This window comes from Coturnix japonica, chromosome 14 (assembly GCF_054131305.1).
Source record: "Coturnix japonica strain WE chromosome 14, WE-NBRP24, whole genome shotgun sequence".
NCBI lineage: Eukaryota > Metazoa > Chordata > Aves > Galliformes > Phasianidae > Coturnix > Coturnix japonica.
Genome location: NC_140676.1, coordinates 15,258,384 through 15,714,464, shown reverse-complemented (window position 1 = coordinate 15,714,464; position 456,081 = coordinate 15,258,384). Strand labels below are relative to the sequence as shown.

General features: G+C 41.6%; 15 protein-coding genes and 2 long non-coding RNA genes across 105 annotated transcripts; 10 read left to right on the top strand and 7 right to left on the bottom strand.

The window, feature by feature from the left end:
- The first annotated feature begins 417 nt into the window (after positions 1-417).
- On the top strand, positions 418-7,051 carry SKIC8 (SKI8 subunit of superkiller complex). Of its 5 annotated transcripts, XM_015872648.3 has the most exons (11): positions 418-449; positions 729-772; positions 863-890; positions 1,442-1,547; positions 2,356-2,528; positions 3,496-3,644; positions 3,836-3,929; positions 4,568-4,661; positions 5,339-5,431; positions 5,960-6,038; positions 6,769-7,051. In XM_015872648.3, exons 2-11 carry the CDS (start codon positions 761-763, stop codon positions 6,856-6,858), a joined length of 918 nt encoding a protein of 305 aa, XP_015728134.1. In that variant the 5' UTR covers positions 418-449; positions 729-760; the 3' UTR covers positions 6,859-7,051. The 5 variants fall into 5 exon arrangements, with proteins under 5 accessions (XP_015728134.1, XP_085371948.1, XP_085371950.1 ...); XM_085515822.1 differs by lacking the exon at positions 3,496-3,644; XM_085515821.1 differs by lacking the exon at positions 418-449 and having other exon boundaries at positions 727-772.
- Positions 7,052-7,878: 827 nt separating this feature from the next.
- Positions 7,879-13,159, bottom strand: DNAJA4 (DnaJ heat shock protein family (Hsp40) member A4). Of its 4 annotated transcripts, none has more exons than XR_014934422.1 (7): positions 12,913-13,159; positions 11,362-11,542; positions 10,355-10,459; positions 9,395-9,622; positions 9,078-9,195; positions 8,541-8,641; positions 7,879-8,466 (listed from the first exon to the last, which is right to left on the bottom strand). XR_014934422.1 is itself a non-coding variant. In XM_015872646.3 (7 exons), exons 1-7 carry the CDS (start codon positions 13,042-13,044, stop codon positions 8,248-8,250), a joined length of 1,197 nt encoding a protein of 398 aa, XP_015728132.1. In that variant the 5' UTR covers positions 13,045-13,159; the 3' UTR covers positions 7,879-8,247. The 4 variants fall into 4 exon arrangements, 3 of the variants coding, with proteins under 3 accessions (XP_015728132.1, XP_085371941.1, XP_015728133.1); XM_015872646.3 differs by having other exon boundaries at positions 9,078-9,308; XM_085515815.1 differs by lacking the exon at positions 12,913-13,159 and adding an exon at positions 12,585-12,726 and having other exon boundaries at positions 9,078-9,308.
- An 861-nt stretch (positions 13,160-14,020) lies between these two features.
- Positions 14,021-45,770, top strand: ACSBG1 (acyl-CoA synthetase bubblegum family member 1). 5 transcript variants are annotated; one of them, XM_015872488.3, is made up of 14 exons: positions 14,021-14,128; positions 24,062-24,144; positions 31,647-31,864; positions 32,490-32,578; positions 33,360-33,480; positions 33,960-34,040; positions 36,351-36,500; positions 38,289-38,465; positions 38,999-39,180; positions 39,781-40,014; positions 40,482-40,699; positions 43,254-43,393; positions 43,958-44,204; positions 45,218-45,770. In XM_015872488.3, the coding sequence occupies exons 3-14, from the start codon at positions 31,733-31,735 to the stop codon at positions 45,292-45,294; spliced, it is 1,848 nt and encodes a 615-aa protein (XP_015727974.1). In that variant the 5' UTR covers positions 14,021-14,128; positions 24,062-24,144; positions 31,647-31,732; the 3' UTR covers positions 45,295-45,770. The 5 variants fall into 5 exon arrangements, 3 of the variants coding, with proteins under 3 accessions (XP_015727974.1, XP_015727968.1, XP_015727969.1); XM_015872482.3 differs by lacking the exon at positions 14,021-14,128 and adding an exon at positions 17,911-17,996; XM_015872483.3 differs by lacking the exon at positions 14,021-14,128 and adding an exon at positions 17,914-17,996 and having other exon boundaries at positions 39,784-40,014.
- Positions 45,771-46,399: 629 nt separating this feature from the next.
- Positions 46,400-58,476, bottom strand: IDH3A (isocitrate dehydrogenase (NAD(+)) 3 catalytic subunit alpha). The gene is made up of 11 exons (XM_015872503.2): positions 58,157-58,476; positions 56,884-56,946; positions 55,255-55,338; positions 53,847-53,961; positions 53,120-53,307; positions 52,713-52,846; positions 52,028-52,130; positions 51,879-51,943; positions 50,560-50,644; positions 49,949-50,101; positions 46,400-48,047 (listed from the first exon to the last, which is right to left on the bottom strand). Exons 1-11 carry the CDS (start codon positions 58,181-58,183, stop codon positions 47,964-47,966), a joined length of 1,101 nt encoding a protein of 366 aa, XP_015727989.1. The 5' UTR covers positions 58,184-58,476; the 3' UTR covers positions 46,400-47,963.
- An 824-nt stretch (positions 58,477-59,300) lies between these two features.
- CIB2 (calcium and integrin binding family member 2) lies at positions 59,301-99,226 on the top strand. Of its 4 annotated transcripts, XR_014934424.1 has the most exons (8): positions 59,301-59,601; positions 62,040-62,262; positions 65,774-65,808; positions 85,151-85,262; positions 93,023-93,170; positions 93,274-93,469; positions 95,571-95,699; positions 98,118-98,244. XR_014934424.1 is itself a non-coding variant. In XM_085515830.1 (7 exons), the coding sequence occupies exons 2-7, from the start codon at positions 62,239-62,241 to the stop codon at positions 98,137-98,139; spliced, it is 537 nt and encodes a 178-aa protein (XP_085371956.1). In that variant the 5' UTR covers positions 59,301-59,601; positions 62,040-62,238; the 3' UTR covers positions 98,140-99,226. The 4 variants fall into 4 exon arrangements, 2 of the variants coding, with proteins under 2 accessions (XP_085371956.1, XP_015727990.1); XR_014934423.1 differs by lacking the exon at positions 62,040-62,262 and having other exon boundaries at positions 98,118-99,226; XM_085515830.1 differs by lacking the exon at positions 95,571-95,699 and having other exon boundaries at positions 98,118-99,226.
- A 10,179-nt stretch (positions 99,227-109,405) lies between these two features.
- Positions 109,406-139,556, top strand: TBC1D2B (TBC1 domain family member 2B). Of its 7 annotated transcripts, XM_085515781.1 has the most exons (14): positions 110,575-110,912; positions 115,433-115,504; positions 116,986-117,139; positions 120,482-120,647; positions 123,458-123,615; positions 124,572-124,798; positions 125,753-126,145; positions 127,386-127,496; positions 128,248-128,441; positions 129,063-129,557; positions 131,067-131,184; positions 131,765-131,950; positions 133,217-133,338; positions 135,723-139,556. In XM_085515781.1, exons 3-14 carry the CDS (start codon positions 117,004-117,006, stop codon positions 135,916-135,918), a joined length of 2,502 nt encoding a protein of 833 aa, XP_085371907.1. In that variant the 5' UTR covers positions 110,575-110,912; positions 115,433-115,504; positions 116,986-117,003; the 3' UTR covers positions 135,919-139,556. The 7 variants fall into 7 exon arrangements, with proteins under 7 accessions (XP_085371906.1, XP_085371905.1, XP_085371903.1 ...); XM_085515780.1 differs by lacking the exons at positions 110,575-110,912; positions 115,433-115,504 and adding an exon at positions 109,406-109,425; XM_085515779.1 differs by lacking the exon at positions 115,433-115,504 and having other exon boundaries at positions 109,837-110,912; positions 124,623-124,798; positions 125,753-125,938.
- Positions 139,557-139,609: 53 nt separating this feature from the next.
- DAPK2 (death associated protein kinase 2) lies at positions 139,610-185,945 on the top strand. 6 transcript variants are annotated; one of them, XM_015872501.3, is made up of 12 exons: positions 140,549-141,113; positions 146,516-146,613; positions 163,283-163,504; positions 168,820-168,958; positions 171,185-171,314; positions 171,960-172,008; positions 172,643-172,669; positions 174,676-174,828; positions 176,208-176,253; positions 182,042-182,131; positions 182,296-182,376; positions 182,859-185,945. In XM_015872501.3, the coding sequence occupies exons 1-12, from the start codon at positions 141,057-141,059 to the stop codon at positions 182,937-182,939; spliced, it is 1,173 nt and encodes a 390-aa protein (XP_015727987.2). In that variant the 5' UTR covers positions 140,549-141,056; the 3' UTR covers positions 182,940-185,945. The 6 variants fall into 6 exon arrangements, with proteins under 6 accessions (XP_085371924.1, XP_015727987.2, XP_032302732.2 ...); XM_085515800.1 differs by lacking the exon at positions 140,549-141,113 and adding an exon at positions 142,100-142,134; XM_085515798.1 differs by lacking the exons at positions 140,549-141,113; positions 182,042-182,131; positions 182,296-182,376; positions 182,859-185,945 and adding exons at positions 139,610-139,713; positions 177,122-178,581.
- Positions 185,946-186,399: 454 nt separating this feature from the next.
- On the top strand, positions 186,400-285,031 carry HERC1 (HECT and RLD domain containing E3 ubiquitin protein ligase family member 1). Of its 27 annotated transcripts, none has more exons than XM_085515739.1 (79): positions 186,400-186,589; positions 214,868-215,823; positions 217,036-217,131; positions 217,416-217,610; positions 218,732-219,043; positions 219,696-219,792; positions 220,750-220,893; positions 221,125-221,252; positions 222,065-222,209; positions 222,309-222,480; positions 223,230-223,364; positions 224,291-224,456; positions 225,118-225,243; positions 226,298-226,519; positions 227,544-227,696; positions 227,906-228,038; positions 228,512-228,703; positions 229,972-230,193; positions 230,986-231,159; positions 232,833-232,947; positions 233,044-233,164; positions 235,520-235,691; positions 237,236-237,542; positions 237,961-238,081; positions 238,370-238,421; positions 240,670-240,735; positions 243,836-244,107; positions 244,712-244,927; positions 245,017-245,137; positions 246,069-246,306; positions 246,996-247,189; positions 247,274-247,429; positions 247,763-247,869; positions 248,104-248,214; positions 248,295-248,471; positions 249,089-249,328; positions 249,528-249,611; positions 250,154-250,674; positions 251,600-252,375; positions 253,483-253,681; positions 254,053-254,213; positions 255,640-255,756; positions 255,887-256,118; positions 257,144-257,268; positions 257,518-257,738; positions 258,897-259,165; positions 259,612-259,664; positions 260,725-260,964; positions 261,572-261,746; positions 262,424-262,694; positions 263,370-263,583; positions 264,283-264,542; positions 265,375-265,502; positions 266,334-266,461; positions 267,058-267,249; positions 268,058-268,188; positions 269,072-269,271; positions 269,669-269,783; positions 270,238-270,384; positions 270,924-271,025; positions 271,826-271,999; positions 272,280-272,573; positions 273,420-273,485; positions 273,583-273,708; positions 274,262-274,400; positions 274,867-275,048; positions 275,813-275,968; positions 276,478-276,600; positions 277,164-277,266; positions 277,923-278,092; positions 279,394-279,532; positions 279,725-279,894; positions 280,257-280,426; positions 280,608-280,773; positions 281,122-281,198; positions 281,599-281,851; positions 282,043-282,195; positions 283,177-283,482; positions 284,375-285,031. In XM_085515739.1, the coding sequence occupies exons 2-79, from the start codon at positions 214,894-214,896 to the stop codon at positions 284,558-284,560; spliced, it is 14,742 nt and encodes a 4,913-aa protein (XP_085371865.1). In that variant the 5' UTR covers positions 186,400-186,589; positions 214,868-214,893; the 3' UTR covers positions 284,561-285,031. The 27 variants fall into 27 exon arrangements, with proteins under 27 accessions (XP_085371865.1, XP_085371870.1, XP_085371871.1 ...); XM_085515744.1 differs by lacking the exon at positions 186,400-186,589 and adding an exon at positions 202,104-202,267 and having other exon boundaries at positions 237,260-237,542; XM_085515745.1 differs by lacking the exon at positions 186,400-186,589 and adding an exon at positions 202,104-202,267 and having other exon boundaries at positions 248,298-248,471; positions 251,624-252,375.
- Positions 285,032-287,378: 2,347 nt separating this feature from the next.
- Positions 287,379-290,659, bottom strand: FBXL22 (F-box and leucine rich repeat protein 22). The gene is made up of 2 exons (XM_015872305.3): positions 288,874-290,659; positions 287,379-287,828 (listed from the first exon to the last, which is right to left on the bottom strand). Exons 1-2 carry the CDS (start codon positions 289,299-289,301, stop codon positions 287,483-287,485), a joined length of 774 nt encoding a protein of 257 aa, XP_015727791.2. The 5' UTR covers positions 289,302-290,659; the 3' UTR covers positions 287,379-287,482.
- Positions 290,660-290,746: 87 nt separating this feature from the next.
- On the bottom strand, positions 290,747-368,903 carry USP3 (ubiquitin specific peptidase 3). Of its 21 annotated transcripts, none has more exons than XM_085515788.1 (18): positions 368,800-368,903; positions 366,897-367,809; positions 366,008-366,173; positions 365,479-365,566; positions 313,326-313,386; positions 311,438-311,569; positions 305,743-305,826; positions 304,414-304,495; positions 303,204-303,286; positions 302,630-302,743; positions 301,942-302,055; positions 299,104-299,250; positions 297,125-297,231; positions 296,881-296,961; positions 296,422-296,540; positions 296,156-296,269; positions 295,973-296,040; positions 290,747-294,477 (listed from the first exon to the last, which is right to left on the bottom strand). In XM_085515788.1, exons 4-18 carry the CDS (start codon positions 365,525-365,527, stop codon positions 294,312-294,314), a joined length of 1,521 nt encoding a protein of 506 aa, XP_085371914.1. In that variant the 5' UTR covers positions 365,528-365,566; positions 366,008-366,173; positions 366,897-367,809; positions 368,800-368,903; the 3' UTR covers positions 290,747-294,311. The 21 variants fall into 21 exon arrangements, 19 of the variants coding, with proteins under 19 accessions (XP_085371914.1, XP_085371909.1, XP_085371912.1 ...); XM_085515783.1 differs by lacking the exon at positions 366,897-367,809 and adding an exon at positions 352,448-352,611; XM_085515786.1 differs by lacking the exons at positions 366,008-366,173; positions 366,897-367,809 and adding exons at positions 352,448-352,611; positions 362,059-362,133.
- On the top strand, positions 298,422-299,250 carry LOC146758471 (uncharacterized). The gene is made up of 2 exons (XR_014934433.1): positions 298,422-298,586; positions 298,721-299,250. It is a non-coding gene; the product is annotated as an uncharacterized LOC146758471 (long non-coding RNA).
- Positions 339,163-364,523, top strand: CA12 (carbonic anhydrase 12). 7 transcript variants are annotated; one of them, XM_085515814.1, is made up of 11 exons: positions 339,163-339,399; positions 340,136-340,255; positions 342,607-342,627; positions 353,915-354,005; positions 355,326-355,468; positions 356,226-356,321; positions 357,987-358,050; positions 358,484-358,641; positions 359,553-359,679; positions 362,690-362,774; positions 363,728-364,523. In XM_085515814.1, coding segments are annotated over exons 4-11 (753 nt in total). In that variant the 5' UTR covers positions 339,163-339,399; positions 340,136-340,255; positions 342,607-342,627; positions 353,915-354,004; the 3' UTR covers positions 363,807-364,523. The 7 variants fall into 7 exon arrangements, 6 of the variants coding, with proteins under 6 accessions (XP_085371940.1, XP_085371939.1, XP_085371937.1 ...); XM_085515813.1 differs by having other exon boundaries at positions 353,915-354,094; XR_014934421.1 differs by lacking the exon at positions 340,136-340,255 and having other exon boundaries at positions 353,915-354,094; positions 358,489-358,641.
- Positions 368,904-369,088: 185 nt separating the features above from the next.
- On the bottom strand, positions 369,089-401,961 carry RAB8B (RAB8B, member RAS oncogene family). Of its 6 annotated transcripts, XM_015872308.3 has the most exons (10): positions 395,310-395,448; positions 382,016-382,076; positions 381,303-381,363; positions 379,845-379,922; positions 378,711-378,800; positions 377,864-377,929; positions 375,951-376,001; positions 374,431-374,455; positions 371,894-371,966; positions 369,089-369,282 (listed from the first exon to the last, which is right to left on the bottom strand). In XM_015872308.3, exons 1-9 carry the CDS (start codon positions 395,431-395,433, stop codon positions 371,917-371,919), a joined length of 606 nt encoding a protein of 201 aa, XP_015727794.2. In that variant the 5' UTR covers positions 395,434-395,448; the 3' UTR covers positions 369,089-369,282; positions 371,894-371,916. The 6 variants fall into 6 exon arrangements, with proteins under 6 accessions (XP_015727794.2, XP_015727795.2, XP_085371955.1 ...); XM_015872309.3 differs by lacking the exon at positions 371,894-371,966; XM_085515829.1 differs by lacking the exons at positions 369,089-369,282; positions 395,310-395,448 and adding exons at positions 398,639-398,741; positions 401,873-401,961 and having other exon boundaries at positions 370,243-374,455.
- RPS27L (ribosomal protein S27 like) lies at positions 398,143-401,561 on the top strand. Its single transcript, XM_015872310.3, has 4 exons — positions 398,143-398,180; positions 398,259-398,367; positions 400,237-400,347; positions 401,371-401,561. The coding sequence occupies exons 1-4, from the start codon at positions 398,175-398,177 to the stop codon at positions 401,397-401,399; spliced, it is 255 nt and encodes an 84-aa protein (XP_015727796.1). The 5' UTR covers positions 398,143-398,174; the 3' UTR covers positions 401,400-401,561.
- Positions 401,962-402,403: 442 nt separating the features above from the next.
- On the bottom strand, positions 402,404-412,915 carry LACTB (lactamase beta). 7 transcript variants are annotated; one of them, XM_085515805.1, is made up of 7 exons: positions 412,790-412,915; positions 412,284-412,434; positions 410,874-410,940; positions 410,038-410,228; positions 409,361-409,706; positions 407,875-408,040; positions 402,404-406,058 (listed from the first exon to the last, which is right to left on the bottom strand). In XM_085515805.1, the coding sequence occupies exons 4-7, from the start codon at positions 410,194-410,196 to the stop codon at positions 405,515-405,517; spliced, it is 1,215 nt and encodes a 404-aa protein (XP_085371931.1). In that variant the 5' UTR covers positions 410,197-410,228; positions 410,874-410,940; positions 412,284-412,434; positions 412,790-412,915; the 3' UTR covers positions 402,404-405,514. The 7 variants fall into 7 exon arrangements, 6 of the variants coding, with proteins under 6 accessions (XP_085371931.1, XP_085371927.1, XP_085371928.1 ...); XM_085515801.1 differs by having other exon boundaries at positions 412,706-412,832; XR_014934415.1 differs by lacking the exons at positions 412,284-412,434; positions 412,790-412,915 and adding an exon at positions 411,145-411,425 and having other exon boundaries at positions 407,875-408,036.
- A 5,862-nt stretch (positions 412,916-418,777) lies between these two features.
- On the bottom strand, positions 418,778-437,459 carry TPM1 (tropomyosin 1). Its single transcript, XM_085515817.1, is given in 10 exon segments — positions 418,778-419,709; positions 426,710-426,779; positions 427,050-427,112; positions 427,643-427,718; positions 428,530-428,600; positions 428,719-428,836; positions 430,077-430,210; positions 436,096-436,328; positions 436,331-436,529; positions 437,199-437,459. Coding segments are annotated over 10 exon segments (1,161 nt in total). The 5' UTR covers positions 437,313-437,459; the 3' UTR covers positions 418,778-419,626.
- A 161-nt stretch (positions 437,460-437,620) lies between these two features.
- Positions 437,621-450,054, top strand: LOC146758470 (uncharacterized). Its single transcript, XR_014934434.1, has 3 exons — positions 437,621-437,706; positions 439,299-439,380; positions 449,933-450,054. It is a non-coding gene; the product is annotated as an uncharacterized LOC146758470 (long non-coding RNA).
- Positions 450,055-456,081: the final 6,027 nt, after the last annotated feature.

The window sequence follows — 456,081 nt, the reverse complement described above, 5'->3', positions numbered from 1 at the left end:
GAAACAGATTCAGATGTGAAGAGGGGAGATCTAGATTGAATGTAAGGAAGTTTTACACTAAGGGCAGTGAGGCAGTGGCACAGGCTGCCCAGAGAGGCGGTGATACCCCATCTGTGCAGACACCAAGGTCAGGTTGGGGGCTCTGATGTGCTGTGAGTGTCGCTGTGCATTGCTGATGACGTTGGGTGTCTCGGTGCGATCAGACGAGGAACTCGCTTGGTACACAGCGCAGCGCGAGCGGCTGAGCGCACCTCGGCTCCACAGCCGCCCCATGAAGGAACGCGCCCCGTTCTGAGGGCTGAGGGCTGAGGGGGCGCGCGGGGACCGTTAGGGAGGAGCCGCGCGCGGCACCACACGGCGGCGCTCTATAGAGAGGCGTGGGGGACGGCGATCTGTGGTACGTGACCTCATCACGGTGCGACGGCGGCGACAGCGGTGGCGACCGGGAGGTAGGGGCGTGTGTGTGTGTGTGTACTGTACTGTACTGTACTGTATTGTACTGTATTGTACTGTATTGTACGGTACCGGCACCCCGTGAAGGGGGTGAGTGCCGCAGAAGGCCGCGGTGGTGGCGATGGGGTCCGGGGGCGCCGCACGGGGTGATGTGGGCGGGAGGTGACAGGAGGGTCCTTCGGGCCTGGATCGGTGCGTGTCGCGCTCCCTCCGTCCCCAGCTGTTTGTAGTCCCGCTGCTGGACCTAATGGACCTAATGGATGTTCTCCTTCCAGAGCTTCCTTGCTGAGGTCGCTTCCTCGCAGCCATGACCACGCAGGTAAATCAGAGCAGCGTTACTCCAAGTACTCGCTGGTTGGATGGGTTTTTAGGCTGTTTGTGCATAATATCAATTATTTTCTCTTTCTAGTATGGTATTCTCTTCAAGCAAGAACAAGGTGAGAAGGCATTTATACTCCTTAATTCTGGCCTCCTCGGGTGATGTACAACAGATGTGCCACTGGGATCAGGGGAGTGTCCATGTTATGTGTACATCAGGACAGCTTTTCAGCAGCAAACAAAATAGCTCCTGTGTTCAGAGCAGTGAGAGCCGGGTGTTACTGATGGATGGGACCTCTCCGAGCTCCCAGCCAGAGAGACAGCTTAGTTGTAAACTAGATAACGTAAATTATCTTAAATTGTAAATTATTACAATTGCTCATTATTTCATTAATATATAGATATCTATGTGAGAACAGTAACAAAGAAGGGTTCTGCATTGAGATGGTGCTCCTCTTGCATTAGCCTTGCTTATTGGGAGCTTTCTGTGTGTAAAATATTGCTTAGTAATTGTCCCTTTTCTAGGCATGGTTTGTGTTTGCCTCAGGCATGTGATGGTGTCACATTTAGATATTCATTGGCTTATCTGCTCTTAACGTTACCAGTTGCTGTTGTACATCAAAAGAAAGTACTTTTAATTTGTAGTTTCTATGCTTACATTCTCTTTCAGCTCATGATGATGCCATCTGGTCAGTTGCCTGGGGGAAGAATAAAAATGATGGTTCTGAAACAGTGATCTCTGGCTCTTTGGATGATCTTGTGAAAGTCTGGAAGTGGTAAGTGAAGTGCTTTGTACTGGATGGTGAGCAGTTTTAACCCTGGGAAGTAGCTGATATGGAGTTACAGCAGTCTTAAATTTGCACAGTCTGCAAGGATGTTAGAAATTACATCAGGGAAGGGGTAGCACAGCATCCAGCTCTTCCCTTGAGCAGACTTTACCTTTATTTCTCTTGGAGTGGTAGCATTCCAGAGGTGCATTACATCTTTAAGAACACAAACCCTTTTGAAAATGCACATCACATTTTCCATGTCTTTTACCAGATAGTGGTAGGATTTGTTGTATTCTGAACAATTAGAAATGCAGCTTTTTATGAGGTAATGCGTTGGGAAGGAATGTGTCTGCTGCAAAGCGAATAATGGGAGCAAAGTGAAAAAGGAAATGTCACTTTCCTTTCTTACAAAAAGAACAGATCCTCATAATACTCATGAACACTGACGTGCACTTGGGCAAAGAATGTCTTCTCTTTTAGTCGGAGGAAGGTAGGCATGTGCTTCACTTTAATTACCTGAGTTTCTCTGTTGTGATATTAGGAAACGTTAGCTGTTGTTTCATGCTGTGTAAGTACTTGTATATTGCTGTGGAATGGTGATTTCTGTAGGAATACTTAGAAATGAAAATGAAGTACTTTGCATAAATATGGCAGATAATTGTTCTTTCCTCTGAGTACCACAGACAATTGGTGTCTTTCACTTTGATCGCTCCCTGTCTGACCGAAATGGAGAACCGTGGGTTATCTTGTTCTGTCTTGTGTTGGTAAAGTACCCCAAAGCTATTCATAACTTTTTTTTCCCGTGTCACAAAAGGAACGATGAAAAATTGGATCTACAGTGGACATTGGAGGGTCACCAGCTGGGTGTGGTGTCTGTGGATATCAGCCACACGGGTTCCATTGCAGCATCCAGCTCCCTAGATGCCCATATTCGCCTTTGGGATTTAGAAACCGGCAAACAGATCAAGTCCATAGATGCTGGTCCTGGTAAGATCCCAGCGTTAAGCTGTCTGTGTATAACGTGTACTAACACTAGGTGGTAAATACTGGACAGTATGTAACTAGAGTACGTAAGGTGACTAGAATTTTCTTTTTACTCTTTGCAAAATCTTAAATTATTAATGATTTCTACCAACTCATCACAAAGTAGTATTGGACAGTTTTACCTTTACACACTTTCTGGATACATTTGGATGTACTTTTTAGTAGATACTGTAGCAATTGGACAGATCAGTATGATGGGAATTTGAGCTGTTTACGTGGTGCTCATTTATGCAGTACATCCAAGCCTTTGGGAGCAGGTCAAATAACAGTAAAGCTGACATCTGTTGATGGATGTTGCATTCTCCAAGTTGAAATAGAGATTTTTTTCATTATTGTCTTATTCTAAATACGTCATTGATCCACGGGCAAAACCTTTATTTATGAGCAATTTTGCGTGCTTTAGGTAATTAAATATTAAGGCCATAGAAGTGCCTGAGTTACACTGTGCCAGGTAAACAGGTTACCTTACCCTCGAAAGGTTTTTTAATTCACTCACAAGGCATGTTGATCCATTTATCTGCATGTTTCTCCTGTCTCTTCATTGCTTTCCTAACTGATTGCATTTCTTTCTTTTACTGGCTTAATATCTTTTGTCATGAGGAGAAAGAATTCAGGCTTTCCATACACAGTTGTAATTCTAAACCTGTTGCTGCAGGAGGAGCTATTAAAACCAAGATCTTGGAAGAAAATAGCATTTTCCACTAAACTGAAATGTTATGTGCTGTACTCCATTAATTACATAGAAGGAAGTTAACATTAATGAGCTGGTACACTCTTAAGAGAGCATTCAGTAGAGTTTGGAGTATTAAGAATAGTATAAACATATGCATGCAGAACTGACATCATTGGATAAGGACTGGCAGAAGTACTCAGCTAACGGAATGTTTCGCTGTTGGTTTCTTTAATACAGTTGATGCTTGGTCCCTGGCTTTTTCACCTGATTCCCAGTTCCTTGCAACAGGAAGTCATGTGGGAAAAGTAAATATTTTCGGTGTTGAAACTGGAAAAAAAGAATATTCTCTGGACACCAGAGGAAAGTTCATCCTTAGCATTGCATATGTAAGAAGCACAATTAATAATTTCTAAAGTGAAATAAGTGGTAATATGTTGTAAATCAGATTTTTTTTTTCTTTTGCCAATTTCTATGTAACATTGTCAGCAATACTTTGTGACAAGGTGCTAAGAGCATTGGGGAGGTACGTAGCAGGAATTCTTACAGTTGTTCAATGCATACTTCTTATCTGTTACAGAGTCCAGATGGAAAATACTTAGCCAGCGGAGCAATAGATGGCATTATCAATATCTTTGATATTGCAACTGGAAAACTTCTGCACACGCTAGAAGGTAATGAGTTCCATATTTGCATTATCCAAGTTATTTTTTGCTCAAGAAAACTGAGGAATTTAACAAGCCATAATCACATACAACAGCCATGGCAAAAATGATGTTTCTTTTCCATTAGACCTGATTTATTTAGTGGACTCTAACACATAATGTGAACTCAGGCTTGTAGTATAAATGCGTATCTTAAAATGTAAATATCAGTAGTGCTTAACTCAGTTTTTAGACTGCGGTTGCTTCTTGTGTTGCACAATAGTGTATTGCACAAATGACGCACATCTGTGCTACTGTGCGTGTAGTTTTTCTTATGCTGTCAGATTTATAGCAATTTATTCCTATGTCATTATTTTAGAAAACAACTGAACACATTATAAAAGATGCACATTTTTAAGATAAATGTGCTTTTAATGTTCAAGCGGTTGTGTCCAGTGTATAATAAAGAACCTGACAAATTCAGACATGATGAAATCATATTAGAAAGTATGATGCTGGCCCTATTAGAAAGCAGTGTGAGATCAGAAAATGGAACATTTTCCTACACTGCTTCTAATTAAGATCCACAGCTGTGAAAATAGGAGGGTACTTTCGTGTTGGAGTGGATGTGTTTCAGCATTCAAAGCTCAGAACTACTTCAATTTCAGGTCACGCGATGCCTATTCGTTCACTGACATTTTCTCCAGATTCCCAGTTACTCGTAACTGCTTCAGATGATGGCTACATCAAAATCTACGATGTGTGAGTTGTCACTTTGCAACACATGCTAACAGTAAAATAACTACTTTAAAAGGGCAATGCTGTAATAAATACAGCAAACCCTCCAATCTCTGTAATCCCATTCAGCTTTTGGAGATTGCTTTATCAAATAACCTTAGCTTAAGTACTGAAGCATAAACCCTTTAGTTTTTAAAAAGCACATAGGCAGGTGACAGCCTTAGCATGCAAACAAATGACTTTTCTCATATTTGGCCCTGTAGGGAACAGGTTGTTTTGTCTATCTGTCTTGTGTACTTGTGTTTACGTATCGTAAACATCTGTACTCAGTAAGTGATTTTGTTTAAGACCTTTTTCTTTTGCACTGTGCCAAAACTTGGAAGACCTTGGGGGTAAAAGGAACCACTTCAGTGATCTTCACTCCCCCACACCTGCATTACTGTGCCTTCTTCATACAAGTTTTTCAGGTCCAAGCGTTTCTTCCACCTATACATCTTTTTAGTGGCCCCTTTTTAACTTGAAATGGAAAAGAAATAATTTCTTTGGGTGAAAAAATGTCCAAAAGCCACCTTCTGTAATTTTTCTGTAGAACTCTTAAGAGTACCATAACTGCGGTATGATCCGATTGCTCTTTCCCTGGGATTTACAAGGCAAATGTTGATGTTGTAATTCTGTGTTTCCTGAATTTGTTCTTTCTACAGACAGCATGCCAACTTGGCTGGCACATTAAGTGGTCATGGATCCTGGGTGCTAAATGTAGCATTTTGTCCTGATGATACCCATTTTGTTTCCAGGTACTAACGAGTTTAAAATCCTTTACGCTTATTTTAAAAAAAAAAAATTATAAAGAGACTGATCAGAAATTAGCTGTGTTGAAACATTCCAATAAAAGGCTCAAGAAACAATCTGCAATGCAGTAAGAATTATGAACAGGGGAGGTCATCCCAGTGCAGCATAGTTCCCTCCATGTGAAAAACATCTTAATCTCCAGAGGAGCCATTTGATTCTAAAGATCTAAAAAGCTGTTATTAAAAGAAAACAAACAAGTGCAATCTAATGTAGTGTTACATGTTGATCTAATAGATTAACAACTCCTCAAACAGCTCAGGCAATAAGGCAACCCAGTTTTACATAACATGCATTTCTTTACCTTTCTATCAAATATCTTGGAAGAATTTTCTGGCTAAAATGGGAGCCCTCATTTTTATGTTGCATATACAGGACCAGTGAATGTATTTCATAGGTCACTGGACCCTGCTGTCTTTGTTACTAAACCACAGTTAATCCGTTAATTTAGATGTTGATCAATATTACTTTTTCAGTTCATCTGATAAAAGTGTTAAAGTTTGGGATGCTGGAACAAGAACCTGCGTTCATACTTTCTTGGACCACCAAGACCAGGTACGTTAGCAACTTAAAATTGTTCTGTCTGCTGTCCCATTAAGTCTCTGTCTTAACAGGAAAACTTAAAGGTGTACAGTTAAGCACATTTGTCCTTAAAATTAGAACTGTAGCTTTGGGATTTGTCTTCATCTTGCTATAATGAAATCCTCAAATTGTTAGTCATTTTTAGACACCTAATGTCAAACTAGTATTTCAAGGGTATAGGTAAATGTCTTCCACAACTCATTTTTAGAGGTTCAAACAACGACAGTCCTGGATGGCCAAAGGGATTCTTATCATCCTCTATTCTTTATCTTGCCTGTGGTCTTATTTATCACTTCAGACAGCAAACAGATGTGTAAGGGGGGGTGGGGGACTATTATGAAAGCCTGATAGGCATTCTTGATGCTTGATACTTCTTCCTTCAATATCTGTGCTGTGTTATTGTATACTCAAGAAAGCATCTCAGAGTACATAAATCGAGCCTAACTTTTTCAAACACACACTGGTAGTTTTCAAGTATATAAAGGATACATGATCTATGGTCAGTAGGAAAGTAAAATCTTTTCAGACAACTAGAGGGCACGCTGCTGTTAAAGCAAGAGGTATAATCAAATCAGCTCCTATGGGGTTTTCTTAAATGATCCTCTTTTGCTTCTTCTAGTCAGTACAGATAACTTGCTGCAAAGACAGATAAGTTTTTGCCTCACTGTTTTCCTTGATAATCTTATTTATGTCCTATTTGCAGGTTTGGGGTGTGAAATATAATGGAAGTGGGTCCAAAATTGTATCTGTTGGAGATGACCAAGAAATCCATATTTATGACTGTCCTGTTTAAATGTCTTGACTTAAATGCTTTGGTTTTCTGCTGTGTTATTTCTTAGAAATACTGCAGTCCTTGTATTATTACTTTTTTAATATTAAAAAAGCATTTTAGTGATGCTGAAGAAATGAGAGATCATTTGTAATTTCAATTCTGTTTAGCATGAGAAAACTTTACTTTTTTAAATAAAAGCTACAGCTGCAACTAATTTGTGATTTTTGGAGAAACATTTTTAGATGGATGTAGTCATGTAAAGTAGCTGCTCAGTTAATCTACCACTGGTATTTATTCCCTGCCTTCACACAGAAATAGATGAGAGCTTGAAATTGTTGTTCAAGCTGGTCAAACTTATTTTAGGAGAAGGGAAAGTGACAGACATTAGGATAAGCTTTGCTCATCTTCACATTGCTCCTGAAAGTGAAAGAGGGTCATCTAAGTTGAACAGCTGTTCCAATAATTGTACAGTGACAGGTGCCTGACCAAGGTTTAATCTCAGTAAGGGGTAGTCAGAGTTGAGAAGAGGTACTTCAGTGATTCTGCTGCAAGAAAAATAGCTCAAAGGGAAAGTCATCATTTTACTATGCTATTTCATGGCATTAAAATGAGAGTAGCATAGCCAGGATAGGTAGTTTTGTAATAATATTCTCCTTAAAGCTGAAGTACCCTCTGCCCAAGAGGAAACAACACTTTCTAGAAAAGGTTGAGGTACTGACCTCTCAAAAACTTAAGTTCTAGTTTTATTTGTAACTATTATGGTGTATGTCATTCTGAAGCACATAGAGGACACTACACAGATAATAGGATCTGTAAGTCGTTACATAAAGCTAAGCATTAAAAGAATACTAGCCTATTGCAGAGAAGAAGGAAAAGATTATGGAAGCGGGATGGGAGAAAGACAACACTTTCAATATACAAGAGGAATAAAGCTAACGGGGTTGCAGCATGCCAAGCTGAGTATACAAAGGAGAACAGGGCTCAATTTAGATTCTAGATTGGTTTAAGAATTTCAAGAAAAAAAGAAGAGGTGAAGTTCTATTTATTAGAAGTAACTTCTGCTATGTTTTATTCTATGAAATTAATTTTTCAGTATGAAAATATTTACATAAGACACTACTCAACTTCTATCAGTATTGTGAGAGTCTTATATAAATAGCATTGGTGAAATAAATCGAGAACCTTCACAGCACAAGTAAACATACCAACTCAGTTGTTTCTCAGCTGTGTGACATTTGCTTTATATATAAAGACAAGAACACAATATAAATTAGTTACAAAAAAAAAAGTGATACTGACAGCGCAGCAACTCAATTTGCTGAACACAAAGACCACAAGCAGTGGCTATTACAGCCATGCAGTTTTCATTGTGAAAATTTACATTTTAGGCAATATCAACTCCACCTCAATTTAAGATGTCTGACACTGTACACCTGTTCTTGGACCCTCCTCATCTTCTTCATAAGCTTCTCCTCCACTGTTACGGTAGGTTTGCTCATTTGGGTCAAATTCTTCAAGATCCACTTGATCCATCTCATCCGTAATCATAACATCTTCCCTTGGAGGAAGCAGAGCCTCCAGCATATTGAGTTTCTCCCTTGGAAGCCAGTGCTGCTCCGGAAACTGGACCTACAATTTATTTAAAATTAAGTTATTTCTGATACTAGTAATTCTGCTGCAGCAGCAAATAAGCAGTCACTTACCAAAAACTGTATAATTAAGCTGCCTTTGTCCATTGGAGATTTGTAGATAGGCATCCCTTCATTGTAGATACACTTCAGGTCACCATGTTTTATCACTTCACCTACACGAAAGTTGGGAGTTATTTAATGTGACAGAAGTTCCGCTATCAAAAGTGATTTTTAGATTTCTAAAGACTATAGAAAACTGCAGATTAAAGAGTACTAAAAATCAAACTGAATAAAAGGAACACTATTACAAGCTCCTTAAGAGCATTACATCTACAGTTAAAGTCAGCTTCTCTCAGCACAGCCACCAGGCTGAATTAGCAGATGATCTAATACAGTTTATAAACTTAAAGCCCATAATTGAGGTAGATATTTCATAAGAAGCATTTGACAGCTTTAGCTGTAACTCCACATGCAATATTTAGTTGTCACTCTTTTTCAATCCTGAATTAAATGACTGCAAACATAATTATAGCTTGTTCCAGCAGCTGATTAAGAACAAAGCATAATCAAACAAGCACTTTGTATGTCATCAGAATTCTGAAGACCTACCTGGTCTAGATGATATGACAAGAATTCTGTTATCAAGAGTTTCAATAGTCTTTTTGAAACCACATAAAGCCTCTGAGAGTTGAATTCTCATTTTTGTAACTAAGTCATGGCCTCGTCTCTGAAAAACACCGTGATCCTTTTGATCAAGCACAATTATAACATCACCAGGCTCCAGATCAGGCTCCTGGTCACCTTCTCCATGAAACACTATCTTTTGACCATCTTTCATACCTACAGAAAGAAAGAGAAAGCACTTTATTCTCTGCAGACCTATCACACTGGGATTAGGGAATACAGAACAAATTCACAGTTCTCACCTTTATCGACATGAACTTCTATGATCTTTTTCTCTCTTACAACCTTACATCCATTGCAGTTGTCACACCTGTCCTTTGGATTTATTCTTTCACCTTGGCCTTTGCACTCTGGACACACAGTTTGGATTTGTTGTACCATGCCAGGTCCTATCTGCTGAACAATAACTTGCATTCCTCTTCCTTTACATACAGGGCACTTTTCTACTGCACCTCTCTTTCCACCATAGCCTATGGCCAAAAAAAGTTAAAGATATTTCAATTAAAAATTGGAATTAGTCTACAGTAGTCAAGCTAGAATTCAATGACTTCAGGAGGATCTTTACAGTAACTTAAGAGTCCTTCCATAACATATTTCCAATGTAACTACAATACAATTTCTATGACAAACGTGCCTCACAAATTAAGTATTTCTACATAGTCAACTTATCTATGCATAGCTTATTTTACTAGTCTTTCCCCTCTGTCTCTCATACATCTTGGTTTTCAATTAATTATCAACATACAGCATTCCAGAGCTGAATATTCCATAAACACCTTGGAAAGAACTTGCTTACAAAATATTTAATTAAGTATTACAACACAAGACCACATTAAGTTTAACCTCGAGACCAGACATTAAGATACTTAAGAGTTGGAAAATGAGTTGCATAATTCAAGCTAGCCTTCTACCCACAGTGATTCAAGGAAAAAACCCCAGCTAGTTATTAAAGCTTCTAATTAAGGTGCCCATAAACTCCCTGAAAATTATAATCAAGTCCACCAGTAGATCAATAGCTTAACACCAATGTGTTTAGGAAGACAGTCTTACTCCTGGCTAAGCACTGGCATGAAGCAGTGCAAAGAACTGAGTAAAGTAATAAATATTCAAGAAAAACAGAAAATCCATTTTGTTCCTGGTCTTACTACATTCTTTAAAAGAATCATGGAGTTAAAGGTGTTTCAAACCACTACTTATTTTACCTTCACATTTCCCACAAATAACATTTTTTTGCAGTGCCAGTTTCCTTGTAACACCATTATACAAGTCTTCGAGAGATACACCTAGCTGGTGCACAACATTCTTGCCTTAGAGAGAGAGAAAAAAACAGATTAATTCTGGTTCAGCAACTCAGAGAACTAATGCTTATTTAAAGGCCTCTACACTTGTTCATACATGCAGTCTCACTGAAGAAACAAAGTTAATTCCAGACTTGGAAAAGAGCTCAGCCCCTTAAAAGCAGGTGCTATTAGCTTCCACTGAGCAGCACCCATTTAAGTCAGAATATAGAGTTCAGCTGTAGTTAAGCAAAGCATCATTAATACCACTCTATCCCTACTCTTACCCCGATTTTATAAGCTTAACTGAAAGGAAAAAGATGCAAGGACACTACCAGCTTCAGATCTAGTCAATTTAGAAATGGCTATTAGGCCTACCTATGTATTTCCATGCCACTTCATAGCATACTTTCAAAATCTTTATAGCAAGTTACTACTCGCTCTTCCAGTGGACACTGGAAATGAAAAGAAGCGACTGTGCTTTTGGCAGCACCGTATGCTCAGCATCACAATTTCTCTTAAATCTTTTCCATTTACATTTAGAACAACTTCAGCTTAAGTTGATGGTGTCCTTTGAAGCAAGTTGCCCAAAGCACATGAGCAAGTGAGGCAGATTTTGAAAGATAACTTAAAACCCATCTGCTAGCCATCTCAACCACCATCTCCCCCACCCCTAGAGACTGCCCACACCCATTGTAACAAAAAAAAAAATAAGCACAACTCATCAGAAAGATTGCTAATAGCTACATCATGTTATCTACTTAATTAGAAACTTGCAACTAGAGTAACTAATATTATAGTTTACTTCATCTATTGTTTTAACTAGTAAAACCCATACTATGTGCACTTAGCAGAACAGCAGTACTACAGCACAGGTGTTTTATGCTTAAGTGCATGGTTAGAGTTTCTAGAACTTGTTTAGAACTGTGTACCTCTTCTCTCTCTATTCATTCGGCCTCCACCACCAAAGAACATGTCAAAGATGTCCATGGGTGAAGAGAAGCTGCCGCCACTCAGGCCTCCTTCTTTAATAGCCTGCTCCCCACCCTGGTCATAGAGGTCCCTTTTCTTTGGGTCCGACAGAACTTCATATGCCTGGGATATGAGTTTAAACTAAAAAGAAAAAAGAAGCTCTGAACAACTATGACCAAGAGGAAAAATAAGCCTCCCATATGCAACTGAATCTTCAGACTGAGCCACTGTAACACAACATTTATTCTTTTCCAAGAGGAAACTCCCTGAACAAATAAGTCATAGACCCTACTAATACACTTTCGTCTATGAAGAACAGCTCCTTTCTCCCTCCCACCCACCAAAAGGTTACAAGTAAACTTAATTCCCAGTCACATCCAGCTTACAGGCATATGCTAACTGCCCCTTTGGTGATCACTGGTTGCTGACATTATATACTCCTAACACATCTGTTAAGAAAGGGGCATCACATTATCCCCTGTCTTAAGGGGTTCCCAGATGGTCAATGGCTGCCAGACATTCTAGAACTAAATGGAGATCCTCCATAGCCGCTGAGCACCTACAGCCAGCTGGAATTAAACAGGTACTTTAGTTGACAAGACATTGTGTTTTATTCATTACACACAGAAGGATTTAAAATACAAATCAAAACATCACATTAAAAAATGGATTTTTTTGAGTAACTATTCCAAGGTTCCTGTTACTAAAATAGTAGTGAAATTAAATCCAGCTATTTTTGAATACTATTTGCTATAACTGAAATGATGAGCTCTAGTGTGAGCATCATTTACTTATGGACAGGTCAGCTGGTGGGCCAAAACTAAAAGCAGGTGTTAGCTGAGCCCACGTTACTACTTCACTAGTTTTAGTATTTTGAGTTAGTGTACTAGATGCACAGAATCTGAAGCTTCCTTTCCAGCAGTGAGCTATTATCAGACCAGTTTAGAGAGACAAAGCAATCGTTCAAGTTTGAGTGGCTTTCCATGGTCTTCCAGCTGCGATGCTCATTCTCATACTTAGTTTCTTAACTAAGTTAAGTGGGTCTCTCTCAAAGCCTGGTGCAGCTCTACTGTATGTAAGCAGTGAGCTGACGATGTAAAGCTCCCTCCGGACAGTGACCCCATCCGCCTGGATGTGCAGATCCCAGGGCAAGCTCCTCCTGCCCAGAATCCACGCACCGTACCCAGCAGCAGGATCCAGCACGGCACCACGAAGGGGACTCTTCTGGCTTTGCCCATCGCTCGTAGGACGGGACTCGGGCCGACGTGCAGAGCGGAGCAGTAGACCCCACACTCCGTACGAGCCATCACGATTCACTCTCCGCACCAGGCCGTGCCCTCAGTCCTGCCGCAGCTCCGAGCCCCCACCGGCCGCGCGCTAACAAAGGCCGGCCCCGCACCGCACCGCCCCGAGAGCCGCCCACGCGCGGCCCAGCCGAGCACCGAGCCCAGGCGGGCCCACCAGCACGGGGACCACCACCACCACCCCCCGCGGCCCGGCCCGGCGCCTACCCGCTCGCCCTCGCTGGGGTTCTTGTCGGGGTGATACTTCAGCGCCAGCTTACGGTAGGCGCGCTTGATCTCCTCGGAGGAGGCGGTGGGCTTCACCTGCAGGATGTCGTAGTACTCCGTCTCCTTCACCATGGTGCTCTGCGGGTGCGCGCCGCGTTCACAAAGCTCGGGACGCCTCTAAGGCCGCAGCCGCTCAGCGCCACACGCAACCCAGCACCGCAGCCGGCTCAGCACCTCAATGATGGCCGGCGCCCCGCCTCTTCCGCGCCTTTTATAGCGGCGCCGGCCGAATCTTCTGGAATGACGCCGCGCTACGTCACGGCGCTGGAACGGTCTGGAACCCGTGCGTGTGACGTCACCGCGGGGAGCGGAGCCGCGGGAGGAGCCGCGGGCGGGAAGGAGGGGCGGGAACGTGTGGGGGGCTGCAAAGTGAAGCCGGTTAATGGAAGTTGTTCTGAGGTGATGTGTCGGTGCTGTGTGCTGGTGGATGAAGCGAGGCCCTGAGCAGCTCGTTTGTTGCTTGAAGTAGCAGTTAGTGAGAGCTCTCCTAGGAGCGTAGCACGGATGGGTCTGTTTTGTGTTCTCTAATTGGAGTGAGCTACCAGCTTATCGCAGGGTGCCCTGGGTTGCAAAGGCCCACAGTGCTCATCTGGTTCCAGCCCCTGCTGTGTGCAGGGTTATCGACCAGCAGCCCAGGCTGCCCAGAGCCACATCCAGCCTGGCCTTGAATGCCTATATTGGTAATTGATTTGTTTCCCTGCTTTTCACGTGATTATCTGATCTCTGTTACTCCTTTCCTGTCTTTCTTTCCTACTGCATCGTCAGTACTTACAAAGTATGAGTTTGCACGTAGGTGTGAACAGCAATAACAAAAAGCACAGAAGCTCCCATCTCTCCAAGAAGGCGGGTCTGGGAGCTGGGGAGCAATTGGACCCGCTGCCTGTTTCCTTTAACCACCAGAGGACTCTGCCTTTGTTTTTTGAAATGGATATTCTCACTTCTAGCACAAAACGAGTCAAAACGCCGCCTCCCATCTGGCCTTTGTAGCATTCATTATCATTATAGGCCTCAACAACTATGTGTTTTATTTTTCAGTCTTCACTGTAATAAATACTCATACAATCCCTTTGTTTCCCATCCATGCTGTGTGTCATCAATCATGACTTCTGAACTGTGAAACTTACTGAAAAGAGCATCCTGTCTCCTGGTGACACAGGTAAGAATGCAGCCTGTTACCTGAAGCTGCAGTTTATTTGAGCACCTCTGATTTCTACAAACAAGTTCCAAAAAGCACCTGTGAAAAATCAGGAGCCTGAGGCCTGAAATTTCTGTTTCTAGGCACACTGAAGTTTGCTGCTGTGCTCTCTCACAAAGGTGGAATCTGAATCATAACCAACTTTCTGTCCTGTTGAGCTGGGTTTTTTTTTCCAAGCTGAAGCAGGTATCAGGATGCATTAGGAGGATAACCTTTAAATAACACTTCTAACCAATGATTCTTAGTTAAAATATACTTCAAAAAGACTACATAAAAAATAACAGTCTAATGTAGTGGACCTTACATGGGGCTGGAAGTGTTTGCACAGGTAGAGTTGTTGAAAAGGATATTCTGTGCAGAAGCCAGAAAGAAGAAAAGGTAAAAAGTAACAGATTGAAGTGATGGTGTTTGCTTTACATCATTAGGATAGCACACAGTGAGTGGCCGCCATCTTTAGAGCATTCAGAGCTGGGTTTTAATTTAATGTACCGTAACCTGTAGTAATTAATTTTAAGTAACCGTAGAACAACAGAGTTAGGGCTGCTATCTTTGACTGGTTAAAGGCTATGTATCTTGAGGTATTTTGTGCCTATAGGAAATGTGACTCAGATACAACTGCATGAGTGAACACTTGTAAGGAAATATCAGATGGCAGGTGACCTGTGGTCCAACCTGGACTTTTCCTCAGAGGGAAGCAGTGCAATTGTTTCTAGATATGCTTGTCCTCAGACCAAAACTTGTTTTGACCTTACAGGATGTGCTCAGAAGCAGCTCTCAGAATTAGCTCTCTCTTCCTTGTGTGCATTGACATCTACTTTTTTTTCTTCTCTCAGTTATATTTCTTCGTCTCTACAAACTGAGGCTGAAAACAAATCTCAGATGCTTTTGTTATAGATGCTGTGACAGTAGAAGCTTTGCACAAATCAATCTATTTCTTTTTCTATCTGTCGAACAATTCCTTAGCATGCAGAGTGTGTTGCTCAGAAAAGCAAAATGCAATTCTTGCTGCTGTGGTTTGGCCAATTAGAGAAAATATGTTCACAGGCTTCGCTATTGGAAAGTTTAGTTATTTCAGTGTGAAATGGCAGCTAGTTATGTTTCCAGGTAGCTAAAATTTGTGCATATCTTCCAGGTATGTTTTGGGGCTCAGTTTAAGACTTGAAAGAATAGGAGAAGTTGTGTTTAGAATGACATTTGGGTTTAGAATTCTGCTTTAAACCCTGAGACCTGCTAGCATTTAAAGGTAACTGCTGAGCTGATCCGTGATCTGATTTAGCTGTGTTTTAGCTAAAAATTTTGAGGCTTTTTTTTTTTTTTTTTAATGATAGGTACATATACACATTTATTTATTTTTAGAATGATAGTATTTTGTGTAAAGGCCATGTCTAATCACGGTTAATGCAGTATTCAGTCATTCAGTAATAAAGCCAACTGAGGGTTGGTATTAATAGCAAACTGAAAAACTATTGAGCTTTAGGAGAGCTGATTTGAAGTAATGAAAGAAAGAGGTGTCATTTTTGTGAATGTCACATTTGCAGTAGGAACTGTAAGGCATTATAGACATTCTGCTGGTTATTGAGGGAGTTTGGTTGTTTTTAGACCCACCACTGGCAGCATGAAATAACAGTAGGACTGGCAGGTTGATATCATGCCTCTAACAAAAACTATCTCCTACACCAAGATGTTTGTTACCAGTTCTGTGATATCAAAAAAACATGAATTACACGGGTGTTACGTTGCATGAGTCAACAACCTGCTTAAACTAAACTGGGACAAACAACAGAGAACATCCAGAATTAGTATACTCCTCCTTTCATTTTAAGTTTGCAGTGAGACAAACACTCTTGCTTTTAAGGGACTAAAATGAGAGCACACAGCTATGGACAGGTTCATGTTGCCATAGCAGCACTGTGAATTAACCCTGAAATGTCCTGTTCCAGACATGAATGGGGTGCCATACCCTGCACCCTCTCCGGGGCTGATCTCTGCGCTGTGGTTGAGTTACTGGCTGTAGTAACAACACTGCTTTGTTCTGCGATCTGTAATATTTCTGTTTGGCATCTTGTGACAGTGTAGGGTTGCAGTGATAGTGCAAGTATCAGTCGCTAATTCCTGGCAGATTCCAGTTGTAATTGTAGAGGAAAGGACAGAAGCAGTAGGTGAGCCTTGATTGCCTCCTAATTTCCTTCATAGCTTTGTAAGCCTGTGTCATGGTTTTGTAATTTTTTGCTTCTGTGATGTATTTTCCTCTCTGACTGGGAGATCCTCTGGGACGTGTAGTTCTTTTCTGTGCTCCACATGATGCCATGATGAGGAGTAACAGTAGCAAAAATTGCAAAACCACGACAGCCTGTCTGCATTCAGAAAGTCTCACCTGGAGTCCGGACTAAGAGGCCCATTCCACTGCAGTGGTTCAGGCTGTGAATTTGATGCAATCTTGTGCAAATTGCAAGCCAGCAGTAAAGAAAAAGGCGGCTATGCTAACAGCATCATACTAATTGCAGCATGTAAAAATCATTGGAAGGTGAGATCATTCCTTACTGAACTCTTCTAAGTTAGCATCAGTTACTAGGATTTACAATTTGAAGCTTGAAGAGTACTGAGAAAAGTACCAGGACTGCAAAGACAACAGTAGAATTTTTTCTTGCAGCACAACATTGATGGTTCTGTAGTTAAAATGACGGGACTGTTTGTAGCTGACAATTGCAGGAAACTTAGTTTGACATGGTCATGAGAGTTTGCTGTTAAATAGTAGCACACTTTGATATCACATTGTGTTGTGCACAATTAAGCATTTGTGTATGATGCAAGACACTCTGGACTAAAACACAATTCTTTCTGTAAAGCTTCTACAAAGTCTGCTAGTCTTACATTTTCCTAATCATTGTGGCTTTGTACCACTAAGCAACATTTTAGAGCATGTTCTGTGGCTGTGAAGGCAAGTGGCATGGCACAGCTTGCATCCCTCTGTCCTCCTTTCAGAGGTGTTGCCATTAACACAGTCTTCCAGGAGCAGCCCCTGGTTGAAGTACCCTCTATCTGTGGGTGTAAAGTAGGGAAGTACCAGTGCGCTCAGCCCAAAGCTGTCCCAGGGAAGCTGCTCCCAGAGGGAGGGTTGAGCTGTTCCCTGGGTCTTTTTTATTCACTGGTAGAGAAGTAGCTGAAGTAGCCAAACTGGGCTTACTGCATCCTGCATAGAAACTGGAGTTTTGTGTAGAAACACCTACAGTATCCAACAGGTCTGCTTTGGTGTGGGCAATGAAGTTCTAGTAGTCGTAATGCTGGAGGAGGTGCTTGGCTGTTGCTGTACTGTGTTTCATAGGTATAACTGACTACAAGGAATTTCCTAATGTAATTAATCCGTGTTTTCCTCAAGAAAACAAATTTATTGTGTGGTGTTTTCTGGAAATCATGGTAATAAAAATAAGAACAGCTTCAGCTTGTGTAAACTAATTTGTTAAAAATCTTGCCCAAAGAAAAGATTTGCATTTTAAAGCATTGTAGACTCATTAAAATTCTTCTCATGGATAATTAAAGAGAACTGGATTAAAAGGAAAGTTTAACAGTAAGCAGCTCACAGCACTGCGACATTTCAAGCATGTTAAAATCAGAAAGAAACAGCTTTTGTGGCTGCAGTCTCCTCCTCTTGTATTACGTGCTGTTTTTGCCAACAAATAACCAGTTACCGTCGGTTTCTTCTATTGTCCAAATTGCTTATTTATGCCCGACCCGCACAGTCCTTCAGCGTACTTGTGACCGGCCTCAGAGGCTGTCTCAACATGCCTAACAGTGGAGAGACTCTTAAGAAAAATCTACAAGATGAAAATGGGTAAAGTAGTTTAATTCTTTATGTTAACAAACTGATTTTTGGATTTTTCAGAACTTCACTTTGTCTTTTATTACCCAGTGGGTCCATAAAAACCTGATCTGCCTCATCAGGACTCAATCTAACGCAAAATGAGAATTATCCTTTGAGGCTAGAATGAGATGAAATGGTAATGAAAATTCTAAATGGTTTTATTCCATACTGACTCCTAGTTTGGCATTAGTCCTAATAACTTAATTCAGTATGTTGCATATATCCTATTCGCATCTATGAAATTGTATGGTGTTATTTTCTAGCTCAGAGGCTCTTAGCCCCAGACTGGGCTCAGCAGAAGATTGTGCATAGCAATTCTTACAAAAAGTGTATTTAATTGCTGTGGCTCAGCTCCTCAGAGCTCAACACAAATGTGGAATACTAGTTGAAAATACTAGCCAGCTACTAGAGCACAGTGCTTCAGCTAATTAAATTATTAATGTGGGATTGCAGGCCTTCTCAAATAACAGAAGATAGCACAGTTCTGAAAGTCAAGAAAAGGACAGTCGTGCTGCTGAACCCTTCATGGGTCTCCAAAGGACAGAGCAGTATTGAAAACTAGAATTTCAGTATTGTCTGCTCTGCACATGCTACCATTCACTCTGTGTGCTCTGAATGAAAACATCCTTGTTGCAGCTGTGACTGTAAGTCTTCCCTGCAAAAATGGAAGGGAAAAACTTGAGGTGGTAATTTGTCTTTGTTATTGAACATCTTCCCTTCAAAGGCAACAGAACTTAAACAGATAATCCATCTCTTAGATCAGGGACTGGGGAACTTAGTTTTAGAAGAGTTTATTTTGAAGTTGACCATACTTTCTTACATGAAAGAAACCATCTCAGCTGCTCTCTTCTTTTTGTCTATGGCAGCTGAATTTTTGAAAATACCTATTTTAGAAGAACAAATGATACAGGAAATGTTTTAACTTCTACTTATTTTGTCAGTATTGCTGAGCACTGATTTGTTTGATTCCCACAAACATATCAGGCACACGCTCAGTTGTTAAATTGAACTTCACCTTGATTTAGATAAGAGCTGGCATGTTACATCACTTGGAAGATTTGCTTGATGTAATTGGATTTCTTGCTTCTGGAGTGCTGAAGTATTTAATACTAGAACTGACAGTTTTTAATCCGCTTCAACACTGTAGGACAGTTTGATCTGTGATCAGTATAGTCACAGAGTCACAGAATTTTTGGGGCTGGAAGGGACCTCTAGAGATCATCTAATTCAACGCCCCTGCCCAAGCAGGCTCCCTAGACCAGGTTGCACAGGTAGGTGTCCAGGTGGGTCTTGAGTATCTGCAGAAAAAGAGACTCCACAACCTCCCTGGGCAGCCTGTTCCAGTGCTCCGTCACCCTTACCTTGAAGAAGTTCTTGTGCATATTTGTGCAGAGCTTCCTATGCTCCAGTTTATCCTATAGGTATAAGAACACACTGACATGTGACAGAATTGTCAGTAAATTAGTAGTGATGCCTCTGTTTTGGTCCATGCATGGTTCTACTTGCGGCATGCTTACTGCAAGGATGGGGTTCTGGTTTCATGCTTATATTAAAAAAAAAGAGTACAGAAAGAATGTTAAAACATACAGAGGTTTGCAAATAGGAATTTGATGTTTCTTGAATATTCTTTAAATTCAATAAAAAATGTGTTTGGTATATGGTTTGTTCTGGAAATTCTAAGGAAAGAAAATCAGAGGCCAGAGCACTGACTGCGTCCCATGCTTGCAAATTCCTTGCCTTAAATACAGTTTCTTAAAGAAGTCAGTGCATAGTTGTTATTTTCTAAGTAGTGTTGTCCACCTGGTGTGGTGTCAAGTTGGGTGAAGTTTCTTTCCATGTGCTGCAAGCAGGATTTCAGGTGAGCAGTAGCAGACAAAGAATATCAGATTCTATCAAGATGGGCAGAGCTGGAAAGATCTTTTGTAAGGCTGAAATTCAGTGTGACCTCAAACAGGAGGGAAAGAGGAGGTAATGAGTTCAGCATGACCTAACTGCTGGAATCCCTTTCACCCATGTGCTGCTCAGCTGTCTGTAAAACAAAAGATCAAAATATACAAGTTGTTTGGTTTGGGTTTTTTTTGTTTTTTTTTGCAAGTACAGTTGTGCTTTACTAGACAGTGTGTGCCAGCTGTGGCACACAGCGAAATGGCTGTCAGCTCTTTTTCTTTAGTGCTTTGTTCTTCATTAAACTTCTGTGTTGCTTTTAAATACACCTTTGTGTGAAAAGAAGCTGTATTAATAACTGGAGAGGCTGTTATCTGGTGCAGTTGACTGATTGTCAAATCAGCTGAATGTTTTTGCAAGAGTAGGTGCAGATTTGCACTGATTTGTGGCCCCCTTCTTAAGTCTCATAAGGATGTTGAAACTAATTAGAACCCAAATCTAACCAGTTCTTTAAGGACAAAGGGAAATTTTAAATAGAACAATAGGCAAGGTATTACAATATTGCCCTGGTTAAAAAGACGATTAATTAGTAAATAAAACCAGTTATAATAGACAGCAATGCCCCTCTAAAGGACCTCTTTGCTGCTTAATATAGGAAGAATTTTACGTGTGATTACAAAATTTAGGATTTGAGGAAGTAATGTTAAGTGCTGTTACCATCCTTCTTTTCTTTATACAGAAGAACAAAAGAAAATATCTTTTAAATGCCCTGGGTAATAATTAATAGCATCTCAATCAGGAGATATAGAATTTCCTACTTAGTTATTTATGTTGCTTGCAGGTTTCTGTTTATCTGATGAGCTATGGAAGCTTTGGCACCGTGTAATGTTGATTTAAGTCAGACTGATTTCACCATCTCTGTCTCGATCTCTGACAGATGTGAGTCTCCATTTATTTTCTTGCACTCCTCTCCCCAGAGTTCTGTTATAAAATGTTGGATTCAGCACTTGCAAGGTACAAGAGGAACTGGGAAAGGATTACTCATAAAACAGGATCTGGGTGATGGTTAGTGGCTGAAGTTTATGAGCAAAGTGCCAGGATCATTCAGGTTTTCAGAGGTACCCGTAGGTAATGTGACTGCCTGCTTTTTGGCTGCATAAACAATTATCAGGTGATTATTTAATGATTTAATCTTGAATTACAATGGCCCAGAGAACTGCTAAAAATGCCTGACTCCCAGTAGAAAGTGCTTTGGAACAAGCAAGTGCAGACCCAAAACACATTGCCAAAAGCAACTCTGGCATAGGCTAAAGCTGGTGGATTGCATACAGATGGGTTGTCCAGGAAATCAGGTAACAAAAGCTGGGGGGAGTAAATTCTCACTGACTTGGAAAGGCAGAAAGGTTCTGCCACAGCAAAAAGTGCATATTTTCCAATTCAGCCTCATTTGTGTATTTCAACTAAAATCTTTTTTTAATCGGGAAAGACTAATGCAACAAAAGAACTGACTTGAGGCCACAAATGGGGTCTTTGTTGATAGAATGGTACCTCCAAATTATATTCCATATAACGTCAGGAAATACTGTTCAGAAAATGTTCTTGCGAATGGAATTGTGCAAAAGTGTATTTTGATCAGTTCTAGCTGCTCAACACTGTGTAACAGAATGGGAAATGTTGAGCCCCAGCCTGAACCACTAATCGAGCACCTGGAAAAGGACCGGCTCAGCCCTGGGAGCACAGATGAAGGCAATTCAGCTGTGTGACTGGGAGGGTGCAGCCTGGCTGAACAGTAAATTGTTGATAAAAGAATATATTACCCTTTAAGACCAAAATGTCTCTCAAGCTGCTTAGTTGACTGAGGCAGATAACAACTGCTTTGTACACAGTGTTACTAACTTGAATGCTTGTGAAGATGTTAGATGAGTAGAGCTCCTCAGATGACATTTGCATGTTAAAGTGCTACCAGAGTGAGGCCAGAAGTTCAAACCCGCTGGTTGATTTTTGTTGTATTACACTGCTAATGTTTAGGGAGAAAATTATAAACCAAACCAGTATCTTAGACCTTATCTGGGCGGGAATAAAAGAGACTATAAGGGATTTTCCTTTGGGATAAATGGTTACTTGTGATTATTTAAAGTTCTGAGTAGCCTCACAGGAGATTATTCTGTTATGCTGCCAATCACATCCATTTTCATCTGAGGGCTTTTTTTTGCCATTATAGGCAAAAATAACCTTCAGTTATCTTTTAACAAAGACTTCACTTGTCTTACTTTACTAAAAAAAGTAAGGATTGAGAAGCCTTAATATTCAAAAAATAGTTAAGTTTGCACTAGGTTTCTACTCACAAAATGCAATTTTTCTTTCAAATGGGAACGTTTTTGAGGGTTAAGTGTTTCAAGCTGACAGACATACTTTGATGTGGTTTAAAATGCTTTTATTTATTTTTATCATCAAATATACCTTCCTGGCCTGTTGCTCTGTGCAATACACTTCATTAAGTCATCGTTCTCCCACGTGTCAAACAGACTTACCTTTTCAAACACAGTCTAATCCCCCTCTGTATTTAAATTACTCTGTTTCTCATCAACATCCGCCTCCACCCAGCCAGTGACTATTTTCCGAGCTAATTCTCTGTTTATTGGACAAGCTCTTTCATGTTTTGCCCCATTATGCTATTAACAACAGGGGAAACATCCTCACAGGCAAGCTTAGTGATGATGCCTGTTTTTCCATCAGCTGCTTTTGCAACCTGTGCCTCTGCTTTGAGACAGAAATCTGTAGCAGAAGTAGTGAGCAGGGACTGCCACTTCTGATGAGTGAAGAGCTGCAAATACAGCTGTGTTCTTCTGTAGGAGCCTGGCTTGGATAAAGCTTTCTTAAAGTGTGATTTTGTTGTGAATAACAAATAGCAATAAATTCTTGGATTGTCCCACATATATATATTCTATAAAATGGAGTTGTTAATGTAAGATACTAAATAATGTGTGACATAGTGGTCAGTCCCACTGCTTGCTATTTGATTGTGCTGTGTTTAGAAACTACTTTGGAAGCTGCTTGTTACTTTTTTGACAGCTGGGAAGGGTGTTGTTTGGATTTTCTTTTTCTGCGTGAACTTTCCACGTTACAGGGGATAAGAACTTGAGCTTCACTAAGGACTCTTGCATTGTTATGTGGAAGGAAGTGATGATCCAAACTTGTTCTCAGCCCCTGAAGGCTGCTGATTCCCACCCACAGTTCTATTAAGTGAAGTCAGTTAAATCAAAGTCTGCAGGCTGAAGCCTTCACTGAAGGAAAAGTCATATTTCCATATATTCAGACTAGTGGTATCAGATATGGCTATTAACTATTAAATATAGATGTTGAGAAACTTATGTGTTTCACTGGGTCATATTATTTTAATGCATCAGATTATTCATCAGTAGCAGTATGATTTTTAATATTCTGTAGTGCATTACTTTATGCAGTTATTCACTTTTATGTGCTCCTCTGTTATTTAGATTTTTTGCTTATATACCTAGCAGTGTGTTACTATACAAACTTGATATCTGTTTAAAATTTTACTTATTTAAATTTAAACAAAAAAGTGTTAATTTAATCCATGATGTAGTGAAAATCAGTTGCTTTGATGCAGTTTTTGAGAAATATATTGTTGTTATAACAAACTGAATCTCATTCTTTTCTTAGTTTTGGAAAGAAAACAAGAAAAGACCACCAAACCCTAACTCGTGCCTTTGCAGATATCCACAGTGAAAACTGAAATGAAATGTGATGTAAATATGCTGGTAGTGGTGGTCAAGGTTAGGACTGATCATTCATTCTTTATATCACACAGCTGATGGCCTCTGAGAGTCACATTTAGTGCTTCCATCCTGTGTGTTCCACAGTGTGGAATCTGGCATCCTCTCAGTGAAATACAAATGTCATCCTTACTGAATCCTGACTGAAGGCTTTTCCTTGTCTAACCTGATTGTAGAGTGTGCAAAAGAGAACCAAAATGTTCTTTGTTCCTCTGAGCTGTATACTGATTTTCCTCTTTGTGCTTCTTACTATTTTCCTGATGTGGTTTGTTTTTTTTCCCCTTGTGTGTGGATTGCAGTGGATCCTCTTAGTACTCATGGAGTTACATTTTTAACAGTTCTCTCTTCTTTCAGAGGAACTGCTGATGGACAGCCTGTCTGCAGAGATTTGTTGGCTCATTTTGAAGAGACCCAGGATGAAGACCAAGAGCAAACAGGTAAGATAAGAAAGGGGATCTTTGGAGGTTGAATTCTTTTTTAGGAGTTTTAGTTGTAATCTTCATATCTATGCTAGCAAACAGACTTCAGGGCTGGGATAAAAGGATGCAGCCAGAGCCTGCTTCTTTGGAAAGTTTGCAGCCCTGAAGGAGCTCCTGTTGCCTTGGTGAGACAGCTACTGCTATCTGAATTTGCTTGTTCAAACAAGCTGTATTTGTACTATAAGACAAGTGGAGTAGCGGCTGTGGCTGGACCCTGAAGAAATGATATGTATGTGGCAAACCACATGCAGATTTCCATGTGTATTAATACATGCTTGTATTCATATGTGTGTGTAGTCTTAAAAAAAAAATCAATTCTTTGGTTCACATTTGTTTTCTTTTGTTGGATTTTTTAAAATTTCCTTTTAGTTGGAGTGTTTGGGTTTTTTTGCTGTGTTTCTTCTCTTTTTTAAACAATTGGACCAATAGGCATTTGCACTTTGTTTTTCAGTAAGCAGGGAAGAAATTTTTATGGATAAAGGTGACAACTACCTTTTATCTTCAGATGTACCAGAGCATTTTATTGAGTTATTTGGCACATATCGAATGTGTAGATTATTACTGAGGCTGTAATTCTACAGAGTGTACTTATTTGCATGCTCATGAAGATTCTGACCTATATTTCTAATAGCATTTATCTGGGACGTTGGTTACTGCCACCAGCATCTACCCTGCTTGTGTCCCAGAGGTTACTATTGGCTGGGGTTTGCAGTAATATGCTGGTCTGTAAACCACAGTGCTCAGGAAGGAATGTGTGTGCTGTTCAGCCACTCCTGCATAGGTTACTATGGACTCTGTAAGAGATGTGAGATGAACAGCTAAGGGTAGAAGCCATTCCAGCTATTCCATCATAATTTTCTTGTGATCACAAGACACTCTCTATTCATTTTAATTAAGCAGTTCCTTTTTTTGATCTTAGATATGTTTTTAAGTTGATGCATCAGGAGCTTACAACTGAAGTTAGTCTTTGTCTTTTATTTGACTTTGAGAATCAGTGGCACTACCTGCTATCCATTTAAATGAGGCTCAGTGTTCTACTTGGAAGCACCTCACAACTACACAGATGATTAGTATGGAGAGGACTAAATGTCAAAAATGTGATATATGTAGCAATGCCCATGCTGTTGGTGGGTCTGCTCTGTATGTAAATGGAAGGGAGATTGCAATGCTTTCTGGTTATGAACTGTCTTGTTTTATGTTCTCTAACTTCAGATGAAAATTTGTCTGATGAAGAGCTCAGGTTGTTTTGGAATTTTTTTCCCCTCTGTTCTTTTCCATAAGATTATAGAAACTCATTCCTATGGAGTCAGACCATGTTTTGGTTATCCTGATAATGTGCATATGAATCTAGAATAGTGTCACTCTGGGCAGCAAGCATTGTATTGGCCTTAAATCAGTGTAAAATTACATGAGAGCTTGTGTGCTGGCTATATACTGATGAAATTGCAGGATAATTTGTTGGAAAAGACATCTGGAGAGAAGCTAGTCTAGCTTTTCACTCAAAGGTGGTAGGCTCATTGCCTTGTTCCAGCTGAGTTTTGAATATGTCTAAAGATGGAGATTCCACATCTTCTCACTTTCTGATCTTGATCTTAGCCACCTCTATTGTGAAATTAATTTTCTTCATCTAGTAAGAGATTCCCTTGTTGCATTTCATGTCTGTTGTCTCTTGTTCTTCTGCTGTGTGCCTCTGAGAAGAGTATCTTCTCTATAATCCCCCTGCCATCTGTGTTAGATTCACCCAACTCCTTCAGAGGCTTCTCTTATGTATTGTGCTCAAGCACTCTGAACAACTGAGTCCTTCCACTGGGCTTCTGTCAGTTTGTTAGGATCTCTTGCACTGGGACTTCCCAAGCTGTATGCTGCTCCAGGTGGTACATCATGAGTACTGAGTAGGGGGACATAATCACTTCCTTAGTAATCACTTCCTTAGATCTGCTGGGCTAATGTAGCCCAGGAATTAGCCTTTCAAGCATGTAATACTGACTCTCATACAGCTTGATTGCCACCAGGAACCACAGGGCTTTTTCTGCTGAGCCAAACAGTGTTCATTCTGTTTGCTGACTTACCATTTATCACTGTTGAGCTTTGAGGCTTGCATCAGCCCATTGCTCCAGTTTGCTTGAGTCCATCAGAAAGGCAGCCTCACCCTTTGGCATATTGACCAATTTCCCGTATTTGGTGTCATTTTTGAAGCTGGTGAGGGTGCATTCCATTGTCCAAGACAGCAATGCAGTCATTAAAACAATATTGTTTCCAGGACTAACCCCTGAAGAATGTCACCTCTAATTGGAAATGTTGACTGCTGTTCTCTGAGACTAGTCATCTTGCCAATTTTTTCATTCACTTGATACTCCATCGCATCCAAACCCTCTGAGTCCAACCTGGGAAGCCAGGTTAAAGACCTTGTTAAAGCAAATGATATGCCACTTCTCTCTTCCTCCCATCTACACAGCCATTGTGGAAGTCAGTTAGGTTGAACAGACTCAAATTGCCCTTGGTAAATCTGTTCTGGTTGGTCTCAGTCACCATTTATGCCCCACAATGATTTCTAGGAGGGTTTATTCTATAGATCTCCCTAACACGTGCCTTATTGCACTGTAATTACTTAAATACTCTTTCTCTCTGTTTTTGCAGATGATTGTGACATTTGCCTTTTTTCTGTCACTAGGAATCTGAACCACATTGCCATATTTTTTCAAAGGTGATGGAGAATAGGCTTGGGATGACATGGGACCTGATCTCTGATTGTGAAGAAATGCATCTGGGGCCACAGACATTTTTGTATATATCCAGTTTGCATTCTTACTTTGGTCTTCCTCTGCTACTGAAGGTAGAAATTCTTACCTATCGCTAGGCACAGAAACTTAGGAAGCCCTTCTGTAAACACAAAGGCAAAGAAGGTACTGAATACATCGTCCCTTTCCAAGTCCCGTGTCAGTAAGCTGCTCATTATATCCTTGGGTCTTCCTTTGTTTTCTGATGTGCTTGTTGAAGCCCTTTTCTCATCCCTCACTTAGCTGTTTTTGAACTTTCTATTTCTGTATGCCTGGGCAGTGTCTCAGTAGTGATCCTTCTCCTGATTACACCCTCCACACACCTCCATTTTGGTGCATCGTAATCAGTTTTAAGAGCATTACTGTTGTTACAAAGCTGATTTTATACCCAGTTGTTTGTTCTGTTGCACCACTCCCTCCATGTCAGTTTGCAGAAGCATTTCTTTTGAAGGGTATTTTATATCTCTGATGCACTGCTGTAGCAACTCACTACATCTACAGTGCAATATATTTTATTGTGGCTGAAAAATATTCCCTTTTCCGCTGAAAAAGGTGAAAGCATCTGTGAACTAGAACATCAATATGGTTTGTTTGATTTTCTAACTTAAAAATAGTCCAACTATTTTATTCAATGCAAATATATATATATATTTTTAGAGAGTTTAAAGCTACAGTTTTATCATGATTGATAATATAACAGACTCCTATCTCCCTCCCCTAACTGTGAGTATAGGCAAGCAGCAAGGAAAGATGTTAGTTTGTTTTTTGGGGAAAAAAAAAATCACTCTGTATGTATTCTGACTCACAGGAAGGTCTGTACCTCTTAGTTTAATCTGTTCATTCACATGAGAGAAGTTTGGTGCAGATGCCAAGTTTTCTTACTCCAACCTGTGTGTAAACACTCATCTCCAGTTTTCACTGAAAAGTTTAGCTTTCAGGGCTGAAGACGTGTTGAAGGGAAAAAGAAAACAACATTAAAAAAACACACACAAGAAAGGTAAGAGAAGGAATGATGTGTTTGTATTGTCAGCAGAATGCAATGGCATCACAGCTGTGGAATCTGGGATGATGACTGTCTGTTAAAAAAATGCCTCTGGCAGAGAGCTGAATGCCTTCACTGGTCATTAGAGCACAGTGATATTTTGCAGGAAGTGGCATGTAATCAAAACAACATTTTGTGAGTTAAAACTGAATGAGTTTCAAGCAGAAATTAAATCATAGCTTTAGTTTCTGCTTTTCAGGGTATAACTATGGCCTATCAATTTGAGCTGAGGTCGAATTACTACTTAGGGGAGCATGGTTAGGTTGTGGTTGGACTTGATGATCTTTGAGGTCTTTTCCAACCAAGCAGTTCTATGATTCTATGCTGCAGGAACAGGAGTGTATGGGACTTAGAGTCATAGAATATCCCAAACTGGAAGGGACCCGTAAGGATCATTGATCCTGGTTCCACACAGCACCACACAAAAATCAGACCATATTTCTGAGAAGGGGCTCAGGGACTCAAAGTTGAATACCTGATTAAAATCTGTGCTTGTTTTTTATTATTATTATTTTAATTTATCTAATAAAATGTGTTGAGTTTTGTTTTTTTTTTTGAAGCTAATACTTTCTCACTATCTCTAAGTGAAGTACTGAGAAGGACATAAGCCAAGGCTGGATATTAGTGATCAAAGAATCATTTGAGGATACCAAGTGTAGTGCAGGTAGAAGGAGTTACTGGAAGGAATAGGAGAGGAATAGTCTGCTCTGCCTGCTTGCTCCTGTGTGTTTGGCTTTTTTCATTATGTTCTCTAAATCTACAGGTGCATAACGTATCAGTGCTCATAGTTTATTTGAAAGATCCTTATTCTGATTTACTCTTAGGTTTCAGATAGTAAGTTCATTCCCAGCTTGGATATTGCAGTTTAGCTTTCAGCTGCTAGTGTGGCAGGACACCTATTTTGCTTTTCCCAAAGTATATAATCAGTTCATTCAGTGTTTAGCCAGGCATTCCTTCCCAGGCTCTTTCTGAAAAGACTGAGCCCTCCACTTCATGTCCTTTTGCACGCTGACAACAACAGAGCATGTTGTTCATTTTCTGCTGTTTTTACAAAATCTGTGGGAGAGAGTTCTTGAGATTTTTTTTTTCTTTTTATCGAAACTTAACAACTATCTTTAGATTTAAGTTTTACCCGTGAATTCATGCGAGTGCAGATGCTGAATGAATGCAGAAATGTGTATTCCATTGCTGCATGTAGTGTGTGTTATGAAGGTAACTTGCTGAGTCTCTGTAACACTTATTCTGTTCATAGTCTGGATACAAATATACCAAATGCCTGCAGTGAAAATACTCTCATTATACAACTTCTGTAATGTGATTTGAGGAGTAATATTAATGTTTTCAGTTCACTTGGAGAGACACTGAAGAGTGTTGATTTTTTTTATTATTTCATTTAATATGCAGACTAGAATGTTGTAATTTAGCTTTGTGGTGTGATTTTTTTTTTCACTTGCCCACTCATGTACACCCACACCTCTGGTCTGTCCCATCTTTGTTGATTTAGAAGCCAGAACATCATACAGAGTTTTTCATCCAGGCTTTGTGATACTGTGGGAAAATAAGCCTTTACATTAGCAATAGCTTCCTTCCCTGACAGGTTTGTTTCATCCTCTTCACACCAGGACTGGGATTACATACAGAAATACCTGCTTTGCCCTCTCCACTTATAAAATGTTTGGTGGGTGCCACTGTTTACACTGAGGAAGTCTGTCTGTCCATTACTTACCATCTCCTATTACTGCTTGTTGTCTGAAATACCTGGATTTGTGGAGCCTGTTATCCACTGACCTTAATACACACAACAATATTGGGTAAGGTTCCGCACCTGTGTTTTAAAATCATTATATGCAATTTATACACAGGAAAATGAAGGCAAATTGAGATTAAGCCTTAGGATTTGTGTTTATTGCTGTCACTGTTAATTTCTTGTCCATCTTGACAAACAGAACAAACACAAGGCTGTGTGTCAGGAACTTGAATGCAGCATAATATCAATCAGGAACAGTAGTGTCAAATTGATACACATCACAGCTTTGATAGCTCCATTCAATTCAAGCACCAGGGCTTGTATCCTCTTGTCTGGGAAGGGATTAGAACGGTAAATCAGCTGTTTTTTTCAAAATGCTGTCCATATGCTGGGATATAGCGTGAGGGCACTGAAATCTTTGGAGTAGTTTCACGAAATGCTGGCAGCAAAGTAGGCTGGCTGTGGTATTTCCCTCCTTAGTAGTTATACCTTGTTCAGTTGATTAAGAATCTGATTTTCTATGGTCAGGTTACAAGACCTTTTGCTGCAAAGTGAAGCTTTCTAGGTGAATATTTATGAGCTTACAGTAGCTTCATATGCTATATGATTATCTGTGTGGATTGTTAAGCCTAACTTGAGGGAGGCTGCAGGTGTGTCCTAAAGGAGATCCAGGTACGATGGATGTTTATAATGTATATATGATGTGTGTATGCATGTGTGTGTGATACTAGTGATGCACAAGCAGTTCCTTGCCCCCCTGAGCCCAGCTAGCTCCTAAGCAGTGGAAGAAAGCGAGATGAATTCCCACCCCTTCAAAACTCCTTGTGCATGATGTCACATGGTATGGAACATTCCTTTGGCCTGTTTGAGTCAGCTGTCCTAGTTCTGTTCCTTCCCAGCTCCTGGTGCCCTTCCCTGTGAATAGATATGTCTCTATTAAGCACCATTAGCAGCAACTCTCAACACCACTCTGTTATCAGTGTTGTTTTTTCTCATAGATCCAAAGTGTAGCATCATACCAGACACTCTGAAGAAAGTAATTCTGTGCCAACTGAAGCTAAGAAATTTCAAGAAGTCGTATTTTTTTTATTTTAACTTCTTACAAAGCTGAGCTATTTTGTCTGATTTTCTTTTTTTTCATTCCACTTCTTTGTAGAATATATATATACTTTATGTTGAAAAATATTTCTTGTGCTGTTTCTTTCTGAGGGATGGGAATTAGTAGCTTTTTATCAAGGGAATTATGTGGGTTTTGCTTATTTTCTTTTTGTCTTCCTTTTAAGAATTCACCCAAGTTTTGCCTGTTAAGTAGCTCCTAAATTCTCTTAGAAGTGCACTTGTGTTAAGTCTGTTTCCTGCTGGGTTTGCAAGAGCAAAGTTGCAAGCCAAGAACTTTGAGACAGCCATTAGCTGTGAATGCCAGGGACTGCTGCAGTCCTCGACACCTCCGTGAAAGCCAAGTGGCATTAGGTGGTGCTCCCTGCTTGCATCCTGTCCTGCCAAGGAAGCAGGAGAAGGATTAAAAAAGAGAGAATGACTGGGAAGATAATTAGAATGAGAGAGACAAAAGGAGGAGGCAAAATATGAAATAGGGCAAGATGGGCAAAGTGGAGAGGAAGGTCTATATGTAGGTTGCTCCAAAAGTAACGTTCCCATGGAAATAAATAGGAAGCTACAACAGAAACAAAGAGCACAATAACACTATTTGTGGGAGCAAATTCTCAGTTACAAAGCACTCTTTTTCAGCGCAGTCACTTCCATTAGCTGTGCGTTTTCACCAGTGATGAAAATGAACCTGCTTGCCGTGCTTGTGGAAGTCTGCGGCAGGGAGGAGTGACCTGCTGTTGCTGCATTACTTTTCAGTAATGTACCTTCACAATGTTTTCCTTCCCAGAGTCTTTGTGGACTTCCTTTGCTGATGGCAGAGTCAGACTGAGAATAGATAACTCATGTCCGCAGACTCCCATAACGGTTCATCAAATGTTCAAGGAGAGCCTCGAAAAATATGGCTCTCTTAATGCTTTGGCCAGCAGGAAGAATGGAAAGTGGGAGAAGATAACTTTTTCAGAGTATTATTGCCTTTCCAGGAAAGCAGCCAAGAGCTTCTTGAAGGTAGGTACAGAGAACAAAACCAATTCCCTTTTCTCTTTTGTCTCCTTAAAAATACAATTTTCAGAGGTTGCTTTCATCTTTGTTTTTTTTTTTTCCCTCTTTTTCCCTCTACTAACTGAAGATTGGCAGACACATTCTTATTGAAATAATAAAGATAGAAATAGGTTTGGTCTGAGAGATAATAACTGCTGCCACTGCAAGCGAAGAGCTGTTGTTTCACTTAAGCATAGGTACAATGCTTAGCATAGGGCTTTAAGGTTAAGAGAAAGATGGGTGAAAGAAACACTGTTTGTCAAGATAGAGCAATTCAAAAGCACTGCACTCTGAGCAGAGGCTATGGCTAACTCTCATTGTGCCTCTGTCCACATTGAAAAGGTGTGTTTTTCAGGCCTGTCCCAGCAGCAGAGGTTAATCAGGCAGGAGGGGTGGTGGAAAGTTTAGATGATGTTTATTACTGACAGGTTCCAGTTTTGCCATGGATATTGGCATAGAGATGGGGGTGGATGTATCTTGTCAGTGTTGAAATAATGCAACTTTCCATCATTTGTATGTGATCTCATTTTCTGTGCTATGTTTTTATCCAACATGCCTATATTTGTATAACCTTGTGCTTATTATCTTTAAGCTTGGTCTTGAGAGATTCCACAGCGTAGCAATCCTTGGATTTAATTCTCCAGAGTGGTTCATCTCAGCTGTTGGAGCTGTGTTTGCTGGGTAGGGTTATTTACTTTGCTTTTGTGTAGGAAAGTACAGGTTTCTGTTCTGCTGTGTTTAGAAATTTGGGAAATTCGCACTTGGTGCCACATTGTGGAGGTTGTGCTACAGCTGATGAGTGTGTTCAGCAACCTGCTGAAGTCTCATAGCTCTCAGTGTTATCTGGATTTGTCTAGAAACTCATAAATGAAACCTGTGTCTTCTGCCACTAGAATGTGGGAAACAGATAAGACTCCCCTTTTTGTGATACTTGTCTACAATGCAAATATTGCAAGGTAACTTCAAGTGAGCAAAGCAACAGATGAAGTACTCACCAGCCTGATTCCTACTGTCCTGTTATACATTAATACAACTTAGATTTTTACCTCTCAGTTTGTTCCAGTGACAGTGAAATTCAAACTGATAATTACATGCAGCTTGAACAGAAAGAGGACAAGTGTTTTTTTAATCACTTTCTGATTTAACTCCATTGTAGCCTTAATCAGGCAAAAATACTGAATCCAAGCCTACAGCACCTTCTACTGAATTGAGTTTATTTTGCTTGTATTGCCCATGTACGTCTGAAAACTTGAAACCAGCATGACGGCTGTGATAATGTGTACTTCCACATCTTTATACCCTTCTCAGCTTCCATCTGATATCTTATTTACTTTCTGCATATCGAATGCTACATGTTATAGATTACATCTACATGTGTATGCTATGTATTAAATCTACATGTGTGTGCACATATAAATATAAATAATTCTATCTATGCAAAATATACAAATTTTGGATCCAGAGGAATTGTCACAGGAATATATACAACCAATTCTCCAGAAGCCTGCCACTACATCGCTTATGACAGCAAAACCAACATCATGGTTGTGGAAAATCAGAAACAATTGGACAAGATAATGCAGGTATGAGGTGGCTGAACGGTTACTTACAAGCCATATTTTCCATGCTTCTTAATGCTATATTGTTCCCAAATACCATATTTGCTACCTGTATCATGAAACCTTTTGTGGCAGAATAAGTTTGGAAGTAAGTCTGGTGATTGGCATGGGTAACCACAGCAGCAGTGGTCAAATTTCAGCTTGACCTTGCCCGTGCCTTGATATGTACTCTTGATGCAGTAAGAGGGAGCACATTAAAGAGACACTTTTGGTGTAATTAATAGTTAGATCTTCTGGCTGAAAACAGTCTATCTAGAGCAGACTGTGTATCTTAACATCTTTTTAAAATGAGATGGTTATGAATTAGGGGGAAATATTCAGCAGAGGAGGGAGGTGGGAGGTTTCTTCCGTCAACCCAAATACTGTTTTGGCAGAACTTCAGTGGGGAAGAATACAAGATATGAATAACAAATTATAATTATTATTTTATTTAAATCTAATAGATCTGGAATCGTTTGCCACACTTGAAAGCTGTTGTGCTATACAGGGATTCAATTTTGGAGAGACATCCAAATTTGTATACGGTACGTGAATGCTGGAAGAGTTATTATTCTTAAGGTATTAATTAGCTGATGAATTTGTACTCTTTCTGATCTGTGGAACGTCTGGCATTCTGAATGCATTGCTGTCTTCCAGTAAATGTATTCAGAAGCTTCATCAGTGTATTCTGTTTAGCTTACGTGTAACATGATGTTTGTTGTTTCTCATTTACAGTGAGAGCTACCTTGTTTAGCTGTATTTTGTGTTAATGCTGGTTGGTTCGTTGTTGTTTGGTTTTCAGTTTTGATTAACAGAACACCTGTGGGCTTCTCAGGTGAGAAAGTGAGCTCTTACCATTTAAAAAAAGTTGTCCGCCAGCTCTAATCAAATCTGAATTGTGGGTCATTGCACTGGATCCAAGAACATGAAAATGCCTGTACTTTTACAGATGATATCTACATCTTATTTCACCCACAGCTTGATGTTGATAATACACAATGTTACAATACTGTATGCATTGATATGGAGTAGTTTTACATATAGTACAAGAAAAATGGAACACAAAGATATTACTGCTTATATTTCATAGTGAAAGGAGTAAGGGCTAGCAGATAATTCTGAAACAGCACTTGCTGAATCCTCAACGATTAAGAGTTTTGGAAGAGAGAATGAACATGTTTTTTTTCTATTACTGAAAGATGCATTTGAAATCAACCCTGTTCAGGTGTGTTGGACATATTTTCTCCATGGAGAGGGGTAGCTGTGAGGAAGTCTGACAGTTGCTGTAGTTCATATTGCACAAAGGAGAATCCAGAGATCAAATTTCCAAAGGCAGAAATGATTATTTATTATCTTTGATCTAAGTGACCTAAACCACATGTCATATGATAAAAGGGATTGCTGTTTGACAGCTGAGATGTAATGAGCAATTCCTGCAGTAAGGACAGAGTTCTAGTTCTCTTATTAGCATGTGTTTCCAGAATGCAAACACGGTCGGTAGTGTTTGTGGCTGTTTGCACCTTTCGTAGTCCAGAACAGGAGCACTCACTGTTGCAGGTACTGTTCCGTAAACAAAGCCTAGGCAACAGATATACATACAGTGATTAACACGTTCTGGTATGAGAAGACAGTAAGGTCAGGAAAGCAGGAGCAACTGCTAAGTTACGTAGAAACAATGACACCCTTGACAACACCAAACTTTCCAGAAGCTAGTTAAATAGATAGAGCTTTATTCTGTGGGTAGAGATGATTAGCGATGAGTCCTTTACTTGCTGTAGAGCTGTGTTCTGTACTTACTCTCTTCCCAGATAGCTGATTTGGTAGAAGAAAGTGTAAAGCTTGGAAGTGGTGGTTAGCAGTGGACAGTATTGCTACCCAAGAAGTTGTTGTCTAGGTGCCACAGAGATAAGGTCCCCCTCAGGCAGAGGGGGAGATTTTAACTTCTGCTCTCCTACACATCATCCCCTTTACAACTACGTGACCTTGGATACAGCCTGTAAGAAATTGTGAAGAATGGATATGCTGCTCTATCTTGCTCTTGGATAACATGGTTTTGTAGCACTGTTTGAAACACCCTGTCTTGATAGGAAACTGACCTTTGGTTACCAACTTCCTTAATTTCTATTATATTCTAGTTTTCAGTTAGCACAGAGATCAGCAGTATAACTAGCAGGATACTAGGTACACATGGTAGATGTGGCCTAGAACAACCAATGAAGTGTAGAGGATAAAGCTCATCATGCTTCTCGGACCACTTTGTGCTGCACAAAAGTCCAACATCATGAAAGGTTTAGTTCTTTCCAGATTGAAGCAAATTTGAATGGAAGCTGTGATCAGCATCATCTGTTCTGTTTGCTGTTAAACAGCAGGGAATTTGGGTAAGCATTCATACATCTAGATGATGCTTTTTGCCCAGAAGTTTTCATTCTTTTACTGAAAATATTTATGTAGTGGACAGGGAATTAAAATTGGATTGTGGTAAGTGTAATTCTAAAAATGTAGACTCAGATTCCTTTAAGTCATTATCATTCTGGGTGCAAGATAGTAACGTAATTGTATTTTCTATGACTTGCGCATATGCATCTTGGATGAGGAAACAGTAATACTGTTTCTTTTGGAGATGATGAAAAGACTCGCAGCAGCATATTTTCAGATTGTCTGTGTGCAGCTTCCACATAAAGTTATACAATATTCTTATTGAGTTCTTAACACAGGCAGCTTCTGGGGAAACGTGCCTTGGAATTGTGTCCAGAGAAAGACATTGAACTTTTCTGCCATTTTTTCAGACAGATTCAGTAATTTCATGTTTTTGACTTGCAAGGATGACATCCTGTATTCTCTGTTGCATGTTCTAGATGGAAGAGTTTCTGAAGCTGGGAGATGACATATGTGATGCTACTTTAGATGCCATTATTAACTCCCAAAAGCCAAATCAGTGCTGTGTACTAATATATACATCAGGAACAACAGGGAAGCCAAAAGGAGCTATGCTGAGTCATGACAATGTACGTATTTCCAACTTTTTCTTGAGCACAAAAAATAGCAAAGTATGAGGATACGTGTTCTTGTGTTTCGAAAAGAGTGCTACATTACCTGAAGACTTTCAAGGCTCTAGTTTTGCAACACAGACTGTGTATTACAAAGCAACATTGAAAATGCAGTCAGCTGGTTTTGATAAAGCATAAACATGGTGAGAAATGAAACTCCATTCTAAGTAGCACTTCACAAGTTTGATTGTAGTTTGTTATGAATACACACTTTGTTATTCATCGTCACTTCTCTTAAAAGAATGTGGAAGCAATTACAGGTAGTGAGCAATCACTCACGTGTATGTAATCAGCACAGAAATACCTTGAAGGAGGACACAGTAGTCTTGACAGACAAAAAGAGTGACCTGGCATTGCAAATTCTATGTTCTTCTGTCTCAAAAGAGTCTGGTATCACTTCCATGTTAGCTGCCAAACTATTCCTGGCTGATGATCACAGAGAGGCTATTTTTATGTTGACCAACAGTGGAAAACATGCCTTGCCTGTAACCTGTTGCTGCCTTCTTTAGTCAAAAGAAGTATGCCACTGTCCATCTGTAAAAACCAGTGCTGAGTGGGTCACAGGCACTCACACAGATTTGCTACGAGCGTGCCTGCGTGCTGTAAGGCTTTGGAGGATAAAGAGGATGAGCAATCTGTACAGACACGTTTCAAGGACATCCCACTCTGCCTATGGTGTTTAAGTCTCTGATAGCTGCTTGACCAATGCTGCCACCTGAATTTGGAGTGGCCTGTTCTCACAGTATGCTGCTCACTAAAAGCTTTTCCTTGAGAATCTCTATTTTCTTAGGTAAAACATACTTTCAAGTTAGCCTTCATATTTTTTTTGAAGAAAAGGATATACTATGATAGCAAGTATTATATGTGATCTGTATTTTTTCCCTACCAAGTTGAAATAATTTCCTTTGAGCATCCTCACCTAGCTAGTTGAGATTAATTAGACTCCTCTAGGAAAGCTATTTCCTTCTTTCTGTCATGGACATATGTTCTTTTCCTCACATCCACACATATGAGTGGGTCTTGAATTCAGTACATTCTAATAACAAATATATGTATCTGTTGCATCCTTTAACTGCATCTTCTTAGATAAATGAAGAAGAATCAGAAAGGAGGAAACACCATACAGTTTCACTAAGAAGTCAAGCAGGAAATCTTCAGCGTTATTCACACATACACTTCTGCTTGTGTGTGTAGGGGAGGCCTCTGTGAACCATTGCAGCAAATCTTCTGGAGGAGCAGGATACTTGTTTGTGCGTGGCCATGTTATGACAATTAGCTTGCTGCAGTTACTTAACTATCCTGTGAGCTCACTTATCACTGAGTAAATATTGTTATTTTTCAGGTAGGCATTTAGATGCATGCTAGTGAAAAGTGCCAGCGTGGTAGAAAGTGTCCATGGGAGGAAAACTGCAGAAGGTGGCTGATCACTTTTTCTCCTTGTCTATCTAGTCCATGGCTGCCTTCCTAACTGAGACACTGGGGTGAGGGGAGTTGGTAGTGTTCATAAGCCAGTCAAGCACGTTTATTTCTATTATCTGCAAACATTTGGTGCTATTAGATGAATTAACCTTGCTTATGACTGAGTGGCACCAGAGGAATGACAACCTGGTATGCAGTCAAATATTGCAATGTCTTCAGCAAGTTCTGTAAGCAGATTCTTCATAGATGTATTAGCATATCATGCAGATCCTGTTTGCGTTAAAAAAAAAAAAGAAATGTGTTATATATATTTTTTAATTTAAATAGATAACTTGGACATCAGCACATTGCAGCAGAGCAGGAGATATGCAACCTGCAGAGGTCCAGCAGGAGTCCATAGTCAGTTATCTTCCACTCAGCCACATAGCTGCACAAATATATGACCTGTGGACTGGAATCAAATGGGGAGAGCAAGTTTACTTTGCTGAGCCAGATGCTCTGAAGGTAACTGCCTCGCATTGCGCCTGATTAAGATTGCACTTTTCAATCTAGGAAAACATCTGAAGGAGGGAATGTGATCTTAGAAGAGGCACAGAAGATGAAGATCAAGAGCTTGTTATTTTAGGAATTACAGAAAAATAAAATCCATTAGACTCATGATCCAGTGCTCTAAACTCCATTTCCTTCTGTGGTGAAATTGCATAGGAGGAGTCTCTTTCTGTAGTTATGAGCTGATCTCTTGCTTGTCTCCACATAAAACCCATAACTGATACAACAGAACTTGGGAATAAGTCAGTTATGGTATTTTCCATGATTTAGCAGCTAACTTCACAATTCATGCTCACAATATTCTGAACGTATGTGTCAAATTTGTAGTCTAGATCAATAAGCTTCTATTTTAGGCAGATAAATTTGGAAGAAGTGTAAGCAATTTTCAGGGGGAAATGGAGGCAGGTTGCAGACTATATCACCAAACCTCTTCTTCAGTGATGTGGACCTTCTGCAATGTTTTGAAATGGATTTAATGATTTTAACAGGGCAGTTTGATCAACACACTAAAAGAAGTGCAACCAACATCTCACATGGGAGTTCCCCGAGTGTGGGAGAAAATCATGGAGAAATTAAAGGATGCTTCTGCTCAGTCAGGATTTGTGAAGAAGAAAATGCTGTCATGGGCTATGTCAGTCAGCTTAGAGAGAAACCTGAACTGCTCGAGCAGGTATGTATTATAATGAGAAAGGTCTCCAGCATCCTGAATGAAGCTGTCTGCTTGTAATAAGCTCTCAAGCATCAATGATACTCTCTGCATGTAAATAAGTAATATCTGACTTAGCAACAGAGCAAATACAATGCAAGAGGGAAGGTGTAGTTATCAATTACAGGAGGCTAATTGTAAAACCAACCTCCATCTTCCCTGAGAATGTATTGCCTGACTTTCGGCCTTCTGGGAGTTGAAGTGATCTTTCAGCTTGTTGGAAGAGTCTTGCAAATTTCTGATTTTTAGTGGTATTGGTTCTCAGAGATTCTCTTAACTGATGAAGAATCAGGAGTACAAAAGCTTTGTGTCATGCAATATGGTCTTGTAGATGCTTTCTGAATTAGCAGTATTCAGAAGCTATAAGAGTTGGTGTTCACTTGCAATGAAAGACACTGAATAAATTAAAAGAAATGTTACCTGTTATTACTGACGTGGGTCTGTCAACTTCAAAATACTAATGATAAATGCATATCTAAAAAAGCCCTGCTTCTGATTATGTCTTGCTAACTGTATGACTTCATCCAACTTACTGTTTCTTTCCATTTCTTGTATTCTACTCAGCAGTGACTTGAAACAGTTCTGGACAAGGCTAGCAGACTACTTGGTGCTTGCTAAAATACGCAGTGCTCTGGGTTTTTCTAGCTGTCAGAAGCACTTCTGTGGCGCTGCTCCTCTCAATACAGAAACACTGTATTTTTTCTTGGGTCTGAACATCACCTTGTATGAAGCCTATGGCATGAGCGAGACCACAGGCCCACATTGCCTCTCAGGGCCGTATAACTACAGGCAGCACAGGTAACTTTATAGTTATTATTATATGTTGTTATATCTTTGAGAAGCATACTACTGAGTTCAGCAAAGATGGTACTGCTTTGAAGTCAAAAAGTGAACGTGTTGCCTCCATAGCATGCCAAGTCAGGTGCAATGAAAATGATCTACAGCATTTTCTGCAGGTCAGTTACTAAATGGGATGTGTAGTATAGCTCTGACCTATGGTAGGATAACTTTCAAAACAAAACCTCAAAAATACAGAGAGGGGAAAAAGCAAGAAGCATGAGGAAGATACACAGCTAAAAAGTGCCTACATATTCTACTGTGTTAGCTCCAGTAAGCTGTTATTTCATTCCTTTCAAACAGTTAAAGCAGGATGTTACTTACTACTGCTTGTGTCTTGATAGGTTCGGGGAGTTGGTATTGTAGATATCCTATCAACATCAAGTATTTCAGTTCTCCTTATGTGTTTTCCTGCTCTTCCCCAATAGCTGTGGTAAACCAGTACCTGGCTGCAGTGTGAAATTAGTGAATGAAGATACAGAGGGCAATGGAGAAATATGTTTCTGGGGAAGGACTGTTTTCATGGGTTATTTAAACATGGAAGACAAAACAAAAGAAGCCTTTGATGAGGATGGGTGGCTGCATTCTGGAGATTTAGGAAAACTAGACAAGGATGGCTTTCTCTATGTCACTGGAAGAATTAAAGGTAATGAGCAAAATCTTGCATCACATTTATAATGACTATCAAGCACTGTTCAGTCATATATCAGATGTGGCACGTTTCAATTAGTGACTGTCTTCTAATCACAGCTACATTAACCTAGCAGAAAGTAAAATAAGCTTTCTGATGAGGAAACCATGGTGTTCCCCTTTTAGGGAAGGTTTCCTTCTGGTTTTTAATAGGTGGAGATACCTCAGTTCCTATAGTGAGGCTGTCCATCTCCCAGACCTTTATTTGTGATCAATAATATCAAGTAATATAAAATTATCATGCAGGTTTAGTGTGCTTTCTTTTGATTCTAATGATCCTGTCCAGTCTCCCTCTGAATCTTGCTCTTAATTACACACTAGAATGTTTAAATGATAACAGCAGACAACTCTGTTATGTCACAGCTATTGCTGCAGGTCTGAGCTAGTTTCCTCTGCTTTTTGTGATATGTTTACAGAGAATACTATTAAAATTTGAGAGCACGGGACAATAAACTTAGGTGCTATTACAGTGCATAGCTTTAAGTCTCACATGACTAAAACTGGTCATTGGTTACTTGAAGTTCTTTCTCAAAATAAGTGCTTATAGAGTGAGATTTGTCATAGATGTGTAAACTCGAGATCTAGAAACTGAGTAACTGCCATCACAGAATGTATGATGAATCACTAAGGGGATGACATGGGGGAATTAATTTGTCATAGAGTAACATGGTGTCCTATTAGGCACCAGGACTTAACTAAGTACTATTAATAGGCTGCACCAAACACAGTTACCTGAATTTTAATTTGCTTTCTTATCTGATTCAGTTTTGCTTAATTTAGCACCTCCTAGCCTCCTTCTGCCCTAATGTTTGTGTTGCACTCACATCTTCCTTGACTGCTGAACTAACAGCTGTTACTCTACTTCCAGGTTAGGAAGATTGTCTGAGATAAAAGAACCATCTGTCCAGTTTACTGTTAGTTTTAATGTCTAAATAAGGTAAATGCAATAGAAGGTAGTAGAGGAGCTTCTCTTCTAGTAACTGAAGCAGGACTTCTTCCTTTGGTTCTTTATGATTAAGCATGAAACAATAGAAATTGCTTCTTGGTATTTGAGATAGAAAGAAGCTGCGAAACACAGACACTGCCAGAGAAGCCCAGACAGGGAGTATCTGTAGGCAAAAAGTTTTTACAGTGACAAAGCTGACATTTCAGACTGAAAAATGAAGTGTCATGGAGCTTGTGAAAGATCTAAGACTAAAATCTGGGTAAGACAAAAAGAAGAGGAAAATAAAGTAAAACAACCTCCTAGAAGTCCAAACATACCCAAGCATGCAACAACTTTGTTGTATTTTTCTGGTTTGACAGAAGTCTCTTACCCTAGAAACACTATGCGTGCTTCCTCAGATGCATGCACTGCGTTAACCAGGGAAAGAAATAACATTCATAATTGTGAAATGAGTGCCTACTCCATACCAGAATGGTGAGTGTAGGTTGGAAGTTATTTCTCATAGTTGCTCCTTACGGAGCAGTAGATGCTAAGGACTAAATGTGTAAGTGCTGAAAGGGTGCCATATTTCCTTGATTACATCTACATTCTTTTATGCTGACAAGGGAACCAAGAGGATTAAGAGGAACCAGCCCATTCCTTAATGTGTACAGTAAGTTGGATTATTACACACAGGACTGGTCTGCCATTGGTCTGCATTATTTTTGAAGCATACTCAACTGCTGCCAAGATCATTATTTGAGGGCAGTGAGAATCCACCAGTGTAGTGAAAACAGAGTTGGAATTTGCTTAGGTAATTCTCAATTTCACAATGATTTCAATAATTATATATATTCAGAATTAATGCATTTGAAAAGAATTTGAATATTCCCCTATCAGTAAAGTTAGTATCACTATTATTGTTTACAAATCTTAAAAATACTAAGTCATGTCAAAAGTGGGGCAGGAATGACTGCTTCCACCCTGAAATCTGTCTCTAAAATCTCACCTATTCCTCATTATGCTCCTCTTCTATCTCTGTTGCTTCTGTGCAGCTTTCCTCAACTATTAACTTGTTTTTGTCTGACCCCTCTTGGTGGCACTGAGAATTAGCTTTGATCATGATGATAACCACGAACTGCTTTTCAGTGAGTTAATGGCGAATTGGAGCGAGTCTTATGTTAGTCTGGAAGAGATGATTGTTCAAAGAAAAAGTCCACATTATACAACATGTGTATATGCAGTGCAATATCCAGTGTATATATGCAACATCGTTACGTTAACCTGTTAGTGGATTACATGGAAGACATTATGCTATTTAAAACTCACACTGTGTGTGTGTACATGGGGGTAAATGTGTTATATAGAGGGAAAAATGAACATTTTAAGCACATCCTTGGAAAGCATCAATATCTACAACTGTTGTTTTGAAGGCAATCGGACTGATAACCTAAAATAGGCTTGCTTCCCTTTGAAAAGTATTGTTTCCTGCATATAAAAGTAAGAAAGGTAGAGCCATCCAGGAATTAGCCTGCTCTTTGAAATTAGATTTCAAGTAATAGCCTTTCTTTCTCTTTTGGTCTAGATTTGATTATTACAGCTGGAGGTGAAAATGTGCCTCCCATTCCAATTGAAGATGCTGTTAAAAAAGAACTGCCAATTGTTAGTAACGCCATGGTGATTGGAGATAAAAAGAAATTTTTGTCCATGTTGCTGACCCTAAAGGTATACCAGTTTTAATACTGATTTCAGTGAAACTACACACCAGTACCTAACAAAATGAAAAGGGTTCTGAACTGTTAGAAGGAAGACCAAGAATTAAATGCAAAGGCGTTATTTCAAGAAAACAATGTGTGGTAACTACAGGCCAAATTGTGATGGTCTGATCTTATGATTAGGTGATTGGCTAAACATTTTATATTTAAAAGTTCTAACTTCACACAGTGCTTCTGACTCGAGCTATTTACAGTGTCCCCCTACAACAATGGACTAATCTGGGAAAGCTGGTAGGAATTTAAGGTTGCTGAACGGACTTTAATTGATGTGTTGTTGGTCTGTTCACGTTATCTGTGTATAAGTCAGAAGTGTTTGTATTTGATAGCTATGCAGAAAGAAAACTAAGTACTGTCAGCTGTAGAGGTTTCTGCTTTTTCAGGCTTATTAGAATGTTTGGTTGTTGATACTAGGCTGCTTTTATTCTTAACAGCCAGGGAGAACCTTATCAAATAATCATTTAATAATGCCTCGTAGGAGTAAGCATTTGATGATTATCTTCATCTGATATTTTAGAGCGTCCTGGACCCAGATACATCGGATCCCACTGACATCCTCACTGAACAAGCCAGAGATTTCTGCCAGAAGATGGGTAGTAAAGCCACTACAGTATCAGAGATTGTAGCTACAAGGGATCAGGCGATCTACCAGGCCATTCAGGAGGGAATCAACAAAGTCAACATGAATGCCACTAATAGGGTTCATTGCATTCAAAAATGGATAGTGCTGCCAAGAGACTTTTCTATTTCTGGTGGAGAACTAGGTAAGATTTGCTGCTTTTTTTATAAGCAGTCTTTCAGTATCTAAAGAGGGGTTAAAAGAAGGAAGGGGGACAGACTCTTTAGCAGGGGCTGCTGAGACAGGACAATAGGAAATGGTCTCAAACTAAAGGGGGGAGATTTAGGTTGGACATAAGGAAAGTTTTTTACAGTAATTGTGGTGAGGTGCAGGTTGCCCACAGGGGTGGTGGATACTCTGTCCTTGGAGATACCCAGCATCAGGCTGTGGGGCTCTGAGCACCTGATGGAGCTGTGAGTGTCCCTGTTCATTGCAGGGAAGTTGGATTAGATGGCCTTTAAGGGTCCCTTCCAACTCAAGTGATTCTATGATTTATACTTAAGGTGTACACATGGTAGAGGGGCTGCTGATTTGTAAGTATCCAACTACAGTTCTGTTTGTCAAATTCTGTGTATGATCACTGGATTGAAGGAAGGAAAGTTGAGCATTTACAGAATACAGGACCTGAAGTTTCTTCTATCTACACATATGTAGAACTGTGTGGTCATTTAAGTGAATACAACACTGTAGCTAAGTTTGAGATTGCTTTGGGTAATTATGCAATTCTAATTAATTTTTAATGCATTTTTATTAAAGTGTTAATAACTTCTAGTAATAGTACTGAAAAGTGATCATTAACAGCAATTAAAAAAAAGGACTAAATGAATGATTGATGGAAGAGCCCACAGCCATGTTAGCTGCCTCGCTGAGTAAATGGGGAACTGTTTCAAAGACTTGAAAACCACGAGCCTTTTAATAGGAACAAATAAAAATAGTAGTAGTTAATAATCACCTGCTTATTTATAGCTGCTTTTGAAGTGCTAATGATCACAAAAAGGCAACCACGTGCCACAACTGCTTCTCACTTTTAGCAGAGATCTAAACTAACCAAGTAGGTGTTCTTCCAAACAAAGGCTCTTTAGCAGAAAAGCCAAAGCTTAAACAGGGTAGGAATTCTTGTTTCTATTTCTGCTTTTGTGATTAACTTCTTCTCTTAAGGTCCCACCATGAAGTTAAAACGGTTCACTGTGCTTAAGAAATACAAAAATGAAGTGGACTCCTTCTATGAAGAGTAAGAGGCCTTTCATCGGAGCAGTAAGAGATTTGTAAGCTACAGGAAATATTTCCTAATCAAAATCAATAAGGAAGACTTACGCTTGTCTATATTTTGTAGTCTGTTGAATCACGCACTGAAAACTGCTGTTAATTTAGTTAACCCCAGTACTCACCTGATAGTTTGTCCTGTTCTGTACAGCGTGCCCATTTTCTAATAGAGATTTTACATTATGCCCTAAATGGACAAGATTAATGATATCCTCATAGGTTGTGTGAAGTGAATATAAATTCTCTAGACTGAAACAGAAAAAACAGTGATCTGGCTGTATAATTTGTTTGTTCTGCAGGAGGTTGCCTGGAGCTCATGTGGTACTTTGGTAAACGAGTAGTTAGCAGTACTTGTTTAGTAAAATGGTTAAACCTCTCTGGATATAAAGCTGCTTAGTTTTAAAAATAACAATAATAAAAAGTCCAAGGCCTGTTTTACTCCCTCCTAGGGAAAAGTGTATTTCTGTTCACTAGCCCAGCATTTTGAAGCCCTCCTCCACTTCTATACCAGCTACACTTCAGACACTTTTCTGAAAGCAGCAGGTCACTGTTTCTTAAATCCACGTTGAAGTAACCATTACTATTTCTCCTAAAACCAAACATTCAAAGTTGGGAAAACAGTTCCTGAAAATGGAAAGATACAAAGTAGGTATTATGGGAGCTCTCACCTTAAAGCACAGTTTAGAACAGAAACTTCTTAAGTGTTTTTACAGCACGTTTTTAAGCATAAGTATTGCAACTCTACTTGCATGTTTCAATAATAATGTTGTACTACTGCTGACAAAACGGAACATCTCTTCTTTCTCTTAGAAAATATAAGTCTTGTTATATGAAGGGTTAAAAGGGCTGCTGATAGTTAAGACAGTGGTGGCAGTTACAATGGGTAACAACTAGAGAGTCTGCAGCCATCCTTCTTGATTTAAACCAACCAACAATGCAGAGAAGAATATCATTTCAATGAAAGTTTGATGATCCGTCTTAAGCATCCTATAGACTTCAGAATTTGTTGCAAGTATCAGTAATCAGCTGAATGCATCAGACAAAGTAGGAGCCTAGGATTATCAAGACAACAAACAGTAGGGCTTCAAAAAGTTTATTTTTTTCCCCATTTTGTGCGTAATGGTACTGCAGAAGATCTTAAGATTAATCTAGAGGAAACAAGGAAGCAGCAGCTTGTGAAACACACAAGGAAATGATACCCTATTCACTAAAAGCAGAGAGCACAAGAAATAAAGCTTACTGTCCCTCCTCCAACACGTTGTTAGGCTGTACCAAAAAGCTGGGTTGCTTACTTCATAGAGTTCTGCTAGAAGACATAATTCAAAATAGTTTTGATTCTGAAATAACCAGCCCAAACAGCCTCTGTATAAAGCAATGAAGAGGCATAATACCTATAAATACAACTAAGCTTTAAGACACCTGGCTCTGGCAGTAGGTAAAAAGCTGCGTTAGCCATGAGTTTTACAAATGTGCATTTTCTTGAAGGATATACTAACGGGAGCATACCCTTAAGAAATCCAGGTCAAAACAGCTCATGATCACCTGCATGTGATGAAGAAAGGAGAGGAAAAAAAAGAGGTGCTTTGGTGCTTATCAGGCGTAGGAAGCAGGAGAAGAAAGAAGTCTCTGATTCCTTGAATAGGGATGAAATGTATTTCTGGAACATAGGCACCAGAGCCAGACCTTCAATCTGTCTTCATTCCATTAGGGCTACATTACATTCAGACTTTATAGCGCAAAATCAGGGCAGTGAGACACACCGAGCAGGCTTCATAAAAACAAAGTCTAACACAAAAAGCAATCCAGCAGAAGCCATGAAATATTTTGTATAAACTGCTGAAGTTAATAACTTCCCTTCTTAATACAGAGCAGAAATGAGTTTTTTTCCAATTTTCTCTCATTACAACTCGCCTGTAAATTAAGCTGCATTTCAGAGAGGAAAACCTGTAAGAACAATTTTGATAGAGATTTGAAAAATACTTTTGTTAATATCAGTTCTCACATCTAGCTGGTTTGATGTCTTTTTTTTTTCCCCCCATATACATAAATAAATCTCTAAGATTTTGTATTTCTTTTTTCCATGTCCTTTGAAAACAAAGCTGTATTCCATCAGTCAACAGAGCACCTAGAAGTGTTCTTTCATTGCTTTTAACACAAAATTGCTATTTTAAAACAGTTTATACCCGTTTCTTTTTATAAGGTTTATCTTGTGCTCTTGTTAGGCCAAAAGCCTGTCCTTTACATTTCAGTAAGACCAATAACGTAGGCTCTAAGCATTAAGGTGCTGTAGCAATTCACTAGTTCTGGTTACATTATATTCACATAATTTTTCTTTGTGAAAAATAAAAACCATCAGTTGAAACAGCAAACGGTAGACAGTTACAGTGGCAAAAAATACTTCTCTTACATAAAAATGCTTACCAGGTAGAAACAAATAAATAAGACAGAGCACTTAAAGTCCACTGAAAGCAGGCACAAGCATCATCTGTAGCCATGGGGACTAAATTTATTAATGAAGAGGCCTTCCCTATAAATTTTGCTCTCTTAAGAGATGAGCAAAATATAGGCATATGGATACCAGGTTACATACTGTGTTTTTGTGATGCATCTTTCCAGAGTTAATACGAATCAAAAGAGAAGTTTAGTCTGTGTCCCGTACTCTCCTGCAGATCTCTTCTGTGAACTCTGAACACTTGGCATTACCACCCAAGTCTTTTGTCAAGGCCTGAAGGAAGAAAAAATGCAATCACTGAAATGGTTAATGGAACCAGTTATACCACTGTACAGTCCTATGTGTATGTTTTGTATAGGTGTTGGATATAGGTGAGCTGGAATACATCAAGTCTGAGTTTCTTTGCATTCTGCATCGCCTTCATCAACAACAACAATTCAAATGAGGCAGGTAGGGAAAAATGAGTAGGAACATTGAGCTTTGTCACCTGAGTGTTCAGATCTCAGTGAGATTTTATGTCATTTAACTACCCAAAGAAGTGAGTTTGGACAAAGCTATCCAAAGTCTCTTGGCCATATCATAACGTACTTAAGAGTTATGGACTTAAGTTTTCCCTAAGAAGTCTGTCCTTCGGAAGTAAAATTCATACAGGATGACTCAGTACGGTGCCAACTAATTAAGAGAGTGTCATTCAGTAATGCTTTGGGGTATATGTTTTTCAAAGGAAACCCACACAGGAAAAGCACACACACACAGCTCTTGAAACGTTGCATATTAACAGTTTCCAAGTTTGCTTAGTTGAGTTAAGGGATTGAAAAACAGGTAGTTAAACTTTCTTCATTAAGTACAACTCCTTTCTGGCAGTGTGAGGACAGTAAAATGAAAAGAAATGGAAGTAGTCAATGTTGTTTGCCCCAAGCTAGAGGGAGAAAAGCAGTTTCAAGAGGTAATTTTAAAATCATTAGTTTTTCCCCTTATATCACGTCCGTGCAGATCTTAATTAAACAGCTTGGGGCAGGGAAGAAGGAAAGAAAGGGCAAGCATGGAAGGCAACAAAGGTTACAATTTTAGGAACTTGTCATTTTTAAGTGCATTATGCTTTTTTCAATTTAAAAAGATTCTCTCCCTTGAGAGCATGGAATCATAACATGGTAAGCAACTAGTAAACAAGTAGCCATGTCACACAACTTGTGCTGTTATCTTCTGTAGAATTACTAACCTGCAGATGGAAGATTTCATTTCCAGAGCTGTAAATGGGAACTGTACAGAAGCATCTCTCTATTCACTTGTAAGTTTAGTGGTTTGTTTGTTTTTTTTAAACTGGCTCCTACACACAGCAAGATAGCTGTAAGCAGACCACTTGTGAAATAATGACAGCTTTTTGTTTAAGCATGCTTGTTCCTTTCAAATTACAAAGCAGCTTCATATGCCGGCACCCCAGATAATTACAGCAGCTAAATGCTAATCTCCCTTAAGGGCAATAATCAGAATCTTTCCAATTATATTTTGGAAAACTCAAATACTTTAACTTCCACCAATAGCATTACAAGCCGAAATTCAGGTCAGGTTTCAGAGCACAACTCCTTCCCCCCCACCAATACTATCCGAGTCTTGAATCTGCAGGCAGGTACTCCCTAAGGGAAACTGCACACAATGCTAAGGGAAAAAGTAAACGCTGGATCTCATTTTGCCCATAACTGTTATTTGTGATAAAAAAGGAGCCAAGATAAATAGGAGGAAAGAATAAAAGAAGTGACCTGAAAAGCAGGAGCAGAAGTATTAAGAGTCAGAATTGATGTGAGTGATTAAGTCTGCATAAGGCAAATGATTGTCCTTCACTCTAAGGTCTTGATTTTATTGTAAATGCACTATAAACTTCACAAGGGAAATACCACTACTTAGCTCTCTAATCCCTTTCATGGAAAACAGAGATGCAGTTCTAGCTTTTAGAGCTGTGGAAACTGAGACAGGAGGAGAGCTACAGGGTGTTCCTGTTGCTGAAGAGGGCAAACTTAATACCACCAGAGGTAACATTACAACAGAGAACAGCAGTAGTACTGCTCACGTGATTCAGGCCAGCAAAGCAGGGCATCTTTTCTTTTAGCATTAATGTTCTAAGTTAATTTTTGTTACCGTAGGGTATGATTTGAATCAATTTTATGCTCTTATATTACCTTTCCATCTTTAATTGTATTAAAGCAAGCTGTCTCAATTTTTGCGGCATGCTTGTGTAGTCCCATATGGCGCAGCATCATGACAGCACTCAGGAGAAGGGCAGTAGGATTTGCCATGTCTTTTCCTGCAATATCGGGTGCTGTTCCATGAACCTAGAAATAAAAGTGAACCTGTCTGTTACAAAGTTAATATGTTGATTAACAGAGGACATTTGAAACATAATCCTCATGTGCAAGCATGCTGAAATGGAACTTACTTAGCGGTGATATGTTTAATGGAAAGGAGATAGGAAAGTGTGGAACAATTCAGTCCAAAGGCATTAGAAAAGGGGAACTAGTTCAGCTAGTACCTCTCAATTGTGCCTCTTAAATTCCATTTCATGAAGTGTTTAAGAAAAAGGGTGAAAGTGCTAATAAAAGCCCCTGCAAAAACTTACATGTAACACGTGCTTTATTCTCTTTGAGTAAAATTTCAAAGTCTTTGCAGTAAAACATAGCTTTACAGAGAAGCTACTCTTTAATAGCTACGCTGTGCATCTTCGATAAGGTTTTGGATTCCCAAGTGGAGACAAAGTAGTTATTACTACCCCATCTTGAATAAGAAGACTTACCGATTCAAAAATTGCAACTCCGTTAGCACCAATGTTTCCACTTGGTGTTACTCCAAGGCCGCCAATCAATCCAGCACACAAGTCACTGGAAAAAAAAAAATCCTTATGTTTTTCCACGTAGTTGCCCCTCAGCACTGCATTAAGTCATCTTTGTTTCTTCACTTTACTGCAACAGTAACCTACTCTAACTACCAACAGGAATAACACTGAGGAAGAACAGTTGCTGTTAGCCACTTACACTGCTGAGACATCTGAAAATCTGCAGAACTACTAACAGGACACATTTCAATACAGAGAAATGGAGATTCTAAACAGAATACCATAATTAAGACACAGGCACAAGAGAAGGTACCAAAAGCACAGAATACCTCTAGAACTCAAGAACCAGACAAAATTCCGACATGGAGTACCCTATACATATCTAAGTCTTACTTCCCTTGAAAGGGCCACACAACCCTTTATGTATATAAAATCCTTCTAAAAATGATGGGAAAAAATTGCTCAGGTGAAAGAATTCCTGGTAAAGATTATTGTGTATGACTTAAGAGACATTCCAAGTGGCACAACGCTGGCTTTACCCATCTCTTTAGTGAACAGCCCATAAGTCATAATACTGACATCAATAGATGGTCAGACATCAGGAATTTGCATTTGGTTTCCTCAAAAGTAAAAGGGGGAAAGACAAATGAACTGTGCCCATAGTTTTTATACTGTCCTCTCAAAGCTGAAAGAACCGATAAAGCTCTCACATCTACATTTTTAGCCCACCATTTGACTGTCTACGAGTTAGCTAACGGAAGACTAAAAAGCAGAAAGGAGTTACCCAAACAATGGTAGGACACTGAAAGGCTATGCATTTCAGTCTTCAGAATCATTTCACTATACAGCTAGTTCACTCTAAGTGTGGTGGCTCCACAGTCATCTTACCCAATCTACTTCAGTGCTGACAAGTAGCAAGTTTTTTTCCCCGTTATCCATCCAAGCACTCTGTATTACAATTTGAACCATTAACTTCTTCACACTTCTGGAATAATATATCCTCCACCCAGCCCTATTGGAATAACTCTCATAGCCTCCACCAGCAAAAACTCCCTTTTACTAAGAGGAATGCTGTCAGCATAATTCCCCCCCAACAAAATGTGAATGACTGTACTGTGACAACACCATTGCTTCCTATCATTTTGAGAGACTCATTTGTGAAGTTTTATACTCTGGAGGGAGAAAACAGTCATTCATCTGGCCAGCATGTAACCCAAATAACTGTCTGGAAACTAACAGTGTTATACGTGCTGGGCTAGTTAAAATTGAGGTCTTCCTACCTGAGGATGTCACCATACAAGTTAGGCATAACAAGCACATCGAATTGCGAAGGATCCTGAACCATCTAGAAAGAAGTATATTTGCATTAAAGTTAAAATGTAAACTGAACAATAAAATATATCCGCAATGAAAACCAATAGATACTCACATTCAGACACACAGTATCCAGATACATTTCATTAAATTTTATATCTTTACAGTTTTCTGCTGCTTCCCTGCATTTTCTCAAGAAAAGCCCATCAGACATTCTCCTGCAATTAAGTGGAAGAATACCGCAGTTATCATAAAGCGAGTGATGTTCAGATAAACAGAACCACGTGCAACAGGATTAAATAGCAAAAATACAGACTGCCAAAACCCAGTTACAACTATTAATCCTTTTAATCTATTGCAGACAGAAGTTACGCCTTTTTAATCTGCCCCTAAGGTGTTGCAGGAATTAATGCACGATGGTTAAACTACTGCTCCCAACTGACTCGTTTGTTTACTGAAGAAGTAAATGCACTGAGTTGATGTGGTGCTGATGCAAACTATCACACACAGCGTGGATTAGTTGTCAGTGAAGTGCTATGGCAGCTGTAAAGACATCAGCTATTTTTCCAAGGTTAAGATTATTTTTAAAGTAAGAGTTTTTGGGAGATGGTCACAGCACTGCCACAGAGTTAGTAACAGGAGCATTAGCACGCAGTGACTGCAGCCCTGTCAAGACAAGGTCGGTGTTGTCCATGTTACTCCCATTAGCATTCACACATTAGACATCTGAAGAAAATCTAAAAGCAGTTTATCATTAAAAGTACATTACTACTCGTTCTTTAAAAGAAATGTCAACATACATAATGTTTGCCTTGTGCACAGCAGTAACATGGCTTCTCTGATTATTTCTAGCATACTCAAAAGCAAACTCTGCAATGCGCTTGCTAGCTTCCTCTGTGATTAGCTTGATGCTTTGCACAACGCCTTCAACAATCTGAAAGACAACAGCAGCATTACTGGGAGAAGTGGAAGCTTATTGGTGCAAATCAATAGTTTTGAACAATGTTCTGACCAACAAACTCGCAGGATTCTGAGTGAGGCCGTCACCACAACACACGCTACAATACAGGGCCTTTATTATGGGGAATTAACTTAAAAACCAACAAAAACCCCACTGCTCAGCCTCTCGGTGCCAAGCAACCGAGATGAGCAAAGTTCTAGTTAAAAAAACCCAGAAACTCTGCCAGAAACACTCCCAGCAACTTACCACGTGCTCGATTCCACTGTATTCACCTTCTGTGTTCTCCCGTATTGTGACAATATTTACGTCTGTGTAAGGGGTTTTGTACCCTTCAATCGAGACGCAGGGACGGACGTTTGCATAGAGGTCAAAGGTTTTACGCAGCAGCAGATTCATTGATGGGTGCCCTGCAGCAATTGGGGTTTTTAAAGGCCCTGAAGGAAAAAAATATATAAATATATAAAAGATGATAAAAACCACTTTATAAGTATCACAGTTGAAGCACCAGGTGGCGCTGTGAGAGAGGAACTGCAAATTCTTACGTAACCCCAATGATAAATGCCACCCCAATGATAAATGCCACGGGAATTCCACACAGTGATATTCATCAGCTGTTCTAGGGCCAAATCGTGGCCTTCATTTTACATGGAACGGGAGCTTTTAACAAAAGGTTTTCAGCACAAACAGCAAACGAAGATACTGTTCACTGGAACTTAACTATCACACACTGTTATGTATCAACTGCCTTGGACAAGCATACTGTATCAGATCCAACGCTGATATTTAGTAACATATTTCCTAACGTCAGTGACAGTTGCAGCTTTGACACAAATGACAGAGATTGCAGAGATTACAGAAGATTGTCCTCCATAATTAGCCACCTTTTGTGATACTGAGGAAAGACTTCAGATTCAAACCAAAGTCACCCTTAAAAAACCAATATTTAATGTCAATGTATTAACCCACAAAATACCTTTTAATCCCATTTTGTTTTTATCCATGGATTCTTTGGCATCTGGAGGGATCATCCACTTTCCTCCTGGTCCTTGGATAGCTGTAACGTTCCTTTCTTCCCACTGAATAGGAACCTAAACACATTTGCTCTGCGTTAACTTCAGTCTCATGGCTTTTGCTCCCAGTTTTCATTCCCCTTTCATAAAAAGGGATTAGGTTTGAGCCTTCCTAAACATCTTCTGGTGAGTGACAGTAAGTACGAGATGCTTAAATATAAAGATGACTTTTAAAGTGTAAATGATAGAAAATGAAATGGTATGAGCAATATTATATCAGCACAAAGTCAAGCACCACAAGACACCTCCCTGCCATGGCACACAGACAGCATTAGGACTGTGTTTACACACTGCTTTCTTCCACCTGCTACAGCTGTCACATTCCTCCTGACAAGAGACGCAAGACCTTTAGAAACTGAACTCATTGAGAACTGATCTTCCAAACTGCACGGAAGGTTGCACAGCAGATCCACCTGTTATCCAAATGGAAATCTGCACACGGTCTGCAGTGCTTTCTGGATTTGCATTCATTACCCCCTGTCTGTCAGGAAGGGCCACAGTGGAAAAGATTTAAGGTTGTTCATAAGCAACTGAAACAAGTCCAAGCATAATGTAGTAGCAAAACGCCCTACAAACAAACAAATCAGAGTAAGAACTGCAAACGTGCACTTGTATGCAGAGGTTTTACATTACTGAACCCCCAACCTGTCTCCCCGGGGACAGCCAAAGCCATTACAGAACTTCTCTTTGATTCCATAGGAACCAAACCTTTTACAAACCTACCATGGACAGTTGTAAGATAAAGTGTGTGTGCTTTGATACTGTTACTGAAGGGGAACAATTTGACAATATTTCTTCCTGAAGAACTACATTTTCTCCCAAGCAAACTGGACACATTCTTGCAAACTTCCTTGGATACTCAGAAACACAGCCCTCTTTGCACAGATGTAGTTCTCATGTCACAGAGATGAATGTGGTATAACAGAATAATTGCCATTAGTTTTCTAACAATAAGGCAGTCCCCTTCACAAGTGCTTTGATCTGTGCTGAGAAGTTACAGTGGATGAAAGACCATTTTTCTGCTGGTCGCTCAGGACAGCGGTGCCAACAACATGCCTTCACATGATACACTCAGTTGACATTTCCAGCAGTTAAATGCAACATTTGCTCTGGACTCCTCCCTCCCCTCCAATGAACAGTTTCAGACACTGCTGTGATACTGCAGCCCTGTCTTCTGACCCTCTGGATTGCCAAAAAGTATCAGCAGCTTAAACGTGACTCTATCTTGTTAGAGAGAAAACACTTATAACTAGTAAACATTTGTTGCTGTAGTTAAAGCTACAATGCTCACAGCAAAACTAACTGACTTACTTTGGCAGCATCAAAGATCTTCATGACAGCAGCAGAAATCTCAGGTCCTATGCCATCTCCTGGGATTAAAGTCACTGTTTGTACCTGGGTAAGGAAGCATCAGTAGTAAAAGGAATGAATGTTGTGTTCCATGTAGGAAACATTCCCATGTGTTGCAGGAACTACGTTACTACTAGAAAAAGAAAGTTTGAGCTACCAGAAATGACTATGAAGAATAGCAGCAGTGGGCAGAAGCAAGAGTGACTCGCTTGCTTTCACAGGGAGGTGCAAACACTTTGAGAGAACTGTCTAAAATCTGCTTGCTGTTTTTGTTTCAAAGCATGTTGTTTAACCTGAAAAGCAGCTTCCTGCTCAGCACTGCTTGAAATAAGTGATCTCAGAGTGCCTTCTTCATGAAAAATGGGGAGGAGACAACACTACCTACTCATGGCTCTGCATCCACACATCTCCCATACTATCTGCATGCTGTGTAATACTGACCCACACTGCAAAAGATTTCATTTATGAAAACCTTAAAAAAAAAAAACCCCAAAGAACAAAAACACCAGGTCTATCTTAACTTCTCTAAAGGTTCTCAACAAAATCTCAGGCCAATTTTTCATAATGTCAGATTATTTTCTTCCCGTAACATTCTCAATCTTGCTTCTTTTACCATCCTCACATGAACTGAATTGCAGAGCTCAGGGTGACTGAGCAGCAGGGGAAGGAAGCTGCCTGTTGTACACAAACAGGCCTACAGCATTACTTGCCAAACCCCAGTTCAAATCAAGCAACGAGCTGTGTGCCCAGCCTTCTCCTGTGGGAATGCTCAGGATTTCAGTGTATCTGAACTGTTTTGTTTCCACTAATCAGAGCCAAAGAATTTTACTGTGCAAAGCTAAAGAAACAGAGCTTCAGGTAAGAGATCACAGCTACTAAGCAAGCAGGTAACTGGTGGAATGCAGGATTGGTTCCTGCTCCACAGCACAGAACTACACCTGCAGCAGAGAAGGGTTCACCTGATGCAGTAAAATGTGGTACAAGCAGATCAGGAGCCTCGCCTACATCTTATTGTGCTGTATGAGACACAACCTTCACTTCAGTGTCTTTCCACAAGTGGTTTTACAGAACCTAGAATTAAAAGCCACAACTCCTCCTTTAGTCCTGCCTCAGGGTGCACACAGCAGTGCCCAGCTCTGCTTCCACCACTGCAGTTTTCAAGGCCACCTTCACTGAAGAAAGAAAGGCCTGCAGGGACCTCAGGCACCCACAGTGCTAAAGCACGTACAGCAGCACTTGGAATACAGCAAAGAGGGCCATGAAAAGGCAGAACCGTAGCTGCGAGGTGCTATAAAAGCAGCAGGATTTAAAGGAAACCTATTGCTTAGCAGAATGTCTGTGAAAGAGAACGAGAAGCTTCTCAACAATCTCATTTGCCCACATTTGCCCATTTCAGAATGAGCAGAAGTTTCAGAAGCTCACATCCATGTTTTGTGACACATCTGGTTTCTTCTACAGCCTTTTTATTAGCAAAGTCATTAACCGCAGTAAATGCAGCTTGGCATTAAAGGTAGGAACGTTCACTTATTCAGGCCTTATGTTTTTCTTGAGAAACTTCTTAAAAGACGAAAAGATGGCCATCATACTCACAGCACTACTAAAGCTTCTGGTCACCTGTTTGTGGTTTTTGAAAGCACCCAGCAGTCGAGAAACCTGCAGGAACATAAAACAAGAAGATACTGTCTTGTTACACCAATGGATCTTCAAACAGTTCAATGCCACACAAATGGCGCTTCCAAAATGGTATCCCTTTCAGTTTCCTGCTTTAAACTAGGAGCAAATTAAAGTGAAACAGAGTAACTCCGGCTTTGCCAAGCTGCTGGGGAGCTGCTGTGTGATACCACGGGGTATTCTTAGCACAAGGTGAGCTGAGGACAGCCAATTCCGGGCCGGGCAGCACAGTCAGCCCCAGCAGCAGCTCTGGCTGAGGAGACAGCACACACGGGGTGGGAAAGCAAAGGGAGACGTTTGCTTCCATAACAGCTGCATGGACAGCACATCCACAGCTTTCAGGACACGTTTGCAAAGCTGAGTCCCACCAGTGGAAGTTCTCCCATTGGAACTGGCCCTTGCCTTTATTTAAGACTGTTTGTCCGGGGCTGCAGCCCTCTGTATGCTCGGCAGGTTTAAAAACAGCGTTTCAAGGCTGTACGACAGGCAGCACTCAGCGCTGCAGTGATGATCCCAGCCCGCCCAGCAGCGCACACATCGACCCCTGCTGCGCTCGGGGCGTCCCACCGTGCGGGCAGAGCCCTGCACAGGCAGGAGGGCGGTTCGCCCCCAGCACCGAGCTGCCACCTCCGCCTTTCGGTAACAGCGCCCCGGGGCTGCGGGCACTGCCGGCTCGGGGCATTAAGGCCGGTCGGCATTAAGGCATTACGGCATTAAGGCATTACGGCACGCCAAGGGACACGAGCCGCGCGCGGCTCCGGCCCCACAAGGTGCGGCCCCACAAGGTCACCGCCACGGGCGCGGCGGCGCGCAGCCGGTAGCCCCGCGCTCAGGGTGTTGCTGCGGCGGGACGAGGCCGCGGGATGTGACCGCACAGCCCGGAACCGCCGCGGCGGCGCAGCGTGTGAGCGCGGCCTGCCCGAGCCGCTCGCGATCGGCGCGTGGCGGAGGCCCCGCGGCAGGCCCGGGCCGCGACGACCGGCCGCGGCCGATCGGGTCGGGTTTAACCCCAGGAAGCTCCGTAACGGCAAAACGACGGCGGGTTTAACCCGCGGCGAGAAGCAGCGCCACAACGGGAGGCCGCAGCCGCGCCCCGCTCCGAGCGGCCCCGAGCCCCGCACCGCGCCGCCAAGGTCACGCGGCCACCGCCATCCCCGCACCCCGAGCGGGACCGGCACCGCGCGGCACCTACCGCGGGCAGCCACGCGGCTGCGGCCATGGCGGGACCGGCTGCTCAAACCCAGCAACGACCGCGGGCACCGACGGACCGGAACCGGCACCGGGCGGCCGCGCGCTGCACAACAGCCCCGCCCACGGGAACGGCGGCACCGCCCCGCGCTGCGCTATGCTGTGCTGTGTGTGCTGCGCTGTGCTGCGGGGTCCGCACAGTGTGAGCCCCGCACCGCGACGGGCGGGACACGGCAGCGCTGCAGGGCGGAGCGGCACGGAGCAGCGCGGCGTCCGCGTGCAGAACGGGGCCGTGCGGCTGAGAGCAGCGCCGCGTCCGACCGCTCGGCACAGCTGCGCATGCGCCGTGTTCTCCACGGGGGGTGAGCCGAGCATTAGGGCGCATGCGCCGCGCTCCGAGCTGTGCGCGCGCGGTTCGCGCCCAGCCAGTTATTCAGTGAGGAGCGGAGTGCGATGAGCTGAGCGGGGTGCGAGGCGATGGAGCCGGCACCGGTAGCGTGGGGTCAGAGCCGGCCTGTGTACACAGAGACACATCGATCTGCTGCCGGGAGTAAATATTGCTTAATGCTCAGCTGTTGAATTAAAGCAATCGGTGCTAAATGTAAACGGAGCGGGTGAAGAAGCGCAGGTCGGGCGGTGTCGCTCAGCCCGCAGCGTGGTGCCGTGCCTCACCGTGTGGTGCCGTACCTCACTGTATGGTGCCGTACCTCACCGTGTGGTGCCGTACCTCGCCGTGTGGTGCCGTACCTCACCGTATGGTGCCGTACCTCACCGTGTGGTGCCGTACCTCACCGTGTGGTGCCGTACCTCACCGTGTGGTGCCGTACCTCGCTGTATGGTGCCGTACCTCGCTGTATGGTGCCGTACCTCGCTGTATGGTGCCGTACCTCGCCGTGCGGTGCCGTACCTCGCCGTGTGGTGCCGTACCTCACTGTATGGTGCCGTACCTCGCCGTGTGGTGCCGTACCTCACTGTGGCGCTGCCCGCCCTCTGCCGCCCTTTGGCTCCCGTTCTCTCTCTCTGTATATGTGCTCATCACGCTGCGGTGCCGGGCTCTGCAGGGTGGCGGCGGTGTGATGCGTGTGATGCGGAGCAGCTGCGGGGCGGGACGTTCGTAACGCTGGGAGCCGTGAGAGCCCCGCGCGTCCGTGTGGAGCAGCAGCAGCCCCTGACGGAGGATGGCAGCGCTGCCTTCTGCTGCCGCCCGGCCGTGACCGCAGCGCTGCTGCTGAGCGGCTCCCGTCGGAGCGCTGTCCTGGTCCGGCTCGCTGCCTCCTCGGCCGAGCTCAGCCCGCAGCGTTTCAATGCGGGGTCCGGCATTACGGCGGCGCCCGCGGCACGGAGCAGCCCGGCCGCTTCCTATGGGATGCGTCTGCATAAAGGAAGAATCCTTCTAAGATGGGGAACAAGCAGACGATATTCACCGATGAGCAGCTGGACGCCTACCAGGTAAGACGCCTCATGTGCCTTGTGTTCTAAGGGTGGTTAATGCTCTGTAACCGGTCTCGTTCCCTTCGCTGTAGGAGAGCAGTCAGATCCCTCACGTCTGGGCTGGGAAACGTTGCTGAGCAGCTCGGCAGGGCAGTTTGCTGCCGTCATCGTTGTACCCAGCATTTCCTAAAGAAGGGAAAGTGCATCAAGAACCTTTATTTTTAACCCGTAACCCATTCGCTGCCCCGTCTTAATTCCCTGTGTTAGTCACGTTTTAGCACGGTCCAGATGTTACTGTTGTGGTCTGAGAAATGCTGTGCTCACAGTGCACACCTGGAACGAGTTTCTGTTTACAGCAGGCAGGCAGCAGATGATAGAAAGCTGCTGGAGGAGGAGGCAGGTGAATGTCTGCTCCAGGGTGCAGGCAGGGCTCTGCTTGCGTCGCTTTCTGATCCATTATGTGATAAATACAGGCAGAATTAGCAGTTCAAGAAGTCAGCCTTTAATGTCTCCTGATAATCAAGGGATGGATTCAGGGCATGCAGGAGTAAATCCCTTTATGTTCACCTTCATGAACCTCGACTTCTACCCCTGAATTAGGAACTGTGATTTTAAATGCTGATTTGTTTGCAGTTAGTGCTACCATGGGCTTTTCACAGGTGTAGGGATTTATTCACATAGGGTCGGTCTGGGGGTATGTGCTGAGCTGAGCATGATATCAAATGTTATCCAGGGGTGACAATAAGCATACCTTAAATTTGTATTAAATTCCATATTAAGCTCTTATTAAATTCCTAGCCCTGTTGGTAACAGGGATTCATACGTGTGCTGTTCTTGCTGTCATTATATGAAGCATGAATATGGAGCTGCTTTCATTTCCACCGTCACATAGCTCACCCCCACCAGCAGTCTGTCGCTGTAATATGTTACTTCAAGGCGCTGCTTTTAGGCTTGGCTGTCAAAGATCCCCAAAGGCTGTTTTTTACATCCTTGCTGGATAGGCAAAAGGGGAATCACAGACCTGTGAAATACTACTGTCAGTCGTCCTGCTGTCTGCAAAAGTGAACACAGAACAGAACCCAACTGCAGCGAAACAAAACAAAATCTAAATGCAATTAATGTTATCTTCTTGACATAAACTGGCAAATGCAAGAGCCGAAATGTCATCCCTAATTCAGTCCTCTTCATCCAGAAATTGCCTTCCTCTAATGGCTTGTGCAGCCCCTGCCTGGCCTAATGCTGGGTAATTGATCTCAGAGCCTCACAGTGGTGAGGCTGGTGCCTTTCCCTGTCACAGGAGGACTTGCAGCTCACTACGAGGAGTAAAACATGCTTTGCTACAGTCATTGTGCATGCTGGTACCCCAGTGCACAGCCAAGCATATATGGATAAATAAACCTGCACCATTAATGTCTTTTGAACGTGAGTTACTCTGGCTTTATAGCACCTGAATGTTACTTTAGTAGAGAGGTCCTTTTTCCTTATAGGTTATGTTTTAAGAGCTTCTGTCACCAGAGCTGCTTCTAATAGGTAATAGGAGGATGGAAAAGCGAGAAGTTAGTTTGCTTCTCATAGAGTAAGTTCACATGTAAGCAGCTTTATATGTCAGGGGTGAAGGTTAAGCTGTAGCAAGATCACATGCATGAGGAGCAAGCATACATTGATTTCAGGCCAACAGTGTGTTATTGATGAGATAAAAGAACCATATTTCATCTAACATTTTCAGAAATGCCCATTTATAAACTTGCAGCGTAACAGAGACTTTACATTTGCATAAGCTTAGTAAAACTTCAGGGAAATATAAGGAGCTGGGCTTTAGCAATTTAGCATTGGTTTTCTCTTAGAGATTCACCTCATCACCAAGTTAGCCGTGCCAGACGATGGTTTCTGCTTCATGTGCCCATGGAGCACTTGACTGTTCTGGTGTTTTTGTTTCCAACATAAAATGCAAAATCTCCCCGAGGTCTGGGTAGAGAAAAGGTTCATGTTAGCAGGGAAGGCTTCTTGCGATCAAATGACACTTCAAAATGAAGCTTGTGAGAATTGTGCTCAGGACAACTTCTGGGTGCCAAGTTCCATAATGAGAAAAGTGGTGAACCGAGAATTTAAGTGTGAGTGGTGCTGCGTGGGGATGCTTGAAGCAGTGGGAAATGAGGGCATTAGAAGAAAGCAATAGCAGGGCCATAGATTGGCCTCAGTGCACTGCATGAGTAACACGATTAAACTGAACAGGAAATGCCTCCAGGCTGTGCTTGGGTTTCGGCCTGATTGTTCCTGGAGCAGTCTCACTGCTTTCACTGTGCTTGTTTCAATAAGTGCTCTGAATTTGATATGAATTCAGTTCTAATTGTTCCCATAATAGGCAGAACTTAGAGAATATAGGACACAACTATTTTATTTCAGATAATACTCTTTATTCTATAAAGTCCATCATCTTTGCATTTGTTAATTGCCAGGTTGTTTCCTGTCTGCCATTCCATGCAGCACCAGAGCAGGGTGGTGTGTATCCCAGTTATCCCGAGGCAGTAGCACAGTGAGCTGCAGTCAGGAAATAATCGCTGTGCTCGTTGCCACAAGATTTGCCTATCACACAGCCAACCTTTTCCTTCTATTAAAGCACACGTCAGGGTGGGACCAGGCTATGCTTCATGAGGAATGTGCAACACCAGCTGGAGTCGGGTACGTTAGATGTACAGAAGTGTCTTATATAAGTTGAAATTAAGTCACAAAGGTATCTGCTGCTTTGCAGAAAGCTGTGCTTGCCTCAGTCAGGATCTGTGATGAAAACGTGCAATTTAGGGGGCAAGAGTGCAAAAAGCACAGCCAGCACATCCAGGATGCTCTGCTAAAAGCACTTCTCCCTTTGATAAAGTATTGCCGTTAATGTGCAAACTTCCAGCAGCACGGTAATGAAGGAAGGCTTTTGGAAATCATCCTGCAGCCCCATTCTGGTTTCAGGTTACTGTTTGCTGCATCTATGGATTGAGCAAAATTGCATTTGCTGACAGTCTGTTTCTTTGTCAGTACTTTCTGATGTCTGGCAGCTTTCACTCCAGTGCCCCACGCTGCTGCTCACAGTGTTTTCCTGGTGTTTCAATCGAAGTGTTCTCAGACACAGAGTCCTTTTGTGCTAAGGATCATTTGGGATTTTCCAAATGAAACCTCTGCAATATCCCTGTACAGTGTTAATATTTGAAGCACAGCATTCAGCACCCCTCATTTCTTACAAGCTGCTCAGGAGGACAGCTGGAAGGGAGTCATCTGTGTGGGCCTGAGGCTGGTTTCCAAGTGCCTGTTGGTCACTGGTTTGTTTTATCAGTGTTTGTTTGAGCCTGTCAAACTGGGACCGACTTTTGTTTTGCTAGGTCTGTTTAGCTGCACTTATTTGCTTATAAAGCTTTCTGATACAGCTGTTGCCAGATCAGGATAAGCCTGCCCTCATGTAATTATGCATGTAATTGACTTATTATACATGTATTGTTGTAAAGGAGAAAAATGCATTTAATTAGGTGCAAGAAATATCTGTGCACGCTGGAGTATTGCTGTATTCCCATTCAATTCTGTCTTTCAGTTTTTCTTCTCTCCTTTGCTGATGTTCCCCTTCTCTGTAAGAAATGAGCTGTATTTGAATGGCAGTAGATCCAACAGAACAAATCATAATGTGTTCTGATGGTGGCAGCATGCCTTGCCTTACATTATGTACATTATGTACATTACATGAGACTAAAGCTGGTTAGTTAATTGGTGTTCTCAGCATCATTATATCTACTCCTATTTTCTCGCTTGGATTCCTGTCAACCTAAATGTAAAGTAGAACCAGTCTAGAACTTCGTGATTGAGTCCTGAAGGCTGGTAGGAAGGTAGTGCTCCAATGCATCCATTGGAGCTAGATGGCCAAGTGAGGCCATGCAATGACTCCGTGATTCTGTACAACCCAGCTGCACCAGCTGGCTGAGTCTTTTCTCTGCAAAACATTTTAAGAACCCGTTAAGCCACCTAAATGCCAAATAATAAGAGTAGAGTCCCATTATACAAGCTAATGATCTCATTAAAATCAATAGCAAATCTTCTGTTTGCTTTATGATATTCACTGTCTTTATTAGCCATAAGGACATTAAGTGGATAACTGCAGAATTGTTGAAGTATCTTATCTCCAAACAACCATTATCAATCCTTTATATAGGACTTGTAATTAGCTCACTTGCTAAGGGCACAAGGACAGGCCAAGTGGGGGAGCAGATCCTACAAGAGGAGCAGGTTTTTCTCCCAGGCGCTGGAGGAGCTGACCTTTCAAAGAAAGACTGAATAACCTGGAAGCAGCTTGTAGTGTTTCAGGACATTGGAGAGAATTAGAAGGAAAAGCCTAATTTTTCAGGGTGAATTCTTGCCAGAGATCTAGAATTGATACAAGTTATGAAAACTCTGTTCCCATTTGTTTAAGTAGTTAATCTGTGCTCAGGTAGAATAGGCAGGCTGCTGTTTAGGTCTGTGATTAACTATAATACAGTCTACGTGATAACAAATGGGTTCTGTGATACCTGTTAATTGGATATGTTAGTTTACTACTTATTGTCCATTACTGCATATTTTTCTGTATGAATGAAGTAGACAGAAGAAAATTGGATGAATCACCTCCGTGCTTCTCTGGCCGAAGGTCCTTAATTAAATCTGAATTAAATTGCTGTTGTTCCAGCAACTACAAAATGGGATTATGCTTAGACCTGTGTTCCATGGTGGCTCCAGTCCAACCTGGGGCTGTGCTTACAACAGGAAGGGCAGTCCTGTACCTGCCACCAATAGATCCTTGCTTTAACTTTGTCCCTTACATTGGTGCTAGTCTAAGAAAAACTGTGTTGGAGAGTGCAGAAAGGGGATGATTTAGCAAAAAAGATTATGATATTTTGCTAAGTTTCTCAGTGGTGTTTTCACAAGATTCTGAAAGGTGAAGGGTAACTTGTCTTTTGCATCTTTATCTCTATTTGTATATCAATTCCCTGTCAGCTTTCTAGTTAAATAACAGCGCCTGCTGTTTTGTCAAGCCCGTATAATTACGGGATGATTGCTGCGCAGGGCATCACAATCATTTGTGAGATTGAACCTGCCTTTTGCTAGTAAATGATGCATCCTTAAGTGGCAGTTTGATTGTAAGCAGTGAACACGTTGGAATTAATGAAGACTTTCCCAGCTGGCTCTTATTTCACTTTGTGCAGTTCCAGACAATGTGACATCTTTGTTAGCAGCTCACAAGGTGCCTTCCTGCGCTGCCTTGTAACACTATTCTGCTGTGCAATACATGGAGGGGAAAGCTCTTCTGCTGCTGCTTTATACAGAGGAGAACAAGCAAACTCAGTAATTGATACCAGACAGGACTGATACTGTACCTGGACACCTGAGACAAGCTGGTTGATTGCTTCAGCTAGCTGTGATCATTTGCTTTTCCCCTCCTTTGAAGCAGCAAGCATTTATAGCCTGATTAATTCTCACCTTAGGAATGAAATGCATTTTCTGTTCTTGCCTGAAGTGCAGAACAGGAGTGAGGTTATAATAGTTGTATGTACCCTTCAGTAGGGTTGATCAGGCCTGCTGTTCTTATTTTTAATATATATTTTAAATGTTCACATTAAAGGAGAAAAGCTGAATTCTTGAGCAGGTGTCTGCCCCATCCCCTGCGCCTGGGAGAGAAGCAGGTGGTCATCGAGGGTTGTGTGCCTTTGTCACTGGAGCATTTGGTAGCTCCATGAAACCGGTAGCTCCATGACACAGAGCTGCATGTTGTCCAGATCCATCTATGGCCTGGACAGGAAGCTGAACTGGTCACCCAGTATTTCATTGCCATCAGTGTTCCTAGTTTTGGAGGCCAGGCAGAGTATAATGAAATTAGGGACTATTAGGGACATATAGTGAAATTAGGGACTGTTTCTTCCATTGATGACATGTTTTCCCCCCAGGGGTTCCATTCTCAGAATATAGTATTTCCTGACATCCCCGTCCTTAGAATATTTTCACGAATTTATAGCATTTCTTGCTTTCTGAATCAAAACTAAATGGTAAACAAATGGCATCTTTAATGTTTTGGGTTTTGTTTTTTTTCCTGCCATCTCTGACTTTCCTTCCAAAAATATTAAAAAGTAATTATTTGCACTTATTTTTGGTGTTCATATTGCACAGTAACACCTGTTGTGTTTTACAGGATTGCACATTCTTCACTCGGAAAGAAATCCTTCGGTAAGTGAGTTAAATTAAGTTCTTCTCTATAATTCCTGTGGAAAAAGTTGAATCTTTCTTGCTGACTAATGAGGAAGTTTTGGATAACAGGGTGAGTATAGGAGTGGACTCAGGATACATGCAGAATATGTGGATGTATGTAAGGAGAAGGATGTCAGGTCGATGTCCATCCCATGGGTTTTTCTAGGGATCGGTAGAGGCTGTGACTGTACGAGAGGAATGTACTGCTTTTCTGCTCAGGTATTAAGTGAGGGCTCCTGTGGGTGTTGGTATGGGGTAAACTGGTGGAACGTAACATAAACACGGAGATGTGTCCTTTGGTTTGTTTCTGTGGGAACAGTCATTAAGGCTGGGATCGCAGTTAAGCAGTACTGGGTCTCACTGCTTGAAGTACATCACATTGCTTTGTTTCAGTTGTGGTGGGCTGAGTCAAACCAAACTCATTCCTGTCTGTCTGTGCTGACTTCTTGCCCTGGAGCCTGCCATATAATCTTGATCTTCTAACATTCAGATTAGGATCTGTGCAAGTTCCACGTAGGTCTTTTCCTGTCAGTCCACTCGTGTTTTTGTTTTCCCTGAGGATTTTTGCCCTAACAAGGAGGGAGGATACATCTGTGGTTTGTGTCTGGATGTCAGAGCTCACAGTGTTCCAGGACTCTCAGATTTGAACAGTTTTTGAGATGTGAGAGGTATCAGGGAAACAGCTTTTGTTTTCATAAACACTGGGAACTTCTCTCAAGTCAAAAACAGATGTGGTCTCTGTGAGCAATGCTCTCTGCCTCAGTTCTGTTGGCATAAACCTCAGTAAGACACTCAGTAATTCTGTCAAGGCAAAAAGTAACGGTATGGTATTAGATGGGATAATTTATTTTTCAGTGGTATTTGAGCTGACTTCTTGCTCACAAAGAAGCACCCTCTCCTGGTCAGTGGATAATGGCTCTGAGACCAGTGTGCAGTAGGGACATAGCAATGCCAGGACTGAGTTTGGCCCAGGTACCTTTTATCTAATTGTTATGGTTCAAAATTAAGTGCAGTGTTGTTTCACATCAAGTTATAATGTGACTGAACCAGCCAGAGCTTGTGTGGTGGGCCTAAACGTGAGCTTAGTGCAGGCTGGCCTCACTGGAGAGGCTGGTCTTAAAGCAAGTCAAGGCTTCATAAGTGTAGGTAACTGTACCATGGAGGTGGCAGGAATGACAGACAATTGTTAGCTATAAAGAGGTATCATGCTGTGTTTTTGTACCCTACAAAAGGCCTGCAGCTCAAATAACCAGAGTGGCCATTGTATGTTCTGTCAGGGCTGTAATGTTAAGGAACACCGGCTTTGACAACAGCAGAATTTGTCATCGTAGTTGTCTGACAGCAGTTGTCAGTGGTATTCCTGTAGCGTCATTAGATGCAGTAGTTGGATACTGAATAAACAATGTTCACACGTAGCCACCAAATCTCAGATACACACGTTATAGAGCCAGGAAAAAAACCCAACCAAGCAGAAAAGGTTTAGTCTTGCTTTCTGTGCAGACCTTTGGCCACTTTCTAAGTCCTGAAAGAAACCAGAAAATACTCTTCTTGTGCTTCACATGAGCATCCCGTTATACAAGTTGTGAGAGAAGTTAACTGGGACTGAATTGATTTGCATTTCTCTAATTCCCTGTGAAGTCTAAACTGGAAAAAAAAAAAACCCAACAACCAACATAATGTAATAAGCAGTTATTAATACTTGTATTTGTACCCTGTTCCAATGGGGAAAATAATTACAAAATAAGGATTTGATATTAGCAGTTTAGCTTGGATTTGTCACTTTTGTTTGGTCTGTCAGGGCATTTGGACCCTTCCAAGGGAAGCAATTAGTAAAGTGTGATGCTGCGCCATCTTTCGCTTTGGGATTGTTCTCTTTCTCATTTGGGGGAGAAATATTGAAATTAGTACCCTGAAGGAATGATTGATTTCTGCTGCAAGGAGGTAGATCAGTTTTTGGTATTTGTACAGCTAACGTACATCCGGAGAAGAGAAATCTGCACAAATAGAGATCTAGACCATGTATGGCACGGGCCTGATTTAAAGAGTATGACTTAAAATACAAGTAATTTTCTAGCAAGAATGCGACATTGACAGGGTGAGAATGGATGCAGAGCTATAAAATGATAATGATAGAGAGGAAGCAAGGAGTCGAGCATCTCCCCAGTGGATGTAATTAGGAAACTGCTGAATCTGAACAGGCAGACTTTGTCACATCTGGAAAACTGTGCTTCCAAACTGTAAATCTGAACCATCGTGAGCAGCTGAGAAAATACATGACGTGCACTTTGAGAGAGACGCTGTGGATTGCGGGGGAAGTTGTTCAGAAGGTGGGAAAGCAGAACAAGTTGCTGTGTGATGGGCTAACAGGAGTTTATGGCATTGGCCAAAGCTGCCTTTCAACTGAGAAGTCAAAAATATTACTTTGTTTGGTTCTGCTTTTTTTTTCCTCTCTGTTGCAATGGATTAAAAATAATTTGTTTCCATTGCACAGCTCTAACAGACAGGTAAAAGCTGGCAGAAATGAAGAGGTTTGCCCATGGAAACAACATAAGTTTTTTACATGCATGTTGACCTTTGATCTCAAGGCACTCAGTGTTTCAGGACATTGTAAAAACAGCAGGTATAAATGAACTGCATCTGCAAATGTTGATGTCACAGTGTTCTGGTCTGTATCTCCTTCACAACTGCGTGATTTCAAACAGCATTCACAGAGATAGTTCGTGATATTGGTTTTTTAAATCCTTGCCTTGCAAGAGTAGAGGAGGATGCTGATTCATAGGACTTGTGAATGAGGGAAGCAACACAGAACTGTGGAGAAGATTCTCCTGCTACATAAGAACAAGATTATTTCTATCTGAAAAAGCTTGTCTGGGTGAGATAGGGACTAAGGTATTGAAAGTTCTTGTTCACTCTCTTACTCTGCTACCAGTCTATGTGTGCAACCAAGCACCCAGACAAAATGCCCCTTTAATTTGTTTGTTATACCCAGACTTCATGTTTTGGTGCCTTTTAAGCACAAGCAGAATTCTCCCCTTGTTTAGGTTGCAAGCTCTGCCTGGTAAGGATAACTGAAGCGATTTCTCCTTACAGAATGTTAGAATTGATCTCTGTTGTAGGTTTTGCATACTGTAAACATTGGTCTGCATACTTTCTGAGGCTCACCATATCTGAGAGATGCCACTGTCACCTGGTAGACATGGTCATTTAAATTGGCCAGCTAAAATACAGTAATGTGTTGACTGTGGCAAGTGGTGTTTGAGTTAAAATAACCCTGACAGCTTAAAATAACCCTGACAGGCTTTAATGAGCACTGGTGTTCTAAAAAGAAAAGAAATGTAAATAAACAGCCTTGTGTTGAACTTTTTTCTCTACTCACTGATGTCCAAATTGTGTGAGTGATACAAATGATAACGCCCTCTCATCATTTATTGTGAAATACAAATGCAGCTTCTTCCACTAAGAACATATAATGCTCTTCGGCTTGAGTACCATGAAAGCCTAATAAATTGTATAAGTGATGCTATAAGGGAAACATCTATTTGCTGGAAAGGGAACAAAGCATGCACTTAGGCTCAACTACATGATTTTTGTTAGGCTAAAGGAAACTCTCCTTCTCATGGACTGTGGGTGGGACATAAGGCAGCCTTTGGCTGCATGATTGTGCAATACTGTGCAAAAAAAGTGAAAGACAAATCTGCTTAAGAGAAACTGTGCAACCTCAGAGTATGGTTTGTGAAAAATGGATATCCTTGGGGTAAGAGATGAGGTTAATGGATGGTGGAAAATAGATGTTCTGTTTCCAAAGTACCATATACAAAACTGGGCATTAATGTTTGGCATAGAGTGCTTAGAAGAAATAAGTCACAGGAGTAATTCTATAAAAGCATGAAGTTGTAGGAGGAGGAAGAGCCACTTGGAATCATTATGTTTCCTCTTCTGCCTTATCCTCACAGTGCGCTGCATCTACTTACTGAGAAGCTCTATATGTCATCTGTTTATCATATGGCACATATAACTGTAACTGACTGAATTATTGTGCTAAGTATGAGCTGCTGAGTGCAGCTTGCTGTCTAACGGATGGAGTAGAACCATGAGGTGTTTCAGCACGGGCTAAATGCTCTGGGTGGGAATAAAATGGCTTATAAACCCTCAGTAATTAGCACTTACTGATTTGTCATATCCTGCACTTCAGAAAGCACTTCAGTGCTGCTGTGCCTTTCGTTATGCATTGCAGAATGCTTTCAGATGCAGCATGAAGGAAATGCAGGTCCGAGGTTGTTTAGTCTGAACTGAATTTCTTGTGCAGCTGCTGAGCTCAGTGAGTTGATTCAGCAAGGAGTGACTTTGCCAAAGAAAAGCAAATAGTTTTTTTTGCCTGCAATGGCCCTCCCTGGCTGGCTGGCTCACCACCTATTTCTGTGAGTGTTAGTGATGACCCAAAAGAAGGGACACAGTTCTTTAGATGGGGGTGAAGGAATAAGTACTGCAGCTCCAATTTAGATGAATTTAACCTCATGTGAAACAGCATGACATTGCACTTAGGTGAAATAGGCTAAGTGGTTTTATGCTTCCCTCCCTGGGGAGAAATAGCCTCTGAGAAAACCCAAACAACAATAAATCTCTTTTATTTATTTATTTTTGGGGGGCTGGTTTAATGAGCTGAAACTGCTCTCTGAAGGATGAGTGCTAGAGCAAGAAAATGCAGCTGAAAGTAAGGGAAGGAGAGGAGAGCTGGACTCTGCATTTCAGTGCAAACGAGATGTTAGATGGACTTAGTAGGGCGTAAGACTTTGGTACTGTGGGAATCAAATGTTGTTTCTGCATTTAGAATAAGAATATTTTATTTCAAGGTCTCATTATATAAGTGAAGCAGTTTGTAGTTATTAGGTAGAAGTTATTAGGTACAAAGACTGCAGCTCCTGTCTGTCCAGCTGTCTGAAACAGAACTAACAATATGCCTGTATAAACTAGCAACAATGTATGTTTTCGTGTTGTACACATTGTAAAAATATACAAGTCGTGACATACCTTAGGAGGTGCCTGAAGAGATATCGGGAAGGACTGGAATCACCCCCTCCCCGGGCTCTTTGTTTAACAAAGGCCTCTAGGACAGAATGGAAGAAGCTTTGAAGGCAATCAACATATCAATACGATAAGAGTACCGAGACATCTTGGAGACAGAAACAGCAGGATGGCGACTGACAAGATAGCAAGTGAACTAACAAATTTAACAAATGCAAACCTCGGGTAAAATTGTAATACCCAACCAAAGGGGAGATGGGAGGGGAAAACATCTGGGAGAAAAGGTATAAAAACTGTAACATCATGTCTATAGGTGCGCTTCTGCCATCAGGGCGCCCGCCATTGCAATCGCGAATAAAAACTGCTTTTATCAGAGATACCGTCCTGACCAAAAATTATTGAGGATATTTCCAACAATTTGGGGGCTCGTCCGGGAGTCATTATCGCTTCTTGGGGTGTTCCCCACTGCACTGGACAGGATAAGTGCACTCCGCTGATTTTAGCGGTCCTGTCTGTGTGGTGAGGTGACTTCTCAGGACAGCCGATAGGAAACCGAGATTGTTACATAAAGGACGGACTCTGTGAAAGCCAAGGGGCTAGGCAGGCACAGGTGTTAACCCTTGCAGACCCGGAAAAATTCGTGCACGGATCAAGGTAAGGGAATTTAATTCTTATCTTGGGTTGAGACTCTTGAGTGTGTGTGGCTGAGACGCACTTCTAGTGCGAAGTGAGTGCGGAGTCCCAATCCGCGGTTCCGTTGTCCCGCGAGGGGCACGGCCGGAGACGGACGAAGCGGCTGCGGTGCTGAAAGCGAGAGTCTCGGGAGGGAGCTGTTGGTGTACGGTACCCTGCGCACTTGACGAAGTGCCAGCAGTACACCCCTATTTAATCCCAGAGACGGAGCGGGTGCTCCCGAGGGATTGGGCCCAAAAATCCGAGAATCGGAGTGTGGGAGCCTGTGAGCTGGGTAGTTCACAGTAGCACTCCGGAGGGATGGGTAATAGGAGCTCCGTATAACAGGGTAAAAGGGTCCCTAACACTGTGCCCAAAGATAGCCCCTTGGGAAAGATACTACAGAATTGAAAAAAAAAAAAAAGATCCCAAAACCATGGACAAGGATAGGGAAAAGATGTTTAAAATATTGTGCACAGATGTGGCCTAGAGAGCCACTACAGGGAAAATCAATATTTTGGCCAAAATATGGATCTGATAAAGGTTGGGTCTGTCAGATCTTGAATTTATGTGTAAAGAACAAAAACCCCTTTTCAAAGAAAGAATCAGAATATGCTGCCTGCGGGGCGAGTGCGGAGTCCCGACCCGCGGTTCCGTCCTCCCGCGAGGGAAACGGCCGGGGACGGACGATGCGAAAGGCCTCTATGTTCTACATGTTACGATGTTTTTGTATTTGTTACGTTGTTTTTGTCTTATTAATTGTTGTTAGTATTGTGGCAATTGTAACGCACATATTAGTGAAGTGCATATGGAGTCGGGTGGGGGAAAAAGCCCACAAAAGGCAAACCACAATTAGTATCGAGAACCTGTTGCTTTTGTTGTAGAAAATACCGCGGTTTAAATGTGATAATGATCCAGATTAGAGAAACAATAGGGTTGTGTTACCTCCGCTTTAACATGTTAACCTTACGAAATTTGTTTTTGAACCATTGTTCCCCCTCCTCGTGTGTGTATGAACATAAGGGAAAGAGATACCTTAGAAAATCTCTTAGGATGTATATTGGCATGTTGGAGGGATATTGCTGGGGAACCGGGAGGGACTCTAAGCAAGAACACCCTCATCAAATAATGTAATAATTGGTGGTTAGTGTCTAAGTTGGGGGACGGGTTAAAATGATTCCAAGACCAGGAAAAAGGATAGGGATAAAGATGAAATTGGGAATCAAGAAAAAAATAAATAAATAAATAAATAAATAAATAAATAAATGAAATAAGGCCATAAAGATAAGGGTGGAACAGCCCAAGGAATTGAATGATATGGATTGCTAAGGGAAAGTTATATGGTATTAAGGGTGTTTGTGGAAACTGAAAAATTGTACTGTTTGATATGTGGGGTTTGAAGGGAATGGGACAAACTGCTTTGATGGTGTAAGGAAGTGTAATTGCTATTGGTATACAGAGGTATAATTGAGGGTGTGTCAAAGTGTAACTGACGGTACAAATAGTGAAATCGTGTACAAAGGAAAAAGGGTTAAAGAGAAAGTGAATTTATCTGTGCTGGTATGAGAGCAACCCCCTGTATTGTTTCCCCCCCTTGCAAGAACTCTTGGAGTGAGAGAGAGCCGGGTACGGAGACTGTTGCTGTAAGCAAAAGGGGGGAGGTGGGGAGGAGGGGACAATGGAAGTGAGAATAGCCTTCATATGCAGAGATGTAGGAAACCTGAAATCCCAGTGTTAGCACTGGACACCTGGAGAGAAGGAGGTGAAACTGAAATAGGATGTTAGTAGTTTATGTAATGATGAGAGTTTGAAAAGTGAGAAAGTTTGGGACAGACACAGGCTGGAGGAGGAAGGACTGTCAAGGTATAACAGGGATGTCAGGACTGAAAAGAGGTGAATGATATGAAAACAAAACAAAACTGATTGACAAACAGATAGTAAGGGAATTGGTGATAATAACAACTGTTACTGTTGTGGTGCCAGAATAGGACCGTAGGACCCAGAGATCCCCTCAGAGAGAGGTGGGGGGAGTGGGGGCTTGAAGTGCCCAGGGAGGGCTCCGCCCCACTGGAAGGAAAGCAGTGTGCAACTACAACGGGAAATTGCATCTAGGGAAGCGGGGTAAAGAGGTTTATTTTCTGGTGGATATGGGTGCTTCTTACTACTCATAGATGGTTTTGTAACAGTACAAGAAAAGGTTTATGGGTTTTTTTTTTGGATTAATTAAATATAAACTTTGTACCTGCCAGGTTGCTCTGGCAAGAAATTTAATAAAACTGGAGCTAAGGGTCCAACAATATTGACTGATTAAAAACTGTAAGTCAGACTTTAGCACAAATGGGGAAAAACAGTGTTGTACTCCAGGAGTCACAGCAATATCAAATATGATGCTCTTAGGGGTGTGGGCATCAGGGCCACACATGAAGCCCTGAATAGAAGTTAAAAGCAAGAGATTGCCCAGTCAGGGTAAAGCAGTGCCCTATAAGGATATGTAACTGTAGAAGGATAGAAGAAATAATAGATAACTTTTTGGAGTTTGGACTCCAATTTTGCAAAATTTTTGATAGCAAGTGCAATAGTTTGGTACAAGACTTGAGGGCAAGTAATAGAATTGTTGAATGCATACACTCAGTGGTGGCATATCCATGCACTTTATTAACCCAGTTAAGGAATGAATAGGTGGAGTTTACTTTCTGGATTTGAAGGATGTTTCTTCTGCCTGGTTTGGCCAATACTGGGAGAAGAGACTCAGTTAACCAGGACAGCATTACCCAGGGTTGTGAGAACAGCTTAATGATTTTTGAGAACTGGTCAACTCGTGAGCCTGAGACCTGGGATCCTCCATCCCAGGGTGGAACTTTACTGCAGCACATGAATGCCACGGCAACAAAAGAGAACTGTATAATGGACTGTGAGTTTGCTGAGTTTCTTGGTTTACAGAAAAGCACAAATAACTCTAACAGCAAGTGACATATTTGGGAGATTACAGCTGGACTTTGGAACTTAAGGACTGCCAGGAAAGAAGCCATCTGCCAAAACCCTGAGCCGCAAACTGCCAAGGAACTCCATACGTTCCCAGGAATGACAGGATGATGCTGACTTTGGATACACAGCTATGGACTGATTGTAAAGCTCCGAACAACTTGATAAAGTGAGTAAGGGTTGGCCAGGGTGCCTGAGGGCGGTGCACTGGTGCACCAGGGTGCACTGGTGCTCAATATTCTAGAAGCCTGTAAATCTACATTGGGCCAAAAGATACCAGTTTTAATATCTCAGACAGTGTTTATTGTATTGGATACAAAAGGGGGACATTGGATCTCAGCCCAAAGATTCCCAAAAATACCAGGCCATCCTGATAGAGCAGGATGATGTAGAAATAATTGTAACTAATATTGTCAACCCAGTATCTTTCCTTAGCGGAACTCCTGGAGAATCAGTATCTCCTGACTGCTTTGAAACAACTGAAGCTGCACATTACAGCTGGTCAGTTGGACCTGAAGAACAAGCCCTTAGAAGATGCAAAAGATGCCTGCTTTACCAACAGCTACAAGGAGACTGTAAGGCAGGTTATGCAATAACTGCTACTGACCAGGACCCAGGGACTATTCTTCCAGTTCACCCATTTCAAGCCGGGGACTGGATCCTGATCCAGACGGAGAAGGAGACAAAGCTGCAGCCTGACTGGGAAGGACCACTCCAAGTACTTCTAATGACTGAAACATCTATGAGGACAGACGAGAAAGGATGGACTCACTACACACTGGTAAAGGCATCCACTAGCCCTGAGGTGTGGGAACTGTTGCCACAGAAAAACCTTTAAAAGATAAGAATTAGAAGGAAATCATGAAAAGTTTTTTTTATATGCATATTTTTTTTAATTATTATTTTAACTAACCTTTAACTTTTCCTCAAATAGGTGAATAAATTATATATGTAAGTGGGAGAATATTATAACCTATATAGAACTAATGCTCAGAAAAAGTTTTCCATGTTGTAACAAAAAGTTTTTACTGCTGTAACAGAGTGTATCCCATTCATTATCCTGATATATATTCGTTATCCTGTTCTGGAAAATGTAAAATTTGACAATAATGCAGGGGAGGGACCAACTGGTAGTTTTTGATATGAATAAGGGACTCTCTTGTAGTGTATGGAATGATGTATGGTGGGCAACTACCTATTGAGGCAGGACATATACACCTGGAATATTTGATATTTCATGAGCATGTAAGGGAGTTGTCCAGCCAGACTGCAAACCGTTGCAGTGTAACCCAGTAAAAATAACAATTAACAAGACTGATAGCATTACTAATACCACTTTTGGTCTTGGGGTAGATATGCATGGAAAGGATTCAACAGCAAGATTCCAGATAGCTGTGTGGGATACATTGTGAAAATATCCAAATTGTCCAGGATAGGGAAGAGCTTAAAAAGGGGGTTAGAAAATCTTCCTAAAAACCCTGCAATTGTGACAGCTAAGGAGATAAAAGATCTTAGATAAACATTTGAAATCAAAACAGGATATGGGGACAGTAATGCCTGGGTAGAATGGATTAAGTATACTGTCCAGAGTCTCAACCATAGCAATTGCTATGCTTGTGCATCCGGATGGCTCATAGCTCAGGTGGTACCCATTCTGCTGGGATGGACCAAGGAACCAAAGGGAATGCGATGCATGATTGCCCTGTACCAAGAGAAAACTGCCTGGGGAAACAGAGACTGCAGATGTCTCTCCCTCTTGTCTCCTCCAATGCCTGATACAGATGTCAAGATCCCTCCTGCAATCTCTGCAGCGGTAGGTAACCATACATCTTGCCTCTCATGACAGGGTGTGAAGGCTACCAGGCCTATGGGAAACTTTTCCTTGTGCAGTGAGGTCTTGAATGTTATGGAGGATTCAGCAGGAAATTATTCAAGACTGGGAATCTCCAGGGCAGATCTCTGGTGGTACTGTGGGGGAAAGGTTTTATGGTCCACCCTACCATCTAACTGGGGAGGCACCTGTGCACTTGTTCAATTAGTTATACCATTCACCCTGGCATTTGAAAAAGGAATAAGAAAAATTCTGGAAGAACCAAAAGGAGTTTAGGGGTATCATTTGATGATGCAATGTATATATAGATTCAATTGAGGTACCTAGAGGTGTCCCTGATAAACTTAAGGCAAGAAATCAAAATGCTGCAGGATTTGAGTCACTGTTTTGGTGGGTGACTATCAACAAGAATGTAGACTGGATTAACTACATCTATTATAATTAACCGCGATTTATAAATGATACAAAAGGTGCAATTAAGGGAATTGCAGAACAGCTAGATGCCACGAGTAGGATGGCCTGGGAAAATTGGATTGCTCTAGATATGATGCTAGCTGAAAAGGGGTGTGTGTGTGTAATGTTGGGAACCCACTGTTGTACCTTCATCCCCAATAACACAGATCCAGACAGCACAATAATTAATGCATTGCAGGGACTTACTACCCTTGCGAATGAATTGGCAGAAAAATTCAGGAACAGATACCTCTATCACTAGATGGATGGACTCGTGGTTTGGTAAATGGAAAGGGATGATTGTTTCTATATTTACTTCTTTGATTATAGCAACAGGAGTCCTGGTGGCCATAGGATGCTGTATTATCCCCTGTGTAAGGGGCCTGGTACAGAGATCAATTGAGACAGCATAATTAAAACAAACACCAGTGAAACGACCACCATACTCAGATAAAATGATAATATTGAAGGAGATGGGTAATGAAAATAATGATATTAGAGGAGATGGGGAATGAAGGAAGTGATGAAGAGGAAGAGGTCTATAAGATAATACCTTAAAGAAAAGCTTGCAGAAATCAACAGTGTATAAAGAAGAAAAGGGGGGATTGTGGGAATCAAATGTTGTTTCTGCATTTAGAATAAGATAAGAATATTTTATTTCAAGGTCTCATTATATAAGTGAAGCAGTTTGTAGTTATTAGGTAGAAGTTATTAGGTACAAAGACTGCAGCTCCTGTCTGTCCAGCTGTCTGAAACAGAACTAACAATATGCCTGTATAAACTAGCAACAATGTATGTTTTAGTGTTGTACACATTGTAAAAATATACAAGTCGTGACATACCTTAGGATGTGCCTGAAGAGATATCGGGAAGGACTGGAATCACCCCCTCCCCGGGCTCTTTGTTTAACAAAGGCCTCTAGGACAGAATGGAAGAAGCTTTGAAGGCAATCAACATATCAATACGATAAGAGTACCGAGACATCTTGGAGACAGAAACAGCAGGATGGCGACTGACAAGATAGCAAGTGAACTAACAAATTTAACAAATGCAAACCTCGGGTAAAATTGTAATACCCAACCAAAGGGGAGATGGGAGGGGAAAACATCTGGGAGAAAAGGTATAAAAACTGTAACATCATGTCCATAGGTGCGCTTCTGCCATCAGGGCGCCCGCCATTGCAATCGCGAATAAAAACTGCTTTTATCAGAGATACCGTCCTGACCAAAAATTATTGAGGATATTTCCAACAGTACTCTGATCAACTTCAGACCATCTAAATGCAAGCTGCTTTCAGGGAGGTTCAGGGCTTGTTCTCCTGACTGATAATCTAGGTGTGGAAAGCAAAGCAGTATGTTTATTAACTATCAGCTAATAGAACAGCTCATGAATAAATGGTGAGAAAGAAAAAAGCACAACAGAATGACAGTCAATCTAGGAGGTGAAGAAAACCCTGGTCTGCAGAAGAGGCAAACATGGCTGGTGGAAGAGAAAAGCCATACACTGTTATTGGTGTTTCAGATGACTATTTATCACTGGAAATCTAAATACGCCCCCTGGGAAGTGTTTCACACAACCCATTGGATAGCACTTGTGAGCCCAGGATGAAAGCATGCAAAAGACTGGTGGGTAATGTAGAGACATTTGTATTACTACTGAGAATGTATTATCTAAAATACTTAGAGGACAGCTGAGAAGTGTTCAGAACCTTGCTCATTTTTTGATAGGTACATGTTAGAGCTTTGAAAACATGCTCTTCTGTTACTCAGAATGTGGAAATTAGTCCAGAACTTCAGGGCACAGCTTCAGCATACAGACAGATTCCAGAACACCGGGTCAGCTCCTGGATGCCTAGAATGTAATACAGGCTCAGAAGCAGCCACTGTGAATTTGCTGAAAGCAGATCTCCTTCATGAATGGCTGCTCTTGTGGTTAAGAGGGAACAAACAAATGCAACATACTCTTATTGTGGTGAAGGCTGATTGTATATTCCTGCATGTATTAGTCCTTTCCTGCCTCTGTTATGTAAGTGCGCTAACTTCTTGGCTAAGGTACCTGTGAAGGTATTTTTAAGCAGAAGAACCCTAACCCTAATCACAGACACTGAAGAACAACCTTTACAAAACCATATATATATGCAAAATCAGCAACAAGCTGAACTGACAGCCCTTAGCATTTCACTGCTTGAATATCAGTAGATAGGAGAAGTTGCAAATGTGGAATGCAGTGTAAATGCCAGCTGTACTTAAGGTATGTGACAGCGGGATTAGTTGGTATCAGTAAATTTTAAAAGTAAATACCCCCCACACCCCCCAGAATTTAAAATAAATAAGGAGAGGGGAGAAATTCCATTCCAGCCGGCACTGTTGGGTCCTCAGTAGTTGGCATTACTGTCCCTCAAACAAACCAACCAACCAAAAGCCCACCACACTATATTCACAGCAGCAATTAATCTGTTCGCTTAACATGCTTGTCTTGTGCTTGCAGATGGGAACAAGTGATTAAGTTGTTTTTAAGACTTAAAATTAAGTCTTAAAATTAAGATTAAGTCTCCTACATGGCAGTGCTTCTCCTCACTTTTGTGAACCAGATTTTCTAGCAGCCAAACTTTAACAACTCTAGTATTAATGCTTGCCTGCTAGCCAGCCCATCTGGTTCTCTTTCTCTCTTTAGACTCATACAATTGGGCAAATATCAAAGCATTCAAACCCTGATCTCTTGGATGTCTGTTCTAGTCCAAAAGCACAAATTCTGTCAACTAGAGTTGTTTTATAATTTGAGTCTGACTTAAACCAGCTAGACAGCTGCTGGAGGAATGTGGCACTAAATCACCAAGCTGGGCACCAGCTGGCCAGCTTTTACAGAAGAACATTAGTAATTCTGTTACGTTCCTCTCTCTGCCTGTTCCTTGGTGTGTCTTTGAAGAGAAAATGATAAGGTTCAAAGGAGCCATTCTGGCCCATCCAGATATGCTGGATTTTAAATCTGAAACCTGCCTGAGTTGGGAGGTTGAGTTGGGAAGATAAGCAGAGGTTTCCTCTAAGTGTCTGCAAAGCCCTCCTATTAAGGGAGCAAGTACAGAAAAGTGCTTGAGATGTGTCTCCCCTTTGAAGGAGGCCGCTATGCAGGTGTAGAGGGAGGCTGGAACACAATGCAATCCTAACACATCCTGTCTTTCAAAAAGTTTTGGTTCTACATAAAGAAGGGCAAACTTGTGCTTTTGTCAGCTCTGGGAAAAATGGGGTTTGCCAAGAGGATGAAGAGTGGGGGAGCTTTACACCCTTGGGAATCTTCTAATTTTGTCTAAGAATCTACATACAGGAAGAACACTCATCCTGAAGCTGCTGTTAATCTTGTTAATTATGTTTCTGTTCCTGTTGTTAAGCTTATTTAGCTCCCCCAAATGAGAGACATCTAGGCTATTCTTTATGATCTACACCTTCTGTGTCATAAAGGTTATCCTTTATAATACTTCAGTCACAGTGCACCTGGTTTGCTAGGCACAAGTGAGAACAACTCATTTTCATTACTGGCCTGTATGGAACCTGGAGCACTGTGTCCAGTTCTGGGCTCTCCAGTACAGGAAAGGAGTGAAACAAAATGGGGACAGCTGGCCAAAGTGCCTCCAGCGTAATGGTGGGACTGGAGAGTGCCTCTTATGAGGGAGGTCAGAGCAGGGATGGTGCCAGCTAGCCAAGAGGATGCTTTGGGAAATCTTGTCTGTATTAATTGTACTAATACTTGAAGAGGGGATGGAATGAAAGTAGAACCAGGCTTTTCCCTGTGATGCTCTGGGACAGGACAAGAAGCACTGAGCTTTACCTAGTTATGTGAACACTTTTATGCTTATGTGTATTGAAAGACAAAGTCTTCCTAATGACTACATCTATAAGAATACATTTATTGGTAAAAGCTCTGCACCAAAGACATTTGTCATGGAGAATTGTTTATTTTACTGCAGGTGGTTTTGGAGAATATTTATTTAGTATTGGCTTGAGTTAATCTGTACTGCTTTATTTTGCATTGCAGACATGAAAGAGTACTTGACGTGTTAACTAAAAGCTGGCAGAAGGCTCATCTATCCAACTTGTCTCTTATGCTGCTTTTTTATAGATCTGATTTCTGTGTGCGGTTTTTTTATTCTATACAAATAATGAAAATAACTTTGACAGGAAAGCAAAGGAGGTAGAAAGTGTTTCAGTTTCCCCTTTCAGCTATTCCTACACGTTTCTCACTGTTCTTTGCTCTGTACCCATTTGACAGATGGCCATCTGTTCTGATGTTCCTATCTGCTGCCTTCAGATGCAGCACTATGTTTCCTATTGTTTTATCTCAGTTGTATATAGCCCCTTTCTCTAAGAGAGCACTTTAACCCTTTGCAGTAATTCTCTGAGGAACTGTTGCACCATAGAGATTTGTGTGTTAGTTACTGCACGCAATGTTCAACTGTCATCGGAAAAGCGGCCAGTGAATGTGTGTTGGTGGTGATTTCACCTTGATGGGTGGCTGAACTGTGCCCACCTGGCTCACTCAATCCCTTTCCTCAAAGGAATAGGGGAGAAAATACAATGGGAAAGGTCTCAAGAGTTGAGATAAGGACAGGGACATGGCTCACCAGTTATCATCATGGGCAAAACAGAGTGAGCATAATAGAGATTCATGTAATTTATTGCCGACTACTTGCAGACTGTGGCTGTGAGATAATAAAAGCAAACTGAAAGCACTTTCACCCACTTCCATCCTCCCCTACCTCCCACTGAGCAGTGAAGAGGAACAGGGGCAGCAGCCAGTTCATAACACTTCTCTGCTGCTCCTTCCTCCTTGTTCTCTTCCTCTGCTCCATAGGTTCTTCCCATGGGATGCTATCCTTACCCAGCAGATCCTGTGTGGGCTTCCCACAGGGCACAGCTCTTCAAGTCCTGCTCTAACATGGGTCTGTACCATGGATCACATTCTTCAGGAAATCTGTTCCAGCATAGATCCTCACAGGCAGCAGCTCCCCCAGACCTTGTGCTCCAACATAGGCTCCTCTCCATGGGCTGCAGCTCCAGCCCAGGACCTGCTCCTGCAGAGGCTCCCCATGTTCTGAGTTCTCCTTCAGAGCTCATCCACTGCTGCATGTGGATATCTGCTCTGTGTGGTGCCCATGGGTGCCTGTTCCACCGTGGGCCTCTCGTGGGCTGCAGAGAGCTTCAGCTCCAAGCCTGGAGTACCTCCTGCCTTCCTTCTGCACCGGCCTTGGTGTCTGCAGGGCTGCTTCGCGTTTTCTCACTCATCTCTCCTGACTGCTTCTGTGCAGTAGCTTTTTTCCTTTCTTAAATAAGCGCTCACAGAGATGCAACCAGTGTTTCTTGTTGACTCAACTTGGGCTATTGGTGGATCCTTTTTGGAGCCATCTAGAACTGTCTCTCCTCTTCCATGGGGCTGCTGCTGGGCTCTTCTCATGGAGGTCACACCTCAGCCCTCCCTTGCAACCAAAACTTTGCCACATAAGCCCATAACAGTGGTATAAATCTGAGACACTGAGAAGAATCTTTCCTTATTAGCTGCAGACAGTCCTGAAAGACCTCCCTTCCACAGTTTCTCAGACCCAGATTAAAAAAAACCTCCTTCTCTTTGAACTGTAGTAACTTTTTCCTCTCTGTGTTACAGACTGAAAGGGTATAGAGCTATCTGTACCTCAGCTCTCAGGTCTCACATTGAATTGTCTGCAGTAACAGAACTGTAGGATAAGAGAGTGCATGCATCCTAACAGTTTGCGTCACCAGGGCACTATAGCATCAATTGTAAGTAAGTTCCCATCTCAATCTTTGCATCAGCGTGATTCATTCTTCCCTGCAGTCTGTGCAGTGCTGTCTTAAACGCAGTTGCTTTCACTCATAGCTGCTGTTGTCTCCAGCAGTTCAGAGGGGCTGGCTGCCCCTCTTTTTGGGGCAGATGGAGACCTGTGTCCAGGGTTTTGGACAGGCTCATCAGTGCTGCTCCAGGCTCTGAAACACTAAGTTCCCTTCATATGACCAGGAGCCGTTCTACAACTCTTCTGTGTAACCCTTCTGTATGGGAAACTGGTAATCACAGCCTGAACCTCTGATTAACCATCTGAGGCATGTGTTGAGTCAGCTGTGGGAGCACAGGTGAGAGTAATTTAGCTGTGCTCCCGGAAGGGGTGGAGCTCGACTGCACCTCCTCTAGACCTCATTTAAGGGCTGACCACCACTAAGGCAGCATCTCTTGGAGATTGCTCCTTGGTGGAGATTGCCTCAGTGGTTCCCAGCAGACCAAAGGCTTCCATACAGGTGAGTTTTTCCTGTAAATAACCTCTTGGGTACTTACTACCATCTTTTCGTTATTGTCACCATACACTTTCTATCTGAATGAGAGGCAGTGACTTTGCTGGCACTCTTGGCTCTGTTTCATTGTGCCAATGAAGCTGCGCTACTATTTATTTTCTGTGAACGTGCAAAAGCAATCTGGAAGTTAGTCTTTAGAGTGGTATTGTTAAAACTGAGTGTACGCTGAATACATTTGTGCTGTTTAGCACTAAAATGATAGACATATTGCTGAATAAAATACTTTCCTTGTAAAATAGAACAAGTGACCAGTACTATGGAAGCAGCTCTACATTCACTGAGGTGTTACATTAAACACATTAGGTTCTGAAGGCCACTTTGAAGACTCTACTTACTTCCTTCTAATCAGTGAGCTATTATGAGCTTTTATCTTCTGTTTTCAGCACTCCTTCAGTGCAGAGTTCAGTGCAAGTAGCTTCTCTGTACCTTAATACACCCAGTGGTGACCTTGGGGACAACTAGACTTTCTCTCCAAGATCAGTAGCAAATTAATTTGATGTAAATGCTCAAGTAATATTAGTGTTGCAACTCTGTGAGCTCCTTCAAGGAGCTGTGAAACTTCTGTATTTTAAATCATCTGTTCCTTGAAATTTAGTTTCCTAAGTGTTGGTGCTTATGCTGGGGAGATGGATCAGTGGGAAGACCTGAAATGCCTGCAGGCACAGATTGGTAGTTTGAGTTTGGACTGAATTAATTTGTTAGGAGTTTGTAAGGGAATTGTGGCTTTAACCCCAGGGCATAGTACAGCAAGCTTAAACATACACAAGTATCTGAAGGAACTCATCTGCTTGTTAAAACATTTGTTATTATATCTCTTCTTATCTGCGGGAAGGAAAACACTAGTAAATACTACCAGGTTTTCCTCTGCATCCTCAGTGCAGAATTACCTACCTTGTCAACAGTGGAAGAACACCAAGGAATGGGAAGGTAATGATGCAGGCATCCACAAGAACTCCTAGAAGCAGATAGTGCAGGATTTGTAGTCGCTGCAAGGGAAGTGAGGCTGGTTGCAGACTCTGGGCTTATGAATATATATAATGGTCTGTGTATGGTAAATGGCAGCCTTTCCAAACCTTTATGCATTAAAATAGCATTGCAAAACCTTACATTGCTCCTCAGATAAGACATAACTGTTTCTGTGACTAGGGCAGAGAGCCAAAGCCACTTTGTTTTTATCAGACATGCTTCCTGTTCAGGGTCATGCTGAGTGAAAGGACACAAAGCCTTTCCCAGCCAGTCACATCTATTTATGCATTCAGGTCATCATCTGAAGTGCTTCTTGCTTCTATAAGAACAGAAGAAATGTTAGAGCTTTTGGCACAGGAGTTTACTGACAAACCATTTCCAGTTAGTAATTAATGTTACTGAGAGATGTGTCAGAACAGTAATGCACACAGTGCCCATCAGTGCAGCTCCTGGGAGATGGTTATTGGGGCTGGTTCCCATGTTGCTTGTAGTACTTGCTCCATCCAGGTGTGAGAGCAGCATCACCAATGGGTTGCATGAAGGCTAGAGTATCACTGCTCTAGACGAACACTGTATTTTACTGCATGGTTTATGTCTTTCTCAGAACTCCAGAAGAGGCTGAGGAACTCCTATTGTTTTTCTATCAGTTACCTACATTGAGTTATACTGGTTACTGCATTAAAGCTTTTTGAAAAGGTGGAGATTTGGCAGGTTTAGTCTCATACACTTAAAAATTGCAATTAGCTGGATTTGTGTCTGACTGCTGAGACTGAATGTTAGGAAATGGTTCTTCACAAATAGAGTTGCTGGGCACTGGAGCATGTTTCTTAGGGAAGTAGACACAGCATCAAGCCTGCTGGGGTTCAAGGAGTGTTTGGATGATACTCTCAGAAAGATGGTTGGATTTAGTGTGGTTCTGTGTGAAGCCAGGAGTTGGTGATCCTTGTGGGTCCCTTCCATCTCTATGATTCTATGATTCCATGATTCTATCCCATATGAATTGAATTGGTTATTTAAGTTGGCTGTTTTTTCTACTTGCTTACAGGTTGCATGGCCGGTATCATGAAATGGCACCGAACGTTGTACCCATGGACTATACAAAAGACCCAGATGTTAAACTACCTATGCAGCTTATAATAAACATGCCTGAGCTTAAGGTATGGCTTCTCATTGCTTACAAACTGCACCTCGTTAGCTCTGTAAATTGTCTGCCAGAGGTTTTGCAAGGTAATTTGGTGCCTTGAAGCAGCGTGGTATCCAAGGTCTTTCCTTTGCTGTTATTGATCGAGGGTGTAGCCAGGCACAGAAACTGGAAAATACTTAGGTGGATGTTTCTCTTGCATAGATAGTTGGAATAGAATTTAAAGGAAATAGAAGGAAATAAAACTAAATTTTATACTCTTTCTGCTTCATATATTGTGTCCCTTAGAAGCTTGTGGGTTTTGACAGGGTTGTTTTGCTAGTGACTCCCTGAACAGCATTGCTTAGTTTAGGAATATAATAAGTATGGACATCTCTGTTGTTTAAATAGTTACAAAAATGAAACCTATGATGTGATACAGGCTTTCCCTAGAATCTTTCATCAGCTGGTTGAGAGCTGTGCAGCTTTTGAACACCCAAAGCTGTGTAGCTCCTAAAGCCAAGCAGTTCAGCTCTGGGTTAGTTTCTTACCAGCTGTTTGCATTGACGCACTCTGTGTCCTTGACTGCTGGGGGCTTCAGTGCAATTCTGTCCTCTGTGGCTTACAAAACTGACCATTTCTAGTGAAATGAATGATGTTTAATAAACCGTGTGGGTTCTGGAGTTTAAACAAAAATTACTCTTTGTCCATTATGCTGCTCTGTGTGAAGTAGAAAAAGAATACAAAAGAGGTGTAATTCAAGGTTTGTTTATTAATGAGATGTTAATTGCAGCAACAGCATTCTGTAAACCATTTGTTTTCAGCATTATGTGTGCTAGTGTGTTGAAGTATCTACTAAAGGACCTAAGTTATGTGCCTGTGTAGTTAACGAAGAAAAAAGTGCATCCAGAAAAGTAATTATGGACTTTGAAAATAGATGGAATAAGGATCGTGCTGAAATGTTCTTTTCAGTTCATCAATGGATAAAATACCTTATTGTGCATTAACTGTTCGGACATCACATACATATTTCATGTAAATTTTATATAACAAAAATGGTTGCTTGCTTTTTTTTTTTTCTAATTGTACAAATAAAGAAAACAGGCAAATCTGGAAAAATGCACAGTACTTTGCAAAAGTGCCCTGTATTTTATTTACCTCAAACTGAGTCCCAACTGGAGGTAGCAACACCAAGTTGATTATCTAGAAGTAGCTTGTTTAAGACATAATGAAGCATCTAATCAGTAGCCTGAGGTAACTTCTAACACAAGCAGACTGAATTGGGCCTCTAGGCTTTGTGATGATGCATATTGTTAAATAGGTAATGGAGCTCAAGTCTGGGAATTACAAGGCTTTCTCTAACCCTTCTTTTTCCTCGTGGGTTCAGCTGGATAATAATCACAGGTGAACAGAGAACAATTACGTATTACTTTTTGAAAGGACAAGGAGATATTTCATGAAGTTATCCCATAGATGGCTGACACAGCACAGGCAGGTATTGAGGAACTCATTACCACGGGACATTCTGGAGACATCATGAATGTAGTCACGAATGATTTAAGTGCTCTTATAGAACAGAATTCCACAATTGCTGTTAAGCTTTATGACTTGTATGTGTTCTCCAACTCTGGAAGTCCCCCAAATATTCATTGCACTAATCTTTTTGAAAACACTTTTTCTATCTGCTATGGTTCCCAGTTTGAATTAGGCTGGCAGTCTGGATGAACTGATTATTGTGATAGTTGCTGTGTTCTATTTTTTTTTTCCCCCCTTAGAGGCAATTCATAGACCATATGAATTTATTTTTAACGTCCCTGTGAGATTTGTCTGAGATTATGTAATTAAAAGGACTTACCCTTAGCAATAAGCAAGAGCCAATTTTATGATGCTGATCAGCTAGTACAAAATGAAGATTATTTATGTTGAAATAGGGTTGTTTTCCTAACTTAACTTCCTAACTGAAATGCTGACATGTTGGTTGGGCATATATATATATATATATATATATATATAGACATCACTGTGGGAGTATCTTGACTGTATTAAGCCAGCTACTATTTTTGCTTATATAGTAATATTGCATTTTTTTATCTTTGTGGTTAAAATTCATCATCCGGAAGGGGCTTTGATTCACTCCTCCATTGTTGGAAGTAGTTTTATATCTCTTTAGCATGTCACATCTTATTCATTGCTTTAGTGTCATAGGTGTTTGTACTGGTGCTTCTGGTGTGGAAGATCACTGTTTCTTAAGTCTTACTTTATTATTTAGCCTGAATCTCTAAGATATTGGTAACGCAATATGAAATGCTCTGGCTTGGTTGTGTAGCTCTTATGAAGCCCTTAACTGCCAGATGGCCAGTATTTGCTTTGTGAGAAATTAAGACAGGCTGATTTCAGCCTTCAGATAAGACAGTGAATGGTTATAATCACACATGCAGTTTTATTTGTTTTAATGATGTAGGATCAGACACTTACAAATCTGTTTGTTAACTACCATTTTTCCAGGGCAGCAAGATGTTTAAACTGAGATATAAAATGTAAGTTTCATTTAGAACCATGATTAGATTTTCAGATACAAGAGCATGTCTTGCTGCTGTAGCAAATACAGGTGGTAAAGGGAACAGATTAAAGAAGTGTATTTAGATTGATTCTGATCCAATCTTCTTGGACCCCTTCAAGTCTGTGAATCTTTCTGATCCAGCTTTAGAATACGTCATGAGGGAAACTGAACTTGATTTTATGCCAGCAAAAGAACAAGATTTGGTGTCAGATTTAATAATTCTCTCCCAAATCTTGCAAGAGATTGCTTGTGAAGAATTTTAATGTCCCTATACAGATGGGGAGAAGAAGCCTTTCACGCAGAGTTGGTTTTCCAAGCAATGTGGGTATTTACTGTAGCTAACACAGAAAAAAGAAGTCCTTAACCTTTCTCAGACTGCTCAACAAATCGTTAGTGTTCGTTCTTGAGTAAGTGTTCATCAAGACGAAGGCTAAACTGATATTTGGATCTCAGAATAGAAACAAACAAACTATATGTCTATTGAATTTTAATAGGATTAGTGATAATTTCAATGCACCTGGCTTTTTTCATATGCACATTACACTTCTAGTTACTGGCAATGTTCAGCTCAATACCACTGCAGATTCTGACAAATGGGTAGAATCAATAATGCACTTTTCTAAATTAGATTCTGCTAGCATAAAGAAACATCTTTACTTCACGCATTAATGTTTTGAGCCAGGGTGAATTTAAATATGATACCTGTGTTTCAAAGAAGAACTTACTTAAATTGGTAATGAATTTTTCACTAATTCATGGTTCTTAAGTTGAAAGTCAGGGCAAGCGATAAATAAATAAAGAAGGGGCAGATACTTTAAGTTGATTAGGTCTACCATTACACTGAAGTTAACAGATCTAGTTTACTCCAACTGTTTCATTGTAGTCTCTGTTCTCTACTTTTGACCATTGTGGTTACACAGGCAAAAATGTCAACTAAATTAATGAGAGGATATATAAGTATATCTGAGATTACAGCAATTAATACTGCAAATGTGTGGTAACAGTATGAGCTGCTCAGTGTGAAACCATGTAGAAAGGGAAGCTTGTTTCAAAACAAAACTGATTTATTTGCCTTCAAGCTGGTACATGGCGATGCAGCAGTCTTTGTGTCAGGAGTAGAGCAGGTTATGAAATGGCTTTCTGGAGGGGAACGGGTTTTGCTTCACTCACTTTACAGTCTGTTGGTTCCCATTTTTGTCTCACACGCTCACTTCATTGATCCTCACAGGCCTTGTCATTCACTGCAGTGGTGAGCGAGGTAGTCCATAAATCCACACACCACTGAAACAGAATGAGCAGCAGGCACAGGAATCAGTCAGGAGGAAGAAAGGACACACAGGGAACGGTGAATTGGTCACATTTCAGGATCAAAGTTTGCACCTTATTTTTTATAGGTCTGAAAGTGAATGCATGTGTGGTGCTTCAAAATAAAACCATTTCCTGTGATTTTAAGCAGTGCTTTGCAGAATGCTTTGTGTGTTTGGGCATCTCTGCTAGTGTCACTTGCATGGAAATCCCAAAGTAAAGGCCACTACATTTATGTGGATGTAAAACTGAGTAGCATTTTGTAATGACTGCTCAGCCTCTCTGGCTTAGCTACCTTAACCTAAGGAGAATTGTTTCAGATTTACTTGCAATGTCTTACTTCTAAAACAGGGGCAGCTTGTGCTAAAAGATATTGTGCTTTAAGTAAATTGGTCAAGCTGCAAGATGATTGAAAAATGGGTGAGGCAAGAGGACAACACAGTGCTTTGATGTTTGTTTTTTTTTCCACATTTGATGGAAATGAGAGCAAGGTGTGACTAACAAAATGACTTGGTAAGATTTAACTGCAACCCCTGATAGTATTCATAGAATCACAGAATGACCTGGGTTGAAAAGGACCATAATGATCATCTGATTTTAGCCCCCTGCTATGTGCAGGGTTGCCAACCACCAGCCCAGGCTGCCCAGAACCACATCCTGCCTGGCTTTCTTTTTTCTTAGACAACTAGTCATTATGAGTTATCATATTGTGTTAAGTCCATGTGCCAGAATTGATGTGATGGTGTATTAAAGCTATGTAGAAATACGGCTGTCTGACTAGAAAAGGCAACAGTTAAGTAGATAGCTCTTTTACATGAGTTATCTTAAGTGGCTTCAACATCAACAGTCTGCAAACAGCTGAGTTTTAGCTGTACCAGTTCTTCCTTGCTTCTGTCTCTCACTTTTATTGCAAGAGGATGGAAAAAGCTTTTTAACATCTTAAAAGTAGGTTTCCTGATGTAAAAGGATTCTTCCTTAAGCAATTAGTACTTGAAGGAAAACAATCTATGAAGGAACAGTATCATTTTCCCCACTTCTCCCTCCCCCCATCCCCCATGGCTTTTCCTTTAAATTTGATGGAACCTTAATCTGTGCTCTTTAGAGTAGAGGTAATGAAATTACAGAAAGGATGTGAAAACTATCTGTGAAGGTAAACTAATACTTTCCATTGTGTAAACTACAGATATACTGCCCGAAGACACACAATATGAGAAAGTTAAAGGAAGGGAATCAATATGAGGAAAGATTTTGTTTTTCATTTCGGTTTTAGAGATACATTTAGCAAAGAGTTACTTAAATACACCCAGTTCCTTTTAATTCATTGCTGAGTTACGGGTGTTTTCAAGGCCTCTAACATGTCAAGCAGCTAATTCATCTTATACAACTGCAGTATACTTAGTGAGATCATGGCCAGCACTTGGAACAAGAAAGTCCTGGGTTTGATATTCACTGCTGATAAGGATATTTGCATCTGTGTAGTCCTTGTTTGTTACTCAATGCTGCCTCTAAGATGTCAGTTTATATCATCTGTTGCTATGATGCTTAGTTCTGATGGGGTTGGTTCTGAAGGAAGTGATGTAGCATTATAGAAATCAGACCAATAGCATTTCTAACTTGTTGTTGTTGTACTGAGCATTCCCTAATATTTATACATTTAACAGGTACATTCTTATTTATGTGCTTTGAAGAGGAAAGTGGGATGAATTGAATCCTGCTTTGTCCTGGTGATAAGCTGACCATTGAAAAACAATTGAAACAACAGAATCAGTTATTTTTTTTCTGGAGCAACTGTCTATATCCATATTCACAGGACAGGTGTGTTTCCAAGCTCTCAACTCAGATACTCTTTTCAGTACCCACTGATGTATTTCATTTTTCTTTGGCCTACTTTTTTCTGCCTCTGAGCAGTGAGTTCAGCTTCATGTATGAAGCTCAGAGCACAGTAAGGTCCTTAGTCTTTCCCCTTGGAAATCTCTAGGAATGTTTCTTATTGTGGAGTTAGTTCTCTCTGTAAGTCACGCAGCAGAATTTTAATGTAGTATTGACTAATTTAATGGTCTGTTATTTGGGACCATGACTCCGTGGTTTGTACTTCTAATATCTTTTGAAGCAACCTTGATCTTTGTCATTATCTTAGCCAGAAAGGTTGGAGTTATCTTGATATTTAGGAGTACTAAATTTCATGATTGTTTAAAGAAATTACACTTCTGGATTTGATTTCTGAGAACTCACCCACCCACAAAAGGTTGACAGACACAGCTGTGTGGTTTGCCATTGGGTGGCTGTTTGCCTTTTGGCAGACTCCAGTTTTTACCATACAAATGCACCTGGAGTGCAAACTGTGATGCTCAAGGGCATCTCATTAGGTAGTTAATGTATGCTGAGACCTGTGCTGCAATTAAGTAGCAATCTCCTGATAAATCAGGTATGATCTGAGAATGTGAATAACCCTTTTAGCTTTTGTATGCGAGTACCTCAAAGTTATAGCCAGCAAGGCTGCCAGAATATGCTCTTACATTTCCCAGGTGGTTTGACTTGCTAAGTGTAAGACAGGCTTTTTCAAACCGGGCTTTGCACACAGATGTCTCACCATTTCTCTGTAATTGCATCTTGGAACACGCTGCAAGGAGTCATCCAATAGTGAGTCCACACATGACCAATCACCTGAAGAAGAAAGGAATGCTGCTTTCCAGGAACTAGATGTGCTTTGAAATGTTGTCTGTGTGCACAACCACAACTCACATTTGTTACGCTGGTCTTTTAACGAGAATCCTTAGAAACTGAAATTACCTGTAAACAGTTAAAATGATGCATGTGACACATAACTGACACACAAAGGAGGACACAGAGGGGCATGGTTTCATTACTGCAGCTAAGAAGTCTGTGATGTGACCACTTAGTATGAGCAGGCACATTTACAGCGTTTCTCAAGGAATGGAGATTTTCCTGGAACTCTTCATTAGAATCTTCATTAGGATGCATTTCACAGAATCTAGACATTCTGATTCTCCCAGGCTGTGTCCTCAAACACAATATGCTTGTGCTATTGACTGACGTCTTACATTTAGCATGAAGTACCTTACAAGAATTGGGCTACGTGCTTGCCAGCTCTTGTTTTTATTGTTTTAGGGTTCTGCCTTTTGAGTGTGGCTTTATCACCAACTGCATTGGTAAGGTGCTGGATCTTAGAATCACCACTGGAGAGTTGAGATTTAGTTTAAAATTCTAGAATTCCTATTTGTTTCAACCAGGAGTTGGATATTTTTTTGTAGCGGTGATAATGAAAGCCCTTTCTACAAGATGCTGCCGGGGATACGATTCTGCATCCTTAATAAACAGGCTTGATTTGTTTGATGGTTCATTGGTGCTTCTGTGCTAAGCAGGTAGGTAGCTATGTTTACTTCTTAAAGTGCTCTCATAAGTAGTAATAATTCCTCCAGCCTTGGGTCAGGTGCTGGCAGAGGTATGAGGTCTCCATTTGTTTTATTGACTTTTTATTTACTGTCGTCCGGTCTGCACCTACTAGCTTCATAATGCAGGAATAGTAATTCTTTTGACTTTATCACTATGGCAGCCTGTCAGGAACAAATTTTATGCAAATGATATTCACACACTTAGTATCTTTACTCTAACATTCATAAAGCAGGTCCTACTGCAAGAGAAATGAGGTCAACACCAGCATAGGGTAAATGAGTAGCAATGGAGCTGAGAAAATCTAGGCAAGTAGTTCTGTGCAGCAGCGTGCCTTACTGACACTTAGTGCCTTAACATGCAAATGTAAATTGTTGGATGCATTGTGGAAGAAAAGAGTTATCTTTGAGAAGTGATCTTCAGCCAACCAGCTACCAGTTATTTGCAAGGAGTTTGCATTTTTTGCTGATCTTGTTTTGTTTATTTGTTTGTTTTAAGTAATAAAAAGTCTGTATTTACAGGAGAATCCCTTTAAGGAAAGGATTGTGGAATCTTTCTCGGAAGATGGAGAGGGGAGCCTCAGCTTCAATGATTTTGTGGACATGTTCTCTGTGCTCAGTGAAATGGCTCCCAGAGAGCTCAAAGCTATCTATGCCTTTAAGATCTATGGTAATGTATTGAGATACTTTTGCATGTGTTTTCTATGTGTTTGCTGAAATAAATGAGTGTGAGAGTTGCTGGTGATCTTTTCTTTGCTTCTTTTACTATTCAGATTTTAACACAGACAACTTCATTTGTAAAGCAGACCTGGAAAAAACCCTCAATAAGCTGACCCGAGAAGAACTAACAGCAGAAGAAATCACTCTGGTTTGTGAGAAAGTGATAGAAGAAGCTGACATGGATGGTGATGGCAAATTGGGATTTGCAGATTTTGAAAACATGATTTCCAAAGCACCGGACTTTCTCAGGTATTAAGATGAAAATTGTCACTTTTCCTGTTTTTGGGTGTTCCTTCTGGCTGTTGACCATGTAGCACAGTGTAAGAAATCTCAGGCATAAGACAACTGGGTTTTGCTGAGGAACCTGGAGGGTGACTTTTTACCCTCCCTCAATTTAATTCTCCAGAGCCTATTCCAGTTCTGTCCTGTCTTAAGACTAAGAGCTCCATGACTCAGTGATGATCCCCTCCTTTTTTTTCTGTCTGTATTTGTGTGAATTATTCAGGAAAACATTTTCATCTTTTAGAAGCCCAAATGCTTACAGTTTTCAACCAAGGGTCCCTGTTGTCTGTATAGGAGCCCATCCAGTATGCCAGGATTTTTATGTATTTATTTTAAAAATAAATTACATATGTCAAGAGTTACGGCTGCTTCTGGAGGGGGTTGACAAACTCACAGTCAGATGGGCTGAACAAACTGTGTTTCCATAGGAAATAAGGCTGAATGCTAGAACGGAATCAAAGGAGATAAAAATTTGGATTGATAATCTTAATGCTAATGGAGATGCAGAACTTTGAAGTGTCCTGAAGAATACAGGAGAGGGGTTTTTTTCTATGATAAATTAAATTTCTGAGGAAAAACATTGTGAGACAACAATTCTGCTGTAAAACCTGAAGTCCCTGTGAACCCTAGGAAACATCAGCTTCTGAAGATAAGCTGCATAGTCAATGTGAGTGTATTCTGTGCATCAGAAATATATCAGGCACTCCTTGACTAATCAAACTTACCAGCAGGAACTCCTTTGGAACAAGATATGTCATTGTTATGTTGAGATTTGACTGAGTATACATGCTATTTTGTTCACACATTCATAGCAGGAAAAACCCAGACATTTTCTGCTGACTGTTCTGTGTGGAAGCTGCTGGGATCAGGTAGAATTTCATTTATTCAATGAAAAGGCTGTACTGTACCTACAAAGCTGATAGATAGCACAGATCAAATGTGGAGAATAGAAGGCAGATGTGAAGAGTCAGCGGAAGCTGTAGTTCCAGAGGTTTCCTGGGCTGTGTCTGGTTTTACTGCTGTGTTGTAGAAGCAGTTTGCAAGCTGTGATATGAAAAGATATGAAAACCTTTTTTTCATCTTGGTAAAATTGTCCCTCTTGAATGTCTTTAGCAGATGAATGGGGGAAGTACCAACCCACCCATGTCCACAGACAGCTGTAATTTCATCTGGTTTTGCATATCTCTATTTTTTGTGCCCAGCTGAATACATTCCAAACTTTAATTTCAAGGAAATGGAAGTACTTACTGATACATGCTTTCAGCTGCTCATCAGCTCTGAAAATTAGACACAATGCATTAAAGCAATGGTCACTTTTAAGAACTGATTGCTGCTGAGCAGTGGGAGATGTTGGGTAACTACAGCACTCAGAGACTTTGTTTTGAAGCTGCAGGTGATCAGCATTTCTGAGTACTGTATACTAGAGCACCACATTGCTGCCTGGTATGTGGTTCTTTGGAAAATGTGAAGTAATTTTCCAGATCTCAGATTATTTTTGTTGGCAGTAAAGAAATTCTTACCGTATTCTTTACCTTTTTCCTTACCAAAAGCCAGTTCTTCACATCACAAAGAGCGTGGAGCTTAAGATGCAAGGTAGTCGGGTTTTACCTGTGGATTTGCTGCTGCTTCAGTGTGTGACATCTGCAAAACCATGTCACTCAACTCTGTCTTCTTTAATTTGTTAAATGAGTCCCGTGCTTGCCTGACTTTTGACAAACCTGGAAAGTCTTTATAATATGATCTATTCAAACGTAAAATCTCATTGCTGAGGAAGAACATCTTCTTAACCTTATTGATAGGAATCTTCGCTTCAAAGGTTTTCCTTCGCCTACTCCTTTTTTGAAGCACTTATTTCATGGGGCTCAATATATCCCCTTTTTCTTTGAAAGCTGCAGTACAGTTACACGTACTCAATACGTGCAGCAGACATTAATTTTGACACCATGATCCAGGCTTATACTTGATATAAGCTGAAGTTCTCCCATTTTAGGTTGACTGATTTTTTTTTTTTATTTTTCTTCTGTCATCACTCCTCAAATCTTGATTTATGAGGTTTAATCTCTTACAGACAACCTTTGCAAGCTTTGTGCTGCTGTCAAGCAAATAAAAATGCAGTCAAGTTTTGATTTGTGCTGCTGTGTTGATGACGTTTTCAGAGACTAGAAGAAAAACTGCTCGTTGTTGGCCAGGGAAGAAGGTATATGCAGTTTTTGACTGTTATTCTGGAAGCTTGCGTAAGTTATAAATAATATGATAGTTGCTGGTTCAGAAAACTTGATTTCAGTAGGTTTATTTCACGCAAAACTGTTATCATTTAGAAGCTGCTTGTAGTTTAATGGAAGCATTTGGACTCTGAGCTGGCATTATCTAAGTGTTCTGTTCTACAAGACCGGTTACATTTTCCACAGGAAATTGGCTTATAAATCATCCTGGAAGTTTAAGCTTATTTGAAGGCTGGAGGGTGAAACATACTATAACAAACTGAAATGAAGCTTGAGAAGAATATGGCATTAGTAACACCTGGGAGCTGCCAAACCTAAGCAGAGAAACAACACAGGAAACAAAAATATGTCATTGTATATTTGCTATTCTGTAACCTCTGTGGGCCTTTCCTCCTGTGACAGCTGATGTCCTGACTCTTGTCCTATCCTAAACTGAAGGGACAGCAGCTGTGTCTTAGCTTTTGTGCATTCTGTAAGACCTCCTATAAAGTGCAGATGATCTGGTTCCTGAAGTCTAAAATCAGAGCGAGTGACAAACTGGCAAGAGATCATTAGTGAGAAAACAGTAGCAAGAAATCACTTTAATTGGTGCTTAATTTATAAGTAAAATGCTTAATTTTCAAAGTTCAGAATGACACTCAAATACAAAAATAGTCTTGGACTTAGCAAGAGAAACATCAGATTTGTCTGCCTAGTTTGACCTTCTTAGGAGCCCTAAAGCTGTGCAACAGCCTAAGTGCTATTGGGAGACATTTTGCTTTGCTGTATATCTAATAAGTAAGTCAACTGACACTTGATTTAATCCAGCGCTCTGCTTGGCCCCATAATCAAATAATTTCAGAAGATGGAGGTTTCTCTTCATGTGTGAATCTTCTTGAGAGAAGGTTTGCTGTGCTGGTAACTTGTTAACAGAAATGAGTTGTCCAGCCATGGATTTTAACTGTCCTGGAGAAGGAGACAGTTTACAATGTAAACGATAAACCTGTATTCTGCAGTTGACATGTGAATCAGAAAATAAGCAGCCATTCTTGCTTTATTCTAGTACAGAAAGACGTGAGGTTTCCAGTCTTACTGTCTGGCTTTATCTCATTCTAAAAGCTGAGGACATTCATAGATTTGAGATCTGCACCACCAATTTTTGCCCACACCTTTCCTGCACTAAGTCTGAATTTTTCTGAGGATATTGTCAGTATCTCATTGTATGCATATCTTGTTGTACAGTGAACTCTTTATATAAGAGAAATATTATCAGTACCTCTGAATTTCCATAATTGCTCTCTTACACAGTGAGGGTTATTCTAAACAGCATTTTTTCTTACTGACAGCCTAATTGAGCTTCTCGTGATTCAAGCAAGTATTCTGACTTAACTAAGTTTGCCATCTCAGTCTGCAACCAGAATTCAAGCCCTTTTAATTACAGTATCTAATTCACAGTACAATTCTTTGCACATAAGGACAGCGTGTTTGAGAGGTGCTTGCAGCTCAACTGCAATAAAACATGAGCACAATATAAAATAATGTTGTGAAGTGAGGAGCTGAATCATCTCCATTTTGTGGAATTGTGGATATGAGACTGCGATGCTGAAAGACCAAAAAGCTACTTAAGTTTTGTTTTTAAAGAGGTGCCACCATCCTGTATCCTCATCACTATTGGAAATTCACCAGCAGCTCGGTTTGGCCTTCTGCTTACTGAATGTTAAAGTCAACTCTTTGCTCTGTCAGATTCTGGTTTCCTCTGTTAGATAGAAAGAGACCTTTATTAATGTTGTAATAGGTTGCACCAGAGGCTTTTGGGTCATTGTCAGTTCAATCTCTGTATGAATATTAGCATTCCTTGCACTTGGAGTAGCTTCCAGAGGTAATTTCTTACATTAAGTAAAGAACTGTCCAAAAGCAGATTTTTGCAGATCAAATGGTGTGGCTGCATTTCAAAAGCAATGGGGTTGTTTTATCATCAGTCCATTAATATCTGTATCAACAACTTATGATTGAAAAGTAAAATGTATCTCCCTGCCCAAATGATCACAAGCTTTCTAATAAAGCAAGAGTTGGCGATTATTACATCTGCTTTCAAAATGAGAAATCCTTTAAATGCTGTCACTCCTTGTCTTATAATCCTAATATCTATCCCTTCTTTTCCACTTGATCTTCCTAATGGTTACATATAAAGGATGGTGGTACTTTCAGGAGTAAAATTTAGTATAGGGAATGCATTTTGTCTTGAAATACTTCAGCGTCAATGGAAATGTTTGCTTTCTCAAATGTCCTTACTAGGAGAGAGAACAGGAGAGCAGAGATCTTCATGGAACGCCTTTCTTTGTGTGTTCTAAGGAGAATGTTGCACGTAGTGATAAATATCTACATCTCTCTCCATGTTTTTGTTTCCTTTGCAGTACTTTCCATATAAGAATCTGAAGAGCTGCGTGTGAGCCGGTGTTGTCAGAATGATTTGTCAGTCCAGCCTATCCGAATCTCAGGCGTTTTGGGGGCTTCTGTCCTCTCCTTGTGGCTTCTTAGGACTCAAAAAATACTGGAAGGATTCTGGTCTGCAGAGAGGGAGAGGCATCATTTTTTACAGGATATTTGGAACATTTTTACCTTCACTGCTGGCCAAGCACTCTGGCACAGATGGCTGATTGCTGGGTTGTGCTTACTCTTTTTTTTTTTTTTTTTTTTTTTTAAGCAGACAGAATGAGAATGTTACTAAAGGTATTTCCACAGAGTTTTTATATTTATGGATATTTAACATTGCTCCCACAAGCAAAAAAAAAAAAAAAAAAAAAGAAGGGAAAAAAAAAAAAGCTTGGGTGACTTCTCCAAGAAAAAAAACAAGCATGGGCCTTAAATAATGAGATGCCTCTATCACTGTGTTGTACAGCTGGGGATCTTGCGTGGAAATGATCTTACATGAAGGAACAGCAGTCAAGATCCAGTTCCCAGTGTTGAAGTCAACCACATCCCAGGTTTGCCCTTCAGGCACTGAAATGGCAGTTGCTGGGTTTGGTGCTTTCCTTCAACTGATGTTTTATGGATGGTCACGTCCTCATGAAACTTGAAGTATTTGCATTTTGTATCTGATTGCTGCGTATGTGATTCATTTCTTCCCAAGAGAAACTTTGAAACTGTGTCCTTATTCTCAAAGGGAGCCTTGTCTTTTACTCGTACTGCGGTCTGGTAATGTTTAATAGAGGAATACAACCATCTGTAATCCACAAAGAAGTTAAAGAAGCACAGCACTATTTCTGAGGACATAAAAAGACATTTTCTATCTAAACCAGCTATGCAATCTTCCCTATAAAGTGCATGAATGCAACTCAATATTTCCCTTTCCTCTCCAGCTGGAAATCAGCTAGATTTCTTCTTCTTTTTAATTCCAGTGCTGTTCAGGTACTGGTGCCTGAAGACAATCACACGTGTATCACTGTTCTAACAGTCAATAGAAGGGCTTTGTCACTTACATGGCTTCTGTATCAAAGTCATAACTATTAAAACTTTTGACGCATTTTGTTGTGCTTTGAGAATTTGTGGGCTAAGCTCATTAACTTCCATTCTAATCATCATTCCAGTCACTGTGAGCTTCAGTCTTTCAAGGCTGGAATATGTTACGCTCATGGAAATAACTGATAAAGTATAGAAATTCATCGTTTTCCTATTTCTGTAGGCATGGCAACGCTCTCTACTTTGGAATCTGCAATGGATGGTAAGCTTGAAGCTTGGTTTGCAGGTATGGATGGCATAGCGTGCATCAAGAAACACTTATTGAGCAGTAGGGTGTCCAAGGTATAACAGACCAACTTAACCTAAATGTAACGAAAATGAAGCTTCTATATCTGTAACAACATTTATTCTGGACATTTGTTAGAGTGATCATATTTTCAGTCAGTGGTATTTATAGTGTTTTACTACTTCCTCCTCCTGGTAACTGCTTAGATAAAGGACTCGGAGCCTGAAGTTCCTTCGGTGAGTAACATAAATCAATCCTGATACTCAGTTCTGATTGAGTAAGAAGAGATTGAAGCTTCAATCTTCTTTATTTCAAGTAGATTAAGTTAGATGAATTAGTTGATTCAAGCGGTTGGCAAGTTACGGGCATTGAGAAATTATGTTAAAATTACTGCCTATTCATCAGAACATCAGCCTGATGACTTCCTATTTCTTCCAAGACAAGTTCAATCTATAAATCCTTGCAAGCTGTGTTTTCCTGTCACTATGAATCTATATCATAAAACGACAGGTTGCAAGTTTCTGGGTGGGGTTATTAAAAGGCTCTTGATTGATTTCAGAGCTCAGTTTCCCTTGGCAGCAGTGTTCTTCTGTATCTTAAAATTTACATCAGCCAAAATTTTCTTTCCTTCCTGACACTGTGTATTGTTCCACAATTAGATCCCTGCCTCCACTTAAAGGATCACCTCCATTGCTCTGGAATGTACTTGGTGTATTTCTTAGGTCCTCGCTGACCCAAATGTCGCTCAGTAACAGCTGAAGCAATGCTTTGTCTTGCGTTCAGACGCTTAACTCAGGCATCCGCCCATGTGAACAGAGGCACCGTGAGAAAAACAAGGGAGGATATTGTGAAGGAGTGCACCTATCCACATCTAAAGAGAGATGGTGCAGAACATGGCAGGTACGAAGTCCTAAACCTCGTTTATCTTTTTGGTTCATGGAGTCTGAGTTGGACTTTAAAAGTGAAAGAACACATTTCACGTTGCAAAGAAGCTCTTAGATGTGACTTCAGGGGAAACGACTCGCATGTCTATGAGTGGATCTGCGTTGAGGAAGCAGCCGCTCTTTTGCCGCAGTTCCTGGCCCTCTCTCCTGCCCTTTGCTGTAACCTTACATGGGGCTGGTTGCCTCGTACCGGCCTTTACCGACGGGAACTATCGCGCCTCCCTCCGTTTCCCCGCTGTCCGTCTTTGTTTGCTCGCACTGCGGCTGCACTTGTGCCGCGTCACCGCCAGGCGGCGCCCTCACACTTAGCAGAAATGAGAAACGTACGCGCCTTAGAAACTTTAATAGATAAGGATTATTTTCTGCAATAAGGTAAAAAATGCCAAGTGTAGAGTTTTTGGTACCTGTGTATCTGCAGAGTGGGAAATACTGCAGATAGGAAAGAACTTGTCATGTTATTGCTCGGAGCACCTTAGTCAGGACAGACGGGAAATGAAGTTGGATGTAGGCAGCACTGATGGCAGTTGGGTGGCTGTTGTCCTTAGAAAGATGTGCCTGAGTCAGAAGTGAAGGACATGACAAACAGACACTTTGCTTCTCACTCTGCCTCGTTTTGCAGTTCTGGGTGTCTTGCAGAGGTGTTGGTGATGCAAAGCGACTCTCAGTCTCTCTTTGCTGGGTAATAAGAAGAGACAGGAGGTGGTGGGAATACAGGCACATCAGCGTTGCTGATGAGACTGCCTTTGTTTAACTGGAAGTTCTGCCATTCTTGTCTGTAAAAAGACTTTACAGTCTGAGCTCTAAAATTCCCTGCTGCCCTTTTACTTATGCTGCCTAATTTGCAAGACTGAGGACAATCCAGCAGTACCAGGCTCCTGCATTTTGCTATAGGCTGCAAAGTAGATAACTCATTTCCTCTGTTCTTTTCTCAGTCAGGTTTCCTAAGATGTAAATATATTCCCATTTAAATCCGCGTCTTTTTCTGCTTTGCACACACATGGTGAGTCTTGTAGCACTCTGCTGAGCCTGTGCTCACAAACCCTGCTGTACAAACTCTGATGTATTCCCTCTTTTCCAGTCCTGTGCACCTACGGGTTGAGGCTGTACGTGCCTAAAAATGTAGGCCAGAATGTTTTCATTCTGCTAGAGAATTCTGGGCAGCAGTCCAGCCTCCTCCTCCCTTACTGTAACTTCTCCCAGATGCAATCAGTGGAGGTAGCAGCCTGCCAACAGCGAGGGATTCTGGCTGCTGCTGTGTGAAGGGGCTGGGCAGAACAGCAGCTGATGGAAGGCATTAAGGAAGACCAAAGTCCTTCAGGAAGAGCGCAGTGAGGATGCAGGTACCAAGTGTCTGTTTACATGGCAGGAGATGGTTCTCTGCTCAGTCTCAGAGCCCAGATCCTGCTGAGCCAGGTTTGGTTTCTCATGGAATTCTGGTCCCCAGTCCTTACAAGCTGCTCCTCACACCACTCTGAAGACAGTGCTGGCAGAAGCCCATGTCGATCATTAATTATCTGGCCTTAGTAATTAATATTTTGAGTTACTTCAGTGACGCTTAGAAATGAATTAATTTTCAGCAGATGTCTTTCCCTTGAGAGAAAAGGATTTTCTGCTTTGTAACCTGCTCAGCTTTGTCACTGTGAGACAGCAGACCCTGAGAGAAAAGAACACGTGGGTTTTAACCAGAGCACTCATTTTGGTTATTGAGAAATGGACCTGAAGCTTTTTTGTACAGTAAGATTCCACACAAGAGAAGGAAATGTTTGTAATTAAAAAAATGTAGATTCAGAGGGAATTCCTCCTGCAGGAAAAATGTGAGGCTGCTTGCTCAGCCTCAGCAGAGGATGCAGTAATCTCAGTGTTCTCAGAAATAAACTCAATTCCAGGATGTTCAGTGAAGCTTTCCATGTTTTAAAGTTCCCCTCTGTCCTGTGGTGATCTCAGCGACCATCTTTCTTCCAGTGATAAAACCAGACACGATAAGCAAACGTAAATATTCCACATTGCGATTTCACGCATCCTCGTAATGTCAGCAGCTCCAAGCTTTGCTGCTCCTCTGGTTGTTCTTTAGACTCCGGCTTTCTGCAGAATTTGATAGCAAACTGATGGGATGACTCAGTCCCATGTGACTCACTTTGGGTATTTTTCCACTTCCAGCTGGAAAGAAAAGAAAACAAGCAGAAAACAAAGAAAGAAGAATTGGCACCTAAGAAAGTTGGTGTATCTTAAGGTCTTTTTCTTCTATTGGAAAATCCACAGAACTGTGTACTGGGTTATTAGTGCAGCAAGGCCAGCTTGAATTGGATGTTTCTTTTACTTGCTGTGGTAATTCTGAACTTGAAGGCCTGATCTCAACAACAGGAGGGCTCCTGCTGATTGCAGTATAGACAGGCTTCAGATCACATCTGAGATAGAGACTGTGCTCAACAAATGGTTATTTCTGAAGAAACATGAATAAGCAGGCACAATCCGAGGTGGAAAATACATCTACTGCAGGTATTGCTATCGTCTCTTTTCTTATGAGGCAGTGTGTAAAGTGAGAGAAAATAGTTTCGATTCTTACGAGAGATGATTTAAGCAGAGTGTTTGATAACAGCAGCCAGGAGAGGTAAAGGAAACGTATGTAACAACCTCTATAATGAGCAGTGTGCTCTAAGCTGGATATATTTTACTAATGGATTTAGAAATCTGTTAGCATGCACAAATTAGGCAAAAGCTGAGTGTCCCATGACTCAGATTTCACCTTTGCAGACAGGGGTTTCCAGGTTTGCATAGGGTCTAAATGGTACTCATCAGTTCCTTTGAGGAGCAAGGTACCTCAGTGTTGGAGCTGGAGCAGGGTGTGGGGAGTTAAAGCAAAGTTTGTGAGTGGCAAGACTTTGGCTGCCAAATTAAGAGTGAGGAGAGAAGAATTTCTGAGCAGCTTATGGAAATGGACCTTTGGTCTTGCTGTGTTCCACCGGATCGCTGTACCAGGTATTTCCAGTGTAAAGCAAGTATCATTTTATGCCCACTACAGCTTTAATTGCATTCATTTAAGGAGAAGTTCACCTCCTGTCTAACCATGAATTCCAACATGTTATTATAATACGTTGAGGATTTTTGAATCTTTGTCTTTCTCAAAAGCTCTGAATAGTAGAACACGGTTCTTTCTTCCCATCTGCATTTATATGCTCAGCCAATAAACAGGCAGGAACCACAGAGTACAGGGCAAGGAATGCTTTTTCTCATGCAGGGAATTGGCTCCACTAGCATGTGGCAAGTGAGCAGCACATGGAAGGCACCCTTTGGGATAACAAAGGGATAACAAATAAATGGTCTTGTCAGTTCATCTTCCAAGCACAGCTGTCTCCCAGTCCCTTCATCAGAAAGGAAGTAGAGTCATTCTTCAACGAAGGTATAGTATTTTGGGTTTGTTTTTAAATATATACCTTCACCTTGAATACTCACAAAGGAACAGAAAGAACATTGTGTGCAAGTTTATCAGGACCTATTGAACTGATATGAGGCTGAGGGTGGCAGTTTCTGGGATTGCACCATCACTACTGATGAGATGTGATGTCACCACTACAAGCCAGAGGCAAAATGGCAGCCTATGGTGAGATGTGATTTCCCCATCGAAGAAAAAGTTAAAGACAAAGCCCTCAGCAGGTGAAGTGATGTGCACTGTCTTTTGGGATAGGAAAGGGGGGATCCTTTGGGATTTCCTGGAACCCAGATAAACCATCAGCTCTGACCACTGCATCATGTCAGTGCCTAAGCTGAAGGCTCGAACTTCCAGAGTCAGGCCAGAGAAGACAACCTTTCTCTTGCAACACAGCCACACCAGGCCCCATGCGAGTTTAAAGACCATGAAAAACAATGCCAGTCTTGGCTGGACTGTCCTACCACATCCAGATTTGGCACAAACTCTCTGCAGTAAGTCTGGCTTCGGGTCTTTCAGATCTGCCAAGAAATTTGGAGTTTATTCCAATCCACAGCCTTAGTCATAAAGTCCACTGTGTTCAGTGTGCTTTCTTTGAAAATTATAACTGTGCAAGAGAAGCAGATGAGCTGTGGATCTATTGATGGCGTATTAGAATTTCTAATTTTTGCAGGGAAAAATAAACCTCTTGTGCTAAAAAATCCTAGAAAAATTCTAGGCTTGTCTTAGTAAAGCAAAGCTGAGAGTCTTATGAATCCTATGGTGAAACTCCAAAATCCTGACTCAATGTCCTACAAAACCTCCCTGCTTTCCCTCTCCTATTTACATAAGTTAGATAACACAGATGGCTTTTTTGAGTTGGTAGCTGATCTACCCCTGTCGAACCTAATGATTTACAAAATAAGTGTAAATCTTTGTGATGTTGGTTCTTATTAATCTCCATTTTACGTCCCACTAACAAGGGGAAGATAACAAAGTGTAGGCAGAGGAAAAAGAGTCAAGGACACGTCCCCAGTTATCTACTGATAGATTTATCCCTCCTTGAGGCAGGACCTTCAATCACCTCTGTGACTGCTGAGGTAGCCATTTTCTAAACTCATTTTTCAGCTTGAAAATCCTTTATAAGGTCAGGAGGAAAAGGCGATTCTGGTGGTGGTTTGCATCAAGATTTGTCTGTGATTTGCTTTCTGTCTCCTTTTAATATTCTTGCTAATTGTGATACTGTGGTGATATTGCTGGCTACAAGTTTCCTCTTGAGTTAATTAAATGATGTTGTCTCCTTTTTAATTAAAACTTAATGATTTTTCTTGGCTCACCATGGAAGACTGGATTTTTGTTGCTACCAGCTTTGACTTACAACCACCTGTGATGTGTGGAAGGAGTTTCTGGCTGGCCTGTGAGTCCACATCAAGCAGTCCTTAATTTACACTTTTTAGTGCTCCCAATGAAAGTCTGACAAAAAGGAAAGGTGGTAGTCTACAAGAAACCCCATGAAATCAGAGTGCATCTATTTCATCTTCTTTCACTTCTCAGAAGAAACCGATTGTTCATTAATTCATTCTTAGTGAAATAGCATTTGGAAGAGCAGCTTATATGTCTACATCTCACATTAAGCAAATAATTCATTTATGCCAGTACACAGCCGCATTGTGATGGAGTATCTATCTGATAACTGCTTGCAGTTAACTTGGGTAAACCATCAAAAGATTCCAGATAAAAGTTTGATTGCTAAAGCCATTCACTGCTTCAATAAGTTGCATATTCCACCAACTTTGTGATGAGTTCATATATATCGTAAAGGGTAATAGGAACACATGCTAAGAATGCATTATTGCTAGCTGTAAGCCAGCTGCCCTCAGGCTGATGACATATCAATATGCAGTATGTTCTGTGAAGCATAAGCTTTGTTTTACATCTGGTATTGCTGGCGTTATATAAAGTGATGCTGCAAAGGGTTGTTAGGATTTGAGGTGGACAGAGCGGAAAACATTGGTCTTTGATAAATCTAATTGTTCTTGGAGCAATTCTGAACGTAAAACCATAGCTTAGTCTTTAAGGACTAGCATTCCCCTATCTCAATCATCTATATTTTACATCTTCTAAGATAAAGATCTCTCTTTCTATAAGTAGGCTGAATTTCTATTGATACTAATGTAGCAGGGCCAGAAAACCTGTTTGCCATGGCCTGGTAAACCCAATACAGACAATGTTCTGTTGTAAAGTTTGGCTCACACTGCCAGCAGAAATGGGTACTGGAGACCAGCTGTCTGCATACGATGGGATAATTTTCCCCTTGCATTTTCTCAGATCACATTGTGTTTTGGTAGTCTTGGAAAGGAGCTGAGTTTTGTTTGGGTCCAGATGTGAGTGATGTGACTTACTCTTCATTCTGTATTCCCTTGAATTTTCTCATGCTTCCTGTCTCTTTCCAGAGCCAAAGTTCCAAAACAGAAACCTATAGGAAAAGCTTCCCTGGTGATGTTTGTCTTGAACAGAAACAAACAAATACATATCCTGCAAAATAGTTTTCTTATGGCCAGTGTAGCCTGTGCCCAAGACCAAAGGTTCTGCCTAAGTCTGTGTACTTTTAGATAAGCTTTTCAATTACAGATTCTTATTTAAAGCACATGTAAATGTCTTTCAGTTTCTCATCTTTAATTTCTTTTGATCCCGCTCGGCCTTGAGAAATGTGTTTTCCCTTTGCTAGAACACTCAGTTTCTTTCTTGAAAAGGGGTGGCCCCGTGGTAAGGTAAGAGTGAAAAAGCTTTGAACAACACTGATTAGCAAATAGCTCATGTGACCATCTGCTGTAACTTCTAACTAATATCTGTAAGCCTCACATGGTCCACATCAGAAGAAAATGTCTTTTCTTAAGCATTTGGGATGGAATTCTTACAGCTAACGTTTAAACACTGCAAGATTTGCTCGACATCAACACCTGCTGTTCTGCCAGTACTGCAAGAAGGAAGCTGGAGCAAAGAGACTTCTCAGCTGTGGCATATAATCCATGTGTGGATTAAACTGAGCATGCAGCTACAGCTGAGAGTTCCAGGGAATTCTCCTCCCTCCACTCTGACAGTGCAAAGGTAGGCTGCTGACCCCAGGAATGGGTATGAATTATGAAGTACTCCAGTATGGATTGTACGTTTTGTCTTCTGTTTTCTCTCTCTGCTCCTGTTTTGCAGGATGGCTTTTCAGCATTTCCTTTCTTGTTCTAAGAAAATTGGACTTATGGTCAAAAGTGATTCTGGACGTCCTTCCAGTGTATGTCTGGGCTCATCTTTAAACTCTTCACCCCACTGTGACTTAAGCTGCCTGTACAAAGAAGAAAAGCTCCCTTAAGCAGGCCCCTACTATGTCATTATTCACCCTGTTAGATAGTGCATGTAGAACTTCTACTAATCCTTGTAGCACACGGTGCTTCCATGTAATATGAATAAAATTATAGAAGGATTACATAAAATCTTTTGTTAAAGTCTGCCCTACGATCTACTCTGGTCTTTCTTTTTGCTGGTCACTTATCCACTGGGAAGCAGAGATGAGTTACACATGGAAAGAAGCTCCACAGTAAGTAGCTGAAATAATGAAGCCTCGCTGTTTCTGTGTCTTTTGCCCATTGATCTTTTTTCTTTCTTTCTGTCAGCAGTGCAGTGAATTCATCTGTTCATCATCTACAACATTCCCATCAAACTTTGTCACCGTTCTCTAGCCAGGATGGATCTATGTGGAGCCAACAATTACATGTGTTTGGATTGTCCTGTTCATTGCTACAGTGAGGTACTTCTGGCTTTTATATTCATTAGGGGTCTCTCTCTGTTGATTCTCCTCTACGTGCATACCAATTTCTGTGGGTTACTTTACGGGTCAGGTTACAGATGTGTGGCTACAAATCAACCCTGAAATGTGCAATTATTGCTTCTTCATATTGTTCTTAATAAGATGCGGTGCAACAGAAAGTCAAAGCAATGCATCTGGTACTTTGTGCATTCAGCTGTTTTTATGTGGGACTGCTAAGTTGAAGTAGATCTTTCCAGCTGAATCAGAAAATACAGATAATCTTCCCTGTTTATTCAAGGCTTGTGTCTCTTTTTCCATTTGGAGAAGGAACCACAAAGGTAGAATGTGAAAGAGGAAAGGGGCACCACCTACTGGTCACAGAGTGATCCCGGGGAACGAAAATGGCATGAAATCCTACCATGTTAAAATGTACGGACCCTGCAGCTCTTGGCTGACCTGTTTGTATATAAGGAAAGAATTTGTTCTTGAAATGCAGTAACAGGGTGTTCCTCGTGGGCACTGCAGAGGCAGGGAAACTCTGTGTGATGCAGCTGAAGGAGGATGGTTCTGGCATTACCAGAAGCAGTAGTTGGAGGATCTTTTGCCTGTTTGTCTCCTGTGTTTTTGTTTTTTTTTTAAATAAAAAGCTTAGGAAAGATTTTGGTTCCTGATCTCCAAAGAGTTTAAATATCAGTAGGCCAAAACCATTCACTCTTTAAAATGGTGTAGTGTTGTGTGTGAGTTCTATACACAATCACCCCAAAGGAGACTGAAAATGTTTGTCTTGGCATCAACAGTCACACAGGGCTTGCAAAATATTTTATTAGAATAGAATAAAAGTAACAATTTAACCTGTATCTCAACGTTTGGACTGATACTGTGCAATTCAGGGCTTGAGGGGACTGAGCACCTCTCAACAGGAGGGGAATCCCATCTTTGGGATGTAGCTGTATTTGTTTGCCTGACTTTTGCTAGCAGCAGAATGTTACCTGTCCCACTCGTGCATTCAAACATTAGGACCTGAAAGGAAGAAGAAGGGCAAGTGTTGTTTCCATGCATGTTTCCTGCAGCAGTTTAGAAATGTGCTCCTGTTATTTACCATTCCCCATCTGATCTGTTTCGAAAAAGGTTATATACCAAATAGGGAACCGATGTCCCCAGGAAGGGGAACTTGTTTACATGAATCAGCTGTAAAAAATAGGGGATTCTCCTGCTTTGTGTGTTGTAAGGAAGCTGAGCAGCAAGCTGAAAAAGGAGAAGTACTGAGAGCAAAAGTTTTGTGGGCTTACGAATTAATTCTGTGAGTTGCTGGGAGAGAGGATTATTGATCGGTGGGGATCTGGTGTTTCCCACTTGTAATTTGTGTTCTGGCACAAACCTGCTGAGAAGGAGAATGATGCTATGAGAAGAACATGAATGCTTTGTGTTTGGAGAGGAATACACTGTGCAGAATGTAAGCGAGAAACCCAACTTGTCAGGGTCACTCCTAAGCAGGATCAGCCCTGCTTATTTTCCACGTTTCCAAAAAACCTCCCAGCTTTGAACAGAACAGAATCAGACTTTCTAGTCTGAGAAATAGAAAATAAAAGTGCCTGGCCCTAATTTGCAACATTTAATCTTTTGGTGCGTCACGCTTCTTGTTGTGGGAATTGACTGGGAAGACTTACATGCCTTGAGTTCTGTAATGTAGCAGCTTCATCTGCTGGCAGAACGCTGCCTGTTTCCTCACTTGAAACATTTCTTATCAGTAGGTGAAATCCAGAGACGAGAACTGCAATCCCTTACAGCAACATCCAAGTGGAACCCAAGGACAACCATGCTGAATATTCAGGTTCTTTATACCCTTTATATCCTATAGTAGAGGATGAAAATGTTGTCTGGTATATGACATAGTTATTTTTTACTGGGAAAAAAAAAAAATTAAGGGATTTAAAAAACAGAGTAGGAAACTTCTGAAAATTTAGGACTTCTGGATACTTGGAGAACTTCCAAACTGGCAGAACTCAGTTCATACATAGCACAGTCCTTACAAAAACACCACTGCAAACAGCAGCTCCAGCCACTGCAACACCTACACTGACACCAAACCTTTTGTGGTGTCCTCCCTTCTCAAGCTAAACAAGTCCAGCTCTCTCCACTTTTCTTCATAGGAGAGATGCTCCAACCCCTGGGAGTCCTTGTGACCCCCTCTGAACCTGTTCCAAAAGCTCAGCATCATTTTTCTTTCATTATTTGTTTGATGTTGATGTTTTTATTTGTAAAAATTCAGGCTGTTGATTCCAGCTTTAAGTATTACATGCAATGTGTACTGTGAGCTCTTCACTGTGAGTGTTACAGAGGTTCTTTATTAACAGTGGAAGTCCCCTGCAGTCCAAAATGGGACAAGGGGTTCAGAGAAACAGAACAACAGGCACAGTTCAGCCTGGAATCATCACACACCTAAAACCTGTGAGCTGCAGCTTTTTCCCTATTGCTGCCTGTGTGCTCTGTAGGTTTTTTGCCATAAATAATAGCATCTGGGGTGGAATTCAACAGGCCTGTCAATGGGCAGAGGGGTGAGGGTTCACTGAGTGTGAGGTGTGTTGCACAGAGGTGTGTGCTGCTGGCAGCAGCGTTCCTTCCATTACAGCTGCAGAGCTGGAGAGCCCCGATGTGAGATTGCTCCCCACGCAAGGCGAGAGAAGGGCCGGAGCTGACTGCAGGCCATACACGCTGTGACAAATACTTTCTAATGTGGTCGCACAACTGCCGAGCCCGGTCACAGCACAGTACGAGGCACACAGCGGCCAAAGGGGCGTGGCACGGCAGCGGTGTTGGCGCTCATTTCCCGTCCGGGGGCCGTTCCCCGCTCCGTGCCGTGCCTCAATCCCGGCAGCGCAGCTCGGCCCGGCCGTTCCGTTCCGTTCCGCTCCGCCTGCAGCCGCGGGGCGGGCACTACAAGTCCCGTGAGGCGGCGCGGCTCGGCCGCTCCCTGCGCGGCGGCGGCGGGGCGAGGCGATGCCGGCGGGCTCGGAGGGGGACGAGGGCCCGGCAGTGGAGCAGGCCGGGCCCGGCGCTCCGAAGCTGTGCGGGTACCTGCAGAAGCTGTCGGGGAAGGGGCCCCTGCGCGGCTTCCGCAGCCGCTGGTTCGTCTTCGACCCGCGGCGCTGCTACCTCTACTACTTCAAAGGGCCGCAGGAGGCGCTGCCCCTCGGGCACATCGACATCGCCTCCGCCTGCTTCAGCTACCACCAGCCCGAGGCCGCCGCAGCCGCCGCGGGGGACGAGGCGGCCGCCTTCGAGGTGCACGGGCCGGGCGGCGCCGTGGCCGTGCTGAAGGTAGGCCGGGCTGGGCGGCACAGCGCGGCCCCGCGGCGCTCGGACGGGCCGGGGCTCCCGGAGCCGCCCCTCCCGGCCCCAGCCGGGGCTTCCTGCGTGTCTTTCGGCTGCTGGTTTCCGGGAGCAGAAACGATACTTGGCAGACGCGGGGTGGGTGCGCGGTGCCAGGCGGCCCCGGGCGCTGTGTCAGCTGTTCCTTAGCGAGCTGCTCCCCAAGAGCCGTCCTGCACGGAACGGCCCCGCTCTGCCGGCTGCGTTGGGCGGGTTCTGCGGGACAACGAGCCCGAGGGGCGCAGCCGGGCCGGGGCCGGAGCCCTGGGGCTGCCGCTCGCTGCCCGCCGCTTGTTTTGAACAGCCGGTGCGTGGCAATAGCCTTCGTCTGTGCTTTGGGAGGAAGGAACGGGAGGGAGGATGTTTCCTGATAGCGGAGGCCGTTATCGTGTGCATCCCGCCGGCAGCAGACTAAACAGCGGGCGGGATGACTCCTCTGGTTGTGGCTCGGGGACACACACATACACACACACACACAGAGTAAGTGGAGAAATTCTTCCAGTTGACAAGTAGAAACAAGCGCTCCTGTGAATCCATTACTGCTCGTTGCTCTCCATGCACACACTTGGCTCTAGGAGCGAGATCTGTGTGTGCTTTCACATGAACTGCTCTCTTTGCAGCAAGTTCCCCAGGACATGGTTATAAACAATCTGTAACACTGTTAAAATCCAACGGAGGAACTTCCTTTGGGGGCCTGGATGAGATCTTCCTGATACGCTCATATAGCAGCAGAGATTTGAACAACGATCATAGCTGCTGACGCGGCACAATGGGATTGATTGCATAGTTGTTTTTTTCCCCAAATTGTAAGCACTTGTAAGCATTTATCAGAATCAGCAATCATTGACATGCTTTGCTGAGGAGTAAATAAGTTATCCAGCTGGAAAACTAATGTGGTGATCATCAGAAGTATACCTGGTAAAGCCGAGCGATGCACTCAGCAGTTCTGCATGTAATGGCTCATAAAAACAACTTGTTTTTTTGTCCTATAGCCATAATCAAAGTGTTTGTCCCTTTCTGTGAGCCCACACATCACTCTGAGCGTTCATCTTGCAGAAGTAAAAGCAGCAGACTTGGTGTAGGGGTTGGTTGGTTTGTTCTTTAGCTGCTATTGAGTGATTTCTGTTATTTATTTTGCTATGGAAATCTCCAAGAAGGCACATAGTGCCATGAGTAACCCGTGTGCAACAGTGCTGCAGCAGCAGCCCCAGGCACAGGGCTCACATTGGCCTCAGCTGTTGTGCACAAGTGTAAGCAACAGGAGGTTTCCTTTTTAATGTTGTTCTTGTGGTACCTTTTAGTCTGGGACATTACTCTGCCCTTCCTTTCCTTGATGGTTTCTTGCTGTACTCTTTGGGAAAGAACTGCTGTGAGTTGAAGCTCTCTGCGTTTCCCTTATGGAGACAGAGAAAAGCCAAGGTCAGTTGCGTAACATGCAGAAGTAATTTTGCCTCTTCTACCCCTTATATTGTTTCAACACTTGCCTTGAAGGAGCCAAGTGGTTGCCTTTAAAAATGGTATCACATCATAAGCACTTACATAATAAATAAGGAACAAGGATAAAATGTGAGAGATGTTAGGGGCCAACTGGCCTTCAGCAGCTGTGTGGTTCACCAGGGGTGAATCCAAAGCCTTAGCTTTGGGGGCTGGAAGTAATTTTCTTCTACCCAACATGGTAGATCTTGAGGGCCTATAAAAGTACACCGTAGCTAAGTTGGCTAGAAATAGGAATGAATTTGGGATAGGAAAAACAAACCACCGTCTGATCCAGTCCCTGTTGAAAACAAATGTGGTTTCATTTATGAAGAAAACATTGCACACAGAGCACGAGGGAGAAAATCAAATGAAATGTTGCCTTCGCCCTCTAACTCACATGCCTTATTTTCCTCAATTTGCTGCTTGTTCAGAATTTCCAGATCTCATGATCTGCTCTTTCTCATTCAGTGTCTTCTCAGCTGAGAAGAGCAGTAAGAAATAAGCAACTGGAATTCCAGATTGCAGTGATGGTGCTGTTCAGGAATGCATTATTTCTTCATAATGCCTCATTTTTTTGTTAATGCAGTGATTTCATCATCTGGATTGCTCAGTCTTTGTGATTTAGTGGGAACTGAGGACAGTGTGATATGCTTGTGGTTTGTTCCTCAGTTTGATAGCAGTCTGACAAAAAAGCAATCTTGTTCTGTAGCCTGATTGAAGCAAGTTGAATTGAAGCAAGTTTTGTTCCTAACCTCATTTGTAAAGTAGTGTCTGTTGTGGCCACTGGCGTTGTTCACTTGCTCCTGAAGCAATGAAACACTAATGTGGGGTGATGCTCTGTGTCTGCTCACATGGTTGAGTTCTGTGGGGAGAGGGGTGAGTTGGAGGCAACGACACAGACTAATTAAGGAGATAAACCAGCAACCTTCTGGAGATTTAGTGACCAAGTAGTTGATATTCCATGCAGTGCATTTTGTAACCCAAGCCCTTGAAAGGATCAGACACCAAATTCAGTGAAACTAGAGCGAGTTGGGAGCTTCTGCTCCAGTTTATCAGTAATCTTTAAAGCAGTGATTAATAACAGAGCGCTCATGCACCGTTTGTGATGTTACGAGCTATAGTAGCCTGTTGTAGGCTGTTTGTGTTATGTATGCCCTGGAAGAAGGCAGGTCCTGCAGCATCCTTCATGCAATGTGGAGCAGAGGGTTTTAAGTAAATGATAACCATTTTCCATCATTTCTGTTGAAAAACAGCCAGAACTGTGTCTCTCATTAGTTACCTTCCCTTCTGCTGCTGCTACCTGTGAGTTGGCAATAGCAGTTCCTTGTCAGGCCCCAGTTCAGTTGACAGTTCCAGTTCAGATGACAATCTTGTAAGTCTGAGGCCTCGTACATCTCTAAGATGTGAACTCTCTTTACGTTGTTTCAGGACCTGTTCTGTTGTGAGGGTATCACCCTGTCAAAACTAATGGGTGTCATCTTGCAGATACAGATGTGTTATGTTGTACGGAGGTGACGTTTACTGCATCCTTCCTTATATTCTGTTTATGGTGGTTTTCTTCCTGTAAAAGATGCCTCCCTTGAAATGTCACTGCCTGCTGTGGCTCTGTCTCATTGAAGAGCCACACAGTAGTTGAGTACAACTGGAGGTTCCTTGCCAGGGCTGGTCGGTGTGGCTCTTGGTTGCATGTTCTGTCTCAGATGGTGACCAGCAGCCAAATGCTGAGAGAAGCCATGAAAATGAGGCAGGTGTGGGAGAGTTCCCTTCTCTGACAGGTGAAATGGCTGTGTTTAAGTGTTTATGGAATGGCTGTGTTTAAGTGTTTATGGAATGGCTGTGTTTAAGTGTTTATGGAATGGCTGTTTAAGTGTTTATGGAATGGCTGTGTTTAATTGTTTATGGAATGGCTGTGTTTAAGTGTTTATGGAATGGCTGTGTTTAAGTGTTTGCAGGTTTCCCTGTTGTTTGTTTAGGAGGAGGGGAAGAAGGAAACTTGCCTTCCATTTGATGTTTGGAAAGAAAAATATCTTGTCAATTTCAAACAATATGATCTTTAAAGACAATTTTATTGAAACAGGAGGCCATCTTAACAGGAGGATTCTCTTATAATTCTTTAACTTGTAAAGTAAATAATTAAGATATCTGCATAAAACTCAGCCAAAAGTGTTCAAAGGAAGCAGAAATCTCCATAACAAAGAAAAGGAAGGCCGTGTATTTGGAGGAAGGAAGGTCAAGCAACAAGTGGGCTGCAGCAGCAGCAGGGTGACAGAGCCTTGGAGAAGATGACTTAAAACAGAGAGGGTGAGACTCAGGGTGCACTGTGGTCCTGTTTTACACTGCAGGACTGTGCCTGCTGAGCCCCGTGTGTCAGTGCCATCGCTTAATAGGGTTTGTATTTGCTGTCTAACAGAGAACAGGTGTAAATGGGAACTGGAAAGCAACAGCAAGCCCGCAGCTCCAAGGAAATGAATTTGGTTTTACTAAGCAGCATTAGCAAGTGGGTAATGGTACGGGATGTTAGCGGGACTCATTAGGTTGAACTAGTCATGGTCAGGAGTTAATTGTAGGTATACGTTGTGTTGCCTCATTAGCGATGTTGTGGTAGTGGAGAGAACCACCTACGTGTTGCATCCTGTGTTAGTGGAAGCTCTTTGAGGACTCAGTGGTTTGCTTGAGCTCGAGCACGGTAAAGTGGGCAAGGCCTGTGTGCAATTCTAAAGGAAGTATAGGTTCTCAGCTGTACTGGAAATGGACACTTGCTGCTGGGTGAACCTCCAGAGGAAATCCTTTGGTGCTGGAGGTGGAAGGGAAGCACGTATGCTTTGCAGAGTGCAGCTGGGTGTGTGGGTTGTGTAGGTCCTACTGTGCCGGTCACTCCAGAAGTGCCCATGACGTCTGTGTGTGTTGGCTGAGCAGTGTTCTGATTCTCTGACACTTCCTGGCAGGCCTCACAGACACATTTAAACTGGTTTTTTTCCCCTCTCTTCTTTAAGGCAAATACTTTTTCCCCCTGGGTGCCTGTGAGCAGGGAAGACTAAATAGACTGAAGTTCTGTTCTGGAGCAGGTGTGTGTTGCTTACACCTACGTCATACCGAGGGAGGTGAACCTGCAGTGTCCTCTTGTGTCACTGGTTTATTTCACTGCTTGGTTTGTGATATTTGTGCTTACTTGCTCAGATTCCCACATTTTGTGCTGTGTTGTGCCTTTGATCTGCTGAGAAGATCTGCAGCATCAGCTCCAGGAATTACTATTTTGATTTTCTAACCAGCACTTAAGGTATTTCTGTGCAGAGGAAATGGCACCTTCACTCTTTTGCAGCTCTGCCCTACGTAGGCGTCCTTTTCAGTTGTATTGAACAGAATAGGAAGCTTCTAGAAATGAAGTTTGTCTGAAGCTCAAACAGCCATTTGCCCAGGCAGTGGTTTTTTTTATTAGTAATGCCACCAGGCCCTTGGGGAGCAGTTAGGAGAAAGATGAGCTGAAAGCTGAGCCCTGTGTGTGCTTAGGGCCATAGGATCACCAAGGTTAGAAAAGACCTCCAAGACCATCCAGTCCTACCATCTGCCTACCACCAGTGTTTGCTGCTACACTGTGTCCCGTACAGGCCTAAGGACTCAGGCGAGTGTCTGTTCACAGTGTTAACTTTGTACTCCTCAACATGCCATATTACCACTGTGGAGTGTTTGTTCTAGATTGGATGTTGAGTGTATATTTTGTAACAAAAATAACTCTTGAGGGAGGCACCTGCAGTGTCATTTGCCATCATTGAGTCTCTTACTGGTATCTGTAGGCCATGATTTGACACATTTTGACATGACTCCTGCAGATGTGATTCAGGCTGAAGCTTAAAGATGTTTGATCTGTGTCATTATGGTGAATGTAGGCTTGTAGATTAAATGTTTGTATGTATTATTAATACACCCTCCCTATAGAAGGTGATGATGGTACCATCAACTAACGCAGTGAGTAGGTTTAGTTACAAAAGAAGGTGGCATCACAGCACCTTCTTATGTTGTTGCTTTCTGATGGTTGCAAAGAAAACGAAGTAAGGAGAACAGGAATTTTTCTGTGCATGGGGCTTTTTCTGTGATGTGGAATTGTAGTTGTGTCTGAAAGTGCTTTGTATGTGAAATGTAGCACTCTGCTGTGTTACCAACAGTGCTTTATATATGAGATGTAGCACTCTGCTGTGTTACCAACAGTGCTTTATATATGAGATGTAGCACTCTGCTGTGTTACCAACAGTGCTTTATATATGAGATGTAGCACTCTGCTGTGTTCGCTAATGCTTGAGTCTGATACTGGAGGAAAAAAAACCTGCTTGCAACTGCTATGGGAAGGTGGATTTGGTATGGAAGTCAGGGTACGTGCACAGCATGTGTTGAGTCCATTAGTGATTATTTCCTTTAGATCATCCTTGATTGGGATAATCATAATTTGCAGACCAGCTAAGAGATGTTGCTTTCTGTATTGTGCTTGGAATTAGCAGATTCAGAGACCAGAGATGGACTGATCTCATTACTGCTCTGCTTCTCTGTGCTGCAGGCTGCAACCCGTCAGGATATGACCTACTGGCTTCAGGAACTTCAGCAGAAGAGGTGGGAATATTGTAACAACCTTGATGCAGCCAAAAGGGACAGTCGGACGTCTCCTACACCGAGTGACTTTTCCAAAGGTCTTGTTGCCAAAGACAGTCCCGGTAGGTGGAAAATCTGAGTGAAAATGATGTGTGTTTCAGTTTGATATCTGTTAATGGGCAATAAACAGTGTGGAGGAAAGGTGGAGGGGTAGTGTCAGGAAGTTCTTTGTTGTATCTTGTTCTTAAGTAACTATTTAACCTTTGCATGTGTTGGTGCTGCTGAAGTTACTTGGCATAAGTGTAATTTGATGTATGATTTTCTCTCTCTTTTGAAACCCCTTGATTTCTTTAAAAATAGATTTTACAGTGGTGTCAAACACAATAAAATGTAGCAGTGTGCTGTATGAATTGTTCTGTGCTTTGCCTTTACTGCTGTGACATTTCTGAATAGTCTGATTCCTGGATTGTTACACAAATGGCTTGTTTATCTGTTACCAATAAATAAGACTGCATTAAGAAATCCTGTTCTTTGCCAAGTTAAGCATATTAGTTAATCTCCTTGAGGTTTAGATTCTGATTTGAGGTCAGACATACTTCTTCAACAAAGGTTGTGTTTTATTAATTTCAGTTTGCTCAAATAGTCAAAAGAAGGTTAAGATGCCTTTGTCCCCTCCCTTCTGCGCTCTCCCATGTTAGATCCCGTGAGACTCTGTTGTCCTCTAACCCAATTTACTGCTTTCATTTGAGAGCAGTTGCTTGTGACTGCTTGCTCAAGCACAGCTGGCCTGAGGAACTCAGCCTTTTGTTCCCTGTGCTGATCTAATAGCTGCCCACTGCTTGAAAGGCTGCCCAGACAGACAACTTTTTCTCCGGGTTAGCTTTTGGCCTAACATAGCATCCTGATGTACTTTACTTCAGGGACAAATGAGAGCTGGGGTTAGTGTGGAAGAGATGGTGGGAATGTGAAGTGGGATGGTTTGATGGTTTCTGGTGGCAGCCCGTTTGATTATCAGCTTGTCAAGCCATGTGCTGCAAAAATACACATATTGCTGCTGCTGCTGCCAGAAATGGTCACACGGTTTTGTTCTTCTGAGCCTTTCTGGTTGTACCAAAAGCCTCTCACTCTGCTGGGCACTTAGTCAGGCTTTCTTGCATTGTTTGTGGTGTCTGATGCTGTGCTGAGTTGATTCAAGTGGAAGCTTAGCCAAGAGGGAGGGCTGGGTTTTGTTCTGTTCTGTTTCCAGCTGGATTACTGAATGGAATATGTTTACTATACAGTCAGGTGACTTGCAGAGCTGGTCCAGGGGAGGGAGCAAGGTTTAGCAGCTGAAGATGGAAGTCAGAGTAGCAGAAACTGGAGTGCCCTCTTCTGGGAGCAGATCACTGGATCAGATACATTACAATGGTTTGACACCACACCTGTTCCTTCTGCTACTTTCCTCAGCATTCAAGTGGCGTGAAATGCATCTGGTGGCTCTACTGCTTGTGTAGATACTGTGCCCTCAGTCCTGCTTTGCTTGGGGTCAAGGAAAAGCAAGTGAAAAAGGCCCATCACTTTGGATCACTGGCCTAATGTCTCTCTTTCTTCCAAGCTGTTGGTTGGGCTTTGCTGAATCAGGAAGCTAAGCAATTTGTTATAGGACTGCGATGGATGGTGTGTGTTTACAGTTTGTAGGGCTGGGTTTTTTTGGTGGTTTTTCCAGTGTATTAAATCCACTGCAAGAAATGTCTGGGAATACATGGGCTGAGAAGGCACATCCCTTTTAAGGACAGCTGGCAGTTAAGCTGCATTACGTGTAGTTTCTGACTGCATCTGTAGCATCTTATTTTTGAGGACAGATCGCAATGATGACTTTAACATCAGTGGAGCTCTTGAAGTGTTGGGGAGAGTGGAAAAACCTGAATGATTCTTCTTGCTTTTTAAACAGGTGCTGCAAAGGTTTCCTGTAGGTTTTGAGGTCTTTTTAAGGGCCTGATTTCAAGCTGATGGTGAATCTACATGTCTTGTTTAAAAAAAACAAACAAAAAAAACCCCCAAAAAAACAGCAACAACAAAAGCCCTGATTGTGCATTCAGTGACTTTGATCATCGAATCCAGTACTTCATACTGGAGCATACAAGTTGGTTTCATTTGCTTGTGCTTCGGTACAGGTGCTATTGGTAGCATTTTGAATGGGAAGAAGTTCGACTTCAGTCCAAAAATAAAATTGCTTACTGCAGCTTTGTCTATTTTTCTGTTACCTAGTACTGGATTTGTTACCTAGTCTGTAGTCCTTCTTAGCAAAGAGCCTGTAGTAATGTTATTAGTTAGTTCTTCTGTACTTTAAGTAACCTTCCAAAGCACAGGTATCCAAGTGTTAAGATTAGCTGTGACTTGAGTTTTCATCTTTCAGCTACTGTTATTCTTAAAATACCTGTTAAGCCATTCACAAACAGGCATATTGATCTTCCCTTGTTGCTCACTGTAGGAGGTGTGGGCATGGGTAATATCAGTCAATGATTTAAAAACAAAACCCAGTTGCTATGTGTTGTATGTTGGGCTTTTTGGTTGTTTTTCTTTCCTCTTGGCACTGCTCTGCATGTCCTCATAGGCAAGAGATTTTTAGGAAGATGGTTCTTGCTGCATCCCTTCCTGTTATGGCTTAAATAATGGAACAATCTCCTTCCTTTTATTTTTACCTTTTCTTTTTGCCTTGCTCCTTGTGTGCTTTTGACTGTATGAAAAGCAGGTGAACTTTCTCACCCACTTACACTGCTGAACTCCATTCTTAATCCTGGGTCACTTTTATTGACATATTCCTTGGTCACTTTTCTCTACTCCTGTTTAACTGACTTGCTGTGCTGTGATTGGTGAGCTTAGTTGATATTTTTCTAATGTACTTTCTGTTTTTCACCAGCTCGGATTATAGAGCAGACCCTACTGTTTATGTTAGACTAGTTGCAGGTTAATGGTTGTTTGTTGTTTTTTTTTTTTGAAGACAGCTGAAACTAGTCGAATTCCTCCAGTGTTAGCTGTGTTACGTGGCTTTTAAGAAAAGGAGCTGGGCTTAGAGAATGACTTGGATTGGAAGTCACCTTGAGGATGATGCAGTTTGAATCCCATGCCATGGCTGGTTTGCACCCAGTAGATCAGGAACTAGACCAGGATGCTCAGGGCCTTGTCTAAGCTGGCCTTGAACACCTCCAGCAAATAAGATGGCAAATAAGTTAGTTACATGTTCAAGTTAGTTTACATTCATTTCATCTTGTACGCTTCATTATGCTCACGATAGCTTACATTGGTTTTAACTGTTTCAGGAAGGAAACATTACAGACATGTGATGTGGTTTTGGATTTCTTCTCCCCCACCCCTTGTGATTCTGTGCTGATAATTCAGTAATGTATTGCTTCTGCTGTTCTTCTACTTACTAAAAGTTTTCCTTTTTCTTTTTTTCATTTTTTTTTCTTTCTCTTTCTTAATAGATGTGAGTATCCTAAGCCAAAATGCTTCAGCAGAGAGAGCTAGAAATATTCTAGCTGTGGAGACTTCTCCTACAGAACTAGTAGGGGAGCAAGCAGCTTCCCAGCCTGCGCCAGTCCAACCAAGTGCCATCAATTTCTCACTTAAACAATGGAGCACTGAATTCAAGTAAGTCGATGACATGGGAGAGTGATAGTTGCTTGACAGAGGATGTTTCCTTCTGAAATCCTATCAAATTTAAATGAATGTAGTTTGAATTCCTGAGCATGTGGTAGGTTCCTTCTGAACAACAGTAAAACCACATTTTACCTTCTCGCTCTTAAAGAGTTCACTCTTCAGTATCAGTTGTTTTAAGGAAAGCAATCCTGGTGGTTTTCAGCTCTCCTGCTTGTGACTTCCTTGATTGTTTTTACACTTTGTTTTGCCAACATAGGTGAGCCTTCTGCTTCTACTCAAAGGACATTATAGGGTATTACAGAGCAATTCATAAAGCAGAGTTGTGGCTTTGGTAACTAGACCACATCCCTCTTAAGCTGCCAATAACATTTGCTTTATTAGTGTTGTGGAGTTAAGCCCTTTTGAAATTTACCTGTTGAACATGGAGATCTAAAAGGACGTAAAGTGGTGCACTTTTTTATTTATTTATTTTTTTAATTTTAAGTGACTGTGTAAACTACCATTTCAGTCCTACTAAATATGACCTGTCGCCATCTGACCTGCTTCAGTGTTTCAGTTTGTAGTCTTGTGTGGCTGCTTGGGGTTTGCATAGATGTTTTGCTATTTAAAGGTGGTAGACCTTTAAATTTGGTCATAATACAAGGAAAATGCCATGAAGCAATTTCTGCCAGGTAGGATAATTTTAAGACTATGTCTGGTATTTTGAAACTTTCTTCTTGATTTTGTTTTTTCTGAATTGCAGATGTTCTTTGAGGAAGTCTAGCTAGAAGGGCAGTGTCAGGGTAAGCTTTTCAGTGTTGCCTGGTTGGTGTGTTGTGCTGCTTCTTTTTAACACAACAGAAAGGCTGTCAGCAGACATGGGGTTGGGAAGCCCTTTTGTTTGGAGGGAGTTGCTCATCATGGCAGTGGCCCAGCAGATGTTCTAGCACAACATCAAAGAGTTGGCCTTTTTCTGTATGGCTGTGATCATAACAGTTTGGAGCCCACGCTGATCTGTGGAAATAAGACTGTAAGAAAGTGTCATACACTGAAGCTTTTTCACACTGCGTGGTTTGGGTTTGGTTTTTTTTGTCCAGTCCCCTTCAGAAGATTTGTGTATGCTATTGATAGTGACTAGTTTTAACCCCAGTGTTAGAGAATGAATTGAGGCATCTGTGATACAGTCAGTTTTCTACACTGCTAGGAGGATTTATTTAAGTACCCGTTATGTCTTACTGACAGACTTACCTTTGCTCCTGAGTGCATTTATGATGTGTTTGCTTGAGAAGCTATTGCCGTAGCATTTACATCCTAACTAATGGGAAGGAGGTGAACAATATGTCTTTGAGTTAAGCTACATGCATACTTACAGTGCCTAAAGCGGAATGGTTCTTTTCTTCATTTTAGAAATCTTTTTTCAGGTGCTAATTGGCATACACAAACATTCAACTCTGAACTTCTCCATCTTAAAGCTCTCACCTTCTTGCATCTCTTGTTGGTGTAGAATTCAGAACTGAAAGTACTGTACTGTAATTACCTCAAGTTGTATAATCATAAAATATGACTTAGAACCAAACGTTTAGAAATACAGAATCAGTAGATCATATGTTTAAGTTCTAAATAGATTATACCTGTCATACTGTGCACAGGAACATAAATGTGTGTTGTTTTTTATTTTAAATTCAGTTAGCTTTAATCTAATAGAATGCAATGAAGCTGTGCCAGTTTGGTGCAATAACAATTCTGTGCCAGAGCTTTACTAAATTCAGCTTCAGCTGTGATTGTTCTTGGGTGTAACAGCAGTTTTTGAAGGTTTCCTGGAAGTCATATGACTTGTTTCTTGTGATTCCTCAAGCTTCTTTCAAAGGTGGTGTTTGGACACGTTTTATATACAGAAGCTGACCAAGAGCAGAGCAGGCAGCTGGGGCAGAACAGGCACTGTAAGCAGTGTTCAAAGAATAGCTGGAGAGATGCCAGCTGGTTATAATTGAAGGTGCCCTGGGTGATACGCTGATCATCACTTAATTTGATCTATTGTCTGTAAGCAATAAAGTGGGCTTCCTTGCCCCTAGCAGAAATTGTGATCTATTTTGCTAAGAAGGCTGGAAGAAAATTAAAGGTGTTTGTAACTCAATATCTGTCACTTCTTCCAATTTGTTCTTAAAATAATTTTACTAATGACATTGAGAATTAATTTTGACTTGTACTTGATAGTTAATCAGTTAACCAGACTGTAGGAATTGGGCACTGCATAACGATTAGCCTGGAGTTCATTTTCAGCCTGGCAAGATATTTGTCATCTGATCGCAGATGGGACTGGATCACAAACTGATCACAGAGGTGCACTGCAGTTTACTTTCTGCCTATAGCTTGCACAGAAAGAAGAGAGAATGGGGCTGGCGAAATGAAAGCATCTCTGTGGGCTTCTGACTCAAACGGCTGTGTATCAAACGTGGAGATACCAAACATCTCTTCCTGGCTTTTTATCTAAAACACTAGGCTGGTTCATATGGATTGATGTGGAATCCTCTGTAATCAAAGAAAGGTTTGATGATACAGTGCAGTGCTAATTACTAATTAATTATTTTTTACTTACAGTAAAAAAATTCTTCTGTTCTGAAACAGACAGCAGTTGGCAGCAGGTATTGTTTTATAGGACATGCTTTGTTTTCTTTGAGTCTTTATTTGGTTTTGGTTATGTCTTTGGCCTTATTTATCATTGGCATTGTTTCAACAGCAATGATTGTCTTGAAAAACCACTTTATGAAATGAAATACACAGCAGGGAAATCTTTGCCACTTTTTCTGCTGTGTTTTTCATAGGAATTCCATGTCCTCTTTAAGAAAAGGAAATAATGAAAACCGCAGGAGTGTATTTTATACAAGTGAAGAGTGGGAGCTGCTGGATGCAACCCCAAAAGACTTGGAGGACTCCATCGCCCTGGAAGAAAAGAGAAAGCACCTGGCAGAAGGAAATAAAGGTAAACTTGGGAGGAAGGGAGAGGAGCTTATGCTTTTCCTCCTTCCGTCTAGTTCATTGTAATATCTGTATCTCCAGAAAATAAGTGAAAACTTGTCATTTCTTCACAAACCATATCCAGGGCTCTGTGAAGTATTTTATAAATAACTTTGTTATGATGTATCTGGGAGTCTCCAGCCATTCAGATAGAACAGAACACAGAAGAGCTTTTGTTTCCCCTTGTTTCAGGCTCCTTGAACGTTACCTTCTCTGCTTCTGTCACTTGGGGTGGAGAATTGCAGGATGAAGGGAAAAGCTGGGCCTTTTGGCTACTTGTTTCTGTCACCCACTGAAGTAGAATGACTTTCAGACACTAACACACGTTTATGATACTGACCCCATGATGAAGTAGAGAAATGGGGCATAGATGCACTGGTAGTTTATGTATATTGCAACTGGTTCTTGCATGTGACTGGTGTTTGGAGTCATGTTGTGAGGGTGAATATACAGCTCCTCAGGGGCACTTCAGCTCTAAGGGAAATCCAGTTGATTCCATCCATTAGAAAACATATTTCTCTCTAATAATTCTTTGTGGTTCTGTATACGGAGGCAAAACTACACCGAAAGCATCTTAAAAGAACAGTGTGTTGTAATTACTTCTAAGCAGATCATTATTTAAGTTTACTTTGCTTCAGTTGGGAGAGCATTTTATCTTCTGTAATGAAGCAAAGCTCTGTCCATGTTTTATTTCACAAATATACATTTGAGTGAAATTGTTCCGAGGGAGCTGGGAGAGTCTGAGCTATATATTCTTCCTACTGAAGGAAGCAACTCGGAATGCAGTTTAACACTGTTGTATTGAGCTATTGAAATGTTGATAAGAGTCTGATCTCGATGAACATATTTTTAAAAGAAATTTGAATGCTTAGGAATGCCTTTTAATTAAGTGAACTGAACTAGAAGGAATTCTTTGTGCAGGACTGACTAGTTCAGCTTTCCCATTTGATTTTGGCCGCATTCCACAAAAAGCGAGACGCCCGCTGAAAGACATGATTGGATCAAGCAAAAACAGGAACAGCAGCGACTCTTCTCCAACAGAGTGGTATTCTGGTAATGGCAACAAACTAGTTTCTGAGCTGCAACTGAAGTACCAGAGCCAGCAAGAAGAGCTGGAAAAGCTGAAGAAAGATCTTCTGAGCCAAAAGGTAATTAAGCTTTCAGACAAAGTGCTCACATGCAGACAATTCTGGCTGGTAATTGTTAGTTTACCCTTTGTGGCCATCTAAATACATAAAGAGCTAGTTGGTTGTTAGAAAATAATGGTGCTAAATAAACCTTTGTTTACAGAAAGCCCTTAACAAGGATCAGATTTTACATCAGTTGAAGATTAGATCTCTGGACAAATCTGTCATTTGTACCGTGTTCATTAATTTGTTTTATTTATGCCTCTTCCTCTCTGAAGCTAGTTTTCACAGGGTCTAGGAAGATCCTGGCAGATAATTAGATCTAGTGCACAGAAAGCTGTTAGTTTTTGGAAGACTTAACAGGATTTCATGCCAGCAAGGATGCAAGCAGAGTTTTCAGCATAACTGCTTTTATGTGTGTATCCCTGTGGATCTTTGAGCATCTTTCGTGGAAGTGAATAAATGTTGTAATGGTCCTGGACCTGAGTGTTCCCATGGACAGCAATGCTTGAACTTTTTATTTTAAGGACAAGGTGAAAGACAGAGATGGTAGAAATAGTGGATGAATTAAAAAAATAGAAATGAAAAACAAAGCAATAAAACATTAAAAAGTTGCAAGTTGTCGGTGCTGTCCGTTGTGAAGACCACAGAGGCTCCTTTTTGTCCCTTGTGGCAAATGAGTTAATTAGTTGGTTTTGTAGCAGGATATTTCTAAACAAACCTACAAAGACTGTCCATGTAGCCAAGTAGCACATGTTCTTTTCCTCCTTCATATCTTTTCTGCATCATCTGTGGTCGAGAAGCGAGCTTTCAGTTATCTTTCCCATATCTGTACTATAGTTAAACCACCAAGAACCTAAACATCTCAACCTTTTCTCTTGCTTGGTATTACATTTCTGAGTTGTTACAAAATTCTACAGTTTTCTGTTCTTTTTCAATTCAGTTTTTTGTTGTTGCTGCTGTTTTTATTCTCAGGAGCTCGTGCGCCTTCTGCAGCAAACGGTCCGATCTTCCCAGTATGACAAATACTTTGCAAGCCGTCTTTGTGAAGGGGTTCCCAAAGACAAATTAGAGCTGTTGCACCAAAAAGATGACCAGATTTTGGGTCTCAACAATCAGCTTGAAAAGTTAAATTTGGAAAAAGATAGTCTTCAGCAGGAGGTAAAGAATCTGAAATGTAAAGTCGGAGAACTCAATGAGCAGCTGGGTATGTTGATGGAAACGATTCAAGCTAAAGATGAAGTGATCATGAAACTGTCTCGCCAGCTCAGTGAATGTGAGGACAATTCGTCCTCCCCAAGTGGATCAGTAAATTCTCCCATGGCCACTTGTGTTAATAAGGAACTACAGGAACTGGACAGACTAAAAGTAAGAGCAATGTCTCTGTCTTGATGGATAGGGAAATCTCTGCTGCCTGTACAAACTACTTGCTAGTCTGCTGTATGGTTTGGGGAGTTCACTTCAGCATTTCTCCAAGACACTCAGCACCTGAGGCTTTCTCTGCTTGGAATCTACGCTTTGAACTGTTGTCTGGCAACTTCTGTGCTTTGAGCTGGTCTGTACAGCTGTAGTACAATGTCTCATACTTTGGTAATTAATCATTGGTGTGAAGGAGGAGTGATGTGAGAATCAAAAGAGCAGAAAAAGAAGGGTAAGAGGATAATACTAGCATAGAGGAAAACCATCCAAAAGGATCAAAAGTGAGGAAACAGAGAGCATGTGGTGTGGCAGAGGACAGAAGAATAGAGCATAAGGATCTGTACTTCTAATGATGTTACCCATGCACTTTATTCCTCAGCTGACCTCAATGAATATATCAGAGGTTCTTAATGGAGTTACTCAAGTTGCTCATTTTGCTTTAACTTGCTTACTTGCCTTTGGGTAAATGTTCTATTCCCAATAGGTTAAAGTTTCAAGTCATTTGGAATATGAGGCATTTGAAATACACGAAAAGACTTACTTCCTTTATATGAACCTTGGAAATTTTAGAAAACAGAATGGAAACTGTAGAAATCAGTGGTATTAGTAGAAAGCAGAGCTCACAGATATGGCAGTGTTGAGACAGTCCCTCATCCCATAGCCACAAGTTTTATAGGTAATAATTTTAGCCTGGAGCCACGTGGATGAGCTGAGGAATTCTTATTGCTAACATTTTCTGTTTCTATGTGAAGACAGATATGAAACTTGTTCTTTTACTGAGGACCGGTGAGGATAACCAAAACCCAAGGGATATTTGCCCCTATTTCTTCTACTGCATGTGCTTCTGGCTGACACGCAGCACCATGACCCCCCTGGCATGCTCACTGTGCATGTTGCTGTTCTTCTGCCCAGTGGGGCAGCACAGTAGGGCTGCTCCTGCCTCGTGACTGCAAGCAGTCACCAGCTGCCTTCTGTTGTGCAAGGCTGCGTGCTCATATCTGGCCTTGTGTGTTTGACTTCTGTGAAAGCTAAAGATAACACCTGATTTGTTCCTAATGATTTTAGTAGCTATTAGTATACCTATTAGTAGCTGCTTGGTCTTTGTTTTGAGGTATGCTTTCTCTGGCAGGCATTTGTTATCTGTAAGGTGCCTTTATTAAATATCCAGTTTTCTTTCTTTTATCAACAGGACAGCCTTCAGGGTTATAAGACCCAGAATAAATTTTTAAATAAGGAGATTTTGGAACTTTCTGCTCTACGAAGAAATGCAGAAGCAAGAGAGAGAGAATGGCAGGCAAAGGTCAGACTCACAAAGCATGTTCTCATTTTGGTGATGTCTAAAGCAAGTTCTCAAAAATTCAGTTGTAAATCTTCTCCAGGAACATAACCCTGTAACAGAACATAACTATGTAACATAACATAACTGTGTAGCAGAACATAACCGTGTAACAGAAGTGATGCAGTTCAGATGTGTTAAAGTGGCAGAATCACAGTTTTATAGACCAATCTTTCTGAATGATCTTTCTGAATTCTTGAAAAATGTGGTGGACTTGAAAACAGCATTAAGTGCATCATTTAAAGAACTTGTGCCTACAAGCACATGCATTTCTAAAACCAGCAACAGTAACTTCAATTATAGCAGAATGAGAATACATATGAAGGAACAATGCTGTGTTTGATGTGTTTTGTTTTGGTGATACATCACTAAGTAGAGCTTTCTCCTTCAGAGCATGAAGGATCAGTAAGTTACAGTGAGTGTAATTTTGGAAGTCTGTTTCTGTAAAGCAGAAATTGAGTGTAGAGAAGCTGCATGTAAATGACAAAGTTTTCCATTGCCTAGAGCTAAGAAAAGCATGCACACATCCATAGCTAAGGCAGGATACCTGTAGCTAAGGTAGGATGTGCTTCTGTTTCTTGGGAATCAATGACTGTTCTTGACTTAAATGTTTCTAAGCATCATAAACAATCAAAAGAAACCTATTTTAATCGTTATGTAGTGCAAACTGAATTCCTGAAGACATGCCTTAAGTAGTATCTGTTGTTCCCTGCAGTACACTAGCTTGGAAGCCAAACTCTGTCAGATAGAAAGTAAATACTTGATCTTGCTTCAAGAAGTGAAAACTCCTGTTTGCTCTGAGGAGCAGAGCCCTGCTCGTGAAGTTATCACCCAGTTACTAGAAGATGCCCTGAAAGCAGAAACCTGTGAGCAGCCAGAACAAGCATTTTTCAAACCACACCTGGTCAGGTAATTTACTAAAAGAAACGTTTATGAACAAGAATGAAAATTACTTTGTGACCATGTCATTATCATTTGTAGCAATAAAGGAAGTTCTGTCATTGGCAGCTAGAATATCTTGCACTTATATGGATCACATATATAATACCTGAGAAAATGGTTGTATCTTGACTACTGGGCCTGGTTCTGACACTGGGGAACAGACGAGCAGGGTTGTATTTTCAATCACAAATAAAAAGTTAATCATTGAAATCCTTTTGGACACATAAATGAATTCTATTCTTAGTTTGGGATAAGGTATGACATTTAGACTTGACTGTTGTATAGCTGCTGAAGGGATGAACTCATTTGTACTTGACCCTGCTTTTAAATCGCTTAATCTGTGTATTGCTGTATATTGCAATGTGGGAACAAAACTTTTTTACTTTTGGATTTCAAAATATTAAAGAAAAAAACACACCTTGGAAAATATTCAAGTAATAGCTGTTCATTAAAACTTTTGAAAGCTTCTGAGAGTGGTGTGAGAGGTATTACAAGGAAGTAACACTAGGGTAGGAGTCTGGGAGTCTTGGGACTGCTGAACACATCTTTAGGAGCCTGTTTATTTGTTTTTCTTTCCCTCCCTTTCAGTGAATACGATATCTATGGTTTCCAGACGGTCCCAGAAGATGATGAGGAAGAGAAACTAGTAGCAAAATCTCGAGCTTTGGACCTGAGGTCTCTTTCTCTCAGTGAAAATCGGGAGATCTCCACAGGGGTAAAATGGGAAAATTATCTTGCGAGTACAATGAATAGAGAGATGATGCGCTGTGCAGAACTGAAGAATCTTATTCGATCTGGAATTCCACATGAACATCGTTCCAAGGTGTGGAAATGGTGCGTCAATCTCCACGTTAAAAAATTCAAGGACAGCACTGTTCCCGAGTACTTCCAAACCTTGCTTCAAAGCGCCCTAGAAAAACAAAATCCTGCATCTAAACAGATAGAGTTGGATCTACTGAGAACTTTGCCAAACAACAAACATTATTCTTCTCCCACATCTGAAGGGATCCAGAAGCTGCGAAATGTGCTGCTGGCCTTTTCATGGAGAAATCCTGATATAGGGTATTGCCAAGGGCTCAACAGGTAAGGCTTTTGTGAACCTGAAGTTACCAGTGTGTGATCAAAGTTCTCCTTAGCCATGCAATTTCAAATCACATTCATAGCAAGAGGCTTTTGGATGGCACTTTTCTTTGTGGTTTCTGCATTCATAATTTGCAATATTATAATAACTAATTACTGCATTGCTATTTTAACAAAACAAAATAGAAGACTTAGATCACAAAATTTGTGACGTCAGAAAGAGGGGATCAAAAGAATTGGAACTGATATTAACTGTTAGAAAACATGCTGCTTTAGCTGTAGGTTGTCTTCAGTTAAAGTCGCAGTAATCATTTTATGGACAATTCCGGTATTAGAAGGCTAAGAAATATTTGAAGCATAAGTCATCGTAGTTGGTGTTTGCTGAAGTAGTTTCAGTGCTTTGCAATCTGTAATGAGGGAAGGTGTTAATTGAAACAGGTATATTAGTCTAACATGCTGCTATTGTCCCCTTGGTATAACTCCACAGGTGTTAGCTTGTTCCAGAATAGAGTAAGAAACTTTTTATTAGGGCAGCGTTGTTTGAGGTTTGCAGTGAAGAAGGATTCAGACACACGACAGACCCAAAGAAATACATTTAAAAAGCTGCTCTCCCTTCCCTAAGACTCAGTATTTCTTACTCACTTAATTTGGAAGGAACTGTTTTCAAGGTGCATCATGGAACTTTTAAGTCATTTCTCTGTTTGTCGGCTTTGTTACTTTTTGTATAACATTGCCCAAAAGTACTTATGCAAACTGTAGAACAATGGATGCACGTGCTTTGTTTGTTCCTCTCTGCTTGTTTAATTTATGGTTGTTTCACAAAAGAGAAATTAAGAAAAATAATTAAGATTTTGGGTGTATGTAAAGAAGCTGAAAATTAAATATTAACTCCTTACTTGATTCTCTTAAGACTTGGAAGTGTGATGATGTTGTTAAGCTGTGTAACATCAGGAGCTGTATGTACTGCAGTTCCTCTTGTGTGCAGCAGTAACACAAGTTGACTTGGTAAAAGACATTTGAGGTAATGTTTCATATTCAAACAACTATCCATAGCTCAAGGCCTTTCCATGGATTTTTTTCTTTCCTGTTGGTACCAGGATTCCTCAGTCCTTTTGTTCTCATACTTTAGGAAATTCCTAGAAAAAAGTTTAATCTTGGAAAATGAAGTCCTAGATGAAAATATTATTTCAATTTAGCGTGGTGGATATGAAGTAAACTTACCACGAATGATTGTTCTAAATTTTAAATCAATTTTCTGTGTGAAATGTTGGGACTACCTGTCTTCTCTTCTTTGGTAAGGAAATAAAGCCTGAGGATCAAAATAGAAGGTTTGGGACCTCCAGACTTTTAATTACTTTGCATTAGTTCTGTTACTGAAGTTCATCTCACACTACATAAAATCCAGTTAATTTATTTGTGTCTGCTGGACGGAAAGGAAGGTTGTATTGTAATTGCTGCTAATACATTTCCTGGTGTTTATTATGATTTTCTCTAAATAAACTCTATTTTCAGATTGGTAGCAATTGCCCTTCTGTACTTGGAACAGGAGGATGCTTTTTGGTGTCTGGTAACAATAGTGGAAGTCTTTATGCCTCGTGATTATTATACTAAGACACTGCTGGGATCTCAGGTATGTGCTCTACCTAAATAACACCTGATTATAAACTGCTGCCAGTCAGAAGCTGTTCCATAACTATTTGGTGCCCCTTCTAGGTGAGATGCAGTGAGTTGAAACGTGAGCTTGAGGCACTGAGGACGAGAGTTTTGAGTGTAGCATTGAGGTGGCTGCACAGTAACTTGTTTGAAGCTCCTGTTTGTAGCCCATCTTCTAATTGTTAACTAAACTGATTGTTTCTTTCCTTAGATCTATGGGGGAGCTGTGAGCACATTCTGCAGCACTGTGAGCAGCATGTACTGTAGTGCTCCTCTGCTTCCAGTTGGTGCTGAGTGTTCCTCCATCTCTCCTAGCTTGTTCTCTGCTCTTATGCTTATGCACTGACACAGCAGTAGTGCCCTATGGTAGAAAGATTAAGAAGCAAAATGTTACATCATTAAGGGAAGTGTACATTGTGATAGCAGTGTATGGATTGGTGGAAATTGCTTAGACAGTCCTGGGGCTCCTGGTGTGCTCTTGAAAAACTGGCTCTGTATTGAGTCACATGTATGTTGGTAAATACAGCATCCATAACATATATTGTCTACTCTTTTAGGTTGATCAGCGAGTGTTCAAGGATTTAATGAGTGAGAAACTTCCACGTCTGCATGCTCATTTTGAACAGTACAAAGTGGACTATACTCTTATAACTTTCAACTGGTTTCTTGTGGTATTTGTGGACAGTGTGGTTAGTGACATCCTATTCAAGATATGGGACTCATTCCTGTATGAGGGACCAAAGGTGAGCTGAACCAGCTGGGTTTTTCAGTTGCTATCTAGTGACAAGGTGCTCTCCTGTTACCAAGAAGAGGGTGTGAAAGGTTTCACAGGAATCCTGGTTACAATCTCTGATAGGAAGAAGGGAGGAAATGTGCATAAATAGTCAAAACACTTTTATTTTCTAAGTTCAGCAAGTTCAACTTGAGATACACAGAGGGATTCTAAACGCAGAGTTTTCCTTTGCCCACCTACCACTTTTTACCATTGAGGAGCAAAGCTGTAGACAGTACTGGTTATCAGTTTATGGGGATTATGTGAAAATGGGAGTTTCTGTGAAAGCTGAAGTGAAGGAGGAGAAAGTTGGAAGTATTGAAAAAACATAAAAATGAGTTGTAATCAAATGCTAATGATCAGGCTTTCTTTGCAGCAGCTATTTGCTTTATTTCTGCAGACATCTAAATTACTAATGACCAACAATGACTGTCTGAGCTCCTAGCACAAATTGAGTGAGTGAGGTTATTACAAGTTTCATATGTTTCATGCTTGTGAAATTGCACTGAAACAAAATCAGTGCAGGTAGATTGTGGGATTCAAACACAGTAATAGCACCAAAGCAGACACTGGATACAACAGCAGATATATAAAATAAGAAGACAAAAGTTGTGTGTTTCGTACTGTTTCCGTCTGAGTGTTATAATATGCAGTTAGATGCAGGGATTTGGGTTGAATGTTCAAAGAGTTTTGAAGCACCATGTTATTTTGTGAAGGTAGCCTGGCATAGACAGACTAAGTTCCAACTTATGAAGTCTTTCTAGAATGAAGTCGTGCTTTTTCACCTTACACCTAATTTGGCTGACAAACTGGTATCAATTTCTTCCAGCATCAGTCCCTCCACATGCTGGGAAAATGACAGCTGTTAGATAATAGACTTAATTTTAGCTCTGAAGAAACTTTATAGGTGTGTTCAGCAGTCTTTGGTCTACAAGTGAATTAGGAAATCGAAACTTTATAGAGTTTGTATACTGCAAACCCAATGCTGTATTTTGGGTTGAACTCCAGAACAGCCTGTATTGGTAACAGCCTACCAACAGAAGTTCTTTGGCAGCTTTTGGAAATGAGAGATGGAAGTAACAGGGAAGAGACAGGCAAGTATAGATAAAGTATAGATATTTAGTTCAAATGCAGGCTGCAGAAGTAATGCTTTTCTTTTGAGTTTATAAGAGATAGCAATGAGAATGGGTTGTTTCAAGTAACAGAATGCTCTCAAAGTTCTCTTTGTTTTTATCAGGTAATATTCAGATTTGCGCTGGCATTTTTTAAGTACAAAGAAGAAGAAATCTTAAAATTGCAAGACTCGATGTCCATTTTCAAGTACCTTCGATATTTCACTCGTACCGTCGTTGATGCTCGGTGGGTAACTCGTGCTGTGTAACCAAAAGGCTTGTGGTGGGGCATGGAACAAGTTTGCTGTATAATATATTTGTTTAGTCTGTGTCTTAATTTTGATATAGAGAACTGGAGAGACAGCTAATGACTGAGATTTCTCATGAGTAGTTGATCTAGCATCTTACTAAAACAATTTGTGAATAACTGTTTCATCCCTCAAAAATGAGAGGAGGCAAAATTAGAAGTGATGGATAATAGTTTTCTGGGGGGATGACTGTGATTGCTTTGCCAGGTTAGGTGTTGTTTAGGAGGTGTAACATGGTAGAAAAATTAAAGAAGTTCATATATAGGCAAAATGTCTCACATTGCATTATGGACACAAATCAAGTTAGAAAATGTTTTGTAATAAAGAAAAACCTGTCTTTTGTACAAGTATTTAAAAACATGAGCTGGGTTCTACCAGAACTAAATCAATTAAGAAGTATGGATGCGTAGGCTAATACTGTGTAACTTCAGCTAATTTTAAGCACCTGGTTTGAAGCAGAGATGAAATACAAGTTACATGCTCTGCTATATCTCGGTCCTTGCACAGGATCTAAGGTGAATGTCAGTGAGGGTCATTTTTAGTTCCTGGTTTCAAGACTGCAGAGCAGCAGATTGAAGAGTTATACTGGGACTGATTTAATGTCTGAAAGTATATTTGGCAGGTATTGGGAAAGACTGATTCTGAATTCTGTACAAAATTAATATATTAGAATCTGAGCTCTTTGTTTTTTGCAGCAATAAATTCCATACGTAATCAGGCTTATAGTTGAACTCCTATTCCAAGAGTTATTTGCTATTTGCTGGAGCTATTTTCTCAAGACAAATTGAAAAGGAGTAATTCTAGCCTGAAAAAAAGTGATTGCAGGGAAAATGTTCTCCCATTTTTCACCAGGCAGTGGTGAAAGTCTGGATTCAGAACTGCTGCTTTCTCTGCTGAAACACCTGCAAGAAGCAGCACGGTGCTTTCTGTGTTAGCATTCACCCATCATTGTGAAGAATGCTGAGCAGTCACTGTACTCAGCCATCGGTCACTAGCAACGTGTTGACTGTGATTCCAAACCTGGAAATGACAGAGAAATACAAGCTTGGTTTTGGGAGGAGGAGGCACATACTTTTATTTTCTTACTTTATTTTTTCCTTTTTAAAGGCAGTGAATGAAGCTGCTTTATTTATTTATTTATTTATTTTTACACTCTGATATTTTAAGAGCATAACCTGTAGTGTGCACTGCCACCGCACCACGAGAAACTGAAGTTGGAAAAGGTATGAGAAAGAGGAAGCCGTGTAGCTGTGTTTAGATGCTTTATCAGAGCTTCGAATTTGGCTTTCCTTTCCTCTTATGGTTATGTGAAGCACTTAATGATTTCTCTCTCCTGTGCAAAATATGTGGTGTTAAAATATCTTATTTAAAGTATTTTTAATGTTGCTATGAGAGATCTCATTTTGGTATTACCAAGTTGAAGTGGTCCTTCCCTGTTCTAATGGCTGGCAGATTCAGGTAAGCACAGAATTCAGTGCATCAGAAGTGCTTATAGTGGAAATATACTCTATGCCAGTTCGTAAATGTGTAAGTTTTTGGGATTTTAAGTCGTTGATGGAAGGTGCTGTGGTGCCACCTAGGGGACAGAAAGTTGCCTGCCTGAACTGATTTGGATGTTCTTTTTGTAAAATAAAGCATGTCTGGTTTCTTATTCTGCCACTTCTTGTACAAGCTTTACAGAATCAGAATTCAAACAGCATATATGATATACTGCATATGATATGGAAGCATATATGATAGTCTGGTACTGGGATGGACAAAACTCTTACTGCAGCAGTAAGAGAAACTCCTGCGATGTATCACAGTTTGGTTTAAACATGTTCTGTGCTATTATTGTTTTCATCTGCACTGTCCCAGGCTTTGTTAGATCTCCTCTGCTGTTTCTTTATCCTGGATAGCTTGAGAGCTGACTGTCCTGGGACTGAATGAGCTTTCCAGCATACAGCTGAGTGACAGGATGTGCTGTATATTCAGCCCAGACAATGAAGTTCTGATCAGCCAAGCTTCTGTTCAGTGTTATCAAGAGCTGTAACTTCTGTAGCACTACATAGTGTTTGCAGGTGGCGTTTAGAGCTGATGAGCATTTGAAAACACTTTACCACCTGAAGCAGCTTTAAAGCTGAGTGCTTTCCTGAACTTTCTTTCAATACTGACAACATCTGAGATCTGTCAGGTACGTGAAGGAAACCAGAGATGGCAGTTATATGCTCAGGGATGCATAATGGATGCAGTTATATGCATATGGATGCATATGAAGCACAGAACTGATTTTAAAAGATTATAAATGTGAATGATTATCTTCTTATGTTGCATAATCTTGCAGGAAACTGACTGGCATCGCTTTTGGAGACCTGAATCCTTTTCCATTACGTCAGATCAGGAATCGGAGGACCTACCACCTGGAGAAAGTGCGGCTTGAACTCAATGAACTTGAAGCCATTCGTGAGGATTTCCTGCGTGAACGAGAGACCTGCGTAGAAAAGCGGGACCTTATTAGTGACGATGAGGAGGATAGTTGAAACTACTCAACATAAACTTTTCTTTGGGACCCACGACCCAAGTGAGTTAACGTCCAAAACTCTTTATTAGTCCTATCAACCAGAATGTAAACTAGTTGCTTTCGGAAATATGCAGGACAGATTTCCAAGCCCCAGCACTTTCACTAATGTGTTGTTTTATGGAGTCCAAACACTTCTGTTTACGTTTATGTTCATGGAATGGTATGTAGGGCACTTACTATCTTTCTTCATTTAGTCAAATATCTGAATTTGCTGAAACTGTTGACGGTTGTTTTCCTGCAGCACACTTTTAGTTGTCTGTATGTGAAACAATAGTAAGAAAAGTCTGCACGGTGTTTACTATGTTCATTGCCAGGCTTCTGCATTTGTGTGATTGTAATCATGTTTCTTATAGTGCGAGTTACAATGTGGGAAGACATCTTATTTTTCAGTTTCAGGTTGGCTTAATAAATGACTTTCATTGTTTTGTCCTTGGGCAAAAAAAAAGCCTATTTTTGGTCACAACTAGAAAAGAATGGCGTGAAGCATGAGAAGGAATTCTACATTCCTTTATCTTTTCCTGAAGTGACGTGAAATGGATCGTCCAACAGAAGATTTTAAGTACTTAAGTGTAAGATAAGTCCTTATTTGTCATTGAATGTTTAATGTATAGTACTACAGAATGATATCAAATATCATGTATGCTTTTCTGAGCAGGTGTGTTGCTGAAGATTGATGTTACTACAAAAGGTTTAATTGAGCAAATTCTGTTCAGTTTTCTATTTTTTCTCTCAAAAAAACAAAGCCACAACCAAATCCCAGCTATTAGGGAAGAAGAACAGAGCTTTCTGCAGGAGTACTATCTTTTAATACCGAATTAGTATTTTCTTTTTCTTTATTTTGAATTTAATTTGTTCTGTTTAGGTCTGAAAGTAGGACAGAGTTGTCATCTTTAAAAAGTGACACGGCATTCTTTCTGCGTGAACATATAACTGATCTGTAATAGTGGTAAAGATGGGATTCAAAAAACAAGTGTTAATCAAAGAACCCTAAAGGCCACAGCACGCACAACCAATTTTAAGATCCTTTTCCAGCAGAAAAATGCAATGTTTTCTTAATCTGCTCAGGTTCTCTGTGAGCGTTTTGTGCTCATGCTTTAAGACAGCTCTTAGGAAGGATTTGGAGCATCAGTGAAAATGTGACTGGAGGCCATTCTATCTCAATTCAATGCTAGCTGTATTCTTAAACAGTTCTGACAATGAGGAAGAGTTCCTGTGTAAGTGTGTGGATTTTTCTGCTGTGTTTTGTTGTTTGTTTGTTTAATTGGCTTTTCTCTGTACTCCTGCAGTGCTCTTTCTTGAGCAGTTGAATCTTCATGTTAGATTGGCTTAGATGTTGGCTCAGGATAGATCGTGATAAAACTGACATTCAAACACTAGTCAGCAAATTTCTCAGCTCTGGGAAGGAGTGGTTAATTGGCAAAACAAACCAAAAACCAGTGGTCAGGAGCAGTCCAAGTGCGTGAAGCTTCTGCTTCATCTCTTTCAGTTTCCTGAGTGCAGGTGGGATTTCTCTGTCAGGTGTCCTCTTGTAACGATTCAACATGTTTGCGGAGAAATCTTGCATCTCTCACAGCACTTTTTTTTTCCTTGTGGATGTATTTGTAGCCTTCTCTAGACATATTATTAGTCAGTTTATCTGGGAGGGAAATATTTCATCAGCGAGGTGAACGTAACTTGCAGGTTTTACTTTGACAGATAACGTATGCCTACATAACTTCAAATTAGCCAGCAAATCTTTGCCAGCGGGGGCACACAGTAGAATCATCTTGATCTGTATGTTATGTGTCTTCTAAAATGACCCCTAGCTTGTCTTGTCTATTGTTAGGGGTAAGTTTTCTTTTTTCTTAGTTACTCTTGGTTGTTTACTTGAATTTGTTAGGCAGGGTTTTTCATATTATTGCATGTACTGTATTCTTTTTACTTACAATCAGTATTTGAATAGAAAAATGGGACCAGCTTTTCTAATTTTCTACTTATGCTGTTTTTGGAAAGAGCTGGTCTCTAAATGACTCTGTAATGTCCAGTATTTTTGGTTGTTTTCATCTTATTTTCGAGTGTTAAATGAAATTTTTTCTAAGCTGAAGATCTTCCTTCTAGTGGCAGCAGTTGAAATGCAGAGGTGAAGACTTTGGATGTGTGTCTGCAGTAGGAATTGGTTCTGTGGCTTAAGGCATTTTCATGCAGAATTCATTGAAGTCTTTGGGCTGCGGAGCTGAAACTAACTTTAGGGAGCCATTCAGGAGGTTCTGTAGATATCAAAACATGACCTACAGTATTGCAGGGCCACTTCTTTTTTTACATTTATGCTGAAGTGTGAATTGCATTATTGTGATTCATTATACAAATTGTTAATGGATTGTTTGGTGGAACAAAGTAGCTCTGTTTCTTATTCCGTTACGGGAATCTCCTACCTGAATATTAGGAAATTATGCAAATCGTGTTGTCTCTGGGTATTCTGTTATCTATTGAAATGAGTTGCTGTTCATTTACCAAAGTGCCAAGCAAGCTATTGACTTATTTGGTTAAGAATCCTTAGTTAAAAGGTAAAAAATAATAATTGAAAGAGGCATCTGAGCAACGATCGCTAGAAATCCACATGCAACTGAAAAGCGATGCACATGGTAGGAAGCTTGCCTTGCTGTTACAGATGTCTTCAGGCAAATGCTAGTTTTCTAGCAGTTCTTAATCTGGCATCTTTGAGCAGTAACTACATTTGGGGCTACACAAGATACACAACCCGTATTTGAACCAAATGAACAGAGCAGAAGCACAGTGAGACTTGTCATCCTGCAGAAGCTGAACTGTGTAGATATAAAGTGTTCACAATGGAGGGAAATCTTACAAAACAGTCTGAGGGTTTAACATTCCTAGCAGCCACTTAGTAGGAAGTGGACTTGGTAATGCAAATAAAGACCGTAGAGAATGTTTTTGTTTTTTAAACTGAAGATCATGCACTTATGTGCACTGAGTTTCTTATGCATGATGCCCAGTAGGTTATGTAAACCAAACTGCTCATTTACATAGTGTGGAATATTTCTCCATCTTTGTATGCTTATGTGTGACTCTCCGGTGAAACTTCTGGTTTCTTGTTTAAAAATGTTCTGTTATCTTCTGTTAAATAGCCAGAATGTTGGTGCACAATACCTCTAGCCGTTAAGACTACCCAGTATTTCAGCTTTACCTGCACATGTGTCTATCATCACCTGTTACCAGTTTATTTTTTTTACCAGGTATGTAATCAATAGAATATTTGGTAACCCTTTGGGTGTCTTTTGTGACAGATTCTTTTTCCCTCAATCTTTGTAAATGGGGTGAGATTATTTTAGCAGAAAGGGAAATATTTTTGTTCATTTTGACATCAAGAATGAATGAATTGTCCTAAATTTGATTAATCAAGTTGTATGTTCAGTCATATTAAGATGAGAAATGAGTGTTGAGTCACTTTGATGAACTTGCATAGCTGTTTTGGTGAACCTTTCCTTAAGTGCCATGTTGGAAATGAGCAATACGCGGTACAAGACATTTGAATCACAAAACCTGAGCGATGTTATTTTCATAAAGATTGTAAAATGAATAAATAGTTTACTTTGCATTACAGCTTGTTCTAGTTCTTTTTTCTTTCCCCCGACAGATGGAAATAATTGCAGGTGCCATCAGAACAGATCCCAAGCGAGGCTTTTTGTCTGATAACGCGATTTCAGAGAATCTCTATAGAGAAACAAGAAGATATGAAGTATAGACATGTTGCATGCAGGTGATGCTGACGGGGTGCATCTATAACTGGTGCCCTTGGTTTCTTTGGGAGGGAGAGGGGAGATGAAATTCTCATGGTTTCACTTACAGGGAACAGACTTCCTAAGAAACTTGAGCATTTGCTATCTCCTGACACAGCATCTTTAGCAGAATGTCAGTTCCCATCTCAGTAAAGCCTTCGGTTGCTGTGTTTATAATTTTAGCTGTCTTGAAAAATGGGAAATAAGAGTTGGGATATTATTTTCAATTGTATGTTGAGGGAGAACTTCCATATTAGAGGTGAATAGTTCATATAGTTCTCTATCTCTTCTACAGGCAAGTTACAAGTAGATATTGGTGCAGCTGGAAATCTGTTCTAAGGATTTCAAAGAAGGATAGAGAGTGGCAGCTGAGAGAAAACATGACTGTGGCCTCAGGACTTCTTGTCCTCTGTACTGAAGGTTTAAATCTGAGGAATAAATAGAAAATTCTGCATGAGGAACACGGTCTCACTTGGACACTTAATGCAACCTCCTTGTGCTAAATATGTTGTACAGGCAGCTGTTAAAGAACAGCTGAGGCTCCTGTTTCCTCCTTGGAGCTGAGTTAACACATTTGTTCTCAACGGAATTGCAACAAAGATGTGAATCCAGATGATGGATGTAGCTGCTAAATGTTAAATATCTTATTGCTAAGAAATGAATTCATTTAGAAAGGATAAACACAGTCGGTCTGCTCTGAAGTGAGTCCATATATGCAGAATCTCACCTTCTGCTCTGAGCCCCTCAGAGGTGCAGAGAACATGCTGAAGTCTGCTGGTGCTGTATTACAGTCTATCAGGTGTTCACTCTGGGGGAGTTCCAGGAGTGCTAAACATAGCTTCCTTATCTTCAGCTCCTTGACCTCACTGGAAGCAGAATCCAAGTAGCTCTGATGCTTGAAGGTTTCCCACACATGAAGGCAATGAAATATATTCACTCAGATAACGAAAAGGAAGGGTGTGCTCTGCCTTGGAAGTTTTCCCCCTGGAAGAGAAGGCAAAAGGTTCAATCACAAAGAAGTTAGTAGAGTGGTGTTTTCTGTTGTGATATTATGCTGTGGAAGCCATACTCCTCTCCAGTTGTCAGCATGACTAGGTTTTCAAAGAAAGGATTTGACTAGAAAGCAAAACTCAGGACTAAATGATAAGCGTGAAATGAAAATAAAACCCCACAAAAGTGATAAAAAAACAACAACCAGCTATGAAATGACTGGCTTTTCCCTACCCTACGTGATCATTGGGTGTTGTAAAGAAGTGAATAGGTAATTAAACATTCAGTGCTACAATACAGATGGGAAAATCCAGGGACTTTGGCCTTGATTCAGATGCCCCATCTTGAACGACTGCATCCTGCTGGCATGTCTCAAGCAGGGAGTATTGATGTAAGTATAAAGCAGGTGCATGTTTTTTCAGTGAGCTGTCACTAGGACTTCACCTTTAGCTGATAATCTGACTCAGCCATGTCTTCAGGTGCCATGATTTGCATTTAAATTGTGAAGGAGGCTATTGAGCTGTTATTTATAAATGCAGGTGGTAGGTTTTTGTATTTACACATGAAACTTCCCCTTAGAAACTTAAAGTATGGGCTTCCTTTTCTATCACTTGTGGAAGAGGGCAGGCTGGCAGACACTGCAGTGTTTGGTGACTTAGCAGGTGTTGCCTGCTTTGAAAGCTACTTAGCTCTGAATTTTCCTTCTTACTCTTTTGCCTTCATTGCCAGAAACGTTGCAAAGAAAACTGAGTTAAAATGCTCTAAAGGTGTTTGAACAACTGCTGAGAGCAGTTTCTTATTTGTACAGAACATGTGTTTCTGGCTTGTAAACCCCATGGATGTAGTACTGAGAAGGAGATTCAGTCTGCCTTTGTGTTTTTGAAGACTTAGTAGAAACTGTATTGAAATGTGGATTATTCAGGGTCTAGAGGGTTGAAAAGTGATTTTCACCTGTCAGGACGATCTGTGGCCTTTCCTGTGTGCCCCTTTCTGTGAGAAGGTTGTAGGAGTATTGATGTAACTTTAATGTAATCATACCACGCCGTGGAACTGAAGCTATAAGGAATTGAGGTTCTTCTATTTCTGTCTATGAATTCTCCTGGTGGCCTTTGGAACCTTCCATTTCCTGTCCTCCACCCTCTCAGTTATGAGATGCAGCCAGTTCATATTTGGAGTTGGAGAGCTGGGTGGAACTGCTGGACTGGGGAGCACAGTTCAGTCCGGTTCACTTCAAGCCTATCTGAAGCCAAGTTCCTTTCTAACTGTGCCCACCAGGGGGCGCCACACCCCCCGTGTCCGCTCCCGTCCCGTCCCGCTCGCCCAGGGGCGCGGCCCCGCGGCTGCTCCCGGTGAGTGGCGCCGCCCTCAGCGCCTCGCGGAGCCGCGCGCGGCAGCGGCCGAGGAGCCCGGCGGTAAGTGTGCGCCGCGATGAGCCCGCACCGCGATGTGATGTGCCCGCACCGCGATGTGATGTGCCCGCACCGCGATGTGATGTGTCCGCACCGCGATGTGATGTGCCCGCGATGTGATGTGCCCGCACCGCGATGTGATGTGCCCGCACCGCGATGTGATGTGTCCGCACCGCGATGTGATGTGCCCGCGATGTGATGTGCCCGCACCGCGATGTGATGTGCCCGCACCGCGGTGTGCCCGCACCGCGATGCGATGTGCCCGCACCGCGATGTGCCCGCGCTGCTGGTCTGGGTGCAGCGCGGGGCCGCTCGGCTCTGACCCTCCCTTAGAGGGGTGAGGGGTTGGGGGTGATCCGGTAGTTTCCCAACTTTTCTTTGCCCTTCATCTTTGCGTGCGGAAGAACGGCCCGGGCCGGAGCTCGCTTCGCGGATGCGATGTTCCCCTGTAAAGCCGTTAATCCCACAGGCGCCTGAGGGGCGGGCACGGCGGGATTCCCCCGTCCGGCCATGGCACCGGGTCGGGATCGCTTACACACGGTGCTGCCCGAGCGTGGCCGTCCTGACGGGAAAACGGCCGGTGGAAGGCAGGGGGTGATGGAACCAGCGCTGTGCTTTTGCTGCACTTAGAGTTCCTTCACCTGACAGGTGAGAACAGCGAAGAAAACTCTGTGGAGATGAGAAGGGTGGAAGAGGAAAAGCCTTTAGTGCTGTTAAGAATCTGCTTATTTTTAGCATAAAGCCCCACGTTGGGATACAAAGTCAGTTCGTTTTCCTGATTCGGTCACTGGTTTGGGCAGTTGGGGCAGCAGTCGCTTCTTAATGCTGAGAGCATAAGGAAAGTTGTATCGCAGTGCTCAGCTTTGATGCCTGTTATGGGTTGTGCTTTGCTGTAGCTGTTTGGCAGCACAAATTGCCCCATAGGGATGTGTGGAGTCTGGCCGAGGGTCGGAGGTTCATCTCACACCTCACGGGAGCTGCTCGGCTGGATGAGGCTGCAGAGCTGCTGATGGGACACGGCCTCTGTTATTCCGCCGTGGGCGGGTGTTTATCACACAGACATTGTGTACAAACCAGTCATCGGTTGTCGAACTGTTGCTGGCAGGCTTCAGAATTGACCTGCAGGAGGGAACCTTTATCCCGCTCCTCCTGAGGTGTGTCTGCTGCTTTCTTCACAGGGCCCGTTTCCTTTCCCCACAGGGTACTGCACTGGAGCAGGAACACCTACATATGGGATATGTAGAAAAGGATGTATTTCAATCCATGCTTTGGTCCTCTGGTAAACCATGATTTCCTCATTTAAATAAGCTCTGATATTATCGTATGGTGGAACTTAGGAACTTGTAAGTGCATATCTAATCTTTCATGGTCTTACCCTCCCTGTGCAGTGTACTTGCTAGTGACAATTGTCTCAGGTCATCCAGCATACGATCTATTTTGGACGCCTGTTAACTGCAGCTGCTGGGTGACAGCCAGGGAGAGAAACCTGCAGGAGAGAAGAGGGTGGGAGGCAGTAAGTGTGTCTCCTTGGACAGCAGTACTGGTTGGTTTTTAGATTGTTTTGTTTTCGTACAGGTGTGTTTGAGTGAATGTCATTTTATAGCCACGTACCTTGGATTCTGATGAAGGGAGTAGTCAATCTGAGTCAATCAAATCCCTTTGGGCGAGTCTTAGCAGCATCTCTTAATATATGAGTATTTTCATCTGCTTGGCTTTCTCATGGGTTCAGAACTCAATCTTGCAAATCAGGATGAGCAGAAGGTTTGGGGTTTTTGGCAGGGCTTGGCTTTGTCCTTTGTTTGCTTTTTCTGAAGTCTGAGTGTTGAGATAAGTTCGCTCCAACACTTCAAAAAATGCTGCTCTGAACAACTGCAAACAGGATGATATGAACTGAAGGTGGGGCCAGCAGCTCACAGGTATCCCAATTATCATAAATGCCACTATCACGTTGATTTACTGTGGCTTTAAGGCTAAAGCACAACTGGTCCACAGACTTACTTTGAAGTTATGAAGGATTGCTTCAGGAACACTGCAGTTTTAATTTACAAAGCAGAATCTGGATTATTTATTTTGACCAAGAGGAAAGAGGTATTTTTTATCCCAGGCGTTAACGTGGCTTTGGGAAGAGGAAGGGAAATAATGAGCAAAGCAGCAACACGGTTTGTGTCTTCATCTTACAGCACCGTGAAAATAGAGGAAAAGTCTGGATTGCCTAGAAGATGTCTGAGAAAATATGGGGATCGAAAGTGGTGCTCCTTATTGGTTTGTAAAAGCTTGAATGTTGCTCCCGATGTAGGTAACAGTTGATGCAGTTGCCCTTTCAGTTGAGATGAAGAAATCAAAACATTTTTGTCCTACTGTGTAGGTTTTGCCAACACCAGCCAAAAAAAGTATGTGGAAGAGCAAGGAGAGACTGTCTCTTTCTCTCCCTTTGAAGGAATGCTTTTGGAAATGAAATTGATTGATGCTCAGTCACCCTTCTGCTTCTTAGAAGCCAACAGCTTAAAAGGGAGAGAGAGGGAAAAAAAGTAAGCAGATCTGTTTAGGGACGTGGGTGCATGACAAAAGCTGGGTTCGTTTTGACAAGTCTGTTCAATTTTTACAACACTTTTGCTGCTTATAATATGCGCTGACTGAGATGGGGAAGAAACCTTTCAAAAAAACCAAGTGATTTTGGCAGCTCTGCTATTGCTGTTTGATACTTTGTCCTGTTTTATAGGAAAGCCCTTGGTCTGTCAAAATAGCTGGAGCTTTTTGCAACACTGAATTATGTTTGTTTCTGGATCCAAATAGAGTTTTGGAACCTGGAAGTCCCCAATGCGTCTGCAATGAGCGGCATCTGGGGTTCATATGGAAATAAGCATCAATTGAGGGATATGGATGCGTTGCTGAAGTGCAGAGGTACAACAGCTGCATCGCTCAGTGCAGTTGGATTTGTTACAGTTTGAGAAGTCTGACCTCTACCTTTCACATCCTGATTGAAGTAGTGCTGTTCGTACCATTAGGGGTAATATGAGTATTTATCTACTCTGGGTACATCAAAGTGTTGTGGAGTGTTTGCTTGGTTACTGTGTTACAACGTCATCTGAACCCCTGTGGCTGTGTGTGGGTATCTGCTGAGTAATGGCTCTGATCTCCTTGCCCAAAATCAGCAGCTTCTGGACCACCCACCCAAAAAAGGAGAGGGGACAAGCAAGGTTAAAGCAAACAAAAGACAACAAGCACACCCCAGAACAGATCAGCGTTGCTATGGAGGGAGGCACACCTGGGCAGCACTTTAGAAACCCACTGCTTTGTTCTGTGATCCATCCTTATGTGTCAGACCTGATGACTTTTTCTGCCATCGTGGCAGTCTGTAAGTGGAATATCGTTTGTTGGACTTTGCTTTCTGACCTTCACTGGATGCCTCTTCAGTTCTGTTGTCTTCTATCAGCAGTCTAAACCTGAGGCAGGCTTTGGTTACTTCTGAGAGTTCCTTGTGTCCTTAGCATTGTGGCATATGAGTATCTGAGTAGCACAGTAAATTGAGGTTAAACAGGTCACAGTGAATTCTTTCTCAGTCTTTCTCTGTCCCCATAACTTTAGAGCATCGTTTTCGAAACCAGGACTGATTCTTGCTGTCAGAACACCTGCAGGATTGCAGTCCAGTGACCGGTAGAAATAACAAGTTCTTTCCCCCTTTCCCCAGCTGCCTCATCCTCTGCCATTTTGTATCATGTATTCCCAACAGAGGTCTTCAACTGCACCAGTGAGGCTTGGTAACAGAGCTCATCAACCTCAACAATTATGTTCAGGAAACAAATTGCACTGTTACACAGAGAAACACGTCCAATAAATGGTGCAGCTCTTGTTCTTATTTGAAACATCTGGTGTGTGATGAGAGACATTGCACTGAGCGTTCTGTAGGTAGAATCATGGTGCCTTTCTGTAGCAGTTGTTCAGCTTCTGCTGTTTGCTGCCCTGCCTGTGTGCTGCAGCACCACAGCCTCAGGTGAGAAGACGGAAGCGCTGTCATGCAGTCATCTTGGTTTGTGGTCTGCCTGCTGGCACTTGTAATGAGGAAGCCTTGCAATGCTGATATTCACACTGGCTCTCTTTTGTGCCATGTGAAGACACACGATGCTCACAAGTTTGTCTGACTCAGTTGGATGCCAATGCGCTTGATCATTTCAATGAGGGGTGCTTCCCTTTGCGCTGCTCGCCAGTTTATAAATTTGGACCTTTGTTGTTCAGCTGAGACTAATAAAATCCTTCAACCTGTCTGTGGTAAGTCCAGCCATGATAAGCTGCAGTGGATCCCAACTGACTGTATCAGAAATGTATTTTATCTGTTCTTTGCTTGTTGAAAGGTCATGATGAATGTCATACTTTCTTAACATTCTAGCTGCATCCTCTCTGTGCATCAATGAAGAGTCCAAGTATGGCTTTGTTCAAGCAACAGAAGGTGGAGGACGTTTACGAAATTGGGGAAGAACTAGGAAGGTAAGTCTGTACCACCTCATGGTGGTAAAAGCTGACACATGGGGATATTGGCAGCATTTTTAAATGGTGACTTGATCAATGCACTTCATGGTAGTTTAAATCAACTTACAGCAGGAACACGTTCCTCTAGAGGAAGTACACTCAGGCTTTTATTGTTTGGGTTATTAAATGTGCTAACTTGCTAACTGTTTTTCCTGTTTCCCTTCTTGCAACTAGGACAACAGAAGGTATGTTTGCATTTGTCTTTTGTACGTAGGTGTCATCTGTGTGTGTGCTTTAAACTGGGTTCACCTGTCTGCTATGTGATCAAGCCAGGAAACAGGAAGCCACACCACCATAGTCACAGATGCAGCTCTTTAGTTTGGCGTGCTGTTTTTATACAGTGCTGCACAGCCTCTGGTGGGCTCAGAGCACTGACAGAACATGTTCAGGTCTTCCTGCAAAATACTCTGTATGTATTCCTGAAAAGGTTCAGCAATCAACATCTCATCAGGACTGGTTAAGGCCTTTATACAGCTTTCAGCCTATAAAGAGTTATCTGCAGGTATTAATTATAGATGCAGTTAATAGGCTGCTGCCATGCTTAACCATGATCACCTGCTTAAACACAGTAGTGGATTTGTGGGCCGGATGACGTGGGGCTTCCCCAGTCACTTACCAGCACACAGTGCTCTGAGTGGTTCCCATTCATTGCTGAACCCTCCCATGATTTTAATATGCAGATTGCTAAATTACAGCTATACTTGCTGGCTTCTTTCCCAACATCTGGCAGTTAGATTTGGTAACTGTGTATGTGCAATTACTCCTTTTCAAGGGCCAGTGATTTAGTTACATTAAAACACTTCAGTTGAGGCTATTTTCCTGCCAAATTTTTTGTGGGGGATGTTTATTTCTTTCCCATTCTATTCCATCCCAGGAAGACCTCAGCTTTTAAATTTTCCATAGCTGCTTATATTCGAGTAAGTTCTAGTTCAGAGAGTATCAGCCTGAAAGTGAAAATGTCGCAGAAGTGAGCAATCAAAAAGTTCAGCTCATAAATGCAGTGTGTACAGGTTGTGCTTTTTAAATCAAGGAGCTACTATTATGAGCTGCAACAACCGAGTTAATGAAAATAGGAACTGGAAGCTAAATAGTGTATTTTTACTTTGGTTGCTGAATTGGTTTTGGAAATCTAGCACCATTGGAGATGAGCCTCACTCCCCTCTTTGAGGCGATGACTGTAATTCTTCTTGTAGATCCAAAGTCAACTTGCTACTGAGATTGGAAGGAAAAGACGTTCCCTAAAGGAAAAGGATCAGTTGTGACACCTCTCCTTGTTATATAATGTCACATAGTCTCTGCTGGCTTTATTTTCACTTTCAGATTTTCTGAAGAGCTCTACAGACTCCTTGTTTTAACTGGGTTCTATGTGTAGAGTTACCAGGTTGTGGTGCCTGTCTCTGAGCAGTAACTACTCATTAGAGCCAGTGACAAGTGATACTTTGCTTTTGTTGGAACATATAGACTGGACAGGCTGTGATGGCTGTACCACAAGAGCCTTTTCCAGTGCTGACTGATACATTCAGAGCCTGTAGTTGCCTCTTTTTATGACTTCAGTACAATTGCAACAAGGTGCTGACAGGTATGGGAGTGTAATGATTCTGGCAACAAAAGTGCCTTGTAAAGAAAAGGATTTTAAACCAAGTCTGTAAAATGTCTGTCCTGTTCGTGTCTTCCTAACATAGTTTCTGATTTCCTGAGGACAGAACTTGTCATTAATACAGATTCTAGGTCAGGTTCAATCTGAAGTTAAAAACCAGCATCTTGTCAGCAGAGCCAGGTACTGTATCTGACAGCCGTTGCACAGCAGTTAGGAAAGGGGGCTCCCATTATGTGCTGTAAATGCTCCTTTGCAAGATGTTTAGTGTGTTTGGTCTGGCATGGTGTAACATTCAGGGTAGCTGCAGCAAAGGCTGTTTGGATCCAGCTGTGCAGCACCCTGCAAACAGCACATTTGCAGAGTTCTCAACCAGGACGTTTTCAGGATCATGCTGAGCTAGAGACAGTTTGAAGGATGCTGGAATTGTTGTTTCTTGTGCCAGGGCACAGTGTGAGGGAAAAGTCTGCAGAAGCAGAGAGCAGGCTTTCCATAGCTGCAGCTGTGTGCTGTAACCACCTGCCTAACTGCAGCGCTGCCGCAGGCTTTCAAATATTGATCTTAGGCTTATGTTTCTGTTGCCTAACTTCTCTGAAGTGTACCTACAGGGAACCAGAAATTGGGCACGTGGCATTAGACAAAAGAGGTTGCTAATGGGCTTTTGTAGCTCTAGCAGTGACGTTTGGAAGTTTAGTGTGGCTTATACTGAAGGAGGGCAATACCTTATTGTCATATATATATATCAGAGGAGTGTTTAATAAGTCCTCCATTAGACTAGCTGGTCTGGGAGTCTTAGGGGAGTTAGAGTGCAATGGGGTATAAAGCTTTCAGTATCTGCAGAGGTATTAGAAGATTCTCCTCTTTTTCCTCCTTCCAAAGGCAGTAGGTTTTGCAGTTTGGAGGTGCACTGTACAGAACCCTCAGGTGTTTAATGCTGTTGCTCTTGGAAAGCATTAAACTGTGATTTCTGGCATATTCAGTTTCTTTCTGTATCTGAGTTGATAAAAAATGGATATGTTGAATATTCTTTTGCACAGAATGTTCTCAACATTCATCCCTCCCCAGATGTGATTCTTTGTTGCTAAATGTCACTTTTATGTAGGTAACAGGAAACGATGCCCTTCACCATTCATTTTAATTAACTTCCCTGTCAGAAACCTATTAATGCTGTTATAAATGCCTTGAGGTGGATCCTGGCATAAGCTGTTTGCAGGAATGTTGGTAGCAGGTGACTCTATCTGCATATCTAAATGATGGAAACACTTCTTGGAAAATGTGCAAAAGTGAAGGTGAGCTTGACTTCCTTGGAGACGTGCAGCAAGCCAAGTGACCCTGGGTTCTTTAGGCAAGGAAACAGGCAGGGAAAGGAGATCGAGAGTGGAAGCCCAAAGTGTGTTAAGAGGAAAGAAGAACTGGCCCGCCAATCTCATAGTCTATTTCCCGGGGGAGTGGAGGCAGCAGAGCTCAGCAGTGGGTCTTCTAACAACATGTGTTGTGATTTGGATAGGTTGCTCTGTGTAGCTGTGCAGAGAAACTTGTAAAGGTTGTACCACAGAGTCATTGATCTCAATGTGTCATCAGCTGGCCTGCAGAGGACTGCTGACATTTGTGCCTGCTGGGCAGTGTCACTGCTATGTGTCTGGGCTGAAGCATGATGGGGGCTGCCTGGAGCCTTTCAGGGCTGTGCCCACTGGAAATTGTGTTCCTGCAGGGTGGTGCAGGGCTGGCACTGCTGTGCCCTGAGAGTGTCCTGCTCACCACACAGCTCAGCTCTCCACAGCCTACAAGGATTAGATCACATTTAACTGAGAAACCCAACTGATACGTGGATGAGGAAATCTCCTTTCCTTCATTATTGGCCTGTGGGCGTAGGGAAGGGACTCTGCTTGTTTCTTGCTTGTCTCAATCACTGGGAGCTACACTCACCTATACTCTCCTCTCCCCAGCTTTTGTTTGGTTTTTCCATGTTGTATGTAGAGGTGGGAGATCTTCTATGAATGGAATATGCGTGGTCTGATGTGCTGATCTTTATGGCAGGTCAAAACCGAGTCTTTGAGTAGGCATGACAAAGGGGAAAGGCATGTTGTTCACTTGGTAGTTTGGAATCCTCCCTGCTGGCAATTAAGCTTGGTTTGCTGCAGTTGTAGTGTGCTGGTCTACAAGGAAGGTGGCTGAGCATCTCTTCAAGATTGTAAGAGCTTTTCTTCTGACAAGAGAAAGAAGCAGGCAGGGCTCTCTGGAGTTGTGGAAGCTGAAGTGCAGGGGTGGCAGTTTTTTGTGAAGCTGTCTGCATGAAGAGGCTGTAGATTGCCAAGTTAATGCCTGGTTGGTGCCAGAAGTGAGCTAACTAGGAGTGGATCGAGGCTTTACCTGCGGGAAATGATTTTACAGGAAATCTGTGATGCTTTTCTGCACACTGGGATCATTTGTATTTCACCTTGAGGAGTTTTCTGCTGTAGATTTTCAAATATCAATTCCTACCTGTTTCTTTTTTGTTTGCTTAAGTGATAAAAATCGTTCCTCCCTCATATTTCTGATTAGATATGTTATTGCAAAGGTAACAGTATTCCTTCTGTGCATCTCTATCTAATAAAGATGTTCTGTTCGCTGAGCTGAGTGAAAAAGCACTTCTTGTCATTTGGAGGAAATCGCAGGCTCTTGTTTTTGGACAGCAGTGAATGGCAAATCAAAGAAATGCAGGCAGAAGATACCTTCCAGTGTTGGCAATTCTTTGTTAATAACTTGGACTGTTTCTGTCCTATCTGCCATTCTGTCAAGTTCAGTCGCTAACAAAACTTCATTGTCTGGCAGCTCTGTAAGTAAGTTGAACATACGTTGTTTGATCTTCTGCATTTTATTCCCTGTGGAAATGTTGAAGTAAAACTGCTTAGTGTCCATCTCCCCTATTGCTTTTTGAGCTGGATCTAAGCTCTCAGGGATGTGGGCTGTCTCTGAATGTGTATTTTTAGCACTGTGGTTCTTGGGTCATTGAAATTAATGGTTACTATAAGAAAAGCTATTCATAATATAGAAGAAAGCCCACTTTTCTGTGGCTATTTCTGTGGCGCTGCTTGGATTTATAAGTGTCCGGTGAGCAGTAGGAGAGAAGCAGTGGTACTTTCTATCATGGATGTTAAATGAAGGAGAAATTTGGGGAGCTAGCAGTTACTCCTCTCAATTTTCCCTCCAGCCCTTGAATTGATCCAGTTTGGTTTTACAGGTGGTTTGGATTTGGGGAGCAACAAGTCTTCATTGTAAGGGTTTGGCAGGGCAAGAGGGTTGGAATTTGTGAATCAACTGTAATAGCTGATTTTTATCACACGTATAAGCAAAAATTTATAAATTTTATTGTGTGATTTAATTTATAATTTGTTATTGATATAATAATGTGTATTATATATAATAGAATGCTTTAATTTTTTCATGATAACATTCTTTCTGGCCACTTCTGTACAACTACATATTTTTTTTTCTGCTTCAATATACATTCAGTGATATTTGGGGCATTTGAGTATGTGAAATTCAGTCAGGATTTCAAAGGGATTGCTGGATGTTCTTTTCTTCTTGGATAGAGCACTTCATTTCTTTATATAACCCAATTTCAGTGATGAAAGTCATCTTGTACATAACTACTCTGCTAGAGAACAACAGAACAGGAGCGTGCATCAGGGCGTATTTCAGCTAAGCTGTTTGCTTCTACATTTTAAACAGGCTTGGAAGAAATCCCAGGTGATTTAGTTGCTACTTTAATGCAAAAGGTAACAACTGTGATTTCTATTGATTATTATAGGTATAAACCAGCTCCCAGTTTCTCAGCCTCTGCTGACCTGGGGTGTGGTTAAGCCAAGCCAAGTCTTTCATCAGTGCGCTGTCATCTCTTGTGGTCCTCCATCTGCAGCCACAAGTTCCCTCCCTGCCACCACTCTCCTTGTGTGTGGAGGATCCCTGCAGCTACCCTGGGGCAGGTGTAAACCTGCTTTTTCTTAAGAGGGCAACAGATGTAACCTTCAGCCAGTGGTAATAGAGCCTGGCACATAATCACTGTTCCAACAGCGTAACTAACAAATATTTACTTAGCTAATGAAAACAAAAAGCAGAGATAACTCAGGTATTCTTTGTAGGGGAGGAACTTGGAAATCCGTGATAAAAAGCCATGTCATCTGGCTAGATGGACTCTCCCTGGCAAACAGCAGGGAGTAATTACACGTAGGAAATTTACCCTTCATACACATCACACAGTGTCCACATACCAGGGATTTTATTTCCTGTCTATAGAAATTATACAGTATTAAGCTTTCTCACACATAGCCTTTAACTCTTCTTGGATGCATTTGTATTTTGAATGAGTCCTCTAATTTTTTTTAATAAACTTGGATTATTTTTTTCCTACAGTACATGCAGAGTAAGAATTCACTTTCGATGCACAAGTAACTTTAATTATTGAGCATTAACCAGCATCTATTAGTATTTCTTTGTCACATGCTTGTTTCAACAGAAGACTCAATATACGTTTTAGTATCTGATACTTGAGCGCTGTAACTGTCATTGCCATTATTTTTGGATTCTTTATTCCTTCCAGCAGAGTGATCTTAGGGCTTCCCCCCCGCCCCCCCCCTTCCCCCCCCCCTTTTTAGCTGATTTCATTGCTAGTTTTTAATGCTTTTCCAACCATTTCCAGAATCCTTTATTTCTTACACAAAGTACAGAGAAAAATGGTTTTGTTTTGTAATTAGAGTAATAACTCCCAGTCTTTGAGTTCTGTGGGTCGATAATCCTCACACAGGATTTCTATGGGTAGATCTGTTTCCTGCATAGGGAGTGCTGACATATTATATTACACAGCTTTTTTGCTGCTCTGCTGCTGGAGGAGATTCTGTTTATTTCGTGCAGTTGAGACTGAAGATTCCTGAGATAAGGAATGATTTCCAACACTTGCATATATGTAAGCAAAATTGCTTAACCATTAAATCCAAATATTGGTCCCCTCTTACAATTTGTTATTGCCAGATATTTTATGTCCAGACCACACTTAACTAGATGTGGACCTTTAAGTGCTAGGAGTACAACGCACTAACCTTCTGCGTGCCTGTTATGTACTCACTGGTGTTGCTCCACATAGCAGAAGGAACAGCTTATCAAATCTGCTATTCCTGCTGAGCATGAGTCAGCTTTGACCTTCCCTGGGACTCTGGACTCTGTTCGTTGCCACTCTGAGAGCTGATATTCAATCTGAGACCTTCATGTGTTAAGTGGGAAGTTTTTCTATCCTGCACGTTTTATTCTTCAGCTTCAGATTAAAGAGATGCTTGCCAAGCTGGCAGGAACTTCCAATGCAGATTCTGCTTTTCCAACCTCAGGGCTGATAGGGGTCACATTGCTTGTCACTGCATGATGGGGACGTTTCCAAACAATCATTGAACAGCTTCAGAAGATGCTGGTGATGAGTCAGGAGGTGGCACAGTCTCTTGTGATCTGAGGCTAATGACCCAAAATGGTGTCTAGGCATTAGTTGGCCATTAATCTACCAATTAACTGTAGTTCAGATAATGTTATTTAACTGGTTGTTGATATGACATATGTTAATTGATAATATGGTACTTAATTAGCTGTTTAGCCAGTAACAGATCATTGTTCAGGAACGTAAGATTTATTAAATAGTGTTTTGAATTCAAATGGATGCTTTGCTCCGTACTTACTCTAATAGAGTGGATACTTCTGGCTGAGTCCAGATTCCTCCACTGTTGTGTTTTGATGCTTTTCTGGCAGTGGACACGTTGTCTTTGGCCCAGAACACATTGGTGACAATTGTCTGAGCTGTAATGTGATGTGGGTGAAAGGTGCTGGTGATGTTATCCAACACAGCATCTGTTCAAAGGTGCTCAGTGCTTTCCTGCTGGACACACTGAAACCTGGCCTGTAAAGTCACTGTGTTGTGGGGTGTTATATACAAACTGCTGTGCTCAGAAGGCACCCTGGCACTGCCCAGGCACCAATGAACTTGAAATGAATTGATGTTGGTCATTTCTCATGCCATAACATTTGTATTGCTACCTGGCTCATAGGGCTGTGGTAGGAGCCAGTGACACATCTGTGCTTTTGTGTGAAAGGTCTAAAAGGGAGCAGGAGAGTTACTGTGTTTGCTTGCAAGTCTTCCACACATTGAACCCTTTATCTTATTTTAGTAGTCAAAATTCCTATTAAATGTTCTTCTGAATGGTTTAGAGCATTCTGGCACCATCTGGCATCTGCTCTAGTGCAGCTTCTGTGGAGTTCTAGGAGAGGTAGCTGCATTGTTTGCATTTTAAAATAAGTCAATAAAAGACTTTATTTGCAGCTCAAACACAGGAAGCACAGCGACATCTGTGACAGCTGTCAGCAGGCTATGAAACCCAAAGCTTTGGGTTCTTCTAGGATTTTGTTCCATAAAGTCCTAGGGGAACAAGAAGATGCTTTTCCTTCAGTCATCTTGCTCTGCTTGGATCTCTACTGTAATCTCTTCCTAAATGCTGTCCTGCTGGACATATAATACATGGTCACTAAATAGATTAAATTTCTGCCATTCCAAATGCTGGCTTTGATTGAATTATAATAAAGGCTTTATAAAATAAAGTACACTAAAGATTATTATGGGCTGTTTACAGAGGGCTCCCAGATCTCTGTGGCTGTAACCTCAGGCTTCCTACCAACAGTGCTTTTGTGCATATACTTTGTGAACCTTGCATGGCTTTTGGTTGGGCTGTTTCCTGAGAGCTCCTGATGCGAGTGGCCTGTAGGAGTCACCAACAAATTCCTGCCCTCTTCTCTAAGAAGAGTGAGCCAGTGCAGCCACAACTCACAGAAACTGGCTCTGAAGTTTAAGGAAAGAGGCAGGAGAAAATTCAGCTTGATGTTGTGCAGTAGATTCATTGCTCTCATCATTTAAATTTGGAGGAAGTCTGCTTTAAAGGCTTGTGGCTTTTAAGAAGCACCTGAGGGCTTTGATTTAGAAATTCACAAAAATATAGCTATGAAATTATAGAATTATTAGAACCTATTTTTCCCAGGGGTAGGGGGGAAGGGATGTGTGAAAATAAATGGAGCATATTGAGGTGCAGAATTTCAAAGCATGGAATTGCCAGATGAGGAGCTTACGTAAGGTGAAACTGACTTGGCAAATGACGTACATTGGAAAGCAATGGATTGTTGTTGGCTGTTGCTGTCAGTAAATGTAAATACATTTCAGGGTTAAAGATATCACATTGTGTCATAGCTCAGAGAATGTGCAGTGCTGGGTAAGGTGTCACTTTTTTTTTCTTGCTGCCAAGTGACCAAATGTAATTTATCATCCAATTAGAAAACGAGAGGCAGCAACTGGCAAACACCACAAAGCGTAGTAAACCTAAAATTAGATCTCCAAGCTGTGTTTTGGCTTCCTGCGTGCAATCACATATCTGAATGATGTCATTTGTGCTTGTTTGGGGCAGAGTTTCTAGTAGCAGATAAGCCCTGCATTCCTACAGCTGGATGTCTTGAATATGAAGGCACAAGTACAGGTAGTTGTTCTGTATTTTTATTCAACCTGTGAGCACCATATTGTCTCATGAAAGCTCTTTTTTTGTTTTTTATTTAGACTCCTTTTTATAGCAGAGTGTTTTTATGTTGTGGCACCTTGTGGACACAAGTCAGAGAGGTCCAGCCCTGCTGCATGGATATGGCTGCCATTCTGCTGGATTCCATTCTGTGCCTGAGGCAGCCCCAGCCTTCTGACCAAGCTGAACTCAGCCCCTCGTGTCCCTCTTGTCCACTGTAGGTGGAGAGGAAGCAGTTTAAACAGGATCCCTCACAAGTGTGAAGTTCTCTGGTGTGTCTTTTGCCACACTAACATTGTTCTGCATTGCAATTGTGCTTTCAGTTCTCCATGGCTTGGAAGCTTGCATTGTAAGAAGTTTCCTTTTCAGCTCGTTGTCTGGAATGTAATTGTCCTGTTAAAACCAGCTGGCTGGCATACCAACCACAGTTACTTTACCTCTGCTTAGATCCTGAGAATAGTGCGCATCTGAGCAAGAACTGAAGTGGATCAGGGAGCTTGGTGTAACCTTGCTAAAGCATGAACAACTGCAGCAAAAAAACACGTGAGGAAGGAGAGAGACTGGAAAGCCATCTCAATTGCCTTTAAAGGCGTTCGTGTCCACTGCATTTTAAGAGAATTTTCCATCAGGTGCAGTGATACTAAATGTGTTGGTGTCAGTATTGCCGTGCTCACACTGCTGTAGCCTGTGTGCTTTAGTTGGTGATGTTCTGTTCTTCTCAAACAGAAAAAGGAAGCTTTGCACCTTTCTGACCTGCTGTAGTTCAAAAACAACATCAGAATAGAGTAATAGATATTTATGGCAGCAGGCAAGTAAAATAAATAAATAAGTCCTGCGTGGAAAAATATTGCCATATTTTTTCTCTGTGCAACAGGCTATGGGTAGCGTTCTTCCGGCAGTGTGAGCACGTATGGCTGGCACTGCTGAGCTCGAGTGGCCATTCAGAGAAAACACCTCAAGCAAATGCCTCTCAGACTGGAAACCAAAGGAATTCTTACTAAAGATTGTTGCTGAGCTTGCAGGTCCTCTGTGAGAAGGAGGGTTAAACTGTCTCGTGGTCATGGTAGTCTGTATGCATCTAGGCTGGTAGGTAAGAGATTGAGGTGCTGTATTTTAGTGTCCATCTGGTAGTGTATTTTCGTACAGGAACACCTTCTAGGAAAAAATGTGATTATAGTTGCAATTCTAATGATGTCCAGAGACATGAAATTAAATGTAGAGCCAGCTGAGTGCCTACAGAAAGGGAATGTATGTTTGGTATTTGGGGAAGAAGCGGTTTGCTCTTCTCAAGTGACATGGGGTCGGATTCCTGACTTCTTCCTGCACTGCCCTCCAGTGCCAGCCTGGAGTCAGGTAACCTGTACTGTCATCTCAGGGGTTTGTTTACATTCTTTCAGCATTTCATGACAGCGGCTCAGCAATGCAGTGCTTTTAGCATATCAGAGGTAGACACATAAGCCCATGCATATACATAAAGCTGCTTAAAGTCTCTTCTTATTTTAATGCACTGTGACAGTACCAGTCTTAGCATTGAGGTGATCAAAACTGGCAGGGTGTGCTTCTGTCATTCACTCGAGTCTAATTCTGCCCCAGAGCATTACCTCCAGAAGCACTATTAAAAATAAACATTAAGGAAAAAAAAACCAACAAGAAGTTATGTAGTTATTCTGGATTGTCCACTTTCTTTCCCCCACATCTTCTCCTGAACTGCACAATAACATGAGCTGAACTGGCGCTCATCTAAATCATGCCTCTGAAAATAGACTACAGCCACCCAGTAATGTTGTCTCTTTGTGTTTTTACTCAGTGACAAATCTCCTAGATGATATTAGCAATGCAAATAATGGCTTACCTTCATTGCTAGGATAAATTAATGATGGACAAATTTTATGTGGCATCTAATTATACTGTAACTGACAGGTTGCAGCAGCTATTGTTTATGTTCTTGATCTGCTGTCACAGCTGAGGATATCTTGTGTTGAATTGTGACAGTAAATACCGCTCTACTCTTAGGGTGACTCTGTAGTCATCTTTGTTTTGGTGCTATTCTAAAAACCTGGTGTTTGGGCAAATTTCAGTCAACATTTGGACGCTTGAGCTGTGGAATTTGTTGTAGAGTCTGAGATCTTCCACCAACACCCAGTGTGAAATGAAATAAATTACTTAATTTCTCAGTGCTGTCAACTCTTCTGTCAAAGAAGACCCACTTCCCTTTCTCCCACCTTTCGCCTTAGCTGGATTTCAAGTTTTGGAAGCTGACACTGTCAGATTCTTAACAATGAATGCAAATGCATTAGGTTGCACAGAAATGCTTGGTCCTTGACTCAAGGAGCTCTTTTCTTAACGAGCAATCTGGAGTGTCTCTGACTGATCGTTAAGCACAGGTGAGATATCTTCATAGCTGTACGGGCCTCCTCATGAACTACTCATTTTAGTGCGTGTCTGACAGAGAAGTAGAGCAATGTGCTGCCCTAAAACAGGTTTAAAGACTTTTTCTCCCACTTTGTCCCTTCTCCAGCCTTCAGCTCTTCTCTTAGCATTCCATAATGTATCACTGCCGGGCAAAGCACTGGGCTACTTATGTGGAAGGATGAAGCAGCTGCTGCTTTGTGGTGGTCTGAAAATAGTATTCCCCTGTGATGCTTTAATAAAGACCCTGGGAATTCAGCTGTGAGTGTGGACGAAGCGAACAGCTGTGCAATAAATAGGGAGTAGGGTATGCTTGGTGCTTAATTTCATGGTAACAGCCTTAAATATCCTAGTCTCAGGAATTGTCTATTTATCTTTCTTTTTCCTTGTGGTTTATAACATCTACTTGGCTGCAAAATGGCGCAGTAAAAACTGTCTGCAAAAGCCCTTTGTTCAGAAATAGAGGCAGTGGCGTGAAGACTAGGGCAGGAGGAGGCAGAGTACGTGCTTGTGGCACCAACGGGGAATTACAGATTACAAAGGAGGCATTGGTGTGATGAGCAGCTGTTCCAGGTTATCTGTGTTGAAGGTGAAAATGAGAATTCCTGTTCTGTGTCACAGTTACTTTCATAAGCTTTTAGGTAAACATAAATGTATGACACCTACAGTGTCACTGGGCTTTTAAAATGCAAAAGCAGCTCTATACACTCCCATAATCAGCAGTCATAAGGTAATATTGTTCCATGAGCTTGCTGGCAGAGCTGGTCAAGGAGGTCAGTACAGCAGCACCTGTACTATCTGTGTTTCTTTAGAAAGCCTGGACCAGATGGGGTGTGTGTCTTGTAAAACAAACAGCCAACATGAAATTCCTGATGTTTTACATAAACAGCTTTCAGAGCTACAGATTGAACTCATTTTAGGGTAATGTTTAAGGCTGATTTATTTTGTTGCAGGAATTTCACTCTCATATGTTCTCTAGAGTTTACATTTAATAGCAAAATTAGGAAGCATAAATATTAATTAATGAATTTGACAAATGGAGGCAGTGTAGATGCCACTTGTGTTTGAATCCTAAGGGGGTAAGTACACTTGTCCCATACGTTTCCAACTCTCTCCTGAGAAGTGCTTAGGATATGTCTGCAAATGAAAGCCAGAAAGAAGTACTTCAGGCTGTCTGTCATTGTTTGAACTCTCGGAAAGAGGAGGATGCTTCTGCCATGGAGTGCTGGCTTTTGAGAACAAGTGAGGGCCAAGTGACAGCTTTAATTTTTAATCTTTTTTATTCCGTGGGTTGAAGACAAGCTCCAACCAGCTGTGTTAATGAAGTACTGAGCGCATTGTGTAATTATAAGGTTTGTGAGTGTAATCGCTGAGTGTGCTGCGTAATTTGAGTTCCATCTGTACTTACATCTCTTGTTTACAAAGGCAGTGAAGTGAATAATCATACTGAAACAAATAAGAGCTCAGTGCTTCTACAGTGTAGCTGCGGGAGGTTGTACTTAGGAAGTGTATTTGATTGAAAAAAAAAAATCTTGGCTGATAAAAATCTAAAGGTGAAGGTTATCTGTAAGATGAAGCTTTTCCTTGCAGGCCTTGGGTATAATGCCCTGACTAAGGAAGTGGTGCTACATGGGTATTTGGGGACTAGAGACCTACCATTTATTGCCTTATCAGAGATAGGTACAGTGTATTGTGGCAGGAGAGAATGGAGCTGCAGATGGATATAATGAGGAGCACTCTGCCTTATTTTTCTGCTTGAAAAGTGGTTGGCCATCAGCAGAGGTTTCATGTGAATCTGAGTAGGTGAGGGCTGAGCTCAGATGACTCTTTTGGTATTAGGACCTTGCATACCTATTATGCTTTATACATTCCAGACAAGGGTGGCTATTTGGTTTCCTCATTAATAGACCATGGCTTCCTATAGCAACATAAGAAGTGTTCTATTTCCTCCTCCAACTTGAAAATACTTTTCTGCACCACAGTGGAAAAATGGAGATGTATTTTGCATGTTTCTAGCAAAAGACTGAATCTATCAAATATTAATTGATAAAGCCCAAGCCTTTTCTGACTGAGGAATTTCTGGTAGGATATGAGGTATTTGTGGCAGACGTGGCATTTCTTTAGTTTTTGCTCTAATTATTGTGAAAATGGCAAAGGTTTTTAGCTGGGGTTCCTTTAAGTGACTTGATTCTGCAGGTATTGGCCAACTGGCTCTTCTTCCTGCCCCTTTCCTGTTGCCAAAATGAAACACAACTTCCATGAAGCAGCAGTTTTATCAAAAGCTGATGTAACCAAAGCCCTGCTCTGTCTTCACAGCTTGCTGGATTTTTACCTCTGTTACTACATGATGTATTTTGCAGTTAAGCAAAGCGTATGCTCAGTCTGCTAGATATTCGGTGTGTTACCACCACAGTAAAGTTTGTAACAGTACAGTCATGGCCCTGTGCAAGGTGGATACAGTGGTCTTTTCCTTTCCTTTCCCAATGTCAAAAGGAAGTTTTAATAATGGAAAAATAAATAACAAGAACTAACCTTCAGCTTAGGTTTTCTGCAGTCCTCAGGTTAAAATCCTTTTGGCTGCTTGAAATCACAGATTTATGAAGGTGAACTGGGAGATTATTTAACTGGTATCCAAATGGAAGAGGTAGACAACTTCCATTCAGACTCTTGTAGGCTGTATTGCAGAGATACTGCTACAGCACTTGTCCTGTCAGCAGCAGCTTGCCATTAGCTTATCAAATGCAATCAACAAACACTGTTATTAGAGTAATTTTCCTTGACAGCTCACCATTATAACACTTCCCCACCAGCTCTGTGTTTTCCAGCTGCTCCAATTTAACCTCCTGTTGTTTTTTTTAATTTACTTTATACATCATTATGTCCAGGTCTACACTCCTGAGTTGGTGGTTGGAAAAAGGCAGAGTAATGAATAATCCTGGAGTACCATTAGATCCAAGAAGGCTCAATAGAAACTAGTCACAATTGTTTGAAAATAAGTGTAGTTTATTTAGTTCATTGAAGCCTCCGTATCAGTGAAAATGCTGGGCTTCCTATTGAGCAGAGAGAGCAGTAAGTGGATGAAACTCATTCCCAGTGGAAGAGCTGACTTCATTTGTTTCAACCGACTGAAGCTGATGTCAAGACCAGATATTTATTTCTTTTTCTTACCTGAGCTGAACACTAGGTTGTTGGCTGTTTTTTTCTTATAAATATGTCAGGTTTTGTGTTTAATTTTTTTAAGCCCTAAGAAAAACTTAAGAATTGGAGTTTGTGTCCAGATGAAGCAATCTAGCTTGAATTATGTGGAAAATATTTACCTTGATTTTAATAAGGACTACTGGTTGTTTGAAGATTGTGATGAAACCTTGAGCTGTAGGAGTTTCACATAATTTCAGACTGATGAGTATTTTAATATCTTCATTAACCAGCCTAAGGAGTCAGCTGATATTTGAATCTTTACATGCATTGCTCTTTGCATAATTTCAGTATCATAAATTTAAATGAAGCATAAAAGATGTGTTTAATTTAGGTTTACAAATGAACCATCACAAGAAGAAATGCATTACTGTTTTAAATGAGATTTTTGTCTGCTTTCCAGAATCAGCTGGGACAGGAGCCTGTTACACTGAGTGGCACAGTACTAGTTGTCCTACATGTGTCTCTTATTGTAGCTGCAAAATAAGACAGACCTTTGTGCCAAGGGGTGTACAAGAATCCATAGGCATGTTGTGTGTTAGAAAGGAAAGCCATTTCCTCTTTTGTTGATGGAATGGAAGTAGGTTGCTAAAGAGTATACACAATATGTTCACGGCAGAAATCAGATCTATGAAATTCCTCCATTACTTTAGCTATAGACCATCTTTTTCCCCTAATTTTAAAGTAGGAGTGGCTTTCTTACATGTCCTGGTCTGACTAAATGCAAACAAAAGGTAACAGCTTATGATTTTTTTCATTGTTTGTATGTCTGTGAATTTATTAACATCATTAAACATTCCGCAGGCACAGCACAGTTGTCCTTGTCTAGAAGTTATTGACTTCAAGAGGGTGAGCAAGAAGGATCCTCTGAACAGTCACTGTTTCCTGCCATACTCTTGCCTTACACAGAACTGATCTCGTTTTAACCTTTAGCTACAAACAATCTGTCTTTCTTAATTTTGAGAAGACATGTCTTGGCTTTTGTTTACAGTTACTTTCAGAAGGACAAATGAGAAGGAGGGAACGTCAGCTCTGTGGAAGCTTTGCTCCTCTGAGTTCCAACAGTGCACTCAAGGGCACGATGAAGGAAGAGTAGTTCACGGAAATGAGAGCAAAGTGGAGTCCCCTATTTACTATTGAGGAGTCGGTAACAATTGCCTCCTCTTGAGAAGTTCACATCACTGACATAAGGCTGCAACCTGCAGGGTTACTATTGTTTGAGTTTGTCATCTGACCTCCAGGTGTTTCCCTTTCAGGACACAGAGGGGAAATATTACAGTTGAAGTGAAATATTGTACTTTAGGAGACAAAGTTGGGAAAATGGTATTAACAAATGGCAGCTATGTGCTTTTGGGCTTTTTTTATCTTTAACACAACTGCTTTCTGCTCAATATGATGGGAAGTTCTCAGTCCTTGGAAGTGCTGTGAGATACCTGTACTTGTTGTAGTTAAATTTAAAGCTAAATTATCAAGTGAAGTACAGAAACATGAATAAACTATTCTTTTCCTTGAAAACTGATTACTTGGACCCAATTCTGCATTTCCAAAGCCTCATCAATCCCTTAAGTTCTTTTCTGAGAGATTATTCTTAAGGGAAATACTTTCGTGCACTCATATATTTTCAGAACATCCAGTGTTGTGGTGCAGGCTTGAATGCCTTGAGCATTACCCAGCAAAGGGCTGGTAATTTGAACCTTTTGAGCCATGACTTAATCACTAAAACACAAACAGGTTGTGTGACTTTAACAGTGTATCTCAGAAGGGGTTGTAGTATCAAGCTTTGCATAATCAGGAAGCTGTTGCATATTACCAGAGGTTTGTATGAAGCTTGTAAGGGAATGTTTTATTCTTGTTCTTGCAGTGGCCAATTTGCTATTGTGAAGAAATGTAGAGAAATAAGCACCGGTTTGGAGTACGCTGCTAAGTTCATTAAGAAGCGGCAGAGTCGGGCCAGTCGTCGTGGGGTGAGGCGTGAGGAAATAGAACGGGAGGTGGACATTCTGCAGCAGACCCTACATGCCAACATCATCAAGCTTCACGACATCTATGAGAACAAGACGGATGTGGTTCTCATCCTTGAACTGTGAGTAAGGGGACTTGCTTTCCTCTGGGGCTGGGTGAGGTTGCCAGAGCACAGGGGTGCTGTTAAAATGGAGCTGTTGTGTTTTCAGGCCTCACAGGTCTTGGCTGGAGAACTGAATGAGGATGCTGATAAACTGCCTTGTGGTCGATTCATGTGTTCCTCATGTGAGGAAGTAGGGAAAGAATTTTTGAGATCCCCACACTTTCCTGATGAAGAGTGAATAGCAGCAGAGTGGGAATAAAGAACTGGTTGTCCCTCTTTTCTTGCCATGCAGTGGGGGAGAGCTCTTGCCATTTAGGACTTGCTGGCAAGTGTTCTTTCTGATTTCTGTGGGCCGCTATAGCCTCACTCTTGCTTTGTGGCCCACCGGGTGGCCAGACTGCTGGTTTGGGATGGTTGTTATTCATGTTTGGCTGTGAAACATAGTCAGCTTTGTGCTGTTTAAGAGATTCAGAAGCAGCTAGCAGCTGTTCTCTCTCTGGACTGGGAGAACAGTGGCTTTTTCTGTAGAACCTGTGCACATCCCTGCCTGGGAGAACAGATGCCCATCCCAGGGAAGCTGGAGATGTGGTCAGGCATCATTTTAACATGGACTTCGTGAAGGAGCCTTTGCTTGGCTGGGATGTGATGTGAGTTTTGCATTTCAGGGAGTCAGTTTTGGTTCTTTTGTCTATACGTACTCTCACTGGCTGTAAGGAAGCGAGAAAACCTGGCTAGTAGGTTTTCTCAATGCAGAGAAACCAGATGATTAGAATCTGAAGTAGTATCAGAATTGTCAGTCCCTCCAATAGCTGTGGAATCCATTGTGTGAATTCTTTTCAATGTTTATTCCATCAGCCTAGAAAATAGTACATCCCAAAGACATTAGCACTGTCTTACACTCCATTGCTCTTCCCTTGCATTCAGTGATGGCAAACTGAGATGAAACATTTTAGACAGGTGCAGAGCACAGACTAATAATGTAATATCTTGTAACCCAACTTTTTTTACATATGTCCTGTTTGTTTCTGCTGCCTCACTTGAGATTCTGAAAGTCCCTGGCTCAGACAGGCTGGCCTGGCCATATTTTGAAAAGCAGTCCTATCATTTTTAACAGTGCTTCAGGGACATTATCTGTTGGGGATTACATGCAGAAGTTTGTTGAGGGATGTTAATCACAAGTGTGGGGGGGATAGAGTTTATGCGATCACTTTTTGTATGTGACCTCAACTCATATTGATGAAGCTGAAGTAGAGCTTTTCTGAGAAGGGACTAATTGCCAAAGAATGAAGAGTTTCTTTTACAGAGCTAGAACAGCCAGACCCATAAGCTTCTCAGGATAAAGCTGAACACTGCCACACAAAGCAGACCAGAACTGTATGCTCATACTCATCAGAACCAGCAATGGAAATGGCTGTTGTAACAGAGCTTTCTGCTCAGGGAGTGTGGTCTCAGCCAGCAGGATGAATAGTTGCCATGTAGTGAAAGAAAAAAAAAAAACAAACCACAGCAGTTACAGCATTTTTGGTCTATATTTTGTTCTTTTGTGGAGTTGGTATCACCTAGTTTACAGATCCCTGAGTTTTAGAGGAGCTGTGTTCCTCCATGGCACTGAAGTAAAGCTGTAGTAAGCAAGGAGGCACCCGGAGGTCTTCTACTTACAGCAGTTTTTAGATTCTTAGTAAATCTTGCAGTTTGTCTGTGTATGAAGCAGGAATTATAGGAACGCCATAACTGACATTATGCAGATTGTTCGTTCCCCATAGCACCTGCCATGGCCTTGTGTAAGGAATCCAGACAACGAGGCTGTGTGAATAACCACTATCTTTCCAAGAGAGTCAATGTTCAGGCCAGGGAGCATGCCTGGAGACTGATGTGACTGCTGGCAGATGGCATGTGAGTGGTGGTGAGCATCTGTTAAGTATGTGTGTGTGGCCAAATGTTAGTCTCTGTAACTAGAAATCTCTGCTTTAGAAGACAGGAAAGAAGCTTGCTCTCTTTGTTAGCTACTAAGCAACCTCCCATTTCATTAACTTCTACTTCTTCCTGTCCTTATGGCCTGGCACATTTTATATGCATTTTGGTCAGGCAGTAGCTTATTTCATTTTTAGAGGGCTGAGTGCAAGAGAGCTTTGAACTTATTAAAGCCACTGCATTCTGCTGCTGCACACAAACTGAGGATGATGATAATTGCTAATAAAGCTACGTTAGTTCTCTCCTTAAGCAGATGATTTATACTCCTGACACACTGTTATCAGTCTCATACTCATTGCAGTTTATTCAGATAAGCATTTTCAGCGCCTGGCCAGTTAATCTTATCACAAGCTGCAGTGGACTTTAGCTTCAAAAGAATGTTCTCAGTATTCCTATTAATTGAAGAAGCTGCCTGTATGTTTAAAACCGGCTTTGGCTTAAATGTTGATACCCTCTACAAATCAGATTGTGCTGGCACTGACAGTGGCATCTTCCCTTTATGTGGGGACAGATTTTACAGATGCTGTTTGTTCTGCTTAGGGGCAGAAAGAGCACTGCCTAGTTCACTGTGTAATGTGCACCTAGGCAGGCCCAGAATTTGCCCTTTCATGTGTACACTGCCCAGGATTATGCTCCCCACAGCTTCTGGTGACCTTGCCCTGAGGCTGCTTTGCCTAAACAAAAGCAGCTTAAAGGCAGCTCTGATCGATATGTCAGACTCCTCTTCTAGTAGGTGTTCCCAAGAAATAAGGCAGCTTTATCATTTAGTGGACTTTGAAGGAAGAGCAAAGTGTCATCCACTTGCTTCTTTCTTTGCCTTGGAAATAAAGGTGAAGAGTTAAGAGAGAAAGAGATGAGACCAGAGGAAGGGATTTTTTGTAAGCTGAAGTTCCCCAAGAAGGGAACATTCCCTCTTCTATCTGTGGCGTTGATTTGGAAAATACACTTGTCTGGATGCTCAAATGTTGTAACTTGCAATGGAGTTTTTTTACTGCTTTTGTTTTACTCTGTACATTTCAGGAGCCAGAGAACATTGTCTGCTTTCCAAGTGGTAGTAGGGTTAGCTAAAAATGATTGCAGCTGCGACAAGTTATTAGAGGAATCTTTGAGTGAGATCTGCTAGTCTCTGCTGAAATCTGTGTACAAAGAGCAGGCAAGTCTCGTTTCCTTAATTATTTCTATTCAAAATACAGACCAGCGGTCACCTCCCGCAGCAATCTGGCCCTGCCTGCAGGAAGCCAGCTGCCCTGGGATACTTTCTGTTACCCTTCTGGAATGTAACCATGCAGGCAGGCACTTTACTCTCTCCCCTTTTGCTCTATAGAAGCTTCTCATGGCGGGCTCTTTACTCAGAACTAATAATGAGTTCTGTCTGAACTGGCCTGACAGCCCAAGTTTCAGCTCAGCCTTCTCTCCTCCGTCACTTGTAAAAGATGATACTGCTTAAGGAGAGCACAGATCCCAAGGCACTTTATGAAAGGCATTCCCTTCATGTTCCCTTGGCACAGAGGACTGTACTAAGGATGTCAGAGAATATATGTACAAAGGAATGCCAGAAAATTTAGCAGAGGGAAATGCCACGTTACAAAACACAACAGAAAAATAAGGAAAATAAAAATAAAAATTTATAGAGTCCGAATTCCCCGTGCTACTCTACCAGCAAAAGGCTATTTCTTAAAACAAACACATGAGCATTTTGTTTTCTGAAGGTCAGAGCTCAGCATACATCTCCAGTGTCTTGTGGTAAAGGCTGAGACATTAGCCTGAGTGGCAGAGATCTTAAGAGACCAATCTAAAGGAAAACTCAGTATATGTGATGATTTCTTATTAACATGAGGTTTGAGAACCATGCACAAAGAGTTAGTAAGGATAAGTGTGGAGATCACTCTGGAAAGAATGCTGGAATATTTGGGGGGTGAAGGTTCAGACTCTACTGCCGTGCTACAAACATCCACCTCTAAAGCTGTGGGCCAACATAACAAAACAGGAGGTGTTACTTTTGGAGCAGCTTTGTACCACATTCCCAAGTCCTTTATTTTTGTTTGCCAGCCATTGAGTAGTAACAATTACAGAAGAAGGGACTTCTGCAGGTGAAATGTCCCGCCTCCCATTGCATGGAAAGTTTCTTGCCTGTGTGGAAACTGGAAAAATGTCCCATAATTGACAGGTCGGTCAATGGGTGCAGTGTAAATCAGTGCCTTTTGGTCACAACAACCCCAGGCAATCCTACAGGCTTGGGGAGGTGTGGCTGGAAAGCTGCCTGACGGAAAGGGACCTTGGTGTGCTGATGGACAGTCAGCTGAATATGAGCCAGCAGTGTGCCCAGGTGGCCAAGAGGGCCAATGGCATCCTGGCTTGTATCAGGGATGGTGTGGTGAGCAGGACTAGGGAAGTCATCCTGCCCCTGTACTCGGCATCGGTGAGGCCTCACCTCAAGTACTATGTTCAGGTTTGGGCACCTCAGCACAGGAAAGACATGGAGGTACTGGAGCAGGTCCAGAGAAGGGCAATGAGGCTCGTGAAGGGCTTGGAGAATCAACCCTATGAGGAGAGGCTAAGGCAGCTGGGGCTGGTTAGTCTGGGGAAGAGGAGGCTGAGGGGAGACCTTATCACTCTCTTCCAGTACCTGAAAGGTTCTTACAGTGAGAGTGGGGCAGGTCTCTTCTCACTAGTGACAAGTGACAGGACGAAGGGAAATGGCCTCAAGTTGCGCCAGGGCAAGTTTAGGTTGGATATTAGGAAGAACTTCTTTACAGAAAGGGTAGTTAGGTAGTGGAATAGGCTCCCCAGGGAGGTGGTTGGATTGCCATCCCTGGATGTGTTTAAGAGCCATTTGGATGTGCTCAGGGATATGATTTAGCAGAGGGTTGTTAGTGTTAGGGTACTATGGTTTAGGCTGCGGTTGGACTTGATGATCTTCAAGGTCTTTTCCAACCTGGGTGATTCTATGATTCTGTGATTCAGCAGTTGTTGGCTACTGCAATTTTCTATTTCCTGTGTGAAAGTGAAAATGTTGGAAAACTGCAGTTGGAATAGTTAACATTGAAGCCTGCCTATTGCAATATGTCTGTAGGTGCATCAGGGAGTGCACCTCTTTTTGGTCCTTCACAACCCTTGATGAAACAAATCTTGCAGCATCAATGCATTAGGGAAAGATAATCCTTCATTTGGAGGGGAGGGAGCTAAAGGCAAACAGCAGTTCTGACACACCTTAGACCCCAGCACAAAGCTCCAAACAGTCTGTAAAGGTGGCCTTTTCTAACTATACGGAAGTGTTTTGCTACTTCAGTTTTCTGTGATTGCATTTACTTTATGTCCTAGAACGCATTTGATAAGGAAAAGTTTCCTGGTGTGTTTTGCAGAGTGTCTGGGGGAGAACTTTTTGACTTCCTGGCACAGAAGGAATCTTTGAGTGAAGAGGAAGCAACCAGATTCATCAAGCAGATTTTGGATGGTGTGAATTACCTTCACTCTAAGAAGATTGCTCACTTTGACTTAAAGGTGAAGAGGCTGATATAGACTTAGTGTTACTGTTAATTCTTGATGACTGACTGTACCTTATTGGGGATGAGCAGGGCCAGGTCCAGCTACAGACAACTGTTACTGCTTGTAGATTCCAGTGTGTTCAGAATAGTGTGGAGTATGTTTTGTCCAATGCAATTTGGTTAAATAAAAAGACTTTAGTAATGTAAGGCTTTGAAAGAACATCACACAGAGCCCTCTGTGTGCTGTGTCAAGTGGCGTCCATAGCCTTGGTCCTGGCCTAGGGGAAGTACACTTGATTTTGGAATTGCTGCATGAACCTAGAAGCCAAAGAATGAAGGTTTTCACTGTTCATCCTGGAGAACAGCTGAATATCCAGTGGTGTGAAATGACATGAATATAAATGTAACTTTTTCCATACAGATCTCTAGCAACTCATTTGATATGTAACGCCAGTGATGTCAGGCAGCCAATGGAGATGTTACAGGAAAAAAAACAAAATAGAAATGAGAAGGGATAAGTGGAGAATCATTTCACTGATGGAGGATGTCAAGTTATCTAAAACATATTCACAGTTTAAGTCTCTCAGATTTAATAGGACTGTTTCTTGGGGTTTTACTAGTGTTAAATTAGACATGTATTTTTTTTAAGCAGTGATCTGATCAGGTAGAAGAAAATTGATATTTATCTCATCACTGATCAAGGCTCCATCAATTACAGTGGAGCTACAGTGTCTTACACACCTTAAGGAATAAAACAGTGCAGGGCTGTGGCTGTGACTTCTTGCCATTTCAGCCTGTTCCATGTGCTCCAAACAGGCTTATATCACGTATCTGCAGGAAACACGTATGCCCTAGATCCATGGAAGAAAACCAGACTCGTTAGCCAGAGGCTAAAATAGGCTATGACAATGAATTATTCATATGCTTTCTTTCCCAGTGCAGCTCTGAGTATGTGTGTGTTAGCTGGAGACACTTCCACATAAGGATCTGCTTTGAAAAGGCCAGGCAGCTGCCAGCAGTGAATCAAATTGTCTCACCATTTCTCTTGAGCTTATGATTAAGTTATGAAAAATTAATGCATTGAAGCTCTTCATCAGAGATAATTGAATCCGCAGTTTATTCTGAAACCTGTGAAATAGGTGCTGGCAAGGGGCAACTGAGGCGGAGAAACCTAATTGGAAAAGAAAATGAAATATCCATTGCATTTGGCAAAGAGTAAGGAGTCAAAGTTTACGTCTGAAGTAAAGATAGCTCTAATATCAAAGTTATTCTAGCTTTGGCTTAGGGCTTTGTTCTGTGAATCTGTAAGAAACGCTGCATGTTCTTCTAATAGCTTGCTGTCATATGTTATGTAGGACCTCTAATTGCTACACTTCCTATTTTCAGGATTGTTCAGGTAGCAAATCCTTTAGATCTTTCTGGGTCTTCTTGTTGCAGGTGTGCATTTAGTTCCAGAAAAAAAGAGTATTTACCTTCCCTAAGTAGGTTCAGATGTGTTAAGAGCCATATACTAAGACTCTGTCCAGTAGGTTGTGGTACAGTAGGAACAACTGGGCAGAAATAATGAGATTTCTCAGTGTACATTCCAAGAACAGTTCAGCAGAATGCTCAGTTCTGCAGCTCTCCTTCAGGATTGAGCAAGTGCATGCTGTCTTTGTACTAGTTGTTGCACTGCTTCAGCTGCCCTCTAGCTGTTAAGTGGGCACTGCTGTTAGAATGGAGGCAAATCCATGGCATCAGGGCCTGGCATCTTCCTAGGGGGCCTTTCAGGACAAGGACATATTTTCTGATTTAACAGAGGACAAGCTGCACCACAGTTCCACTTCATGTTATATCACAGCGGTGCTGGGATAATAATATAGTTACATATCAGATTAGGGAACTAAATACAGTAGTGTGGAAATCAGAGGATATGTTTCTTCTACCCTGGCAACAGTCATCATTAAAGATAGGCTTGATGGGTGCCTGAGGTGAGAATAAAGACTGCAAGAGGAAGAATGTGTTATGTTTGTCAGTTTTGTTTTCCTATTGCAAAATTCTGGTCTGTTCATTGATGTCAGATGGTATGGGTTGTCATCCCTTTACCAAAAGAATGAATTGTGTATGATGAAGCGAAGGCGTGTTCTTCTTGTTCTATGGTGCTGTATATGGGAAGGAAAAAAGAAATTTGAGAACTGTAGGTGTAGATCTGTTTTTTTCTAGGATAATGTAATGACAAATATCTATCTTTTGTTATTTTTAGCCTGAAAACATTATGCTTTTAGACAAGAATATCCCTATTCCACACATCAAACTCATTGACTTTGGCCTGGCTCACAAAATAGAAGATGGAGTTGAATTTAAAAACATTTTTGGAACTCCAGAATTCGTAGGTGAGTGACCAGTTTGTACAAGGTGACCTACATCTAGAGATCTGCTTTATTTTTCTGTGTTAGGCTTTCTGTATGGGCTACTCCTGTGGGAGTCAGTTGTTGCCAAACAGATTGTTTAGAGGCACAAATTCAAGGCTGAGGTTGTGAAACACTGCAGTATGAGTTATAATTTTCTACCTGTTGCTTGGGACATGTGCGTGTCCACACAATCACACAGGTTCCTCTGTTATTTCCTTCTAGACAAACTGCCTCCCATTGCTTTTCTCCCTTCCATTTTCCCCCTTGATTTTATAGTTATTGCTTACTGATCATCATTCTAATTGTCTCTCTACATTCTATTTATTTCATTTCGGGGGTTGTGGTGGGGAAGATAGAGAGTTGTAATTCATATTCCATTTAAGCACACCTGTTCCGTGACCTGAGATGATTTCAGTGCTGTCAGAGACAGCTTTTATTTTTCTCTCAGTACCTTTACAATGGCCTTTTCCCTTGTGTGCTGTCTTACATGGGGATGCTTTGCAAAAAGAATTTTTTTCTTATAAAGATAATAGGATTTCACACGGATAGCAGTCATCTGTTTTTTGGTCTTTTTCTGTTCCCACCTACTTATTTATATATTCATTTATTTTCTAATATCTTCTGCAGCTCCAGAAATAGTGAACTATGAACCATTGGGGCTGGCTGCAGATATGTGGTAAGCTTCTAACTTCTTTTCCAGGTTGCTCGCCTGACAATTTTTCCCACTCTTCTCTGAAGGGAATCTTTTTCTACTGCAACAAATTAAGCAAGACAAAATTAAGTGTAATGATGATGTGTTCTTTGTTCTGTCATTCCATTTTTATGGATTGCTTTTACTGAAAAGATAAGTGGTTAACTTCTTCAGTGGCCGTTATAGAGTTAACAGTTTGCCGCTGTCCACTGCAGTGGAGCACTCTCAAAAGAAAACATGTTCCTACAGTGTCTGTGACAGCTTTATTTATTAGAGCACTGCATGCAGAGGAGACCTGCGTACTAATCTGATCTGCTGAGAATGCAGCCAAAAGAAGTCACCCCAAACAAAATCCCCTTCCTACTGTGTCTGTGTATTTCTGGTTGGTACTGTGGCAAATATCCTCCACCATAGAAGTAAACGATTTCAGATATCCACAAAACATGAATATTGGTGTAAAATTCACATTTTCACATTATCTTTTAGATAATGGCAGTTATCTAAAATAGTGAGAGCTCTCCTGCCTGTACTGCAGTACTGCAGCCATTTCTCTATTGTGTATGTTGAAAAGAACACAGATAATACGGAAGCTTTGCAATTAATCTCTTTTCTTTTTCAGGAGCATAGGAGTCATCACCTACATACTGTGAGTACAAACAATACATTCATTAGTGTAGAAGTGTTCCTAAAGCTCTAATGCACTGCTACAAAACAGCTTTTCCCTTCAGTCAAGCAAGAGAGGAGCTGCACACACACCCTCTAATGGAAAAACTTATTTCTCAGCTTTTTCAAATTTTAAAATAAGGCATAAAAGAGATTAAGAGGGACATTATGACCAGATGAAGAACAAATGGCTCTGAAGTCATTGGGCATTTCTGCTTCCTATGAGATCTCATCAGTACAATGTGATAGAGCATAGGAAAGCCCAAGCATATTGGTTGGGCATAGAATAGCTGAGTTACCCGTGTGTGGAGGGAATAGAAACATGAAGAGAAATAGCATTTACTAGCAGAGTTATTTCTGGTGAAAACAGGGAAGTTTGAAACTGCTTGTAAAGGCAGCAGTCTAGTTTATATGAATATGGTCACCCATATTCAAAAAGGTGAATTTAAGCAGAGATGGTTGATCCAGGAAACAGAGAACTCATCTTGCAGGATTAAAAAGGGCTTGTTAAAGGTAGAAGGGCAAAGGCTGGCTGGGAATATCACCAGTCAGTAAGCACAAGAAAAAAATGCTTATGAGAAAAGCATGTAAACTCTAATAAATAAGAATCTATTGACATACTGGAATCAAGCAGTTGAGATGTTGGTTTTTTTTAAGGTGGAACTTAGCAATTAGTGGAACTGCTTCTTTCACAAAGTGTCTGTGGTTTATGAATGCTGTCTTTTTATCGCCTTCTTATTGACTAACTAAAACGGGAGCAGCAGCTTAAGATGGAGTGTGGAGAAGTGTTAAGAAATGAGACTGACTGTGCTTATGGGGCAGACTTTACTGCATCAAAAACAGCTGGAGAACTTCATTTGTGTTGCCTTACTGTGACAGCAACGTCAGTGTCATATGATTAAGAGAGGAAACTGTTTCTGTGCTCAAATGCTTATTCTGTGAGTGAAGCTGTGGTAGCTGAGGACTGGACTGAATGACACACGTGGTCCTATGTCCTTTTCTGCTTACTTCTGAATTGCTGGTCATCTTGATAGTGAATGTAAAGACAAAGTAAAAGGTCTGTATAGCAGTTTTTTATTCAAACCCTCACTTTGGAGCACAGGAGTTTGATGCAGTCCTGTTTTGAGCCGGCTGCATCCTGAAGCATTGCTATCAAAGCGAGACACGGGAGATGAGCATAATAGCCGAGACAACTTTAAACAGGAATGAAATAAATTGCCTCAGTATAAATAACATTTACTGTAAACCAGGCTTGCAAGTCAGCATCCTTCATGTTGAGGGGAGTGGAGGGCAGGGTAGGAGGAGTCTGCAGTGAACCTGCTCTGACATTGTTTATTATGATACCTCCATCATATCCATATGGTTGGAGGAAAGTGTCAAGGGAATGCAATCTTGCATTGATCAGAAATGGTTGGGTTCTATCTCAATCAAGTCCCATAGTGAATTCCTTTTAATGAGCTGTGTGCCCATTTCTCCCTGCAGGGCTGGCATCTAGCAAGGCCACACCTGGTTTCTGGTCACACACTGTATTGTGATTCCATCTGAGAAACATATCCTGGCTGAACTTACTGCATGGGGAGCTTGTCAGTAGCTTTGCAGACAGAAAATTGCAGGCAGGATTTTTCCTACCTGATGAAAATGAATGGAAATACAAATTTATCTGCTTGAGCTGACAGAAGCTTCTGACAGGTAGTGTTTGTGGAGTCACAGCGACAGATGCTCTTCTCAGCTTTTTCTATTTTGACAAACTGTGACTTCAGTGAGATACTCAGGATGGGAGAATATGTACATGTCTATCTGAGCACTCAGTGCTGCCCTGGAAACTTTCAAAGTGAGTCTGATTCAGAACCACAGATGCTGAACCTGTTATTTCCTAAGTGGCATGGCTGCTCAATACAGAGATGTCCTCAGAGTATAGAACACAGCCACTGTAAAGGGGACCTCTGGTGCATGTTTTCTCTTATTGATTCTTCTTTATGGCTTATCTAGGCTTAGTGGTGCATCACCATTCCTTGGAGAAACTAAACAAGAAACGCTTGCTAACATCACAGCTGTGAATTATGAATTTGATGAAGAATTTTTCAGCAATACCAGTGACCTGGCAAAAGATTTTATTCGGAAGCTCCTGGTGAAAGATCCACGGTAAGTAAAACTTCAGAATTGTTCATGGATGTGTTAGATAAATCTGGTGAAACAGCCTGCTGAGCAGTCTGCAAAGCCTTCCCTGCAGTGTGTATTGCCATTCAAGAGCAAGACAGTAGGCAGAATTCTGCTGCTGTGCCTGCAATGAATCACAGCATCCACAAACTCCAACAAAAGGAACCAAAATCTCCTTTCTTAAATTTCAATTTCATGACTGCATTTTCTCCAAAGTCAAAATGGTACAACAATGTGTATGTAAAGGGCTGAAAATTGTGTGCAAAATCTTGAGCTCTAGGTAACTGCTACTGCAGTATTTCAGTCTACTGTGAACTACCTGCAAGGACATGACACAATCCTTTAGTATGTTCCCTGTGGTGCAAGAACACTTTGTTTGTACATCTGCTCCTACTGGAATTGTTCTTTATGTCTCTGTGCATCCACTACAATCACACAGGATTTGCATGACAGCTACACAGAGCTTTATTCTCAGTCCGAGGGAATTACAGTCTTTTAAATGTATTTCTTTTAGTAAAGTGCACACAGAAGTAGCATCTCCTTCCCCTTAACCTCATTCATCACAGAGGGAAGTCAGGCTGTTGCAATTCTTTCTAGTGTCTTCATTAGAAGAGAAGAATGATATTAGAAAAAAGCAAGCTGTTGGGTCAAGCCCTGAGGAATTGCAGCAGTTTTAGAATAGGTTGGAGTAGATGGGTTTTGATGAGGCTAGCACAGGTCTAGCAACCTCCTTGTGAAAAAGACAAGTCGGGGACATTGATATTTGTCACATGTCCAGACGCAGCCATGGAGCAGTACGGTGGTTCTGCCTTGATTCTGAATGGTGATAGGGTGCTGTTCACTGAGCTGCCACACTGTGGGAAGAAGTTAGGATTGATCACATTGGATAAAATTTGAAGTATTCCTCTCAAATTCTGTTTCAGGAAATGGAAGGAATGATGTCCTGTTGTACTCTAGAGGATGCTTTTGATATAATTAACACTGCATACCGTGATTTAGACACAGTTGTATTAAAGGTGTATAGAAATAGTTTATTCTCTAAGCCTGTAGGATGAATAATGTTTTATCACTTTTTATAAGAGGGTACACAAAAATACACATTTTGGTCAAGACGAAATTAGAATTGTCTGGAATAGGGACAATTTCTTACTGAAGCTGAGAACATTTGCTGGTAAGCACACAAACAGCACAGCACGCCTTGTGGAAAAACACAGTCCTCAGATTTCAGCATTAGGCCTGGAGTTACCTTGGTAAATGCTTCACTGCTTATGCAAAGGCAAAGAGAAGACTAATGGACTTGTATGCAAGGTATTGCTCACTCAAATCCGTACTTTTTATATTTCTTTTTTCTTTATTTTTTTTAGGAAACGGCTTACAATTCAGGAAGCTCTGTCTCATCCATGGATAACGGTAAGACCAAATAAAAAGGCAGATCTTGCTTTTTGCTGTGAGCTGAGCAGAGTTAATGTTCTCACTCTTATTGATGTGTTAATTGGAAATCTGACCTCTGTGTAGTTAGAGACCATTGACATCTGAAAGAGATTCACTGGGAGGAAATTGGTCGGGTCTGGCTGAATCTTGGCATTTCTGCAAGCCATTTTATTATCGTAGTTTTCAAAAAGAGGAGAACAAAGCTTTGATGTTTGTTGCATGTACAGTGTCCTACATCAGACTGTGCTTTGCATTTTTTCATCCTTCTCTGTTTGCATGATACGCACTATATCCCAGATTTAGTGCTTTCTTGAGTCGGGAGTTGATCACAGCCAGTGTGGAAATATAATTTGCCTCAGAATATAACTGCGTGTGCCACGTGTGCTCGTTAGCTGGCATTTATGTCTGAAAGGATTTTTTTCATCGTAAACGTTGCTTGCGTTTGTGGATACATAAATCTCATCTAGAAAATACCTTTGGATAATCTCAGCATGCACAGTGATCCAGTTTTTGCTCTTCACTGGAAAAAGCACTGAGCGGACTGTTTTCAGGACTGTTGTTTTTCCTCTTACAAATACTGATATTTTTGAGAATGACTGATTTAAAAATTAACAAGAAAAGAAATTAAGGCCCAGGTACTTCAACTCACTGCACTGGAATGCATGCACATTGCTTATTACATTCATTTTCTCCTGCTGGTTTTTGTTTTAATTGGATGTGTGAAGGAAAATCTGTGGGAGAAAAGAATCTCCCACAGATTGGAAATTCAGGTTGCATCCTTTGTGTGGAGTTTGAATTACTGCACTGTCTTGTAAATGTCCAGTAATATTGGTTCCTCTGTCTGAAGACTCACCAGCTGAAGGAAGAAACAAAAGTCGAAGAAAACAAGAAGGCTGAGAACACGCAGCTCAAGACAAAACGACTGAGGGAGTACACCATAAAATGCCATTCAAGTATGCCTCCTAATAACACCTACATCAACTTTGAGCGCTTTGCCCGGGTAGTAGAAGACATTTCATTTATGGAACGAGAGGTCAGCACTTTGGCTGCATCCCACGATTCTTTGCAGGAGGACATTGATGCTCTGGTTTCCATTTATAATGAGAAAGAAGCTTGGTATAAAGAAGAAAACGAAAGTGTGAGGCACAAACTGTCTCAGCTCAAGTATGAATTCCGTAAAACTGAATCCCTGAAAAGGCATCTACAGGATGATATCAAGGCTGTAGGTGCCAGTCTTACAGTCATAACTGGGAAATATGCTGCTCTGCAGAGTCAGTATGAATCTCTCAGTCAAGAAATTTCCGAGGATCTTAAGTGGATACAGGATTTGATGAGTAATTTTCAACTGGAAAATGGAAATGAAGCCTGTGTGAATGGAAACTTTGACTCTGTTTTCAACAAAGATATCAACGAATCCCTAACGGACCTATTAAACAGATCGTGCTGTGAGGAATTCCTTGCAGGGCTGAATCTCAGTGTAGCAGAATCAAATCAGTAATGTTCTACATCATGTTACATGCAGGCTTTGATGCCTCTCTCAATGTACAACAGTAAAAAAAATAATGTTTCAGTGCATAATCTCTACACACAGAAACATTACCTAGAACTGAAACAGTAATTCTGACGCGTTGCGCAAGTTGCTGACCAAAACCATAAATTCCCAGTGCTAAAGTCTGTAGTGTTTAAGTTCTTTCCCATGCTTGGTGTCTGAACTTACAGGAACTGGGTTATCACTGTAGTATGGACCACAGCTAACCCTGCGTCTTTTTGCATTTCCTATGTCATACTTGATCATATATTGCAGTTCCTGAAGTTCACTAAGTAATGAGTGCAGAAAAGAGAGTTCAGTCTGTATTTATTGGGCTGGGTGCCTAGAAACCAAGAAAGAATTAATGATAGCATCTCCATTTGGATAAAAGAAATAGTCACGTAGAGCTGCTTTGGGCAGTTCTACAGAGCAGATGGGAGAAATATTTGCAAAGGTTAAATCTGTGCTGTAACACAAAGTAAGTGAAGTAGTACTTTAGTATGTGGGAATTCTCTGTGAGAATGGCTGCTGCTGAAGAACCGTTAAGATCAGGCTTTTCAAGAGGAGGTTTTTAGGCCTGTAATTCAGTTTGGGATCTTCTGCCATCAGGTGTTAGCTGATGGTTAATTCAGTAGTTTAATATTCAGTGAAGTTTCCTGTCCCGTACCAAAGAAACTTACTCCAAAGACAGAGCTATGAGTTTGTAATGAACTGATTGAATTACTGTGTATGTCATTGTGCCGTGCCAATATTAAAATGTGAGTGATGATAAGCAGTAACATACATGTCTGATTTGCTTTCTGCAGTAAATGAGACAGAGCTTCAACTAATTTAATATGCCATGTGGGACTAAGGACTGACGTTCTTGCTGTGAAGTTGTTTGTTTTTCTTATATAAGTTTTAGAAAGTAAGAGAAAATTTGGCCCAAACTTGAATCCTGTCTTGTGTTTCAAAGATTTCAGTTGTTTATATTGTATATTCACAGATGTACTTGAATCATTTTTCAGACGCAGTAAGTTCTTCTTCATGTAGATGGCAGTTCTTCCTTGATTATGTAGTCAGTGACAAAAAAAGAATTGTGAGGCTTTTTTTGTACTGTACAGCTGCTTTATGCCCTCTTTGCTTAGCTAAATGAATTTCCTTCAAGGTAACTGTTACACAGGTACAGGAATTACAGAGGTAGTAGCCAGGCTTCCCTGTGTCCGTGTTCAGGTCCATCCAGAGTTGATCTGGAAATGTATTAGAAGGGGAGAAGTTAATGATCTCACTGAACTGAACTGCTGTTGTTCCTAACATTAAAAACAAACAAGTTCCCTACCTTGAGATAAAAATGATAAAAGCAAACCTTGATCCAGTTTGTGTAAGGCGCAATGGATCTGTCACTGTCATTGTGAGAACATACAGAGGCTGATGGAAATGAAAAGTCCTGGAAAAAGTTGCTCAGCAGGGTTGATGTTAACACTGTTATGGTACATGGAGGATGGAAACTGGCAGTGTGCTCTGAGGCATCTTGCTTTACACAAGAGGTAAAATTTAAGATAGCCAGGAGATGTCCCTCATATGCTGATGCTGTTGGCCAGGGACTATGGGACTCCAGGGTGCCCAGCAGTATTGAAAATGTTAACTCTCAGCTTTTGGTTGGCCCTGAAGGCTTCAGTCATTTCTGCGGGTTCCTTGGAGCTACTGGATCCAGGAGATGCTGTCCAGGCAAACTGGAACATCAGACATTTTTTTTACCACTATGAAGGAGAGAGTTTCAATTCTTAAGAAGCAACTTAAGGATTATTGAGAGTCAGTATCTACAGAAAAGACCCTCAGTGAAGAAAGGGAGTCTGCCTGCCTTCCCTCAGCTGTCATCTCACGTCCTCTGATTTGTGTAGATTTTCTTGAGGAAATGCACTGACAAGATGAGAAGGAACATGAAATGAGGCCACTCTGTTCCCAACTGCTTGGGTGAGGTCAATATTTTTGTGACGCAGTCCTTGAGGTCAGTGCTCTCTGAGCTGAAGGAGGTAAATAACACACTGTTTTTGAGACGGTGTTCTGATGATTGAGAAGATGACGAGGTCATTGTTTGCAGGCTGCTTAGCAATTGAGAGATAGTTATTAGCAGTTGGGGGCACTGTGAAGCGAGCTATTTTGATTGGTGATGGCTCTGCTGCCAAAAGGGCACTCAGGAATTTTTCATAACCATTATATAGCTGACATTTAGACTGTGACATTTTTTCCACTTCAAACTGATTCTACCAGGTTTTGTTGTACCACTATTTGCAGTGTGGGGAAATGTACTTAGTGCTTATATGTCCCAGAGATGGGGGGACACCCAGGAGTGGTGTGTACATGTAAATGGGAAAGGAGCGTAGCTGATTACTTGGCTCTGGCTTGCACAGATGCTATACCCATTGCATCTGAGGAGAGAAGTGAATTTGTTGTCTCATAAGCACTTCTTTGTTGGAAAATCCTCGGTGGTGCACTTTCCATTCTCCTTTGGTACACCTTCTCTTTCAGCTGTCTGCCTTGATTGCATTCTGTCCAGTTCAGTGTAAGTATTTCTGGATTGTCTGCTCCCTACATGAGCAAATCAAATCTGCTGAGATGGCGGTCACTCTCCAAACTCCCTACCAGTTGAAGAACTGTCTCCCATCCTCTTTTCTTTTACCAGATCTAGTATTGATCGTTGTTTTTTTCATTCCTGGATACAATTGTCTGGTCTATGCATTTGTTGATTTGCTTTTGGATTTCAAAGGTACTTCATTTTTAGCATGTGTAGAATATCTATCCCAAAATATTGGACACGTGTCTGATTTCTTGTCTATATACATTTTTAATTGCTTCCCTCCTCCTTTCCTACACCTGCCATATAATTAGATATTGCAGCTTTTTCCTTATGCATTTACTGCTGAGGCGCCGGGGACTTGTGCTCTCATATTCTGAGGATGGTTAAAGGGCAAAGGCTAAGCTGTCTTCAGATATGCTGGAGTGTATGTCTCGGTAACTAAATACTAAGTGACAGATAAACTTTTTCTGTTTAGTTTCTATATTTTCAGCAAAACATCTTGGAATGAGGTTGATGGAAGGGATTGGAGCTGACAAAGAGAGAGCTGGGATAGTTTGATATCAAGAGGAGGCCTGGGGAGTGCTTATCAGTGTGTGTAAATACCTGGTGGAAGGGAGAAAAGAGGCTGAGCCAGGCTTCCTCTGGTGGTATCCAGTGACAGGACAAAGGACACAAGCTGAAATAAAGAAATTCCATATAAGTACTGAAAAATCAAACAAACTTGTTTACTGTAAGAGAAGTCAGATGCTGGAATATGTTGCCCAGAGTGGCTGTGAATCCCCATCTTTTGACACTGGAGTGAGATGTGGTTCAGGGCAAGCGTCATCTGGGAAAGTGGCTCTAGAATAAAATGGAATATCCAGCCCTGGACATTAGGAGAAGGCCCTAATATATCTTTGGTTCTGCAGCATCCTTGTAAGGGGACAAAAGTGAGGGGGAAAAAAAAGTGTGAAAATTCCAAAAGTAGCGTGGGACCCAATAGTGTGATGGTGCTGGGTTTAGTCCTGCTCTTCCATACCCCTGAGAAAGCAGTGGGCAGCAGTGCTGTACCTGTGCTCTTAGTAGCTCCATCTCCTTTCCATTAGGCACTTGTGAGCCTTTTTATGCCCTCCCAGAGCCCTTCCGAATGATGTGAATAAAGGCCAGCTGAGGTGAGCTCCAATCAGAGGAAATGGAGGTGCTGCAATGAGATGTGCTTCAGTGGCTTTGCAAAGCGAAGGCATTGCTTAGCACCCTCTAGTCACTGTAGCTATCTCCCTCTGCTGCTTGGCTGTCCCGCATCCTATCCTTGTGCTGCTAAAGCTGTTCCAGGCTTTTTGCTTGTGTTATTCTGGGGATCATAATGAAGCAGCAGGCAGAAGTGGAGGCTGGAGCAAAGCTTGTGCCCTGCACCCTTTGTGTCAGGCTGAGGGGCTAGAAGTGGGCACAGCACTCAGGGCAGCTGCAGACTACTGACTGAAGGAGTTCTAGGGTTTTGTTTGAAATCAAGGGTATGGACCCCTTGACTGGAAAGGGGTGGGCAGGGTGGATCAGGGTTTTAACTCTTTCTTCTGCTTTTACCTGTACAAATCCACAGCTTTCCCAACCTTATTTGCAGCCAACTTCAAGGAGTGAGGAAAATCTTATGCGCTTCATGTATCAAAGGGAGCTATGCAATAAAATTGCCATCTCTTATCTTCCAGCCATTGGACAAGCAGCAAGCTTTGGTACGGCGAGAATCTGTTGTTAACATGGAAAACTTCAAAAGGCAGTATGCCAGAAGACGGTGGAAGGTATGGCAAGCAGCTTTTCATCCTGCTTGTGTAGGGCTGATGGGGATCTGCGGGCAAGGCAGAGCTTACACATGTAAAATTGTAAGACGCCTTAGATGAACAAAATGTATTTTGATGTGTGTCTGTTGGTGTTTTCATATTCTCATTCTTCCTTCTATTTGTAGCTTTCTTACAGCATTGTCTCCTTGTGCAACCACTTATCTCGTTCGCTGGTGAAAAAGGTCCTAATTCAGGATGAATGTTTGGTAGGTACATTCTTCAAAGGGGAAGAAGGGAATGAAATTTTACTGTGGATTGAAATTTGCAACACATTAATGTTTTGGTGTGGGAAAGCGGGCAAAAATTGTGGCATCCTTTGCATGCTTGTTAATGCTACTTCAAGTTGTATTATGCCAGAAATGCTGAGCAAGGAAAAATCGTGACTGCAGACCTTATGGGTGCTGGTCACATTTGTTTTACATGTGCATGGAGGCTGCACATTGTGTGGATGTGACAGCAGTGACTGTCCTGTCCAACTGAGAAATGAGCAGGTATGGAGAAAGTCTGCACAGCCCCTCATGACCAGCTGTGTGAAGGGGGACCTTTCAGTGGGCATAATCTGGAATGAAACTCCGGCATTTCTCGTACCTCTGCTTTTCTCTGTAAATGATACACTGATTATATCAGACTATTTAGCAGCATGGTATCTCATTTATGTGACTGGAACACCATTGACTTTTTATTTCAGAGAAACTGTGAAAGTGAAAGTGACAGTGAGGATCTTCTGCAAAGAAAAGCTGCTCTTCAGAAGAGAGGCAGCATATCCTAGTGTGATGAGAATCCCACAGGCAAGAAACAGGAAACTTTCATCCCTGCTGGAAAAAACAGCCCTGACAGCCTTACTGTCTGGATCCTCGGAATGATGCTTCTTACTTCTGAAGTGACACCAACAACTGGATAACGTTATTAATTATCTTCTGAGCATTTTAGAACACTGTTGATCCAGATTTCCAGGGAAGTGCCACAGCACAGGCTCCACTGGAGTGCTATTATATTTTGAGCTCTTTGTTGATATTTCAGTCTTTGTGATATCAACTTTACTCAGGATGCGGGCTTTCTACTTGATGTACTTTTACTGCAGAATCGTTCATATTCCACACAGGGATTAAACCTGTGTGTATTATTTCAGTCAGGGAAATTATTATCAAGCCTTAAGGAATTTTCTTATGATTTTTGTACTTGTTAATAGCGTAAATATTTGATAGCAGGTATTGATTGCTGTGGGCAGTTCTCACTCTGCTATTGCTGTTGTTGAAGAGAGAACCACAGTGCCACTGCACTCCATAACTTTGCCTTCACAAACCTGGCAGTCAGCAGTTCTCTATTCCAGTAAGGACTGTGCTGTAGCCATCATCTGGCTGATTGCAAGAGGACTAACACAGCTGCCGTGGATAATGAGCACAGCCAAAAAGAAATCTGTACTGGCTTGGAGGTTGTTTTGCACCAAGTAAAACATTTTTACAGAGTGATGGTGGGGTGCTTCACCAGCACAGGGCACTTGGAGAAGCCCTAAGGAATGGCCAAAATAGTCATTATTAGACTTGATTGTTTTAATTTATTAGCAAATTGGAAATTCATTAACACCTAGTTACATAGGTGTCGTTTACACGTCAACCCAAACTGCATACTTTTGGGTTTTATTCAAAGGGTTTATATTGAAGATTGAGTGAAGAAGCACTTTAATTTAGCGCCTTTCTGCTAGTAAGTTGCATAATTTTATCTACATTAGTTTATATGGAACATGCTAGTATTATCCAGTTGGTACAAAAAATGTGCACTGACGAGGCTATTTTTTGGTGGAATACACTAGTTGTTAAAAATCCACATTTACTTTGCCTTTAATATGTAAACTAAAAATTGCAAAGCAAGCTTTCTAGAAAAAGCTGAAGATTGATAGGAAAAACCAATTTTGTTTGGCTCTATGGTGGTCACATCCAGGTAAACCAGTGCTGAAAACTGGTATTAGGTTAATTTTGCTTGTCTTCCAGTTTCTTAGGAAGAAGGAAAATTATGCTGCTTGTATTTATATTTTTTGTATACTTGCTTAGGTAGAGGCTGAAATGCAGTTGACAAGAAAGCACTTCTGTGAAAGGATGGAAGTGTGCAAGAAGCATTGCAGAAGAGAGGTGGAAGGTAGGATCTGAGGGAAGAATAGTGATGTAAATTGAAGGAAGTAGTGAAGGGGCAAAAGCAGTGGGAAGGAGATATGTGAAGGAGGAGGTGAGGTGTGCAGGGAATTGGTGTGCAGGGAATTGGTGTGCAGGGAGGTGTGAAGGATTGAGAAGGTTGAAGGAAGGGAAAGAGAATGTAGGTAGAGGAGTTTGGGTGTTTTCGTTTGATTGGTATCTGTTTGTTTCCCCCATCTCCAATGAAGATGGGGTCATTTTGGTGAACAAAGGGAGTGTTAGAACTGTGCAGCTCCACAATCTTTGGCTGTCTTTTTCTCTTTTTTTTCCCAATAGTTTGGTTGTTCTAATAAACTGTACCTGTACAGTAGGCAGCTGGATGCTAGAAGTTTCAGATAAATCATCAGCCAGCCTGACATTTTTAAGAACTCTCTTAATTGAGTTAATTGAGTGCTGTGGCAATTTAACACCAGTTGAGGACCAGCTCTGTTGCTGCTACCATGTTTTTTCTTCCCCTTCTTTTACCAAATTGGAGTGGCACTTTGCACCCCAGGTAAGACTGAATCCACCCTTTTTTGTCCCCAGTCCTGGAGGTGTGACGTCTGCTAGTGGCTGTATTAGCACTTTGTCAAACTGGGGTTATCTCAGTAGTTGTCTCCACCAACCCATACCCCAGATTGAGCATTAGAAAATGCATTAAACAAACAAGGAGAAGTCATAGGACATTGAGCTGTTGTATGCCTGTTGTTTTTCATTTGTTTTCTTTTCCTTCCAAATTAATTCTCTTTGATCAGTTGAGCTTTGAGACATTTTTCAGTGAAGTCAACACACTGCAGCATGGCCTGGTTTGTTGGCAGCCACTCCTGTCTGTGCAAAGAGCGCTGGGTTTGGATTATGCAGCAACATTAAATTGGGACAGTGTTCCTACCATTTTTTTTTTGTTTGTTTTCTTGCTTTCAGCACACTTCTACAATGCTGGATGATCTTTCAAGTAGGCTAATAATTTGTTTTTCAATTTAGGTCACCTGTTGTTTGTTTCTGATTTGGGAATCTGCTCTTGTATTCATTTCTGTGAAGCACTTGGTGATATGTTCTTGAAATTGCTCTGCGCTGCCTGTGCTGTTTGCAGAGCTCTCAGAGTTCCAGGACACTTCATGCCTGCTGAAATCCTGGCCTGAATTCCTTTTTCTGCTGAGGTGATTGGACATGGATTGCTGGACATAAAGTTCTTTCACACTGTGAAACAGTATCACAGGGACCAGGCGGAGCATCTGTGGGGCTTCCATGTAGTATGTTGTACTTTGGTAGACTGAGGAGGACAAGATTCTTCATCAGTGGAGCATTTCCAATGTTTAAACCTTGGTTTTCATAAATTACATGTGGTCTTGTTAAATGTTTTACATGCTCCCCTTGACACTGTGTGATTTTTTTTAATGGAACAGGCTCCATATTTGTTGTATTCATACTTTGCTGGTTTTTATGTTGTTTTTTTTTTTTTTTTAATTGTGACAATTACACTCATCATAATTTGAGCTCAACTCGTTTATATCATTAATTGTCCTGTAGGAATTGAGAACAAATTCTCACTATATTGTTCACTTAGCTGCTTTGGGTATATATATTAAAAAATAGTAGCGGAAAAGGAAAAACATGTTCAATGCATGCAGAGTGCTGTAGTAACATTATGTGGGAGCAGTGATGGGAAGAGCTGTCTGGGGGAATCTGTCCCAAACAGAATGACAACGTGTCTTCAGTGAGGGGCCACCCAGCTCACCTGCTGGCTTCCCCTTGCTGCCCCAGAGCATTCCCTGGGCTATGGAAAACCAAATAAACTCAGAGCCAGAGATCTTTTTCAGAGTTCCCCATGTTTCACAGCATCTTTGGGTTACAAATGAGAGACTGTGGGGCACATGGCCCTGAGGGGATTGGCCTGGCCAGGCTGGGCCCCTCACACCTGCTCCCCTCAGCAGCAGGGGGCCCTGCCTGACTCACATCAACAGCTGTTTGCATAAACATACTGCTCCCATCAAGTCTGTATGTGGGTTGGAAATGCTGCTTAAATGTGAGCACGTGGCAGCAAGTACATCTCTGACAGTGTTCTGTGGAGAGCACTGCAAGATGGGTGAGAACGCAGAGGGTTTTTTGTTTTCTGTATCTCAGCTTTCCACGTGATCAATGTGACTTGGCTGATGTTCTCCATGTTTTTCATTTCAACACTCATCTTCACATAAACCTCAGAATTTGTGCAAGGCAGCACCATACCCTGCAGCAAGGAGCTGAGCCTGGTGGGGTGGTGAGTACAGCCAGCTGGGGGTGGCCATGGGGCGGGGGAGGTGGGTAGAGCCAGCTGGGGGTGGCTGAACCAGTGCTCATGGCATAGCTGTGCCCCATGAGCTAGCTAGGCTAGGGAAGCAGAGGTTGCGTCCATATGCAGAGCTGTGAGGAGCTGGAGGTGCAAAGAGCTATGGAGTCTTCAAAGAGAGGTAAGTGTTTCGTGGCTCTTGTGAGCAGCTTGGCTGGGAGAAGGGTGGTTGGAGGAAAGGCCTGGGGGAGACTGGATGGGGTGGAGAGCGAGCTCTGGCTCTAGGATGAGATGGAGGAGTGGGAGAGCTGCCCATGGCTCAGATTGTTTCTTGGTGTGAGTGCTGGGTTAGTTTGCTGTTAGTGCTGGTGCTGAGGCTATCACTGAGCGTTGTTTTTTTATAGCAGTTTGTCACAATGTGTGACTATCAGCCTCAGAGGTGCAACATTTTCCTGTCATACGCGGAACTGTGCTCAGTCACAGGGTGGGAAGCATCTAGTCAAGAAAATTAGATAAGAAATACTGTGTCACATCAGTAGCTCCAAAAATACTTCCTAACCTCCCCCCCAGCAATAAGCTGCATAAACTGCATTGGATGTTTTGTTAAAGACAACTGACTGAGGTATCCTGTAATGTTGTATATATAAATTGTGATAATATGATAATTAATTGGGGGTGAGGAGGAGCTTGTAATTCTGGTGGTTTAAAAAATGTTCTTACTCTCTATCTGCTGAAAATGGGCTGTAAAGTATTGATTTGGAATCTTAATTTCATTAGTTTGATTGCTTGCAGACATGGGAAGGTCTTTTTAAAGATATTTAGCTTAAAGCCTCTCGTTCAGTTGACAGAGGATGGGAAATGATATGTTTAGTCCCAGTTATACAATTCAAATGGCAGACAGCAGTGTAAGGATGGAGTTTGGGCTGTAGCACTGAGCCTGCCCTCAGGTCCTCACAGACCTTGGAAACCTGCAGCAGGGAAAAGTGAGTTCTAAAGTGTTTGCAACAAGTCTTCTTTTGAAATGGGATTGATTCTAAGCTCTTGAATATAAAACACCTGGAAAGGTGTGGAGCAGGCAGATGTGTGGTTGTAATAGTCTTTATCTGACTAAATTAATGCAGCTTTTCCATGCATTGTGTGTGATGCTGAAAGGGAGGTATCACACAAAAGAACATTTGATTTTTTTGGAGTTTAATTACATTTTAAGTGGGACCGTGGTGATCAGTGAGCAGGGCAGGCTGTGTGAAATGCCTGCTCCTACAGGATGGGGATCAGAGTTCCGTGCATGCAGACACATCACAGACACGTGCAGTGTGGTTGAGCCCGTCCTGCCTCCGGCTGCTCCCTCTGGAGGGCGCGTGCTTCTCCCTTTGCTGTTTCTTTCCCTGCTGCAGCTGTACCTGCATCACAGCTGGTTTCCCAGTCTCGATGGTTTGAAGCAGTTGGGACCTTTTGTTGCTTTAAAAGCAGAAACCATTTGGCCTATCATGGCGTGTGCCATTACACAGGAGCATTTTAAGCTATTACACATAAATCATTCTTGTAGCAGCCAGGGTCCTTACCTTTTTCCAGTGGAGAGCCCCAGTTGTGGGATATAACAGCTGCCCTCTTTGGTCCAGGGAACTTCTAAGTCCTGTATACAACATAGATACCATTGCATAGCGCTTCTGGAGGGATCTGCCTCAGTTTCCACATCCTTAAGTACCTTCCTCTGGAGCCAGCCATGGGGTTAGAGCTTTTTCTAATGAGTGCATGTGCAAGTGTGTCCAAGCCCAGTGCCACGCTGCTAAAGGGTCTGTTCTGTTTAACCACAGAGCTGTGTTCTGGGGGAGGTTTGTCCTTGTGCTGGAGCAGAGGAGAGAATGTCTGGGAGAGAAGGGAGTTGTGTTGCTTGCTGATTTTTGGTATAAAGAGTTAATGTAAAAGTAATCAGAGATATGCACTGGCCAGCTGTTGCCGTGGTCACTGCACTTCAGTCTGAAGTCCCCTTAGGAAAGTGCTGTCAGCTGTAATCTTCTAATCTGTGCTTTTCCTCTTTGTCTGGTAGCTGTGACCTTCTACCAGTCTTGGACAATTGGAAGGATGGGGGTGGTGGTCATTTGTCACCATTCTGAGGGTCGTCCAGGAGCAGTGAGGAATTATGTAAATGCTTCTGTGTAGTGGTTAGAATGATCTGAAACTCTGGATGTGGTGCTCAAAAGCACGTGAGAAGTGTTCCTTTTTTATTTTCTTTCTTTATCTGTGTTGTATGGGATCAAAAAGCACCTTCCAAAACCAGGTGATTGGTACTTGCTGGCGTCTCCTCATTTAATCTAAAATGAGCTTAACGAGGCTTTCCTGGAAAGCTGAGGGAACATGGGCCCCTAAATGACTGCGTATCAGTCTGATTCTGCTTCACTCCACTGCTCACGAGTAACACAGATGGTACCAGCTTGAGTAAATATACCTCATATGGCAACACTTGTCGTGCTTTGTGTTATACCTGTATGAAGATGATGTGATAGTAGTAGATTATAAGGGGTACTCAGATGCTTTCCCTATTGGGCCTTTAACATCTCACTTTAATAAGGATAAAGCAGGGCAGTAGTTGGCAATTTTCATTTTGTTTTTCAGAAGTGGGGGGAGGCATAGTGTTAAGAGACTGATTAATAAATATTACAAAGAGGTAGCTTAAAATGTTGAAGGGTTGGGCTTTCATTTGGCCTCATATATCAGTGTCTATCTCCATACATCTTTTAGGACCATGGTGTCCCAAATGACAGCAGATCTACTTTGGTCCTTTTTTTTCCCTGATACAAAGCCTGGTAAAACTGCATTGCCTACAGTGTTCTTCACAGCACTGGTGGATGGTGTGGTGCTGGTTGTGCTTGGTGACTTGTCCTGACTTTGGTGTCAGTTGATTGCTGTCTTTGTGCAAAATGAGCACAAGTGCTCCCAGACTGGTATTCCCTCTTTGTACTGATGGAATTTTATAATCATAGAACAAGGGCTACATAAAAATCAAGGCAATGGGAAGCTGGTCTGTTACAGATCTCCAAGCAGAGTGAGGACAATAGCCTCATTTAGGTTTATGGCAAGGTTTTGTTATTAGTCTTCCTATTCCTCCAATGCTGTGTGTGCGTTTGCATGCATTTGAATTATCTTCATCTGGAAGAAGATGCAGCTTTGTGCACTTCTGGCTTGTTATTATAACAGGAGGGATGTGACCAGAAAAAGTGGTTTTAGTCTTTGTGTAATGCACAATATTAGGAAAAACCCTTTCTCTGAGCTGTGCCTGAGGTTCAGAGCCAATATCGATAGGTGAGTTCTGGTCCTCTTGGCCCATCTGATCTAGAAGATTTTGTTTCAAATGTTTTTTAATTCTCCAGATAATTTGTTTTGCAGTGTCCTTAACGTTAGAAGAAGCTTCTGATATTCCCAGCATCTCTTCTGCGTGGGAATCAGTGTGTGTACGTTGCTCACTCTGAAGGAAGAAAATAAGATTAGCAGCAATTAGTCTCATGCTGTGTATGTACGCACTTTTTCTTATGCTGAATGCTAAGTTACCTATTTCTCGAGTGTGATGTTGCACTGAGGCTCTGCGTGGTCTGTGGGCACCACATCTTTTAAACACGCTCTGATTCTTCAGGATGTAGAGTAAAAAATCTCCAAAGAAATGGAAGCTGTTTTGAAATGGAGCAAAACAGGTTTTCAGCGTTCCCACGGGAAGCTTAGAATCAGATGAAGAGCCAATTTCCCCTGTTATATCTATGTCAGTGCTCATTCAGCATCAACTTAAATCGTTATATTTGTTAACCAAGAGGAGTTGGAAAGAACATTTCCATATATTCTTAACATACTTCCCTGGCCTTCAGTGTGTTTGATGTATAATGTTGGGGTACAGTAGACATCCTGTACTTAATAGCGCCGTACAACTGCTGTCAGCCAAAGGAAAGGTTCTGTCACCGTTGTTGTGTCCCTATAAGTACGTTAGGAAGTGGTGCTGTCTCCTCAGCTCTGTTTCTCTCTGGTAATTGCTGGGATTGCCATGTGCCAGGTTGAATCTGTTGGTTATTTAAACTCTTCTTATGCCAGGTGTGTGGTTTGCACCCAATTATGTGCTAATCTCCCAGTACCTGAGAAGTGACACAACATTTACTTTGGAGTTTTGTTCAGTAAAAAATGTAAACAGGACTGTGATCTTAAGGGCAGTTGTTTCAGAGCGTGCAGCACTGACAAAACGTTAATGGTGATCTGCCCGAGTGCTAAAGATCAGCCGAATGTGGGTAGAAGTTAACAACAATTTGCCTGGTCTCCCGGTGCCTTGGGGAGCTGCTGTATGGGGGAGTGCACAGCTCTATCTCAGCGTGCTATTTACGATCCCATGCTGCGCCTGTAACCATGGCATCTGAGCACCTTGTAGTCACGGACACGTTTTGTAACAGCGTGAAATGCCCTCTAAGGATTAGCAAGAAACCGCTCGACATTTATCACTTAAATTCTTGCTCATAAAGAGGAAAAGATTTGCATTCCCGCATTGCCTGCAAGGAACTGAGAGCATTTTCCATCCGTGTCTCCTGAGTTGCCGTCCTGCAAAACTGCTGCAACAAATGTGACTGCTGAAGCACCTTCCTGCAGGGCTGGTTCCTAATTTTCACACTATGTCAGCTTCCTTGTGATGTGAGGAGGACACCCTGCAGCAAAGCATGCAAATTGCTTTGGCTTAGCTGGGTCGTGACTTCTGTGTCCTTTCTAAGCTGCAACCAAGATAAGTGCTTGTTGGTTTCTTCTTGAAGTCATGAGCAGTTATCCTTCCAGTGTCATGTGAGCAATAGTATTACATTTGTATGGTTTAATTTAACTGCTGTGTGAGGGTGATGGCTTGAATTCCTTCAGTCCTCAGGGCATGTTCCTCAGGGCAGCTGTTCTGCAGAAGGTGGCTATGGGTGCATTGCATGCATTTCCTCAGTTGCAGCCTACAGTGACAGCAGTGGGATGCCTGCTGTCATTGCCACGTCACCCTGCTTATACTTCGAGCGCTGGCACTTGTTGGTACGCTTTATTCCATGCTTTGAACTTTGACCCTGTCACCTGTATTGTTTCATTCCAGGCTGCACTATCATGTGCTGTAAGACAGACTGTTCTTCCCATCGTGTAGAAACTATTTGCTTCTTCCTTGGAGTCCGTGTTTAACTCTGTCAGCATTTTCCTGTTGTTATGGAGGTAGCATGTGTTTCATCGTGGGCTTCCTTCTCTTCCTGCACTGTGCCATGACAGAATGGTTTGTCCTTGCTGCTAAGCTGTGTTGATTGAACCCTCTCAAATTTTGCAGTACATTATGTTCTTTTTTACTTCCCTGTGTTGCGTGTTTATGAAAAAATCTTAACATTTTATCAATGCATTTTCCTAATGTTGGCCATTGCATCCACATCTGGTGTTGCTGTATTTCCTCTTGCAGTATTTTTCTCTTTCAGTGCTGGCACACCTCTCCTATTTTGTCCCTGGTGGTGTATTTATTTTACTTGGGCATCTGTTTATCTTTACTAGTGACCATGAAGGTTTGTACTTATTTTTGGAGCACGTCCCTTATCTAAATCCTAACATTCCTTCTCCCAAATCAAAGCTGTCCTTTTATTTTCCTTCTCCTACCTGCTTGGAATTCGTCCTTCTGTGGGCATCTGTGGCTATGGAAAAAAAAAACAAGGTCATGTATTCAATTCCAGCTGAGCTACTTGTTTATCCACTGTCCTTATAGCAATGTGGTACCTTATAGTTAGCTACAAGTACCTCAAACACCCCTGGATTATTTTTCTACGTATACAAAGTGTTCATCTAATCCTGCATTTTGATTAAATATGCATTTCAAAGCAAGCAAGTATATCTATGGGCCTCGGGCTGTAACTGTTTGACTCTTGTTGTAGTAGTTCTGATTTCCAGCTGCTCAGCAGACAATTGTCACACACTGTGGACAAGAGCTGTAGTTTTTGCTTCTGGTAGCTGTGAACAGCCCAATTGAAGTCAGTGGAATCGCAGATAGAGAATAAGTCAAGTAAGATTTTCGCAAGCTGACTAATATTCCTTAATATATACTTTGAGCTCAGCATCCCACCTCAGCTCACATAGAGCACCTTCAGTCAGTATGACATTGTTGTGTTGTCTTTGATTTGTCAGCTTTGCACTAAGCAAGTAATAATTCCTGTGATGGGTTATGTGCCATATGAACAGGGCTCTGTTTTAAAAATGGTGCATCTTTAATAAAATGAAGCCATTTAATGCTGGAAGCTTTTATAAGGAGCACAAGCAAAAGGAATGACTTGCAACTTTTTCTGAACAAATTACATTGCGCCGTCAGCTACTTTGTTTGGAAGGAATAAAGGAAAAGATAAATCTGAGTACTGCCCAGGTTGCTGGCTGTAACTGGAAGCCATAGATTCTCTCATGCTCTTTGCCCGAGTTGTTTTTTTTCCTCTTCTGTTGTCTATAGTTGACAACACAAGTTACAAGAGGTGTATCTAATCTAGGTCAAAACCTGCCTCTCCTGCTACTAAGCTGTTTTCTTAAGTGCTGTGCTGGTTAGTTTTATAAGGGGAAAAAAAAAACAAAACACAAAAACCAAACAAAACCACAAAATCCCAGCTGTATTTAATTATAGCACCAAAAGTTCTAAATCTGGTGTAGCTCATTGGGATTTTCATGGATGGAAGATAGCGTGCTGTGGTCACTTGTTAACAGTGAAGGATGATAGCCAGTATTATGTATCTTCCTGAGGAGCTCATTTGTATCTTGGGCAGTTGGTCAGCGATGGATCTTCTTTAAAGCTCCAGGAGTTAATATGCTCTAATAACATTTCCTTACTGAAGTTGGAAGGATGCTGCATAGTACAGAATGGATTCTCAGGTATTTAGGGAAATCTGGTACTTGACAGCATGAAACTAAACTAGTCCATGGGAATTACAGACTGTTCTTTGCTTGGCGCTGAATGATTGAGAATTCATGTGTTTGCCTAATGTTCATTGAAGCTATTTGAGGAGAAGGAGTTTAAAAAAAAAAAGGAAAATATCCAGAGAACTAAAGGAGGGGAAACTGTTGATGACTGTCTTGTTAGTTTAGGAACAGTCTCGTGTCATGTGCACATACTCCAAGGTAATGGTATTCAGTGCTCTCCAGTAGGTGGCAGAGATTGCAACTCCTGTTGAGTTTCATGGCAGCATGGTCTTCTGGTACAACTTCAGGTTTGTTCTCAAGTTTGGGATCTTATGAATGTTTTTGTTGTATTTGTTATCACAGGCTGATCAGAACTGCAGTTTCAGCCTGCAGAACTCGACTCTCCTAGTCCGAGTAGAAACTGTACAACATCTGGTACTGATGTCTTGAGGGTGAGGGCTTGAGAATGCTGAACCATTTCTACATATTCATATAGGCTGTGCAGGAAGGCTGGGCCTTCTGGCCTGCCTATCTCAGAGCCTGCTGCCTGGCCTGGCTGCCCTGGAGTAGTGTCTGTGGGTGGGCACTGCCTTGTGCTGTGCCTTGCCCTGTGATGGGATGGCACCTTCAGGAGCTGTGTCCCAGCCAGCAGCATTCAGCAGCTACTTAAGACCTTTCAGGAGCTAAACAACTCCTACTGTTTGGAGCGGGAAAGAAATAGGCAGCTTGAGGGAATTAAAAATAACACCAAGGAAAACCTGTTTGGTAATCAGCTGAATGCTGGTGGCAGGGAGGTGAGGAGGAGGACCACGTGGAACTCAGCCAGCCCTGTGCCCCTTAGTGTGGTGTTTGGGCATGGGGATTAGTTATACCAAATCCTTGCTAGTGAAGAAGCTATGAAAACTGGGAGAAAATGTCTCAGCCATCAAGTAGACAGCCTAGAGAAATTTCACACTGCATTTTGTTGCCTTTTCTCCTCTTACTCATTGCTACTTTCTGCTCTCTTATGGACTGGCAGGCAGTGTCTCCTTTCTGGTCATATGCTTCAGAAAGTGCTGCTCATCACTGCACGTATTGCAATCCAGCAGCCCAGCTAAGTGGTCAGAATCCATCTTGCAGAGCACATATTCTTCTCTTCCAAGTCATATCCACAGAAAACTGGCTTTTTCTATCCCAAACCTATCAATATATGCCATCCAAGTGTGCATTTGTTGTTCAACTGTAATGCACAGGAGACCAGAAATCCTTTACTGAAATAAATGAACAGACGCTGTTCATCTCATTTTTGAGGAGCAATAGACAGGTACCCAGCTCAGTTCCCAATCTTTCTCAGCTGGAAGATCATTCCATTAATTCTTTAATTCACATTGTTGAGACTAATTTGAAACAGCTGCAGGTAGGCATGTAACTGATTGCAGAAGACCAGAGAGAGGTTTGTTGTGGTTTCTTTCCTTCCATGTTTAAGTGGTCTAAGTGAACTACTCAGTGAGCTCAGATGGGATATTTGGAAACACTTCTCTGAAAGCATGGCCAGGCACTGGAACGTGCTGCTGGGGTCACTGTCCCTGAAGGTGCTTAAGAAACGCTTAATGTGGTAGTAAGGGACATGGTTTAGCAGGGAAATGTTGCTGGACGGTTGAATGATTGGGGTTGGACTAGAAAATCTTGGAGGTCTTTTCTAATCCTGGTGATACTATGTTTCTGTGCTGTGCTCAGGTTGTACATGCCAAGGTTTGTGTTGATTTTGGATTGTTGCTTCTCTGATTCTGGTGTTTGGATTCTGGGTGTTTCTAATTTCTGAGGGGTGGGGGTTACAGGAGTGTTGTAAGTAAATGCAGTTATCAAGAGAACAGCGTGCCTCTAGCCAGTAGTACAAGAACAAATGATAGGAAGAAGCGCCTCTTTATTAGTGTAAATTGCATCAACCCTTGTCATTTAACAGCATACATAGGTTCTGATAGACAAGGTTACCCCTAATCAGCATGTCCACATTGATCTCTTACTGAGTTGTTTATTGGCTGAGCTATTTATTAGTATTTTACAGTAAAACTGTTTTGCCTCATCTGTTTTCTGGATGACTTAGGGCCCAGTCAGCCATGGCAGGAGGAAAATGCCTGCATGCTGCTCTGTGATTGAAGGTAAAGCCCAAGGCTTCACAGCACGTACAAATTCAGCTAGGTGGGAAGCACCTCTGAGCTCTTGGGTTAAATCTGATATTGAGTTGTGGAGACAGGAATTAAAGCAGACCCAGGAGTAGCCTTGGGAAAGTTTTCATCTGCCTGGCTCTCACTATTTCATTATCTGAACTGAAAATATTGGCAACGTTCCATGTGAAAGATTTCTTCTCACTGCTCCTTTTGAAGGTGACCTTTAAGTTTCCATACCATTTTCTGTGAGCAGGAACTTTATTTGCCCGGCAGCAGTGTGATATGGCAGTGGTAACAGCCCAGGACGTGCCATGGAAGAGAAACAAAAACTCTGCTTGAACTTCTTCACCCATCTCCTTCTGGACTGACCAGTGTAAGCAAGAATTTTCTTGTGAAAGCACAGGATTGGGTAACATGCTGCAGTGTGGCCTGTGCTAAATATACTGGGGTAAGATGGATCTCTTTGCACCTTGTATTTTCCCCATCTATGGGAAAGATGCTCCCTGATGGAAAATCATAGGGTAGAACTGCTCAGGTTGGAAAAGACCTTAAAGATCTTTGAGTCCAGCCATAACCTAACCATACTACCCTAACTCTAACAACCTGCTGCTAAATCCTGTCCCTGAGCACTGCATCCAGAACATTTTGACACCTTGAAGTGAAGGTGGGGAGGGTATTACATGTGTCTGTGGTGCTTCGTGGAGAAAAGAAGGAAAGCAAGAACAATGGAATGGAAGGAAATGTGAGAACAATGGGAAGAGAAAAGCTGCTTTTAGCCTTACACAGCGGCCATTGATTCCTGAAAGCAGAAGGATAATAATTCCTCATTGTGCAGCTTCCAGACAACAGTTAGAACAGAATATTTACTTTCTTTTAGAGACTGCAGGAATACAAATGAATTGAGAAGACTGGCAGAAGCCAAAGAAGGGTCAAAAAGAATTTAGAGACTAGGGAAGTAGCTTAGGCAAAGAGGAAAATGAAAGGAGCATAAGTGAAGGTGTGACTCGGCTCTTAGAGTTCTCAAAATTGATGTACTCAGATATAAATGAATCGCTTTTGTACTTTGCGTTCAAAAGGGATTTCAGGGATGAAAGATATAAATAGGGGAATATCATGGGCAAATGTTTTTTATGAGGAATGACCTCCTAGTGAAAAATGAGATGCCATAACTTTTAATGCTGCTAAGCAGTGTGTTGTAGCGTGCTGCACAGATGTGTTACAATCACTTCTGGGCCTTCACGTTTCATGTGGTTCCCTGGCTCTTGGCAAAACGGTGATGTTTGAACACTGCTACTCATAGGGGTGGCTTTACTGCTTTTACGATTACTCTTTAGCAACGAACAGCAGCAATCACAAGTGAAGGGAAATGCTTACTTTTCCTGGGCTTAATGATAACATTTATTAAAAGTAATGTTCTGACTTGAAAAACTAAATGACCTCCTGCCAAAAGAAATCGTGCACAGTGCTTTGCATGAAAGAATTATGTTAAAACATGAAATTTGCATTTGTTAGTTTTTTTCTGATGTCAAGTCCAGTTTCATGTGATGCAATTCTCTGTAAATATTAGCTTTATGAAATGCTGTGGCTATTCCTTTTTTGACCAGCAGTGAGTTTACTGTGCATTCAGTTAATGTGTACAGGCACATGTCTCTTGCGTACTACAGTTGGCATTCTTCCCGTTCATCCCCCCGATGTCCTGCCAAAGCTAACGAGCCTGTTTGCTTCTGTTGCTCCAGGGCCGTGGAAGCTGGATAACCTCTTTGGGCTTTGAAAGCAGAGGGGCAGATGGGCTCGGTCTGTTCACATCCATGTGACACCGGAGCTGGGTGATTTAGAGCTCAGTTTTGCATCTTCCCTTATTTCCATCCAGAGATTCTCTTTGCCTTCACTCACCGAGTAGGAGAGAATACATGGTGGGGGGCAGGGGGGATCAAAACAGTTAAACAAATGCTGTTTTCTTTTGTAACTGTGTTGCTAAAGGGATGTGAAGTTGAGACACAACTACAGTGTTGTGCAATGATGGTGCTTAACAGTGGAGAACCAAATCTTGCTCCTAAGGCCTCATAGATGTTGAGCTGATAAGAGTGCAGCTGGGGAGAGGCAATCCCACGAGTGGTGCTTTGACTCTTTCTAGTGTCTTTATGCACAGAATTTTGAGCACAAATCATGTCAGGTACATTTTGGCTGTGCACTGAACGCTGTCATGTTGAGCTTACTTCAGTTACTAATTTGAGGTTTTAATAATACATACACTGAGTGCTACGTATCCATGCATACATTAGCTTGGAATTAGTACTGCAAATGAATTTCATTGTTGTTCAGATATAGATGCTGTCCCTTTTACATCCTCATTCATCACCTTCCAGTGCAAACTCCTGTTTTCTGTGTGTTTTTCCCATTTGTTCTCTGATTTGATCATTTTGGCCTGAGGCACAGAATAGCATCTTCACAGAAACTGACTTTTAACCACGTGAAAAAGTTCCCAACCAAGATAAAGAAAGGAAGAGATGGTGATGGACAGATGGTACGTGTGAGTTACTTCAGAGCGGCTCCTACTCTGAATTTCAGTGCATTGGGATCCCTGGGAGGACAAGGGAAGTGAGACAGCCAGCTGCGACCTCCAGCTCTGAGAAGTGCTGACAGTGTGGCAGTGCTGGGTTTGTGCTGCACTGAGGCCAGCTGGCTGTGTGGATGTGGCTGGAGATTACTTTCTGATAAATAGCAGTTAGCACAGCTCTGCTTGGTAGGAACAGGAAGTGCCACGCGGAAGGACTGACAATCCAAAATATGAGTCAGAAAATGAAATTACTGAGTGACACAGATGCATATATATCAGTGCCTCCACTCCTGGCAGGACTGCACAGGCAAAATGTTCTCATAACAGCTTCCTTCATATACCTTAGATGCACAGTAAAAGAGCAAGTGTTGTGATGAGTAACGTACAGAAGACATGGGTGTCTGGTATTTTTAGTTTAGCAGTCAGATTTTCTGTACGTTTCACAGTGATGTAGGCTGGCTTTAGGCGTGTTTCTTAATGGTCACAGCTGCTTCTTGCACACCTGAACAGTGGCTGACTCCTTCCTTTGTCTGCCATCAGTAAACTTGACCCTCTAAAATATGTTTCTCTTTCTCTTCCCTTGTGTGAATTGTGAATTCATTGGACGTGTCTTGTCTGTGAATGAGCCCTTACAGAGAAGTGATTGTGGCATGACCTTTCTTTATTGAGACGAGTATATAATAAGACTCTCCTCATGCATTTCTGAACAATAAGAGCAGCATTTATTCCAACAAATCTGGACCCTGGTTTGGTTATGTAATTGCATAAGCAAATCGCTGTGATTTCAGTATTGCTTCCAACTGACAAAATTCTACCCACGCAGACCTAATTGCAAGATGGGGTCATGAACAGCAGTTTGATGTGCTCCTTGATTAGATAGAAGATATGTTCAGCCTCACACACTTCAGGTGCTCTCCTTTTTTCTCCCCTTTAAGCCAGTTGCTTCTGTGCTACCAGTGAAAATCCAGTACCTGTTCTTCTAATTGTTGGCCCATTTCTATACAAAATGATTTCTGAGTTACATCCAAAAGCATATAGACCCCCCTTTCATTGCCATGACAACAGCAATACATGCCAATGTTAGCAATGTCTGCTGGAAAAAAGTCAGGAAAAGCAAAACACAGTTAACTGGGAGATTTCAGATGTAAATCCATTTTTATGTAACAATCCATAGTTAACCTTGTACTGTGAAGAAGTGGTTATGAGCGAGCCCTGTATAAATAGCTCAGTTTAATGAGTCCTAGACATCGCATTACCAAAGAAAAGTACAAGAATAATGAGAGTGGTCATAGTCCTGGTATCATGTCTGTGTTGGAAGAGAAAATAAGGAGTGAAACGTGGCTGCTAAACAAAGGGTCATTAGTTGTAGAAAAAAATAACTGTTATAGTGTACATAGTTCTGCCATTATCATTCTGTTCTCATGATCGTCTGGGATTAAATTACTATTGATAGGATTACAAAATGATGCATTTAAGATTTATTTTAAAATAAATGAAGTAATAATAGGAAATGATAGGTGGAAAAAAACAGGTCCCGTGGACCTGAGCACTAGAAGAAGACCAAATAAAGCTGGGAAGGAAGACAGCTGGGGGGCTTAGACTTGAGAGGCTTAATCTTGCTGTGAGGGAGGGGGAGAGGACAAATGCTGTTTCCCAGGGAGGAGTTGTGGTTCTGTTCTCCTTGGTCTCTATCTGGAGTTCTCCCATAGAATAATCTTTTCCCCCTGCAAATCTGAAGCTGCAGATGGCTGCAGGGCTCATCTTCCCTCTGGTGTGCTCAAAAGAGTTTCAGGAACCTCTTCAGTTTCTAAAGGATAGAAATGCTATATATCTTAGTTGAGGTAGCAGATACCTAGTGGCAACTGTAGGCAAAGTCAGGGAGAACATAGAGCTTGTTACCATTATTTTATACCCTTATTTTTAGACCTGTGGATCCTGGTGGCTTCAGCTGGTTTCTCAGGAGTTCTGCTTTATTACAAGGAGGTTGATTTAGGCCTCCTCATCCTGTATCATTTGCCATCCTGGGATTTCTGTGGGTCAGAGAAGTCCTGAGTGCCAGCTGGCTGGAAGTGCAGGCAGTATCTCAGGCGGTGTTTCAGTGGGTGGGTGCTAAAAGAGTCCTCCTGAATTCCCAGAGAAACCGTGTAAGTCGCTTCTAGATGCTGTCTGAGACTTTGAAAATACTGTTATCATTTCACAGTGTCACTGCGCTCACTGCTGTGGCTTTTAAATTGGGTATCAGAACTTTCTGGCAGGTGGGGAGTGGGCAGTGAGGGGCTTGTATGCAGCCTTCCTTAAAGGTGAGGCAATGCTTACAATCCTAAAGAACATAACTTAAATCTGAGATGGTTCTTGATCAACCTGCCCATCTGTTTTTCTCTCTAGCCATAGACTATTTCATATTTGTGAGCCTGTACATTCAGCAGCCTGTGTCGCACAGGAAGGTAAAGCTTAAAAGCCTATGGAGGTTCATAGACTTCTCAGTATGCAAAAAGAAAATGATGACTGGAAATAAACCACGTCTTCTAGAGCAGTGAGACATGCGAGGTGTTTTTAGTTTGGATGATGGCATTGCTTTCAAGATAATTTTAATAGTTGCCACCTAATAAAACTAGCTTTATATGAGGATTCCAAAGGAGAAATTGCAGTTGTCCTTGGGACGCAGCACTTGAGGGGATGAAGCCTTTATCAATGCTAAGCTGGAAATCCTTTATTTTTGTTGCTCCTCTTACTCCTCCCCTCTTTATTTGGCAGCATATTGTTTATTTCTAAACAATAATGATCACAAACTACACAGCAAATGGTTATTCAAGGTATTTTAGAGAATTAGGTACTTTGAATACTGTTAGAGTCATCCTACACACTTAAAAATACACTCTGAAATGATGGGAAGATGGTCAATTTAGAACACACTGCTGTTAATTTGTTCCCTTGGCTCTTGTATTCTCAGCACTTCAGGTCCCAGGCTGGAGACTGGCTGCAATCATATCTGCACTGTAACTCTGTAGATTCCAATAACATGCCAAGACACCATTTGCATGTGGCCAAATTTCAAGACCAAAGCCGTAGGCTCTCAGTGCTGTGAGATGGCTGAAGGGCTCTGGCAGAACTTAACAACAGCAAAAAGAAAAACCTCATGTGGACGTATGCGTGATTTGACAGTATTTTAAGGTCTGCAAACTGGAGGAGCTCCTTGAGCTCTGTACAGCGCTTGGCTGGTGATAGAGCCTGCGAGCCATAAAAGCTGCAGTTAGCGATAAGGTTCGTGTCCATGCTGTGGGTCCTGTCAGCATGTGGGTGTGGGGCACATTGAGGAGCACTGCTCAGCGGCTGCTCCCTTCCACTGCTGCTGTGACGGGCGGCAGAGCTGCATGGAGATAGTTAAAGGAAGCTGCTGAGTATTTTGATGTATCTGATGAACTTATTTCTCACAAAGCATCCACATTTTAAACATTTAAAGTGAGCTTTACAATGTTCTGATAGCTCACGCTGCCTTCTGGTGCTGTTTGCTTGTGAAGTGGCCTTAGCAATGAGTTAATGCTGATTCACAGCGCGCTGCCCGTGGTGTCAGGCAGGACGTTACACTCACAGCCATAGAACTGAACTGCGGGCTGTGCCTGAGCAACGACACACCTTCTGCACCACGTCTCAGCGCAGTGACGCTGCACAGAGCAGTTGCTAACAGAGCTGTTTTTGGTCTGAGTTTAACATGGGTGTTTGAGGCTGGATTTTCCAAGCGAGACATTTGTGTTTCCTGCAGTAAATACAACTGAATCCTGAGGCAGCTGTTGAAGCTCAGGCCGCGTCCCTCATCCCGCAGGTGCCGGGCGGGCGGAGCGGCCCTGCGCGTGGAGGCGGGGAGCGGCCGGCATCTCGCGAGAGCCGCGCTCGGGCCCCGCGAGATCTCGGCGCCGCCTTCCCCCTCGGTGCCCGCGTCATGTTTTCTCTTTGACAAGCCGCTCCCGCACGCCGGACGCTGCCGCCCGCGGTGGGCTCGGCTCATGCCCCCGCCCCGAGCTGTGCCGCCCGCCCCGAGCTGTGCCGCCCGCACGCCGCTGCCCGGTGAGCGTTCGGCCGCGGGGCGCCGGGGGCTGCTGGGGACGGGCGGCCCTGAGGAGCGCGACAAGGGGGGAGGGGGGGGGGGTGTCCGCAGCGCCGCCCGGCGGGTGCGGCCGGGGAGAGCCACAGCCTCGGGGAGACCCGGCACCGCCACGGGAGGTCGGGGGGATCGAGGAGGTCGGTGGGTGCGAGGAGGCCGCGGCTCCGGGGCCGGGCGTGGAGCGGAGCGATGGGCGGACGGGCGGCAGGTGGGGCCGGGCGGGTGGAACCGCGCCGCTGTGAGCGGGATGGAGCGGGATGGAGATACTGCGTCCTGAGGGGGACACGGACGGGCCGGCTCCGCACGGAACACGCGTTCCGCTCCCAGCCGGGTCTCTCCCCTCAGCGTTACGGGCGGATCTGCCCGAAATTGCGGAGCGGCCTGCACGGGGCCGTAGGTGTGCGGGCATCTCCTGATCGCAGCGCCAACCCCGTCGTCTCCCCGTGCCTCACACGCTGGCTCCTATTGGCAGCAGTGGAAAATCGCTGTGTGTGACGGCTGACATGTTTTGTAGCCGAACGTGGCGGTTTTGTTTATAACACGGAGTGCTGCGATTTGCTTTTAGGGCAGGCAGGCAGCTCTCCATGTTTGTCAGGGGCAGAACCCCTTTGTTAATCTCTCTCCTTCACAATCTGCAGTGGATACGTGCATATGTTGCCTCAGCGAACGCATCTTTATGTTCATTTTCAGACCTGTTTGTGTCACATCTCTGCTGCTTTTTGCTTCATAGGCTTCTTCCTTTGCAGTAGCTGGGACTGTTTGATATATATGCACACATATATTATGTGGTGATGCTGATCATATTGGTTGCGTAGCTGAGTGTTCTGTACTGTTAGAGCCTTGAGTTTTGATAGAAACTAAGTTTACACATCCCAAATGAACGCTGCTCTTTGGAGGTACCATACAAACCTCATCTTCATTGCTCAGGAATGTGGGACTGCAGAGGATGTGGATCTCAGGGCTGAGTCTCACATAATTATGGGAAAAATATAATAGACATTTAATCTGGCAAGGTAGGCTGTGAACCTGGTCAGCATGGTACAGCTTCCCAGTATCCGAAGAGGAATCTATTAATTTCGTATGGAAGATTAAAGGCTGTACAATGTTAAAATGCCGTGGGACAGGTGAAGGACATGGCCAGTCTCCTGCCCTGTTGTCTTTCCTTTAGAATGAAACATCTGGGCTCCTTCTGTCCAACTATAAACAAACCCGTGCATGGTTGAGACTTCCCTCTTTGCTCATACATTCTTGTTCAGCCATATTATGTATATCTTGTTCATTGCCTTAATATTAAGGGTTCCCATGTTTCTTTGCGCAGTCACTGAGAGGTCTGCCTAGTTGTTAATTAAGAATAATAGTGATATAAAGCCTTTTGGCTTACTTTTGGTGGGCGGTTGTTGTCTTTTTAATTTCATTTAGTCCTCGAATTGAACAATAGCTCACCAGTGAAAGCTGTTCCTTCTCTTATTTCAAAACTGAAAGAAATGGGTATTAGTTAATTAGGAAAGGCTTTTAAGTGGCCTAAAAAGTCAGTTGGATGTTATTTCAGATAGGCAGCTGGTTTTTAAAGGAAGCCTGCAGCCACGGCTTGCATGATTTGAAGCATCAGGAATAGCGGGAGTGGAGGTGCAGATGGGATAAACTCTATGTGAAATTAGTCATGATACACAGGGTGCTAAAATAAAAGGAATATACACTTAATACTTTAGTTAGGGTTCACTTTCAGTATTCTTTTTTCCTTGCAGTTTCTCATGTATTTTTTTTAATGATTGTGGTGTAGAAAAGCGCTTTTATCCCTCTTTACTTAAAAGGGACGGAGGTGTGTAAGCATTATATGGATTGCCAGAAGAACTTGGTAGAACAGACATTTGAGATCTGATCATGGGTTGTTATGAAGCCATTATCTGCTCAATAAAACAAGCTTCATTTAGATCCTGTAGTGATGCTCAGTCGTCTATTGTTTATTTGACTTTTTAATCTTCACAAATATATATTGGTTATATATAGGGCACCTTTGTATCTTGCTGGTTTAACTTCCTGTTGCCAGAGTGATCTTACAAACACAAGCAACATGGTGCTCACCATTTGCTTTCTTGTGATTATTTCTCAGAAGTTCTCAAGCCCTGCTACTGCCAGCAGGTTTTGTTCTCTTCTGTCTTCATAGTGGTGACACTCATAATATGGCCTTCAAATGCAGGAGGTGTTTTCTCCTTTGAAACATCTAAACCTTGTAAAATGAAACTCGCCTTTCCAACGGCTGCTGAAGAAGCTGCAGATGCTTGTTTTGCAGCACAGTAACTTCACAGTAAGCCATGTAATGTCCAAGGATTGAGAAAAAGAGCCTGGGACCCAGCGGCTGTGGAATTTGCCAGTCCACAGCAGGTGTAATTGTGGCCTGGGAACTGGCCAGGTATATTTTCTGGCCTTGACCGCGTGTTGTGATTGACCTGATGACATCAAGCTGATTGGGACTGTATTGGGGTGGCTAAAGCAATTGTGTTCTCTGCTGGAAGCTGGAATTAATTTGCCGCGTAGAGAACAGCCTCCAGTTGGAGTCTTCGTTACTGGTGATAACTTTGAGAAATATTTTGACTTTCTTTTGCTTTCAGCAGGATTTAACGTGGGGATGTTCTCCTCAAACATTTCCCTACAAATGCATGACTTTATGTAACATAACTTTATCTTTGAGTACTGGTTATACTCTGAGTCAAGGAATGGAACTACTAATGCTAAGTGAATAACTTGTTAGTTTGCATTAAGTTCCAATCTAGCTTTTGAGTCCATTTTATTGCTCTTTGTTTAATATTGAATAAAAAATGGGCTCCGTTGTACTTAGGTTGCTCTGAAAGTTGTGCCTCTTATTTATAAATTTCTATGGGAACTACAGCAGATCCAAAGAGCTCGATAACACTACTAGATGATTTCAGTTTAAATTATTGTGGGTGGTGTACAACAGAAATAGAAGTGTTTATGTTGTGTTGGTTTTTAAGTGTAAGTGATTAGATTGAGACTATTGATTGAAGGGTTGGAGCACCTCTCCTATGAAGAAAGCTAGCTCACTTAGCCTTTGGTTAGCTTGGAGAAGAGAAAGTTTTGGGGAGTCCTCATTGTGGCCTTCCAGTCCTTGAAGGAAGCTTGTAAGCAGAAGGGAGGCAGACTTCTTACATGGTCTTGTAGTGATAAGACAAAGGGGAATGGCTTTAAACTGAAAGGAGGAGTTCAGTTTAGATGTTAGGAAGCAATTTGTTGCTCAGAGGGTGGTGAGGCAGTGGCACAGGCTGCCTGGAGAAGCTGTGGGTGCCCCATTCCTGCAGGCATTCAAGTCCAGGTTAGATGGGGCCCTGGGCAGCCTGATCTGATGGGCATCAGCCCTGTCTGTGACAGGGGGTTGGAGCTCAGTAATCTGTATGGTCCCTTCCAACCTAAGCCATTTTATGATTGTACTTTGGCTGGGCACTAGAACAGGATCCCCAGGGCAGTGGTCTCGAGTTTCTGGAGTGTAAGGAGCTTTTAGACAACACCCTCAGACATAAGGTTTGAATTTTGGATGGGCCTGTGTGAAGCCAAGAGTTGGACTTCATCATCTTTATGGGTCCCTTCCAACTCAGGATATTCTGTGATTAGCTGTGCATTTTGGCCAGTGATGAACAAGGGCCTGCATGCCGCTCTAGACATGGGGCTCTAGGCAGCTGGTTTGAGCAGAGGTGTCCCTGCCTGCAGCAAACATAGGAACTAGATAATCTTTAAGGGCCCTTCCAACCCAAACCATCCTGTGATTCTGAAATACTGAACAAATAACTAGGTGTCATTATGTTCTGTTAGGATTAATTTTAAGTGTCACAGTTTGCCCTGGCCATGAGCAACATGGAGGATCTTCTATGTTTTGTGTTGTTCATAGGTTTTACATTGCTGGCCTGTGAGAAGACTTGGGTGAACTCTGTCCTTACGGTATTTGTGAGGGATCTGCAGGTTGTTCATAAAGTGTCTCTGCTTAAAGCCCATCTAATGGTATTGAAGAAAGTCCTGGTCTTCATTTTGGAGCTGTGTAATGCCATTGATTGATGCTTCTGACTGTTTGAGTGGTTTGAGAGAACCCAGGTGTGGCGGTTCACAGAGCTCTGAAACACTCCTATGGGGTAACTTAGCATCTCTGGTAGTAGTGATAGTTGTAGTTATGTCCTGGTAAGCAGAAATCTTCAGAAGTTTCCATGGCTGTCTGCAAACAGCACCAGAGTGAAACTGGCCTGTGTTAATTTCATTGCTGTCCTCTGAATGGGTAGACTGGGAAATATCCAATAGCTCTATTGGTTTAGAGTTTCAAAAAGCAGTTTATATTATTGATGTTTTTTTTGTCTGGGTTGTTTCAGAACTGGAAAATCTCGGAGCTTCAAGGGAAGGTCAGCACTCGTTAGGAGTTGTAGGAGTTGAGTTGATTTAGTTAAATTCATGCTGCTTTTTGATTACAAGTGCACACATGCCTGGGAATGATTCCTGCTTGATGTTGTACTTTTAGTTCATTTCTGAAGGCAGGATTTTAATGAATTTTGTTTATATGTTTCTAAATAAACCTTTTAAGAAAAAGTACGTAAATGCTGTTTGGAGCCCTGCTATCTGCTGCTAAGTCAGATGGGATTAAAACAATAACATGCAAACAATAACGTATGTAAGTCACTCTGAAAGTAATGCCTCCTTTGTATTTCATGGGGCCTACAACAGGCGCAAAGAACACAGTTACACTGTTTGATACAACATATTCTCGGCTGCAGGTACATCATTCTGTCCATATAAAGAGACATATAGCAATAGAGGAAGCAGGAGGAGGGAAGTTGGTGGCAGAGCTTAGAGGTGTGCATTGCTTCTGCTGATATTACAGGGGAGAAATAACCACATTGTTTGATGTCTCATAGTCTTGATGGAATATTGAACTAATAACTAATATTGAACTTAGATAACGACTTAGGTTTTGTGGTAAGAATGTTATGTTTCTTCGCGTTAATGAAATGGTTTATAGGGATTCTAAGTGCTTATGCTACAAACTAATCTGTTCCAGGTCTGAAGAGATTCCACTTCTGTAGTGGAGTTGCATTGTCATCACAGGGAGGCAGGAAAGAGAAGCATATTGTGTATTTTTTTTCAGTCGTATTTAGAAGAATTCATATGTTCCAGCCTTCTCAAGAGCTGAACTAAAATAACATTGGAAAAAAAGTGTTTTTGAACAACACCTAAATCTCTTACCATTGAATAGCTGTTGGAGAATGAGCTGAGTTACTCTCCTGATGAGCTGGTAGAATTACCTGATTATTCTGATTGTGAAATCCTTCCTGAGCTTTGTGCAGAACACACAAAAGCTTGATTTTTCCAGGCCATGCCCAGGAATTATTTCTCACTGTTTCAAACATGGGTTGCACTTCTCTTACCAGTACAGAAAATGGTGGTACACCCTGGCTGCTGTCTGTTTAAGTACTAAATTTTCTAATCCATTTCAGAAACCATCCAGGTGACACAGTGCTCAAAGGACCTGTGGCAGTTTCCTCCAGAAGTGCTCACATTGACAATAGTAAATGGAATGGTTGTGAACTGCGGATGTAAAGATTGTGGCAGTGAACACGTGCTGGAGAGAGCCATCCTTCAGATAGATACAGATCTGCTTATCTGTTAAAGCTCCGCTTTTCTTTGTGCTCAGTTTAGAAATGACTTTCCCTGTCCGCTGGGGAAAGGCGCTGTGTTGATACAGCCAGGCAGTAAATAGAATTCAGGCATGTGGGTGTCACAGGCACTTCTTTGCACATCCTTTAGTTTTGAAACTTGCTGCCTTTGATTCAACTGCATAGACTTCCAGCTTCTTGTCTTACAAGCTTTTGTAATGAGGCTCCTGTAAAATTAAGTTCAATGTTGTCAGCACCTTACAGAGGTTGCTGGAATTGCTAATTGCAGAAAGGGAACCAAGTGCTTCTGAAACTGAAAAATTTGTGACCTTTAGGAGGTTTCAAACCTTCCGGGTACAGGAGGTCTTTCAGGAGGTTTTGCAGACAGTCAGGGCTCTCAGCTTCTGTAGTTGTAGGAGTCTGAGCATTTCTGCCAGAGTGATTTGTTTTGTCTGTGCTTTATTCCTACTGTAATCAGCCTGAGTTAACAACAGATAGTAGGCAATATTAGACTGCACTGAATTCAGGCCATATTAATAATTTTCGTGTGCCTGCTGCTGTCAGTGGGTTAAGAAAAGTGTATTTCTTTGTACTGAATGAAGATGCTGCATATTACACATCCTAGTTCTCAGGCTGTGGTTGGTCAAGTGGCACTCAGTCTTTCCAGAATGTTGCAGCCTGTGGTTTGTAGTTAAACATTTTTTCATTACCTTTCTAATACATCTTTTCATGTTTCCACTCTATTTGCTACAGGATATTATGGCTTACTCCTTCATAAACGCCAAAATAATTCCCAGTTGAGCTTATCCTGTAGCTGTTGGGGAGTAGGCTGTTGAAACTGGTTTTGATTGCTTTATACATAATGCATTATTTATGCAGAAAATGAATAATAATACATTTTGCTCAGTTGACAGTGCAGAAAGAAACCTAATTAGCTGAAATAGAATTTGGATAGAATGTTGAATTTCTTTCTCCTGTTCAAAGGGTGCTCAGGTCCTTTTATAAGTGATAGTATGCAGCTTTATTTTCTCTCCAGCAGCACTGCACTAAGTTACTGGTGAATCATTGCTTCCTAGAAGACAGGAGTCTTTTATTTCTCTAGCTGGATTGCTGTGATATTTCTGAGCAGAAGAATCTGGTGTTTTGCACATCTTCAAACAAGAAGCTTTTCTGTTTTGCGTGCATTCATAATTGTAGGAGTATGTGGTGGTGACCAGATAGTTAAACCTGCCTTCAGTCTTACTGTGAGATAGTAGTGGAAATGAGGTTGACCTTGTACAAGCCTTGATGTTTCTGATATTTTTGATTGGCCAGGAAACATTTGCAAAAGCTCTTAAAATCTGAGTGGAATTTTGAAGGAAACAATGATCAAAATAAATCAGGCTCTGATTTGTGTTTGAATATAGGCTTGCAAAAGTGCAGTCAGGTGTGCTTACTGGGACGTCTTAGTGCTAGTTAAAAGAAAGGTAATGGAGGGATGGACTTGGAGCTGTAGAAACTATTGAAACTTGGGACTGTGTTGGCTGAAGAACCATTTTTGCAGGTTCAAAACTCTCTGGGCTGTGACAAGTGATATCTAAAGACAATGTCCAGGCGTGTTCCTGAGGTTTACCATCTGCATTTGACTACACTTTATGTAAGGATGGCGTTGCTTTTTATCCCTGCCTTGCAGGGCCTGTTTGGTACTTGTACACAGGGAGAAGAAAGCACTGAGCTGTGCAGTGATAACTGAGCGTGAAGGATACACAGCCATCAGAGAATCACTGTTCTTGAGGGTGTAGTTCCACTTCTGAGTTGGTTGTGTATAGTTTCAGTTTTTCCTTTTAGTGCCCTGGGTGGCAGTTTATACCTTCCTTCAGATATCTGTAGGCTTCTCTTGTGATGAAAATTCCTGGTAGAATACCAGTAACTACTTGCATTTGGCAGTGAGCTTGAAGCACTGTGTTGGAGAGCATAATTGAAGAAGAAAAGCAAACCCCCTACAATTAATTGCTCCATGCATTAAGGTGGTTTCTATCCATTGGTAAGCTGGATGTCTGTTGACTTGTATTAGCTTGGCTGAATTTGCTCAGCTGTGTAGAGGCAGTTCTTGGATGACAAATTCGAGTATCCCCTATAATTTCCGAGTTGAAATGGAAAACTGAGGCTACTGAAATTCCTTTGGAGAAGCTGTGTGTGTGCTCATGGTCCATGGGCCCAGGGAGTCTTTCAGCTTTGCCCTTCAGCCCCATACTGAATTATTGTTTTCCCCTCACCCCATTCCTCTATAGAAATGAAGGGATATTTACTGGGTTGGGGTTGTTTTTTTGCAAATTCCAAAGTCCTTTGTCTGTGTTGAAGTTGAGATTGTCTATTATTAAAGCGTTTTAGATTATTTTTGCCTTTAGTAAGTAGTTCTTTGTATTTGTGGTTGATCAAAGCTGTCCCACTTACCTCAAAATGAAAAGACATAAGACCTGCTGTAGTAAAAACCTGGAAAAGGGATCTGTAGAGATTCGACAGTCCTTACACCAACCAATGCAGCTGGTGGCATGGGGTTGTATATCTAAAATAAGCTGGGATTAACTGCAAAGTTGGGTTCCACTTTGAGTGTTTAAACTGCTGCAGTGGCGAGGAGAAGAAACAAACAGTATTTATAGCTTATCACTTCATGGTCTAGTTCCGTTTAGCTTATGCTCATGTGCACATCTGGTGCCTTTTTTTCATTTCTTATTGAAGATGGAAGGATGGTCCTTATTTCCTTAGGAAATGTGGTCTGTGTTCGTAGTGATAGGAAATGTATTCTTAATAGAAAGCAAATTTGGTGGGTCTTTTGTTGTACTTAATGATTGCCTGCAATAAGCCTTTCACATCTTCACCTATGTGAACTATTGGTTAATTCAGGGATGCTTAGATCTCAAAAATGAACGTGTTAGAGATGGCTGATTGCAGGCTGAATTCATTCCTGGTTAAGGAAAGGAGGCCCTTCAGTGACACTGAATATTTCAAATTCAGCTCCCGGGTGGCTGACACGTCATTTTCTTTTCTCCCAAGAAATGTGGTGCCTTTCCTTTATATTTCAGCTCAGAAGGGAAGATCTTAAATATGTTTATTATTAGCACTTTTATCTTCCTTTTATGCTTACTAATTATTGCAAGTGGTCAAAGCTTCATCCTAAGTGTAAAATTTGAGTGGTAATAGTGTGTGGTAATTCTTATATTTGGTTTTAGTTAATACCTTGCTTATATAGAATCAGAGAACGGCTTAAGTTTAAAGGGACCTTAGAGAACATCTTCCAGTCCTTCTGCCATCAAGCTGCCCAAAGTCCATCCACCTGAACACCTCCAGGCCTGGGGCATCCACAGCTTCCCTGGGAGCCTGTGCCAGTGCCTCACCACCCTCTGGGTTTTGCTTTATGATGGCTAATCTGAATCTACCCTCTTTTGCTTTGAAGCTGTTATCCCTTGTCCTGTCACTGCAACTTCCCAGCTCTCCTGTAGGCCTCTGCAGGTACTGGCAGGCCACTAGAAGGTCCCCCAGAGCCTTCTCTTCTCCAGGCTGAACAGCCCCAGCTCTCTCAGCCTCTCAATTCAGGAGAGGTTCTCCAGCCCTCTCACATCCCTGTGTCCCCTTTGTGCTCCATCCAGCAAGTCCTTGCCCTCTTTGTGCTGGGGGCCCAGAGCTGGGCTCAGTGCTCCAGGTGGGGGATCTTACGAGATGTGATGGGGAAAGCTGTTCACCTGGAAGATGTGAACATTTGCTACACATGACATGTGGTTGGTCAGTGATTTGAGAGAACTTTTTTTTTTTCAGCTTGCTGAAAGGGGTGTTTTCTCTATTTGAAGTCTCAAGATTAAAAAAAAAATAAAAATAAAACAAATGTACTGAAATGCAGATGGGATGTTTTTGAGGATTGTTTGTTGCAATTTCAGATATATCTTTTGGTTGCATTCAAAAGAAACACTCAGACAGCTTTGGCACCTGGGAATTACGAGCATTTTATGTGTTCCAGCGTTGGAATACCTGAATGAAGCTCTTTGATGTAGAACTAAGCCATTTTTGCTTGTACTGCTACTGATGAAAGAGAAGTACTTATTTTCTCTACTTCTTATCTCGTACCTCTGCCTTCCCTTATGGCCAGGCAGCAGCTTGTTTAAAAAGCTGTCCTAATCTTGTTTAGGAAGTCGGTAGTGCTACATGCTGCCCTGCACTGCAGAATTGGTGCCTCCCACACTGTTAGCTGACCTCGTAGTCATCAGGAGTAAAGCATTTGAGTCCGTTCACATGGGCTTTCAAAGTCAAAAGTTTTCTTTTTGCCTGCACTTATAAGATGCCTTTGTCTACACTTGGAAGCAAATGTAAACCTTACATGTGTAGTCCTCAGGCATGAGCTGGAGAAAATAAAGCGTATTGATTAGCTGTGCTAACCCTTGTTACTAGTGATATGTAAATACTGCACTTCCTCATCAACAGTGGCAGAGAGAGCTTTGGTACTCAGAGAGCATTTTCAGGATGGTATCCAATCAGTTCTCTGCTGTCAGTGTATCTGGCTGTATGTCACATGTTATTTCCAAGATGAACCAAATACTGGTCTCACAATGGACCGGCATCTTTTGAAGGTTGCTGTGGGAAAGCAGGTTACTACAGAGAGCTGAGATTCAAGAGTCAGTCTTCATTTGCAGAGTAAATTCAGTACTCAGGAAAAAGAACAGTTATTTTCACTTCTGAGTTATGTGAACGCGTTTTGGAATTTCTGAATGAAGACTAAGTGCTGAATAAACATGATGTAAAGCAAATGCCTGAGTTGATTCAGGGAACTCCTTTCATAGCTGAGCTGCTCTGTGTAACGCATTGCACTGCGAGCATTACAGCCGTAGTAAGCAGGTCCTCTCACTAGGTGGCAGAGGGTTTTCCCCATCCACCTAAAATCTAGTTAGAAATTAGCTATCAAGAAGAGTTCAGGCTACTGAAGAGCATAAACCTCTCCTTAATTCAGAGTATTGTATTGTTTTGTGTTGGAGTTTTAACATGTTAGAGCTTAGCTGTAGTAAGTGCTGTCATGATGCAAGCTTTGTGTGTTTCACACAGGGCAGCACTTCCACATAGTACAGACACTGGTCCCTGCAGCACCTTGTGCTTGGGTACCTGTGACATTTGGGTGTGGGTTTGGTTAAAATCAGACTTAGTTCATTTGTGATTGTTTCAGACCCATTTGCCTGCGGTCCCCTTTTGTGATTTACTTAGCTGTTTCCATTGCTTTCTTTTCTATGCTGTATTTCTAGACCAGGTTTTTCTTTGTTTTTGTAGGGTTTTTGTTATTTTGTTTTTAATTAGCTGTGCTAAAAGGCAGAATCCTGGTCTTCTGTTCAGGTTAGGTCCTATGCAAAGGTGGACTAAAGGAATAGTCTTTGTGTGTTCCTGTGTCAGCCTTTATTGCATTCAAGATCTCATTGAGAGAAATGATTTCCATAATTTCCAGCTGGCATCCAATTAATTGGCATTTTAAAATTGCATAAGAATGGTTCCCTTTCCCTGACCTTGTCCAACCATTCGAGGATTGCTCATTAATTCTGCTCAGGTGTGTATCTGATCTCTCTGATGACTCACAATCCTTTTGTGAGTCACTACATTCTTCTTCATTTTGGGTCTCCCAGTGATAGGTTCTCTACATACAGAAGAGATGTTTATTTTTTAATTCTATAAGCTTTCATGTCTTGCTATTCAATGTCAAGTTAGCAATCTTATTACTTCTCACTACTTTAGTTTGAAGGTTGATAAACTTGGATGAAAGTTCAAAAAGGTCTGAGGTTCTGTGATTGGCTAACGTGTATTTTTTCCATTTGATCATTTGTTTTAGGATTTGAATTTTTAAACACTGAACAAGAAAATGCATTCCCTTCTAACTAACTGTTAACCTTGAGCCTGTGAGTGCGTTGATACTAAAGCATTTGAGTTTCACATATGGGTTTTGTAACAGAAGTTTTGACCATTAATGTAGAACTCAGTTCCTCCTGTGTCATTCAAGGGAATAAAAAGGAAAATAAGGATTTTTTTGTTCAGGTCTATGTGTTGATTTGGACTCAGGTAATGTGAAAGACAACAGAGGTTTATTCTAAGGACCGGTGCTAGCCAAAAAAAAAAGCTTTGTGGTACAATGCAGAGGATTGCTTTGTAACCACAGGGTTTCCAGAAATTTTGTAGCAATTTCATTATAATGTTTAATTGAGTTTGGATCCACGTAAGTGCATTATTTGTTTTTCTTTCTTAGCCATAAAATAGCCATTAGAAAAACCATCACTTAAATTCATTGATGTCTTTGATTTGAAAAACTTATGAAAGCTGTCAGGTTGGTTTGGCAGCCAGCTTGAGCTGCCCTGATAAAGCAGTGCACACTTCTGAGTTTGCTTTCTACCTCCTTATTGTTAGCAATTCCTTTCTTAAAGTCTATACTAAAAGTTTTAAATACAATTGAAGTCATACATGATGAAATACTTTAATATAACGTAATATGTAATATTCAATAGAGTAAATTTATTTGGAATAGTAATGGATATTTGGCTCTGAAGATCCTATTCACAGAATGGAGTTACTCAGTGGCCCACCATAATGTAACTTACAACCATTTAATATGTTGTCTTTGAATCTAAGATATCTACTTTACTTAAGAAAGGAGAGAGAGTGAGAGAGAGTCCACGTACTTGTTTAAAATGAAGATCAGAATTATCTGCAAAATGTCTTTTTATACGACCCTTATGCTGCTGGGATGGATCTGAATTCCAGATTTGTGCACACTTGTATTTGTAAAATGGTGGAACTTTGGTAAAAAGGGGGATTAAAGTTTTGCTGCTTGTTTTGCTGAAGAATTGGTCTACTGTGAATAGTACATTCAGTAGATACTGTTGTACATCTGCTTACATTTTATTTTTTTTTCATCTTTAGGACTAATGGCAAAAGAGTAAACCAACATGGCAGCGATGGTCCCACCCGTGAAGCTGAAATGGCTTGAACATCTGAACAGCTCCTGGATCACAGAAGACAGTGAATCTATTGCAACAAGGGAGGGAGTTTCTATCTTATATGCTAAGTTAGTTAGCAATAAAGAAGTAGTGCCATTGCCTCAGCAGGTTCTGTGCCTCAAAGGACCTCAGTTACCAGATTTTGAGCGGGAATCTCTAAGTAGTGATGAACAGGACCACTATTTGGATGCCCTTCTTAGCAGCCAGCTGGCACTGGCTAAGATGGTATGCTCAGACTCTCCATTTGCTGGAGCACTTCGAAAACGTCTCCTTGTATTGCAGCGTGTCTTCTATGCACTTTCTAATAAATATCATGATAAGGGTAAGGTGAAGCAACAGCAGCATTCTCCGGAAAGCAGTTCTGGGTCGACTGATGTGCATTCTGTCAGTGAACGTCCCAGGTCGAGCACAGATGCGCTCATAGAAATGGGTGTTCGGACTGGATTAAGCTTGTTGTTTGCACTGCTGAGACAAAGTTGGATGATGCCGGCATCGGGACCTGGCCTCAGTCTTTGCAATGATGTCATCCATACTGCAATAGAAGTTGTGAGCTCTTTACCACCTTTATCTTTAGCAAACGAAAGCAAGATTCCACCAATGGGGCTGGACTGTTTATCACAAGTAACAACATTTCTTAAGGGAGTAACAATTCCGAACTCTGGGGCAGACACTTTAGGTCGTAGATTAGCTTCTGAATTGCTTCTTGGCTTGGCTGCACAGCGAGGTTCCCTGCGATACCTTCTTGAGTGGATAGAAATGGCATTAAATGCTTCAGCTGTCGTGAACGCCATGGAGAAAACCAAGTTGCTACAAAGTCCAGAAGGAATGATCAGCTTTGATTGCTTTATGAGTATATTAATGCAGATGCGACGATCTTTGGTAGGTATACTAGCCTCGGGTTTTCTACATAGCAAATGTAGCTGCATTCTTAACTTTAAATACAGTTACTCAACACTGAATGCCATGTATGGTAGTTGTTAGCTGAATAATTTTCTTCAATGTGTAAAAAAAAATAATAAGACATAATAATAATTAATGCCCTAAGAAAATGGGCTGAATTGTTTGTGAGTAAGGCACATGAATAGCTTTGTCTGTTGAATGATTACTTCTGATCCTCGGTGAATGTTCTTTTTAAAACCATGGCATTATTGCTTAACATGCAATCAGAAGCTGTAGAATGTTTCTGCCTGGTAAGCACAGACTGTAACAAGGGAGGACTTTTTCTCCAAATTGGTGATTTCCTACTCTTCCCCTCAGGTTTGTATTACTTAGTAATGAACATAAATCCAAAAATCTTAAGATTTCTTGGGAAATTCAGCATTTAGAGTACTGATGATGCAGAATGCATAAGTTGTTAGAAAATCAGTTGCTTTGCACAGACTATTGAAATCCAATTTGAAAACAATAGAAAAAAATCTAGGCACACAGTAATGGAAGTTAGAAGTAATCCTTTGTTTCAGTTTATATTCAGTTTCATATTTATATTCAGTTTATATAAAGTAGTTTTTGTGCTGTGTTAGGTTTCATTCTTTTGACTGAAGAAAGACAGATCACAAACTCAGTGCGTGCTGTGCCTATGCTATGCATAGCCTGTGTGCCTTTTGTGAGATGGAAAGAAGGGAGCGAGCTGCCACATCAAATTATTTATTCAGACCAGGATTTTCCCAGCCTGATGGATGGTAGCAGGATCTACATTGGATTAAATGTCCTGATGGGCAACTTCAGCTGTTGCTTTTGTGGTTTTTTTGTGGTTTTTTTTTTTTTTTTTCCACTGGATATAAAGTTATGGACCAAAATGCAGAGTCTATGTAAAAAGAAGAGTAATAGTGGTTAGTAATTTATGATTTAGCATAAACAAATTAAATGTGTTTTAGAACAAAACATTATCAGGATAAATTAACTGTAAACCCAGATATTTTCCCAAAAAACTAAAAATAGGAATGTTTTAACTGGTCTTTGACACGCTTTTGTTTCCCTGAAATGCATGCAGCTGACACAGGTACTCTAATAACAAATCACTACTGTAATTTGTATGATTGCACTGTTGCTCTATGGAAATATTTTTCTCACAGTAACATTTAAAAATTGCAGGGAGCATCTGCTGATCGAAGTCAATGGAGGGAGCCAACTAGAACATCTGATGGCTTATGTTCTCTTTATGAGGCAGCTCTGTGTTTATTTGAAGAGGTATGTCATGAAATGAATCGGGAAATGACACATTACATCTGGCTGTCGTGTGCATGTGTATGGTGCAGTCTGCTGAGTTATTCTGGAACGGAAGAGGGGGGGCAAGGGAAGGGTGAAAAGCAAGAATGCAGAGGGACAAAGTTATTTGAACATGTTAGCAACATATGGTGATAACTTGTGTTTTAGGGAATGTCACAGTGAGAGGGAATTTGACTTGGATCAGTCATTAGTATTACAGGAAAATAAATGAAAATACTGCTGAGTAATAGTTCTCTTTTTAACAGGTTTGTCGCATGGCATCAGACTATTCAAGAACGTGTGCCAGCCCTGACAGCATTCAGACGGGTGATGCTCCCATTGTTTCTGAAACCTGTGAAGTTTATGTTTGGGGTAGCAACAGCAGTCACCAACTGGTAGAAGGAACTCAAGAGAAAATACTGCAACCCAAACTTGCTCCAAGTTTTTCTGATGCACAGACGGTGGGTGATATCTATAGCATTGAAATTATGTAAGACTCAACAGCTTCATAGTTACTGTACAAAGCTGGATAATGTTGCTTTATTGCTAAGTGTGCAAGTTGTAATGGGGATGTGATTTCCAGAACTGATTACACAACTGACTTTGCTGAAGTATTTCACTACTTCTTTGTTGTCTGGAAAAAGGATTGTTTCTTCTTTTAATGATACAAATGGATTGATATCCATGTAGCAGTAGTGACTGAATTATCTATCTAACTTGCAATGAAATGCATTTGTGGAGAGGAATTTGCTTGCCTGTAGGTTTTTCTTTTTTTCCCCTTGGATACCTTAAATACTCAATTGTCTTTTCCATTGGTGTTTTTCACATCAAGTGTGTCTAGTTTAAAAGTCCAAACAGGGCTAGCTGCAGGCACAGAAGCCTTAATTAGCTTTTTGAAGATCAATATACAGTATGCTTTTTCTGCTCTCAGATTCTGCGGTTGCAGCTTAGCACTTCTGTTGATGCGTGACACAGGATAGTTTGCTTTTCTGTTGCTGTGTTGACTTTGCAGTGTTGACTTAAGTAAAAGCATTTTGGGGGATCACCAGACAATTTAGATACATTTTCTGAAATTGTTTTCATGGGCTTCACTTGCACAGTTCTATGCCAGTTAAGTGCAGGATTGGGCATCATAAAGCAAACTTGTGCCTTTAAAATGCTGCCTAAACAGTACGCTAATACACAGAAGGGAAATGAGTGACATCAAGCAGATACTTCTGTCTTTTTCATCTTCAGAAGATATACCCTCAAAGCTGTCAAGTATCATTAATGAGTTTTAGAGATCTGAAAGCAGCCTGAGTTCTATAGTCTGTAAAAGAGATGCAATTAAAAAAGATGACTTAAGGACTGTTTACATCCTTTATGTAAAGAGAAAAAATTCTGCGTAAAATTTTTTTCAGTTATTTTGATTTTATTGCTTGCTGAACTTCACAAATTCGCCTTAATTTTTTACATTGCACTATAGGAAAGGGTTATGGAAAGAAAAATGATATCCTGTTTGAAAATACATACTTTTCGACCTACAGATGGATGATTTACCTTTTATTTTTCCTAAATACTCTTTTATCCTTTTTGTTTATAGATTGAAGCTGGACAGTATTGCACTTTTGTAATTTCTACAGATGGCTCTGTCAGAGCCTGTGGTAAAGGCAGCTATGGGAGGCTGGGACTGGGGGATTCCAATAACCAGTCCACTTTGAAAAAACTGACTTTTGAGCCTCATAGATCTATTAAAAAAGTGTCATCTTCAAAAGGCTCTGATGGGCACACTCTGGCGTTTACAACAGAAGGGGAAGTCTTCAGCTGGGGTGATGGTGACTATGGAAAACTGGGACACGGAAACAGTTCAACTCAGAAATATCCCAAACTCATTCAGGGCCCGCTGCAAGGAAAGGTATGACTTTCATAGATGCACATCTCTTTTTGGTCTGCTCAGTTAAGATGTTGTGTGACATTTGAGATATGTAAGACCTTAAGATTCTGTGTTTTATTTAACTTTTCTTTGAAGTTCTTTCAGCCAAGCACTTAAATTTGTTGATTGCCTTTGGGCTTGTGATTTCAGCAGTGGCATTGTTGGTAAAGTTTCTCACATTCTTAAATCTTGTGTACTCATTGAACTGAGCTGAACTGCAGCGACATTCCAGAAGAACGCTGATGTTGTTAGCTGTAACATCACGACAATCTCATATGCAGATTTTTAGTGGTTTCAGTTGTGCTGTCCTAAAAGGCCTTATTTTCCCTTTCTGTGCATGTTTTGGCCAGTGTTTTTAACATCTGCTTTTGCTTCTCTCTGCTGCTGTTGTTTTTATGTTAAATTTTTTTTTATAAATAAGTCATGACTATTTTACAGATAATTTGCCTCTATTGTTTTCTGCTTATAAAGTGCTAAATGATAAAGCCAGTGAAGATAACTTTAAATGTGTACTTGCTCTACAGAAGTGAAGAGATAGATGTTCACACATTCCTTCTTAGAGAAGATGTGCATAAGCTTTCAAAATTCTTATACAATTTGTATGAAAATATTTTTCTTTTTGTATGTAACATAGGTTGTTGTATGTGTGTCAGCTGGATACAGACATAGTGCTGCTGTTACAGAAGATGGAGAGCTGTATACATGGGGAGAAGGAGACTTTGGGAGATTAGGTAATTCTGAAATACCATGAAGTGCTTTTGGGAGAATTCCTGCATCTAGTCATGATACTGTACATATCTTTCCCCTTTTTTCTTAGCATCACCTCTAAACACACTTATATATGCACGTGTGGATGTGTGAATGTATGGCAAAAATTGATGCAGATAATTTCATAAATCTTCTGTTATTCTTTTTCCAGGAAGGGTTACCTTTCATTTATGAGACTGTATACGATGGTTATTGCCTCTTAAGTGTATACAGTAGACATGTAAAATAAACCATAATTCTAGATCAAGGTGGTTTAGTGATAGTAGAATGGTTCTTTGGACAGTGTTGAGTAACTGGCAAAAGATATTAAGTCTTCGATTATGATGTGATACCAATAGGTAAAACTGACATTCAGTTTACCAAAATGGCTTTATGTCCTTTTACCTTAATACACTTAAGTTAAATTTAACTGAAGCAATAAAGTCAATATTTCTTCTTTTTTTCCTTAAGTTCGCTCCCATCTATTTCATTATCTTTGCTATACAGCTTGCATGCCTAGTATAAAACCACCCTTCTCAAACTGGTTCTGTTAAACCAGATGATTTTGTGCAGAAAATTGCTTTCAAGTAAGATTCCTTACACTATTTAGGCTGCTTGCTGCCCAGTGTTAGGAAGTATAATTACCCAATGAACTAACATTAAAGGCAGTTATACTAGTAATTCTTTTTATTTCTTTCAAAGTAAGTTCTAAATCACAGTTCTGTGATTTCGTGGTGGTACGGTATGAACAAGTACTCTGCCATTTATCTTATAAAAATGAAATGTTTGCTAACCTAATTGCAGATCTCTTTCCAAGAAGTGGGCAAAAATTGTCTTCTCTGGGTACTACAGTTTATGTGGGTTTTGCAAAACTTTGCTGGAATTACTGACCAGAATAGGAATTTTCACAAAAAGAAAATGAATTTTTCTGCTTTCTTCAGGTCATGGTGACAGCAACAGCCGCAACATTCCAACTTTAGTAAAAGATATTAGCAATGTAGGAGAGGTTTCCTGTGGCAGTTCACACACAATAGCTCTGTCCAAAGACGGCAGAACAGTATGGTCATTTGGAGGAGGAGATAATGGTAGGTATAAGTACACCATAATAAAGACATATTTCCTAAAGTCTGTAACTGTTGGATTTGAAAGAAAACAAGTTTTATAAGAATGGTTTTATATGTTGATTTTAAAAATGCACCTTGACATTTTTAGAAATCTAAATAATTCTTTTTTCCAGTTGTCACCATTTATATCTTAAAAATTCTTTCCACGTAAAAATTCTTTCCACGTGTAATTTTTCCTTTTTTTTTTTTTAGGCAAACTCGGTCATGGTGATACAAACAGGGTATATAAACCTAAAGTTATAGAAGCCTTGCAAGGAATGTTTATTCGAAAAGTTTGTGCTGGAAGCCAGTCTTCACTTGCCTTAACATCAACAGGACAGGTAGGCAAAAATAAGTTTTCACTCAAACAATGGCACTTGATATTTGAGAGGTTGGGTTTATTTCAAGCATTTTGGCTGTTGAGAAAATGTACAGCTAGTTCATGAATGCTGGTGTAAGGCTACTGATGCGAGACTGACTAAAAGTACATTTAAGGTTCTAAGAGGCCAGAGTTATTTAGTTCTGCAGATTCAAGCAAAAGTACACATCCCAAGAGTCTTCATTAGCCACAGAAAATAATTATTTTAGATCAAGAAATGTGACCAGTTCAAAACCAAATTAGATTCAGGAAGCAAAAAGCAGCAAAATGCTTTTAATTTTTAATGTACTAACCAACTAATTAAATAGTGTAGTAGTATCTTAAAATGTGTGTTTTAGGATACACGTGTTGACTTTTGTATTTATAATCCAGTAAATTGCAGGAGAGTCTGGAGATAAATGTTGGGTGGTAAATGGAATCCTGGATGTATATGCATGTGATACAATAAACCTTTCTGCACTTGTAACCTAACTGAACTCCCACCTCACCATGATTCAAAGATAATGTGTTCTCAAAGCGTGGACCAAGAATGCTGAAGTTTATTGTTGTAGTTTCTGCAACAGCCTTCCCAGCTGATCTGCTTTGTAGCCAGAAATCTGAGTGTTTGGGGACAGTGAATGTAGATTATATTAAATGTATGTAAGTGATGAAAGTACTCTGTGTTTTTTTGAAAACATAATTTGAGTTATTGTGAAAGTGCACTGTACAGTACATTGCTGATGATCACCAATAGTACAAATTTGTTACTAATATTTTGTGGTTTGTTTGCTCTAGGTTTACGCATGGGGCTGTGGTGCATGCCTTGGCTGTGGCTCTTCTGAGGCGACTGCTCTCAGACCCAAACTTATTGAGGAACTGGCCTCTACAAGAATAGTTGATATTTCAATTGGTGACAGTCACTGTTTGGCACTTTCTCATGGTAAAAATAAACTAAGTGTGAAGATATGTAATCTTTTTTTTTTTAAATCAGAAACGGGTGTATCTCAGATTCTGTTTTCTTCTCTATTTACAATTATAGATAATGAAGTTTATGCTTGGGGTAACAATTCGATGGGGCAGTGTGGTCAGGGAAACTCTACTGGTCCCATTACCAAACCGAAGAAAGTCAGTGGTTTAGATGGAGTTTCAATTCAGCAAATTTCAGCAGGAACCTCTCATAGTCTTGCCTGGACAGCTCTTCCAAGAGACAGGTAATGGTGATACTTGGGTGTATATATATTTAAATATATAGTACCCCTTTGGATACATGTAATACTTTCCTGAAGGCATTAATGCGTTTTAAGTGTTCTGCTTGTAATGTTTTGGGCTGAAGAATCTCTTTGATTTCTCTTTCTTTTTCCTATTGTTATTTTCAAACTGTTGAAGTTCATAAGAAGTAATAGCTTAGCTATTACTTAGCTATATATTACTATATTATATATATTATATATATATATATTATAATATATAGTTATAATTATATATTATTATATATTACTTAGCTGTAATATGAATATTAGTGCATTTAAATTAAGATTTGTTGTCTGCTGTTAGACAAAAGTAAGACCAGTTTACAGAAAATCATCAAGTCAGACAGTGAGAAGACTACTACCTCCTTTAATTCTCCCTGTATTTCATCAAAACCTCTTTATAATCTAGAGTTTGTACTAAAACAGTTTTGTGAGAATGTATCAGCTCTTGCATCAGTTTGATGGTTTTATATTCATGATGCGGTAAATGTTTATGAATGAAAAATGTTTAATTTGTGAAGATATCTACAGGAAAAAAAAAAAGAACGTACATTGCCTGCAACAATCAGGTTTGTCATATTAGTTTGTTTTAAGAAAAAAAAAAAAGCCACAAAAAAACAAGTCAATAAGCTCAAGTGCTCACTTCAATCTGCTTAAATTGGAATATTGGAATATTTTACTAATCACCTTACTTTGATTTTTGATTCCAGGCAAGTTGTGGCATGGCACAGACCCTATTGCGTAGACCTTGAAGAAAGTACCTTTTCACATCTTCGTTCTTTTCTTGAACACTATTGTGACAAAATTAACAGTGAAGTTCCCCCTCTTCCTTTTCCTTCATCAAGGTATATATAACACCTGCACATTTTTGTAACTCTTAAATCAGAATTAGCATATTTTTCTACAAGCATTTTTTGCATGTGAGGTTGGGCTGTTTCTTCCTACTTTTGGAGCACAAGGTCTCTGATCACCTCTAGAGAAGTAGGAGTCATTTAGAATGATTGAAAGACCTCTTAAAGGTCACGTGCGACTTTCTTTGTTCACATTATTTAGAGAAACATAATTGATTGTTTTCCATCTGAATAAACAAAATGTAGAAGGTTGGTTCCATCTTTTTCAGGAACAAATTTGTCTGTGGGACTTGGCAATAAATTATAGTAGCACAGTTTCAGCAGTTTGCTTCAGATATACAGACAGTGGTTATCTGTGGGCAGGTTGAGGTGTTTCATCATCACCACAACATGGGTTGTTAGATGTTGTTGAAGCTACTTATCACAAACAGTAGCCAGGTCATGTCGCTTTGGAGTATGCAAGAAGTACGTATTCATTCGTTCCTTTTCTTCTGGAAGGCGGGACAGAAAATCAAGTGTAACAAGCTAAGCCCATCTCAGTAATACCATGTTGACTGGAACAATCTCTTGACAAATCACTAGCAATCGTTGTTACAGCTTTCCAGATTTGAAGCTTTTACACAAAAATTGATGTTTTAATTGCTGTACTCTAAAGTACAAAAGTATGAATGCTTCCTCACAGACACCTGCAAGTATCAAAGATTCTTAAGAATTTTTTCTTCCTGCAAAATATAAGGATGACCAGAAATTAATACCTTGACTTTTTGTTTTTAATCTGGTGGTCTCCTATAATGAGAGAAGATTACATTTATTACCTCCTAAACAGTTTAAATACAATCAATGAAAATCATAGTGTGCAATTCAGCGAGGATGAGTAGGGCTAACTGCAGAAAATATGAATGCTGCTGTGTTTCTTACAGAGAGCATCACAGTTTTCTTAAATTGTGCCTGAAGCTGCTGTCAAACCATCTTGCACTTGCACTGGCTGGAGGTGTAGCTACCAGTATTCTTGGCCGGCAGGCGGGGCCTCTTCGAAATTTATTGTTTAGACTGATGGACTCCTCTGTCCCTGATGAAATTCAAGAAGTAAGTAATACTTTGTTCACATTAAAAAGAAAAAAAAATCTACTTTTTACTTCATAGCTTTTTTTTTTTTCTTTAAGTGTGTAATTAGAAATTTCTCACTCTAACTTTGTAGACGTGACACTCTGGTGGATACTCTTCTATTCATTACAGTGAAGAAATTAATCACTATCACTGTTTCATAATCTGAAAACCGTTGGAAGATGTTTACTTAAGAATTTCTATATGCTGTTTTTTTTTTTCTTCCTAATGTTTGAGTTATTGCTGATTGTAATGGTAGGGCTTAAGCTTTCAGTTAATAGGATAATTAACATGAGGAAGGAATATAGATAATGGAAACTGGTTGTAAATACAGATACTTGAGCTTTACAGGATCAGGCTCTAGTTTCTCTGTGCATTTTTTACCAGCTGTGAAGAATTTATGCTGATAGTTAATTAGTTACTTTCGTTTACTAGTAGTCAAATACCTTTTGCATTGTGCTTAAATGAAATAGAACAGTGCGCTGTATTGGATTATATGCCCAATTCAGTCAAATGAAATCCAGTATATGTTCTGGATGTATTACGTGTGTCACGTACTGTGTGAATTTTTTTAAAGCTGCAGTCACATTGATTGTTTTTTTTTTCCCTATCCAAGAAGTATTTTCTGCTACTTTACTTTCAGGTCGTAATTGAGACTCTCTCAGTAGGAGCAACTATGCTACTTCCTCCTCTGCGTGAGAGAATGGAATTGCTACACTCTCTTCTCCCCCAGGGTCCTGATAGATGGGAAAGCTTGTCAAAAGGACAGGTATGGTCAAGGGGATAACATGCTGTATTTTGAAAGCAGTGCTGTCTATTCTTCCACTAGAGCAGCATGGAATTTTGAATGGTGAAGTTAGCACGTTACTGATGAAATGCATTGAAGAGCCCTACTTTAACTCTGTAGTCTGTCCAAATGAGATTCTAGATTGTGGAAACAGGAAATCAACTGTTTTCTATGAAGTATAATGTTTGACCTACGTGGATTTCATTCTACTTTGCAAATATTAGTGGGTTGTAACTTTTCCCCTTTTTTGATGAATGTAAAGACCAGGAATTTTCACAGATAAGGAGACTTGCCAAGTACCCTCCAAGTGGAAGGAAATCTGTTCTTGTTCTTTGTGGCATTAGGAGCTGAAGCTTCTGCAGCAGTCTCAAGTTAAAAAATAAAGAGTACCAGTTATTCAGTTCTGTAGATAACATCAATTTTATTGTGGAATAAACTGATTAATGCTGATACTGAAACTATGAAGAGGAATCTTCTGATTGTAATTTTCTGAACATTTCTGATTTTGTACTAAAAGCCCCAAAGAAGTAGAACAGGTTGGGTTTTACAGTGTGCTGTTAGTCCTTTTTTTCAGTGAATGCTACTGAAATGAAAGGCCATCACTCTGTATCTGCTGCCACTTTTGGTCTAATTTGTACCTGTCATGCTTCTTATCCCTTCTTCCTAGAATTGGAATAATAAATTTGTTAAAAAAAAAAAAAAAAAAGACAGACCATAAAACATACATAATTCTCAATAAGTAAAGAATGCATTGGTCTGGTGTATCATTTCATTCTGTCCATCTCAGATTTTTACTGGGTATAGTTATCTAATTGAAAGGCTTAATCTATTTTCTGGCGTTGAAGGCATGCAGAAAAAAACCACAACAAACAGCATTTAGATTTCATTGGTACAATCCTCCAGATTAACAGTTTTACCATAAGACACAAAAATAGTGTTCTATCTCCAATGCCTTTTTAGTATTATTTCATTATTTTGACTTAATGAACAAAACACTTATTTTTTCTGAACTCTTCTTTCTTTTCCTTTTCCCCAGAGAATGCAGTTGGATATTATTTTGACAAGCTTGCAGGATCACACCCATGTAGCCTCTTTACTTGGCTATAGCTCACCATCTGATACCACAGAAACTTCCTCATTATGCATCAGCTATGGAAATCTCTCTGATCAAACATACAGTGTCCAGAGCAGTCATCCAGATACTCATCTAGCTGAAATCTTAATGAAGACTCTTCTAAGAAATTTGGGATTTTATACAGTATGTTGTGGCTTTGTAGTTAATTTTTGTTACGGTGGTAATGAATTTAGAATATTAAGAATGTTTAGAAGTTCTTTCCCACTTCCAGAAAACAGTATTCTTTTGGTTTATCTAAAGCAGCAGTGCCATATATGTATATCTGGAAGAGGGCTAAAAGTAATTGGCTTCTTCTAACATCATCAGTCTCATGATCTTGTAGTGGTATTTTTTGTTTAACCTGGCTTAGATAAATGTAGTTGATTTCATATCAGAGAGAAGTACCTATTCGTGTTACTTGTGGCTGCAAAACTTTTTGGAAGATACAAGGTAGCACATCAAGTATAGGTAGATTGCTTTATGGAATCCTTTTATATCAGTACAATGCCAGCAATCAGAGAAAGAAGCTGAGAATGTAAGTCTGTTTGATTAACTTGACGCCGAGCAATCTGCCTTACAGTAGTTCATCAAGTACAGGTCAGCCATCTTATTGTAGTGTATCAAATACGTTATTGTTCTTAGCAGTAGAATAGTGTTGGCTGATGAACAGTTAAGGGGAGCATAAGTGTAATTGATGACTCTCTCACCTTTTTATTCAACTAGCCAGTAAAATGTAATGGAGAAAAGAAATCAGAGCTGTTTACTTCTCCAGCATAATACCATTGTATGCTGAGGGTTAGGGCTGGTAACTTTTAGTTCTGTTCTGTGGATGTTCAGCAGTCGTATACATCCAGCTACTTTCAGTTTTCTACTTGAAACTGACTCCATTTTTACCATAGAATTTGCAAGGAGGTTAAGCAGCCACCTACCTTCTGTTCCTCATACTGCCATCCTAGATGATGCTAGGAAGGTTTCTGATCTAAAATATTTTGGTATCTTAAGAAATATTACTTATTTGAACACAGTGTGATTTGGGGGTCAGAGTTGGGAGTGAGTTATTTTATCCAGTTTTTACTTGTTAGTAATAATAATTCTCAATAGTTGAAAGTAAAAAAAAGCTTCTTGAAGAGAGTGAGTTTTTTGTTTTTTTTTTCCTTTTGTCTAATAGGATCAAGCCTTTGGAGAACTGGAGAAAAACAGTGATAAATTTTTACTGGGTGCATCATCATCAGAAAACAGCCAACCTGCTCATCTTCATGAGCTTTTATGTTCACTGCAGAAACAGTTGCTGGCTTTTTGTCACATCAACAGTGTTAGTGAAGTATGTATCTTGTCTGTATTTTAAAGGGAGAAAAAGTGCCTCAATGAGCACGACTATCAGAATGTTAAAAATTGCTATGCAACATTTTCTGAGTATTTGAAAACAAAACTGATAGAAATAATGAACTCCTTAAATATTTGCATATTATTATGTATATCTGTATATTACGTATATTTGTATATTTATATTTGATGGTTATTTCCTTCTAGAATTCCAGCAGTGTGGCACTGCTTCATAAACACCTTCAGCTTCTGTTACCTCATGCTACAGACATCTATTCACGTTCTGCAACGCTGCTTAAGGAAAGCTCTTGGAATGGTAGTGTTGGGGAAAAACTGAGAGGTAAATGTTCATGAAAAAAATGAGCAATGGCAGGATTGGCGGCTTAGGACAGTTCTTGTTTGTTTAGATTAGAATAATAAAAACCTTATTTTCCTCACACCTGCACAATATAAGCATCTCAAGTTTCTTCAAAGATAGAAGTTATTTGCATTACTCAAGCATAGCATCAAGTTCATGTTTTGTTAAGACATTTTGCATATAGGGAAACAAAAAAAAATTATCTATATTATAATTTCAGTAATATTTGGTTTAGATTACTGTTTTTTAACATACAGTTTTTTAATTGCTGAAAAGTGCAAAAGGAAAATATGGAATGTGTTTATGGTTATTAAATAAACTCTCCAATTCAGAATTTGCTTTTGAGACTTACTGAGATATCTGAGGTATTTTTGTGCCATCCTTGTTTTATTGTGCCTGTAATACAATTCAATTCCAGATTCTAATTAGGGGTTGGTTTTTTTTTTTCTCTCTAGATGTAATTTATGTGTCTGCAGCTGGTAGTATGCTGTCTCAGATTGTCAACTCTTTATTGTTACTGCCTGTGTCAGTAGCTCGGCCTTTGCTGAGTTATCTGCTAGATCTGTTGCCACCTCTGGATCGTCTTAATAGACTCTTACCTGCTGCAGCACTTCTTGAAGATCAAGAGTTACAGTGGCCGCTTCATGGTAAGTGTAATAAGTAACACACTTCTAATAAGAAAGATAAAGAATAGCATATCCTAGGTTGATGGGAAGGTGTTTCTGTTGTTTGTTGATCAGCTGGAGGCCTGTAAGGCAGATGAACGTGTCCTTAGTATGTCCTCAGGGCTGCATTTGGAGGAGGCAGCCCTGTTTTCTGCTGGCTCTGAGCTGTGAGTGGCAGCAGATGGGAAGCGGCATGGCCTTGTCCTGCTGTCTGTTGTCCCTATGATTCATCCTGCAGCCCAAGCAGATGTCAGTCCTGCTGGGAGCTGAGCAGTGCCACAGGGGTGCTGGACTTCACCTTATCCAAATAAAACCATGGTGCAGAATTTGTAATCCTGCCCCAAATTAGGTCTTGTGCTTCTGGCAACCTCATGCCTACAGCCATACCAAGTGCTTTAAAATATGGACTAGATGATCTAAGTGGTCTTTTCCAATCTTAATGATTCTATGAAATTTGGAAATATAACACTTAGGGATATGATTTAGTGGGCATGGTGGGGATGAGTTGCTGAACTCAGAGGTCTTTTCCAAACTTAACGGTTTGATGATGACTTTGTGATATCACTTTTTATAGTGGAAAACTTAATTTCTATTAAAAACTGCTTTTTTAAGCATAGTGTCTTTCTGCATCTCAGTTTTAAATTCTGAAGTGTTTTATCTTGCTGTGAAATATTTTGAGCTGTGGGCAGATCTCTTTACTGTGCAGCCTGGGACATATGCTGATGTCTTTGGGAATGCAAGAGCAATATAGGAGATATTGACTGAGTGGATGTGGTGGGCACAAGACATGGAGTTAGCACCACACTGTGCCCTTCCCTTGTCCTGGTTTCAGCTGAGACAGTGCTAGTAGCACACTGATGGTTTGGTTGTTGCTGAGTTGTGGATGTGTGCCTGGGGCTGCTTGGCAGGGAAGAGCCACCACCATGGTGTTGTCAAAGCAGGCTGCATTATTAGCTGTCTCATGCTGCATGTGATCCATGTGTTGAACATGCCTAATTTAAGCTTTGAGAATGAGCGTCTGTGTCGTGGATGGTTATGTCTTCTGCTGCTGATAAGATTGAAATGTGAAGTGATCAGTTTGTCCTATCTGCTTTTCCTTCAGTTTACAAGTTGTTGATAAAGAGGGGCAAATCAATTGTTATTAACTGGGAAATGTTACAAGACCTGCAATTAATTTTACTAATTGTGGAGTTGGCTTTAACATCGGGGCAACAGTGATGGATTTAGTGATTCATTGCTAATGCTTTTAGGTGGACCTGAATTAATTGATCCTGCTGGAGTGTCCTTACCACAGCCTGCCCAGTCCTGGGTATGGCTTGTAGATCTAGAGAGAACTGTGGCTTTACTTATTGGGCGGTGTCTTGGTGGCATGCTTCAAGGACCTCCAGTGTCCGCTGAGGAGCAAGATACAGCCTATTGGTTGAAAACTCCACTTTTCAGCGATGGAGTTGAAATGGATATTCCTCATTTGGGTAAGCTGTTAAATACAGAAACCTAACTGTCACTGTGAATATTTGTGTTCTCTTTTGAAGTTTCTTGATCATATTTGAGTAAGTCTCTGTACATAGAGTTTGTATTTCAGCTCTTTTGTTTGCTTAGCTTAATACCAGAAGTTGGAAAATGACTATTTAAGTATTTGCTATAGTTTACAAAGAGTATTGGAAATCCACAGAGATAATTAAAGTATTCAACAGTTTCTCAGTGAAAGAAGTAATGTAAACTTCACTAAATTAATTTGCTTTATTCTTAGGTATTTGGCATTTAACAGAAAAATCAGGGGCTCCATTGTTTCATATACAATTAATTGTTCATATTCTTCATTAAAAATATTATGTTAAATTGTATTCTGCTTAGCAAGTGAAATCTTTATTAATTGAAAACATGATTAAAACCAAATTCTTCTCATTTACTAGAAGCATTGAAAGCATTCAGCACTGCTGTTTCTAGTCATACCTTCCAAGCATGTGTAGTCATCCCAGCCAGGCATGTTAGAGGTGGTTGTACATCGGAGAGAATTAATGATGCAAGATTGTGATATTAAAGCAGAGGATAATGCTTCTAGATCTTCATGAACTTTATATAAATTGTAACTAAATATCTAGTGAGAGTCTGTAGTCAGACAATAAGGTATGGTAATTGGTTGATTAATTTATTTATTCTGGAATAGTGTGGAGAGTGAAATATGTTTGTATGCCTTTCAAAATGGATGCATGTAATCCTCAAAATTTATGGAGTTTAATCTTTAAATGTTTCCCTTCTGTTAGACAAATGCATGAGCTCCTTATTAGAAGTGGCCCTGTCTGGAAACGAGGAACAGAAGCCGTTTGATTATAAGCTGAGACCTGAGATTACTGTCTATGTTGATTTGGCCTTGGGTTGTACAAAAGAGCCTGCAAGGAGCCTGTGGATCAGTATGCAAGACTATGCTGTTAGTAAAGGTAAGATGTGGAATGTATGTGTAAGTAAAATATATATTGCACGTTTCAGCTGTGCTCTTAGTGAAGTCTTGTATTGTCTTGGGCAACAACTTCTAGTTCTGTGACATTAATAATATATTTTATTTTCATGTTCCACTGTTTTCTTTTCCTTTCTCTTAGTTTTGACACTGATTCCAGTATTTGACAAACATGCAGTTCAGTGTTCTTTTCCCCTCCAAAGATTGAGAAAAGGAGTCTCTTGTTTCCTTACTGAGATGTTTGTATTTCTGTTTTCATAGTAGAGTGGGGTGAAACTTGCAATTATTTTAAAAATAAATAAATAAATAAAGGGGAAGAGGGAGGTGGAGGAAGGTGAAGTAACTTGGAAAATACACTGAGGATGGGATGAAGGAATAAGTCCTTTTTAGTTTTTGAAGTCCCTGAGAGGCTGGCATTACAGTTTCAGAGGTTCTTCCTCCCTATTGCCTATAGGCTTGGCTCCTGCTAAGTCTTTCTAGGCCCTCTTTATATAAAACCACCGAACACTGCCATTGTACTGAAATTCTGAGAGACCCAGAGGTTACTTTCTGTAGCTCTGGCCAAACGAGGCCAGATCAAGAAGGCAGAAAATGGTTTTGTTTGCCTATTGAGAGCAGTGCAGATAATTCTGTTTCAGACCCCATGGAGTTAGGAATTCCAGTAAAAACACAAAAAAAAAACAAGAAAAAAGCTTGTTGTCTAGTTGAAAAATCTGAGATGAACGGGCTAACTGATGTTATTGTGGTTATGGAGTTGAGTGTTCTAGAAGTTTGTGTGGTCCTGCTTAGTTTACAATGTAAGATGATTGAGAGTTGTGTGTTAAGAGCAAACTCAAAGTCACGGAACTCAGGGGAGCAGATATGTTAAACTTCATATTCACATAGACAGATTTTTGTGATTTCTAAAGCAGCTTTCAAGGATTCATAAATAATATTCATAAGAGAAATACTATTATGAAAGTACAAGTGTGGAAGTGAGGGAGATAATTCTATTTCTGCCTGGAGTGTAGATGGAGCTTTGAGGACATTATCTTGGGAGTTTATTTATTTTACAGTGCAATGGCATTATTTTCATAATGCTCCTTTTTTAAAGTGGGGGGGAAAATCATTTTGTAATGAAAATGTAAGTTTCTGGAATTACTCAAGGAACCTTAATGTTGAGACCTCAAAATATCTCTAGTTATTATTAGCAGTGAAGCATATGCTTAGGCTGTGTTAAGGTACTGGTTCTCCTAATGGAGATACAGCTGTTCCATTGTGAATGAGTCTGCAAAGTAATTTTTAAATCTGGATTCAACAACATGAAAGAGAGCAGAAGGCCTCAAATATGACAAGTTTCCATGTAAATCAGTGGCTGGATAAAGCAAAGAGCTCCAGTTATGTATCCTTGCCGAAAGCAGTTGCAACCTAACTCAGCTCTTTGAGTTTCTGATCAGTTCATGTGCCTTCCTTGGCCGAGTATTAGACATGAGTATCCTGAGCAGCCCAAAATGTGTTTGTCTCTGAAGCCACATTAGTTATTGATGTTTAATTTATTTCTTTAATGTTGAATGTACTTAGAAACTGGAAGATTTAAAAGGATGAAGATTTTTATGTCATGGAGAACGTTTTTCTTGCAAACAGTAGCTGGTTTTGATGAGTCTTCTCTGTTTTCAGATTGGGATACTGCAACTTTAACTAATGAATCACTCCTGGATACTGTATCCAGATTTGTTCTTGCTGCTCTTCTGAAACATACAAGTCTGCTTAGTCAAGCCTGTGGTGAGAGCAGGTGAGTAACTCAAAGCTGTCTTTAAAAGCTCAATTCTAATTTTTAAAAGAAAATTTGTATGATTCTCTTTTCTTTTGTTTGGGATCTCTTTTATAGATATCAGCCTGGCAAAGCCTTGGCAGAAGTATACCGTTGTGTTTATAAGGTTCGGAGTCGCTTGCTTGCCTGCAAGAACATGGAACTTATTCAGACTAGATCATCGTCAAGAGACAGATGGGTAAGACAGGAAATATTTTTGAGTTCTTAAGGTTTAATGGCATGTTAAGGGAATACTGCGTAACACCTAAATAACAGGTGAATTCAGTTTAGAGCTGAAGACATTCAGACTTTAGTTTCATTTGTTACAGGTCTTTTTGTTCTGCCTTGTTGAAAAGAGTTCGGGATTTTTCAAATGCAAATATGCAACACATTAATGTGCATTAATGTGCAGCAGATGTGCTGTTAAGTCACTAGAAGCAAATGATTTGCAGTATTTGAAGAGAGCGCAGCCTGAAGCCTGGTTTTATCAGTATATGTAGCTGTACCTCAGAGTTGTACAACTTGGATGTAGATTTAGATTGATTAGCTTTGTTAACCACAATGTAGTTTGGTTGCCATTCCAGAACCACTGAATTCAGCAAGTTTTTTAATCTCTGTCCCTTTCTTTCCCTTCCCTGCATTTTAACATCTCATCCTGCCCAGATTCTCATCTTAGACTGAATGTAACCTTATTGCTACTTCTGAATCACTATTCTGAACCAAGTCAGAACTGATGCTCGGGTGCTCATTGAATTATTTAGGGTTGAGGACTGTTAAGCATTACAACACAGTCCTTGAACTAGGTCTAGGTTTCTTTGTTAGGGATTGCTGTTTATACAATCTAAAAGTTTGATGGTTTTGATCAAGGAAACTCTTTATGTGACACCTGGATCATGAGGCTTTTTAGCTGTTTTAAAAATGCTACTGTTGCTTTTAAAAATAACGTAGGTCTCTTTCCTGACTTTTATTCTGAGGCAGATATGTGTCTTTTTTTTTTTTATGGTTGAGGTCCTACACATGCAATAAATTTAGCACTTAGAGCAGTAGGCATAGTCTGGGTTCACAGGACTGTACATATACATTAAGTCTGGTGGTTCTCTGGCTTACTAAGCATTTTGCACACATGCAATAAATCTGTTGCTTCAAGTTTATGTTGTAGCTGTTGTGTATGCTCACAGTAAGTTATTGTGCATGTGTGGTAAGTTCCATTCCTCCTAGAAATCCTCAAAGTAAATCTAAATGTATGTTGTGGGTCGGTGGCATTGGGGATATCTCAGATTTAATACTTCTGGGAAAAATAGCTGTTCTGCATTTGCTTGATATGCACATAATTCTGAGTGTCAGAAGCAAATAACAGGCCCCAGGAGAGTGGGGAAATGATCTGCTGCTACCAAGATCTTCTGTTCTTCAGAAAAGGGAAACTGCTGTGGGGGGGCAGATGGGTTATACTGGTAAGGATGTGTGTGGTCCATGATTCGTGGGCTAAATTGCCTTCTGAAATATTGTAAAGCTTCTAATGTAATTGTATGTTTTATACTTCAAACTTCACTGCTTTCAGATTTTCTGAATTTGTTTTCCACACTGGAAAACTGTGTATCAAGTCATCAGTTGGCACTTATATCATCAGGTATCAGGGTTTTTGTAGGAAAGTATTCCAAAGCTGTTCTTGCTGAGCTGCTTGTCTGTTATGTGTAGGTTGCTCTCTTTATTTCTATGGAAACTGCAACAGTTATAAAGAACACCATAACACTATTTGATAGAGCAAATTCTTAGCTACAAAACACTTTTCTTCAGCTAAGTCACCACCATTAGCTATGCACTTTCACCAGCAATGAATGACAGCCTATATGATGTGCTTATAAGAATCTGCATCAGCAGGGATGACCCACTGTTGCCAGTCTTGAAATGTACCACTTGTCCTTCACTGCTGACATCCACTCTTTGGTGTCCATAAATATTCAGCACTGTTCAATTAATGAATGTCAGTAGGTGCTATTTTTTCTGCATAGAGGAATACAGTTCCGCACCTTTGCTTCATCTATACTTCCATGTCAGATGTCATTTTGTCAGACTGCCCCTCTGCTGCCATTTGTTTCATGGGAACAAATATAATGGAAAAACTGCAGGAAGGTTCAACCTCTGCTGCTTCTCTTACCACAACTATCTGCTTCTGATGTCGTGGGCCAACATAAAAAGATAGGAGGCATTACTTTTGGATTAGCCTCTGTATATAGGAAGGTTGTCAGGGTTTTAAAACTTTATTAACGTACTTTGTATGCTGAAGTATCAAAGTTCAACAGTTGTGTCTAAGAAAGCCTTTTAAAGAGACATTTCTCTGAAAATAATTCGAGTAAATTTAAGGAAAATTTAATTTCCCAACTTAGGTATTTGAAGCTTTGAAAGTAAACAGCTGCCTGAGTTTTCTTTCATATGGCATCACGAATACCTTTTAGATGGGAAAAAAATTCTTAAAATGCTTATGTCCCTTTACCTTCATTTTACCTTTTATTATGGTGAGAATTATTTCATTTTAGATTTCTGTTTTTTTATCAAGATGCTGGATAACCAAGAATCAGCTGATGTGGATACTCAGGAGCATCCTTTTACTCGTACAATTGATGAAGAAGCAGAAATGGAGGAGCAGGCAGAACGGGACAGAGAAGAAGGACACATAGAACAGGAAGATGAAGAAGAGGAAAGAGAACACGAAGTTATGACAGCTGGTAGTAAGTACTGGTTGTGTAGGTGAATAGTGTAATGTGCTTTGGAAAGTCAGTTTGTTTTTCTCTCAAAAGTGGAGTGAGAGAAAGATTGAAAAGGTTTTGATAGACTTTTCTATGTTAACATTGTTGGAAGTTTTTATGAGATGATGCAGTGCTTTTATTGAGTCAGAAAATTCTTTTAATGCAAAGGAATGTGAGTGCTAAGCAAATGGATGGCCTTTATTCATCCGACATCTGTGTTAACACTTGTATAAACTGCATGCAGCAGTAATAGATTTCATAATGTTTTCTCTTCATTTCTGTTCAACCAATGTGAGTTTATATTAGTGCATATATGGAATTTATTGCTGCACTTGTGTGTTTAGTTTTGTATGTCAGAAACTTTGAGGTTTTAGTCAAAATTTTTTACCTGTAGCACAGTTTGCAATACTTTCTCATGGTTTTTCTAAGAAAAATAAAATAAAAAAATAGTTGCTTAATTCTTCAAAAAAGAGCCTGAAAAAGGTGAACTTCACTATTGATGGACTTGGGCTTTACAGAGTCAATGGGGTAATTAATTCTTCAAGTTTTAGCGAAGCAACACTCAGCCACTCTTTTCCAACTACTTTTCTCTTGTTACTGCTAGGAAGTTTGCCTCTTTTGCTGGCAGTGTTTCCATTCCCATTAGGACTCCCATATTCTTATTTGGGCTCTTGTGTACCAAAACGTACGTTACACTTTTAGCTTCCATATTACAGGTTGTCATACCCTCAGTGCAGTAGACTTCCCTGAAAGGGAATGTGCACCATATGATTTATGATTTAATCTAAAGCTGACATGAGTGTTACATGCACACAGGAGAAGTGAGAAGATGACATTTCTACTGGAGATGCTAAAGGAAGCTAATCCTTACACGTGGAGTTCAGTTTCTGTCCTTGATGTACTGCTGCTTTTAATTACTAACATTAATGGAGAAAGTGTTCAAATTTACCTTTCCAAAGGGAAGCCAAGCATTTAAAATCTGAAGAATTTTAGGTCTTTGGACAGAAACGATGCAGTAGCTCACACAACTCGTGTGGAAGAATCTGGCATTTACAACAACAGCAAAATTGAGCAAAGTGAAGACTAAAATTTTTGGTGATGTCTTCGTAACACTAAAATAAAGAAGCTACTTAAAGTGTAATACTGTCAGCGTTGAATTATAGATGCGTTGTTCTCTGAAATACTGTTTTACAGATGCATTTCTTTATAAGTCTGCTAAAAGGCCAGCATGAAATAGTCTCTCTGATGCTGTCCACATAGCAGCTGGGTAGCAGTAAGTCTGAAATAGGTTTAGTGTTCTGTCGAATAATGGTGTCCTTCCTTTTAAACTTAGCACTTTGTAAATTCTTGACTTCATCTGTTTCTGTGACATTCTTTATGACTTTGTATAACTGTATTATTTTACCACTGGAAAAATATTTCTTGTTTTTTGTAATACATTTTTTAGCTTGAGCTGTAGATGAATATTTTGTTCTGTGTAACTTTGCTTAGAAGTAAAGACCTTTTTTTTGTGTTGCATCTTACAGAAATATTTCAATGTTTCCTATCAGCCCGTGAAGTAGCTCGCAGTCGGGATCGAGATAGGATGAACACTGGGACAGGGACTAGACTTGATGATCAACCTCCTCAGTCTCAGCAGGAACGAAGAATCAGCACTGATCTGACAGAAGGCCAAGATGTCTATACTGCTGCATGCAACTCTGTAATCCACAGATCTGCCTTGTTGATCCTGGGAGTGAGCCCAGTTATTGAGGATTTCCAGAAGCGAAGGGAGGATGGGCAGTTACAGCAACCTCCCTCTACTGCTCCTGAGGGGATTGGACTAATGACAAGGTGAGGTCTGATGATTACTTACATAGTTAACTTTTCTATCTTTACATTTAATTACATAATATCAGTTTTGTTCTGTGGATTCTTAGAAGTTTTTAAAAAACATTTTTGTCCAGAGCAATGTTTATAGTGTTGACTTGGGTTTTTTTTTTTTGAGGTCAGTGATATTTTCTCAGTTTTCTTAATCCACACTGATGAATCTCTGATAAGACCCTTTTCTGTGTGGACCTCATTTCTTTTTCAAGGTTGAACTTACCAATTAATAGTAATAGAGTCTAGACCATCCACTGTTCAGGTAAATTAACGTAGCTGGAAAAATAATCAGTGTGTCATGCTACTTGCTGAATTGGCCTGTTAGCTCCTACTATTGGCTAATAAAGAACTTTTCTTTGTGTGGTGGTTGTTTGTACATCTGATACAGGAGTGAAAGTCTTACTGCAGAGAGTCGTTCAATCCATACCAGCTCAAACTATAGACTGATGAAGTCAAGAAGCGAATCAGATTTATCTCAGCCAGAATCAGACGAGGAAGGTTATTCTCTGGTAAGTAAGCTAGTATTATGTGCCTTGAAGACTGTCAGTTTATTTTCTGGGCAAGTGGGATACCTTATGTATTTGTCACTTGTTTAGGCTTATGTTTCAGTATAGGGATCTTTGCTAATAACCACCACTGTTAAAGGAAAATAATGGTGCTAAGACAGGAATTGAAATTATTATAGTTCTGTTAGTTTTTTTAATTTGTAAGGGAATAATGTGTTTTAAACATTCAAATATTATGCACCACTTATTTCCACTTAAAGAAATGCACTTTTTGTTAATCTTTTACTCTAGAGTGGAAGACGAAACGTTGATTTGGATTTAGCATCATCGCATAGAAAAAGGGGTAAGTTTTATTGATACTCATTTATGTAACTACATAAAATGATACATTTATGTAACATTTATGAATATTGATCAACATAAATATGTTAATGTGTCTTAAGTTAAAATGCGTAGTTAATGACAATCAGAGAGTTTAAAATTTTAAATGGCATTGTAATTATCTTTTACTTGTTATGCTAACATTGATTAATCTCGCATTACAAGAGATGCAGACACAAGTAACTGCTCAAATTGCAGTTAACATAAAGTAAAATGTAGTCTTTTTCTTGCCTCTATTTCTACAAAACAGATGTAACCATTGTTACTCTAAGCAACTTAAGGCTGAAGTTTTCACCCCAACATTATTATGGGTTGCCTACTGCATCCTGTTCATAAGGGGACTATCCCAAGTCTAGGTGTATTGTTTTGGGTAAGCAGGAAGAAGATCATTAAATTTCCAAGGTCTAACCTCTTTCACTCTCAAGATTCATCAACATGTTTTGGAGTCCCTTATATCTGAGTACTGGCCACCAGTCACTTTTAACCCTGCAAACTGTGACAGGAGCTGTAGATGCCCATGTTGTAACAGCTCCTGGTTCGGAAAGCACTGTCCTGCCCTCTTGTTGTTTTTGATACCCATTTAATGTCAAACAATGTACTATTTTCAGGAAAAATTTCCTATCTGTAACAAGAAGCCATGAAAAATAGTTGAACGATGAAACAACTTTTAGTTGAAATGCTAGAGGATTGTTCACATCAATAGGAATCACAGATTACTTTTGCAGATTCAGTTGTATCATGTCTCAAATACATTCGGGTCAGTCAAATCTAATAGGAGAGTCATGACCTCCATTTTCCTCCAGAAGCAAGTCAATTACATACACAATTACCAAAGAATGCATCATTGCTATCAACCAACTCTGACACCCTCATGTTATTAGAATATGTGGTGATGTTAGTCAGTTACTAAAATAATGGTGGACTCATTAGATTCTTCACCTCAGAAAAGCTGTGTGTGAATGCAGATGTTTCTGTGTCCTACCCCCTGTACTTTTCCCCAATTCAATCGGTAGTTCTCTATGGAGTATTCAATCCTTGCAAAGCCCACAAAAGCTGCATCATGTGTAGAGTTTTGCTAAGTTGGTTTTTATTTTTTTTGCAATGGGTGAGGAAGTGGGTTGACTTATTTTAGAATTTCTCTTTATTGAAATCAGCAAATAATCATTCAAAATTCAGATCACTTCTCCTTAAAATTTAAATCTCACTATTGGTGATAGTCTTATTTTTATGGTACAAAGGCGGTTCCTATTCATGAATTGCAATGTAGGATACCAGTAGTACAAAAATTACTCTTGAGTTGTTCCTGTGGTCTTGCAGCTCAGTCTTGGAGGAGAGTTGCCACTTTGTACATACTTTAATCTAGTTGTTTTCTCCATTTATTGTATCTGCTCAGAAGTAAGGCAATGGTATTCCTGCTTTTGGGGTGTCCTGTTCCTTGCTATTATTCGCTTGGTTCTGAATTACTAAACTTTCAGTACTTGTAGAAGCAAAAAAAAGTTGTTTTCAAAGCTTTTTCCACATGGGGAGATAAAATAATGAAGATTTTCCCCCTGATTCATATGTCCGTTGGGTTTTGGTTATTTCCTTGCTTAGATTCAACATTTTCAGTCCTGCAGATCCAGAGAGTGTGCCTCAAGATTTTGTATTTGACGCACTAAATAAAGTTACTTACTGCATTAAATACTTAGAAATAAAGAACGCATGTTTATCAGTGCAATCACAAATGTTTTGCAGGTCCTCCAGTCTTCCTGTAAATCTTAATTCAGTGAATGCTGTTGTGTCTGTACTTCAGTATTTTAGTAACACATTTGGGTAACTGGAAAAAAAAAACGAGCAGCTCAAAAGATGCTGAAATTAACTTGAAATAAAATAGTGCACTTGTATTGACTTTTTGAAATTCAGGGATCTGTCAGAGTAGGAGGTGTAAATGTTCTCATGCATGTATGCAACTGTATTGAAGGGAATGGTATTTTTCCCTGGGAAGACGGTAGAAAATTCATAAAGTCTGTTACTTGTTCATGCTAATTCAGAACAAAAATAGCTATGTCCATATTTTTTTTCTAAAACTTCCCTGTGTGATGTATTGAGGTATTGGTTGGGATGAATGGGATCATTTAAGACTAAAGTAATATGAGGAAGAGATTTTATGAATATGTTGTCTTCTGTTTCAAATGTCTGCTTTTGTCTTCTGATTCTTGTGTGGTGTGTAGTGTATTTACTGCTTTTTGGCCAGTTGAGCCCCAGAAAAAAGAAGAGCTTCAAGCAAGTACCTGATGGCATGTTTATTTTTTTCCTCTATAGCTTCCCTACATGTTTTATGTTCTATGGAGTGTGTATTGCAGCTGTGCACATTCATGTAGAAAACTCATTTTTAAAAGCTGGCTTTCAAGGACAAGTAAACTTGTTTTCTTTTTATTGTAAGCTTAAAGATTACTCTTACGTGCAGTTCTATTTGTGTGATTGTAGAGGCTTATACAAACATACTGTGAATCTATTCTTGATACTTAACATCTTCAAGAAACAAATGCAAGTTTTAGATTGCTCCTAATTTTGAAATATTTTGAGGTATGAGCATATACTTTGACTTCTGAGATTGCCTCAATCTTTATAATTTCAGTTACAATTTCAGTTGTTTTGCATTCAGTCTCTGACTCATAATCCTTGGACATCTCTCCTAACTTGAGACAGTTTAAAATAGTTTTACATATAAATGTTCTTACATTTAATACTAAAACCTTTAGTATTGCATGACCTTTACTTTTTCAGATATGAGATAGTTTAATTGTCTGTTAGTATATAAGGGATGATCTTATTTAGAAGTTCTTTTAATATCAAAACAAGATTTTCTTCTGATGCTCAATTAATATGTGAGACAGTGTCTCCCAAAGTTTGATTTAAGGCACTGGAATTGCTTTTTGTTTTATTACAAATCCTTTCCTTCTCTGCTGTGTTTCAAAGTGGCATGGCACAGGACAGGTAGAAGACAGGGAAACTAATGTTGATTTGGAATGTTTTAACCTCTGCTACTGTGGAAAGATTGCAGAGCTTAAGGAGTCTTGAAACAGTTGATATATAGGCAACATTTTTATATGTCAAAGTAATTAGGCTTGTGCATACTGTAGGAAATCTCAGGTTTCAATTTGCCTCCTCCAGGGCCTTGTTCACAGGTCATATGCTAGGAAACTCTTAGATGAAAACTGTATTTCAGTCTTCATTTATGCTGTCCATTATATCTCAAGTTCCTCACTCAACTCTTCAGCATATAACTTAGTTTTTAATAGACAACTTTAAAACGAGTACAGGAGTGAGTATTAAAAGTAGGGTAAGATAATAATTGTCTTTACTTGTGTTTTTTAATGTAGCGACCAGATACAAGTTATAAAATAGAGTAAGAGAGTTTCCTTAAAATTCTCTGATATTAAACATGGCAAAGCAGGTAGTTCTCTGGAAGCCAGGTAATATTACTGCATTGTCTTAATCAACAGAAATTAGGAAATTAAATTCCACTTTGAAAAGTCACGTTTAAAATAAATGTTTTACTTTGTGTGTATTATTGTTTGTGCACATATGTTTGCAAAATACCCTATTAGGTCGTATTTTTCCTAAGTACTCTGATGGTTCTTTCTGAGGCCATTGCAGTCTGCTTAGTAGCTGCTGTCTGGAGTACTGTATAAATGCTCATGAAGACTGTTTGCAGAAAAGGTAATGGGACATGGAAAGGTTTTCATAATTCGTATGTTAAATTTTTTTTGCCAACTGATAGGAGATTAACTCCCTAATTTATAAAGGGAGAGCAGACTTTCACAGTATTTTGGATTTGTGGTTTGTTGTTGATGATGTTCAGGTGCAGAAAAATGGCCATTTGCCTTGCCTCGTGAAAAGTCATGGAGAGTGGTTGGTGGCAGCACTGTCCTAAGTACAAAAAGCTGTGTGTCTCTTCACATAGTTCCTGTGAGCAGCTGCTCACAGAGCTACTGTGAGTAAAAATGGTTTAATAGGAGGTTTTGACACAAGTATCCAGCTTTTAACATTGGAACTCATTCTAACTGAGGAAAGAGGGCTTTCATCAGATGAGTTTTGTGAATTTGTGTGACTTTTTCCTGAAAATGGTTATGTTTAAGAATGTTCGAGCCTTGTACCTTGCAGACAGATTTTTAAAAAACAAAGCATCTAATGTAGGTTTGTGTGAGTACTGTGAATGGGTTGTCTTTCTCCTAACGATATCTGAAATACACTGTGCACAGGAGTCGTTAATATTGCAAAACTCTGTGTAGGTTATTTAAGGTAATTCAAACTGGGTGTTCAAAGTCAATTTAGACGTACTTTGGTTTACATATAGATGTCAAGACATTACCTGTCTATGCAGATGGAAAGCTTTTTTGATGAGTCTGGTCTCTTGTAATACTTAGCTCCAACTCAGCTAACAACATTTACAGAAGTAATAAAATACCAACATACATGTTGATATAAGTAGTATATATATATGTATATATATTTAATATATGTATAATATTTAAACTGACATACACAGTTAATTGCTGATGAAGGTATGACTTCATTGGCATTACATTAATTTGTGCTGGGATGCAGTCTAGCAAAAGGCTTAGATCACATATATGATGATAAATAAATTCCAGTGCTGCAGGTAACTGACAGGCATTTGGAGGAATATATTAATTAGTGAAGGTAAATTTTTTGATAGTGTAATGACATACTGGTGTAATATGAAATCTTAAAAACAAATTTATGAAATTGTCAGATGAAGAAGATAGAATTTTAATACATGCTGTAGATAGGAATTTGATATATGTGTTTATGAAATAATCAGAAAAAAAGTAAATGTTCTCTGTGAATTTTCCTTGGTTTACTTGCCCTTCTGCACTCGAATTCCTCAGATATTTCATTCAAAAAATAACATTTTGCTTTTTCAAATCTATGAAACGTACGACTTGATTAAAATGAAGAATAAATATGCTTTTATTTTACAATTAGACCTTAAATGTACAGAGCGCACTATTTCTTTTGTAGCAGATCTTTTCTTTCCTATTTTCTCATTTAGCTGCAAATCATTTCTTTTTCCCAGTGTTCTAGCTTTAACTTGAGCAGTTCAAGTGGCTTCTGTCTTTTTGTTCTCTCACTTGGCAATTTGTTGCACTACTGCTTGACATAATTAAAAGAAATACAGCCTTTCCTCTAGGGCAGTTGCTGTAAATTTAAACCAAGTGTTTTGCTCTACGTTGCTTAATGCATGGTATAATTAATCATGGATATCCATTTTCCACCTGTATGAATAGCAGCGGTTTAGTCTTTAGCTACCACCAAAATGTGTTAACTAGTGAATTGGAATTTATGAGCTTTTATTATGTGTATGTTTAGGAGCAATACACAGTCAAGTGGAACCTTTAACTGACTCGTGGGCTCGACTGAAGCACAGCAGAGATTGGTTGTACACTTCCTCCTACTCATTTGTTGAGTCCGATTTTGATCTCTCAAGATCTCTTGGAGTTCATACTTTGATTGAAAATGTCGTCAGCTTTGTAAGTGGAGATGTAGGAAACTCTCCGGGATTTAAGGAGCCAGAGGAAAGTATGTCCACCAGTCCACAGGCGTCAATAATTGCAATGGAGCAGCAGCAGTTGAGGGCTGAGGTAAGTTCCAATTTAAAATCTTTCTATATTCATCATATATTTGAATTGTATGGATTTTTAAGAACATTTTCCAAATTCTGACTTAGAGGTTTTTTCCTGTTTTTCTTTTAAAATATCTTAACTGGAACTGGGAACTTAATATTAAGCTCTGAAACAGGAAGTAAAGAATCCACTTAAACCTTTCTTTACATGTTGTTCTTTAAATCTCAGACTTGAATTTCAGAAGAGCAGGGAGATTATCCTATATGTGCTGCATGCAGCACCGATACAGTTAGATCTTACAGTGTAGCTTTGAAATTAAACTGACTGTGTAAATGCATGTAACCTGCTTCCCTTATCTGAAGCTTTCCATGTAGCTTATTTGTGCTGACTAGATTGGGCTAATTGCTTGATTACACAGAAATTAAAAGGGATGCTGACAAGGAGAATTTTTATTGAAAATGTAAAAATGTACTTTCTTGTGATTTGTCAGAAATATGGATACTGTCAGAATGGGTCCATTAGAAAGCAGTTGCATCATTTGTGCTTGCTCATGGCTGAAGGTGATCTGATTTCTAGGGATGCTTACTGTTTAATTTCATCTTTTGGTTGTGTTTACTTCTAGCTTCGTCTGGAAGCTCTTCATCAAATCTTAGTGCTTCTGTCAGGGATGGAGGAAAAAGGCAGTGTGGCACTGATGGGAAGTCATCAGGGGCCAGGATTTCAGTCATCTTCATTGCTTACTTCTGTTAGACTGCAGTTTCTTGCTGGATGCTTTGGGTTGGGCACTGTAGGACATGCAGGTGCCAAAGGAGAGAGTGTAAGACTGCATCACTACCAGGTATGTATTTTAATTGTGGGGTTTTCTTGTTTCAGTAACTAGGTGATAAAAGTGTTATCAGTTCTTACAGCATTTTTTGTTTGGACCAGGATGGTATCAGAGCAGCTAAGAGAAGTATTCAGATTGAAATTCAGGTGGCTGTGCACAAAATTTACCAGCAATTGTCTGCTACCTTGGAAAGAGCTCTGCAAGCTAATAAGCATCACATAGGTAAGTGAAAGCAAGATTTGTAAAATGTGTCCTCTGATAGGTAGTACAACATATTCTAAGTGTAACAAAGCATACTTCAATATTGATGTCCAGAATTCACAGATGGGCTGACAACTTCTCTGAAGAGAGAGAATCTTTTTAACCTTTTTCTGTCCTAACTTTCTTCAAGTGTCAGCCCTGTTTTAAGGCTTTTAAGTGCTGTAAGCCTTCCATTTCCTGTAAGCCGCATACTAATGTTCCCATTTCTTTGTCATTTCAAGTAATTTGTTTAGGTTTTCCAGACATGAGTTTTCAGAAGTGATTAAGAATCTCCAAATTTTTATTCTTCATTCAGCTGTGATTTTTTTAAACCCAAACTCAAACAACAGGACATACTGTTTGAAATCCCCTCTTTTGTCCTTTACCAACATACTCCTGTGTGCTTCTGTCCTTAAGGGATAGCTGGAATTCTGCAACTCTTCATGCCTTTGTGCTTGTACTTATTGAGAGCTTCAGTACAGAAAAGAGTCATATAATTTGGTTTGTTGGTGGAGCCCAGTGAGCATACATACTTGAATTATTTCATTGGCATCACTTACAGTTAAATGCAACTGAAAGAGATTTCTCAAGAGTCAATTTGAAGTACAAGCAGCAAATTGGGCGTTTCATGTGCTTATCCTTACCTTAGAGAGGTGTCTGGTCTCTTTTGAGATTTTGTGTCAGAAACTTTACATCACAAACTAGATCTGTTCTTTGGACGCCCTTGACATAGAGAATGAATAAAAGAGGCTGTGATGGTACACAATAAAGTCTACCTCAAAGCATGTGTTAACATCAGGTCTTTACTCTGTAATTTCATTTGCTACATTTTCTTAAAACTAATCTACTATTATTTGTCTTAGTATTCTTTCTATAAACAGATTACTAATTAAAAACTATATTTTAATCTTAGAAGCACAGCAGCGTCTTCTGTTGGTAACAGTCTTTGCTCTAAGCGTGCACTATCAGCCTGTTGATGTCTCCTTGGCTATTTCTACTGGTTTGCTAAATGTGCTATCACAGCTGTGTGGCACAGACACCATGTTAGGACAACCACTACAGTTGCTGCCCAAAACTGGTATTTCTCAGCTCAGCACAGCTTTGAAAGTAGCCAGTACAAGATTACTTCAGATCCTTGCTATCACCACAGGGTAAGTATTGACTGTTAAGGTAATACGATGAGGCTTTACTTGTTGCAATGTAATACTGCATGTTGCATGTGATATTCATTTGTGCAAAAGCAATACCAGTAATAATATGGCAGGAGTTCTTCAGAGCTGTGCATAATGCTTCTACCAGTTGTCTGGGGAATACTGGTCTCTGCTAGACAAGGGAACAACATCCAAAAATCTGTCAGCACTTAAATGTTTGCAGTTTAACTCTGAAAAGGAAAAAAAAACAAAACAGTGGAGCAAGTATTGTCTGCTTAGAGTAGAAGTATTATTTAGTATAGGAGATGTGCACCTTCGGTGTTCATATAATGCAGTACGTTTTCCTGCTAATTCTGTTGGGTAAGAAAAAAAAAAGCCTTCATATTTAGGAAGTTTCAGTGGGATTACATTTAATGAACTAAGTTGCTTTATTCCCCTGAAAATACTGAAAAAATATGTAAAGAATGGACAATTTTAAAGTGCCTTAAAAGTAATGTAAGAGTCATGTAAGAGTAACCTGTCAGACTTGTGGAGGATGGAGCAAAGTAACCTGCTGCAATGGAGTGGATTAGAATTAGTGCAGTGTTAGCCCCTGTGTTCACTTTCACTGAGCTTATAGTTGTCTTTGTTATAGTTCTTTTCATCAGCTCTTAAATATTCTTTATTTCTACTTTATTGTGTGTTTATAGAACCTATGCAGACAAATTGAGCCCAAAGGTGGTCCAGTCATTGCTGGATCTATTATGCAGTCAGCTAAAGAACTTGTTATCACAAGCTGGTGTGATGCTTATGGCTTCATTTGGAGAAGAGGAAGTTGAGGAGCATGAAGGAGAATCAAAAAAGGCAGATTCAAATGGGGAGAATGAGAAGAGAGACTTCAGAGGTAATTATCTTGTATAATTCAATGTTATTTGCAGATACTGTTTAATAATGGGTGTAAATGAAAACTTTTAATTTAACTTTATAGCTGCCCTCCGAAAGCAACACGCAGCAGAACTGCACTTGGGAGACTTCCTTGTTTTCTTGCGTAGAGTTGTCTCTTCAAAAGCAATTCAGTCAAAAATGGCATCTCCAAAGTGGACTGAAGTACTTCTTAACATTGCTTCTCAGAAGTGTTGCTCAGGTAAGAGTTTTTCTAAATGTGATTAATGGTTATACTTGCATTCCTGTAATGCAGTTCCTGAAAACAGGTCCTACTTGATCATATATTGCACACTGATTTTAGCTCTTCAGCCTCAGTAGATGTACTCAAGTCATGCTTAGGAAAATTGTGTGTTGAATCATATCATAGGATCATAGAATGGCCTGGATTGAAAAGGACCATAATGATCATCTAGTTTCAACCCTCCTGCTATGTGCAGGGTAGCCTTAGGAGGCATGCAAGTCATATCTGTCATAGGTGCGTGTCTGATGCAGAAGTCATTTGTAGATTATTAACATACTCTTCCATCTTCAGGAGTTCCCTTGGTTGGAAATTTGAGGACTAGACTTCTTGCACTTCATGTACTAGAAGCTGTATTACCTGCTTGTGAATCTGGCGTTGAAGATGATCAAATGGCTCAGGTCTTTATATTTTGCTATAAGCTTTTTAACTTGTTTCTTCAGAAAGCCTCATGAGAGTTGTAAATGCTTCATAGATTTGCTCAGAATCCAAATCAGATGAGGCTCATTGTAGATATTTACTTATCCAGGAGTTGTAAATATTTTTGACATTTATACTTACGAAGCAAAATAAAATGCTATTTGTTGACCTCATCTTGGATTTAGGATGATCTGAATTACTTTCTGATGTGCCAGGTTGTTGAACGATTATTCTCGCTTCTGTCTGACTGCATGTGGGAGACTCCTATAGCTCAAGCTAAACATGCAATTCAAATAAAGGAGAAAGAACAAGAAATGAAGTTGCAGGTAATTATGGTTTAATTCCTCTTCTGTTTGAATGCAACTAAGTTACGTTTATTACAGACATTTTGTCCTGTTTCTGATAGAAGCAAGGAGAGTCTGAAGATGAAGATGAAAATCTTCCCATACAGGAAGTGTCCTTTGACCCTGAGAAAGCACAGTGTTGCATAGTGGAGAATGGGCAGATTCTGACTCATGGAAGTGGGGGTAAAGGATATGGATTAGCATCAACTGGAGTCACTTCAGGGTGTTACCAGTGGAAGGTAGGTTGAATGAAAGCGCATTTCTTTTCTTACCTTGTTACAGAAATATACTGTAATTTACAAATAGTAGCTAACTATGATCTTTAGGTTATGACGGTATCGTTGCATAAATTACATTTTCAATCCAAAGAGAAGAATTTGTGGCTGGTCTTGAGTACTACTGTTCAGAGTAGATTTTCAGCTGATGTTTCAGTACTCAGGTTGGGGGCTGTGATAACATATTGTCTTTAAGCATAAGGCTTCTACGTCATTTTTACTTGAATCTACATAAATCACTTGCTGCGAACGTGAAGAGTAAAGCTTGTTTCTTTCAGTAATGTGTTTAATGCTTACATGACAGCTTCAGTGATTCCTGAGTCAGAAAAAAAAATCTTGAATTTTTTTCAGACAGTTCTTTTCATTAGTAGGAGGTCAGATTTAAATGACTTGTTAATGACTACTCCTATACACCAAGACATCCTTTTAGAAATAGAATATTATTTTAGATTATTAAATGTTTTTTTTAATTAAATGCTTGTGAGTAATATGGTTATCAGTACTCGTGAATATGTATAAGGCAAATTTGCACTGCCTTGTTCTGTTAGAATTGTGTATTCTGACTTCTATTTGCCTTTTAGTTCTACATTGTGAAGGAGAATCGAGGCAATGAAGGCACATGTGTTGGTGTTTCTCGCTGGCCAGTACACGATTTTAACCACCGCACTACCTCAGATATGTGGCTGTATAGAGCCTACAGTGGTAACCTTTATCACAATGGAGAGCAGACTTTGACTCTGTCCAGCTTTACCCAAGGAGATTTCATCACATGTGTATTAGATATGGAAGCAAGAACTATTTCCTTTGGTAAAAATGGAGAGGTATTTGTTTCTTTTTGGTTGTATTTGGTTTGATTTCTGACAATTGCTTTTTTTAATACTAATTTGGCATAAATATTATATTTGGAGCTATTTTATATAAAGCTAAGCATAATGTTTAAGACAAGCATATAACTTTGTCATGTTTTCACTGGTTAAGTTGTTCTAAGTGTCTGGTTTTGTTTCTGTTTGTTTTACGTAGGAGCCAAAACTAGCTTTTGAAGATGTGGATGCAGCAGAATTATATCCTTGTGTTATGTTCTATAGCAGTAATCCAGGAGAAAAGGTAACAGAAACGTTCATCTGCATTGGTTCCAAGTCTGTGCTTTCTGTAGTCTGTGTCAGTGGATGCAGAAGGGATTATTTAGGGAGTGAAGATTGTTGGCAGTTGGCAAGTACTGAGGGTGTCAGTGTTGATGCATTTTGCTTGAAGACAAGAACAGCACTACATTATTTGCACACTATCTAGACTTTCCCTACATGTGCAATCTACCATAAAAATAAAATGTATTTCACTACTTGGGATTGATTTACCCACCATTAAATCTACGCGTAAAATCTCAATTCACAGAAACACAGATAATACAGTGTTAGGAATTCCAGATATTCTGAGATGTGAGAGGGAAAGCAATAACTGTTGGAATTTCAGTAGCTTTGAGTTCATAGGAATGTGTTGCTAAAATGTAATTCCTGTGTACCTCAGCAAAAACAAAAAAAGAAAAAAATAAAGTTATTCATTTTCTTATATTCATAAAGAGTTTCTTGTTTTAAAATAAGCTTCTGTGTAGATTAAGAAGATAACTTAAACTGCTCTCTTTTAACACGTAGGTGAAAATCTGTGATATGCAGATGCGTGGTACACCAAGAGATTTGCTACCTGGTGACCCCATCTGTAGTCCTGTTGCTGCAGTGCTGGCAGAAGCCACCATCCAACTCATTCGTATCCTTCATCGCACAGACCGTTGGACACACTGCATCAATAAAAAAATGATGGAAAGACTGAATAAGATCAAAACATGTCTTAAAGAAGCAGGTCAAAAGCTGAAGAAAAGTCGCTCAATTCAAAGTCGAGAAGAGAATGAAGTGAGAGAGGAGAAAGAAAATAAGGAGGAGGAGAAGGGCAAGCATAATAGACACGGTCTGGCAGACCTTTCAGAATTGCAGCTGAAAATGCTGTGTGTGGAAGTGTGGCCTGTTTTAGCAGTAATTGGTGGAGTTGATGCTGGACTTAGAGTTGGAGGTCGATGTGTACACAAGCAAACTGGACGTCATGCCACTTTACTTGGAGTAGTGAAGGAAGGTAGTACATCTGCTAAGGTCCAATGGGATGAAGCAGAGATTACTATCAGGTACAGTATGCTCATTTCCTACACTTTTCAAAATCTAGTGGTATTTTGTGTTCAGGAATCTTCAGAAGTAACGTGCATCTTACATTAGAGTCACGTTGAAAAGTTGTTTTCAGCTTAAAATTTAAAATAATGCAGCCAAAATTGCATTTTCAGAACAAACAAATATGGGTTAAATTTTGACTTTTTCCTCTATCTACTGGGTGCATAGGAAATTGTAATGGAAAATAGAAAATATAAGGAAAATACAGACTAGTGAATTTTTGTCCTGCTCGTGGTGAAAAGTAGTCAATTATGGCTCCTAAATATAACAAAGGTTTCATTGAATACGGGTGAACAGATAAGTGGTCATCTTTATTGGTCTGTTGTGTTCCTGCCCTATGTTTAGAAAGTCACTGTTCTCTCTAGGGAGTCTGTCTTGACATAAACAGAGTCGGAATGGTCACAAGCTATCAGTTGTCTTCTCCTTCCAATAATTGGAACAGGAATGTGTAATCAGTGTGCAGTCGATCAAAAACTTCTACTTAGTGCTTATGAAAAAATCAGTTTTTTATATCTAAGCTTTTATTCCTGTTCGCAAGTTCAGCTTAGATGTGACAATAAACTTTGACTTAGGGTAAGTTATCTTATAGGAGGTCTGTTGTATTATTTCAAAAAAAAGAATTGTCAGCACTAATTGATAGCTTCTGTGATGCTTCTGCATTTTAATGGCTGTTGTTGAAAACCTGTGCATGCTTTTGCTCTGATATCATATCTCCCCATTTTCTGATCATAACCTCATTTCCCCCTGTTTACATTTAATTTTTAGAATTGGTTCATTTATTTCATTAAGTATTTTACATCTTACTTTGCCTACATTATTTCCTGTACTTTCCTCCTGTCTCTCCCTCACTTGCTTTTTCCTATGTCATTCTGATCTTTATTAAAGCTTCCCAACTTTTTGGTCGCCTAGTGATACTCCATTGTATAATCTGGAGCCCTGTGAACCACTGCCTTTTGATGTTGCAAGATTTCGTGGGCTGACAGCTACTGTGTTGCTGGACCTTACCTACCTGACTGGTATCCATGAAGATATGGGAAAACAAAGCACCAAGAGACACGAGAAAAAACACAGACATGAATCTGAAGATAAAGGAGAAATGGACCAGAAAATGGAGGGTGATGCTGGAGCAGATACACGATCAGCGCTAAGTGCCGAAGATAACAAAGGACACAGCACTGCAAGCTCTAAGTCAGAAAATGAAATTGCTTCCTTTTCCCTAGAACCATCAACATTAGGGATGGAATCCCAACACCAGCCTGCTGAAGGAAGAAAAAAGAATCATGAACATTCTCCAAGAAATCATGATATAGTTCAGTCAGAAATCAGAGCCGTACAGCTGTCTTATCTTTATCTTGGTGCTATGAAGTCACTTAGTGTTCTTCTTAGTTGTAGTAAATATGCTGAACTACTGTTAATACCGAAAGTCCTGGCAGAAAATGGTCACAACTCTGATTGTGCTAGTTCTCCGGTTGTTCATGAAGATGTGGAAATGCGTGCTGCCCTGCAGTTCCTGATGCGACACATGGTGAAGCGAGCAGTCATGCGCTCACCTATTAAAAGAGCGTTAGGACTGGCAGATTTGGAGCGAGCTCAAGCCATGATCTACAAATTAGTGGTTCATGGATTGCTGGAGGATCAGTTTGGTGGCAAACTGAAACAAGGTACATTTTCAAAATTATTCTAGTATAGTGCTAAACTGTTGTGTGTTTGTATTTAGGTGGTTAGAAACTATAACAATACAAATGACACAATCTTATAGTTTTATAGCAGCTATAATTTGGAGGGATCTTAAAGAGAGATTTCGCAGGGACTTCTTAAATGCTTTCTAGATATAGCACTGGTTGGTGTGGTTTTTTTTGCATTTCTCCAGGTCTTTGTTTTATTAAAAGTAAATGCAGATCAGTAAATCAGAAATGTAGGTCTTCCAAATTTTTCTTAATGCTTGTGAAAAATGAGCAGTTCTGTTTATGTTTGTTGGAAGAGTTCATTTATCACACAAAGATTGCAAAGTTCACTGCTGTAAAAAAAAAAAAAAAAAAAAAAAAAGACTGTATACAGTCATGTTAACCGATGATGTTGAGAGTTCATTCACTTCGTATCTCTATGTGAGAATTCGTGGATCAGTTTTGGGTTTTGTTTGTTTATTTTCCTGAGATACTTGGCACTGAAACAGCAGAACTTGAAGAGAGAACACATCTTATTCCTGTTTGTCTTCTAAAGAAAATGTATATTACAGGCTTAGTCTTTGGGGGGAATGATTTAAATCAATTAAAACAGAAAATATCTGAAGTATTTTTTAGTACTTATCTGAAGTATTTTTTTTTAATTATCTAAGATATTAAAGGTAATCCCTGTACTGTTTACTTCTTTTACTGCCTTATTTATTTCTTAGAAATAAACTCAGAACCTTTCAAAAATCTGTTACTTAAGCTGGTAAGTTAAAAACAGCTTTATGATTGATCAGCCCTTTTGCCTAACATAACAATCCCAAATGTAACAACAGTAATTGTCATAAGGTCTAACCTCTGACCAAGTAAATGGTTTCTCTGAAGATCTAGAAAGTTTTACTTATTCTCTACCTTGTTATCAGCATGATAACAAGAGGCCAACTTGCTTACTTAAATCCATGAGTTATTGGCAGAGGTTTTGTGTTAGAGTTTCTGCACACCTCTTTATTAGGGGAGATTTATTTTTTTTTCAAAGTTTAGCCGCAACAACTGCTTTACTGTATTAAGTTTCTCTCCTGTACTGTCTGTTTTCCATTGCAGAAGTAGACCAGCAAGTGGAAGAAGGTGATCAGTCTCAGCAAGCCCAAACACCAGTTACAACCAGCCCTTCTGCTTCCAGCACAACCTCTTTCATGAGCAGCTCTCTGGAGGATACTACCACTGCTACTACTCCAGTAACTGATACTGAAACTGTTCCTGCTTCTGAATCTCCCGGTGTTATGCCTCTCAGTCTTCTTAGGTAAAATATTTTCTTACTTACATATCATGTATGTCTTTAGCTCTCTGGGGTTTTGAAAACATTAATGCTGTTAAGAGCTGCCTACACAAAATATGAAGTTCAGTTTGTTACTTTACTTTGAGGACAAGCATTTATAAAACTAGAGAGCTGCTAAGATTTTTATAGTGCTTAAAATATAGGAATGAGTAATTCCTACAGAGTTCCTCTCCTACTCCCCTAAGTATATGTAGTACTACTCCTTACCCTTGCAAAATTCAGTTGCTGTGAGGTGCATTTGGCAAGTTGTGATCTAATTTGATGAATTTCTTGTGTCAGATCTTTTTCAGGATTGCTCTTTTTCATATAAGTGTATGTATTTATTTTTTTTTTAGGCAAATGTTCTCCAGTTATCCAACTACAACTGTACTGCCAGCACGACGTGCTCAGACTCCTCCAATATCTTCTTTACCAACATCTCCTTCAGATGAAGTTGGGAGAAGACAAAGTTTGACTTCTCCTGATTCCCAGTCTGCAAGGCCTACAAATCGTACAGGTATGCTGTCAATATAGACAGAATCGTGGTTCTGTTTTCTGGTTTTAAGACATTTTTGATACTGTCTGGAACTGTAAAGGAAATGGCTTCTTTTCATACTGTACTACTGCTTGCACTTTGCTACTTAAAACAGGAATCTGTTCCATTCCAGTATGCATACAGAATGGGGTAACAAGGGAATTGAGCAAATTGTTGAGTGAGAATCTCAGACCTCTAAAGATCTGTCTTGTGATCCAAAGCGTATGTATGTGTTTTACAACGGCTACTCCAAAAGTAGTGCCTTCTATTTTATTATGTTTGTCTGTGATGTCTGAGGTGGAAGTTGGTGGAATGGCAATAGAGATTAAACCTTTCCACCAGTATTCCACTTCACTTTGTTGTGATGCAGTCTGACATAGTGGAGTCTGACTTGGAAGTGGGTATGAAGCAAAGGCGTGGAATTGAATTTTTCCACAAAGAAAAAATTGTCCTCCATTGACAGTTCATCAACACTTGCTAAAGCTTTATGGAGACCAAACAGGGGATGTGAGCGCAGTGAGGCAGTGGGTGGTGCATTTCAGCAGTGGTGACAGTGGCAGGGAAGAAAACCATGTTCCAGATGGCCATGCAGATTTTATTGTGCTCTTTGTGTCTGTCGTAAGTTTCCATGGAAATAAATAACTATTACTTTTGGAGTAACCTACATATATTTAAATGAATACAATAGAATGAGTTAAAGTATATCCTTCAGATTTCTTACTTAGTGCTGAAAAAGTCTATTCTCTTGTTCCTTCTCTTACATCCATGCTTTAGTTTGTCTCTTCCTGCTGTTTCACCTGTAGCATAGCAACATGTCTGTTCAGTTCTCATCTCTCATTTTTTCATGAGGTGACTTGCTTCTGGATCATCATACAGTGTTTACAGCAGTGTTTGTCAGTATGGTTAGTGTCTTTGTTGATCAGAGGAAATTGTGTTTTCAGTGAAACTTTTTGAATGGTAACTAATATTTTTAGAGACTCTTGCGTCACTTTGGACAGAAGTGGCTCAAGAAGTGACTCATAATCTTTTTTGGTGATCTCAAAACATTTTGGAATCTTGATATCTCAGGAAAAGGTAACTTTCATCTAGTCTACCTACATATAAATCAGATAGATAATTTGAGAGAATGTGAAACAGAACCAAACTGCTTAGAAACACTTCAAAAGAAATCGTTCCTTAAATATTATGAGTGTCCTATTTGATTGAAGAGAGGCCAAAATAATGTAAATGTAACTAAATAGAATAAACGCTGTATGATTTCATTGCATCATACCTTATGTTGAAAAGTAATAGCGAGGAAAGTTGGTAAGGCCATTACTCCCTTTTCTGAAGCTAATGAATCTTTGCCAAATCAGAATGAGATTTGCTAAAGTCAAAATAACTAAAGATTTTTTTTTTGTCTTTTAAGCTTTGTCTGATCCAAGCAGCCGACTTTCAACATCTCCCCCTCCTCCTGCCATTGCTGTTCCATTGCTAGAAATGGGATTCTCCCTCAGGCAGATAGCAAAAGCCATGGAAGCCACAGGTAATCAATAATGGTATCAATTTAAACTGAAAAAGTAGATAAGTATTACATACATACAATTAATATATATGCTATATATATTATATACACAGTATAATGCAATTTTAAGGAGTGATTCGAATGCTTTCAGGTGCCAGAGGAGAAGCAGATGCTCAGAACATCACAGTGCTTGCAATGTGGATGATAGAGCACCCTGGAAATGAAGATGATGAAGAACCCCAGCCAGATGTGACTGCAGATACACGACATGGGGCAATAGTCTCAGGAAGTGGTGGAAAATCTGGTGATCATTGTTATTTGCAGTCGCCAGGTGATATCCCTTCAGCTGATTCTGCTGAATTGGAGGAAGGCTTTAGTGAAAGGTAAAACATAGTTTTCCTCTTAATACCTTGAAATCTCTTGCTGAAATTGGAAGTCTGGTTTGTTCATTGTTACTAATGGGTAACACCGTGATGCAATGAAATTAGGTCCACACACTGTGATTACTTTCCTGCGCTTCATTTGCACAGCTAGAGAGGAATGTAATTGAGCATCCTTCCTTCAAAAAAAGAGAAAGAGCAAACAAAGAAAATGAAGACATTTACATTTTTACCAGTGAGATAAATGGTAATAAAGCAGATATTCATTAGAGAGTGTTTTTTTTTTGTTGTTGTTGTTTTTTTTTGTTTGTTCATTTGTTTGGTGGTTTGTTTCTTTTCTTCAGTATATTCATGAACACTTACCTTCCTACATTTTTTCTTTAAAATAAATTCTTGTTTTGTCCGGAGAATTGAACTGAGATTTACATTCTCAGCCATATTTGCAACTTTAGATCTAAACATATTAATCTAGTAAGAAAGGTTTTACTTTATATGTTAATCCTAAAAGTAGTTACATTAAGTGACACTTGCTGCAGATTGTACCAGGTTTTTTCTAACAAGGGAGGAGAGAACTGCAGTGTGTATTTTGAGAATGCTTCTGTTCAGGTTCCTTTATCTTAATGAGCTATTATTCATTTATAGGTTTTCTTCATTGTCCTGGCTAAAGTGCAACTTCACAGAGAACTCAAAAATTAAAATTGGGAAAAATATACAAATTAACATTACACACTTGTTGAGGGAATTACTGATGCAGGGGCAGAAGTGTTGGGTTTATTTATTTAACAAGGAAATAAAGGAATGTAGGTTGAGCTGTACTTAAAGTGAATTTCATGGCTAAAAGGACAGTAGGTATGTGCTGTAGAGAAAAAGAAAATTCTTGAATTCCAAAATCTCACTTGTTTTTTTATTTTATTCTGTGAATGAATTGAGTCCTCCCCAGAATATAACCCCAACATATTTTCCCTAGCTACTGTAGGCAGCTGTTTAAAACTGTTTTTGATTTACCTATTGATTACAAATTCTTGTAGCCTTGATAATATGGATCACGTGGATAATGCAGCTTCTGCAAGTGGACCTCCTTCTAGAAGTCGGTCGTCTGTAACAAGAAGACACAAATTTGATTTGGCTGCCCGCACACTGCTAGCACGTGCTGGTAAGTGTTCTAAAAGACTTCCAGGTCTTTGTTTGTCCAGTGAATGAAAAGGATGGGTATTGGTACCTAGCATGAAAGGTACACAAGTCTCCTTTGCATATGTATATCGGTATATCTTTGGATTGTGTTTTACATGGTAAATGAGAAAATCGTGCTTATCTGAATTTAAAGACAAGGAAAAATGTGGCTGAAAGTGGATTTATGTTTATTATGTGTAAAATAAAAGTACTGTTTTCTTTTTCACTTGAGCCGGATTATACCGCTCTGTACAGGCCCACAGAAATCAGAGTCGAAGAGAAGGGATATCTTTGCAGCAAGATCCAGGGGCTCTTTATGACTTCAACTTGGATGAGGAGTTGGAAATCGACCTTGATGATGAAGCAATGGAAGCAATGTTTGGTCAAGACCTGTCTAGTGATAATGATATTCTGGGAATGTGGATCCCAGAGGTATTGGATTGGCCTACCTGGGTGTGTGTGACTGCAGCAGGGGCTGCTTTAACTTACTGCTTTTTGCATGTTTGCAGTTCTTAATTTAAATTAACATGCATAAGTTTGTATCTCTATCTAAAATATCTTACTAAAAACCAACAGTGTTAAAATCTAGAGTTCTGTAGCTTCGCTTTAACTTAAGAATAGTGCTTTCTCATGTTTCTTAATCTATGCTTCACGTACATAGTTTTCCTGCCCTCTTCCCTGAAAGATGACATCAGAACTAATGTATTTGTTTTGATGATAGTACTTAAAAACAAGTTAGGCCTGATTGTTTGGCAGTGAAATACTGTTTTATTTAAAATAATAACAATAGTAATAATAATAGTAATTATATAATAATAATAATAATCTCATCTGTAGAAACATCATCTGCACTGAAATCAGTTTTGCTCTCTTAATTTAGTCATGTCATGTGTATGTCAGCATCTGAAAAGGGTTTATAGATGGTCCTCATTCAATTGTTATATAGTCCACTCAAAGTACTTTTGAGATGGAAGAGAAGTATATTAACTGTAGTTTGTTAGTCTTTGGATTATCCATCTCAAGTTGATGACCAACATACAAGACTAAACATTCATCTCTTAATTATGACATTACTTGATTCTGATGTGGAAGCCAGATGCATGTGTAATCTTCAGAGAGTTTGCTTCACTGGAGCATCTTGATGGAAGTACTTAGGACATAAGAGTAATTCTAGAAGAATGAACTCTAAATTCAGATAGAATCATGGAATGTATTGACACAGCTTATTCTTTTGCACAGTAAATGTAAAGGGTGATTGTCAGGAAACAGTGAATTCTTTCTTTAACAATCTAGTCCATTCATGTTCTGAGAAACACAGTGTTAAATGTAAACGGGCAAAGTTTGTGTGAAAATGCTACTGTAAAGATTTTTTTTAGTCAAATCTGGAATGAGATAGGGAAATTTAAAATTTATGTCCTGATGTTTTTTCTCTTCTCAGATGATCTGGTTGTCTATTTCTGCTCTGTCCATGAGCAAGTTTAGCATATACATTCTACTTGTTGTGGTAGAAATGGGCAGAAACATCCACTTAATAATATTGGCATATTTTTTTATGTCTAGTATGAAGATGATGTTTTTCTCTGTAAGTAACGTGAGAATCTTATTACACAGCATGTTTGTGAATCTGAAGACAGAGAAGAAGTAGTGGTTTGTGAACTGTGTGAATCAAGTGTTGTCAGCTTCAATCAACACATGAAAAGAAACCATCCAGGCTGTGGGCGTAGTGCCAACCGTCAGGGCTACCGTAGCAATGGTTCCTATGTGGATGGATGGTTTGGTGGTGAATGTGGAAGTGGAAATCCGTACTATTTATTGTGTGGCGTCTGCAGAGAGAAATACTTAGCCCTGAAGAGTAAATCCAAAGCATCAACTTCAGAAAGGTACAGAAATAAAAGACAGCAGAACACTGTATGTGGAGGAAAGAAAGAACTTGAAAGTGTCAACTAGCATATGAATTTCAAGAAATTGAATGAGGAAATACAAATTTATAGTAGAACTATTGTCTTTATTTTAACTGAGGCTTGAAATCTTTGTTTGTCTTCATTAATTTTTTTAATGGAAAAGGGAATTATTTCTTGGCAACTTGCTTCCTGTTGCTGATCTTGAAAAACTTTTTTTTTCTGAATATACCAGTATTTTTATGGACCTTTTCCACATTCATACTGCAAAATAAGTTATGAATTTCTGTTACTGTTTCCAGAAGTCATATATAGATATTGAAAAAACAGTAAAGTAACTTTACAGTAATCCAAGTTTAAAATCGGTGTGCATATATACCAGTGACTGAAGCCATTTAATTGTTTTTTTCATTCTGTTTCTCTTATAGGTACAAAGGCCAGGCTCCTGACTTAATAGGTAAACAAGACAGTGTCTATGAAGGTAGGTTTTCAAATTTTTGAAAATTCTGAATACTTCTGAAGTGATTTTCTTTCTCCATAAATGCAAATAAATGTGTAATGAAGCTCTACTTAAAGATACCTTCAGACTAGATTTAGTGCTTTCACTGTTTTTAGGTTCAGATGGAAATAAATCAGTGACATTTTTCCCTCATATTTCATCTGCTGTCTTGTAATTAAGTGAATAAGCTGTTGTAGGTTGAACTACATACGAACTCTAACATTCAAATATGTTTCTTCAGCTGCCTTTTTAGGAGAGGTTAGTTAGCATAAGTTACCCTCTGGGAATTTTGGCCTTAGGCTGACTCTTCTACTTTATATTAGCTGAGAATGTCTCAAAGATGTCTTTCATCTTGTATCTAATGAATGTAAGAAAATCTTTCTCAGATGATACTCTGAATCTGGGCCTTTCTGTACCTTGTACAATCACAGTCATGAGTTGCCACATGTGTAGATTTAAGTGTGAGTGTTCCCAAGCAAGATGGAGAGAGAAGTTAATGTCTGTGTAAATGTCTGGGAAGTCAATGGAGTAATGGAGTACGTAATTTAATTACAGTTATGGGATGGGGGTGCAAACTGGGATATGGGAAGAAAAAACAAAGGCCTGGATGGTACAATAATGAGCTAAGAACTTGCATACGCTATTTGATAAATATGAACATGAGAAGACTCCAGTATCTATCTTTACTGTTTGCTCATTTAGAATATATATCTGCTGTCATGATTTAATGCATTACTGTATGTCCACAGTTCTTAATGTATTCCAGGTCTTAGAGTTGTCTTTTTGTTAGGTACAGTGACCTCTTGTTTCTGTGTTTTAAAAAACAGCTAGATTGGTGCCTCAGAGACTCTTCCATGAAATAAAGGCCAGATTTAATGAGGAGGGGCAAAAGGAGAGTTTTGTTTTTCTAATTCACTTAATGTTGCCATTGGCACAAACTGAAAATGAGAGTCAAGGCTACTAAGTTGCAGATTGCAATTCATATTTTATTCCCTATGTTGATATTTCTTTTAAATTAGATTATGTTATTTACTATTTTCAGATTTTGTAGCTACATTTTATTGTGTTTCTCCAATTCTAGAAGACTGGGATATGTTAGATGTAGATGAAGATGAAAAGCTGACAGGAGAAGAGGAGTTTGAATTACTGGCTGGGCCTCTTGGGTTAAATGATCGACGTATTGTACCTGAACCTGTGCAGTTTCCTGACAGTGACCCTCTGGGTGCATCAGTTGCAATGGTGACAGCCACCAACAGCATGGAAGAAACATTGATGCAAATAGGTAAATTGGATACAAATTTAATTCACAGAACAAATACATCCCCACTGGGGTGATTTAATACGAGTGATGCAGAAATATTTTGACAGTCTTTCCTGCTTTCCTGTTTCATAAGGAAACAGATGCAAATTCTTAATTTTCCTTTTATTACAAAAGTCAGTGAGGTATGCGTAGCATTTTTGTTGACAGACTTGAAGCTTTGGTTTACCAATAAAACTGTGACCAAAGTTTTACAGTGAATGGTAGTAGTGTGTTTTATCACAACTCAAAGATTCATGGGTTTAATTGGAGATTTACTGATCATCATGCTGAGATGCAGGATCTGTATTTAACTTTGTAGACCCCTTTAAGTGGATAAGGGAAGCAGAGAAATGAGCATTGACGTCAGTATTTTTGAATTGTTACCAATCAAGCTTTGAAAATAAGAAATATTTAAATCATGTAGAATTTTAGATGTGTATTTTCCATTCAGTCATTATCACCTTCTGTATTTCTGATGTGCTGAAAACTGAAGCTTTTTTAGAAAAGCCTATGCCAGATTTGGTTCTGTGCTTATTACTGTATGATGGTTTTTGCTCTTTAAACATTAACACACATTGTTATTTCCAAGGTTGTCATGGCTCTATAGAAAAAAGCTCTTCTGGCAGGATAACTTTAGGAGAGCAAGCAGCTGCCCTAGGAAATCCACATGACCGTGTAATGGCCTTAAGAAGAGTGACAGCTGCTGCACAAGTCCTCCTTGCAAGAACTATGGTTATGAGAGCACTCTCACTTTTGTCCGTCAGGTTTGTGACATTCATAGCAACACTATATTTCATTTGAATCCAGTTATGTAGTAATGTTTGGCATACATACACTTTTACAATTCATTTGGGAAAATGATGCTCATTTTATATACTTTAATTCATATTATTAAGAGATAAACTTTTATTGATTTTGTTCCTTTGAACCCTTTCTTCAAACTTCATGAAAGAGACTTCTGCATCTTACATTGAGAGCAGACTCCTGTAACATCGGCCACTTAAAACATAATAAGTCTGTATTTGCCAATTGGCTTTTGTTCGAGACAGGTATTAGAAATAAACTGCAAACATTGCAGGAAAGGCGACATAGTGCAGGATGTGATGGTATATGAGGATGTGAAGAAGTCACAGAAATCTGACATATAATTCTAAACATGAATTATCCATGTAACTTTGTTTATGAGCTAAACTTAAGATTTTTTTTGTGTTAGGACAAGACTATTATACATATATATTTTTTATCTTCACCCGTAACTTAAAAGGAGCGGAGGGAGGCTACAGCTTTGTTTCCATCTCTTCCTTTTCCCCCTGAATGGTAATACTGTCCAGCTAACCAAGCAGGCAGTGTTCGCTAGTGGTTTGGGATTAGTTTTGTCCAAATACAATTTTACTTATAAATACCAAAAAAACCAAGAGCATTTCTGTTTATTTTTTGACAGTGGGTCCAGTTGTAGCCTGGCAGCTGGTCTTGAGTCCTTGGGATTAACAGATATCAGAACTTTGGTTCGTTTAATGTGCCTCGCTGCAGCAGGGAGAGCCGGACTCTCCACAAGTCCATGCACTGTGTCAAGTTCAACAGAGCGATCTAGAGGAATTCACAGCAAAACAAGCAAGCCTATATCGTGTCTTGCCTACCTGAGCACAGCAGTGGGTTGTTTGGCATCAAACACTCCCAGTGCTGCCAAACTTCTGGTGCAGTTATGTACGCAGGTATGGTATGTGTATTGAACTACTTCTACGTGAGATTGAGCAGTCTCTTTTGTCCTTATTTATAAGTTGTGCTTTTTTCTTCTCAACTGTGAGACTGCACTCTCTGACTCTTTAACTGGGTCAGTTGTGGAATATAGATTGTTTGTGTTTAGAGATGATCTACAGCTGTGGAAATGCAGTGGTGTTTCATGCATATGAGTACACTTACATGCAATCAAAGTAATTACTTACTTTGTTCTTTGGAGTTTGAAATATAATCACGGATTAATACAAGTTTTTGGATGTAATGATGAACTTGATTACACATTACGACTTCCTACACCCAGGTGCAAAAAATCCATAAAAAGTTCTCCTGGAAGCTCCTTAGTTTTTGCTGGTATTTGTGCTTACTTGGAACTGTGTGTTTGGTGATTGATTGATCCCTGGATCTGAATGTCTGGTTCCACTAAGACCAGGCATTTGATCCCCAGGTCAGAGGAATTAAATTCCATGTTGTATGTGGTATTTGCCTGTTAAACCAACATTGTTTGGGAGCTGAGAATTTCTACCAAAAATTTGTTAAACTTTAAACTCTGTTTTTCTTTTTTGTTTTTGTTTTCCAAATAGAACTGTTTTTCAATATCAGAGGGGTTTGTTTGTTGTAGTTATTTATTGTATTTTACTGCTTATTTTCAGAATTTGATTTCTGCAGCAACCGGTGTCAACTTGACAACAGTTGATGATCCAATCCAGCGGAAATTTTTGCCAAGTTTCTTAAGAGGAATCGCTGAAGAGAACAAACTTGTAACTTCTCCCAACTTTGTGGTTACTCAGGCACTTGTAGCGCTGCTGGCAGACAAAGGGGCCAAACTGAGGCCAAATTATGATAAAGCAGAATTTGAAAAGAAAGGTATGATAAGGCTTTTGTTCATTCTAATCAATTATTAAATCTTCAATGTCTCATTTCTGTTTAAGGAAAGATGCTAGAATAATCTACTCATAAATTTGCTCACAAAAGTAGTTTATGTTGTGTTATAGTTTAGGAGACAAATTACTTAGAATAAGTAAATCCTTTGTCAGATTAAAAGAAATCTAAACATTTGTGTATATCGAAAGCCCCAGTGGTATACAGCCTCAGTTGTTCCACATACTGACGTTAAAGGGAATAAGAGTTGATTCCTGACATCAGAGTACTTTTCTGTCTCTGGTGCATGAAATCTTGTTAACTCTGCTGTTGAGAAGTCAGGGAATCAAAAAGCAAGTTTTGAGTTTCCACATCAGGCTTTTTCCTTGTTCGGGGGAGGGAAGGGTATCCTTAGAGCAGCTTAACTCAGAGGATCCATTTTGCTGTTTAGAAAGCACTTGCTCTTTGAATAACAGGTTTTCATGGGGTGAGAATAAGAATATTCATAATTTTCTTGTTATGGTGTTTATGGTATTTTTGTGAAATTTTAAAGAGGTTTCAGAATAGTTAATGTAATTGCAGCAGTCTTGTAAAATGCTTGTTAATCTTTTTCTTCTTTTTTCTGGAAATTATGGCTAATGCTGTGTTCATTTGTGTACTTCTGTTTGGTACTCATCTAGGCATCATCTCATTGTTTTGTTTAAGCAGGTTTAATTGCCCATTTGTATGCCCATCCTTCCTATGATCCTTCTGCTGTAGGCCCTCTGGAGCTGGCTAATGCACTAGCAGCCTGCTGCCTTTCTTCAAGGTTATCTTCACAACATAGACAGTGGGCTGCTCAGCAGTTGGTGCGAACTCTTGCAGCTCATGATCGAGATAATCAAACTATTCCTCAGACCCTCGCTGATATGGGGGGAGACTTACGAAAATGTTCCTTCATAAAACTGGAAGCTCACCAGAAACAGGTAAGCATTTCTCCCAAAATTACGTGGATTTTAATGCTCTTTTGTAGAATACAGAAGAAAAAAAGTTAAGAATGGTCGTTTTACAAATATACTGACTGAGATATTTTCCACAAAATGTGATGTTTTGGTGATAAAGTGCATTATTGCTTGATGGTATCTCCAATATAGAATAGTGCACACTTTCTTTGAAGCCTCTATTACAAGAGGTGTGAAAGTGTCCTCACAGTGAACTGAATCAGTACAGTCATCAGTCTTTTCTTGGACTAGATAATAGAATCTTGGAATCATAGAATTGCCCAGGCTGGAAAAGACCTTAGAGATCATCAAGTCCAACCACAACCTATCCATGCAACCCTAACTCTAACAACCCTCCAATAAATCATGTCCCTGAGAACCATGTCCAAATGGTTTTTAAACACATTCAGGAATGGTGACTCAACCACCTCCCTGGGGAGCCTATTTTACTACTTTACAACCTTTTCTGTAAAGAAATTCCTGATATTCAACCTAAACCTCCCCTGGCGCGACTCGAGTTCTTCCTAATTTAGATCTTAATTTGCAGTAGTTTTTCTGTTACAATAGTTAACATCTTTTTCTGGTACTTTGTGCAATAGTGGCCCTGTGGAGTGTGGGTCTGAACAAAGTGCAGCATCCTGACCAAAAATACTTGCACTGTGCAATATTTTAAGTGTGGAAGAGTGTATTGTATGTTTCAGTAATGTAGGTAATGCTCTGTTCTGGTGGTTTAAGTTTGCGTTGTTATTAGTGAAGAAAGTTACCAAAGCTATAGGTTTAAACTCTGTTTTTGCCATGATCTCTTTAACGTTTGTAGGTCATGACATGTGTTTGGTGCAATAAAAAGGGACTTTTGGCGACTAGTGGAAATGATGGCACCATAAGAGTGTGGAACGTTACCAAGAAGCAGTACTCATTGCAACAGACATGTGTGCTCAACAAATTGTAAGTCAGCTCTTCAGAAGTGTCAGATATTTAATTTAAGTTGCAATTGTGCAAGGTAATGAGAAAAGCCAACCCTGCCGTATCTTCTGCACAGACATTCTTTCATCTTACTTTTTTCCTGGGATTGTTTCTGTGCCAATTGCAGTGTGAGATAGAACTGAAAACAGAACTCAAATATGATGCTGATGAGAGTCAGTATAAGGAGATCATGTTAAAACTGTTAAAATGTCCTTAACCATTCAATGTGAAGTGAAAGTATTAAAATGATTACTCTAAAGAACTATGGTACATGAGAGGAATAAAAAGAAAATAGTCATTCAGAGGTTTCCAGTGAACAGTTTAAATACATAACACGATAACTGTGAATGTAGTGGTTTCAGTCAAGTATGGGGGAAAAGGAGTTTGAATTACTGTGACTTCTGGGCTTCAAGACCTTAGAGTTCCTGCTGCTCCTTCATGAGATTGTCTGGAGAGGCCTTTTCTGTCATTTGGATGTGTCCAAAAAAGAAGGAAGAAAAAGATTAAAATCTGATTCCTTAGTACAGCTTATGTGAGTTAACTCGGGGGAGTAAAGAAATAATAGTAAACCAGAAGGTTGTTTGATGATGATTTCTTAGCAGTTTTTAAATTTTGTTTTTGCTGCTCATTTTATAATTTGGAGTTGTTTTAAATAGATTTTAGGGCTGTGAGCAGAGAAGAAAACATTTATTGTGTAGATCTGAAACAATGGTAGAAAGACTTTGGATTTTAATGTGAATATTTCATGCATTCTGTTTTTCCATCTGCCTAAAGGAAGTCCCATTTTAATTATGTTGTTCTGTGCTGTTACAGAGAGGGTGATTCTGAAGAAGGTCTGGGGTCTCCCAGTGACCTTAGTTTGTCTCTCATCTGTTGGAGCATCAGTGGCAAGTATCTGGCTGGAGCTACAGAAAAGATGGTGAACATATGGCAAGTCAATGGTATGCTCTGACTACCTGGGGACATTTTCCAGTAAAATGTATTTCTAAATAAAACTTCCAAGTAACTGAATGTTTGTTAACCTACTTATTTATGTGTGCTCTCCAGTTTAGTATCTGCCATTTTCCATAATAAAATCTTGTCAGTCTGTTTAATTAGATAAAGTCTTTAACCACAGGTCGATGCGTGTCTTAAAATTTAATGGATAAACTGGATAAACTGAGAACCATGTACAAATTCTTGTTGTCACTGATGTTCAGGTTTGAGAATTGATCACTTCTGGTGATTTCTGTTTGCACATATGGTACTTTCCCATAGTCCTGAAGAATTTAGCTTTCTCCTTTAATAAAACTGTTTATTTTAGATGAACCTTGAGACTTGTGTAGGTGAGTGGTCCATTGCTTTATAGTCTCATAACTTAAGTGAATTTGTCATATGCTCTAGCTCTAGACTATAGATTCTTCTGATGTTTTCTCGTGGAAGTTATTTCTGTTTTATTGTTTTCTTTATGAAGGTGAAATAATTTTAAATAATTAAATTTGATACTTTAAATAATTAAGTAACTAAAAATAACTGAAATATTTTTGGGGCTTCCTAGGAGGAAAAGGATTATTAGATCTTCAGCCTCACTGGGTATCTGCACTTGCTTGGCCAGAAGAAGGGCCATCTGCAGCCTGGAAAGGAGAATTATTATTGATTGGTCGTATGGATGGATCTCTTGGACTTATTGAAGTTGTGGATATTTCAACCATGCACCGGATAGAACTGGAACACTGCTACAGAAAGGATGGTAGGTGGCTGTATCAGTATCTAAGTAGAGATTAAAATTAGTAGTGCCTTAGTTAAATTTTGAGATTCCTTGCCATACAAAAGAAAAGGCAATATATACAGATTACTCTGAAAATAATGCCCTCTACTTATTTACATGGGAACTACAGCAGAGAATACTGTAAGGCTCTTTTTCAACATATTTTCAACCTGGTCACCACCATTAGCTGTGCATTTTCACCAGCAGTGAATAAGAGGTTAGAATACTTGCATTAATCTTGCTTTAAAGTGCCGCATTGGCTGTATGACTTAAAAGACTGCAAAAGACACAGATTTTTTGCAGTGTCTCCCTTTGTCTGCAGATAGTTTGTAGACAATATCATCTGAATTCCATCATTACAGCCATTTTTATTTATAGTTCTGATCACAGAGAACATCAAATAGCACATCTTAGGTAGGATTTTGTGGTTTTCCACAAAGACTGCGGCAGAATTAATGGAGGCAATACATACTAACTAAGGCTGAAGTTGCTTTCAGTGGTTTTCTTGGAAGCAGCCCAGTGCAGTTCTTTTCCCCACGTCAAGAATGTATATATTCAAGTATTTTAATGAAGGAGAATGAAAAAAAAAAATTACATGATGATCTCAACTGCTGTGATTACAGCAGCATTCACTTTTCTCTTTACTATACAAATTCAAGAAAATTTTCAGTCCAAAAAAAAGTCAAATAACTTGAGGGGGACGTTATGCACTTAATATTTTATGTAATCATGCTCTCAAAAACTTCTGGCAGGTCTGATGTTAAATTAAGTTTTGTGTTGTCTGTCACAGTTTCTGTCACATGCCTTGCCTGGTTCAGTGAAGATAAACCATTTGCAGTTGGCTATTCAGATGGAAAATTGCTAATAGGAACAAAGGAACCACTTGAAAAAGGAGAAATCGTTCTAGTTGATGCGCACAAGGTAGAGTTAGTCATTTTACAATCTGTCTGTAATTTCTGCAGGTAAGGACCTGTTTAAGCTATTTTCTGTCTTTGAAAGTTATTTATAAAATCAAGTGCAGATTACCTATTTCTGATGTGCTGAACACATCATGTTCCTCCTGTTCAGAGGAACAGTTCATCAAATTAAAATTTAAAAAAGGAGTAAGAATTATAGTCTTTTTGTTATTAGAGGTTGCAAAGTGTGTTTAGATAGAGCAGCGGAAGTGTATTAAAGGTGTATTTGGGTTTAAAAAGGCTTGATTTGCAACAGCACTCATAACATTTTAACTTCAGTCTTTCACATGTTTTTGTAGAGCTTAACTGACCATGCAAAGCAAAAGTCTTTTTCTGACTATACAGCCACAAAGGTTTTGATCCTTTGCTTTAGTATCTGTGATAAAAAGTCACTACCAATTGGACTAATGAATTGTTAGGCTAAGAGGAGAATTCCCAAAGTGGAAGTTTAATAAAAGCATCCTGAGTGCTTCCATGAATTGGTCTTCATATTTGAAGCATGGCAGTGACAGAAGTGGGCATGCTGTGGTAATAAAACTATACTTAGTATTCCACTATGGCCTGTTCTTCTTTCTGATGTTGGTTAGCCTCATCTGGCCCTTTACCTAATACATCTATGGAGCCAGTACCATTAAGGTAATTCTGCAGTCACCCAACATGAAAAAAAACGAAGAGTTCTGAGGATACACTGAATTCATATTTGCAAGGCATTCTCTCTACTTGTTAAAATTTGTTTGAGAATAAAATACTCTTTGTTATCAATAAGTAAACATTGAATTGGCTCTGATAATTGAGTTTTCTATATTCCTACTGTGTTACTTCACACTGACTCTTTTTTTAATTAATAGGATACAGTTGTTAGTATGAAGTGGGATCCAACTGGTAAGATTCTCCTGACATGTGCCAAAGAAGAAATGGTGAAACTCTGGGCATACATGGGAGGGTCTTGGAGACGTCTTCATTCACTGCCCCATCCAGCTTTTGTGAATGGCATTGCTTGGTGTGGTCTTCCAGGGAAAGGTCCCAAGTTACAGCTGTTGTTAGCTACGTATGTCAAGTTTTTGTTTCTTCTAGCTTCATTGTATTTTTTTTAATCATTAATGTCAAAAGCAAAGTAAGGTTTTGTGTTTTTTCAAATAACATTTACTCAGTAAACCAGTTTTCATGAGAACTGTAAGGCACCAGAATGAAGATGAATTTAATATGAGACTGTTATGTTAGTGAGAATTGAAAAGGTATGGGGTGAGGAGTGGGAGGATAGCAAGTGGAACGGAAGGAATGCTTTTAACCATTGGTTACATGCCGTTGGACTTCAGATGTATAGATAAATACAGTTTTGTAGGAAGGCAGCGATGTCTGATATTTTTAGGACATTCTGTTAATATTTTGTATTAATATTTTTTTTAATTAATACTGTTTTTCTGATTTACTCTGACTTCTTTTAGAGGATGCCACAATGGTTTGGTGTGTGTCTGGACTGTTCCCCAGGACATAGCAGTCACACTGCAGACCAGCTCAGCATACTCAGAAGGATGGTGGGACCAAGAAACAAGTGCCCAGGTAGGAGGAGGAATGTTTAAAGAATTCTCTGCTTGTTCTGCAGTTAGGGAGGGGGTAATGTGAATGAGTTACTCAAATCTCAAATTTCCCAAGAGAAGGTGTTTGTTAAGAAGAATTTTACTTCACTAAATATTATATACTGAACTGTTTCTATTTTTCCTAAGTTGATACATTTATAATAAAATTCAGTAAAGAGTTTAAAATTGTTTCTATATAAAATTAAGTCAACATTAAGTTTTACATGTTATATCCAATTGTAATGTAGTTCTTAATGCTGGTGGCATTTTGTGTGTGGAGAAAAGGTGGTAATGTGACAAGAATAATTTTGGACTTTTTACATTATAGTATGGAAATTACTATAGCTCTACATATATTCTGTACATCTTACAGAATATAGAAGCTAATTTTTTTCTGTATGAAGTTCAGTGTTCCATAACTACAAAATAATTTTCAGGATGGATACAGAAAAGCAGTTGAAGCCAAGTGTGTATTTCAGCTGAGAGGACATATTACCCCTGTTCGGACTGTTGCGTTCAGTCCTGATGGACTGGCATTAGTATCTGGTGGACTTGGTGGTCTCATGAATATTTGGTCTTTACGGGTAAGGTCATCTTAGAGGTAACATGATTACTTTTTTGGTATTACTGTCTCCTGTGGTTGAGGCATCAGACTTCTGGTTTTTTTCCCGGGGTGTTACAAACTTGAAAGAAAATGCCATATAAAATAATGATGAAATATGTTACTTAGTACAGTATAAATTTAAATTACACTTAAATGTTAAGTATTTTTATATTGTGGTTCTATAATTTATTCACTTTTTAGTCTTAATCATATTGTTAGTTAGGCTTTGCAGAAGCAGCCACTCGCACTTTAGAGATGGGAACAACATTATTTTACTACAAGAACTTCTTCAAGAATCATACATTGTTTCTTATTAAATAATTCTGAATCATTTCTTACATCATCTCTGTAGTATGATAGAAATGCTGGATAATTTTTGGCTTTTAGCATTGGCATTTCAGTTTTTAAGAAATTATTGAGCAGCTTGGAGAGTGTCATCCTTGAAGAATGTGCTTTTTATGTGTTTAAATAGAAAAGTAGCTGTATATGCACACTGACACAGAGCACTTCTTTTCTTAGGATGGTTCGGTGCTGCAGAGTGTTGTGATAGGTTCTGGAGCTATTCAGACTGCTGTATGGATACCTGAAGTTGGTGTAGCTGCGTGCTGTAACAGATCAAAGGTGACTCTGTGTGTTTAAGCAATCCTGCAATTGCTTGTGTAATTAAGAATTATCTTATTAAAAGACAGTTCCGTTTGTCTTTTTCTGGGAGGACGGGGAAGAACTTTGCAGACAGGACCATCTATTTATTGGTTTGTGTTATGTAAGGATACATGTTTACAAAGCAGATTGAATAACTGAGTCTACTTAACTGTTGTATTATCAAGATACATTATTTTGACTTTCAACTACCACTTGAGCTTAAAAAGCTTTTTTTAAATGTCTCATCTTGAATTTTGGGTGGCTGAAGAAGGGAGAATCCTGAATTTGTGCTTGCAAAGGACTCTATACACTGGTTACATCAGCATTTCAGTCTTTTGGCAGCAACTGTAAGTGGGCCATAAAAAGACTTTTTATTTATGCAACATGAAGGATTTTTTTTTCTCTGAACAAATAAGATACTTCAGTAATATGATTTAATCCAGACCAACCTCAACATCAGAATGTTTTTTAAGAAATAGCAAAATTTATTTCAGTGTTTAAGTACTGCTTGCATCTGAACAGAAGTTTCAAAGGTGGCAATATAGCAATATTTTCAAGCCTTCATGAGTCCCTTACTTCCTCAAGTGATTAAAAAACAAAAGGCAAACAGGTGGTTGTTCCAGAAGGCAACTTCTTTTGTGAATAATGATGAACTTGGCACAAGTTATAGCTCCTGTTAGTAGAACTGTGCTGTATTTGGTTCTAATTTTGAAATTCTTTGTTAACTCTGTTTTATGAATTTTTAATTTTTAACTTGTTTTGTGTCTGCTGTTAAACAGGATGTGTTGGTAGTGAACTGTACTTCAGAGTGGATATCTTCCAATCACATCCTTGCGACGTGTAGAACTGCACTGAAACAGCAAGGAGTTTTAGGATTAAATATGGCTCCTTGCATGCGAGCTTTCTTGGAACGTTTGCCAATAATGCTTCAGGAACAGTATGCTTATGAAAAGGTAAGAGCTAATGAGGACACTTAAAATTCCTGTCTCTTGGGATCACTGTTGTGGTGATCTGGTTGCAGATCCTACATCTTGTTTGCAGATATCTTTCAGTATTCTCCAAACTAGCAATCTCTTAGTTTGAGAATATTTAAAATTTTTAGACAAACTTTAAGTGTGGAAGAAAGTATTTGTCTATAGGACTGCCTTTGTAGAAGTCCTACTTTCAGATTGATGAAATTATATTCCTAACTGTGCATGTGTGATTTCTCTTTCCCCTTCCCCTCACATGTAGCCCCATGTTGTTTGTGGAGACCAGCTTGTTCACAGTCCTTACATGCAATGCTTGGCATCACTCGCTGTGGGCCTCCACCTAGATCAGCTGTTGTGCAATCCCCCAGTACCACCTCATCACCAGAACTGCCTCCCTGATCCTTCCACCTGGAGTCCCACGGAATGGGCCTGGTTAGAATGTTTCTCAACCACCATAAAAGCCGCTGAAGCCTTGGCAAAGGGAGCACAGTTCCCAGAATCCTTTACTGTTCCAGACCTGGAGCCTGTTCCAGAGGATGAACTTACTCTCCTAATGGTAAAATGTGCTATATTCATATATATATATAAAATTATAGCGGCTTGGGTTGGGAGGGACTGTAAAGATCATTCAGTTCCAACCCCCTGCCATATGCTGGGTTGCCTCTAACTAAATCAGGCTGCCCAGGGCTCTGTCCAGCCTGGCCTCAAGAAGGATGCATCTTGGTGTTATGCATGTGATTTGATGAGGTTAACATCTCTGAACTGGAAGTTTCTATAATGTATGGTATACATAGGCATATATATTTTTATGTGAGCACCAGCAATAAATATAAGTTCATTTTTTAGTTCTCTACAACAGAGTATACTGTAAATTGTGTATCAGTTGTGTATTGGAAAAAAAGACAACAACACGGTAATTTTCAAGTTACAGAAGCAAGAAATGTAGAACTTTACTGTACTAATTTTGAAGTAACCTTCTGGCACATTCCTACACCGAATTATTTTAGTGATGTTAGTGGTCTTTATGAGTTTTTATTTTGGTGATGTATCATTATGTTGGATCAGTAAATTATTATTGGCAATCTTACAACATCTTCAGAGAACACGTGCTTCAGAAAGCTTTAAAAAAGATTATTTCATCATGAATTTTATTTGATTTTATCTATATTTTGATTGTGGACCTTGAATAACAGTGTCACTTGCAGGCATAGTAAAGAAGTAGGTTTTGTCTATGGGCAAAAATCAAATATCTGAGTTTGCACATGTTCACTCTTATCTTTGTATCTAGAGTACTTTGAATGTCCATATTGTTTGTAGTTAATAAGGGAACAAGTATGACATAGCAGCAAAACAATGTATGTCTCTTGAACTGAATGTGGTAACTGTGCTTTTTATTGCATAGGATAACAGTAAATGGATCAATGGTATGGATGAACAGATAATGTCCTGGGCAACATCAAGGCCAGAGGTCAGCAAAATGGACATTTATTTATTTTATTTATTTTGCTGTAGTAAGCTTTTGGAAGTACTGTTTGTCTAAAGCATTTTTTCCTGCTGCACCATAGGATTGGCACTTGGGAGGCAAATGTGACGTGTATCTGTGGGGAGCAGGAAGACACGGACAATTAGCAGAAGCTGGTAGAAATGTCATGGTACCAGTGGCAGCACCTTCGTTCTCTCAGGCTCAACAGGTGATCACCTAAAGACAGTCACACATTTTTATTTTTATTGATTTGTCCCATACATTGTTTGAATGTCAGAATCTCTCTCTGAGTGCCGTCTATTTCTTGTTTGAATTTACTATTAAAAACATGCTCAAAGCATGTATTTTCTAGCATGATTAATAATTCGTTTTGTCTTCTGAGATAAAATTGCCATTCAGGGTAGAAACATCAAGATTAAATAAATCTCAGGTAGGAATGTATTGTTTTCTCTCACTGGAAGAAGGTTTGCTGAAACCAGTTGCAAGTTTCAGTGAAGAAATGTGTGTGATGATATTATTAGGTAATAGAAGTCTATTAAATATGCTGTAAGTGATGTTTCGTGTTAATAGGCTTGTCATGAATGTTATTTGCTGTGTGACTGAAGAGTCGGTGGTCTTGGTAGAATCACAAAGGAAAGTAATGGTTGGAAAAATTAGATGATACGTCATAATTGTAATAAAGATTGATGCATCCAAAACAAAACAAACAAACAAGGAAAAACATAAAACCATATAAACTCCTGTGTATTTTTCTTGACCAGGTTGTTTGTGGTCAGAATTGTACTTTTGTCATTCAAGCTAATGGCACAGTTTTGGCTTGTGGAGAAGGGAGCTATGGACGGCTGGGACAAGGAAATTCAGATGATCTTCATGTGTTAACAGTCATCTCAGCACTGCAAGGTAAAACTGTTTTGAAAAGATCAAACTGACTGATAGTGGGCATCATTTTGATAGATAATGTAATTATTTGTGTTGATATTATTTTCACAGATCGACATAAAAATGTTGTAATTGTTAATTGAAAATTGAACAAACAAACTGGAGATTTATTTCTCTTTATAACGTAATTAGTAACATCTAAAAATTCTGTAGTTTTAAGACTGCTCTGGGGAAATACATTTGCTTAAGGGTAGGAATATTTCATTTCAGAACTTAGGACAGGTCAAAACCATAGGTTGTACATGAGAAGATGTAGAGTTTCTTCAAAGTAATAATAGAGGGGAATTGGTGTGATAAGAAAAGTGTATTCCTAGTTGATGCCTTTCCACAGACATAATTTGCCACCCCTTCAGGCCCTTGGATATGCACATATTAAGAGTTCATTGTTATTTACTTCAAACATGGTTTTCTCTGTGCTCTTTAACAGGCTTTGTTGTAACACAGCTGGTGACCTCTTGTGGATCTGATGGACATTCCATGGCTTTGACTGAAAGTGGGGAAGTCTTTAGCTGGGGAGATGGAGATTATGGCAAACTAGGACATGGGAACAGCGACAGACAGCGCAGGCCTAGACAGATAGAGGCTCTGCAAGGAGAAGAAGTGGTGCAGGTTCCACAGCATATTTTTTCCTCTTGCAAACTGTAATTATGGTAACTTAGTACTTAGGAATACTGGCTTCAGGTAAATGGTACAGTTAGTGACAGAGATGTTCCAGAACCACTGTCAGTCTTGTCAATTTGAATTCATATAAAGTGAAAACAGGAAACCTTTGACTTCTTGCTGAGCATTATGAAGCAAGTTGATAATTCCCAGTTGAAAACAGTTAATGTCACAAGGTTCGTTGCTGCTGTGATGTTACTCAACACTTGTTACTTGAGAAGTCTAAAAATTTGAAAGAGCCCGTGGAAAAGGGATGATCTGGAGACTGTCAAAATACAGCCACAATTCAGAACTTTACACCTTGGTATTTGTCAGATAACAGCACAAAAAAAAAAAGATACTTGGCTTTGGCTGAAGGTTTCTGTATCAAAACCTGCATTCTTTCATGCCATTTAATGGAATTTGTGCTTGGCAAGCACCTGCTTCCAGAAGGTAATATTTGATTTTAACAGAAAAGTCAAAATAAATCATTAAATAATAAATGCCTGAAGGCCTTTATCCACACAAGTCCGCCCCTGTCCTTCTCCTAACATTACTGTGAGGATAAAGCAGAAGTAGATTGTTGAAGTACTTCATGCTACAGTACCTGTGCTTTATGACTTTATATACATACATATTTCATAAGATGGAAAAGTTATTGCATAGCTTTGTGTGTAATAGTTTACTCCTAAATAACAAGACGCCTGTAAAAATCGTATTTCTTTTACTTGCAGATGTCATGTGGCTTCAAACACTCAGCTGTGGTGACAGCAGATGGCAAACTTTTTACATTCGGAAATGGCGATTATGGTCGATTAGGGCTTGGAAATACTTCCAATAAGAAACTTCCAGAAAGGGTGACAGCGCTGGAGGGTTACCAGATTGGACAGGCATGGTTTATCTAAAACTGTCACTGTATCTTCATTTAAAGCTGATGTTTTCAACATGTTTCACTGTTCTACTTTTATGTTTGGGATTATATTTTGATTGTGGTAGCAGAATTTGAAGAAAATGTTTGCCTGGTTTGTTTGGTTTTGCTATCTTTTGAGACTTTTGAGCCTTTTTCTAAAAAACTACTTTTTTTCTTTAACATTGTTACATTTTTATTTTTAATCTTTATGTATGAATTCATGGCACAATTTATATTGCTAGGCATTGAGCGTGCTTAGCATGAAACTGTTCTTTGGCTCTTGGAGCGGGAGTGGAAGCAAATCCCTAAAAGAAAAGACGAAACAAGCAAAAAACCACCCTATTGTCTCCCAAATGCTGTAAGAAGCAGCAGAATTTTCAAAGTCCTTAGAAGGATCTTGTTTTTTTAAACACAGTTTTCCTTTTCTAAAAAAAATGTGGGCTTTTTAGTAGTGGCAAAAACTGGTAATAACGTATTTCTTTGGACTAGGTGGCCTGTGGACTCAATCACACTGTAGCTGTGTCAACAGATGGTTCAATGGTTTGGGCTTTCGGAGATGGAGATTATGGTAAACTTGGTTTGGGAAATTCCACTGCAAAATCCTCACCACAGGTTAGAATTCATGGGGAAAAGTATTCTTTGCATAAATTTTCACTGTTGCTAAACTGGTTACACAGCAATTACAGGGTAGTTTTCAGAATTGAAATTATTAATTCTATACATTATACTGCTCTAATAAAATCTACTGTAAATAATTCTGATAGTATGTTACTCTAAGCATTGCACTTTAAAGAATTTCAGGTAAATGATACTCAACCTTATGTCAGAGGTAATACAGTGAAAACTGTAGGGTTAGCTCAAGAGAGCTGCTTAGTTTTGGTGTTTGTGGGTAAGATTCTTTACATACTTGTCTGTTTCCTCTCATGCCACCTCTCACCAATCCCTAGTAAATAAAAGGTATTTTGAATCATTGTGCATAGAATAAGAAAACAGCGGCTCAGGTTTTTTTATTCATTTACAGGCCTTAATTAGGGTAATGCTACAAAATAGGTATTACAATGAGGGAATTATAAAAATTCTCTTTGGAAACAGAAGTTACAGATTAAATTCATGTTTATTTTCTTTTTATGTCTTTGTAATGCCATACCTCTTTGTCTTCTCATTTACTCCCTTAGAAAGTGGATATTCTCTGTGGAATTGGCATAAAAAAAGTTGCCTGTGGAACACAGTTTTCTGTTGCACTGACAAAAGATGGCCATGTATATACTTTTGGACAAGGTAGGATGATCTGACATTTGGACCTTTGTACCCAGATGTTTTTATATACTGAAAATGAAAATGAAGAACATTAGCATGCATTTAAAACAGTAATCTTGGAATTTCAGCAATGCAGTGTTAATGTAGACACAGATCTATATTTTTAGACCTCCATGTAGTTTGATCTCACAATAACCTCACAATTTAGTTTTTGAAGAGAGTTTAATTTAGTTTTTGACAGGTTTTTCTGTAAAATTTTGTTTAATTTTATATGTCTAAAACCGTTGGGTTGCTTGAATGCTTACTTTACCTAACAGAGTCTATATCTGCCCAAGTTGTTAAGAATCTGGACAGGCAAATTGCCAGCACCACCGAGTTAAACATGTTTTCTCTTTTCAGGTCAATTAATTAGGATGTATTATGAAATCACATGATGTCTTGTCTTACTAGATCTTGAGCTTGTTTCACTGACAAAGTGCAAGTGACTTGAGCAGAATCAATAAGCAGAGGTAGTGCTTTGTAGGAAATGTACACTGGATTTCTCCGTAACAAATTACACTGACATCCCAGTTCTAAGAGTATTCCAAGTTGCTCTTTGTCCCTCCTCAACTTCTGCCTTCAAGTAAAATGAACTTTTGACGGTCTTTATGTATACAGACGTTTCCTTGCAATTTCAGATCGCCTTATTGGTTTGCCAGAAGGCCGAGCTCGAAATCACAACAGACCCCAACAAGTCCCAGTACTGTCAGGAGTCTTCATTGAAGACATAGCCGTGGGAGCAGAGCATACACTGGCTTTATCATCCACAGGCGATGTATATGCTTGGGGTAGCAACTCTGAAGGGCAGGTATGTACTGTTTCCTGTTTATTTCTAACCTTATTAATACTGTGTAGGTGTGGTTGGAATATATGTCTTCTAGTGGAAAATCAAGCTTTGATTTTTGTTCTTTTCCTTCCCCTCAGCTATTTTAGGTTTTCTCCATAAGTTTCTTTTTCATTTCCTGTGCATGGCAGCAGTTTGGGAAACACTGAGAACATTCTGTCTAAATGCACCTTTCTCAAAATGTTTTTTGAAAGAAACTGATTAATGACCTACCATCGTTGTTTTTAAATACTAAAAAAAAATATGATGGGTGGCAATCAGGTTCTTTTCATGAAGAAAAGATTAATTTTATATGAAGTGACTTTTATGAGTCAGAAGAAAATAGTAAATATTAAATAGTCTCTTTGCTTTGGGATGCTGATTTTATCACTGCCCTTAAGCATCCATTCTCTTCCCACACCAAGTTTATAACTCCAGTTTTTTGTAAGGATTTCAGATTTTGAGTTCTGTATGCTGCAAGTGTAAGACTGAGCCTCTTGATGTTTTGACTCTTGGTGTTTCAGGAATGCTGGGCAAAGTCAGTGCTGTGGCATTTCAGGGATGAGTGTTTGAGAATGGCATTTGGGCGAGTGATTAAGAATAATTTCTAAAAGGAATGTATGTCTGTTTTACAGTCATACTTTCATTGTGTTCTTGGGAGAGAAACATTGCAAAAAAGAAAAAAATACAGGAACTTGATTCTGAAAGCTGCTTTGGTGTACTTTCCATTGCAGTGTAAAAAATGTGCTTCATATGTTGTAGAAATGATTTTGAATGCTCCTGAAATATGAAGTTATCATTTTTACAATACAAAATTCAAAACTATTGGGGAAAAAGATTGGAAGTTTCAGTAAAATTTCTCTTCATGCCGATTGTTTTTTCAAACGCTTGCAGGAATGTACCTGCCAGAGCAAAATTGATATTTAAATTGCAGAGGAGAGGTATGAGCTGTGCTGACTCTGTATGAGAAGGATTGTGCAATGGATGACTTGGCAGCACAGGTTAATTTCTCAGCGTACAAAAGATTGTGGAAAAAATCTCTAGCTGTTCTCAGGCCTCTTTGCCACCTAGATTTGCAAATCCCATTAAACATGGATGTAATATTCTATCAAAAATAAAATGTAAATGCAAGTAGAATTAAAGATCTACAAGGCAAATGTTTTAAAGCCAGTATATAGTGTAAGAATTTTTACCATTTGTTCTGAATCTTTGCTTGAGAGTTTTCTAGAAGCATTATCACAGTTGTTGATTCTTACTTGTGTCTTACAACTGTTACAATTTGTCAGCTTGGACTTGGCCATACTAACCATGTCAGAGAACCAACCCTAATAACAGTCCTGCAAGGAAAGAATATTCGGCAAATTTCAGCAGGACGTTGCCACAGTGCTGCCTGGACAGCACCCCCGGTTCCACCCAGAGCTCCAGGTAAATAGCTGGGATGGTTTGTATGGTCATTTGAATTAGTCTTTGTGTTTCATGAGGGATGAGTGTAACAGGAACTTTGGAATGTTTGGCACAAATTTGTTTTAGTTTATATCCATCCAGGTTTTCAAACTACCGTTAGTCTCTCAGTTTTGCTGTCCTTTATGAAATGCTGTTTTCTCTCTTGTGTGGTAGGTGTATCAGTGCCTTTACAGCTTGGCTTGCCTGATGCCATTCCACCACAGTACGGGGCACTGAAAGAAGTGAGCATTCATACAGTAAGAGCAAGGCTCAGACTGCTGTACCATTTCTCTGACCTCATGTACTCTTCATGGAGATTACTTAACCTCAGTCCCAATAATCAGGTAAAACTCCATTTGAAAAACACATTTTAGCCCTGTTGTGTTGTACCGCATCACTAGCAAGTTTCTCACCAGGCCTCAGTAGTAGAGTCTGTAAGGTTTCTTGTTTTTTCTAATAAATAAATAAAATATAAAGATTTGGATTAAGCCGGGCTTTGACAAAAAGTACCATTGTGTATTTTCAGTTATGTTAATATTAAATGCCAGTAGCTTTCAAAAAGTTGCTGTCCTCAAAGCGTAAAAAAGCACCTACCTTCTTTGTGAAATATTGAGTTGCTAGTGATTAATTATGAAGGTTTTATTCTGTAAATAAGCAAATTAATGACCTTTATTAATATGTTTATTTTCATACTGCTTTATTGCAGAACAGTACATCTCATTACAATGCTGGAACATGGGGGATAGTTCAAGGACAGCTAAGACCCTTGCTAGCACCACGAGTGTACACGCTCCCTATGGTACGCTCTATAGGAAAGACCATGGTTCAGGGAAAAAACTATGGTCCTCAGATTACTGTAAAAAGAATATCAACCAGGTCAGTATTGTTTTCATGGGCAGTGTATTTGATACCAAACTAATACTGATCTTCGTACATTTTCCATAACCTCTGGCATATCAAATGCTCTCTGTACGTCTTCATTATGAGCAAATGACTTCATTAACCTGTACACTTTTACGAGTTACACCATATGGTTGTGTCTTCTTTTTTTCGAAAGGGGTCGGAAATGCAAACCCATTTTTGTACAGATTGCAAGGCAAGTGGTAAAGCTGAATGCATCAGACCTTCGACTGCCTTCTCGTGCCTGGAAAGTGAAACTGGTTGGAGAAGGAGCTGATGATGCAGGGGGAGTGTTTGATGACACTATTACAGAAATGTGTCAGGTAGGAGCATTCTAGCGGTTAGAAATGCCTGGTAGAGTTTTTCGTTTTGTCTGATTTTGTTTGTATTTCTCACTTTTCATTTTTGCAGCATAGCAAATTCTTGTTGTTCTTCCATCCTGAGCTACAGCACTAGAACTGTCTACTTGGGAATGCCTTAGACAACCACTGTAGACTGATGTAAAGGCTTTTGTTTCTTTACCTTAAATATTACACAGGAATTTTTAAGTAGTTATCACTGTAGTGCAATATTCTTTCTTGTAATGCATTATATAATGTCAGAATATTTCTCTAATGTGTTTGTTGTTCCCAAGTCTAAGAATGTTTTTTTTCTTCTGTTTTTTTTTTAAGGAACTTGAAACTGGAGTAGTAGACCTGCTTATTCCTTCCCCAAATGCCACAGCTGAAGTAGGCTACAACAGGGACAGGTAAGTTATCTGTTATTTCTTTTTCCTGCAGATGTTACTAGGTGTAAATTAACTCTGTTGTTGTTGTTGTTTTTTAGCCAACTGATAAGACTTCATGATTGTCCCTAGTATATGTTGTCCTCCAAGTTGAGATGTTACTTCAACGTGAAGGAGATGGTGTGATTGTAACACAGCCTTTTTGGATTGCAGAATTGAGCATAGCATCAGGAGTGTCGTGATGTGCTGTAGGGATTAATTCTGCCCATCTTGGTGTCCATTATTTCAGCTGTTAATCTTCTTACTTGGATGCCCCTGGCTGATAATTGTGTTAGCAGTTACTGTGCAGTGCTTAGAAATACTTGGTCTTTTTCTTCTAATGAAGCAGCATAGAAATTACACTGTAGCCTTCAATGTCTTTCAGGTTTCTCTTTAACCCTTCAGCATGTTTAGATGAACATCTGATGCAGTTTAAATTTTTGGGCATTCTCATGGGTGTAGCTATTCGTACAAAAAAGCCATTAGATCTTCATTTGGCTCCAATGGTCTGGAAGCAACTTTGTTGTATCCCACTCATCTTGGAGGATTTGGAGGAGGTAGATCTGCTCTATGTGCAGACCCTCAACAGCATTCTTCACATTGAAGACAGTGGGATTACTGAAGAAAATTTCCATGAGGTAAGTTATGAACGTGATTGCTTTTAGCAGATTGACTTTAACACTACTGTTGTTTTATTGGGATAACAAGGACTTAATAAGCATTTGGAATTGTGATCTGAATATAACTCCGAATAACTGATAGTAAAATATTACACATAGATCACTTGAGTGACTTAAGCTGAACAAAGATTTTCTGTTTTCAATAACAGATGATTCCTTTAGATTCGTTTGTTGGCCAAAGTGCTGATGGCAAAATGGTTCCCATAATCCCTGGAGGGAACAGCATCCCACTTACCTTTTCAAACAGGAAAGAATATGTGGAGAGGGCAATTGAGTACAGACTTCATGAAATGGACCGTCAGGTAAGAACCATATTGTGACCCTCTCCACCATGGTTAATGTGAACAGCAGTTTTTATTTATGTAAGTTTCCATTTCGTATTCCAGAGAACAAGGAAAGCTTGTTTTTCTGCACTTTGGATGGGTCCACAAGGATTCTTTTTCCCCTGCAAACTTTTCTGTTTTGGTTGCTTGGTTTAGGCCAGTCCTACTTTCCTTAGCAAATGCATGTTTGACGAAAGTGCACTGGAAATAAGAGTTAGTCTTTCACTAGATTAGTGCCATTGCAGCTGTCATCCCGTCTAGGGAAACTCCTCACAACTGTACTTACTGAGCAGTGTCATTGGACGTCATAGCAACATATTCTAGCTGAAGTAAATACTATGAACAAACATTGGTTTTTAACACTGTTTCTCTACTCCTTTAGCACTGAAACAAAAAATACAGCATTAATTGTTCTGAGAAGCATTAATTGTCGATTTTCTTAATTCTTTGTATTTTGTCACTTGCATAGTGAAGCTTGTAAAAGCATGAAATATGCTAATTACTTGTTATGAAAATTATTTTTGTTTTACTTGTTGTATAGATACGTGCAGTATATTGTTTCCTGCATTAGGAAGATAACTTTCTCAACCAGGTTAACCAAATCATGTCTTCTAGGAAAAAACAGCACTTTGTTTTGGCTCAGATGTATGGTATCTACACCACTTTTTGGTTTAGCCAATATTATTTGTGCTAGTAACTTGCACTTTAACTTCTTTTATATTGTGTCATGTGCAATTGCTATTAAAAATAATTATAGTTTTGTACCTTTCATATTCTCCAGAGTTTTGAGAGAGGACGCAGTAGTCCTTATAGGGGAAGTGTATGTATTTGGCAGCTGTTTTCTCCTTTTACCCTGTTCCTCAGCAGATGTGTTGCCTCTGCATTCATTTGGATGGTACAATAAGTGATAGAGGTAACACTATTTCATTTCCTGTGTTTCTTCTGTGTTTTGGGCAATAGGTGGCTGCTGTAAGAGAAGGAATGTCTTGGATTGTTCCCGTTCCCTTGTTGTCTCTTCTGACTGCTAAGCAGTTGGAGCAAATGGTCTGTGGAATGCCAGAAATATCAGTTGAAGTTCTGAAGAAAGTTGTGCGATACAGAGAAGTTGATGAGCAGCATCAGCTGGTGCAGTGGTTCTGGCACACCCTTGAAGAATTTTCCAATGAAGAGAGAGTGCTTTTCATGAGGTTTGTGTCGGGAAGATCTCGATTGCCAGCCAACACAGCTGATATCTCTCAGCGATTCCAAATAATGAAGGTTGATAGGGTAAGATGGTGCTTTTTTATTCTTTTTTTTACTTTTTATTACTATCTGTATTTATTATTCCTATCTAGCTTAATCTGCCCTTTGGCAATAGGAACCAGGTTTCCATAATTGTACATTTGCAGTGAAAGCTTGGAGTAGGATATTCCCTGAGGTATTAAAACCAAGGATTCTAATTGCAGAGGAGCTGGAACACTGCATGAATTGGATATGAATTCAATTGGTGCATTCACTGTAATTCTATGATTGGAGGTCAAGGCAAGCTTTTGCACGAGGAAACCAAACCTGTTGTAACTTGTCCACGGTCATTTTCTGTTCCGTTTCCTTTATTCATTTGGTAATTTTTACTCCCGTAAGTTTGTCATATGACCGTTAACAAACTCTGAAGTCTGAGTTTTACAGTATGTATCCTTGAAGTACATCCTGTACAGGATGCCTACGTTTTGCATTGTGTCACTGCTTTGGGCAGTGAAAGCACATTCTGTAACTGTAAGACTCAAGTATTTGGGCAGAGGTAACAGTGGTTGGACTGTCATCTTTGGTTGGGTGTCTTTCACGTCACCTCATGGTACAACGCATAAATTTGAATGTTGTTTGTTATCATCCAGGGGGTCACTAAATATTGTGATCAAAAGTCCCAATAGTTGCATTTCCTTCCTGAGCTGAATTAGGTCACAGAGCGGCTGATATAACAGTAGCTTGGCACACTATTCAGGACGAAATGGGAGATGTAAGCAAGGGAGGTTAGTCTGCTTCTTAAGAGAAATATTGAGGTGAACTGAGAAATGCTGGGCGATAGAGGCAGGGAAGATGGAAGCAATGAAAAATGGATATGTTGCATTTTTTACTACATTCACAAACTTACCAGTGTCCCACCTTTTATCCATTTCCACAGCCTTACGACAGCTTGCCTACCTCACAGACTTGTTTCTTTCAACTGAGGCTCCCACCTTACTCCAGTCAACTAATCATGGCAGAGCGTTTGCGCTATGCAATCAATAATTGCAGGTCTATAGATATGGACAATTATATGCTCTCCCGGAATGTGGACAATGCAGAGGGCTCAGACACAGATTATTAACATTCTGTGAACAAAATCATCTTCCTTTTACTGCAAATAGTGCCCTAAGTCCAATTTGTTGTTGACATAATTTTATGGTAACCATAGATGTTTTAGGAGCATAAAAGCAGTTGTTAATAAACAGTGGCCACATTTTAGTTACTCTAAATGTAACAAAAAATTAGATGTTTTTATTTTTTTGTGATTGTAAAAAGAAAAAAAAGAAACACACAAAAAAAGAAGTATGATCGATAATTTTTTTCCTCCTTTTTTGGTCACTTTTGATAAGTTTGCATGGAGACATTTGGGTGCATTTTTGTTGGGAATAGTACATTTGTAAGCCCTCCCAGTGAACATGAAGGGTTGTACATTGTGTATAATTGTTCATTAGCAAGGGCAGTTTTACATGAATATTCACATATTTATTTTGTTCTAATTTGAATTGCCTGTGCAGGGTTCCTTATGAAGAGAAAAATAAAGTAAATTCAAGAATTGGTTGCTTGGATGCATTTGTGAATCACGTATTGTTTACTCAGTCTTCACCCTTCGTTTTCTCTCAGGAAATGATCACATTACCATGTTTAGTCAGGACGTGATTTTTGGGGCACCCTGAAATGTTGATCTTCTGCTGTCTGATGGGTAGGACTGTGCCCTGCGTTCTTAATGTGTGTTCAGGTGTACTGCTATTTATACCGTGTACTTCAATGCAAGTTACAGCTGTACGTGATTCCCTCTTGGCTTTCATTTGGACACTTTTCCAGAGTGTTACTCGTTGACAATAATAACATACAGCTGCTGTGACTCACAGACAGAGTGCCAATAAATGAAGGTGGCAGGATAGTGGTTGGAGCTGTGGATTTTATATACGTTCCGGGTGTCCGCCTTTGGTAAAGTAAACCACATGTATTTGGTATCTGTTGTGGCTGTGATTGTTTTATAATCAGCAGAATTCGATAACGTTTGTGTTTGGTTATGGCAGGGATGTGCTATGACAAAGAAACATTTACTCACTGTCTTAGCAGGAACCAGGCAGTAGCATGAAACACCCAGAGGGGCCCTTCAACCAACAGTCAGGAGAAGGAGGGTAGGGGCACTGAAGTCAGGCAAGTGTAGTTTCCTGCTGCTTCATGTTTCAGATTGGACTGAGGTTTCCTGCATCTCATTACTGTGTTATGGAGGGGTATATTCACAACTTGGTTTAAATGTTAGGTGTTGTGTACATATATTTATGTACATATGCACTACAGAAAGCACTGTATTACTGTATACTGGACCTCCTTTATGTCCTTTATCCTTTTCCAGTTTGCTAGCATTCCTTTTCGAATTACCCTTGTCCTTTGCATATTCCATCTTAGCGTGATTTGATCTAAGTGCTTATTTTCATTTTATCCATCTGTTTTCCCTGCCGTGGCACTGTGCACGCATTCCTTTCAATCTGCTGTTTGGCTTTTTTTCTGTTGCTCAGCCATCAAAGTGAGACTGGAATTGTGTTCACTCTTACTGCACAGCGCTGCTTAGACATAACTGCATTTGAAGGTAAAGAACGCACTGACTCAGCTCTTCTGTCCATTGGAGACAATTTTGAAAATTATGTCAGTTTAAGAGTAATTTACATACGTGAACATCTGTGTAGATAAAGGAGAGAAAATATTACCAGCGTGTATCTGCGTTCTGTAGTATAAGTCATGTATGCTGTAGCCTAAGTCATCCATACCTATATAGAGGTATACACACATGCATGCAATAAAAAATGCAGGCAGCTCAGTCTTGTAACTTGCTAATGATAGAGTTGTTGCAGTAGGCTGCTGCAGGGAAGGCTGTGAGCTGTTTCAAAGCATCATCACTTCCCCTCTGCTTTTTAGCACTGGATGAGACGTGTCTGACTGTAGCAGTGGTAAGAAATGCCTATCAGAGGTAGGAGCAGGTGTGTGACAATGTGCTCATTTAGTCCTCTTACAGATTAATGAAGTACAGAACGTGATGTGCTAAAAGCATTAAATGCTACGTGTAAATAGAGAAAAACAACTTGGAGAATCTTCGTCACAAATACTGTGCTGGAGAAGTAATGTGCAGGAAAGTACTTAAAAGCTAAAGGCCTCTTTCTCTTGTAGAACATGAGTTCTATTTGCAGCTGATTGTTTTTCACTGTGTGTGTGCAGCACCTGCCCTTTCTTTATACTTAACTCTGAAGCAAATGCTTCACGTGTGTGTGTTGGATTTTCACGCACTCACACACACAGTGTCGAACTTTCACGCACTCACACACAGTGTCGGATTTTTCCACACACTCACACACATTTTCTAAGGCTGTTGCTTCTTGAAGCCCTAATTTGTTCCTGATCCTGTTTTTCACTTGGGATGATTTCTTTTCTCCCTCCTGCTTATTTCCATTCACTTTTTCTTTTATTTCCCCCTCCAAATACCTAATAATTACATGTTGAGCCTTTCTGGGCTATCAGACAGCTGCCTAGCACTTTTAAACATGCAGGCAGACTACAACAGAGACAAGACGAGCACCCAGTCCCTGAGACAAGACTCCTCTTGGACCTGGCAGTGCAAGTGTTGGCTCAGCCCCCTGCCCTGCAAGGCACAAGTGTCAGTCATGCAGCAGACTTAATTAGTTCCTCTTTTTACCCTACTGCCAACACGTTCTGTGTTCTCACAGTGAAAACCGGGAGGTTCTTCTGGTTGTTGCTTTTCTCCAACTCCCATTTTTAGACTTGAGAAATTGAGTTCTGCGTTGTGTGATATAAACACATGATTTTTCAAGGAAAATCCAATGCTGAAGTGTTCTTTCTTTATAAGGTGTGTGAATTCTTGCCTTTGTCCAGTGAACCCCTTAGAGAGAAAACATTTATTTGGACTTAAACCAGAGTGCGTTACCCATGGGTATCTGAAGTAGTGCTACAGCAGGGGTGAGTGGAAATCAACCATCCGTACAACTTAAAGCTGAGCCATTTTTCTGGACGGTTTTTCCAACACTGGCTTTTTTTGTGGCTTACTGTCTGGAATCATGTTAGCACTTCGCTCTGCTCTCAGTGTTACTGAAGGCCGTTTCTCCTTAACTCTCTCCAGACCACTCTGCGTTATGTTCCGGCAGAAATCCACGTGCAGTGTTTGCAGTGATCCCCCATAGAGGATCGCTGCTTCTAGCGTCCGGTCGGTGATCCGCGCGCAGTTTTCCAGTTTGAGTGTCTTGAGGCTGGGGCAGTTCTTGAGGAGAAGCGAGAGGCAATCATCTGTTACATGGCCACATCCTGAGAGGGTCAGAGATAGCAGGTTTGGACATCTGAAACGTAATTGTCAAGGTGAGATGAGGGAAGAATAGATAATATACAGAGCTTGGAGAAGCCATTGTCTTGAAGAATAAATACCATGTTGGAAAAATACTTCTTCAGGAGGGGGTAAGAAAGCATGAGCAGGGAGGGACACAAATAGGCCTTAAAGCTCAGCTTTACCTACCACAGCACTTATTCATCTTCTTCCTTTGCTTTTCCTATTGCTGTCAACACCTGTATCTCAGTTGGCACAGAGAAGGGGAAGTGGAAGCATGCATAAGCTGATGAAGACCCCCCCAGAGGTCATGGGTTCAGGTCAGAATTGATTTGGACAAGTGAAGCTTTACGGGCATTCTGAGTGTAGGCACTTGTGATTTTATGGGGATCTGTGTGTGCACTGCAGCTCCTTGGCTTTACTGAGTGGGTGCACAAAGGTGTGCAGGCCACTGCCGGTCTTGCTGCTACTGAAACGCACTGGGATTGGTTCTAACTTGATGCAGGTTAACACTTTTTTTCTTAGCTTCAGTGCTACAGAGCAGCTCTGTTAGAAGAAACAATGTGGTCTGAGAGTTGTTTTTCCATAGTGGCACTTCTACTGTAGCTTTTAACACCCATAGACAGACAGATATGGTTAAATTCCAGTACTAAAGGAATACTGTTTAGTAATGTGCTTGTTTTTATACATTTGCAGTGTGAAACCATGCTTTTCCCTTAGGGGCTCCCCCGGACAATCCTCTACATTGACCAAATGTTCCAGCTGAGTTAAGCAGCTATTTACTAAACAGTATTGCACTTTCCAGTATTAATTAAGCATTCTTCCAATAAAAGGAAAAAAAATAAAAATAGGCTTAGGGAAAGACAATAAGAAGATGCACTATTGGCACTATCAAATCAACAGTAAAACCCCACAATCCAAGTGCTGTCTGTGCCCCGTTTGGGTCAGGCAGGTGGTACGGAGGTGAGTCATCCGTTCTAAATGTTGTGGTTTCAAAGCAGCTAACGAACTTGTACAGTAATGCAGAATTAATTCCACACCCACAGCACACACAGACCTACCTGCTGGCAACTTCTAGCAAAAAATCAGTGACCGTGTTCTCATGTCTGCTACAGAAGTCTTTCTGGAGATTGTTTTTCATCCAGTCCTCAATGTTACACACCTTGACTCTCTCTGAATACCAGCAGATGGACAAGTATTTTAAAGCAGGTCCCAGGAGATAGTTGTGCTTCTGCAGTTCCACTGGAGAGTTAAAGTTCAGTAAAGACCAAAGCACGGGATCCTGAAACACTTCTAGCAACGTGTGACATGTTTTTGCTAAATTTTTCCTGCTGTTTTTGTCCAGAAAGGAAAAGAGATGCAAGAGGCATTCCCGATTCAGCTGGGTTATATGCATAGCCCTTATGGCGCTAGGGAGCTGACAGCCTCCTGGCTTTGGAATGATGGCAGTGCTGGAAGGCGCTGGGAGCCCCACAAGGCTGTTGCTCATATATGGTTGTGGAATGGTGTTTATTTTTAGCCAACAGCTGGTGCAGAAGTTAAGAATGGAGACAGGATAAGGACGTAAAGACACGTGTTAGAAACTGTTGTTCTGTTCCTTCGAGGGAATGGAATGAAGGAAACAGCAGGAGCTGACTTTCACAAAATGCTTCCTTATAAGGGACTTGCTTATGTATTTATTTATTTTTAGGTAAGCCTGTTACACTCAGCAAAGAGCTCATACTGTGTTAATGAATGGGAAGGGGCAGAGAGGGTAGTATTGCTGTAAGAGGAACCTCTGCCAGCCTCTCACATTCCATCATTAGTTTTTACAGCATAGGGTAATTTGGTCCTTTTTCATTAATGAATTGTTCTAAGGCTGCACTTCAGCCTCCTGTTCAAGGATGGCCACACTGGAATTTAAGAGGCTCATTCAAAGAACTCCACTAACAGCAGATGCAGGGTTGGAATTAAAAGCAGTAACAACCAGTGACTTTCTGTGAACGAAACAAGTGCTTGATGGCTCACACCCATGTTCTTTCTGTCCAGTGACATCAGGGTTAAATAGAACCAAAGTTCAGCTTCTGCTTTTCAGTCTGAAATGGCAGCTTGAATCTGAACTCTGACAAAAGAGTAAAATCTATGTGCAGTCAGCAGCAATTTGGTTACCTCTGATCTCTGCATGATGAGTAACGTGCATTCCTTGTCCACAGCGGCTCAAAGTAAACAACCAGTGGGATCAGTGCAGTTCTTTAACGTTAGTAATTTTCTTCTGTAAACACTAAGTTGTGCTTAATGATGGCCTCTTTCATTTCCTTTCATATCCTTTGTCATTGAGCATTTTCCTTGGACTTAAAGGGGTAGCCCTGCTTCCTTCCCACACTCAGATACTGGCTATGGCCAGTAGCATCAGGACTTTATCAAGCCACAGAAGAAGACAAGAGTCAGTGATATCACGTAGCAGGTAAGCCGGTCACTGGGAAATAGCAGCTTACGTGGTATGATGCTGGGAATTGTTCTGTGTTTTCTCATACCAGCTTTTCAAACTCACGGTCTCTCCCTACTTTGTTCTCAGTACTTACCTTTGCTTTTGAAAAGGTTAAAATAGTTGAGGCTACTCCAGAGTCGTAATAAGCACAGGAATATTATTTTAAGAGAAAAACATAAGCAAACTTATAAGTCACCACTGCTGGGAGGGACTCTCGCAGCACACAGAGGACACGTAGTATGATCTGACTGACTGTAACAGCTGTTGTATGACAAGACTTGGTGCAGCTGTGTCCTCTTTGGGTTTAAATACCGGGTTCTGACAGAGGCATTGAACAAACTGAGAGCACTGCAATGTTCTCAATTCTGTTCTTCTCTGAAGTTAAAATACTCTGCCACCCCTGCTCAAATTGGTGAACGCTAATGATACTCTGACAGCCTGCAGAAGGACAAGAGAGGTTCACTGCCTAAGGAAAAAGAGACACTTTAATGGCACATTTTCCATAAACACTGTGTGAATAAGATATAATTCACATTCATCCTGGACATGCTCCAATAACACACAAGATGAGCACAGTCAGTGATCCTCACTAAAAATTACACACAATTTTAATGGTAAACAATTACAACTATGGCACTACAGTACTTGAGGATATCCTAAAGCACATTGGAATCAGTTTTCAAGGTGCTGATTACCTCATCAGTAAGACACAGACACACCAGCAATGAAACAGGGGGAGGCTGCTGAACACCAGGCATCACGCTTTCCACTGCTTTAGCAAAATCCACATAAATGGCCTCTGCTTCTGAAGCACATTCATTGCCCCCCTCCCCACGTTTTAAACACGGCTCACACAGCTGTTAACACCTGGATAAATCCCTTCTGCCTGCGCCACGAGAAGGAGCTCTGTCAGCGCTGTCACAGTCTGCATCATGCCACACTAACTTAAATGCTCAACACAGCAGAGCAGGCGTGTTCTGAGAGCTGGGCATTCTGCATTTCCGTTTGACTGGTCAGGTCTCCAGTTGTACACGTACATGGCTAAACAGTGACTGACAAAAAAGGATAACTCTCCATCAGACAAATTAGGGTGAAAAACATGGCAGTCTCTGAACTGCAGAGAGCAGCTGCTGGCAGAGCAGCCACAAGCAAGACAAACTCTCGCCTGTTAGTATGTACTATGATCAGCAGTAAAGTAGAAACATTTGGCTTAAACAAAATGAGATATCCCTCCCCTCCCACAAGCCAGTAGATAAATATAGGATATACAAGTAAGGTTAAAAACGTAATACTAGGCCAGGTGCAGTAAAGGTTACTGGTTCAGTGCTTACTTTTTTTTTTTTTCTTCTGACACCACACTGAATAGAATACAGTGGATAAGCAAAGTTCTCCACCAGGAAGAGAAATACTTGTGTTGCCACAACAAACTGTTCGTGCTGTCCATCTGGTTTTGCAGTGGGAGAAAGTTAAATTAGGAAAGGGTTTACAATGTATTTGCTCCAGGAAAGCATATGGCTAAGTCCGTGCACCAGGTGCTGCAAGAACAAGGCTGATGAGCTCGCACTGTGTTCCCATGGCTGCCTCTGGCATGGAGACCATGCTTGATACCCTTGCCCAAGACCTTAATTAATGTTACAAAGAAAACATTACTGAAAGTAAATGCTTCAGTGAGAAATTGGTCTGACCCCCAACATGAAGAGAAATAGAAGCTGCTTAAAACAAGTAAGTGAATGGCGCTGAAGATTACAGATGAAGCTCTTACAGTTACAGAAAGGCACATTTACATCACGATAGTTTGCAATAATGCTGCGTACATCTGACTCCTGCCAGCTGAGCTGCTTCTGGCCCACAGCTGGTTGGGCAGTTTAAGGTTTGTATTATCCAGACTAAGATGCTAAAATGCAATGCAAGCCGAGCAGCATGCAGACATAGATGGAATTGACTTGACACCCCAGCTGGGAGCAGCAGGGCTGCCCTGTGGGCTTTAAATGCTGTAAAAAATATTTCACATCCCACACAGCAGTGAAGGCTGACAAATGTCACCATCTATTCCAATTAGAGAAAATTCTGCCTGTATGGAACTGAGAAATGGGAGTTAAACTATCTGCAGTTTAAACAGTTAAGAGTTCTATTTACTGTTCATCTCCAGCAGACAATATATCTATAGATATGACTCCCATTAATGTATCAGATCATCACAATAGCTTTTTACTAATGTTCAGCTCACATATTCATACACAATCAGCAAAATATCATTTTCTGCAGCTTTTATGTGAAGTCAGTCAGTCTCTCCTGGTTGAAGATCTGAAAAAAACACAAGGCTGCCATTTGAATGGAACTCACCTGACTGTGATTTCGCTTTGTGTTCTGTCAGTGTACAACTGCCAGGTAGCACATAGCAAGGAAACAGGAGCTTAACCACCTGCACTGAGGTTGAGCCATACAGTACAATTCATAGGGAAATTTGTGCTACATTCTATGTCTTTCTAGAAGGATTAAATGAAAAGAGCACTCACATGTTCAACTTCAGTTCTCAGGTGTTTCCAGGCTAGTATATTCTACTGCTACTATGCTGCATGTGAAGGACAACACTATTCTTACCACCAGGCTTTTCACATTGCAGGAGCATCCAGTTACTGGCTGGGGGCTACGAAGGGTGGGGAGCAAGGAAAGCACTGAAATGTAGCATTTGTTTTCTGAACCCCTGGATTTTACAACCTGGCTTTTTCTGACCAGCTTTTCTAAATCTCACTAGCAGAGATTATCTGACTGCCACTATGCAGCGGAAGAGCAGAGCTGAAAGCTTTCAAAAGCTGTCTTCCTCCATTGCATAGTCGGGTCTAACAAATTGCATGATGCCATTCTGTGTCAATCTTTAGACTGGAAATGAAGATCCCACACTGGACTACAGAGTAACTACTACAGCTTACCAGAATATGCTCCAGAACAAATAGTTCCGGGTTACCCACCAGGCTGTTTTCCCTTTAGTTCATAACTGAACTGATAAAAATTCATACCAAGCATCTCAAATTCCATCTGCTTCCTTTCCATTTCGAGTGAACTACAGGCACTGAAGCAGACAGAAGATACTCAGACCTAAGGCTGTTCTCAGAACCCCACACTTAGGGGCTGAGCTCCCAGTTCCCAGCTGGTAAGAGCTGAAGTCCCACTGCCAGGAGGTCTCTGAGCTTTAAAGCAAGGAAGAAGTGTTTGTGAACAGCCTTCAGGATTACAGTCTAACAAAGAGGCAACTTTGAGCAATTCAAGTCAGATTTGAAAAAAAAAAATAATAAAATACATCAAGACAATTTAGATGTTTCTGTTTTAAGGTAATTTTTAGAAAAGTTTTAGGGGAGGGAAAAGCATATGTGAAGAATACTTGAATTAATCTGCAGTATGGATACAATTTAACCAACTGTTTTTATTTACAACAATTCATGAAATTCAGCAGCCCGAATACACACCAATATAGCAGCTATAGAGCAATTACCTGGTCTACTTAATGATGCCGCATCTCATCTCTTCTGCAGACAAAGAATGATTGGTCAGAGGTTACGGCTTACTTTCTTGCACGAGGTGCAAGCAATTCCTGGATCTACATAACAGCTGTGAGAGCAACACAGTTATAACTGCCCTTTGTGATGAGCACATTTGTCTTGCTTGTAAGGAGAACAGAAAGCTTCTCTGATGTAAATGTGCCTTTAGAAAGTGAGAACTGGAAACATTAATATAAAAAAAAAAGTCAAATAACTAGGTATTTCATGAAACTATATATATATAAAAATTGAGTTATCACAACTAAAGCAGCAAATCAAAATCTGCTGAGGTTTTCTGGTATAACTAAAAAAAAAAAAAAGTTAGTTTGTGTCCAAGATCAGTAAGTCAAATGCTACCACTGACATGACGAAACTAAAACCCACGAGAGGAAATTGAAAAGTGCACAATGAAATTAATAGTCTTGGATCAAGTATTTATGGAAAAATGGAAATGTTTTGTCCCGTGGACTCGATAAGTGAGAATTAAAAGGAGGTATTAAAGTTTATCTGATCCAGATTTGGCTTGCCGTTCCACGTAGAAGAGGATGTAGGCCTTTGCCTTTACCACAGTCTCCTCGTCGGTCAGAGTTACAGTACTGTCGTTGAAATGGAACCAACGACCTTCGTGAGCTGCATACGCCGTGTAATGTCCAGATCCAACGCTGTTGGCAAGGCAGGGAAAGAGAAAGGACAATCAGAAAGAGATCAGCTCATCCTGTGACACGTTTGCTGTTAGGTAGTCATGGACTAAGAGACTTCAGGAACCAGAAGAAGAAAGGAACTGACAGCGCTCTACAGCAGGTGGTACGATTCTTCCTTACTTCATTTGAGGAGCTCTAAGTTCTCTGAATTATGGTTTCATGACGAGTTAAATTTGGGTTTTGATATATGAACTTCCGAGCATGCCACTCATTCTGTGAAAAAGCAAGGCTTTCTTGCAACACAGAACTTCCACAACTGCCTACAGTGAGGTCAAGCATTAGCTATGGAAACTGTACTGTGCTTTGTCTTTACTTACCTTGCCTACTGAGGTTTGGAGAAACATCTAAATTTAATCAAGAGCACCCACAGCAAAACAAATACCAGACTAGTGGAAAGAAGTCCCTCGAGAGCAGTTTAAGCAGACCCAAGGCTTGAAGCCATGTCTTGAATCTAACAGAATATATCCCCTCAATTTTCATCCCCTGCCACTCAAGACAAGGCCTGCTCTCACTTGTGTACACTGCTGCAACACACACTTAATGGTTCCAACCATCTCGTTTCCGTTCTAACCACAGCCAGCTCTCCCTCCACATCTAGTTTTCCTTGGACCCCAAAGCACCCGTCAGATGCTGCGCTATGAAGGCAGCCTTCCAGACTCATCTTTTAAGGTAGCCTGCCCTCTATTTCAAGCACAAAGAAGGCTTCTATAGGCAATGTTTCATTTAGTATCCTTGAATTAAATTTGGCTATCAAGGATTTGATTAATATGACTTAATTTCTTAAGAAAAATCCCTTCACAGCTAAAGAGTGACCTCTTAGAACTACAGCTTCATCCCTGGACGGTTGTTCTGCCACTAGTACACTTAATCTCAACATTTCTGTCCACAGTTGTGAAACAGGAAAAAAAAAAAAAACAAGAAAAATCAAACCTAAAGAACCCACACTGAGCAGTTTTACTTCATACAAGTACTCCTCAGCTTTGTGGCACATCTATTAGCATTCACTTTGAGATTTTGCTCCTGTAGGAGAAAAGGCAAATACAGAGTGATTGCTTTCACTGTGCCACTCTCACACGTGTTCCAAACACACGCACTCTGGCATAAATGCACGTGTGCCTTCCAAACTGAAGAGAAAAATAGCTTTGCTTTATAGTAAGAATGTCAAAATGAAGCACTAACTTCTGGAAGGGCCCTTTATTCACAGTGTTTGTTTTAATGCCTTTCGTTCTTTCACTTTAGTGATTACTGCCAAGGGGAACTCACAGGAATAACTACATCATAAATGCATCTGTCTGACATTATTTCAACTTAGTTCCACATAAGCTTGTAAATTACTGTGTGCTTCCACCAGCAATATATACAGATGTTCAACAGGAGAAGAAAAGCCTTAAAAAAGTCAACATGTAATTCAGTGGGGATATCTCTGCCCTGAAGCAGGCTTACTCCGTGTACTCACCCTGAACCATGATGCACAACAACAGCTGCAAGGTCATAGAGACAGCTTTCTGGGCCGCTGTTTTCAGGCTGCAGTTAAAAAGACAAAACTCTTCAGATTTCAGTGATACCTGCTGTAATTTGTAACAAAGACATACATGATGGAATAGATTTCTCTGGGAGGTTTCCGTGGGAGTCTCCATACCTCCAACAGGTAACATTTCATGTCTAGGCCTCGTAAGGGAAACTCAACGTATGTATCGACTTTGTTTCTTAGATATGCTGTCCAGTGAAATCGTTTCAAGTGTAAGCATAGCACCTATGGGATTAATAAAATAAAACAGATGCATTAGAGGAACTGACTGAACTTACTGCTGCCTATCTGGCAGTGCTGGTGTTGGTCTAGGAACAGCTGAGCAGCCATTTCCTCTGACACGCTGCCCTGCTATTACTTTTCATGTTTGTACAAACCTTTGGTAGTTTCTGAATCCAGAATTTTTTGGTGGACTTCTGTTTCTTTTTGCATTTATGACACATATAGAGCTCCGTCTCATCAAGTTCTTCCAGGTCTGTAAAACTGCGAAGACAATCTAGAAACAGAAACAACACATACCAGATCTGAATCAAGATTACAGCAAAGATCTTTGTAGCATAAAATGCAGCAAACGCAGCAACATCAGTGTGTGCCTGCCTTGCAGTCCGTCTCGTTAATCTATGGTTGTGCACCAACAACCTGCAGCTGTGGCACATCAGCAGGTTCTGACAGGCAATGCTCCTTGCTCCTTTCAACAAAGTGGTTTTTGTACCTTTTTCTACTTCAACATCCAATAAAATCAGCAGGTGCCACAAGTCATAACCTGGCTGACAGCCTGGCTCCCAGAACAGGTGACTGTACACCCCGGTTGTTAGTGAGCTCATTATCCCTCTTACCTCGTAGTGTGCACATTGGTCCATTTTCTTGATTTTTACTACGTTTATTTCTGAACTGACTTGGAATATCTAGCGAAAGGTCTGGGAAAACAAGCACACAGAAAGAGCTTCAGAATAAAACAATGCTTAATCCTTCCGTACTAAAACTCTGGTTTGGTCATATGACGTGAAGGAATCAACTTTCAGATCTGGTTTCCTACCTTGTATCACCCACTCCTCATTTATTTTTTAAGAGCCATCTTACCTAGGAATGGGTCGAACTTTCTAGATTCTGTTCCACATATTAAGCAGTTGACTTCGTTCTGAAGAATGCCTCCAAAAATGGCTGTGACAACAGTAGAGGCTCCATTTCTAGGCAAACCAGAACACAGAAGAAATGTCAGAGGTCTGGTTGGGGCTTCACTAGTAATACCTCACACAAGCACTTCACCACTCCTAGCTGCTGCACAGAATTTAGTCCACAAACAGGGACTGTTCATCCACAGGGCTTTCATCCATCCAGAACTGCCTACTGCAGGTATTGAGCTGCTGCAGCGCTTTGCCTTGTACCAACAGGAAACATGAACTGAACTGCATACGCTTCACACAGATGCTGAGTATTTTAGTGCTGAAGTACTGGGTCCCTCTTTATCATCCAAAGCTGATTCTCACAAGGTGCCCTGTGACTAAGGCCATTTCCAAACAATTTCAAACAAAAAACTCTTCCCTTGTAGGTAAGGCTTTTGTTTGGAAACTTCACCCTTCCTTGCTGCAAGTATTTTGGACTCTTTTAAATCAAGTTTCTACATCTCTCCCATTTTTGCTACCAAAGAAAGACAGCTTATGTTGCATTAAGATATGCTAAGCAATATTTACCAGCATCACCCTGTACACTTTTGTTACATTAAGTTTCTTTCTGAATCTTTTCAGCAGATCAGGTGATGGTCTCACAGCCCAGTGAGAACAAACCATTTTATGTTTATTATACAACTTCGCAATAACTTCTAGTTTGCGCTTGTAGTTCTGCCGCTGCAAGCTTGCAAAAACCCATGTTTCATTATCAGTGCTCCACCCATAACTTAACAAGCAGAGCTGATATTAACTGTAAAGCAGAAGGAAATGGCTGCCCAAATAAATGGGCACTCAAGAAATGAGTATTCACAGCATCCTCACACTGCAACCATTAAAGCACATACAACCACACTTTAAGAGAAGGCAATTCATGCTCTCCATGCTCAGAACAGAATTACTGCACATATCTCCCAGGGATCAGATATGTTTATGCTCATCCTGAAAACAAAACCGGTTTACTTCCCAAGCATTCTTTAATTCTGAGAGCAATTTTAGACACTTGTTTCTCGGGGAGCAGGTTGGGGAGCTGCCTACTATGTTCTCAGCAGAACTGAAAGGGAAAACTCACTCAGCTTCTGCTCAGGGAACCCAAGGACTGAACTGACCTGACTTTCCTTCCTGAAGGAAATTCAAATGCTTTCTCCCTGGGGAAGCTTTAACCTGAGAAAAAGCCCACCTGGCACAATGCAGGAAGAGCTGTATTTTAAGAGTGTGTATTTTTAAGTGTGTGGCTGGTGACACTGCACACAGTGGGGGGCTGAAACCAGATGATCATTGTGGTCCTATTCAACCCAGGCCATTCTATGACTCTATGAATATGAACATGCAGATGAGTGCCTGTTTCAGGACACACAATAACATGAAAATCAACTGAGGCAGGAAGATGATAAAAACCCAGCAGCTGTAAGTGTGTCAGGTGATAAAATACAGACAACTCCTGCAGGGAAACTGCCTCAAATCCAACAGAAGCTGCTCTGCCCTCTCTCTAGTCTGCAAGGTCCACTGACAGTTTAAGTGTACAGGTACTTGGCAGCTTTTTTGCCTCTGTATTTTTAAAGCCATCTACCACCCTAAAAGAAGATGAATCCTAAATGCATACAGATTAGGAACTACACAGATCTTTCCTTCTAATAGCACTGAAGTCTGTTTACAACTTACTCTGTATGTGCATGCCCAGGAAGAGAGTGCTCCATCTGAGGGCCCTGCTTCCTTTTGAAAGGAAGAACATCCCATAGGATCACAGTCCGTGCCCCCACAGCTTTATAACTGTGACATTACATGTTTGCTAAGGACAGCTCAAACAAGGAAACATACACTTGAACTTTCAGATCTGCCACCCAGACCTATACAAAGGCACAAAGGTACTGGAGAAACACTTAAAACATTTCTTACATGCAACATTTGCTGCTCGCTGTCAGGCTGGAATTTTCTTGCAAAATTACTGAACGTGAAACGCCATTAAAGCCACCCTGGAGTTCCAGGTGTAGATGGTCCAAAAGGTAACGCATGAACTCGTGGGCATCCTGTTGTTGGTATCCCCTTGAGCAAAAAGGAAACAATATCATCACCAAAGGTTTGGGCTGCGTTACTGCAAGACAAAGCACATCACTTGGAAGAACAGATGTTTATTTAGCAGGATTCAAAGAGCCAGGAGCATTGTGGACCAAAGGTTAGGCCTCAGACAGGTACCCTGATGTGCACACAAACCACAACCTTTGTTCCTTCACAGCACCATCACTGTGCAGCTTTCTCCACAGAGAAACTTATATGGTCAGTTTTATAATGGAAGAGCTGCTGCAGAACTGCTACAATGCAGACAACTGGGTGCGGCACTCTGCTCATCTCCACTCTGAACATCAGTTATGGTCAATGCACTGAAGTCTCAGAACTGGTGCCATTCAAGGACATCACCAAACACACTGTGCTGTGCCCACGTGGTGCTTTGGCAGTTTCAGTTTCTACTCCTGCCCGTTTCCCTCCCACTGACACAAGGAATTTATTCTCAGTGTTTGTTTCCCACACACACCTCAGTGGCAACGCAAACTTGGAAATCATCAGGAAAAAAGCATATTTAATACAGGTGTCTCTTGCTTATTGAACAGATGGAAAAATCATCATACACGGCTGAAGATCACATTCGTGGGATCTACTTTGCTTCAGATACCTTCCAACAGTAACTTCCTCTTAAGGGATCTAACAGCGCCTTTGATCTCCAACAGGTCTGATTAAATAACCTTTGGAATCATCCCACACTGCTGGCTGTGGTCCTGATGCACGGGTTTTACTCTGGCACAGAAATCAGTTGTTTATAGATGAAAGATCCTTTGTATTTGATAAAAAGCTTAAGTCTAAAAGCAGCTCTTGAAAGGACTGTGAGGATGTGGACAATCACCCTTCAGCTGAAATGCAGAGTTTCTCTGACAGCTTGTGTAATATCACTGACCTCCAGCCACCTGAAACAACTCATTCCAAGCCCACTGCTGGCATCCCTTTTCCTACTGATAGCAAGATACGAGAGGGGACATTTACTAGGAGAATAGAGCATGCTATTTATACAGCAATAAGGCTACAGAACACACATCTTGCAGCTCAGCATGAAGCTGCAGGCTACTCTGGCACGCAGCAGAATGAAGGCAGCAGCTTCAGTACAGTATCAAGGAGCAGGACTTCGGCAGCAGAGTCTGAGCTCAGGAGACATTTCAGCTACACTTGTCATTTATATAAGTCTTAAAAACCATCAGCAATATTCTCTACGCACAAATTACACATAGAGACAGAGTGCCATGAGGAGCCCAACCAACCCCTTCTTTTGTTCAGCCTTCTGTAACAAAGTCAATAACCTTCTGAAAGAAAAGCAGCACTCGCAGCCCGGAGTCAGACACACACCTTCAACAACTGACATCTCTTTAAGCTAAAACAATCAAGTTTCCAAGTATGTTTTCTATCCCTGCCCCCATCACGTCATAAGCACAGCCGAAGCAGCCGCTTTGCTGTTAGTAAGCTATTGGTTCCAGCCTCCTTTCCTGAGGCTGTACCCAGCTCCTCCGCTCGATCTCATGAGCAGCATACGGTGCACAGCAGGAGGAACCATCAGCTTTTACAAGGTACAGTCAAGCACTGAACAAGCTTTCTCACTGGACCGTGTGGGAGCAGGGATTTCTGACCAGCTGACACTGCTCTCCACGTGATTTCTCATCAGTTACTCATGCACACCTTGCCAGCTAAGCGCAAATATGGGGAAAATAATTTGAAAACCCCAAAACAATATAAAAACACTTTCAAAAACTCTGATAGAATCCACAGTGCTGAAAATTTGCTTGAGGAACTCAAATTGTTTCTTGCTTAGCCTATCAGGAATTATAGTGAAGACCGTAGTTGGAAAACTGATCAAAGACACCACAGATGGAGTTTTGGTCACTGCATGAAACCACTGGTATTAAACTTCCTTGATTCTCTTAAGCCAACTGAAACTGCTGAGGCAGTGTGAAGAACAGAACGAAACCACTTTCGTTACTTGGGTTACTCGTGTGTGTTCACAGCATCTTTTCAGCACTGCTAGAGGTGTAATGGATAACAGTATCTTTACTACCTGGGAACATGGAGCAACTTACCTTCATCACAATATATCCTAACAGGTTTCAGTGCTCCTTTGAAAGAAGTTCGGGGGCCAGGAGAGGGAGACCTTGGAGAGGAACGATACTTCAATTTACTTGAGTAACCATTGTCTTTATATTTTTGTCAGTATGGGCACAAAATGCCTATTTTAATCATAGTCCTCATTTCACGTCCATTAGTGATGATAACTTTGCCTTCAGAGAATCAAGGAAGTTTCACCCAGTATGTTTGCATCTAGACCTGCACATTTTTAATTGAACCAAATCAGTTTCTTATCGGAACAAGCTTGGAATACGACTCTGATCTAAACGCAGTTTTGCTTCTTTGCCACGAGGTACAAAAGTGTCCTTACAAACACTTTACAAAGAGCATTTGAGATCTTTTTTTTGCCATCTCCAACAGTGTCACATGCAGCGTATGGTCAAAGAGTGGGAAGAAAAGATCTATTGATAAACACAAAGTAAATCTAAGTGAAGATTTCTTTTCCAGACGTCCGTTTGTGGGCATACAGGAAGTCTGCATTCTCCATCACCCAGATTCAGCAAGTTTGAGATCAGGACACCAGCAATACAAGATTACAGTAAGAATTAGCGGGTTTTTTTTAAGAAAACTTACCTAAAATTTGGCATAATTTTCCAAACAACATAAAATAAGGACTCTGGACTAAATGCAGTTTGGCTTCCTTGCCATAGAGCACAAAGTGTCTTTCTGAATTCTTCCACCAGTGAACTGGAAAGAAAGTAAAAGCTGGTGATGAATATGAGCTTGCATTATAACTCCTGAGGGTTTACTAGCTCAGTGTTACAAATATCTCATGTTTCCTTGGTTAAAAATGCAGTGACTGAGTATGTTCCAGTACTTCAAAGAGTTTGTGTCTAAAATTGTACCCATAACAGGACAGGATGGACAGGGTAGGAAAATTACATGTCAGATACTGAAAATCTAAGTACCCTTCACCATTATGTCACAGCGTCTACTAACATGGTCACCTCAATGCTTGCTTAGGCAAGTTACAGGCTCTGAATGGCACAACCACATGGCAGTATTTTGGCACTTCCTAACCTTTCCTCTAAGGTACTCCAGCACTTCCTGATGTATTTGACTGCCTCCCCCTGCAGGACAAGGCTGACATGAGCCCACTGCAAGCAACTGTTCCTTCTACAGCCAACTATTTTTCTATGACACTGATCCTTTAGGGATTATTTTTCTATGTCTGTAACACTGGCGGTGTACCGCAGCCCTGTGAGTTGAGCATTTGCTATTTTCATAAAAGTTCAGGGACAACAAGGAAGACTTTGCTTACACATTGTTATCTCCCTGGCTTCTGGTATGGTAAGTTCTTCTGCCTGCCGTCTTCCCATTCCTCAGCTCCACAGCAGGCAACTCTTTGAAGTAACAGCAAAACTGCTGAATGTTACTGGGAAAAAAAAGGAAAAATGGATGAAATCCTTCAAGGGCAGAGAATAAAGGGAAGGTTATGGATCCTGGAGTCTGTCAGCTAAAATGCATGAGAAGAGCTTCACGTAGCAATGATAAATGATGGCAACAGAAACAGGTTTTTAAAATATTTTCTTCCCCAATACCAGAAATACTGTAACAAATAATTATCTTCTGCAAATGAGTGAATCTGTAAATACCACCATCATCCCCGATATCTGAAACAACCACATTTTGGCTCTGCTTTGACAAATGGGTTCTGTGATAGACTTGAGTTATCAGAAAGCATTCCCTAAAAGAAACATCAGGCTGCAGCTGCTCAGGAAGTTAACACAATGTCATCTTCCACGTACTGATTCTACGCTCTGCTACAGCAGCCCCAGGAATGGATTGTGCTTTCTCTCTGACAAGCTCAGCCCTGACTGATGGAGAAGAAGTACCTGAGCGACTGAAGGATTGCATTCATGAAACACGTGTTCCCCAGGTTCCGAAGGCCTGTGGCACACAGGGCAGTGGTGCTTCCCTGGAAATGAGGATGGTTATGTTAAAGACACATACATCCCTGCTCACCCATTTTCTCCCAACAGAGCTGTTACCGTTGTACCAACGTGAATTTTAACAATAATTAACTACTCGGTTTGAAAAATGCAGATTCAAAGCCAAAGCAACCCGGGCAGTACATCTGCAATGTCACTAAACCTAAAGACTTTGCAAAGCAGCAACTGACTGCTTTGCTTCTGCCACCCCTCCCCTCTTATTTCCATTCATAATCGGAGCTTCTTCACTTCCCAGTCAATTACTACTCATAGCTGAAGGCAGCCATTACTTCAGCTCCACTGGAATTCACTGCTGTGCTGCAGGGCTAAGGAGACATCGCTCTGCTCTGCATTCCCCCTGGTAAGAGCTGAAAGCAAGGCAGTCACACACAGCCAAGGCAGTCACACACAGCCGAGTCACTCTCTCCCCTTCCCCCCTCCCTGAAATCTGCAAGAAATTACAAGGATGAGAAGATCCCTCATCTCTAACTGCCACAAAAGGCATTTGGTTTGGAGCATTCTTTGACTAGAAAGCACTGTGCAGCTTTTCAGACAGGGCTGGACTGTGCTCTCCTGGGTACTGTTCCACAGACCAAGTCAAACCATCAGGAAGGTGGAACATGAGATGGAGTTCAGTCTTCAGAACATTTCACAGCTGCTTTGGAAAGCGAGTTTCACCAGTTGTTTCTTAGAAGTTTTAAAAGCTTTCCACTTCTTCCTAATAACTACTCTCTTATCCCCCTTTAGACAAAGACCTGCCTCTTTGCCTTCTTTCTGCGCTATAGAAGGAACAGAATAAATGCCCTGTCTGCTCAAAATAAAGTGAAATGAAAATAAAACCTTCTTTCTAGCAGTTTGTATCTCCTGGGTACTACCTGCTTTCCATCCCACTGATCTTAAGAAACAAACAGAAGCTCAAAGTGTAGGCCAGCAGAGGTACAGCAGAGTATCAAGCATTCCTTAGTGAGAAGGGGGCTCTCTCAGCGTGGCCGGGAGATGAAGTCGACAAAGTAAACCAGGGAGGAGCTGGTAGCCGGTCAAGCACTTTAAATCCAGGCCAACTATAAACCTCAAGAGGTTTAGCAAAACTGTGTCTTAGCTTTGTTATACTCACATTTACTTTTAGTAACTTGCTGTTCAGAGATGAGTTTTCCAATAGCTTTCTTTTCCTGTGTCTGTCTGATGTAAAGGCTGAACTGTTGGGAAGCAAACAAAATGTTACTTACAATAAAACAAAATCTTGCAGGACAGCAGATAATCCCAATGTCCTAACACAGCTATCACATCTGCCATCACTTGTCACTAAGACAGCAAAGAGCTCCCTGATCACTACATATGCATTTCAGAGTCTGAAAATAGAATGCACAGAGTACAGATGCACATCCTATTTTCAACACCCAAGTCTGAGCTAATTGTGTTAGCGTATGCATACTGCAGTGTGCGCCCTGAGACATGCCCTTGTTATGTGCCACCTCTGATCTGAAATAAGACTTTATCAACTCCCGTAATCAAAGGAGCACTTAACAGAGTTTTCCATAAAGTACTTCTGCCAGAACAGTCATCCTGAACTCTGAGAAAGCCACAGCAATCAGTAACACATTGCACTTCTGATGTATAAACACATCAGGGTGTAACACCTGGGTAAGACTCATACAATGTCACAAGAACAACAAGCTTCTCTTTTCTACAGCACTAGAAACCAGCCCTACATCTCATTGCATCAATAATTCACTTATATATAAAGTCACCAACACAGTGAGGAAGGACCCAGACACTCTCTGACATCACAGCGACTTGTCAGGAGTGCAGTTTGAACTCTGGGGCATTTAAATAGAGTGGTAAGCACTGTATGCACATGCCTTCTACTGAGTATCAGGGAAGATTTGCAAACAAACTAAGAAAGACATTTGCTATCTAGCACAGGGCACAGCATCTGCACCACAGAGATTACAGTATTTACTTTCCATGGCAGAGAGCCAGATAAAGCCACAGGAAATGCACGTTTCTTCTGTATGGTTTAAGTTGATGAACTTTTCTTAGTCTGTTTGCAAACTATGCAAATAACACAAACTACTTCCAGCTGCGTTTCAGTTTCAGTTCTTTGCTTCAGAAACAGCTTCTGCTTTTGATGAGAATCCTGCCCCATTCCTAAGGAGCAATACGGGGATTACTGGCAAGGGAGCAAGAAAACTAATGAATTTCTAAATTCCTGCACACACAGCCTCTAAAGGAACAGCACAGAAGAAATAAGGTGAACATCATCAGCCAAACCTCCTCCATTCTGCACCTCAGTGATGAAAAGGCATTTATAGATTTGCACGGCATCATTCATATGGTGACCAAAACACATACACTGAATACACACAGAGAACAGAAACACCCGGTAAACAATGCAGTGCTGTCAGCCCACCCAAAGCAGCCTGGATATAAACACAACACTTACTTTTCCAAGTTCTGTAGGTGCTCTCTGACCTTCTGCACCAGTCCCAGCTTGGTGTCATTCACTACAAAGTCATCACAGCGATAACTGCAAGAAGATTTATCAGAATGAAGAATATCAGAAAAAAAACCACCACATTTATAGATACAAGCTTTAAGTAAAAATCCCCAATGTATGTTAATCCAATTTCAGTAAGTTCCTCAGTGCAGTCATGCTGGAAGTGCTGCAGTGATTCACTGGACATTACGAGCAGAGGAGAACACAGCAGCTATAAAGTGAGCCTTGTTCCCTCTGAACGCTGCCTTACGGCAAGGGATGGTCCAGGCAAGGTTTCATGACCTGCTTTTTATTTCTAGTTTACTTCTTTATCAGAAAACAACAGCATCACCTGTCACTCAACATAGGACACTGTTCCAGTTAAGGAAAAACTCAAACTTGCTTTGTAACCAAAAGCAGCATCAGCAGAAAACCCGTACAAGATTTATCAAGAGGAACTGACATCAGTAAATAGAATATCACGGTTTTTTAATCAACACATAGCAGAAATCAATTTATTTGAATCCTATAAAACTATCATTAAAATCTCATGGGTTTGCCATCAAGAGCTGCTGAACTGATGCGCAGTGCTGGAGTTTCTGCCATGGAGAAAAGAGCAGGGGGGATGAATGAAGAGACATCGTGGTCTGTCCAGCTCACACCAGAGGGCTGTGGCAACTCACACACACCTTGTACCACAGCCACAAATACCGCCTGTTCTCTCACCACTAACATATGTGAAGAAGCACAAACGTGAAGAGCGTTGTGAGCTTTTTCCAAGGTAGGAGTGCAAAAATAACTGAGCTAAAAAAACAAAACAAACAAGCAAAAGCTGATCCCCCACTGCCTCCAGGTGGGCACAAGGAGGAAAAGCAAATGGTCTCTCAGCAGAATCAGTGCTGAAAAGAACCAAGCTGTGGGTATTTACAACAAATGCCTTTTTGTTGCTTCCTGAGGATCCCAACTGATGCATAAAGAAATAAAGCTCTGAAAACCAACCAAACCAAAAAGCCAACTGCTCCCCTCTGGTGGAGATGCTTCCAGTAACACCGGCTGTTGATGCTGCTTGCTTGAGAAGCTCACAGCCCAGCATTACAGCACCTGGTTCTGCAGCAATGGGATGTCAGCAGCTCCAGACCTGCTGTCTGTGCGTACACCGCCAGCAAAAGCAGTTACACACAAAGCTTCAAGTAAAAATACTTCAGCAGTGTTAAAGGTACTAACGGTTTCTACATAAACTACAGTTCAGTAAAGGGTGTCAGCAATCAGCAAGTTCTGTGACCTACAAAGATTTCACATTTCCATGGAATGCCATGGACTTCTCTTATCCATAGTCAGCTCTTCTAACTATTTCTTAAAGGCAAGAAGATGGACAAACACAAGGGCTGTACAAGAAAGGGGGAAGGAAAGACAAGACCCCTTAAAACCAAGGAACAAATGCTGTATGGAACAGCCCAGGAACTGCAGACAGCATTTCAAAGCATCTCACAGGGCCAGCCAATAAACAGCTCACTGTAAGAGGCCATGCTTTTTACATTACTGTCTCAAAGTTTGCTGAAATGGACAAATTCAGGCAAGTCCTGGCCAAGGTTCCAGGACTCCCTTTGTCTGAAATACACAGGAACCAAGGTTCGAGAAATCCCTTTGTTTAGGAGATGGACAAGTCCGGGAGCTACGAAAGGGAGATAAGATACTGATCAATGGCCCTTTAGTGGTCTTTTGTGTTGGCCTATCTCAAGGAAGATTGACATCTCTGAGGAAATCACAGGACTCTGACCCGAGCCGTCCCGAAATGTCTCGAAGGCTGGAAAGAAGGATAAAAAGGGCACGGACAAACCACGGTTTTGTGGGCATCTAGGTATCTGACCTCAGATTCCTCCACCGTTGTCCTACTGCTGCCTATTATCTCTTCTGGGATTGCTGCTCGAGACTCTGCTCCGAGGGACCTCGCTGCCCGAGACTCCACTTCCTGAGACCTCGCTTCTCTGACCATCTTCTCCGCGTTTCATCGATCTGCGGCCTGCTACTCCGCTGCTGCTCTCCCCTACGCTTATTTTGCCCCGGACCAACATTAAGAACGTGCTACAGGACACTGCTGCTTCCAGGAGGTGACTATTCCCCGCTTTAACGTAATTCTTGCTCTTTTCTACCTTTTTCTATTGCCTACTTTCCCTTCCCCATCACCCTCATTTTCGCATTCGTCACTTTCCCTTCCCCGTCCCCTCAATTGTCTATTATTTCCAATAAACTGGTCGGATCAACATTTGAATGTTCTTCTTAATCTCACGCCGGGCATAACATATCAAAAGAACCTTTGCCTCACTCCTAAATTGGAGCGAGACACTCACCAACAAGACAACCCATATTAAGGCATGAGAAACAGGAAGGCAAGAAAAGACTTTACACCACGTGCACCAGCTCACATGGGAGCAATGTGCATAACATAAAGAGCAGAGAGACCCAGCATCCTCCCCAGCCTTGCACAAAGGTGGCTCAGCTCTGGGTGCCAGGTACCCTGTGGCATCAACTGCAGCTCTCAGAGCCTGGCCAGCAACTGAGTGCGTTCTGTGGGGACAACCAGCTGACACTGGGCAGCCCTAATAGCACAGCTCCCACTGCTCCTCTCCTCGTCTGGCACAGGACCATGTCCACTATGACACACATTCACATCATCTCAGGTTACTCCTCCACTGGAGCAGATCCATGCTTTGTAAACTAACGAAGCTATCTTGACTATCAGGCACAACTGGAACTTACAACATTCTTTGCTGTGTAAACCTGTGATGAAGTACAAAGGCAACAGCACTGCCAATGTTAATTCAAGCACTGAACTCATCAAGGGATTGCAGAGTTAGGAAAGAAAATGCCCTTCCCATGGCAAGGAGCCTGCAAAGCAGCACTCAGGATGTCTGGTTTCTTCAGGGCCTCTTTCATCTGCAAACAGAAACTTAATGCAATCCTCACAATCCAAATGCTGAACATAGCAGCTGTAACTCCTAGACCTTAAATAAGGAATCCACAGAAGAGCTACTGCAAGTCATGGTACCTCTGAAAGCTCAACACAGTTAGTCAGTTAGTTTGGGAGGGGAAGTTTATTTCCCAGGCACACTTTAATTAGCCCTGTTTACTTCTGACAGCCATTTACATTCACACACAGGGACGGAAAGCAGACAAGTTCATTGCAGGTCTCTAAGCCACCTCACTGCTGCAACTAGAAGAGCTGGTTTCACATCTGCACACGTAGGCTTCCACTCCAAAACGCAATTACAGGGGACTGTTCTGGTTTTGGTGAGAATCAGAGACAAAATTAAATAAACCACATCAGCTCCAACAGTCACAGTAAGGGATGGCTGCAACAAACCCTGCTCTGTGCTCTTAGTGACTGACAAAGAAAAAGATGGGATGGAATTAAATGCCTTCTCACTCTAACAGCCTACACAGACACACTCACTGCCACCATCCAGCTGAGGAACACAGCTACTGGGAATCCACAGGATGAAAGCAGAACAAGGGTTTTCTACACAGCTCTGCACCACCAAAGCCCCACAACTAAAAAGTAGCACTGCAGAAAACCTCCCTGTCACCTTTGTAAAATTGATTAAGTCTTAGGATTGTATTTTCTTGACTTCCAAATTACTGATGTTGCCTGCACTGCTTTGCATGGAACATGCAAGTTTCCCTTGAAGCAATGTAATCGCATAGACATCCCAGTATCTCACAGCTTCCCATCTACACTGAAGAAGCTGTGAACAGCATTTTAAAACTCCACCTGCAGTATCTGGTTATGGCTGGAGCTCACCCAACTACCTCCTTCAGCTGGCAAGCACTGGTTGACAGCAGCCCTTACAGCACTGCCCAAAGCACAGGGGCAGACATCAGTCCGGATGCTTTCTCCTGCGTCTTCTCACATCTAAGTTCATTTACACAGGGGGAAAATATACACATATATATTACACATATATACACACACATATGTATATATACACATACATATATGTGTGTTTATGTATATATACATACACGTGTATATATACACACACACATATATATATATAAAAGGGTGTGACATAAATCCAGGTGTTTTTTTTTTTCTTCTGACAACCAAGTGGAAAAAAACCCCAAACATTCTAACGAAAGCAAAGAGATGCTGCTTCTGAAACTCACTCAGCTTCACATTGGCACAGCAGACTTGTAATCTGCCAAAGAATTATGTGCAGGAGGAAGTCCCCACGGCAAAGCTCTCTGCAATTAGTTCCAGTTCAGCCACTGATGACTCAGCCTTCTGCTTCCATTGCAGCAGAAAACACATCACATGCTGAACTGCTCCTTCTGCGTTCTATCACAAACACGCCGTGAAACACCAGTGAGCTCCCAAAGAGGGTGCCCACCCCCTCCTCACCAAACACATTTTGTTTCAATAGCACAGCACCATCCTCGGTTTGAGCACCCATTTTTTGCAGTGCCCACACTGGGTTTGAGATGATCTGAGCGGGGAACTGTGCTGTGTACACACACTGAGCCTCTGTGAGTTCATCAGACCAGGCACACACTGTTTGGCAGTGCAGATATAATCAAGATTTCAAGTATCCCACTAAACTTCCTGCATGCTTTATTACTTTCAGTGTGACTAAAAGATCACAGCTCAGAATACAGAAAAACATTTGTTACAGAAGTGTTCTTTATAAAATGGACACGCAAACTTCAGCTGACGGACTTTTCCCTTGCGAAGCACACAGAGGCTTTCTGAACAGAACAGTACCCACCCGTGGAGCTCTGCATGCAAGTAATTCCACAACACCAGAACTCTGACCTCCCTGAGATCTGCACTATTAATGTCCTGCACTGCCACACCCCACAAACAATGACATTACTGACATAAGTGGAAAACCACAAAACTAACATACAAAGGAGAAGCAGCTCTCAACTGTTTTGCTTACAAGTGGAGATGGTGGAAGCTCAGGAGCACTGCTTCCAGCTGACTTCCGGCCCTTGCTCTCTGTATGTATCTGGTGTTACCAGTGCTAACTGTTAAGCCTCCCTAACAGGGCTCATTTTCCTTCCTCCAAGAAGATGACAGCACATAGCAGCCTAGGCCATGCTTCTGCCAACAGAATCACTTCCATTATTCTGCTATTTAACCTTGTCAGAGAACTTGATGCTGCCTTCAAGCAGGATCCGTAACTCTCCCAAACTCACTCAGCTCTACCAACTCACCACCCAAAAGAGGCCTTGTCTCCAAAGCGAAGAAAAAAAAGCATATGGGAAACAAATAAACCAACGTGCATTCACACAGCTCACATTCACATCTCTTAGGCAGGATCTATGGCACATTACTTAACTTTCTGGTATTCTTACAAATGAAAGGCTCATCCATTAGATGAAAGGAGTAGAGTAACTGAACAGCAGCAATAAAAAGGCAGGTTCTAAACAAACTCAAAGCAAACCAAAGCAATTCTATGCTACATAAACTTATATCTGCATTCAAAAGTTTGAGCTAAGCCACTGAAACACAGGAGTGCAGCCACAACCAACGCTACACAAGTGGTCAGGTCTGGAAATCAAGAGATGAAGTACATAATATGATATAATGCTTCACAAGAGTCTAAAGTTTACACCTTCTAGTATGTAAAAGGTTGTCACATTACTGCGTTGAGATTCTTACCAGTATGTACTGTAACTACTGCAATCCATACACACAGTATGCTGAACTTTTTCTTGTTTTTCTGTCTTCTTATGATTGGTCATAGGAATCTGTGCATCTTCATAATGCTTTTTTGCGTGGCCATTCACGTATCTAAAGAAAAAAAAGTGAGGCTTTGTAAACAATTATTTCACCAACATTCAGGGAACAAAGCAGAACAGTAACAACAAAACCCATCGGCACACAATCACAACCTAACACACACACAGGCAGTTATCATACAAGCATTAAAACAGGCAACTCACCTACATGAAAACACCAGTTAAACTGAGTTTTTACCTGTTTACTTTCCCACTCTGTCCATACCAGATTTTCCACCTTCTTTACAGCAGCCACCAACTGGCACCTCTGCACCCAGGGCCAGCACGTGGGCCCTCACCAGGCCTGTGCACCTCCACAACCCAAGCAAAGCACTAGTTCCTGTTTTCCACACTCGTAATGTGGTCAGTTCTGCATAATATTTTCCCCATCTCTTTTTCTTAGATGTCTCCTTTGTTTTCCCACCCAGCACTCATTCCTTCTGTGACTACTTTAGCAGCATGGGTCACACAGGTGAGAAAAGAATCTAAAGTCCTAGGCTCTTTCATTGGTACAGTGAGCACTGCCACATTCAACACATGAGATATCTCTCTAGAAAGTCAGGCATCTTCAGTTAATAAAGTCATCACAAATGCAAGAGTCCCAAACATCAGCTGACAAATCATTAACTCCTACAAGTGCGTGGCCAGACCGGAGGTGACTTCCACACCCCACACACTTCTCCCCTGCTTAATGCCAACTGCCAGCAGTTCTGCACATCTCCCATGAAGGCTTTTCTAGTCTGGACTTGTTCTCACACGCAGGTACAGACAGTTCTACTAACAGGCTGTGCTAGTGAAGCCCTGTGGCCTGGCCAGGGACTCTGCTGTGCTGGCAGAAACCAGACCAGGCAGTTGCGCTTACAGGAGGCGGCTTTTTGCCTGACAGTGCAAATGACAGGTCTGCAAAGCCACACTTCCACCAGAAATGTTCTGGTGTTGTAACGTGGCTGGTGTTTCCAGTGGGACCTGGAGGATGTACTTCAATGTCACCAAGTTTAACAGCAATGACCCAGAATAAGAGCGCACACACCAGCACAGATGAAAACGTTCCCACATCAGACACTAAATGGGAACACTGCATACAGACTCAATATCATATTCATCGGAACATTTATAGAGAAGCAGTTTTTCAACAATTACCCTGACATATAAAGAACAGCACTGACTGTCTCGTTCCCACATAAATTCTTTGTGTGCTCCAGCTGATACAGACAAAACCAGGTAAGTATGCTCTGAAGGAACCTGCAGAAGCCCTTACATACTATGATTACTGCTTTGTTCCAGAATTATACTGTACATTTACAGTACTTCCTGCCTAGGTTTGATACTCACTTTGTACCCTATGTAAGCTGTGCCCAACTTGGATTTGGGGGTTTCCATCTTGAACAGAACCAGACAACAGCCCACAGCATTAGCTGCTCTGCAGGTACCTTCATGGAATAACAGCTTGGGTTGGCAGGACCTCCAAGGGCCCAAGTCCCAGTGTCTGGCTGCAGGCAGGTTACTAACCACCCAGCCAGGGACTGAGCTGACTGATCAAACCAGCACTCAATGTCCCTTTTGGGCAGTAATCCCGCTAGGTACATCCTCCAGACTCTGAGAAGGCAGCAAAGAAGTGTGCTTGGTGTAAGTACACACATTAAATTAGGCCATGGAAGGCTTCCTTTAGGGAACGAAGGCATGCGGGAACCTCTTGAATGAACTGCCTCAGCCAAGCAAGCAAGCAGAGGTCTGACTGAATAACTTTCATACCCACGCTTTATACCCACCTTCCACAATGGACACTTGAGCACGTCAGACAGACCCATGGGCTTTTATTTGACCGGCACACTACAAAAAGACAGAAAAAGAAAGAAGTGTTAAAAGTTCTGCTATTACACTTACATAATCCACCTGGAGAGCACAGTTACACCAAGCAGCGATCTGTGCATTAGCCCACACCGCAGCCAGCGGACTGACTGCAGCGCTGCTGCTAAGGCCCTCAGCCTTCTCTCTGGCCTGTTACAGCTCAACAAATACAGCCCAATGAAAACATCTGTTGTATGCATTCCATCTGTGTGAGGTCTACTTCATTTCTGCAGTGCATTTCAAAATATCAGAAGCCCGAGTTGTAAAAACACTGGGAATACTTAAAACACGTATTTTCATTTGTATTAAGGCAGCTCACTCAGCAAAGAATAAAAGCTGAGCTCCTCACTTCTGTTTCACAATCCTGCTACACAAGAAGCCATTTCCAGAAGGAGAGTGCCTGGCAATGCGCTCAGCAGCACACAGATTAAGTCCCTGTGTGATACATGAAGATTCATGCCACTTCTGCAATAATAACCGTGCTGCACACTGGTAAAGGCCCTACCCATAAGGATTTAGTCCTCTCAGTCATGCACACATAGCTGAATGCTTAAAAAGCAGCTCAGTGCCGTGCTCTGCAAATAAGACCTTGCTGATTATCTAAGTTTATAGCTCGGTCTTCGGAGTCTAGAAAAGTGAAGTTAACTATGAAATTTTTAAGCAAAAGGTCTGGGTGAGAAGCAGGAGGTACAAAGAACTGATGGAGCACCATCCCAGGGTGAAGACACACAAACTGCATGTCCCAACTCCCACAAGCCAGCAGAGACGTCTCTACAATTCACATCAACAGCAAAACAAACACAGAAAGTCATCTGTGCAGGCAGGACACAGAGAAGCAACATGGGAGATGAGCAGTTCCACCAGTCAACTCAAGTACAAACATCTGTATATGCCATTAACACAGTATTTACAGACATACCACTGCACTTTTAAGTACCCAGGTAATGTGATGGAGAAGGAAAAACAACAGGTGTGCTTGTGTAGGGGCAAAAAGCAGCAATAAAAAGATAGCTTCCATTTTCCCAAGAACACAAGAGGGTAAAACACCACCTAATTCTTCCACACATGATAAGTAACTGCCAGCCAAGGGCCACGGAGGGAGAGAACAGGGTCTGTTTTGAATCAGAAGAGCAGTTAGTCACTATCTTAGATACTTCAAAGAGCTAATTACCATCATTAGAATTTGCCATTTTGTTTAAAAATCAGACGAAAAAAGCAAAACACACAAACATCGCTTCTTGGAGAATTACTTTCTAGTTTGTACTCATTATGACAAATAGCTGCATTCTAATTCATGGGCCCAATCATGGAATAAGGATTGTGTAACAGCACAGGGAAAAAAGCACAGCCATTTCTGCATGCTGTGAAACAGCACAGCTTCCCCATCAGTGCCCCTTAGAGCAGTGCTTTCGGCCCTTCAGTGAGGGCTGGACATCCCTTCAATTGCTGCAATTACTGTACTTGGGAAATACATTTGCTCACACTGTCCCTGCTGTTGCTGGATTTTCAACAACGAATTCTGCCATTTCTCAAGCTGATGGCTCCCACAGTCACGATGGCAGCCCTGCAGCGGGTGGCAGAGCCAGGCAGAGCAGCTCTGCCCTACTCTTCAGGTGTAAGAGGAAAAGGTCTGTCAAAAATTGACCAAAAAGTTGATTTGGAAAACCCAAATTTTACCCCAGCAAACATGAGAAAACAAAGGGGAGACCATGGCCATCATCAGAACAGGCAAAATGGATCTGGTCTGACTTGATACTACATCATTTCCCTGAATTACAGAAAGGTAAAACATTAACCAGAAAGAAACACAGACAAAAGCGTTCATGCACTTAAACAGAGATATGGTATCTAATAGTTACTTAAGTGCCGCATGACAAAGCAGCCAGATTAAAAAACCCACTTCCACCACCCTACACTTGTCAGAAGCACAAAGCAGTGCTCCCAGGCTGGGAACTGCAGAGATCTCCCACCTGTCACCTGTTACACCCTTGCTGTCACTGTCATCATCTGTGGGTGGGACAGGTTCTCAACCTGCAGGCCCAGGAGCCAGGATGCAAACTAGTCTTCAATTCCTCTACACACCAGACTAATGCAGTTTCCCATTCAGGTGCTATAAGCACTTGCACCATGTACCCTAAGGAGTGCTGAGCTGCACTGAGAGGGCTCCTCCTGCAGCACTCACACCGCAGTGCACGCTCTGCACGAGGCCTACAAACCAGTCAATAAACTGCACGCTGCCAAACAATATTGTTTTCCACCCTTTACATCAGAAAATAGGGAAAAAATGGTTCGCTTGTTTGCTTCAGCTTTCAGGAGGAACTTTGCTCCAATTGCATCACATTAGGACTGCGTAGTTTATCTTTTGCACAAACATCTCCTCCCACAAAGAACTCAAATAACACGGAGGTGACTCCCACAAAGACAAAACACAGCAGTTCTGCATTTCTGACCTACAGCTGCTCTTCTCCACGGGGATTTCTGTTCCAAGTTGCGTCACTCCTTTTTGAAGGTTTCTGAGACCGCATTCTGCATTTCTGAGTCTGGCTTAGACACTTGCCTGGCTTTCTAGGTACTCCTCACTCCAGACTCTGAAGCAGTTACTGTCCATTACTTGCTGTTAAGAAAGTATGTTGGGCTGAAATTAGCCTTAATCATTAGTAAGGGCTCCATTGAGGTAGGTACAACAGAACAGACGGCAAGAGGACAGGAACTGCCCTGAGCTGCTTATAACCTAAATCAGGCTTTATCTGGAAAGAAAGCACAGGTCATTCCTTTCAAACATAGTACTAACATGAGGCACATGGCTTCAGTGCAGCAAACTCCTTCTCCATTTCCAGCACATTCCACCACCCTGGAACATCACCCTTCAAACAGACTTCTAGTGCTAATGTAAACAAGGAGGAGGGCTGCACTTCTCTAGCAGCCTCCAGTTTGGAATAAAGTTTGGTCCTACACAAGCCTTAACTACATAAAAAACCCATCTGTGTTTGTTACACCTTATTTAGTACCATATGAGCTAGGGGGCACAGCAATGGTTCCCAGCTGCCCCGCTCAGCTGCGCTTTCAGAACAGTCCAAATGGTAGAGCAAAGGTGGCTCAAAAGAGAAAGGAGAACAAACAGAATCACAGCATGACCCGGGTTGGAAGGGACCTCAAGGATCATGTAGTTCCAACCCCCCTGCCTGGCAGGGCCACCAAACATACACATTTACTAGATCAGGTTGCCCAGGGCCCCGTCCAACCTGGTCTTGAACACCTCCAAGGACGGGGCATCCACAACCTCCCTGGGCAGCCTGTTCCAGGGCCTAACCACTCTCCTAGTGAAGAACTTCCCCCTTACATCAAACCTGCAGTGCCTCAGTGGTCTGAAACACTGCGCTGTTTGCCACTGCACATTAACATCGAGCCATTCAGAAGGGCAAAAATGCTTTTTATTTTTCCCTCATGTAACAGGAAATGCAAATATCATCTTTTATGGAATGAACCAAATGAAATGCGAATACTCCTCTGCCTCACAGCCCACAAAGCCATCTGCAGATGAAGAGCATCAATCCATCCCCAAGAGAGGAGACAATCACACACCATGACGTACAGATACGTGTCTCACACAAGCACAGAACGGCCCTCCCTGTCCCCTCAGCTTTCACTTCCCGTGAACCACCCTGACAAACAACGTTCACCACGTTACATCAAGCAGAATGGCTGAGACAGCCAGCGAGGCCAGCACTCACACAGGGCCCCCACCCATCTTCCCCTCACAACACCCAAACCTTGCTCCTCAGCCCTGACGGCCTTTTTGCCTTGCAGAAAACAGACTCCAAGCACAGCCATGTGACACAAGGCTTCTGGCAAACCCTCTATGGCTGCAGAACAGAGCTGCATTTTTCCAATGCAGGAAAGCTGCAAGTATGCAGAAGTGTGCAAGCAACCTAGGAAGTTAACAGTGCTGTTTAATAGCACACAGCACCATTTAGGAGCGGGCAGAAGGAGGAAGCAGGATGAGGAGGAGGCAGGCAGGAAGCAGTTCCTGCAGGGCAGCATCCCCAGAGCACAGCCTGCTGCTCTGCCACGGCCAGAGCAAGACTGACCCAATACAACTGCAGGAGCACACTCGTATTCCAGCTTTAATACAGTCCTTATTACACCACCATGGAGAAGGCCATGAAACAAAAACACCATCAGAGCAGCATTCTGGTCCTCAAGAGCACTAATGGAAATGAGGGGTAGAGTCATTAAACTATTTCCAACACTGCATCCTTTACAAAAATGGCCTGGCCTTTGTACTCAAAAGGAGTGGTGTCGACACTGACATCTTCCTTCTATAACCACACAGTTAATTACACCAGCATAATGGCCTGCATAGAAACAGCTTCAGCCTCAGTGGCCTTCCTCCAGTTCAGCGTTTGTTGACATAATAGCTCAGCTATACTGATAAAAGCTGGACTGGAAAAGGGCACTGTTCCTGCAGCCAGTATCTGCACCAGCAGCAATATTGACATAGCTGTGGTTGCCCCGGTTTACTGATATCACGCTATGTAAACTGTCCCAGAAACAAGCACTTGGTCACACACACGTACGTCTGCTATACACACACAGCAGCAGGCTGGAGGAGTGTCTGTGTAGACATACACATGCACCTACTCCCAAAAATCTATGTGACAATGCTTTTCAGCATTCTATGAACTCGGACTCGCCCACTCAGTATGAGTAAGCAGTAACTCCACAGCCCAGGGAAACAGTGTGGGAGAGCCTTTTCCCAACACAGCAAGTACAGCTCTAACCCAGGCTGCAGTCTCTGTGGCAAGGAGCACATGTGTTCTATGATCCAGATCCTTCAGATGAAACATTCAATCACCACAACTGAGACTGGAACCAAGGCTGTTCCACTTAAAATGCACATTAGAGCCATGTACACTCTTGCTTTCCAACCCATGGACTCTGTAACCTGCCGCACAACCAACAGAACAGCTGCTCAGGACAAAAAGCAGAAGCCCTGCTCATCACACATCAGTCAAGAGCACAGCTGACCTGGGTATGAGCAGCATTAGGCTCTTCTGCACTGACACAAGTCACATATCAGCTGAAGTAAAGAAGCCTTCAATAACACAGGTGTCCTCCAAGGTAAGCCAGTACCTTCACAAGGAGCAAATGACGTGTACTACTCCTTAGTCACAGCCCAGACATTTCACTGTCTAGGTTTCAAAGAGTATTCCCACCTAACTTCTCATGAAGCTCCTCCTTCTATCCTACCATCCAGCCCCGTGATGAGAAATTCAGAGATGGACTGAACTCCTTCAAAACTACCAACATTAGAAAAATACATTTCCTGCTTACAGACCTTTTAGTTCACTCGGTTGGACACTGTTGGCCATTTTAGAAAAAACGGCATTCTGTAGAAAATGAAATGGAACAGAGTGGGGGGGTCATTTTTAATTGGATTATTTAAATGCTGCTTCTAAGTCGGCCAGCGCCCAGAAGACAGAGGAAAATCAAAGAAAAAATTGAATGTAATTACATTAAGCCAAACTAAGAGAATTTCGAAGGAAGCGAGGTTCCTGGCAGGCACTGCTAACAGTCCAGGAATGCCAACATTCTTTCAGCATTGCACAGCCTTGTAAAGAGACGTGCAAGGAAGTCATTACTGCGTCAAGTCTCAGCCTACCTGGAACCACATCCAAAAGTACAAGAACTCAAACAGACTCTAAAGATGATAAAAAGATGCTGCCCTTATCTTAAAGCTATGGAAAAAAATAGCAAACGTTTCTTCTGTTGCGATCTTTCAGCCAAACCCCGAAAGACCGAGTATTTAGTGAGAAAACAAAGTCAGCTTGTGATAGCCTGAACCTGCGGATCAACTGCTGTCTGTGCTCACGCATAACAGTAAATGCGGCATCGCATTGCTCAGCCCCAAGTAAGGCATTTCACAGATGGTTACAGCGGACCACTCTGCTACAATGGAAAAACATTTTTAATTGGAGCACGCTAACCAAGAAATGGATTAGAACATAAGGACGTGGGTAGGTAAAGCATTTTTCACAGAACAAGGAGGTCACCAAAGAGTTCACCGCACTTGTAACAGTGAGCAATGTCTGTCAGAGTGCACCATGATTAGCTCCAGCTGCACTTCATTCACCTCCCACATTCCTTACCCTCAACCAGGAGGGCCGACAGCTCAGCATTTTCACTGCGCTATCAGAATCCACACTGAAAATCTTGCAGTCTGGTAACGACATGCTTTTCATTTGCCTGCAGCTCAGTGCTGGCGAAGCAGCTGGGTGGGAAAGGCAAACTTTCTGCATTCAATCCGTGCAAACAGACGCACCGGTTCCCGAGGAAGTGGTTAAACAAGCTCAAGGAGAAAGGCTTCAGATCATGTACAGAACTGAGACACAGCATGCTGTGCTTCCTCTGTTACTGTGAAGGAAAAGGTCACTTAACACTACTGAGCAGACTTAGTCATTTAGTAAAGCAAAAGCAGACGTACAGCAATTTTTAACTGATAATTAAAATTATCAAGTCTACCTCGATAATTAGTATTCACACTTAAATACAAACATACATCAACTTATTACATATATAAAAATTAAACGCCGACCTTCACAGGAAAACAGACATTATTCTACATTATAGCAGTAATATGCCAAAAAAAGAGATTCAATCTTTACATTAGAGCAAGAAATGAATTACATGAACAGTCATGTTCAGCTGCCAGAAAAAGCACAGCAAAGCCAGGAGTATAATGTAATCTTCAAACCCTTAAGGAAAAGAATCAGTCAGCAGTCAGTCTCAGGCCAAACGAGTCAAGCTGGGAGGAGGGGAAAAAGGGGAGACAGCAAGAAAGCCTCTTACTTACCTTAGCCAATCCAGTTATGAATGCACTCATCTGTAGTGCTTGCATTTAATTCCTAATTCCACCATACTATGCAAGAGACTCATTTCTAACCATCCCTCAGAGTGGAAAAATGCCCAGTGGACAGACTATTACCAACTGAAAACTTTACGAACCAAACACAGGCAAGTAAATCCAAAAGGGCTGTGGCAGTTGTGAAAATAAGCACTTTTGTTCTGGCATGGACTCACTGCACTCAGACTGGATTCTAAATGGTGCATGCAACCCACCTGAAAAATAAATCAATATCTGCCCATTTGGTTCTGATGAGGACCCACCCCCAGGCCCAGCACCTCATTGCTCTCAAGGGAAACAGCTGTGCACTGTGAGGGGAGAAAGCCCAGCTCTGGGAAGAATTATCTTATTTGGGCAGGCTGTCTGTGGTTAGTGGGGCTGGATTCAAGAGTACAATCAAATCTGTCAAAGGAATTTCAGAGCTACATTTTCAAGATCCTAAACCAAACAAATATTCCAAAGGAGGAAAAAAAAGCACTGCTTTGGCATACCGGCAGAGGCTGCTGAATGGGAAGTACATTTACCACGTCAGCTACGCTTCAAAAGCCTTCTTATAATCAAGGAAATGGAGGGCAAAAGTTTACATGGCCCCAGTAACAAGGATACCATAGAGCAGTACTTTACTTGATATCATTCAGATTCACTCCAAAAGAACAACTGTTTGCTCTGATCATCTCAAAATACCCATCAGAAAAGCCTCAGCTAGATTCTTGGATTTCTGAAGCAGCTGCACTTTCTAACCTCCATGGAGGCCTCTGACTACTCTTCAGCTACCCAAAGGATATTTATTACCAACAAAACAGAAACTGATGCAAATGTGTTCCTAAAAGCAACACAGACCAGGTGAGAAATGGCTCAGAGCTTTATTCCCTCCAAGCAATGTCAGAAACTTTCACTACAAACCTCAGGCATAGATGCAACAACAAAAAATTCACTACTCTAATGGCCTCAGCACCTTGCAGCCCTATGCCTGACTATCAGGAAAATGTACCAACAGTAACGCACTGGGTTGGGTTTGGTGTTTTTCTGCTTTTGTTTGCTTTTTGCATTTTAAATTTCTTAACCACCTGCACATTTTGAAGGGATTAGGACAGGCAGGTGAACATAACTGCACTTCTACCAGCTGTGGTGAGATCTGAACCACTCTGTAGCCAAGGCAAGAGCATGGCAGGCTCAGTGCAGTCTGTCCTGCCCTCTGTGTCCCACTCCCAGAACACCTCGGAGTGCCCTGTCTCCTCACCACGATGGTGCACTTGGAGGGGTTAATTTGGAATCCTCAGGAGTAAAATCTGTCCATCGAAACTTAGCATCGAGATCCTCATGAAGATTAGATCTAGTTTCCAAACAGAGGCAATGGATTAGATGTTTGGCTGCCTTCCTGTGGAGCAGTCTCTTTCATCAGCTAACATTCAAGTTTTGATAGTGATTTTGTTGAGCAGAATAAAAGAAACTTTTGAAAAGAAAGCCTAGAAAACATAAAGCACCATCAATTCACATAGGGCTTTTTTTTGACTCAAATGTGCTTTTAAAAATGCCAAGTATTTGAAATCAAACATTCCTCTTCTCACATTGGAGAGAAAAATGAGGTCTAGCCTATGAGACTGAAATTGAGACTCTGTCCCCACCCCAGCAAACATAAATCCTCCTAAAAAAACTCAAAAAGCAACAGATTCAAATGGGGGAAGAAAAAAATGTTCACAGTTTTAATGAAAACAAGACCGAGTGTAAAACAATACAAGCCAAAGCTAATAAGCTTTACTTGAAAACAGTCAGGGAATGAGCTTAAGGAGATCTAATAGCCTATAAAGTCTGAAAAAGAACTAAGAAGCATTCCTGCATTGCGTTAACCCAAAGAAATGGATGAAAGACCATTCATCCTCAGAATACAACCAAATATGTACATACATATATGTGTATATATATATATACACACACACACACACCTCCAATCTGGTCTTTTCCGGGTCAAGCTCATTTTCCCGACATAGGAAAGATGTGAAATCACTTTCATACACAGATCATTATATCCACAAGCTAACCCTGAGCCTGTGTGCTGCTGACTGAAAATAACTGGTCATAGGAACAAAGTTCTACCTACCCCTTCCACATTCAGCAAGCTCCATCTTGTGCTAAGAATGGAAGAGAAAATGAGGATCTTGAGTAACATAAAAGGAAAAAGAGACAAAACTCAAGAGATGGGATGAAAAGAGAACCCAAGATAGCTAAGGCCTGCATTCCTGTGCTTTTGTGGTGCTTCTCTTAAGGCCCTGATAACAGCCCAGCAGAACGATCCTGCCCACCCCAACACAAAGCAAGCAGTGTAACTCACTCAGCAGGAGACATCATCCAAAGACCATAACAGCCGTGGGCTCTCCTACTCGGCCCAAAACATTTGCACTCATAAATCAAGTGTTCAGTGACATTGTGGGTAATTCTGATCTTAAAAAACAAACAAAAAAGCCATTTTGAAAATTACCTTAAAAACAGCACGATGTTGTAATTCAGCACACAGGCATCTACAATAATCACCCTGCTCCCTTGTACGTGCTCTACTCCATAGTTTTTCTAGTCCCAGCGTCATCTGCAAATGCCACAACGTATGTTTCTGACCAACTGCATAATTACAGCTCTCATTCAGCAGAAATTGGAATGCAAGGAACAGATGTCAGGCAAGGACCTTTTGCTGCAGCAGGAAATGCCACTCTGCAGCCAGAACTGCTCCAGGACAGCTAACAAAACTACACGACTGAGAAGAGATTCTGAAACACAAGTTTTAAATATACTCCAAAAGTGCAATTCTGCTGTAAAACTAATTCAGCCTCAGATCTCAGTCTCAACAGCCACGATTCTATCCGTCTATCACAGCTCTTCTGAAGAAATAACTTCAGTTCTACATTAAACAACCGATGAGTTCAACTCGTGCAAAGAAATAAGTTGACAAAATCCTTCAGACTGGCACAAGTGTGCTTAAAAGACTGCAGCCTTGCTTAGATGAGGCCTATGAGAAGTCGTTGTGCAACACCACACCTGAGCTGTTCCAGAGAGCTTCTCACAGCTGCGTGATTTACACAACCGCGCTGAAGGTGTGGCACATCACACCGTGCTGCTGCACAGCACCCAGCCAATGCCTCCAGCTACTCTGCTTCCAGCTTCAGCGTTAGCCTCAGAAATGGAGGTGCGTGGAGTTAGCAGCCAGCTGCACGCAGTATGTCACTGCACTAGTACAAAGCAATTTTCAGTTTCCGTACTGTCTCTAGTCCACATATGAATTTTATCTCCTCTTAAATGTTCAATTACAGCAACAGCAGCCTTGCCTCTGCATCTCCAAAAAGGTGTTCTGTGCTCTTTGACAGCCGTAAAGCTCCCCAGAGCAAATGCACCCTGCTGTCTGTATTGCGCCGAGCACCTCTGACAGGACTGAATACTCAGGAAATCAGGCCTTCCTCCAAAGAGGTGCTTTAAAACTCCAACCACACACTGGTAACAGCAGCCCTGGAAACACTTCACATTGAGCACAGACAATGGGCTCTTTAACCTGGAACAAAAAGATTCACACTTGACCAGCACACCCGCCATCAGTGCCTGCCCTTGCTGCTTTCTCGGAGCCTCCTTAACAAGGCTGCAGGTAGCTACTCCTAGGCCAAAAGAGCAATTCAGGCTGGTGCACATGCTTCTCAATTCCCTAACCTTTGTAAGGCTGGCTTCCAAATACCAGGTTCTGATGCAGCACCATTCCACAGTACCATCATACACCTCAAGACTCAGAAGTACATTCCTATTACCCTGGGAAGTACTTCTGCCATCAAGAGCATTCACAGAGGAGAGGAAGAGGTGAATCACAATCATCCCTCACTCACTCCACGTAACAATTCCAGGCCCTCAAATCCCAGTCAAGATAGTGCCAGAAATAGCCACTATTGGTCTGAAGTGTGAACTCACTCTCCCACCCACTGGGTAATGCCCTGCTATCAGCAACCAGCCAGCCGTGCTTCCTGCATCGCTATCTTCACTTGCACTCCTTTTCTGGAAAGGTCAGAGCACGACTGGCCGCAAGGTCTGAGTCACTATGAGACAACGCGCGAGGTGTCGGATGCCGGATCATTACACACTGCACACAATTACCTCGAAACGTTTTTCTGCAGCTGAAGCAACAACAGAGAATCGAGTCCACAGAACCTTGGAAAATGGCATCAAAGGCAACAGGAAATGCACTGCACTTTTACAAGATATTTATTTATGTCTCTTTATTGAATTGTACATTACCAAGCTGCAGTAAGACACTGCACTTATTGTCAACAGGGATCTCAAAACTAATCTCACTGAAACAAGCACAGACAAGAAGCAGAGAGCACTCCGTGCTGAGGAAGCAAACCTTACAACATACACCAGCAGCTGTAGCTCAGAAGGAACGTGCTGCATTTTACCAGATCAATAAGAACAAAATTCATTTCTGAAAGTAACTGGTTTTGATGGAGTTAAGCTGACACGAGCCTGCTGTTTGCCCACTGCAGGCTCTGAGAGTCAGCGCGTTCTCTTTGCAAGCACTGTGTGACTCCTTAATGTTATGGGTTTCATTAAAAGCACAGTGATGGGAGGCACTCCTTGAGGTATGGCACCATTACAGATCTGCTCGGTTCCCCCTGAGCCCAGCTCCCTCCTCCTGCCCACAGACCGTGGCAAAACCACTGCACACCCAGCAACCCAACCAGCCGCCTCCCCTGCTCTGGGCAAACACCTCCGACTGACAGAGAAGCTGTACTGGCTGCTGACCTTCCCCACTTGGGAGCGTGCCCAGCAGGACCTTGTACCTGCAACCCGGCCTATTTGTGCAGGAGAGCAGCCCTGTGAATAGCTGGGGATATGTTTTTAGTTAATCTACTGGAAGCTCTCTGCAGGGTGGGCCCCCACTGCCACGTACTTCTGGATGACGCCTTTGCTCACCCAACACCCTGAAGACAACAGATGGAGTTACTGAGTTAGGTGTCTCACAAAGAACTTTTTAATACAGAAATGCCACAAAAAAACAAGTTTTCCTGTGCCCCTTCCTTCTTTTAAACCATTAATGGAGATGATCCCCCTGCACAGCGTGCTCCCTGTAAGCACAGCGCTGCAGTGACTGCACAGGAAGCAGCAGAACCACACCTCAGCTCCAGGAAGCTGCCACCGCAGCACAGAACTGGGGCAGCAGCACACACCGCACACTACAGCACAGCTCTGCTGGACAAAGGACAACCGTCATCCCTTAAAAACGAGTACAGCCTTCAAACACAGCCAGCACGTCCCTCCATCTGTCACTTGCACCGCGTGGTGCCCACGGACACGGCAGCGCGGTGCTGCTGAGCGGGCCCAGCTGCCACACACGCTGTGCTGCCTGAGCTTCAGCGCCCAGCACAACTAAACCCCACTGCGGCTGGGACAGGCAAAAACGCACTAAAAATCCCGGCCAGCACCGCAGGCTGTCAGCGCAGCATTCCGTCCGAAGGCTGCACCTCTAACACTGGGACGCGGATACTCGGCAGGCAAAGCCCTCCGACTACAGCCCCGCGCGACCACCGCCCCGGGGACGGTTTTGTGCGTTATGGGAGCGGCGAACAAAGGGCCCCGCACGGCGTTCCGCACCCGGCCGCTCCTCGGCTGACGGCGGGGCCCACGCGGCAACACCTCGGCAACGCGCTCTGTAAAGCGCCTCCAAACGCGTCTACTCGAAACAATAAAAAGTGATATCGGGGAAACGAAAAGCCGCCCCAGCAGCGCACAGCGCACCGCGCCGGGCCCAGACACGCAGCGAACAAAAGGGCCGCGGTCCCGCATTCCTCCGCGCCCGGGGGGGGGAGGGGGGAGCCCACGGGCCGGCCGCGTTGCGGGCACTTCGCGCACACAAAGTCCGCCGAGGGCCGCGCTCCGCCCCGCACGAAGCCGGGCCCGGTCCTGGAGCGCAGCCGCCGAGCCCTCGCCCCCCACCGCCGGGACACGCGGCAGCCGCTCGGCCGCGTGGAAAGGGATCCCCGGATCCCCGCCGCCCCCCCGGCCCCGCCGCCTCCTTCCCACCTCCCGCGGGCTGGGCCGTGAGCGGCGCCTCCCGCCGAGGGGTCCCGCGGTTTGGCGGGGGGGGCGCGGGGCGGCGGCCGCGGGGAACAAAGGAGCGGCGGTGCCCGGGAGAGGCGCTCGGCCGCCGCCCCCCGCCGCGCTCGGGCCGGGCCGCCTCGGGCCGGGAGCGGCGTTAGGCCGCGCGGGAGCCACTCACCGCTGCAGCACCAGGACGAGGGCGAGCCCTGCGGGAACTTGGCCGAGTCGGGCGCGATGCAGACGCTGGAGCCGAGGTGCGGGCACTCCATGGCGCCGGGGCGCGGCGGGCGGCTCCTCGCGGCTCTACGACGGCGGCGGCGCCCCGCGCACAACAGCCATCTTAGGGCCGGGCCAGGGATCCGCGCGCCGGGCTTTACGGGCAGCCGCTTTACCTCCCGTCCGCCGCTCCGTCGAACCCGCCCGCCCCCCGCCGGGCTTTCCGAGCAGCCGCCCCGCACGGTGCGTGGCGCTGACGCGGTGCCCGATGCCGGCCGGGCCGCCCCGCCCCGCGCCGTTATGGGCCGAGCGGGCGGAGCGCGTGGCTCCGCACCGACACACGGCGTTCCGTGTGGGATGCAGCACAGAGCCAGCGCCGAGCGGCTCAGGAAGAAGGGATCCTCTTAATCCATTCATTTTTAATCAAATTACCGCGACTCCTGCGCCGTCATATCACACCTTTCCTCTTGCCCCAACAAACGTGAAATCCATAGGATCGGTCTCATTACAGCCCCGCTGCGGTATGACTTTTGCTGCACGCACTGATTAATCAGGTCAGCTACAGTATCTTACGAATTTTATACCACACGTGTAAATTTCCCCGAGACTTCCTCTTTCCATTCCGGAACGCTGCAAACTTTGCACAGCAAACAAACAAACGTGGCTTTGGTTTAAAGGTTTTGACTGAGCTTTACTGCACCGCCGTTCAGCTGGCAGCAGAAACAAACACGTCCCTTCTCCCCTGGCTGGAATTGTTCAGATCCTGTAACAAAAGGAGCTGGAGCTGCAGGAAGGTCGGCAGGGCCGCAGAGCCGGCTCAGAGCGGCGCTTCCTGCAGCGGCAACACCTACAGGACTTCCCTAAATACAAAGGTGTCCGCTCACCCACACAGCCCCTTCCTCTTCCACTCTTAGCAGCCGTAGGGGCTGTGACGCTTTGCTCCTCTGCATGGTAACAGCAGAGTTAATTCTAACTATATTTGCTGGCTGACGGTGTGATCTCGCCCAAATATTTGCCTGTTTGTTGATTTTAATTGCCACGTTTGTTCCAAATGTAGCAGCCCATGTTCATCCCGTGCAGGGGGATGAACAGGAGCTCCAGGTGTTATTTTCCTTCTCAGTTTGTTCCTTCAGTAAGATTCATTGAGGACAAAGAAAACACATTTAATTTGGAACTGGAGTCCGGTCTCTTTCTCCCATCCTTCCTCAGCTCAGTCCAGTTTAGATGATAGCTGAGATACCTCCTGCAGGCACACTCATAATGGGTGCAAATCATTGCACAACAGGGACCTGTGAGTCAGCATTTTACATTAGAAATTTCCATTTCATATAGTATGTCATCAGCTCTACTGCAAGAGAGAGATTCCACACGGCATCCTCCTGTGAGATATATGCAATCTGTAAGATGGATATCTGTGCAATAGTCTCCATCTAAGTTTAGAGTTCAGCCCTAAAATGGTATCCTGCATACACACCTCCAATTTACTGCGGGTAGTTTGGCCTGGAGGGCTCTTTAGTTCTGCTGTATTTCTCAGGGACAAAACCTTTGGTCTTAAATATTTAATACCTGTGTATGCACTATGACATGAACATGCAGTAGCAGAAGCTTAGATGTGATCTTGGCTTCCTTCACAATCACTGGGTGGACAGCATTCAGAAGTTGCCTTGAATGACTTCCCTGTTTGCTGTAGGAACTGGAGCGAGTGGATGGAATGGAGCAGGAAGAACACCGGAGGAGTGGAATGAATTAAATACATAAAGATAGAAATAAAATCCTTTCCCACAGCATGCTGCTTCTTTTCTGAGTGGTGAACTCAGCCCATGAGGACAGAGACTGGCACATGCACCAAACACTCCAAATTTAAAAGGTTATTAGCAGAGCTTCTGTTCTGAGCACATAAAGCAATAAACATTCTGAGGACACCAAGTATCTATCCAGACATAGCAAAGTCGTGCAAGATTGCACTTCCACCTCTGTGTATTGCATCCAAAGAGCAGACCGCTGTGTTCCCAGAGGTGTACAGGTGCAACATTCAGGTACAGTGGTGACAGCAATGTGCACAGTACAGAAACTTGCAAGGAAATGAATTATTTACTCTGTGGATGCAGCTCTGAGGCAGACAGCTGGCCTGAAAAAATCAATAGAAACCATCAGGATGGGGCTAAGTAATAACACTTAATAAAACCCTTACTAGAGGCTGGCCTAGCAGCTTGGGGAGATACATCTCAGCTGCGCAGTGGGCAGCAGCTTAGCTGCGTGCATCTGTAAGCTGCAGCATCTATTTCCATTCCCTGCTGGTCTGAAAACAAAGGTCACGCACTTTTCCAGCACGCCACAAGATCAGCACAGCACAAGTTACTGCCTCTACTCAGCCCGCCAGGGGGCGCCGTATCACAGCTCAGCACCATCTGTGCAGAGCAGATCTGGAGTCAAAACTATCACAGATCTTCTTTGTGCCATATTAGACTTCCTTTTCTGGGATTCCGACTTGCTTCATACTAAACAAGCTCAAGACCCAAATCTATTTTGAATTATTTAAATTCGTGCCATTTTGGGGGATTGGGAAGTTAGTTTGGAGCTGGATACAAATCACATTCGAGAAAACTGTCTGAAGAACTTTTATATCATCTCAAATCTGCAGCGTCTATTGTTTCTTTCACACAGAGCCCTGTACAATTAGATTCAATATAGTTAAGGCAGTTATTTAGTAGCTCCTATGCAATGTTACTTCACCTCTACCTGCCAGAATCTAGAAGGTACCAAGAGTTATTTCTGTAATGACCGTGTGGTCAAGAATTTACACCGCACCACGAAATAAAAGGTTTCCTGGCACTTCCTCAGTAAGTGCTTAGTAACATTCATGCTCACATCACGCAGCCATCCTCGATTCACTCTGACTGTACCATGTTTGTGTGCATTTCTGTGCCTGAAAGAAACTAAGGTGACACATAATGCAGTAAAACCTTTCATTACTATGATTTCCTTTTGTTAAAAGTCTGCTTTAAGAGCAACCAGAATAGATGTTCCAGGGAATAGATGAGTAAGCTTGGGACGACCTGCTGCTTCTTGTAGTCCCTTGTTTCCCCACCTCTACTCACACAAAGATAGTTAAGCAGTATCTCCATAACTACATTCTGGTATCTTGGCAGGCACGTCTATCCCTAACAACATGAATCCATATTCTTTTAAACAAATGCCCATGTTTCACATACACAAGCAACATCAAACTGGCCAAAAGTAGGTGTCTTGTCTATCACCACTGCATGTTAGCACAGTTTTGTAAAGCAGCGAAGAGATGGACAAAAAAGTGATGCATGGATCTCATCATAGCAATCCTTGTAGTGAATTGTTACTTTTTCAGTAGAAAATCATTTTTTATATCCCATCATTTCCTAAAAATTATTGAAGTCCCAGCAATTCAAGACTTCACTGCTGTACTGTCTCTGTGCTAAGCATGGTGCTTGAGGTGGGTAAAGGCCTGCGTGTGGAGCAGAATGCCAGGCCTGTGTTTAAGACCATAATGAGATTTTACTTTTGTAAGCATGACTGAGTACCCAAGCCCAAGAAATGTTTGAATGTGTGTGGCATGTAGTGTAGTTTTAAAAATAAGTCTTTAGTTCAGGACAACCGGTTCTCCTTTGTCAGACTTCATGCCACTTCAAGCCAGCCCAAGGGAGAACGGCTGGTTCCACATCTTCAGGTACTTAAAGACCAGAGCTTTGAAGTACAGTATAATTAAGATACGCTTGCCAAATGGGTAAACATAGCAGCTGCAGTAAATCAAAAGGCTGATGTAAATAACCAACAGCATTTAGGTTCTCTTAAGCATGGCAGGTAATCAGCAATTTTGTGCACAGATTGAGAGCTGAAGCTTTACATCACTGTTAATCAGTACTTCTGCACAAAGGAAAAGCTTCTCATTATGTTGTTCCCTAAGGCAACAGGGGTCAACAAGCCCAGCTTCTCATTAGAGCTTCTCATCTGCACAGGCTTCAATCCTAGGATTCTTCTTTATCCTAGGATAAAAGGCTGCATGGAGCCACTCTAGCTATGAAGGCAGAAAAGGAAGAAAAAAGACCCACACCAGCAACTTCAGTTGCTGTGCTGCTGATCAGGCCCCAAAGTGACTCCAAATCCATCTGATGTACCATCATCTGGAAAGACTTGAGCAGATGATGTGGAAAAGCTCCTCATGCATTGGCTGTCTGTCATTCCCATTCCCAGCAGCACCTTTGTAAGTAAATAGCATGCAGCAGTCACAACAGTGGCTATCCAGGAACACTCACAGCTTGCAGCACTGGGTTATGCTAATTCTCCCACAGCATATAAGGTACTATTTGCTATGATAATGTGTTTGCTGCTACGCATGAAATAGTGTGTTGCAGCTTTGGACACAAGATTGCTGTAGCAGACAATCCAGTGGGAGAACCCCAACAGCTCCATGAGGTGGGGAGGCATCAAACCAGCAGCTTCACCACTGGTGCACGGCCTTCCCCAAAGGACTAAGGACCCAAAGATGTGGATTCCTCATGTTGCTGGACGATAACTTATATGGTTAATGATTTTGGAACACGTTATTAAAATAAAAGCAGAGGAAACTTCGCTTAAAATACAGCCACACCCTCATGCAAAGAACTGGCCCTCGCTCTGTTCTCCCACCACCCCTCGTGCTCTGGCCTCTGCAGCCATTATTAAGAGGTTTGCACTTCTGGGAAACTAAAACACTGGCTTCTTTGACATCACCCTGTCTTTTAAAGCCCACATATGACTAGCAAAGTGTTTACCAGCAAGAAAACCAAAAAAGCTTTTTAAGTCTCCAAAGCTAATAAAATACTGCTTGGAGCTTTGAGTTTCTGCACCAGTAGAGACGATTCCACAAGCCCAATGGGAGGAGATGGCTATTTTAATCATCCTGCAGTCGCTTAAGGATAGGTTCCCTTCTTGATTTAGAATGCTTTCAACTCAGAACACTAAGCCATAAATACGTTTGGAGCTGAGGCTGAAGAAGAGTTAATGTTCATCTTTCTTGTTTTATTTTAAAATATACCCTTGGATCTCTCAATGTGTAGCAGGCATCAGTGAGTCACTCGAGACAGTTTAAAGATATTTTGGAAAAAGCTGCAAAGTAATTTTGGGGGGTTGTTTTTCTTTCTTTTTTTTTTTTTTTTTTTTTTTCTTTTTTTTCCCAGTCATAAGCAGACTTGGCACAGTTACTTGTTTTTGTTTGTAACAGGACAACTAGAGACCTTAATGGGCATATCACACCCCTCAGCCACACAGACACCCCGGGAGAAATTAAAGGACCTGATGTCTGACTCCACCAGCCATTTTGTGATGGTCAGTCTGGGGAAGTGGTGACAAGGGGCCTTAGCACTCATCCTCTGTGCAGCAGCACATCAGCTGTATGTTTAGAACAAAGAGCACAACTGTACCAGTGGAAGGAGGAAACAGCAGCAAGGCCATTTTTCCAGCCCCCTCCCAGTTCATCCTGCCTTATGAATCTGACTGGTGCAACATGCAAAGCATCTACAGAGGATTACTGAGATATTGAGACAGAAATAAAGCAAAGGGAAGTCAGTCATTCAGTCAGAAACTGAAATCCATCACAGAGACTCCTGTATTCTGGTCCAGCTCCCTCCCTTCTTCCACTCTGCTGGCAGAGTAACCAGGCAAGGCCAGAGCTGATCCTGTACATCCAAATTCCTATGTCTTCCCTATAGCAGGACATTTATCTGGCTACTCAGTGTCTCACATTCAGTTTGACCTTGAGCCAACACCACAACCATGTCTGGTGAATGGAATAAACAGAGCACAAGCACTGCTGTTGAGGCCAACACCAACAATCCGCTGTTATAAGGGGTATTTCTGGCAGAATCCCGGAGCGAGGAGAATGCCATGTTCCATCTTTAGCAGAACGCCTTGCTTTGCTGTACTCTGCTTCTTGCCTTGTTTGTGTGAGTCTTTTTTTAACCAGAACCTTGGGCTTCCAATGTGTGCAGACAGGACAAATATAGTGACGCTCAAGCACATACCTATTATTTAGCTGTTATATAAAGCCCACCGGAGAGTGCCACTAATTCACATTTTTGGTCTGCTGGAAACTTCTGCTAGAAATTTGTTCTGATCTGTTGCCACCTTGCGGGGATCATTTCTTATTCCCCCCACACAAGCAAATCCCCAGCATGTTTTTAGATGAGTACAGAGAACCCCTGTTAGTCACAACACTGACCACAGAGAGGAATTTGCCTTTGAGATTCTTTAATTATTTCCCACAACTTCACTAGGTAACCTTTCATAATGTAGGATACCATCTGTGCTTTTCACGTAGTGGCAGAGGTCCCCATTCTGACAGGTGACAAGGAACTTTGTCAGCGCCTATTTTAGACACCAATTTGTGTTGCACATCATTCATAAAGTCACACTTCTCCGTTCCCCCATTCAGTGACTTAGATCCTCACAGCTCCATGTGAGTGATGGGGAAAAATATGAGTCCTTGTAAATGGAGAGACTGATAAATCAAAGACTGTCATGAAAAACAGGGAGGGATCTTCCTCTAGAGGATCAATGCCATTACTAAGATAAATCGAACAGATGTAGACAGTTAACATTCACTGCATTGTCTCCATCAGCCTTACAAACACATTTTTTAAGCTTCAGAACAAAATCACAAAGAATTATTCTCAATGCGACATCTAATCATTCCTGCTTAGTCAGCACCTCAATACAGCATCTCAGATACAGTGTTTTGCCCCTAATACCAAAACACTGGCATTGCAGATGCCTCTGCTTTACAGGGGGCTCTGCAAATTCATGCACCTTCACACATTGGGCTGAAAAAGGAGAGGAAAGGTACAGTGGGGTGAGCTCCCCTCCCTTCTGTCCCTAGCCATGAGGTAAAGATGAGCTTTTTTTCCAAAAGCTAAACTAAATGGTAATGCCCAGCCTCCTACTCAGATTTTTCATCTCAATTTCTAGAAATTCTGCAATTTGGTATCTCACTACAGCATTCTGGAGAGGGAGAAAGTGAGAGCATGGGGAATGCATGGCTGCTGCAGGAAATGGGAAGAAGGAAGGCAGGCGAATGGCACCCCAGTCCTTTAGTTGCTGTGATTCAATAACTGGCATTGTAACAACTAGCACAAGCTCATTAAAGGAATTTCTCCTTGAATTACTGGCTGAGAAGCAGGGAAGTCTGCTGTGCATCTCACTGATCCCATGGCCGTGTCTTCAAAACCCAGGATTTTCACCAGGGTGGCTGCAGTTGGTTTAAGCTCACTAAAGAAAAGGACCACGGAAAGAGATCTGGGGGTTCTGGTTGACAGTGTGCTCTGGTGACCAGAAGGGACAGCTGTACCCTGGGGTACATCAAGCACAGCACTGCCAGCCACTGCCAGAAATATGGTCTGAAACTTTTTGGGTAGTCCTGTGTGGAGTCAGGAGTTGGACTTGGTGATCCTTGCAGATCCCTTCCAGCTCAGGATATACTGTGACTCTATGATTAATTATAAGACATCTCTTATAGACACTCAACAGGTCTTTTTCTCAGAAACTGAATTTAAGGCCTTGAAATTAACTGGAAGTATATTTGGACCTTTGAATCACATACATGCCAAGATTAGACAGATTTCTAACTGGTTATAGCTATGGCACTGTAAATACAACATTCAGTCTGTTTCTTTTAAGGGTGCTGCTCTAACTATTCTAAGCATCACAGTTTAGTCTACTGTTTAAATACAAATTGCATATTCCCAACAGCTGGGATATGAGACCAAGTTATTTAACAGTGATGTTTTACTGTAATAGGTTGAATTCAACCCAACAATTCAAGGCCAGCATGCAGTGAAACTTTGCCACTTGAGGGAGAGCAGTTTACTAAAGGTGAGACCCAAATCTGGACAGTAAAGAACTCTGCTGTGGCTCACTAGAAGGTTAAATTTCTATGGCCTTTCCTCTCTACTGAACTGCTCTTTTGTGCCAGGTAGGAGCTTTCAGACTGGTCTTCTGTCTGAACTTCGAATTGCTGCCAAAAGAGCCCTACTCTGTCTTGATAGATCCTGTTCAACCAATTGCTATATATAACAGAGTGTGTTTCCACAGTGGATACCACAAGGAACATGCGCAGCATTTGCTGTGCTGAAGTGGAAGACCATTAAAGACTGAAAAATAGGCAGACAGGACAAGTAGTAAATTGCTTCTGTGACAGCTGCGACTGCATCTGAAGAGAAATGGACATAACACAGAGTAAAGAATCACATGCAATGAAGTAAAATGTGGCTTCCTAGTAAACCTGGAACTTACTTTCTCAGTTGTGTAAACTCCAGGATGCCACTGGATGTCCAAGAAAAAGCCTGGGATAGAGAGTTACAATAAATTTTCTGTGACATCTTTTCTCTCAGCATGAGCCAGCAGTGTGCCCAGGTAGCCAAGAAAGCCAATGGCATCCTGGCTTGTATCAGGAATGGTGCAACCAGCAGGTCATGGAGGTGGCTGTTCCTCGGTACTCAGCATTGGTGATGCTGCCCCTCACCAATGTTCATTGTTTGCCCCTGCTGTGTTCAGTTTTGGGTCCCAAGAAAGACAGTGAGGACCTGAAGAGTGTTGAGAGAAGAGCAACAAAGTAGGTGAAGGGTCTGGAACACATCTTAGGAAGTGCAGCTGAAGGACCTGGATTGTTTGCTTTGGAGAAAAGGAAGCTCATGGGGGACCTTATAGCTGTCTACAACTCCCTGAAAGGAGGCTGTGGCGAGGTGGGGATCAGCCTCTTCTCCTGGATAACAGTGACAGGATGAGAGAGAACAGCTTCAAGTTGTGCCAGGGCAGATTCAGGCTGGATATTAGGAAGAATTTCTTCTCAGCAAGAGCGCTGAAGTATTGGAATAGGCTACAGAGGGAGGTGGTGGAGTCACCATTCCTGGAGGTGCTTAAGGAAAGGGTAAACGTGGTACTTAGGGACATGGTTTAGTGGGGATGGTTGGACTAGATGATCTTAGAGGCCTTGTCCAACTTTAATGATTCCATGACCTAGCTTTTGCTGCAGTGCAAAACAATAGTGATAGTCTTGTTCCGAGCACTGAAAACAGCTTGTGAGAATGGAAATCACCATAAGCAATTTGTGATAAGTACAGCATCATATAAACCACCAGTAGGTGCTACTCCAGGCCATAAGCTGAAGAAATAACTAGCCTACATTTTTATGTATTACACCAATGCAGCTATTTAAGGCTTGATCCAATAATACCTTCCTCTCAGCCTTTATTCCTGGTTTGCAACTTTTTTTACACCAAAACAACCCCTCTTTGGCCAGTTTCACCTGCCCTTAGTACAGCCCTAAGATACTGTAGCCCAGTGAGTCATCCCCACTTTGGGTCTGTATATCTATTCCATCTGGTCTCTGAGCAGAGGAATGTAAAAGTGAGCATTCTAACCCTGTCGTTAGCCTGTAACTCATTCTTTTCATACAGCATAAAGAAAGAATAATCAGAGGAAAAAATGGATGGTACAAATGAGCCACTGAAAAGTGCAAGGGTGCATGCAGTGACAAGAAACTGAGTATGTTTTAAATAACTTCTAATTCCTTGTGCAGTGAGTTCAAGAAGTAAATTGAACTAAGATTTAATACTTTCCAGCCGGCTTCACTTTATGAAATATGTCCTTTGAAACACAAAGTCATCAACTGCTACTGAGATAGACAGTCTCCGTAATTCAGCGCTGTTTCTCCACAAGTTTGTGTTTGCCTGCCTCATCAAAGTCACCATTATGTTTAGTTAACATAATGAAAACGAAGTGAGCGGTTAACACCCAGGAAAGATGTCAGACTGTCCTCGAAACCAGAATAAAGAGAGCACAACTTAGTAGGTAGCTGCTGTGATTGTGCTGTCTGAACACTTCTGGAGTGGGAAGGATCATTCTGGGACATGTCTGGGAGAGAACCTGACAACAAAAGGGAGATGAACCTTGCTTGCAGCAGTTTCAGGAGTCCATCAGAGCAGTGTACCTCTTGCATGTACTTGTGATATTTTTCTTTATTTGGCTTTTGGTTCATCCTACTATCCCCCCCTTCCCATCGCTCCCTGTTTCTTTTCTGCCATGCCCTTCTGACTACGTTGTCAGCTTTTCTATAGCAGGTCCTGGACTTTTACTGTCAGCTGCATTCAAAGAGGAAAATTAACTAAGGAAACCATGAACAAACATTGTGGTTTGCAGGAATATCCTCTGAGACTGTTCTAGTGTTTGCACAAGTCAGTCCTGCAGTGCATCAGAGCCCCAAGAAAGAACCTAGTGCCTGCTTAGCTTTTTTTCCTTCTGAATGAGGTGACCAAAGATACCGTTTAATGCTGGTTGCTGCATTGCTGATGTAAATTCCTGCCCATTCAGAACTGTGTAAAAGCCACCCTGTATTCTGCAGAGGCAACCTGGTCATCAGAGCAGTAACAGGTTGACTGCTCATGTCCACATTCACATTAAATCTAGCAGCTTAGTGGGGAAAGGCTTCATCAATAACAGTCTATGCCCTAATGCAATCTAGGAGGTTAAGTTTAGTGAAGTGAATAAATCAGAATACCAGTTAGAGCAGAAAAAAGGCTGGGGAGAATTGATTTGAATCTGTACAAGCGGCCATGCAGTAGCACTTGATGTTCTCATACATTAAATCATGGAGTGCTGCTCTGCCCAGTTTGACAGTTCCCAGCACATTTAGCAAATACTTCAGTACACATAAAAACCCTTGAATTTGACTTCACAGGGCTAGTCTGCCATAGCAGGTATTTATCCCGTAAGTATATTTTGGGGAGAGCAAATGGAAAACAAGTAACACATAGGGAATTTCAGAGAGGTTGAACATATTTTAGAGGGTTTTGCAGGCTAGTGGTTTGTCACTGGAGGACAAATGCAGGACTCAAGATGAATTCCTAAGCCTTCCACTAAAATTCCTTTTTGATCCCACTGGAATGCTTCTGGGCTTCATTTTTAAGTACAAGTGATGCTGAACTGCATGTATATTCGAATCTAAAACTTCTCATGAGCCCCACCAATCCATGACAGCCCTGTCCTGCCTGTCTCCACCTTGGATCAATGCTGAGATGAAAGCCAACTGCTAGTGACCTAACATTTCATCGAGATAGAATCAAACTGCAAGCCCCGTCTGGTTGCTGGAGAAAACAGCGTCAGCCATTTCAGAGAAGCGTTGGTGTTGTTTTTTGGGGGGAGCTCTGGGGGGAAGGGTTGTATTTTGCAAGCAAAGCACTTCCTATCCACCAGCTCTGCCCAGAATTCCTCCTGAGGATGTAAAGCCAAATGACAGCAGCAGCTGGGCCAGGAAAGGTGTGAAACGGAAAGAAAAAAGCACTTCAGCACAGTGAACCTTTCAAGAACATGAGCAGAAAAGAGAAAGGAAGAGATAGTTTGAAGGTGTATTTTGGCAGATAGATGCTCAGTTCAAACCCTTCTACGCAAAAGGTCATTTTGTAGAGGAGGGCATCTTCAGCTGTTACTGATATCAGCCTTAACTGCTCATTCATTATGTTAAGGATTAAGGATTGTGACAAAATAATTTCTTCTACAAAAACCACTGTAGACTCTTCGTGCCCCTCTATACAAACACAGTAGCCTGGGTGGGACAGGACTACAGACAAATAGCACCAATATGCCAGAACTGTGCTATGCAGCACATCCTCACCTACGATCTAGATAGAAGTGAGCAATGCAATTTTCCTTTGTCTTTATCAGCCTTATGCATTATGTTAGGAATAAAATAAGTAAGACTAATAACACTAAACAGTTAAGCAGCATTTGATAAATAAAGATGCTCAAAGTAATATGTGCTACATGGTTGTTACTAAGACACAGTAAGTAGTTATTAACAGTTATAAATAATAACGTACTTAACTGGAACAACTAATAGTCTTTCCAATCCCACCTCCCTCTCCTCAGCTATCCATGATGCATTCGGTTTAAAAGGTTACTCCTCAATCACCTTCAGAAGAGGACATCATCTACGCCCTGTGCTCCTCTCTACCCCTTCCCACATGTCCTGAACATAGCCTCTGCATCTGGGGCAGTTTCTTCATGAATGTCCATTCCCCTCTGCTTCTTGTACTCTCAAGTCCAAGAGCTTCCAGCTTAAAAAAAAAGAATTCTTCCTGACAAGATGGACATTTTTTTTTTGCCTGGGACGTGTCCATGGTCCCATCAACAGTGCCCCACACAGCCTCACTTCTCTTGCCCTCCCTCCAGTTCTCACAGTGGCCCTTTATGCTCAAATCACACCTATCCAAAAATGGGAGTTTAGAGAGCTGCTCTGACATAGGCTAGAAAAACTCTGCTGTGGTCTGGTTCACAAAAGCAAAGGACTCATTCTATATGTACGCTCTGCTACATAATTTCTTAAGTTCCACATCTTAATTTGCTTTATAAGTGCTGGAGTCGGTCCCCTCAGAAGCTCAGTAAAATAGAGGTAATCAAGGACAGGATCAGCTTTCTGAGGGTGCTGTGACCTAGAGGCAGGTCTGATTACATCATTTGTTTTGGGATGAGTCCGAGGAGCTTTATAAAAAGCAGACCTGAAAGGAGGGAGAGAGACAAGGAAACAGAAGGGCAATTACTCATTAGCAGAAGGTCTGCATGTGTGCAATCTGCAGTTTGCCAGATACCTACAAGGGAGTTTTCTTCAGAGTACAGAGAAAAGTGTGAACTGTTGGTATATTACAAGACTTTCCTTGAGATGTCAGTCAAGAGCTGCAATAGAGCCGTAGTCACCGCTGTGCTCATTTTCTTCCTAAAGATACAACTCTCGGTACCAGCGTCGCTGAATGGTAAAGTCTTTTGTCTATGCTATTGTTGCTCTTATTGCTGGGTAGCTAATGTATGCAGAAAACTAACACTGCGCTTGTTTAGGTTTGTGCTTTTTTAAACTAATATTTCAATAGCATTCAATGTGTATCGTTGCAATTTGTAGGTGTTTGGAATTGGTGCCCTTATTTCTATTTCTCAAAATAGGTATTCTGATTTAGAAAGAAAACAGAAACCTGTCCTCTGATATAGTTCACGTTACAGACCACTTGCGTGCTCAGCGTGCCTTGCTTTGTGATCCATCTATGAAGCAGAGACCAGCTTTCCTTGGTGTCAGTAACACCTTTCTTTGGAACCATAACATCTTTCTCTCTGCTCTTTTTAGTTTTTAACCAAACAAAACAAAATGCAAGCCCTGTGAATCGCCCCGTTTCCCACGCAATAAACCTCACTGCCTTATATTTACATGGGACCTGTTTCAGGTGATCAGCACTCCTCACTTTCTTTTTAGGACTTAATTCTCATCCATTCAAGCTTATTACAATCCATTTAGCGTGATTACAGGATAGGAGGGAGAATTATAGCATAGTGTTGTGTGAGAGCATGAATATTCATGGAAGGAAAAACCTGAAGGTTTGCACGTAATCCAGACCAGTCTGCTTCTCATGCAGCCCTGCCAGGATGAGTATTTTGCCAGGTTTTCAGCATGAGCTACACAGGGTGGAATTCCAGCCTTTTCAGCTCAGCTTGTTATTTCAGGCATATTTCCTCTGAAAAATTGCTAAACGGCAGAATCTCCCATCTGAGAAGCTTTCAGAGCTCAGTGCTCTGCAGAATGACAACACTGAAGGCCTGGAAGTGAAAGGATGTATTGAAAAGGTATGTCTGACAATACATCCCGCAGGGAAATCTGGAGAATTCCTAGTTTGGAGTGAGACAGCTGGTGCCTACAAATGGTGTGAGCTACAGCACCTGCTCGTTTTTGACATCTTCCCAAGTCAGAGATCCAATTAAGATGCAGATTGTTACAATTTTCCTCTCTCACTTTACCAGTGGTAAATAGTACCAGCTAGATATGGAAACATACCTATCCCCTGGATATTGATGAAACCTACACTTCAGGCTCTAGGAAACTCCTCTGGCATATGTGGGCAGGTAGCTGTGTCACTCATCAGCACACTGCAGGACAAGCAAAGAGGCAGGAGAGCCCTCACAGACATGGAGCTGTTGGTAGCACCCTTCTAGGTGCAAACCAAACTTCTGTCCAAATTCAGGAGACTGTGTAAACAGTCTGCTTCAGTCTAATTTCATTATCAAGTAGAATAAAGGTAACACCAACCTTTCTCACAACCCACGGATGACAGCCAATCAATTCCATAGCTCTGATATGTTTATTTGAACAAAATCAAGAAGATTCTGCCATCTGTTATCTGTTCATCTCCCAGCCTAAGTTAAATGAAGTAAGCGTAAAATGTTCCCTCTCCCTAGCTATACAAGTTGCTATAATTGTGCTCATCAGTAAAGGCACAAACATAGTGAATCACAGAGCATCAAAGATGCTCACAGGCAGAGGAAAATTTCACTTGGTAAAAGATTTAAAGTTTTTATTTATTTTTATTTTGAATAAAAGCCCAAATTGCTGAAAGCCTTCAAAATATCATGTTTTAAGGATGTTCTAGATTATAAATTTATATGCATATATTTATGGTTTTGATACTTCATGCATATATTAACATGAAGTAGGAGCAGATGTGGAGATCAGCTATTTCAGTTAAGCCAATGCTTCTTCAAACCCTGCTCATACGAGGATGTGGGGATTTCTAAAACATGTTGACAGTTGGTCACTATCTGTATGCAAGAAGTACCTACAGAGTGTGCTGACCACAGGACACAAGCGGCCCCAAAAACCTCAGTAAGGGATAATCCCAGCAAACAGAAGGGGAGAAGAATATTGGGTTTCTCATGTAGCAACTGAAGACAGTGCACGTACTCTCCTCCAGAAGGAACCTGGGGAATCCAGCCAGGATGATTACACACATCTCATTTTAGAAATTCCACTGTAACAGAGCAAGGCTCACTGGTTCTGATGCACTGGAACCACAGAGCTTAGTGTTTCCAGCATGTATCAGTAAGTAAGAGCAAAGTACAGCTGTTTTGCACATCCCTGCAAATTAATCCCTAACATTTCACACAGCAGTTTCTGGCTAAGAGCTGCGAGTACACTGCAGACTACAAAAAAACAAAGCCAAGAATCAGGTACTGAGCAAATGTGTGCACCTAAGGATTAATATCTGCCTGCACATGCATACACACGCACACACTCATGGTGTTTGCAGGACTCGTCATCCAGAACTGCCTCCTAAGCAGATATTTCAGTGAGTGTAGTTCTGCATTAGCCTAATAACCACAATTGTTCAGCTCTGCCAGGACAAGTGCCTGTAATTACACAGCAAGTTGAATGACTCTAAGTAGATTAAATATATATATAATATATATATAATATATATATATAATATATATATATATTTAAATAAGTCAAGACATTTCAAAAGGCATGGAAAGGTACTGTTCCACATTCAGTTCCTTAAGCAATGGATGAATATCGATCATTTTAGCACCCACTCAACCCCCTGGGATTTTCTGAGTTACATAGGTTCCCTTATCACATCCTCTTTTTCCGAAGTCCATCTATTTTTTGTATGGTTTAGTTAGCAAATCCCAGAGAACCTATGCAGAAAGGACTGCCTCTCATTTCTCAGGGCAGCAACAGGCAATCCCCTGATGTGTTTCAAACAGCTCAATTAGGCATGGGGATTTTGATGACAAATTCACCCTGCCTACACTCCTTCTGGCCTCACCAGAAGAAATGGGGGATGCTCTATATATGCAGACACATATAGTCTGTGGCTAATAAAAAAAAAATAAAAAAAATAAAAAAAAAAAAAAAAGAGAGAGAGAGAGAGAAAGAAAAAAGTTTTGGCTCCAGAATTTAAGCAACCACAAGAAAGTCAAGTCCTATGGGCAAGATCTCTGAATAACCCTGGTCACAATGTGGTTGGGAAGGGCTCATAACCTTTGAAAACTTCTTTCTTTTGCTCAACATCTGGAACTAGAAACTCAGATGAAAGTAAGTTTCAGTGCATGGATTTAAGGGGCAATTTCTTTCTTTAATTTACAGCATAAGCTCAATTTCAAAGATTCACACTAACAATTTGCTTGTTTTTAAACAGGGTCAAAATGGTCCTATATTGGTAAGTACTAATTTGTATGTTAATTAACTAAAGACTAGAATTAACTAGAAATTTTACTTTAAGTGAACAAATCCTCTGTCCAGCATTTCCCCATTCGGAGCTGTGTTTCACACACCACATACTCACACAGAAGCACAGGCTGTACTGAGAATCTCAGCAAAAAATGCTTCTTCATAAGCCCTTGGAGCAGCCAACGACAACTCCAGGAATCTCCATTATTTAACTTGCTGCTGACAGCTGCTCACTTTGCCTGTGCTCCAGGCTACCTGACTCACAACGTGTAAGTGAAAGAAAATAGTCAGCTGACATATCTTTAGATATTCCCATAACCATCAACATATGGACAAAGATTTCATATTAGCAAAAAATGCTCAACATACTTTGAATAAAAGCAGCTTAGGTTTTTCACCTTGCCAGCAGCAAGCAGATCAACCTAACTGTGCTGGTCAGTAAAGAAAACAATGGGATTTTTTACTGCCTGCAAAGGGGAAATTCTGCCCTTCTTCCCAGGGCTATGCACGTTCAAATTGGTTACTTCTGCAGTCTGGGGAACTTTAGTACCAGTGTGTTATTCAGATTGTATTCTTCACAATTTTCAACCTCATGCACTGCAATTCAGTGCTTTGACCCTGATCCTATTTCTAACATAATTATTTTTTCCTTCAACTACTGTTTTTTAAATCTATTTAGAAAACGTATGACAGCAACTTCGAAAGAATCAAAATAGCAATTGAAATACACTGTCACGGTTTGAACTAAAAATCCACCTGCGTCCGTGACAGGGGCCGTAGGCCCCGGAGGGGCCCTAGGCCGAAAGGAAAAAGTTAATTAGGAAAAGAAAACAGCGGCAACGATCTAAGGAGGCACACTTATTTACTAAATACTATATCGAAATACAGGATAACACAATATAATACAATATAATTGAAATTGAGCTAACGAATCAAGCAAAATAGGAGAGAGAATGAGTCCCGTAACCGAGAGGCCTACTGTAAATCTAGGCGAACGGCTGAAGGCTCCCACACACTCCCCTGAACGCCAGAACTCGAAAGACGTCAGTCTGTTCTGCGACAGAGTTAATATAGAGTCCAGGTCCCGTGACCTATCGTGTTGTTCCCTGGGAGATGTAGTCTTCTTCTGTAAGTTGCAGATTCAGTAAAATTATTCATGCTTAATATGATGTTATGATGTGGAATACTGATAGCAAAAATTACAAAATTATTAAACCATGACATTCCACCCCTTATTCTACATCATTACATTATATTTATACATACATACACACTCATATGTATAATTGTGAATAATCAGCAACCTTATTTTTTCTCAACAATCTATATTTATTCCATACAAATCCCTAAGTTGAGAACAAAACTCTATAACCTAACCTACTATTTATTAATTTTGAGAAAATGGCAAAACTGCCAGAAAAAGGAAAATATGTCAGCGGTAGAGGGGAAAGGCAGCGCTAGTAGGGCGTCCCCCACATCAAGGTGCACTCATCCTTTCCCAGCCACCACAGCAGATTTCCTTTTGACTTATACTTCTTTCCATGTGTGCTCTACACATGCATGGCCAGTGCAGGATATAGAGTCCAGATGGAAAACTTGCTTACAGAATGCCTAATTAAGGTATATAGAGAAAAAGTGTTTCCTTAACATTAATCCACTCTATCTTAAGTCCTATACCTAATTGAACTATTCTGTACCTAATTGAAATATTTTCTGAGACTCTACCTATATATCTACAGGAAAATCATTGGCTGCACTCCCCCAACATCAAATTCCCTTGTGGTACACATTGAACATTCCCATTTTTGTCCATCACCCACCATGTGCACCCAGGTCCCTGGGCAAAGACAGTACCCCGGAGAGGTTTGCCCTTTCCAGACGCTGGAAGGACCCAAACTGTTTTTCCCAACACACTCTTTATGTGTACTACAGGAACCTTATCTCCCTCCACGGTACGTAGGGAGCTGGATTGGTTAGGACCATTACGATTACTAGATCCTCGAGTGTTGACCAACCAGGTGGCTTCTGCTAAATGGTTCTCCCAATTTTTATACGTTCCGCCACCCATTGCTTTCAACATAGTTTTCAATAACCCATTGAATCGTTCAATCTTACCAGAAGCTGGTGCATGATAGGGAATATGGTAAATCCACTCAATGCCATGATTTTTGGCCCAAGTGGTTACAAGGGAATTTTTAAAATGGGTCCCATTATCTGATTCAATTCTTTCCGGAGTGCCATGCCGCCACAGGATTTGCTTTTCCAACCCTAATATGGTGTTTCGGGCGGTAGCATGGGGTACTGCGTATGTTTCGAGCCACCCAGTGGTTGCCTCCACCATGGTGAGTACATAACGCTTACCATTGCGAGATCGTGGCAAGGTGATATAATCAACCTGCCATGCCTCTCCATATTTATACTTTTGCCATCGCCCTTCCCCCCAAATAGGTTTCATCCTCTTGGCTTGTTTAATTATGGCGCATGTTTCACAATCATGAATAACTTGAGCAATAGCGTCCATAGTTAAGTCCACCCCTCGGTCTCTGGCCCACTTATATGTTGCATCCCTTCCTTGATGACCTGAAGTCTCGTGGGCCCACCGAGCTAGGAATAATTCACCCTTGTTCTGCCAGTCCAAGTCTATTTGAGCCACCTCAATTTTGGCAGCTCGATCAACCTGATGGTTATTTTTATGTTCTTCAGTAGCCTTGCTTTTAGGTACATGAGCATCTACATGGCGCACCTTTACAGCAATGTTCCTTATTCGGGCAGCAATGTCTTTCCACAGTTCAGCAGCCCAAACAGGTTTACCCTTTCGTTGCCAATTATCATTTTCCCACTGTTGCAACCACCCCCATAAGGCATTTGCCACCATCCATGAATCAGTATAAAGATGAAGCATTGGCCACCTCTCCCGTTCAGCCACATCTAAAGCCAGCTGAACAGCCTTTACCTCTGCGAATTGACTTGATTCTCCTTTACCTTCAGTGGCCTCTGCAACTTGTCGTGTGGGGCTCCATACAGCAGCTTTCCATCTGCGATGCTTCCCTACAATACGACATGATCCATCTGTGAATAGGGCAAATTTCTTTTCGTTTTCTGGTAGCTCATTGTATGGTGGTGCCTCTTTAGCACGTGATACCTCTTCTGTAGGTGGTTTTTCAATTTTTTTACTCTCAGGCCAGTCCATGATCACTTCTAGAATTCCAGGACGGCTGAGTTTTCCCATTCGAGCTCGTTGAGTAATTAATGAAATCCACTTACTCCAAGTGGCATCAGTAGCATGATGGGTGGAGGGAACCTGTCCTTTAAACATCCAGTTTATTACTGGCAAGCGAGGTGCTAGAAGAAGCTGAACCTCTGTCCCAACTACTTCAGAAGCAGCCCGAACCCCCTCATACACGGCTAAGATCTCCTTCTCAGTTGGAGTGTAGCGCTCCTCAGACCCTTTATATGCTCGACTCCAAAATCCTAGGGGTCGGCCTCGGGTCTCTCCTGAGGCTCTTTGCCACAAACTCCAGGTGGGACCTTTCTCTCCAGCAGCAGTGTAGAGGATGTTCTTCACATCCTGTCCCGTCCGTACTGGCCCCAAGGCCACGGCACGGGCTATTTCTTGTTTTATCTGCTCAAAAGCCTGCTGCTGCTCAGGACCCCATGAGAAATTATTCTTCTTCCGTGTTACCTGATAGAGAGGGCTCACTATGTGGCTGTAGTTTGGGACATGCATTCTCCATAAGCCCACTACTCCCAGAAAAGATTGGGTCTCTGTTTTATTTGTGGGCGGAGACATAGCAGTGATTTTGTCAATCACATCTGCTGGGATGTGACGACGTCCATCTTGCCATTTTATACCTAAGAACTGGATTTCCTGGGCAGGCCCCTTCACCTTGCTGCGCTTAATGGCAAAACCAGCTTGCAAAAGAATTTGGATTATCTGTTTCCCTTTCTTGGAAACCTCTGCTGCTGTATGGCCCCACACCACAATGTCATCAATATACTGCAAGTGCTCAGGAGCATTACCCTGTTCCAAAACAGCTTGGATCAATCCATGGCAAATTGTTGGGCTGTGCTTCCACCCCTGGGGTAAACGGTTCCAGGTATACTGAATACCTCTCCAGGTAAAAGCAAACTGTGGCCTACATTTTGCAGCCAATGGGATGGAAAAGAAGGCATTAGCAATATCAATGGTGGCATACCACCTAGCTTCTTTTGACTCCAATTCATACTGGAGTTCTAGCATGTCTGGTACAGCAGCACTTAATGGAGGTGTAACTTCATTCAGGCCACGGTAATCTACCGTCAGCCTCCATTCCCCACTGGTTTTACGCACTGGCCATATGGGGCTGTTAAAAGGCGAGTGCGTTTTGCTAATCACTCCCTGATTTTCTAATTGGCGAATTAGCTTTTGAATGGGGAGCAATGAGTCCCTATTGGTGCGGTACTGCCGTCTGTGAACCACTTTGGTGGCAATTGGTACCTCTTGGTCTTTTACCTGGAGCAACCCCACAGCAGAAGGATCATCTGACAGACCAGGTAAAGTTGACAGCTGCTTAACACCATTTGTGTTTACAGCAGCTATCCCAAAGGCCCATCGATACCCCTTGGGATCCTTGAAATATCCCATCCTAAGGTAATCGATTCCCAGTATACATGGAGCCTCTGGACCAGTCACAATAGGGTGCATTCGCCAGTTTTTACCAGTGAGGCTTATTTCGGCCTCCAACATAGTCAATTCTTGGGAACCCCCAGTCACTCCATGGATATAAATTGGTTGTGTCCCTTGGTGACTTGAGGGCATTAGGGTGCATTGTGCACCAGTGTCCACCAAGGCTTTATATTTCTGTGGTTGAGATGTGCCAGGCCACTTAATCCACACAGTCCAGTATACTCTGTTGTCCCTTTCCCCCCCCTGGCTGGGGGCAGGGCCCCTCTATTGTTTACCTCGTTGACTTGCAGCAACTGGAACTCTCCCCCGTTTGGAAGAGTTCACCTTGGTGGTTGTTTTGGATTGTAATTCTTTCACTCGTGCCTGAAGTGCAGAAGTGGATGAGTTATACCACTTCTTTATATCCTCCCCATGATTACTCAAGAAATACAACAAAGCAAAACGTATGGTCTTATCATTGTCGTTTGCTTGAATACGAGGACGTCTCTTTTTTATGGTTGAGATTTTCGATGATACAGGTCGAGAGGAACTCATGTTGTTTAGCTCTCTCAATAGGTGATCGTGGAAATCCTGGTTTCCATCATCTGGTACCACCGTGGATTCATCTACATCAGGCACATTAGCCAATTTGTCAATAATATCACTTTGTGTTTCCTCCACTTTGTCTAACCTTTCCACTATTTTTTTTCCCATTTGGACAATGGCTGAAGTATAAAGCTTAACTTCTGTAGCGCTTATAAATAATTCAAGCTCCTGAAGTCTGCTAATTAGCTCATTTACAAGGGGCTTTCTTTCCCCTTTGCCATATACCAATGCAAGTGCACTGGCATGCTTTTCTGGAGCTGCCTTTGTAAAGTCACGCCACATTTGTCGTGGAACGTGGACTGCTTCAGGATCATGTAATTGGTTTGGATTGTTACGATTGAACTGGGGGCTGTAGAGCATTTCCACCAGAGCCCTTTCTCTCAAAAATTGGATACCTTTCTCCATATCAGTCCATTTCTTTTTCTCAGGCTCCAAGTCCCGTTTAAAGGGGAATCTATCTCTTACCGCTATCAACATCCGCTTCCAGAGGGTGTAGGACCGATTTTGGCATGTGCCTATACCTCTGTCCACACGTGAGTCCCTGGAAATGCTACCCAGTTGGCGAGCTTCACTGCCATCGAGCCACGCACTGTTGGCACCATTGTCCCAGCAGCGAAGTAACCAAGTGACCATATTTTCTTTTGGCTGACGTGTGAAATCCTTTCTCAGATCTCGAATTTCACTCAGTTTAAAAGATCGATCAATAATGGTCGTAATACTTTGCTCACCTTTTGCTCTATCAAGAGTCTCAGGTGTTAATGTTGGCAGCTGTGTTGATGAGGCTGCCCCATCTATAAGTTTGGACTCGAGAAATTCTCGTAAAGAAAATTTAGCTTTTGGCTCCTCGTCTGACTCTGACCCTGACTCTGACGCTTGTGTTATTTCCTCCAGGCGACCTTCCTCCTTCTTCCTCTCTCCTAACTTTCTCTCTCCTAACTTTCTCTGCTCCTCTGACTTCTCCTCCTCTAACATCTTCTTATACTGCTCTAACAACCTCTGCTCCGCCGACTTCCTCTGGTCTTCTGACTCCTCCTGCTCTCCTGAGTCCCCCTGACCTCCTGAGTCCCCCTGCTCTCCTGAGTCCCCCTGCTCTCCTGAGTCCTGCTCTCCTAACTCCCTCCGCTCTTCTAACTCCTTCTGCATTTTCTCTATCTGAGTTGAAACTCGTTTTGTTTTTCGCCCTCTTACAGGGGCAACCAACATTGTATCTGGTGCCCCCGGTGGTTGGTTAAGTTGGAGTACATACGGTTCAGACTTGAGGGTGTCGCATTCCGCCCTGAGGACGTTATAACTAGACTGGAGGGCGTCGTGCTCAGACTGGAGAGCGTTGTAGTCAGACAGGAGCTCGTCGTACACAGACCGGAGGGTGCTGCGACTGGCTTTGAGGGCGTTGTAGTCGGCCTTGAGGTCAGTGTACAACGAGTCAATAGAGTCATGTTTGACCTGGAGATCGACGCACTTACACAGGAGGGCGCTGTGCTCGGACTGGAGAGTGTCGTGCTCGGACCGGAGGGCATCGCGCTCAGTCTGGAGAGTGTCATGCTCGGACCGGAGGGCATCGCGCTCAGTCTGGAGAGTGTTGAGCTTGGTCTGGAGGGCATTGTGCTCGGTCTGAAGAGTGTTATGCTCGGACTGAAGAGTGTTGTGCTCGGTCCGAAGGGCATTGTGCTCAGTCTGAAGAGCGTTATGCTCGGACCGGAGGGCATTATGCTCGGACTGAAGAGTGTTGTGCTCGGTCTGGAGGGCATTGTGCTCAGTCTGAAGAGCGTTATGCTCGGACTGGAGGGCATTATGCACAGACTGAAGAGTGTTGTGCTCGGACTGGAGGGTGTCGCAGTTGGATTGGAAGGCATCATGCTCAGTCTGGAGAGTGTCATGCTCGGACCGGAGGGCATCGCGCTCAGTCTGGAGAGTGTCATGCTCGGACCGGAGGGCGCCGTGCTCGGACTGGAGAGCGTCGTGCTCGGACCGGAGGGCGCCGTGCTCGGACTGGAGAGCGTCGTGCTCGGACCGGAGGGCACTGTACTCGGACTGGAGAGTGTTGAGTTGGGATTGCAGGGAGCTTTTCTCATCCCAAAGTTTTTCTGCGTCAGCTCTAAGACTCTCTTTCTCGTACCAGATTGAGTCTCGTTGGTACAGGAGATCTTTTCTCTCAGCTTCAAAAACTTTTTCTCTCTCTACCTTCTCATCCCAAAGTTTTGCTGCGTCAGCTCTAAGACTCTCTCTCTCGTACCAGATTGAGTCTCGTTGGTACAGGAGATCTTTTCTCTCAGCTTCAAAAGCTTTTTCTCTCTCTACCTTCTCAGTCCAAAGTTTTTCTGCCTCAGCTCTAAGACTCTCCTTCTCGGCCCTGAGACTCTCTCTCTCAGCTTCTAAAACTTCCCTCTCAGGAATGGTATTGACTAAGGCCCGATAAGCATTAGCTAGGCCCAAAATCATTTGTGCCTCCTGAGATCTGCCTGAGCCACAACATTCCTGCCTCAAATATGCAATCAAACTCTCAGGATTCTTCAAGTGTTCAGGAGTGAAGCTCCATAACACTGAAGATGTCTGTCCTTTGAGAATCTCTTCAAAACCTCTCCACACTCCCTGCCACTCAGTATTCTCTGGTTCTAGGGAAGACTTCCTCCGGATGTTATAAATCCAGATACTGAGTGAGATTATTACAATAATCAACAGTAAGATCAGGGAGATTAAGAGTGTGACCCACTGATCATTCAAAAACTGCATAAAGGATTCATAGAAAGAAAGAGGAGCACGCTTAAAAATCACCATTTCTGTATAATTAGTTGCATTAGTTGCTCCCTCTGGAGCTGTATACAGATACGAAGTGAGCATTGCTAACCATGCTTTCAATCCATTATACAATTGTATAGCTCCATAAGGAAAAGTGGCTAGCTTAAACATGGCCCAATATGTTCGGAGCGTCTCAAAAAAAGAACCAATGGCACACAGTCCCTGGTAAAACAAATTTAGTAGAGAAAACATCTTTTTTTCCTCCAATAGAGAGAAAAAAGTAAAAGAAAACAAAGCTCAGCAGTGTTTATAAAATATACCGGAGTATTGGCAGTCCGCCTGGACTTTCAAGGTCAAGCTCGCAGGTGCAGAATCCCAAACACGAGATAGCTCCTTAACAGGGAAAAAAACTCGTAGCTCTGTTAAAAGCTAAAAGAGCAACAGAAGAAAACACAGAAAAACAGCAACTCAATTTGCCCGCATTCTCCACCAAAATCTGTCACGGTTTGAACTAAAAATCCACCTGCGTCCGTGACAGGGGCCGTAGGCCCCGGAGGGGCCCTAGGCCGAAAGGAAAAAGTTAATTAGGAAAAGAAAACAGCGGCAACGATCTAAGGAGGCACACTTATTTACTAAATACTATATCGAAATACAGGATAACACAATATAATACAATATAATTGAAATTGAGCTAACGAATCAAGCAAAATAGGAGAGAGAATGAGTCCCGTAACCGAGAGGCCTACTGTAAATCTAGGCGAACGGCTGAAGGCTCCCACACACTCCCCTGAACGCCAGAACTCGAAAGACGTCAGTCTGTTCTGCGACAGAGTTAATATAGAGTCCAGGTCCCGTGACCTATCGTGTTGTTCCCTGGGAGATGTAGTCTTCTTCTGTAAGTTGCAGATTCAGTAAAATTATTCATGCTTAATATGATGTTATGATGTGGAATACTGATAGCAAAAATTACAAAATTATTAAACCATGACATACACAGATTCTTTTCTGGGGAAAAAAAAAAAAAGGAATGTTGATCTGCAAAGAGAAAGATGGCAATTGGAAAGACTGCAAAGGCAGAAAGGAGCCGGTCCTCCATAATCTCCTACTGACACTGACTCGTTATGTCAGCCTTCACCTTCCACCGTTTTTACCTTTACCCCTTAAGGCTTCCCAATGCTCCCCAATAAAATTAAGTCCACAGTAAAACAAAGGAAGTCAGGCCACTGTAGCGAGTGCAGGCTGACCTCAAGGTTGAGGGGCAAGGTACAAGGTAAAGGGTGGAGGAGAAATGCAGGTGCCAATCGATAGAACTGGAGACCTGTGCTTCGATTCTTTGAATTCTGCTGTATATCCTAACTTCAGTCCAGTGAGCTGCTAAGAAACTGTGCTGAGATACATCCTCTTCCCTTAGGGAATGACAGCTATAGCAAATGAACTAGAACATGCCAAATGTTCTCATACAGCATTTGAATGGGGCAGCAGGGGTAGCTACAGCCCTTAGCAATTCCTCTAACTCACAAGTTTCCCTCTGGACACATGCAAAAGATCCACACGTACTGGCCATGTGTACATAGAATGGTATGACTGAGCTCTGCCTGTGCTCTGAGCAAAATGGAAACCATGTGGTCATGTTGCTGTGGCACGTAGCCTAGACTCTCATCCTTCACTACTGACTCAGCCCTGGGCTAATTGCAGCTGTACAGCTTCCAGCTGGCTGAAAACAGGGGCAGAGCACTCTGCGTGACTGCAAAATACCTCAGACATTCCCCGTGCTACTGACCCAGTGCATTTTACTACTTAATTGACTACAGATTAAGAGAACCTGAATCTTCTGTGAGAACCTCAGTAACACAGGCACCTCGTAGACCCACTTTCTTCTTCTGTTGGTCAGCCAAATGTGCAAGTCCCACAAGCGCTGTCATCCTTGAAGGATCTTCTCTAACATCTTAGTGAGATGACAGAAAAGTAACAAGTGCTATTTTCAGCCTGGAAAAGAAAAAAATGAAGGAACTAAATCTATTTAGTTTAAGAGAAGCAAGAAACAACGTCCTCTGTAAGTACTTCCAGATGAACACAAGCATGCTCACAGCAGGCTCCTCAGTTTCCAAGCGAAAGACTTAAAGCCACTGCTATCTAATTTTAGTCAAATGTAGACAAATTCACTGTGACAAGCAAGATTCCAGAGAGCACAATTATCCACTGGGCAAGTACGAAGCATCTCTTATCTGCAACAGTTAAAGAAAAACTAGGAAAACTTCACTTCCCCCCCCCCCCCAAAAAAAAAAATAGCCTCTTTAAAGTAGTAATTGATCCAAGGAGATCCAGTGACGTGAGTTACCAAATCAGTCTCTGTGACCCCAAAAGATCCTCCTGCTTCAGAAAGAATCAAGGAATCTTCAAGTATTAGAGAGAAACAAAAGTTATGAGCAGTTCTTCTGGAATTTAAACTCTAACAGTCCCAGCTCAGAGATTCTGAACAGCCGCTTGCTATACATACGTAATTAAGTAGACCAAAAATGTCTTGATGTTATCTATTCTTTGTAGAGACTGCCTAGGGCAAAAGGTGGTGAGGAAAAAAGTTCTGCAAGAGTTTGATCAAGTTATTACAGGACAAATTAACATAACACTTTTCATTTTTGCAAATTAGCTTTTTACTGTGACCTGTGCAATATTATTAGATGGAGCACAACAGTTTGTACGATAAGGAAAAGTTTATAAGGTGTTCTGTTTGCTGGAAAATATGGAAGCTTTCCTCTGTCAACATCAAGTCACTTCTGTCAAAGATTCTCTTCAGAATGCAGGACTACATTAACCTACACATGCCTGTAAATGTTATAGGGAAAAGTCACTCATGTCAGTAAATAATGCTGGCATAGACAGAGTTTCACTTGTGTATGAGGACTTCAAGGAGAGACAGTACCACCATTAGAGGGTCAAAAGCACTGCATTTGGCTGTGGTGGTGTTACCACAGGCCTAATCCACTGAGCTATAAAGTGGCAGCCAAGGCTGTCTGAAATCAAGGGACGATGAACTGTCTTTATGTGAGATTTCTGCTGGCATTTCCTCCACCAGCAAATGCATCTTACTATGGGAATCAGGCCCTTCTCAATTAAGTGGCATACTGGAAACAGGACTTGAGAAAAGACAAATAAAAAAGTCTGCAAAATTCAGTAAAGGCTCCTCTTCCAAATTCCGAATGATAATTGAATCAGTCGGGGGGAGGGAAAGGAGGGTGTTAACTGGATAGAGAGAAGGCTGACAAATGTGTCTCTGTGTCAATTTATGCAGGCCCTGATGGAGAGAACACCTGGCCGAAGAAATATCCATTTTGTGGAGGAGTATTTCAATCACCAATAGATTTTCACAAAGATATTCTCCAGTATGATTCTAATCTCTCACCTTTAGAATTCATAGGCTACAATGTGTCTTCCACTGACCAGTTTACACTGACTAATAATGGACATTCAGGTAAGGGGGCTAAATGACAGCAAACAATTGGGTAGGAAAGTTGCTGGAGTTTGTAATCATGTATTTTATGGGCAAATTACTTTGATTATCATTTGAAATTAAGCTATGATGCCTTTTAGAGCATCAGCATACACATATCTAGAGAACATGTTAGGGATACTTGCGAATGTCCAAAGCACAGATGGATTTACTGCAAGCAGAATTGAAAGAGGAGAAAGAAAAAAGGAGCACTACTCTGTTCCTTTGGCTTGAGGTAGAAACCTCCTATAGTGTAGGATAAGACAAACAGATAAAAGAACAGAAAAATCATTAGAAACAGCTTACAAACATGCCCTGCCTGGCTGCACCAAAACTGTCAGTAAACAAAGTAAGAAGCAGAGAAGCTGCAGTCCCATAAAGATCTGCAGTATCTACTGTACCAACACAACATACAAGAGTTGTGTTAGTCCCATCATTTTTTCCCTTTGTGAGACACTTGAGGACGTGTAAATAAGGACACGTATAAGGCTCTTCTTGTATCCTCTAAGCATTAAAAGAACCTCTGCAGTCTCTGCTCTTCTCTGGCATGCTCTGTTAAAGCATGCTTGCAAAGCATACTTCTCATTTTTTCCTCATGCTTTCAGTGAGGTAAAGCTGCTCTGTACAGCATCATAAACTCATTCTTCAGGTACAGACCAATCTCTCCGTTGGGTGTAATAGAAAATAAACTCTTTATTAGGGTGATTATTACAGTGTCTGCTGCTGTCTTCTCTTATGGCTAGAGAAGAAGTCAGTTGGATATTTAGGACTGTCGTATCAGTTACTCCTACACACAGCTAAGGTGCTTCACTGCCATCTAAGTCAGATGCAATTACCTACTTCAGCTAGACAGAAGAGCAGACCTCAAGAAATGCTTCTTAGCATTAGGGTTGCAGCTGCTCCTTCATGAGATAATCTTGCATTCTTCAAGGAGGACACAGATTTCCATGAGCAATAATTCCCACATTCAGTTCATTTAGTTAAAGAAAACAGAAAAAGGAATATTCTAAATTCTTCTGAACTTAGAAAGAGTTAATGACAACTTAAAGAGCTTAGCTCCTACCTACAGACTGGGATGGATTCCAAGTTAAGAAAGTAGCTATTCTGCTTTGTTCTTTCTCTACATATTAGGTTTAGCTATCGTAGTTTTATTTGTCCCCTCCTTAAAAGCTGTGGTATCATTTGCTCCCACCTGCCTTCGGTCTGCTTACAGTGAAAATGCATCTGTCACCTACCATGCACATCAGAAACCTCCCTTTTGAATACACTGCATCTCAACTTCACCTGCACTGGGGAAACAGAAACAAGTCAGAAGGCTCCGAGCACACAGTCAGTGGGAAGCACTTTGCAGCAGAGGTAAGACATGCTCAAATCAGTGAAAGAAATAAAGAAGGCTGGGCACTATCTCAAATGGAATCTTTACCTTTGGCGTATGAAAAGGCTGCAAGTTTCTAATCCAAGTGTTTATGATCTGGGTGTACAATTAAAATATGCTTTGTGCAACACAAATAGGGTGGGCTCCAAAGTACTACAAGTCAAGGAGTTACATTCTAAACTCAGGGCTGATGCTGGGTGTCTCAAGTAATTCCAAGCACATTGCTTGGTTTCTCTGCCATCTTTTAGCTGCACAATACTGCTTGACTGGGCTTGAACAATATCTTCAATTTCCTATCCTTACTCGCTTTTTTTGTTCCATTGAAGAACTACTCATTATCTTTCCTAATCCTAAATGATGGATTTGGGAATAGATTTTGGAAAGCAGTACCAATTGGACTGCAAAATGATCTAAAGAAACACTGGGCTTTTTCAGAAACATTTACCATAACATAATACTGGTACTACAAACAAGGTGCCTTGAAGATGAAACCATCATTCTTTTTGCTTCCCAGTCATGTAGACAGGAGGGATGACAGACAGAGGGAAGCTGGGAACGGGTATTTCAAACCTTTTGCTTTTCTCCAGAAAGGATCTCACCACCGTGCCCAGAAACCACTGAAGAATGCTGTTCTACTGTTGTTAGCTTGAGATGGCTGCAATCATCTTTTTCAGTTGTGAAATAAAAACGTTACCATGCCCAGGGCATTATCATGAAACCATTTCTCCTTCTCTGTAGATGCACATTGTACATTATAACTCTGAGAAATATCCAGATATAACAGCAGCAATGGACAAAGCAAACGGACTGGCAGTTCTGGCTATTCTTCTGGAGGTATGACACAAGGCTGGGGGTGGTGTTTTCTTCTTTTTAAATATGCTTTCAATAACTAAGTCCATAGAGAGCTTTAAAGAAACAGGTTATTTCACAATACTGCAGCTGAACAAGTGTTCCTCTTTTGCTGTTTCACTACAAAGGGCCAGATTCCATCAGCATATATGTAAACAGGTGCTAATGGTAAACAAAAAAAAAAAAAAAAAAAAAAAAAGAGGAGTTGTTCCAGTTTCATGTTTTCCAGTAAATTCACTTCAATTGTTAAATCAATTTTTGTATTAGTTTACAAGCTAAGTATTGGTATAGCTTATCAAACAACAGGCAACTGTGAATTTCAAACCTGCTTACTCAGCACTGCTTACTGTAGGACAAAGCAGCATCAGCCCAGCAGAAACATACACACAACCCTTCCTTTGGCAACTTAAGATTACTGGAATGTGACCATTGTTTCCAGGTTGCAAGATTCTAAGACTATTTGAATGACATACAATACAAAACTACAAACAAATAAATTCAGTGCTTTTTTTTAGATGACAGGACAAGTTTACTATGTCCCCCTCTGAGGCCACACATATGGGCAATTAAAGGTAATAATGATGTTAAGAAACGTTTCTGAAAAGCTGGTATATATATAAATCTATATTTCCTTGAGAATTAAAAGTCTTAATTAATAGAATAAGCTTAACTATCAAGACGATTTTTAATTGTGGGGATTTGCTGCAGTTATAAAAAAAATCCTTCACTCAAAGTCTGCAAATACTTCTACACTTCACTACAAAGTGACAATGTCCACAGACCAAGCTCTAATTCAAGTGGCTATTAGCCCAGCTCACTTCCTAGAAGCTCTACGAATTGGACAATAATTGTGCTACATCTCAGTTCCTTTGGAAGTTGCAACTGTGAAAAGCTTCAGAGTATTAACTCTGTATTTATGCTGAGGATTCTGTTATTTTCTTCCTCCAAATAATGGTGTTCAAAATCAAATACAGGAACGTTCTTAATTCTGGTGATTAGGCCTTTGAAAACCTTTCAGGCAGCCAGTGGCTTTTACAGTTCAGCTAAGGACACCAGTGTACCAGGTCTGCTGTCAGAGGAGTTGCTAAGCACCAAAGAATTCATGACTATTAAACCAAAAAGCTGTTGGTAGCAGTTGAAACACATGGTCTTGCTCACTAGCGGAGTTACTGCCCCTGCCAGTGGCCTGCATTACCCAACAGTTCATTCTTCATCTTTGTGGTCTATGAGGAGCAGTGGACTGAGAAATACTTGTGGGTGGAAAGATGTGGCTTGGACTAGAAAGCTGCAGACAAGCTGCACAGCCCGTCAGTTGAGAACTTCTGTCTACTGATGTTCTCAGAGGAAACGGCTACTCCTCCTTTGTGCTACAGGCCGAACAAGCAAAGCAACTCAGCCTTTCAAGTGTGTGCAAAAGGTCTATGCTACAGTTAAGACATGAGTATAACAAAGCACCTTTAATAGCCATAGAGAGACTAGAAGCCTTACTGGGAATAGCACTTGATATTTCAGTTGCAAAGAATAATTCTACTTAATTTAAATCTGGATAGTGTACACAGTTTCCTTAGGACAGAGTTCATCAAACACTCCTTGCTGCTGTGCGCAGAAGCACAAGGACCTGCATGGTTGCTAACAGTCTGCTTGTTACAGATTGGACCCTTCAACCCATCCTATGAAAAGATCTTCAGGCACTTCCGGAATGTGAAATATAAGGGTGAGTGGCTGTAATGAATATTGGATAGGTACCCTGTGATAGAATGAACCAGCTGCAAAAACAGTCCTGCAGTCCCACGCAAAGCAGTCATAAGCTGAGAGACTTTGAATATTCAATGTGTTACTCTGGAGAGTGTACAGCTAGCAAGACACAAACCCATGGGGCCCTTCCCTCCTGCACCAGCTGTTGTTTGGTTAACATGGCTACAGGTTATTTTACAAAATTCTGACCTGGTATCTAAGACAAGATGGGTATATAGGAACTGCAGAATTTTGGGTTTCCTATGTAAAACTGGGATCATCTCTGCTAAAAAGTGTTTTTCTTTTCCTAGTGATCAGATAAAGCACCCTGCTTACTGCAAAGCAGAATCACTTCACTACTATACCACCCACACAGTAACGATGCAGCATTTAACACAAATCCTCTGTTTTAGATCAGATGGTCCATGTGCCCGGTTTCAATGTTCAAGAACTGCTGCCGGACAGACCAGATGAGTATTATCGCTATGAAGGATCCCTGACAACTCCTCCTTGCTACCCAAGTGTTCTCTGGACAGTCTTCCGGCACCCCGTTAAAATTTCACAAGAGCAGGCAAGTTTAAATACAGTGTGTATTGTCCTGATGGATGTTTGTTAAGGAATAGTGAATGGATCTTCTCTTTTCATGGATATGTCTTACTTTCTTTTTGAACTGGAAAGTGACCATTGCTAAAATCCTTCAGGTGGGGTGCATGTCACAGAACTGACTTAAATCGATACCCTACTCACTATGGGTTGACCATCCTCAGTCGATGAACTCAACTCTAAGTTCCTCCATGCTCTGATCCTGACTAACTTAGGCATGATGGATTGAGTAGATGTTAACATTGCTAAAAAGCTTGTGATGTATTATTTGTCACACATGAATCCCCAGACTTTTCTCCAACTTAAGGTTTTTGTTCTCATCTAATTTGCTTTTTTGTTTTCAAGTGGACACCGACGTATTACATTAGTTTGTAATCACTATCTTCCAATTCATCTAATTATAAACACAAGGAAAAGCTGTTACTAAAAATATTTTTATCATATTTAATATGAGATTTAATTTACCATGTGTTATCTGTGATGAGAGTCAATTCTTAACTTCATCCACTGTACCAGACCGTTTTACCGAAGCATGAGCTCTTTGGTGAGCTCCTTCATCAAATAGTACTGCTTAGGATTTAGACTGTGCTGCAAAGGACCACCATGTTTCCTCCCATTCAATTTTCCTGTCAGCTAATTACTAATCACCCTATACTTTTTCAGTATATAAAACACACATACAGGTAGGGGTTTCAGAGACGTCACCACTGTTTACACATTATTCTCTATTTGGGCTCACAGGCCACATAAGACTTCCAAGTATTATTTCACGTACCCCCTTCTGTTTGACCACATCTATAATTTCCAATGGACTGTCAGTAATACACCAGACTCATCTTTCCTGCTTCTGGGAGCTGAACAGTGTGCTTTTCCTTATAGCTGCTGGCACTGGAAACAGCCATGTACTGCACAGAGAGTGATGACCCAGAACCCCTGGAAATGGTCAATAACTTCCGAAATGTTCAGGAGTTTCGTGAAAGACTTGTTTTTATCTCCTTCCGTGAAGGTAAGCTGCACAAACCCTTCTATGCAAAGAAACAGCACGCAGCCATCTGGGATAACATGAAATACTGATGTGGCAGTCCTGTTGCACTGCACCAGCACAGAAATATCACAGTTCCACTCTCCTGCAGTTAGCTTTCTTTTTTTTTTTTTCCCCATCTGCATGGGTAGCTATGTAAGAGTGAAGGCATTCAAAGAGTATATACAAAGTCTTGTTTCACAGCAGCTATCAGACAAGCCATACCAAGCAGCCCTTCTGACCCCGATCAAAGGGAAGGAGATGAAGGGAGGCAGACTGTTCAGCCTCGTCATGCTTAGCAGGGCCATCTTCTGTCACTCCAAGCACTAATTAGCTCTCTACAGCTGAATTCTTTCAGCCAGCTTAACTGAGCTGGCCTTCTCTCCTCAGTTACATCTCTGGTTCTCAGTAATATCAGGCCAACTTTTTGCAGACAAGTTTAGAAGGAATCACGGCTTTGCATTTCAGGTAGACTGTCCTGGGGTATTTATAGAGAACTGGAAAAGGTCCTCAAGAGGAACTCAAACTGGACAAGTAAAAATAACTTGCAACACTGTATATTGTATGATCCAGTGTTATAGGTGAAAGAAAAAAAAAATAATCAGTCATTTTATGAGAAAGAGCTGATTTAAAAGCTCAACTGTTTAGCATTACACAACAACAATATATAATAGATACAGGGATGAGAAATGCTGTTTCCCATCTGGGTCTTAAGCTGCACCTGTCTACTCTTTCTCTGTAAATCACGCTCAATTCTTAAAGTAATGAGTTACTGAATAACTGAAAATCAGACAGCATGGTTTTAATCGAGGGATCTAAACACTTCACAGAAATGGGATAAGCATTATTACGTCTATCTATAGGATCAAATTTGACCTAGAAAGTGACATTTTCAAAATTGCTGCTGTGAACCACTGCCAAAGGCAAAACCAAGATTTGGCTCTTCCTCTACTAAACTACACTGTTGCTTCCCATGCAGAGCTGACACCTGCTACAAAAGCATTTTCAGGTTTTCCTTAATATTGGCATAACTTATTAGGGCTGAGTTGTATGGGTTATTGTCCACCCCGTTGTTCTCACCCAAGAACAAGGTGACAACACAGGTCTCTATGGCTACAGAAGACATTGCTCAGTGCTACTTTAATAGAAACCCCATTCAGTCTAAGTACACATAATTACAAAGGCTCATTGGCCACCAGCGAACCACAGCAAAAGCGTTCTACCCACTGCAAGAAAGGTATTCATCATCCCTGTAATCTCACATTCCACCTACTCCAGCCACGAAAGCTCCCTCACAGGTGCAGTCCCTTAACTCAAAAAGCAAAAACAAAAGGAAAAAAAAAGCTTTCCCCCAGCACACAGCTGAAGTGCACCTGGCTGCTGCCTGCCAGCCTGATGCTGCCAGAGGTACCACAGGCAGGAACAGGGCGCTCTTGTTGAACAGGGAAGGAGAGGCCACTCACTGAATCACAGCTTGGGACAGACAACTACAGAAACGTGTGAAAGAAATACTGTTGTGCACACTCCAGAATTGAACCGAAAAGCACTTCTTCAGAGCAACATTTCTGCCTTTGCAGTGTCAGACTGAGCTGCTTATCTTCATCACAGTGCAGACGCCACATGATGGAGCCACTGAGCTGTGCTTTGTGTCCCAAGTGCAAATAACTCCAGTATTAGAACATCCAAGTTTGGATCTGAACTTGAATAAGCACTAACATTCAAAATGTCTCAAATCCTAAAGGATCACTCACCAAAACTCAAACATGCTTAAAATTTATTTTGCCTGTTAGCAACCTATTCCAGTAAAATCAGCTCCACATACACACAGCTGAAATGTATTACAGCATTCACAGAATCAAAATTGCAGGGTCTGGAAGGAACCTCTAGAGATTCAAACCTTCCACTGCTCACAAATTAAACAGGAATTGGTGTCTAGCGTTGTTAAAAAGCTTCCTATCTCAATTTCCCAAGATGTCCTCATCAGACAAATCTAAAGCACGAACCTGAGTGTTCCCAACCTCTCCTCTTTAAACAACAAGCTTTTGTTCTGTAATTTTCTATTTGGTGCTACCTTTTGCTGCCCACGTGATGCATCTTCACTGTAGCAAAACTTGCTTTTACTCAGAGACAACCAGTCATTTGATAAAACATAAAAAATAGTGTGTGAATGAAATATGAAAATGTAGTGAAGAATACTCACCTTCACGGTCTTAGGGTAGGCCAAAATAGCAAAAATACTTCTACTGTAAAAATTATATATGAAGGTCTTTATCAAAAGTGAGATTATAGTCATAGTGCTTAACATCTCAGTGCAAACATGAGATCACTCGGCTGTTCAGACTGCAATCTGGATTTCATTCTTACCTTTCTAGGTGCCTTTAATCAATGTTATCAATGACAAAGCACATCTCTCTTCAACTGCTCACATTCAGTAATGTCCTGTCTCTAAAAAACAACAGGCATCCAATCTAACATCCTTTGTTCCCTGGGTTTAGCTCTTCATTTTTGCTTATGCTCTCTAATATGTTACAGCATCAAATCACAGAATCACATCATGATTTGGATTGGAAGGGACCTTAAAGATTATTGAGTTCCAACCCCCTCTTGTGGGCCTGTTGCCACCCACAGATCAGGCCGCCCACAGCTCCTTTCAGCCCAGCCTTGAATGCCTCCATTTTGGGGCACCCACAGCTTTGCTGGGCAGCCTGTGCCAGGGAACCAAAGGCACATGCTGAGCCTTTGGCTGCATGCTGGTTTTGTGACTCTGGCAGGTGTCTGATTTGACATCCTAACTATGGACTCAATTGTGGGATTGGGACTTTCTGATACACAACTGTGCAAACTCATCCATTCCATGACGGCAAAAGTGATACAAGTATATGGCAGGAAAGTTGCAGATGTGGGAAGAAAGTTGTTATGACAGATTAGAGATCAGTTTTCTCCTCTCACATAAATGAGTTCAACTGTTCTGCGTGCTTCCCCTTTTCCCTTCTAGGTGTACTCGTCTCTGTTGTGATAGCCTGCATTGTGGGAGTCCTCATCTTTCTTGTAATAGCCTGTTGCCTATGCAGGAGGAGAAGGTAAGATGTTCTGCTGTTATATCACAGGAAAACAAGGCAAACCAATTTTTTTTCCTAATACAGAGAAGTGGTTCTGTTTCTGAAAGCAATTTTTACAATGATAACATTTGATCCTTAGGATGTATGAACTCCTCCTTCAAGAGTTTTAATCACAGCAGATGCTATTTCTCCACTATCATACACTTCAAAGTAGGTTTGTTTTGTTGCCAGCAAAATATGTTTATTTTGGGACCTACCTAATGCATTAAGGCGGATCAACCTAAGGGATCTGTTTCACCACTGGAGGAATGGCTGATTTCTGTGAAAAATAGCACCATGGTTCATTATACTGACAGTACCACAGTTAACTACTGTAGCAATGCTTGCATAAATCCTTCAAAGATACAACGACAAGAAATAGGGAAAAATATGCGAGTACAAGGGAGAAGGCAAAAACTGTTTAGCTATTCCCACAAACAGTTACGAAATGAGACTCCTTTCCAAACTAAACAGGATACACACATGGGTTAGACAACAAACTTGCAAATTTTTTTGCCTCACCAATTGCCATTTCTTTTTTTTTTTTTTTTTTTTTTTTTCCATGGAAAAACAAGAAGTGAAACAAGAGCGGAATCATTTTAGAGATAATCTCTCCCAAAGGTCACACGATTTAAGGGGAAACAATCTGCACAGGCAAGAGGCCATTTAGCCAGAGTGCTGGACACAAGAAGTCAAACTGTGGAAAACAAGACTATTACAACAAGCTTCTGTGCAGCTCATATAACTGTGATTAGTGTTGGCTTTGCCACACAGCATGCATTCTCCAGAAACAAATGTAACAATAAGCTACTCTGGCATTTGCACCAGTTCAGAGGAAAATAACTCCATGCTTGAGTAATGGAACTTCTTAAATAACTAACAGTGCTTGTCCTTCATTGCAATTACAAATATTTAATATAACTGTCTTGTTTCAGCTGCAAAAATGAAGAGAGCCGAGAGGTGACCTACACGCAAGGCATGCAGCAGAAGGAAGAAGCTGTTTCCAAACTATGATGCTGTGCTCTGTCTCAGATGCCCCATTTCACTCATAGCACTGATTGATCCTGCACCAGTGGAACATCCTGGTGCTCTCTTGTGGAGCGGAGCCTCTTGCTCCTGGCTAATGATAAGCTCAGAGTGTTCTAAAAATGTACCAGCCCAAACTCTTACTGGAGCCTTTGTTCTCCTTTTCCAGGGAGATATGATCAGTGAATACTGCTGAGAGCTAAATTCCTCCCCACAATTTTTTCGTGCTGGCTGCTTATTGAGTCTGGGTCTTCAAAATGATTCTATGGTTAATCCTAAACTCCAGTTTTATGGTTTGTTTAGCAAAGATTTTCCCACAAGTATTCAAACCTGAAGACACTGAACAAGGTACTCCTTACTGCTAGATCAGTGTTTTGGTCTTTGGGTAATCCAGGAAAAGCATCATGAATACCAACATCCTGCATTCCGGTCATTATAAATCCTCACAGATCTGTTAAAAGGGCATTTTACCTTATTTATCTTAATATCCTGCTGTTATTTATAGCATCTATATGGATGATGTGGGAGATGCTGCCACAGCTGCTGCTTTTTAACATGCTGCTTCTTATTTAATCGTGAAATCTTGACTGATTTTAGAGTACATACAGAAATCCAATTATATCGTAGATCGTTTTGCTGATTTAGTTTTCTGAATTTAGTAATTTAATTATTAGAAGGTAATTAAAGTTATCTCCTCAAATTTCATCAGATAAGTACTCCTGAGTCTCATTGTGTGTTTATGACAGTGAGAAGTAAGCTTCTGCTGGAGGTGATGTGAAATTGTACTGAGCTCAGAAGAGCAAGGTTTAACCAGCCTAGCACCAGAACCCCACCTAAACTGGACATGGGAAGAACCTCAGCCCACACAACCAAGAAATATATGCTTGCTGTAAGGCAAAGTCACACATAAGCAGCTACTATCAGCCTCCTAGTGTCAACTTCTAATAGCTTGGTTTCAGCTGGCAGGCCAGGCACAGGACTATTCCACTAAGTGCTGCCAACACTATGATCTTACCATCTTATTTTTATATTTCATCCACTATGAGCAGTGTAGTGCTATGGCACACCTTGCACAACTACGCTCATTCCAGAAGTTGCTCTGGTCACATTAGGTTACAAGAAGTTCTATCTGGATCATCTCTCATGTGTGTCAATAAAAGCTGAAGGATTACTTCAGGAAAACAGATTTTAATTTCTAAAAAAGCTCATTAAATATAAGAGCTTAAAAACAACACCAAAGATGCTTAACTGCAGCCAAGACACTGGCAGAAAATAGAGCTGTTTTGCAATTGCACAGTTTTCTGGGTTGAAGCTAAATAGTATTTTTATTAATTTTATAACAGGATCAATGTATTAAATCTCATTTAACAACTAGCCCTCAACTTTAAATCTACTCTCCACTGCTAAACAGGTGAGCTTCATATTTGACCATTTATCATTGCAGAAAGCTGCAACACAGATGTGTGGTATCCATGAGAACTAATATCTCAGCTGTGCACCTCTGACAGCTGCTTTGCAAAAGTGAAGGTATAAACAAATTCTGACTCTTTTCCCCCCAAATTCAACAAGGCACAAGTCGTTCTCTCTAACTGTGCAGACAGACAACTGATTATACTGGACATTATCTGGGATGCTGGTAGGCTACAAGGAATTCACTCACTCTGCACCAGGAGCAGCAAGTCCCCATGAGGACCAGGATAACAGCGCATGGCACCGCACCACCTTCATCATTGAGGATGCAAGAAAACCTGCCAAGAAATGATAATTAGACTAAGTAGCAGGAAGGTGAGCAACCAGAGTCCTTCACATGGGGTGGCTGGTGTTGAACCGCTGGGGGCAGTGAAGTGTGAGGCAGATCATTCTAATGGAAACAGCTTTCCCCAAATCCCAGAGTCCCGTAGCACGCAGAGCCTCAGAGCTGCATCAGTTGGACAACACAACGCTCCTCCCTCAATGGGCACCACTGACAGAAGCTCTCCTGCCCCGGCTGCTCAGGAATCTTGTGCAGGCTCAACCATACTCCCAGTTTTGACGAAACTTACCAGTAGGTATCAAAGACACCAAGTTGAGAGTAATACAATCAATAATGCATAACCTGCAAACATCAAGGCAACAGACCAGATACTGCTCTTCTCCCGTGCCTTGCAAAGACATCACATGCAGTGAGAGCTTTGGCAACACAAACCCACCTTTGCTTTGAAAGAAGCAATGGGAAATGCCATTTCCTCCATGAGCTCCAAACAGCACGAGCCCTCCTCGCAGAGGGGCTGGGTGATGGATGTGGTAATGTCTGGTATGTGCAGCAGGATCCGGGAACAGCAGGGGTTTCACCAGGATTATTGCCTGGGACACAGGCTTTCAAAAAAACATGGTGATATTCCATTATTAACCTGCAAGGACTACCCTGATGTCACTTTCACTTCACTTTTCCTTGGCTTGCCTTTTACTGACCATCATTTCTGTCCATTACTAGGCAATGCAAACCAGAGAGCACCCTGTCCCACAGGCTTCATTACAAGAGGCTGTGTTTGCATGTTCCAAATTTCAAAAAACATCCCATGAACAGAGTCACCAAACAAAAGGAAACTCCAACACCTTGTTTTTTGTTTGGGCAGCCTGTTCAACAAGTAGACATTTACAGAGAGATGTGAACTGCCCACACTTTGATGCAGCCCAGCAGAAGCCAAGAGCAGGCTCTGCAGCACAGCCCATCCCTCCACGTTCAGCTCTAGGGCTTGGTGAAGAACCACAGCCTGCCATGGACGGCCTCACGGGGCCACCAGCCTACAGGCATCAAGCAGCAGGCTCTGCTTCCCACTTCTTGAACGTGAGTGGTTGATACAGGGCTGGCTCCTAACCAGTAAGTAGAAATCAACTAGGAACTGGTGGCATGGAAGCCTCGAGGCACCGAGCAGCTCCCAGAGGCAGCTGCCTGCCTGGTGGCTGCAGAGCACTTCATGTAAAGCCTTTCTCACCTTCCCTGAGGCCCATGCTCTGCATGTTCCAACCCAGAGCCACAGCTGACCCACTGTGCAGCTTTATTCATGACTGTTTCTGAGGAGCAGTACTGAACCTCACCTGTTTCTCCTTGGCTGCTCCTTGGGAAGTAAGTAAATGCTTTCCACCACACTGAGGCTACATCTGCGCAACACAATAACTAGAGAATTGGGAAGCCCGCACACTTTCTCTGAAGCACCAACTTTCCCTGAGCAAGTTACACGTATACACAGTCTCAGAAGAACAGTCTGAAGAAGGAACCCAGAACTCCAACTCTTTTGCTTCCTTCCCAAAACACACCTAAGAACTGTTAGTAAAAATAAGGAGCAATTTGCCATTCCAGAGAGGAGAAACAGCACCACCTATGGACCCGTGGGGCACAATCAGCAGAGCTGGGGCCTCCTCTGCTTCCTCACAACGCCTGCACTGGAGCTTGTAAACAATAGCAAAAGGAAATGCAAAAATAAACACGAATTCCGGGATGCTCACTGCAGAACAAGGAACTGAAAGCCACGTGTTATCACTCGGGGATCATTCTTCTACCAAACCATGCACATGCAGTCTTGGTCACATTAACATGTTTCTGGAGGCACGTACAGCATCGTTATCAGAACGTGATTTCTGAAATCTTTATTTGTAACTACACAGACTCCCAGTTGGGGCAAACAAGTATCTTTTAGATTCCCACTTCATAAGGCACTAAAATACGCAGTTAAGTAGGGTTATAAGGTATATCCACCTTCATAAGGCCAGGCAGGCAGTATTATGGACACACCTCTTCACAGACAGGACAGTGTCTGTCACCCAGCTCTGCTAATACTCCAGGCTACTTCTATAGCACATGGCAGGACAGCAGTTCTATTGAGAAACCTCAGCTCCTTCACAGAAACACAGACGCAGGTTCAGAAGGGCAGTTCCCAGCAACGTGTTAAAACACACCTCCAGCCGTTTCAGCACAAAAAATGGTGATTCGAGCAGCTCAAGTCCATCCTTTCTGAAGTACAACAGCAAATAACCGCAGTGAGGTTATGAGGATTTAGCAATTACTGCAGAAACCTGAGAAGCCCAGCCTTAGCAATCCCTGTGTTTCCCATTAGCATAAGGCCCAACTTAACACAGCACAGCTGTGCAGCAGAGACAAGCACGGTTTCTTCCTGACTTATCAAGTCTCTGTTGGCTCCTCTGAAATAAGTGATTACAGTTCATTCAAATAAGACCAATTGGACCTAAATCATGACAGTCTCAGGCTTTTTAATAATTTCACATGGACAAGGAAGCTGCTCAGCAGTGCAGGACACACTGCCTGTGACTTTAAAACTGCCGTGCAGTTCTTAGTGTCACAGCAGCAAAACCAGCCGGCCACAGCCCAGCCATGAGCAGGAAGGACATTCTGACTCCACCACACAGTGCTGAGCAGAGCTTTAAAACAACACATGTTTTACAGTAATTACATTCAAATGGCAACCCGGGGATGATCATTTCTCTTCAAAACAAGCGAACATCGGTGACAACATCCTCACACTTCGTTATGGGCACACACCTGGGCTGCCCTCAGGCTGCAGGGGGGCAGAGAGCAGCAGGGACTGCAGCCAACGTGCACCACAGGGAGGAGAAACGGGCACCGGGCACGGAGAGCCCCGTCACAGCCATGGCTCCCAGCGCTTCATCCACAGGTGTGTAACGTCTCTCTCAGGGATCTCATTAAGGATCCCCGCGAGGCAAATAACGCAGGTTAGGGAGCTGCAGAGTGAATACCACAAAAGAAGTGTATTCGAAATAAATCTATGCTTCCCATGACGATAAAAAAGAAGATTGTTGTGGGTTTTTTTTCCTCCCCCTTTTCAAATAGGATTAAGGCGATTTCACCTCAGACGTGTGAGGGTGGTTAAAACCAGCGCAATAACGCAACCGACGGCTGCAGCACCGCGTGAGAACGCGCAGCAAACAGCCCAGCCCCGGAACACCCCTTCCACCGGTTCCGTACCATCTCCGCGCTCCTCGGGAACGCCTTCCAGGCGCTGAAAGACACGGACCCGCCCCGTTCAACGTGAGGGAGCCCGGCGGGACGAGGCGCAGCCGCTGTGACGTGACGGGAAGGGCGCGGGGCTGAGGGGCGGGATGAGGCGCCTCCATCCGCTTCTCCACACAGCGCATGGTGGGCACGGGATAAAATGGAGGAAATGAAAACCGTAACGCACACAGCCCTGCAGGCACTTGAATGGGAATGGAAAGTGCAGCCGAGCCCCCGTATTTGCACTTGACAAAACACACGCTTGCCTCTTCTTTGTATTTTATTCGTGCAAAGTGTAAATGTGTGTTTTACAATCATCACGCAGCAGGTGAAGCAACCCCAAAGCTTTCGGTTGTGTCAGATGTGAAAAGCACGGACAGAGCTTGCTTGGGCTTCTTGGGATAACGCCATCCTCCATCTAGAACACACCAGAACTAGTTACTGCTGCTGTGGTACCTGGAGGGAAAAAGAGAAAAAAAGATAATATCATAGAATGACCGTGGTTGGAAAAGACCTCCGGGATCATCCAGTCCAACCACCTACCTACCAACAATATCCCCCCACTCAACCACATCCCCCAGTACAACATTTAAACGTTCCTCCAGGGTCGTTGACTCCAGCAGCTCTCTGAGGCACTGGTATGGGCTGCTAAGAGAATCCCCTAATGTCTAACCTGAACCTCCTCTTTCTAAGGAACTCCAAAAGGAATCTGAAGATCTGATATTACATTGATGGCCTAGATGCGGTCCAAAAGGTCTGAAGGAGCCACTAGTCAACTTGGAAAGCATCATTCACAAAAAAGGCAGTTTACCAGACCATCAAAGCAGGTTCTACACAAGTACCAATAACTTGCCCTTGATCTGTAAGTGTGCAAGAGCTACTTTAGTAGTAACTCCTGATTCATATCAAAAGATAGATCCAGGAACAGTGGCAGATAAGGCTCAACAAACAATATTTAACATAGTGATATCTGTGTCTCAGGTTACGCAGAAGTGATAAGATCACACCCTTCACCAAAAGAAGAAGATGTTAAGTCAGGAATAACTGACTAAGCGACTAAAGAATTCTTACTCCAACTGCAGCCCTTCTCTTACATTATCTTTACTTCCCAAGAACCTTCTGAGCAGCACCTGTACCTTTTCATGATACACCAACAAAACACTTCCTTATGAAACCCAAAGTCACTGGAATAATGCACTTAATTTCTACAAAAATCAGGAATAAAGGACATTACGGGTATATCCAAAGAAGAGACAAGTTTAGGTGCAAGGGAAACCATACAAGAACACCTGTGGTTTACCACAGCTTTACACAGGCAAGTCAGCTGAACTACTATCCACACCAGACATGGAAAACACAGTGGCAATGCCAGCCTTCTAACAACTACATGGAATATTTCATACAAAATACTCCAAATCCTTTTCATTACGTAACTTTTATTTGAGACATATTATTGTAAAAAAGTTCACATGGAATAATAAAACCATTAGAATTTGAAGTGGGTTTTTTTTTGGGAGGGGACTTTTTTTTGTCTATACACATCAATACACAATGATTAGGCTTACAGGTTAAACACGTGACGAGATCACTTTATCTGCAGGAGCTTTTCACATTACACCTTTGATCAGAGATAAAAATGTGCTTAAACACACACAGTAGAACACCTCTATTTCAAAATTAAGCCATTTCTCAAGGACTATACTTTCTAGTCTGAATTTAGTAGTTACATTGCATTAAAATAACTGTAATTGAAGTTCTGTTTGCAAAAACATCTGTAAGGCCATAGGAATGCACTAGAATACTTAAACTCATCAGAAACAAGAAAAATCAGTGGTTATCCTGCTTTTGAGGAAGAGAGAAATACAAGTTTTATTTATAAGAATGACATAAGCAGTTTGGTGAATGGAGAAGAAAGAGACCTATTTATCATCACCTACAGACTGATCCTTAACAAGTTCGACGTGGCAAAACTGCAGTTACATTAACAGATAGCAAAATAACAGGGCATTTCCACAAACATTTATGCATTTTTACACATCATTCATGTACTCGAATCAGTATCCATTCACAATATTTTAATGCAGTACGTATATTCAAGAGTCCTCTTTTTACTTGTGAAAATGACTATGACTTTTTAAATGACTGTAAGCGGACTAGAAAGGGAAATGTACTTACAATGGGAATAGTTTATGTAAAAAAGGGGAAAAAAGAGGGGAAAAAAAAAAATAAAAAAAACCACAACTACAGGTCTGAAATTCAACCAGCATCTTCCAGACTGTCCCCCACATAGAAAAGTCAGCTACGTTTTGAGTGGTTTAAGCTTTAACAACAGTACAACTTCCAGTAAGACAGTAAGGACATCAGATATTCTAGATATACTCAACAAAAACAACTTGTGCATGTTTTGCTGAGCACAGACTGGAAGCTAAAACTGCAACGCGCTGAGACCACATTTCTTTTTAAACCAGTTAGAAAAATACTGGTCAGGATACACAGACATGGGGCAGAGGAATATGTCAAAAAACCTCAACAGCATCAACAGTGGTTTTATTCCATTAAAATCCACCAGAAACATCTGCTTCTCCTAAAAGCTTAATGGCAACTTCTGGAGCCAAACAGAAATACATCTGCTGCTTAATGAATAACTCTATGACTTCCGTTCTAATGAAGGTGAGAATACTAACTAGTTGACTGAGGTATAGTTGAGTCCTTCAAAACTTAGGTTATATAGATTTGAGAAAAGTAGCAACAGAGACCGCACAAAACAATCGTACTGCTATTAGAAAAGCCTGTAGTACCCAGCATCTGATGCTTAGGCAGAACGTGTCATTTATCATCACCCACTTGTCTAAAGCAAAACATAGCTAGAAAATTCCCAGTTAAACATACAGCTGATTTGCACGCTAAGATACAGCACGGTTTTCTATGTCTGACAAGGCAGACTGTAGACAGAAAGAGGTCTATACTGACCAGAAGTTAGCACACTGACAAAGTGCAGCCACTCAGCCATTTAATACTGCTGGAGAACAGGGGTGGGGGCAACACAGAGAGAAATCTGCATTTTTACCTTATTCATAAGACCACATGAAATTAGAATTCTTCAGTTTCAGCAGGGGACAACAAAATTGCACTAAATTCTTCTACAAATAGAAAAAGATGAACTTCACATGAACATTAAGCAAAGTGAAATATTTACTGCATCATTTTATCATGCATAAAGTGAATTTCCTATGGTCTTACCTCACATTTATGTACAGTTTAGCACAGCTAAATGTAAGAAAATAGCAAGTTTCCCCCCGCCCCCCCAAAATACAGAGCAGATACCCCAATTCACTGCTGCTTCAAGAAGCACTTCATAGACTCTCCTACTTACAGGCTCTTTCAAAGGGAAGTTCATGGAGACTAATATTGAATGTACACTTAACCACACAGCGAAGACAGGAAAAACAACACAACGCATTCTGTAAACGGTGCCAAACACAGAACATGTCAGTTTTGGTTTGCAGACAACCCCTGAGATAAAAACCAAAGTATTACGACACCAAGTAAGTCGGAGGTAAATTACTGAAAATAAACAACATTCATAATTGGTGTCACAACACTTTCTGTACAGAAGCACTTTTTTTTTTTTTTTCCCCCAAAAGAAGAAAAAGAAAAAACATACAGGAAATGTAACTGCTTTAGCCTGTCCAAGAAACACATCACGGGTAGACAACCGAGCAGTCAGGGATGCTTTGACTCTCCACTAAACCTTTGTTGCCATTAGGATTTTTCTTTAAGTGCAGCAACAGAAGGTTCTGAGATTCACCATCTGATTACAGTAACTATTTCCACTAACCTACAAATGGGGATAGGTTGGTAACACCTTAATCTTTATGGAACCAGCTACTACTGTTAGATAGTTTCAAATCAAAGGTCCTTTATATCTTACGCTATTGGTCTGTTCATTTCCAAAGGATTTCCAACAGACCTGAGATGACAAATTCAGGACTGGACGCCATGAATGAAGCAGTTATCTGCAGTAAGAACCAATTCACTGTTTGCAACTTGACAACATAGTGAAGCAAAAGCAAGCAGGTCAGAGACATTTCTTTGACAAGGACAGAATCCACCTATCCCCTAATAACAAACATGCTGGACACAAACTTGTAGTTAAAGCTTACAATGGTCCAAGTTTGGCACATCAACAGAACCAGAGCACCTATTTTTACTTTCTCATTGAGGAAAATCTTCAGTAGACAATAAAAAAGTACTATGAACAAAGATTACGGTATACAATGCTCAGTTGAGTAAAAAAGGCAATTAAGTTTCAACTCTGCTTCTAACAGTCTAGGTCACTGTATCAGTTTTTGACGGAAAAAAAGAAAAAGTTGTACTGATTGAGCAGACCAATGAGGGCTTCGTACATTCATCATTAACTGCGTCACCAATACTACGTTCCAGCCCGAGTGTGACCCTTTATGTAGTGCCAGAGCTTGATGAACTTCAGCAACCACACGGGAAGCCGACTTCTGGACACCTTTTGTCAAGGGCTGATGCTTACAGACATTAACAGACCATCTTTATCATTAAAACAGAAATCAAAGTCACCTTTAGAGCAGTCATTCTGAGCAAGTGAATCCATAAAGTGGTTACTCAAAACTCATGCATTCAGATTACATAAGCCACTTAAGTGATAGCAATGAGGCCAATCTGTGATGATCTCAACTCCAGGGTGTACTTCCTCATCGAAAAACAAAAGAAAAGGTGCAGACAGTTTGAGCTAACAAATGGAAGTTAGGTGAGGAAAGACACGGTGTTTATTAAAGTTACCAAAAGGTGCATCTGTGAAATCAGACAGTGACTGGCAATTCGGAACACAACTTTTCTAAATCTGGTAAAGAAAGAAAAGCAACATACTACATTCAGAATAAAAGCCGTGGCTTCTGCACGAACAGATTTGTGCATCTCTGAGACAGAACTCATACAAATTGTTAAGTGTCAATTGTTAGAGGAATTTTTATCACTAGAGTGTCACCACCCATACTGCAGTCATGGCCGTAAGTACAGCACAGAAAATAATGGAAGTGAGACTTAATCTGTCCTCTGGCTGTTCTGCTTTAAAATAAATTGGTTCAAAAAAGAAAGGAAAAAATCTGCACAAATCTGTTAAGAATCTTACGTACAAGTGGAACTGTGCAAATACAAATGTAAGATTGTGCTGTAACAGGCAGTAAGAGGCTAATATGGATGTGCAAAGTTAAAAGAAACATAGCAGCTTTTGCAACAGGCAATAAAACAGAAAGTAAAAAAGGAAAACAAGTTAACTCTTGCATTTGTGTCTCCACTTCATAGCTTCCGTATTTGAGAAAGAGGAGCCTGACAGATCAATAGGCATAGTGAGCAAAATCCACTTGATATTTTGTGTATCGCAGTCTACGTTCAATGGAGCTCTCAGCAGCAGCTTGGTGGTATTATTTCTGAGGCTTTGTGACCCTGTGCTTTCAAAGAAGCAGAAAAGGTTCTAAGTGTGCTGCAGTCTATTGTTAAAAGTTCATCAAAGTAGCGTGCATCGAAAGAAGCTGCTCTTCTTAGATCGATTTTCTGTTATTTTTACCGGCCCACCTGCCCCCGACGAACTGCTGTCATTCTGAAAAAGAAAACATTATCAGTGTCACAAAATGCCACATAAATTAGAACTGATTTTAGCTTTACTAACTACCCCATTACATCTCCCTCTTGCAAAATGATAACCGAAGCAATGGTTTGTTACAGCCCGAGCTTCTCAATTATCCAGACTCTGTTAATCACTTCATAGAACTCCTTATCTTTAAAAGAAACATTCATCCAATGGTCCAAATCTCAAGTATTAGCTCAGCGAGTGACCACAAAATGTGACACTCAATGAAGTAAGGATCACAGTGTAACAAGGACAAAGAACACACCAGTTTCAGGCTGCTCAGAGGTAACATTCACACAAAGTAAAGAACAATTTCATGCCAAGGTGCATTTGTGCTTAAGTGACTGCTTTTAAACAGACAACATCTGTACACTTAACATCAGCTTGAGTTCTAGCATCGGTGCTAGTTAACAGCACAACCATGAAATCCACCGCTCCTTTAACAGATAGTGATAAACTCCTATTGCTCAATGAAATTTGCATCACCAAATTCTTGTTCACTAGTAATGGCAGCTTCCACAAGTAAATTTGTATTTCTTAGTGACTACAAAACAGCCTAAGAAATTAGCAATCAAATTTGGCACCTACTGAATCTCGCCTTCTTCTGTGACAGGTTAATAAGGTAAATACATTCTGCTATTATCCTTTACAGTAAATGAACAACTAACTACAAGAGCAACAATGCTTTCCAGATACAGAACTACATGTAATTAAGAACTGCTTCATTACATAAAAGCTGCATTTTATCTTATGACTTAAAAATGAATGAAGGATTATGATTATGTTACAGAAACACCGGTTGGAAAGTGGCTGGCTGATCATCTGCTCCTGCCTCTCACTCAAGGCAGAACTATGACTAACACTATAGATTTGTCTAGTTGAATTTTGGAAACTTTCAAAAACAGACCCATAACCCTCTTCAGAACCTATTCCAGAGCTACACAACCCTCATGATGACTTCCCCTCACCCCCCACCAGTGCCCAATCTAAACCTCCCAAGCACCAGTTTGTGGTCACTGTTATATTAACTGGCACCAGCAAGGAAAGCCTCAATGACCTTTGTAAGCTGCTCCTCAGATAGCCGTAGACAGCCTTCCTTTCGACATGCTAAGAAAGCCCAGGTCATTAAACCCTTCCTATGTGATCTTGCGGTTTTAAGCTCCCTACCAGAAGAACTGTCCTAGTAGCTCTGTGCTGGATGCTCACTTGTTCTCCATCTAACATCCTAGGAGATCGAGATGTAAAAACTAGAGAGCATATTCCAGCAGCAGCTCTGCAGCCCAGTTTCTCCTAGCGTAGCTGAGCACAGTGTTCTTCCCCCTTCCCCATTCTCCCCCTACCATCTGATTTGATGTAGAACCCATTGCAATCACCAGAAACTTTCAAACAAGGCTACTACTAGCAAGCCAGTTATTTTAACAGTAATTTCTGTGTATCTACTTTGTATGCAACTAGAAATACAAACCATTTTTCTGTTGAGCTTTGTCATAATGTCCCGTGCAAGTGTGAAAAAAGCCTGGGGAGGAGAAAAAATAAGAACAGAGCAATCAGTCAATAGAGACATTAAAAGACAGGTTAGGAGTAGTCAGGCATACAAACATCCTGTAGGCCACACAGCACTTTCAGTTACAAGGCACAGTGTACAAAAGCTGCTTATTTAACACTGCAATGAGCATGCTGTCAAAAAAGAAAACAACACACAAACCAACAACTAGTTTTAGTTTCTATCTTTCTCAACTTTGAAGCAAGCAAACAGCTGTCCCCACTGCCTACCCCTCGGACAAAAAACATCTGTTGAATAGAAGGCTACATACATTAACTGCTTTTTTTTTTTTTTGGCTGAACTGTACTGCATGTTGCAACTTGAAATGTACATAAAGTTTTGAGGCTGGTATATCTGAGAATTCACATCAAAATTAGCTTTCTCCCTGTCTTTCAAAGCCTTTGTTCCTGGGCTACCTATAGCCCTTCTTTATGCTTACAACATTCTTTAACAAAAAAGGAAAGAAATCACTCCAGCCACTCCGGAAATTTCAGAATCACAGACTTGAACATACAAAGGAGCAGAGAAAGTTCTGCAGCAGAAACATGCTGCAATTCTCCCAAATTGATCAACAGTAAATTTCGGAGTACTGGGACATATCAACACTCTAAGTACATTCCAGACTGGGGAAACTGTAAACCTTTACTCTCTCATTGTGTTCTGAATATATCCAAAGACAAAAGCACTTAATGCAAACAAGTCATTGGCAATAAAATAAACCAGCTTACTTGTGTTCACAACACTACTACAAGTGTGTCATTCCCCACAAGTTTCAACTTCTGGTGGAAATAAAACTAAATGGTTACTTGCTGAATATCTACACCACTTGTATCTATTTATTCTTTCTTCACAAGTCGTGTAACAATTTATGAAAGTACTCATAGTCAAGCAGCTTGCAGTAGGCACCAACTAGTTTAATAACCTAGAAGAGTTAAAATGAAATTGCAGGGCATAAGCCTACCTTCCAAAGGAACTAACCAAGATATGTGCTTTGTATTAGAAGACTGTTGCTAACCACCATTGGTATCAGTTGCTAATACTCACACTTCCACTGACTGCCAGAGGAATTGTTATGATACTGAAAATCAGGTCCAGCCCTCTTCCTGAAGCAGCACAATGCCTCCAATCTGAATGAATAAATCTTAACACATCTGCCTTTTCACATCATACTATTTTCTTGCTCCCGTTTTTCATGAAGTTAACACCCTCACACAGCACTCCCTGAGATGATAATAGCGATTCATGGCACAACAGATCTGACTTAAGCTACTCTACCTTCCCAGTTTATTTTCTAATGCTCTTGCAGATATGGAGCTGGTGTTTTTAGCATGGAATTTATAAGAATACAGACTGCAGGCCTACAGATAGAGTAGTATTAGCTTTCTTCCTCCTCTAACATCAGTTTATGACAGTCTATGCTGATGTTCCATGTTTACAAGAAAAACTTTAGTCTCATCTGCACAACATACTTAGCAGTAATGTGATGACTCCTTGGCACAGCAGCATGTTGCTCTGAAAATAAGGAATCTCAAAGGCAGTTCCCCCCCACAGAACTCGGTTCTAAAATTCTACCTATTCCCAGTCCAAAAGCACTTGCAATTGAAATGTGAAGCAACTGCTGGTCACAACAATAGCATTCTGTAACCAATCCATTGTAAAACCTAGTGTTTCTCGTTTTACAATAGCTTCCTAAGTAGAACAAGATTGGTAAAGCTAGGTGTGACTTCACGTCCCAGATCAGGTCAGGAAGCCCATCAGTTCCCAATCATGCAACATGCCCCTACAGGAGTATTCACAAAATACATCCAAGCATAAACACCCATTCCATTCCTTACCTCTTCCACATTTATGCTGGATTTTGCACTTGTCTCCAAAAATTTGATTCCATAGTCAATTGCTAACTGGAAGAGAAAATTTTTCAGTCATTTTGAAGTTCCTTTGCAAATGAATGTTTGACCTAAGTTCGTAATACAACAGCTGTCACAGACAGCAGCAGGCTTTGCAAACAAATGAAGCTTTATTTCTACTTTTCTTTTACTAAAGCATTAAAGTTACTGGACAAGCAGAACAATGTTAGAACAGGCCGTATTGCCCTGTAAATTCAAACCCCTCAAAAAGATTAACTGCTCACAAAGGACTTAGATTTTAAGACCCAAAACCACTGAAATAAAACCTTCAGTGCTATGGAGAGCAGATAACTACATAAAACCATCCACTGAGTTGCGTTACTAAACATACTAGTTCAGCTGCATACATGGTAGTGTTTATTGCATAGTACTCTTACACTGTAGTATAGAATAGCATTCTATTCCATAGCATTCTGTTTTTACTGAACTAATTAGTTTAGTTCTTGTACCTATGAGAAGTGCCAGTAGCCACCACACTGAACTTGCTAAACTACATACAAAGCTTTACACTGAGACTTACAAGACCTCATGCTATAGCAAAGCTCAGCATTCTTTACAGATTCTTCCCCTCAAGTCAAGGATAACTTTAAACTTATTCAAACTCAAACACAGACTATTTAAAAACAAGCCAAACTTCTGATGTCTTGTATCAAAACGTTCTAAAAACGAGAGGTGTGAGACACTGTTTTTCTCATATGCCTAAAAGCAAGCAAATATCCTATAGCCAGAATACTAAGAAAAGTTGGCATCTGAATGAAGTCAGCATAAAGCTTACCTTCTCCCCCTTTTCTTTTGAGACTTGTCTCTTTTCATTCATGTCACACTTGTTACCCAGGATCATCCGCTCTACATCCGAAGAGGCATGCTGAAGGGAGCAAAGATGGCATCTCTTAGAAATAAAGAGCACCGTGATTTCAAAGAAATCTGTGTGTCAAACCCATCCACAAATGGGCACCACCTTTTCTAGATGATACCTAATGCCAAGGCATTACTGAGAAAGGCGATGACTTTTCAAACAGGCAATCTAATACTGAAATAATGAAATAGCTTTGAATGAAGATTGCTACATTTAATCTACTTATAATAAATTATGCGTAACATTGCGCTGGGATTGAGGTATCATTACATCCTACATTTGCATTTTTAAAATAGACTATTAATAAATGGTGAAGTGAGTAATTATAAAAAGAAGTTTCGTGAAAACACATTTCTAGCCCAGTCAAACTGGGTCAAATTGATTGCTAATACAATAATATTATTTGACCCAATATCAACTGGGCTTATTTAAAGAATAATAGTAAAGAAAAGCCTATGGATTTATTTTCTGGGGCGAGGGGTGGTGGTACACAACACATACACAAAGAAACACCAGAAAACAAGGAACAAGAAAACAGATCCTGCTACCTAACTACAACTTCAATAAAATTAGGGCTTCTCCTCTAACTTCATAATTATCTCACTCTAATTGACAGAATGTCCTGATAAATAATTTACAATGGTTAAGCTTTCTTTCTGCTTGACCAAATGAAAAGAATAAAGATCTTTAATTCTACAGGCACAAAAGCAACTGAAACTAGACAGAACTGTCACCATCTCAGTGCAAGACCTCAAGGTGCACGTCCATTCCATACACAAACCCAAAAGCAAGAGTGCAGCACAAGTCATAGTAAGATCAGTTTTGAAGCACTTCACTATTACTTACTAAACGTAGGCTTTCAACCTTCCATACCTACAGGAAGGAGATAATACTCTTCACACTGGTATTCAGTTTCATTCAGTGTATAGACATAAACACACCAGCTGCTATCGTGAAGGTAAATTATTATTTTATTATTATTTTTCCCTGTGAAATCTTAAGGTAGAATGATTAAGTAGTATTTTCCAAAGCCTCCTTTTACAAAGCACCTACCTCTTCAATGTTTCTTATCCAGTTTTTTATGTTGTCAAAAGACTTTTCATTTGTTATGTCATACACCAGCATAATTCCCTAAATAAAATTAAGAAAATTTAATTAGACGAGCTAATAATATTGGTTGACTTCTGATGCATGCTGTTTGATTGTACTTACAATTAATTTAACATAGGACTTACATACCTACAAACAGTAACAATTTATCAAAGTATTATGCATTTGCTTACCCTGAAATTTTTCTACTTAACATCTCATGGCACTATCATAAAGATCAAACACACTACTAATAGGAAGCTTTCAGTTACTAGCTTGTAGTCAGGAACAGTTCACAGTCTCTACTGTAACAGCAACTGGGATTGCTAATGTCAAGTTTAGAAACAGCCACTCTATGCAGTCAAAGAATGAGAAACCTGTGAGACCCGTGAGTCTGCTGGGGACAGCAGATTCTTTCAAGAAAGGTCACCTCAGGTGTTCCCACAAAAGCTTTAGCTCTTTCAGGCCGTTATGCATGTGAACTAACACAGGCTCTCAACAAGCCACAGAGCCCATGAAACTACACAACAGCTGCATTGAGGACAGACTTCCAGGCTTATCTCCATTTCTCATTGTGTACCCAGTCGCTCTACATAAGACAAAGCAGCTCTGAACTGGGAAGTGGGGAGAAGACCACATGATTGCCAAACTATTTTTAAGTACAAAAATGCTCAACCGGAGCCACAAGCACTATTTTCAACATTTGTATTCCATGACAGGGGAGTTATCTGGACCCACTGCCAGCCTATGGACAGTCATTCATGGAAGGTGCTAAGAACACACTGTAGCAGCACAGCTAGTTAGCAGCAAGTTTAAATTAACAGCGACAGGAACTGTGACTAGAACAACTCAAATCATGGACCTAGGGTACCTCAAATCATGGCATTAAGAGCCATTATGCATAGTTGTAACAATAAGAGTGAAGACAAACAGATATTTGACTTAAGTCATTCCCAATGGTGGTAAAAAATAACATTCACTTTACAGGTGATTGTGTTTCTAGTCCAGATTCTGTGTTCTCTGCTGACAGTAATGAAAAGCAGAAGAGAAAAAGCAACTCAGTAAAAGAAATTATTGGAATTAAAGTCATTCACTACTTAAGCTTCAAATATTTCAAATGTATAAAAGGGTCCATTGCACTATGAAGCCATCAAATCCAAGCTTGGCAACTTAGCTTCTTTCTGCAATCCACACAAATTGTAACTATATTAAAACAGACTGAGTTTCACCACAAAAAAACCACAAGCAACTATGACTAGACAATGTATCAGCAAGTAACAAAAAACTAAACAAGAGAAGGCTTCATTCCCAGTGGCACAAGGGACAATCGCCCAGTTCTCCAGCAGAAGACCTACCCGATGCAATTTAAGAACAGCAGGACAGTTACACTAGCTGTATATACATTTCATGAAGGGCACTTACCATGGCTCCTCTGTAGTAAGCTGTCGTGATTGTGCGGAACCTCTCCTGGCCTGCTGTATCCCTAAAATCCAATGACAATTTCATGGAGAAGCTCTTCACGCTTTTCTGTACTTAAGAGCTTTTTAAAAAACTGAATAACAGTGTTTTGACACTCATTAATTAAGGAAAATACCACCTAGAAGCAATGTGCATGTGTTTCTTCAGCCCTCAACATCATCTTCACTTCCAAGCAGTCATATTTAAAATCAGTGATTACAGCAGCACCACAAACGTGGCACACAGGCATTTCCATGCAAGCAATGAAACCTCAGCACTACACAGCCCTTCCTAGTATTAACAAAGGTAGCTCTGATGCATACAATTCCTGAATTAAATACATTAAAACATGCAGCAGTAAAATCACAGAATCATAGCCCCTTTTGAGTTGGAAGTGACCTTTAAATGTCATTTAGTCCAACTCTCCTGCAATGAACAGGGACATCCACAGCTAGATCAGGTTGCTCAGAGCCTGACGCAGCACGTCTTCAGGGATGGGGCCTCTCTGGACAACCTGTGCCAGTGCCTCACTGCCTTCAGTGTTAATAGCTTCTTCCATATGTTCCATTCTGATGCCCCCTCTTTTAGTTTGCAACAGTTTCCCCTTGTCCTGTAACGATCACACTCCAAGATAATTCAGGACTCACTGAAAACTTAAGTTGCTTTGGAGCACTTACCATATCTGTAGCTTGATTTTCTTCCCATCTAATTCTATGGTTCTGATCTTAAAGTCAATTCCTGCCAGAGAAAGATTAATTTTGCAGTTAATGAAAAGGAAGTGTTCCATTTCCTTTGTACAATTTGTTAAATGCAAACTTGAAAAATAATAATAATAATATTATGTATATATATATATATATATATTCTGAAGTTAACATTTCTGCCCCCAGATCCCACCAGGGGCTGCCTGACCCTTGAATCCCAGGCCCCCTCCTCCCCCCAATTAATCCAAGTTGACAACCAGTTTGTCTTTCACTAGATCATAAACAATTACTCCATAGTTAGTTGCAGTCAGTAAAACACACTGCTTTGGTCCCCTCTTCTTTTTTCTCAGACGAAATTTAAATGACAATTATCAAGAGTGTCTTCAGCAGGAAAATGCTGTTTCTGGCTTTATGAATTTAACCAGAGCTTAATCAGGAAGCCCTGGAAATAAGCCACAAGGTTATTACTTTCATACACTACAAAGTGAGACAATGAAATACAGACATTCATTAAGACCTTGACTTTCATTCTTCTCACATGAAATATTAATATTTTAATATGCTGAAAACAGTGAGTTTCAGCTGCTTAATATTGATGCGCTACATCCTTAGAACACATCAGCAGAAACACGCATCGTATCAGCACTTTTACCACTGAACAAAATTAACTGCATTGATTTAAAATGCTAAGACTATTGCTACAGTCCTAATTCCCCAAGACTCACAGATGGATTTACAAACAGATCTTTCCATTAACCTACATTCTGACAAACCAACCCAGCCCCACAAGCCCTTCCTGTAGGCAAGGGAAGTTTGGCAGGTGTTACCACTTTTTCCATTACCTGTCAATAGAATTTCCTATCTACTTTACCATAAAGATTTTCCCCCTAACCAGGTACAACATCCGCTGACATCACACTTCACCATGTTTGTATGAGAATGAATCCTGTTGGCTCTTTATTTTCTCCCTAAAAGTTACAGAAGCACAGTTTGCTTCTTCAGTAAAGGGGGCTGTATTGTGGACAACAGTAAAGCAACGTTAAAAGGTTTTTATGTGCCTAGGCCTGAAGGATAACTGCCAGGATAACCTGGCTAAGGATAATGCTGTGCTCACTGTAAGCTACCAGAGCTGAGACACGTCAGCACCAGCAGCGGGAGACTCCCCAGCGACGGCATCCTGAGCAGCAGCCTGCGCTGCAGGTAGGAGCCCTGCACCGACCGAGTAACTGCAGTTACTCATTTCCCTCACAGCACCAGGATTTCCAAAACAAGACGTGCACAAAAACCAGCTTCTCAGAAATCAAACTTTCTAGTAGGAACTTCCCCCAAACCCACCTTGAATAAAAGAAAAGCAAAAGGGGAAATCCATAAACGTCTGCCACAAGACAACCAAGTTTAACAAATGCAAGAGCAACTTTTGAGAAGCTAAAACGAACTGCAAACTAGTGCTGCTTTTGTTCTTTTGCTTCAGCAACAGGAAGCGGTGAGCTGCAAATGTTCAGGGCTGGAGCCCCGTGACATGTGTTGCCACTTCCCACTGAGCACACGCGTGTGGCTGTGAGCACTGCTCTGCTCACCCAGCACTTCTTATCCCAATAAGTTCTTCACTTGCGCATAATCACGCAGTGGGATACAAAAGCTTGAAGAGACAAATAACAAAGAGCCATTCACGAATCCAAAAGCTTGACCGCAAAACATCACAAAACTTGCAGTTCTAAAATGCAACGTGCAATGCTCTTCTGTCCAGAAGGGTGAAAGAGCCCTGCAGCACTTGGATGCCCACCTGAAATTATGTTCTAGACGATTTTAAGGAGATACAGACCTGGATTTAGTTCTATAACACAAGGACAAACAGGATAACTACTTGTAATGGCCAAAGTAGAGCTGGCACATGGCAAAGTCTGACAGCAGCACTTCCACCCAGTGAGTCTGTAGGTACTAGACATGAGAAGAAGATTGTCTATTAAAGGAATTGCAGACTTGCAGTTTGCATCTGTGCTAAGAACTGAACCACATGTTAGTTAGGACTATAACTGCTGGGTTTACTGCTTCCAGATCCGTGCCAACTACAGGTCAGGGATGCATCCTCTCGTCTCACATGACTAAGGATGACGATATATTCTTCCACAGCTTCCAAGACAACTGACAACAATACATTCACACCGAGAAATACGCACACTCAAAAAGGCCAACATTTGGATGCACACAAACGACAGCCCCACCTAAGCCCCCTATGACTGAGGCCAACAAGTCACAAACATCCCACACATGGGGCACACTGCCACCACTACTCCACTCTTCCCTATGGCCCCCACGTACGCTTTCCTTATTTCAACCACCAGCGTAGATTTTACCCATGATGAAGCTGCAATGCAATCACCTTACAGAGACACCAGGAAAGAATCCAAAGAGTTGTGTGACAACAGTAAATATACAGGACTGCCCAACACCACAGATTCAGAGGTTCCTTCTCCATGTTTAGTAGTGGTATTTTTCTGCTATCAACATGTATGATGCAATTCTTGCAAGAACTGAACAGCCACATCAGCAGCAGGGCTGAAATGGTTCATGTTGCTATGGCAGGTTCTGGAGCAGCAGCTCAGCCAGTGCCAGGCCTGCACCACAATAGTTCCCTGCAATGCACCACTGCTCAGACATACAGGTTGTTTGTGCTCCAACATAAGGAAACATAAATAGAGGATTCTGGCTGGAGCCAGTACATCAGTACACCAGCTCCAGCTGCAAGGAAAGGCTTCTCCATTTGTTACCCTGCTCACAGCAGAGGCCATGGAAGGGTCACGTTCTTGAATCATACAAGTGGTTAAAAAACCCACAAATCCTTAGCATTTCTCTGTGTGACAGTTATCCAGTATATTAATTTCACCCTTCATGTAGCTCAACAGCAGTTTGCAGCAGCTGGACCTCACCAATGAGAAAGCTGTGGATCAGTTGGCAGTTCTGGTTGACCCCAACACAAGTTGATTTAATGAGCTTCCTATTTCACTAGGTCCACAGAGCCTCTATAATTACGATGACAAACTAATTTTGGGTGCATTTGCAGTAAGAAATCAACCATGAAATTTAAACCTTTCAGGACGTGAATTAAGCATCAGTCTCTAATTGCACATAGTAGCCTGCATATCTACAACTGGACAGTATTTCTCCATCTCTAGCCAAGCAATATGTAATTTATGTTAGGGAAAAAAAGTATCAGCCCTCAATGTCCCAGTATTTTAAATGGTTCAGGTTTTAGTACATAAGCCAAAGGAATTTTTAGAAAAGGCAATTAAACATCCAGGATTAGCAAAGCAGCAGTGAAAAACATGAATAGTGAGCTTGTTTGCTCAAGTCTCATTTTTATACCCATCTGTCAAAGAATGCAGAAGACACATCACACTATTAGATCTCGCTCATCACACCAAAGACTATTTTGCTTGAGCTGCACTTAACACCCCACTCTTTTAAGTGAGAACCCCCCTCCCCATTCACCTGAATCTTGCCTTATTCTCCTAAAGCAAGAGTAGAGGAAGCAAAATGTTATAAGGGGAAGAACATTTTTTTCCAATGGTGGTGGCACTTATCACCACTGGACACCAATCGCAATCAAAGTGAGTTCATTACAGGGCAGCAAAGGAGGCAAGGTACAAACCCTCCTTATCCTTCTTGAGCCATACAGCAACAGAATGACTGGAATCTACACAGCAACTACCAAGCTGAGCTTGCACCAACTACACTGCGCTGCCCCCTCCAATCACACTGTATTGATTTGTGGAGTTGTGAGAGTCGGTTCTTTTTGCCTCCAATGGGCAGAACTGCATACAAAGATAATTTTGTAACTTAATGGCAAGATGTAACATGTAGGGGCTCCCGACAGACAAAAGGAAAGGAAACTTTTTCCTGCAGTTGCTCAGAGTAAGGCTGAACTAAAAACAACTTCAAAAAGAGCATGATGACTTGGAACCGACCTACAGAAAGAGGAAATGAGAAGAGGCAGATGGCTGAAAATCAACATGCTTTACGTTCAGCTTGTTGAATACTGCAGGCTTTTGGTTCTTGTGAACAAACAGCCATTAAGCCACAGGGACAAATGTCCAAAGTAGGACGCTGTAGGAAATAGCTGCCAGCAGGGATGGCTGTTCCCAGCAGGGATGGCTGTTCCCAGCTGTAGGATTTGTAGCTTTGGGATCAAATGAGTTATTTTCTTTAGTTTTGTTTGTTGTTCATTCCTTCCCAGCCCCCGAGACTCTTTAAGGTACTCCATTATTTCTCTATTGTTGTAGCTCCAAGCAGTATAGTGATGCCTCAGAAAGCTGGTTTCACATTCCATCTTTCTTGAGGCATTTCCAGTAAACCTAAGAAACAACCAAGGAAGAAACAAGATCAGACTATGAAAAGCAGGGCGGGGAACGCTTGCAACACAGCAGCATCACAGAACATAATGCAGAAGAACAAAGTTCAGTCACTTTGAACTTGAACTTCTGGCTTTAATCCCTAACAACATCTGCACTGCATTTTCAGATGATCTCAGCAATTTCTATCACTTTGTTAATTCAAGATGCAGTCATCTTTTATTGGCATCATTGAAAACGCAGATTAACATCAGGCACTGCACCAGGGTGAAGGTCAATGCTTTTCAAAAGTTGTAAGATTAATTTATTTTAGAGTTACACGGGAGTGTAGCCAGTTTTATTCACCCTTTTACAACTTAAAGAGGATAAAACTGCTCTCAGTTCCTTCTGGGCAGCCTGTGAGAACCCAGAAAGTGCACCCAAACTCAGGGTGGGCAGCACAAGCTGCTGTGGGTTAGCTGGCCTGGCCTTTCGTCAGCTTATTCCGCGCCCCTACTAATAACATAATACAGTTTTTCCTATGCAAAGATAACAGAATAGTGTCTTGCACTTTTAAGTGCAAGACAGATTAAAGATCATGAAGGAAATTTTAACCACTACACTGATAAGCAGATACGAGTGGCACAAGGAGGCAAGGCAATGAAGAACGTAGGTGCCACATACAAATAGCACACGGTGGTTTCCTGCTCTCCAGCACTTAAAACTTATTACCAAGATGTGATCAATCTCTAAAATTTAGCGAACTGTGGCTTCCTCCAGCAGACACCTCCTCAGCTGCACCACAGCTACCAACCAGCTTCCTTTAAGAGAAATTAATTGCTATTAAAAAAAAAAGCAACAGGACATTCAGAGTAAAACTTGTAATTAATAGAATTAGACCCACTACACGTTGGCACAGCTCAGTAGCCTACACTGTACACTGACTGACAGTGAGAATGAAGCACGGTGCCCCTCAGCAGCACTGCAGTGGGGCTCCTATGGGCTCAGCTGCCGCTATGGCACATTCAAAGGCTTTGGTGTGAATGCTGAAGATCTGCAAGTCAGCTTCTCCCAGTTCTGAAGTTACAGAGAGCTTTGATACACCTTGAATCGCATGATTTAAACACCAAAAAAACTTGGTCCAGCTTTACAGACCATTCCGTAACAGCAGAAGGAAATTCATTACTGCTAAGTATAATTATGGACCTCCACAACTTCAAAGGGCTGGGTCTATGGAGGTGTACCAAATCTAGTCCCCATCTATTACACATGCAACAGAAAATAAACTGCACTTGGTGGTAATTCAGTTTTATCTAAAATGGTTGAAGTTGTCCTACCATACAGACAGCAAAGTTTGTTTATTTTAAGGATTATTTATAGACTGACTAAGGGGAATTCACTAACTGAGCTGCTTTGAGAACATATTTCTTTCCAGTCAACACGCAATTGAGAGTGGCAAATATTTAAACCTCTCCCATGAGACTTGAGCTGTGACCAGCCTTACAGGCAGCTGAAGCGAGGGCAGGTGCTGCCATCCAGCAGTGGGGACTGAGCCCTTCCCTGTTGGGTCAGGTCAGTTTTCATCTGGGTAATTCAGCTTATCATCATCTGATGGCATAACTTAGAGAAAAGGTTGGCACAGCCACAGCTACAGCTCACCTCTGAGCAGGAGCCCACAGATTCCACAGGACTAAGCAGGAAATGAAAGTCCCAAGCTCACAGGACCAAAAGGCAGCTGGCAGGTAGCCCCGAGGTGTGCCAGCATGGACCTCCCCAAGGCTATCACCTGGGCAGCCGGTGTGTTGGCAGGTGCAGAAAACACAAGTCTTCTTGAACCAAGGCAACTCTGAACTAATTATCTATTAGCAAGAAGTGCTTGTTTCATCCAAAATTTGGTATCTTAAGCATCAAAGAGACTGAAAAAAAAAAGGCTGTACTGAAGAAAATCTTCTATCATCAACGCTGGCCTTGCCACTGTGATTTAAATGTTGCTGCTCATCACTGATGTACTATTTCAGTTGTGATAGTGAGAACAGGCCAGGAAAGGTGAGGTCTGTTTTGGTTCAGTAACTTCAGGTCCAGGTGGAACTACATGACTGTGCAGCCAGCAGCTGAGATGCCATTTCTCTATTTCTTTGTTAAAAAAGCCTCCTAAAGTTGTAGGACTCCCACTCAATCTGAACATCTGCTCTGACCCGGTTTCATAGAAGGAAGAAATAACAACCTCAGGGACCATATCACTGCATACTTACAATAAAGAAGCCACCAGGAAAAAAGCCACCATGCAGTGTTATGGAATTCAGGATGTAAAGAAGTAAATCACTACCTCATGCACCTCCCATCCCTGCAGAATGTACCACAGCAGTGCACACAGACTCTGCCAGCTGCAGGCCTGAGATATACAGAAGAGCTGATGGGAACAGCCAACCTGTACAGCTTCATATTGCTGTACCCAACACCCATGCTGCCCAGCACCCCCTTGAAAGGCTGAGGGCCATCGAGTTGCAGTCAAAGAACAGAGGAGAGATGAACTGTATAATGGTAGGCAGTCAGGATAAATTAGAAATCAGTGCTATATAGTAAAAAGCAATTTGGAAAGGTGAGCAATACCCCAGGAATACTCCTCTGATGAATTAAATGGATAATACTTGTAATCAGACACTCACCACACTCTCCAGGTCTCTAAAGTCTCCAGGAGGAAAAATACCTCTCATATGGGAATTATTAGCAACATAAAGAGAAAAACAGAGGGAGAAGTGGGGGAAACATTCCGTCCACAACTTTGTTACTGATGCTCTGGCTAAAAAGATCTTGGTTACGTGCAAAGACAAAAGTGTCTCGTTCAGTAAGAAATATAGTCTTAGACTGACTATCTAGTTGAGGGCTTTTAGTTAGGGTCTGAAACACAGTCATGTTTTATGAGAGAGCTCATGAAGTTCCTAACAAAGCAGCACACAGTGCCAAAAGGCTGAGCAGAAAGTTTAGAGATACACAACTTATTTTTGAAGACAGCTCTCTTAACAGATTTTGGAAACATCTTTCTTACAAGATGCTTTTTTAAACTCCTGTTTTCACGTGGGAGTAACGACAGGGGATTTTTCTGCTAGGGAAGTGAAGGACATGGGGGAAAAAAGCTGCTTTATTTAACTGCCTAAATGAATAAGACAATAGGCCTGATTTGAAAGGCTCTTACTGCCTAAACCACCAGGCAATACCACGTAACTTACTATTCAGGCCATACGTGTCTTTTTGGCCCACTACTGTTTTCATTTATTCAAGCTTCTTTTAATTGCCACTTCACCTTTTTTTCCTACACTGGATCTTTGCATTACTGCTGCTAAGCCATTGAAGCTCTCCAGCCAGTGGTTACTGTGACTTTCTGCTTCCTTCCACACTTGGCTGGACTCAGATGCCTCACTTCATCTTTCATCCCGTCAGACGTCTCACCATACAGACAATGAACTGTGTCTGTAAAGGAGAGCACTTTCTCTCTGGCAGATGAAAGAAAGGAAGATTTTGCACAGCGTGCATAGCAGGTGGTGGCAGCGTACGCACCCTCAGGCTGGTGGCCAGCTTGGTCTCATTCATTTTCTGAGTTCAACCTGCACTTCCCAAGAAGCAAGACATGTTGCCCAGCTCCTGCTAGTGTCCTACCTGCTTTGCACACTTACACACTGCCATACATACATGAGAACACAACCGACGTTCTCCATCAGTTTTAGTCTACCGTGCACACAGCAGCAGGCTTGTAGAACAGGGCAAAACTAGGATCAATCGACTTCAACTTGCTCAACTGCCTGTCCTCCTGAGCACAAGTCCTCTACAACACACAGTACTTCAACTGCCTTTAATGAAGTGTCACAGCTTACATTTCGGAGGAAAGCTCGCTGTAAACCACAAGATCAAACTGACACCAGCTACAACTGCTGGTGAAAAACCTTTAGAGGTACTAAGCTAACACCCCCAGCTGGAACAGGAAGTTGCTGGCTTGAGTTCTGACTTGCATGCAACTGAACGCCTCTGGATCAAGCCTGCTGGTACAACAGCTTTATAAACAGCGCAAGCACATTCAAGTTACTCAGGTTCTTCACATTAGGAAAGGAACAGATCCACTGTACAGATCTATGGTCACTTTGATGGAGTGAGCATACTACCACAACACAGCAAGATCAACAATGGTATCAGTGGAAATCGAATATCTGTCAGCAATTAATTCCCAGCACATGAAATAAAGCATGATGATAAATACTGCATGCACTCTTCATCACCCACTGTGAATTCCAGTTACATTTGGGAAGAAGTCAGGACAAGACATCCTTCTAAAAGTCCCTAGTGCAGACAGACAACAAAAACCCCATGGAAAAGCTCTGAGCCCTCAGCACTTCTCTCAAAGCCTGCACCAATCAAACAACACAAGTGTCCCTACACTCATTCAGTGCTGGCCCGTATTCTTAACTCTGTGTTCAAACCACGCCACAAAGCAGCTCTAAGCTGCCCTGCTGCCACTCAAATAACCAGATAACACATAACCCAGAGACAGCTCCATCTGCCAATTAAGTAGAGGCATAAAACAGTTAAGACATCTGTCACACTGCTTCACAATATCATGCAGAAGGAAAGCTGAAGAAGTGTTTAAAAGAAAACCATGCAATTCCACTCATATGGTCCCACTGCAGAATGCAGGAGGGCAGCACAACCTCACCAGCAGACAAAAACCAAAGTTTAAGCTGACTTGTTACCAGCTATCAGATGCACAGTCAGAAGTGATACTAACTGAAACATTTTTAACCTAAGCTGCCTCCAACTGCAGTGCTTCTGATTATCAGGGTAACATCTCACAGGCCACCACACCACTCTGAAAACCGCGCCATGCTTCCAGTTTCAGATTTGCCTGTGCCCCACTGCAGGCTCCGACCTCCTTCTCACACAGCTCCCAAGCACTGCTAGACTTGCACACACACACTTCCATCTACCATGCAGCACCACCCGAGTCACTCACACCAGTCTCACTCCACAATCTCCCTTACAATTCCCTAACTATAACTACCATTAATAAAGCACCACCTACAGCTCCTCCCAGACTTCTCTTTGCTCATCTATGTTTTCTTCTGCAGTTCCCACCATCTGAAGAAGCCCAGAAGAGACCAAATGAATGAGAACAACGGGTACCAATGAGGGGGAGGAAGACAATCATCACCACAGGAATAACAACAACCCAGCACTGCAACCGCCCTCTTTGTCTATCATACATTATCTGCAGGGAAGAGCAGAAATATTCAAAGAGGCACAATTTGACTTGAACACGCTAAAACAATTTCCACTGCACATTACAGACACGGAGATTTCAATGCAAAAGGGAAGTTGAAAATTCTGCTTGTTCAGAGGATTTTCATCAAAGTGTTATAAGGTCAGCACACACGTGCTCAGCTGCTGGAGCCACGTCCTATTTTGCAAGATGAAGGCCATGGAAAAGTCACTTCTGTAAAACCAACAAGTCAGTGCACTGAGAGTTGAAACATCTCCTACGGGCAACTTCCTGCCAAATGCTGATATCATCTTGGATTAAGCAGTAAGCACAGCGCCTTGTTTCAGCCAGCAAAGCCCTCGTACACAGTCAGGAGAGCTATCAGCGAGGAGATACAACTTCACTCCCAGGGAAAACAGCTTCAACAACAAGTTGAAAGGGACACAGAGAATAGACCTTATTATTTGGAATGATAAACCCAATCCAGTTTTACCAGACAGCACTCCTTAAACAGCAAGTTGGGATACGCAGAGACTTCTAAATTAACACTCCTTCTCATGCACCGCACTGAAAATACTAACAAAATGCATGCCAGATACTCCAAGATAAGATTTTGCTTTAGGAGGTGTTCAAGTACAAAAAATAGCTGACAACTGCTCTTTATTTTCCGTGCAGAACTGTGCAAAAGCAGAAGTTTCCACTCAGGAAGCAAACTAACACAACCTTACATAACATGTTTCCAGTGGAGAAGGTTTCATCCCATGTTAACGACGAGACGCTGATCCTCACCGGGGAGCACAGCACTGTTACGACTCGTCAGCCCTTACAGAGGGTTTCCAAACAGAGCTACAAAGCCCTGTGTAAAAATACCCGAAGCTGCTGACCACAGACAAAACCCCAGCAATGCAGAGAAACACAAAGGAACACCTGAGAAAGAGACTGGGGGTTCACTTCTCTTACTGATGGCACAGACTGCTAATGGTATCGGGTACTGCGAGTACTCAAGACAAAGAGACATTCTTGAGCCATGAGACACTTAAAAAACAAAAAGGACCGATTTATTATAATAAATAGATGTGCGCTGCATTCACATCCTACTCCTCACGCAACTGCTAGCCACAGGGCACCAGGCTGAAGCCCTCACTGTCTGAAACCACACAGCCCTGGTTACACCACTAACAGTCCTGAGTAGCAAAGTCAAGGGGACCATTTGCAAACCTCTAAGCAATGCACAAGCATTTAGCCTGAAAGGCTTGCTTTGCATGACTGCAGAAAAGAAGAGAATCTGCAAAACGTGTAGTTCAGAACAACACAAGCACGCCAAGCAAAAACAGAGTAACTACAGTTCATCTCTGTAACAAACAGTGAGCCTAAGTTATTCAAATATGCCAAAGTAAAACAGCATTTCCATTTTTCCCAGCAAAAGAAGATTCCATCGCTCTTGTAACTGAAACCAGTAAACAATAAGAAAAATATATTTAAAAGATATTTGGTGCTTAGATGTTTTTGCAGGTCCTTCCATTGTAGCGCTGCTTTGATTTCTGAGCAGATATGCATTATAAGAAAGAAGACAACCACAAGTTGAACACTGCTGGGTTAAGAGAAGGCTCTGACCGCCTCACCCCTCACAGACAGGGCTGGGGCAGGAGGCAGATCCCAACACCTCACGCAGATGCCTTCTCAGACATCCAAAGTTAAAGGAACTCCAGCCCTGCCAGGAGCAACAGAGGCCAGGAAAGGAGGGAAGACACCTCTAAGAGCACACAGTATAGAGTGCACTCATCAAAATCATTGTGAGCTGAACACATCTATACAGGAAGTCCCACCCGCTCTTTGGAGAAGCTACAAACCCCGCAGCCTGGTGGCCTCCATCACAGTGAGAGGCAGCACACTCAGTTCTGAACATTGATCTGGGGACCTCAGGGTTTCAACCAGCAGGAGCATCACCTCCCTGCAGCTCCCTCCACACCACGGCAGCCTGTGCTCTACCTGCCAAGGAATAAACTCAGAGCTGTTACAGATTTCCCCGCAGAGCACCCAATGTTATCAGCCGTGCCGCTGACCAGTCAGCACGCACTCACTGCCCCCGTTCTGTATAAAGAAAAAGCACCTATGAGAACACACAGATTAGATCTACATGACTGAACCAAAAGGAATACAGGACACCCATGAGGAATACAGAAGGAAAACAAACAAACAAACAACAAAAAGCATACTTGTATTTAAGCACACAAACACTTTGTACAAACAGTTTCCCTATTTGCTGCTCTCCTGGTAGGTGCTTCTCTAAAAAACAACGGGACCAACAGACAGTATGAACAGGAGAATGCAACTGAAATGAAGTGACAGTTACTACCTGTGGAATCAGAAGTGCACCTCAGCTCCCAACAACTTCCTTAAGATTATTATTGCTAACTATAGGACCCTCGTAAAAGCAAACATTCGGGGGGGAAAGAAGAGAACAGAGCCCAAATAACTGAGTATGTCAAGAAACAAAGAATCGTACTTGCAGACCTTGAAACACTGAAGTGAATCAGGGAGACATAAAAAGAACCACACCAAGAAACAAAGCAGCTCAAGAACCACCAAGATGCACGAACGACACCATTTATGTCAGCCATCTCTTCCCACGTATGAAAAGCATGACACTGCTAGAGGCTTTTTTGGAATCCCACACATTACTTATTAAGCTTTAAGACTCTGAATCTACCACACAGAGCCAGGCACCCTTCCAGGTAAGCTGGTGCTGCTATGGAACAGGGCTGCAAAGAGCAGGCAGAGAGAAACAAGAAGCCACGTGTTGCTTCAGCTCATCTGTGCCTCCATTTCCTTACTGCAAGAAGAGTTCGCTCCTTATCTCACTGTTATTCTTCAAATGCAGCACCGCTGCTGTGCTGAATACTCACAAACTCGGCTGCAATTCACCCCCTCCTTCCCAGAAGAGGAAGCTTAGTTTTACTCCAAAAACCAACCCCATCTACAAGCAGTTCACCACAACTCTCCGGCTCCATCTGACACAGCAACGCAGCGTTATCTCTGACAAGAATTTTGACATTCCGCTTACGTTTGTTTCAGCAAAAAGCCGTTTAAGAGCGGCAGAGCTCACAGCAGCGCCTGACGCCTCAGCAAAGCGGACGGGCTGAGCTTCAGAAAGCGCCCTGTATTTGGCAGGGAGCTGCCTCCGTACGCACCACGGCTCCGGCCTTTGGGGCCTTCTTCCACGTTCTGGAAACTCGCACACAAACCCCAACGCCCACAGCGACACAACGGCTCACGGAACGCTCACGCCACGATCCCGTTACCGCAGCGCTGCGTTGGAACGCAGCCGAGCACAGCGCGCTTCCCACGGACCACAGCCCCCCGCCCAGAGCCGGAACGATGCCCCGGGACAGCTGCTGATGCGGCCGCGGCCCGCGCAGAGCGGCGGGGAGGAGGGAGGAGAGCGGCGGGGCGCGGCCGCCCCTCACGGCCGGGGGACACAGAGCGGCGGGCACGGCCCGGCACGGCCCCGGGGCGGCGGTTCCTCCGCGCGGTCCCTCACGGCCCCAACGGCCCCAACGGCCCCAACGGCCGCGGTGCTGCCGCCCAGGCCCTGCTCTGCTCCGGCGGCCCGTCCGGCCCCGGCCCCCCCCACACAGCCCCTCCCTTGTCGCCTCCCGCCCGCAGGGCCCCGAGCAGCCGCTCAGCCCCTCACCGATGGTGGAGATGAAGGTGGTGTTGAAGGCGTCCTCGCTGAAACGGAAGAGCAGGCAGGTCTTGCCCACGCCCGAGTCGCCGATCAGCAGCAGCTTGAACAGATAGTCGTACGTCTTCGCCATCTTCGCTCGGGCTCCGCAGCCGGAGGGGGCGGCCCAGGCGGCGCGGGGAGGAGACGGAACGAGGGCCCGCCCTCCAGCCGCGCCCAAACCGGCGGCACCGCGCGGGGCCGATGGGAGCTGCAGTCCGAGCGGACATGGAGCACGGGCCCACACGTATTGAGGTGTCGGTGCCTGTGGATGAGCCCCGCTAAGGCCGCTCCGTCGTGATGTACGTGATGTACTGACCGGGATGTACGCGATGTACCGACAGGGATGTACGCGATGTACCGACAGGGATGTACGTGATGTACTGACTGGGATGTATCTGATGTACTGACTGGGATGGTTCTCGCAGGTCCCTCCGAACCAACCCGCTGTCCATCAGGATGCTTTGAAACCATTCTTGGTTAGGTCACCAAACTGGAAAGGCCAGCGTTTGTTTTATGATGTACTGCAGTCAAATAGATCCACTGTAAGTGGGCTTTGGGATTCGGTGAATATCTCTGCTGAAACTCAGCTCATCCATTTAAGGCAGAATTCCATCAGTCACTGTATGTGTACGTACAGTGCACAGAATCACAGAATGACCCGGGTTGGAAGGGACCTCAAGGATCATGTAGTTCCAACCCCCTGCCTGGCAGGGCCACCAAACATACACCTTTACTAGATCAGGTTGCCCATGGCCCCGTCCAACCTGGCCTTGAACACCTCCAAGGACGGGGCATCCACAACCTCCCTGGGCTGCACCTGGTAAAGCACCCAGCTGAAGAAATGCACTGGTATGAAGAACAAAACGCAACAAATCTCTTGATTCACAGGAAATAAATACAGCATCTTTATGCACCATTAAAACAAGAGGAAAATGTTTGACTAGTGTAGCACCACGTACATTTTAGGGCAGTAACAGATGACAGACTGCCTCCTTTGTTCCCACTCTCGTTTGTACTTTCTCAGATGACAGAAAAAATCTGTTTTCCCACCTGTTTGAAGCTAAGAGCAGCTAAATGCAAAGAGAACTGAGTGGAAATCTGATCAAGCCCTTCTGCTCAGTGTGTACCAAACCAGGAAATTCCAAGTCTCAACTGTTTTGAGAGATGGATTTAAAAAACAATAGAGTGAAACGCTGGTAGAACCCAGATCCTGGTATTTGTGGCACCACTTGGAATCTACAGGTCCAATCCCTGCCAAAGATACGAGGCAGTCCTTCCCAGAATGCCACACAACTGAACATTATCAACATGAACTTTGCTCCTTAGCTTTGGGACACCCAATATCTAATACGATCATATGCTTGAGATACGTCTTTAACAGCTGTGGTTTTGGCAGGTGCTTCTGCCATTTACAACTGTTTGATGACCAACATGTGACACTCCTTTAAACAAAGTCACTTATTCCCCAGTTACAGTAAATAAATCTCTCCTGGCAGGTAGATACTTCTGTGCTCATCCAGTACATTACTATGCTCTGCTTTTAAGATGTAGTTTAAAGAGACCAATGCATAGATCTAATTGTTTTGGTCTTCATGCATGACAGTACTCCACTTTATGCTAGCAATTTCATATTTTCCATGTGTTTATGTTGCAGAACTCCCTATAGCAGGGGCTGCATTAAGTCATTACTGAGAGCAGGCATAGGTCCATTCCAGAAAGGGAAAGCATTGCACGGTTCTGATCTGTAAACTCTGTCAGCTTTAAGGTTTGACGTTCTCAAAAATGAAATGGAAGCCGTCGTTTTCTGAACCTTACGCTTCCCAAAAACCCCACCCTTTTTGTCACAAGACCAAAGGTGATGTGTGGTCACCGAGTCATTCAGCAGGTTGCCAAGCCACAGGCAGCTGTGAAAAGGAAATGAATCTCCCAAGTACAATCGAAATAGAGAAGCAGACGGATGTGCCCCGAACACATCCTGTTTTCAGATCACCATCCTGTGTGTCTCTCCTGCCACTGAAACCAGTGCTTCATGTAACCCGTGCATCCGAAGCCTTGTCCCAGCAGCACAGCTCTGAGCAGGACAGACACTGAAAAGGGAGCGTAAAGGGAGGAGCTGAGGGAGGACAGCACTGTTATATTGTGCTGCTGGTGTTTAACATACACAGTTATCATCTTAACCAAAGAAAACCATACATCTCTTTCAGACTCTGAACCCACCAGCCCAGCTCCTCTCTTCTGCCTGATAAACCACGTTCATTTCAAGGAGGCTGGCAGGCAGGAGGAGCCTCCAGGCCATCAGCAGGCTGTGCTGTGCTGGTGGCTGTCACACCACGCAGTGCGAGTCACAGCCCTGCAGATTAAGGTCCCCAAGATACAGCAGAAGGCCTTGTGAAATACATGTGTCATCAGCACACTGCAGAGTAACGATGCACCATCAAAGTATTTGCCCGACATGGTGATGGAGGAAAGCAAAGCTAACAGGTACCACAGCGCTGGGTCTGCTCCACAGAGCAGCATCGGGGTGGGGCAGGGAAGGAGGCGTTTCACCTCTGAAACCTGCAGCTTCAGCAGCACGCAGTAAATGCCCACAACAGCTCCCATTCAGCACGGCAGCCCCCCGCTCGATGGATGTGTCGGCAGAGCCCGGCAAGGCCCATCGCGCTGCCGTGCAGGGCCCACACCCGCCGCTGGGCGGCCACCCGCCCATACACACACAGCGCCGCCGCTCCTCGCCCCACCTCCTCGGCCCGGCCCGGCCCCGCCCGGCGCGCACCATCGAGCCGAGTCCTCCGAACGGCCCGAGCAGCTCCCGCCGCGGGCGGCCCCGCAGCCATGCCCGTGAGTTCCGTGGGGATGGGGGGGCGGAGGGGCCGGGGGGCGCTTTGTAACGTTACGGTTGTGTCGTGTCCTACCCAGCTGGCGAGGGACCTGCTGCACCCCTCCCTGGACGAGGAGAAGAGGAAACACAAGAAGAAGCGTTTGGTGCAGAGCCCCAACTCCTACTTCATGGACGTGAAGTGCCCAGGTAACCGCCCGCAGATTAACTTCAGTCACCGCCGTGTGTGTCGGGTGCTGTGCTGGGTGCTGTGCACACAGCTCATGTTGGCTCAGACACAGCACATAACCGCCTGCACCCTTATCGGCTATAGCAGTGCATGTTTTGTCCCCGTGTCAGAAGGATGCTCTGCGTTCTGAGCAGCTGCACCCCTACAGAGCGCAGTACACGCTGCCACTTATCTCCCAGGCACTGCTGCAGCGTAAGGAAACCGTAACAGTAACAAAACGCATTGACTCACAGCGGTGATGTCCTGAATAGATGTAAGGAATTGGTGCTGCACTCAGTCTGCTTGCTATCTCGGTAGTTTAGATCTCTAGGAAGCTCCAGACACCCTTTTCAATCTAAAAAGTGATGTAAAATCATAAAAATTATTGGAGAATGCAGTGTTGGCTTAAAAAAAAAAACCCAAACACTGAACCACAAATGGAAGCTTTCTTGGGAGAGGGAGGTGACTGTCCCCCTCTGCTCAGCTCTTGTGAGGCCCCATCTGCAGTGCTGCATCCAGGCCTGGGGTCCCCAGCACAAGAAAGATGCGTAGCTCTTGGAATGAGTCCACAGGAGGCCACTAAGATGAGCAAAGGGCTGGAGCACCTCTCTGTGAGGAGAGGTAGAGGGAAGTGGGCTTGTAAAGCTTGGAGAAGAGAGGGCTTTGAGGAGACCTCATTGTGACCTTCCAGTACTTGAAGGGAGGCTAGAAATAGGGGGAATGGCTGTTTATGAAGGTGGACGGTGATAGGACAAGGCGGAATGGTTTTAAACTGAGACAGGGGAGGTTTAGGTTGGATCTTAGGAGGAAGTTTTTCACCCATACGGTGGTGACGCACTGGAACAGGTTGCCCAAGGAGGCTGTGGATGCCCCATCCCTGCAGGCATTCAAGGCCAGGCTGGATGTGGCTCTGGGCAGCCTGGGCTGCTGGTTGGTGACCCTGCACACAGCAGGGGGTTGGAACTGGATGAGCACTGTGGTCCTTTTCAACCCAGGCCATTCTATGACTCTGTGATTCTATGATTGTGAGGGAGCTTCCTGAGAACCTTTCTCACAATAAATTCTATTTTATCCTTTCCAGGCCACACACTCCGAAAATGGTGGCTGTGCTCATCTTTCCATTTGTCTGTATTCTGTATCCACCTCAAGACTAAATATGTTCCAAATTATCTCTCCTGTTTCTCCTAAACAGTTAAAAATACTTTACAAGGAGAATAACATAGGTTGTGAAAATCCTCTTGTCTAAGACTAGTATGAAGTTGATTTTATATTTTCTTTGGGCTGTAGATTTTAGATGTTTTAAAGTGTTCTTGATGCCTGCTCCTGAATCTGGACTGCAGTAAACATGTTCTATGCCAGCCTTGTGGTGTCAGTGTGGTGCTAGCCCCGGACAGTACAGCTACACTGTATGTGTACTAATGATTAACAGAAAGCAAACAGCCTTGAATAGCAGCGCTTGTGTTCACAGCTGCCAGGCTTCATCACCGGCAATGTTCTCCCCCAAGAAATAATCAGTTCTCTATCTAAGGCTGGTCTAGAACAAAGGTAAGGCACCCAGCTCCTGCTTCTTGCAGGATATGTACTACAGGTACATGAGGGCTTGTCAGCCCTCTGATTCTGTTAATGATTTTCAAGGGAGAAGCACACTAGTTTCAGTTATCTAATGTGCTTGCTATGCATGCTAGTTAAAGCATGAGAGTAATTCGTGCTAAGTTTTATTTGGTGCACTTTGTAATGTAATACTCATCTAGTCTTGAACAAGCGTACATAGGGTATCTGGTTCAATTACACATACAATTAAAAACGTGCTGGAAATACTCAATAGAAAATGTAACCATGCTGTTTTGCAGGATGCTACAAGATCACCACGGTGTTCAGCCATGCTCAGACAGTGGTTCTGTGTGTAGGCTGCTCAACTATTCTGTGTCAGCCTACTGGGGGAAAAGCAAGGCTCACAGAAGGTAAGGAGAAACGTTTAAGCGATCTAATATTACACTTAAAACTGCATATCTGTGGACTTAGAGCCTGCGAGTCTCTTAGCTTTGATTTCTGAACACTAGTAGTGGAAAGCTTAATCCTCAAATTGCTGAGTGTTAGCTGACAATAAAACAAACACACTTGCAAGCTGTGGCCTATTTACCATGTTTTATGCAATGTTTTGTTTGTTTTTTAATGGCTAAGTAGATAGGCCAGGGAGTTTAGGGCTAGATTTTGATTGGAAATAATTTTAGATTCAGTGACCTGTAACCTCCTTTAGCCTAATGAACAGATACTGGATATTCAATTCTGAACTAAGTTTAGAGGGTTTGGCAGGCCTGAAGTAATGCCATGCCACTGCTAGTCAGTGGTGGCTTGCTTGTTTATTTAAAACTTAAGGCAGTCCTTGGTTCACATTATGTAGTCAAAGTGCTTGTATAAAGTGCAAAAGAACAAATAACCTGCTAATTATATACACAGACATATACGAATAACCTTGAAATGTAATCCAATGTCCAGGATATATGAAGAACATTGGAAACATAAGAAGGTTAAAAATAATGCAACAAATGAACCCAGATTTCATTCACCTTGCATTTAAAGGATGAAATGTGAATATATATGCAAGTTATACATAGTAGTACTTGCACCACATACTGCTGTATAGTTGATAGGAAGACAAGATACCTGAAATGAGGCTGTTGAGCAGTTGGAAATGTCTCATAATTCCTAGCAGCTGTTTCACTTTAGGGTTTGCACCACTAAAGAACAGAACAACAGACTGAAATTTTAAAGGCATCTGGAAAACAAAACAAAACCCAACAGCAGTACACCTGAGGTTTACAAGGAGATGAATTCTGATTGGGTTGGAGCAGGCTGTTTGTTAGCTCCTACAGTACATATAGTTTAATAAATGTACTGTGCAAGTTTCCAACTTGAATCGGATGAGCAGTTTTTCATGGTCATCTAGCAATGTAAGGCTGCTTGTATTTGTGATTTCTTTCCAGGCTGTTCATTTAGAAGAAAGCAACACTGAACAGTCCCTTCAACAGAGAGCAGAGGATCTGTGTTCCTGAAAGCCTTACCTGTTAAAAATGCCTGTTGGTGTAACAATGTAATTGTGACTGATTTTCTGAAAATGACACACTGTTGGTGACTGATCAACTGGAATCTTTTTCAATAAATGGTTTGAAGTGCATTTTTTTTCTCCCTTGGAAGTTGCAGGCAGTTGATCTCTATTTTTACAGCTTTAAATGGTGTTTTGTAATTGGGTGGTGTCATTTAATATAAAAATCTGAACCTTGGACTCGCTGCATCCTTCTTTCTGTTAATCATCAGCAGGGGAAACCATATGGTGACAGACTGCACTGAGAACACATTGTGTATAACCAAATGCTGTGGCTGCTTCAATGGCAAGGGGTACAAAGGCTGGACAGGTTTGGAAAGGACACGCAGCTCAGCTGTTTCAACACCGCTTTGGTCCCCTTATTCTGTGGTAAAATTACTCACATGTGTTCAGATGTTATTCTGGAATGCCTGTTTTTTTCCTCTCTCTAATCTGGTCTACAACCTGCACTCCATGTTCTATACTGAGATTCCTATGCAGAAACAAAACAAAACAAAACAAAGTATTTAGATCATTTTGCAAAATACTGAAAGCATTGGGGGTAGTGTAAGCATATGGCACACAGGCAGCAGTGCGTATTTTCAGTATGAAGTATTGAAATTTAATCATTACCCTTCTGCAATGAGGAAACTGGTTTTTAATTAGCTTTTAAGAGCCATCCCCTTCTAAAGGGCTGTTAAAAAATGGAAGTTTATTTTTAATACCTCAACACGCCCTTCAATCACCATCTGACACGTACCTTGTTTTACTGCTCCTTAAGATTTTACGTTATGTGTCAGCATCGTCTGTTTCAAAATAGCACCTGTCGTGGTGAGCTTGTTATTGGTGTGAATGTATTTGTTTCCTTTTTATGATAAAAAAACAGCCCTGTATGTTTCTAGTTAAGTAAGGAAACACCTGATATTGCAATTGAGTACATTTGCAAGCTGTTTTATTTCACTTAATAGCAAACACTGATAATTACCAGATGTAAGAAGCGGGTGTTTGATACAGAAACAGATGCACCAATTTAGCATGCATGCGTTTAAGACCAGAACAGGCTCATGTTAGCACCATACTGTTTGCACAGTAAAAGTTAAGAATGCATTAATCACCTAAGTTGCTCTTCATTGACCAGTCTTCTATACTTAATGCCAGTGCATCAAATAAGTGGCTTCACACTAAAGATGACAGCAATACAGTGACTTGGCCGTTTGTGCTAAGTCAGACTGATGCACAGTCTGCCTCATTTCTGCTCTCCTACCTCTACCCAACACATGAAAATCTAAGATTGGTGATTAAGTGCCATAGCAGACAAAGTTAGTGACACATTTTGCTACGTGTTGGAAGATGAAATGCAGACTTCCTAACATTTTCACATTTTACATGGCTGTACATGTGACATTAGACCTTTTAAAGTCCTAAGGTATAGGACATAAAAACTATGTGGCCTTTGCATACAAAAAGCTAGTGGCTAATCAATCCACGAGGGGAGTGGGATACTGTAACAAATATCTTCATGTTAAAAGCATCTGAAGACACCTTATTTCTCACTGTCTTATGTACTTCAAGCACCTGTATGTCCAAAGGAATTAATTCCAGTGTTGGGGGTGACCAGTGATAGAACCCAGGACAATGGCAAGTAGCTGCAGCAAGGGAGGGTCAGGTTGGAGGTTCTTCACCAAGAGGACAGTCAGGCACTGAGCAGGCTGCCCAGGGCAGCGGTCATGGCACCCAGCTTGCCAGAGTCCAGGCAGTGACCGGATAACACTCTCAGACATACAGACTGATTTTTGGGTGGTCCTGTGTGGAGCCAGGAACTGGACTCACTGATCCTTATGGGTCCCTTCCAACTCAGGATATTCTATGACTACTGTTTGGTCACATGTAGACAAGCATAATGCAAGACCTATCCCTTCTACACGCTCAGTTTTTATCTAACCTCTCTCACAATGGCCAGGTAGTGAAACTTGTCTCTGAAATACGCAAAATGGTTTTCAAGAATGTTAAATGCTATTCACAGAATAAATGCATCATACAAGAAAACATGCTCTAGAGATCCTAAAGTAGCAGTGTTACTTTTCAGGGTTTCCATATCTAAAACCTTTTGTTTTGTCAGCTTCTGTTCACATAATCTCCAACATGAAAGCAACGCAAAGCGACTTACCTACTCTTGTTCCCTGTGCAAAACTGGCAATGACTTCTGCTGCTGCACGCTTAGCCAGCCAGCGGGTGCTCAAAGACTGGAAAAAGCAATGTTGTCACTGTAGATGTGCATCTCCAGTACCTCTGCCTTGAACTGTCAAACAACATTAAAGACCTCAGTGAGAGCAGGTGAATAAACTGCCTCACCAAATGAGCTTGTTCCAAAACATTTACTCATCTCTCTTCTGTGCTGATCTGATATGCTTGAGATCCCAATACAACCCATCACTCATGAATAAGGAAGTAAAATTTTGGTGAGCTAGAAAAGCCAAGCAAACAGTTTGTAAGCTTCTACTGTTTTAAGGCACAGGAACAATTACTTATAATTATGAAGAGTCCTCAAGCAGCCCTACTGCCAGTGGAGGCAAAGCACCGTCACCTCAAAATAATAAATTTCTTCATTTATCAGTCTTGGACAAAACTATTCACAGGCATAATGGTAACAGAGCTGACAAGATGGCATTGCATCACGTGGCAGGTAGCAGTATGAAGTTAATAGGAAGGAGCTTGGGAAAGGTGAAGGTAAGGCTACCTTCTTTCAACTGTTACTCAAAACATCTTGCTCCTTAAAGTCAGAGGCACAACTGCTAATCATGCAGGGACTCAAGCACTAGAACTCCTTTTGCGGGATGGTTTGTTTCATCTCAACCTGGAAACACTGTCTGATGTACCACAGGGAAGTGGAGTCCTGGAGATCCCAGAGATCATGCATGCCGTTATGGAATACATCAAGTAAACATCATCAGCTATTACTGTATTTCTGTTGGAAACATGAAGATTAGGTTCTGCTTATTTGCAAGTCTGACAGAATTTCTTGTTCAGTCTTGTGCAAACGTAATGCCTTGAGGTAGATGTCCAAAACAGGAAAAAGGATGGTTTGGGGAAGACAAACAAAAAAGCCTCAAAGTGCATCAGATTTCTACTACTGGCTTTGAGAATGGGCTTGAAATTTTACTGAGTTATTTTAGTTCCTCATTTTCAAACAAAAGGAAAATCTACATCCCAGAATACAGCGCCATTTCCAGCTGTTGGCTATGACTGCTGCTACCAAAGCCAGCATGTGTATCATCCAGCTGCAAGGCTGTCTGACAGCTCACCGTGCTGTGCTACGCGGGTGCAGGGAGCTATGAATAACACCTTTATTTCCACAGAACAGCAATGTCATGCTTTGTGTCTATCAAGGAATGGCGTTAAATACCTAAACAAGATTATTTTACACACATGACTCTCTGCCCATTCTTTTCCAATTCCTAGCAATACACAACTCTGACAAAAGAGCACTTGCTGGAAATCTTCATCCCAGAGGTAGCTTTGCTTTTGCTTTTTAATCATATAAAAAAAAGGTTGCACGTAAATATACAAATTTTGTCAGCAGTAAATTCGTTTTGATTTCACTGTTTTTGCAGGTCTGAACTTTAAGAATAAAGAATTGGGTCTTTCACAAGTTTAGCGCTCAAGGCAGACAATCTGCTGTTGCACTCAATACGAGAAAGCAACTCCCCATTTGTTTGGCCACTGTTGTTTTGTTTTTATTTTGTGAATGTTGGCCAAATAACCGGAGGAGGAAAAAAGCCCCGCTACTAAGATGACAATTTACACTGTTAATGCAGGGAGTCAGATTTGCTTGTTGCATTCTTCTTTCCTGTCAGGAACTTCCCTGAGAGATGAATTCCAGTTACACTCAAATGTGGCACCACTGGCAGAATTTCAGTGAACTCTTGATGCTTTTTCCTCACCCGTTCTTTGGGATTTCAGGGCCCCATTTGATCTCCGTGTCCATCTGTTTTTCATGTTCGCTTACTCAACTTATTTCAAGTTCACTCATTCATCTCTCTTTTTTTTTAATCTATACATTGTGCCCGTTTTTCTTGATCGAATTCCCTTGCGATCTTTAAGGCAGTGCTGCTGAGGGAAACAGACTGCATGTTACAGATAATGCTCACAATTACTCCTCTAGGTGGTGCCACTGCCGCAGTATCTTCAGCTTCAGAGTCCAACTCTTCAGGAAGAATCAGGAGAACGCTGCTCGCACCCACTGCACCACCTGTATGAGATGCATAGTGTCTCTGCTGCCTGCAAAAGCCATACTGTTGTTTTTTCTCTACTACAGCCCAAGCCATTGCATATTTACCATCCCTGTCCCATGATACTTCAGTTTTTGGCACCGGGGTCCACATCATTGCAACTGTGTCTGGTTTCAGATACCCAGGCAGAAGTTGGCCATTAGTGTTTCTAAATTGTCCAGCCTGGTAACTGTACAACAAGGCATTTCCGAATTTCAGGAGGTCACCTACTGATGACAGGAAGCCTCCACCAGCCCACTTGTAAGAGTTGTCCACATACGGTGCATTTACCAGACGTCCCTTTTTGTTGTAAACGTAACACCTAGAATTCAAGAAAATCCAACTTGTCATCTCAGATACTCTGAACAGCTTCCTTAACAGGGCAGTCTGAGCATGTGTTAAACTGTTCTCAGGAAAACGATGACTACGTAAGGTTAGAAGCTTCATTTCAACAGATGCACCAAACTTTCTATTTATTATTAGGGCACACTAAGAGTAGAGGCAACAGAAAGGAGATGGGTCAGAAACCTGTAGCCAGTGGTTTCCACCTGCAATTAATTTCTCCCCCTGCTCCATGCTGGTTACTGCATACAACTCAATATTCTGAAACTAACAAAGCAAGCATGAAAGAGTCTTGCAAAACCTGTCATTAAAATACAAAATTAAAACTACCATCTGGAATTGCAGGATAAGAGGCACAGCAACAGCACGGACAGAGTTAAGCTTTTGAAATGGTACGCTCATGAATGGGCGCATTTCATATAGCATATGAAAAGCACTGCTGCATATCTATACACTCTGATGAATTTCAAGCACAGTAAATCCACAGACTGCTTAAAGAGTTGTGGAAATGAATCACATCAAAAATAAAACAAGAAAAAAAGCAGCAAGGCTACTCTGTGCACACATTTATCCTCTGTCTGGTCAATGTGTATACTGGAAAACGTTTAGGGAACTTCTGAAAGAGCTGACACTGAACACTGAGGCTGAATAAAAGCAAGATGAATGGTCCAGGACTACCATCAGCACTGCAGGTGACCTGTGTATCTCAGTGCCCCTACAGTCATTTTTTCAGTCACTTTTTCAGTCACAACAGAACTCCCTACAAAGATGCTGCATGCTTGACTTGCAGCTCTAAAAAAAGCCTTGAAAATGTAAAGTTTTAAGCATTTTTGTCTTAGTGAAATACAGCAAAAGCAAATCATTAAACAAACCACAACCTCTCAGTATTTTTCAGTCTGAGACATCAAGCGAGCTGTATGTGGAGGCAAAAACCATCACATAGGCATCCCTGTGTTCCTTAAATAAGCCATAAAAAGACCAAGAAATAACACCTGTCCTAATTCTTTTATCCCTGCCGTATTTCAGTTTACAGACTTGTTTATACAAACACATATCAAAAGGAACTCGACTACAGCAGCCTGATAATTTACAAGACCTCTAGAATCCAGATCTACAAATAGCTATAGAACCCCTGAATATTTACAAGTGAAATAACTACACAAAGTACCTTAGAATACAGCAGTAAGTCTACCCTTAAAAGATTACCAACTGCTACTGTTGTTAGCAACAACACTGTGTAACAACAACACGTTCAATACACACACAAGTACTATAAAACTTGGACCCAGTACATTCATAACCATTTCCACTCTTCTACAGCCCACACCTTTAAGAAAGTCGAACCTCATTGTTCTGAGGCTTGTCATAACCTGCTGCTGTGATTCAGGTGGAATTTTTCGCCTGCAAAGCAATTTAAATTGTGAATCAACAAATCATCCTCAGAGCTCACCCAGGTGGCCCAGTAAAATAAGGGCAGAGAGAAGAAACTCAATCCTCATTGCTCTGTTTTCCCCAATTTGCATTTACCTGCTTAACTGCAACCAACCTAAATGCAAACTCCTCAGTCACCCCCCCCCCACACAATTATAATTGCCAGTCTTGTTTCTAACTCTCTAATTTCACACTCATAGAACCAATAATGTAATGCTGACACAAAATCATAAGATAACATGGCCCACTTCATTTAAAAGCCTGACCAAAAATGAAAAGTGCACACTCTTAATTCAATTGGTTCAAAGACAGAAGGAGCAACAAGCACCACAGAAGCAACAGAGTGGAATCTCCTTCTTGCTTACCTTGCTCTGTTATATATCATTGCTTCATTGTCATCCAGCACAGTTGACAACATATCCAAGTCACGGAACATTTTTAGCATGTAATCTGTAAATCTTTGCCCCGAAGCTCTCTCCACAACAGCACTTAGGAGGGTAAAGCCATATGTTGAATACAAGAACTGGCTACCTTAAAGAAACAAAGAGCACAGGGGGTTGAAATTAGCTGCATGATGCTCAAATGGGAAGCTTATGGAACAACATTTAAGTAATCACATATGCAAATCAAAGTACACAGAGCAATGAATAATCAATGTAAGGACCTCACTCCAATTTTAACACCATGTAAGTCACAGACTCATGACAGTGGGTCCTACGAACTGATGTGAGGCAGCAGACAGGCTGGTGGGTAGCTCTGAGAATGGCTGTAACACAGCTTTAGGACTCTGCCTGTACAGCCAGGGTTTGTGCCAAGACGTGAAGACTCACAGTGAATACTTGTTTCACGAGATTCACCAAACCAGTTCTAACAACAATATCTGAACTTGGAGTGCTGAAATAAATCCTGATATTCATTAGGAGATGCTGACACACTGAGACCTGTTGGTGTGTCCGTACCCTAGAATTTAAGAGACAAGGGTACTGTACTCACTCCAGGTTTTCCAAGGCCCGAGTCCCTTTTATTGCTATGTCGACAGTTCCATGTTTCTAGTTCTACAGCATCCTGGAAGATTTGTCAATAGTAACATGCACATTATCTTAAACATTTCCTAGTTTTCATGCTGCCTGGTGCTAACACACTTTATAAAACATACACTTACCAAGAGACAGTTTTCAATGAAAAGCCTGCAGTCAGGGCAGATCCCTGACTTGCAATGTTACCCAGAACCTTCCAAGATGGCTGGGTGTTAAGATCCTAGTGATTGGCAGTCCTGCCAACAGGTTGAAACAGGTTGAAACCTGATGATCTTTGAGGTCCTTTTCAACCCAGGCCATTCTATTAGTTCAGTGGTTTAAGGGTTTAGTGGTTTGCTGTAGCTACAGAAATGGGAGGATGGTTGGACTAGATGATCTTGTAGGTCCTTTCCAACCTTGTGATTCTGTGATATGATTCTCCCCCTTCCAATCCCTCTCTTCTTACAAGAGCACTCTTTATGGCTTACCAGCAGTGCACACCATCTGCCTATTAACCTCACTCATTTAGAATTTAGACTTGAATCTTTTCAAACTCCTCCCCAGAACTAAATGCAATTCTTGCAATAAACATACATCAGCAATTCTACAGTTCCATGTACTGGAAGACCAACTTTTCAGCTGTGTCTGCTGCCTCAATAAACTTGGTGCATACCTAGAAGGTCTAGAGCATGAATACAGCAAGCTGGTACAGAACTGGAACATGCAGACACTACCTATGGGATGTTGTTGAATATGTGCTGGACAGGAAGCAATTTGAAACAACAACAAAAATCACCAGAAAGGTCTATTTTGATCAAACGCAGCAGTAACTCACCTGGTTTGAAGAATAAAGGATCATTCTTAAATATCTTCAGTGATTCAATCACACTCTCAAATTTCTCCTTTAAATAATACTCTTCGTGCTCAAATTCCTTGTCTCTCCTGCCAGGTTTTGAATGTCGGCTTTTTACTTCACCTTCGTGTTCCTTCTTTGGCTTGACAGAATCAGTCTTTTCGATGCCTTCACCATCCTTCTCTTTCTGTTCTTTATCTTGGCTGGATTTTGTTAGTTTAAGTGCTCTGTTTGCCTTTTCCTTTTCCTCCTTTACTTTTGCAATATCTTTTTCATAATGACGAATCCCACTCAAGTGTGAGACTAGCAATCTTGTGGTAATAGTGACCTAGGTAGAAAAGGACAATAGGAGCTTCCTTTGTTATAAATAAAATGCACATCCATTCACCAGAACGTAAAACCCAGCATAAGGCAAGCATGGAGATGGAGGACCTTTTAAACATCATGTATCAATAGGAGCTAAACTGTATCGATAAATGCACATTACATAAGTGAAGACCCACACTGCCAGTGCTGCTTTTTCAAGCATCAAACACCAGCACTTCTCCAAATAGTTTCTGGCGTGTTACAGGATGAGGCCATACAGCGGCTGTACATACACAGCTGTGCAACAGCAGGAACAAAACCCAAACGAGTGCTACTGCTAAGCAACCACGTACCTTTTCACCCTCATAGATTTTCTCTGGAAATTCAGGGACATATTTCTGCACTGGAGCGTCTAAATCCAGCTTCCCCTCTTCCCACAGTTTAGCAACAGCCATCATGGTGAGACACTTGCTAATGCTGGCGATTCGCATGATGGTCTCTGGCTTACACATCACACGATTCTCTACATCAGCGTAACCCAGCCCTTAAAAGAAGGAAAAACACGGTGAGGGATATTTCACACACAGACACGCTGAACTTATTGCACATTCCCACACTTACTGGTTCCCCAGAACGTTCTCCTTCCAGCTGAACTGAGACATGAAGCAGCGTGTTGTGTTCCTGCTTCCCTTACGTGAATAACACTTTAATTCAGTAGGCCAGGTTAATTAAAGCCCCTGGTATTAACCAACATCAACCCCAAAAAACAGGAATTAAGAAGAGGCGTTACTTAAACCCACAGAAATCACCTTCATTGTAAAGCTTCACCAGGCAGTTCTGTTACACAGTTTCATGATCTCCTGGCATGGTTTCAATTAAAGGAAAGCTTAAGAATCTTGGTACCACTGTTTTCCTATGTAAACAACATAATTCTGGCACCATTAACGGGAGTTAAGGCAGCATTACCAGGGCCTCCAACCAGCTTTCAATATTAATTCATTCAAATACCATCGGAATAAACTGCACGAGAGCTGCAGCTCTGGATACCCTGCTATCAGACACAGGGCTGGCTCTGCTGCGTATCATGGCGTTGCTCCGCAGGCGCTGCCTGCAGCCGCCGAACGAAGGCACAAACCGAGGGACAGAACCGGGGCGCCGTGCTGGAGCTGGGGGCGATGCCCGCACTGACCTTCGGACCAGACCTCCTTTCCATCCACAGAAACTCCCACCAGGATACCCGGGATGCCCGCTTCATCCTGAGAAGTAAAACAGAGGAAACAAAGGAGAATCTTTACTGTCCGTGAACTGCTTTTCCCGAGCTCCGACCGTGCAGCGCAGGACACGCAGCCAGACAACTGAGAAACATATCGGACAACACGGGAACCACGCGCTGAAGGTACGTCTATGTAAGTCAATGCAATGAGCTCGGGACGCGCACGGCGAAGCACGGAGCTGGGCACCTTGATCCTCTGCAGCAGGTCCCGGCTCCTCTCTATGGCCGCTCCGAAGCCCCGTCGCGGTGCCGGTGCCGGCTCCTCCCCCTCCCCGCCGTCCTTCTCGCCGCCCGCCGCCGCCTTCACGCCCAGCGCCATCCCGAGCGCCAGCCCCCAGCCCCAGCGCCGCCCGCCGCTCTCCCGGTGCCGGGCCGCCCCCAGCCCGACCGCAGCCACGCGCCGCACGGCCCGAACCAGCCCGGCCATGGCCAACACGCCGCCCCGCCCGCCAGGCGGCTCCAAACTGCTGCCGAGCGCTCGAACCGAGCCCAGAACGCGTCGAGCGGGAGCGGCGGGCACGGGACGGGACAAGCAGCGGGGAGGGAGGGGAAGCGTGCTGCGTGTAGGCTGCGTTAGAGCGGGTTCCTTACGAACCTTTAATTCCCCCGAATTCTAAACTCACGAGAACAGTTCTGCGCTCCAACCTACTGAGCAGCGTGGAGCCCAGCAGGAGCCTGCAGGATGAACTGGAGGGCAGGGGCTCACCGAACTTTGGGGAGCAGCAGTGAAAGGAGAGAGGTTTAAAGTTCTCCTTTGTTCTGTTCGTTCGGATTTATTCGGAACCAATTACACGTCCCATTGCTCTCCGCATTCATGAGCTTTGTAAATAACTAAATAACCCCTAACTTCTAGTTCTGGAAATGTTGGATCTGATGGAAAATAATGGGGAAAAGCTGGAGCTGCCAAAAATAATGTCTGTGTCAGGTAAAATGAAGAAAAATAGGAAAGCAGCAATTAAAAACCCCATTATCTATAAATAGATCAGTGGATACAAGGGAAACTGATGAAGGAAGATAGAGAGCAAAGTGCAGATGGCTCCGCCGCGTTCACGCAGTAGGTGGCAGCATGAAACTTCATCAGTTTAACCATCAGCCCAACACCCGCACTGCAGCCGGGCCCCTGCTGGCACAGTGTCACTGAGCGCAGCTGGAACCCTCGGCCTGGTCTGTTAATTGCCCACTCGTGGTCACTACAGCAGTTCCCAGGATACTGCTGTTATCAGGTAAGGCAACATCAGATTATAGTACACGTATTGCTACATCAGCAGTGCAGCCAAAAAAAACCAGGCGCTGCTTTTCCAAGATGTATATAACTGTGTTACTTACAGTTCTGTGTTTAAGTCCTCCCCGATTCTATTGGTGGTGGTGGTTCTTTTGTTTTTCCCCTCTAACTAAGCTTGTAAGTAGGTGAATGAATCCTCCAACAACTTCGCCCACAAACATCCATCAGGAACCAATGTAGAAGCGTGCAAGATGTCTGCAGCAGGAGAAAAAAGTCACATTAAAAACACTGGGTTTCCAGACACTGAGATCAACGTGTTCATCCTCAGCTCTGCCTGAGCTGTGATTCAGATGTTGGTCAATCTTAGCTTCTTGGGGAATTCAGTTCAGCGCTGCTCGGCAGCACCGCTCCTGCTGTGCCGGACCCAACACCCCCCAGCACAAAGCAGAGGAGAGCTGGTAGATCCCAGGCCCAGCCAGGAGCCAGCAGGAGGGGCCTGATGCTGCTTCTACGCAGCGTCTCATACCTGGACGCCTGCAGCACAACAGGCCAGTCAGCATTCGTCTGTCTTACACACACCATATGAAGAACACAGCTCTCCCTGACTTACTCCATTTTCCTGTAAGCTGAGGATGGTCACTTGGGAAACATTTAATTTCCATAGAACAGAAAGTGAAAGTTTTATAGTGCCACGTCGCTGCTTCCTTTGTTTTATGGAAATTCCATCGGTCTGACAGAGTTCCTAGAAACAACAGGACGGGAACCTGGGAAACATGCTGTGCATCATAGAAAGGAATGCTGAACAGACCACACTGGGGCCAACAGACCCTGTGGAGGGCACACACACTGTGCTGCTTCTCTGTGGGAACATCAGATCTGAAACACTGGCTTCTCAGAGGGGATTTCCTCATACGTGTAATTCAGGGCCTGCTTTGAGCCTCTGGGGACTCGAAGGAAAAATAATTGTCACCAGCTGAAAGTCAGTAACTAAGGAACGTTTGGGAAAAACATCAGTGTTAAAAAAGAACAACATAAAATAAACACCACAGCAAAACCAGCACCAGCAACTGAAAGAAAAAACAAAACCACAAGAAGCCACACAGAATTACTTCCTGTTTTTCCTTAAGTTCTTCTCCAGAGAGGACTAAACAATTGCATCCCTGAGAACGGCTCCACATTCACCATTACAATTCAGTTGCTGTGCATAACGTGTAACCCTCTCCAGCTTCTCTCCCTGCTCTGTGGGCAGATGGACCACACAGCACTTGGGAAAAGCCGTCTTGCATGAGCACTGAGCACCTGGCAGCATCACTGCTTCCCACTCTTACTCCTGACCTATCTTTTCAAACCAAAGCAGACTGCTGCACAACAGAGTAACAGTGCAGAGGGGATGCAACACACACAAAAGATGAAATATATTTACTGTAAGGCATCATTCTGATGCTTGTGTGTCCAAAGCTGCAATTATAACGCACATGCCATTCAGACAACTTTTTGGTGTGCTCTGAGAGGAGCTCCTCACAAATGAGTGGTCAGTACCTTTCTCTGCTCTTCTCCCCAGCACACAGATCTTAACGAGATGAACAAGTCCCAGACGTGAGCAGCAGGAAACGTGGCAGTGAGAACTATGACTGCCCTATGCTGGCTGATGTACTGGACAGAGATAGACCCTCCTGCCACGCTTGTGTGCCACAGCTGAGCAGCACCTCTGCAGCGTGTGCCTACCTGCAAGTGAGAAAAGCAACAGGCATATCTGCACTGACAGAAAGAGCAGCAGGAGGAAAAACCACCTTCCCAGATCTATATGAGCAATCACACGCATCCTGGTGTGAAGAACAGGATCTTTACTTGCATTTACTGTCTTTAGCTGTTCTTCTGGATGGAAGAGCAGATCAGATCTTTCTCAACATCTGGTATGCTGGCAATTTTTCCAAACCCTTTAACATTATTTGAAGCTCCAGCATCTCGTTGTTTTTACTGATATCTACTATCATGAGTAAAGGAAGAACATGCTAGAACATGCTGGTTGCTAGCCCTTGCTCCACAACTCTGCTGTTCTGACCATCTATTTTAGTGTGGTTTCACTTACCTGCACCGCAATTACAGCTTTATTCTGCTCTGCAGATATCTGTGGGACCACTAAAAATATTCTTTGTGACACAAATTGCACAGGCTGGTCAAAAACAGGAAAAAGCCTCTTATCAAATTAGTAACATCTCAGATATTTGGGTGGAGGCATTTGGCACCGGGCTTACATATTCCTACGGGAGCGTGTCCGTGCATACCATACAGACTGCGCTCCTTTGTTTCATATCCTTGTTCCCAAGTTGAGGCATGTTTCAAAAGAGCCTTTCTGTAGAGGTGTAAGTGCACAATTACTGTACGCTACACACACCAGGCGGAGGGGATTTTACTCTGCCCCTTTCTATACATGTCAGATCATATGAACCCAATTTACACAGCCTGCAAAAACTAAAGTAGGTATTTTGTACCTTTGCATGCAGACCTATGAAAAATAGCTAGGAATTAAAAACTTTGCTGCTGGGGGAACACAACTACCTGAGGTGATGGACTTCTGAGGTGATGGACTTCTGAGTTTTTTCCTCCTGCCACTTAGAAATCATCTGCTGGAGCTGGAAACATGATTTCTTTGACCTTGAACCAAACCAGAACATGCCATCAGCACAGAACAGTCTCCTTGGTTACCATGTACGGGCACCTTCTGATGTATAGCAGTGGATGTCATGTACGCATACACACCCAGCCTGCAGTTAGTGTGATTAACAATACTAAAAAAAAAATCCAATAAATGAAAAGCAGGTTTACCACCTGCACAGTCATATTTATGTCTGCCACTCAGTTTGAACTCCTTTTTATTGCACTGCCTCAAGTAACAGTGATTATGTAGTGGGAAGGTTATTAAGGTACTGATGAAGGCTTCAGAAGAGAATCAAGCTCAAGGTGTGCAAAGGCTGAAGGGAAAGCTGTGTTCCACTTCGATGATGACAACATTTCTTCCAAGCGGTGCAATGAAAGCTAACAAGCTCCTACATGACTTGGCACCTGTCAGATTTAAACAACAGGTGTGAGTGAAATGCATCTCCTATATGGGCAGCTGGTGTTCTTGTACATTCTCAAACAGGAAAACAAAACAGAAACTAAGGAAAATTCCCACCTTCAGAAATATATGAATAACCAAAGCAAAGTATCACAATTTTTACTGTTCATACTAAAGTAGGGAGTGTAGTTTCTACACTACTACTTTAAAGGCAAAACGGAAGGAAAAGAGGATCTGGGAAAACAGATGTTAGAACTTTCTGCTTTTACTGTGCTTCAAATAGGGATTCTGAAATCTCCAGCCTTTAATTCAGCATGCAGGTGTTCTGCTGAGATCAGCACCAACTGCTGCATGTTCTTCACCTCTGAGCATCAGTCTCTTCCTTTAGAAACTGAAATACAGCATTACAATTGTGGCTGGGGACAGCTGTTTCTTTTTAAAACCTACATACCAAACGTAACAGCAGCTAAAGACCCAGCAGCTTGGACTTGGGAGAGAGCTTCTTATTTTGTAATGACTCTATAATAAAATTCAATGCTAAAACGTCTGGCTGAGTCCAACTGGTAGGTCTTGGCTGTATGTACAATAGATATGGCCACAGTTCTACATGCACTTATCCAGTTCAGTAAAACAAACTGCTAAGAAACAACTTAGCTAAAACTGCAGAAATCCCTATATAAACTATCTGTGCTTAAATATAAGCTTGGATTTTATAGCCTGTTTCTTAATTCAATCCATCAAAACTGTAAATAACAATTGACAAGAATAATGAGCTCACAATAAACCCTTCCAAGCAGTCCTTTTGCTTGCTAATGCCTGCAGCTGATACACTGACATGGAAGCAGAGGGGGAATTTGGCAACTTAATTACTCCAAACAGTGTCTGCTCCTCCTCCTCCTGAGACACAGGCCGATGTGTTTTGTATTGTCATCACACAACAACAAGTTCCAGCACACAGCACCTCCCATGGATGAACAACCAGCTTGGTTCCCTTAGGCTTCCTCTTGTGCCTACAAACCCACCCAGCCGCTAATCTCCAGGAAATGCCCTGCACTCAGACATGTCTGTGTGCGCAGCTAATAAAAGCACATGCACATCTGCTACATGTTTGGTAAACGCTGAAAAGCAGCAATTAATGGCGGTGGTGCTTTATTTCTGGTTTGTTTCTTTTCTTCTTCTTTTTAAGGTATCGTGATTTCCTTGCTAAAGTAACTGATAATAAAGTCCTAGCCTTGAAAAACTTAAAACTTCAATTTTTTTTAGCTTCTTAGTTAGCTAATTACATTTTTACCCCCCTTTTCTTGCTAGCAATATTAAGACACTGCAGTAGTCAAATTGTCCAGTGTAACAGATACTCCCAACACAGTGCAGTAAAGTTTGCCAACTCAACTGACTTTGAGCAGTGTGCACGATACTTTTTACTGCCAGATTTCTCTCCCGGGAGCTACAGCTCTGACAGGCAGTGCCCCACAGGCGCAGGCTGCCGTTTCAACCTAATTTCTTAAAGAAAAGGGCTTAAGTGTCACTCTTATCTCTGTCTCTCATCGTATCAAACAACTTTTAAGCTCACTGAATTGTTTTGGCCATAGAGAACTCCAGGAGGAAAATTATATTTCTGCAAGGACCAAGTTTTGTGAATGCAGGGAGCCAGTAAGATAGAAGGAGCATGTCCATGAGCACCCTGGTATGAGGAAAGGCAGACCCTGCATTACACACCTTATAGCTAAATGTGCTTCTTTGTGGAAGAAAAAAAGAGAGAAACACTCCAAATCAAGATCCTTACCTTGGGGAACACTGAATGAAGCATAGTTTTGCCACTTAATGTATTTTATAGTTCACATTTCTGACAAAGAAGCTGCGTGAGCAAGAAATCCCCATTTGTTACAGAGTTAAATCAAAGGTCAAATTGTTTATTTTATAGGCCTGCATTTCCCAGCTTCATGTGAGTTGTGTGTGATGGGCACTGCAGGCAAAGGATCTGCAATGTCTAGAGGCTTGGAATATATGCCAGAAAGAGATTTCCATGCTCCAGCAAATACATAAATATTATCACATACACACACACACATTTATGTCTGTTGGCAATCAGTCAGCCAAAATTGCCACTTGGAGTTTCACTTTTCACTGCTCCCCTCAGCTTTCCTTGGAGCCAGAAAGCTTTTATTTGCTTATTACCAAGCTTTATGGCATCAGCTGCAGCAGTACGCTTGGGGAAATCTGTTCTAGAAAGAGACTCATTTTTTTCAGATCAATTCTTATCTCCTTATATGCACACACTTGCCCTGCTAACAGGAGACGATCACAGAACCCACAGCTTTCTCCTCACTGTTACACAGAGCAAGAGATGAATTCACTTTCCAAACCACAGCAGTTTGTGATCTCCAAGGAAACAAAAAAGCAGTGAACAAACGGTCTGACCTCACTCAGGCACATCATGTAGGACCTGAGCACGGATCCTGGATCATAAACACTATTCAGTGGAGCAGGCAGCACATTTAATCATACAAGACTCATAGCCAGGAGCCAGGAACTCCTCTGATCAGCTCCCAGCACAGCCTCAGGCCCAGCCCTGCAAACTACCACCTACTTTGCATAGCATTTGCTGCTGCAAACAGCCCTACTGACTCCAGCAATGCCACTCAAAGCTGGGAGCTTGAGTGCTCAGAGCCCAATTATCCATCATTTTATCCTTGTGCTAAGAAACAAGAATGAGATTAGTATAACTTACCACTGCAAATCTGTTATTTGGAGATTTAGACTGTCAGGCTCCAACAGAAGCTTAAGGCACTACCAGAGCCTTTTAACACTTATTTTGCCTCCCAAAGGCACTTACTTACATGGGAATGTGAAGCCACACATCTCCTTTCCACTCAGGTTGTCTTCACAGCAGCCAATGAAGGCCTGCAATGCTGCAAACTTCTGCCTTTCATTCCAAAATAAAAAAACATAACAAAACAACCCTTCCTCCATCCCACCAAAACCCACCACCCTACGACTCCCCTTTAAACTGACCCCACCGTGTACGACTTTACCCTTTCACTGCTACACAAGCTGCTGAGCCACTTGATTTCAGTTGCTTGCTAAGGAGATCCTCTGATGATCTGGAGGGCTATCTATAACTGTCTCCTACCAAGCTCCTTTCTGCTAGAAGGATGTACAGCATCAGCTTTCAGTGATGTACTAAAGAAAAAGAAGGGGTGAAAATTATTATGAAAGATATGCAGTGCTTTTACTGCTTTTACATTTTACTTTAATGTCTGTCTTCCCTTGAGTGATGGTCGCTGCCTGCATCCATCTGGAAACACAATCAAGTGATGGGGGGGGGGGGATAGATTCTCACAGTATGGCCCCCCTAAGCAGCTGCAGATCCACCTAAGTCCAAACCACTGCATTTCATTGCTTTTCTTATATGCTAGCTTAAAAGCAAAGGGGAAACTGAAAACCAATGTGTAACGATGTACCCAGTGAGACAGTGCCAATATATATGTTTTACACAGCAATACAGACATTAGGATGATGAAAAATCACAGGAGAGTACGATTTAAAAAATGTCCTAAAATGTGCATTTTATTCCATATCATTATACAATGTTTACATACAGGTATACTTTTAAAACTGCTCAAAAGAAAGTGTGAAAAATAAAGTGAGGCGAATATCGATTTGTAAGTTCCACCCCCTCCCCAAGCTCCACACAAATAAAATACATTTTAAACAATCTCTTCCAAATTTGTGTTTTCTCCTGAATTTATTGAATCTTTCATTTGAACATGAAAAATACAATTGAAGGAATACTCAAGCGGAAATGTTGACCTACACTTATGTAACGAGTTGCAAGTTTACAATTTAAAACCTTCATAAGCCTTTGTTTTACTGTGTTGACCACACAGCCTTCGTTCTATTGAAATCGAAGGCACAAAGTCCAAATCCTCACAGATCAGTAAAATGCTGATAAAAATAAATTACTGTGCTCAACAAGTCCTGACTCATCGGGTATCAAATAAAAGCCCCTACAGAGCTTTTGGATCCAAATAGCACCCTTTATGCTGGATCTTTTTTGAGGATGTATCATGCTTGTTCAAAACTGTGGTTGGCACTTGAGGTGGGACGCTACCTGACAGAGCCAGGATTCTTCCAAAGACTAAGCATTCCAATCTCTGAACTCTCTACAAAGTGTAGGTAACATTTTGTTGGGAAATGGCACATTTAAACCATAATGAAATAGCTTAACCCGCATACAGCTTGCCCTTTTTGGTACTTCCCTGACCCCTGCCTGATAATTTAGCTGATGTTGTTGTGACTGTGGTGAAACTAAAATAAAGACATGTTTATGGGGCTTCACGGCAAGCAGGTGTAAAAATAATAACAATGTGGTTGCTGCTAAGAAGGTTTTCACATGTTGTTTAACTCCAGTAAAGTTTGATCCAGCATCTGATGCATATTAAGGTTTTCTTCTTTGGCATGCGCCACTTTCTCTGTTGTGGGATCAGAAAATCAAAACATGAATAGCAGTTCTTCAGAGGCACCGATTCTCAGAACATGAAGGCATGCAGTGATCATTTCTAATTAAAGGCTCGGAAGGTGAGAAATATGCATGATCATAAATACTGATACCCTCAGAGAATACGTCTAGAAAGAATTTCAAATTAAGACAACAAACAGCAGGCAATACAACTTTAGAACTGTTTGCAGGTGCATCTGCTAAGAAAATGCACTGCGAACAGATGAGATTCTTGTATGTTCTGGAAGCTCTTTGATGCAAGAATGCAGGTCAGGGAACGGAGGCGGGATTTTGTTTGTTTGCTTTTAGGTTTTTGCTTTGTTTTTAAGCAGGGCAAGAAGAAAATAATTAGTTTCTTTGGAGATCCATACTTTAAGTTCAGTGTAATTCAGAACTTCCAAAGAACAAACAAGAAATTAAAACCAATCTCCCTTCAGTCAAGTCATTTTTAATAATGTATTTCTTCTATGGCTTAAAAAAATAAAAGAAGTTAGTAGCTTTATGTTGCATGCACATTCTTATAGGACTATCGTTCAACACACTTACATGGTACAATAATAAAGCACAATGCTGTAGAACTGCATCCTACCAGATTCCAGTAACAGTGACTTCACACTAATGCAAGCATACCTTTAAACAACTGACCAGGTATTTTCAGGTGGAGCTCCCATTCCTAGCATGTTTTATTGTTTTTTTGTTTTGTTTGTTTATTCTTTTGGTCAATGGCTTTTGGTTTTGCCCAATCCATAGTTATCCAAAATCAGCGCAGTGAAGTGTCCAGATAGCAAAACAGCTGTGAGCAAACTTTGTGTTGCTTTTGGAATAGGAATCCTGAACACTCTCCTCTCCCCTCCTTTCCAGTAAACCCCTCAGGGACAAATCTGACACCATCAAAAAGGTGGGTCTCTGCACAAGAAAGGCTCTCATTTTTTGAATACTGCTCGTTAAGTCCTCTGAGTGTTTACTGGAAGTTATTACTGCACAGTCAAATTAAGAGCAAACTGCTCCTCTAATGTAGGTGTGCGTACAGATAAACAAAAGCCTCATCAGAAGGAACAGAGTACTTTTCCAAAACAAAATCAGAATTTAATCCATTAATATACCACATAATCAATGGCCTGAAAAGTCAGTTTCTATGTTTCTTGCTCATTTCTACTTTTACTGATTCATTCTCGAGGAACTTTTGGAAGAAGCAGTTTTAAAATAAGTTAACAACATAGTCACACTACAGTTTAATCCTCATTCAATGCCAGCTTTAGTTCATTAGTTAGGCGACTGTTTTGCTCAAGTTGCTGGTAGAGTTGGTCTGTACAGGCAGCAAGCAGGTTAGAAGGAAAAAAAGAGGCAGAATGAAGACAGATTAGACAGAGAAAACAGATAAGTTAATAAAGAAACTGGTCACACCACAGACAGATCAGTAACAGAAACATTTTACCTTTGTTTCTAGAATCCTAGTAATTAAATAGCCACTCCAAGGAACGGCTATTGCAGCCAGCAATGGACTGGCTACCTCTTCTCTATAGAGAACAGCTGTGCAACAAGCAAATGCGAGTAGAAGAGCTATGGCTACATTCCTAGAAGAGCCACGTCCTCCTTTAATCTCTACAAACAATGCATGGCAGATTGGTTTTATGAGTGCCAATTTTCTTTGTGAATAATTCAAGATGTGGTGGAACCTCATCTGACAGCTGGCAGAAAGCAACTGTGTCCAAACCAATCTAACTAATGGCAGGAGAGATGCTGATAGCACAAACTGCCCTTGGGTTTCATTCTCATTATACTTCTACCATGGAATTTAACAACTGAAACGTTACTTCTAGTAGCGAAATATACGGTTTTTATTGGTATAAACAAACTTCAGTATCCTCAGACTGTCAAGTGGTACCTCATTAAAAAAATCAACTCCAAAACACTCGGTGAAAATGAACAGGATGGTTCACTTTTATGGACAGAAAGAACACCCATCATAATGTTGTGACAGTGAATTTCAGTCAGCATTCTGCAGAATGAAAGCAAACTTTGAAAGGTTTTGACTATTTTTCCTCAAATTGTCTGTGTTGGTCTCCACAGTTTAGATTGAGTCTGCACTTCTAACTTCTTGATCCCAGATTATTCTGCTACAGGAAATGAGTGGTTCTTTCCCACAAGCTTCCTAGCAGCTTTCACAGAAATCCTCTTCCCCACAGCGTCTGGTCAAAGCAGCTCACAGCTACAGCACAGTGTGCACAGTGAGCTGCTCTGCAGAGCCTGCCTGCACCGAGTGACAACAACTCACTTCTTCCCACAGCCAGCTCAATGGGAGCAGGGCACAGTTCATATGACTATGCTTGGACCAGCAACACCTGAATTTCTGTCTCTCTTATGAGGATAACATTAGACACTAAGACATACATGAAAAAAAAAACAGAGACCTCATAAATAACTTAAACTCCATTTTGCTTGGCACAACGTATTTAGTTGTTATTTAAACACGACAACAGAATTTCAATCAAGAATTTGATGCTTACCTTCATCAAGAGAATCACTCTCTTGATGTATTCCAGTCTTCCAGTATTTCTCAACATCCAAAATGAGACTAAAAATCTCAGGTCAAGTGTGGAAAGCGTTTTGTGAGTGTACTGTAAGCTCTTAACTACTCACACAGCTGTGGCCAGGTCACAACTACCTTACTTGGAGGAAGAGACAAAGGCCTCTGCAAGGAGCCACCTCAGGCAGAGTGGGGTGTTTGACAACTGGCACAGATCCCCTGCAGCTCAGCCTCAGCAGAACTACCCCTGTATACCATGCAGGCCAGGCAAACAAAGTGTCAGAGCCAGCCCTGCACTTGTGTCAAAAACACTCACACACACTACTTGCTACACACAGCCAGACCTCGCTGGATGTATGAAGCAATGCACAGGCCATGTCCAATGCTGACAGGGTACTGAAATACGCTACACTGAAGAACCAGAACAGTCAACATCAGTGTAGATGGGCCAGCTATGAATCGTGTGTGCAGCTATCTGGATAAATGCACTGGATTGCCTGTTTCTAATTCTCTGTCCAGCAATCCATCACTCCTACAGTGAAGACAGCTGACTGTGTATGTTTGGTGGGAAGAGTTAAGTATTAAGAACAATCATGAGATTTCCACCTTTTTAATTATTACTAGGCTTCTACCCTGGATTTTATTTCCTTATTTCTTAAGAAAAAAGTTGAGGAAAAAACCACTACGGACACAATAAAACAAACTGGAGAACAAGAGGCTGGGCTTGCTGTAGTGTAACATACACTGGCTGAGCTGATAAATGATGGGTGATCAAATGTCTGAGCTTCCAAATCTGGAATCAGTGTTTGACACCACAGCAGATCTGCCTAATTATTACATTAATCACAAAAAGTTTCCTATTCCAATTCTGAAACATTTTTCATACATGAGAAGTCTAAGCTCAGAAATCTAAGCTAAGCACAAGAATGGAAAGCTACAGAAGTGTCCCTGCTCAACCTTAGATCACATCCTGCCACTCAGGAGAAGCATGAGGAGAAAAAAAAAGCAAGCAAACAAAATCTTTGCAGAGGAATCGAGGGGTGGAAGAGGGAAACGCTTCTTTCTGCAAAACATATTGAAGTTTTTATACTGTCCCTTTAAGTCTTAAGTTTAACCTGATGAACAAATACATTTACATGAAAGCAGAAAGTCTGAAACATCAAGCGAGGAGAAAATGTAAAGAGAAAAGTCAAGGGTTCAAGTGCTCTCTCAGGCAAGATCCCACGACCAAGTGACCCCAAGGCAGCAGTGCCTCTGCAGATGCTGGCCCAACAATAACAACTGAGAAAATTCCCACTATATTTGTCATTTTAACTGCATCATAGTTTGAGAAAGAGAGAGCACAACGGGTCAGCATTAACCCCAAATACCAAGAACGGGTATTCTCAGCCCACAGACAGCTACCGCTGCCTTTGCACTTTTAACATTAAGGCAAAAGCGTTTGGGGGGGGGGGGGAACTAAAAAAAAGCAAAACATTAACAAAAACAAAATCTCTGATGGCAAAAAAAACCCCACACAACATTTTATTTTTTTATTAATAACTAAAATAGCTATTTGAATAAATTAAAGGCAAGGGGATAGCCAAAGGAATACAGCTGGGATGTTTATTTTACATTTAGAGATGTAGAGTTTCTGTACAATAGAGCACAAAGAGCATGTTCTGAAACAGGTGCCAGAAAGATAGAGCCAAGTAAGCTAGAAGACAGGACAGGGAGCCATGAAACATCCAAAAGCTTGGAAAGATGTTTTATCCAACCCGATGAAGATGTCTTTGGAGAAGTGAAGCAAAGAAAATTATCTGCACAAAAAGAAAAAGTGAGATAAGGTAGGACATAAAAAAAAGTGCACTAAGAAGTCCAAAAGAAGCAATAACAGCACAGCAAAATCCAGCATGCCGGGATGACTGCTAGTGAAATGCCACACCATGCTGGGATTGGAATGCGATAGCAATTTCCTCATGTACCAGAGGGCTACATTTGAAAGCCTGTTTTCCATCTGCAAATATCCCAAATGAAAAAAAAATACACAACAAAACCAACAAAAACAAGTTGTAACCTCTGTTACAAAGGAGGGAAAAAACCACCCTTTGTTCAAAAAGCTATTGAGCAAATGCAGATGTGCTGGTACATAAAAAGAGTGGGAGGGGGGTAATGAAGAAATGTAGGGATTAGAAAGGAAAAAAAGAGGGAAACAGTTAAAATATGGATGCATGCAAAACACATTTAGCTCTGAGCCAAGCTGCAGTCCTGCTGAAAGCACCAGCCTTCAAAAGAAATGCTGGAACTGAACGTCACACCTCACAGGCACTTGAGAAAGCAAAATCTCTTCCTCCCCACGCCAAGTGTATAGTGCAAATGAAAGGGGTGAGCATGGGAAGGAGGATTTAGCATAGCTGACCTCTGTTCAGTTTTATGTCAATGCAGGAAAAGATGGTACATATCAGACACCACAAGGATTACTCACACTCCTAACTAATGATTGCTTTCTGTTTTTTTCCCCCACCCCCAATGTGCTGTCCCTACTAGCTGAAGCTGACATTATCACACTTCTGGCATTTAAATTCATTACTGTTGCCCTCCACAAGATACATACGAACAACCAGAACTTCAGTTGTCACCTTTCTGCCTCTAAATCACAAAGTGTCTTTACCTTCCACACTTTGTAATTTAGTGGTAGCAGTTGAAAATTCAATTGTAGTGGAATTCAATTCAAGCAGTTCAGGAAATTTAAGACAAATGCAATCTACAATTATGAACAGAGCTAATTCTAAGTCCTTCTAAAACTTATGTAAGAGCTCTGCCAGAATAAAACTGAAGGCAGAAGAACACCCTCTGAATGCGGCATGTGTTGAGATAGTAATTTCTAGCAAATTCAAAGTGATGATAAAAAAATACTTGAACAGAGGTCAACTAGAAGGATAAATGCAGAGCTACAAACAAATGGCAACCACAGGATATAAGGATCGCTGATGCACACTGATAAAACACACATGAGCTCATGGATTAGCTTACAAAATCACCATGAGTATTTACCAGGCTTGGCACGACACACACCCACGCTCTGCCACGGTAAATAAATGGTTCATGGTATTTTGTACATCTAACCTCACTACAGTAATGCATCTCCCACTACAAGGGAGTATAATTTCACAAAGCCAGAACCACACAATCAATGAGGGCAGGGAAGCAGGCACAGGCACAAGCTGTAAAGACATTTACATGGAAGTCATATCGTTGAGAGCATGGTCCAGCTCCTCACTGATGGCTTTGTACTTCAGTTTCTGAGCATAAAGCTCATCTAACGGTCCCCAAGGGAAGGCAGAGGTGCACAAGGAAATGGGAGTGCGGTCATGGGATGGAATGAGAAGGCAGTGGTGTGGGATACCATCCAAAAGCAGCAGGAAAGGGTAGGAATGCACAGAAAGAAGTGTTGAGGCAGACATGACAACAATGAAAAAACAGCATCAAAATACAAAATTAAGGAAGAATAAAAAACAAGAGCAAATAGTTTTCTGTTCATTAACTGCACTGCCGGTGGGACAAGCTGTGATCTGGATACAACAAAGCATAGGAGGGAAGCAAAAATCTGCCTCCTTGTCCTGGAAATTTGTTTCAGTGCTCATAAGAAAGGTACATGGGAACAGCAAAAACCCGTACCATGGATAGGAGAGCTGAAAACAGGGCTCTAGGAGATGCTAACTCTTTAAAGTATTTAGCTTTCTTCTCTGCTTCCCGAAACAGTGACCACACATTTTCCATGTGTTACCTAGCTATACTTCATACTCCTTACATGTAAGTCTGCCATGCCAAGTAATCAAACTGCATAAAATCCTAGACTTGATAGAGCACACTGAAGTAGGAAGCTCCATACAAACTTTGACTACCAAACTGCTCAATTATTTACCCTGGAAGGAGAAAGTGCATTCAGCTGCAGTTCTGAAAGACTTATCAAAACCTTAAAACAAACGCCATGAACGTAAATAAGGTGTCCTCCTCAATCTGTATGCAATCCATTAGCTCTACTAAAAACCAGTCACTGTTGTTCTGTCCTGCCCTTATCAGAACATAAATTAATTCAGCTTGCTACATTCTTAACTATTAGAAAACTAACAGAGCTCTTTATCAGCTTTTTAGTATCATGATACTATTTATCTCATAATTTACCCTATATATTTATATAGTTCCAAGCTGAAGCATGTAAAGCAAAAGAAGTGAAAAGTCTTGAGAACATCAAAGAAAAAGGAACAGGCGAGAGCAAAACATTTCACTAGAAACACATAAATTATCAATGTATTTGAATGGGAAATCATTTTACCTTTTTTACTTTTTAAGTAGACCCATTTATGTGATCTGGACAATTTAGGTGAGTAGGTGTTGGGTAGTGAATAAAACCATGAGAATAAAGACCTGTATCTCTTTAGTAAGTGCAGGAAACAAAGATCCATACCTTCTAGATCATCAATGCTCTTCTCCAGCTTGGTTACTGACCTCTCAGCAAATTCAGCACGGGTCTCAGCCTGAAGTTAAGATCAACACAAACAATTGTAGGAAATACACACATACTACTTACAAATAGAGGAGCAATAATTCAAAGGAGGAAAAAAAGAACGATGAAAAGACGTAGATTTAAAATAGAACAATAAGGTGATGCTCCTTTTTATGAGATATCCAATAATTAACTGTCCCCAAAGAGACATATTCATTCTTAAAGAATTCAAGTACTGTTTATATTAAAAGAATCAACACTGTACTGGAAGATCTGTTGTACATAACAGCTCTAATTTTACCTCCTTCAGTTTGTCAGTTAGAACTTTAATCTCCTCTTCATATTTGTCTTCTTTCTGCGAGTACTGTAATTAGAAAGAAAACCACTGCTATTAGACCAGGTATTCTACAAACATAAAAACACCTGTCTCCTAGTAGATCAACTGTATAAAAGGGAGTAATATGGGCCTAACAAGATTAATTCCACTTATCGCTGTGGATCCGCTGTGATCACACACAACTTATTACAAAAGCAGAATTCCCCTGAAGTTGTATTCCAACACTACACAGTGGAAAATTACATTTTTGAAGAGGAATAGTATTTTGAGAAATTAAATGTTAGCACATAAGTGCCACATTCTATAAATAATATTTAATTCTTATAGGCTACTTAATAAAAGATGTATTCAAATAATACCAACCTACGTGGAACCAGAAGGAATGCTAGGTTCTGATAACTACTCAATACATATTTGACTGTAGGTCCAAACTCTTCTACTAATGAATGGCCTTGCTGAAATGCTGAAAACTGATCAGCATATTAAAAAAAACAAACCAGAAGGCCAATCCATGGGCCAGCATAAGGAACATGTTCTCATGTAAGTCTCTAGCCTACCTTCTCAGCCTGAGCCTCCAGCGACTTCAGGTTGTTGGTCACAGTTTTCAACTCCTCTTCAAGCTCAGCACATTTGCTGTTATTTCGGAAGGAAGGCAGGAAAGGGGTGGATGGAAGATTCAGTCAAGCAAAAGAAATAGAAGAAAAAAAAAAGGGGGAAAAGATAGAGAAAAATGAAACAACTACAGAGCAAAAGAACGGCCTTAAAAGCAGCTGAATCCATCACAGACTGAAAGCAACTGTTTGTGATGCCAAATTCCATTTTAAGTGAGCATTTCAACAATGGCCAGCCGTAAGTTATTTACAGTCTTTGGTTTACACAGAAATATTTACAAAGCTTTTACAAATACGACAGTTCAGCTTCTTTTTGGCTGCACAGGAGATCAGTTTTAAAGGTAAAAAATGAATTAACAAAAAAGAGACCAAAGAAAACAACCAAAGCAAGATGCAAGGGAGTAGAGAGCATAGTGAGGATTTATTTGCTACTGAGTGAGCTAACTGGCTATGGAAGCTGAAAGACTCGGGTTGCAGTTAAACCTAAAAACTGTTTATTAGTATCAGTACCTTATCCTCTGCAGCCATTAATGCTTTCAAGGTTTGATCCATTATTCTTAACTGTTCTTCCAGCTGTCGGACTTGGCTGTTAGTGAACACATGAAATGCACAAAAGCCATTCACAAAATCAGTGTGCAGGTACAGCATGCAGTGACAAAACCCACGCGCACACACACAAACACATTTACTTTGGTGTCGACCATTTACTTCAACCATTAAAGAGCAAACATAGCCTTGAGCTGAACACACAGTGTACTGCCAATGTTTCCATGCTGTTACAGCTTCTGTCTTGTAGCACCTCACAGGCATCTCAGGGGCAATTGCACACTTACCTTTCTGATAGTTCAGCACGTTCCTCAGCCCGCTCCAGGTCACCCTCAATGATCACAAGCTTACGAGCCACCTATAGGCACAGGCAAACAATCATGGATATCATTTTATTGCAGCCAACACCATCCATCCCCTAGAACCCAAAGTGTGGGTAAAGTGCTTCAGGCCGTTCCCTGTGCCCCAAAACTGACCTCTTCATACTTGCGGTCAGCCTCTTCAGCAATGTGCTTAGCTTCTTTAAGCTGGATCTCTTGGATTTCCATCTTCTCTTCATCCTTCTGGGCTCTATTTTCAATGACCTTCATTCCTCTGAAAGACAAAAAAAACCCCAACCCAGTAAATAAAAGGTTCAGGGCTTGCCAGTTAATCCTCAGTTCTACCACTGACTGGAGTGTGACTTTCAGGCAGATGTATTACAATGAATGAAGCACATCAGAGGCACTTGATTCTTCACACCCACAATCTAACCCTGTGTATTTACACCTCAGAAGTTTAAAGGAAAAGCAGCATGACTTACAAAGAAAGAAAAGTTCATTTGTTTTAACTCTTGCCTCATGAGGTTCAGCTTTACCCAGAAGTTCAACCACTTGACTATACTTTTTTTCTTTTAAATTCAAGGAAAACTGTTCTAACAGAAAGATAAATAAATGGTCTTGCTTCTAAAGATCTAATAATGTGACTGAAGACACCTGCCTTTCTAACATTCACTGTGATATAGCACCCCCCAACTCCTGCAGGACCGACAGATACTGTGTTTATGAGAAAACAAATTCCCATGAGTTTCCACATTCCTTCTTCCTAAAGCAGTGACCTAAAGCTCTCTGTGCTCTAAACAAGCAAAATTAAACTCCTCCACTGTAAGAAGTACAGTGAATCGCCTCTTCCTTCCACACAGATTTGACCCAAATTCTCGTCAGCAAGGTAGAAATAGATATGCAGAATACTTTGGATTCTTTCCCGACAAAAAGTACTATGAAAGTTATATAAAATACTATTTGCATTAGTAGAAGACATCATTTAAATCCAACAAATCTTGAATTCCTAAATACACATGGAAATTCCAGCCTAAATCTAATGGAATTTATGTGATCTTTCTCCTTCATTCACCTTTGTGTACAAATCTTAACAACAGGAGAACCAAAGCTTCTTCCAGTGCTGGTTCATTTTCCAACCACAGTGCAATTAAGAATCACCCGACAGGATGAGTACACATCACCTCTATCAGTTGTCATTCAAATAGAGGTCTGGACTGGGTCCAACAGTTTTTCCCAGGAAGCAGTATGATATAACAAAAGCTCCAGCCAGCTCTATCTTATCTCTTTACAACTGAGACTCAGACAAGCATTTAAACCTATGTGTGCATTCTGGACATCCATATCGACAAGCTGTGACTGAAGACTGTGTGACTGAAGTCCAAAGGCAGAGTGGATTACATATGCATAGAGACATAGGAGCGGTTTAATTTATTTCCCTAACCCACACCCTAGCAATTACCACCTTCGTCATACAGGCAATCCACCTAATCGCTTTCAAGAGTAACCTCACCCACCTTTCACTCTCATCTGCAGCCTTCTCAGCCTCTTCCAGCTTCTGCAGGGCAGTGGCCAAGCGCTCCTGAGCCCGATCCAACTCTTCCTCAACCAGTTGGATGCGTCTGTTCAGGGAAGCTACTTCACTCTCAGCCTAAGCACAGAAGAACAGAAGTTAGATCATAACAAGGCACGCATGACCCTCTGCAGAGGATTACCCCATGTACCTTCCAGTACTACTGAATGGCACTTTAATGGCTTCTGTTTTCATTCACTGAAAAGTCCATAGACAGAGATGTGCATGTCTTTCTGATGCTTCTTTTCTATTAAGCTGATTAAGGAATGTGCAACTTATGTATAATTCTTCTAGGCCTGCTCTCTGTAGCACAGTTCCCTAAATATGTTATTTTATTAGCAGACACAAACCAATTACATCCTTTCTTCCTTCCTAGGAAATCAGCAGAAACTATCACAACCCCTACATATTACCTGAAATCCATTATTTATGCCTTTTGCCACGTTTAGATCACAAATACTTATGTTACCTTGGGTTCCATAAAATGAGCTCAAAGCAGGAGTGCAAAAACATACTTAGATCAGCATCTGCAATGAGACAGCTCCTACAGGGACAGCATAAGAGCATTTAGGCACCTGAACACTCATAACTTTTGTTTATAGGCAAAACACTCAGCAGCTAACAAGGTACCAGCAGAAGTTACATCTTGGAAGGGTCCTGGTAACAACAATTGCTTAAAACATTTCATCCCCAACCACGCTGCCACCCTCAGAATTCCCCCAGATCCATCTCTCCTGCACAACATCTTTGCTTATTCTTTTATATAACAACACTCACATCTCTGCCTCTTATTACAAGCTTTTACTTATAACATTTTCAAACCAACATTTCTGTAAGTTGCAGAATACCAGCCTTTTCCTGATCATTCTGTTATTAGATGTTAGTTCTTTCTGAAGAAAGCACAAAAGCCACAAAATAACTATTAATCTAAATAGTTAATGCTTCCAAGATTAATAGCTATTTTGAATCAGGACTGCAAATGATCTCGCTATGTGTGAGGATGTGCAAATCTGAATTGCCAGTGGGGGGAGGGATTAAAAAACAACAGACAAGGAAATCTATCCCACCAAAAGTAGCACCTGGATGCTTTTCCTTTCTAAAATGTCTAAGGAACTGCAGATATTTGCTCATTTTACTACTTCTGAGGTACTCAGATACAGCTGGCTACTACCAGTTGTGCCTAACACCGGTAAGAACAACTTAGGCACTATAAAACAACCTCAGTGAGAGCAGTATCACTGCTACTGGAGCTGCTAGCAGTAACACCAGCATCTGGGAAGCAAATAAATGTATTTGAACATTAATGGGTAGTAGGAGCGAGCACACTGAGCCAGGAGTGGAGGAGACAACCTTCTTACACTTCCATTTCAGCCTGCACATTAAATCTTCTCCTAGCTGTGTAATCAAGCAGTGGCATTCCAAACCTGCAGCTTTCAGGCTTTGAACAGAAAGAATTTGAACCTTTAGAGAAACAAAGCAGCCAGGGTGGTGGTGGAAATCTATGTCCTTTCATTAACGTTACCCTTGGGAAATCTGTAATAGTACGAGTTAATTATTATCATGTCAAGACTTCTCATCACGATAAGCACACAGAATACGCTTAGAAACACTGGGTGACTAAAGTTCGAGTTCTTACTTCCTGCTCCACCACCAGTAATGTGCTGTGGGTTTCACCAACCAACCTTATATGGCCCCACTCACCCTTCCGTGCAGCAGGACTTCTTCCTTATATGGCAAGGAAGGAAAGAACCCCAGTGACATTAGGGGCACTCCCATAGCAAATATAACCTCCTGCGTTTTTGACACAGCACTCAGACACCACATATTTTTACCATGAGCGATGACATGGGTATGTTACAATTTCGCATTAATTACTACTGCTGTAAGAAAGACTGTTTTCCAGCTAATCATACAGTCGAAGAAGGACAACCATATTAGAAAGATGCAGTCACAGCCCAGTGAGACACAGCCACAGACTTTTAGTAGAGGCAACGGCTGCCGCTCGCAGACCCCGAACCTTTCCCCATCTGGTTTAACAACCACAAGTAGTGAACTGTGATATGCTTTGGCCGCAGTTTCAGCTTTTGCACTGTTTGCATATCTGTTCCTTGCACAGGAAGAAATAAAATTTAAAAAAAAACCCACCAAGAGCAGCAGGAGGTCACATGCTGTACACGTACAGCCCTGCACTAAGGGAAGGGTCAGGTTCACACCTCAGCTTGCTCGCCCCATGTTCTCACAGCCTCCCTCAGTCATGCAGAAATACAGCTGTGACAGTAAAAAAAATACCAGTGCAAGGCTGGCAGTAGCAAAGAAGCACAGCTCTGTATGTGCCCATGAATTCGTTTTTCTGCATTTGTTCACTGAAGGGCTGATCCTCTCCAAACAAAAACTGTGCCACACAAACACACTGCAGGATTCCATACAATCCACATAAACCTGCTGCAGGCAACTGACTGACACTACCCTTTAGGATGCTAAGCCTCACCCCACAGCCAGGCTCTCACGTCAGAACTTCACAGGCAAGTGGGGAGTCAGCCCTCCAGCACTGCGCCTGCTGCGTCCAGGTGTCACCAGCACATCCCATGGCAGGGACACGGGAACTAACCTAGTTTAGAACTATGTATGTTGCTGAAGGCGTTCTTCACTCACAGAAAGTAGTTTAGAAAACAAATCCAGCAGTCTTTAAGACAGAAACCCTTACAAGTTAATCATGAAATCACAGAATTGTAGGGGCTGGAAGGAACCTCTGTGGATCTCCCAGTCCAACCCTCCGCCAAAGCAGGCTCCCGACAGCAGGCTGCCCAGGAAAGCATCCAGGCAGGTTTTGAATATCTCCAGAGGAGACTCCCCACCTCTCTGGGCTGTTCCAGTGTCACCCTCACAGTAAAGAAGTTTTTCCTTATGTTCGTATGGAACTTCCTGTGCTGCAGTTCCTGCCCACTGCCTTGTCCTGTTGCTGGGTACCACCAAAGAGCCCAGCCCAGCCACTTGACTCGCACCCAACAGATACTCCTAAGTACTGATCAGATCTCCCTTCAACCTTTTCTCTGGGCTGAACAGCCCCAGGTCTCTCAGCCTTTCCCCACAGTGCAGAAGCTCCGAGCCCCCATCACCTTCATAGCCCTACGCTGGACTCTCTCCAGCAGTTCTCTGCCTGTAGGGACCCACTTTCCAGCTGTGCCCCATGATGTGATGTGATGTGACCTCTCAAACAACAACAAAAAGGGTACGTGCGCTTCCTTGTGGGTCTGCTTCACTGCTGCAGGAGAGAGGAGTCACACACGGTGCTCCTTTGGTCAAGCAGCTCTGAATGCTCACCAACACCAGACACTGCTTTTATAAGCTCGCTGCCCAGAACACGAATAACAAATCAGTTATTTGGCATGAGTTTCCTGCAGACTCTGTAGATACGCTCACAAAGAGCACTCTACCTAAAGAAAGAAAAAACAAAGCTACAGCCGCCACCAATGCCCAAGGTCAGCGGCGAGGCAAACAACTGCACTATCAGCTTTGTGCTGCATCGGGCACCTACATCCACACCCACACCCACATCCACATGCAGATCCAGACCCACATCCACAGCAATCTGTGCTGCCTACACCTGCCCAGAGCTGCACACACCGCTGCCCCGCAGCCCGGCCCTGGCCCCTCGTGCTGAGCCGTGCCCGCAGGTACCGCGGTGCCGGGGATCTGCCGCCCGCGGCCCTGATCCGCCCGTGGCCCTACCTCCTCCCGCAGGGCCCGCTCCTGGTCCACCTCCCGCTGCAGCCTGCCCGCCCGCTCCTCCGCGGCGTCCGCCTGCTCCTGCAAGCTGCGGATCTTCCTCCTCACGGCCTCCAGCGAGCTCATCGCCGCCATGCCCGCGCCGTCCGATCGGCTCCGACCCGCTCCGTGCCTCGACACCGGCCTGCGCCGCCTCCCTCCCTCCGCCCCAGCCCCGGAAGTCCTCCGCGCCGCGGCCGCGCACCGGGGCGGGGCTGGCGGCACCGAGCGGGAGGGGAGCGGCGCTGGGAGGCGGCGGGGAACCGCGCTGCTCCGCGCCGGGTGGGGCGGGCGCCGGGCGAGGCCGGGGCCGGCGGGGAGAGGACGGGCCGCCAGGTGGGCGCGGAGCGGTAGCGCCCTCTGGCGGCGGCCCCGCTCCCGGCTGTAGCCCTGCACCGCCCCGGCTGAGCGGGCACAGCGATGCCGCCTGGGCGAGTTCCCGGGGCACGGGGAGGGGGGATGCGGCCCCGCCAGGTGCGGGGCTGAACCCGGGCCCGGAGGCCGTGCCCGGCGCTGAGTCAGCCCGTGCTGCTCCCTCATCCCGTGTAAGGCCGCTCCGCCTCGCAGCGGCACCCCCTGCCCTGCTCTGCCCTTGTTCTGGGGCTCGGAACTATCCAAACGAGTCGAGCAAACCCCGGGTCACTGCGGTGCCCCAAGACACCCCGCATGGCCCCAAAGCATCCTGACACTCCGCACACACAACAAGCACAGCGTTCTCCCAAGCCGGGCTCTCCGCCCGAGGGTGGCTGCACCGAGCACCGTCCCAACGAGCTCCCAGACGCTGCTCTCCAGCAAAGGGAAACAGCGCTGGGATTGGTCGGGGGGGATCGTGCTTTTCAGGCAGGGAATCTGGTAGCACTGCTCTCGCCTTCATCCTCGGCGATTCCCAAATAGTCTGCATACTTTTCCTTATAAGGAATATCTCCCCTGGATCTCTATGCGGTTCCTTTGAACGAGTCCAATAAGCGCCCTGCTAGGAAGTGCCTCTCCTCCGCACAGCCTCGCTCAGAACAGAGACATCTGATCCACATTACACACAGAACCCCTCTCTCATCCCTACGTGCGCTTATTATTGAGGTCTCTGTCAAAACTACACAACTGAATTGCTTTGCTCTATGGTTTGCTCTTTTTAAAAGTAAAGTAAAGATAAAGGCATGTTGTCTTTGATGCCAAGTTGGCTTCAGCAATGTTTCCCTTTCTAGAAGTATCCTTCCTCCGCTTTGCTCTGACTGTGACAACTCCTTTTGGCTTTGAGGCCAATTCTGAAAGCTGTGCTATAGGAAAAGGTCGGTCATGGCTTTGGAAGCGCTGCGGTTTCACTGTGTCCTGTAATTCGGACCCGAGATGTATTTGGAGAGAACTGGGCTGGACTGTAGGAGCCACACTGCTCCGGGCCTTATCTGCAGGAACAGGAAACTCGCATCGCTCCATGAGTGTAATACATTAATAAGACGCACGTCAGGGGCGGACAGGTGGGTGGGCTGAGGCCTGGGAGGGACACGAGCTCTTGCACTATTACCATATAAAGTGCTGAGCTATATATATCCCCCAGCCTGCTCCCAAGATCCCTGTCCTCTGAACTGCAAACCCAGCAAGTATCATCTTCCAGTTTTCTCTCATGCAAGACTGAACTTTTCCTTGAGATGTGAAATCATCCCTGTTTTCTCCAGGAATAAGACCTAGGAGAAGGGACTTCATCTGCAGGATGAGTGAATGAGCCCAACTAGCTTCTGGTAGTGGAACTAATGCATGTATGTCCACAACTCTCCTGTAGAAATAACCAGCAGCCCTTATACCTCCTGCATCTGTGGGACCTACAGGACATCCCGGCTGCCCCTCTCCCAGAGCTAGTTGCTGTCAGCTCTCTGATTCTGTCTCATCAACTATCACAGCACTACCATTCCAACCCAAGCTATTTTTCCCATCGTCTGGATTGACAATCCACAGCAAATGGAACAACAGCAAGTACACACAAAAAGCACGTGTTGAGTGAGCAGAAACCCAATCAATGTCTCGGACAATGTGCAAATCTCATGCAAGGAGGCAGTGCTGTGTTGCCCACCTCCCTGCCCAGGAGGTGCCAGGAGCCTGAGCCAAGCACGCCCAGTGAGCGCTGCCTGGTGGGAGTCCTGGCTGTCCTGTGCAGTGGAGATGCCTGTTCCTTGTATGAAGGGGGTGGTGGGACAGGGGTAACTTACATCTGTGGCCTTTTTGTCAGCCAGTTCCAACTTTTCCTGTGCATCTTTAAGGGACTCGGAGTATTTGTCCAGCTCATCCTCAGTGCCCTTCAGCTTCTTTTGCAGAGCCACCAGCTCGTCCTCCAGCTGTGACACGGGTGGAAGGTGGTGGAGAGGGGAGGGCAGGCAGGAAAAGGTGCAGCAGGCAATGTGACCGTGCAAAGGGAGAAGTGCGAGTGCAGAAGAGACAGAACAGACGGACAGAGAGAGAGAGAGAGAAAGAAGGAGAGACAGTTAGATTCTCTGTGCTTACAGTAAGGGCACGATACCTTGGCAGCATTCTCCTCTGCGGAGAGGAGGCTGTCCTCAGACTTGTGCAGCTCTTCCAGCACTTGGTCCCTCGAATCCTCCGTCACGCGCAATTGCTTTTCCAATTGCACAATGTCATCCTCTAGCTAGGTGCACAAGAGGAAATACAATGCACAGATACATTTCTCCCTGGGCTCTGAAAAGGGGGAAGGTCATCTTTAAATCTCTCTCCTTTCCTCTGGCCTTCTCCAGGATCTCCAAGAAACACAACCACCATGTCTCCGACCCCCAAACTAATAAAACCCCATGTGTGCTGGGGTGGATGGGGGGTGGCTTGGAGCAGGCCAGGAAAATGGGACACATCTGGAAAGAAGGGGAGCAGCTAGAACTGGACAAGTCTGCTGGACAGTGCTGTGGGTGGGGAGCACAAACCTTAAAGTCCTTTGTCAAATCACAGCATGTCTGTCAAATCACAGCATGTCTGTCCAGCGCTAACAGCTGCTCGAGGCAGTCCCCCCCAGCCATGCCCCCGTGACAAAGACACGGAGGCCACGCAGCTGTCCCAGGACCCCCACCCAGTAGGATGGGGCAGGGACACGTCTCTTGCCTGGCCCCGGGAGCCTCCAGCCACAGGGCATCAGAATGAAACTCTTTAGGGGAGTTTCAGTAGTTCAATCGGTTCTTCGGGCAATGGAGGGGGAGGTGGGGAAGAATACAGTAAGGTACGTTAAAAAAAAAAACCAGGGGGTTAGAGAAAGAGATCGCCTGGGAAGACATGTGCCCTGGCACCAGTCACACCCGGGCTCGGTGCAGACCTGCTTGCTCCTCTCCTCCGCTGCCTTCTTGTCCGCTTCGGCTTGCTCGGCTCTGTCCAAGGCATTCTCCTTGTCCAGTTTCAGCATCTGCATCTTTTTCTTGATGGCATCCATGGCGGCGGTGGGTTAGGGCGCGTCCCCGTGCAAAGTACAGCCGAAATCAGAGCAGGGAAAGCGGCGGGAGAGCCCCGAGACGAATCCGAGCCGCGGCCCCGAGGAGCGCTGGGGCCGACGAGTGCGGGACGGGCGCCGGTGGAGTGCGGGAGGCGGGCGGGGAGAGCCTCACTGATATGGCCTTTCCCAGGGGGCTGACTGCATTCCTCAGGACATCCAATACTTTTTTGGAAAGGGCTTTTTTTTTTTTTTTTTCCCCTCCCTCCTCCATTTGTCCCTACCCCTTTCCCTTCCTTTGCTCCCCCTCGGCTTTTTTCAGCGGCTCGGCTCTCCCATTCGCTGCCGCCCGCCTTTTGACCGTGGATATGCCTATATATGGGATGTGACGGGCGAGGTAAGGCGGGGGAGAGGTTTGTTCTTAGTTCTAAGCGGGCAAGACGGGGCATTTCGCTGCTACTCCTGGGAGGAAAAAATAAAGAGGGGGGAAGGGCAGAGACTCGGAGCGGGGAACGGGAACAGAGACCTGTGCGGGCCGCTCAGGGCGTGTGCGATGCCGGGGTGGCTGGCAGCAGGACGGTGCCGGAGCCGCCCCCACTCGTGGAAATGAATCTGTTTTAAAGCAGAAGGGGAGCGGGGCAACAATGGGTTACGTGCACGCACACCCGGAGCGAGAGCGCCCCGAGTCCATCTCCGCACCCCGGCGCAGGGGACGGCAGCCCGGCGAACGGAGAGCGGCCGGCAGCCCGGGCACCCGGAGCGCAGCGGTAGTGCCGGCTCGGGACAGAGGCTGGGGCATAGCACGGCTCTCCGCGGCCACAAGCGCTTCCCGAGCCGACCACGCTCCTCTACTGGACCGAAGTCGGGTTAAAGGGAGGGGAGCGAGGGCACAGCTGCTCCCCGGAGCGGTCGGAGCCGCGAGGAGCGGAGCCCGGGGAAAGCCGGCACACGGAGCGGCTGCTACCGTGCCTCGCACCCTCCGCCAGTGAGAAACTGAGGCAGCGAAGAGAGACGAGCAATCGGGAGAACAATTAACAAACCATGTAATTAAGTAGAAACCGATTTTCGCTTGTGGCAGATGTCTGTCTCCTTAGCACACTGAGCAAGATGCAACACGCTCTGCCACCACCACGCACGCTCCTTTCTACAGCGCAGGGAGCACACGGACGTGCACGAGCCCCGAGGATTTGGTTGCACAAAGAGAAAACTAAGCAGCCTCTTTGTCTGAGCTCACAACTTGCACCAGAAAATTCCTCCCTGGTGCCGTCACTGGTTCTGCTGAGCCGATGTCACCGCGGCAGGACGGCTCGTGGCTTGCTGCGCTTGCAGGGCAAACAGGGGCAGCGGTCGGCAAAGCGGGTCGTGGGGCAGCTCCTGCACGGCCCAGAGAGTCACAGCACCAGAGCTACGGCTGCGTGCGGCCAGATAGCAAAGCCCACTGCGTTCTGAGCGGAGCTTATCTGCCTCTGCCCCTGAGAACGGCCGGAGCGTGCCTGCAGCCCTGACACACACAGCATTCACACCAGCCAGTCTCCGGGACACGTGTGTTGCAAAGGAGAAACTTTCCTATTCCTATCCCTAAGATGGTTTGTTACTGTATTCCCTTTAAAAACAGATTCCTCAGAGTAACAGTAAAGTAACAGCATTAAAATTGCAAGTGAGATCTTTGGAGAGGGTGAAATTCTCACTTTTCGGCACAATCCTTATCAGTTAAAAAAAGAATACTGGTTAGACCTGCCTAAATACAAACAACAGCGCACAGGCTGGGTGAAAACGCCAGACACAGCACTGACAAAGCCTGCAGACTTATTTGCAGCAACTTCTTAAGCACGGTTTTGTTCTTGTTGCTTATCTTGCTTTTACTGTATGGCCAGTTACAACACAAGGGCCTTTTTAAGTGCTGTGAATATTTAGAAGGCATTTAGTTACATATTGTTCAACAGTTAGACAGTAATTGTTAAATACATCAATGTTTTGTCCCTAGTTTAGGAGAATGTATCCACTGCCACCAAAAATCCCTTTAGAAACGTTCTGTGGCTGGGAATCCAGCGAGGCAGCTCTTTGCCTTTGGGTAAGTGCATGTTGTGAAATTAAACAAACAGTGTCCCTGTCTGGCTAATTTGGGAGTGGTGCTGATAGGCTCCTAAAGAATTCCTGTGCAGAGCCATTTTTCTACAAGAATGTTAACAATGACATGGGAACCTCTGGGATACATGAGAAAATATGATATGGGGAAGAGGAAAGGAACTGGATGCTTTTTAAAGAGGTGCCTGGAAGATGCCACCGTCACCACAGCACAATACAATCCTGAGGCCACACGTGCATGAAAATGTCCAAAAATGAGCTTTGTTTAAGTCAAAGACAACTCTGCATCCACAGGGCTAAACTGGCTGATGTTTCTGTTGTTGTTTTTCCTGGGGTAGAGGATATGAAAAGTGTAGACACACATAAGCACGCCTGCTTTACCTTTAATTAACAATATGAATCGCTTGGAAATTTCCAGCTGGCAAAAAGAGATAGGTTTGGAAATCAAATAGCTCGTATAGTCACTCCCTTTTTAATTGGGATGTGAAGAAAGACTGTATACAAATTAATTTTGTATACCAAAAAAAGAAGGCAGCACAAACCCTGTGTCTGATAAAACATTGCTTCCCCCATGGCCACCCCACCACTGCTGGCCCATCTCTCTCATTGACAAATGGTGCACAAACAGCCCAGCAGCACTTTTACTCAGTTCTGCACCTCCTACACTGGTTTTGAGTTCTGTTATTTAAATCAGGCTCTTTAGAACACCAAGGCAGCCAACACAAAGAACTGGCAACACATATACATAAGCCATGCATGCATACATCTGTATATATACACACTATATATATTAGTTCACTACTTCTGTAAGTAAGCCATGTGGCATGTCAGGCTTCCCAACAATTCAATTTTGATTCCAAGGATGAGGCCATAATCTGCTTCTACCATGATATTCCTGCCATGCCATAGATCTCTTGACAAAGGCAGAATTTGTCTTGAGAAGAATCTGCTTTGTTGCTCACAGTTGGACCAGCTGAAGGCATTTCTGAACAGAGATGCTGATGGCATATGAAAGGGCAGGTGGACTCGCTTGGAAAAATCCTTCAGACAGACTCTTTCTAACAAAGTCGGAGTTGCCTCTTTTTTGGGGGGTGGGGAATATGCAGGAAGTGACACCTAACTTCATGTTGCAACTGGTTCTTCCAGTTCTGTGAAAACATGCCTCTTAAAAGATGACGAAGGATTCAAATTAGGTCAGTCAGAATGAACACATGAGACTACATGAGTCGTTTGAGAAGTACAGTGTTTCCCCACATTTTGAAAAGGTTTCTGAGCCCTCTGCAGCCTTTCTAAAAATGGAAGGTTTATTTTGGACAAAGGGAGAAACAGGTCTATGGCTTATCAGCCATAGGTACTGGATCAATAAGTAGGCATTACTGCCACAAGTGTATATTTAATCCTGTAAGGATCTCAAAGAACTCTGCACCAAGGGAACCAAGGGACAATACTTCTACAAGTGTGGAAATGGCAAAGCTTCCCCTGAAGAAACTGGTCATATATATACTTAGCCATAAGGCAACAGAAAGACTGAAAATAGAAGGGAGGAATCCTGCTGGTCAGTTCTCTGCAATGCCCAGAGGGCAGCAAATTAGTACAGAAATACCCCTGAACATGCCACTCACACTTGCGAAATGCACTCTGTAACCTTCTAAAGGCTATCCGTAGTATTCCTAAGGGAAGTGTGAAGAGCGTTTTGGCTTTGGAAATTAAAGAACTGGCAGATGACCTGTTGGAAAGCAAATCTCTTCTTCCAAAATTGTTGTGATACTCTTCCCTTTCAGAACTAACATGTTTCTGTTCAGTTTGTCAATCAACAAGGCAACTATGAAATCTGTGAACTCCTTAAGGGTAAAAGTATTTATAGTACAGCCCTCTGCACCTGCCCTGATCTGTAATCCAAGGGTCTATTCAGATGCCACAGCAAATGCTAAGGAGCTCATGACCTAACTCATGACCTAAGGGTCCTAAAATATCTCAGGTCTTTTTCTGCACAGCTCCTTTCACTCTAATTCTTTTTCAGCTGAGCAAATTTGAGTCTCCCAGTATTTTGTGCTGTTTTTCATTTTAAAACTGGGAGGTTTGCTTTAACTGATAGCCACCAAAACTACTTTAATTCTCTGGAAGTAGTAAAGCAGAATCAAGCAACAGAGACAAAAACAAATGCAACAACAAAACAAGCAAACAAAAGAACCAAAAAAAAACCCACTTATGATGTTTTCCCACATCCTTCTTTCTAGAGGTTCAGATAGTTATAGGCCAGATAAAGAAAAGTAGTTTGTTTAAAAACTGCTTGTACTTACACATTGCTGTGCTAGTGCTCCACTCGGTTAAATCTCTATGGAAGTCACTTAATTGAGTTCAACTCCATTCATCTGATACTTAAAAATAATAGTATTGCAAAAAGCATCCGGTCCATTTCAATTTAAAGCATGCTAATGTGAAAGAGAGAAGAATGCTAAAGAGGAAGGTCACAGCAAAGGGCAAGTAATATGTTACGGGGGGAAAGGCTTCTAGCAGGTTATGCCAAAATGCCCAGCTGAAGGGTGGATCAACAAATGCAAAAGGAAGTAATCTGCTCCTGGTGAAAGGGCTCAGTCATAACTTTGTGTTGAGACAGAAATGGCACTAAGTACAGTGGATTTCCTTCTGAATTGCACTGTGTCAAATGATACCAGACTCCATTCTGCTGAATGCAAGGTGAGAAAAAAGTTCTTGAAATATCCACTGTCCCGGACAGTGCCTTCAGAAGATGTAACTCCATCCTTGTTAAGAAGCCCATTTGCCAGTACTCTGAGCTATATATAGATAAATACACTATCATTGTAGCATCTACTGCCACGTCTATGTGATTATAAGCTGTACCAGAGTATTGCTTTGCAGTTTTGTTGGAGATTCTCTCCTGGTAGAACAGTTACCCTACAGATCCTTAAAAGATTTGTGTTCCTGATGTGCACAACAACATATGATGACAGTAAATAGTGGGGTAGAGCAGGAATGGAAGAAATAGCCACGACACCCAATGATTTTTCTGATGTCCACCCTTTGATACCAATAGTACAAAAGGAGATATTACAGACATACCAGGGCAGACAACTACCTCCCTTGTCTTGGCCACAACTGAGAACACATTTTAAGAATTTCCTGAAATCATACATCTAAGTTCACAGCAGGTGAAAGCTAGAAAAGCAGCTCTTCTAAGTGAACCAGCAGGTTCTTCTAGGCTGTACATGTGAATGTTCATCCTCAGCCACGGGCTTTTTTTGTTTTTTGTTTTGTGGAAGTTCTTAAGCTGCCATACAACCACAATCCATCTGAATGTGGACAGCATGAAAGAAAATACATCCACATTCATGCAGCCTAAATTCAAGCTACCTGTTCATGACTGTTAACCCAGGAAAGTAGAAAGGAGTCTTCAGAGATTCTGAGCCAAGCAGAAACACTGGCATAGGTGATGGGAATCTGGCTCTGGGAAAAGCAAATTTTATATCACGGCACTTGATCATCACCATTTACTCAATTTCAACTGGATTGCATGTATCATTCAAGAAAATATGTCATTAAATTGCCAAAATGCATTATATAAGGCTAAAAGGTAAGAAGATTACTTTTGAAAGGCAGAAAAAGTCCTGATTTGAATTGAATATTCACCTTTGTGGTGGTAACATCCTGAGAGCCAAATGACTACACCTTTAAATAATGCTGTTATTCTTTTTCTGTGAAAAGGTAGCCTACCACATCTGGCCAAAGCTTTTCACTACCCTACAAGACTATACACATAGGAGAGAGAAAAAAAAGAAAAGAGATCAAACTCATTAGCAGTTTAATATAACCAATTCCAGGATGCTTTTGGACTAAATACAAGCAAAACGCTTACTTGAGTTCCCTGTTGGCAGAGCCAGTGAAAGTAAAGGTAGTGATTCCTGTGACACGGTCTCCTGCCTGCTTTCCAGATGGATTTTAACAGCCATGTTCAGCCAAACCTGGTAAGGGCCAAGTGGCATTGAAGCTACATGCCCAGTTTCTCATCTTGACTGTCATTCTGTTCCCTTATGCATTTAAAGACTTAATTTAAAAGTCTCTGCTGTAATGCAGATGTTTCCTTTTTCCTTTATCTGTTCTTTTAGGTTTTGGTTTTTTTCAAAGGGAGGAAAGACAGTGAAGGAAGATGCATTGAGCATCATGTTTAATAAACAATCATTCATCATGTTGCAGTAGAAATAATGTTTAATCCCCTTCACTTTAGGCCTTGTATTTGAACAGCCTGAAACCTGCTGACACAGCAAAAGAACTGTGAAATTGTTTAGTCTGGGTTCAGGTAATTGTGTGTAGCTCAGGTAATACCTCTGTCCTTCCAACACACATCTCTGTGTATCCCACAATCCCAGCTTGTTCTTTCCCATCCTCCCTAATAGCAAACATGCATTTCATATCACTGAGATCTTTGAGCTGGCAACTCGATGTGTTATTATTTAAACATGACAGATGATATTCAGTAATAACAAACATAGAAAAGCCAGTCCACTGGAATAACAAACACATATTAATCTGTCCTCTCATTAGTTCCTTATCCTTTTTATCTCTGAAACCTTTCACTAATTCCTGGCAGTTAATGCTCTTCTGGTTAAAAAACTTGATGTCCTTATTAGTCTTCATGCTGTTTTTCTATGGGAAGCTGTCTGGGCAGAACTCACGGGTCTGTATGATTTACATTCACAGTTTTGCCTCCCACCACGAAATGAGAAAAAGAGGCTGAAGTCACTTTCCTGGAATTACTTCTGATTTGGTGTTGAATGACCTTCCCCAAAACTCAGAGGACATACTTTTATGTCACAGTGCAATACTAAAATGACCAGATCCAAAGGGAAGATGTGAAATAAGTTGTTGAATTCCACCAAGAATAACGTATTTCTTTAGATAAACAATATCTCTCTATGATTTAGTTAAAATCACCTAACATACCACAATGCCAAAGTGAGTAGCTTTCCCAAGCAAATGGAAGGCTATCTAAGACTGCCATAGAAATGCTGTACAACAACACTTGGGTAACAGCAGAGATCAGCATCTGCAGGCTTCTGTAGAAGTATTGTAATAGTTCATTCAGTGCATCACACCACACTTATTTCAGCATTCAGACAACAGTGTCAAGCATTAAGATCACCACAGGTCGTTTGGAGCTTACAGATTCTTTTCATTATGAAGGTAATATGGCCCTTATACTTCAAATTTACAGATCAATCTTAGGGAACACTGTTGTTGAAAGATGCCTAAGACCTCATTCATAGTGTTCTTTGATTGCCGTGCTTCTTTCAGCTCATCACTGGTGTTATAACTATGCTTATCAAAACAGCAGCTTACAGGTGCCAACAATAAGAATGTTTGAAGAGGTAATCCTCTGCATGTCAACATGCTTAACATCCATTTCAACCAGCCCATGGTCTGTATGCATTGTTAATCAAGTAGAATTGAAAACTGGCACACAGATGGCATAACTGTTACAGCTGGATAGCAGGCAAAGCGCCAGCCAGAAGCTAAAGTTTCATTAGACGCTAGTTTAACATTCATGGGTCTAGGGGGACAATAGGCTCAGCAAACAATTGGACTTGTACTGTTACAGCTCTGCCAGAGTGATTCTTGACAGTTCATGGCTGAAGTTAACAAGTTAAGAATCATCTGCACGCTGTTCCTCTGCAGCCAGCAGCAGGCTTAACCAGAGACACAATTCTCCAGTGGCTTTTTTTTACTTTGCTGATTACAATTTCATTTCAGCTGTTTATGAGAAGGAACAACAGTTTCTAACAGAGGCTGCACAACTAGCAGAATATTGAACACAAATCCATATGAAGTTGAAGGCTGCTCACAGATTTTCTTCTCTAGCGTGCAGCTTTACAGCAATGGCTTCAAAAGCACACAACTGCCAAGTGTTAGGCAGATTGAGATATTCTGGACTGACTGATCTGAGCTACAGATAAGCACATCCTGCTGTATTTGGTCACTGACAGAATAAGGTTCTGCACACCAGCACCTATTAATTCCAGACACTTTGCTGCAAACTGATAACTGCTACAAAGCTAGGATGTGTAAAACATGCCTGTGCCTTCTGCATAGGCAATTCTAGCTCTTTGCTACTGCCCCTTACAGCCTGAATGGTTTTAAACTCAACATTTGGACACTGTTTGCCATCTCGCTCATTGCTGGAACATCTGGAGGCACGCAACAGATCTGTAACAACTGCAGTAAGGACCAGGGCTATTGCACCAAGTGGAACTGTTTCCCATGTTATTTTTCTTGTGAAAGCAAGGCATGGATTTCATTGTGTAGTTCTCCACAAGCCCACTAATCAGAGAAGCAGATCATACATATCACACACAAAACCTTCTCTGTCATCCTATATATTTTCCATGCTACTTTGATTTGAATAAAGACACGTCTGTCTGTATACTCCAGGGTATAAATGCATTTCCTGTACCTAAGGCAATGGTATCTGGTACATTTACCAGTATTATTATTAATTTTTTCCCTTTCCACAGTATCATTTATCACCAGGTTCAGCTCCCTTGGGCATGAATTTGTCACATAATGATCATATAGTGAAAATCCTCAAGCAGGCGTTAAAGCTTAGCGGCAGAACTGCAAGAGGTTTAGCTGCATGAAAACAGGAGGGTATACAGGCTAATTAACTGGCACTTAGAGCACTGCCAGGACACAAACTGTGCTTAGCATCTCCACACCATACTGCGCTGCCCATACTATGTAGAATCAGTAGCTCTCTTGGAGCCAAACTTGGGATCTCTGATATGGGAGGTCTTTTCTGCAGAGTAAGCTTGGACTTTGTTTTCTCTAATTAAACAGGATATCTGCAGGACCTCTTCTGTTCTGCAGAACACAACATCTGTATGAGCATATACTTCTGATTTCTGCATGCCCTAAAGACAATAAATATAACATACTCCTACACCATATGTTAAAAATAGGAATAATAAAATATAGTCTGGTCAGAAATCTTATGTATGGCATATTTCAATTCAGTGAAAAATATATTTTAAAACAAAAACAGTGGGATCCTTCTGCCCCCAATCTGATCTGAATTAATCCTCAATATTGGTGTAGGAGTTTGGTACTGAGAACAAGATCCTTGTACTTCTTTTTATTCTTTTTGAACTTTGGAAAACCTTACATTTTTCTCCTTCCTCTGTGCAGTTTATTTTGTTTAATAACTGGTTTTCAGAGCATGAAATCCTCAGGCTTTCAAGGATTCTGACAAAATGGTTGGGTGGATAAATGTGTTTTGTTTTTTTTTTTTTAAATAAGTATTTTACTCATAAATGAAAACACCACTTCATAGCTTTGACTCTTGTGCTTAGAATTAGACAAAAACTACAGATAAATGTAACTGTTTTGATAGACTGGATTTCAGAAATCTCATACAATTTTTGTAATTAAAAGGGAAGCTTTATAAAAGTTCATGTAATGTAACTATCAGAAGAAAGAAGGGACTCCTGTTTTAAGTCAGAGAGTGTCGTTGATTCCCAGCCGCTGCCTTACCATGTCACTTACCCTCTCTGTACCTCTACGTCTGAATCTGTAAACTATGAAAACATGTGGGGATGGTCAGAACTTACTTGGGAAGTACCATCACAACTGCACACACAGTAACTGTGTCGTCATCTCTTACTACACTGCTTGTTATCAAGGATCTGTCATGATGATTTCTAGCAGTCTATGAATGACATCTTTGCATCAGGATGAAGGGAAATTTTTACTAGCAAATTAAAAACATCAATATGAAACACAATTAAAATAATTGTAACTGATAGCTGTATGGAATCACACCAGTTCCTTTAGCAGTCTTGTCTTCAAGATATTACAGCAGGAGATGATGAAAGTTCTAAGAATTTAATTCAGCCAACTACTTCAGAGTATGCTTAAAAACATGCTTACGTTCAAACTCACTAACTATGAAAAGGAAACAATTAGTCACTATTTTTCTTGTGAGCACCCAACTGGAATTATCAGCCTTAAAACAAAAGCAAATGCTTTTTCGTACAACATGTAATTAAACTACGGAACTGGCTGCCACAGGATGCTTTGAAGGCCAACAGTTTAAATAGGTTAAAAATCCCCAACAAAAGTGCTACACGAATACATAGTCTATTAGATCATGAAAATTTGTTAAATGTGTTTGCTTCAATGCAAAACCGATCGTGAAATCCTTAAACTTTCTGGAAGGAATGGGGAAGACCTGACAGTGCAGCTGGGAAAGAAGCATCCCATTGTGGTTTTGTTGTGTTTTTTTTTTCTCTTCCCTTAACAGTTTGCTAGTAAGTATCCCAATGTTCTCATGTTTCTTCAATCCAGTACTACATTAATTTATTCTCTTGCCAATATACCTCTTCACTTGAGTAGTGTCAGAGGAGGACTCAGCTAGAATGCATGAATTTCCTTGAAAAGGAATAAACTCAGCAAATGATTAGGCAAGAATCTGCTATATGAGAAAGGAACTTCTGAAGATTGTATAATGCCCAAGGAGAAGGAGCAAATGTTCATTCTAAGCGAATCTCACTGTAACTATTGCCAACATCCAGGCCCAGCCCTTACAGACACTGTCTCTACACTGTGAAGTGTGCTGGTGCACAATAAGGCTGCTAATATGATGCGCAGTGCCCAATACTGGGAGAACAGCAATGTTATTCTCAAGGTTTGATCCTCCCATGGAAAAACTATACTGGAAAACTATACTGGGCATCAAGAGTATTGAAAGAGTCAATGAAAATTCATGGCATAAGTCTGTTTGGGGGAAAAAAATACTGTGCTGAACAGCATGAAAAGAAATCTTCTACTCTCTAATTAAGAGTCAGCTAATTAACAACACTGGAAACATGCTTCTTATGACTACAGTGAGGAAATATCATCTTTACACATTAGACAATTTTCTACATTGAGACAACTGAAAAATGAAGATTTCACAGAACAAACAGAAACTGCAAAGCAGAATCAGTCTAAGTTTTTAAAAATACCAAGATGAATAAGTGCTACAAGTATATAAGCTTGTGAAAATCATAGAAGTGAAAAAGAATTTATGAAGGTGTTTAGAATCTGGCATGTTGAGGATGAGGTTGTATGACAGATATTTCTGAGTACACCTTGGAGATGCTTGTAATTGAAAGGCAGGTCTGATTTAGGCTGCAAGATCTTATTCCTTCCCTTGTTTGTCAAACCTAGCTCATCTACCCCACTAAATGGATACAAAATTACCCAGTAACTCACAATAAACCTATTGTTTTTGGTTTGTTTTTTTTTTTTTGCAGTTGTTTGTTGTTTCCCAGTTCAGTGATCTGAATTTGCTCACCATGTCATCAGACAAAGCCTGACCTGGCACAGGGGGATGAATGGCCAGATGTGGAGCCACCAATTTTGGCTTCAATAAGTTGTTATCACTTAAGGTACCTAATGGAGCTTAGCTCAAGGTAGTCTAGACAAGTGCCTTTGCAACCTGACAGGTTAATGGCTTTCAGTTTGAAGACATATAAGTCCAACTAAGATGTCAAGCCTGCAAAGTTCATTTTAATCTGCAGTATTTGATTTTCTTCATTACCTTGTAACAGATGTTTACCTTTAGGTCCTAGAAAACCAGGTACTACAATAAGGGAACTGCTACTGGAGGACTGGCACAGCCAGCATCTTCCAGCCATCTAGTGAGAGCCTAACATGCTATGTCATAAACATGCAGACATGGATACTGACAGATATGAAGTGTGCTACAGATTAATGTACCTCTCCGTATGCCCAGCTGGGTTGCAGAATAATCTAGAACAAATTTCCTGCTGTTTTACTGATAAAACTCATATCATGCATTTATATAAAGTAAACCATTTTGTCAGTGAAAAATTACCTTGCCATTCTCATCATGCCAACCTAAAGCTCATTTTCTGGAGAGGAAGCATTAACAACAATTGAATTCCCACAGCACCATATATGCACTGCTTTGCACAGACCTGCCCAGAGGGGTAAATTAAAGAGCTTGACATTCGTCCCTCACGTTTCACCACTGCTCAGTTTGTCTGTTTTAGAAGGATGGGAGCACGGAGAGAGGAACTACCAACGTGTACTATGTTAAATATCAAGGAACACTCACTATCTGGTGTGTTGCTGCTGCCTTTGAAGCTCTACATCTCATTCTAGAATGCCAGTTCACAAATGTGGCACTTGTAGCTGAAGTCATTGTGATGCTTGTGGTGCATCACACATCTGAGAAACGCAACATCACAGCATCGCTGTCTGAAGGTTCTGAGAGGTTGTGGATGCTCTCTCCCTGGAAGGATTCAAGGCTTGGCTGGATGAGGCTGTGGGCTATCTGGTCTAGAGGGAGGTGCCCCTGCCTACAGCAGGAAAGTTGGAACTAGGTGATCTTAAAGGTCCATTTCAACCCAAATCATTCTATGATTCTATGATTTTAGTAAATTAATTCTGTTTAAGTGTTTTCGAGACTGAACAAATGCTATGTGTAACCTGAAATTTTCTTTCTGTCTTCCTGTCTATAGAATACATAACACACAGGGATTTCCTAGCTTGTGTAAATGACACTTGCTAACAGAACATGTGTACTGGAGCATAAGGACATCCCAACATCATGCAGTCAACAAAGTAATTGCATTTCCTGGACAAATTCATCAGGACTTTAAAGTGGCCTTCTATAGCACAACTCAAACATCATTTTAACTGGAAGAATAAACAGAACAATGCTTCTATGTGTCCCTGTCATGGGCTGTAATGAAATGCAAAAGAAGAAAAGGAAGTTTGCTGAAGAGAGGCAGAATGGGGGCAAGGTAGGGGGCAGAGTCCTGTGGCCTCCATTAATGCCACAAATACTCTGAAACCAGAATTATGTCAGGAATGTCTACCTTAAAACAACCACAAAGTCTTTTTCCTACTTTCAAATGACCAAATAGGTTAAATTCAAGTTTAAGAAAAAAAACAGTCCTCGACTTCCACTTTTAATGCCAAGTTTCTGTCTGCAACAATTTTTTGTGGTTGTATATTAATCTCGTAAACACAGCATAGAAATGTTGACAGTTGTTGTAGTAGTTATTCCTACTGGTCCTTTGCTGCCATAAAGTTGTTAAGATTTTATAGTTTATTATCTATGCTTAATTATCACATCAAGATTAAGAAATAAATAATCTCATTTTCAAGAAAAGGAACCGATATCTGACTGTAACACCAACACGTGGCATTTGGCCATGGAACCCCAAGCTCTTGATCAGTACAATGAAAATAAATAAAAAACCAAACAGAGCCCAACATGGCTTCTGAAGCCAACATCAGCTGGTAAAACAAGGTATTTCTTTACTTAGGTCTTATATTTGTTTTAAGGTTAGGAAAAAAAACGAGCACCTGGTTTTAAAGCTACCATGTAAGCAAGTTTAGTAAAATATGTTAAGGGCCAGGAGTCTGTGCTGATTTCAGATCTGAAGGAGCTGAGCTCACAGGGAGGAATCACATGCTCGTTCATTACTCAGAGGGGTAGGAATTTCCAGATTTGAGCCTGAACTTGTAAGAGGAAGCAGGAACGGGACAGGGCAGGGACACAGAAACCAAATAAGATTTTAATGAACAGCTTGACCAAACTGAATTCAACTGCTACCAACAGGACCCCGATAATGATACCCTGATTTTACCTGAACTTAAGCTTAACCATATTAAACCACAGAATTTATAGAAAATTACTCAAAATGAAGGAACTTGTCAAAAGAACACTGGTCCTAAGTAATAGGAAATCACTGTGATTCAGAATCCTAAATTCAAAATGTAATATAAAAAGCCCTTACATTCAGCTACTTCAACATCTATTCCACCAAAACGTCAGAAATTGTTAGATTTCATGTCCTCTCCTGTAATTTTAAATGGGTAGAAATGAGAAATGTAGATTAACATCAGGAAAATTCTTTACTTTTCAGAGTTAAGTAATGTACCTCACAAAGAATGTTCTGAATTTCAGCTATTTGTAACTGAATATTACTGCTCATGTGAAAGATACGGGCTAAAGGTGGGGAGTTCTGCTAAATCATTATTCCTGCAGCTGACGAGGTTAAAAAGATTAAAACTCAAATGGAAAAGAATATTATAAAATTAAAATGCTCTTCCCAAGTGAAAGTGTGCCTTCACCTGTATTAGTGGGCAAAAGCAAAGTTAAGGAGAAACTTCTGCAGGTATAATTAAGGCTAAAACTTAGCAGATACAAGTTAGGACCCAATGGCCACGAGATCACCGAGAACCCAAAGCACCAAGGGAATTCTGCACACTTTTGCAGCCTTCCATGCTGCCCCTTTCTCCTCTTCAAAGAACCAGGTTTAAAATACAGACTCAGACTATAAAGCTCCACAGTTCAGGGAGGCATTCAGTAATTAAAAAGTTAAAAAACTGCAGGTAATGTCAGAATTGCTATTCAGTGTTCTTGTAACATCTGCCTCTGACTATCAGAAACAGACTTCTAGACTACATAAATCATTGTTCTGAGCTGGCACATCAAGTTTAGACTTAGCCTTTATATGGTGGGTATTTTGCTTTTCTGTCTCTGTATCTGTTAGAGACACAGTCAAAGCTTCCTGTGTTTATGGAATGTCTGCAAAAACCACTAGCATTTTGGGTGGGGAAAACTGACCACAAGTGCTGAATGTTCAGAGATTGTCTCACAATTCACCCAGTGATTAAAAACAGGCTTTGGGAAAAGGAATATCCCTCTCTTCCTCTCCTGGAGGAAGTGAACTGATTTATATAATTTAAATATGTGCGCTTTTTAAATGAAAGATGAGGGGTTTTTATTTATTTATTTATCTATTTAAGTAAAGGAAAAAATAAAGGAAACTGCATTGTTTGTTTTTCTTCTTTCCTTTTTTCTTTTTCTGTTTTTTTTTTTTTTTTCCCCTAGGAGCAAGAATTTGACACTGTTGGCTTTGAAATGTGCAAGCTCTGTTTCATTCATGCTTGGATCCCAGTTGGGCATCTTCTCCCACTGTGTACACACATGCAAATAATCTTCAGGAGGAGGGGGAATAACAAGCAAAAAACCAAACATCCTACCACTCTGCCCCAAATGCATGCTCACTCCTTCACCAGTCCCTTAAAAAGAACTACCACAACAGCTTGGGACTTCCTCCCTTTCCTGCATCCTCTCTGAGCGGTTAAATGAAAGTTCACTGAGTGTGGAATAATGTCACAGCCTTTGCTAGAGCCACAGTCCATAGCCTTAAGAAATGCACATTAAGCACCACAACTGCAATGATTCCCACTCAGTGGACATCTCCTTCAAACTACATCAGGTTGGTATTCCCTTACAGCACTCTGTAATGAAGCAATGTTACTAGCCTTAGTGCAGAACTGAGGAGATGAAGCACAGAAAGGTGAAACCACTTGCCCACTGTAGGCATACTCATGAGAGAATGCACTTATAGTCTGGTCTCCTAAACGTGACAATAACGATCCAACTGCTGAAACACCTCTTCCTAGGTATACTTCGTATTTATTCCCTACTTTGCTTTCCTGACTGCCTTATTTAGTTAAAGACACCAGCCAGACAGAAAAAAAAAATCATGTAATGTTGAAAAATATCCATTCTTCTTTGTCTCATACTTGTTTTTGATGCAATAAACAAACCTCTCCTACTTGTAAAGGACTCAACAGTACAACATTCATGTGGGAGGAGCTCAGGACAAAGAAAAACAAATCTGCTGTAAGACAAATTGAGACAAAACCTAAAGCCTAATAGGATTGCTTCCTCACAGCAATTGATCACATAACAAATTACAACTAGCTGCAACCCACTGTATTTCTTTCTCACGGCCGTAAACGTGTACTTGACTCTATGAAGAGCTCTACGGAACAGCCCCACAAACAACATTTATAGGAATAAACATTCCCCCTCTCCTTTTTCCAAGAGACAGTTCATCCAAAACAGAGCTAATAGTTGGTCCTCGCCATCTGACAATTGCTAAACTGCAGAGTTTAACTCAGAAGGTAACAAACACATCCAACTGAAAATGCAGAGAAATGTTAAGTAGGAAAATGATGGTTACTCACACTGGACTTCAGTCAGAAGATGGAGTTATCAGCACTAGCAACAAACAGCAGGTAGCTCAGGCTTCTGTTTGTGACATACAATATCTCTTGAAATGTTGTAGAACTCTCAAAGCATGCCAAAGAAGGAAGATATGGAAACTTAAGCTTCATAGTTGCTGCCAGTTCCATTTTTTCAACCATTTCTTTGTTTCTGTAAAAAGAGAAAAGCATTAAAAATTGAGCACATTCAACAAAGCACACAAAATTAGCAGCAATAGTAACAACTACAATAGTGTCAAACCAGTACAGCTCAACTGCTTGTAAACAGAAGAAGGTATTTACCACTTAGATCTGCCCATGAGGATAATCTGTGCTAGGATGGTCCAATAAATCTCTTTAACATTCTTGCAAAACAGTTTCAGAAACTAAAAGAACCATTTCTTAGAATCTAAAAATAAAGTAATTTTGATAATAAAGAGATAGCAGGGAGGAATCAATCCTTCTGTTCTATGAGGACTGCCGTATAAGAAGCCATTCTCCATTAACCTCCAGATGCTGCTCTCTTAGCAGACAGCCTGTGGTGCCATTCACTCACCACGTTTTTTGAGCAGCTGGTTTCCTTTTAATATACGCACATGTAAGGAGTTAGTTTTACTCCCTGCCTTTCCCCTCATGCTCGTCTTTGGGCTATCCTCAAGTGTCCTGACTAACTTAATGAGTCCAGTCAGGCCAGGCTCATTTCCCTGGCACCAGAACTTAGCAGCTCTGGTCAGCAGACAGGTATTTGGGGTTGGTTTTATGTGGTTTCATTTTGAAATCATAAGAGAGAGGGGAAAAAAAAAAAAAAGAAAAAGAAAAAAAAAAAAAAGGTTCTCCAGCCTGGGGAAGTGGTGCCATCCATCTGTTTAAGATGCAACTAAAATAGCAAATACATAACTTCATCTCATACTTCAGACTCTCACTATTGTAAGATTAGAACCAATGTGGAAGCAGTGGCTGTTTTTTTCCTGCATCAACAAACTGCAAAGTCGCAATTTAGTCAGAAATGTAGAAAGAGGAAACAGTTAAAGAACAGTGCTCCTTGGCTAAGGCACACTAGTTGATGCAAAAAAAGCACAATGAGCCCAATATAGTAATTATTCAACTGCATAAGCTACCAATTTATTACATGATTTGTATTTCCCATTTGTAACTATGTGAAGGGAAGAAAGAGAATACTCCCTTGATGTAACAGATATTCTACAATGGCAAACCTATAGTACACAGAACATGCTTACATTCTGTGGTGACAGGCAGCAGCAAAGGCCTCTAATAACTTTAAAGTTATCTTTTCTAACACCTTCCCATTTTTGTTCTTGGAAGTGGGAAAACTTGCACTGCTCTGAAATCACTGTCTAATAAACTGTGTTTCTCACCACAGCTGAATACTTGGAGGAGCGCAGTTTTCCTGTGGCTATATTGCATCATGCTGTGGGGGTGTGTCCCTTGCATCAGACAGGCTGAACTTAGGAAGAGAGAACAGATTCTTGAACTCGGCTGCCAGAGTGTAGTGAACAATGCCAGAGTCTGGGCTCTAAGTTGTGCCCCAGGAGAACTGCTTTCTCTGCACTGATTTTATTCAAACCCAAACCATTCTTTGATATTGCTTTTTAATACCAGTAGGTCGAGTGAAGTGACTCTCAAGTACAAAGTTTTGTTAAGCAGTTGATTAAGGCAGACTTTGGGACTGATAGCAATTTATAGGGCAAGCTGCTTTTCCCTTAAATGCTGGGATCCAGAAAGCTGTAAATGAAGTTTCATGTGGGCAAAAAGAATGGCAAGAAAAAAATTTGGGATGAAATAAAAGATTATTATAAATCACTTGGAAAAAATATAGCAAATATGTCAGTCCTCCATGAATTACATATCTTAAATATGCATTAAAACAGCACCTTCTGTAGAGTAACCACAGCTAGATAAAATATACCATAATTGCCAGAGTCTCCTTCTATCTTAAAACTCTCTAGCGATCCCAGCACTTGATGCAGTGATCCTATGAATTTCCCACAGCAGTCAGTGGGAATGACTAACATTCTTTTCAGTGCACTCTTCAGTAGCAGACCCCTTGTACAGACTGCAGAAAACAATCTCTTAATCCCCTCCACTCAGTGCTGATCTAAAGGAGAAGATCAAAACATGACCCCTAGAATGACCTCAGCCTGCTCAGCAAGGGTCAGTGGTGTCAATCAGCTCCCCATGGGCCCTTGTTATTCTCTAAGGAATGCACTCTGCATCAGACAAACAAGAAAACTCCTTGAGAAGTGTGGAATACGTGAGGATTACTGGCCATCTTCTTCATGGCACGTACATGCAAAACAGAAAGCAAAAACTACATGTATATGATCAGTTCACTGAGGCCAATTTTTTTCAATGCTTAACATTTACATTTCAGTCATCAAATGACTTCTCAAAATACAGCAGAGGACGCGACTGGCACAGCTAGTAAAAATAATTGCACAAATCCAGCATAGGAAAAAAGACATCTCAAGCAGTTTGCTGCTGATGCCAACTGGTTAAACGTACTATTGCCCATTTTATAAGCCGTAGAAATTGGGGAATAAAGCTGGGAACATAACTGTACACTGAAGACCACAAT

Excerpts from the sequence above, each read along its gene's own strand:
- SKIC8 (XM_015872648.3), top strand. Across the intron at positions 1,548-2,355 it reads CTTGTGAAAGTCTGGAAGTG|GAACGATGAAAAATTGGATC; the intron begins GTAAGTGAAGTG and ends GTGTCACAAAAG. Across the intron at positions 2,529-3,495 it reads GTCCATAGATGCTGGTCCTG|TTGATGCTTGGTCCCTGGCT; the intron begins GTAAGATCCCAG and ends TCTTTAATACAG.
- DNAJA4 (XM_015872646.3), bottom strand. The coding sequence starts at position 13,044 with ATGGTGAAGGAGACGGAGTACTACGACATCCTGCAGGTGAAGCCCACC. Across the intron at positions 11,543-12,912 it reads ACCCCAGCGAGGGCGAGCGG|TTTAAACTCATATCCCAGGC; the intron begins GTAGGCGCCGGG and ends TTTTCTTTTTAG. Across the intron at positions 9,309-9,394 it reads AGAAGTTCATGTCGATAAAG|GTATGAAAGATGGTCAAAAG; the intron begins GTGAGAACTGTG and ends TTCTTTCTGTAG.
- ACSBG1 (XM_015872482.3), top strand. The coding sequence starts at position 17,947 with ATGCCTAACAGTGGAGAGACTCTTAAGAAAAATCTACAAGATGAAAAT. Across the intron at positions 34,041-36,350 it reads GACATCCAAATTTGTATACG|ATGGAAGAGTTTCTGAAGCT; the intron begins GTACGTGAATGC and ends TGCATGTTCTAG. Across the intron at positions 44,205-45,217 it reads TATTTCTGGTGGAGAACTAG|GTCCCACCATGAAGTTAAAA; the intron begins GTAAGATTTGCT and ends TCTTCTCTTAAG.
- IDH3A (XM_015872503.2), bottom strand. The coding sequence starts at position 58,183 with ATGGCCGCAGCCGCGTGGCTGCCCGCG. Across the intron at positions 50,102-50,559 it reads GAGTTGCAATTTTTGAATCG|GTTCATGGAACAGCACCCGA; the intron begins GTAAGTCTTCTT and ends TTTTATTTCTAG. Across the intron at positions 48,048-49,948 it reads ATACAATTAAAGATGGAAAG|GCCTTGACAAAAGACTTGGG; the intron begins GTAATATAAGAG and ends TTCTTCCTTCAG.
- CIB2 (XM_015872504.3), top strand. The coding sequence starts at position 59,551 with ATGGGGAACAAGCAGACGATATTCACCGATGAGCAGCTGGACGCCTAC. Across the intron at positions 59,602-65,773 it reads AGCAGCTGGACGCCTACCAG|GATTGCACATTCTTCACTCG; the intron begins GTAAGACGCCTC and ends TGTGTTTTACAG. Across the intron at positions 65,809-85,150 it reads ACTCGGAAAGAAATCCTTCG|GTTGCATGGCCGGTATCATG; the intron begins GTAAGTGAGTTA and ends ACTTGCTTACAG.
- TBC1D2B (XM_015872476.3), top strand. The coding sequence starts at position 110,592 with ATGCCGGCGGGCTCGGAGGGGGACGAGGGCCCGGCAGTGGAGCAGGCC. Across the intron at positions 127,497-128,247 it reads AGAGAGAATGGCAGGCAAAG|TACACTAGCTTGGAAGCCAA; the intron begins GTCAGACTCACA and ends TGTTCCCTGCAG. Across the intron at positions 131,951-133,216 it reads TCCTGTATGAGGGACCAAAG|GTAATATTCAGATTTGCGCT; the intron begins GTGAGCTGAACC and ends TGTTTTTATCAG.
- DAPK2 (XM_032446841.2), top strand. The coding sequence starts at position 141,057 with ATGCCCCATCTTGAACGACTGCATCCTGCTGGCATGTCTCAAGCAGGG. Across the intron at positions 141,114-146,515 it reads CTCAAGCAGGGAGTATTGAT|CTGCATCCTCTCTGTGCATC; the intron begins GTAAGTATAAAG and ends TTAACATTCTAG. Across the intron at positions 172,009-172,642 it reads GGGCTGGCTGCAGATATGTG|GAGCATAGGAGTCATCACCT; the intron begins GTAAGCTTCTAA and ends TTTCTTTTTCAG.
- HERC1 (XM_085515739.1), top strand. The coding sequence starts at position 214,894 with ATGGCAGCGATGGTCCCACCCGTGAAGCTGAAATGGCTTGAACATCTG. Across the intron at positions 245,138-246,068 it reads AGCTAATAAGCATCACATAG|AAGCACAGCAGCGTCTTCTG; the intron begins GTAAGTGAAAGC and ends TTTTAATCTTAG. Across the intron at positions 269,784-270,237 it reads ACCAAGAAACAAGTGCCCAG|GATGGATACAGAAAAGCAGT; the intron begins GTAGGAGGAGGA and ends AATAATTTTCAG.
- FBXL22 (XM_015872305.3), bottom strand. The coding sequence starts at position 289,301 with ATGAGCAACAGCCTTGTGGGGCTCCCAGCGCCTTCCAGCACTGCCATC. Across the intron at positions 287,829-288,873 it reads TTGCTAGAAGTTGCCAGCAG|ATGTCCAAACCTGCTATCTC; the intron begins GTAGGTCTGTGT and ends ATTACGTTTCAG.
- CA12 (XM_015872311.3), top strand. The coding sequence starts at position 339,309 with ATGTCAGTCAAGAGCTGCAATAGAGCCGTAGTCACCGCTGTGCTCATT. Across the intron at positions 354,095-355,325 it reads GACTAATAATGGACATTCAG|TGAAAATGCATCTGTCACCT; the intron begins GTAAGGGGGCTA and ends GTCTGCTTACAG. Across the intron at positions 355,469-356,225 it reads GGAAGCACTTTGCAGCAGAG|ATGCACATTGTACATTATAA; the intron begins GTAAGACATGCT and ends CCTTCTCTGTAG.
- USP3 (XM_085515783.1), bottom strand. The coding sequence starts at position 352,547 with ATGACAGCGCTTGTGGGACTTGCACATTTGGCTGACCAACAGAAGAAG. Across the intron at positions 302,744-303,203 it reads GCAATCCTTCAGTCGCTCAG|TAACATTCAGCAGTTTTGCT; the intron begins GTACTTCTTCTC and ends TTTTTTTCCCAG. Across the intron at positions 296,962-297,124 it reads AAAGTTCGACCCATTCCTAG|ACCTTTCGCTAGATATTCCA; the intron begins GTAAGATGGCTC and ends TTGTTTTCCCAG.
- RAB8B (XM_015872306.3), bottom strand. The coding sequence starts at position 395,433 with ATGGCGAAGACGTACGACTATCTGTTCAAGCTGCTGCTGATCGGCGAC. Across the intron at positions 381,364-382,015 it reads AAAATCAAGCTACAGATATG|GGATACAGCAGGCCAGGAGA; the intron begins GTAAGTGCTCCA and ends ATTGGATTTTAG. Across the intron at positions 376,002-377,863 it reads CCAGCATAAATGTGGAAGAG|GCTTTTTTCACACTTGCACG; the intron begins GTAAGGAATGGA and ends TCTCCTCCCCAG.
- RPS27L (XM_015872310.3), top strand. Across the intron at positions 398,368-400,236 it reads CATGGACGTGAAGTGCCCAG|GATGCTACAAGATCACCACG; the intron begins GTAACCGCCCGC and ends GCTGTTTTGCAG. Across the intron at positions 400,348-401,370 it reads AAAAGCAAGGCTCACAGAAG|GCTGTTCATTTAGAAGAAAG; the intron begins GTAAGGAGAAAC and ends ATTTCTTTCCAG.
- LACTB (XM_015872294.3), bottom strand. The coding sequence starts at position 411,384 with ATGGCCGGGCTGGTTCGGGCCGTGCGGCGCGTGGCTGCGGTCGGGCTG. Across the intron at positions 410,229-410,873 it reads AAAGGAGGTCTGGTCCGAAG|GGCTGGGTTACGCTGATGTA; the intron begins GTCAGTGCGGGC and ends CCTTCTTTTAAG. Across the intron at positions 409,707-410,037 it reads AAATCTATGAGGGTGAAAAG|GTCACTATTACCACAAGATT; the intron begins GTACGTGGTTGC and ends TTTTCTACCTAG.